The sequence below is a fragment of the Marmota flaviventris genome, chromosome 4, assembly GCF_047511675.1.
Source record: "Marmota flaviventris isolate mMarFla1 chromosome 4, mMarFla1.hap1, whole genome shotgun sequence".
Lineage (NCBI taxonomy): Eukaryota > Metazoa > Chordata > Mammalia > Rodentia > Sciuridae > Marmota > Marmota flaviventris.
The window spans coordinates 59,073,398-59,650,113 of NC_092501.1; the positions used below are offsets into that span (position 1 = coordinate 59,073,398).

Below are 576,716 nucleotides of genomic sequence, written 5' to 3' on the forward strand. Positions count from 1 at the left end.
TACCCTTTTAATGACAATTACTTAGCCCTGCTTTTCTGAAACCTTGTTTTCTATTAAGGATCCCCCTCTCCCCACTTCAGTATCCTTTCTAATTTTAGAATTTAAGCAATCCTAAAGTAAAATCACAACAACTTCTGCATATTATTAATGCTAAATATTAAAAAAATTGTGGTGCTTATAGGCATCATCTCAGAATAGAACACAATAGAATTCTGTCTTCCCTCCTTTGTCTAATCTACTTCCCTGGGAGCCCCCTTGCTCGCTTAAATTTTGTACAACATGTTGTAAACTATAAATAATACAGCTCTACTTTCCTAGAACATAGCATATGGAAACTGTCGCCTGCTATATATCCTAACTGTATTTGCTTTCAACTTAAAGACTGAATAAAGTTAATCTCCTGTGTAAAGAGGCATTTGGCCTTCTGTACGGTTGTGTGTTTTATTAGCTGAAACAGTATGGAACAACATGCAGAATTCTTGGTGTTGCGAACAGAGCATATAAAAGAGTTTACAAGGTGTGGTTTGAAGAGAGGAAGGCATGGAGCAAACGCTAAAGGCAAAGAAGGAAGGAAGGAAGGAAGGAAGGAAGGAAGGAAGGAAGGAAGGAAGGAAGGAAGGAAGGAAAGCACTTTCTGAGAGGATCCACCTCCCATCAAGCTACATCCTCTTGTCCAAACTTCCTGTTGTCTTGGCCAGTAATTGATGGTAAATGATTTGTCTTTATTTTTCCTATTCAATTTAAATCCATCCTCTCGAATACTGAAGCTACTCAAAGAGCCAAATCTACTGACATAAAGACTCGATTCCATTTAATTTTCAGATAAATAACCTGAAATGTTTGTATAATACACACAGGGCAACAATCATTTGTTAGCTTCTGTGAATTCCTGGATAACAAGTGTAACATAATTAACAAGAGTCTGAAGTCACCAACAATATATTGGTGATGACTTAGCCTCCTTTTCTCAGTTTGCAAAGTAGGGATGATACCTCTTTCCAAAGGTTAAAACTGATATACAAGTGTTACACAACCAATACAAGGGACATCACAAACCTCATAAGGTATGTTCTCCTTAAAAAAAAAATGCGCTGCAACATTTTCTTTGTAAAAGAAATTAATAAAATCTAAGGCATATAATTCCTATGTAGTAAATTAATCAAATGACTTTATATTTTCAGGTAAAGATTCTTTTGGAATTTGATCTTAAGGATATTGTGCATAACTTTATGTGTTAACTTGGTTAGGCCATGATACATTTGGCCAAACACTAGTCTAGATGATGCTGTGAAAGTATTTTCTTTTTTAAGTTAAATTAACATTAAGATCAGTAGATTCTGAGTGAATGAGATTACTCTTCACAATGTGGGTGGGTCTTGTCCAATCAGGCGAAGAAGGAATTCTGTCTGTAGAATGCCTTTGGGCTTATAACATCAACTCTTCTCTAGCCTACTGACCTACCCTGCTGGTTTTGGGCTTTCTAGCTTCCATATTCACATAAGCCAATTCCTTAAAATAAATCTCTCTCTCTCTCTGCAGGTTATTGGTTCCGATTCTCTGGAGAAGCCTGACTAAACAAGATATCTACTGTTGTCTCTTGGCATAATCATGATCTACTCTAGCTCTCAAAATTAATTAATTAATTAGTATTTTTTCTCAGATACTGGAGATTGAACTGGTGATACTCTAACACAGACCTACATTCCCAGTCCTTTTCATTTTAAGACAGGTCTTACTAAGTTGTCCAGGCTGGCCTTCTGCCTCAGCCTCATGAGTAGCTGGGACTATAGGCCTATGCTACTATGCCTGGTTCCAGTTCTCAAAGGTAGAGCAACTTAAATAGGCCTGGGAGAAGATGAGGGAGAAGTCCCCACTTATAACCCAACTGTTTTCCCAATACTTTGAGAGAGCATTCAGCCAGATACTCTAACAGAGTTTTATCAGCCCCTCTCCTTACTCATTTTTTTCTTTCTGAATCTCAGCAATTTTAAGAAAAACTTCTGTTCCATAGCATTTGCTTCTGTTCTCCACCTCCCTTCTCTTTTTAACAACTATCTTTTTATAAATATTTCCCAAAGGGTACCAGTTGAAAACATAAGAAACTGGGACAGTTCTGAGATGATGACTTCAACTAAAGAAAGCTGCAGGATATGTCAGTGAAACTGTAAGATTCAGGATATATTTTGGAGAAAGCCAAGAGGACTTACTGACACATTGGATGTTAAGAGGTAAGGGAAGCCAGATACAGTGGCTCACACCTGTAATTCCAGAGACTCAGAAGGCTGAGGCAGGAGGATCCCAAGTTTGAGACCACCAGCCTGGGCTATTTAGCAAGACTCTGTCTCAAAAATAAATAAAGTAAAAAGGGCTGGGAATATAGCTCAATTGTATGAAGAGTGCCCTTGGGTTTAATCCCCAGAACCACAAAAGAAATAAAGAAAAAAAAATCTGCTTTGAGAGAACCAAATTAATTATGCAATGACTTAGAAGAAATCTCAAGATAAGTTATCCTCAAATGATCCAAACATTGATTTGGTAACAGTGAATTCAGTTTTTTTAAATTTATTTTTTATTCTAATTTGCTATATATGACAGCAGAATGAATTGTAATTCATATTACACTTATAGAGCACAATTGTTCATATCTCTGGTTGTACAAAGTATTTTCACACCATTTGTATCTTCATACATGTACTCAGGGTAATGATGTCCATCTCATTCCACCATCTTTTTTTAACCCCCATTCTCCCTCCCTTCCCCCTCTCACCCCTTTCCCTATCTAGAGTTTGTCTAATCCTCCCATGTTCTCCCAGTGAACTCAGTCTTTTAAAAGGAGAAATTTATTTCCCTTAAATTGTTATGTTACCCTGCTTGGATACAGGCATTGTGCAGAAACATAAGCATGCTATTGTAGGCACTCAATGGATTTTTTTAATGTAAAAATTGATGCTAATTCGATTTGCACATACATGATGCCAAATACTATCCTTTTTCTTTCTCCTTTTTTTTTCTCTTAATATGGGATAGTTAAGTAAACAAAGAGAAAGCATAGTAACTTTCTTATTTTTATTAAGCGTGGTCATTTATAGACAATTATCAATCCTGTGCTTTAAAATTTTAAATCAGGGGCTGGGGATGTGGCTCAAGTGGTAGCGCGCTCGCCCAGCATGCATGAGGCACTGGGTTTGATTCTCAGCACCATATAAAAATAAAATAAAGATATTGTGTTCACCTAAAACTTAAAAAAAATAAATATTTAAAAAATTTTTCAAATAAAATAATTATCTTGTAAAAAAACAATTTAAACACAACCAACACCAAACCCTATGGAGAGTGTTGCAAGGCTACAATCTTGATGGATAGGTAAAAAGGCAGAATGTATTCCAAGGAACAATGAATCAGCCTCTGACATGATTTTTGTTTCACAAACCTCTTTTTTAAGAACAATGAACCTCTTCAGGGAAGAATAAAACACTAAAATAAATAAATAAATTCATAAAAATAAAAAAAAATGCTGCAGTTCATTTATTCATTGTGTTCTTTTGAATTTTCACTTGACTTTCTAAACTCTTTGAATTACCACACCAAATATATACATATGTATATAATATATATCAATAAAAATGGAAATAAACCTCCATTTTAAATGCTATCTGGAAACACTTTAACATATATTACATATCAGAATGAAGTAACACAAGGAAACTTTTTTAAACATAGGATTCCTCTCTAAAGCTGAAATGTGAGGCAGACAGACGTGTGACTTTCAAGCAGATGGAATCCCAGAATATTTTCAGGATACATAAATCTGAATTTTGTTTTCTGCTTTATGTCTGAGGCAGCTAACCAATCAACTGATGGTTAAGATTTCTGTACTCATTGTTTTTCCAATTTTCCCCTTTCTAAAATTTAAACTAAACAATTCAGTGTATTTTTTGTAGTCCTACGGATGAACATTACAGAATGGGTATGACTTTTATAACTTGCTGTGATTGTAATCTTTTGTGTGTGTATATAATGCCCATTGTTTTATCAAGACATATTCAATAATAAATGATACCAATTCATGGAATCCAACATATGCATTCTGACATAAAAAACAAAACACAAATTGCCACTAATAAAATTAGTTTATTTTATCTTAAAGTTTTCCAAAAATACACTTGTAAATTTACCCACATACTTGGATAAAGATAACCTTTACAAAGACATTAAAATTTTGTAAATTATTCTCTTTTAGCTGTTAAAGTACACAGAGTAGAAGGTGTTATAAAAGAGAAAATGTTAAGTCATGGTCAATGCTTGAAAGGCACTAATACACATTAAATCTTCAGAATACTACTAAAATATTAAATTTTAAAGATATTTAAGGAAAAAAGCTGTGCCTTCCTTTCAGAAAGCTTTAATTGCAAATGATGTTTACTAAGACATATTATATACTGTATACCACAATAACAATGAATGATCTTCTCAAATTTTACCTAATTGCTTTACAGATGAATCAATCTATACAGGAGAAAACACAGGAAATTGCTTTTAAATATATATATATATATATATATATATATATATATATATATATATATTCTCCCCAATTTTCGTGATATTAAAGAAAATTTAGCCCATTCCAATTAAAAAGTAAAATTTACTTGTATTTAATATTAGAATAATATATTTTAATAATATAAAATTTCAAGCATTTTCCAAAAATACAAACCGTGTTATTACAAAAAAAGAAAGAATGAAAACATATTTATCTAACCATCATTTTATAGGAATTAGAATATTTACATACTTTATAATACTGTAGAAATCTTTGGTGGTGACATATGAAATAAGATCCCTGAAAACACACTGATAATTTTGTTCCATCAAACAGTGTAGTCAAGTATTTATAATAAGTAATGGTGGCAGTATTATTTTTTAGCCAAATATGCATACACAGTGAGGTGTGTGGTGGGGATCTTATGTCAGACTTGGGTGGGCTTATATTATTACTTAGCCTGATAGGCAACACCAGAAACAATACCCTAAAGAACAGATCAGTTCTTACTTCTAAAGAAACTTTTGAAACAGTTAAGTACTAGTGAGCAAACTGAATGAACAAATAGTAAAATAAGATACTGGCTATAATTTCTGAATAAATTCCAACAGCTACCAAAACACTTAATATCTAGGCCTCAACGGGCAGTGGAGAAAAGCAAGGCACCGTGGTCTAAGGATAAATTTACATTTAAAAAAAATCAGTAAACTTAAAAGGAGAGAGAGACAGCGAGCGAGCCCTATTCTACCTTAAAAGAAATAAAAATGTGTAAGTTTATTTCACAAAGATCAAAAAAGGAATGCTAAAACACATTAAGGTGACAGAAACTCTAAGAAATGTAAAATGAAACGAAAATGATAGGAAATAAAAAAGGTATCAACTATGTGTAAGATACAACAGTAGAAATATATCAGAGGAAGGACTGTGAACATGAAGGAGTGTAATTAAACAGAAAAACTTTGCATTAGTGAGACAGGTATCTTTGATGAAGCATTTTGACCCTACAAGATAAATAATTCTTTCAATTTAAAATAGTATGAGTTTACTAAAGGATGGTGCTTTTTTGTTGTTGTGGTAGTACTTATTCTTTTTTAATTTTTATTTTATGGTGCTGGGGATTGAACCCAAGAGCCTTGTACATGCTATGCATGTGCTCTACCACCAGGAAAAGTGTAATACTGAGATTAGATTTAAAAAAGGTAAAATGGCACCAACCAGCCCCCATAGATAATGTTCTTGATACAAAGTCACTTACATGACCTTATCAGGCGATTTGAGATGACATTGCCTCTGCCTAGGAAGAGCAAGCACAGTGTAGCATTTATATTAAGAAGTCCAGTATAATTAGAATTCACAGGGATTTTGAAAAGGAATTAAGAGTCCTTCCAGAAACTAAGAGGCTAAAAATTACTCAAGGTAAAGATGGAGGTGTTCACAAAATTAAATTTTGGGAGGAAAAAAAATTGAAGTTTTATTTGGTGTGAATGTGAGATAGTCCAGAAAATATTAAATACTAATATGGATGCAACATATTAGTTGCATCCATATTAGTCTTTAATATTACTTAAATATACCTTACTCAAGGTACTCCTGAGTAAACATAGAATTCTTGGCTAATACTCTGAGGAGATCCTGAATGTATATCACCAACTGGCTTCCTTTCTTAAAAGGTAGAAAGGTCAATGATCTTACAAATCTCTCCCTCTGTGTTCTCTTGGGCAAATAAGCAAAACAGTCAAGTAAATTAGCTTGTACAATTGGATTACTGATCACTAAAACCATCGCCAAAAATATACTGACTTAGGGATCACAATACATACTTATCAATGCGACCTAAAAAAGCCTCCAAAATCTTTTGGATTAAAACATTTTTTAAAATAACTTCTGATATACAGGATTAATGGTGTCTGAATTTGTATCGGCACTCATCTTCAGGGAATTATCTCAGCCAGAAAAATATTCAAATGATTTGAGTCAATGCCAGATTTATAAACCAGCAGCACATATTAATGCCAAGCTTGTGAATGGATTGGCTGTTGGATTATTTTATGAATCAGAAGAGATCTAAGTACTATACTAATCTCCAACTCTATTTCACAAAAGCTACCATTTTTTAAAAGCTGAAAATGTAATTGGTGTTGACAAAAATATACTAAGTTCAACTACACTGTACAGCTAATTATGGAAAACTGGTTAATATTTAAAATAACTTTTCATTTGTAAAGGAAATAATTAAAATAGTAATAATTGAACAATTAGTTATATTTTTATATTATAAATCCAATGAATTTAACAAATGAAACTCACAGAAAGGAGATGATGTATTTCAAGGTATAAATTTGCCATGTCAGAATAAGACAAATAAGCATACAGTGTCAACAAAATTTAAAGTAATGTACAGTTGTAAAATAAGTAAACATTTTTCAAGTGTGCAAAACTAGTCAGGAAAGTGCTACGTGGATACCTGGTTTTCAAATATTTGTTTCAAAAAATTTCAGTTAATGGTGGAAAAACGAGAAAGTATTATAAAAGTAAAAATTAAAGGAATATACAAAATATACCTTATTATCTTACATTATGTCCTTGTTATATCATTGCCTGATCAGAGGCCTATTTATTTACTATCCTCATGTGATAGAGATCACATAGATAAAGGTAAACACAATGTTTAACACCACAAAAGTTAGTGTATCCTGAACCATAAAGAATCTTTTCAAGTATAGTGTGGGTCTGTGTTTCATCTAATATCCCAGGCATTCAGTGTTGTTGATGAATATGAAAATGGATAACATGCTTTTCTGTAGTTTTTGATGTACAGATATTAGTAGGCCTTGCATAACTACCTTTTGTAGTCAATATTTGAAAGTAATTGTTAAAGAAATAAAGCTATGTAAATTCATGAAAGTAATTCCTATCACTACCACAATTTCAAGAACTATTTTAATATGTAAATCCTGAATATATCATATTAGAAAATGAAGTTGATCTATTAGCATTATTTAGGATATCTGAAGTATAGATGACTAAAAATACACCTGTGGTCTCTTCTTCACTTTATATTTTAGTGAACCATACCGCACCTGAAGAGAGAAATGTGTTATTAAGAATTTGACTGATTATTTTTAAAAATAAGACAAGATTTAACAGTTCACAATCATAGGAATTTTTAACTTTCTGATACAAAGAATAAATTATCTTGTAAGCATGTATAGAACAGCACTTCTTATTTACTCATAAAACATTCACTGTTATTATTTATGTTTTGCTTTGTATAATGTTGATGAATATTGATCTGACATTGCTTTCGGGCATAGAGAAAACATCATTATGGATAAACTTTTACTATTTATTCACCATGTAGGGTTGGTTGAAAGCAAAAATATGTAGTTAATTTTTTTCAGTAGCACAAGGCTGGCACTGGGTATTCATGATAACCATGTGACGTGCTGTGTGGGAATACCATTTTCTACTTATACTGGAAGACTAGGAATTTACCACTTTTAAAATTCCCAGAAAAAAAATTTCCAGAGAATTTAATATACAACTGCTGCTCTATCATTCCAACTCTTCATTTATGGATCATTAATACCCTAAATGATAATGCAGCAGGGAAACCCCCAAACCCCAATCATTAGAAAAACAACTCTACACTTGACTAACCTCCTTGCGGCCTTTGATGGTTTTCACAGATTTCATGCTTTGTGATCTCCGAAGCCCTTTGTGTGTTAACATCTCATCATCTGAATATGGCCCATCCGCTTCTTCATCTGTTTTTTCACCTCCATCTTTTAGTGGAATTCCATAAGCTAAACAAGTTGTCAAAAACAGCATGTTTTGGTAAAAGGATACCAGTCAGCACTGGCTCACCTGTGGACATTCTCTGCATATTCTGCATTTGCTCAGTTCCCTTTCTCTCTCATTTGGAATGTGTTCCTGCCCCTTGCCATTAATCTTTGCCTTCTGCACTATTCTAGAAGATCATAACTCATTTCCTCTAGGATTCCCTGACCATTCTTATTTTTAATATACATTTTTTAAATTATTTTTGAGCAGTGACACGTGCATCCTGTTAAACAACCAGAGACTATAATGAGACATATTGTGAAGTATCTTCTCACCTTTTCTCTTTTTCATAAATTCAAGAAAACCCCAAGCATTGGTGTGTTTCAGTTTGTCATGTGTGCCTTGACTTTTAACAATTAAGATTCCCTCACCCCACATAATCTCTTTTGTGAAGACTGGGAATGGTAAGGTGAACCAAGAAGACCCAAAGGGGCTACAAATTTTGGCAAGGTAAGTTCAATGGGGACAGGTGATGGGGAGGTTAGACCAACCCTGTTGCACTGAGATAAAACCCAGCCAGACAGGCAACAGTAATTAGAAACACCACAGGCTAAGATGACAGATGTTAGTCAAGAGAAAACAACCAGTATCAGGAAGGTCAGTGAGAGAGCACATGGTGGGTGTGCTAATAGGCTGTTATGTGTAACTATAAAGACTTAACTATTAGCCACATGCAAACATCCAGATAATTAGGTCAGTATTGTGAGGAAGTCTGAGAATATCCTGAGGAGCAAGACCTTTATCACCCCTGAAGCACAAGTTCACATTAAGAGATACCAGGAAAACTTATCAATACAGACTGCTTGAAATTCAACAGGCCTGGGATGGCGCTTAGATCTTTGGCTCTAACAAGTATCCCGGTGATGTTTATGCTAATGACCCTGTTTTCTGAGGGTCCTGGACAGAGAACCAGGCAAGGGCCAATCTAAGGCAGTCAGACCACTGGGTGGGTAGGTTATATAGATAGAGCTGGCATTAAAAGGCCCCATGAAGTTTCAAATTCTTCTTTAATAAAGATAAGAAGCATACATACTTAAATCATCAGGTGAGGAAAAAGTAGAAAGGTTTCCGGGCTTAGGAGGAGGCAAGAGATAGACTCCTTGCATGTGAAAAAATATATACTGAAAAAATAATGTGAACTCACTAAGAAAACCACAAAGAGTTGCTAATATGCTTCTTACTCTGATACGTAAACTACTTTAACTGTATGTTAGACAAGTCTGATTTTATGCTGTTAGATGTCTAGGCTAAAAATTAAGGAGGAGTTGAAAGCAGAATTGGTTGTCATTTAGGCCAAGATCTTTCTTTTCCTGCAGTGTTCAAAAGAAGTGTGTTCTGGGAAGAAGAGACTATATAAGCCCAGGGCTAGGGCAGCAGAGGAGTAAAACTGCTTGGAAGGAGGAAGCCAGTGTGCCCAGGTCAGCGCCTGGGGTCACAGGCCTGTGAGAATGTTCCTGATGCAGTAGTAAGTGGGAAAAATTGCACACATATAAACAAAGGAAAAAAATAAAAATAATATCATCATATCTCATGGAAGTTGACTTGTAGATAATTCTAAACTTCATTTTTCCTTTAATTTGCAAAGTATTTATTTTAAAATTATACTTCTGTAACTGAGGAAAACAAACCCGAAAAAATTGTTTTTAGGCTGTCATCTCTAGATTATTTATTACTAAGGGGCTGAGGATAGAACCCTGAGCCTCCCACAGGCTAGACAAATACTTTGGTCACTGAGCTATATTCCCAATCTGGATTATTCTTCTACTGCTGTGCTTACATAATATTCCCAATTCCAGTACGGTAAAACACAATAAGGAGTCAAGGAGAGTCAGAAAGTTCTCTAAGGTCACAGATGTGGCATATAACTACAGTTCAATAAACAGTTCTTGCCATTTTAGTTGCCTCTTATCTTATATGATTAATATTTGGAATGTCATTCAAAAGGTGATTATACAACATATTCTTTCCTTCTTTTCTAATTTCAGCTAAAAAAATCTTACTGACTTTCTAATTATAGTCTCAGGAAAAGAGATGGTTTGACTTGTTATTCCACAATATTGTTTAAATTCTATTATGTATGAGTCATGTACTAAAGTATGGGGATACAATGATGAAAAGACACAGCTGCCTTTTTCTCCCCTCAAGAAACTTATAGTCCAACAGGGGAAACAGGGTCAAATGGGCATTACGATACTGTAATAATTGCTATAAATAGAAAATAAGGACAAGGTGCCAGGGGAGCATATAGTAAGGAGAATTCACTCAGCCTGGGTTCACTCAGGTTCAAGAGAAGACCTTTAGGAGACAGTGGCTAAGCTAAATCCTGAAGAGCTCATGATTCCACACAGTTAGGGCATGATGGAGTGGGAGAATAAGATTGGGAGCTAATATACCATGCTATCAAATTTGCACTTCACCAAAAAGAAATGGGGCAGGGGGGGCTTGGAAGTATTTTATGCATAAGACTAGCATGATATCTGGGTTGTGTAAAAAACTGCACTTTGGAGAATGAATCAAAATGGATAGGCTGGGCATGGTGGCTCATGCCTGTAATCCCAGTGGCTGGAGAGTTAGAGGCAGGAAGAGCTCAAGTTCAAGCCAGCCTCAGCAATTTAGCGAGGCGCTGATCAACTCTGTGAGACCCTGTCTCTAATAAAATACAAAATAGGGCTGGGGATATGGCTCAGTGGTTGAGTGCCCCTGAATTCAATTCCCGATTACTCCCACCACCCCTAAAATGGATAAGACTGAAAACAGGGAGCCTAAGCAGGCAGGTCTGAATTGACATAGTCCCAAGAGTGAGGATACAAAAAGTAGTGTAATTCGGAGTCTATTAGGAGGTGAAATTGACAAGTTTAATTTAGTAACCTAATAAAAATCCCAAATGAAGAGAAGGAAGATACTGAGTCAAGCCAAATACTTCATTAAAACATATATATAGGGCTGGGGTTGTGGCTCAGTGTAGAGCACTTGTCTAGCATGTGTGAGGCACTGGGTTCGATTCTCAGCATCACATATAAATAAATAAAGTCCATTGACAATTAAAAAAATATAAAAAAACCCCCCAAAAAACAAATATACAATTCAAAATAACTTTATACATATTAGTCCATTTCAATATCTAACTGTCTCTATAGTATAGGATCAAAACACAATACTGTTTTATTGTTAATATTTTCCTTACAATCTGAATATATTTTCATATCAGTAAGTATATATTGACATTATTATTCTTCATGGCTAATAAATTACCTTTTTGTTTAATAATTTTTCTAAGGTATTTGCCAAAATTTGATTTGTTCTAATATTTGTTATTTAATTTATTTTTGGCAGTACTGAAGATTGAACCCAGGGTCCTACACACGCTTAGGCAAGCAACTTTACCACTAAGCTATATTCACAGTCCTCTAATATTTGTTATTTTAAATGAGATGAACTTTATTTTTTTATTTTGTCAGTACTGGCTAGGGCCAGGTATGGGAAGCAAGCTCTCTACCAGTGGGCCACATCCCCAGTCCGAGATGAACATTCTCACATATATATCTTTGAACATTTGTCTGATTATTTCCTTATGACGTATTCCTCGAAGTTTCTTGCTGAGTTAAACGGAATGTATTTTGATGATTACTGCCAGATTGTCATCCAAAAGGATTATTCCATTTTAAATTCATACAACATGCACAAGAGTGTTTGCATCTCAACACATTTTCTGTGGTGGTTTTAAAAATACCCATGAATTCCCTGACACTCTTTTTCCCTTCTCTTAAATCCCACAGGCCTTTGTACCTACTTTGACAAATGGCTTCCAAAAATGTGGTGGAAGTCACACTGAAGGACCTCTGCCACTTTCTCTTGGGACTCTGACTCTGGAAACTTCCATTGTCAGGTGAGTTAAACTAAGCTCAGAGATCACAAGAGAGAACATAGAGACAGCTGTTTGCCTCTTCCTGGCTTAGACATGTGTGAGATGATGACTCCAGCCTCAGCTGCTCTCTGATCACAGCTGCATGAGACCCTGAACAAAAACTGCTTTGCTGAGTCCATTCATCCCCCACATGCATGAGCAAAATAAGTGACTGTGATTGTCTGGGCCACTGTTTTGGGGTGGTCTGTTATGCAGCAACAGATAACTGGAACAGTTACCAACATGAAGCAATGTTAATTAAAAGCACTCCCCCCAAATCCAATGAGCAAAAATTACTATTGTTGCTATTTTAATTGAAATTAAAAGCATTATTTAAATCAAACAGCTGTGATTAAAATAAGTAATATTGACTATCTGAAATTGAAAATATTTTTCATGTATTTGTTGGTCAGTTGTACTCTTTGTAGAACTAATAACTGGTTTGTAAGGGTTCCTGGATTGTCAAAAATCTGAAGCCCCTGAGTACGGTGGTGCACACCTGTAATCCCAATGATTCAGGAGACTGAGGCAGGAAGATCCCAAGTTGAGACCAGCCTCAGCAATTTAGTGAGGCCCTAAGCAACTTAGTGACACTGTCTCAAAAAACAAACAAACAAAAACCCTCAACTCCCCCCGCCAAAACTGGGGTTCTAGCTCAGTGGTAATGCACCCCTGGAGATTACTCAGTGCCCCCACAACACACACACACACACACTCTCTCTCTCTCTCTCTCATATAGGTATATATACTTTGCCTGTAAAATACAATGAAAATATTTCTGATAGTTTGTGATTTATCTTTTTCTTTTTTGGTGTATTTCTCCTCTATATGTTGTCATAAATCTGAAGCCTCTGGATACGGTGGTACACACCTGTAATCCCAATGACTCAGGAGACGGAGGTGGGAAGATCCCGAGTTGAGACCAGCCTCAGCAGTTTAGTGAAGCCCTAAGCAACTTAGTGAGACTGTTTTTTTTTTTAAGGTAGAAAAGTCCCTCAAACTTTTCTGTTATGTTTTCTGATTTTGATGTCAGGCTTAAGAAAGTTTACCCATCTAAGAGAACAAAATCATACACAGGAATTTCCTACTACATGGTTTCTTATATTCAAATCTTAATCTTAGGTTTGAGGCAGAGGTATAACTTCAATTTATACCTCAGTTTCTAAGTCTAGCAATTATCTTAACATCATCAGTTATTTTCATATATCTTATGTTATTTTAAGTTCATGGTTTGAAATGTAACAAAAAGAACTAAATAACACCTGTGTATCTTAAAATATTTTAGTCACACAGGGTGTGCATGGTAGTGCACTCCTGTAATCCTAGTAACTCAGAAGGCTGAGGCAGGAGGATAATGCAAGTTTGAGGCCAGCCTGGGCAACTTAATGAGATCCTGTTTCAAAATAAAAAACAAAAATGGCTAGAGATGTAGCTCAGTGGTAGAGTGCCCTAGTACTGCAAAGAAAAAAAATTTAGTCACACCAATTTAAATTTAATAAATGAATATCACATAAATGTTAGCATTTTCATATTTATAATCCCATTTTAATTTAGATAATTGGAGTACAATTCTTAACTCATTCTAAAATATGAAAAAATTGCTGAAAAAGGACTCAAATATATAGTCTAAAGACAAAGCAGAACCCATAATCAAAATCATTATAACTAATTTAAAATGCATAAGCCTGTTCAGAGCTATGTTTTCAGTATTAATACTTAGGTTGATGGCTCAAAGTTCAATGGTTTCTCTTGCTAAAAGGTATCACTATCTTAATCAATGGCTAATGCTTGATTACTAGCTTTTAGATAATAGCCACCAACTTTGTAAAGTTATTCATTCTTGTGAGAACTTGGAAGAAATTTCATTATTTTTCCTTTGTAAGGAGAGACTATTGTTTTATTTTTTTCAAAGATTAATTATGAAGAATAACTTTTAATGTCCTTCAAAAAAAACCTTTTACTTTTTAAAAGAAAACTTAAATAATCTTGTATCTCATGGACTTAACACTTTAATAGGAAAGTGTAGAAGACCTCAGTTCTCAGGCTTACCTTGAATCAAAATTTTCTTTCTTCTTCTTCTTCTTTTTTTTTTTTGGTGCTGGGGATTGAACCCATGGCCTTGTGCTTTTGAGACAAGCACTCTACCAACTGAGCCCTCAGCCCCTCAAACTTTTCTTACGAATGACAAAATGTTGAAGGAACTTTTTTATTTATGTACATGCTTCTAAAAGCACAATAGTTTTTTATAGCTACAGGACACAGCAACTGTAACAATGCTCATAATTCATAGAGAATATGCAAACAAGTTAGCTCCTGAACTAAAAGATGGAATCTCAATACATTTTCCACTGGAGTAATCCTATTTTCAAATTGAATCATCTTTTCATCAGCTTAAACTTTTTATCTTGTGAGTCAACATCCTTGCTTGTCCACAGCACTTATAGGAAAGTGTGCTTAACTCTAAAACTCCTTAGATGTCAGTACATAGTTGGAGTATTGATCACAGGTCAGAATGAGTGCTGGCTGGTGAGGAGGCAACCACACCCATGGCTTCTAAAAATTCATGGCAACAGAAGAGACTACTGCTATTTTCTTTTTAAAATATTTTTTTTTATATTTTAGTTGTAGTTAGATATAACACCTTTATTTTATTTATTTATATGTGATGCTGAGGATCGAACCCAGGGCCTTGCATGAGTGCTTTACTGCTGAGCTACAACCCCAGCCCCACTACTGCTATTTTCTTAGCGGCATGATTTCCACAGTCAATGAAAGGCAAAGGATAACATTATTTAGAGAAGTTTGGAGAAAAAGAGCTAAGTTAAACATAAAACTAAAAAATATAAGCTTAAAAGCAAATTTTATTTACCCAATTTCTGACAGTCACTATACTACTATAGTACCCAACTTGACCCACAAGTCCAATTATGAAAGGACCATATAGTAAAACAAATAACACACCTGCTGATTCACTGGGGGTTGGTTTGCTTTTCTTTTTTGCTTCTGGTAAAGGCTGATATGGTCTTTGTCCCACAGGCTCATCACCTTGTATAGCTGTTAAATCATGCATACTGAAACTTCTTAAACGTTCAGTTATGGCTCCTTGGCTCTATTAATAGAGAAGTGATAGATCCAGAAAAAAATACTTTATAAACTATCTAGTATGCTTGCATTTAACAATTTAAATATTAAGACATTTTATTATGAAACATTTTGCTATATTAATAACATCCTCAACCATTTTATTATCAAACTTTAAGAATGAAAGTTGAAAGATTTGTATAATGACCACCACATATTCTTTATATTTTGCTATTTGCTGTATTACATATCAACTATCTATCAATCCCTTTCATTTTTATGCCTTTCAAAGCAAGCTACAGCATTAATATATGTCACCCCAAACATTTCAGGATTATATTTAATTTTATAGTACAAAAAAATGTGTGATGAGATCATCCTCAGAGAAAAAGCATCCATAATTTTGAGTCTTGATTCAGTATTCTGGATTAGTGATACCAAAATTACCATTTTGGGGCAAAGTTTATGATTTATAGGAGATCTTTTCAAAGTAAAGACATTGGTTTAAAGCTAAGCCAAGAGTGGTACTAGCTCTACCTAGAACAAGGCAGGAAAATTTAAGAGCCAAAGAAATTTGGATATATAATGAAATTCAGTTAATGAATACACTATTTGGTGAATATTGTATAGTGATTACTATATGATCTGACTTTAAGTTATTTTGCTTAATAATATGAAAGACACTACACACAGGTGGGAATATTTAAACATAAATGAATAAAAATGAAATAAAATAAAAATTATTCCTTAACTGCATTAGTCACATTCCAAATGCTATAGGTACATGTGGCTAGTAGTTACAGTATTGGGCTGTGCAGATAGAGATGTTTTCCAGAGATGTTCTCTGGAGTGTTTCCATCACTGCAGAAAATTCAATGATTTTCCTCATTGTACAGTTTGAAAGTTACATTTTCTGAACTTTTCATATACAAGTATACCCCCCAATTATAAAGCTTTGTGAAAAGAGAAAATAATTTCTAAATTTACCTACTTTAAATTTGTATAGCATACAGATGACTCATTTCTTATTTATAGTTAGATTAAAATATTCTTCTGAAGGCTTTTTACACTTATTATTTCTTCTTTTCACACATGAGAATCTATGATTGCCTCTAGTTAGAAAGTTACCATAGAAACTCATGGTTAAGCTCTAAATTTCAAAGTCAAAGGTAGTACATACATTTGGGTGTCACTGCTAACTTGTATTTTACCCTGAAGAAAAGGTCTTGATTCATAACTTTGGGTTATTGATACCATATTATGTCAAAATGAAATCCCATTTACATACCCCACTTGAGCTTTGTATTTCTACCCTTTAAAAAAAAAAAGTTATAGATGGACACAATACCTTTTTATTTATTTATTTATTTTTATATGGTGCTTGCTGATTAAACCCATTGCCTCACACGTGCTAGGCAAGCTGCTCTACCACTGAGCTACAACCCTAGGCACTTTCTACCATATTTTAAAAATCATGATAAATAATTACCAAAGGGTTTATTTCTCCACAAAACAATTGGATTTTATACATTTAAAAATATTCTTGACATGGTTTAATTCACTATACTTGCTTCCTCTTTGTCAGATATCATAATTATTAAACAGATGGTCAACAGCATACTTCTGAGACACACTGCAAGGAAGTCCGTGACCAGTGTTTATCTGAAATAGATACCTTGTTTTTTTTAGAACTGTCATCTTCTTTATCCTACCTTTGTATTTGTGTGCCTTTTCTCAGTAATTATTGATTTTTTACCTGCTGCCACACATACATGACAAATGGTATACGTGTCCTTGTGTTATAGTGTAGATCTTAAAGGCCCATGTGTTATTCACTTGGTCCTTAGTCATGGTACTGTTAGGAGGTGGCTGAGTCTTTAAGAGATGGGCTTGGTGGGAAAAAGGATAGTTCATGAGAGGTGTGCCCTTGAAGGGGGATATGGAGATCCATGTCCCTTTTGTTTACAGTTTTTGCTTTCCAGCATCATGAGGTAAGCACTTTGCTCTTCCATGATATGCTGCTCTGCCATAGGCCCAAGCAACAGGGTCAATCAATGGTAGACTAAAGCCTCTTAAGCTCTGAGCTAAAACAAAACTTCTCCTTATTTTTAAGTTCATTATCTCAGATATTTTGTTACAGTAACAGAAAGCTGACTAAATATCTTCTACCTGACTGAGGTGCAATTTCCAAGGCTGGCTATACATACTAAACCCTCCCACTCAAGAAAGTACATTTTGGAATACAAACGAGTGAAAGCGTCATTGAGTCAGTCAGCTTAATAATTATATCATCCAAAAACTTTGGTACCTGTAAGTATAATCAACAAATATCTTAGAACCTAGATCACAAATGATAAACTCATACACTATTGTTATTTCTATGCAGTATGAATAGTTGCCTCCAGAAAAAAATTTTAGGAAAATAGAGAAGGACAAATTTAAGGTGCTTTTCTTCTTCTAGTGCATCTGATATGGTTCTGATATTGAGCAAATAGTAAGAGAACTAAACATTCTTTTTATGCCTCCCCCTCTTTTTTTTTCATTACTCTTGACTGTTAAACAGTTTTCCCTAGAGAGCAGCATTTTTTAAAAACTTTTTTTAGTTGTAAATGGACACAATACCTTTATTTTAATTGTTTATTTTTATGTGGTGTCGGGGATTGAACTCAGTGCCTCATGCATGCTAGGCATGCGCTTTACCACTGAGCCACAATCCCAGTCCCTAGACAGCAGCATATTTTAATGTGAACACTGAAACTTATAAGCAGAAGTTCAGCAGCAAACTACAGGTAAGGTCATGGGCATCTCCATGGATTGATGACACAACCCACAGGGGCTTTGCTTAAGGTTTAAATTAGAGTAAAATGGCCTGAGGCATCTGGTGGTGTGTGTGTGTGTGTGTGTGTGTGTGTGTGTGTGTGTGTGTGTGTTGTCTATTTATTGCCTGGATTCTATTTTAGTTCTTGAGTAACTAACCCTATTGTTATCAATGCTCTTCAAGGAATGCCAGGTCCTAGGAAAAAGCAAAAAGGGGATGTAACTCTTCTTTGAGAAACCCCAATACTTCAACAGCTATTATCACTTTTTAAAACTGGATTTGACACTACACACACACACACACACACATACACATTTTTTTTTATGTTCCCAGAATAGAACTAATATGAAAACAGAGAAACAGTATAGTTTTATGATCTTCAAAAACACAGCTAGGCATGGTGGCACATGCCTGTAATCCAGAGGATCACAAGTTTCAACTTAGTGAGGCCTTAAGCAACTTAGAGAAACCCTGTCTCAAAATAAATAACAAAACAAACAAACAAAAAAGGGCTGGTTATGGGGCTGGGATTGTGGCTCAGCGGTAGAGCGTTTGCCTAGCACGGGCGGGACCCGGGTTCAATCCTCAGCACCACATAAAAATAAAAGGCATTGGGTTGTGTCCATCTACACCATATATATATATTTATTTTAAAAAGGGCTGGTTATGTGGCTCAGTGGTTAAATGCCCCTGGGTGCAATTCCTTATAGGAAAAACAAACAAACAAAAAAACCCCAAAACAATAACAACAACAAAAACATTATAAACATCCAATGACCAATTTAAAGGATTGGTGTAATCACAAAATAATTTCATCTAAATTCCAATCTTCAATTTTTATACCTTTATCATAAAAAGTCCACTAATGAAGAAATTACTTTTGCTATATGATATTAAGTGGAGATACCTTTCTTCTATCCCATAATTCTAAATCATGTGGGCAAAGGTTGCAAGTATGATTATAGTTATGAGTAGACAGGGGAAATATATACAAAAATGAAAACAATATCCTGTTTAGGCATATAGGATGAGTGCTTTTATTGTTTTTAACTTTTTTTTTTTCCTTGTGGTACTGGGATTAAACCCAGGGCCTCGTGCATGGTAGGAGAGTCCTACCTCTGAGCTATATCCCCAGCTCTTTTTATTTCATTTTGAAACAGAGTCTTGCTGAGTTGTCCACGCTGGCCTTGAACTTGCAACCCTTCTACCTCAGGCTTCCAAGTAGCTGGGATTATAGGCATGTGCCACTGTGCCTGGCTAACAATTCTTTCTGATCTGTTTCACTCATATTTTCTGTATCTAATTCTTTATTCCTTTCATTAAAAAACAAAACAAAACAAAGCAAAACAACAACAACAACAAAACAACAGTAGATTTTGAGGGTACAAATAAACCATTATATTCACGGTCAATAATAACTTTAAAAAGTACTGCAGTTTCATTTAAATTAGTAGTGTTTTGTTTATTTTATTCTTTTTGGTTTATATATATATTAAGCCTGTAAAAGAATAAAAAAGATAAGGACAGCTTATCCTGGGATGTGGCTCAGCTGTAGAGCTCTTACTTAGCATGCATAAGGCCCCGGATTTGATCCCCAGCACACACACACACACACACACACACACAAAAGCAGGGGGAGTTGGGTGGGTGTTGAGAGAAAAGGATGATTCTAGTCTCACAGGGTAGGGAAGTATGTATGGAAAGAGCAATCTGAGTCAATGAGGAAGAAGGAAGTTCTATATAATTACACTTTAGATCATATTCTCTGCTGAATTGTATGTACATTGTTTGTTACAAGTGATCCTAAAAAATCAGAGAAAATAACAGATTATAATAAGAATGTAAAAGTCAAAGCAATAGACTAATTTACACTGAGACTCATCATCATCAAGAGAAGTTTTTCTAAAACTTCTGAACTTCAGATGTCTCAATTTTTAGGGTCTGGAATTAGAAAGGTTCACACATACATTTAAGAAAATGAGTGATGGTGCATGCCTATAACTTCAGCTACTAAGGAGGGTGAGGCAGGAGGATCACAAATTTGAGGTTAACCTGGGCAATTTAAATTTAGCAAGTCCCTATCTCAAAATAAAAAGGACTGGGGATGTAGCTCAGTGGTAGAGAGCTTGCCAAGCATGCATGAGGCCCTGGTTTCAATGCCCAGAACCTAAAAAACAAGAAAATGAGAACATGATAGAGGCTGGATCCAGATCTAACACACTCAGGCTCTAGAAAGGATTCTTTAGCTGAGAGGCAGCTCCCTGACCTGGCACCACACAAAGGTCATTTATGTTCAAGGGCACTAGGACATAAATGTGAATATCTGAATATAATACATAATCTGAACATATCTACTCAAGTATTTAAATACCTGTTTTGTATCTACAAAAAGGTCCCTGGGTATATGACCAATTTTAACTTTTTCTTTTTTGGTACTGGGGATTGAACTCAGGAGTCATTGGGATTACAGTTGTGTGCCACCCTACTCTGCTACTTCTAATTTCTTTATACTCAAATTAATTTTGCCTTTGTCTAACTACTTCTTTTGCTGGTTAAAAATCACGTTAAAATCACTATTTTTTTGTGTTAAGCAAGGAGAATTTATTGTGTTTATCAGCACCATTGTATAAAACCTTTACCTTATTCTCTTCACATTTTTTTATTAAGAACTTAAAAATATATAATCTGTAATGCTTTCGCACAAGCATAAAACATTATTTTACAGAATAATTCTTATTATCCCATTTGATAATGTATAGCTATTCAGCTCTATTTCTTGTTGATTCTTGACATTCTTACATTATACTTGCAAATAAGGTTAACTCCCAATTTTTAGGAAAAATCTTTTTCCCCATGGATATTCAACAACTAATCTGATGAGGATGAACTGACTGCATCTGCATTAGGTAAAAATTTATTTTAGCATTTTTAAGATTAAAGCCATGTATTTATTGAACCATGTTTGTAACAGAGACAAATTTTGAAATGGAATTAAAAGTTATCTGTAACTACCTCCAAAAGTACCTATATATATTTAAATGTCCTTTTAAATTTTTTTTTTTTTTCACTCATCACACTTTTAGCACAGGGTCTCTTAACTTTCACACTACTGCTATTTTGGTCTGGGGAGGACTGCAGGACAGTACTTAGCATCCCTCACATCTACTCACTAGACACAAGGAACAGCCCCAGCCCCTTCTCAGGTGTCATAACCTAAAGTGTCCCTTGGTGGTAGTGGGGCACAAATGGCCTCCAGCTGCAAACAAGTGTTTTAGAGATGTAAGGGGCTTCAGTTGTTGGGTTTATTTTATAGGTGAGAAAATTAATACTTAGGGAAATTAATGTGAATGATTTGCTCAAAATCTTAAGGTTACTTGGTGGCAAAATCAGATTAACTTGACTGCTCTAGAATTCAGTGTTCATTATACCAACCTGATTCCCTAGAAAGTAGGGAAAATGGTATGACCTTTCTTTTCCATTGTCTGGACAAATATTCTCTTTTTAAGGGGATGATCCTAAGTAGCTGAATATTCTCAAATCCTTTCACAAACAGCCATTGAAACAGAGAGCAACATGTCAGAATTTCTGACCTAATCATGAATATTTAAGTCAATTAGATTTCAGCAATTTTACCAATAAAGCTTTAATTTCTATGATAATTGACTTTTTATGCCCACTAAAGAATTCACCAAGAGGCTGTCAGAGGAAATCCAGAGATAGTTAATATAACCAAGAGTACTTTTCTTCATCTGTCCTTCATCTGTCAGTAATGTTGCTCATCTGTACAAAAGCCACCTGCATTTCTCATGTGAAAAGCTATTGAATGTTGAACATTCTCAGCAAAATCCTTGAAAGGTCCTTCATATATTTATGCTTTGCTCAGCCAAAATAAACTTGTATGCTAACCTTGCAAACAGATGCCTGGTAATGAGGTCATAGAACTGAGTAACATTTTCAGAAAATTGCTTTATGGTGTAATAAATGTTCTGATTAGGTTCATATTTTCATATTTAACATGCTCAGGTGGTTCAAACTGGAAAATGTAGTGAGGGGTATTACTGTTCTTCAAAAGTCACATCAAGAGTCTAAAAATCTTTATCCTGAAAGGTATTTTTTTTTTAGTTGTACATGAACATAATACCTTTATTTTTATTTTATTTTTAAAATATGTATTCTAACTTGTAGGTGGACTCAATACCTTTATTTTATTTTTTTATGTGGTGCTGAGGATCGAACCCAGTGCCTCATGCATGCTAGGTGAGCACTCTACCACTGAGCCCCAGCCCATCTTTACTTTGTTTTTTCATGTGGTGCGGAGGATCAAATGCAGTGCCTCACACATGCCAGGCAAGCACTCTACCATTGAGTCACAACCTCCACCCCTGAAAGGTATTTTTTTTTAATCTATTTATTTTTTAGTTGTTGATGGACCTTTATTTTATTCATTTATTTATATGTAGTGCTGAGAATTGAACCCAGTGCCTCACACATGCCAGGCAAGTACTCTACCACTGAGCCAGAACCCCAGTCCCCTGAAAGGTATTTTTTAAAAACTTATATTGTAAAATTTTAAAATAATTCTCAAGTCATTATTGTAGACTTTCTTGTAGTTTCTCCATAAAATTGACAGATTAATTTCAGTTTCAATTTACTTGTGAGTACGAAGTATCTAGTTCAGTGATTCTTCTATGACAATACTTTTTTATGACAGCTCCAGAGATGAAACTAATTTGGCTACTTTAAAATAAGCATAGTACCCAGGTGTGGTAGTGCATGCCTATAAACCCAGTAATTCAGGAGTGTGAGGCAGGAGGACCGCAAGGCTAGTCTGGGCAATTTAGTGAGACTTTGTCTTAAAATAAAAAAACATTGAACCAAGGGAAGCTCTACCACCAAGTTATATCCCCAATCCTTTTTTACTTTTATTTTGAGGTAGGATCTTACTAAGTTGTCCATTTTTCCTGAAACTCGTGATCCTCCTGCCTCAGCCTCCTTAGTGGCTGGGATTCAGGTATGAACCACCTAGCCCATCTTAATGACTTTCTTAATGACTCCAGGTTGGAGTCTCTAATATTCTTGGAGTCTCTAATATTCATCATGGGAATGGTGAAGGTTACCTACTCCTCCCACCCCGACAGGGATCTTGTTGAGAAAAGAATCAGGACATCATGAACAAGTGGGGACAATGTCAAAATAAATTTCAGTTATGGGATATGTGTTTCTATTTGTTTTGCAGTAGTAACTTGGGTGATTTTCATGCTCTCTGCTTTCTGGCTTTGGGGGTGGAGAGGTGACTTTAAGGTGTTAAATATATAAATAAAATCAATGATGAAGAAACAAAGCTTGAGAAAATAGATACAGGATTACTTTCATAGTATTTTTGCAGAAAAGTCTTTCTGTGAGATACTGTTTAATAATGGAGGGTAGGGGTAAGGGGGCTCTTAGCAACCAAAGATGGAGTAAAATTTTCAGTTAGTGAATACAGACATTAGCTACAGGTAGATAGTAAATTGTGAGGGAAAGGACTAAATCTATCTTATTCACTGCTACATCCTTGGCATTTAGCTTGTGGTAGGTGTAGGTATTAAGTAAACAGATATTAAATAAATGATAAGTAGAAAGCTAAATATTTATGGAGGCAAAGTATGAAATAAAAACAAATGAGGGGCTGGGGTTATGGCTCAGTGGTAGAATGTTTGCCTAGCATGTGTGAGATACTGGGTTTGATTCTCAGCACTGCATGTAAATAAATTCATATAAATAAATGAATAAAATAAAGGTCTATCAATATCTAAAAAATATGAAATAATAATAATAATAAAAACCCCAAACCAAACCAAAACAAAAAACAAATGAGAATGGGCTGAGGTTGTGGCTCAGTGGTGGAGTACTGGCCTAGCATGTGTGAGGCACTGGGTTTGATCCTCAGCACCACATAAAAATAAATAAATAAAACAAAGGTATTGTGTCCAACTACAACTAAAAATATTTAAAAAACAACAATCCACAAAAACAAATGAGGGCGAAATAAGAATGAAATAATACAATAGAGGTTGCTAATTCCCCACTTAGAGGGTTGAGTAGCAGTAAATGTAAATCAAAATAAAATAAGTATCTCACAAAATGTTCTCAGTGTGTACAAAGGTGACTCACAGAACAGCAGATTATAGACTCAACTTACATGTTACAGTGGGTAGGAAAAATGGGATTCGCTTCTATCTTTACCAAAATGATATCTGAAAATGTCTGTTTTCTAAACAAATTTTCAGGTTGAAATTTTTCAGTTTTTCTCCATAGAAGCATGTTAAATCATGCTTTTAAATATGAAAAATTCAGAAAGCATCTTCATTTGGATGTAAATAAATATACATACTTAGTTTGAAAGGTCAAATAATGTTAAGTTTTATTACAAATGAACAGCAACAAGTTCTTAGTTCCCTTCTTTCTTTCATCCTGGCCATTTCAAACCCTTTGTTTTCCCATTATGATAGATGAGGATTAGTTCTTTTCCACTTCCCTTTCTCCTTCCTTCATCCTCCCAATATAACAAAATCACATTTGTTAAATCCTTAGTCTGTATTCTCATTATTCTTATTAATGCAAATGCTATTCACTGTGGGCTAAGTAAGGCTCCATTATTATTATTTCCTTTCTTATGTAACTTTTGGTTTTTGCCTCTGAGTTAATGATTATGCCCCCCTTTGTTGGTGCTCAGTTGTTCCATTCTCCCTCTTTACATTGCCTCAATACGCTTTTCCTGGTGCTCAGGGTTGATGTGCAATTGCACAGATACCAGCTGTCTGTATATAATAAATAAGATAATATAATAAGTGCTGTGGTCGCAGCATACACTCTGATGTGTTTGAGTAACATCCCTGAGCAGTATTAAACCCATTAGATTCTCTCAGCTCCACACTCTTCCAAAAGATTCTTTGAGCTCCACACTCTTGCCAGCAGCACCTTTCATCCATTACGTCCAATGTTGGCTGTTTGCTCTTTGGACTTGCTTCAAAGTTCCTTCCTGGGAGTTTTGTCATCTCCCTTCTGTGTTGGCTAACCTGCTAATTTGTTTTTCATACTTCATGGTTTGCTTTTTGTGGATTATTCTGTCTTTAACAGATCACATCTGCCCTGACAAAGGATTATAGGTAAATTCTGTGTCTCTGTATGTGTAGAATTAAAAAAAAAAAAAATCACTAGAAGCTCATATATGACTGATCTTTTTTCTTAAATGTATATTCATTTACAACAATTTTTGTGTCAATTTTATTGATGTACAATTAACATACAGTAAGATTTGCCAATTTTGTATGTGTGCATGTGGTGCTAGAGATTGAAGCCAGGGCCTTGTGCATGTGAACAAGCACTCTGCCAACTGAGCTATATCCCCAGCCCTCTTGAACTTGACCATTACAGAACTTGAGGGTGAATATCATGATGGCATCATGGATGGTACATTCTGTTTTCAATTTTCCAATGTCACCATTTAGAAATTTAATGCCAATATTCTTCTAGATCATTTGAATGTGATATAAATCTTTTTTGTTTTGGTGGTACTGGGATGGAACTCCAGGGTGCTCTATCACTGAGTTATATCCCCTGTCTTTTTTGTTTTTAAAATTTTTTTTAGTTGTAGATGGATACAATACCTTTATTTATTTGTTTATTTTTATATAGTACTGGGGATTGAACCCAGTGCCTCACCCATGCTAGGCAAGTGCTCTACCACTGAGGCACAAACCCATCCCATCCCCTGTCTTTTTTTACTTTGTATCTTCAGACAGGCCTCACCAAGTTGTCCATGCTGGTCTCAAAACTTGAGATCCTCCTGCTTCAGCCTTCTGAGTAGCAGGTATTACTAAAACAGGTGTCTGTTTTCTCATTTTAAAATTCCTAGTTGTTGAATGTGGGATTTCCTGGATTTTTTTTTTTTTTGAGCAGATAAGGAAATCAGGATTGCATTTTCATAAAATAAGAAATATAAAGCAACTGAACTTCTAAAAATGGAAATAGTCCTTTAAGCTGAAACTTTTGCTATTCTAATGATTATTTATTAATCTATCTTAATAAAAGAAAAAGCCCTTAAATGCCAAATAACCTGAAAACAATACTGATTATAGTATACACTATACTATAATTAATAATAATTTATTAATGATTATTGTTTATATATATATATATATATATATATATATATATATATATATATATATAAAATTTGAAATTTTTATCCTGTTGATTATATTGATTTTGATTTTTGAGTCAAAGATCCCTTTGAAAAGTGAAAGCACCCTCGTGTTACATCCCTTCCACATTGCAATGATATAAAAATCACCACATAACTGGAATATTTCTTTCCACAGCATTGTTGTTTGCATTTAAGTTAAGTAATGGAGCCTGACTTGAAAGCAGAACACTATTTACTCTCAATTTAACTTACTAGCAGTAAACTCAAATTTTAACTTGAAGTGAGATAGACATGATATCAATGTTTACTGGAATCCCACTGTGCAAGAAAGTACTCTATCTTTATATATGCTCTCACAGGTAAATACATTACCCCATTCTATACAACAACCAACTTATGAAGACAGAAATTAGATAAATTATCTATGATTACTTAGGAAGTCACACGCAGCACTTTCTGGATATAAAGCCTGTTTTCTTTCCATATACCACATATTAAAATCAATTACTCTACAGTATTTAAAATAAACCACACCAATTACTACATGCAAAAAAATCCAAAAGCCATAATGCAAATTTTCACAGAAGGCATTCATTTGATAACTTGGCTTGCAAACACAGCAAATGACATTAGTAATTGGCTAAGTAAAATTTCAAGTTTTAAGAACAGAATTTTTTCATGCCTTATTTAGAATAATCAGTTACCTCAAATTGATTGAAGTAGAGGTGCAGAAGTAAGCCAGAAATCCTACCCAGATATTGCCATCGAGAGAGAGAGAGAAAGAGAACACCAAAGACAGAGAAAGAAGAATGGTCATCTTTACTTAAGGTGATTTATTCAAACTGTCTCAAGGTTATAAAGTGGGAAAATTATGACAAAATGACATTTTCAATTTTTTTTAATTAACTGTCTCTCATTTAGGAATCAACTAAGAATTTCAAAATAGCAAACAGAAACACAGTGTTAAATTATCTTTAAAATTATCTATGTGTTCTTTCCAGTATTAGAACAAACACAAAGCAAAATTCTGCCACAATTTTATAATCATATGAAATAAAAAGCCATCTTTCTTTATCTGTTGACTTAATGTGGGGCACTGGATAAAAAGGTAAAAGAAAAATTACCTTCACCGCTGCAGTGACAGCTGCAGTAGCTGCTAGGTTTAGACCTTGCCGTCCAAAATTCACCATGGTCTCATAGCCCCGTTCCTTTGCTTGTACAATATAATCATCAATCTCCTGGGAAAACAAAAACAAAATAACCATATATGTTAGTTTTATCTATAAATATTGTTAAGAAGCCCCAAACTAGGACTTTCTCTTTACCATGTACCAGTTTCACTAATTTTATATCATAAGTCATGTGTTGATATACATTTCTAAAAAATGACTTGTGGAAATAATTTATATATCTTACCCTTTCCTTTGAAGAAAGAAGTGGATGAAGGAATTTTCTATATATAAAACTTGCTCCTTTGGTATAGGGAGAGAGCAGCCATATGACAAAAGCAATCTTCAGTTCATAGTACAAAGGAAACCTAACAAGAAAAAAAAAAAAAAAACGAAAATATTTCCAGTGGGGATGAGGGGTAACTATTATGTGGAAAACACAAAAATATTTTTTAAAAGTTTAGTCTCTATGTTAAGTTTTTACATGTAGAAAGTAGTGTGATCAGGGGCACACTGAATGACAAATGAATTGACAAACTGATGAATTGACAAATGAGTTAACCAGAGTGCACTAATGCCCTCAGAAGGTCACAACTTCTAGTACAATATTCTTCCTTTGAAGCAAGCATGGGCAAGCTGTCAAACTGACCGTAGCTGTCAAGAGAGGGCATTAACAGCCCCTTCTGCCATCCAGCCCTGGCAGTAACATATAACCACTCTGTCTGTGGAGCTAAGTTACCATAGAAGTATAGGACATACCTCCAAACATCAGGACACTATATGCTCCAAGTGCACAATGCAGACCTCATATGCACACCTCTTGATCTTTCTCAGAACTCCAAGAAAACTTCCTCTCCAGTCTACCTTGCCAGAACTGCAATATTTCACTTGCAATTGAAGGGGAAATGGAATTACCCCCAGATAGTAGACTGGGAATTCCAGTTAACATCCGTGTCCTTTTCCCCATGATTTCCTAGTACCTTTCCTATAGACTAAGTACACTTCCCCAACCAATGATTGTGGGTTTAGCCAGATGACATGCTTTGGCCAACAGAATGGGAATGTGATATATGTCAAATGCAAGCAGAACCTTCCAATACCCTTTGACTTTCTCACCCCAAGGTCCTCAACCTCTTGCTTTAAGCTTTTGCCTTCTACCATGAGAACAGCTGCTTCTTCAGCCTTGATCCTGAAATGAGAAGACACTTAAAACTTAGCTGAGCCAGCAAAGCTCCAGCCAACCATTTGCCCTCAGGCAGCATGTGGAAGAAATACTCGTCTGTTGTTCTAACGCACTTTAGGGTGATTTTTTTTTTTTTTTTAAGCACTCTTAGAGTTAACTAATCTGTCTTATGGTCCATAAGGAGTCAATACCTAGGATAAACTGAACAAGTCTGGGTTCTTCTGATTTACAGGCAGACAAGTAGGTGACAGTGAAGAGTGACTACTGTGCAGTCAACAAAGCATGTCTGCCACAGTGCAACCGAGGAATGTGTAGACTTTCAATATTCACATTAAGCTTTTTCTACACATTTTTTTTTTTTTGGCAGTACTGGGGGTTGAACCCTGGGCTTTGTGCATACTAGGCAAGCACTCTACTATTGAGCTGCATCTTTTTAAATAAGCAGCTGCCACCAGACCAAGCTTCTTGATTTCATTGGAATTCTTGGGAACAGAATGATCTGCCTTTATTTGAGGAGTGGAAAGTAATGATTTCATGGAGAAAGCAGATGAAGAAAATGAGATGTTGGATATGAAGTAAGTTGATCAAATTCACTTAGTTAACAGCAGGAGCAGGACAAAAACTCAGGACACTGAAAATAAGTCTGTAGTCCCCAACAGTAGAACTCACCAAGCAACTGTTTGATCTGCTATTGTTTCAATCACAGTGTAGAGGGCAAAAACAATCCAGTACATCATCCATCGAACCTGGAAATAATAAAAATACTAATCAAACAATGGACTAAAATTATTCACAACTGAGAAATACTATATAAATATATGTGTATTTCTAGAGATATAGTATGTTGGGTTCAAATGCAGAAGGAGATGGCCCAGTTTTCAACAGATTTGTTGCCGAGTGCAGTGGCGCATGCCGTAATCCCAGCAACTCAGGAAGCCGAGACAGGAGGATTGCAAGTTCAAAGTCAGCCTCAGCAATGGTGAGGCTCTAAGCAACTTAGTGAGATCCTGTTTCTAAATAAAATACAAAATAGGGCTGGGGATGTGACTCAGGAGTCAAGTGCCCCCGAGTTCAATGCCTGATATCCCTTCCCCCAAAAAAATTCAACAGATTTTATATTTAAGTTCCTTAGATCATTATATCAACAATCTTGGGATACAACAATCAAAGAATAACAAAACTCTAAGGTCTGATACAATATAGAAATCTAAATCAAATAACTGGATAAAAAGGAAATGTTTTTCTTAACTGAAGAAAAGTTCTTTAAAAGATATGTTATCTACACATTTCTTGATGAAGATGACTGGCTACTTATTACATATATTACAGTATAATGTGATATGACCAACTTTAATGTTCATTAGTCTCTAAAACTTTGCATTCCTTATTTCTCAAAATACAGAAAATATTTAGAAATCAAAGAATAATCCTGGGATTGTACTTATATTAATGAAATACCCATAATGCCAGTCATTCAGTTTGAGAGTTTAAAGGTATTGTCTTCTTCCTCTTGCCCTAATAAAAGCCTGACTTTGCATATATCTCCCAATCCAATTCCACAGGGTAGTTCAGGACATTTTCATCTCTTGCCTGGCCTAGAGCATCTTAACTCCCTGACACTCTGCTGTCACTTCGTACTAATTTTTTTCATAGACTGTTGTCAGATTAATTGTTCCAGAATATGTTCCCCCAGATTGATACCTTTTCCTCTACCTTAGCAGACTTTCTTATCTCCCATGAAGGTTCAAGTTTCACTAATTTCGGCTTTTCTGCTTAATAATAGTAGATATGCAATATCCATGTCAACCATGAGGTTAAATAAATTGTAATATGTGTAATATCACATATTACAATTTATTTAACCCCACAGAAACATTATGGAGCAGGAAATGTAATTATTTCCATTTAGATAAGACAATGATGGCAAAGAGTCAAAATGACTTGCTTAAGGTTTGGATCCAATGGCTAACTGATTCTGGAAGTGGTTAACCAATTAAACCATTTATAGAGAGAAAACAGAGGAATTGCTGAATGCGGGGTCCAAGAATAACCATTACTTCCTCTTGTTCTCATCCTAATCAGTAATAACAACGAGAAAGTAATAAATAAATAAATAAGTAAATAAATAAAATTAGACCTTTATAAGCAGTTAGAATATTGGTCTAAATATTTAGCTTATAGAGATGTTTGTTTGCATATTTCATGGACAGTATCAGACTATCAAGTAGTTTTTATAGTTTTCTATTTAGGTAGACAAATCAATTAATAATAGTCATGAATAACTGCTGAAACAACTGGATTGTGAAATATAAACAATACTAATTTGCTTTAATGTACAGAGAATTCTGAAAGCTTAAAAAGTTGGCCAAAGCAAATAATAGGGTACATTATTTATATCTGAAGTACAAGGAAATTGATTTATGAGATTATTGAAAATAAAAAAGAGAAAGACAAAATGTTCTTTTTACTTTTCATGACTTCTTTTAAATCTCTCACAGCTACCAGTTCCAAGCTTTTGTCCAAGATGAGGATTTTCTTCCAGGGCTGAAATCCTTTGAGTGCCTCTGTGGACACTACCTTTTCTTCCGTCCCACCCCACCCTCACCCTTTTTAAAAAGGGAAGTGGTGCTCCTTTGAGTTCATTCACTTAGCCTTCCAAATCCAAATACTAAGTACTTTTAACTTACAAAGTTGTCTTTACCCTGATTTGCTATAAGCCTTTTCCCAAAAAATAAATAAAGAAAAAATGGATACAAACAGAACAATGTGCTTTTATAGAGCTGGATGGGGACCTTGGAAGTAATCAAAGTTTTCCGGTTGGGTCTCCAACTCAACCTACACTAAGACTCTAGAGAAGTTTCCAAGAAACCCTAGTGCTCCCTGGGGGTAGAGTCTGAAAACAAATAACATGGTAAACTCCCTTCTTTTTACTGAGGTCCAAAATAAATAAGTTGCTTTTGGTTAGGGACCTAGGAAATGGCTGAAGAAGGCAGAGTCCACCTTGAAGCTTGATACCCCCACCCCCAGCCCTTTTTACTTATATCTTGAGACAGGGTCTCAATAAATTGCCCAGGCTGGCCGCGAACTTGCAAATTCTCCTACCTCAGCCTCCCCAGTAGCTGAGACTGATTATAGGGATGTACCACTATACCCAGCAATGCATCTTTATAAACAAATGGCTGCCACGAGACCAATCTTCTGAGTTATCTAGGAATTCCTGGTCTTCTTCCTCTCCTATACTAGCACAGGGATTTCAGTATCAAGATTATTACCTCTCCAAAAAATTTAAATTAAATTTGGCTCTTCTTCTATGAGGTTTGCAAACCTCAGAAAAATAAAATTATTTAAGTCAAGGTTGCTCTTTTTCATTATTTCACAGCTATCATTATGGTTGTGATCTTCCAAAGGAATAATAACTATAAGTAATACTCCATTTTTGTAATTCCAGTTACAATTTACCTGTTAATGGAATTGAATAGAGGTAAAAGGAACTATACAGATAGTGGTCACTAGATGATATTCCTTGAATGAACAACTAACTATTCACATGTCACAAGGCTTTCAAAAGTATGCATGCTTCAGTTTTCAAATGCAGTCATCAGTTAATTTAAAACTCACAAGTTCTTTAACATATACAATATTTACCTCTAAAAAACAGAACATGTATCTGTGATTAAAAAAAAATCAATGTTCTGCTGTTCTTAGACGTCCTAGCTCCCAGTATGAGTCAAGATCCTAATATTATGAGGAAAACTTACTAATAAAATTATTTATAAATTTGGGGGTTCAGAAAAACCTGGTGAGACTGTTTAATACGTTTGGTGGGTGTGTGTCATATTGGGGCTGGAACCTAGAGGTGCTCTGTCATTAAGCTAGCACCTTTACTCCTTATTTTTTGAGGCAGGGTCTCCGGAAGTTGCTGAGGCTGGCCTTGAACTTGTGATCCTCCTACCCCAGCCTCCTTGAGTTACTTGGATTACATACAGGTAGTTGCCACCACTCATATCCTAGTAACGTAAACATTTTTAAAAAAGGAAAAAAAAAAGAGAAGGCATTGCCTTTTTAGTTAAACAAAACAACCACAAACCAACAAACTATTTATTCATTCAATTGATAGTGCATTTGGACATTTTCCTAGGGTATATACTATGATTTCATATAAACAAAAAGTTTTAATTTGTCTTTAATGAACAAACTTTCTGACAGCCTGCTCTCTTGAACTTAGAGTTTTTTTCATTATCATCAGAAATACAAATACAAAACTTAAATATTGTTGAACATTTGCAATAATTAAATGTAATTCAATGAATGTGTTTTTCATGAGAGCAACGACAAAGAAAGTTATTAACCTTGAAAATATATTGCTTCACTTTTTTGTTAATAGATTTGGTTAGGATCTTATTAAACTATACCTCAAGGCCACTCAGCCCCCTGTTTTAAGATTTTACCCAAAAGAAATAACAGAAAGAGACTTTTAAAAAAAAGCAAGTCACACAAAATGATAATTAGACATGTGAAGACAAATTTCATTAGATCAAATGAAAACACCAATAACAAAATACAATATTAATGTAAAAATTGGTAGGAAGACAATTACATCTTATGGATGTATAGCTATTCCTCTGAATATGCAAGGTAGGGGTGGTTCATGTTCAAAATCTGCAGGTGCTGAATTCTGTTACATTCAATGGTACAGTGTTTGCATATTATCTTTGCAAATCCTCTTATATACCTTAAATACTCTAGATTACTTATACTATTTAACACAATGTGACTATCATGTAAATAGCTGTTACACTGTATTATTTAGTATAAGGGAAGGTTGACAAGAAAAAAGTCTGTAAGTCTGTACATGTTCAGAACAGACACAATTAAAATTTGAATTCAATGATGGGGAACCTGTGGGTATAAAGGGCTAACCAAATATAACAGAAATAATTAAAATGATAAGCAAATAAAAGCCAGTAAATTAAAAGGTGACTTTAACAAATCACAATCTACTTTTAAAGTTACTGGGAAAAAAAGGTTACTAGCATCATCTTTATGAGGAAGAAGCAGGGAAATATCTTCCCTGGGATACAAGGAAAGTAAGAGAGAAGGGGCTATGTTGAGAGAAGGGTTGATGTGGCTCATGGTTGAGGACCAAGACCTTCACTTTGCAGTGTTAAGGCTGGGCATGGGTGGGAAAGGGAGTAGCCGGGGGAGGAGATGGAACAGACTCTGGGACCAATGACAGCCCCATCTGCTTGTTAGAGCAAGGGCTTAAATGAGAAGTCTAGAACAACAAATGACACACAGAGGCATGGAGGTAATATCTTGCTGACCATAAAAAGATACAGTGACAGAGTATGGCTGGGAAGTGGCCCAGTTAGAGTCTGTGCTTCTGAGTCCCCCTTTGCAAGTAGGTGGGGTTATGTGACTAGTTCTCAGCAAAAGAATATGAGCATAAGCTTTTGAGTAGAGGGGTTTGTCTCTTGCACATATTCTTCTTCTGGGCTGGCAGAGAGCACAGCAGCCCTGGAAACTGTGTGCTGAAGGTGGGCAGAGCCTGAGTTCTCTCAACTGCATGAGGAAAATTCCTTGCTGAAATGAATTCCTTGACTCATTCTGAACTGTTATGTGACAGAGAAACAAATTTCTATATTTTGTCTATCAGTGGATTATTGTTGCATATATGATCACAGCATCTTAGCCTCCCCCAATATGAGAGGTCACACTCTAATCTCTGTGAGAATTGAGAGGGCAAGACCACCACAGCAAAAGTTCTAGCATTAGGTAGGCAATGGTCAGAGTGTTCTTAGGGGCCACGTAGGGCACCACTTATGCCCTGCTTGGTAGTGATGGGTATGGGAACCACAATGATGAGGAAGTAAAGAAGAGGACTACCATTAGCAGAAACTCTGGATGAAATATACTCAGGGGACTCTCAGAACCAAAAGGTAACAAGGGTTGGTGTTCTCATGTGGCAGACTGGAGTAGAGCCAGAGGAATAGAATTTTAGATTATGTGATCCTTTGGCAACATGGCTTTTAACCGTGAATCTGTTAGCTATCATTCTGTACTGGTATGTGTTACTTCAGCAATAATTCCCCTCCCCCCATTTTTAATAGGTCAAGAAATCAGACAAATGAGCTTGTTAGGAACAACATAAAATTTGAAGTAAATATATTCTGAGTGGGAGGCCAATAAGATACCTAAAGGAAAAAAAATGCTAATAAGTCAGCAGAAAAACTACATAAAAATGTCCAGTGTTCTACTTTGCTTACTTTACTTTGTTTTCTTTCTCAAGAGTATACCTAATACCCAGTACAGTACGTGGCTCAAAAATATTTATTAAAAAAATTAATAAACGTGGTTAACTTAACAAGAAAGAACATAATTTCCATTCTTCCAAATTATTCAGTAATAAATGTCTCTGGAATGCGGTCACAATGAATATCAGCCATGTTTCAGTTTTGGAGCCCTTTACCCATTATATTTTTCATGACTAGAGAATGTGATAAATATAATTACTTAAAAGAAAATATTTATAAATAAGAGTCCTCAAATGGAATCTTAAAAAAAATCATTCAGATATCAAAAGGAATTTATTTTCCAAGGAAAAAATATCTTATAATTAGGCCAGTTCTTTTGAAGATTTTAGAGTCATCTGTGACATAAGACCATAGTATCTAAAATTACATTCTGGTTTATATAGTGCATAGATCAGATTATCCTACTTAACAAGTCAGTCCTTGCTCTATTATTAATCAAAATCCATAAGGCTTTTCTAAAGCCTTAGCATTTCAGAAATCCAGACAGTCATGTGATGGTGTTCTTATTCACTCTCCCCCAGGAATTAGAAGATATTTAAAGCCTGAGTGAATACTGCAAAATGAACATACCCATAGGCTAAATTTACTATCAGAAGACCATGCTCCACTTAATAGGAATGCATTTACATACACTTACATACACCGATAGCAAAAGAAAAGCTGGCCTCCTTTAACATTTTTCCACAAAACAAGTTTTTATGTTTTACATTCTTAGACAATACCTTTATGAAGATCCCATTTTAAACTATAAGATGACCTTCCTGATTTCCATTACAGAAATTGAGAACAATATACAGGTCCTAAGTACGCAGAGGAGTATCAGGTTACGAGAGTCATGGAAAATAGTAGTAATGGCATTCTAATTAAAAAAATATTTTTCTTAAATTGTATCCTTATGTAACTTATTTTGCTATAATCAATGTGATAGTATAATAGCAATAACCAATATGTGATACGCTATACCAATTTATAGTTGTATGATAAAAAGAAAAATTCAAGTGATATACGAATTTGATAAATATTATTTAAGGCCTATTATAAACAAAGCCTTTGACATGAAATAGTTGTAAACCATGTCAAGGTGTTCTTATCTTCAAGAAACTTTTATGGGGGAGGCAAATAAGACATACAGACAGATGATAGGCATTTATGGCATGTTTGATCCAATATGTAACTATTAATATTTTACTATATATATTACTACATATTATATATTATTCACCACCTTATATGAATGAAATGCCTTCACTTCCAAAGGGCAGCCTTTTCTAATTGCCTCTAGCCCTCTGAAGGTCATGTACAGTCTTTGTGTACTGTGCTTTGTAACATATGCCTGCATTTGGTTTATATATCACCTTCCTCTGATACTTGGCAGTCACAAGCAATGAGGCCTGAAATGGTATTGTTCACCACCATATAACACGGCATCTGGTAAAATAAGGGCAGCGAAAGGCTTCTAACTAAACTATTCCTTTAAAAAAAATTTATTTTTTTTTGATACTGGGATTGAACCCAGATGTGCTTTACCATTGAGCCACATCCCCAACCTTTTTTAGTTTTTATTTTGACACAGGGTCTCACTAAGTTGCTGGGACTGGCTTTGAACTTTTTATCCTCCTGCCTCAGACTCCTGAGTTGCTGGGACAATAAGCATGTGCTACCGTGCCTAGCTATTCCTTAAAATTTAAGGTCTGAACTGATACAAGATTCAAATAAGATCTATGATCTGCAAGTAGCAGCTTATAAATTACATACAAATAGTCTGTTGTGTTATAGCTGTTTTCAAAGTTATCAGACAGTAAAAATCTTTCCAAATTCTCTTAATTACAGATTCTTTGAATCATAAAGTTATTAATGCTGGTCTTTAAAAAAATTAAAAAACTACATATGTGTAATGATTTCAATTATAACCAAACTAAATAAATCCAGAGCATAAAATGGTAAAATATGCTTCACTGGGAAGAAAAAAAATCTTTGCTGAGTCTAAAAAGAAATAAACATTGCTGAATTTCAGACCACCCAAAGAGAACTTCATTTTCTGACCATTATTAGCTACTCAGTCAATTCACCCAAAACATTCATTCCATACTACATTTCAGAGACAACAGAAAAAAATCCTCTGATATAAAATTCTTTAGAAATAGTATAGAGTTGAAATGATTTCTTCTGTTTCATTAACATTATGTAATAATTTGATTACTTCATAATGATTCCCACCCCCCTCTTTAAAACAAAGAGGAACAAAATGTGAGAAATCAAATAGAAAAACTCCCTCTTTTATACAACCCAGATGGCTTGGTTATGGGATTTTTTTTCAGTGCTGTGCCAAGTTGGAGGCATGGCTGAAAATAAGCTAGTTGCAGTTAAATCCAAAATGAACAGAGACCATGACTGAACATCATTCCTTAAAAAGATGGAGCATGTCAAGTACCGATAAAGTTGTTAGAATTGATTTTGAGCTTCCAGAACTTTGGGATTTTTCCCCCCACTGCTACATTTGAGCATGTCTTAATTCTGTGTAGCTCCCCAGGACTCAGATGATTGGGAGCTATATTTTGAGATGCTGAACCCACACACAGCAACATTACTATCCGGGGTTTCTGGTTACTGCTGTTACAGATCTCCAGAATACTAAACTAAAAGAGAAAGTCTTACCTTACAGAGTTGTATCTGGTGTTAAAGTGAATTAAAATGGGGCAGACTATAACCAGAAAGGAATGTTGCATTGGTGTCTCCAGTACTGTTGTATCACCTGAGCCCCATATATATCTCATCTCTGTGCTGAATTTGAAAAAACTTGAGAGAAGGGAGAGTACAGAGATGTTTAAAAACTAGATGGTAATTAATTTAAAAAGAGTGTTGAAAGAAGATGCAAAAAGCAGGAACTGTTTAAGGGAACTGTTCCCAGGAGCAGAATTTAGGAAGGAATGACTTCTCAGTCCCAAAATAACTCTTTCCATCCACAGTGGCTGAGAATTCGCGCTTGACTCTTTTTTTGTTGTTGTTGTTTAAAGTCCTCTTGATTTATTTGGGATAATACACTTTTGTAAGAGACACATTTCTCTCTTAAATGCACCATATAGAATTTGTCAGGATTTTAGCATGGGAAAGAACCTATGAGAGAGAGGTAAACTGGGCTAATGGCCATTGTATTGGTTATGCTAGTTTCCATCCCCCCAAATCAACTTATTTCCTTCTTTCCCCTGCTGTTCCTAAAGTCTTGGTCCATTATGCTTCCTATTTGAGGCATTTCCACAGGAACTGAGGTCTCTAGTCTAGGCCCCTCATCTGTCTTCACAAAGTGGATTCCATCTTGCTCCTTCCACCAGTGTTCTAACCTAGCCTTTGAAGATATGTCTCTTTCTTCAAGTGATTGACAAAGGTAAATGAGTAAAACAGTAAATGAAAAATTGCATTCTTCAGGTATGATACCACACACTGTGCACATGTGCAGCTGTATATGAAAGGTTCCACAGCATACCTTAAACATATAATAAGTATTCAAATAGTGAGCACCAGCCCTTGTAATGCTAGACTCACAGTCTTGCTTAGAAAGCCAAGACCGACAGAAGAAACAAAAGTAGAAAGGTGCAGGAAGAATAAATGTCTATCATGACAAAACAGACCTGTGTTATCAAATTACTTCTCTTCAAAAGCATGTGCATGTGCAATCAAACTCACAGAAAGAACTGAGAACTGAGGTTCACGTCTGAGTGAGCGGGGAGGGGGCGGGAAGAGGGAAAGAACAGCAAGGGTTCTTTCTTTGGAGGAAGAAATGGCTGCCCAATGGCCAAGGTGTAGGTTCTGGGTAAACACTGACAGGAACACAGAGGATAGTAAAAGCTGAGTAAAGAAGGAACCTTTGCTGATATAGACCTTAGGCCAGCCCTAAAACATGGAAATCAGGAATTTCAACTTAATATATTCCCCTAACATTATTTTGCTTTAATCAAAATTAAATTATATATATGTTTAATTAAATAAAGTTTAATTAAAGTTTAAGCCATTTACATACGAAAAAAATAAACTTGTTGCTATTTAGTATCCATTTGCATATATAAATTTTATTTTTCTTATTATTTTAAAAGTGTAGCGTGGTAAAGGGCTGTGATGAAAGGTTGCTTGAGTGCCTCAATAACGTAACTTTTTTTTCAGATGTTGATGGACCTATATTTTATTCATTTATTTAAATGCAGTGCTGAGAATCTAACCCAGTGGCTCACACATGCTAGGCAAGTGCTCCACCACTGAGCCACAACTCCAGTCCCTATAAGATAACTCTTAATCAGGGGTCTCCAACTTGGCTATGGATAGAAATCCTGGGAATTACAGTTATACAAATAGCTAGACTCCTTCATCACATGTTCAGACAGAGGGCTGTGAAGCTTACAAAAGGCAACTTCCTGTCTTTTGGATGTGTGATCAGAATTTAGACCATGTACAGAATTCTTGGCATGTAATCTATAGAACAGTAGCACCAACATTACCTGAGAGCCTTCTGGAAATGCAGAATCTCAAGCCCAAATGAGACGCACCAAAACAGAATCTGCATTTTGTACACTCACTAAAGCTCGAGAGCAGTATGGTGGGAGACTGCTCCTGCCTGTTCTCACATTGGCTAGTGGAAGGTGTTGACCTTCACTACCTTTAGAGCCAAGAGATAGGTGTGATGTAATAGCCTGTAATCTCAGCTACTCAGGGGGCTGAGGCAGGAGGATCTTGAGTTTGAGACCAATCTGGGTAATTTAGTGAAACCTCACTCAAAACAAAACCCAAAGCAAAACCAAACCAAAAGACAAACAAACAAAACTCCCTCCCCCAACAAACAACAACAACAACAAAAGAACTGGGGATGTATCTCAGTGGCCCAGAATTTAATCCCCAGTAACAATAAATAAATAAATTAATAGAAAAAAGAGCCTTAGATTTGGAGAAAAAGAAAGAATGCTTGGATTTGTGAGGTAACTTGTTAAAAATAAATAAATAACCCACCCCAAAAGCTCAATAAAGTAGAAGGAGCTGGGACTTTAACCCTCTCAGTGACACTGTTCATAGCTCTTTCTCCAAAGTCATGAAGAATGTTCTTACTATCTGGCCATGGACAATTTGATGAAGGTTTCCTGCCTTCATAAGGAGAAAGTACACTTAAGAGTGTCCTCCTTAGGAGTAAATCTGCCTTTTATATAGAGAAAAGGTAAAAACCTTGATTGACAGGCTAAAATTATGTTCTAACATACATCAATGGCAGAAACTTCCCCAGATGTTTCCAGTAATTTATTTGGATATTCATGTTAATAAGAATATAACATAATAAAACTGAAATGTTAGATGTTCCTTTGAAAGAGGCTGTTGGAAACCTTTGGAAATTACTATAATTTTGTAAATATGAATCACTCAATCTATTTCTGTGGCTTTTCAAGACCTCTTCCATTTTACCTGAAGTTTGGATCTGATTGTTTTTAAACAGTGATTTACTTCTTTTTAAAAAATATTCTGAGAGTCAAGAGTCAGACAAAATTTAAAGTAAAAATACATTTTAATATATTTTAAATTTATTATGGTTGTTCAAAAGGACTTCATCTTTTTACATTTCTAAAGTAATATCTTTTTCATGTGCTTTTAAAATTACATGAGATTTTGGGGAAAGATTTTATTTCTCTTACTTACTTACTTCAGGAACAGCTCTATCTTTTATATTTTTAGGAGGACCTTTCACAGTGTGATGGCAATCTGGTTGACAATCTGATTATTACAGCTGTAGTTGGTAAAGCACTATATTTCTAAAATTACATAATGGAAAGATGATGTACGTGTCTGAGCATTTCAAAGGCAGATCCTGCTATTGTGTAAAAAAGGAAATTCACTATATTAATAGTGTAACCGTTAGGTGAAAAGAAAAAAGTCAGATGTCTATAAAGTATCTAATTTTTTGGAATAAAAATTATAGATAGTTTAATATTTTAAAATTTACACTACTTGCTTAAACCTTTTCTTGTTTCTCAATTTGTTAATTCTTTTTCTACCCTACCCTTCCTTAGCTACTTCAAATGTTTATTTTATTAAGCTTCTTCAAAAGAACAACTCTTAAGATATATTAATTCCTCTGATTTTATGTGGGTTTGAGCTCAGAGGTGGTCTACCACTGAGCTACATCTCCAGCCCTTTTTATTAATTTTTTAAAATTTTGTGACAGGGTCTTGTTAAGTTGCTTAGGGTCTTGTTAAGTTGCTTAGAGTCTCACCACATTGCTGAAACTGGCCTCAAACTTGTGATCCTCCTGCCTCAGCCTCTCCAGTTACTGGAATTACAGGCATATGCCACCATGCCTGGCTTAGTGTGTATTTTTATTTTTTACTTTTATATTGCTTTATTTATCTTGCTGCCATACAGAATCTTTAATTTGATATTCTTCTTGCTTTGTGAGTTGATGTTCAATTTCATTTTTCTTCTTCCTTTTTCAAAATCCTTTTAAAGTTATTATATGCAGAAATGGAAACTGTAATATGTATTACTTTCATTTTGATTTTTCAGTTAGTCTACTGCCATACTTTTGATTTCTCCTCTAGTCAATGATTATTTCTCTTTAGAACTCATGGGGTTTTCTTCAAAGTGATAAGATTATGGTTTCTGAACAGATAAAGCACAGTGGCTGCCTCTGAATTCATGTCGCCTGCAGCGAGGGTGGAGTTTTTTGGTTATTGTAGCTTTTATGATTTTAAGCTATTCCATCACTAGGGATTAGGGTGGAGGTGGCTAGGCCTCTCTCCAATTTACTTCTTAGCAACATTTCCTTTAATGGAAAAAACTGTTTCTGTCTCTGTTTTAAAAATCCATTTCCACTGGCATTGCAATTGGTAAAATTCTTCCTAGATATTAGCAGAAGACTCACTTAGCCTCTTAGGTTTAATGTTACTGTGAAACATTTCTTTCTGTGTATGTTAAAAAACATTTTCATTGGATACTAGAAAAGGACAGCTGGCTAGATGTATCTTTGTGTGGAAACTGTGAGAATGCTTCCAATTTACTTCATAAAGGTCAAGGGTTACATTAAATCACATTCTGAAACTTCAAAGGGACTATATTAGGCATTTATTTTCAATAATAATCTTATTCATATTTAACATTTACCTCTTAAAATTGGATCCATTCTAATGAATCCAAGATATGATCATGAAGAAATTGTTTTTAGAAAACATAAGGAAGAGTACAAGTCACTTATTTTAACAACTAGTTATTCACTATTTTGAAAGTGAAGTTATATACTAATATAAAATAAGTAAACCTGATACATCAAAAGTAAGATTTACAAGAATAATAACATAGTTTAAGTAAATTATTTATTAAAACTTGATTTTCAGGTTGGGGGTGTAGTGATAGAGTGCTTGCCTGTCACACACAAGGCTCTAGGTTGATCCCCAGTACTGAAAAAACATAACAAAACAAAACCAAAAAACTCCCCAAATGGCAAGGCAATAAATAATACCAGGGAAAGGGACAATAATGGTAGGGCCCTACAGAGATCAACTGCAAATAGTGTTTACATAATGAAAATGATTATTAACAGGCACTGTCATATCTCAGGTACTGATTTAAATGCTTTATATTCATTGACTCACATTTCCCTCACAACCACCTGAGGAGCTAAGTGCTCCTTCCTGCTTTCATTTTATATATAAGGAAACTGAGGCACAGAAAGGTTAAATGACTCACTTAAAGATATAGCTAGTAAGGGGTAGGATAAAGGCGATAATCAAGGCAGCTTGGTTCCTGATGCTCTGTTCTTTATCTGCACTATTTTTTTTTTTTTTTTTTAGGTTACTGGGAATAGAGAATAGACCCTGCACAAACTATGCACTCTACCCCTGCTACACCCACATCCTTTTAAAATTCAATTTAATTTTGATGGAGTCTCACTAAGTTGCCCAGATGGGTCTTACACTTTCAATCCTCTTGCTTCAGCCTCCACCATAGCTGAGAATATAGGCGTTTGCCACTCACTGGACTTAGTGTTTATCTTTATAATCTGCTTCTCTCTAACTTAGTCTATTTAACATAAATATTGAATATTGATCCAATTCAAATTTCACCGTAATGACACTGGGAAGCTGTTGGGACAGGGAAATATGCATGTGTGGCACTGGTAACTATGAAATCATCTTTCACAGAAGGAAGTCAAGTCATGATGCCCATCTGAAAAACTAAGAAATAGCAAAGTAGGCATGTCATCTAGAATTTGAAAATAAATACTAGATTCAAATACAACAATTGAAAATAGTGCCTATAGATATTTAGAAATAGGTATGAGAGTGTGAGAAATTTTTGTTTTTCATATGCTTATGCCTTGGAAAACTAATGGACTTCTAGAGTTTAAAGCAAGTATTGATTTAATACAAATAAAAACTAAATTAGAAGTAGATCAAAATGGAAAGTAAACAGCTAAGCATGTGGTCCTATAACACTAGTTTTCAGTGTAAGAAATCCCATATTAATCAGTAGGCTAATCTTTAAACTCTCTCAATTGTTAAAACCTTTGAATCAAATAAAAAAAATGGGGGGCAGGGTCAGGGGTTAAATCCAGGGGAGCCCTGCACATGGTAGGCAAGCGCTCTACCATAGTTACATCCCTAGCTCTTGAATGAATATTTTTAATAAAAATATTAAAATATACTTAGGGAACATTTCTTGATGATAAAGAATTGCTCTTTAGTATTTTTCCCCCTTCTATCTCCACCCTAAAACTAGCACAGAACTTTACATTTTACTAAACAAAAAAACTGTAAAAATGGCATGTGGTATATTTGTTCTTTTTCATATCATCTAACTATTCAGTCAAAAATTGGGTCACTTTAAAAAACCAAGTCAATGGTTTTGAGGGTCTTTTCTGCACCTTTAAAAGTGTAATCTCCCAGAGTTTTTCCTGTTCTTTGTTCTTGCTCACAGTAAATTTCAGGATCAAATGTCTGATTTTAATTTTTAAGTGCTGTTAGCCAACTTTTTCATTGCTGCTTTCTCTAACATTCTTAGAATAAGAACACTGGTTTCCTAGAAAAGCTACAGCAATTACACATGACTTGGAAGTAAACACTCTATTTTCAAGTCATAATACAGTATGAGCCTGAAAAAATTTGCAAAACCATACTAATTCTTCAGTAAGTTTACATTTCAATTACTGCAAGACTGAAAGTCTTTAAGTAGGCCATATCAGCCACACTATACAGGAAATTATATCCTAGGAAAGCTCTGTTTTAAAAATAGGCAAAGGAAGAAAGGAAAGTTGCCAAAATACACAGCAACTTTCCATTTGTTTTGATTTGAACACAGCATCTGTTTTATCAGGTGCAATCTACCACTTGCAGGCGTAAGGGGAATGGTAGTAGTTAGGGTGGGATGAAGTAAATTAACCAAAATGTTTGCTTTTAGAAAATAGTTTTGAAGTAGATATCAGCAGAATTTAGGTCATAACCAAATGCCACAGAGAAACTAGGCTTTGGGATAAGTGTTCAGACTGGATTATATATATGCCCTAACCCAGAAGAATCAAAGCTAAGAAGGTAGATCAATCCACTTAAGAAATGTGCATGCTCTTATAAACATCATTTAATATTTGATATACATTTAAAGTCAACTTTTTTCCTTTTCTTATTTATTTACCCCTTCATTCATTATTCAGAAATATCTTTCTTGCCTACTTAGGGCTACAGCAAGGATGAGTGGGATATTATGAGGGCAGGCAGAATGAAGCCTTATTTTTCCAAAATATCCATGTTCCAATCCCTAGGAACTATGAATATGTTAGGCAACATGGTAAAGGGGGGGGAAGGTATGGGGTGGGGCAGACGCAATTCAGGCTGTTAATTAGACAACCTTGAAAGGGGGAGATTATTCTAGATTACTCAAATGGGCCCAGTGCAGTCACAAAGGTCCTTGTAAGAGGAAGAGGGAGGCAGAAGGAAAGAACAAGAGACCTGGAAGCATTAAAAGGTCCAAAGTTGACTGCTTTGAAGACTGAGGAACAGAGAACTAAGCCAAGGAAGCTGGAAAGTAAATAGCTAAGCATGTGGAACTAAGAACTAAGAACTACTCTATGGAAGCTAGAAAAGGAAGCAGATAGTTTCCCTTAGAGCCTCCAGAAGGAATGTAGCCCTGTGGACCCATTCTAGATTTCTGACCTCTCGGACTACATCAGTATAATTTTATGTCATTTTAAGCCTCTAAGAGTGTGGTATTTGTTAGAGCAGTAATTGGAAATAATAATATGCAAAATTATTTTGATATTGGTAGAAAATCATATATATAAAAGATATTATTACAAGATGACATCTCAACTTAGTTTAACAGCCTTGATGTTAGACAACTAGGTTATCAGGAGATAACCAAGCCAATCTCCAGCCCTTTTTTATATTTTAGTGTTTTATATTTAGTAAAATAAACATAATTATATATTGTGTTTCCTTCTCAAAGGCTGAAATCCTGCCCTTCCTGTTGCAGTGCCTGACTATTTTTGGTTTTCAACTCATTTTACTTATGAAACAGTGCTAATTACCATGTAATTATCAAACCAGCTCTAGCCACTTGCCTTTCTAGTTCCCTAGTTTATTGTACCAGTTACTCTAGTTTTCCCACAGGAACGGTTAAGAAAACTTTTTTTGGGGGTAACAGAATTATAGCAAAATTGCATCTTACTTTGTTAATGATTAGTTATTCTTTAGAAACAATTCTACATTCAGCTGGGAGTATAGATCAGTGGTACAGCACTTGCTTAGTAATGAGCAAATCCCTGAATTCAATACCCAATGCTGAAAAAAGGCAATGATCTGATAAAAAGCATTACAACAACATAAAAACAGCAATGCAAAACAACATGTTAAATAAACACACATATACATACATGGATATATATCAAAATATATCAAACTTTATTGATTTTGATTAAGAATGTTCATGAATTTTCTTCACAGGCCAAATTAAATTTACAAAGCAGAATTAGTAATAAAAATCCGGAATGGGTATGGTGGTGCATGCCTGTAGCCGGAGGCTGAGACAGGAGGACTTTGAGTTCAAAGCCAGCCTCAGCAACTTAGTGAGGTACTTAGCAACTCAGCAAGACCCTGTCTCTAATTAAAATATAAAAAAGGGCTAGGGATTGAATCAATGGTTGAACACCCCTGGGTTCAATCCTCAGTACCAAATAAATAAATAAGTAAATAAATAAATTTCTGGGTGTTTTCTTAAGCATCTTCTCAAGTCTTTGAAAATTAAAATTAATGAAGTAAAATTGATGCATAGTGATAAATGGACTAGTTTTTTTATAATGGTTCTTAGGTCAGTCCATAAAACACATTTTTTCTTCTTTTTTTGGCATCATTTGCACACACAGGTCAACTTGTTTTTTTTTTTAGAGAGAGAATTTTTTAATATTTATTTTTAGTTTTCGGCGGACACAACATCTTTGTTTGTATGTGGTGCTGAGGATCTGAGGATCGAACCCGGGCCGCACGCATGCCAGGCGAGCGTGCTACCGCTTGAGCCACATCCCCAGCCCCTCATCTTGTTTTTATTACAATTTATTTAATACTTTCATATTTCTTATTGCTTCCTTCTTTCCCTTTCCCTTTTATTTTTACTTTAGGGGGTAATATTTCTTATCTGCTGATAAGAGCCTCTGAGCCAAACGTCACTTTCAACTTATACTTCAACATTTTCCCCAATAAAAATCAAGCAAATTTGGAAGAGGACACAAGAGAGTATCTTAAATACAAGTATGTACACAAAGTCACACCAATTGTTGCATATCTTGGGTCTCTGGAATGCTTTATAGGTAACACTGTTGAGAGGCATATTACCCTGTACTTCAACTGTACAACTAATCAGATAAAGATCTCATTTAATAATAGCATCAAAAATATTCCAAATAGGGAGAGGTAGGGTAGGGATGTAGCTCAGAGGCAATGTGCTTGCCTAGCATGCACAAGGCCTAGGTTCAATCCCCAGTACTGAAAAACAAAAAACAAATAAACAAAATAAAAAATTCAAACCCACCAACCAACCAAACCAAATCAAACAAAAAGTAAACCAAATAGGAAACGATTCACTTTCAGTAAGCATTAGTCAATTGTATACTCCACTATTCATATTTTCATGGTGTTTAGAAATGGTGGGAAATTCTTGTTTTTAACCATTCAAAACAGAATTCCAATTAAATTATTTCATAGTAGGGCAGAGTATTGTCTAGGGGACTGTGCAAGGATGTGAAGTATTACTATATTGCTAAAGTATAAAAATTGATAGTAATTTCATGTCTATTGAAATGAGTAATAAAAAAAATCTGGGTTGTATTTCACGTTTTTTTATTTCATTTTTTCTAATTACTAGTTATTTTATTTTATTTTTCAAAAACATTGGTCAATGACTTCTTGGAAAAAGCAAAACAAAACTGGTCTTTCCCAATAGGCAGCCTGAGAAGCATTGTTAATGAAACTAAGTGCTGGCTTCTAAAAAACTAATATAGGTCTGTGCTATAAAATAATTCTTGAAATATTTATTATATGTTAAAATACATTCTTCAAGTACTTTTTAAGAGAAATTTATCTATTAATTTTTTTTAGTTGTACATGGACATAATATTTTATTTGTTTATAATATTTTATTTGTTTATTTTTAATGTGGTGCTGAGGATCGAACCCAGTGCCTCACAAGTGCTGGGCAAGTGTTCTACCACTGAGTTACAACCTCAGCCCTATAAGATGAATTTAAATGACTAGAACTTAATGTGGTTCCATCTTTTAAGGTGATTTCACTAATTCTAAATTCAAGAAATCTATATAAGGATAGAAAAACTTCACCGTTCAACTAAGTTCTTTACCTCTGCTAAATTTATTCCACGATTTGAATCGATTAGTAAAATATAGTTCATTACAAAAATTAGTTTCACATAAAGAGAAAAAAATGTCAGTAACAGTTCAGTAGAATAGGTTAGTTATAAAGGTCTATTGCTTCTTCCCTAAAACCCAAAATATAGAATAATTATGATCTGAATTCTGATCATTTGATGGGTTGGATGACAAGACTTCTGTTTGAGATTCTTTACAAAGAACTATGGCTATATATGTGAAAGAGTTAAAAAACAGGTACTCAAATTCTTATACATAAGCAGCTCTATTCATAATAGGCAAAACAGAACAATTCCAATGTCTGTCAATAGATGAATAAACAAAATGTGTTTTTCATTTATCAATACAATGGGATATTGTTTAGCTACAAAGAAGAATGAAACACTGATACACACTAAGACATGGATGAACCTTGAAAACATATGCTAAGTGAAAGAAGCTAGTCACAAAAGGTCACAGATTATTCAATTCTATTTGTAGGCAACATTCAGAATAAGAAAATTTTCTCTGAAATTTCACTCCATCAAACATGGTAAACCATGCCAAGGATTCATATGGGAGAAAGGCCATTTTCTATTAAACAGTATGGTTAAGGCTGGGAAAGAGCAGAACTTAAAGAAAATGAATAAACAACAACAAAAATCAGGAATAGGAAAGAGTAAACTGAAATAAAAAATATTGAGGATTAAAAACAAAATCATTATAAATACAGCACAATTCAAGAAGAAAAAAGATTGCAGTTGTTAGTAGTGATAGAATATCTGCATACTTAAATCAATTAGAAAGTGTTAAAAGGCCTATGAAAGAGGAAAAGAATTTTGCATGGAAAAGAAAGATATTCTCAGTGCACCTATAAATTTACAAGGATAGAAAAGCCACAACCCTCCCCCCAAAAGTCAAACAAACAAACAAAAAATCCCCAAACCCTTATTATACTGGAATTTACAGACTATATTAAGAACTATCCAATTACTCATCATGGGAACAGCATATTTCTTTAGATGCCAACTAACAGTGAACTATTTTTTAAGATCCACTTTGGAGTTGTTGTCAAAGCTAGTTTTTAATCATTTACATCAGTTTCACCCAACATATTATTCCAGCTGTTTCTAAAAGAACAGTAATTTTTACAATGCTTTGCATCATTGATAAATTGAGAAATAATCACTCATAAAACTATACTTACATACTCCTTCACGTTTTTTGTTTTCACAGTTTTGTATGAATAATATGCAGGATAAAGCATTCCAAACACCAGTCTAAAAATAAAAAAGGAGAAGACTAATTAAACACAACAATGCTTCTATTTTATTTTATAGTTATGAGAGTCTAATCCAGGGCCTCATCCATGCTAGGCAAGTGCTCTATCAGGGGCTACACCTTCTCCACCCCCACTACTGGGAATCAAACCCAGGCACTTTACCACTGAGCTAAAACCCCTACCCTTTTTATTTTGAGACAGGGTCACTAAGTTTCAGAGGCTGGTCTCCAACTTGACAACCTCCTGTTTCAACTTCCTGAATGGCAGGAACTGTAGACATGTCCCAACAAGCCTGTCTGGTTGCAACAACGCTTTTAACAAAAAGCTAATCAAGAAAATTAACCTAATAGAAAAAAAGTATTTTAGTAAACTTATAACTGTAAATTTGCATGAAGGCAACTATGTGTATAAACTAAATCCACTTAGAAAAGCAAAGTCAAAATATGTTTTTTTAAACAAAAAGATATTTCAATATTTTGGATACCAGTTTCGTGGAATGAAAGATTTATTTTTTTAAAAAAACTGACTTTTAAATCTTGTTTTGCAACACAAAAACATATTCTATGGTCCTTTGAATTACATTTGGAAAATGTAGAAAATCCATGAAAGTAAATTAAAAATTGTTCAATCCTACCAGTCATAAATAACCATATACTATATTTTATCATATGCAAATCCCACTCTATCTGTATATAGTAAACCTAAAACATAAACACACATACACACACACACAGTTTGTGGAGATGAAAACTTGATCATGATACTGGCTTCTAATTATGAAAGAGCTGTGAAACAACACTTGATATATTAATTACCATATACATTAAAATACCTCTATAAGTATTTATAAAACACTTCAAATAACTAATAGGACTGAATTTAGTGTCACTTATTCAGATCATTAATTCCCTGGTCTAAGAGATATACACAAATGGATAGATGGATAGAAAAATGTTATGACATAGCTTACAACTGGCATTTTCCTGTAATATAGCATTTTTTGTCCTCCAGTATTATTCTTTTTTGGGGCGGGGGGGGGGTGTAACTGGGGATTAAACTCAGGGGCACTTGAACACTGAGCCACATCCCCAGCCCTATTTTGTATTTTATTTATAGATGGGGTCTCACTCAATTGCTTAGCACCTCGCTTTTGCTGAGGCTGGCTTTGAATTTGCGATCCTCCTGCCTCATCCTCTCCAGCCACTAAGATTAGAGGTATGCGCCACGGGTGCCCAGCTCATCAGTATTATTCTTAATATCTGCATTGCCTTCTACTTTGAGATTCTCACAATCCTGAGTTTATAGGATTCTGGTTAATCCCCAAGATTTTGCTATTGAACATAATACTGTGAAAAGCATTTTTCTGATCATTGACATTTCATTCCTGGTTGTGATATTACTGCTTTAAAAAGTATACATATATTTTACCTACTACTGAAATATCTCCCAGGGAAGCTGTTCTGTTTTACATTCCTATGTTATAAATCAAACGTTTTATTTTAAAAAAAGAAGGGACTGGGGATATAGCTTAGCTGGTAGAGTGCTTGCCTTACATGCACAAGGCCCTGGGTTCAATCCCAAGCACCAAAAATAAATAAATAAATAAGCAAACAAACAAATAAATATTTTTTAAAAAGAAAAAACAAAATGAAACAAAAACAACCAAAGATTTGCCAGCTAAATAAGAAAAACAAATTAAAACTGTACCCTCTCCCCCTGTACTGAGGATTGAACCCAGGGCCTTAACTCATAGTAGGCAAGTGCTCTATCACTGAGCTACATTCCCAGCCCTTTTTCTTTGAGATTAAGACCTAGACTGGCCTTACTCTTGTGATCCTCCTACCTTAGCCTCCTAAGTAGGTGGGATTATAGGCATGTGCCACCATCACCTGGCCCTTAGAACTGTTTTAATAAGCATTTCTGGATACTGTTAAGTTTGAATTTCTTTCAAGTGTATACAAGACTGTTGTTGCAGAGTGATATATTTTTGTCTATTTTTGGTTTATTCTGTTTTAGAACAAGTTATACAGAAAAGTTGGGAAGATAGTACAGATAATTCCCGTATACCCCATACTCAGTTTCCCTTACTACTAACATCATACATTGGTATGGTATATTTGTCATAGTGACACAGGAACTACAATCCACACTTACATTAGATTTCCTTAGTTTTTACAGAGTAGCCTTTTTCTGAATTGTATAGTAGGAAGTATAACACCTTACATTTAGATGCCTTAGCGTTCCCTTAGATGTAATTTTCACAAAATTTCCTTATTTCTGATCACTTTGAAAGTTTTGAGGAATACTGATTAAGTATATATAGAATTCTTCTCTATTTGAATTTGGTTTTTGTTCGTCTCATGATCAGATGGAGGTATGAGTTTCTGGGAAGGCCACAAAAATCAAGTGTCATTGCTATCGCTTTATGTCAAGGGTACAGTTATAACATAACTCATGACTGTTACTGTTAACCCGGACCACTTTGCTGAGGCAGTGTTTTGTCAGATTTTGCCACTGTAGAGTTACTCTTTTTCTCCTACTTTCCATACTGTACCCTTTTGAAAGAAGTCACCATGTACAACCCATGTGTGAGTGGGAATTATACTCTACCTCACTGATGGCAGAGTGTCTACATAAGTTATTTGGAATTTTTCTGTACTAGACACTTGTCTATACTCTCTCAGTTATTTGTTTATTCAATGTTTATTTATCAGTATGAACTCATTAATATTTATCTTACATGCTGAATTATAATCCAATACCACTTTATTTATTTATTCATTGTGGTGCTGGGGATTGAACCCAGGGCTTCCTGCACGTGAGGCAAACAATCTACCAGTGAGCCACATCCCTAGCCAAGTACCACTTCATTTTGTTGCTCAAAGCATTGGCTATTGGGAAAGCTTTCAGTTAGCTCCTATGTTCATTTGACATTGTCTATTCTTGTGAGATTTTCTTGAATACTTCATTATTTTCTGGCACAACATGATGCTCTAGGTTCATTTTGTATATTTCTTGTCCTATTCCTACAATCAGTCATGTCCCCAAAGAGCCCCAGTACTTTTTATTAAGGATGGTATTTGAAACCAATATCTGGATGCTAGGTATGCTCACTGCTACTGGAGGGTTGTTGATTCTAGGTCCTTCTTTTGTTTATTTACATGTTAATTTTGTAGATGTTATTATCTTTCCATTTTGGTTATGAATTTACCAAAATGCTAGGGCTACCATTACAAAATATTACACTCCAGGGGACTTAAACAATGGAAATTTGTTTTTTCACAGTTCTGTAGGCTAGAAGCCCAAGATCAAGGTGCTGGTAGGTTTTGTGTCTTCTAAGGACTCTTTCTTTGGCTCGCAGTCTTCTAGCTCTGTCCTCACACAGTTGCCTCTTAAATCTGTGTGTTTTAATTTCTTCTTATAAGGACACAATCATATTGGATTAAGACCTATTTCAAATATGCCATTTTAACTTAACCACCTCTTTGAAGACCCAAATCAGACACTTTCTGAGGTACAGGGAGTTAAAACTTCCACACATGAATGAGGAACAGGGGTTATGATACCAACACATGAATTTCAGGAGGACACACATCAGTATATAACATATATAGTATATTTGTGACCCTTCATATTGAATAAATATTTGTATTTATTCATATGATAAAGTCTTTCTTACACTGAATAAATACTTAAATCTCTATTTTTAGTTCATTTATAGGATTTACTTGAGGAAGGTGAGGGCAGTAAATTTCTGGTGACTTCCTTATCATTTGGTTTATGGCTTGTGTCACCAGGTCAGAGGAGGAATACTAAGTCCTCGGTTGCAGATTTTATCCTTAGCAACTAGAAGCCCATCACTAACAATTCTGCCTTACCTAACAAGACTACCCTGGAAATGCCACAGAAGCACCAACTCCCACTCTCTGTCAATAGGAATTTTAGCTGTGCCACAGAGCTCAGGACTTTTCAGTTAAACTTTATGCCTGGTCCCCCCCTCCCACACCCAGCCCAAAAATGTTTCAGTTTAGACTTTATAAGAAAATAACTACCCAAGATCTAAACAAGAACTCGGTTCCCAGGGCAACTCTGTGTTCATCCTCACGGTTGATGTTAGGTATAATCCCATAAGTAAGCTATCAGAGTTCTATTTTACATTTTCAAGTTCATTATTTCAATCCAGTTTGTGTTTCTCTTGAGAACATGGGCACACTCAAGGTATTATCTTCCATATTCTCAAATAATCTAGTGCCACCAGATTTAAATGCAACATGAGATGCTTCTTTCTGTCATTCTTTTGTAAAGGTCTTTGTCTCAGGCTTCCCTTGGCAGATAAATTCATCTAATCTGCAACTTAGTCTTGTTGGTTCTTCCTTGGTCAGAGTACATGCATCTATCCTTCCTGCTTTATTTTCAATCTTGTGGCCAATACTTATTTTCACTTGGGCTCATGCCATCTCATCTGACTTACTGGATAGTTTCCAGCCCAGTCCTGTATCCACTGTCTGATGATCAGTCTTTTTAATACACCTGCAGCCAAGCCTTGCCTGAAGACTTCAGTGGCTGGCTGTCTCACTTGCTTGCTGACCAGCCCATGTGGGGGCTCATCAAAACATAATTTGAAGAGCACTGGTTTATATACACCATCTGCTCCAACACGGTTCCTTCATTATGCCTGCTGCATTTCTACTTCAGTCCTGTAGTATATGCTTTTTGCCTGGAATGTCTCCCTCCCTATCTTTTCCCCTTTCCTTTCTTCTTTTTAATTCTTGCTTAATTATATCAGATATTTTCCCTTAAGATCCAATTTTCCTGCATAAACCATCTATATTATTTTTATTTAGAATTTTAGAGGAATTTCTCAGGATTAGTCATTTTGCATTTAGTATATTCTATTTTAGATTGTTTGACTTTTTTAAGTATATAACTAGCTTCCACTATAGATAATTTTCTTAAATATTCTAAGGATTTGGTGCTAGTTGATAATATGCACATTAGTGTTTGCCCTTATTCCTTAACCTCTGTATTGAATAAAATAATCTGAACAAACAGAATATTTCTAACACTTCTTTCCGGTAATAATAGAAAACAATAATGTATAGCATTTGGAACATGGCAAAGATTAAATGTCTTAATGAAAAGTAGGACAATTTTTCAGGACCATTCCTATTAGTATTATTTTCTAGAGTTTTTCTTTTTGGTTTATTTTCTTTAACAGTGGGGTCTATTGGAGATGTTTGCAGCCTGGGAGGTCAGGCATAAAGCCAAAGCATGAGCACATGGATAAAATAAAATAAAGTGAAATTTAGCAGGCCACCTACAAAATAAAGTCAGGGTTTATAAAGGGAATGTTTGCTACAAATAAAAATCACCTATAAATTTGAATATTTTTTCAGTTACAGAGGAAGGAAGAAATAGTTACTTATTTCCTGTTCATCTTTTTTCCAATTAGAGAGAGAACTTTGCCAAAATACTTAAGATACCCTTCACTCCCACTAAGGTAAAACTGCCTTTTGAAATATATGAACACTGGCTATGTTAAAAAAACTATATTATTTTTTTTTATAATAATTTTTTATTCTTTTTTTTTAATATTTATTTTTTAGTTTTCGGCGGACACAACATCTTTGTTTGTATGTGGTGCTGAGGATCGAACCCGGGCCGCACGCATGCCAGGCGAGCGCGCTACCGCTTGAGCCACATCCCCAGCCCCACTATATTATTTTTAAATGAAAAAAAATGTAAAGGAAATGAAATAGTGGGAAATGGTCCTTACATTTTTCATATGTGGAAAATATTTAAAATAGCTTTTTCTAGACAGATGTTCTATCACAATCTATCTTTTAACCAAAATTATTTTGGAGAATTATGGTATGTTAAAAGTCAAGTCTTAAAAATAACTAATAGGAGAGTTCTGAATACTGCATGTAATTATGTCATCAAATCATAAAAGGTATCAGAATCCGTTTGATCCCCAGCACTGCAAAGAAAAAAAAGCTATCAATCATTTCATGAAACATTGATTAAAACTTCTTTCTCTAATTTAGACCCTAAAAGCATCTTACTATGAATTTTTAGAAGATTCAGGAAAGTACATAACAATATAAAAATCACCAGTTTTTCTGACAATAAGTGAATCATCTTTTCCTTTTGTTAAAGGGCTTTCCCAATGTTTTCACAAGTCTGATACATTAGTCTCCCAATTGCTTTAAAAAACCATAAAAACCATTAATAGTTTAATAATGAAACTGATGAAAATAGGTTATAAAGCACTAATACTAAGATTCTAACTTTTTAAAAATAAATCTATTATTTTTATTATCATTCCTTTCAAAAACTTACAATGAAAAAATAAAACATAGAAATAGTGTTAGTATAATGAATCACCATACACCTATCATCTAGTTTTAAGAATTATTAACAGTGAGCTACTCTTTTTCATTTTTTTCTGTATCTTTAGAAAACATTATTAATATGTTTTAGAAGCATAATTAGAACATAATTTAAAACATAATTAACACCTTAGGTCACAGAAAGACTTTTATCCTGGCCTTTCACTCAATGCTACATTATAAGCATTTTCTTACACCTTTAAACATTCTTTAATAACATAATTTAATACATGGGATAGAATTCCCTTATATGAATTAAAATCATTCAAATCACTTCCTACATGTCCTATCTTAACCAGTGCTATGATGAACATTCTTTGATTAATCATAGCAGCAATTACTTATTAACACTTTATAAGAGGTACAATGTTAGGCACTTTACATGCATTACTTCATTAATTCACACAATAACACCTGGAAATGGGTGTTATTTTGCTATTTTACAGATATAAAAACTGGATCTTAAAGAAGCTAGGAAACTAACCTAGGATCATATAACTTGCAAGTTTGGTGGCTGGATTCAAAGCCAGGCATGTTCATTTGACTTACAATCTCTGTTTATTTCTTAATGACGTTTTTCTAAAAGTGAAATCACTGGGTCAAATGGACTGAAATTTTGATATATATATAGTAGGATAGGAAAAAAAGATGAATGTGTATATATATATATATATATATATATATATATATATATATAAAATATATTTTATATACATATGTGTATATGTCCAAACTGCTAATTAGAAAGAAATAACAATGTATATTCTTATCAGGAATACATGAAAATACCCATTTTAAAGGACCATTTTCAAAAGTGGATTAAAAAAAACTGTTTATGGATGTAAAGCAGAAGAGATAGCAGCCATCGGGCATTCTTCTTTTTTCTTTTTTTAAAAAAAACCAGAGGACTGTGTTTCTAAAGTAGTAAAATATGGTTTAGAACAATAATGCCATGTGTCAATCACTCCTAAAAGAAAAAAAAAAAAAGCTCAATAAATATTAGTAAATGATGTGAACATTTAATTTTGGAACTACTTACACCTAAAATTTTGACATCGTGAATTCTCTCTCTAATGTATAAAAGAATGCAAATCATAGCTTGTTAAAATTAAATGCAACAAATATCTGACCAGTGTAATTCCATATCATGTACAATCAAAAGAATGGGAAGTTATATTCCATGTATGTATAAAATGTCAAAAGACACTCTAATGTCGTGTATGTGTAAAAAGAAGAAATAAAAAATAAAAATAAAATAAATGGAACAGTTTATTGCTGATAACAATCTAGATATTATGTTCATGTAGGAATTAATTGGTAAATTCTCCTTATTTCTCTGCTTTCAGAATCATGCCCCTCCCACAAAAAGATCAATTATGGTGTTCCATTAGATTAAAGGACTAAAACTAATTCAATTAGAGAATAATTAAAATGGGAGAGAAAGTATTAAATAAACAAAATAAATTATAGGATCAAAAAACATAGTGATGGAGAGCTGGGGTTGTGGCTCAGAGGTAGAGTGCTCACCTAGCATGTGTGAGGCACTGGGTTCGATCTTCAGCACCACATAAAAATAAATAAAACAAAGTCCAGCAACAACTAAAAACATACTAAAAAATCATAATGATGGAAGAAGGATGTCTTAGGTTTGTTAGGATGAGTTAGTCAGAATTAACACAGTCTCAAAAATCCACACAATATACAACATTCCAGGCTTTTATCACATAGTATAAACTCCATTTGTAATCCAGGTTATACTAGATAAGTATAATTTCATAAGGTATCCTGGAGTGGGGATGGACAATGGGCAGAAGTTCCTCTGCTATATCCCTTCCTGTGATGAAGATGGTATCTACAAGTCATTCTCTGCATTCAGTTCTGCTGACCCTGATCTCAGAGCCCTTGTCAACAAACACGGCAACATATCCTCATCAACAAAGTACAGAAGCTCAGTAGACCTGCCATAATCTTTTGTTGTCTTTACTTTAAATTTTATTCCTCTAGGTGGTGTCATCCTAACTTTTGGAGCTTGATCTTCTTTGGGGGAAAAGTGATATTACATTCTTAACTTTTTTTGAAGTATATTTTAAGAAACTACTATATAAAACCTATAAATACTAAGTGCTAAGTAAGGGTAGCATCTATTTATTTAGTTATTGTCTTTCTATATGAAATTTCATGTGTGAAATTTACTTTGGAATTCAGTACTACAGTACAACGCTTAGTTTTCTTTCTTTCTTCCTTCTTTCTTCCTTCCTTTCGAGAAAATGAGGCTCCTCTTTACATTGGATAAGAATTATATTATTCCTTTTTTTCTGTTGCTGTTGTTTTTCATCAATTGCCAGCAAACACAGTCGAATCTCTAGTTCAACTGTAGTAGCCTATGATTGGTAGATTTATATTCATACTTATCAGATTTTGATTTTCTTTGCTTGCTATTTTCTTCTAGTCTCAATTCTCTTATTTTTTTTTTTCACATATCCGTTTGGAAAAAAGATTTTTCAAATCACTTGAAAGAACATAAGAGAACAAAAATATTCAGTTTGTATAGCTATATTTGGGAACTACCAGTGGTTCCCCAAACAAAAATCAGCTGGAAGCTGGGAGCAGTGGCACAAGCTTGTGGCTCGGGAGGCTGAGGCAAGAGGATCTTGAATTCAAAGCCAGCCTCAGCAACTTAGTGAAACCTTGTCTCTAAATAAAATACAAAAGAGAACTGGGGATGTGGCTTAGTGGTTAAGTGGCCCTGGGTTCAATCCCTGGTACCAAAAAAAAAAAAAAAAAAGAAAGAAAAAAAATTTAACTGGAGAGCTTCTTTAAGACAGAATAAAGTAAAAAATGCAAAGTAAAAGTTCTTTCTCATTTTGAAACAATCTATTTACCTAAAGGTAAGGAGGGAAAGTTTCTTGGATATCCTTACAGTAAAATAATTTATACATATAAAATATACTAACAACAAAGACAGTAAATACTAAAAAACTCATCATTTTCTGATATTTTACTTCTAATTATTTGAGTACATTCTACCATGCTCTGGAAAGTATGAGCATTTTGTCAATCTGTATGGGGAAAAACACTAAGTGTACATCTCTTTTCAGTGAGGTCACACTGGTAGCTTAAAATAGGCCATTTAGTGAGATCACACGGGTAGTTTGAAATGGGCCATTGTAGGGGGCATTTTACATCATGGGAATTAGCTAATGATATAAATCAGTCCTCTCTCCCCCAGCTGGTAAGCATTACCAGCATGCCACTGCCTACATGTGTTTTAGCCAAGGAAAACTGGAACATCTTTCTTTCAGGACAGTGGAATACTACATGTAGGGTACTCAAAGAATTCAGTGAAATAAAATAGGCAGCCCATTATGACAACCAAGTTTAAAAATGGCTGCATACCAAGATTAAGAAACAGAAAAAAGCAAAAATCTCTGTCCTTTAACAAAATTCACTCCAATTCTGTTTGAATATTACTTTTCTAGCATTAACACAGACTTCAGTGAATTTTAAAAACAATCACAATCTTCATAAGAAATTCTAGAAATAGTTTATTTTGTAACAGTAGTTTTCTAAGTTTTTTCAAAGTAATTTTCCCCCCCAAGAAAAAATTTTTCTTAGGAATCTCACAAATAAGAGATGAATAAAATTAACAGGTGCCTCAGGCAACTTAATTTCACTGATTATTGAGTTCTCTGAGAAAAATACTTAAGAAAAGCATACCCAATAAATGTTTGAAAAAAGCATCCCCTGTAAGTGTTTTAACAGTTTCCAAACCTGTCTGCATAAGAATCAACTGGGAATGAGAATCTTTACAAGTAAGCTCCAACAATTTGAATTTCTAAATTCTGCATCATCAACAAAACTATGGTGTGACAATATTATGTTTACTTTGGTTTTGGATGAAAACTGATTGTGATTAAGCAATATGCTTTCTGTATGATAAGTTGGCTTCAGTCTAACTGGAATTAATCTATCTATCTATCTATCTATCTATCTATCTATCTATCTATCTATCTATTGGTGCTGGAGATTGAACCCGGGACCTTGTGCATGTGAGGGAAGCACTCTCCCAACTGAGCAATATCCCCAGCCCTGAACTTTTAAAAGTAATGTGAAAGTGACTTTAGGTTATCCCAACTTTTGCCAAATTCTATCCTTTACTTAGATATTAAAATGAATATAAGAGATCACAATAAAAGAAAGTAGAGTTACGTGAACTAAAACAACTTAGTGAATCCTGAACATAATCAATTTGTGCTTACTTAACACCAAACAATTACCAGTGGTACACAGTCTAGTGATAACAAACCTGTGCATATTCCTCCTCTTATAAATTTCCCAAAGATCATTCTACCATTGTTTAAACAGCCATTTGGGTAGCAAAAGTTCATGCATAATCATTGCCAAAATAATGTGTAACTTTTGCCTTATGCACATTTTATGAAAAACACTTTGTTTTTAAAAATCTCTACTAGTTGAGAATTAGTATTTAGTAAAACAATGGTTAAGTGGATATAACCTTAAATAAAAATATGAAAATTACATACAGGAAGCAAAGGTCAAACCCATGAAAAAAAACCTTGCAAATCCAGAAATCTGGAACCAAATGTACAAGTTTAAAACTGCAAAGGAGAAAAGAAAACAGTAAGCATTCCTTTGAAAGACTTTATACATGATTTTAATAATAGTCATCAAGAGCTATGAAGCTTGGAATTTTCATGTTGTTACAGCTAAACTTCTAATTTTATTCCAGAGCTTTTAATTTCTACTCCAAAAGAAAGCTAAAGATAAAACCAGAGGGAAAAAAGCAAACCACATTAAATCAGACTCTGACTTCCTCATCCCCTGGTTCTCTCTTCCCTAGCCACACCCCCATTTCTACCACAAAGGCCTACTGTGTGGTAAACCTCAACCAAATAAAAATGTTTTTTTTTTTTTTGTTTTTTTTTTAAAAAGAGTGAACTCGGTACAGAATAATACACTGTAGAATCAGGGGTTACAAACCCTTGAAGCATTCAAGTAACTTAGTCTCCTGTGGGCAGAGTTCCACAGCAGGGCACACATAGCTTAAAGAAGATGCCGGCCCCTGGTCAACAGCATCCCACTTTGCCAGCTGCCATTTTCCCCTTCTGACAGTCATTATGAATAAAAAATTCATACGTGGAATGGAAGTTACTGCTCTATTTCTACAAATGATAGAAATAAGTCTCGGAGATATTAAGGATTTTAGGAACTATGTGCCCAACAAGTACTGAAGCCAAAACATAATAAACATAGAGCTTCTAATTTCAAGACCTTTGTTCTTTCTTCTCTACCAAAAAATAAAACCCAAATAAGAAAACTATGCTTCATACTCATACTAGATCCAACATTAGTAGTTGAATGAAGTCAACAATCAGAAGTTATCTAAGTAATTTTAATCGTGATCCACTAAGATGCTAGTATCATATATAAAGAGATCTGAGACCCATTTTTTTTTTAACCGTGTACTAAGTCTACATGTAGGAATGTCCATATCTTCAATCAACATTCATCACATTCTCCAATTCCTATCAAACTGGTTAGGTAGCTGTACTTGAAGAGGTTAAGGATTACTCATAGCATCTGAGCAACTCCTGACTCCTGAGCAACTCTTAACTCAGAGGAACTGTTTGCTTTATTTAGCTCCTTAACCATAGGATTTGTAAAACCTAAACTTACTGTTAGCCCCTCGACTTAAAGATAACTTGAGAGTTCAACTGTAATCTAAGGTTTTAAAAAGTAGCTTCTGGTAAAGGAAAATCACACACAAGAAAATCCTGAAAAAGTTGAGAAAATTTCCTCTCCTAAAATACATTCCTCTATGCAAATAAAAAGATGAGTCAGGAAAACAGGGATTCTATCCTGTTTTGTGGAGTTCATTCAGTACCTCATGACCGGGAAGTGAACTTTCCTAAATTGAACTCAGGTCTAAAATTTATGCCAACTCTTCACATAAAACTTTCATACCTAAAATGCTATCTAAGCTACTATTATCTACAGTCACTTCAAAAATGAGCAATAGATGGGCTGGGAATGTAGCTCATTGGTAGAAGGCCCTGGGTTCAATCCCCAGCACTGCCCCCCACCCCAAAAAAAGAACAATAGAACTCTTTATAAGGCACTATCCAATCTGAAATGAATTTAATATTTTGCTTCCAAAGAACTTTAATTTTCCAGTAGACAAAAACAGAAATCACAGATGGCATACTACATGCAAGGAACTATTTCTTCTATTATACACTTACACGAACTTGCTATTGCTTTATTTTTTTTCCCCCTCTTCTCTTTGTGGTATGGGGAAATCACACCTAGGGCTTCAAACTTGCTGGGCAAGTGCCCACCCAATGAGCTACATCTCCAGCCCTTCTTTTTAATTAAAATGAAATTTGTGATGATTTGGAAACCAAAAAGTTCTCTTTTCATATTTCTTAAACCACTTCCTTCATTTCCTTAATTCAAAGGATACTAACACCTCGAGTATCTCCAACTCAGTAATTTTTCCCATGCCACTCCCTACAGCTAGAACAATCTCCCTCTTCATGTTGAGAGCTCTGCCTCCTCTCATAGGCACACTGCAAGTCTTTCATTAATGGGCTTGAAAGGTTTGGTAGCCTTATTTTGCAGGGCAAAAAACAATAACGAAAATTATATTTCCAAAACAATAACCAGAATCTAACAAAAGTTGTAAAAGCTTTTAAAAATATTCTCCACATTTTCTAGAGATGGCCCCTCAACAGAAGGAATGTTTAAGTGCTTTCTTACTACATGAAAATCAGAAGTGGAAATTTATTTCTATCATGGACAATGAATAGAAAAAGAAACAAACATGCCATAAGAACTACACCACCATCTAATTTAATTCTGACATCAGTGATTACAGCATAAAGCCAGCATGCTGGCTGGTTGGCACTACCAAGGCCTTTGTCTCTGAGGGAACACCGTTCATTATTTCATGAAAGGTGCTTCTGGATGACTCCACCATCACTCTTGAGAAACAGTAGTCTCCACTAGTCACAACTTTGCTACCTTCCTCCCCCCTGCCTAAAGAAACACAGAAAAATAATTACAGAGAGGGCAGTAGATCTATTAATTAAAAAGAAGTGCCAAAATTCTTCCTCATGAGGTTCTGCTCTATGGTAGGATGGTAGGGAGACTAAAGAGAATTGGCAATTAAATTCAGTGTTTCTTGATTGGATTCTGTATTAAAAACAACAATGAAAATACATAATGCATTACTGGGACAATGTGGGTATTCTGAATACTAACTGTCCCTCAGTGTTAATATTTATCAGTGTTCTTAGGTGATATCAATGTTCTACCTTAGTAAGAGAATGCCTTGTTTAGGAAATATAATAATTAGAACTGAAATATCACACTGTCTGATACTTCTTTAAAATAACATTTTATCTTTGGCATAATTTGAGATTTACAGAAAAATTGTATAGACAGTACACACAGGGGACTCCCTTAGACCCCATACCCGGTTTTCCCTATTACTAAAATTTTACATTGGTAGCTGGGTTTGGTGGTGCAGACTTGTAAACCCAGCTATTTGGAAGGCTGAGGCAGGAGGACTACAAGTTCAAGGCCAGTCTGGGCAACATAGCAAGATCCTGTTTCAAAATCTGAAAAGGGCTGGGGATGTTGCTCAGTGGTAAAGTGCTTACCTAGGATGTGTGAGGAGAACTTAGGTGCCACCCCCAATACCCCCCCCACAAAAAACCCCACTGTGTTTTTGAATTGTTACATTTATCACAATTAATGAACCAAAAAATAATACATTACTATTAACTAAAGTCCGTACATTAAATTTTGGTGTTTTTTTTTTAAAATTTTTGTTGTTGTTGTCAATGGACCTTTATTTTTATTTATTTGTATGTGGTGCTGAGAATTGAACCCAGTGCCTCACACATGCTAGGCAAGCGCTCTACCATTGAGCTATAACCCCACCCTAGATTTTCTTATTTTTTTATATAGTTCGTTTCCGTTCCAGGATCCCATCTGGGAATCCATCCATTTACCACATTATATTTATTTAATCAACATGTCTCCCAGGCTCTTCAGCAAGTTTCTCAAACTCTCTTATTTTTGATAACTTTGACAGCTCTGAGGTGTGCTAGTTGAGCATTCTTTTTTTCCTTTGTGAACTTATTAAAAACTTTAATATACTATTAAAGGTCTTATGACTTAAGTCATTTTCACTATAATAACAGTAATAAACTCATCACAGGGGATCTGAGTTTGACCTCTGGATGCAGAATTAAAATGTTGATATATAAGATGTAATGTCAGGTAGAAGCTTAGGTAATCCATTTTTAAAAAAACTAAATTATTTTAATTAGGTATATATGATAGTAGAATGCATTTTGATTCATTGTACACAATTTCAGCACAACTTTTCATTTCTTTGGTTGTACATGATATAGTGTTGCACCATACATGTACTTAGGGTGATGATGTCCATCTCATTCCTCCATATTTCCTGCCCCCATGCACCCTCCCTCCCCTCCCTTCCCTTTGCCCAATCAAAGCTCCTCCATTTTTCCCATGCCTCCCTCCTCCCCATATGGATCAGCCTCCACTTATCAGAGAACATTCAGCCTTTGGTTTTTTGGGATTAGCTTACTTTGCCAATTTAACATGACTAGTTAAGCATTCTTTAGAATTCTAATCATTTAAGATTTGTCTGATGCTCTTCTCCTGGTTCCCCTCTGAACATGGGTTTCTGGGAGGCACACAACAAAGATGATATGCCGTTTTCATCACATATCAGTGGTACACACTATCAACCTAACTTGTTTTCAATAATGTTAACCCTGATCACCTGTCTGAAGTAGCATATGTCAGGTAGTTACCAGCGTCCCCTAGTAGTCACTATGTCCCGCCTATACTTAAAAAGTGGGGAATCAGGCTATTCTTCCTTGAGAGTGGAGTATCTACATAAATTATCTGGAGATTTGCCCATTCTCATCTATTCATTTATTTATATTAGCATGGACTCAGGACATATTTATTTTATACTTTGGCCAATATAATACTGCTTTATGTTGTTGCTCAAAATTGTTCCAGATTTGGATATTGGGATCTCTTTTAGTTGGCTCCTGTGTCCCTGAGATATTCCTCTATCATTTTGTTTTGATCACTTCTTCATTTTCTGGCATCACAAGATGTTCTAGGCTCATCTTGTATATTTTCTGGCCCATTCCTAGAATTAGCCGTTTCTTAAAGGTGCCCTAGTTCCTGTTAATGGAGAATGATATCTGAAGCCAAGGCCTAGGATACTGCCTGATCTTGTTGCTACTGGATTGTTAAGGATTCAAAGTTACTTCTGTTTATTCTAAGTATTCTCCAACATTTTTGTAGAATATTGTCATCTTTTGATTTATTAATTTTTGCTAAAATGCACATATCACTCTATATTTTTGAACCTTTTTATTAAATAACTATTTGAATTTCTATTAAATAAACCTCTCTTATGCCAAGAGCAAGGATCTATTTCTTTCTATACTTTTAGTTCACTTGTAGTTTGTTTATTTTATGCTGGGGTGGGTAGTTTGACACTGATGACTTTCTTTTTTTAAAAATTTTTTTAATTTATTTTTTACCATATGAATTATTTTTATTTTTTTTAGTCATACATGACAGCAGAATGTATTCTGACATATAATACATACATGAAATATATGTATACATCCATCATATTGTCTATTCTATTCTGCTGCCCTTCCTATTCTCCCTACTCCTCCCCTCCTATCCCATCCTTACTCTCTATCCAATCTAACGTGACACACTTTTTTTTTTCTCATCACAACATCATATATGTATTCTGTATAACAATGAGGTTCTCCTTCCATCTTCCGTGAAACTCCCCTTCTCCCTCTTTTTCCCTCCCACCTCTCTTTCCTATTTAGTGGTAATCTTCCTCTCATGCTCTTCCTCTCTATCCCAATTTGAGTCACCCCCCTTATATCAGAGAAGACATTCGGCATTTGTTTTTTAGGGATTGGCTAACTTTACTTAGCATAATCTGCTCTAATGCCATCCATTTGCCTGCAAATGCCATGATCTTGTTATTTTTTAGTGCTGAGTAATATTCCATTGTGTATAAATGCCACATTTTTTTAATCCATTCATCTATTGAGGGCATCTATGTTGGTTCCATATTCTAGCTATTGTGAATTGTGCTGCTATAAACATTGATGTGGCTGTGTCCCTGTAGTATGCTCTTTTTAGGTCTTTTGGGTATAGTCCGAGAAGTGGAATAGCTGGGTCAAATGGTGGTTCCATTCCCAGCTTTCTAAGGAATCTCTATACTGCTTTCCAAATTGGCTGCACCAATTTGCAGTCCCACTAGCAATGTATGAGTGTACCTTTTCCCCCCTGCATCCTCGCCAGCACTTATTGTTGTTTGACTTCATAATGGCTGCCATTCTTATTGGAGTGAGATGGTATCTTACAGTAGTTTTAATTTGCATTTCTCTGATTGCTAGAGATGGTGAGCATTTTTGCATGTATTTGTTGATTGACTGTATATCCTCTTCTGAGAAGTTTCTGTTCAGGTCCTTGGCCCATTTATTGATTGGGTTATTTGCTTTTTTGTTGTTTAACTTTTTGAGTTCTTTGTGTACTCTAGAGATTAGAGCTGTATCTGATGTTTGAGGGGAAAAAAATTTGTTCCCAGGATGTAGGCTCCCTATTCACCTCACATATTATTTCTCTTGCTGAGAAAAAAAACTTTTTAGTTTGAATTTGTCCCATTTGTTGATTCTTGGTTTTAACTCTTGTGCTATAGGTAGACACTGATGACTTTCTTATTCTTCACATTCTTATCCTTCCTTAACCCTGATTGAGTTTGTGGTTTGTGTCACCAGGTCAGAGGAGGAATACTAAGTCCTCGGTTGCAGATTTTATCCTTAGCAACTAGAAGCCCATCACTAACAATTCTGCCTTACCTAACAAGACTACCCTGGAAATGCCACAGAAGCACCAACTCCCACTCTCTGTCAATAGGAATTTTAGCTGTGCCACAGAGCTCAGGACTTTTCAGTTAAACTTTATGCCTGGTCCCCCCCTCCCACACCCAGCCCAAAAATGTTTCAGTTTAGACTTTATAAGAAAATAACTACCCAAGATCTAAACAAGAACTCGGTTCCCAGGGCAACTCTGTGTTCATCCTCACGGTTGATGTTAGGTATAATCCCATAAGTAAGCCATCAGAGTTCTATTTTACATTTTCAAGTTCATTATTTCAATCCAGTTTGTGTTTCTCTTGAGAACATGGGCACACTCAAGGTATTATCTTCCATATTCTCAAATAATCTAGTGCCACCAGATTTAAATGCAACATGAGATGCTTCTTTCTGTCATTCTTTTGTAAAGGTCTTTGTCTCAGGCTTCCCTTGGCAGATAAATTCATCTAATCTGCAACTTAGTCTTGTTGGTTCTTCCTTGGTCAGAGTACATGCATCTATCCTTCCTGCTTTATTTTCAATCTTGTGGCCAATACTTATTTTTACTTGGGCTCATGCCATCTCATCTTACTGGATAGTTTCCAGCCCAGTCCTGTGTCCACTGTCTGATGATCAGTCTTTTTAATACACCTGCAGCCAAGCCTTGCCTGAAGACTTCAGTGGCTGGCTGCCTCACTTGCTTGCTGACCAGCCCATGTGGGGGCTCATCAAAACATAATTTGAAGAGCACTGGTTTATATACACCATCTGCTCCAACACGGTTCCTTCATTATGCCTGCTGCATTTCTACTTCAGTCCTGAGTGTATGCTTTTTGCCTGGAATGCTTCCCTTTCTCACTCATGGATCATTCTTGCCTCCTCTCTTTTCTTATCTGTAATCTCCCCAGTGCCAGCAGTTCTCATTATTTACTTAATTATTCAATTCCAGTATACATGTATAGTGGCTTTGAAATTGTTAACCTGCACTTCCATGGGATGAAACTTTATCAACTAGAGTGCAGTGTTATATACAGCTCTTTTTGACCCAAATCTTATAGATGCCAGGCATTTCCAATGTTACTTAGATCACCACCTTTTTCCTCTATTCCTTTTTTTTTTGGGGGGGGGGGGTGGGTAGGAAGGGTACCGGGGATTGAACTCAGGGGCACTCCACCACTGAGCCACATTCTCAGCCCTATTTTGTATTTTATTTAGAGACAGGGTTTCCCTGACTTACTTAGCACCTCACTTTTGCTGAGGCTGGCTTTGAACTCGCAATCCTCCTGCCTCAGTCTCTGGAGCCGCTGGGATTACAGGTATGTGGCATGAAGCCCGGCTGCCCCTAGTCTTTTTAACAAGGTTGTTTCATATATTCATAATACAGTTAGATTCTTTCGTTAACATTCTGCATTTCATCCTAGATCCCTTACTCTTCAAGATGATTTTTTTCTTTTTTGATTTTGGTACTGGGGATTGAACCGAAAGGATTTTACACTGAGTTACATACCCAGTTCATTTTATTTTATTTTGGTACAGGGTATTGCTAAATTGTTGAGGATGGTGTTGACTTATGATTTTCCTGCCTTAACTTTCTAAGTTGCTGGGATTACAGATATGCATCATCATGCTTGCCTCCTTCAATATGATTTCTAAAAATTTGCTTATATGAAGGTTTACTCTTTGTGCTGTAAAGCTGTGTATGTTTTGATAAATACATAATATCATATATCCACTATTACAGCATAATATTGAATGGTTCTACTGTCCTAAAAACCCCTTATGTTTCACCTATTTAACGGTGCCTCTTCTTTCTCTTGTAACCATTTCTGTTCAAGATCTCTATAGTTTACATTTTACAAGATGTCACATATATGGAATCATATATTATGTAGTCTTTTTAGAGTTGTTTCTTTCATTAAGTAATATGCATTTAGGATCCATCATTGTTTTTGTGTGGCCAGATAGCTCATTTTTTTTTTTTTAAATTACTCTATGGTAAATAATCCATTGTAGTGTTATGCCAGAGTTTTGTTTATGCATTTAGCTAGTAATAGACATCTTAGATGCTTGTAGTTTTTGGTGATTATGAACAAAGTTGCAGCTAACAAGTAGGCTTTTTGTGTGGATTTTCTACCCAGTTTGATAAATATGTAGGACCTTAATTGTATAAAACTATGCTCAGTTTTGTACAAAACAAGTAACTTGTCTTCTAAAGTGACTGTATCATTTTGCCTTTCCAACAGCAATGAGTGAGAGTTTTCATTTTGGCCAGCAACTGGCATTTTTAGGTTTTATGATCTTACACATGCTAATAGGTATGTGTTAATATTTTAATAAATATAATAGGTGTATAATAGTATATATATGGTATTCTGGTATTCTTTTTCACATGTATATTTTTCATCTGCATATCTTTTGGTAGTGTATATATTCAGGTTTTGTTTTGTTTTGTTGGTGGTACTGGGTGCTCTACCACTGTGTTACAGCCCCAACCCTTTTTATTTTTATTTTGAGTCAGGGTCTTATAAATTGCTGAGGCTGACCTCCAACTTGGTGATTCTTCTGCCTCAGCCTCCCAAGTCACTGAGCTTACAGGTGTGTACCACGGCTCCCAGCTTATGTTTAATTCCATTTTTAAATTGAGTTACTTTCTTATATTTGAGTTTTAAATGTATTTTGTATATTTTAGAGACGTGTTATTATCACACATGCATTTTTACAAATTGTTTCTCTTTGTTTATGGCTTGTCTTTTTATTTTCTTAAATGTCTTTCACAAAATAGGTTTTAGTCCAATTCACCATTTTTTTCCCTTGTCACGGATTGTACTTTAAGTGTTGTATCTAAAAAGTCAGGGCCAAATCCAAGGTCGCTTGGATTTTCTCTTGTGTTTTCTTCTAGAAATATAGCTTTGTATTTTGTATTTAGGTCAATGATCCATTTTATGTTAATTTTAGTGGGAAGCGTAAGGTCTCTCTGTAGCTTTTAGTAAATGGGCATCTAATTACTGCAGCACAATCTGTTGAAGGAACTTACTTTTAAATGGTTCAGTAAAACCAAGAATAACAAAAGCTGTTGCTATCGTAGAGCATGCACATATGTGCACACATACAAGTGTGACCCATTGTTAATGGGTGATTCTAGGTAAAGTGTACATAGGCTATTCATTATACCCTTTAAACTTTTTTGTACTTTTAAATATTTCAACAAAAAACAGTAAAACACTTTTATAAAAAAGTAGAGAAAAATGAAATACAGTTTAAAAATATTTTCATTAAATTTTTTGTTTCTCAAAGGGTTAAGTTGCAGTTATTTAAAAGATTATTATTATGTAGAAAACTAGATTGCCTAACAGACTACCATATTCCTGGAGAAAAATGTAGAAGGAAATAGTATCAATTAAAAACATAAAAATGTCAAAAATATTTTTGCATGGAGCTGGGGTTGTGGCTCAGCGGTAGAGTACTCACCTAGCATGTGTGAGGCCCTGGATTCGATCCTCAGCACAACATACAAATAAATAAATAAAGGTATTTTGTCCGACTACAAATAAAAAATAAATTAAAAAAAATATTTTTGCAATAAAAAATTACTTTCATGTCTGTGTATTCATCTATTTCTTCACACAATGCAGTTAATTTTTAACTCTAAATATTTTTCTGCATTATATTGTTAGGTGCACACACATTTTTAATATGTCTTTTTGGTATATTAATCCTTTTCTCATTATGGTTTGACCATCTGTTCTTCTACTATTACTTTCTCATAAAGTCTGTTTTCTCTGATAAATATTGAGTACTATAGCTTTCTTTTGCTTAGCATTTGCCTTTTATCTTTTTTCTAACCCTTCACTTTTAAGGTTTTTTGGTATCCTTATTTTTAAAATTTAAAATAAACTCACATTATAAATATGTAACTTGTTCTGTTTTTTGAATGCTGCCTAAAATCTTTGTCTTTTAATTGTTAGTACATTTACATTTATTGTAATTATGATATATATAGATGTACTCTTAATATATTGTTCTGTGCTTTCTATTTGTCTGACCTTTTTCTCCACTCTCCCTTTCTCTCGTCTTATCGTATGGAATTAATAAAACACAGTTCTTTAGTTCTTTACATCAGTTCCTGGTGTGGTTTTCTGACATGCCCCATGAAAACAGAGAATAGGAAAGCTAAAAGTTAAGTTCAACAGGTTTTAAGAAATTCTCTTAGTAAAAGCTAGCTTTAGTGTTCTTTTTACCTTGGTGGGTTCAGGTTTCTGAGCAATCTTTACAATCAGCTCACTTACTTATTTTTTTTTAAATAACAAGAAGTATTTACTTTGCTGGTAGAAAAAAATTATTGAACATTTCCAGTCTCAGCTCTTATAGATAATAACAGTAAATTCTTCACATAACATTCATTGGTTCTAAAGTTTTTGGTTGATCATGTTGCTACCTAGTAATGATTTTCATTCGTTATAAGAATGTTCACAGTTTGAAAGGCTTTCATCACTAGTGCATTTTAAAAAAAGGTTGTTACATATTTCATCTAGTACTTTTTCTTGATTTCAATGGGGTCCATCACAATTATGTTTTTGTCCACCAGGATGCTGAAAATGAAACTCTAAATAAAAATCTAAGAAAGGAAATCAGTCTCTCATTAGGCATTTCTAGGACTGGATGAAAAAAAAGTAGAGATATGAGAGTTCCCTAAGTGTGATGCAAATCATGTAAATTGCTTATGTGTGACAGTGCTAATGTTCTTTTGTGCTTATGACAAAAGAGCTTTTTAAAAAACATGATTGTATGCTCAAGAATATGTTTTTATTTTCCTTAAATGTATGACCCTTTAGTTTTTAGGACAAATTTGGATAATCTCAATTTCTATTCAATCCTCAAGATTTGATAGTACAAAAAAAAAAAAAAAAAAAAAAAAAAAAAAAAATCCAGGAAGCTCTAATTCTTTCCCCAAAGATATATAAAGAGGATGGAAATGTGGTTCAGTATTACATAATGTTGCCACCCACTGCAGAAACAGGAATGAGTGCCTAGCAACTGTAAGGGTCATCTCAGGAGAGTGCTGATTGCTCATTGGAGCATTCTAAACACAGATGCTTTTCTATCCTTATCACTTCCAGTCCCCACTAAACACATGCTGGTTACCTTGGATCCCAGTGCCATCTCACGAAAATTGTCCTCTGACAATTGATAACTAACACTCAGGGCAGCCTCTATCTACTCTTGGGTGACACATGTGGGTGGGCATCAAAATAAATTGTAAAATATTAGAAGAAAATATGCATTCTATGTACAGAATAATCTCTATTCTTCCCTAGTGACATTTCTTTAAAGATATGAAATGTCAGTTTTCTTGATGGTATTTTTCTGACCTTATCCCCCACAAATCAGGTTTTAGCTTCAAGGGGAAATATCCAACTATTAAAGAGGTTATACATGAGTATGTATAGATATTATTTGGTGCTTACAGTAGAAGAGGTTTTCTTAAAATAGTAATTTCATGTTCAAGAATAGATTTTTACTTTCTTTAAGTGTACAGTCATTCACATTTTAGGCTAAGTTTAAACAATCTTAATTCCTATTCAATTCTAAAGGTGTAGTAATACAAATGAAGACCTTGGAATCTTTAGTTCCTTTTCCAAAGTATATAAAGAGGTTCTGCAATACACAATGTTGCCCCCACCCCAGAAAGAAAACTGAATTCGAATGCACAACATTTTTGATGTGAAGTACCATGTCTATGTTTCCTTATATATTCTGAGGATGAGCCATTTGTTGTCTTTATATGCTTTGAATATTTTCTCCCATTCTGGCTTCACTTTTACTCTTAAGAGTGTCTTTTGACAGAAAGAATTTCTTAATTTTAGTCTCTTTCAATTTATTATCAATCTTTTCTTTTATGATTAATGCTTTTTATGTCCTGTTTAAGGTCATTTTTCCTTATCTTAAAGTCATAAAGATATCTTTTATATTACAGAAACTTTACTGCTTAATTTTTTATTTGCAATGAGACTGGAATTGATTTTTTTGTGTATTGTCTGAAGAAAGTGGCTATGATTATAGAGATATAGGGATATCCAATTATTATAAATACCGATTATTTATTATTATAAATTCCTATTATTATAAATACCAATTGCCATTATTATTATAAATACCAATCTTTCCTCAATGCACTATAATGCTACCTTTGCCATAAAACACATGACAATATATGTATAGATCTTCTGTACTCTGTACTCTTTTACTGATCTGTTTGTCCTTGTTCTAATACCACATCTTCTTAATTGCTGTAGCTTTGTAATAAATCTTGATATCTGATTGAGTAACTTATCCCTCTATTTTTATTGTTTGCTCTTCTACTTCAAGATTGTCTTGGTTAGATCCTGCACTCCACATTTCCATATACATTTAAGAAATAACTTGATAGTATTCGTCTCTAAGTATACGAATTCCCTACTTCATGAACTCATCCAGTTTCTTCACTTTAAATATCTGTAGCCAATCTGTCAAATAATTCTCTGGGTTCTATTTTTAAAAATAAATCCAGAACCTGACCACTGATACTACCCTCATTCAAGTTACGACCCATCCTCACCAGTTTATTAAAATAGCCTTTTAACTGATCTCCAAGCTTCCTTCTTTTCCCCCATATGGTCTGTTCTCCACAGCAGAGAGATATTTTAAAATATAAAGTCTGATACTGTCATTTTTTTGGCCAAAACACTATACTGGCTCCCCATCTCACTCAAGAGTTAATTCCAATGTCTTTAACAATGGCCTACACCTCTGGTGGCATTCCTACCTATCTCCAGCCACAATGACCTCTCTGAGCTGACCACAGCCCTGTGTTAGGGCTTGTCCTTCATTGGCTTCCTTTTTGGAATGCCCTCCCCATTATCTGCACAGTTAAGGCCTTAATCTCAGGTAAGTCTTTGTTCAAATGTCAATTTTTCACAAAGGCCTTTCTTAACTATCCTATTTAAAATTACCCTGTTCAAAGGCCTCGTCAGACTAAAGGAAAACTCAAATCTAAACAGAATGTTTAATCTTTCGACAAATAATAGAGTACAGAAGTACCCATAATAACTATAAGCAATTTGAAAAGCAAAGTTTTATTGTTTCACATAATCCATTCTGTCTTCCTTGTATTTGCCAAAAATAAGACAGCTATAGAAATTAATTGAACACATGATAAATAAATACCACAAACTGGGAGATGAGAGCCCTTTCTGCTCATGATAAATCTCAGTTATTTTGTTTGTTTGTTTTTCATTTTCAATTGTGGAGCAGAACTGTGTAAGTCAAATGGTATTTGCTTAAGTGACATTTAATCCCTAATTCATACATAGGATAGGGAGAATTGGGACATTTTCTCAAAATCTTCAGGTATTAGGGCAAATTTTTTCAATAGCAGATTTATCAAATGTTACTTTTAAAGTTTACTACATTATATATGATCTATACTAGAAAATATATGTATACAGGATGTGGTGGCACACACCTGTAATCCCAGTGATGCAGGAGGATTGCAAGTTCAAGGCTAGGGCCAGCAATTTAGTAAGGCTTTAACCAACTTAGAAAACCCCTGTCTCTAAATACAAAATAAAAAAGGGCCAAGAATGTAACTCAGTGGTAATAGTATCCCTGGGTTCAATCTCTAGTATCAAAAAGAAAAGAAAATATATGTAATAAATGTATGCAAGTTATAAGGGCCGACAAGAAAACAAACAAACATATGAACGTACCATACAAACTGAGATTAGGACATCACCATAACATCCCATAAATCTCTGTGCTCCTTCTCTGGCTAACATGTTTCCATCACCACTCTTCCCCATTAGACCTTGGCAGTTTTCATTGCTTAAAGCTTACCATTCCATCTGTAAACCTGTTCTTCTCATGTTTCCCATCTCTCAAAATGGTGACACCTCCCACTCAGTTGAATCACCAAGCCAGAAATCTGAAATTCCTTCCTCCTTCTCCTCACACACAATCACCAAGTTCTGTCAAATTCTTTCATTTCTTTGCCCATGTCCTAAACACTTCAGCCTTGATTCTCAGCCTTCTTATTTTTCATAGGAACTATCTGCCTTCATTCACTTTCCCTAGACTCACCTTTTCAATAAAGAAAAACCTCCTTATCAGGTTTTGCAAAACTAGGCCTAATTGATTGAACTCTTCTGATTTCTCTAATCTCATCTTATGACATTGAACTATTTGATGTTTCTCAAGAGTCCTATTATTTTTCTATGCCTTGGCATATTTTGTTCCCTCTGACTATGACCTCTTCTCAGGGAAGATAAGTTAGCAATGGAATTTAAAAAGTCATTATATCTGGGAAGATATCCTTGCTTCCTCTCAGTGGGGAGCTTCTCCTCCTGGTTGTCATAACATGTTGTTCATACTTGAAGCAGCAGTGTAACTTTGAACAAAGTCATTGACCTTTCTGTGTCGTTTGTTTTTCTGTAAAATACAATGATATTGGTGTCTACTTTGTTGTAAGTATTAAATGAGTTAAACCATGTAACAAGGCCAGGCACATGGTACACATTCTGTAAGTATTACTAGTATTATTATCATCAATGTTGTGTTCATGGACTTTCCCATCAATAAATATTTGTAGAAGAAATAAGATAGAAAAGCATAACTGAGCCTTTTGTACATATAATCTAATATACAAATATAGCCTAAGCTGGGGTCAGAAAATGAAAAAATGACCCAAGAAATTGACCAAATGCTAAATATCCAATCTAAGGGTTCTATGACTTTCTTTTATGGCCTCTGAAGAATGCAGTGGCCTTTTAGCAGTAGAAAATTATGACAGCAGCAGCATTTATGGTGTGTGGGTCAAGTTAATAATTTCTTAAATGCATGTATTAGCAATTTTAATTTTCAATTTAAGAAACACAATGATGTTCTTTTATCATAACTTAATAAACAATGCAGTTGAAAAAGTAGTAACAAGTCTAATTTCCTTTAGTAACAGGAGTCTCACTGTCAATTTACATACAAAAAAAATGGTCATGTTTCCCAATATTATATTTATTTGAATTGATAGTCATCTTCCTCCTTTCTGATTCATCATTTATTTTGTGAAGATAAGCTACTTTTCTTTAAAATGTCTTTGCTTCATTAAAATAATTCTTTTCACAGAATGTTTTTCTTATTGGTTTATGGCCTAAGAGTTACCTTTACTTTATTTTCCTTTTTCAATTAGTTTCCATAACAACACACTGAACTTTAAACACTATATAGCTTTTCTCAGGGTATAGGGAAAGGACATATAATTGAAGTTGGACAAATTCCAACAATTTCCTTTAGAAACACACACACACACACGGACACACCAGCCACACAGAAACAGGATTCACAAAATGAAGACACCCCCCCCCCCCCCGGCCAAGTGTCATAAAAATGGTATCACAATAAATTGTATCCCTATTTGTCACTCAGAAAAGCTCACTTCTAGAGTTGGGGTTGTGGCTCAGTGGTAGAGTGCCTGCTTGGCACATGTGAGGCACTGGGTTCAATCCTCAGCACTACATGAAAATAAATAAATAAATAAAGTTATTGTGTCCATCTACAACTAAAAAATCTATTTTAAAAAATTAAGAGAAAAGCTCACTTCTTGTGAATATGTTCTCTCCCCTTCCAAATATTTAAACCTTTTAAGATTTCTTCTTAAGAGATTTACTCTTTAACAATCAAAGTCCCTTTTTAGTAAGTTCAAACTTAGCTACCTTTAGTCCTATGAGTCATGAGCATCTAAGGACTGACAATTACCTGTTTTCCTCTTTCCTAAAAATGTTTTTCTTTCTTACTGATGAAATACAAACAAGTTAATCAAACCATCTTTAGAGTTTCTGTCATTTTATGAGAAAGAGAGCAAAAAAGGGAAAAAAGCATGATTTGCAAGTGAGAAAACAAAACAAAAAGCACCAAACTGTTGGTTCAAATTCTTCACTATACCTGCACATTTTGTTACTCTATTACTAAATTTATATCTGCAAATTTATTTATACTGTATTTATTATTTATTTAATGCACCAGAATTCTTCTAATGCACAAAATAGCTTTAAAAGTAATATCAGATAAAATATTAGCAAAGTAGTCAACAACATATTAAGAAGATTGTCCATCATGACCAAGTTGGTTTTATCCCAGAGATGCAAGGATGGCTTAACAAACACAAATCAATAAATGTAGTTCATCACATAAATAAAATTAAGGACAAAAATCACTTAGTCATTTTAAAGGAGGCAGAGAAGACCATCAACAAGATTCAGCACCCATTCATGATTAAAACACTGAAGAAACTAGGATAGAAGGAACCTACCTCAATATCATAAAGGCTACATATGAAAAACCTAAAGCTGACCTTGTAGTAAATGTGGAAAACGTGAAAGCATTTTCTTTAAAATCTGGAACAAGACAAGGATATTCACTCTCACTTCTGTTTAATATAGTGCTAGACACTCTATAAAGCAATTAGGCAAGAGAAGGAAATAAAAGAGATGAAAATAAGAAAGGAAGAAGTCCAATTGTTACTATTTGCAAATGATATGATCCTATACTTTAAAGATCCAAAAAACTCCACCAAAAGACGGCTAGAGCTAATAAATAAATTCAGTAAAGTAGCAGATTATAAAATCAACATACAAAAATCAATAGCTTTCCTATATATCAGCAATAAATCTGCTGAGAAAGAAACCCAGGAAAACAATTCCATTCACAATAGCCTCAAAAACAAACAAGGGCTGGGGTTGTGGCTCAGTGGTAGAGTGCTTGCCTAGCATGCACAAGGCACTGGGTTCAATTCTCAGCACCACATAAATGTAAAATAAAGATATTGTGTCCACCTAAAACTTAAGAATAACAACAACAACAACAACAACAACAAACTATAGAACAATGAAGAAATAAATTAAAGAAGACCTAAGAAGATGGAAAGACCTCCCATCTTCATGGATGGACAGAATTAATATTGTTAAAATAGCCATACTGCCAAAAGCACTATACAAATTCAGTACAATTCCCATTAAAATAAAATTGACATTCTTCACAGAACTAGATAAAACAGTCCTAAAATTAATTTGAAAGAATAAAAGGCCCAGTATAGCTAAAGCAATACTAAGAAGAAGAAAAAAAATGCTGGAGGCATCACAATATTAGACTTTAAATTATACTACACAGCTATAGTAACAAAAACTGCATAGCACTGGCATAAAAACAAGCACATAGACCAATGGGGTAGAATAGAAGCCACAGAGCCAAACCCAAACATTTACAGATTCTGGACAAAGGGTCCAAAAACATTCATTGGAGAAGGCAGCCTTTAACAAGTGGTGCTGGGAAAACTGTCTATACATTCGAACAAGAATGAAATAAGACCCTATCTCTCACTCTGCACAAAAATTAACTAGGAATTAGACCAGAAACTATGCAATTCCAGAGGAAAACATAGTCAACACTCTAGCATATTGGAACAGGCAACAAGTTTCTCAATAAAGTTCAGGACAAAATACCAAGAGTTAATAAATGAAATGGCATTAACTTATTAAATTAAAAAGCTTCTGTATAGCAAAGGAAACAATGGGAATATGAAAAGAAATGCTACAGAGTAGGAGAAAATCTTTGCTAGCTATGTGTGTGTGTGTGCGCACGCGCGTAGCGCTCTGAACATTGAACCCAGGGCCTTGCGCATGCTAGGAAAATGCTCTACCATATCCCTAGCCCCTGCTAGCTACTCTTCTGACAGAGGATTAATATCTAGAACATATAAAGAACTCAAAAACTTAACATCAAAAAATAAATAACCCAATTAACAAATGGAAAAATGAATTAAACAGACACTTCTTTAAAGAAGAAATGTAAATGGCCAACAAACATATGCAGAAAGTTCAGTTATATAGCAATTAGGGAAATGAAAATGAAAACTACTGAAATTTCATGTCATTCCAGTTGGAATGGCAGTCATAAAGAATACAAACAATAATAAATTGTGGAGAGGATGTGGAGATAAAGGAACACTTCTATACTGTTGGTGGGATTGTAAGTTAGTACAACCACTCCAGAAATCAGTATGGAGGTTCCTCAAAAGACTAGGCATGGGGATCGGACCGGGTGGCACACACTTGTAATCCCAGGGGCTTGGGAGGCTGAGACAGGAGGATGGCAAGTTCAAAGCCAGCCTCAGCAAAAGTGAGGCACTAAGCAACTCAGTGAAACCCTGTCTCTAATAAAATAGAAAACTGGGCTGGGGATGTGGCTCAGTGGTCAAGTGTCCCAGAGTTTAATTCAAAGTACCAAAAAAAAAAAAAAAAAAAAAAAGACTAGGCATGGAACCACCATATGAACCAGCTATACAACTCACTACTCAGTATTTATTCTAAAGAATTAAAATCACCATACTATAGAGATACATGCATACCCAAGTTTATAGCACCACAATTCACAATAGCTATAGAATCAATCTAGATGTCCATGAATGAATGATCGGATAAAGAAAACATGGTATATATACAGTATGGCATTTTATTCAGCCATAAAGAAAAATTAAATTATGTCATCTGCAGGAAAATGAATGAAACTTGAGACCATTATATTAAGAGAAACACGCCAAACATAAGGCCAAGGGTCATATGTTTTCTCTCAGATGTGGAACCTAGAGAGGAAAAAGTAAAAGAAAGGTGGGGAAGTGGAGATCTCATGAAAATCAAAGGGAGATCAACAGAGGACAAGGATTAGACGGTAGGAAGAGGGCAGAAGTGCTGGGGAGTTATATTGGCTAAATTATATTGTTTTATTATGTGCATATATGAATATGTAACAAGAAATTCAACCATTATGTACAACTAAAATGCACCAATAAAAAATGTGGAAAAAAGAAAAATAAAAGTAGGTTAATTCCTCAACAAACAAACAAATAACAGAGTGTTGTTCCAATCCCCAGTAGTAGAGTGCTTTTTCCCAGTGCGCACAAAGTCCTAGCATAGCAAAAAGTAAAAAAAACTCCTGAGATTACCAAAGATGAATCAATGTTATTTGGTGAATGACTGGTAAGGAGCACTGGTAGGTATAATATGGAATGGAAGAAAGTGATAACAGTATGGCACAACCAACAGCGACAGGAGAGGACTGCAGGGCTGCAGGTCATGACCATGAGGATATTCATGGCATCCTGCATCTTGACTGTGCCCAGAAAGATAGACTGAAGTGAGATCCTACCTAAGACAGGCAGGTTAGGTTTCTTAATCTATTAGATTCAGGATGAGTTAAAGTCCCCTTAAGATCCATAAGTTGGCACCTAAAGGCTATTAAGAAATGAAACACTAAAACTTTCAGAAGTCTCTTTTTCCTCATCTTTCATTTCTTTATACAGAATTATAAAGAACATTCTTACAAAGTGGTTGCCATGTCTGTAATACTGATTAGTGTCTGCCATCAGGCAAATGGACAGTTTTAAAAAAATAGGAAGGATAGAAACATATTTCCATATAGGTCATATGGGTGTAAAGGATATTCATGGGGAGTATTGCATTTGTGCTTTTCAGTAACCTGTGAGTTCATCAAGAACAGAACTGAGTGCTGAGGGATATAGCTCAGTTGGTAGAGTGCTTGCCTAGCATGCAAAAGTCCTTGGATTCAATCCCCAGAACCACTACCAAAGAGAGAGAGAGAGAGAGAGAGAGAGAGAGAGAGAGAGAGAGAGAGAGAGAGAGAGAAGACACAGAAGTGTTCTTTAGAGATGGAATTTTAGAGTGGAATAAAGCCAAACTACTAAGCAGTAATGCTACTTGTACTGACTCTAACTAGGACAATGATATATGATTGCATTTTATGAAACTCTGAATTCTGTAAACTAGAAATAATATGACAAAATGTTGATATTTCCACTCATGCAGAAAATTGAAATAATGAAAATCCTATAATTTCATAAAAACAGTTTCAAAGTTGGCTTGAAGAAGAAATTGAATACTGTTTTTACCCTTCTGCTACAGGCATTGCCATTTCCGGTAAAAAATAACACCTATATTTTATTGAGATCTTTATAATAAGGTCTTAAAAACAAAGCTCATGTAAAATACTACTGGCTGAACTTAAAACAATAAACCAAGAACCCAATTGTTTCCCTTGTTTAACCTTTTAAATATATTTCTGTAGATATAATAAATATTTTAGAATAAAGACCACTGATTTCTGCTAAGTGAGTAATATACTGGTAAGTGTACTTCTCTAGCTAATAAACACTGCTTATTCCATCTTTGTTCTTATATAGAGTAGACAATTTATTCTTTATATAGTCTCATTTTCATCTATTTGAGAAAAATTTATTATACTTATAAGCAAACTCTAGGGCTCTATGGCAAATCCAGAGCCATCTAATCACTGGAAAAGTAGCAATCACACCCTTCTCCCCACAAAAAAACTTAATGAGTTTAAAGTTATACAGTTATCCACATGTGCTAATACTTCAGTCTACTGTAGACACAGTAGCCATCCTATGACCAGTTCTTAAAGATGGTTGGTATGAAAAGTCAGATTATAAAATACAGGCATTTGTTATTTTGAGGGAAAGTAAATTAAAACTTGCTTTTGATTTAAATTATATTTTAGTTATTTATAAAAAACATTTGGTTGTATAAAAAATAAATATTTTTATTAGAAAGGGTTCCTATTTATTATGGAAACATTATCAGAAAGAATAAAGAAGACATTTAAGACTCATTTCCAGTTCTTCTGTCCAGAAATAATCAATGATAACATTTGATTATGCAATTCTCTTATTAGCAGAGAAAGATTATAATAGAGTATATAAAAGTGGGATCTGAAAACATAAGTCACTTAAAAACTCTTTTGCTCAAATTTAACAGATAAGTAAAACTGAAGGAGTAAATAAAACTGTACTTAAACAGTAGAAATGTCAGGGTCTAATGTGATACTTTGCTTTTAAGAAAAGGACTATGAAAGACTGGTATTTCAACTCTAAATAGCATCTGCTTGTCTGCTATGGAAGATAAAATTTTCTTGATGCTTCATTCCTCCCACCCACCTCCTCCCCTCCAGATTTTTTCTTTCTTTCTTTCTCTCTTTTTTGCAGTACTGGGGATTACCTAGAGGCACTCTACATCTGAATTACATCCTGTAGGCCTTTTTATCATTTTATTTTTATTTTTGAAACAAGGTTTTGTTAAGTTGCTTGGGCTGGCCTTGAACTTGGGATCCTCCTGCCTTGGCCTCTCAAGTAACTGTTACAGGCCTGGGCCATGGTGCCTGGGCTTTTCTAGGTTTTAATTCCTGCTATTTTTTTTTTAATATGACATACTAGTTTATAGTCTTAACATTGTGGATACTTTAAAAGCATGAAATGATTTTGGTGAATTTACCTTAAAATAAACATAAGCCTCCACATTGAAAAAATCTTACAAATGATCTTTAAGGTAGCATAAATATGTACTGCTGTAAATGTGCTATGAAGTCACCTCACAAATGTGGTATTTTGCTGTTTGGTACACTTTGTTCTTGTTAGGAATATGAACTCCATTTCCAGGTTGAATTTCATGAGGTACTGAAAAGAATGTTGTAATAAAATCCAGACATTCCATCTACTATATTCCTTGCTTCTAATACTTGCACATTCCATCTGAAAAGACCAAATTTGTCTGGAAAGATTACTTCATTTTTTCTTTTGGTATTGGGGATTGAACCCAGGGACACACTGCCACTGAGCTACATCCCCAGCTTTTTATTTTTTGAGACAGGGTCTCACTAAGCTGCTTAATGTTCTGCTAAGGTGCTGGGACTGGTCTTGCAAAATCCTTCTGCCTCAGCCTCCCAAATCACTAGGATTCCAGGTGTGCAAAACGTAACCCGGCTGGAAAGAGTACTTCTTTATAGACCACCAGCTTCTTGCTAAGCAAAAGATATTTTTTAGGAACTTAAATTCCCTTGTTTTAATATTACCAAATTATTGAGAACCAAACTAAAGATACCATACAATTTTTGTTTCCTTGTTTTAAAATGGTAACAATTGGCCGCATGTCTGGAAAGCATGGCGCCTCCGGTGGGTGCAGCACCACTGAGCAGCTCTCCAGGTTTTGGGTGACGATCGATGGTATTGGCTGTGGACTTGTGAAACCCATCATCTTAAAATATTGAGCTTAAGAATTTTTGTGATGAAATTTCTGTAAATGGAGCAGTCTCTGCTTCAGTTTCTGAAGCTGGAAAAGGACCCTCTAGTAGCCACATTGTGGCAGGCATCATGGACCTGAACCCTAAGTGGAATGTCTCATGTGTCTGCTCAGCGAGGTAACTAACTGTAAACTGCTTTGCCAGAAGGTTATCTCCCGGTGTTGCCAGACGGGATCTGCACAGCCCTGCTTCTGCTAATGCCTATGAGTTAATCCCACCCAAAGAGAATCATAAGAATTCTTTGGATTTCATCCTCAAAAATAGCCAAGGAATTTGAGTGACTGAGATCACCATCACCACTTTTAGCAGCTAGCTAGTGAAGCTGGGGTATAACTAAAAATATCTGAATTTCAGTTTAGGTGGTCTGGGTATAATCTCATGTATAGATGGGACTTCGGTGATTGTAAACTGAAATTGTTAATGTGCATACATTGTTGTAGGAAGCTAAGGGGAAACAATGCTTGGCCTCAAAAAGCATTTCTCAGTGGATTTCCTGTGAAGTCATTGTTTCACTTAAAATTTTGAAAGCACAATTAAAGGTTCTTCTGTTTTGTATTTTTTATTCACTAGCAATGTGGATTTCAGATTAAGACCCAAAGTAAGAACATATTTGTTCTATGACTCCAGAGAACATTCTTAGGAGTTTCACAGAATAAGAATTTTGCTGTTTTTTTCTTTATTTGTACCTGCTAAAGTGATTCTATACTGCATGTATTGCCACTCACAAACATTGCTTTCTTTTACCTTAAATCTAATAAAGCACAGATAAAGGTAAAAAAATACATAAATAAAATAAAATGGTAACAATATTTGGCAGTTCAATTCTGCGATCTTTCCAATATTACTAATTTGCAAAGTAATTGTCACTAGGTTTTTCATATTTTCTAATTTAACAGTTTTCAAACCTGACTGTACATTCCAATCACCAGAGGGGTTTTGAAAAATAAGGATGTCCAGGCCCCATCCCAGATAATTCCATCAATCTTTGGGAATGAGGTCTTGGAAATGTTGTGAATGTGTGTTTGTGGTACTGGGGATTGAACCCAGGGGTATTTTTCCACTGAGCTACATCCCCAGGCTTTCTATTTTTTAATTTGAGACAGGTCTCCCTAAATTACCCAACTGGCCTGGAGCTTGTGATCCTCTTGTGCAGCTTCCAGGGTTGCTGGGCTTACAGGTATGTGCCACCGCATCTGGCTTAAAAGTGTTTTTAAGAACTTTAAATATGGTGTAGTACTTTGTGAACTCTAATTCTATTCTTTTCTATTTTACTTTTTTTCTTTTTGAGACAGGAGTCTCCCTATGTTCCCAGGTTGGTTTGTACTTGTGGGTGCCTACTACAGCCTTCTGAGTAGCTGGGACTACAGGCGCGGGCCACAGTGCCCATCAAGAGCTCTATTTTTAAATGAAGAATCAGAAATGCTCTATGAAAATGGATAACCTCATCAAGTGTTCAGTAATACTGAAAATAATTTTAAGATTTTTAAGAGGTTAAAGTTAATACTACCAACCGTATGTCTCAAATTAAACAAAAGCATTAACTTGCAACATTTGTAAATCAGCTTTTCTGGCCCAAAGCTGTAATTTTAGGTCACTCCATCTTAAAAGAATTTTTTTTAAAGCGTGAATAAGGTTGGAAAATCTGTTTATTAGAAAGTTTTAGAATTGGTTTGAGAGATTAAATGTTAGCAAACCATAAGACTCTGACAAACTCATAGCAAAACAAGAATTTGGTGCTTCCCTAGTATGCTGGAGCCCATGAGTTCGATTCCTCAAGGAAGCAAGAAAAAACAATCTGGCTAGAAGTAAAGTGATCATTGTTTTAAGTGCGCATTTGTAAGCTAACATTCTTCATGCCAAAAAAAAAAAAAAAAAAAAAAAAAAAAAGTTGGCAATCTGTTGGTATTTCTGGATGACTACTGGAGTACAGGGGTATAGATAACTTTAAAAAATTAAATCTAGTAAGTTTTTTACTTTGCATTCTTGAACTAGAAATCTTTACTGACAGATCTGCAAATCTACTAGCTGATGCCTCATAATCATGTTCCTGAGGGTCTGAGATGCTTTTTATTTCATTTACTGACCAAGTAAGCACAGCATGTGGAATGATAAGGGGGCAAGGGGACAGCATAAACAGGCCAAATAAATCCTGGCTATCAATGAGTGACAGATGTCTTAGCCAGATCACCCCCTACAACAAGGCTGATCACATGGAACACACACCACTCACTATTTCTTTCTTTTGTATAAATGATGCTCAGTATGCATAAGAAATAAGAACTACATATCAGTAGTAAGTGTTAGTATTAAAGGTTACCTCTCACTGATAGGTTCAGAGCCATCCCAGATTTTAGGGCTAATGCTAACTACTAATCTTGGGGAATTGTCTAAAACAGATGTTACTTTTTTTTTCCCTTGTGCTGGGGTACAAACCCAGGCCTTCGTACATAGTAGGCAAGCACTCCATCGTTGAGCTGCATCTTCAGCCCAAGTTAAATTACTTATGTAGGTATTAGAGAGTTTCAAGCAATGCAACATTTTTTTTTTACTATTAAACTATCAAAATAGACCAATAGACTTAATGATATCATTAAGAATACAAAACAAAAGCTTCTGAGTGAAGAATATTATTCTGTATTTCAAAATCCACACTATCACTATCTTAAAATGGAAGAAGCTATAGCAAAGGCACATTAATTTACACATTTTTAAAGATACTGAGTTACTTTTTATATCAATAGTCCATGTATCAAACGGATATACAAGAAAATAACTGTCATCCAAACATAAATGGGGGGGGGCGGAAAGAAAGTAGTTAAATAGCTATTTATGCATCTACTTCTAGAACCTCAAAAATCCCTTGGATAACTAAGTTGGACATTGCTCATTGGACTCATATCAGCTCTGAGAAAGAATAAGAGGCATCCTGCTTGGCGATTTCACAGAGGTTCTGGCCTTCTGTTCATATATTCATCATGACAGGTGCAGCCCCTTCCCTGCCTCCATCTGTGGCCTGGCTCAGCACTAAAACTGGCCTCTACACCAGTAAGAGGCATATGGGCTGGGACAGGCTCAGCATCAGCATCTCCTTTCTGTTGATATCTGCTCCTTGCTTGTCATAGCTTGTCCCTTTAGATACTGTGAATATCTTGGTCCTTACTTCAAATGTTAAACATGTTTTTAATGTAATAGTTGATATAAAGAAGAATATATGACACAATACTTCTAGGTCATTAAGCATAATAAAATGAACACTGTGAATCTGTCACCCAAAAATTTAAGAATATTACCAATATCTTTGTTCAAACCCCTTTCCAACTCTTCACAACTAATCTCTAATCTAGAATTTATGATTATCACTCTTTTCTGAAAAACAGATTTTATACACACACACACAATTTTACTATACATTGTTTAGTTTTGTCTATGCTGGGTCCTTTAAAATGGTATCATATAATAGGCAATCATATCTGACTTGCTTTAAGACACTTAAATTTCCCTATTACCTGTCCATGTTGATGCTTATAAGTGGTAATTTACTCGGTTTTGTTGTTAACACTTCATTATATAAATATGCCAACATTTACTTATTCTCCTGTCCATGTAAAATTGTATTTTTGGTAGACTTTTGCATTACGAACATTCCTATAAATATCCTTGCAAATGTGTCTTGGCGCATGTATCAGATTTCTTTCATGGTACATTGCTAGTTATGAAATTGCTGGGTTATAGGGTATGTGAATGATTAACACTGTAAGTTAGGGCCAAATTGTTTTCCAAAGCAGTTCCAGCATTTTACTCTCCTACTGGCATTATAAAGAGGATCCGGTTGTTCTACACATCCTTGCCAGCACTTGGTATTTTCAGACTTCTTAATTTTTGCAATCCAGTAGGTGTGAAATGGAATTTCAATATGGTCTTGATTTACATTTTCCTGAAAACTAATGAATTTTGTCTCGCTTTTTATGTATCTAGTTGCCATTGGTGTCCTTTCTATGACATGTTAGTTTGTCCATTTCTCTTTTACATTAACATTTTTCCTTCCTGCTTTTAGAGAATTCTTTAATATCTTCTAATTATTATGTAAGTTGTGAACTATGTTACAAATCTGTCTGCATTGTAAACCATTGGGCCATAATTCTTGTGCTAGTTTCTCCTATCACAGCATCCTACCCTGCCCAAGTTAGACTGAGAAAATAGCAACGAGTTTCTAATTAGTTAAAAAATTTTCTATATCCTCAAAATGATATTTAAAATAATTACGTATTTTTCATATAGACTGCCATAGGTAAAGTTATTTTCAGGAATGGTGAGTGTAGTAGAAATGGAGTGAAATTGAATCTTACTAGGGTGATGATACATAAGAATGTATGTACATTTGACCAAATTCATGTAAATTATTACATAAAAATCCTCTCAATAAAGCTGACTTCAAACATTAAAAAACACTAGGAATAATTTTAACATAGTAAAGTGGCATAACATTTTATGTGAGGTCTGGATCTGGAGCTGCCCCTTATCCCTGCTACTTAGTAGTTGTGTGATCATCTTGGGCAAGTTATTACACATCTCTAAGGTGGAGCTTTCTCACTAGTAAAATGGAGATAAGAGCAGCACCTCTATTGTGAAATAAAAATGAATTAGTTTTAACTGCTTAGAATAATGCCTAATAGAATGAGCATCAAATACATGTCAGGCTATAAAAAATAGACAAATTTATTGTTTCCTCTATGCTCTTTTGTAGGGTCTGAAAAATTCTTCCCTACTATATCATGATATTTTCCTACTGTTTCTTCTAAGAGCTTGAAATGTTTTAGTTTTCGTGCTTAGGCAGATAATATAATTTTAAAATGTCAGCTTGCTGCTAATTCTTTTCTTTGAGAAATAACCAAGTTGTCACAATATTATTTAAAAATTATCTGTACTTGCCTATTGCTTTTGTTTTGTTTGAGAAAAAGTCTTGCTATGCTGTCCAGGCTGGTCTTGAACTCCTGGCCTTAAGTAAATTGCCTCATTCCCAGCTTCCCAAGTAGCTGGAACTATAGGTGCAAGCAACCACACTCAGCTAAACTGATTGATTTTGTGTAGCAGGGATTGAACCAAGGATACTCTACTACTGAATTCTATCTCCAGCACTTTTTATTTTTATTTGAGTCTCATTAATTTGCTGAGGTTGATCTTGAACTTGCAATCCTTCTGTCTCAGCCTCCCAAGTGTCTGGGATAACAGGCGTGCACCACTGTGCCCAGATTCCCATTGATTTTAAATTCCTCTTTTGTCACATCAGATTTCCACATATGCCTGGGTTAGTTTTTGGATTCCTTATTGTGTACCATTAAGTCTAGTGTCAATCACTGCAAAAATACTACCTTTTTAATTACTTCAACATTACAATAAACCTTGATATATAATAGGTCAAGTCTTCACTTCCTGTGTTTCCTAGTTTGTCTTTTTGATTCCTGGGCTTTTGCTTTTTCCTATGAACTTCAAATAATTAGCCTACCAGATTTTGCTAGTTTGAATCTTGAAAGTTCTCCAAAGGCCCGTGTGTTGAAGGCTTGATCCCCAACCTGTGGTGCTACTGAGGGGTGGTGGAAACCTTTTGGAGGTGGGGTTTAATGGACTTCAGTTCAGTGGAGGGCTCCTGAAGGGGGATGAGACTCCAGTCCCTCCTCTCTCTCTTTTGTATTTAGTCCTAGCCACCATGAGGTGAACAGATGTCTTCTACTATGTGCTCCCACCATGAAGTATTCTTGTGTTTCCCCTGGCCAAACAGGGACAAGTGACTATGGACTGAAGCCTCCAAAACTGTGAGTCAAAATAAACCATCCCTCCTCGTAAGAGGATTCCTCTCAGGTATTTTGCCACTATGACAGAAAGTTGACTAATGCAACACAGGTTGTACAAAAACAACAGTAAAATCCATAGATTTATTTTGGAAGAGCTCATAATCATCAATATTGATACATTAACACTGACTGTACATTTACTTGTATGGTCTTTATCTTTCAATCACATTTTAGAACTTTCTTCACAATCCCCCCATGCTTCAGTTTATGTTTTATTCTTTTTTCCCCCACATTTTTTATTGTTGTACATGATGATGGGATTGGTTGTTGCAAATCGTCCTTGCACACAATATAACAAAATAATTTGGCCAATATCACTCCCCGTTATTTCCCTCTCAGTTTATTTTTTAACAAGGGATTAATATGTTGATATTTTTTTGTTATTGATAGATTTGAACCCATTTCTACCATCTTTTCTCCCTATGTCTCCTCACCAACACCTGAGCGCCCCCCCCCCACTGCTTTGTTGTTCTACATCCTCTAGCTTCCTTGTTTTCTTTATATTATTTTCTAAGCGATTAGACCATTCTATTTTGATCTTTACTGTGAGTCAAAGAAAAACTAGAGAAAATGATAAAAAAGGGGGGGGGGTGCGTGGGGGAGGCAGTGCTGTGGATTGAACCCTTGGCCTTCATATATAGGCAAGTGTTCCACCACTGAGTTACAGTTCCAGGCCTAATCCTAATATCTTACCTGTTTCTAGGATGAGAAAAATGATAACTTGTAAGTTATACTTCATTTATAAATTTAGAAATATGGGATATAAAAGCTTAAATATAAAACATATAATTATAAAAATTATTTTCTGAGTGTTCACTAATTTTTATCAATTTTGAAAATTTTACTGTGAATATTTGAAATAGAAATTATTTTTAAACTAGTAAAAAAATTATGACAGCAGTATTTAAAAAAATTAGCAGCAGTATTTTATACAGAAAATTCTTAGGAGAGAGCGATCCTGAGACACTTGTGAACTTCCAAATATCATTACAGAATTTGTAACTTAGCCCATAAAACATCCAGAAGCAACAAACAGAAAACAACACTGCTATTTTTGATGGGAACGTCAAGCAGACTATACTTCATAGATCATTCCAACACAACTTTCTGTAACAATGGAAATGTTCTATTCCTGGGATGCCCACTATCGTAGCCACTGAGCACTTAAAATATGGCTAGTGTGACAGAGAAATGTTAAACTTTATTTAATTTTAATTAATTTACATTTAAATAGCCACATGTGACCATATTGAAGAGCATAATTTCTAGGGTCATTCCCTTCCATGTATGTTTTTCTTCACTTTTCACCTAACAAGTGGTTCCAAACAGTGGCAATTTTGCCTACTAGGCATATGGCAATATCTAGAGACATTTTGGGGGTACTTATAATTGGGGAATAGGGTTTAACCACTAGCATCCAGTGAGTAGATGTGTTTTGGGGGGTTGGGGGTTGTGGCTCAGTGAGTAGAGACCAGGGAATGCTGCTAAATATCCTACAATTTATAGGACATCTCCCCATAACAAATAATTATCCAGTCCAAAATATCAATAGTGCTGAAGTTAAGAAACATTGACATATATTAAAAGGATCTTTAAATGAAATTTAAAATACTTTGAAAATTGTTATGAATCGCTGCTTTGTATGCTAATATTAGCTGGTCTGCTCATTACTTAAAATAATCACTATCCAGTATCTTATCCTGACCACTACCATTTTCTCTGTCCACGTTACCTTAGTGACTATGTATCTTCCCTGAGTTTCAGTCACAGTTGTTGTTGTAAATATAAAAACATAAGTGGAACTGACTTAACTTTCAGTAATAGGGATAATTATACATAAACCCTTAATGGAAGTTAGCTTTGTAAACATGAAGACTTTTATAACAGAACAATTTTTATTGTTTTTGCTTTTTTTACTTCAGAAATATATGAAAGGGATAGTCTAGTGCAAGCACATAATTAATGACATAAAAATAAACAGAGAATCAGTAATTTTTTCCATGTGATTTCAAAACAATAATATTATGTACATTTAAGACATTTAAATTATGCCACTATTATTGTAATATAACATTTATTTAAACGATTTAGTTTATACTGAAAGTAGAGAATATAAAAATCTCCATCCTAAAAGGATTAAAAATTCAGTGAGAAAAGATACAATACAGCAGCCATTAAAAACAAAAAGTGGATAAAAGCAAATTGTTTCTGAAATAAAGTCTAATTTTGTTGCAAGTTCTGACCTATGCAGTGAAAACAATTCCCAATAGTATAGGATGTGTTTCTTTCCTAGTGAAGGAAGACAGAAAAGATGATTTCCTGTTGGGCATTCCCAACATCAATCTTGAAGATGTCAACCTTTTCATTTTCTTGAAAATATTATTGCTTCTACTATTGTTCTCAGTGTCTACAACAATTTAGGGTAATTTCTTATTCTTAGGTAAAACTCATAAACATTTAATTTATTAACATATATATCTCATTAAAAATGGCAAAGATAAAAACCTATCTTAACCTAATGGAAAGAAGATATTTTAGCTATCAGAGGTTATACAGCTAATTAAAATATTTAAAGCACATATGAGGATAGAAAATTATTGCTCATGAATTATGACTGCCCTCAAACTTCCATAAAGATTTAAAAATTATGGGCTGAGGTTGTTGCTCAGCGGTAGAGCGCTTGCTAGGCACGTGCGAGGCCCTGGGTTCGATCCTCACCACCACATAAAAATGAATAAAATAAAGGTGTTGTGTCCAACTACAACTAAAAAATAAATGTTAAAAAAAAATTTAAAAATTACTAGGGGATCTGGGAACATAGCTCAGTGATTGTGTGCATTCTTAGCATGTGTGAGGCCCTAGGTTCAATCTTTAGCACCCTCCCAAAATATAAAGAAATGATAGAAATTACTGAACAATTATAATTAGTAATACATTATTGTTTCATTAATACTATCAAAATAAACACCATATTTTCTTGCTCTAGGACATTCATTTCCAGGCATACTGTTTTATTGTCTTTCCTTTATTTGCTAAGGTATACAAATCCTACTTCCCTATCTACTCCCCTTCCCCAGATGATTTTAGCTAGGTTACCAAGGTTTAAAGAGGTTGTGTTTCCAGTAATGGCACAAATGCAGAGCCTTTTCCTTTTTGCTGTCTAGAATAAGTATGTCTAGAAAGAGGCTCATCAGTGAAAAAAAAAAAAAAAACTTTTTATTTTACTTAATACTGAGATCCTTGTGAGCTATCTTTCCAAATAATTCATTCATTCACCATAGCTTTCTTTTTTAAATATTTTTTTAAGTTGTTGATAGATCTTTATTTTATTTATTTATACATGGTGCTGAGAATGGAACCCAGTGCCTCATACATGCCAGGCAAATGTGCTACCACTGAGCCACTGCCCCAGCCCCTACCAAAGCTTTCTTAAGACAAGTTGTCAAACAAACATTGGAAGAGGAGGTTTAAAAAAAAAAAAAAAAAAAGCTCTTGAATTCATGGACTCTAATATTTATCATCAATATTTCTGTAACTCACAGTTCATATTCATTATCTCCATTCTCTAATTTCCAAAAACAAATACTCAATGAGCTTTTCCTGTGTGCAATGAACAAATTTGAGATAAGACTTATTCTTTTGGAGATTATTTTCTAGTTGAAGCAGACAATAATTGACAAAAGAAGTAAAGTTTATGGTATGCTTGAAAGTACCAGATACTATGTAGAACAACACAACAGGGAGGGAAAGCAGGAGTGCTTGGATCAGGAAGACCTCACTGATAAAGCTGTATCAGAAAAAAGTTAGGGAATGAGCCAGGAGGGCATCTGGGGATGTGTACTGAGGTGGAGGGGCTGGCAATGCCCAGGCTCTCAGGCAAGAGGCAGAGTGGAGATCAGACACCATGGCAGCAGGGCAGAGGGCATGTGAAGATGAGGTTTGAGGTATGAAGGAGTCCAGGTTATACCTTGTTTGTAGTCCATGGTAATGACTTGGCTTTATTGGGTGAGGCAGGAAGTCAACTGAGGGTTCTGATCAGAGAAGCAACAAGATTTTGACTTGTGTTTCAATGGGATCATGTTGGTTACTCTGTTAAGAATAAACTGTAAGGGGACAAAAGTAAAGGTAGGATGGTATGCTATAATAAGAACACATTTAAGATATGATGCTGGCTTGGACTAGTGTGATACATGTAAAGGTAGTGGGAACTAATTTATTTTGAAAGTAGAGTCAACACAATTTACTGTAGGATTCAATGTTGGCAATGAGAGAAGGAGAGGAAGGATGATATGATGGCAATGTATGATATTAATATCCTTTTGGAGCTGGGAGTAGTGGTACGTACCTGTAATCCTGGGAGATGCTGAGGCAGAAAGATTGCAAGTTCAAAGCCAGCCTTAGCAACTGAGCAAGGCCTTAAGTAACTTAGTAAGATCCTATCTCAACATAAAAAACAAAAAGGACTAGGGATGTGACTCAAGGTTAAGTGCTCCTGGGTTCCACCCCTGGTATCAAAAAACAAACAAACAAACAACTTTTTGGAAAACAATTTGATAATTTATATTTCGTGAGTGCTCTTGGCTCTGGTGTTACACTGCAGAGAACATACTCATGCAAACTGGAAGCTTTGGTTATAGAAGCTCCATGTGTTCCTTGTTCATACTCCCAAAAGTTCATATTGAGAGCATTGTCTTATCTTGCTCAGGATGAGCCAGATGTTTCAGTGGCTTTAAAGAAAGGTAAGCAAATTCTGTCTCCTAGTGTGAAAAGCATGTCCAAGTTTGTGTAGATCCTGATATTGTTTTTAATGTTTATACTTTTAATGTGCTAATGATTCAATGGCTCATGAAATTAATTTCCTGAAACTTGTTAAATCCATTTTTCTACTGTCTTTTTTTTTCTTCCTCACGTTTTTGTACCTTTTCCTTTGCCTTAGACCTTAAATTCTGTAGGCTTTAGTACTATAGGTTTAAATCCCCTCTCCAGTGAGGGTGCCTCCTAAGTGGTCTCTGCATTGCCAACTGATTCACACAACAGCAGCAGAGAATCTTGCAAAGTAAAGCTGTTACTGCCTTAATTCATTACTTCTTCTTTGAAAACAAGCTTTCAAGCTAAATACCCAGCTTTCCTTTCTAGCTTTCTCCCCAGTCCCTCACACGCACCAACTAATCTGGGCTTTCCCTGCTCTAGGTTTTGGCTCACATTGATATCTCTATCTGATCTACCAAAAATCCTTTCTGTTTTCTTGTTTGGCTGTATAGATTAGGTTCATTCTTTAAGGCCCAATTCAGATATAATCTCTCTTGCCTTCTTTGATGATTCTCCAAGCAGATATAATCCCTTCCTTGTTTAACACTAAGTGTTAAACTGGGAGTAACTATTAGAAGTCTTGACATTTTGACCTGTACTGCAGATATCTGGGTATTTAAACTTGAGTTCCACTAAGACCAACCAGGTATTACTGACCTTTGTATTACAGGTAGCACTCAAGATATTCATATTCCTACTCAATGGTCAAAAACAAAAATCTGATTTGAGTAGTGCAAGCTGAAGTCAAAGTGCTCCACAATGGAACCTAGAGAGTTAAAAGGAACCTAGAGAGTTAAAAAAGCAAGGTATATAGTCTTAATGGAGCATTTAATTTTCTAGGTGCAGACAGTGTTTGATAGACATCTACTAGGTCAAGAAAAGTATGCCTACATTATGTAAAAGATTGGAAGAGGCTAAAGAAACAATCTGAAGGCATCTGTGGTATAATTTTGACGTTTGATTAAATGACAAATTTTGAATGATACACTGCAAATCAGGTTAAACAGGTCTAAGCAATTCACTTACAACAAAATTAAAACTTGGAAAATTTAGCTCCTGCCTAGTGAAAAACAAACTAAAAAATGTGGCAATTCTTTATTTTCGAAATTATAAGGCTAATCAGAAAAGCTTGCTGGCTCATTATACATTTAATAAAGGTACTGAGATAACATTACCTACAGAGATGAATAATGAATCCAAGGATCCCTGAATGTAACTACGTCATTGTTGTTTACTTGGTGACTTTTTAAAAGTGGGGACGGGAATAATATGGGCAAGATGGAAGAAAATCGGTTTAAGCTATATTCAAACAAATACCTTTACAGAGCAAATACACGAATTGTTTTCCTATGGATTTGTAGCTCTTTTTGGTAAGACCACAATGAAAGGCACAGATAATATGAACAAAGGCAACAGGCACCTGCAGCCTGTGAATCACTTAGGAAATATTTCCGTCAAGACAGGGCCAAATTAGAGGATCTGTGCGATCACCTTTCAATAGCAGGCTCCTTTCCCTGTAAGTCCTAAATAGTGGGCCAACTGGGACCCTACCCAGGGATCCAGAGCTGGGAGCGGTCTTGTTTTTTAGACAAATCTCTCCTCCTACCACACGTGACAGAACGGCAGAGAGCCGCCAAGAGAGACACCGCAACGCATCAGCCGGGAATACAAAGGCTCGGCGCCACCGCATCCTCTGGAGGATCGTGGAGCCTCCCGCGCTCGGCGTCTGCAGAGTTTGCGCAGGACGCTGCCGCGAGGCGCGCCGCTCCCGGGCCCGCAGGGCGGTGCCGCGCAGCGCAGGGAGCGGGAGCAGGGAGCGCGCGCCGCCTGCCCAGCGCGCCTGCCCACCCAGCGCCGCCAGAGCAGGGGCGCCGATCCGCACGCAGCCGCGCCGGGCCGCCACCGCTGCAGCCACCGGCGCCCGGCCCTCGCCCGCCGCAGGGAGCCCCGCAGCGACGTGAACCAGGGTGAGGAGGTCGAGGGCCCCCAATCCCTGGGTAGGCCCGAGGTCGGACTACCCAACTCCCGCCCAGGCCCGGGCCTTCCCCTTCTTCCTGGCTCCTGTCCCTCCCCACACCTCCTCTGGGCCTCGCGTGCGCAACTGGGCGCCGTGAGCGGCACTTACACCACGGCTCGGGAAATTATCCAGGACACCATCTTCCCGCGGGCTGAGGCCCTGACTCCGGGGCGGATGGGCGCCGAGCGCAGCGGACCAGGCCGCCAACGGCAGGCCGCGCGCTCGCTGGCTCCTCGCGCTCCCCGGGGCCGCGCTGGCGCCCTCGGCAGCCAGGCCGGGTGTCTGCGCGCGGCCGCTGGAGCTGTGCTGTGGTCGGTCCCCCGCCGGTCCCCGCCCGCCGGCCGAGCCGCCGCGGAGCCCGCCGGCCCCGCCCCTGAGCTCCGCTGATAGGCGGTGGCGGCGGCGGCGGCGGCGCGTCTGCCGGGTCAGGGCCAGGCGACCGGGCCCGAGGGCTAGACCTGCGGGACCCCGGCCGTTGCCGGACAGCCTCGCGACTGCAGCCTTACCCCTACACTCTAACCTCTCTTACCCGCCTCCCTGGATCCTAGGGACGCCCACCCGGCGGTGAGAGTGGGAGGGAGGCCCGGGACTTGAGAGTAGGGGGTCGACAATGTGTGCATGAAGAATAAAATACCAGAAGGAACTCTGTGTCCGATAGAATTCTCTGGTTCAGGCCCTAGATTCTGGAGAGCCCAAAATTTGGAAAATGCTCGGGCACATCCGGTCCCCTCAGTGTTTACGGAGGCCTCCTTCAAGGGCATCCTCGTGGTACCGCATTTTAAGCGAAAGGAAACTGTTGGGCGACCTTGCACAGTCCTCATTGGTATACCAGCAGTCGCATGGTGCAATGCGGGGAGAGACCGTGGAGAGCATTGGATTTCATGTTTGCAGTTGTGGAAGTAATTGTTCTGGGCCTCTTAGAGCACCTTTCCTTCAGAGACCTGTAAAGTCTTGTTTTATAGACACAAATCTCCAGTATTCCACTGAGCCTGTCAGATATCCAAAGTAAAAGCTGGACTTAGGATTCCTGACCTGTCCTGCTGTTTACAAATGTCTAGGTTTTAGGAGGTTGGATTACTGTTTACGCTTTCCAGTTCTTGTGTATATCATAATTTCAAAACTAACATTTAAAAACTTATAATTTTTTTTTTTGGTGACAATACAAAGTTGGGAGAATGATCTTAAAGTTTAGACGTTCCCTCCCCTCCACTCCTTTTAAGACAACAGTAAAAGGTGGGTTTAGTATTAAAATGATGGGAAGAAAAAAGGATTAAATGTGGCCTTGTAGCCTTTAATTAAAGTACTAGAAAGTAATATGGCTTACTTTGTGACATACTGTAATTTATTTTCGTTCCTCAGTTTCCCCATAATAAAAAGAGGCTAATAATACTGTAGCCTACTTGTTCTTGCCTTTCGGGGTTGAAATGAGGCACTGCTAAATAACATGTGTAGGAAGTGCTTCAACTTGCTTGGAATAAAATCACAGGACACATGTGAGTCTTTTCAGTTCCCAGGTTCAGTAAATTAATACTTTGATTACATAAGAAATGAGCTTACAAACTGCTTTCTGCTTTAGGCTTTGGTTCTTTTTGCTTATTTGTATTAAGAATATATATTTATTTTAGGAATCTCAGTAATCTGTATTTGTTCTGAATCTTTTAGTTTTGGCCATTACTCAGCATTTTGGGGGGATTCAGGTGTGCCCCATAAGCACCAGCTTTCTGGAGAACTCTCTTGCACACTGAAAACTCAAATGCCTTTGAATGTCATTCAGATCCCTTCATGAGCAAATCCTGAGTATCTTTACAGCTTTAATTTTTACTGCTGTCATCCCTAACCCCGAATGTACCCTAAATTCCTCACCTTACTTCTCAGAACTGTATTTTCCTGCTCAGTGCCTTTGCCTGAATTCATTTTTCTTCTAATACGTTATGCCCATTCTCTACCTGTCAGAGTGCCATGAGGATGTTCTGTTTTTCGTCAGTTATAATTATTTGTAGTTTTCTCTGGCCTCCATGATTTATTACTTTAATTTCTGTAGCTACATCATTCCATTTACACTCATGTCTAACCTATTGAATGATGAAAAGTTTGAGGACAGAGATGATGTATTAGATATTTTTGTGTTTTCCTAGTACCTAGCCTAGAATGGGGTAGAGGCCCAATAAAGATGTAGTCACTCTGTTAAGTATCAAACTTGTAAGATTTTGGCCATGTTTAGTGGAAATTTATTTAAAATGTATGTCTATCTTTCTTATTTTGGGGGAATCATCATTCTGAAGATTAATTATTTCAACCCCTTTCAGGGGTTGTTGAGATAGGTATACTGCTAGCTGCTTTCTGACATGTCCCTGGAAGGCTCTTTGTTAAATTTCATTTTGTATGCTTATTTGTAGCTTTTGTCTTTTGAAAATTCATATTACTTTTTGCTACTTTTACTCTGTTTACCTGAAATAGTTCTCTTTTTCGTGTTTCAGGCTGTGGGTTGAAAACCACCTATCGTGTGCTACACACACATTGTTGAGTCATACTGATAATTTAAAGGCAGGTAGTATTTATTCTTCTTCGATAATATGGATACGGAGGGTTAGAGAAGTTAAATCACGGTCTGTGATCATGTAATTCAAAGATGACAGTCCTGGAACTCTGACTTGTGTTTCTTTTTTCTTTTCTTTTTTTAATATTTTTTAGTTGCAGATGGACACAATATCTTTATTTTATATATTTATTTTTATGTGGTTCTGAGGATCAAACCCAGGGCCTCACATGTGCTAGGCGAATGCCCTACCACTGAGCCACGACACCCTGCCCCCCCCCCCCCCCCCCCCCCAGATTTCTTAAGTATTTACATCGTACTGCGATAGATAGCTGAATTGTGTCTAAGACAGGTGGGTTCCCTCTCTAGGGGGAAATAAGGAAAAATTTGTTTGGTGATTGTAATGATTGAAACTAACCACTAGCGTTTGGTGGATGAAGACCAGGGATGCTATATGTTTTGCAACGTGTGGAACATTGCAATGCCTCATATCCTTATGAGTTAGGGATATCTTGCCTGGAATTCATGGAATATTTGTAATTATCTGAGTGTTGAACTTCCATTTTACATATAAGGTCGTGGTTTTAACAGACTGAATTTTTCTATTTCCACAGCTAATTGTTGTGTAAATTAAAGATTTGTTTGTTGAGAACTTGGCCAAGAGTTGTAAATGTTCTGGAAAATCGCAACACAAACAGCTTTGCATGCAGAGCTATCATATTCACCTACTGATGACTAATTTTGCCCCGTATTCACATATTGAAATATATGTTATCTTATATGTTATTTTCCTTTCCTTTTTTGTTTTATTTAAGGAATATGAATTTGTTTGAAATTGTCTATAGGAAGATTGTTATTCATTTAATTTCATGCTGGTAAAGCAGAAGTTGGAAAATATTTTATGGAAGGGGGGATACATTGAGACTGATAAAGTCGAGAACTATGGGTTTTAATAGAAAGAGTAACTTCATCTGAGGATGAGAAGTGTCCAGCTTTTAAGTGGTGCCTTTTTGTTACTGGACTGTGCCTCACATAGTTGAACTTCTAGCAAGTGACCATTTGATTAGTGCTTCACTGTTTAAGTAAGGCTCCAAGGGCAATGAGAGAAAAGGAACAAGTACCTCTGCCCAGAAACTTTTATAATCTAGTCTCATGGTATACTTGAGATTGTTCTGGATAGAAGATAGTTATTTTTTTAACTACTGAATATGATGGTTTCGTTTTTTATACATTATATCACTAGTATTCATGCTGTGGAGTGCTTCCTTCCTGTGTTCTGCAAGGACAATTAGACCTTGGGTATTGATTTTAATTATGCTAGGAGGCAGCGTATTCAGGGCAGAGGACATTCTCTTAGGTGACCTATTTCTACTACCAGCAATGTGATGTTTGGCAAGTCACTATATGTTTCCTATTGCATGGGTATGATAGTAGTATGATGATCAAATGCAAGGGACTTTAAAAGTTAATGGTAATTAGATTAAATTGAAAAAAAATGCTTTTTCTTCTATATCTTCACTGTAGTTGTCCTAGGAGATATATGGAATGTACATCTTCTGCATGTTAAAGGAGTTCATTTATTTGCAAATCAACACAGTGGGAAGATACCTTGGAGAGCCAGGTATGGAGGGCAGAGTTACAGAGTACAGAGATAGCATCTAATCATGTAATTATTAATGAGTCTGCAAGTGAGACTGAATACTAGGTCACCTTCCCATTTCTAATGGGAAAGTATATTCAATGGCTTGAAAATATTTTTATTTGGATAAAGACTGAAACTTCTAAATAAGCCTTCCTTTAATAGTAATTTAGAAAATAGTGGTAGAAAAAGAATCTTAATCAGACTGACTTAAAAGAACAAACATATTTTGGTTTTTGGAGGTGTTGTTTTTCCCCATGGGCTGCCTCTTCTCTCTCAGGCTGTCTGGTTGTGGTGTTACGATTACAACAGAGGTCAAGTTTGGCATCTGACGTTGAAACTTAAATATAACAAAATGACACTGAAAATTCAGCAAGAATGAAGTAGAATAGAAATATTAGATTTTGAGTTAAGTATTTATTATTGATATTGATAAAGGATGGTTATTGGCTAACTATCACTGAGGAAAGCAAATATGTCTTTGATGACTGGAACTAGGAAACACACATAGTAAGGAATTGACATTGTCTAAGGTTCTTTTAAATTGAGATAGTAGCCCCACCTAAAACAATTAAGGATTTAGAGGAACTTTTTACCTTTCATGATAAAAAAAATTATTCTGTGTTTAACTCTGTTAAGTTGCAGAGAAAAATCTAGTTCAAGACATAATTGAAGCACTTTCACTGTCTATTTTAAATACATAGTTCATTTAAAATAAATAGAGTAAATCATAATTCCTCATTTTATACTAGATTTAAATGATTTTTAGCAATTCAGGTACGTAATAGGGGTTATGATGTAATTGTCAAATAGCTGAAATACTTGATAATTCCATCATGTCTAGAAAGCAGAACTTAAAAGCATTATTGATGTTTTTGAGTGGTAATTCAAAGCACACAGAATAAAATTTAAAAGAGAAACAATAGAAAGCTAGTCTTTTTGTTCCACTTACTTTCAGAGGCAAAAACTGTTTTTACTTTTCCCCTCCAAAGTCCAGAAGAAGACCCAATTATTAATACTTATTTAGTTTAAGATACTAAGAGGAAAATTTATAGATTGAATGCATTTATTAGAAAAATGAAAGATGAATCAATAATCTTTAGGAAACTGGAAAAAGAAGAGCAAATTAAATCCAAAGTAGTCTGAAGAAAAGAAATAATAAGTAGAAATCAGTGAAATAGTAATCAGGAAATCAATAGAAAAATTAACAAAACCAAACCCTAGGTTTTTTTTTTTTTTTTTTGTAGTAGGGATTGAACCCAAGGGTGCTTAACCACTGAGCCACATCCCTAGTCCTTTTAAATATTTTATTTAGAGACAGGGTCTCACTGAGTTGCTTAGGTCCTTGATAAGTTGCTGACGCTGGCTTTGAATTCATGAATACAGGATTACAAGTCTATGCCACTATGCCCAGCTAACCAAACCTAGCTTAAAAAAAAAAAAAAGTCAATAATATCAATAATGCTATAGCTAGGATAACTTAAGAGAAACAGAGAAAGTAAATTACTAATAACTGAAACAAAAGACAGGCATCATTATAGATCCTGTAGACATTAAAAGATTAATAAAGGAATATCATGGCCAACTCTGTGCCTACAAATTTGATAGCTTAGATGAAATCTACCAAATATCATACAAGAAGAAACAAACAATCTGAATAGGCCTATATCTGATGAAAATGTTGAATTTATAATTTTCCAAAACAGAAGACATCATTCCCAGATTGGTTCATTGATGAGTTTACCAAGTGTTTAGGGAAGAAAAGACATAGGTTCTCTATAATCTCTCTTAGAGGATAAATATAGAGGAAATATTTCCTAGTTCATTCTGTGAGGCCAGCATCACGTCTGTCCTTTCATTTATTTAGTTTTATGGTGCTGGGGATTGAACCCAAGGCCCTGTGCCCTGTGCGAGGCAAGCACTCTACCAACTGAACTATATTTCCAGCCCTTATGTGTGCCTTTTAAAATACAGATTTCATCTGTGTTCTGGAATACCCCACCTCCCTCTTTCTGATAACTTCAAGACATGTTTAGGTAATGAAGTAGAATTATGGTCAGGCATCAACCAGAAAAACATTACAAGGAAGGCAAAGTACTATCTCTCATGACTATAGATGCAAAAATCTTTTAACAAAATATTAGCAAATTAAATCCAACAGTATATGAAAATTACACACCACAACCAACTGGAATTTTACACAGGTGTGCAAGGCTGTTTGAACATTGGAAATTCAATTAAAATAATCTATTGTATCGGTAGTCTAAGGGAAGAAAATCACACAATCATATCAATTAATAGGTGCAGGAAAAGCTTTTTGCAAAACCCAACACAGTTCATTGTAAAAACTTTCGGCAAACTAGGCACAGAGAGGAATTTCCTTAAATTGGTAAAGAATATCTTTACAAATCTATAGCTAATATCACAGTTAATGGTGAGAAACTGAAAGCTTTCTTGATGAGTAACAAGTCAAGGATATCCCCTCTAAAATTGCTTTTCAACATTTTAGATGCTGAAAATGCAATAAGAAAATTAAATAAAAGGTATTTAGATTGAGTAGGAAGAAAGGAAATATCCACAAATGATATGACTGTGTAGAAAATGCAAAAAATAACAAAAATATTCCTACAACTAGTAAGCTATTATATCAAGTATGCAAGATACAGAGTTTGCATGAAAAGGTTATTTCCTTTCTTAATATGCCAGTGAACAAATGGAATTTGAAATTAAAAATACAGTACCATATACATTAGCAACCACCCCTCCCCCCAATAAAATTCTTAGCTATTAATCTGACAAAACATATATAAGACCTATGTGAGAAAACCTATAAAACTAGAGAAATCAGGAGACTAAATAAGTAAATATCCCATGTTTATGCATAGGAAGCTCAATATCATCAAAATATTCAGTCTTCCCAACTTAATCTATAGACACAGTGCAATCCCAATCAAAATATTAACTGTTTTTTTGTAGATATCAACAAACTGATTGCAGTTTTTATGGAGAGGCAAAAGACCCAGAACAGCCAATACATTATTAAAGAAGAACAAAGTTGGTGAACTGATACACCCCAATTTCAAGACTTGATTACTACAGTAATCAAGATAGTGTGATACTAGTGAAAGAGTAGACAAGATATCAATAGAATGTAGCCCAGATAGAGATCCACAAATATAACTAATTCTTGACAAAGGAGCAATAGCAATACAATGAAGAGAAATAGTCTTTTCAAAAAATGATCCTGGAATGATCTGACATTCACATGCAAAAAATAAACCTAGATACCTTACACACTTCACTAGTTAACTCAAAATAGGTCACAGACCTAAATGTAAAATACAAAACTCTATAACTCCTAGAAAATACATTAGGAAAAAAACATAGATTCTTTGGGGGTTGGCAATGACTTTTTAAAAGATACTGCACCAAAGGGACAACCATCAAAGAAAGAATTGATAAGCTGAATTTCATTAAAGTTAAAATTTTCTTCTCTATAAAACATACTGTGAAGATAACAAAATGACAGTCACAATCTGGGAGGAAAATATTTGCAAAAATATATGATAATAGACGATTATTCAAAATAATCAAAAAACCTCTTAAAACTCAGCAGCCTGATTTTAAAAAATGGGCTGAAGAACTTAACAGACACCTCACCAGAGAAATACAGATGGTAAATAAGCATGTGAATAGATATTCCACATCATATGTCATTAGGGAAATTCAAATTAAAACAACAGTGAAATACCACTCCACACCTATTAGGATGGCCAAAACCCAGAACACTGACAGTACCAAATGCTGGTCAGGATGTGGAGCAATAGGAAGTCATTCATTGCTGGTGAGAATAACATCGATACTTTGAAAGACAGTTTGACAGTTTCTAACAATCTAAACATACTCTTAACCAATCAGTCCAGCAGTCACACTCCCCAATATTTACTCAAATGAATTGAAAACTTATGTCCACTTGAAAATCTACACAAATGTTTATAGCAGCTTTATTCATAATTTCCAAGACTTGGGTATCTCTCAGTAGGTGAATGGATACATAAATTATGGTATATTTAGGCAATGGGATATTAGTGCTAAAAAAAAAAAAAAAGGGGAGCTATCCAGCCTTGAAAAAACACAGAAGAACTGTGAAATTATATTACTTAACTGAAAGAACCCAATCTGAAAAGGCTTCATATTGTATTATTTCAATTAAATGACATATGGAGAAGGCAATACTATGGACAGTAAAAAGATTAGTGGTTGTCACAGTGTGGCAGAAGGGGGCATAATAGGCAGAGAAGTGGGAATTTTCAGGTCAGTGAAACTGTTTATCCTGTGCAATACTCAATGATAAAGACATGTCATCATACATACCTCAGAATCTGTAGAATGTGCAAAACCAAGAGTGAATCCTGATGTTAACTATGAACTGTGGTGAAAATAATGTGTCATTGGAGGTTCATTGACAGTAACAAATGTACCATTCTTGTGTGTGGGATGTTGATGTGAAAAGAGGCTGGCCTATGGAGGGTAGGAAGTACATTTAATAGAGACCCTGGATTTTTTTTTTTTTTTAGTGTGGCATGGAAAAATTTTGCTAATATGTGAATAGACATATGCAATCTTCCTCTAGTCACTCATTTAACTCTTTTTTTTTTAAAGACTTTGAGATTAAAATGGTCAATATAATTAAAAAAAATAAGAAATAAAGATAGAAGTAAATTTGTTGGTTGGGATTTAGGAATAAAGCTTTAAAGGTTGATTTGTGAAAAATTACAAGGCAGCAAGAGAAACAGAGAGGACAAAAGAGACTTGCAGGAAATATAAACATGGTTATGAATTAAATTCTCTTTAATGTTCTTTGAGGACCAACCGAATCCCTTTTTAGTAACTTGCAGGGTTGAATTCTATTCTTCTTGAACAAGAACCAGTTCTGATAGAAAAATCACGTGTACCTTTGGGTTAGATCAGATAAATCAGAATCTATATTTGGGGCCCAGGAAATTTTTTTAAAAACCATCTCACTATAATTAGATGTATAATTAACTATATAATTAAATAATCATAGCTGGTATTCCACTTTTAAGTTTGTGAACTTCTGCTCCAAATCCCCCACCTATTTCAAACCTTGAAGACTTGACCAGAAAGATTACTTGTCCAACTCTTAATTACTTGAATTTTCATTCTCCTTACCTTGAAATTCCATCACCATCCTGTTTTTCTCTTGCTAAAAATCACTCAAGAAAGCTCTTGATTATTCCGTCAATACCTCTTTCTAGACATTCTATTTCCTCCTTTCTTACCTTACTTAAGACTAGGTTTTTGAGATTTATCCTGTTTTTACTTCTGATTCCTTGATTTCCAGTGCTTTGTAATATCCTGTTACATGTATTTATGTCCATATACTTTTCATTCTTTTTAAGGATATATGTTTGTGTACATATATATATTTTATATATATAGGTGTGTGTATGTATATATATTATATATATATATATATATATATATATATATATATATATGTATATATATATATATTTGTGTGTGTGTGTGTGTGTGTGTTGTTGGGGATTGAACACAGGACGTTGTACATGCACGGCAAGCACTCAATCAACTGAGCTATACCCCAACTCTATTTAAGGATATTTTAGATACTAGAAATTTGTTTTCTCCAGCTGCATATATGAAGGTTTATCTGTGGTATGTATTATATAATGTATCATATTTAAAAGACCAGAAGCACTGGGAATGAAGCTCAGAGGTAGAGTGCATGCTTAGTATGCGAGAGACCCTGGGTTCAGTCTCCAGCACCAAAAATGTAAAACATAAAAATAAATTGTAGACTTTTTTTTTTTTTTAAATGGTTGTTGTCCATTCTAGTAGATTTTAAGCTTACTGACAGCAGGATGTCACAGCACATGTCCCATCTTGCATTGCCTAACCTTATTTATGGTAAATAACAAATATTTTTTTCACTGAATTGAAATTTATTCTAAATTGTTTATTTACCACCCTTTTGAAAACTTAGTTTTACATAAACCTCTTTTTTACATAAACCTCTTATCTCACTAAGAGAATTGCTGATAAGCTAAAAACATAACCAGGTTTAACACATGAAAATTTTGTTTAAAAAATTAATAACTTGATTAAAATAACTATGAATTAGTAGGATAACTTACAGCAAAAATTCTTTTTTTAAAATATTTTTTTTGTTGTAGATGGACATAATACCTTTACTTTATTTATTTTTATGCGGTGCTGAGGATCAGACCCAGTGTCTCACATGTTCTAGGCAAACGCTCTACCTTAAGAAGTCGCTTAAGGGCTGAGATTGTAGCTCAGTGGTAGAGTACTTGCCTTGCACTCATGAGGGTTCAATCCTCAGCACCACATAAAAATAAATAAATAAAAATAAAGATATTGTATCCACCGACAACTAAAAAAAAAAGAAGTCGCTTAAAATATTGTCACTTTAGTTTCTGCAGATGGAAGTAATAACCTCTAGTAAGTTGTGTGATATTTAACAGGTGTTCATAAGAAACTCATTTCAGAGGTCTAGATACTAGGAATAATGTAATTAGAAATTCTCAAAGAACAGAATCATTTATATTTTAAAAATTTAGTAATACAATTTTATTATAGAACTATTGTAATATAATAAAAAAAACTGGTTGATGCTAGGGTCATATTGATAGTATGTTGAAATGCTTCATGAAGGAAACTCAAGTTTGTATTCACCTGTCTTAGGCCTGGCTTATTGACTTTCATTCCCACTGAGCACTGCATTAAGAAGGCTGGCTTTATAGATTCCAGCTCTGGCTCAATAAATGATGAAACCTGGGCAAATCGTTCTCTCCCACTGGTCTTCTATATCCTTATCTGCAAATTAAAGGTAATACCTTAAACTGCTTGTCTTTATAGGTTTATTCATAAGTGAATTAAACACAAAAATATATGAAATCCCTTTATAAGCTGTATACTGAAATGGGAATGTGAGATATTATTTTTAGATTAATAAAAATCCAGTGTAAATATTGAAGACAGCCTTTTGCAATGGGAATCCACTATACTTGGGAGAAGCATATTGTCACATAGGGAAAAGAACATATGTGCAGCTAATGATCCTCCTCTAGGATATGTGCCATGCAAAAACCTTTACTGATTTTGAAGTTCAAAGGAAAGGGAAAGATTACTTTGTTTGGAGGGAAGGAATCAGATGCTTCAGAAAGAAGATTCTTTGCTAGGATCTTATATAAATAGAGTTTTGTAAGATAGATAATAAAGAATTATAAAACAAAGGAGGGAGGGAGAACACAATCAGGAAGACTTGAAGGTATCAAGTGCAGTCCTAGAGCTGTAGTGGGATGGCATAATTGTGGCCATCAGTGCCACACTAAGACATTTGGACCTTATCTTTCATCCCCTATGCTGGAAGAACCCTTACAAGGACTTAAGCAGGGGAGAGTTGTGGTCTTTGAACTGGTCTTGTGCTCTTTCATCAGAGTAGAGGGTAGTTTGAAGAAGTACCTTTCTTGACCTCTCTTGGAGTAAGAGGTCAAGTCCAAGGCTTTGTATTGATGGTATTAATATGGAGAAAACAATGAGGGTTTTGCTGTTGTTGTTTTTGGTACTGAGGAATGAATCCAAGGGGTGCTTAACCACTGAACCACATCCCAGCCCTTTTTTGTATTTTATTTAGAGACAGGGTCTCACTGAGTTCCTAAAGGCCTCACTAAGTTGCTGAGGCTGGCTTTGAACTTGCGATCCTCTTGCTCCAGCCTCCCAAGCCACTGGGATTACAGGTGTGCTCACCACACCTGGCCTGCAATCAGGGTTTTAACTCAGAATTCTTATCCTTGAGTCCACAAATCAGGCATCGCTGGCTAGTATTTGGAAGATCTTCTGAACTTAGTGAAAAATTATATATATATTTTCACTATCCTTTGTCTTTCGTTATTGAATGAAGGGGAAAAAAATCCTCCAAGCCCTAGTAACAGCAGTAGTTTTAGTTTTTTTGGCAGTAGAAATCAGATATTTTATACCACATTAAAGTTGTTTTACATATCTTAAAGCATTGCTTACATCATTCATTCTTACTTTGAATTATGGTAGTAATAAAATCTGCTCATATAGTGTTATATCTTATTGTTTTTACTGTTCTGATAACTATTTGAATAAAATTAGTTTCCTTTTACACACACATGTTTAAAACTAAAATGTTATTTTGAATCCATGTTTAATCAGATTAATAAGGGGGTGGTGTCTATGACAAAAAAGGTAATAATCCTTGGTAAATTGAGACAGTGGCTCTTTCAGAGTATGCTGGTATTTTGTCATTTTTGGCAAGTTACACTAACAAATTTGAGCCATGAAGCCAATGATTCATTAGATGTGTTCTAATTTAAAATTTGTACTTTTGAGTTTTCTTCCCTCCAAACCATTATCTTCTGTAGTGTTCCCCATTTAATTAAAATATAGATTATATCATTTTCCCCCAGTTGCTCAAGTCGGAAACCTGTGAGTTATCCTTGACACCTATGTGTCTTAAGAAAACTAACCTAATGTTATTATATTGTGTGCATGTATGAATGTCTAACAGTGAATTCCACCATTAATTTAATTGTAATGCACCCCGCCCCCAAAAGGAAAAGTAACCTGTGTGTTCTTTCTCTGCTCTTACCACAGTCAGCAAAAGGAGACTTCTCATACCTGATGTGTGGGACTTCTTCCACCATCAAGTAGGCAGTCAGTTCTGCAGCAGACAACAGTTGGACATCTCTAATCCAATTCATTCTGTCACAATCTATCTGGAGATAGCATCAGATTCCACAGTTAGGGGGCTCAGTCTCCAAGACTGTCCCTCTACCCCCACTTTAGGGTTCTAATTGCAAACCTCAAGTTGTTTTGTTTTGATTGGGCTTGTTGTGTGATAAGCAGGTTGTTTTATCTCTGCTTTTCACCAACTGGTTGTTTTATCTCTGCTTTTCACCAACTGGCTATAAATTGGGGTTCCCACAGTCCCTTTTTTGGGTCCAATTAATTTGCTGGAGCAGCTCACAGAACTCAGAGAAATATATACTTAGGTTTATTAGTTTATTTTTTACAAAATATTATAAATAATACAGAAGATGAGACATATAGGGTGAGGTGTGGAAGAAGCAACACCAAACTTCCATACCCTGTCAGGGTGCAATACTCTCCACGAACTTGCATGTGTTCAACTATCCGAAATCTCTCCAAACCCTGTCCTTTTGGGCTTTTTTTTGGAGACTTCATTGCCTAGGCATGATTGAAGCATGTAAAGTCATGTCAAAATGTGAGTGGACAAAAAGGATATGATCTAATGCTTATAGACTGGGCGGGGAAGCCCAAGTAAGACCTGTCTGCTGTAACATTCTTGGCCAGTCTGTGTAGCATTTCTCCCTCCAGGGTTATTAGGCAGATCCCCTCTGGAATGGGGAGAGTCTTATGACTTACTATCAGACAAGGGTAGGCTGGAGGATTTCTTTATGACCAGCTAAAAGTAGAAAAGTAGAGGAAGACTGGATTTTCTGTGACCTACCTTGGGGAAGAGAAATTCTAGTTTCTATGTCTTGTCTTCAGGTAGAAGATAGGAGCCAGGGACTGGGGATGAGGCTCAAGCGGTAGCGTGCTCGCCTGGCATGCGTGCGGCCTGGGTTCGATCCTCAGCACCACGTACAAACAAAGATGTTGTGTCCGCCGAAAACTAAAAAATAAATATTAAAATTAAAAAAAAAAGAAGATAGGAGCCAATAACCATGGAAGAAAAACAGATTGTATGTATTTATGATATGAGAGTGTCTTGTCTTCTGTATCATTAAGTTCTAACCTTCTAAATCTATGTACCTTTTCATCTCTACCACCTCCCTAGTTGGGGTCAAAAGTTATCTCTCTGCACTGCTACCAGTCTTCTAAATGGATCTTCCTATTTCTGTTCTTGACCTATTACAGTCTATTGTCTGTTTAGTAAGCAGAGTGGCCTTTTGGGTACATAATGAAAAGACTTTGCTGCTCAAAACCCCTCTAATGGCTTTCCTTATACTTTGGATTAAATTCTGCCTTCACCTACAAAGCTGCATGTGCTCCCTGCTTGCCCTTCCAAAATTCATCTTATATCACTATCTTCCTGGCAGGTTAAGCTTCAGTCACATTATCCTTTTTTTCTATTCTTGTAAACAAGTCATCCTACTTTTTTCCTAGGGTCTTTGCATTTGCTCTTGCCTGCTTCAGAATTAGCAGCTATTTCCCCTAGATTCCAAGATGCCACCTTCATTATTGTTCAGTCTCATACACTTACCTAATTTCTCTTGGGTCATCTTATTCCAGTTCTCTGCATAGTGCTCACCATTGGCTGCTGTTCTTATTTGTTTTCTGTCTTCCTCCAATTAGAATGTAAGTTGTATTAGAGCAAGAATGTTTTCTTCCCTGTGTCACTGTTATAGTCCCAATACCTATATACGCCTGTAGAACGTTTTTTAGGATTTTTGATGGTTATTGATGTTCTGAAAAGCACAGAAGAAAACAATGACTTTATAACCTAACTATAGTACTCGTTTTTGTCTACGTACTACCCATAGCATTTTATTTTACCCCCAGATAAGCCATAATAGAATAATCGTCTAAGGATGTCATGACAGAGTATGGCTTGTAGCATGTTAAGTGGAATTAGCAAGAGAGTAGGATAGGGAAAACAGAGTGCCTATTAGATACATGCATGTGGACAGTGGTAGAATTAGATACTTAATTTATCAGAATGATCCAGATCCTAGAGAAGGATAGGATGGAGACTCATGGACTATACACTAAATGCCAGGAAGTATTCAGGAGTTGAAGTAGCCAGACTAAACAAGTTGTCTGAGGGCAACTTGGTCAACAAGTAGATGGGCGAGTCAGAAAAAAAATTTTTGGAAGAAACCAAGTAAATGGGAGGAAGAGTTCCTCAGGATTTATAGCAGAGAATAAATGTTGAGGCAATTTCAGCTGCTTTTATTCAGCTCATCTTGATGTGAGCCAATTTCAGAGTTTCCTAAGTCTGCTGATGATAATGAAAAGCAGCTGGTGGATTGTGTTTGAGATTTGAAGGGAAAGAGGGAGGAATAGGAGTCTGGGTGGAGTGCACTAATTTCTGATGTAGAAGCAGTGTGTGTTTGGCAGAGGAGCAGATGTTATTAGATCCCTCACAGATCACTAAGGTCATATAATTCATTGTCTTCCAAACTTTTCACAGAAAGATCTCTTAAATTGTTTTTTCCACTATGAGTCCTATGTTATAAAATGTTTTCCCTTAAAACAAATTATTTGAAATAATTTGCCTCCCAATTTTAAACCAAAGATTGCAATTAAAGCTGCATATGCTATCCATACTAAATTGACCCAAATCGAACTAAAAGCCAAAAGACAAAACAAAACCCTTCTATTTTAGTTATGGCATTTTTGCAGTTAAATAGTTGTTTCACTTACATTTTTGAAAGATTAAAAATGGCCTATGGGCTTAAAGCTGAGAGCCTTTGGATAAATATTAAAGGCCTAAATTCGTTTCTCAGGCTTTTTGGATTCAAATATTTCTCTTTCACATAGGAGCTGTGTTGTTTGCATAGGTCACTTAGCATTAAGACTGGTCATATCTGCAAAATGGGTTTAATTCTATTTTAGGGAGTTGAGGATCACCTGAGATGATAATGTCTTTAAACACTTGGCATATTGCCTGATACATAGTATATTGTGCAATAATTATTACCCACTATTCTATTTTTATTGTTATTATTTAGAGTTGTACAGCTCATGTTCTCAGAAGTATCTTGTAGATTTTGGGTACAAAGTTTGATCTTTTTATATCCCAGATCCCATTCCCTCTTTCTTAACTCCAAAAAAAGATAGAGTTTAGCAAAGAATATATTATATTGGCAGATGGAAGAAGAATTGAAGATCTAGCAGTGTTCCCTGCCCCCTACCCTGTCTGTGACCACTGCTCCTACCCTGCAGTGCTGAGGATGGAACCCAGGGCCTCATGTTTGCTAGGCAAGCCCTCTACCACTGAAATACATTCCCAGCCCAAGTTAGTAGGTTTTTAACGCTTACATCCTCTGTAAAAAATAGCTGTTCTGCTTTCACAAAGCACAGGGTAAGAGGAAATAGGCTTCAGCTTCAGTGGTAAGTGGGTTACTGATATGATATTGATGTTTCAGGGGTCATCTTATATGGAAATAAAGAAATAGAAGGATTGAAATTTGTATATTAACAATTTTAATTTTAATAAAAGTGATTCTAACCTTAAGTGTCTTTCACACGTTGCATTTTTTTGCTACTTGTTTCACAATTAGAATCAAAATCAAAGTGAATGTACATAAATGAATAAAATATATTTCCTTGGCAGCCATTGGCATGTTATTTCAACCCAGGAAGAAAAATGTTTCCCTTAGAAGTTATAATTCAGTCTTAATTTACTAATTTTAGGAGAAAAATATGAATTTGACTGTATTTTAAATAACAAAACGAGACCTTTCCCCTCTCCCTGCCTCATTTCATCTCTCACTTATTTTCTTTCCCTCTTAATTCTACCACCAGTTTGTTCTCAAGTCATGATTTTGCTGAAGAATTAATAAAAAGCAATCATCTGACAAAGGCAATGGTACTATTCTCAATAAAGCAATTTAAAAAATGTGTACAGGACCTTAGATTTAGTGCCATTTAGAAGTAAGTATAAGGAGAAAGGGCTGAAAAATGTGATATAGTTATTAACAGTTTTTAACTTTAAAAACACAGTTAACATGAATGTTTTTGGCTCAGTCTTTTTCATTGAATCCATTCTTTTGTCTTTAGTAGTACCTTTATAGAAAGTATAAAACCATGATTTTTATAACAAAATATTATAAAATGTAGCATAGCATCCAACGAAATGGCACTGAAACAAGCTAATGATATAGAGCATTCATGTGTTTTGAGTAAGTTCTACCAGCCAGATACAGGGGTTTAAGCTCTGACCCTAACTCTTATTGACTGGGAATCTTAGGCAAGTTACTCAATTTCTGTGTCTTTGTATCCTTATCTGTAAAATAAGGATTATGAAACCTAACTTATATGGACATAATAGTTCATGCATGTTTTATTTCTAATATGTTATACAGAGTAGAAACATTATTTGAAAAATGTATTATCTTAACTAGGGTTTTGTTTTTTTTATTTTTGTGACATTGATTGAACCGGGGGTGCTCTACCCCTTAGCTATACCCTCAGCCCTTTTAATTTAATTTTTTATTTTCAGATAGGATTTTGATAAGTTGCCCAGACTGGCCTTGAATTTGTAATCCTCCTGCCTTGGCCTCCGGAGTAGCTGGGATTACAAGCATATACCACTGAGTCCAGCTTGAACTGTTATTTTCCTATTTTGTCTTTGCTATCAAAACTATTTAGAATATAAGCTGACCCCCCCCCTTTTTTTTGGCATAAAGGCTGTGGTTTACATTAGTACATTTGTCTTTAATAAGTTGTGTCTATAAATTCTACACAAGTTTAAAAGTTGTCCATTTTTTTTAGTGCAAACACCAATGACAAGGCCAGACCAGTAGCTATCATTAAAAATAAAAAATACAGCAAAGATTGGTGAGGTTATGGAGAAATTGGAACCCGCGTATACTGAAGGTAGGAATGTAAAATGGCACAACTGCTATGGGAAAAACTACGGAGGTTCCTCAAAAAAATTAAAAATAGCATTACAATATGGGGATATTTATCTAGAAGAGTATGTGGTAACTCTGTGGTCTTTTTCTCTCAAATGCTGCTTTTTAAGGGAAACTAGGCACTGTAATTTTATTTCTGAATTTGTACATTTGTCAAAGCCTTGAGAGGTAGTATTAATGAACTTTGAAGCCCACTGAACTTAGTAAATATTTGACTGATGTCTCTCCAAGGTGAAGAATAGCTTTACTGTGCCTTTGTTTGTACATTATAACAGATAATGATTGGTTGTTTTGGCGTTTAACAAAGGATTTTTGCCTTACTTTTGTTTTCTGAGGATTTGGCTTTTTGATTTGATATCATCAGAATATTATGTTTAGAATCTTTTTTAAAAAAAACATTTCTTTGAACTTTTATGCTAAGCATTTTTTTTCCCCCAGAAATTTGTTTGAGGCACTTAAGGCTTTTTAGGCAGGTTGTTAATTTGCAACGGTGTTCTCATAGTTGGCAAAGTAAGTTTGCACAACTTTAGAGTAGAAAGTTGCTTTCATTTATAGTTTTTTAACTTTTAAAAATCATCCATTCATAGACTTTTTAAGTAATAGCTTTATTGACACAATTCATGTGCCATCATCCAATTCAATAAAGTGCACTAATTTTTGGTGTTAGCATAGATCACCAACCTGTGCAGCCGGCACCACAATTAGTTTTAAGACTTTTTCATCAACCTAAAACTCCATACCATTTAGCAGTCATTTACCAACCCCTCTAGCCCAAGGAATCCACTAATCTACTTTTTTTTGTATTAATGCCCTTTCTGGAAAGTTCATATAAATGGAATTATATAAGATGTGGTCTTTTGTGACTGGCTTTTTTCACTTAGCAAAATGTTCTCAAGATTAAAGCATGTAGTATTTGTCAGTTCATCAGTTTTGTTGCTGAATAATATTACATTGAGGACATATTCATCATTTTATATCAGTAGATATGTATTTGGATTGTCCATTATGAATAATGCAGCTGTGAACACATGTTCACATATGAGCACATTTTTATATGGAGATGCTTTCATTTCTTTTGGGAGATCATTTAAAAAAATAAATTTAGCTAAACTCTAAAGAGGTTGACTTTTAGAAAAGTCTGTGGATAATTTAACATTTTAGTTATTTTTCGTTCTCAGGTATTAGTTAACTTTTGCTGGGTTGTGCTACACTAACAGGCTATTTCAAAATCTTGGTAGCTTATAACAACAGAAGTTTGTTCCTTGTTTATATTGTATGTTAGTTGGAGTTGGCTAGAGCTCTCTTCCACTTCTCTCATTGCCCATTCAGGCTGACGAAACAACCCCTATTGGGGACATATTGTTTTCATAACCCAGGGAAAAAGCAACAGAACTGTTGAAAACATGCATTTAAAATTTCTGCTTAGAACTGGCTTTTGTCATACTTCTGCTCACATTTCATTGGCTTAGCCAAGTCATGGCCAAACCTAACAAAAGAGCAGGAAAATATAATCTGACTATAGATAGGTGCTGCAAATCACATGGCATAAGATGGGGCTATATATAGTCTTTTATGGAAGGAGGCATAAGTGATTAAGAACTGGAATTCAAGCTATTATATCTCAAAAGAAATAATGAAACTTAGGGAGGAAATTTGAAGACTCCTGTGGCAGGGAGGTGAGTCTGGTGAAGCTCTATGTCTTTGAATTCAAGGGACTGTCCTACAGTTTTACAAGTAATTTCTAGTGCTGAGCATAGGACAGCCAACCTCAACCAACAGTATCTATGAGTATGTAGAAGTGAGTCAGAGACCCATGGAAGAAGATGAGAGTAGGGATAAGATAGAGATCATATTATGTGTGTTGTGTGGGGGATGACTTAGAAGAGAACTACTCTTGGGTGCAGTCCTTTGTATAGTTCCACTCCCTTTATAATAACATTTGATAGCCCACCATAAAGAAGGTCCCTCTTCTTGTTACCCTTTCTTCTCCCTCTGTCACTCCCTGTTTCCTTGTATATTTGTTTGAAAAAGAGTATTTATCCTATAGTTTCTCTGCCTAGATTTTGCTGATTGCCTACTTGTAGTAACACTATTTAACATGTTCCTCCATTCCTGTATTTTCTACAAATTGATAGTTAGATTTAGAGACTTGATCAAATTTAGGTTTGAGATTCTTAGTACAATCTACTCATAAGTGGTGTTATGTATTTCTGTTATATATTTCCATACATAATATCTATTAGTAACTATCAATGGTCATAGCTTAGGTCCATTAATTAACCAGGAATTACAAAGTGGTGATTTAAAAAACCAAATTCTTCCTCATACTTAATTGCTAAGATATTTTTAGGTAGAGAAATTTCCTTTTGTCAACTCTTTGAGGTGTACTTTAAATAAGAAAGGAAAGATAAGTGCTTGATTGTTTTTCTTTAGTAATTTTCAAACTTATAAGTTGGTTCTTAAGGATTCTGAAGAGATGATCAATGAATTATTTTTAGGATTTTTAATGAATTTATAATTTAAAAATGTTTAATTTTTCAGTCATTATTGATTCTTACATTGGCCAATGAAAGTCTTTTTATATGGTGCCTAAATCCTTTTCACATGATCTTAGTTCCAGTGGTCTTGGTGACTTCCTTGTTTTTTAGTATTATAAAATATCCCAGGACTATCTTGTAAATGTCCTGACCTAGACTTGGAATCAACCATGTTCTGGAAGTTAATTTAAATATTCTTGCTTCTTAAATTACAGAATTAACATGATGACATTTTAAATGCATGCTTTCCTCAAAGGTGTGAATACTATGTAGACTCATATATTAATTCCTTACAGATAAAATAGGATAAAAATTAAGTAAATATTGAGTTTATTCAGCACAACTCTCGTGGGTTTTCTGAGTTATTTTCAATTTTTATGATCTACTCTCCTTGCTGTAAACTTGCCACTTTGAGATTGGTATATGAAAATGTAATTTGTTTTCCTTTTCTTACATTTTTAGTGATTTAAACATTTATTATTTCACTTTTTTTTCTTTGTGATATTTTAAATCTTCACTGTAGATTAATATTTCCCTTCCCTTGATTATTTTCTTAAGCTTTGTTCATGTCAGAAGGAACTCTAGAGTTATTTGGAGCCTCCACTTGCCTTTTAAGAAAAAGTGATAATCATTTTGTATGTGCTTTAAAAGATGAACTACAAGGACAAGGAATTTCTGCTAGGTACGATTTCTTTTCTTTTTCCAGTTTAAAAGGAGTACTCTTTTGACATAACAAATAACTTTCTGAAGTTGGCAAGAAAACTTCCTCTTTGAACTCTTAAAGAAAGGTTGTGGCAGCTATCTGATTCAACCCCTTGGAAAGGTCCCTGAAAGTTGACTTAGTTGTCCAGAGAGAGTCAGGAACCCAAACTTGCTTTTTTCCCTTAGGATGATTGTAGTCCTGAGCTGACAGGGGAACAAGTATGGAAGATTCTGTTGTGACAGTGGTCAATAGAGGAATTCCAACATATAAATTTAAATTTTCCTATTTCAAAGCAGATTTTTCAGCCACAATAAAGAAAGGGATAAAGGTAGATTTAAGTGGTGCTTTTACTCCTGTCTCCCTTCAGAGGTGATGAAAGAGAAGGAGAAACTTTTCCCCTTCTTGTAATGAAAGTATCACCTATAATAAAGTATATGTACAATTAAGTTGTTTTGAATTAGTAATTGGAGAGAAGAGTTTGTCGTCAGAAATAATGATGAGGAGGGATAGAGGAAAAGCAACAATGAAAAGTAAAGCTGTAAGAGTAAAATGAGGTGAGAAAAGATGGAGCAGAGTGGTTAAGGAAAAGGACTGTTCTTGTTTTCTCCCTGTCTGCCAATGTTTGGGTCACACTGAAGAGAGGCCCCCACACAGTTGACTGAGTTTCCAAGTTTTCCAACTTCTAAGGTTGATAAACTAGTACATAGGGTTTTGCAGATTAAATGAGTTATTTACAAATTACTCAATAGTGCCTGGTAAGTGCTCCATAAATGCTAGCTATTAGTTTTACCATCATTATTGTTGTTATTAATATTTTCTTTATTTATGTACTCAAACAGGTGTTTATTGAACCACTTGCATTGTTGGTTAAACAAGGTAAAGTCCTTGTCCTGAAGAAGCTTCCATTCTTATGAACAAGACAGATAGGAAAGTAAATAAGTAAATATAGATTATGCTAAGTGCTATGAAGGAAATAAATAGAGGGAAGAGAAAGAAAAAATAACTAGGGAGATCACTTTAGGTGAAAGTACCAAGAAGGCTTTTTTTTTTGAAGAGGTGGTTATTTAGTTGAGGCCTGAAGATGGAGAATGAACTCAAGAGCCTGAGAAATACATTCCAACAGGAGCAGCAGTATGTACAAGGCTTTGAGGCTGGAGACAACTGGTACATTTGAGGAAAAGAATGTGGAAAAGTATGTCTGGATAATAAGAAGCAAAGAAAAGAATGGAATATGGTCTTAGAAGGATGCCCCCCCCCCCCAATCCCTCTACATTCCTTAGCTGGCTTCCACTGCTCCTCTGTTTTGCCTTATATACTCTCTGGTGCTACAAACGAATTGAATGAAATCCTGGAGGGAAGCTCATGTGCCCATGTGGACATGCTGAAACTAGGGTTAGTGAAATTCCTTAGCTATCCCTTTCAATTAATTGTTTATAAAATACTTAGTTTTTATTTCTAAAGTTTCTTAAATTCAACCAGGTATTATTGTTTATATTTCAAGAAGATATTATTTAGCTTAGTTTTTTCAGTTTAGTGCTTATTCTCTTTGCTGGTGTTGTTCATGGTGTCTCATAATTATGAGTTTAAGAATACTTCTTTCAAACTTTCATTAAAATTTTGTTTTGTGAAAAGAAGTTAAAGTTGAAAACAAAGTGGAATAGAAGGGTACAAAGAATAAGAAACAATAAGAGGAGAAAATCAATAAGACAGAGAAATAAAAGAATATAAAACTATATATATATATATATTTTTTTTTTTTTTTGCATCAGACAAAATTTGTTTCTCTTTGTCTTGCCTAGTCTGAGTCACTTATCTGTTAGAGTTATAAGTATTTACTTAGAATTTTTTTTAACCAGGGAAGTAGTTTAAAGAGCAGTAGGTAGAATTTTCATCTAGTTTAAAAAAATGAATATATTTCTAGGCAGTTTGTGAAACTGTATTTTTAACTTTTATTTTTAAAACTTTAAAAATTTCTTTTGAAATCAGGACATTGAATACCTTGATGAATTGGATTTAATTAGTTTTGTATTTTACCTTAGTATTAGGTTCAAGTAAAACTAAAATGAGACTGATCATATTTATCTCTTGTTAACTTTTCAATTGAATAGGATATCTTACTTTATACTATAAGCTAGGCCACTTAAAATTAGAGTCTTTTATGTGTTTTATAATTGGTATATTCTTGTATTAAGAAGGTATATACCTTTTTGTTGTATTTAATTCTCATTTTATTTTATTTTTTGCAGTACTGGAGAATGAAATCAGGGCCTCACACGTGCTAGGAAAGCACTCTATGACTAACCTCATTTCTTGCCATCCCTTTAAGCACCATCCAACCACACAGTTTCTCAGTTTCTTGACCTCCTTTCTAGTAATTTTCTTTTTCTTTTTTTTTTTAAAGAGAGAGAGAGTGAGAGAGAGAGAGAGATAATTTTTTAATATTTATTTTCTAGTTTTTGGCAAACACAACATCTTTGTTTTGTATGTGGTGCTGAGGATCGAACCCGGGCCGCACGCATGCCAGGCGAGCGCGCTACCACTTGAGCCACATCCCCAGCCCCTTTCTAGTAATTTTCATCTCCATTTTATTTCTTCTATTTATTTCCAAGGACCAATGGTAGTCCTTTAACTCATATCCCAATTGTCTTATATATGGGACATCTATAAAAACTTAAACTAAGCAACAAATATACCATTTATGGCAACTTTGAAGATAAATATTTATATTTTTGGAGTTCTAGTCTCCTGAGGAAAGTAATAGGTGAATGATTAGTGGTAATTTTCATTAATGTTGTTAATGAAATAAATTATATAATCTCTAGATTATGATTTCCAGTCTATTTTAATGCACCTGTGTGAATTTCATTGAAATATTCTTGGGATTGAAAACTCAGGACTTAATGGATGAATCAACCTGAGTGCTTATCAGTGAAATACTAAGTTTGATCCCATTCTAATCACAGCTTCCTGTCCTTTTGTAGTTTTCACACTCATTCCTGTTACTTTTTGTGGGTTTTTTTTTGTTGTTGTTGTTTTGTTTTGTTTTCAAGGAGTCCAACATAGTAATCTGTCTTCTTTCTACAATACAGGGTCCCTAAATTTTTAAAATTGATATACACTATACACACAGAAGAAAGTACATATTGTGTGTGTGTGTATGTGTATCAAAGAATTTGCACAAACCAAAGTAACGTAAGCAGTACCTGGAACAAGAAACAGCATATTACCAGCACCTTGAGGCTCTCCTCAAACACCCTCTGCACTTTCTCTACTTCTGTAGCATAGATGAGTTAGACTATTTCATATCATAACTATATCTTACTTATTACTAAATTACAGGAAAGATCAAGTTAATTTCCACCTCTTCACATAAGGTAGGTTATATAAAACTTTATTCCTGTTTTCTTTGTTGCTTTTGTATTAATTAGATGGTTGTGAACAATTCTGAGAACATGTACTTGCTGTAGAGTCAATAGTTTATTGTTAAATAAAGGACAGCATTTTTTGTTTTGTTTTGTTTTTAGATTCATTTTTAGCTCATTTTGAAAAAAACCTGGACTTATTTGCTTTGTGTAATTTTTTTTTTTTTTTTTTCAATACTGGGTATTGAACCCAGGGATGTTCTACCACTGAACAACATATCCAGGCTTTAAAAAAAATTTTATATATATATAATTTTTTTTTTTTTAATACACGGTCTTGCTAAATTTCTCAGGCTGGCCTTGAACTGATCTTCTTGCCTCAGCCTCCTGAGTAGCTGGGATTTTAGTCATGTACCATTGTGTTTGGCTTTAATGGTTTTTCATACAACTGTTAGGATAGTCTTTTTGAAATTCTTTTTTCTCTAATGTGCATTTTGTATTTTTCCTTTATCTAAGGAAAAAGCACCATATTTCCCCAAATTGGGCTTAATCTAAAATAAGTACCTTTAGGATATTGCTGTTTTGAAAACATTTTAAAATGTATTTCCCTGGTTCTGGGGAGAAATACATTTTTCTCCTTAGATGATCTGTTGGTCTGGTGGACTACCTACCACTCTTTTGTTTGAAATCAGGGCATGTTAGGAGGGCTGTCAATCAAAGCAAGGTGTTCACATCCATGTTCTATGTTGTGATTATGAAGGAAGGACTGAGGTCATGAAACAGATGTGTCCAAATATGGATCAATCTCCTCCTCCTCACCCCCTGCCTTTTTTAAAAATTTGAAGTCATGACTCCTAACATGTCAGTTTATAAAAGTATGAATCTGGGATCAGATCATTCTGGAGTGAATCCCAGCTCTCCTGTCCATGTTATATGGCTATGTACATTTCCTTTTACCTCTCTGTAGGCAAAATTGGAATAATATATCTTTCTCACAAATTTTAAGTGAGGAATAAATGGAATAATGAATATTATTAATTTCCACCTCTTCACATAAGGTGGGTTATATAAAATTAACCAAGCATCCTGCTTGGTTTATACAATGTCACAGTAAATAATAATTTTCTGTCTTTTCTCATGCAAGGTTGGAAACTGACAGATCCTTCATCACATTATGGATAACAGTAGTAATCTCTGAAGTGATCTTTTTGCCCCTGCTTTAATTAATCTCAACTGCTTATTCTCTTGGATTTACCTTTCTGAACTATTCCACATTTGCTACTCCCTTCTTTAAAATAGCAATAGATTTTATTGGCATGCAGGATAAATCCTGACATAAAAGGACTTTTTAGGTTGACTCCAGAGTTCTGACCTCATTACCTTGCTTCACCAGTTGACTCCTTGATGCACTTTATATTTTCCAGCTTGTGTACTCACCCAGTGGGAATGTCCTCTTATTGGTGACAGACATGTCAGAGCCATTTGGGCCTCTCGAACACAAAGAAATGTGACTGTAATTTAAGAGATAGAATGGTAACTATAGGGCAATGTGCAGTTAAAGGGAGTGGGTGGGTTTGTCGTTTTTTAGAGGGGAGAAATGTTATCATTTAAAAATACCCATTGTAGGGCTGGGGCTGTAGCTCATTGGTAGAGCACCCACCTTGCACGTGTGAGGCACTGGGTTCAATCCTCAGTACCACATAAAAATAAATAAAGATTCTGTGTCCATCTACAACTAAAAAAACTTAAAAAAAAATAAAAATACCCATTGTAAGGTGCAATTAGAGATAGAAGGTCTGATTTATTTTAACAGCTTCTTAATTATTCCTCTGTTCACTTTCCATGCTACAGGCCAGTTAATCATTTCAAATGCAAATCTAATTCCTTTACTTAACTGCTTAAAGTTCTTAAGTGGTTTTACTTGCCATTAGTCTAAAATTCAAATTCATAATCTTCAATTGGTCCATGCTAACATGACTACTCTGGGGTTTCAGCACTGTTCTCTCCCCTCCCATTAATTGTCCCAAGTTTCAGCCATACTATACTGAATTTTTCTCACTTCCTCAAATACCGCATGTTCTGAAATGTTCTGGGTTTTACATTTGTCTAGAATCCTTTACCTTCCCCTTTCTACTTGCTTCTGTGGCTAACTTTGATTCATTCTTCAGACTTCCTCAAACCTGTGATTCTTTCTGATCAAACCCCTGATCCAAAACCTGAATTACTTCGTCTTTCCATGTGCTGCTGTCATTAATATTCTGTTTTAGGTTTCTCATTGCTTAGTCCATCTCTTTGTTCTTTGCTTGTGATCCTAGTACCAGGCAGTAGTACCTGTCATATAGTAGAACCTTAGCAAGTATTTCTTGAATAAGTTAGTAGATATAATTGCTGGTTAGAGAAAAACATTAATTCACTGAAATAGCACTTTTATTTAAAGTTGCTTTGTGTCAGGTATTGTGCCAAAGGTTTCCCATTCCTGCTTTCAAAATGTTCCAGGTCCAGGTCCAATGATGTTTTTCCAAGTAAGAGTTCTCTTGACTTGAAATCTGAGTAAATGTGAATATATTCTTAGTACCTTTTTGTCTGTTGTGATAATTTGATTTCTAGGATGAGGTATCCTAATGTTCATTATTCTACACTGAAAAGTCCTGTGCTCAGAAAAAGAAATAAGGTTTGAAGGGGAGAAGTTATTTCTTCATATGACTTTCTCTTGTGAGGAAGAAATGGAGGTTGTAAGAAAGACTTATGTTCTCTTGAGGACAACCTGACAACAAGGAGATTTTGAAAGAAAACACACACACACACACACACACACACACACACACACCGAGTGGGGGGCAGAGGGAGAGAAAGTATAGAAAGTTTTTTAGGAAGAACCATAGATATATTCCTCTGTTTAAAAAGTTTTTATACTAACATTTTCTTTTACCAACAACAAACAACATTTTTTCAACACTTACTATGTCCTAGGCGCTGAGCTAGTTGTTTTACGAGAATTACTTAATCATCATAAGGCTAGTATTATTATCATCCCTTAGTAAATATATTCCTGGTTTCCTTTTTTTTTAAAACCCATTATACCAAATTCTAACTTATCCCTCCAGGGAGTGAGGGGAAGAGGAGTGCAGCAGGATCTCTAGCTTGCCCTTCTGTCCTGAGGATCCCCTGGGCCTTACAGTACTAAGATTAGGAAAACTGAGGAAATGCCAGTGTTTCCTTCCTTCTTATTTTCTCTCTCTCTTTTTTTTTTTTTTTGGTGAGCTTGACCTTTGTCAGAAATATGTCATTATTATCCCAGAACCAAAGGTCAATAGATATTAAATGTAATGCCCATTATAATCAATTTTGTAAATTGGCATGGGTATTTTGACTTTTTTAAATTTAAGAAAATATGAAAATAAGTTCATCATTGTTTTTGGTGATTTCATCAAACTCTTATATTTTCACAAAATCTTAGCTATTTTTTAGTTATCAATTTTCCTACCACAAAAGCTAGTATTGAAATTTAAATAAATGTTTTGCTTGTTCTTAGGAGGGAAGAACTAAATATTGGGAATAAGGGCTGTTGTTTATTTGTAAAGATTATGTGCAATTAAAGTTTTAAATTCAAAACTGCTCACAGTTGGGTGTCTAGCTCAGTGATAGAGTACTTGCCTAGTCTGCATACACCTTTGATTTGATCGCCAATATACAAAAATCAAATCAATCAGTATTTAATGAGGAAAGATAAGAGGCCCATTGATTAAGTTTTTGTAATGGTAGTTCTTAGGCATATTCATAGGGAAACAAATCTAGTTCCAGAGTATAAATTCTGGCTTTGGAGGCTTGCAGTCCAATCCTGGCACTGCCAGTTACTAGAATTATGAAGTCATGTTTATAACTTAGACATAATAATCATAATAACTTAACATGTCATCATTTCTTAGCCTCCGTTTTCTCACCTGAGAAGGCCGAGATAAGATTATTAGGATTATTGTTAGGACTAAATGAGATCATTCATATTAAATGCTTATCTTAGGCTTAAAAGATCTCATATGCTAAGTATTAGCACTTCATTTGTTTAAGTACTATGCTTATGTTTGGCAGCATAATATATCCAGTTTTAAAAAAAGATGACTAAACTTTTTTGATTCTCATACAGAAGGGACATTTAAAATGAATCATGGTTTAAAAAAATACATTAATGAAAAATTACATCCTTTTAGTTTTGTGGAGAATCAGATAAGTATAAAATAAAATAGATACCAGCTGCAATCTGATTTGCAAGTATAATCAAAATACTAAGATGTATTGTGGGAAGGTAATCCATCTTTTTTGTTGAAATTTTCAACAAAAATGGCAAAAAATAAAGTGTGTACATGTGTCTGGTTGTTATTATAATCTCTTTTTGTCAGAACTAAAAGAAATTTTCTCATAATTTAGAGGAACTGTCATTTGGCAATGTCTGGAGACATTTTTGGTTGTCACATGGAACCCTGCGGGCAAGATGGGGAGTGGGAGGTGGTGCTGCTGGAATCTAGTGGGTAGTGGTAGGAATGTTGCTAAATTTCCTGAAATTTAAAGAGAACAACTCCATCCTCCCTGCCAACAAAGAAATGTCTGTTCTAAAATGTCATAGTACCAAAGGTGAGACCCCCGATCTAGACTTGTGCAACAACATGCATAACTGTTAACATTATGGTATGTTATGGTGAATACTTGATAGAAATTAGTGAATTGTCTTAATCTTTTATCCTTTAACTGTAACTGAAAATAGCACATTATTAATTTTAAATTATAGTAGTTTTCATGGAGGAAGTTAAATTTCTTCCATAATTGTTTTATTGTCTTTATTATGAATAAAAAGAAACAATCCAGTAGACCCATTAATATTATTCCATTTTAAAGATTATATTAATTGATAATGTATAGATTTTTCAGTGCTGTGGATCAGTCTCAGAGCCTCATGCATGTTGGCCAAGTGCTCTATCACTGAACTGTATCTCAAGCTCATATGATAGAATATTAAGTATTTTACATTAGATTTTATAGTTATTGTAGTCTGAAATGATTTTCTTTATGAAGATAATTGTTTTGACTAGAAGTGTGAGACATTACAAAATCATACTTGATTTGATCAACCATATGTGACAATTAGGAATTGGATTTTTTTTTAAATTAGCAAGCATTTCATTGGTTTTAAAGAATAAACAGTAAATGGCTACCGACCTTTCTTGTAAGTGCAACTCTGTTCTGTGCGTGTAACATGTCTTCCCTCATTTGATCCTCTCAGCAACTCTTTCATATAGGAACTGTTATCATTCTGAGTTTACAAATGAGGGAACTGAGGCCCAGAGAGATAGTTATTTGTCCAGAGTCACACAGCTTGTAAATGGTGGAGTTGGGACTAGAATTCAGACAGCCTAGCACAAGTCAGCCTCTTAATCACTATATTACATTATGCTATTAACCCAAAACATCTAAATGTTTCTGATTAGTTTCATCTGTTTAGATTAACTTCATCTCTCTAGCCACAAATAAACTGGAAGGCATGTAATTTCAAAATACACTTGTACCTTTGGAATGTACTATCCAATGAGTTCAGTTAATGTAGTTTGGATATAAAATGTCCCCCAAAGATCCATGTGTTAAGGACTTGGTTCCCAGACCCATGGCACTATCTTTGAAAAGTGGGTCCTAGTTGGAGGAAGTTAGGTCATTAGGGATATGCCCTTGAAAGGGGATACTGGGACCCTGTACATTTCCTCTTTCTCTCTTTTTGTTTCCTTTGTGCCATCAGGTAAACAGGCCTCCTCTAGAGTGTGTTCCTACTGTGTGTTTTCATCATGATGTACTGTGCCATTCACCCCAAATGACAGGGCCAAGTAATCATAGGCTGAAACCTCTGAAACCATGAACCAAAATATATGTTTTCCTTTTATTAAGTTGATTGTCTCAGGTGTTTTGGTCATAGCAATGGAAATCTAACACAGATGTGAAAGAATGGAAATTGGGAATTTTCTACTCTCTCCATGTAGCTTCTGGTGTTTATGGTCTATTTTTAATACCAGGGAAACCTACAATTATTACTCTGACTTAGGTTTCTTTTATTCTCCCACATTTTTCTTTCTAGCTCCTGTTTGCCTCTTCCTCCTCTTCAAGATGGACTAAATAAACTGGAGAGTAATTTGTCTAAAAGAAATGTGTCTAGCACCAAGTGAGGTTATAGAAGAGAGCTCACAATTTGTTGGGTGGCAGAGGAAGATATCTACAATATAGTTTTAATAAGCCACATTTCTATAATCTGTAATTGACTATATTTTCTTATTCTTGTTGAAGAAGCTTGTGAGTGAACTTTCCAAACCACAGAATTAAGAAGAGAGCCTATCTTAAAGCATAATAGTTTGTCTTCTAGATATGGTATTTGTAGTAACTGAGTTTTTGAACAGTCTTCTATTATAATTCCTAAGTGCAGATTTCACAAATTTTCCTATAGGTATCTTTACTTTTTTTCAATGCTAAAATATGAGCAAAATATAAGTAATATAAGTAAAATATAAGTAAGTTTTAAAATTCTTTCTACAGCTATCTAGAAAGAGGCTTTACATTATTTATTATTATACCATTAATTAAGGAAATCCTATTTAATTTCTGAAGAAAAACACTTATAGTTCATTTCTCAATAATGTAAATTGCATTTAGTAAAATATTTGAGGACTCAGTATGTAATGATATTTAAAATGGTCAACATAGGAATAACATTAGTAAAATTTGTAAATATGAATCTTAGTTCTGATGAATCCACAATGTGGTTATGTTAAACATAATTTCTCTGGCACATAAATATGAATTATGGCTGGGGATAAAAGTCTGTGGTAGAGCACTTGCCTAAGAACAGGTGTCTGGGTTCAATCCCCAACACCACATACACACACATAAAAATATATATGAGCTATGTGCTAGGTGATGAAAATGCTTGTCATATTTTATATCCTCTGATATGGAACAAAAGTAAGGAAAGTCGTTGAATCACAAAAAGGAAATTTGTTCCTATATATTAGTAGCCAAGGTCACGAATTTTATATTAATCACCCATCTATTTTTTACCAAGTTTGTCACTGAATGATATCAGGAATGTAGTAAAAAAATTTGAATCCATAATATTTCTTTTCTATCTAAAATGGTGTTTTTCTCTGTAGGCATTCAAATTAGTTGGGATGATAATTTTTATAGAAATGTATTTTAAAATTGTTAATAATACATACACTGAAGTGAGCTTTAAGCTCATCCATCCCATAACAATTGTGTTCCCAGATAATCAGCAATAACAGTGTAGGTGCCAGGCTTTGGAGAGGTCTTGCTTGTTTAACTACATTTTAGGCTCCTGCTGAAGAATTAATTACCACCCCCACCAAACTTATCTAGGAGATCAACTTAAGATCTGAAATTGATGTAAAAGATTGCATATCATCTGCTTTTTGATTAAATGGGAGACCTTACCAATTGGACTGGAACCTTGCATGTTCTCCCTAGAGTAATGATGTCTGATTGTACAACTGCTATAGTAAAACTAATATAACTTTTAAAATACTACTTTTAAGATTATTTTTTTAATTGACAAAATAATGGATGGTCATTATTTTGTAGTAGAATTCCATAGTACTGTATTTGAAAAATCTAGAAAAGAAGGATTAAACAAAGAAACAAAACTCCAGTAGTCCTACTACCCAAAGAAGCTGCTAATACTATTTAATAAACATGGATGCTATTTTTATTATTAAATATTTTTATTAAATAGTATTTATTTTTATTAAGTATAATAAAAATATCTTCTATCAGATTCAAAAAACTCCACCAGAGGATGGTAAAACTAGTAAACAAATTCAGCAAAGTTGCAGGTTACAACATCAGTGTAACAAACATCACTAACTTTCCTGTACACCAATAATGAACCTCTGAAGAAAGGAATCCAGAAAAGAATCATTCACAGAAGACAGACATACACATACATACACACAAACACACACACACACACAGAATAGGAATAAATCCAACCAAGGAGGTGAAAGATGTGAAAGATGAATGAAACTCTAGAACACTAAGACAGAAATTGAAGGAGACACATGAAGATATTCATGGATGGGCAGAATTAATATTGTTAAAACGGCCATATTACCAAAAGCAATATTCAATTTCAGTGCAATCGCCATCAAAATACCAGTGACATTCTTCACAAAACTAGAAAAGTCAGTCCTAAAGTTCATCTGGCAGAACAAAAGACCCAGAATAGCCAGAGCAATTCTAAGTCAGACAAAAACAAAAAGCCCAAAACCCTCCAAAACCCAAAACCAAAAAAAAAAAAAAAAACAATACTAGAGGCATCATAATACGTGACTTCAAATTATACTACAGAGCCATAGTAACAAAAACTGCATGATACTAGCATAAACACACACAGACCCATGGGAGAGAATAGAAGGTGCAAAGACAAACCCAGAGATAAACCCATTTGTTAATTGGGTTATTTAGGGGTGGTTTTGGTGTTTTTTGAGTTCTTCAAATATTGTTATTAATCCTCTGTCAGTGAGTTGGTAGCAAAGTTTTCTCACATTCTGTAGGTTCTCTTGTTTCATTCTTAGTTATTTCTTTTGCTATGTAGCTTTTTAATTTGATGTCATCCCATTTATTAATAAAGGATTATTTCCTGAGCTTTAGGGTCCTCACAAGGAAGTTGCTGCCTTTGCCTGTAGGGTGGAATGTTGACTCTCTGTTTTCTTCTAAAAGTCACCCAGTTTCTGGTCTAATTTTAGGTTTTTGTTCCATTTTGAGTTGATTTTTGTGCTTGGTTAAAGATAAGGATAGTCTCATTTTTCTACATATGGATAACCAGCTTTCCCAGCACCATTTGTTAAACAGGCTATTTTTTATTCAGTGTATGTTTTTGGCACCTTTGTCAAGGATCACATGACTGTAGTTGTGTGGGTTTGTGTTTTTCTTTTCTTTTCTTTTTTTTTTTGTGGGGGCGGGGTGTGGGGGGGGGAGTCCAGGACTACCAAAGCTTGCTTTGGGTTTGTCCATTGCACTCTCTCTTCAAAATGGTCAATTTCCAAAAAAGACTCTTTTTAAAAAAATTTTTTTTTTTAGTTGACAATTGACCTTTATTTTATTTATTTATATGTGGTGCTGAGAATGGAACCCATTGGCTCTTACATTCTAGGCAAGTTCGGAAAAAGACTCTTTTTTGTTAAAATTACTTAGTTTATTTTTTAGTTTAGTTCTTAATACTTTACAATAGCATTCAGGTATCTGTCCAAAGAATTTTGAATACATTATCACTATGTTTATTTCTGTAGAATTTAGCCAGATAACACAATAGTAGTGAGAAAGACAGAAAGTATGAGGTTAAGAAATAGCATTGTTTTGGAAGGTGTTAGACCCACTAGTTAGTTCATTGTTCAGAGACTTTGTAAATATAGAAAAAGTATAAAATCTTATTTTTTGGTGGGGGTGGTTATAAACAGTATTCAGGCTAACCAAATAGTTAATTAGGGAAAACCTTTTTTAAAAACGAATTTAGGTAATTAATGAAAATACAGTGATAGAATTTGCAAATCACATGTGGGCAACTCCTAAGGAAATATTGGAAAAATGACTACTGGGTGAGTTAGGCAATACTTGAAGATAATAATCACTGTGTATAGGATAACCTATATTAAGATTATGTGTATCTTAATGTAATGGATTAGGAAAGTATATGGAATATTCAATCTTTTTTTTTTTTTTGGTCCTGGGTATGGGACCCAATTGGGCTCTACCACTAAGCTGTGTTCCCAGCCTCTTTCTTTTCGTTTTGAGTCAAGGTCTTGCTAAGTTGCCCATGCTGGCCTGAAACTTATATTCTCTTGCCTCAGCCTCCTGGATGGCTGGGATTACAAGAGTGTGCCAGTGCACCCAGCCTAAGTAAATATTCTTGCCAAAAAATTGAAACTGAAAAATGTCTCTAAGTCTTACTGTTAGTTTATAAGAAATATGAAGAAGAGAGCAATAAGTTAGTACTCTTGAGGAACCAGCTCAGTTTAGTATGTGAGAAATTCTGCAGGACAAGTGACTTATTACTGATAAGGGAGATTTAAGAGACATATTAACCAAATGCATATATGCTTCTTGTTTTTGTTCCTGCTTTCAACAAACATGATGAAATTTTTATTTTGAGATAATTGAGGAAATTTGAACATGGACTATTTATTAGATGATATTAAGGAATTATTGCTAATTATGTGAGATGTAATAATGGCATTATAATGTCAATTTAATGAAAAGACTGATACTAGTACTTTTTTATCATTAATGGATGAAGTGAAATGATATCTTGGATTTGCTGTCAAATACTTGAAAGAGAAAGAGTATGTGTTTGTGGTGTAGAAGAATGAGATTGGCAAAATGTTGCATTGCGTGTTGTATACATGAGCGTTCATTTTACTCACTTATGTGAATGTTTGAAAATGTTTGAAACAGAAAGCTGAAAAAGAATTCAAAACTAAAAAAGAATATAGCATAAAACTTTCTAGTGACCAACATTAGAAAGAAAACTTGTATTATAATTTATATTTTCCATATGATGAAAACAAAACATCTGCTAAGGAAAAACATGACTCTTGCTGATTGATAGTAAGAACAAAAATTTTTTTTCCTTAATTTTGTTCTTGAATATAGTATGTAAAGTATTTTAAGCCACGTCTTCCAACAAATAGAATTTTTTTTTTTTTTTTTTTTTGGTACTTGGGATTCAGGGGCACCCGACCACTGAGCCACATCCCCAGCCCTATTTTGTATTTTATTTAGAGACAGAATCTCACTGAGTTGCTTAGCAACTCACTTTTGCTGAGGCTGGCTTTGAACTCTTGATTCTCTTGCCTCAGCCTCCTGACCTGTTGGGGTTATAGGCGTGTGCCACCACACCTGGTTAGAATTTTTTTTTATATAAGGTTTTTTAAAATGGCTGTGGAATCACATCATTATTAATTCCAGTGAGAGCAGCCTTATGGTGAGCCAATCCCCTACATCCTGGGAACTTCACACCTTGTTGTGCATAGTGCCTCAGTAGAGTTCATCAGAAGTCTCCTTCTGTTGTTATTTTGGATGATGATGATGATGATGATGATTATGGTTTTTTTCTTTTTCTTTTCCTTTTTTTTTTTTTTTTTTGTAGTGCTAGGAATTGAACCTGGGCCTCATACATGTTAGGCAAGAGCTCTATCAATGAACTATATTCTCAGACTTATGGTTTGTATCTCCAAAGGCTCCTGTGCTAAAGGCTTGGTTGTTAGCCTGTGGTGTTATTGTATGGTGGCAAATCCTTTACAAGGTGGGGCCTAATGTATAGAAGTTGGGTCATTAGGGGCATACCCTTGAAGGGAAATTGTAACCCTGGACCCTTCCTTGCTGTTTCTGGATTCTGCAAGGTCAACAGACCTCCTCTACTACATACTCTCCATCGTGATCTACTGTGCCACCACAGGCCTGATAAGGCCAAGTAATGATGGGCTGAAACCTCTGAAATTGTGAGCCAAAATAAATCTCTCCCTTTAAATTAATTTTCTCAGGTATTTTGTCACAGTGGCAGAAAGGTGACTAACACACCACTTCTTTTTATACAGATTTACACATTATTAGACAAATATTTCCCATCCATTCACTCTTCTTCCTCTTCAATTCTGCTATGCTTTCTTCTCCCTGACCTCGTGTTTCAGATTAATATAATACATAATGGAGAGAAATTTCATCATATCTATTCCTATTTTCTAAGTTTTATTATATCTATTCCTATTTGCCAACTCCTTGGTCTCCAAAGAATCATAAGTTTTAGAGTAACTACATAGACTGTATCAAGTATCCTCTAGACAGTTTTCCATATGCATAGTTTATCAGGAACATTTTTTAGTTATTGAACAGCAGTGAATTTGAGATATTTCCAGACAATTATCTGAAATACAGATAATCTTTGTTGTTGATTATATCTGTACCATTATACCATGAATCTGTGTCAAGGTTTACATTGTTTTCAAAAAAACGAAATGCCTCATAAAATAGTGCAGTTCATCTAATTTGAGATGAACCCACCGAGTACTCATTGGTGAGGCTAAGAGTCTCTTTTTTTAATTACTGTATTTTCTATTGATGTGTAAGAAATTGCCACAAATATAGCAGTTTGAAACAACCCAGATTTGTATTCTCACAGCTTCCATGGGTGGAGAATCTGGGCACAGTTCAGGTGAGTCCTGTGGTCAGGGTTTCATAAGGCTCCAAATGTTAGTATTGGTCTGGACTGGAATCATGTTTGAAGTCCTCTTGCAAACCTATGTGGTTTGTGAGCTGAATTTATTTCCTTTTAGTTGTGGAACTTATGGCAACTTGCTTTTCTATGGTCATTAGAAGAGTCTCTGACCTCTCTTAAGGTGTTCATCTGATTAGCAAGGCCCATTCAAGATGATTTCCTTTTTGGTTAATTTAGGGCCAGCCAATTAGGGATCTAATGTCTCAAAATGAAAAATAAAAAGGGCTGGGGATGTGGCACCATGGTTAAGCACTCTTGGGTTCGATCCCTGGAACAGGGAAAAAATAAGTTTGAAGTACATTTTTGATATTAGAAACTTGAAGATAATATATCTAGGTCTTTTGAATATTTATTTTATTTGGGCTACTCTGAATTTTTTTGCATTTGTGATTTGATTTGTTTTAAAATTATTTTTGAAAAATATACTCAGAATGACCTCTTCAAGTATTTTGTATTTATGTTCATTCTCTTTTTTATAAGATCCCAGATCTTTACAATGTTCTGTATACTTGATTTTTTTCCCCCTGTTTAGTTTCAGCTTTGGCAGTTTATTTTGACCTATCTTCACGATTATTGATTTTTTTTTCTCAGCTGTCAAAAACTTTTTACAATTTCCATTATTGCATTTCTTAATTTTAGCAAGTTTGACTTTTATTTTTAACATTACTGTTTGATTCTTGTGGTGTGTTTTCTCTGTTATTTGCCATTTGATCATGAATGTTGTTTACCTGTTTCATTTGATCCTGTGTTATCATTTATAATTATTTTGTATTCCTTAGCTGATAGTTTCAGTCTCCAAATCTGCATCGGTTGATTGCTTTGTCTCCTAACATGATGTTTTTGTGGTTATTTTATGTGGTTATTGCTTTTAGGTTGAATGCCAGCCATTGTTAGTAGGCTAGTAGAGATTGAGGTACGTAGTATTTATGTACAGAATCAGGCATGATTGTGACTCTTGTTCCACCTAAGTTAACATGGGGAAGAAGCTGGATCAGTTTTGCCTAGAGTTTATGTATTTTTGTTTTATCTTTTATGGCTCTGATTACTTTTAGTGCATTGTCAATTTCAGATATTTCTCTCATCACCCAGTGCTTAAGTCAATGATTTGTTGGAAAGTTTTGACAAGTGTTTTTAGTACACCTATTTTTTGAGCCTTATTTGCATATTTATATTTCAGAGAGGGTCTTTCTCTATTCTTTTGTTAGTTTTCTAGTGGTAGAGTGTGGTTTTTATTATTGGAAGATGGTTAGATTTGTTGTGGTGGGATGGGCCATTCTCTTTTGTCCTAGACCAATGTATGCAGGCTGTTTAACTCCAGTCTCTCTCAGTAAAACTGCTTCTCCTCCAGAAGTAGGAAACTTGTATTGTTTTGTATCCAGAATGCTTTCTGATCCTTTCCTTGGGAACAGATACTATATTTAATTTTGAAGAATTTATTAAGTGTTTTCACACCCAATATCAAAACTAATGATTTTATATCCATCTTTGACAAGTATATGAACTTTTCCAGATAGAAAAGTTTATTTTTATTTTTATCAAGTTGGGTATTTCTTACCAAGTAGTGACATCATTTGTAATGGGGAAAATGAAAAAAAAAAAAAAAATGAGGCCATTTCAGTACCCTCTAGGAAGTATGTCTTTAGGTTGAAAAAAAAAAACCTGCATAAAACAAAAGTACAATAGAGAGTATTTGCATTTGCATAAGTTATTCAGGCTTCATAATGTATTCCTGAATGGAACTGAACCTTTGAGGGAGAAATAATGAGTATTCATGTTACAAGTAATAATGATATACTATATAATAATACAATAAGGGAAGGGTAAATAGCAATGTTTGTTAGAACTACAAATGCTTTGCAAATTTTTGCAATTTATTTTTACATATTTTACACTGGTATAACTATCATCCATATCAAGATCCAGGATGTTTCTGGCACACTCATACCACTTCATAGTCTTTGTCAATATGTTAGATTTGCTGTACTTCTTTCATTTAATCACTCATTACATTTTTCTTATATTTTTTTTCATTTAACCATTTGGGAATAGGATGACTACATTATTTCTTATTTCTGATCCTATCTGTCTTCTTTTTGTGGTTTGCTCCATTAAAAATTTTGTTTTCATTTTTATTCTATCCCTGTTTTCTGAAACATTTCTCTCAGGATTCAAATGTTTACATCTTTTCCATCCTAAAACTCTCTGCTTGAGTAGACTCGAGCACTCTTTCACTCCTGTTCTCCAGTGCTGTTGAAGAGAGGCTCTGGGCAGTTGGCTGTCCAAAGCACCATACTTTTTCTTATTTCTATGTTTTTTAGCCTCTTCATTGAGGATGATTTCCAGTGAGTGGAATTATGAAATGATTTGTTTAAGGCTATCTTCAGTAAGCATGGTCAGATTGCTTCCTAGAAGTGTATTACCAAAGTCATAGTAGTACCACAACAGAATGTATACTTGTTTCACTACATCTTTGCTAATTCTTGTTTTTCTTTTTTCATCTTTGTTAATGCATAGAAGGCATTATATCTGTTTTGTAATTCTTTTATAATTAAGAAGGGATACATTAACAGATTCAGATTTTTAATTATAAAAATTGGAATTATAAAACTACTTGAAGAAAATACCAAGGAATATCTACATTGAGTATTTTCTAGGCATGACTTAAAATATCAACAAAGAGGTATTTGACAGTATGAAATTTTAAAAAGTTGTGATCATAAAAGAAAATAATTGAAAGTGATGGAAAGAAGCATTAATGTACATTTAGATATAAGCAAATGAAATGGTTAAGATAATTTTTGTAGTTAGGTTGGTTGGAAGAAAAGGCATTTGGAGAAGCTATTAAAGACAAATAAGAATGTAAAATGATGCAAACTTAAAGGTTTCAAATATAAAGATTTATGTGTAATTCAGAGTATCAGAAAAGTTCTTCCATTTCAAGTTAGTTCTGATATCTGATGTATTATTTGTAAATGTTTTATGACCAAACTCGGAAAGCAGAGGAAGGTAGCAGTTCTACAATGATGTTTAAAAACAATTGTTTTAATCAGAAAGTCCTTCTATCTATATTATTACTCGTACATATTAATGATATGTCTATCTTCTGTGAGATCTTCTTTTTTGTGTGGTACTGGGGATTGAACCCAAGGGCACTCTACCACTGCTCTACATCCCTAGCCCTTTTTATTTTTTGTGTGGAGACAGGGTCTCACTAAATTGCCCAGGCTGGCCTCCAACTTTTGATCTTCTTTCCTCAGCCTCACAAATTTATGGGATTACAGGCACATGACATTGAACCTAGCTTATTTTTCAGGTTTTGAGTTATTGCCATATGATATGAGAGTGTACGTTGCTTCTTGTTGAATTACCTGGATGTCGTAGAAGCAAACTTATAAGAACTTAAAATATTATGTCAGCTCGTACATATTATAAAAGACTCCTAGAGAACCAAAGTAGTTTGCTGAAATTATTCAGTAGTTAGTGTACAAGTTATCTAGGTTTCCTTGACTCCTACTCTTTCATTAGATCATGTTATGTGACTGTTAATTTCTGTTGTGCTGTATTTGGGATATCTACCCAAGTGGTTGCATGTTTTATTAAAAATTATGATGGTTAGCCTTCTGAATGTTTCTCCTCTGTTTATTTTTAGGTAATATCAGAATGTGCTCTGGAGTAACAGGCTGTTTGGGGTGATATTGACATGAATTTTAAGTTTGTAGTTAATTTTTTTTGGTCTGATCTTCATTATGTGTCACATGTGATTTTTCAAGAGAAACCTCTGGTTTCTAGACACTGAAATTCTGTGAATGTAGGGGTTTGGAATTGGAGCACTATTTTATAATACTCTCTAATTGAATAAATAAATTATCTGTAGTGGTGAAGCACATGTGGAGCCAAAGACTTTGCTTTCCTTTATATGGAGTAATTTGTTTTTATTATATATTTATGTTTTGTGGCAGGTTATAAATCTCATTATATGTAATCATGTGGATTTTTTTAGAATGTGACAAAGAAAAGAATGACCAAAGATTCTCTATATTTTACTGCCCTGACTTGTTTTGTTTCTTTGAAACCAGATGCCATTAATTTGAGAAACATACCTCAGAACTGTGTGTTCTTGATCATAAAGTTCCTTCATAATGTAAAATCAAACTTAATCTGTGAAGAACATCAATGGAGTATAGTTAGCATGCTGAAATTTTGGAGTCACTATTACTTTTTAGTTTATATTTTACTTTGGTTTCTCTCATTTATAGCTTTAATACAGTTCAGAAACTATATTTAATGAAATTTCATGATTACAAACAGGACTACTCTCAGGCATTTTAGCTCTGCTGCTACTAACATGGCTATAGTAAAAGGTGGTGGGACCAATAGAAACATGACCCTTGAGAAAACTAACTTGTTTGCAAAGTGCAAACTTGAATCTAGAATATTTTGATGGTAATTTTTAGTTGGAACATTTCTTTTTAAAAAAAAAATTATTCTAATTTGTTATATATGGTGGTAGAATGCAAAGTTGGAGCATTTCTGAGAGGGGCATTGAACAGAGAAAAAGTGCTGTAGGACACCCTGGAAAGACCCTCTGTGTGTGCTAAATGAAAATTTTTATTTCTTTGTTTCTTGTAGTTTCTCACTCATCAGATTAGGAATTTTCAAATGCTGTGTGCATTCTTGCTAAATTTCTAATGTTTTATCATTAAGAGTCAAATTTAAGTCTTCCCTTTAATAGTCAAGAGAAGTGATAGATTCCTTTGCATCCAGAATTTAAAGTGGAAACGGGGTAGCAGATATAGACAATGTACTATTAGTCGATAGATTGCTTATTTTTCTTCCTTTCTTCTTTCTCTCCTTCCCTTCTTTCACATGGTATCAAGAACATAGAAAGTTACTTTTGTGTGTTGGCTCTATCAAGGACATCATTTGAGACTGTTCTCTTTAGAAACCTAAAAATAGACTGGTGTTTTGGATATGCTCATAGGATCATTTTTGGGTTTGTATTAAATTGGTAGTTTGGTAACAAAATGAATGTTTTTCTTGTGAATTGTAACTCTCTATATCTGTTCTTTAGAAATTTCTGTGGGAACAACTTTGCTTTTCTGCCAAAGCACAAGCATTTGAAAGCTTAACATTGTACCTCCGTAATGAAATGAGATAATGTATGACATTATTATGAAGACAGTGAATAACCCTGTAGGAAGAATAGGAACCTCTTATTTATGTCTCTTGATTTAGAGATTCTAAGTTCCTCTTTAAGAAAAATCTATATTTTGCTATATTCATTCATTAATTTTTTTCAGTAACATTTATTATTTTCTCTTAGTTTAGTAGATGCTAGGAGTGTAGTTATAAACATGATAAAGTTGCACTGTCCTTGTCCTTATGGAGCTTATATTCTATCAAATATAAAACAACAGTTATACAATAGATGTAAATACAGTTGTAGTAAGTACTAAGACAATTAGGGTCTGTTTTAAAAATCTGTAGTTGGGCATTTTGACTTAGTCTGGGATTTAGGAATGATTTCCTTGAAGAAGTCACATTTGAATTACCTTATCATTATAATAAATGTGATTGAGCAATTCATTTTATATAAATGCTTATAGAAATACCTATGTGCAAATTATTTAATGTTTAATAATAAGCATGGTAACATTTATGTTCTACTTTATTCTTGATATTCCATTTGTATAGTTTGGGTAAACTTTGATTTTCTTTATATTAATATTGACGTTCATAGTTCCTAGATGAACCTTGCTATGTAGTCTCATACTTTATAAACTCAATCTAGTTTTTACATTTGATAGCTAATAAAAGCCTCCAAGTATAAGACATTTGAAAAGTATTTGTGAAATGCATCAAATTTGTCTTGTATGCCATTCTGTCATTGACACTTCCTTAAGTAAGCAAACCAAAGCATTTCTAATATCTGTCTTTCCAGATAGACTGTGAGCTTCTTAAGGATTAAGGCCCTATCTCCAGAACCTTGCAGATGTGAGACACATAGTGAGTGCTAAATAAATACTGAGCAAATCAATTATGAATAATCTGTGCTTATAAGGAGGAAGCAACTTGGTGACTGACCTTCGTGTTCTTTTAATCATCTTTTTTAGATAGTTAAGGGCAGTGAGAACATTTACTATCACAAGGCTTAGTATTGAAAACCAGTTCCTTAATGTGTGTACTCTTAGGCAAGTTACTAAAACTTCTCTAAAGCTAATTTTCCTCATCCTTAAAGTAAAATGAGATGACATGTGGATAAAGTACTTTGCATGGTTTCTGACATTTAGTAAGTGTTCCACAAATGGTGGCTAGTACAATTACAAGAAACATGCATTTTAACTTTTTATCTATGGTTTTCTCTCAAGTTTAAAGTACACTCGTTTAGTGGCAAAAAATACTAGAATATGTGAAACTTGATAAGAGACTTGACCCATTCCATGACTATGCCAACCCAGAAAGTAGAAACCTTGTAACTAGTAGGCTGTTTGTTTAATGAAACTGAATTTCATGAACAGTCATTGATAATTAAGTAGATAATCATGGCTCTTATCATTGAAATAAATTTACTTATTTTAGAAGTTGGTTTTTTAAAATCAAATAGTAAATACATTTTTATAGATTTAAAGATAAGGAGTAATCTCCCAATGTATCTTTTATATGGATTAAGATATTTGATGTATGAGGTTTGCTTTACTTGAATGCATGTATATGTATAGACATATTTAATGGACATTTCCAGGTGAGGATGGAAAGACTATTTCTAATTTTTTTTAGCTCCTATAAGTAAACTTATACTAAATAAATACTGTCACTCTTCTTTTACTCTTTACATTAATATTGGCATTTTCTGAGTATCATTAAAGTAAAAAATATAAGAAAACCCATTAATTAAAGAAACACTTATCCAAAGGTTTCAAATTTGATTTTAAAATTTCTTTTAATTCCAAATACAAAGTTATGGTTTGCTGGCAAAAATAAAGTAATGTAAATAGCCCCTGAAACAAAATAGCCAAAAAAATGCTAGCAAACAAAAAACCTTTAAGATCTTCTACTCTACCTTTGAAACCTATGTATTTAGACTTTCTCCAAAAGCAAAATATCTACAAAGTAGTATAAACCCTAAGAATTGGCTGTAGTCAGGGGTTTCACAGAACAGAATTTGGAATAAATTTTTAAGAATATAAGATTTTTAATTTTTGCCATTATTATTTTGCAGTACTTAGCATTGAACCCAGACTTGTGCATGGTAGGCAAGCATTCTGCTGCTGAGCTATGTACCCCCAACCCCAGTATGTAAAATGTTTGATTAAAAATATTATAGGAATATATGGCTTCTGAAAAACTCTGCCCAAGAAATATTTTGATCGATTTGTAGGGTTTACATGCTTATTATAGGACTTAAAAAGGAAGGAATTCCACATATATTGGGGGTTTCTAGGGGCCCATTTAGAGGAGTTTGCTTGTAAAATTAAAGAAGTTTTATGTAAAGTACCCCAACAACCTGTACTGTAAAAATATAATTTAGTGAATGGGCCTTTCATAATAACAGCATTAAATTTGTCTTTTTTCAAATGACTTTAATTTTTTCTTTTTCCCATTTACTTCTAGGATATCACTGGGAATTAGGAATCAGGCAATTTTCTTTCTAGTAACTGCAACAAGCCCAGGGTTACAAAGCAAATAATTGATTATTTGGTATCTGCATGTGGGTCTCCTTATTTTATTTTTCCATTTGCTGGGTTATTTTCACTGGATTATTTAACTGTCTCATTAATTTGAGCTGAAATTAATCTAAGTTAAAATTTTAGAGATCTTAGTCTATAATTGTTAAGATAATTTCCTCAGTATTGCAGTGTATACTGAAAGTGGACTTCGAAGTAAAATTGCCCAGGTAAACATAAATATTTCTCTTGTCAGTTTGCATTTTTGGACTGTTTCCTTTGTTTATATATTGCAGTTCTGCGTTTGAATTTGAGATTAGCAAAATTAGACAGTGATGTTTAAAATCTATCCTCCCTGTTCTTTTGGTTTTTAACCTATTAGCGGTGGCCATGTTTTTCTGCTTCAAACAGTTCAGCTTGGGTGTTCCAGAGAAAGCTAATAAAAGCCTTATTCTGTTTGTTTAAAACATTTCAGATTATTAACTCCTTTTAAAAGTAACTTGAAAAAATTTTTGGAATAGAGGTTTCAGAAAATCTATTTAATAAACTGAATTTTAGAATTACATTTTTATTGACTTTTTTTTTTTGAAGTTGATTTTAATCACTAATGCCCCTGGGAAACCACACTAGAATTTTAAAACATACCTTGAAACACTGAAGTATTCCTGAAATCTTAACTCCTCACTGGCCATCTATGAGGGAGGTTTGATCTGTGAGAACTCAAGTAGTTCAAGTTGTAGGTGTGTGGGTGTGTGTGGGTGTGTGTGGGTTATAAAGTCCTGTTGTGATTGGACGGGAAATAAACATAATTTATTTTCTTGAACTGTGATTGGCTAAAGTCCTTTTCTTTCCATGATATTTTCTAGTAACTGAATCTAGAGCCTCTCCTTGTTTTTATCACCTGACCACTGTGTTTAAACTATGTACTAGTACTAAAAGTACTCAGATTGGCGCAGAGTGTTTGACCAAAGCCCGCAGTGGAGAGTTTGGCGTTCTGGTAACAAAGCAGTGGCGAGGTGTCTGGTCTGAACAGCTTCAACATGTAATTAGTATCACCGTAATTGGGGAAGAATGAAAGGATGACAGGCTTTTCTTCATTTTAATTTAAAGTCGTAGACCCTTTTTCTGCAGTGTCTGAGTTCTTTGGGCTTAGTTTTTTACAGTAGGAAATGGCGCTTTGCTGCTGGGACTGCAGGACTGTCAATTTAGGCTAACCCCAAGGACAGGCGCCAGTGTTCTGAAAAACATCGCTCTGGAGATGAGACATACACCCTTGAGTTTATTTTATGATCCAGAGTGGAACCAGCACATTTCACTTTCTCCTCAGACTCACCTCTGAGGGGATAACGAATAGAAAGGTGGACCACAATCGCTCTTAATAGTGTTGCTGAGGGAGAGTACTCTCCGCTCCCGCGCCCCTCTTGCTTCCCGTGTCCGAGAGCAGCCGCTGCAGCTGCGGGCACTACTTTCTGTCTGCGGTGGTTCCGCCGACCCTTTCCGCGGCTTCCTCCCCCGCCCGCACAGGCGGAAGGAGACGCGCGGCGCACTCACCGCCTCGCCAGTGGAGGGGAGGCGGAGTAGTACTGGCCGCGGCGCTGTGGAAGCGGCGGCCGGGGCTGCCTCCGGGCCTCCGACGGTGGTGTGGAGATTTGTTAGTTTTTTTGTGGAGCTGTCGCCCGAGGTCGCGAGCCTGGGAATCCAGAGGAGTGTTGGGAACTGAGAGGGATCGAGGTCGCCGTGTCCTTCTGGGCAGAACGTCTGGGTCATCCCTGAGTCCTAGCTTTCTCGTTCGCGGGACCGTCGCCGTCCCTCGGTCCGCTTTCCTCAGCATGGGCGGCCGGTAGGAGCGAGTTTCGCCGGTTCCCTCTCTGTGGAAGAGGCAGCAGTGGCTCCGGCAGCTCCGGCTATGGCGGTGGAGTCGCGGCCAGAGCTGGTGGGGAAGCGGTTCTTGTGTGTGGCGATCGGCGAGGAGGTGCGTCCGGAGCGCGGGGAGAGCGGACGCTGCCGGCGGAGCTGGAGAGCGGGGGTCATTCGAGCCGTGTCCCACAGGGACAGCCGCAATCCGGACCTGGCGGTAAGAGAGCTAGCGCCCCCATTCCCCGGCGTGCGCGCGGGCCCCTCGCAGCTTCACCTAGTTGGTACCTCCGGCACCTTGCTCAGCCTGGCCAACTGGCGGTCACGCCCCTCTTTCCAGCCCTCGGCGGGTTTACCCACATCCCCAGCCCAATCTCCACCTCCAGCGAGTGGTTTTCCCTGCTGAGGCGATATCAGAGCGGGACTCCCTGGCGTCCCGGGTCAGCTGCGAGCCTGTCCTGCTTCCTATCAGGGATAGGTGGTCCATAGCTTCCCCCTGCGGCGCGGGACGGCCGCGCGGACCTCAAGGAAAGGCGGGGCTGCGAGCTGGACGCCGCGCGCTGCGGGCAGGTGGGGGTGGGGGCGGGCCGCTTGCGGTGGGAGGCGGGAGGCGGCGAGCGTCGCTGCCCTCTGGATGCAGAAATCCTATGGTGCTGGGCTAGAAACTTATTCGGTAAGGTTGCAGAAGGGGCGGGAAAAGGGGAAAGATATCTCTGGTTTTCCAGTCCTGGGATTCGCGCGCGCGTGTGTGCCTGTTAGAGGTAAAGCCCATGGCAGTGGCGGTGTTCTGATTTGTCCCTTCCTTAGATGCTTGGCTTTCCAACAGAAGATGAGGATATTTTGCTATGGAGGGTAGTAGGAATTAATTTTTCCTTCCTTTTGAACTTTTTTTTTTGGTTGGGAGCTGATAGTGATTTAGAGTCAAGATGTTTTCTGCGTTTTATGTGACTTTAAATGAGAAATATTGTAAATAGTTAAAGGTTCTACAAAACCTTAGAGTATTTATTTATTTTACTCCACCTTACACCGGATACTTTTTCTTTGAGTAGTATAGATTTATATGCATAATTTGAGACGGAACGTGCTCTGTTGTGGTAACTGCATTCTCACTAGGGAAAAGTAAGGGGCTGAGTAGAGACAGTACAATAACTGATTTCCCAAGGTTGTTTTAGGAATACATAATCCGTGAGATTTATTTCTAGTGCCTTGGGGCATTTACTTTTTCACTGAAAATTTCAAATGTAGGTATTTTCCCCCCTCAATGTGTGTATCTAGGCTTTTAGTTCCCAATCCATTGTAATATTTGTACTCTCAACCTGTTTTAATATTTTTGTTGTAATTTCTGAGTGTTTTTGTAAAATCCTGCTTTTTTTTTTTTTAATCACTGTAGTCAATGATATGGTTTCATGTGACATGTATTAAGCTTAACATACTGCAAAATAGGTTTGTTTGGCTAATAGGTATTTCGAAAATATAAATAAGAATAGAGGTAATTTTCGAGATTTTTCTTGTTCAACTGGAGAAAAAATATCTTCCTAGTTTTTTTTTTAATTATTTTAATGATTCCATAAGTTGTGACAGTTTAATTCAATAATTATTTGTGTAAAAGGAATGTACTGAATTCATTTCTCTTTCAACTTTGATATGAAAATTGACTTGGCTTTTGTGTGGAATCTGTTTGAATAATATTTTTAATTATCACAAAACAAACATGGAGTGAGATTTGTTTTCTACTGTATTGTGTGTAATGTGAAAATCAGGAAAGTTTTAAAATAATATATAGTTTTGGTGACAGTCAAGTTATGAAACTTGAATATATTAAAAGACTTAGTTGGAAATTTATATTAGATAGAGGTGGTTACATATATCATTTTTGTAAATAACAAGGTTTTGAGTATTTAAAATTAAAGTTATTTAGGAATGATAGGGCCTGACTGGAAAGAACAGGAAGGAGTTTCATGAGGTGATAGAATTGTTTTGTATCCTGATTATTGGTTACACCCATGTGTATGTATTTGTCAAAATTCACAGAATTGTACACTTAATATCTCTGAATTTAATTTCACTATGTAAATTTTTTAAAAAAATGCATGTTGACCCATAACTTTAAATCTTTGACAGGATTTCCTTCAACAATCTTTACTTGAAAAATGAATATTAGTAACTATAAAATCATTTTTTAAATTCTAGAACCTATAATTTTAGATTTACTTGCAATCTTTTTTACTTGCATATTTCTTACTTGAAACAGTCTAGCACCAACATAATATAATCTCCCTTTTAGACTTGTTTCAGCATAGTAAATTTTAAAAAGCTTGATCAATTAAATAAAAATGCTGATAAGTAGGCTGTTTTTGTGGTTTTGTAAAGTTATAAATATATGTATTCAAAGCTCTGAAAATAATTGTAGCTGTACATATGTGTGGCACATGAAAAGCACATGATTTGAGAGAATAACTTATCAAAACTGGAAGTAATTTTCAGTGTTTCAAAGTTAATTCTACTTTTGGTTTTATGTGTGAGAAATTGCCGTATATATTATTTTCCTGTCATTTCACACAATCTTGGTGCTGTAAAATATATAAATTTATTATTTTACAGTTCTGGGCTCACAAATCTAACATAGTTCTCTCACTGAAATAAAATTAAGGTGTGACAAGACTGTGTTCATTGGAGACTTTGGCAGGTATTCATTTCTTTTTCTTTTCCAGTTTTTGTTTTGTATTTTTTAATTTTTAATGTTTTTGGTACCAGAGATTGAAACCAGGGGTGCTAATCCACTGAACCACATCCCTAACCCTTTTTATTTTGAGACAGGGTCTTGCTAAGTTGCTTACAGTTTTGCTAAGTTGCTGAGACTGGCTTTGAAAGTGTAATTCTCCTGCCTCAGCCTCCCAACCCACTGGGATTACAGGCCTAACTCACCACAACCAGCCTCCTTTTTTAGTTTTTAGAAGCTACCCACATTCCTTGCCTTATCATCCCCTTCTTGCATCTTAAACCAGTCAGGTTATATCTCTCTGACCATATTTCCTTAGTGATCTGTCTCCTGTTTCCTCAAGTGCCTTTGAGCCTACTTAGATACCATCTGAAACTTAATTCTCCTTTAATTTGGTCTGAACCCTTTGGGATAGTTTTTACTAGATTATGTTTGGACAATTTCAAATACTTTGTTGGTGACTTTGTAAAATTGCTTGACAACGTTCTGTGTTGTCTTTTTTGGAACTATATCAACCAAGAAAAGATCTCTTATGTATCCTCCTTTACTGCAGAGAGCCAATCATAGATGTTGAAATAGATATAATGTATCAGGAGCCTTTGATTTCTTTTTTTAGCACCATTACTCAGGAAGGTCCTGTCTTGGCACACATTGTTGCACATTAGCCCTGCCCTACCCTTTAAGGAACTTTTCTAGAACAGTTACAGTATCACAGAAGGAAACTGACAGTTGAGAAGCCCTGTTGTGTAATATTAATCCTTTCTTCCCTTCTTTCCTCCCTCCTCCCTCCCTCCCCTTCTCCTTCCTCCTCTCTCCCCCTCCCTCCTCCCCCTCCCCCTCTCTCACCCTCCCCCACTCCCCTCCCCTGTCTCCCCTCCCCTGTCTCCCCTCCCCTGTCTCCCCTCCCCCTTTCCCTCCCCCTTCCTCCCTCCCTCCCTGTCTTCCCCCTCCCCAGGAAATTTACCACTTTTTATTTTGAGACAGGGTCTTGTCCAGGCTGGCCTCAAATTTGTGATCCTCTTCCCTCAGCCTCCTGAGTGACTGGGATTACTGGCGTATGCCAGTTAATATTAATCCTTGAATAACAATATTATGCTATAGCTATTCTCCATTTCCATATCCTGATATCAGTCACATATTTGTTTACTAATTTGTTATATATCAGTTTACCACCCATATGTCTATATTTCCTTGATGTTAAAGGTGGTTAGAGATCCCTCTTTTAAAACTATCCCTGTCTAAAGAGTATTTAAGAAATGTGTCAGGGTTTTTCAACACACAAAAATCATACTGTTTTGCAAAGAAATAAATTTCCTTTTATTTTGGAGAATTTTCTTGTACTCACTTGAAGAGAAATAACTAACCTGGGAATGCAGATTTTAAATTGTTCTGAACTGTGTAACTGCAGGTAAAGATTATTTTGCAAAATTTATGTGTCTTAAATATAAGTGAAACTTCCATGTTTAGGAAATTCAAAATGGTTTATGATTATTTGTCTATAAGTAAGCCCTTTTCCATTTTAAATTCTATGTATTTCTGCCCAGCTTTCTTACTGAGTTTGTATCATTTGGTTTTCTTATGTTTTGTTTGGATAATTCTTTCTAATTAGAATTATCTGTTACTTAGATCTTGGGCATACAAAACAGATAATGCTAATTTCTGGTGTATTCACAAAATGTTTAATATATGAATGGATGATTTTTATTTCATTGGTCAATATGACTTTGATAGGTTAACCATAATGGAAATTGGTTCAGCAAAGACCTTTGTGTCTGATTTGAATACAAAGATCAGTTTTTCACCTTCTCTTGAATTTTGTGGTCATTGTTGGGTCCTGAGGATTTATGTTTAGTAAGTGAGAAATTGCCCTTAACTCCTCATAGGGAAGTAGAAATTTTAGGAAAGAGGCATCATTAATATTCCACAGATTACCTACAAATGCAATCTTTACTTTTTAAAAATTATTTTTTAGTTGTAGTTGGACACAATACCTTTATTTTATTCATTGATTTTTATGTGGTGCTGAGGATCGAACCCAGGGCCTTGCACATGCTAGGTAAGAGCTCTACTGCTGAGCTATAACCCCAGGCCGCGCCCCCTTCCATCTTTACTTTTTATGTCATGTACCGTAAACATGCATTTATACTGTATCATTGTTAGCCAGATAAATAACTGTGATTCAATTTTCATTATCTGCAATTCTGAAATCCGAATAACTGTAGTAATTCAGGTTATTTATTTTTTAATGACTCACCTGAAAACAAAACTTAATTTGACTGAACTAATTTTTTAGTAGATCCTAAAATGAATTAACCACGTTATGTACAACCGCAAGAATGGGATCCTAATTAAAATAAGTTATACTCCATGTATGTATAATGTATTAGAATATACTCTACTATCACATATATCTAAAAAGAACACATGAAAACAAAACAAAATAGAGATAAAATGAATTAAATAATTTTGTTTATAGGAGAAATGTTTATGTGCTTGTTTAGAGTTTCTCTGTAAACTGGAAGGGGTGTTATATATTAAAGACAAATTACATTACCATAATATTTGCTATATTTAACTTTATAAAATTTAAGACATTTCTAACTAGAATGTCTGGTTGGAAGTACTTCAGGTGAATTGTTTGAGTATTAACATTTATGATTTTAATGGTTGAGTTTTAGTGGCAATAAATATTCTTATTTTGTTTTGAGCTTTGACAGTGACAAATAGTGTTCAGATAAACAGGTTTCTTTTCAGATGTGGATTTTAGCAAACTTGTTTGACATAAAATTCTCTGACAAGTTTTTAAGTATTATATAATTCATTCTTTATTTTAATTATCTGGGAGTGATGGTGTCTGCATGTAATCCTAGAGACTTGGGAAATAGAGGCATGAGGATCACCAATTCAAGGCCAGTCTCAGCAACTTAGGAAGATCTTCAGTAATTTAGTGAGACTCTGTCTCAAATAAAAAGGACTGGTGATATTGCTCTGTGGGGAAGCGCCCCTTGGTTCAATTCTCAGTATCAATGGGGGCGGGGGGGTGGGGGATATTGGTGCTTACTAAATTTTGAATGTTGGAACATTTTCATGTTACATTATATTTTATGAAATTATTCTAATAAACTCATTGATGAAAATGTTATTTTTGTTTTATAGTATAGAACTTATTAATTAGAGAATATATAGTTAATTAGTAGATTAAAAAAAAAAGTTTTTAATCCATTTAGTGTTTTGCTGGACACACTGGACATAGTGCTAAAATTCTAAGGTTTTATAACATGGTCAGTCTATGCCAGTTTCCTAGACTTAACCAATTGGAACTAAATCACACCACAATTTATTGAATTTGAACAGAGTATTTAATACAATGAAATATTCCATTTATGGGCAAGTAGATTCCTTTTGGATTACATATTTTCAAATAGATTGCAAATTTCAGGTACAACACCTATTAAATCAAAACAGCTCAACAAAATAGATCTGGATAGAGCTTCTTTTGAAATTACTTTGAATAAATAGGAGTTGTGTACAAGTATATATAAACATGTAACTAAGCATTTAAAAACCTTAGCTTTCATAGAAACATTTCTTAAGTCCTTGCAGTATTTTAGTTTTATAGATTGAGCCTAAGTTTTTCTCATTGTCTAATCAGTGAAGGAATTGGTCTAGATTCACTGGTTTTGCTGTTTAATTTGGAATTTTTGTTAATAGTTTTTACTTAGACTATCATAGAAAAAAGTGTTAAGCAAATCAGTTTCAGATCTGTCCCCAAAGCTCTTAATTCTCAGATAGTTAATAGGCTTCCAATATGGTATGCCTCTTGTATACTATTCTAAGGACCACAATTCTCTTCTGTGATTTCTGTTTAGTGTATTTACTTTGGAAGACCAGAATTTGGATTTTGGGGGGTGGGGGAGAATGGGGTTTCTCACTGTGTTGCTCAGTCTGGTCTTGAACTTGTGGGTTCAGGTGATCCCCTTGCCTCAGCTTCCCAAGTAGCTGGGACTATAGGCTAGTGCCATTGTGCCAGGCTTCAATTTTTTTTTTTTTTAATTAGAGAATTTGAGGTAGAATAAATAAATATCCGAGGGCTACAATATTAGGCCTTGAAATGATTCAATATATATATTTCTTCAGGCACTGGGAAATTTTTGTCAGCTATATTAATATTTTTGGTGAAAATACTATGTAAATGTTTAAAATGCAGTAGAGTTCTATTTCTGTTTTAGCATATATATTTGGAAAGAAAAGAAAATGCACTAATGACAGTTTCAAGGGGAATCTTTCTTTGATCTTTTCTTTCTTTCTTTCTTTTTTTTTTTAAATATTCATTTATTTATTAGTTTTTGGCGGACACAACATCTTTGTTTGTATGTGGTGCTGAGGATCGAAGCCGGGCCGCACGCATGCCAGGCAAGCGCGCTACCGCTTGAGCCACATCCCCAGCCCCATGATCTTTTATTTCATTAGTATATTATTGAAGCTTTTACAATTTGTGATTCCTAAATTGACAGTGCAGTTGGGTAAAATCAAATAAACTTTAATTTTAATTAGTAATACATGTTGTTTTCTAGGGTGAAAGCATGGACTTTGGGTAAAATTGATAATGTGCAATCTTTAATTTCTCTGTTAGTTTCCTTATCTGTACAATGGAACTCTTAAATACATAATATGAGTTATATAGTAAAGGAACTAATAGTAGATACCCTAATTCTTCAGTTTGTTTTCTTAATTTCTCTGTATGTATGTGAGAGGTATTTTCTGTGTTAATTAGTAGATTCATTAGCTGTGTGGTTATATATTTCCTTAACTTCTGAAAAATAAGAAAACCATAAATAAATGTCATGGCAGAAATTTGAATACACATTTCTAATTCCATATCTATTGTTGTGTGATACTCTTGTCATATTACTTCCTTAAATGACAATTCACAAATTTTTAAAGTAAAAACAAAAAAGTCCCTTTAATTACTATGATACATATTCTTTCCTAACCTTTCCACCTTCTTGATTTCTATAACACAGTGGTTCAACTTCTCTTGCTTTTATTTTTCCTTCCTTTCCTGATTGTAGTTCCTTCCATCTTAATTTTGCATTAGAGGTTCAGTCTCATGCCTGCTTTTTTCAGCATTTTTGAAAAAGGTAAAGATAATGGTTGAAACTGAAGAAAGAGTGATGCATAAAACTGCAGATTTCTAATTAAGTAAAGTTAGAAGTTCTCCAAGGAGAGTAATCTGCAGTTTTAAGCATTGGCCTTTCTTCAGTTGAACCATTAACTTTTTTTCTTACATGAATGTCCTGCATCTGGATCTGATACAATCTGTAGAAAATGTAATTTATTACCTTCATGTGAAACTTGCTGTCCTTTGGGAATTTATTTGAAATGTCACTTGGGCTTGAAAATTTGTATCCTTGTGCATATCCACATGTTTTCCTTACCTTAAATGTAGGCATTTACTGAGTGCTGCAAATTTATTTCCCCAAGTTGGAATTTTTTTCCTCCAAGTTGGAAACTCCCAATTTAAAATACTAATAAGTTTCAACAATTTATGCTACTACTAGGTTCTCCAGCATGTATTTATTGGTTATTTGAGTTCGCTGCCTTCTCCAGTCTTTTCTATTTGGTGTGAACAGATTTCATCCTGAACTTGTCTTTAGCAAAGTTGTTCCCCTATTCTTTAATAGTTTTCCTTTTGTTTATTTGATGAAGTCCAAATGTTGTTCTGTGTTTTAGACTTCTCAATCTTGTTCCAATCCTCCTTTCAAAATGTAAAAACTGTTGGACCCTATTTGATGAAAATCTTTCCTTGCAATTTATTAAATTTTGTGACTTATAAAAATCACAAAACAGATTTCATATTTCCTTTGAAATTTCTTTTACTGATGAATTTTCTAATGTTAAACATACTCTTTGGTTAAAAATTATATTTGTATTGAAGGAATTCAGAATGGGAAGAAAGATAATCAAATAATGTATCAATTATTAGTTATTCCACCTATTTTTGTGAAAGATAAAGTCCAGTTTAACAGCATTTGTCACAATATTCATAATATGAAAATACTTTTTGTATATCTGTTGACAGTACAGTAATTCAACAAGTATTGAATTTAAATATGAATAACTTAAAATACATATAAAAATATTTGAATACCTGTTGTGTGTCAGGTATTGTTCTAGGCTACTGTTTTGTAAGTACGAAATTAAATGTAAGACATGGTCATGTGCTATATTGTCTCATCAGATTAATTTGTGTTGTCTTTATTTCAGCAAGTTTTGTAGTGTACAAGTCTTGTCACCTTTGTTTAAGTTTATTTTGTAGTATTCTTTTTGTTATTGCAAATGCAATTGCTTTCTTAATTTTTTTCAGGTTGTTTACTATTGCTGTATAGAAAGAGCTTATTTTTGTGCATTTTCAGTTTTGCTGAATATATTCAACAACTTATTTTTGTGTTTGTGTGTGTGTGAATGTAATTTTTAGGGATTTAAATGTCTTGTCTAATTTTCCTATTAGAATTTACAATGCTGTGTTGAGTAGAATGGCAAAGCAGGCATCCTTGCGTTGCTTTTTATCTTAGAGATGAAGCTTTTTAGCGTTTTACCATGGAGTATGATATTATCTAAGGATTTTTATGACCTTTATTATGTTGTGTTTCCCTTCTGTTTCTGGTTGATAGAGTGTTTCTAACATGAAATAGTGTTATATTTTGCCAGTTGGTTTTTCCAGGATTATTTTTCCCCTCTTTATTCTGTGTTAATGTGGTTATTATTATTACATTGATTGATTTTTGCATGTTGAACCATCCTTGCATTATAGGAAAAGTCCTACTTGGTTTAGTTTTTTAAAAATTACATTTTATCTTGAGACAGGGTCTTGCTAAGTTGCTCAGGGCCTTGTAAAGTTGCTGAGGCTGGCTTTGAATCACAATCCTTCTGCCTCAGCCTCTGGAGCCTGTGGGATTATAGGTGTGCCCCACCACACCCAGTGGTTTATAATATTTTTAATTGCATTTAATGAAAAAAAATCTCATTTACCTCCTCTTCTCCCAACAGATATTTTGGTGTCATTTTGCTTGGTATTGTATATGATTTCGTAGATTAATTTAGGAAGTATGAACATCTTTACATCATTGAGCCCTCACTTTAAACAAGATAGTCTGTCTCTCTAGTATCAAGATTTTTCTTTGTTTTTGGTTCTATTGTAATAAAACGATAAAATATTTTTTTCCTCATCCATCTTCCTTGTTTATTGTCTTATTGGAATTAGATGGGTAGTCTACACCCATTAATTTTTAAAAATTAGAAATATTGATCAGGGGCCAGGGTTGTGGCTTGATGTGAGGCACTGGGTTCAATCTCAGGCACCACAAAAAAATAAATACAATACCTTTATTTTATTAGTTTTTATCTACAAAAAAAAAATTAAAAAAATATTGATCATTTGGGCATGGTGGCACATGCCTGTAATCCCAGCAGCTCAGGAGGCTGAGGCAAGAGGATCGTGAGTTTAAAGCCAGCTTCAGCAATGGCAGGTGCTTAACAGCTCAATGAGACTCTATCTCTAAATAAAACACAAAACAGGGCTGGTGATATGGCTCAGTGGCCGAGTGCCCCTGAGTTCAATCCCTGGTACCCCCCTCCCAGTAAATTAAAAATGTTGATGTCACAGAACCATGGAAAATAAGATTAGATACCTTCAAGTTATAAACTATTACTTCTGGGATTTTTTTGTCCTTTTAAATAATGTGAAATATTATAATTCACGTTAAATGTAGAGTACCCTTCAGGTTAAAGGAAAATGTATAGGTTCAGTAGAATTTGTTTGTTTAATTGTTCAAGGGGTAATGAGGTCTAGAATATGTTGAACTGGATTCCTGGAAAAAAATAAACAGGGATCTAAATGCATTATTCTTTTACAGCTTTGGGGAGGAGGGACAAGTAAACCTTTTAACATTAGTCTTTTCTTCCACTGTTGCACAGTTTTCCAGACCTGTAGGTTGCTTTTTACTTATAGTGATAAGGAGGCAGTTTCTGCAAAATTTTCTAGAAATAATGAGGGATCATGGAGAAAAATTGAGAATAACTTCTTTTTAAGAATCTTTGGAAAAGACTTTTATTTATTATATTCTTCTCTCTTTATAAAATGCTTATAAATATTTTTTTCCATGAAGTTATACTTACAGATAACCTGAGACAAAGTAATAACAAGAAAACTGTGTTGCAAAGATCTAAATTTCCAGGTGATTCCAGGAAAGTTGTAATTCCTTCTTTATAAGGAAAAATGCCTCATATCTTTGACCTCCTTTATCCATAAAAGTGTTTGATGTTATACAGACTGTCTCCAGTTATTGACTCTTTATTATGTTTTGAAACTACTCTAGCCAAGCCTTTGCCCTCCAAGAAAATTCTGTGATCAGGTTGAAAATAACCTGCTCCCTAAATCAAATGTAATTTCTCAGTCCTTATCTTGCTGGACTCACTGGTAGCATTTTAATTTATTAGCCATTTAGTATGGCTAATAACCTTTTCTTCCTTTAGATATTTTGAACACTTTGCATCTGAGACATTATGCTCACCCTCTCTTGCCTGTCCTTTGAAATCTTTGCTGGTTTTCCTCATTTCTATACTTTTGTCTTGCAGTGTTGGGGATACAACTCAGGACCTTGCAGATCATAAGCAAGCACTCTACAAACCCAGTCTACATTTCTACAAACTTTTAAGGGCTCATTCTTGTACCTCTTTTTTGTCATCTCTCATCCTTGGTCAACATGTCTAGTCCTGTAACCTTGAATACTATCTGTTTGCTAGGGACTTCCATATTATATCCTAGTTTGGTTCTCCCACTTGAATTACACACTTGTTGAAACAACCTATGTGTTGTCTCCATTTGGATATCTGATAGGCATTTCAAACTTAATGTGTTCACAACTTAGCTCCTACATGGGCTCAATAATTATTTGCTTAATTAAAATATAAAAAAGTCCTAGAATTTTCTGAAATTTATCTTTAATTCTTTGAGTTACATTACTTTTATAACGAAAAAACTAATAAAGTCAATAAGAGAACTTTGCAATATGCATGTATGAAATCTGAAAACTCTAGTCAATTATTGTTATGTGTTGAGTCAGTAAATGTTTGAAAGCATAAATATCAGGTATTGATTAAGTGCTCAACATTGTAGATGAATCCAAAATTTGCAAGAAGTAACCTCATTCTTCTAGTGGAGAGAGAATTAATGTATCCAGCTGATGATTTATACTACCATACACAATTATAATAAGAAACATCTCTGATATATGTTTCTGGTTCCTTGCATAGGGCTCCCAATTGAATTTTTCTCAGTGACAAGGATTGTAGGATAGTCTTTTTTTCTGAGAGGACCTTAATGGCCTTCTAAGTAGCTTCGGGGTGAGGATAACCAAATCATGATAAAAAGCTTGGGACTTTCATCCCTACCACTAACATCTAAAGAGTGAAGAAGGATCTGGAGATAATCACCAGTGGCCACATCATTCATACATAACAGAGTCTCCATAAAAACTTTTACATGATGGAGTTTGGAGAGCTTTTAGTTGGCAAAACCTCAATGTGCTGAGGAGGTAGCATGCTCATTGGAGGACATAGAACTTCCCTACCCTCTACTTTGCCCTGTGTATTTTAATAGCTCATAATAGTAACTTAAATGCTTTCCTGAGTTGTTACAGGAAATTAGGAAACCTGAGGAAGGCGGGAATGTTTTATCTAAAAGGGTGTTCTAAGATTTCAGTGAAATTATGTAAAGTGGTTAGTATAATGTCTTTTCATAATCCTTTACTATACTTTGTTGTATATACTTTTTGGAGGCCTTCAGTACATAGTACAGTAATAATGGCCTTAAGGTCTAGTCTTCAAGGAAAGTATTGTGAATTAAAAGGTCTGGCAGTAATCTGGTGATTGTGTTACTTGAAACATTGGAATTCTGAGAGGTTGACTGACCGTAGAAACTTTGTAAAGGCTGGATTCAATGTTATTTAATGATCCTCACAGAATTCATTTTAACTCTAATAAGTATAAACATTTGCAGAAAAAGAATGTAAGTAGAATCATGTGAGGTATTGTAAGAGTAGATGTGAATACTTGGAAGATTATTTGGAATTGTCTACAGTGCTTTCTTTTTCTTCTTTTTTGGTATTGGGGATTGAACCCCAGGGCCCTTTACCACTGAGCTACATCCCCAGTTCTTTTTCCATTGAGATGGGGTCTCAGTTGCAGAGAATGACCTAAACTTGCAATTCTCCTGCTTAAGCTTCCCAGGTCTCTGGATTATAGACCCACATGCTAGTGTGTCCAGCTGCTAGTGGGGATTGAACCCAGAGGCTCTTTACCACTGAGCCATATCAGCAGCCCTTACTTTTTATTTTGAGACAGGGTCTCACTGAGTTGCTTAGGGCCTTTCTAAGTTGTTGTGGCTGTTTGACCTCAAATTTGTGATCCTTCTTCCTTAGCTTCCCAAGTAGTTAAGGTTACAGGTATGTATCACTGTGCTTGTTTATTTATTTATTTATTTATTGTTGTTTTGTGCCCCCTCCCTTTTTTGGTAGTGCTGGGAATCAAATCCAGGATCTCAAACATACTAGGCAAGCACTGTACCACAGAGCTACACACCTAACCCTGCTATACTTTCTTAGTGGCTTTTAATTGGCAATAGATAATATTTGATCTTCATCAGTACGTCTAATCCATTGTCTGTAAGGTCCCGATGTTTCTCATTATTTTAACACTGCAGATTAGGTTGCTTTTATTTCTTGATGTTACTTAATGTGAAATCATTGCCTTTGATTTTCTTGCTGCTTATATACTTATTCTAACTGGTAGAAGTATCAGCATCCCTGTGGTTGATACAGAGATAAGTTTCTTGTAGCTTTGTTTTGCCAAATTAATTTTCAAAATAGGCTCTGGACTAGAAGGATTATGAAACATGTCAGTGAAATAATTCCATGACAAGTGATTTTTATATAATTTATACATTGTTTTTTATATATGGTAGAGAATTAAACAGTATATTCCTAAATTATTTATCTCAATAAAATGATTTGGGGTAACTTTTATTAAGAATTACTAAGATTGATAAAATGGAAATGGTATTTAAAAAGTCCCTATGAACTGAGGTAGGCAAATATAAATATTTCCCAAAACTTATGATATATGAACTAATGATAATAAGTATTTTGTTCTCAAATTTGTTTTGTGGAGATAGAAAAATTCAGGGATGTGCTGTGGAAATTCTTACTTAGCTTGTACTTCTGAGGGTTCAGCAATATGATACTGGCATTGGCTTGTCTTGGAGGTCTTATGCTGTCATAATATGGCTGATGGCATAACAATGGAAGCAAATGCTTACCATAGAGAAGTGACATTGTGGGAGAGGAAATGAGAGTGAGCTGAGAAAGCCAAATTTGCTTTATAACAGCTCCATTGTGGGTAGTCAATTCAGTCTTATAAAACCTCTTCAAGACTTTTATTTTTCCTTCCTGATCTGTGAAAGGGAATAACCCTGTTTTCTGATCTGTAAAACAGGGAATAATCCTAACTTGCTACTGCAAAATAGGCTTTAATCACTTCCAGGAGTGGTGCCCCTGTGACCCCCTCCTAAGTCCCACCTCCTGAAGGTTCTGCCACTTCTCAATACCATTATAATGGGAACTAAGCTTCCAGTACATGCATTTTAGTGGGACAGATCTTATCCAGACTGGAGCAGAAGTATCACTGGATAACAGTAGTTTGCAAGGGATCTTTTGGGCTCTTATTAAACTTGTACTCTGAAGGCATGAGTTTTATGGTTTTCAAAGTATCACTCCACTTGCTTTGTTGCCTAAGCATCCCTAATCTCAACCCAAAGTGCTGTAAGATTTTAAACTTTACCATCACTGACAAGATGCTCAAAACCTGAAGTATTTTGAAGCATTTTCAATTTTTGGATTAGGGATACTTAACCAGTAAAGTCTGTCCGAGTACTCCAAAATCTGAAGAAACTTGAAAATTGAATTACTTTTTTGTTTCCAAGCATTTTGGATAAGAAATCTCAACCTGTAGACTGTTGAAGTGTGAGGTGAGGTCAAAAACGTAGAAGAGCATTTATGAAATAATTGTAATAATCCAAGTTTAATCAGAATGATGTTTCTGATAGCATTCAGTGTGGATTTTCTGGGCATGGTTTACATGGACTTGAGTTGGGCATCTGTATTCATGATATAATATTTCATATATTGTTCAACTATTAGAAATTCAACTGCTTAACATGTTATATGTTCCCTGTGTTTTTCATCAGAATAAATATATATGAAACATGTTTTGTGTTCTCTTGTGTTACATTTTAATTGGGTAAGCATTCTTTTGCCCCCTCTCTAGGTTTATTGTTTTCGGTTACATCCATTTTCCTATTCCTCTTTTGTTATCAAGTGATCAAAAATAATTCTTTGTAACATGCAATTAAAACCTCATATAAAGATGGATTGATTTTTATTATCATTGATCAATATTAACATTTTTTCAGTTTATACTTTTTTGGGTTAATTGTTCAGCAGCTTCATTGATGTATAATTGACATATAATAAGCTGCATGTAAATACATGAAACCATCACCATACTAAAACAGTGAACATATCTGCATGCCGTGAAATGGGTTTTTGTTTTTGTTTCCCTTGACATCCTTTGGCAACCACTGATGTGCTTTCTGACACTAACAATTAGTTTGAATTTCCCCAAATTTTATATAGATATATATATATAATCACATGCTCTTTTTTCTATTCCACATCCTTACTAATATGGGGCACAGCCAGCCATTTTGATTTTAATATCCTCCTAAGTGGTTAGAAGTATCTCACTGGAATTTAAATTTCCACTTCCCCTCAGGATTGATAATATTGAGCACATCTTTTCATGTGTTTACTTACCATTCATTTATTTTCTTTTGGTGTCCCTTCTTATTTTTACCCATTTTTATTAGTTTGTAAGAATGTGTGTTTTACAGGTATTTACTCTCAGTCAGTAGTTTGTCTTTTCGTGTTATTCAGACAACAGAATTTATTCATCTTAATTAAATCTTATGTATTGATTTTTTTAAAAAGTCCTGTGCTTTCTTTAATGAACGTGATGCTATTCACAGTTTTCTTTTGTGAGCTGTTGATGTTTGAGTCTTTCATGGAATTTTCCCATTTCAATTAAATTGTCAAATTTTTGCAAAAGTTGTTTATAATATTCCATTATTTTTCTTAATAAGTATACTCAATAGTCATGCCACTTTTCACATTCCTGGTACTGATAATTTGTGTATTCTTTTTTCTTGGTTAGACTGACTAGAGATGTTTACTTCATTAGGCAGTATCTAAATTAATTCTTGTCTAAATTCATTCCCTTTATGATTTTTGGAACTCATTTAATTTATATTTTATGTCTTGCCTAAGTAGAGTTTTAGTTTGAGGTCAGTTTTAATTATCTTTGTCATTTATAAGAAGATTACCATTGTGATTTCATTAATGATATAATTGAACTATTAGTTATCCTTCTGTTGCAGTCAAGCCATCATTACTATTTTTCAAATTCTATATACTTAAAGAAATTAAATACTTGCTTGTGATCCATACATGTAGAAAAGAAATTATTTATTTTGTTTATGTATCTTTTGATAGATTAATAGTCTAATAAGAGCTCAGGTCAGTTAATGAAAACATATCACCTTTTCTTTAGAGAGATTCCTGTGTAAGAAAAAATTGAATTTGTCTCATGATTGTCATAAACATTAATTTAATAGATGTTCAAGACCTTTGAAAGGCGTTTTCTTAGACATTCAGTATCTGGATTTCTATTTTTGATTATAATATAAAGCTGTAAAATATTAGCAAAGTTGTATGCTTATAGCTAGTTCAAGCCTCATATCTTTTATTGTGTTATTAAAACTTGCATCTGATTTTTTAAAGTTTTTGTGTACCTTTCTGTATCATTTTTTTTTCTTCTTAATGCCAGTTATTATCTACCCTTTGGTGATGTATTGAGAGTGTTGAGGGCTTTTCCACTTGCAGATTGAGTTTGGCTACATTTCACCAAAATTCTAAGTAACAGTGGTTTATACAAAATAGTTTTCCTTCCTATAGCAGTTCTAGAAGTAGACTTCTCAGAATTGATATGGTCAATTAAGGTTACTACTCTTGAAAACAGGGCAATTCTCTTGGTCTTTCCATCATAATCAGTTACAATATAAATGATGCTGTTATGGGAACTTTGTTAAAGGTGCTTTGTTAAGTGTATGTGGAGGTGATTGATGTTTGTAAATCAGTAGATAACTTTGGATAACCTTTATTGTTCTCACTCCTTCCTTTCACAAGCCAGTATATTTACTTGGTTATAAAATCTGTAATTCCTAAATTTGTTTGCTTCTTGTCACCATCTGCATTAGTTTTGTTGTCATCTAACTAATGAGGTTTTAAGCAGTTATTATGTTTTCAAAATTAGAGACACAATACTTCTTTTAAAAATAGCTTTTTTCAGACATATCTCATACCATAAAATTCAGTCTTTTAATGTGTATGTTTTAGTTATGTGTAGTATGTCACAGAGTGTGACTATCAAATTGAGATGCTTTCATTGCCCCGGAAAAAAAACTTCATACCCATTAGCAGTAGTTCCTATTCTTCCTCCCTTTCTCTTCCATTTCTAGCCTCTGGCAGCCTCTTAATCTACTTTGATTTTATGGCTATGTGTATTTTGGATGTTTCATATAAGTGAAATAATATGTGTTATTTTGTATCTGGCTTTCTTTCACTTAGCATAAATGTTCTCATACATCTGTGTTATATCATATTATTAAATTCCGTATCAGATAATGATATGCAAAATTCTGTGGCTTATCTTTTTATTCTCCTGAAAATGTCTAAGCAAAAAATTTTTAGTTTTAATGAAGCACAATTCTTCTGTTTTTATTTTTTTTATCACATCTAATTATCCATTGCCTAACCCAAGCCCACAGATATTGTATTTTATGTTTTATTCCAATGTTTTAACAGTTTTAGGTCTTTCATGTAGATCTCTGATATATTTTGAGTGAGTTATTGTATGTGAAGGAGCCAGTTTTGTCTTTTTCTAAATAGAAATCCAGTTGTCTTAGCAATATTTGTTGAAGAGACTATTCTTTCCCCGTCAAGTTGCCTTGCTATCAAATCAGTTAAAAAAAAAAAAAAAAATCTTTGGAAGTAGTTGTATGTAAATAAACTTCATGCTTGTTCTTCATATTGAATCTGGTATTTAGTTTTTTTGGTTTTGTTTTAGTTCTTAGGTAAGAGCTTATTTTCCTTTGTTTATTTTCAGTGACTAGGTTAATAAGTACTAACTATGAATATGTTTATTGAATTATATGGGTGGTCTTTTTTGGGAGGGTGAGGGTAAACAGGGATTTAGCTCAGGGGCACTCAGCCACTGATCCACATCCCCAGCCCTTTTTTGTATTTTATTAAGAGACAGGGCACTGAGTTGCTTAGTGCCTCTCTGTTGCTGAGGCTGGCTTTGAACTCTCAATCCTCCTGCTTCATCCTCCCCAGCTGCTGGGATTACAGGCATGCATCACTGTGCCCCGCTGGATGGTCTTTTTGAGAAGAAAATGAGAATGGGTAAATTTAAATACCCATTGGGCTATTTATTCATCTGGAGATAATAGAATTATAGATATTCTTAATTGGAGATGATGTGTGTTCCATCATCTTGTGTCCCTGAGGAAGAAACTTGTTAACAAGCAGTGGACGTAAAGCCTGATGAACTAAATTTTAATTTTAAGCCACAGATATTTTATGACTCATGTTACAACTATGTAACCTAACTATCCTTTCTTTTTTTTTTTTTTTTTTTTTTTTTTGGTGAAAGAACTGTTTGCTTAATTTTTTTTTCTCATTTTCTTTTTTTTAATTTTTTATTGTTGGTTGTTCAAAACATTACAAATTTCTTGACATATCATATTCCACACTTTGATTCAAGTGGGTTATGAACTCCCACCTTCACCCCATACACAGATTGCAGAATCACATCAGTTACACATCCATTGATTTACATATTGCCATACTCGTGTCTGTTGTGCTCCCCTGCCTTTCCCATCCTCCACCCTCCCCCCTCCCCACCTCTCCCCTCCCCTCCCCTCCCCTCCCCTCCTCTCTCTCTACCCCCTCCACTGTATACTAACTATCCTTTCTGATAAATATTTTCTCTTCCTGTTAGTCTCAGATTTAAATAATACAACTATTTTAGAAGTTCTTAGGAAAAATCAAGAATAAGAGAAAGTTAAAAACCATGGTAGTTAACAATTAGTATTTTTGAGTTTTAATTTCCTGCTTCTCTTGTTTCCCTTTCACTTTTCTTCATTGTCCTTAATTTCCTTTTTTTTTTTCCAGAGTGACATACTGGAGAAATAATCATGATCAATTGTAACTTCAACTAAAGAATGGTTTCATTTCATGTTTCTCTTTATTCATTGAAAAGTTTCTAGTCTATGCCAAAACGCTTCTCTGTACAGTAAAGTTTATTTCCTCCTTCTTACAAAGGAATTCTAAGGATCAGAATTTTAATAACATTCAATTGATTTCTTTGATGTTTTGAGCATTGTTCTTAGATTTCATGAAGTAGGGAATGCTTTGTAACAAATGAGACTTTTGTAACTTGTGTAAAATTTTGTGACTTGTGTAAAATAATTTATTAAATTTATTTGATTTTTATCAATATTAGTACAAATTAGAATAAAATGTTATTGTATTAGAATTATGTCATTATTGATATCAAAATTATAGAGAATATTATATGAAGGAAAAATACATACATACAAAAATTGCCAAAGGGAATCCCTCCCCCCAAATAGTTAGTGTATTTTCTCTCCTTTTTTAAAAATGTTTTTATGTTCTTAAGGTGACTTTTTTTTATCATCTTCCTCATATCCCCAGTATGGATTTCTTCTTAAAACCTATAATGTTTGGTAAATTAATTGATCATCTAAATTTTAAAGATTCATACATAACAAATGCTATTTCAGGGGTGGCTGCCATTAGTTAAATATATAAAGTACATCATAAGCCATGATACTTTTTAACCATGATGTTGTAAAGTTATTTTAAAATCTGTATTTTGAAGGAAATAATATAAGTGAAAGAACCACTAAGACATCAAATTAATATTTTTATACTTGATGATCTGTATTTTAACTGTGCCAAATCAGGAATTGGGACAAGGTAACTATATGGCTGGTTTCTCATCTTTTTAAAGTTTTATTTTATTTTGTTACTGGGGATCAAACCCTATGTACAAACTCTACCACTATGCTCTACCCCCAGCTCAAATCTTTTACTTTTAGGAAAAATATCTTTCTAAATTTGATTCTTACAGTAAGGCTTTTCTAAAATCAGTAAATTAGTGGGGAAAGAAAAGAAGTAACTTTAATTTAAAATTTAATGACAGTTTTTCCCTGTGATTTGAGATTATTTAAATATATATGTTTTAATTGTAGATGGACATAATATCTTTATTTTATTTATTTTTATGTGGTGCTGAGAATTGAATCTAGTGCCTCACACATGCTAGGCAACACTGTACCATTGAGCTACATACAACCCCAGCCCCTTGTTTTGAGATTTTTATAAGTATAGTAATCTGTTTCTAAAATATCATGTTTTCAGAATGATTTTACGTCTAGTGTTTAACAGTGTCTTTTATGTTTAAGAAAGTCTTTTCTTTTTTTCTTAATTTTTTTTAAATTTTTTAATTCTTTAATTTTTATTCCAATTTGTTATATGATAGTAGAATGCATTACAATTCATAATACACATATAGAGCATCATTTTTTGTATCTCTGGTTATACAAAGTATATTTACAACATTTGTGTCTTCATACATGTACTTTAGGGTAATGATGTCCATCTCATTCCAGCATCTTTTCTACCTCCCCATTCCCCTCCTTATCCCCTCCCACCCTTTTGCCCTATCTAGAGTTCGTCTATTCCTCCCACACTTGCCCTCCCTACCCCACAAAGAATCAGCCTCCTTATATCAGAGAAGACATTCAACATTTGGTTTTTTGGGATTGGCTAACTTAACTTAGCATTATATTCTCCAACTCCATCCATTTACCTGCAAATGCCATGATTTCATTCTCTTTTATTGCTGAGTAATAATCCATTGTGTATATGTACAACAGCTTCTTTATCCATTTGTCTACTGAAAGGGCATCAGGAATTGGGACAAAGGTAACTATATGGCTGGTTTCTAATCTTCTTTAAGTTTTATTTGAGGTTGGTGTGGGGACTCACTGTTTTGGCCAAACTAGTCTCAAAACTCTTGGGCTCTAGTGATCCTCCCAATTCTGTCTTAGACTCCGTCCCAAGTAGTTGGTGCTACAAGAGTGCACCACCAGGCTTAAGGAATTCTTAAATGCATTGTGTGTCATATATCCTTTTATATCTTATTGAAAAATAAAGAAATACAGAAAAACAATGTAGAAAAATACTGCCTATCAGAGCTTTTAACCTTGTGTGTGATTTTGTTTGTTTTTGGTTCTGAAAATTGAACCCAGAGCCTCTCAAATGCTACGCATGTGCTCTGAGTTATATGCCCAGATATGTGTGTGTGTGTGTGTGTGTGTGTGTGTGTCCTCACTTATGTAGTAAGCATATATTCAATCGGACTATGTTCTTGGTGTTTGAAAGTTTTCAAATTCAAGAATATTTATAAAAGGATGAATTTCAGTGAAGGGCATGTATTTATTTTTACAGTGTGCACTATTATAAAACATTTAACCTCTCTTCAACTTTGACACATTTGTTGTCTGATGTGCAATTTGTATACTGTGTTAGAGAATTTTATCACTTGTTATTTCTTATCGATTGTATAGAGGGTTTTCATCCATAAGATCTAAACTACCACTGAACTTTATATTCTGTTTTAAGATTCATCTAAAAATTTTGGGATTCTGGCCTCCTCTTTATTTAAATTTTTTATATAATTTCAAAACACTAATAATAATTTCATGTCAGTTAACAGGAAATATTTGTAATTGTTCATTCTAACTATATACCTATATTTTACTACAGGTTTCTATCTTCTATTTATGTACTTGCCTGATCAGACAAATTACTAAATCACTATTGTAAATAGAATGACAGTAAGTATTTAGTGCCTCTGTCATATAGTTCTGGGTGTTTAAATTTATGCAGAGTAGGAACCTTGGAAAAATACTTTGAAATTGGTGTGTTTATGCTCTGGTTTGAAAGGTGTTGCTTAAAAAGTTCATGTGTTGGAAACAATAGCCAAATCATATGTTATTGGTATTGGTAAGTATGGGGCCTTTCAGAGGTAATTAGGTTTAGATGAAGTCATGAAAATAGGGCTCTGAAATTATTAGTGGCTACTAGTATGCTTGCTCTATCATAGCTGCCATGCTGTCCCTTTTACTATGTTATGAAACAGCAAGAAGATAAATGAGCAGAAGCTGATGCCATGGTCTTAGACTTCCCAATGTCCAGAATTGTTAACCAAATAAACTAAGATTCTATGGAAATTCCTGAGCCTTAGGGATGACAACAGAAAATGGACCGAGATAGTAAAGTACCATAGCTATAGACTTGGAAATAGCGGCAAAAGGATTTCTAACATACTGATTGCATACAGATCTGAAAAATATTTGTTATTCTGTTGCAGATTTGAATGTGGTCTTATAATACCCCTCCAATCCATCATTACTTTTATTTTTTAGCAAAGAAAATCAAGTACTAAGTGTTTGCTTTTAGTGATCAGAGCAGTTTGTGCATTTTTCTTTTTTTTAAGAAATCCTAGTCTTTAAGTCTGGTATCATGATTTGCAGGTCTGAAGCGATAAATCTAGATTATTCAAGTTAATGCATTTAATATTACTTAGAGATAGTACTTGAGCAAATTGCTTTAAAATAACACTGATCTTTTATATGTTTTATATGAAAACATGCTTTCTTCATTTCAACTTTATCACATTATGATGTATCTGATAATGGTATAATGTCCAAATGTGTAAGAAGTAAAACTCAACAACAGAAGAACAACCCAACTTAATATGTTCTTTCTCAGAAGAACATAAAAACAGATGGCCAATAAACACATGAAAAGCTTCTTAGTATTGTAAGAAATGAAAATCAAAACCACCATGAACTTCTACTTATTAAAATAGCTAAAATTAAAAATAAAAAAGACTAACTAACCAAGAAACAAACAAACAAACCTAAAATCCCTGGAAAATATCAGCATTGGCAAGGATATGGAGAAATTGGAACCTTCATACATTGTTCGTGGGTATGTAAAATGTTGTGGAAAGCCGTTTTCAGCTATTCCTCAAAAAGTTAAATGTGGAATTTACTATATGACTCAGAAATTTCACTCCTAGATATATATCAAAAAGAATTGAAAACAGATTCAAACAGATACTAATATGACAGATGTTTATTGTAGCATTTTTATAATAGTCAAAAGGCAGAAAATAACTCAATTGTCTAATAGACAAATGGATAAAATGAGATTTCACATACACAGACACACATCCACACACTTTGGGATGTTACTCAGCTATAAAAAGAAATGAAAGTTCTGATTCAGGCAATGGTGAAACCCTTAAAAATAGTACACTAAGCAAAATAAGCCAGAATCAAAAGACAAATATTGTATGATTTCACTTATGTGAAGTATCTAGAATAGGCAAATTCATAGAATCACAAAAGATTAGACTGAGGGGAGAGGATAATTAGGAGTTACTGCTTGATGGACTTAAGTTTTTTTCTATTTGGAGTGATGAAAAATTTTGGAAACAAATAGTAGTGGTGGTTGCTTAACAGTGAGAAAGTCACTAGTGCCACTAAATTATGCATTTAAAAATGATAAACCACTTTTTGTCTCTCTTTCTCACCAATCTCTCTCTCTTACACCACAATTAAAAAAAAAAAAAAGAAGAAGAAGAAAGAAAGAAAGAAATCCACCTGGATACCTGTTCGTATTATAAATTGCCCTCACTTTCATATGGAACATGGAATGGCAAAATCTTAAAAAAGTGACTATGAGGTAGCCCTTCCTCAAGTTCCACTACTTTTTTTGTCATGGGAATCAAATTCAAAAAGCATATTTATTGTTCAGTTGTTTTCTATGCAAAAAGCAGCATATAGTTTTTTTTTGTTTATGTTTTAGTTGTAGTTGGACACAATACCTTTATTATATTTATTCATTTTTATGTGGTGCTGAGGATCGAACCCAGGGCCTTGCACATGTGAGGCAAGTGCTCTATCACTGAGCTACAATCCCAGCCCACAGCATATAGTTTGAGAGTCAGGTACAACACTATTTAATGTCCATTGACTAGGTGAAAAGGAGAGACCGATGCTTTGAAGAGATAGAAATAGTGTTCATATCCTGAAGAAAAGTGCTGATTAAAAGGTGTACCAGGTAGAGGGAATTTTGTAATAAAATGTGCGAAAAAGGTAGATTTATCAGTTGATACAGGAACTTGGGCAAATGGCAATATTGTTTTTCTTTTATATTACTTTATTGTAGTTAAGATGTTTTTGTAATAAAACATCTTTTTGATCTCAAAAATTGTTAGTTGCATTTTATATTTACACTTAACCACTTACTTTTTAACTTTTTTTATTTTAAAACTTAACTATTTTTATCTGCTAGGATTGCCTGAAATAAACTATTGTAGTCTGGTATAATTAACAAATAAAAAATTCCCACAGTTTTTGCAGGCCAAAAGTTCAGGATCAAGACAGCTTCAAGGTTGGTTTCTGGTGTAGAGATTCTTCCTGGTTTACAAACAACTGCCTTCTCCTTTTGTCCTAGCATATCCGTTCTACTCTGTCAGTGTGTTGGGAGTTGGGGGAGTTTGGCTCTCTTACTGTCTTCTAATTGTACCAGTTTTAGTCAGTTTTCAGATTAGGGTCCAACCCTTTTGACTTCTTTGGTTCTTAATTACCTCCTTAAGAGAAATATAGCATTGTTATGGTTTGAACCTTAAGTGACCCCAAAGGCACATGTGCTGAATACTAGTTTCCAGCCTGTGGTGCTGTTGGAAGGTGGTGGAACCTTTGGTGGTGAGGGGCAATGGAAGGAACATAGGTCATTGGGAGTGCGCCCTTGAAGTAAATATTGGAACTCTGGCCTCTTTCTTTGCTTTCCAGTCACCATGAGCTAAGCAGTTCCTGTTCCATCATGGATTCCTCACCATGATATTGATTTGCCTTTGTCACAGGCTCAAAGAGACAGAGCCAAGTGACCATAGACTGAAATCACAGAAACTGAATCAAAATAAATCTTTTCTCCTTATAAATTGTTCAAGGATTTCGTCACAGATATAGGAAGCTGATTGACATAGGCAACAACATATGAATTTTGGGAATGGAAAGGAATGTAATTCAGTCCATAGCAGTTACCAACAAAGTAAAAATGTATAGATCAATTATTGTAAAACAAACACCTTTATAACCATTGTTCAGATCAAGGCATAGAACATTACCAAGCACCCCAGAAAATTTCCCAGTTCTACTTTCTCAATCATCATAACTTTCCTTCTACTTAGAAATAATTGCTGACCAAATTTTTATGTCAATAATTTTTTTGCTTTGCTGTAGTTTTGCCATTTAAATTTGCACATGTACTGAGCAGTGTCTGTAAGATCAACTTTATTTCTCTCCTTTTTCATTCTGGTTATTGGTTATTTGTGTCTTCCTGGGTTTTGTTTTGTTTTTGTTTCCTGTCAAGATTTTTAATCTGTTTTACTCATCTTTTCAAAAGAAGAAAGTTTTGGTTTTGTCAGTCTTCCTTATTGGATGTTTGTTTTGTACTTTATTTCTGTAGTTCTTTTTCTAATTTCTTGAGGGTGGAGTGTTTGTTCATTGTTTTCGGTTCTTTTCTAAATATGTGCATTAAAGACTTTACATTTCCCATATTTCTTTAGTTATATTCTGCAAATTTTTGATATGTAGTACTTTTGTTAACATTTGATTTTATGGGGATATTTGTAAGTAATTTTTGTCATTTACTGATTCTTTTGAGTTTTCTTCATGTTAATGTCTTATGTGCTTAGTTCTCTTTGATTTTGTGCTGTGACCTGTATTTGAAAAGTTAATCATGTTCTCTTTTTCCAGAGAGGATTTGTGTTTTCTGCAGGTGCTTGCTGACAAGAGAAGTTTGATTATCTCTGATTGCCTTATCCTCATTATGATTTGAGATTTTTTCTGAGCCACATTGATTATTTAAAGCTGGACTGCAAACCATATAAAAACTGATTAACTTCTGGGTCATTCTTGCTCTTGGGGTACAGCCTTTTGGAAATCTAACCCAATTAATTAGTTTATCATGGTCTTTATCTTTGGTGGACTCTAGATTTGGACTTTGTTAAATCTATTCTGGAGAAGTGACAATTGATTGTCTTTCAACCTCACAGCAAAAAGTAACTGATAGTGCTTTGCTTATTTATATTTCTGTGTTTCTTAACTTTTATTTCTTGGCTCAATAATTGCTATATGTCTTAGTAGTTTTGGGCTTAAAAATCCCACCACCTAAAATATGTTTTATGGAGATTTTTCATTGTCATGGGGGTAGTGGTGGTCTGAAATATACAGGAAGCAAAAAACTCCTTCATGATATTCTTGCAATCATTTGTTTACATATGTCTTTTCAACAGGGTGGTCTTTTATTGTTTGTAATTCAGCTAATGGTAGTGTCAGCTAATGGTAGTGTCTGATATATAATAAGCATATAGAAATTGGTGGTTTGGGCATGGATTTAAAAAAAAAAAAAACAAACAAAAAACCTGTAGACCTGTTTTTCCCTTGAGCCATCAAGGAAAAATGAGGCTAAAAGGATACTTGTTTTATTTCTTGTAATATTTTAAGTAATAAAATTCAGTGTTATTATTATTGGTAATGGAAAATTGTGGAGTAATCTTGTAATAACAACTTAGTATCTCTTAAGTGTTATTTACATGAGATTAATTTAAAATTATATATAGGATAGATTGTTATTTCATCAGGGTGCTTGGTATAAGTATCTTATGCTATGGCAACTTTCAGATTGCGGTCCACAGCATTACCAGGGAAGTTATTAGAAATGCAAATTCTTTGGTCCTATCTCAGATCTTTTGAGTCAGAAACTATGAAGGTGATTTAATATTCTGTGTTTTAAAAATCCTCAGTGGGATTTTGATGCATGTAGAAATATTTGAGCTACTATGATAGAATAAAAACAATATGATTTTGATGTAGGATCCTTAAAAGCTAAACATTAGCTAAACATTATTTATCTTTCTGTGATAATATTCTTGGAAAATATGTAACGTAGTGCCAGACTTCCATCTTTTTTTTTTTTAGAATTAAATTGTAAGTCTTAAAAACTGTAGTAAAGGATAATGGAACAGAGTTATGACCTTGAGTAGTTCATTGAAAAATAAAAACTTGTCTTGTGTTACCCAGGAAAATGATGTGATTACTTACTTATTCTGGTTAAATGTTATTACTAGCTTACATTTGTCTTGCAGTATTGCCAGAGGAGTGGATTGTTTAGGATCCAACTTAGAACTAAGTTTGAAAGGAAATAATTTACACATACCAATATGATAGAAGTTCTTTATGTGATTGCAGAAATGGTTTTATCGTCCATCTGTTTCTCCTAGTTAATAATTGATTTTTTGTTTGTTTGTTTTTTGGTACTGGGGATTGAACTTGGGGGCGCTCAACCACTGAGCCATGTCTCCAGCTCCTTTTTTGTATTTTATTTAGAGGCAGTGTGTTGCTAAGTTTCTCCCTAAGTTGTTGGGGCTGGCTTTGAACTCTGGATCCTCTTGCCTCAGCCGCCTGAGCCACTGGGATTACAAGTGTGCACCACTGTGCCTGGAAATGTTGATGTTTTTAAATGAGGTACGAGATTCTTAATGTTATATGAAAGTGTTAACATTAACCTTTTTAAAAAATTTTTTTAGTTGTCAATGGACTTTATTGATATGCGATACTGAGAATTGAACCCAGTGCCTCATACATGCTAGGCAAACACTCTACCATCGAGCTACAACCCCAACCCCAACCTTAAAAAAAAAAAAAAAAAAAAAATATATATATATATATATATATATATATATATATATATATATATACACACACATATATATATATATCTGTAAATGGACACAATACCTTTAGTTTTATATATATTTTTAAATGTGGTGCTGAGGATTGAACCCAGTGCCTTCCACATACGATGTGAGCACTCTACCACTGAACTACAACCTCATCCCCCTTAACCTTTTTTTTTTTTTTAAAAAAAAGCTTCAAATAGTGCTTGATCATTCAAATTTGTTTCCCTAATTCCTTGAGGGCCATAGGACAAAGAATTTTAATTCTTTCTTTTATTAAAAAATTGAGTGCTGGCAGTTGAACCCAGAGCCTCTTATAAGCTAAGCACCCACTCTACCACTGAATTCTCTACCTTCATCCCCTTAGCAAATTGTTTTAATCCAGGATTTAAAATCATCTGTTCATAATTGTCAATCTTACATAAAAGGGCATATTTTAAATCTTTAGCATTATTTTTTTCTCTATTTATATGATTATATTAAAAAATTGGCATCATTTTATTTAACTGCATAGCATTCTCGAAGGCAAAAGTGATTAACCCTTAAATTTATACTTAATATTTTTTATCTTAAAAAAAAAAAAAAAGCAGAGCCAAGTGTGGTGGCACATACCTGTAACTTAGTTGCTCTGGAGGTTGAGGCAGGAGGATGGCATGTTCCAAGAAGCCTTAGCAATTTAATGAGACCCTGTCTCAAATTTAAAAACGGCTGGGAATATAGCTTAATGGTAAAATGCCCCTGGGTTTGTTTAATCCCTGATACTCCCTCCCCCGAAAAACCCTGTAATTTAGTATACCTCACCCATATATACAAACACTTAAGCACACCTCTTGTAATATTGTTTAATTCTTGGTCACCTGTTGTATTCAACACTTCTTTAAATAATTAGTTAAGTTCTCTGAATCATAGGCTATGGAATGTTTTTAGTATGATAGGGGTAAAAAGAGAAATTTGAATAGTAGGTGACATTAGGCACTGAGATCACAAAAAAACTGTTTAACAGTATATCTTCTTGTAAACTCAGTGTGAATGTGAATTAATTGCAGTATGAATCTCTCACTGAATTAAGTGACCTACTAATATTTTCAGACTCATAAAAAAATTCGTACTTGGAATTATTTTTTGTTAAAATTATCCTTAAATTTTCATTTGGATATACAGCACCTTTTGTAGTGTGAAATTTAAAATTATTTAGTTTTTTTTAGATAGAAAGTGGAATTTCATAAACATACTTGATGAACATAGTTAACAAAATTTTAGGTGAAAAGGCAAATAAATATTTTAAAGCATTTTTAAATGTGAATTCTGTTATAAGAAAGGGGTAGACTTCTATAATTTATCACAAAGATAAGTTATGTTTCATTACTTATGTAAAGTAGAGTTCTTTGTTTAGTTTCTTATAGTGCTTGGGCAAATTGTGTAGTTCCATTGATTGGTTCCATGCAATGGAAATCTGACCTTTAGCAGATGTTTGATAAATTGCCAGCACAGCATGATCACCCAACTAGACAGTTTCTTCTTTGTTATTTGACAGGCCCTTCATGGTTTAGTAAAATGACAAAGAAATGCTCAAACTTTTATTTATAATATCAAAAGATTTGTAAATTAATAACTCATTGAAAAATATTGATAAAATTATGTTTTTTGTCCAAATCATGGATTGAATTCAAGTAATTTAAAAAATACAATATTAAAAAATCTGAAGAAAATTTTAAATGTTGAATGAATACTATTTTGAGAGTAAAATATTATTTATTGAAATTGTTATTTAGGCTTGATGTGTTTCCCCCACCATCCATTATATTTGCCTTGTACAATTTAAACATTATTTCAGGTTAATCTTATTTTAATGTTCTTAATAAATATCTTCTTTAGTTGTAAGTATGTATTTAAAAATATAGATTTCTTAATAGTGATTGAATGCACCCCAGAGCAATTAACCTATATGGAACTTGAATTCATGTTAAAGCCTATAATCTGAAATACAGTATTTTTTAGACATGTAATGGGTTCAGCCTCAGACTTGTGGGAATTCAGCAAGAACACTGTAGGCTCTGTTTTAGTCAACTTCATAGACTGAGTGTACAGGAAAGGGGGAAAGGAGTGCCTTAATGTTTGCAATATAAATGATGAATCAGCAGTACCAGCAGTTGTCATACTGGATGTTTTTCTGATTTTCCATAGGGCATTGCAGTTCTTTTTCATTGTGTTCTATATGGAATGAAAGATTTTAAGAAAATTTTAAATATTATAATCTTACATGGTTTTGTAGCCATTTTGTAAGTCTTAATGCTTATATACTAAATTAACTTCTAAGGTTTATGATTTGTAAAATGTTGCTGTGCATATCACCTTTAAAAAATAAAAAAGATTTTTTTGTGTGTACTGGAAATTGAAAAGAGTGTGTGTTGGAGGCTCATCTATATCCCCAGCCCTTTTATTGTTTTGAGAGTCTTGCTAGATTCCCACGCTGACCTGAACTTGGGATACATCAAATTAGCCTTCCAAGTTGCAGGGATTACAGGCATGTGCACCTGGGCCAAGCTAAAAAAGGTGTTTATAAACATCATTTTCAGTATCAGGAGTTTAAGAATATGCTAAACTAAAATTTAAAGCTCAAACACCCTATGATACAGGTTTGCTAAATTCACATGGATCAAACTAATTTATAAAAGGTTTAAGTTGACAATTACTTTGCTAGTAATGTTATCACATCATAATGACACTTTTAAATTAGTACTTTCTCTTAAAAGTCACAAGATTTTATGACATGGGAAGGAACATGTAATTTAGAGGACTGCTGGCTTTTAAAGATAATGGATAGATATTACTCCCCCAACATTGAAAAGAAACAAAGAAATAGATATGGCACTAAAATTTGTAATTCTGAACTGTATGTATCTGATCTGTACTTGTGATGGTATGTACTAATAGTAAAGTCATTTTATATAAAGAAAAATTACATTCTTAAGTGAGGTTTTCTAAGTAACCATGTTTTTATACACAGTCTTGCTGCTGCATGTTTACAATATCTTAAGAGGGTATTAAATTTAGAGTAGGCAGCAGCACATAATGCAAAAATGCATTTAATTAAATTCATTCTTCAGGTCTTGTCAGGCCAACTTGTTGTTTGCTAACTCATTCAACAAAACTAAATTTTTTCCTTCTAGTTTTGGAATAATTTAATTATATATATTTTGATAGGCTGACTTTCTTGTGTTTAGGTTCTTCTTGTTTTTTTATTATTATTATTTTAGTTGCAGTTGGACTCAACACCTTTGTTTTATTTATTTTTATGTGATGCTGAGGATAGAACCCAGGATGCTAGGCGAACGCTCTACCTACCGCTGAGCCACAAACCCAGCCCCTCTTCTTGTATTTTTAAATACTAGAATCACACTCATATTTTGGGCAGAGTACTTGCATTATTTAAGTCATGAGAAAATTGTGTGGAAACAAAATCTAGTCTTATGATCTTATTTGGCTTTAGATCTCTAAATTGAATTTTTTTAGTAACACTAAGAATTAAATGCACTTTTTGTAGTTAAAGAGAAACTGTTCACAAAGTTACGCAAAATTTTCTTATTTTTTAATAATTTTTAAAGAATATATAGTATTCATAGTATATGTACACCCTCTCCTTGAGTGGTACAGGGAATTGAACTATGAGCCCAGTTCCCCCACACCCTTTTAAATGTTTAAGTCTTGATGTTACTAGAGATGAGATCTTTTGGCAGGGAAATTATTAGAAATGAGGCCAAACTGAATTATTGGGAGCATACACAAGGCAAGAGTATATCTGGGACTCCTATTGAAGGGAGACAATACTGATCAAAAGGAGATAATAAGCTGCTACTGGAACAAAAGAAGTGGACTAGCTTTTTATATTAACTTGCTGGAGTGGCCTAGGGCCTATATTTATATTGGACATGAGTGTGTGTGTTCCCTGCCCCCAAGAAATTTCTTCTTTGTCAAAAATAGGTAGGCATCAGTAATTATTTCAGTGTACTCTCATGGTCCATCCTGGTCCTTGCAATAGGCATCAGTAATTATTGCAGTGTACTCTCATGGTCCATCCTGGTCCTTGCAATAGGATTGTTAAAACATGTGAGAAGAAAAAGGAAAGAGGAAGGAAAAATATGCATGCTGATTTTAAGGGATGACAGTTAAGGATGTTAAAGCCTTTGCTAGTAATGTTATCACATCATAATGACACTTTCAAATTAGTACTCTCTCTTAAAAGCCTCAGGTTTTTTTCCCCATCCTTTCCACATATAGTTCTTTTAACGGATGAGAGATCAGGAGCTAAGACTTCAGGTTTTTTTCTGTCCCCATCGTAGTCCTTAACTGTCTCCATAGTAAAAATTATTAAGTCTCTCAATAGGAATTTATTTAGCAATTATTTCTTAGTTGTTATTCTGATGTGTGCTCTGTTTTACCCTTTTCCTTATTTCTTTTAATTTTTTAAATCATGTCATACATAATTAACTCTGATTTTTTTAAAAATACAGCTTTATCTACTCATGTAGTTACCACTGTTTTAGTCAGCTATTTCACTGCTGGGACCAAAATATCAAACAAGAATACTTAGCAAAAAAGTTTATTTATTGCTCATGGTTTCAGAGGTCTCAGTCTATAGATGGCTGACTCCATTGCTTGGGGCCTGAGGTGAGGTAGAACATCATGGCTGAAGGTTGTGGCAGAGGAAAGAAGCCCAGGACATCATGCCAGGAGAGACTGTTCCCCTTACCATGGACAAAATGTAAACCTTAAAGGCACACCCTGAGTGACCCACCTGTACCAGCCACACTCTACCTACCTTACAGTTACTACAAAGGTAATCCCTCTCAGGGGATCAATGCACTAATTAGGGTCTCAAAATTCAATCATTTTACCTTTAAACTTTCTTGCATTGTCTCACATGAGCTTTTGGGGACACCTCAGATCTAAACTGTAACAACCACTCAGATCAAATACAAAGTGTTTTTTATCTCACCATACTTAAATCTGGTACCTTTTCCTCATCTATGTTGCCTCTTTGTTCTAGTAATCTAAATTCTGTCACTGAATATGAGATTTGCCTCTGCCTATTGTTGAATTTTATATAAATGGGATCCATTTTTTAAACTCAGTATACTTGTGAGTTTTATACTACATTAGTTTCCTAAGCCTGCCATAACAAACCCACGACAAACTTGGTGATTTGAAACAGTAGAAAGTTACTTTCTCAAAAGTTGTGGAGGCCAGAATTCTAAATCAAAGTATCGGCATCACCTCCTTCTGAAGTCTCTAGGGAAAAATTCTTCCTTGCTCTTTGTGAAAGTGTAACTGAGTCCCAACTTGTGTTCTTCCAAATTGTGAGAGAATACTTTTTTCTTTTTTAAGCCATTAAGTTTTTTGGTGATTTGTTATAGCAATCCTAAAAAATAAATTTATCCATGGTATTCTATTTTCTAGTAGTTCATTATTTTTATTGCTATGTAATATTCCGTTGTATGACTAGATCACTGTTCAGCTCCTCTTCAAATGGTGGTCATTTGGAGTTTGTTCCCAGTTTTTGGCTTTTGAATAAAGGTATATTTACTTTTAAAGTTTAGCCATTCTGATGGTTTGTTAGTTATTTGACTATAATTTTAATTTGTATATCCTTGATGAATAATATGATGTTTTCCATAAATCTTAGATATATGTTCTCCTTCTGGAAGTATCCAATCATGTCTTTTGCCCATTTAAAAAGTTGTGTTGTCTTTTTCTCTTTGATTTATAGGAGGTCCTTATATGGATATATAAGTCCTTGACAACAGGCCTGAGATGAGTGAAGCAAGTGAGGCATCTGGGATGCAAATTTAAGGAGACAACCACTCTTAACTTCCTTTCTTGGTGATTGCATTTCACCAAAGCATCCCTCTGACTCCCTCTAATTCAAGATTATCCAAATATTAAATTATCCGAAAGGCTGTCATATATTAAATAATAACCCCTCTGTTATTCTGACATCTTAGGCCTCTCTCTCTCCCCCCCTCTTCCTCCCTCCCTCTCTCCCTCTCTCTCTCTCCCTCCCTCTCTCCCTCTCTCTCTCTCCCTCTCTCCCCCTCCTCTCTCTCTCTCTCTCTCACACACACACACACACACACATCCTGAAACTCATCCCCAATTGATATATACTTTTTTTTTTTTTCCTTATTTTGGTTGTTGCCATCCAAAAAGTATGCTCTGTGAGAACTGTGTGTGGCCTTGTTTTTGTCCACTCCTGTTTACCCAGTCCCTAGAGCAGTGTGTGGCACATAATAGGGCTTTAATAAACATTTGACTATTATTATTTTTTTTTAAAGAGAGAATTTTAATATTTATTTTTTAGTTTTCGGCAGACACAACATCTTTGTATGTGGTGCTGAGGATCAAACCCGGGCCGCATGCATGCCAGCCGAGCGCGCTACCGCTTGAGCCACATCCCCAGCCCCAATATTTAACTATTATTAAAAATAGGGAAGCTTAGGTAGGAAGATTTCATTTTTGAAGAATGTGGGAGGGGCTGGGTTTTTGTCTCATAGGTAGAGTGCTTGCCTCATATGTGTGAGGCTTTGGGTTCGATCCTCAGCACTGCACATAAATAAAATAAAGGTCCGTCAACAACTAAAAAATTTTTTTTAAAAAAGAGGGGGGTGGAATAATTATTAAAAAAAAAAAAAAAAGTTCGGGCATGGTGGTGCACACCAGTAATCCCAGGGACTCAGGAGGCTGAGACGGATCTTGAGTTCAAAGCCAGCTTCAGCTACTTAATAAGGCCCTAAGTAACTTAATAAGACTCTGCCTCAAAATAAAAAATATAAAGGACTGGGGACGTGTTTCAGTGGTTAAGCAACCCTGGGTTCAATCCCCAGTACCAAAAGAAAAAAAAGTGGGGGTATCATTTTAAGCATGCTAGTTGTATGAAGGGACTTGTACACACAGATAAGCTATTGAATGAGATCCGGAAATAGCAAACATTTTCTGTACAGGAATAAAAAATAAATAATACATTCTTTGCAGGCCTTACACTTAAACCTTGTCACAACCGCTTAACTAGGATGCTGAAGTGAGGAAGCTTTTATGGATAATAAATGAATGAAGCAGTGTTTCAGTAAAAAACAAAACAAGTGATTGGCTTGAGGGCCATAACTTGCTGATCTCTGGACTTGGTGATGAAGAGCTTGTAAGACGTTACAAGTTGATTGATACATAGGTATTCTAGGAAAATTAATCTAGTAAAAGCTGGAAGGAGTTCTGCTGTTGTAGCTCATACTTTCTCTTATTCTTTTTGTTCTAGTTATTGAAAAAATTTTTCTGTCTCATTTTCTAAACCTTCTATTGTGGTTTTCAGTGGTAGAGTGCTTGCCTGGCAGATATGAAGCACTGGGTTCTGCCCTCATCACCATATAAAAATAAATAAATAAAGATATTGTGTCTGTCCATCTACAACTAAAAAAAATAGCTGGAGGCCAAAGAAAAAATTAGGCTATATGAAACTTATTATGAGACACTACTATACTGAATGCTTTATGTAAATTGTTTAATCTTCTGTTATCTCCTTCCCCCCACTGCCCTTTTGGTACTGGGGATTGAACCCAAGGGTGCTTTAAGCACCAAGCCACATCCCCAGCCCTTTTTATTTTTTTGAGACAGGTTCTTGTAAAGTTTCTGAGGGACTCCCAAGAATTGCTTGAAACTGGTCTTGAACTTCTTATCCTGCCTCAGTCTCTGAGTCACAGATTACAGGCACGCACCACCACTCCAGTTTTAGGATTATTATTAATTTTTTATGTCTTGTTAATCTAATAGTATCCTTATTCTACCCTCAAACTCGACTGAGGCGTGGCTAGATAGTGGATATAGAATTCTGGAGTAAAGATTGGAAATTATTTTTCTTCAGAAATTTCCAGGTATTGATACGCGTCTTTCAGATTCTGATCTTAGTTTTGAAAAGTCAGATGATATTCTTCTTTTTGCTGTTTTATATGAAAGAAGTTGGTGGGATCTTTTCTTGTCTGCTTTGGAAAGGTCACAATAATGCCCTTAGATGTACAATGTCTTTCATTCATTGTTTTTAGCTATTGGGAGTTGCTTTTTTTAGTTTGGCAATTTATGAGTTTGACTTCTGGAAATTTTTCTAAATTATTTCTAAATTTCACTACTTTCTGAATTATTCATTCATTCATTCATTGCTCTTTTCTGAAATGTTTGTGACCAGATAGTAAATCATACTTTCTCTTATTCTTTTTGTTCTAATTATTGAGAAAAATTTTCCGTCTAATTTTCTAAACCTTCTATTGTGGTTTTCATTTTTCTATCAATATTTAGTTTCCTAAAACCCTTTTTTGTTCTCCAAATGGTCATACACACACACAGACAAACACACACACACAGTTTAGTTGTAGATACCTTTATTTTATTTGTTTGTTTTTTGGTGGTGCTGGGGATTGAAACCAGTGCATTTGAGACAGGCACTCTACCAACTGAGTTATATATATCCCCAGCCTAATACCTTTATTTTATTTGTTTTTATTTCTCTGTGGTGCCAGGGATTGACCCCAGTGCCTCACGCATGCTAGGGAAGCACTCTATCACCGAGCCACAACCCTGACCCCAAATGGTCATTTTTAAAAAGATATTTTGGTTTTTAGTTGTAATTGGACACAATACCTTTGTTTTATTTATTTTAATGTGGTGCTGAGGATCGAACCCAGCGCCTCACGCTCTACCACTGAGCCACAAATGGTCATTTTTTGATGATGACTTTTCTGGTTTTGTTACTTCTTAGATAATATTAATATTAGTTTTCTTCATTTGTTTCCCTTCTCCTTTGTTTTCTTCCAGTCACATTTTTTCTCTATGTGTGTTTTAATTTCTCTTGTTTTATATTTAATGTTTTCTTCACATGAAATATCTGATAATTCTCATTATTAATATTTAATAGGTAACAGTAAAAAAGCAATTTGGAACTCTGAACATGTGATGATGAATGTAAATTTAATCTTATCTATTTGAAATCAAGTGATTTCCTTAGAAAATCTGGTGTCTTTGTATTTAGCTCTTTTAGTTTAAACTGGTCAGATTTCCCAGAGAAATCGACCTTTTTCTTGCTTGACTTTCCAAGTTTCTACCATTGAAGAAAGAAGACTGGGAGGGAGGGGAGGGTCTTGTCATACACTTATTTCATTAGAAAACTTTCACCTAGTCTTCCTGTTTCAGTAATAATCTCTGCCCTTGACCTGATTTAATAGGCTTCTGAATTCAGAGAACTGCTGTTAACCTTCTCTAAGAAACAAATTTCTACCAAAATGAGAGAGGAAGTGTTGTTAGGCTAAAAGTAAGAAAGAGATGATTGAGTCTGGCCGCTGCTAAGTCAGACTACTGTTAGTTTTTCTGTTGGCCTTAATTTACCCACAATTAACTTTTGAGCCTTTGGGGGCTTCTCTGTTATAAATTGAAGAGTTTGTCAGCGTTCCTCATCCACAGTTTAGATTTATTTCATTAAGCCAGCTACCACTATTATTTCTGTTATTTTAATATTGGCCTATTCTGTTCATTTTCTAATTTGTCACATCTTGGAATCCTCATCATCTAACATGTTAATAATTATTCTTAACTTTGAGTCCTAAGTTCATTTCATAGTCTGAGTTTTGTATCATCTGAGTATTTTGAGTAAAGCATAAGAGATCAGTGACATATATTTGAAGTTATTCTGTTTTATTTTAGTTTTTAGTTAATGTTGTGAGTTATGGTTGTTTATCCACCTGTGATTATCTAATTGTGCTCTTTTTAATGGGAGCTCACATTTTATCATTTTACTCATATATTCAGAATCTTACCCCACAAATTTTGCTTTTAAAAAAGTCTAGTGTATTATTCACACTAGCCTATAACACTAAGAAGAAATGTATTGATAGTGAAAATTTAGCATTGATTGTAGTAAAATAAAATTTACTCTTGGATAACCTTTTTCTTAATGCTTTCAAGCCTTCTTGCAAATATCGTTTTGGACTTTTGGTAGGTTAGTATTAATGGATCAGTAGGAGCCTTTAAGACTTCTTTTATGTATATTTTCTAGAAAATATTCTTTTCAGTTGGGCATGGTGGCACATGCCACAGTTTTAATTACTTGGCTGAGGTAGGAGGATCATCAGTTTGAAGCCAGCCTGGGAAAAATAAAATAGGACTGGGGATATAGCTCAGTGGTAGAGTGCTTGCCTAATTGGTGCAAGGCCCTGGGTTCCATCCCTAGTACTAGAAAAGAGAAATAAAACATCATTTTTGTTTCCACAAACAGTTCATTTTAGAGATTGTTTTTATTTTCTGTGCTGTTTTAAACATATTGAAAGTGCATGCCTAATTCGGGCCTTTGATTATTTAGACTTTGTAGACAAAATCTAATTTAGAAATTGGCTAGGTATTCCCTTGCTGTCTTCTTTTCTCATTTCAACTTCATTTACTTTTTAACTATGTTTCTTTACCTTTTCCAGTTTTCTACTCAATTCTCCTTGGTGGAGAAGATGGATGCAAAGCAGGAGGTGTGAGTAGTTCTTTATTCTCTCTGCATCTGTTAATATTACATCATCTTTCCCATGTAATATTCCTGTTTCTTCTTAGTTCATCCTCTTACATTTATGCAGCCAGTGGACCTATATGATTTTCCTTTTTTGGTTAATGAAATTTAGTTTATTCTGGCAATGTTCTTAGAAGATTTATAGTAATTTGTGAACATTCTTATGTTTTCCTCTTTCCATATGTTCTTTTTAAAATCTGACATCAGAAAACTGTTACCACATTGTTTCATTCACTCATCCCTTTCATTTATTTAGTCCACCAATATTTAATAAGTTCCTAATAAATCACATTGGAAAATCAATTTTGATAATACCTCACTTTTATTATTAGGGTTCATACTTTATAGGAAATATCACCTCCCATTTCTGTTAGAATTAATCACATCTATATAATTTAAAACTGTAACTTTTGCTTTGTTATTTCCTATCCATATTATAAAGAAGTATTTTCTTTTGGAGGTATGTGTGGTGTAAAAGTAGACTCAGGCTTGAGTTCTGGCTCTACCATATGTTGAGTATGTAATGTTGGGTTAATCACATCATGTTTCTGGGTCATAGAGCGCTCTCTGTAAAAAAAAAAAAAAAATACTTAAGAACTTACTTACTGGATTGAACTGAGAAAGTTGATGATAAAAATGAAATGAGAGAATGTAAATACATATACTGTATGAACTTAAATTTAAAATGGTGTACAGTGGTAATATTTCTGTAAGGATTGTTATCCTTATATATGGATTGTTATTTATTTTGTAGCCTTTTTGAAATACGGTAATTCTTCTTGAGAGCAAGAACTGTATCATAGTGATCCTTATCGATTATGACTGTTAAATAGCAAGGACTCTGGCTTTTGCAAGGGGAAAACTCTAGTTAAAGTTGAGAGTCTATGGAGGCCATGGTGATAGAGTTGGCAGGACCCAATATCAGACAGTAATAAGTTAGAAAGAAAAAGAAAGCTCTCCATAGGGATTTTTCTCTAAGTGCTGAACTAATAAGCCCATGTGCTTTAAGAAGTTGCACAAATGTATAAGGGGGGAAAAAAAAAAAAAAAACACCTGAAAAGAGAGGAATATTGCCAAAACTCACGTGAGTTTGGAATGGTTTTGTTCCCAATAGTTATTGTGACTAACCTCATAATTTACAGGACATTGAGAAGAGTACTCAGAAGAGTTTACAATGGGAAGAAAAATTTAGCCCTAGACTAAAATTTGCGCTGGCTTAACCTAAAAAAAAAAAAAAAAAAATCTTGAAAATGAGACCCAAAAGTATCAAACTGTTTCTAAGCAATTTAACTGCATCTCAGGGGAAGTTGTGGGTGCAGGGAACAAAACCTAATGTAGGCATTAAAAAAAAATGCAGTAGTACATGAAAAAGTAACATTATAATGCTTAACATTAAGGTAAAAATTACCAAACAACCGCAGAAGCGGGAAAATAACCCCATAATGGGCAGAGAGGGGATCTCATACAAAAACAACCCCAAAAGGACATAGATGATAGAATTAGTAGACATGGATATTAAACAGAGGATGACTTAAAAGAAGGATTGAATTTTGGATACTTGAGATCTATAAAGATATTTTTTAAAAATCAAATACAAATTGAAATTCTGGAAGTGAAAACTAAAATGTGTAAGAGATAAAAAGTACATTGGATGGATTTAGAACACATAAGGGATGGTAGTCCCCCATTATCTATAGGATATATCCTTTAAGACTTTCAGTAGATATCTGAAAACAGAGATGGTACCCAACCCTGTATTCAAGTATTATCATGCCACAAAGTCAATCTTTTAACCTAGATGGCTACTAATGGATGTGTAGCATATATAGTGTGGATATACTGGATGAACGGATGGTTCATGATAGAAAGGGATGATACACAATTTTACATAATACTCAAAATGGCATGCAATAAAAAACTTTTTAGTTTCTTTCTGGAATTTTCTGTGTCATATTTTTGTACCACAGTTGATTGTAGGTAACTGTGAAACCATAGAAAATGAACCTACACTTGGGGAGCACAACTATTGACTTACATAAAATACGTTTTAAAAAAAATTTTTTTTAGTTGTAGTTGGATACAATATCTTTATTTATTTTTATGTAGTGCTGAGGATCGAACCCAGTGCCTCATGCATGCAAAGCAAGTGCTGTATCATTGAGCTACAACCCCAGCCCCATAAAATATATTTTAAAATCATTTCATTCATTTCTTTCTTTTTTTAATGTGGCTACTAGAACATAATTATATAAATTAAAATACAATTCTAAAAAATATTCAGTTAATACAAAAAAAGGCAGAGAGAAAGGAACAGCTGAAAAAAGAGGCAAAGAACACGTAATTTGATAGATTGAACCATACTAATAATTACACTAAATGGTAATAGTGTAATTATTAGTAGTCTTGAACTCTATAGTTGAACATGCTAGAATCTCAGTTCTGGCAGAGATTGTCAGCATTGATATAAGAAAAAAAAAAGTAAGATCCAACAGTTTGTGGTTCATCAGAAATTTACCAGATAGATTTAAAGTGAATGATATAATGCACTAATTAAAAAAAATGAATGGAAATATATATATATATATAACCATGTAAAATAATATGCACGTATGTACTGTGGCTGAAGTACTTAAGAAAATATCAGAAAAGTGGAACAGTTAAAGATTGACAAAACAATCACATATATATGCATCTAATAGCATGGCTTCAAAATGCTTGAAGCAAAATTTTTTAGTTGAAGACTTTTTAACACCAGCAGTTGGTAAGACAAACCAGTAAAAAACTAGCAAAGAAGAGCTGTGGCTTGTTGGTAGTAGAGTGCTTGCCTATCATGTGTGAGACACTGGATTTGACCCTCAGCACCACATAAAAATCAATAAAATAAAGATGTTGTGTTAATCTACAATAAAAAATAAATATTTTTAAAAACTAGCAAAGAAAGCCGGGAACCATGGCACATACACCTGTAATCCCAGCAGCTCGGGAGACTGAGGCAGGAGGATTTTGAGTTTAAAGCCAGCCTCAGCAATTTAGCGAGACCCTAAGCAACTTAGTGAGAACCCTGTCTCTAAATTAAAAAGTACAAAATAGGGCTGGGGATATGGCTCAGTGTTCGAGTGCCCGAGTTCAATCCCTGGTACCAAAACAAACAAACAAAAAAACAACCTAGCAAAAGATATTGAGGATTTGAAAAATCCGTCAATCACCTTGACTTAATTAATATTGTCTTGGTCCATTCAGGCTACTATCAAAATACCTTAAAACTGAATCTGTACAACAAATTTTCTTCTCACAATTATGTAGCCATGGACCTCCAAGACCAAGGTGTTGGCAGATTTGGTGTCTAGTGAAGGCCCACTTTGTAGTTTATTTATAGTCCCTTTTTGGAATGTTATCATGTGATTGAAGGGACCGGGAAACCCTCTGAGGCCAATCTCATTTGTGAGTAATCTCATTTTTCATTTATTGAAATTTTAACCTTTTCAATTTTAGAGGGATACAAATGTTCAGAGCATAGCAGATATTTATAGAACACTACCTCAAAGCTTCATGATGCACATTATTTTTTAGTACACCTGGTATATTCATCATGGGGGGTCATAAACAAATCTAAAGAAACTTTAAAGGGTGGAAATAATACAAGAATGTGTTCTTGAGCCACAATGGAATTAAATTAAGATCAAAACAGTATTATCTCTAGGAAAAAGATATTGAGATATTAAACAATATACTTCTAGATAATCTGTTGGCCAAAGGAGAAATCTCAAGGAAAGGCAGAAATCATTTGAACTGAATGATTATGAAAATATACTAAATCACAATGTGGAGGGCTGGGGATGTGGCTCAAGTGGTAGCGCGCTCGCCTGGCATGCGTGCAGCCCGGGTTCGATCCTCAGCACCACATACCAACAAAGATGTTGTGTCCGCCGAAAACTAAAAAATAAATATTAAAAAAATTCAAAAAAAAATAAATCACAATGTGGGTGTATCTTCACAAGGATTAGAGAGAAATGTATAAATTTAAATGCTTATATTAGAAAGAATTTTTAAAAGTCAGTGACCTAAAATTCTACCTTAAGAGAGAAAGAGCAATTTAAGCCCAAATTAAGAATAAGGGGAATAAAGTTATGAATAGAAGCCAATAAAATAGAAAATAAAAGGAAAAGATGGAGTGAACTATACCAAGATGACAATTTTTACCTATCGGGTAGTCTCCCTGGATGTCGGATACTTCCCCCCAGGCAGATAACACATCCAATTAGTGAGCCTGTGGAAGCACTCTCACAAGTTGTTTATTGAAACCCAAAATGGTACAACTGTCTGTAGTAGTTTGAAATATCTAGCTAAATTAAATACTTATTCTTTGGTGTAGGAAAGCCTATTCCTAGGAGTAGAATATCTCCAAAATAGTTTGGCTAAAATACAAAATTACATGTGCATAGACTATATTCATATCCACACCATTTGTATTAGCAAAAGACAGAAACACTCCAAATATCTCTTAATATGGTTCTGACTGAATGAAAAATGATTCATGTATTAAATTAGATGTTATGCAGACATAAATGTAAATAAATATTTACTCTGCCATGATTACTAAATACACGTTTAAGTCAAAATACAGCAAAATGAGTAAGAAGTATGCTGCTGTTTATCTAATAAATAAACTGGAGTGTGTGTCCATGTTATATATGTTCTGTCTCTACTTTTGTTTTTTAAAATTAGGAATTGTAATTAACACTGTAGGCTACAGGGATAGAAGGAATAGCTAAATGTCTCTGAATGTACCTTGTTTTCTGATGTAAAATGAACATATAAGTGTTGTACATAATTCTAAAAAGTTTTTATCAAAAAAAGCCCTAAAAGTAAAAAACATAGTGTACAAAGAAGCTGAAGTGGTATAACCATAGGAAGCAACTATTATAAGTGATTTTAAGGGCTGGGGATGTGGCTCAAGCAGTAGCGCGCTCGCGTGGCATGCATGCAGCCTGGGTTCGATCCTCAGCACCACAAAAAACAAAGATGTTGTGTCTGCCAAAAACTAAAAAAAAAAAAAAAAATTAAAATTTTCTCTCTCTCTTTAAAAAAATGACTTTAAAACGTAGTAATTTGATTATATATGCCTAGTGGATTATACCCTGAGGATAAAGAACTGAGATAAAAATCTTAGATGATTTTCACTAATTATAGTGTTGGTATTATTACTAGACCTATGTATATGTGTTGTGTGACAAAGCAAATAAGATTTAATTATGTTGGTGTCATTGGATAGCAGAATTATCAAGAAGGGAGAAACTATATAGAAATAATGAGGCTAAAAACCCATGTAGAATTTTATTTGGAACCATACATATAAAGTCATGCTAACTGACCACTATCTAAAGGCCTAGAAAAAGCAACTATCTCAGGAGTAATGAGTACCCCTAGCATCCAAGTTGTTTGAATGCTGTTTCCCATTTACCTGGAATATATGGTTGATTTCTGGTCTGAAGCAGGAAATGGACAAGGTTATCCGTATTCATAATATGGAATCAAGGAAGCTATTAAGAGATTACCAAAGACTCAAGAGCTATTTGAAGATTCTGTCTATGGCCACGATAGACAATATGACAGCAGAGGCTCCTTTGTGATTCAGTGGTAGAACATGTGTTTCTGTGGATGATGCCCTGGGTTCAACCACTGGCACCAGTGAAACAGAATTGGCAGCAATAGGCTTAACAGCTTCAGAGATTTGAAATTCATTTGTTTGAATTCAGAGAGTTTGTAATGACCCCTTCCTTAAAAAACAAACACACATTACTCACCATTTTAGAAAATTAGGATACTAGCTTATTATTTTAAAAAACTCATAAAAATTAGACGTATAGCCTCATGGATAGCAAAGATTTGAAGAGGGGATTTTTACTTAATAGATATATTTCAGAAAGTTAATGATAATATTCTAATACAGTTAGAATGTTACTATTTTACAAAATAGCTCTTGGTGAAAGATTGGATAGACAGCAGTCATCTTTGTCTGCTGTTATCACACAAAGATATAATCAGACAATACTCACACAAAGATATAATCAGACAATATGCCTCTTGATAACACAGTACTATGTGTGACTTTTTTCTCTAACAACCCTGACTTTATTTAAGACTCTAGATTGAACAGTTACAGGAAATACAAGGACAGTGGAGCATGTTTTAAAATGGCATAGAGGAATAGTCAGCACAATACAGATAATTGAAGGCTATATGGGACAAATGACTTGATTTCCTAAACAATAAAATTGCAGGGGGAAGAGAGGAGGTAAAACCTATAAATAAAAACAGATGTGTAGCTGTGTCTGGTGTGGTGCCCATAATCCCAGTGACTCCAGAGACTGATACAGGAAGATCACAAGTTCGAGGTTGTTCTCAGTAATTTAGTAAGACCCTGCTTCAAAATAAAAAAATAAGGGGGTGGGGGCGTTTCTGGTGATTTAGCTCAGTGGTAGAGCTCTCCTGCGTTCTGGGTTCAGTCCTAAGGAACACATACACAAACAAATTTAAGAGGCATATCAACTAATGGAAATAAGTGGACCTTATTTGGGTTCTAATTAAACAGACCCCCCAAACAAACAAAACACCCAATCTGGAAAACTTAAATGCTGACGGATTGCAATTTAAGATATATATATATATATATATATATATATATATATATATATACACATATATATATATATACATATGTATATATATGTGTATATATATATATATATATATATAAATAAAATGGTTGGAACAAAATTAACCGTGACTTGAAAATTGTTGCAGCTTAATGATGATGAGTACACAGGAATCTATTGTTATTGTTTTTTTTTTTTTTATATAAGAACAATTTTTTTTTTTTTTTCAAAATAGCTTTTCATATTACTGACAGTATTCTGGCATGTTGAATAACTGAAGATTTATTTATAAACTAAAGTACGTACAGTTTTCACACTCTTGGTGAAGAACCATGGATTAAAATATGAGACTTTTGTTTGAAGACTGGTTATTTATTCAATTAAAGAATTATAGTTGATTAAGAATGAAAGATCAAAGGCGTTCTTTTTAACTGGGGTTTTTTATCAAAATTCAGTCCAGGTATTCGATTGTTAAAATAGAATGTTACTGAAAAAATACATTTTAATATAGCCCTGTAAAATCTTTCTGTAACTGAAAATGTAAATTTCTGTGAAACTGAGATATGTCACTAATTGTTGCCTTCCTTCCCCTTCCACCTCTTTTTTCCTTTTCTTGTGTTTTTGTTCTTGAATTCAGGGAAAGTCTTTAAGTGTTTCCACAAGATATAAATAAAACCCTGTGCTCCAGTGCCCCCTTGTGCCTATTGTGAAAAGGTGTCAGTAGTTTCTTTTCTAAAAAATTGGGTGGGCTGTCTTTGCTAAGATTTCTCTAGAAACAAAACATTTTTGACTTTGTAAGTAAGTTTCTATGTCCTCATCAGAAATTCCTGGGACAAAAGATTCATCACCATTTCATTTTAGAGCATGCTTATCTGTTAATGCTCTTTCTGCTGAAGTTTTGCAGTATTTACAGTTGTATATCATCTGTGTATGTGTATGTATGCGTGCACGTACTGGTACTTTTAATGGCGGGTCGACAGTGTTTCCATACTTGTTTTACCCTCACCCTCATATTTGCTCCCACATTTTTCTTTTCAAAACAAACAAAAAACTGGAGGGTATAACAGATTACCAACAGGACTCTTCTTTCCCTTCCTTGTGAAAAGAATGCGATACTGGGATCAATCAACTTGTACCACGATAGTGTTGTAATCATGGTAATTTTTGGTCCAATGGCATATTGAGATACAGCCTACATTTGTAATTGTTGTCTCAATCTTCTCTCCCTCACCCCAAAAGACATCTGAGACACTATTTAAAAATAAATTTATAGATATAGATGTCTGATATTTATGTTATAAATGATAATATGTATATTAACTGCCTTTGGGAGAAGTGAATGACATGGTTTATTATGTTTATTCCTCTTTCAGTTAAATTCTCTGCTAATATATTTTGTTTTTAATTAGAATAAATTTTACTTATTTCAATAAATGATTCTGAGTTAGGACAGAAACACAGTCATGTAACCATTATTAACACAGTGTAGATATAGAATAGTTTAATCACAAAATTTTCTTTTGCCGCTATACATTCAACCTTCCCTCCCCTTAATTTCCCAACTCTGGCAACTAAGCTATTCATTCCTGGTTCTTATTTTTTCTTTTCCTGGATGTCATATGAACAGAATTATACAGTAGTTGGCCTTCAGAATTGGGCTTCTTTCAGTTATCCTAAAAGCATTTGAGATTTTTCTGTATTGTTTCATATATCAATAGTTTGTTTCTTTTGATTGCTGAGTAGTAGTCCCGCGTATAGCTCTACTATAGTTCACTTATCTGTCTTACATTTCGGGGACCTTTGTTTCTAGCTTTTGGCTACTAAAATAGTTGTTAACATTAATTTTTTGAAGTTTTATATAAGTACAAATTTTCATTTCATATGGGTCAACACTTAAGTGTGAGATTGGTAGGTCCTGTGGTGACTTGTATGTTTTACTTTGTAAGAAACTCAAATTTTTCTTAAGTGGTTTATTATTTTGTGTTCCCAACAACATCCAGGTCAAGTTGCTTTGCATCCTTCTGTTTTTTTGGCTTAGTTGGTTTTTAAAATTTTCATCATTTCTAATATATGTGTAGAGGTGTATCATTGTATTTGTATTTCTCTAGTCATTAGTGGTTTTTAATATTTTATATGTTTATTTGCTATCTGCATACCTTCTTTAGTGAAGTGCCTGTTCAAATCTTTTGTCCATATTTTTGTATTTTCTTTTTTATTGTTGAGTTTTGAAAGTTTTTAAACATTCCAGAATCAAGTCTTTCATCAGATACATGATTTGTAAATATTTTCATCCAGCTGTGGTTTGTCTTTTCATTTTGTGGACATTGACTTCTACAGAAGAAGAAAAAAAATTGATGACATCTAATATTTTCTCTTAGAGAGATTATTTCTCTGAATTCTTTTATTAACCCAAGGTCACAAAGATCTTGTCTCTTTCAAAGTTTTACTTTATATGCTTAAGTTTGACCAAGTTTGATTTAGTTTTTATATATGGTACAATATATGGAGTGACATTGGTTTTAGATTTTGTTTTGTTTTAGTTTTTGGCAGTCAATGTCTAATTATCCCACCACCATTTGTTGAAGGTTATGTATTTTCCTTCCACTTTACAAATTTCTTAAAAATTAGTTCTCATTTCTGTATGTATTTATTTCTAGACTTTATTCTCGTATTGATCTGTGTGTCTTTTTGGCTGTACCATGTGCTTAGTTATTATAATTTTATATTGAATTAGCTATGAAGTGTGAGTCATCTTTTTAAATAATTATTTTGGCTATTCTTCTTTTACCTGCCCATGTAAATTTTAGAAAAAACATAAATTAACATACATAAATAAATCCTACTGGAATCTTGATTGGAATTGCAATGAAACTGTAAATCAGTTTAGGGAGAATTCACCTCAACAATATTGAATCTTTCAATTCACGAACATTTCTAAATTGGTTCATACCTCTAATTGATGTAATTTAGTTGAGGGCACATATATAATTTCATTGTTAGCTATTAGGTATATTATAGATAGAGACTTAAAAGAGATTGTAAAAGGGACCTTTGACTCAGTGCAAGAGATAGAAGATATTTTGGAGAAGCAGACTTCTGAACTACATCTTGAAGCCAGAGAGTTTAGATTTAGGAAGAAACTACATGATTCAGGTTGAAAGAGAAGTGTGACTTCTTCAGTTATACATAAGTATCCTTGATCAGTATTGTTGAATGAATGAATGGTAAATAGACATTAAAAATGGAATGTTCAATATAAATAGATTAGCGGGCTGGGGATGTGGTTCAAGCGGTAGCGCGCTCGCCTGGCATGTGTGCGGCCCGGGTTCGATCCTCAGTACCACATACAAACGAAGATGTTGTGTCCACCAAATACTAAAAAATAAATATTAAAATTCTCTCTCTCTCTCCCCCTCTCTCTCACTCTCTCTTTAAAAAAAGATTAGGGATAGAATTAGAATAAATTAAGACATTTCTAGTATGTCACATTTCTGGAAAAAAGGGGAGGTTCAGACAGAATGAAGTATAGTTGAAAGTCACTATGGTTAAGAAAGTACTAGCTGGGTACTATGTTACATTCCTAAATTCCTAGTTAAGTGTGTAGAGGGGTAGGGCCATAGTGAGCTATGCTGATTATAAGGTCTGTACTATCAGTGAGATCATGCCTAATAGCCATTGTAGGGCTGGAATTGTAGCTCGATGGTGGAGTGCTTGCCTAGCACTAGTGAGGCACTGAGTTTAATCCTCAGCTCCATAAATAAATAAATAAACAAACAAAAGTACTGTATATAAAAAAAGACTATTTGTTGTACTCTAGCCTGGCAACATAGCAAGATTCTGTCTCTTAAAGGAAAAAAAAATGGTGGTATAGACTGAATATTTGTGTTTCCCAAAATTTATTAGGTTGAAATTCTAATCTCTCATGATATTATTAGGAGACAGGGCCCTTGGGTAGGTCATTAGGGCAGAGCCCTTCCAGCTGGGATTAGTGTCCTTAGAAATATGACCACATAGAGCTTCCTTCTCTTTTTTGCCATGACAGGACTAAAAAGGTAATGTCTATGAATCAGGGAGCAAGCAGGTCCTCACCAGAACTCAGTCATGCTGGTACCCTTATCTCAGCCTCCAAAACTGTGAGAAACAAATTTTTGTTTATATGCTACCAGTTTGTGACACTTTGTTAGCACCCCAAACAGATTTAACATGGAAAACTTACAAACTCAGTTATTTTATTAAAACCATAAGTAGGGCCTGGGGTTGTGGCTCAGCGGTAGAACACTTGCCTCACAGGTGCGAGGCCCTGGGTTCGATCCTCAGCACCACATAAAAATAAATAAATAAAATAAAGGTATTTAAAAAAAAAAAAAAAAAAAAAACATGAGTAAAGCTAGGTGTGCTGGTGCACATCTATAATCCCAGCAGTTCAGGAGGCTGAGACAGGAGGATAGTAAATTAAAAAGCCAGCCTCAGCAAAAGTGAGGTGCTAAACAAAACAGTGAGACCCTGTTTCTAAATAAAACACAAAATAGGGATGGGGATGTGACTCAGTGGTTGAGTGCCCCGAGTTCACTCCCCAATACTCCCCCACCAAATAAATAAATACATACATACATACATACATACTATTCATGAGTAACTTGGGCTGGAGAGTACTTTCACCTAGCATGGGTGAGGCCTTGGATTTTGTTTTGTTTTAGTTTTTGATATGTGTGTCAATTGCAAAAATAATAATGGAAGGAATGAAGTAGAGAAAAAAGAAGAAACAGATTGCATTGTCTCTCTTTGTTCCTTTGTATTCCTCCTAATACTGACTTAAAATAATTTCTGATTGGGAACGATGGTGATGCAGTATAGTGTGAGTGTTAAGTTTCTAGTGGAAAACTCTTGGAACTGTTAGTGCTTCATATACAGTATTTTGTGTTATCAGAATAAAATATTTCATCTGCCCCCAAATGAAATAATTGATAATATCCCTTTATGGCTCTCTTATGTTACTTGTAAGGGCTAGGATATACCATTGGGGTCCTGAGAGTCATCTTATTTTTGCTAAAAATACTTGTAAGGGATAGTAGAATGAATCAGACACTATTACCGTATGTGCATGTATGATCACACAACCTGTGTAACTCTACATCTACAACAGAAAAATAAGAAGTTATACTTCATTTATGTATGATGTGCTGAAATGCATTCTACTGTCATTTATAACTAATTAGAACAAATAAAAAATACTTGTAAGGGCCAGGCTATGCTGTTGGGGTCTCCAAGAGTCATCCATTTGTATTAATAATTTTGGCACATAGAACCCCCTAAAATATAAGGCTAATTAAAATGTGACTATTTTAAGTAGTTTATAGGCGGCATTTTTAGAGTAAACCTCCAAAATGGCTATAATGCTATAATCATTCTTTAGCCCAAGGTATTCTGATTATTTCTACCAAGATTTTTAGATACTGATGAGTTAACAACGACAACAGCAACAACAAATAGACTCGTAGAATGAAACATCTCTTTTTATATTCAAAGTTACGTTCATTTCCAGTGTATTAATACAAGTTCATCAGCCCATTTTTAATGCTTTTATACTTTAAGTCAACTAACAAAGTACTCAATAACAGCATTTCCATTTGGACAGTTATACTAGGCTTTTCCTACTAACCTGAGGTCTGAAAGCGGTGCCAGTGTAGAGTATTGTGGATAACATTAGTGAAAGAAATTCAGCTGCCTAACTTTTGAGACATCAGTAGCACTTAAGCATTTAATTTATCTGAAGTTTTTGATTATAGTGCCAGGATATTCACTGTTTAAACACATCTTATTAGATTGACCACTGATTTTAAAATACTTATTTAAAATATTCAGGGGGAAAAAATGAGATTCTGAGTCTTTCTTTTAAATGAAAAATCAGATCCTGCCATCTTTGTTGAGCATTTTAAGTAAAAGAATTACTTTAGGCATTGGAGGATGACCCATTATGTCTCATCCCTATCATATACTTCACTGATGATATGTATGTATTCAAATATTATGTGAATGACCAAAGTGGGGGTCATTGCAAATTTATTATTAGCTATCTCACTCATGAAAAAGTATGACCATGGATCCTTGGTACATAGGTTGCCGGAGATCATTTAGACTTCCTTGGGCCTCATTCTTTTGAGTTTTAGTTGAGGCCCAAACCAAATTTCCTGAGCTTCCAAATTATCTTTAACATTTTTTAAAAATAAATAGTTGTGTTTATTGTAAATATAAAGAAGATAACCTGGGTTTTGTTTTTTTTTTTTTTTTTTTGGTTTTTTTTTAAGGATCAAAATATGCAACATCTTTGCTTACTTCCATTGTTCTGGCTTTAGGCCTGCTACCTAATAGAGCTAAAAAAATCCATTCATTTGGAACTGTATTGACCTGTTATGTCCCATCATCCTATATGTAGGATACCTATAAAAACTTAAATTAATCAATTTTATAGATGTCTTCTAAAGTGTTATGGGTGTCCTGTATACAGGATGATGTGTTTAAAATGTGAAGGCTAGGATTCCCCAGTATATATTACCATATAGCCAAATGGTAGAACTTGCCTATCTCATGTGAGGCTTAGGTTTGATACCCAACACTGCCCCCCCTTCAAGTGATTTGTTACTCTCTTTGGGCCCCCTGAATATTTTGGTTTTACAAATGTCAACAAATTTATATTTATTTTTCTCTCATCCCATCAAGGATAGTGTGTCTATAGATATTTTTTATTATTAATTCATTGAAACTTAGCAGATTTTGTCCTTTGCATCCACTGCATTAAAGATTGTTGTATTAGTTCCTTAATGAACCAGAAAATGTAAATATGTTAGGCTGTGACTTCTTTTATTTAGTAAATGCATTTAAGTTTTTCTATTTCTTTTCATGGCTTGAAATCCTATTTATTTTTCTTGGTAAATAATATTTCATTATATAAATGTATTGTATTACAGTGTCTTTATCTTTTTAATGTATTAAAAGACAACTTAGTTTCTTCTGTTTTGGCAACTATGAATAAAGCTGTTATAAATATTAATGTGCAGATTTGGGTAGTTGTGAATTTGATGGCTTTATTATGTGGAAAGAGTATATTTAGTTAGAAACTGCCAGATTGTTTTTAAAGTGCATCCTTTTCCTTTACTCCTGCAGTTAATGAGTTTTACTGCTTCAAATTAGTATTTTGGTATTGTCAGATTTTTGTTTGTTTTTGTCATTTTAAAGATGTGTAGTGGTACCTTATTGTCATTTCAACACAAAATTTCCTCATGACAATTGATATCAAACATTATTTTGTATTCTTATTTCCCATTTATGTATTTTCTTTAGTGAGACATCTGCTCAGATCTTTTGCCAATTTTTTCCCCTTTGCATTGCTATGGATCAAACCCAAGGACTTCATGCATGCTAGATGAGTACTTTACCACTGACCTATGTCCCCAACCCCATCTTTTGTCAATTTTTGAATAACTTTGTCAAAAGCTATTGTTGTTGGGTTTTTTTTTTTGGGGGGGGGGGGCAATTTACTGTATATTTTGGATACAAGTTCTTTATTGGATGTATGATTTACAAAGATTTTCTTAGTCTGTGACTTGTCTTCGGTCTCATTTGGTGTATTTCAAAGCGCAGAAGTTTTTATCTTAAATGATATCTAGTCTTTTTTAAAAAAAATTATCGATGATCCTTTTGGTGTCGTATCTAAACAACCATTGCCAAAATAGATAAATAACAAACCATTGCAAATCTTAAAGTCAGTCAGTGTCAGGTCTCCAGTTATTATAAATGATGATTAGGTTCTTAGACTAACCTGCATTTTCAAAGTGTGAAGTGTAGTGTTTTAATATTATGGTTTCCAAAAATCTAGAAGGTGTCCAACTCAGATAAATTCCTGTATATTCCTCTTGGTTAATCACATCCCCTGACTTAAGGAGTTCTAAATATTAATGGTTACCCCATAAGAATTCCTTAAGCATATGCCATTCAGGCAGAGTTAACTTGAGGCTTAGAGTCTGTTACTCTCCAGGATTTCTAGTTCTGATGTGAAATTGGATTTTCAACATTAGTATAATTAAATTGTTAGATTTTCCCACTTATGGCATAGTTTACTAAATGCATACTCAATACAAACATAGCTAATCCATAAAGCTTACCAGTGGTTTATTAAATAGTCTGACACAGGAGCTTTATTCAGTAGAAATAAGTCATTGAATTAATTGGCCATTCTTTTGGGGAATTTGAAAGAACAGGTCAAAACCACAATGACATAGAGCGTACATACATACACAATAGCTAAGTCACTTTGTTAACACCCTGAAATATGATAATGAACCAATAAATAACATAGTCACCTGATCTAAAAATGATTTAGAATGACCTTTAGATTTTAGAACAACAATAAATTGCTTATTACTTAGGGTAAACTGCATACAACCAAAACAACCATAAAAAGGATAAAAAGAACAAAGAATATGTTAATGTATTATGCTGAGGAATCTAATTTAACAAAATAGATATGTAGAATATTAAATGTGTTTAAATATTACTCTAGATGGCTGAGTTTTTCCTCATAATAATTTTCCCTTTCAAGTGCCAACTCAACTTTTAGGGTGCATGCAGCAAAGTGGTTTTGAGTATGGACTCTGAAGTCATGTAGTCCCAATTCAGATCATGGCTCTAAGACATTAACATTTGTGAGCCCCCTAGGGCAACAATAATACAAATGGAGACTCTAGAGACACCCTCTTGTGTTTACCCTATCCTTTCTTCCTTTTATCTTTCGAAGAACCTCACATTCATGCATGTTGACATCCAGGATGTACATTCACATTCTGCCTCCTACCCTTCTCTACCTTTGGATGTACCTCAGGTTTTGTAGAGAATATACTGGTGATGTGGTCCTCTTGGGGAGGATAGCTTAGAAGATACCTATGGAGTCCCTAGAATGGAGTTTAGGTTAATTTACTTGTGGATTTCAAAGTGTTAGTACTGAAACATGGTGTAGATGAGTAGGTAAATTTATGCTTATAAAGGGCCAGATAGTAAATATTTTAGGATTCATAAACCATGTGTTTACAACTTCTCAACTCTTTTTACTCTAGTCAAATTTGCTGGCATAGTGGAAAAGCAAACAAAATACATGTAAATGAACATGTGTAGCTATGTTCCCATATTTTATTTACAGGGGCCATATTTTTTCAATTCTTGGTCTCTGGAGTTTAGCATGTTCCGAAGGCCAAAGAGACTTCACCCAATGGGGAGGAAATGTGATTAAAATAGGAGCTCTTACTTCTTTGGTTCCTTGGGTCTAAGAGCAGTGGTGCCTAGTAAGTTACTTTACTTCTCTGAGCTTCAGTTTCCTAATCTGTAGAATAGAGATAATAGTATCTACCTAATTGGATTGTTGCTTACATTTGTCTAATGAAGTATATATATATATGTAAAACATTTTGAGCAGTAATTACTGTTATGGAATATGTCATATGCAGTAGCCATATCAATGAGGGTCTTCCAAAATAAATTTCTTCATCATCTTAGGTTTTGGGTAGAAATGTACACTTTTTCCTCATCTGTCGTTCAATAAATATCACAGACCAGTAGGAGAGACAGACATTAAATATACATAAATAGATTTCATTTGTGATAAATGCTGCAAAGATGAACTACATGATGCTATGAAAGTATGTTAGAGTTTTTTAAATCTCTTATGTATTTTTCAGTTAAAAAGAATATTCATTTTTATTGACTTATAATACCTAAAAAGACTTTCTAAAATCATTGTGAAATTTTTTGTAGTTCTTAGACTGCTATGGAAGCACATCCTCAGAGGCACCCTTCCTGTTTTTCTTTTGTTACCTGCTTTTGAGCTTGAAAACCAGATGGTATAGTTGTTTCTTATTATCATCACCTGTATATTAGAGCTATTAAACTCTGAAGATGACAGAACGTGACTTGAAATAGTTAATTTGTCATTTGTCTTAGAGAATTTATTGTATTTCAGATAGATAGGGGTACTAAATTATTATGTGTGTAAATATTATAAATAGTATATCATTAACATAATTATCCCTTAAATATATTTGTTTCTGCCTTTTAGAAAGATATTTTATTCTAGTAATTAGTTTTCTTCATTGTAGGTAATATTTTTCTCTATCTCAAAAATTAAATGTTTTATTAGCATGTATATGTATAAGTTAGATCAAGAAGCAAGTATGTTTCATTTTCACTAATTCATTATCACTGTCAATACTCACTGCTGGGTATTTATAAATATTACAAAGAAAGAACACTAATTGAGAATTTGCAATATTAAGTATTATTACTTTATATTAATACAGCAGAACTATTTCTGTGCTCAGTGTCTAAAGACTCTATTGCAGAAGATAAATTGAGGAAATTAAAAGTGCCAAAAAAAAAGTGAAACCAGAATTAATTTGTAGTAATAAGAAAATAAGGGACAGAAACACTTGGTTTTGCATCTGAAATGTCAAAGAAATAAAGTTCATCGGTGGCAAGCTCTGAAGTTACTTAATTCTGGGACTCCAGATCTATAAATAGTAATATCTCTGGTGATTTTGAGTTGTTCCCATTATCTGATTAATTAATACTGTTACAATGTCTTCTGGTGCTCAGTTAATGAAAGACTACATAGATACACAAGAACATAATATATTCTCTGCTTCTGTACTGTAAAAAGAAGGTCCTAGTTTGTTGTTGTCATTATTGTTTGAGAGAGCAGGAAGGATTGGTGGTGCTGGGGAGTTCCAGTTTTTTATTAAAATATTTTCTTTACACCTTTTTTTACCCTAATGTATCATAATATTTTGAAATCCTGCTAGTATAGGGGAATAGGTGAATGTGTTAATTCTTGTTAATATATCCTCAACACTGATTTTTACCTTGCAGTAATTTATGGCATCTCAGTTGTCCATCCAGTGAATTTACTAATTTTTCTGCAGCCCTTGAAGATGCTAACTTGCCTTTTTACATCACTTTCTTTGTAATGATATCCTCTTAATATTATGCCTTCTCTCTTATACTTCTGATTTATTTTCATCTGTTTCTTTTACTCTGGGGTGTAGTGTGTGTGTGTGTGTTTGAGACATGGGATCTCACTATGTGGCCCAGGCTGATCTTGAACTTTAGGGCTCACACAGTCTTCCTGCCCTAGTCTTCCAAGTAGCTGGATAGCACCACACTGGCTTATAAATTCTCAGGTTTCTCATGCTTTTATATTCTCTCTCTCTCTCTCCCTCTCTCGCTTTAAAATATTTTATTGAAATTTTTCTGATAAAATCATGTGCTTGTATAAGACAAAACATAAGCAAATACTGTCTACTTAATGTTAGGGTCCCCAAAATTCTAGTCAGGTTTTTGTGCTTCGTAGCTGCTCAGTTTAATACAGGCAAGATGTTACATTCATAGGAACTGTCCAACATCAAAGGCCATCCTTTGTGTCAGCAAAATCCATAGCAACCAGGGAGAAAGCGTTGCTGTCCACTTGTCATGACAGCCTGAGGATGCAACAGCAGGAATCTAAGCTTCCCAACAGTGTCCAGTGGAGTAGATTCCAAAACCTTAAGCTTTTAGTCTTCAGGTTAGCATAGAATCTCTGTGTAGGGGCACTGCCCCTAGCTGGGCTTGCAGAACTCTCATGCTTTATTTAAGGATTACACACCAATAGACGTCTTAAAACCCCATGACTGTGCACGGACCTGCCTGGGAGGATCAGGGGCCTGCAGGCGGGTTGCTACACTAAAGGTGTGCCTGGCACCTTCCAACACTGAATGGCAGGCTCCATGGAATACAAGCTCTTTTCTGTGAATTCCTTTTTCATTCCCCTTATTTCATATCATTTGAACCTTGTATAGTTAAGTTGAAATATTGTCTCTGCTTAGCTTTCATGCCTTTAAGCACATTATTCCCTTTCACTTGAAGAATTTCCTGTCTCCATCTGTGAAATTCTGTTTATTTCTTCAAATTCTGTTCAAATGTTATTTTCTTCATGTAGATTTTCCTAATTTTCTAGGCTAGATTTTTTATTTTTCTCTTCTTTGTTATTAAAATAAATAATACTTTGCATGTATTTTTATTAAATTGTGAGTTACATAAGCTTGTCATTGTTGAATGTCTATATTCACACACAAACACTTTGAACATTTTTGAATATTAAAAATTATATTTGGGGGGCTGGGGTTGTGGCTCAGCGGTATAGTGCTCTCCTAGCATGTGTGAGGCCCTGGGTTCCATCCTCAGCACCACACTAAAATAAAGGTACTGTGTCTAAATACAACTAAAAAATAAATATTAAAAAAATATGTATTTGGTACTTGATTGGTTGTGTTGTTATTCTGTGCCTAGCATTATGGTTGACCCTGGATAGGCATTCTGTTTTTCAAACATTGCAAGCATTGTGCATGATTGCATGAAAGGAAGTTATAAGAATATTTCAGAGAAAAAACTGTATATTATTATTTCTATAACCACAACATATAGTTTATTTGAAAAAGTTACTACAGTATGTTTGCCACAATTATGAAAACAATTGGTTAAAGTCAGTTAACAGATATTGTGTGTGTGTGTGTGTGTGTAATTAGAATCCTAAAGATCCCTATGCAAGTATTTAAATATCTTTTCAAGTATTGGTATTCAATGAAACATTGAAGAGAATTTATGAACTTTCCAAACATGCCTGAGGCACTGGGTTCATTCTGTAGGGGAGGGAGAGGAAGAAATCTAAACTGATTGATGGTTTTCTTTCTCTTTAGCCATTTTTTTTAGTTTGTTCAGTGATGCTACCAATAATGCCTTAGTTTTCTCTTCTATAGAACATTTCCCAACACTTTGTAAACAAATTCTTCCTCTCCCTCCCGCTCCCCCTCCCCCTCATTCTTCTTCTTGTTCTTGTTGTTGTCTCACTGGGCTTCATTTCTAAATTACCTACACTGGGCTCAAGCAGTTCACCTTCTTTAGTCTCCCAAGTAGCAAGCAGTTCACCTTCTTTAGTCTCCCAAGTAGATGGGACCGCAGGTCTGGACCACCATGCCTGACAAAACACTCAAACTGCTGCTGTCGTTGTCATTATTAGAATTGAATATTTGTGTCTTCCTCACACCCACCAAAATTCATGTGTTGAAGCCTTAACCCCCAATGCATTGGTTTCTGAAGATGCAACCTTTGGGAAAGACATGAAAATTAGATGAAGTCACAAGGGTGAGGATGGGACCCTAATGTTATCAGTGCCCTAAGAAGAAAAATTCTTACTCCCTCCTTGCCCCACACCAGAAACCAACCATGCTTACACTCTGATCTTGCACTCAGCCTCCAGAATTATGTGAAAATAAGTTTGTTGACTAAACCACCCAATCTATGGTATGTTATTACAGCCTGAGCAAACTATGACAATCATCATTATCATCAATGATATTACATTAAATATGATATATAATTTATCTACAAGTCATAGTAAGATATATGAGTTTATAATATAAGAAACTTAGATAACTCAGCAGAAATATAATTATTTTTCATTAAATGTGAAGAAAATAATTGAAACGTCAGTGTCAAATGTTTTGCAGTCCTTGATACATTTTATTCACCATGTAGTCCTATTAAGAGATTAATTGGGTAAATAATTCATAGAAGTAAGCAATACTGATATAGAAAGCAAACTTGGTCTTTTTCTTTCTTGTTTTTCTTTTTTTGCCTTTTTATAATCATTATGTGACCCTTTTCTTATTTTACAGCCTTATCTAACTTGTAGAGTCAATGTGGAAAATCTTTTCAATTTGTTCTAATTAGTTATACATGACTAATTAGAACAAATACTGCATTTTGACACATCATTCATAAATGGAATATAACTTCTTATTCTTCATTACATGAGTTAGAATTTCACCAGTCATGTAATCATACATGCACATAGGAGAATAATGTGTAATTCATTCTATCATTCTTCCTACCCCTATACCCCCTCCCTTCTGTTCTGTTCTTCCCTAGCCACCCCACCCCCCCACCCCTCATTGTGAATTAGCATGCACATTTCAGATAAAACATTTGGCCTTTGGTTTTTTGGGATTGGATTATCTTTTGTGACTTAGCATGGTATTCTCCAGCTCCATCCATTTGCCTAAAAATGCCATAATTTCATTCTTCTTTAAGCCCGAGTTATATTCCATTGTGTATATATATATACCACATCTTTATCCATTCATCTGTTGAAGGGCACCTAGGTTGGTTCTATAGTTTAGATATTGTAAATTGAGCTGCTGTAGACATTTACTGTAATATGTTGATTTGAAGTCCTTTTGGTATAAACCGAGGAGTGGGTCAAATGGTGTCCCATTCCAAGTTTTCTGAGAAATCTCCATACTGCTTTCCAGAGTGGTTGCACAAATTTGCAATCCCACCAGCAGTGTATGAGTGTACCTTTTTCTCCACATCCTTACCAACATTTATTTTTGCTTGTATTCTTGATAATTTCCATTCTGACTTCAGTGAGATGGAATCTCAGTGTAGTTTTTAATTTCATTTTTCTAATTGCAAGAGATGTTGAACATTTTTTCATATATTTGTTGGTCGGATGTATTCCTTCTTCTGTGAAGTGTGTTTTTGGTTCCTTATCACGTTTATCTATTGGGTTATTTGTGGGTTTTTTTGGTGTTATTTTTGAGTTCTTTATATCCTGGAGATTAATGCTGTATCTGAAGTGTGTGGTAAAGATTTTCTCCCATTCTGTTAGGCTCTCTTCACATTCCCTGTGAAGAAGCTTTTTAGTTTGAATTCATCCTATTTATTGATTTTTGATTTTACTTCTTGTGCTTTAGGAGTCTTGTTAAGGAGGTCAGTTCCTAAGCTGACATGGTGGAGGTTTGGGTTCATTTTTCTTCTATTAGGCACAGGCTCTCTGCTCAAATGCCTCAGTCCTTTATCCACTTCCAGTTGATTTTTGTGCAGGGTGAGAGAGAGGGGCTTAATTTCATTTTGCTACACATGGATTTCAGTTTTCCCAGCACTGTTTGTTGAAGTGGCTATCTTTTCAGAAAACAGCATATGTTTTTGGCGTCTTTGTGTCTAGAATGAGATAGCTATTTATGTGGTTTGTCTTTGTGTCTTATATTCTGCGTCTCAATGAAAATATTAAGGCTATTTTAAGTGTGTGGTCTTCTACCTTTAAGTCACAGGAGTCCAAATGCATCTTTCTTCAGTGTATTCATTCATTTATCACATGCCCTGTGTGTTGATTTATAGAGTGTCTGCTGCTGTGGTTTTTTAGGCCACTTGTCACATGTTGGTGGGGTTGAGGGTTTTTAACCTTAGTGTTTGATTGTGTGACAGTTATAGTATGATTCAAAGACCTCTTGTTTTATTCTGAAGTCTTAGCTTTCACCTAACAGTTAAGAATTCTAAGAGACCTGATAGATGAAGACTACTGTGTAATTGTTTGTAAAAGTCAGAACATAATGTCAAGTATAGCATTCACACTGTGTAAGCCTGCCCCTTCTCTTTACACTTTCTAGGTACTTGTAAAGATTGATGTAATTCTCTCGAGTTTACTAAAGGTTAATAAAATTTTCTTCCTAAAACTGTTTTTAGAGAAGAAAAAGATTGGCATCATTTAAATTATTTATTTATTTACACACACACACACATATAATTTTTTTTCCCCTTAAACTACTGAAGAAGGCATGGTCAACTATTCAGAATGCTCAAAATCAGTATTCACTAAGAAAATGTAACTTATTTTTTAACCCTTCTTGCAAACTATGGTAATTCTGTGATTCCCCCCCCCCCCATTCTCTTTGGTTGTAGTTTTTAATTGACATAATTGTACATAAATTGGGGGTACAGTGTGATAATTTGATACATATATCTAATGTATAATGACGAAATCAATACTATTGGAATTTCCATCTTCTCAAACATTTATCATATTTGTGTTGGGAAACCTTGAACTTCTTTCTTCTACTTTATTAAATGTACCATAAATGGATGTGGACTATAGTCACCAGATTGTGCTATAGAATTACCAACACCCATTTCTCCTATATATCAGTTACCCTGATATCCATTTCCTCACTATCGTGTTCCCAACCTCTAAAAACTACCATTCTAATTCCATTTCTACAAAATCATTTATCTTGGCTTCCACACAGGTCTTTTTAAAAAAAAAAAAAAAAAAAATCAGTTCTAGAAAAATAAAGGCATCGAGGGCTTGGGTTGTGGCCTAGTGGTAGAGCACTTAACTGAATAAAACAAAGGTCCAACAACAATTAAAAAAAATTACTTACCACCAAATTTATGTGATAATTATTGATTAATTTTAACTTAAAATATGTTGCATGGTAATAACATGAAATATTTTTTCAATGAGTATTTTAGATTTTTGTACAACTAGTATTTTTAAGTAAACATGAAATAGTCACATTCTTTCCTATATTAGATTGTGATTTATTGTTCTCAAAATATTGGCAGATTTGGAATTGTAACTTAAGCTAAGGTAATTCTTTATGTATAATAATCTTATTTTGATACACATACATTGAATAAAAGTCTCTTAACCAGGTAACCACTTAGAAACAATCCAGACATGGGTAAGAAAAGGAAACATTCACCATATAGGCAGTACTCAGGTTTGAAGGGTCCAAGGGTCAGGTTAATTTGGATGGACAAAATAGCAGAAACTATTGTATGACTGTTTCTTATATTTCTTTCTACATGCACATTGTTGTATGACAGCTCTTTTTTTAGTACCTGCTTTAACACATCTACAAAACTTGAGATTTTATACATATTGACATTGGTTATAGGATACATGTATTAAAAAAGAGGAATGTGACAATCTTTTTTTTTTTAATTCTGATTTGGTATATATGACACCGGAATGCATTACAATTCATATCACACATATAAAGCACAATTTTTCATATCTCAGTTGTATACAGAGTATATTCACACAATTTGTGTCTTCATACATGTACTTTGGATAATGATGTCCATCTCATTCCACCATCATTTCTAACCCTATGCCCCCCTCCCTTCTTCTCTCACCCCTTTGCTCTATCTAGAGTTTGTCTATTCCTCCCATGTCCCCCCTCCCTACCCCACTATGAAACAGTCTGATGCTGGTTGTTTTAATGAATCATAATAGTAGCCATTATTTGTCAGGTGGTTAGTATGTGCCCAATACCGTTAAAACACTTCATGAACTAGATTTCTTTTTAAAGTCATGTTTGTTGAGATATAATTTATATATGGTACAGTTTGCCCTATTTTGTTTTATAGTTATATGAATTTTGACAACACACAAAAAAGACAACATATATGTGTGTGTGTGTGTATATATATTATATATATATGGATATATAGTACTACAGTCAAGATACAAAATGTTACCTTATTCTCCTTCACTTCTTTTGTTTAAACAAATAGACATTAATTTTAATGTATTTTCATTTAACCCTATGGATTACCAACATAATTTGCAAAGAAAATAATCATTAATAAGATATTTCATGTTCATTTTCTTTATCCTAGTAATTCTTTGGAATCTCATGTCTATTTAACACATAACACACCTCAATTCAGACTAGACACATTTCAAATACTCAATAGCCTCATGTAACCAATGTCTGCCATATTGGCTCCTTTCTCCATCTTTCACCTTTTGTTGATATGACAATCTTTTAATTATCTAGAAAACAGTTCTTAGAATTCATTGTTGTAATATCTTGGGTTAAATCATATTTAAACATATTCACTAATTGTTTTTTTTCTTGCACAATATTGAGAATTGAACTCAGGAACATTCTACCATTGAACTACATCCCAGCCTTTTTTATTTTGTTTTATGTTTTAATTTTTATTTATTTTTGAGAAAGTATCTTGCTTTTTAAATTGCCCAGGTTTAGGGCTGGGGATGTGGCTCAAGCGGTAGCGCGCTCGCCTGGCATGCGTGCGGCCTGGGTTCGATCCTCAGCACAACATACAAACAAAGATGTTGTGTCCACCGAAAACTAAAAAATAAATATTAAAAATTTGGGGCTGAGGATGTGGCTTAAGCGGTAGCGCGCTCGCCTGGCGTGCGTGCGGCCCGGGTTCGATCCTCAGCACCACATACAAAGAAAGATGTTGTGTCCGCCAATAACTAGAAAATAAATATTAAAATTCTCTCTCTCTCTCTCTCTCTCCCTCTCTCTTTAAAAAAATAAAATAAATTGCCCAGGTTGGCCAGAACTTGAGATCCTTCTTCTATGCCTCCCAAGTAGCTGGGATTGATGACAGCTGTGCACCACCATATTCAGTGAAATAAATTATTTTTTCTTGTCTTTTTCTCACAATATTTTCATTCATATGGTAATCACATCAATACTCATGGCTGTCAGTTCCATATCCATGCACGCGCGCGTGCACACACACACACACACACACCTATTTTCTGAGTTCCTTAATGTCCATAATGTTTGGTCTAATATATGCAGTTTGAAATGGCTTTTATATAGGTTTGGAGATTGATGGAAAGAAACTGTATCCTCCAACACCCATCCGGCATACATACCCATACACTGTAGGTCTAGATTAGATACTCATTCAGTTAGATCAGATGCAAAATCTTAATATGTGTTGGTATAGGTAGTCTACCATGGCCACTGAGTATCCCTTCACATTCTTAATGTATATGCCAAGAATGCAAGATACTGACTGCTCTTTATCTGAGCCATCTTTCAGAATTGTATGTACAGTGAGCAGTCAGCTGTGAGAGATGAAGTGGTAACTTTTCCCAGACAAGAACAGACTTCATTGCACTTACTATCTAAGTGGTGAATACCACCCTGTCCCCCAGGTCAATGTTACTGTTCTGTAATACAATTTACTTTTTGCTCATGTGTCCATACTTGGTCCTTTTCATCCTTCTATATGGGACATAGGACTTGAGTGTAGGAGATAGATTGGTTCAAAGTCAAGAGTAGCTAGCACATGCATCATGATGATATACCCTGTATGTTGTTTTTGCTCTAAGTAATAAGATCCCAGGAGTTTCATAGATCTGATGAAACAGTAACAGGCTGGTGTTTGTTTGTTTATTTGTAGTTGTAGATGGACAACATGCCTTTATTTGTTTGTTTTCATGTGGTGCAAAGGATTGAACCCAGTGCCTCACTAATGAATTCAGCTCTGCCTTTGTACTATAGCCCCAGTCCTGGTGTGTGTGTGTGTGTGTGTGTGTGTGTGTTTTAATATTTTTTTAGTTGTAGTTGGACACAGTACTTTTATTTCATTTATTTATTTATTTTATGTGGTGCTGAGTATCGAACCCAGGGTCTCACGCGTGCTCTACCACTGAGCCACAACCCCAGCCTGCTAGTGTGTTCTTGATAATCTCAATCTAAAGGTGAGTTGGTTAGTCAGCAAGGGAGAAGAAACAATATTTGTTTCCTTTTGTCTATAAGGTCCCTAGCAGGTTATTTAAATCACCATATATTTGGAAGCTTACTTCATTGTGAATACTAAGTTTGTATCTAGGACTTTATATTTGGAAGAATTTACATTGATATATCTTTCAAAATAAGGAAATGTTACTAATTCTTGGCTGTCTAGGTTCTTGACTGAAATATTCTGTCAACAAAACTATATCATTATCCATGTGGGGAGAACAAAGTTAATATTAGGGTTTTCCCAAGAGTTATCTCTGTTCTAGTTTTCTGGGGTTTCCAAGAGCCCTTATACCACAATTAGGAATTATATATTAAGAATCTTGAAATCTTGTGTAACATCGGATTGACCTCAGCAAAGTCCCTAAGAATGGGTTTTATTAAATTTTATTAAATTCTTCCTTGACTTGGATTCCTTTTCTGATTTGGTATGGATAATTTGGACAGATGTTAACTCCTTGATAGTGTATTCCTCTTTTCTAACAGATAAGTATATCTTATATCTAACTAGCTTCCTATTGGGCAGTAGCACAAACATCATCAAGTCAAACTTCTTTCCCCCCACCGCAATGCTGGGTACAAAACCCAGGGCCTGTCCATTTTTGGTAAGTACTCTACTGCTGAGCTACATCTCCAGTACACAAATGTAGCTTTTAAGAGTTTCCTGCCATGTAGTTAGGCATGATGGTACACACTACTTGGGAGGTTAGAGCAGGATTGCAAGTTCAAGGCCAGCCTCAGCAACTTAGGGAGCCCTAAGAAAATTAGCAAGACCCTGTCTCAAAATAAAAAGGACTGGGGAAGTAGCTCAGTGGCAAAGCACCCTGAGTTCAATACACAGCACTAAATTAATTAATTAATATAAAATAAAACTTTATGTTTGCAAAACTGTACTACCAGGCTCTATAAATACCTAGAAGAATAACTACTTTTCATTGAGTTGTATATATAAAGATATTGTGTATTAATGTATTGCTTGACGATGGAGATACAGTGCATTGTTGGTGATTTCATTGTTGTTGGAACTCATGGAGTACTTACAAAATCTAGATGGCACTAATTGGTTACTCATTTTTGGCCTCTTTTTTGGGGGTGGGGTACCAGAGATTGAACTCAAGGGCACTTGACTCCTGAACTACATCCTCAGCCCTATTTTTGTGTGTTAGAGACAGGGTCTCACCGAGTTGCTTTGCACCTCACTTTTGCTGAGGCCACCTTTGAACTCTAGATACTCCTGTCTCAGTCTCCTATGCTGCTGAGATTACAGGCATGCACCACTGCACCTGGCACATTTTGGCCTCTTGATGAAATCAAAAGATGCAGTAAACGTGGAGTAGACAAGGCAACTAGTGGTGTAACATGACGTACTGTAAATATTATTTTTTTCATAAGTAGACTGCACTTTAATAAAAATATATAGCATACTAATTTCATATGCCAGTAATGTAATCTTTTATTATCTTGATATATTAAGTATTACATACTTTACATAATTGTATGTTATGCTTTTATATAACTGGCAATGCAGTAGGTTTGTTTACTCTTCCATCAGTACAAATATGTGAATAATGTATTGTGTTATGACCTTATCAAGGCTACACAGGTAATAGCAATTATTCGATTCCATTATGATTTTGTGAAATGTAATTGTATATGTGGTCTGACAAAAATAATATAAGTAACAAGAAAAATACCTCTTGTAAGAATTTGAAGACACATTTCAGTTGTAGTAGGGGGTGTAAAAAACATTGGAACATCTGAGGTGGGCCAGAAGAACGGCAAGGATATAAGGGAAAATGCAAATACTTAGGATGTAAAGAGAAGATAGGTGGAAGAATTAGGATAAAAATATAAGGAAGATCAGAACTACCGCCACCATAACTCATAATCAAATATGGAAGACATCTCCATGAAGAGACAATTTGAGGGAATGACTGATAAAAGTAGAAAGAGGGGCTAAATGACTGAATAATAATTGAGTTAATAGTGTAAGAGTCAACTTTGATTTTCCAAATTTATAACATCTTTGACTTTTTTTCTTAGAGGAATATCTTTTAGTCTTTGACCATTGAGAATGGTGTTAACTGTGGGTTTTTCAAATGTGACTTTTTAAACATTGGGGTAATATCTTTTCTTCTATTCCTAGTTAATTGTGTATTTTGTCATGAAAGAATGTTGAATTTTTCCAAATGCTTTTTCTGCATTATTAAAGATCATGTTTTTTCTTTCCTTTATTTTTTAATGTGATTTATTATGTTGATTAATTTTCATATGTACTACTATCCTTGTACTACTACCTGCCTTTTGTATGTTTTATTAGTACAAAACCAAGTTCTGCTTATGTGTTTTGTGTGGCTACATTAGCACTTCAGAGATAGAAGTAAATAGTAAATAGATAGAGACTATATGGTTTACATAACCTAAGATATTTACTATTTATTTATTTATTTTTGGTGTTGGGGATTGAGCCCAGGGTGTTGCACGTGATAAGCACATGTTCTATTGCTGATCTACACCCCCAGCCCCTATTTACTTTTTAAAATGTTTTCCAACCTCTACTTCTAAAACCATCAGGATATAGAATTCTTTATTGTATGTTTAGGAAACATGGACCAATCTGTGCTGATCAATAGTTTGTAAATTGTTCTACTTAATAAACAATGGTTTATTGGTTTATCTTCTTGTTAGAAATACATAGGGGGTTTGGGTTAAAAAATTTTTAAGAGAAATGTTAATCTAAATAATGAATGTGTTAATATCTTTTCCATTATGGAAAAGATATGGCTTGTGTTTTGAAATATTATGCTTTCTGTTGCTTATGAATTTTTTTCTTTCCCATAGGTATATGTGGAATTTGATGATCTTGAATGGGATAAACGAGAGTGGGTTAAAGTTTATGAAGATTTTTCAACTTTCTTGGTGGAATACCACTTAATTTGGGCCAAAAGGAACGACCCTAGCCAGACTCAGGGATCAAAGAGCAAACAGATTCAGTGGCCTGCATTGGTAAGATCTATTCCTATTTCAGTAAGCATTTTCAATTATTTGTTTTAAATGAACAAGATTTGAATATCAGTTTAGGTTTATCTGTCTGATTACAGATTAATATTACTGAAGACTCTGCAATATCTGGTAGAAATTTCAAAATGATTTGATTTGTTAAAATAACTGTTTCTCCTCGTTAGGGCTCTTTCTGCATATTTTATCCACAAATAGTTTTGTGTTACCTTTCCATTGCTGTGACAAAATACCTGATGAAAATCAACTTAAAGGAGGAAAGATTTATTTTAGCTCATGGTTTCAAAGATTGCAGTCCATAGTCAGCTGGCTCTAAGGAGAAGAAACATCACGACAGCAGGATATGGTGAAGGAAAGCTGCTCACTTCATGACATATCTAGTAAATAACAGGAGGGAAATAGGAAGAGGTTGGGAACAAGAAATACGCTTCCAGGAATGCCTGTAGTGACTTACTTTGTCTAATTAGGCTCTACCTCCTATAATTTCTATTGCCTCCTCATAATGCCATCAACTGTGAATGCAAGAGAGCCTCCACCTCTGAACATTGTTCCACTGGGGACCAAGCCTTCAAAAGATGAGCCTTTGGGTGATGTTCCAGATCCAAAACATAACAAATTTATTCTATCCAATTTGGTGGAAACATAAATCAGATTAAAGGCTGCTGAGAGAAAGTTAACTGTTTTGTATGCAATGGAACAAATTAGCTGAGTGAAAGTTTATAAGTGAAAGATGGAGGATGCTAACACCTTCCATAGCACATGATTTTTCTTGGTTTGTTAATCAGTGAATCATTATAGGCAGTAGATGTTGAATGTGTAATTATGTGTTCAGGTAATAGGTAAAATTACTTTATATTAGGAAATGGTCCATTTAAGAAAATATAGTAGATTTTTAATGAATTCTTCAGTATGAAAGAAATATATGAAACCGATTATTCTGTTAAGAGCTGAATCTCTTTAACCTTTGTCCTCCGAATTTGGCAGAATGTATAGCAGGTAATGAATGAATTGCAGTATTTTCTTAATAAAATAATCTTTTTTATCAATATGAAAGAAATATTTTAAATGCCACTGAAACATTTCAAATATTTGGTATAACTAATGTGACAGGGTAGGTACTTTCTACTTTACAGTGCTGGGAATTCCACATAGGGCCTCCTGCAGGCTAGGCAAATATCCTACCACCAAGCTATACCCCTACCCTGAATTTTTTTATTTTATTGGTTGTTCAAAACATTACAAAACTCTTGACATATCATATTTCATACATTTGATTCAAGTGGGTTATGAAATCCCATTTTTACCCCGTATACAGATTGCAGAATCACATCGGTTACACATCCATGTTTTTACATATTGCCATACTAGTGACTGTTATATTCTGCTATCTTTCCTATCCTCTACTATCCCTCCTCCCCTCCCCTCCCATCTTCTCTCTCTACCCCATCTACTGTAATTCATTTCTCTCCCTTGATTTTTTTTCCCTTTCCCCTCACATCCTCTTATATGTAATTTTGTATAACAATGAGGGTCTCCTTCCATTTCCATGCGGTTTCCCTTCTCTCTCCCTTTCCCTCCCACCTCTCGTCCCTGTTTAATGTTAATCTTTTTCTCATGCTCTTCCTCCCTGCTCTGTTTTTAGTTGCTCTCCTTATATCAAAGAAGACATTTGGCATTTGTTTTTTAGGGATTGGCTAGCTTCACTTAGCATAATCTGCTCTAATGCCATCCATTTCCCTGCAAATTCCATGATTTTGTCATTTTTTCGTTCTGAGTAATACTCCATTGTGTATAAATGCCACATTTTTTAAATCCATTCATCTATTGAAGGGCATCTAAGTTGGTTCCACAGTCTAGCTATTGTGAATTGTGCTGCTATGAACATCGATGTAGCAGTATCCCTATAGTACGCTCTTTTAAGGTCTTCAGGGAATAGTCCAAGAAGGGCAATAGCTGGGTTAAATGGTGGTTCCATTCCCAGCTTTCCCAGGAATCTCCATACTGCTTTCCAAATTGGCCGCACCAATTTGCAGTCCCACCAGCAATGTACAAGTGTACCCTTTTCCCCGCATCCTCGCCAGCACCTACCCTGAATTTTTAAGAATGTAGTTTGCTCACATAGGACAGTTTCTATTTGCTAATAATCAAATATGTGTGAATTTTCTATCTTAGTTCACCATTTAATTCTTTTCTATGTATAGAATAGTAACTTAATATGCATAATTTTTTTTAAAAAAAGTCTGAAGAGAAACTGATTTAAGGACTAGGGATATAGCTCCATGATAGAGTGCTTGTGTAGCCTGTGTGAATCTCACTTTGATTTCCAGAACTGCTGAAAACAAATAAAAGCTAAAAGGTAATAGAAGATAATAAATAAAAGATAACAGAAGGAGGAATGGAATTAATGAGTTGAATCAATGGCAGTTTTAAAAGGAAATTTAGTTTTAAAAGATTTAAAAATGATATTCAGAAGCTATAGTTCATAGAAAACTTTGAAAAACAAAAGAAAGAAGATAATTAATTCATAGTAAGTTTTTACAAAATATTTGTTTAATAAACGTTGTTAATAGTAAAAAAAATTTAACCCTGACTAGCATGGTTTTTGATTTTCCAGAGTTTAATTCAAAATTGTTTAAAATTTCTAATTATATGTGTAAATTTTATATATAAAGTCTCAAAAGTAGGAAGTAATATATAATACAAAAATGTATAGCTCAATATTATGGTTAATGAATAAAAAAACTTTAAAAAATTTTTCACCCTTTCTTAAAGCCGGGTGTGGTGGTACATACTTAATCCCAGTGGCTTGGGAAGCTGAGGCAGGAGGATCACAAGTTCAAAGCCAGCTTCAGCAAAAATGAGGTGCTAAGCAACTCAGTGAAACCCTGCCTCTAAATAAAATACAAAAAAATTATGGCTGAGGATGTGACTCAGTAGTCGAGTGCCCCGAGTTCAACCCCACCATACACCACCACCACCCAATAGAGTGAGGTAAAATTCTGTCTTATATTAATAAATTACTGATTTTATAGGTTTCTACTAGGAAATATTTTTAAATAATTTTTTCATAACTTTAGGACATTTTTTTTACTTAAATTTTTAACCTCAACACTAAGACTACTTAAACAATTACCCAACTTTTAAAAAACTTAGCTTACTTTCTCTTATGCAAGAAGTGTACGCTTGAAAATTACTGAGTTGGTTTGAAGTAGAAAATCATTGTAATTCCATCACCAAGAGACATGCATTTTAATTCTTTGATAATATATTCCTTTTACTTCTTTTTTTACTTCTACCATAGAATTAAAACAAGTGTGGTAAAGTATATTAAACATAAAATTTGCCATATTAACCATCTTTAAGTGTATAGTTCAGTGGCACTAAGTACATTCTTGTTGTCCAGTCATCACAGTCGTTATTCACAGAACTTTTTCCATCATGTAAAACCGAAATTCTACTCATTAACAAGCGGTTTTCCACCAACCTTTGGCCGTGTATACTACCATTCTACTCTTTGTCCCTATGAATTTAGCTCTGCTAAGTACCTTATAAGCAGAATTATATAGTATTGTCCTTTACTGACATATTTCACTTAGAATAGTAGTATCTTCAAGGTTCATCCATTTTGTAGCATGTGTCAGAATTGACTTCGTTTCTAAGGCAGAATACTATTCCATTGTATGTTTATACCACATTTTTAAAATCTGTAGACAGATACTTGGGGTACTTCTACTTCTTGGCTATTGTAAATAATATAGTCTTAATATTTATTCCTTATCATATGTGTGATTTGCAAATATTTTTTCTCATTTTGCTAGTTGCCTTTTAATTCTGTTGATAGTGTCTTTTGATGGACAAAAGTTTTTAATTTTGTGAACATGAATGCTTGTGAATATACCCAGAAATGGAATTGCTGGGTCATATGGTAATTCTCTAATTATTTGAAGCACTCATACCATAGTGGCTGTACCATTTTACATTCCTACCAGCAGTGTACAAGGTTTTTTAATACTTATTTTCTGGTCCCTCCCTGCTCTGTTGGCATTAGCCATCTTAGTGGCTGGGAAATAGTATCTCATTGTAGTTTTGATTTACATTTCTCTAATGAATGTGATACTGAGCATCTTTTCCTGTGCCTATTGGCCATTGTATATCTTCTTTGGAATAAGGTTTATATTTCAGTCATATGCCCATTTTTTAATTGGCAAAATTTGAATGGTTTTTGTTGTTGTTGTTGTTGAGTTTAAAGGGTTCTTTGTATATTCCTAATTCCTTACCATAAGTGATGAGGTCCATGTTCTTTTTGTTGTTCTTGTTGCCCATATCCTTGTCATTGTAAAGACAACAACAGATCAGACAATTGCTAACTCCAATTTCATGAAGATTTTCCTTATATTTTCTTCCCAAAGTATTATAGTTGTCAGCTACATGTTTGGGTGTTATATTTGAGATAGTTTTCATATGTGATATAAAGATCCAAGTTTTTTTTTTAACATGTGGATATTCATTTTTATCAGTTCCATTTGTTGAAAAGACTGCCCTTGCCTCTATTGAATAGTCTTAGCACTCTAGTCAAAAATCATTTGTTTATATTATATGGTTTATTTCTGGGCTCTGGGGTCTGTTGCGTGTGTCTGTGTGATTGTTCTTGTGCCAGTACCACACTGTTTTTACTACTGTTGTTTTGTAGTAAATTGTGAAATGATGGTGTGTTTTTCCTCCAAAATTTGTTTCTTTCAGGTTTGTTTTCCCTCTCTAGTGTTCCTTGAGATTCCATATGAACTTTTAGAGTGATTTTTCTATTTCTCCAGAAAATGTCTTTAAATTTTGATAGGAATTACATTGAATCTATAAATGATTTGGAGTAGTAAACATCAACATTAAGTCTTGTAATACTTGAAAATGGGATGTCTTTTATTTGTGTTTTCTTCTATTTGATTCTTCAGTGTTTTGTAGTTTTCAATGTATAAGTCTTTCACCTCTGATTAATTCCACATAATTTATTCTTTTCAATGCTATTTTAAGTAAAATTTTTGTTCATTTCATTTTTTGAATGGTTCAAGATTAGCATATGGAAATGAAACTGATTTTTGTGTGTGGCATTCATATCTTGTTACTTAGTTACCATCAGAGTAACTGGTGAAAGAATGAGATTCTCTAAGATCAGGAAAAAGATAGAAATGCTTTCTTTTGCCATCATATAATGTTGGAAGTCCTACTCAGAAAATGAGACAGGAAGGATAAAGACATTAACATTGGAAAAGAAGTGAAATTATGTTTGTAGATTCTGTGATCTTCTATGTAGATTCCACAAGAAGTCTTGTTAGAACTAATAAATGAATTTGGCAAAGTAATAGGACACAAAATATCTGCTTTCTTTTAAGCATGGTTTTAAGTTGAGACCATATTAAAATAGTAGAATCTACTTTGTTTTACCTCAGTGTTTCATTTTGTATGATTCTCCTCATGAGTACTTTATGTTTTTTTGTAATTTTTAATGGCTGCATAATATTTAATCTTGTAATGACCCTTTTTCCTAATGTTGGCATTGTAGTTGTTTCCAGTTTGCAAGGGATTATATTTCACTGTGATAAATGCCCACTGTATGTAAATCTTTGTCTATATCATAAAATTTAGATTCATAGTAGTAGAATTAATGGTTAAAGAGTATGAACTCGAAAACCACAAAAACCTTAATTAAGAATCTTACCACTGATTGTTGACGATTTATACTGACTGCCATTGCCCCGAGTCAGTGGAGGCATTACACCACACCCTTGCAAGCATTAATAATTTTCAGGCCATGTTGTTTTAAAACCCAAACAAACGTAAGAGTAGAAGCAATTATACATCTCAAGGATTTAACATTGAATGTTATCTTTTCTTTTTCTGCTAATTGGATATTTTAAAATACTATTTTATTGTTTTAATTTGCATTCCTCTTATAAGATGAATTTTGTCATGTTTATTAGAAACTTGTATTTTTGTGATTATTTTTAGTACTTATTAGGGTTTTGTGTTTCTTATATTTGTTATAAGTTTTCTTTAAATTATTACCAATTTTATAACCCTTTCATCATGTTTTGTAGTTTGCTCAGCTAATTGTTGGATAGCAAGTCCTTTTAAATTGTAAGTTTATTTGTAAAATAAGTCTGTAATGGAATATCTTCATTAATTCAGATAGGATGTGACTGCCTTCCTTCCTGCCTTTCTGTTGCCTGCCTGCCTTCCTTCCACTCCTTCCCTTTCTTTTTTCCTCCCTCCCTCCCTCTCCTTCTTCCTTTCAAAACATTGTAAAACTTAACAGAATGAACAAGTGAAATGGGAATGTTTGTAACACTTAAGAGAATAATCAGTTAAATTTCATAAGAATTTTGCAGATTTATCTTTTTATAGTACATATGACTAAAATTCTATTGTTTCCCTTTCTGTTCACTAAAATAAGGTTTCTTTAGGATGTCTATAAATAGTAGTTATGAAATTCAGATTTTTAAAATTTTTGTAGCACAGTGAAATGCCATATCTACAAATTAAAGAAATTTGAGGGAACTATCCATGAAGTGGCAACAGGATGAAAGAGTAGAAACTAATACTTTGTCTTTAATTTTCTACAGATTTAATGTTTCTAATTTTGTACACATGATACTACTTGCTTTATGTTTTTTTGTACTTTAACATATGTTTGTATTTATTATCCTCTTTCTAGTTTCACTCCTCGTGTGGTACCTGTTAAATATTACATATTGGTTATGTTATCTTGTCTACCTCTTATTCCTGGAAATGAGTGGAAACTGGCAGTGTACCTGCTGGTTTTTTAAAAAATTATGACAGGAAAAAAATGCTGTTGTCTCATTAGTTTATTTTTAAAATTTAAAAGTAATTACATCTTCAACAAAGTACAGATAGTATAATACTCAGATTACTTCTCTGGAATTGTCTCTTTGTCTAAGATATTAGTAGCCAGACATTTATTGGAGCACCTCATAAAACAAACTGAAGTGCTCACTTTTTTTGCTTGGTCCTGTATGGTCAGGGTACCACCTGAGGTCATTCTAACAATGTAGGCTGAGGTAACTTACATTTCTGTGTAAGTTACTTAATATATTGTTGTTAAAGTAAAATACTTGTGAAAGCACACTTATCTGCACCAGAGAAAGAGAAAGTGTTGGCAATCATAATTGAAATCAACGAATTACCTACCTAACTGGGTTAGGGCCCTGGCTCCATCTCCTTTAGGAAAACCTTCTGTGGGGAGTGGGGCTTTGACCCTAACCCAGCTGGGCTGTAATACTACTGCATTTTCTAAGGGGCAAAGTTTTCTCCTACTTTTCTGCTGGCCCAGCCTTCCAGATCACCCCAACCAGAATTAATCTCACCAATCTGTACTCCTGTAGAACTTGTTTGTACCTGTTTTAACAACCAGCACATTCTGCTTTGTATTTTATCTAATTGTTTGCATGTCTGTCTTCCTCTACTAGATTGTAAGTTCTTTGAGGACAGGAATCATGTCTTACTCATCTTTGTATGGTTTCTCGCAATGTAGCACCAGTGCCTCACTATCTTATTGAATACATACTTAATTTAAAATGATTGACTGCAACCTAGCTAGTGAAAAAGAACTCCACTGAGAATTATAGTAGGTTTCCTGGCTAGTAATTTAAGCTGAAATCAAAGGAGAGGCAAATAGAATCAGCCAGTTTTGGTAAAACAGTGAATTACCACTTTTAAACATGGCAATATAGACAAAAATAAATACTAAAAAGCTTATAATGCCCTCATTCTAATAAAGTACGAATTTGATTTTTAAATTGTCCAAGTAGGGAAGTGTAGAATTACCCAACTAAGTTCTTTAAAGATATGAAAGGAAGAAGCTGACCAAATAAGTCAACTAAATTTCCTAATTTCTGATAATTTGCCTGAATTTCTGAGGTAAGTTTTAGGAAATTCAGTTTCTTCCTGGTACAGATTTTCCTTCTGTAATTCTGGTTTGAACAGGAATTTTTTTTTTTTTTTAGAGAGAGAGAGAGAGAATTTTTTTAATATCTATTTTTCAGTTCTCGGCGGACACAACATCTTTATTGGTATGTGGTACTGAGGATCAAACCCGGGCCGCACGCATGCCGGGTGAGCGTGCTACCGCTTGAGCCACATCCCCAGCCCCTGAACAGGAATTTTGATCAGGAATTTTGATTATAATTATGTAAACCTTCATTAATTTATTTCTTTTAGATTTTTTTTCTACTAACAATGCCTTTTAGTTACTATCTGTTCTGAAAGAAACTCTCTCAAACGTTTGAAAAGAATTCATTACCCTTAAGAACCAAATTGCCCTAATATTGGCTATTATGTTGACAAAATGGATTTAGTTCATGGCCTTAACCACATTTTACTAAGATGTGAAGACATGCCACATTCCAAATTACAAATGAACTTTGAAGTAAGTTCATTTTAACAGCTTTTATATATCAATATCTGAGTTTCCAGAATTAGAATTATTAGTTATATAGGTATTTTCTAAATACTTGGGTAAAAGATGAAATTGAAATGGCAGTGTGACACATTCAGGATTATTACTTCTTTGAAAGGTAAAACACTTTAAGATATCAGATTATGTATAATAAAGTATTAACTTTTCTAATGCTAAAATCTAGGGCTGGTAAATATTGTAATGGATGAGTATATGTATTCATTTATTGTGGATTAAAGACAATTTTTTGGAAAGTATGTTGTAAGAATCGCAAAGAAGTTCATACTCTTTGATTTATTAATTCTACTCTTAGGAAATTATCCTTAAAAACAATTTTTAAAAAGTAGAAAGTATATTCAGTTCAACTAATGTTTGTCAGACACTTTATATGAAACAGACTGTGTAAGAACTACAGATACAAAAACGAAAGGCATTAAGTTAACATGCAGAAAGATGTTCATTGTAACATTACTAAAGCAGATAAAAAGGAAACAACTTGAATGTCCAGTATTTCCTGAATGTTGTTAAATTAATTTGGAAGGATATTATGCAGCTTTAAAAATGCATTTATGTTTATATTAGATAAATATAAGCAACATAAATCTTGATTATGTTAGTGTCTGAATTTTATATATTTGGATAGTAAATATGAAATATGTATATTTATAAAGTAAGAAAAATAATTGTTTTAATAATGGTGAAATTTTACCTGACCAAAATTTATCTTTAAAAATAAATAAATTAAATAAATAAATAACTATTTCCCAGCAAATTGGTAATTTTAATGTAAAAATGATATCAGTATTGTTTCTTTTGGAAGTAGTTTTCTTCAATTGAGTTAATTTAGTAGATAGACTTGTTAAGGTTCTGTTAATATATTTTGATAGTTTCTTTTTGTGTTTTGTTAATACAGTATTTTTATATGTGTCTTTAATATAATACAGATTTAAATTTTCATAATAAAATTGACAATTTAAGTTTAACAGTAAAATATCAATAGTGAAGATTAAAGTTTGCTTTTAAGTATTACAGTTATTTGGTTGCTCATCAATTCACATGGCTTCATGTGACTTTAGAAATCTAGTTTATAGATTCAGAATAGTCAAAGTTGAGAAAGAGAATCTTAGCAGGCATCTAAGGAAGGCAGTGTAATATTAAGAGCATAAAACTTCATGTTAGACTTCTTGTTTCAAATCCTGACTCTGCCATTTACTGTTAATATCTGGGTTAAATTAAGTTGTTTATTGTCTATATGTCTCATTGTGTTCAAAATAGTATCTATCACACAAGAATTGTGAACATTAAGCAAAAAAAAAAATGTATGAATAAAAATTTTTGTACTCAATGAATTTTGCCAAATTTATACTTTGAGGGAAATTTTCTCAAGAATACCCTCACTTTTGACAACAGTTTTAAGTTTAAGGGGGTTCCTAAAACCACTCCCAGGTTTAATAATTTACTAGGATCTCAGAATTCACTGAAAGCTGTGCCTACAGTTTATTACAGAAAGACTATAGAAATTAAAATCAGCCTGGGGAAGAGTTGCATAAGCTACAAAGCCTGGGAGACATCCAGATAACATGATCATACTCTCCCTATAGAGTCCCTATACCTCCTCCTAGCCATAATTTTGTGAATATTGCTAACTAGAGAAAATCAGCCCATGCTGTCCACAGTTTTTATTGTGGCTCCATCTACATGGGTTAGCTTTAGTTTTCCAGAAGTCAGATTAAAACTTTAGTTTTCACTTCCACTGGAGGTTAGAACTGATACTGAGAGGCCCAAAATCACATTGTTAAATTGTTCAGTGGACAAAACTCCCAGACAATCTATCAAACTGTACATTCCATAAGCCTGGAGATCAGTTTTATGTTTATATTTGTCTGGATATTTACATTTACTACAGAATTTATGAGATAGTCACAGCAATAGTAACTTTGGATACAGTCATCTCACAATATTCTCGGGGAATTGGTTTCAGGACTCCAGACAATACCAAAATCTGTGGATGCTCAGCTTCTTTGTATAAAATGGCATTATATTTACATGTAATCTACACCATGCTCTAGTGTACTTTAAATAATCTCTAGATTACTTATAATATTTAATATAATATAAATGCTGCATGAATATTTGCTTTACTATTATTTAGGGAATAATGACAAGAAAAAAAAGAATTTATAGGTATTCAGTACAAAGAAAGTATTTTTCCTTATGTTTTTTTTTTTCAATTTGTATTTGATTGATTCCACAATGCAGAACTCATGGTTGTGTGGTGGTGCATACCCTGTAATCCCAGTGACTTTGGAGGCCAAGACAGGATCTTAAGTTCAGGGCAGCCTCAACAACTTAGTTAGATCCTCAGCTACATAGTGGGACCCTGTCTCAAAATTAGAAGAGCTGGAGATGTGGCTTAGTAGTAAAAGTGCCCTTGGGTTCAATCCCCAGTACTAAAACAAAAAACAAAACTCATGGATACTGAGGGCTGACTCTAGGCCTAACTTTTGGAGGAATCAGTGTATAGTAGGGATAAATTTAAGGTGGCAGCTAATCTGATTTATATAGCCATTCCATACATTTTGAGTTTCTATCTCCTGAAGAGATTCTCACTACATCTCCTAATATATTTGATTATCAATGTCAGTATTCTCATAAGACTTACTTACATAAGTTAATTGCGTCTTACCAAAATTTTAGTGCTGTGCCATATTGTCGTATGGTCATGGTGTAATTCAATTTTATTACAGAAGAAATCAGTAAGAATTGCAGAGGAATTTGCTGTGCCATCTTAACAGAATTGACCCTTGTTCATATGTTAGTTATTATTATGGACAAGTATAGTTACACTTGCCCCTTATTCAGTAACTTCCTAGATTCCAGGTTAATTCTTGAGAACAAAGCCAATTATCCTGTCTCCATTTACAGGCTTATACTAAGACTGTTTTCCATTATGTGCTGTCATAAAGCAGATTCTAGCCAGGAACAGTGGCAAATACTGGTAATCCCAGTTACTCAGAAGGCTGAGGCAGGAGGATCCCAAGTTTAAGGTCAGCCGTAACTTAGTGTTAATAAGTGTCTACTTAATAAGACACTAAGCAACTTTGCAAATCCTGACCCCCCCCCCCCCCGCCCCAAAAAAAAAGAAAAGGAAGGAAAGAGGGATAGAGGGCGAAAGAACAACTAGGGATGTAGCGTAGTGGTAGACTGCCTCTGGGTTCAGTCGCCAGTACCAGAAATACTACTTTAAAAGGTCTACTTGATTGTAAATATGATGTATTCTCTTGTTACCACATTCTTGCATACTACCTTCCCATTAAAATGTTTCTCCCATCATTGCCCAGGATAGTATGCATATTTCAGATTTTTTCAGTATTTTATGTCTTTTGATCATAGAGGCAGTATCAGGTAGTGTCTGATGGTAAACAAATTATGTTTCAAAGGAAAATTTTCTAGTACAGAATCTTAGTGGTCATTGCCAAATGGTGATTATGAGCTCTATACAGGGCTGTCACGTAAGGAATTTGTCTAGCTTCTATTCTGAATTGTTTGAAAGTAACTTCTATAGACTTTGCCATTTTTTCATCATTTCCCATTTAGCATGTCCAGTCAATAGTGTCTGAAAGAAAGATTAATATGCCTTTTGTTTTATTACACAGGAGAAACATTTCCCAGTCAGACATAATAAACATCTCCATAATTCTTTTAGGTAAAGGAGATGTAAGTACTTTTTCCAGGCATTCTTTTATCCAAACTCTTACGTAAGTTGTGTAAACTCTTATGTTCTTGTGTCCTTCTAATTTTAACTATAGCCACTGTTAGGACTTTGCCAATATGTTTGTAACTTTTGTGCTTAGGTTTCCTTGACAAGGAGTCCCAGAGACATCTCTACCTCTGTATTTTGTTCACTTGCATGCATTTGACCTTGGATTCCCAACTGGGACCTAGCAAGGACCTAGGCCTCCTTGAGGCCTTTAGGAACATCTGCTTAGGCAGGTTGAGCTAAAGTATCTTTGAGTCGCTTTTACCTTTCAGTTTTAAAAATTTTCCTGAGATAGGGTGAATAAGCAGATTTGTTTAGGGTCCTTTAATATAGGGCAACCATCAGAACCTTCTATAGGCCTTCTCACCCTCCGAGGAGTATATCAGTATGACCTTTGTTTTGACTCCATCAATGTTCACTTTATTCATCCTATTTTTAAATAATTGTTTAAAGATTTCCACACACCCATGTGGAACAAATCTCTTGACTTTCTCCTTTTTGTTTTTCCCCTCTGTTTTCTCGAGAGTCTTTAAACATTTGACACATCAGAATTTCTGGCAGGACACAGCAGGATTAAATGAAAACCCTTTTACTAAGTGGTTTGACTTCCTCTTGAGTTCCATTTCTTTCATTCTTCCATTAGAATGTTGTTAGCCAGTGTATGCCCTAAGACAGGTACTTAGAGGATAGTCTTCTGAGGAAAACTGAAGGTCCCGGAGAAAAAGAATGATAAATGCTAGTTTAAGGATCCTCCAACAAAATTGTCATAATCTCTATTGATTCATTCTGCAATGATATCAAGTCAGTCCCACTCAAAAAACATTTTCTATAGCCTTTTAGTTCCTTACACTTAAATATGAATGCCAAGTTAGTGATCTGTACAGTCATTTCAGTTCTGATTATATTTTAGAAGGTATATAATAAATATTGTATACTAAACTATTCAGATTTCTTAATTAACTTTTTGCCTGAATGAAGATGGGAGTTTTGGGTTTAAAATCTATTCATTAGAGGTATAATGTCTGAAACTATTAGCTATTAGGTGAATACTTAATGAATGAATGAATGAATACAAGACATTTTAATTATGAGTTGAAAGAAATTTCTTCTTTTTAATTTTAACCTCCTTTTTCAAGTGAATAGTTTTAATATGCCAGTATTTTCTAAAGTCTTATGAAAAAAGAAAAAACCAGTATTCCAAACATCTTTTAAATTCTATTCTGAAGTACCTTTTTAAAAAATAGATGGACTCAGAAGGTGGAGGCAGGAGGATCCTGAGTTTAAAGCCAGCCGCAGCTGGGGATGTGTCACAATGGTTGAGTACCCCTGAGTTCAATCTCTGGTACCAGGAAAAAAAAGTAGACTGAAAGGGAGAAGGGTTTAGGTCAGTGATAAAATACTTGCCTAGCATGAGGACCTATATCCCAATAAATAGATAGTAGATTTAAATTTCTTTTACTCCATAATTTTGGATTTTGATTTCTATGTTTGTTATTTTTTGTTTTGTGAATCAAATTGAGGATTAGGATATGCTTACTGAAGTGTCGTAAACTTATGATGTCAAAGTAAAACTGGAAATAAGCCAACAAGTAAATTATTTATGAAACCTGAGACATTGCTACATTTTTTGGTTTTCATTTTAATTATTTGATGTGTGCTCAGTTTTTAGGTATATAAGTATCAGGGGATTTATTTCTGAAGACAGTAAAAGAACTTGTTTAATAATAAAATCAGAAAATTCAGTTATTTAAAGCTAAGTACATAAAAGTATTTTATTTAAAAACAATTCATTTTGATGATTAAGCTCATCAAAAGCAATTAAAAATATTTAATAGAGCTCGGAGGGTGGCTACTGAGCACACAGGTACATACCTGTAATCCCAGTAATGAGGGAGGCTGAGGCAAGAAGATCACAAGTTTAAAGCCAGCCTCAGCAATTTAGAGACCCTGTCTTGTCTCTGAATGAATGAATGGAATGAGTGAATGAATGAATGCCCTGGGTTCAATCCCTGGTACCAAAACAACAACAACAACAAAAAGTAATAGAAACTGTAGTGGATGTGGGTGTGTGTGCGCTGGTGTAGGCACTGCTTAACATTAAACCTAAGTCCTTGATCATGCTGGGCAAATAAAACTTCATACCCAAGTCTCTATTTCTTTTTCATTTTTTTATCTTGCTTTTATTAGGATTTTATTGTGTTCTTAATCCAGAAAAAAAAATCAATTATGAGCCAAGTGTGATAGCTCATGCCTGTAATCCCAGTGATTCTATAGGCTGAGCAGGAGAATCGCAAGTTTGAGATTAGCCTCAAGCTATTTAGTGAGGCCCTAAGCAACTTAGACCCTGTCTCAAAATAAAAATTAAAATAGGCTGCAGAATGTAGCTCAGTAACATCCCCCCACACACACATGCAAAACAGAAGCTCGTGAATTTGCATAGTTAATTTTTTTCTTTCTGCCTCTTTCCCCCATTCTCACCCTATCCATGAGCTCAGATTTTTCCCCATTTTAAAGAAATTGTTACATTATTTAATCCAAACGTCAATTAATTGCAACTAACTAAAATTTGTTTTGCAGAATGGTTAGCATATCTCAAGGTTTTTGTAATCTGCTAGAGGTTATTTTTGCCTTTTTGTTAAGCCACAGTCAATTATTTTCTTTGAAAATATTTCATGTCCTAAAGTAGATGATATTTTGGAATCACTTTATTATTTGATCTTTCCATTATAAAAATTTTTCATGTATATTCATCTTTTTTCTTCTATTTGGAATTAGGATTTTCACTCTTTATTTCTTTCTTTGTTTTTTTTTTTTTTTTGTTTGTTTGTTTTGGTGGTGTAGTTGGACACAATACCTTTATTTCACTTATTTATTTTTAGATGGTGCTGAGGATCAAACCCAGGGTCTCACACGTGTGAGGCAAGTGCTGTACTGCTGAGCCACAACCCCAGCCCTCTTTTCTTAGTTGTATTTCAAAACAACTAAGAATAACATCCATTTTCTTTCTGTCCAGAAATGTGACTGGCTCTGTCTTTCATGTATTCTAATTTGAGAGATTTTGTTCACTTCTTGGATGAAGTAATCTGCTTTGATGATGAATTAACCTAACCATATCTAAGATTTGTACTTCTTAAGAAGTTTCTCTTTAACTACATTTGCTTTTTCTTTTGACTTATGGTTTAAAATGCAGCTATATCATATAATGTGTTGCAGGATATCTTTTTTATTTATTCACTGTATAGTTTTGTACATTTACTAAGTGTTGATTATGCAGGTTCATTGAATCCCTGCTGTCTGACTTACAGATATTTAGCTGTATTTGTGGAGTTTTATAAAAAATAACTACAGCTCTCTGGATAAAGTATGTTGGCACCAATTCATGTCTTCATACATGTACTTCGGATAATGATGTCTATCATATTCCACCATCCTTGCTAATCCCCTGCCCCCTTCCTTTCCCTCCCACCCCTCTGCCCTATCTAGAATTCATTTATTCCTCCCATGCTCCCCCTCCCCACCCCACTATGAGTCAGACTCCTTATATCAGAGAAAACATTCAGCATTTGTTTTCTTGGATTGGTTAACTTCACTTAGCATTATCTTCCTTAATGCCATCCATTTACCTGCAAATGCCATAATTTTATTCTCTTTTATTGCTGAGTAAAATTCCATTGTGTATATATGCCACATTTTTTTTTTTTATCCATTCATCCACTGAAGGGCATCTAGGTTAGCTCCACAGTTTAGCTGTTGTGAATTGTGCTGCTGTAAACATTGTTGGGGCTGTGTCCCTGTAGTATGCTGTTTTTAAGTCCTTTGGGTATAGTCTGAGGAGAGGGATAGCTGGGTCAAATGGTGGTTCCATTCCCAGCTTTTCAAGGAATCTTCATACTGCTTTCCATATTGGCTGCACCAATTTGCAGTCCCATCAGCAATGTATGAGTGTACCTTTTTCCCCAGATCCTCGCCAACACTTACTGTTGTTTGTCTTCATAATAGCTGCCATTCTGACTGGAGTGAGATGATATCTTTTTTTTTTTTTTTTTAATTTATTTTTTAATTATCGGCGGACACAACATCTTTGTTTGTACGTGGTGCTGAGGATTGAACCCGGGCTGCACGCATGCCAGGCGAGCGCACTACCGCTTAAGCCACATCCCCAGCCCCTGAGATGATATCTTAAGAGTAGTTTTGATTTGCATTTCTCTAATTGCTAGAGATGATGAACTTTTTTTCATATATTTGTTGATTGATTGTATATCCTTTTCTGAGAAGTGTCTGTTCAGGTCCTTGGCCCATTTGTTGATTGGGTTATTTAGCTTTTTGAGTTCTTTATATATCCTAGAGATTAGTGCCCTATCTGATGTGTGAGGGGTAAAAATTTCATCTTACAGATTGTTTCTTTTGCTGAGAAGAAACTTTTTAGTTTGATTCCAGAAAATCAAGTCAAGTTAAATAACAAGAATAAACAAATATGGCTGGAAATACAAACCATGTCTCAATAATAACCCTGAATGTTAATGGCTTAAACTCACCAATCAAAAGACATAGGCTAGCAGACTGGATTAAAAAAAAAAAAAAGACCCAGCAGTATGCTGCCTCCAGGAGACTCATCTGCTAGGAAAAGATGTACACAGACTGAAGGTGAAAGATTGGGAAAAATCATACCGCTCACGTGGACTGCGGAAGCAAGCATGGGTTTCTATCCTAGTATCAAATATCAAATAAAGTAGACTTCAAGCCAAAGTTAATGAAAAGGGATAAAGATGGACATTATATACTGCTCAAGGAAACCATACACCAACAAGACATAACAATCATAAATATATATGCCCCAAACAATGGTGCAGCTATGTTTATCAAACAAATTCTTCTCAAGTTCAAGAGCCAAATTGACCACGACTCAATAATCTTGGGTGACTTTAACACACTTCTCTCACCACTAGATAGATCTTCCAAACAAAAGTTGAATAAAGAAACTATAGAACTCAATAATACAATCAATAACTTAGACTTAACTGACATATAGAATATTTCAACCTGCATCAAGTGGATATACTTTCTTCTCAGCAGCACATGGATCCTTCTCTAAAATAGACCATATAATATGCTACAAAGCAACTCTTAGCAAATAGAAAAAAATAGAGATACTACCATGCATTTTATCAGATCAAAATGGAATGAAATTGGAAATCAACAACAAAATAAAAATTCCTCCATCACCTGGAGACTAAACAGTATGCTACTGAATGAATAGTGGGTTACAGAAGACATCAAAGAAGAGATTAAGAAATTCTTAGAGATAAATGAGAACATAGACACAACATATCAAAATCTCTAGGACACTATGAAAGCAGTGTTATGGGGAAAATTCATTGTATGGAGTTCATTCCTTAAAAGAAGAAAAAGTCAACAAATAAATGACCTCCCACTAGATCTCAGAGTCCTAGAGAAAGAAGAACAAATCAGCAGCAAAAGCAGTAGAAGGCAAGAAATAATTAAAATTAGAGCTGAAATCGAAACAAAAGAAAACAAGAAAAAATTGACAAAACAAAAAGTTGGTACTGTTTCAAAGCACACTTTTCATTGGTATTTAACATTTCAAAAAATGATTTATGTTAATTTTTTAAAGATTTTACATTAAATAATATCAATAATGCATTCATAGTTAATTTTTGAAGGCTTACCAAATTACAGGTATTTTTCTTAGTGGTTTATATCATCCCTTTGAAGTAGATAACTATTATCCCTATTTTTCAGATGAGTAAACTGAGGCATAAGTCAGAAACAAAGTTTAAATAATTGTAAGTAGTATGAGGTTAAAAGTGAAAATCTTTTTTCACTCGCTGCTATGTATGTATATCCCTTAATTAATAGTTTTGTTATATATCCTCATAGACTTTCCCTTCCTTTCTCTGTTCTGTTTTTCCTCCTCCATTCTTGGAAAATATATAAATATTTACAGAAACTGTGTGTGTGTGTGTGTGTGTGTGTGTGTGTGTGTGTGTGTATATACAAACACTGAGTTACATCCTCAGCCTAGAAATCTTTTAATCTCGAGAGTTTATATGCATCTATTGCTTTGTGAATTAAATGTGGTTTTGACACCTTAGATAATAGAAATGAAATGCATATGTATCAACAATGAAAAATATCTGTCCAAACCATTATGATTATGTTTTAAACTGGGTACGCCCAAAGATGAGTGTGCCATAACTTTGAGGTTTCCTTAGGGATTTCAAGGAATATACGAATGCTTTCCTGGGTCTATTTTCCCATTCTTCATCAATGCTCTGGTGATAAACTATAGCAAAGTAATTCACTTTGAATGAAAAAAGAGGTCTAACTTTTGCAATGAAGAAATCATTACAGATTCAGAAATATTTTAATCATATAAGTATCTCTGTCTCCCATTTTTCAATGAGTAAGAATGCCAGAAAATATCTACTATTCTGACAGGTGTTATCTTTGCAGCAAAATTTGTCTTGTACTTTACAATAAATGAAGTGTAGTAGTATGCATGTAGTGGTGGTATATATGGATGTGCAGTAAATTTTTTGCAGTCACTTTTGTTACTGCACACACAATGGTTTGGACACACACACACAGTTTCTATAAATACTTATATATTTACCTAGAACGGAGGAAGGAAAACAACAGAGGAAAGAAGGGAAAGTCTATAAGAATGTATACTTCTGTGTGGATTATGTAATTATACTACTGTTTTAATAATTCTTCTTGTAAGATAAATAATATTTAAGCTTATTTCCTTCTCATTGAAATAAAAGTCGTCCTCATTTAAATGTAGCTAATTGGAAGAATATAAATAATTTTTAGAGCACAGGATGAATTTTATTTTAGAAAAGTAGTGATACATGTAGCTTAGATTTCAGCTAGATTACAGTTTTAATTGTGGAGTCCAAAGTCAGCTGCACTTGCCTGCCTCCAAACCTGGAACCCATCTTATTCTTGCATTTATCTAAAATCTTATCTAAAATTATCATACTATCTAAAATATTATCCTCTCTGTGACCTGATAAGAACTACTTAGAGAAGGAAAAGTCTGTTTTGGACTTATGGCTTCAGAGACTCTGTCCCTGGTCAGCCAACTCCATTGCTTTGGGCTCAGATGAGGTAGAACAATCATGACAGAAAAGCATGGCAGAGGACATCTTCTCAGCTCATTGCAACCAGTAAATGCAGAGACCTAAAAGTTTTTAAATAAATATAAATTTAATACTAAAGCAGTGGGAATTTTTAACAAATACTCTGAACAATAATGGTGAAAGGAACAATGGATTAAAGATAATATTACAGTTATATTGAAGTGTTTTTAAAACTATAAAAAGTGAAATATAGAAGTGTATATAAAACTGAGTATGGGCTGAGGATGTGGCTCAAGCGGTAGCGCGCTCGCCTGGCATGCGTGCGGCCCGAGTTCGATCCTCAGCACCACATACAAAAAAAACAAAGATGTTGTGCCCGCCAATAACTAAAAAATAAATATTAAAAAAAAAAACTGAGTTAATATGCTCATCTGAGTTTTAGTTATAAAGGATTAACGTAATATTTAATATAGAGAGACTATAGAAATTAAAATACAAAAAAATGGTTAAAATTAAGAATAAAATGGAAGATTCAGCCAGTTAGGCACAGATAATAAATTTAGAAGCTTAGGGGCTGGGGATGTGGCTCAAGCGGTAGTGCGCTCGCCTGGCATGCCTGCGGCCCAGGTTCAATCCTCAGCACCACATACAAAAACAAAGATGTTGTGTCCGCCGAAAACTAAAAATAATAAATATTAAAATTCAAAAAATAAATAAATTTAGAAGCTTAAAAATTAAATAGACAAAAAAAGTATGAAAGTCAAAACAATTTCAGATCAAGAAAATAAATAAGTAAAGATTTTGTGTCCAACTACAACTAAAAAATAAATTTTAAAAAAAATTAAGCCAAGGGCTGGGTTTTTGTAGCTCAGTGGTAGAGTGTCTGCCTAGAATGGGTGAGGCTCTTGGTTCAATTCTCAGCACCATATATAAATAAAATAAAGGCTCATCAACAACTAAAAATAAAAATATTTAAAAAAAAAAAAGTTAAGCCAGGAGCAATGGAGCACGCCTGAAATACCAGCAACTTTGGAGGCTGAGGCAGGAGGATTGCAAGTTTGAGGCCAACCTCAGCAACTTAGAGAGACCAACCCTATCTCAAAATATAAAAAGGGGTGGGGGAAGTGCCTCAGCAATAAAATGCTCCTGGGTTCAATCCCCAGTACCAAAAAAAAAAAAATTTTTTTTTTAAGAGTTACCTTTTCCTTATTTCTTGGTAGTAATTTTCCACCACTGGGACAATTGATGCATAATAACTTTTAAGACATTTGTCTTGTGTGGTTTAATAGTTATTTAAATATATTTATGTTTGCATTTATAGGTGCATGATTACCGTGAACACAACTACTCATTAATGGATTTGTTTTTTTTGTTTTGTTTTTTTGGTACTGGGGATTGAACTTGGGGGCATTTGACCACATCCCCTTTCCTATTTTATATTTTATTTAGAGACGGAGTCTCACTGAGTTGCTCAGCGCCTCTCTTTTGCTGAGGTTGGCTTTGAACTCAAGATCCTCCAGTCTTGGCCTCCTGGGCTGCTGGGATTATAGGCATGTGCCACCATGCCCAGCTACAATAATGGATTTTTTAAAAGGATCCCCAAAGAGGCAGTCAATTAGTACAAATATATTTTCTGTTATATTTTTTTACCTCCTTTGTTTAAAATCTTTCAGTAATCTTAATATTAGTCTTGATTTAAAAGATCATATGTAATCATGTATAAGACTTTGTAAAATCTTTTTTTTTTTTTTTTAAGAGAGAGAGAGAATTTTAGTGTTTATTTTTTAGGTTTTTTTTTTTTTTTTTTTTTTGGTGGACACAACATCTTTGTATGTGGTGCTGAGGATCGAACCCGGGTCGCACGCATGCCAGGCAGGCGCGCTACTGCTTGAGCCACATCCCTAGCCCAAACACAATCTTTTTTTTTTTTTTTAATACCTTTATTTTATTTAATTATTTTTATGTGGTGCTGAGGTTCGAACCCAGGGCCTCGCACATGCTAGGCGAGCGTTCTACCACTGAGCCACAACTCCAGCCCCTTTGTAAAGTCTTGACCTAGCTTTCTGAACCATTGCCAACTACAACCGGAAAGCCGTGCACACCCCTACCACCCCGTCTTCACAATCCATCACCTTGATTTTCTTCAAGTTTTTTAAGAAGTACCATATTTCCTTCTGCTTTTATGCCTTTGCATATACGGTCTTTCTGTCAAGAACACTTTGTTAGTTAACTTGATTCATATCTCAAATATTTCTTCATGGAAGGTCTTTTTTACCCATCATCTAAAATGAGAGGAGTACTCAGTAAATTTTCCTAATTTAATTTATTGTTGGTGCATGTGTGTGTGTGTGTGTGTGTGTGTATGTACGTACATACATATGTACTGGGGTTTAAACCCAGGACCTCACACATTTTAGGCAAGCACTTTACCACTGGGTTCCATCCCCAGCTCTTTTAATTTTACTTTGATATAGGCTTTCACTAAGTTGCCTAGGCTGGCCTTGATCTTGCTCCTCCTACCTTCAACCTCCTGAATAGCTAGGATTACAGATGTGAGTCACTGAACCATGTTTATATTGTCTGAGTAGTGTCAGTCTTTCTTTCTAGACTGGATGTTCTATGAAGACAGGGTTATGCTTGTTTTCATTGTTTAGCCTTCTGCTTTTTTAGTGTAACTGTAAATAGACTTGTTAAGTTTTTATAAGTTCCTTCCATATTGATCGGTCCTTCCTTCCTTCCTCCTTCCCTCCTTCCTTCCCTCCTTCCTTCCTTTCCTCCCTCCTTCCTTCCCTCCCTCCCTCTTTCCTTCCCTCCTTCCTTCCCTCCCTCCCTCCTTCCTTCCTTCCCTCCTTCCCTCCCTCCTTCCCTCCTTCCCTCCCTTCCTCCTTCCTTCCTTCCCTCCTTCCCTCTCTCCCTCCTTCCCTCCCCCTCCTTCTCTCCCTCCTTCTTTCCTTCCTTCCCTCCTTCTTTCCTTCCTTCCCTCCCTCCCTCCTTCCTTCCCTCCCTTCTTTCTTCCTTCCCTCTCTCCCTCCTTCCCTCCCTCCTTCCTTCCCCCTCCCTCCCTCCTTCCTCCTTCCTTCCTTCCCTCCCTCCCTCCTTCCTTCTTTCCCTCCCTCCCTCCCTCCCTCCCTCCCTCCTTCCTTCCTAACTTCCTTCTTCCTTTTTACTACTTTCTGCGATTTTTCCTCTGCTCCAACTTCCAGTTTACTTATCCTTTTTCATGGTATCTAGGAAACTTTTATCCATCTATGGATTTCTTTTGTTGTTATTGTTGCACCCATGTAGTGCTGGCTATCAAACTGATACCCAGCTTGGGCATGCTAGGCAGTTAATCACTCTATTACTGAGCAATGCCCCCAGCCTCATCACTTAAAAAATTTTTTTTGTTTCAATTAATATTTTTTTTATTTCTAGAAATTTTAGTTTTTTCTAACTCTTCTTGCTTATTTTGTGTCTGCTGGTAATCAATCACATTATCTTGTTTCCTTATATTTAGTTCATATTTTAGTCTTCCATCCTTACCAGGCTGGGGTAGTTGGGTGAGTTTAGTCAGAATTTTTGGGGTCCTAAAATGTAGATATCTCTAGAAAAGATTTGCTATTGTATTATCTATACATCTGAGATGGCACTGCTGACTTTTGAACTACTTTGAAATTTAAAAATTTTTAATACTAAAGTGATATGAATCCATGTGAGGACATGTTTATAGTTAAAATTTACAAGGATTTTTTTAAAACCATATTTCCATCTTATATAGCCTAGTTTTCTTTGCAGACCTATGTAAAAAGGTTTACTTTTTGTATATCTTAAGGTATAGTTAGCCTTTCATGATTCTAGATTAGTAGTGAAGCATTGGTCTCTATTCACATTTAGAAGTAAATTAAATGTTGTCTAGGGGTTGCAGACTACAAATCAGTTTTATACAGTTTTCAGACATTTATTGTAATTATTCAACATGTGGATTATAATTAGTTTGTGGTATTAGTGGTTATACCATAATTTTGATCTTAATCAACATAACCTCAGAATGAATCTCATTTCTGGTGCTCAGTAATAATCATGTCCCATATAGAAGGTATTGTAACAAGATTTTTTTTTACATTTTTTAATTAGTACATTGTAGTTATGAATAATGGTGGGATTTTTTTTTTTTTTAAATACTTGGGATTGAACTCAGGGGCACTTAACCACTGAGCAACATCCCCAACCCTATTTTGTATTTCATTTAGAGACAGGGTCTCACTGAGTTGATCAGCACCTCACCATTGCTGAGGTTGGCTTTGAACTTGTAATCCTCCTGTCTCAGCATCCCAAGCCGCTAGGATTACAAGCATGCGATACTGTGCCCAGCGATGATGGGATTTGTTGTTATGTATTAGTTCATGCACACAATATGATTTGGCCATACATGCACACAATATGATCCCTACCTAGCACTTACCTACCCCTTTACCCCAGGTCTCTTTTCTCTCTTTACTAGATTTCCCTTTGCTTTTCATGTGATCACCCCCTACACACCTTTATTTGCCTTTTTTCTCTCTCATGTTCATATATGAGAAATAACATATGACCCTTGACCTTCTGATATTGGCTTATTTCACTTCACTTAATGGTCTCAAGTTCCATTCATTTTCCCACAAATGACATAATTTCATTTTTCCTTATTGCTGAATAAAACTCCATTGTGTATGTGTACCACATTTTCTTTATTCATTCATTTGTTGATGGACACTTAGGCTAATTACATAGTTTGGCTATTGTGGATTGTGCTGCTCTATATATGGGTATGCATGTATCACTGTAATATGATGACTTTAAAAAATAAATACCAACAAGTGGAATAGCTAACTGGGTCATATGGTGGATCCATGCCTGGTCTTTAGAGGAATCTCCATTCTGATTTTCATGATGATTGCTAATGATGAATATGTATGTATTCTTTAGGGAAGTGTCACTTAATTTATTTGTGTTCTTTATATGTTCTAAATATTAATACTGCTAGAAGAGTAGCTAACAGAGATTTTCTGCCATTCTATAGGTTTTCTTTTCACATGCTTAATTTCCTTGGCTATACAGAAGCTTTTTAATTCTATGTCATTCATTTATTAACTCTTGGCATATTTCCTGAGTTTTAGGGTCCTATTGAGAAAGTTGTTGCCTGCTCCTCCTGTATGTTGGAGTGTTGAACTCAATGTTTTCTTCTAAGAATTGCATAGTTTCTGGTCTAATTCCTAAATCTTTGATCCATTTGAGTTGACTTTTGTGCAGGGTGAGAGATAAGGGTCCAGTTTTCCCAGTACCATTTGTTAAAGAGGATGTATTTTCTCCAGTGTATGCTTTTGTGCCTTTGTCAAGAATCAGATGACGATCTGTGTGAGTTCGTCTCTGTATCTTCGTTTCTGTACCATTGGTCTATGTGTTTGTTTTTATGACAGTACCATGCAGTTTTTGTTACTACAGCTCTATATAGTGTGTGTGTGTGTGTGTGTGTGTGTATTTTGTTGAGATATATATATATATATATATATATATATATATATATATATATATATATATCAAGAGAGAGAGAGAATGTGTGTGTACAGCTTTTTTTTTTTTTCTTTGAAGTCAGGTATTGTGATGCTTCCACCATTGCTTTATTGCTTAGAATTGCTTTGGCTATTCTGGATCTTTTATTCTTTCAAATGAACTTGGGACTGTTTTTCCTGGTTCTGTGAAGAATGTCATTGGTGTTTTGATGGGGCTTGCCTTGAATCTGCATATTACTTTTGATAGTATGGTAATTTTAACAGTATTAATTTTGCCAATGCAATGTATGGACATGGAGGTCTTTCCATCTTCCTGTATATTCTTCAGTTTAGTATAGTTTTCATTGCAGAGGTTATTCACCACCTCGATTAGATTTATTCCTAAGATTGTTTTGTTTAAATGAGGCTATTGTGAAAGGTATTGTTTTTCTGATTTCCTCCTCTGCAGATTCATTGTTGGAAGTTTAAAAAGCTATTGATTTTTGTGTCTTGCTCCTTTGTTGCATTTTTCTATTAGCTCTAATAGTCATTTGGTGGTGTTTTTTGGATCTTACAAGCATAGGATCATACTGCAATCAGTGATAATTGGATTTATTCATTTCCCAATTTTATCCCTGTTATTTCCTTTGCCTTCTAATTCCTCTGGCTAGAATTTCTAGAACTATATTAAGTAGGATGAGAGCTTTTTAAAGGAAAAGCTTATAGTTTTTCCTCGTTTAATATGAGGTTGACTTTGGGTTTTCATATATAATTGTTATGATATTGAGGTGTAGGGTTTTTTGTTCCTAGTTTCTTCAATGTTTTCATCATGGATGGGTGCTGGATTTGTCAAAGACTTTCTCTGTATCTATGAGATGACTTTTGTGATTTTTTTCATTAATCTGTGTATGTGATGAATTACATTTATTGATTTATGTATATCAAACCATCCTTGCATTAGAAATAAATGCAAGGTAAAACCAACATGGTCATGATGTACAGTCTTAATATGTTGTTGAATATGGTTCCACAATATTTTATTAGACTTTTGCATTTTAGGTTATCAGGGATATTGTTTTGATATGTATGATATGTTTTGATATCTTGTTTTGGTATGAGTGTAATACTTGCTTCATAGAGTGAATCTAGAAGTATTCTATCCCTTTCTATTTTGTGGAATAATTTGAGGAGCATTGTCATTAGTTCTTCAAAGGTCTGGCTGAATTCAGCTGAGAATCCATTTAGTCCTGGGTTTTTCTTTGTTGGAAGGCTTTTTTTATTACTGCTTCTATCTGATTACTAGTTATTGATCTGTTTAGATTTTTCTATATCCTCTCGATTTATTTTTTTAAGAGAGAGAGAGAGAATTTTAATATTTATTTTTTAGTATTCGGCGGACACAACATCTTTGTTTGTATGTGGTGCTGAGGATCGATCCCGGGCCGCACGCATGCCAGGCGAGCGCGCTACCGCTTGAGCCACATCCCCAGCCCTATCCTCTCGATTTAATTTTGGCAGGTTGTATGTGTCTAGAAATGTTAACATCCATTTCTTTTAGATTTTCTGATATATTGGAGAATAAATTTTCAAAATCTTCGCTAATGCTGGGCACAGTGGCTCACACCTGTAATCCCAGTGGCTTGGGAGGCTGAGACAGGAATATTGCGAGTTCAAAGCCAGCCTCAGTAAAAGTGAGGCACTAAGCAACTCAATGAGACCATGTCTCTAAATAAAATATAAAATAGGGCTGGGGATGTGGCTCAGTGGTCAAGTGCCCCTGTGTTTAATCAGTACCTACTCCACCCAAAAGTTGTCCCTTATGATCTGCTAGGATTCTGTGGTCTCCTTTTTCAGCTCTGATTTTATTAATCTGGGGTCTTTTCTCTCTCTCTCTCTCTCTCTCTCTCTCTCTCTCTCTCTCTCTTTTGCTAAGAACTCATCAATCTTGTTTATCTTTTCAAAGAACCAACTCTTTGTTTTATTGTTTCTTTGTATTTTTTTTATTTTCAAGTTTATTGATTTCATCTTAATTTCTTCCTTCTACTGGTTTTGAAATTGGTATGTTCTTTTTCAAGGGTTTTGGGATGCATCATTAGGTTATTTATTTGGAATCTTTCTAAATTTATTACATGGGCACTTACCTATAAACTTCCATCTTAGAACTTTCTTTATAGTGTCTCAGAGGTTCTGGTAGTATCACAATTTGAGTCTAAGTTTTTAAAATTTCTCCCTTGATTACTTCAATTCTCTGTTCATCATTCAAAAGTGTATTATTTAAGGAACCATTTGGTATGTAGTTTTCAAAGTTATGGAAAGCATTACGTATTTATTTGTGATATCCCACTGTATAGAAATGGAGAAATCTGAAATGAATAATAAATTTTAAAAATCTTATGTTTTTCTATAATCTTATAGGTTTACATTTATAATATTTTGGATGCCTATTGTATGAAAGAAATAACCACTTCCCTTTTTAGTCATAAGCTAAATAACTTGCTTTTTTTAGTACGTACAGTGTTGAGGTTTTAAAATCCTAAGCTTTTAAATAATGTATGTATTCAGAGATTCATTACCAACCATCCATCAATAGTTGTGAAAATCTGTAAATTACTCTTTAGGTATTACTGTATTCATTATTCATATTCATTACCGGTCCTCTGTACCCCCCCCCACTATGCTATATTCTACCTATATCTAATTGAATACTATGAATGTTTACATCTCCATTCTTTTATTCATGCTTTCCTCCCACCTATTCACTTATTTCTACTTTTTAAATCCTTACAATTCCAGGATAACTCAGGACCTCCTTCATTTCATGGGTTTTGTAGGTTGCAATATGTACATTGAATGCTTTAGCTATATATATATAAATAATAGCTATCCTGCTCTTGTGTAAGCACTTTGAGGATATGGATTGATGACGTTTTGTTTATATTTTTACTTCCCTTTCTCTGAGTATTCAACCACATTGTCTTGAAAACATCATCAGAAACTTCTGCTAATTTTGCTTCATACCAGGCACTGGCTAAATCAACTTTAAATGATTATATCTATTTGTATCTTCATAACATCCTTACTACCTACATTTTGCAGGTAATGTAACTTGCCTCAGGAGATCCACAAATTTCCCATGGATCTGCAACTATATTTGCATACCTGAGATTAGACTATCCTGACCCAAGATCCTTATGTTTTAAGTCAATCAGTTATTTATTGGAGTCATACCTGTGAATTGTTTAAAGTCTCTTGTTAGCCATAATAGTCATGGTATAGGCCAGTGTTAGTTCAAATAGTCAGTAAGTTGCCATAGTCTCATGGTCTAAGGAGATGGCATTTATCAATTTTTATTGCTGACCCAATCACAAATATCCAACAAATGCTGACTTTGTGGTTTCCTTTTGGGGGGAAGGGAGAAGAGATGGGTGATACTGGGATGCCAGTATTTACCACTAAGCTACACCCTCTAAGCCCCCTTTTTGTTGTTGTTGTTTTGAAACAGCATCTAAGTTACTTAGGGCCTCATTTAGAATGTGAGACTGACCTCAAACCTGCAGTCCTCCTGCTTCAGTCTCCCAAGTCGCTGGGTTAACAGACATATGCTGTGGTTTCTTGATAATACTTAAATGCTCTTTCATTGGTAAGCAATGTTTGGTACCTTTGTTTTTTAAAAAATAAAATGGATAATACAGTCATGCACTATTCAACTCTATTGCATTAATATAATGGTCCCATAGGATTTTTAATTAAGTTGAAAAATCACTATTGCCAGCAAGTTTTACTGTCTTTTCTGTGTTTACGTATGCAGATACTTACCACTTTATTAAAATTATCTAAAGTATTCTGTACAATAACATGTCATACTGCTTTGTAGCCTAGGAACAATGGCTTATACTATATACCTTAGGTGGGTAGTAGGCTATACAATCTAAGTTTGTCTGATTATATGCTATGATCATAGAATGATGAAATTGCTTAATGACACATTTCTCAGAATGTGTCACCTTCATTAACTGATGTATAACAGTACTTAGTACATTTTTAGACTTTGATTTTCTTTTGATAATTTTTAAATGTTTTAATATGCTGATTTTGAGATATGAACCTTGGGCTCATAACTGTAGATATCCTTGACATTTTGTTTTTTTTTTTTACAAGGAGGCATAAAGTTGAAGATGACAAGAATACAGCTATTTTGTATAGCTTAAAAGATAGAATGTTTTCAGGCCGGGGTTGTGGCTTAGTGGTAGAGCGCTTGCGTAGCATGCGTGAGGCACTGGATTTGATCCTTGACACCACATTAAATAATAATAATAATTAAAAAAACCCAAATAAAATAAAGGTATTGTGTCCATCTACAACTAAAAAAAAAATTTTAAAGAAGATAGAATGTTTTTTGTTTACATCTTATGATTGAATTTGTAAAAAAAAAAAGAAAAAGTGCATGGTGTAGTTATCAGGTTTTAAATGTTCCTAGTATTTTCTTTTGCTTCTTTATACCAGGAGAGATGAGAATTGAGTTGGTGTTACTCTTTTCTGAAATGTATTTTTTGTATTCAGTTGTGTGCTTTTTTTTTACAGGCCACCTGAATAGATGCTATGTTGTTAATGAAGTTTTGATTTAAATTAGATACATTGTTAATTTTCATATCTATCATAAGGAGTTTAAGCAGTAAAGTTGTTACATTGTAAAGAGGCATTTAAGGACCTCACAGAGGTTAATGTACACTAGAAATAGGTGAGCAATCTCAGTTAACTCCCATTTATGTCTTGTTTCTCATTTACAGTTGTATAAATCATTAACATTTTCTTAGTGTAGTTGTACATCTTCATTGCTATCAGCTTTGAAACCTAAATCTGTATGGAAGAGTCTACATGTATGTTTACATTTTCTTGTAGGATATCTGTGTAGCTCTACGTTTAGCATTTTGCCTTTGTTCTTGGTACTTTTTAAGGTATTAATAAATGATTTAATATAATAATGTCTTATGTTTAGAGAATGATAGTGAATTGTATGCATGGTTTTCCACTTTTTTGCCCAGTAAGTAGGAAATCAGGAAGAAAAATTAATACATGTTTGTATTTGATATATATATATATATATATATATATATATATATATATATATATATATTAGTTATACATGGGCACAATATCTTTATTTTGTTCATTTATTTATTTATTTATTTTTAATATTTAGTTTTTAGTTTTTTCGGCAGATACAACATCTTTGTTTTGTATGTGGTGCTGAGGATCGAACCCGGGCCACACACATGCCAGGAGAACGCGCTACCGCTTGAGCCACATCCCCAGCCCAATTTTGTTCATTTATTTTTATGTAGTGCTGAGGATCGAACCCAGGGTCTCATATGTGCAAGGTCAGCGCTCTACTGCTGAGCCACAACCCCAACCCTATATTTTATACACAAAATAGCACTTGACAAGGATCCAGTAATCATAGTTACCTTTGTGTGTGTTTTCAGATGAGGGGTTTTTGAAGAGAGAGGGACAGGGAAAGGATAGACTTCTCTTTTACAATTTCATGTATTCTGGAAACCATTTAAACAGGCTGTCTATTTAAAAAAAAAAATTTCAAGCATCTGTTTACTCATTGACTTTTATGACTTTAGTTGGCTGCAATTAAGAAAGTCATTTCCTTTGTTTCTGTTTGAATATTAATGTATGAAAAAATGTATAAGAGATTAAATATAAAATAACTGTTTTATTTTCATTTGTTTCCTTTAATGTATACTATGAAATAGGAATGGTTATTTAAATGTGTCATCCTCAGGTGCCAACTTTACTTCTGGTGGTATACAAAATCTATGCCATATTATGCAGGAACATTTAAATCTTGAAATTTTTGGACTTCTCTTTTTTCTCCTCAATTACACTATTTACTGGCAGATGAATTTTAAAATTAGTTTTTAAAATGGCATCTTAATTGAGCTTAAATATTGTATGAAACTGACTAATACTATAAAGCTACTAAAACTAGTAGCAAAGTAGAAGTAAAAATCAAGAGCCAATTATTGTCTATTAGAGGCTTTAGTGCCTCCCTTTCATTTGATTTCTCTTAAGTTTCCTTTTCCATCTTATTTCTTTACAACTACATTTTATACATTATCTAACTTGAGATATTTCATCCTTTTAAAAATGTTTGGTGACTATAAAGGTAAAAATGTCCATTGTGGAATTTACAAAAATCACATAAACTTGTAAATGTTGCCAGGTGTAGTGGTACATGCCTGTAATTCCAACTGCTCAGGAGACTGAGGCAGGAGGATCCAGAGTTCAAAGCCAGCCTCAGCAACTGTGAGGTGCTGAGCAACTCACTGTCTCTAAATAAAATACAAAATAGGGCTGGGGATGTGGCTCAGTGGTTGAGTGCCCCTGAGTTCAGTTCCACGTACCTGCCCCACCCCCCATCTACCCTTGCCCCCCCCACCCCCGAAAAAAAAGGGGATAGCTACTGTTAAGAATTTGACCTGCCAGGCATGGTGGCAAAAAACGTGCCTGTTATCCCAGTGATTTGGGAGGCTGAGGCAAGTGGATCTCAAGTTCAAGGGCAGCCTGGGCAATTTAGCCAGACCTTGTTTCAGAATAAAAGGGGCTTGCATTTAACTCAATGCTAGAATGCCCATGGGTTCAATCCCTGGTACCACACTTCAAAAACAAACAACAACAACAACAACAAAAAAAAACAGTTTGGTTGGTTGCCTTTTAGTCTATGCTACTTATGTTTTCTTTAATTAGTAGTGGATTTAAGGTGCTTTACTTTTATAAGTACTTACATACAATTTCAGAAATAAACAATTGGATTTTTAAAAATCTTGATATAGTAAAGTTCATTTTTTTCATGTACAATTTTGGCAATTTTTTATACTTGCATAACCACTGTCACATTATTGTAAAGTACCCTCACCATCAAAAACCTTATTATGCTCTTGTACTTAAATTCTGTTCCCACCTGACTTCTGGCAACCACTGAACTGTTCATCAGTTGTAATTTTTGTAGTTTTTAGGTCATATGCATGTAATCATAAAGTATAATGTTTTCAGTCTGACTTCTTCAAGCTATTGCATTGTTTCGTGGATTCATTCATGCTATTCCGTATATCAATAGTTTGCTTCTTTTACTGATGAGAAGTACCATAGTTAATCTATTCACCTATTGAAATATATTTGGGTTGTTTCTAGTTTTGCTTGCTTTTAAATAATGCTCCTTAAAACATTCTTAATATGGGTTTTTATATTAACATAAATTTTATTTCAGGCAGGGCATTACTCGGTCTAGGTATTATTAGGGTAAAATGAGTAACTACACCCACCTGTTTTGGGTTGAATTCCCACCTAAAATGTTTGAAATTGCTCTGTAGCAATTTGTGCCACGAAGTTGCCCAGGCTGGTCTCCAACTTTCAATCTTCCTACCTTAACCTCCCAAGTCATTGGGATTATGGACATGTACCACTGCACTTGGGTAGATAAAACTTTTTTTTTTTTTTTTAGTGTAAGGCTAGCTAATATTTTAGAATTTGCTGGCTATAACTGTTGATACTATAGGTAACATGTAAAGGAATGATCATGACTGAGTTACAGTAAATATTTACAAAAATTCTTTAGCTTGGTTAGGTAAGGGTGCAAATTTGACCTTTTTAAATCAGTTGTACATGCCTGTATTATAAGAATTGAATCTTTTTAAAATTTAAATACCTGGTTTCCAAATTTGGTTACAAATTATCACCTGAGGTATTTAAAAAAAAAAAATTGAGGCCTGGGTCCATTCCCTAAATATTCTAATTTAAAATATTTGAAATGAGACCAAACAAACATCAGATTATGAAAACTCCCCAGGTGATTCTAATAACAGAAGTGTTTTTCTTTTAGTCAAACTGGCAAGTTGGAATTGAAATCTGTTTCTTTCAATATTACCTTCACTATCAGACAAAAACAAAAAGATTGATATTAGACATGTCATCATGATTCAAAATCTGGGGAGGTCAGAAAATACCATGTCCCTTGGGTTCTTAATTGGTATTTCATGTAATACAAAGTAGCAGTATTTTTTCTTCTCAATTTTTTAATATATATTTACTTTAATATATAAATATACTAATTACATTTGACAATCTGCTTGTAAAGTATATGCCACATTCCAAAATACCAAACACGTTTGTAGTAATTTTTACATGTGCTGAAAAATAACTCATTTGCTGAAAATGAACACACATTCTCTGAAACTTGCCCCCTTCCACCTTCACTTCTGGAGAATCCTGATGCTTATTTTTACACCATAGGATCTTGCATTTTTCTTTCCCTAGTTTTCATGTCAAAGATAAACACTTAGTCTATATTGTCCAAACTGAAGAACAAAAATATATGGAGTAATATGAATGGCCTGCCCCAACCCCTAACCCAACTTCCATCTCCAGTGCTGGGGATCATATCTGGGTCCTTGAACATGCTAGGCAAATGTTTTATTACTAGGGGATATCCCCATGCCCATAGGTAACTGACCTTCTTTGAGTATATACACATACTAAAAAGTTTTAGTTTGTCTCTAGGGATAGAATGAATAGAATGAAGCTTCAGACAAAGAGAAGGAGCAATGAGAAATGAATGGAATTACTATGGTTCATAGTTCTCTAGGTGTAGGTTTAACCTTGTGTGAGACCCTATTTTTTCCTTGTTCTTTGATTTCTGAAATAGTTCTCTTACAAAATCTGTAGATCCTAGCAGCTGTTCAGCTTATTTCTATTCCTATAGTTTTGGTTTTTTCAATAGTTTTAATGAAAATAACCAAGTGGCATGTAAATGTAGCCTTTTTATGTCTGACTTTTTTCACTTAGCAGAATGCTTTTTAGTTTTATCCATTTTATTGTGTATTTCAATATTTCATTTTTTATGGTTAAAAACTATTTCAGAGTTTGAATATACCATAATTTGCTTATCCATTTCACCAGACATATTTTGATTGCTTCCATTTTTAGCCATTATAAATAAAATTGCTATGAACATTCCTGAATAAGTCTTTGGAATGGCTGTAATTTCACTTCTCTTGGCTAGATACCTAATGGTAGCATTGTTGTTGTATAAACATATATTGAACTTTATAACAAATTGCCAACAACTCTGGTTAAGCCTCAGGTTTTGGATTCTAAATGCTGTTTCATAAATAGCAAGTGTTTTTTTTTTATTTCAACTAATATAATGAACTTTTATACTACTTAATAACCTTATATTGGCTTATTTCATCTCTTTTGTAATATTCTTTTTTGAGCCTCCCCCCCCCCCAATATTAATTACAGCTTGCATAAATGACAGTTAAGGATTATCTATGTTTGATTTTTAAAACAAGGACCTTGAGTACCCATCATCTACCATAAGAAGTTCAGTTGCAATTTTTCCCTAACAAATTTTGCCATCTCTGACATATGCTTAATTGTATGTTTTTGAACCTTATGCCAACATTATCATATGTACTTATTTTCCAGCATTGTTTTTTTTTAATTTATGCTCGTGAATGTTCATTCTATTTGATTGCTATTTAATAACTCATGATATGATTATTATATCATTTGAGTAGATACATAAATTTTAGAAACAATATAGTGAACATTTTTATGCATGTTTCCTTTTATACATGTACAAGAATACCTCAAAATAAAATATTGTACTAAGTGAAATTGTTAATTTGTGCTGTTTTACTTTTGTGGACACACCAGTTGTTTCTAAAATTCATGATAGGAATTTAGTCTCCTAGTATTAAAAGACTTTTTTTTCCACTCCACATCATAACCAACATGTACAAATTACAACATTTAAAAACTTGTGGTAGTTTAATGGTGGGAAATAGTATCTAAATTTAATTTAATTTTTTACTAAAAGATTGGCCAATTTGTCCTATTCTTGAAATTCTTGTTAATGTCTTTTGATCATTTTTACTTTGGGATTTTTTTTTTTACAGCTAAAAATTTTCTTATATTCTAGATACTAATACCTATTGTTGATGTCCTGTTATCTTCTTTATGATGAATTTCATTGTTAATGTAATTAACTGGATCAGCTTTTCCTTTCGGACTCTTGGTTATTATTAAAATGCTGCCAAGGATGCAATAAAAACAAAAACGATTAGTTACACACTGCTTATGCAACTGTAAAACGGTACACCCACTCTGGAAAAGAGTATGGCAGTTTCCCATAAAAGGAAACTTTTGTGTTTACCATGTATTATTATCCCAAGATTGGAAAGATAGTATCCTACACTTTCTTCTAAAAGTTTTATAGCTTTGTTACTTAGAATTTTGTAAGAAGTATAACTGTAAGAAGTATAACAAAGCTAGGGGAGGAGCAGGAAAGTACTGGGGAATGAAATCTACCAAATTATTTATGTCCATATACTACAGTGAATTCTGTTTGTATATATAATTATAATGCATGAATTGAAAACAAAAATAATAATAGAAAGGAGGTAGTAGAGTTGAGCAAACAGAACAGAATGGGGAGGAGGGAAGATGCTGGGAAATTAGACTGTTTAAATTATGTGCATGTATGAATATATTATTTGTATGTAATACCATTGTTACATATAATTATAATGCATTGGTAAAAGAAATTTAAAAGAAAAAGAAATAATACAGAGAGCTTGTCAACTCACCCTGTTTCTCCCAGTGGTAACATCTTGTACAACATGGAGTACAGTATCACAACCGGGAAGTTGCCATTGTTGTCAGCTTTATCCCATTTTCCAGCTTTATCCCATTTTCATCAGTTCTACTTGAACTTACTTGTTACATGTGTTTAATTTCATCACTTGTGTAAAATTTTGTGACCACTACCATAGTCAAGATACAATTCCATCACGAGGATGTCTCATACTACCTTTTCATAGCCATAACCATCTCTCTTCCTTAACCCGCTATAAATCTATTCTTTATTTCCATAATTTTTCATTCTAAGAATGTTGTATAAATGATAATATTGCATGTCTAACCTTTGAATTGGACTTTTTACTTAGCATAATCCCCTGTCACATTGTTGTGTGTATTTATGGTTTGTTCCTATGTGTTACTGAGAAGTATTTCCACTGTATCAGAGTACCCCACAGTTTGATTAACCAGTCTCACCTGTTGAAAGAAATTTGGATTGTTTTCAGTTTTGGACTATTACAAACAAAGTTGTTACGAAAATGTATTTGTAGTTTTTTTGTGTGTGTGAACATAAATTATCGTTTTTTCTGGGATAAATGCCTAACAGTACAATTGCTGGGTTATATGGTAAACACAAAAGTTTAGTTTTATGGGAAACTGCCATACTCTTTTCCAGAGTGGGTGTACCATTTTACAATTGAATAAGCAGTATTTAATCCATTTTTTTCATTCTTGGCAGCATTTTAATAGTAGTATCATTATTATTTTTTATATCAGTAATGTCATTATTTTTATATCACTTTTTATATATAAAGTCATTCTGATGTGTGTGAAATTATCTCTTTTTATAGATTTAGTTTGTATTTCCCTTGTGGGTAATTACATTGAACATCTTTTTGTATGCTTGTTTGTCTATATATCCTCTTAAGTGAGCTGTCCATTTATTTTTGCCCATTTTGCAACTGAATTATTTTTTCTTTTTCTTTTTTTATTTTCTTTTTTGTAACTGCTATATACTTTGTCTTTTTGTACCTGGAAGTGATTGTATGTGTTGTAAGAGTATATAAAATTTTTATTTTTTCCGTGTGTCTCAGGAAGAGTGTGTTCTTTTTCTGCCAGTGTTTAATGTCTGTTTTCATCATTTCAGTTTCTGTGTATGTTTGGCTTATTTGAGGGATTTTTCCCCCCTGCATAGCCATATTCATATTCTAATGCTATATAGACTTAATAACTATCACTTTTTAAAATTTTTTGTTTGTTTGTTTTTTAATTTTCTGGTTTGGGAATTTATTTTTCCTCCTTCTCATTTAACTTCTTCTTCCTCCTTTGGGTTTAATTTTTTTCTACCCCCTCCTCCCTCCCCCTTTCTCCCTTTGTAACTATAGCTTTGGTCAGATAGAGACAATAATTTATATCAACACTATTGAAAACAACTGGAAAGGTGAACCAGAATAAACAGTAAAACATTATCTTTGAAGATGTCAATCTCCAAAGATGTGAAGAATTACAGAACTAAACCTCTGAGGTAAAAGAACAGCCAGTGTATTGAGCCTGTCATTTGAGGCCTTTTAACCTTTAAAAGTGTACAAATTCCAGAAAAGGCCACTGACAGGTTGGGAAGCTAAGAAGTTATTTTGCTATGTTGACTACACTAGGGAGACAGAAATTGAAATTCAAGCCTCTCAAAGAGGGAGACTTTTTTAAAGCACTTTGATTTTTTTTGTTAAAACCTCAAGAATTATACACTAAAATAGGGTTTCTTGGACTTAGCACTATTGACTTTTAGACTAGATAATTTTTTGTTGTGAGCAGTTAACACCCCCTCCCAACATCCCTCCTGGGCTTTTATTCATAGATGCCAATAGCAAACCCTACCCGCTCTTAATGTGACAACTAAAAATGTCTCCCTGTATTGCCAAATGTCCCCTGGGTAGTAAAAAATCATCGCTTCCCACACCCACTTAAAAGAAACACTGTCCTAAACAGCATAGTGGAATAGGCTAGGCTTGATAGACTTTGAAGCCCAGTTGTGAAACATCTTAGGTCACAGATTAGATTAAGATGATACAGGATTTATTAATGTCATTTGCCTTTTAAAGTGCCTGTCAAAACTAAATTAAGTCTACCCCTAAAAATATATATTATCAAAAGTCTGAAATTATCTTGAGTTTCTTTCATTATAGTACTTAACAGTCAAAACTGATCAGAAGATAATATTTCTAATTTAAAAGGACATGAAATGATACCGGATAAAAAGCAAGAGAAGTCATATACAATTGAAACATGAGCAGGATATCTGCATAATGTAATAACTAGACATCACATTTAAAATAAAATATACTCAAGAAAATGAAAGATGAGATTGAATATTTTGTCAACCTTTAAAAAAAAAAAGAGAACGAGGGGGCATGCTATAACTCATAAATACAATGATTTAACAGCACATCTACCTTGTCAAATTTTACAAAAAAAATTACTGTTAACATTTCTATTTCAGTTGCATTAAATCTTACCTATCAGTTTACAATGAAGGAACATTTTTACTGTATTGAAATTCCTATTCAAGAAGGTGCTATATTTCTGAATTTACATGTTATTTAATGTTTTATAGTAACATTTGCAAATCATGAGTTTTATTTCTTCCTTAATAGTTTAACTTTTGGGGGGTAGTGGTGGGAGGGATACCAGGGATTAAACTCAGGGGCACTCAACCACTGAGCCACATCCCAGTCCTATTTGTATTTTATTTAGAGACAAGGTCTTGCTGAGTTGCTTAGTGCCTCACTTTTGCTGAGGCTGTCTTGAATTCTTAATCCTCCTGCCTCAGCCTCCTGAGATGTTGGGATCACAGGTGTGCACCACTGCATCTGGCTTATTTTAACATTTAAAAAAATATTTTTAAAAACTTAATTTCTGGAGGCTGAATTCAGTGGCACATCACCTGCCTAAAACATGAGGCACTGGGTTGATCCTTAGCACCGCATAAAAACAGACAAAGGCATCCTGTCCATCTATAACTACAAAAAAGAAAAAAAAAACATTTTCTGTCTTCATTGGCTGCTTCTGTTTATGTGGTACAAAGATGAAATTGTGGGAATCTTTATCACTATTAAAATTACTTTGCTGTAAATGTTCTTTATCAAGTTAGGGAGTTCTTGTTTTGCCTGAACCTTTAAAATGTATGGAGTGCTGCATCAGGTGATAATCATATTTTCTTCTATATTGAATGACGTAAAGTTTATTAATGGTAATCCCCCCCTCCCAGATTTCTTGTTTAGGCCAAATCAGTTCTAATGAATTATCTTATATATTGCTGGTCTTAAGGGGCTGATAACTTCAGGATTTTTGCATCTGTGTATCTGAGTGAGATGTATCTGAGTGAGATTGGCTTGCAGTTTATTTCTCATACATTACTGGTTTGCTTTTAGTCTAAAAGTTAGGTAAGTGTACTAATGTTGAGATTTTCATTTTGTCTTTATCATATGGTACTTCTCTGATGATGAGATCATTTAGAGTTTATTTTAAAATACATTTTCATAAGATTGTTATTAATAACCTTTGCTGGTTTGGAAAAGACTTAGATATTTTATTATCAAATATTGCTCACTGTAACCTCTTTTTTTTTCTCCCTTGATTTACCTTATCAGAGGTTGGACAGTATTCTTAGTCTTTTCCAAAGAACCAGGTTTTTAGTTTTATGCTCCCCTATAAATCCTTTCTTTTTCTTATTTGAGTTTATCCTTTTCTTCTTAGATATTAAGTTGAATAGTTAGCTCATTAACTTTGAATGTTTCCTTTCTAGTATAACCATTTAGATTCTGAATTTCCCTCTAAGTAATAAATGAACAGATACCCCCAAATTTCGTGCTTGTTTTAATTGTCCTTTAGAGTAAAATATTTCCTGAAAATTTTCTAAGCATTTTTCTTTGATTCATGATGTAAACAGGTGCATTCTTGAAAATTTCTTTACCTATTTATGTTTTAGTTATATTTTTGTGTATTAACTTTTGAATTAGTACTATGGTCTGAGCATATGATTTTATAATACCAGTGCATTATGATTTGTTGAGGCTTGGTATGTGATCAGTTTTCATAAATGTTTCATTGTTTGGGGGATAAAATGTGTATTGTTTTTCATTGGGTACAATCTTACATACACTTATTAAATCAACTTAATTATCCTGTTGTTTATTTTAATGGGCAGATTTTGTTCTGTTTGATCCATTAATTTTTTAAGATTATCTATGGAGATCTCCTTCTATGATTGTGAATTTATCAAGTTCTCCTCATTTTGTTCACTTTTTTTCTAAATTGTTTTTTGGTGCATTATAAATACACATATTCATTGTTACATATTCATGGGTGCCCACAATATAACAGTATAATTTGGTCATTATTGTTCCCCAGTATTCATCTGTTCCCTCCTGTCTTCCCTGGTCCTGGTTACTTTCCTCTACTCTACTGGTCTTGGATTTTTATGAGGTGCCCACCCCCCAACTTTTTTTTTCCTTCTTCCTCTTTAGCTTCCACGTATGAGAGAAAACCATACAACCCTTGACTTTCTGGGTTTGGCTCCTTTCACTCTCAGTTTTCATTCATTTTCCTGCAAATTACATAATTTCATTCTTTGTGTTTGAATAAAATTTCATTGTGTATACATACCACATTTTCTTTATCCATTCATCTGTTGATGGATCCCTGGGCTAGTTCCATAGTTTGGCTGTTGTGAATTGTGCTGCTTACATGGATTTGCATGTATCACTATAGTATACTGACATTAATTTTCTGGGTTAAATACTGAGGGGTGGTATAGCTGGATCATATGTTGGATCTATACCTAATCTTTTGAGAAACCTTCCTACGATTTCCTCGTAGTTGTACTAATTTACAATCCCACAACAGTGTGAAGTGTTCCTTTTTCTTCACATCCTCTTAAGCATTTATTATTGTTTGTATTTTTTGTGTGTTGGGGTTCAGGGTACTGGGGATTGAACCCAGAGGAGTTTAACCACTGAGCCACATCCCCAGCCCTTTTTTATATTATTTAAAGACAGGATCTCGCTGTGTTGCTTAGGGCCTCAATAAGTTGCTGAGACTGCCTTTGAACTCAATTCTTCTGCCTCAGCCTCTCTAGCCTCTGGGATTATAGGCATGCACCACCTTGCCTGTCCTGCTGACTGCCATTCTAACTGGAATGAGATGAAATTTCAGTGTGGTTTTCATTGCATTTTTCTAATGGCTACAGACGGACATTGAACATTTATTCAAAAAATTGTTGGCCATTTGTATTTCTTCTTTGGAGAAGTATCTGTTTAGTTCATTTGCCCTAATTGAGTTATTTGTGGTTTTTGGTGTTAAGGTTTTTGAGTTCTTTAAATATTCTAGATGTTAATTCTCTGTTAGAAGAGTAGCTAGCAAAGATTTTCTCCCAGTTTTTTATTTATTTATTTATTTTTTTTTGGCAGGGAGTGTACCAGGAATTGAATTCAGGGCACTTAGCCACTGAGCCACATCACCAGCCCTGTTTTATGTTTTATTTAGAGACAGAATGTCAATGAATTGCTTAGCACCTCAATGTTGCTGAGGCTGACTTTGAACTCATGATCTTCCTGTCTCAGCCTCCCAAGCCACTGGGATTGCAGGTCTGTACCACAGCACCCAGCGCATAAGTTCTCTCTTCAAAGGCTTGGTTGTTTTCTTTGCTGTGCAGAAGCTTTTTAATTTGATGTTATCCCATTTATTAACTCTCAGCATTATTTCCAGAGCTTTAGGGATCATATTGAGAATGTCATTGCCTGCACCTACCTGTATGTTGGGGCTTTCTGTTTTCTTCTAGGAGTTGCAAGGTTTGTGGTCCAATGCTTAGGTATTTGCTACATTTTGAATTGACTTTTGTGCAGCATGAGAGAAAGGGATCTAGTTTCATTCTTCCTCACATGGATAACTAATTTTCCCAACACCCTGTGTTGTCTTTTCTCCGTGTAAGCTTTTGGAACCTTTGTCAAGAATCAGATGACTATCTGTGTGGGTTTGTCTTTGTGTCTTCATTTGTGTACCATTGGTCTGTGTATCTGTTTTTATGAAGGTGGCATACAGTTTTTGTAACTGTAGCTTTATATAGTATACTTTGAAGGTCAGGTATTGTTTTGATGCTTCCAGCATTGATTTATTGCTCAGAATTACTTTGGCTATTCTGGGTCTTTTATTCTTTCAAATGAATTTTGGGACTGTTTTTCCTAATTCTGTGAAGAATGTCATTGGTGTTTTGATGGGGGTTGCCTTGAATCTGCATATGGTTTTTGGTAGTATGGTAATTTTAACAGTATTAATTCTACTATGCATGAACATGGGAAGTCTTTCTTCTTGTGTCTTCTTCAGTGTTCTGTATTTCCATTATAGAGCTCTTTCACTTCATATGTTAAGAGTTACTTTTTTTTTTTTTGAGGCTATTGTGAATGGGATTGTTTTCATCATTTCTAGTAGATTCATTGATGGTTATAAGAAAGGTATTGACTTTTCATGTGGATTTTCGCATCCTGTGCTGTCAGTTTTTTTAAATAATACTTGAAGTTAACTAAGTTGGAATTGTTGTATTTTCCCAGTAAATTGAGTTGATTTATTATATAAATGTCTCTCTTTCTTTCTAGATCAGCTTTTATATTTGAAGTCTGTTTGTCTAATATTAATATTAATACAATAAATTCCTTTGGATACCATTTCCTGATATATCATTTTGCTGATTTTGGCATTGAAAATGCCAAAAATCTCTATGACATGAAGTATATGTAAGTAGATTTTATGAAGACTTTCTTTTCAAATTTCTATTTTAAGTTGAAAACTTATACCATTATATTTATTAAAGTAAATATTTGAAATTATTTCTAACCTTTTAAATTCTGTTTGTTCTGCATTTCCAGGTTTTATTTTCTACATTTGCCTTTTTTTTTAAAAAAAAATACCAGCGATTGAACTCAGGGCCACTCAATCACTGAGCCACATCCTCAGCTTTGTTTTGTATTTTATTTAGAGACAGGGTTTTACTGAGTTGCTTAGTGCCTTGCCATTGCTGAGGCTGGCTTTGAACTCAAGATCCTCCTGTCTCAGCCTCCCTGGCCATTGGGATTACAGGTGTGTGCCACCGCACCTGGCTCTACATTTGCCTTTAGAGTTTTCCTTCCATATGTTCTCATTCCACCATTTTCATGTCTGCTTTTAAATTCAAACCTTTCTATTTTAATACATGTACTTAGAATCTGAAGTTTCTCTTTTTCCTTTGCTTCTGCATCTTTGCTCACTGCACCCTTAAGAATATTGTTCTTACTGTACTATTTGTTCTTACTGCACTATTTTAACTATATCATTTTTTCATTTCTAAAGTTGGCATTCTGTCTTATGTAGTCTGTTCGGATTTGTTTCTCCTATTATTCATTTTGGAAATTTTCACTTCTGTTTAACTAGAAACAATTTCCTCAAAAGAAAATCATCAGTTTACTTGTTCAGTGGTTTCTTTATTTTATTTCATTCTGAAAGATTTTTTTACTAACATGTTGAAGATGTTATGCCACTAAATTTCATTAAAGCCTTAAGCTAGGTAATTTTTTTTAGTATTCTTTCTTTTATTTCTGGATATTTTTATTACTCTTAAATTTTTCTGAACTTTCTGTGTAGTTTCAGTTTAGAATTTATTGTACTTGTTATGTTTCGGGGTTTTTTGGACTTAATATATGTAGGATTTGATGTATTCCAACACTTTCGTTAAGTTCTCAGCCATGATCTTTCTTGTTCAATTAGTTTTCTCTCCAATCTGTGCTTTTGGAACTCTTGATATAATATATGTCATACTTCCTAATTCTGTCCTCTTTTTCTTCTTTCTGTTCTCTGTTACTTTGTCATTTTTGGCTACATTTTGGATAATTTATTTGGTTGTATTTATTACCCATTATTAATGATTCTCTTCTGGTTTATCTTATCTGTTATTAAATCTATCCAACAACTTTAAAATGTTATCAACATTGTGTTCTTTTTCAGGTTGTTTGTTCACTCTTTTAAAGTTTGATTTTCCTGGCTTTATTTTCCAACTTGTCGTCAATCATATTAGAACAGCACTATTATATATTCCATGTCAAAAATCACCTTAGCTTTTTGCCATTTAAGTTCTAGTGTCATGTGTGTGGATGTGTGTGTTCGCATTCATTGATACTATTTTATTTCATTTTGTTTCTGTGAATTTTAAAATTGGGGAATTTCAGGGAATTCTTTGAGGCTACTGAATTGAATTTGCACTTACTCTTCCCATTTGGCTCTTTGATATAAAATCTTCATTTAAAGTGCATGCAAGACTGAGGTAGGAGAATTGGAAGTTCCAGGACAGCCTGGGCAACTTAGACCCTGTCTTACAAGAAAAAATAAAAAGGGCTGGGGATGAAGCTCAGTTGTAGAGTACCCCTGGCTTCAGTCCCCAGCACCCCTATCCCCAAAATGTGTTTGGACCACATAGGTCACATAAGTCTGTTCCAAAAGTCTTCATGAACATAATTGTGATTCATAAGAAACTGAACCTAGATAAGAAACATTATAATTTTATATGTATAGCTTACTTTCAACAGTACAAGCAGCTTAATGACAATGGAACTCTTGATTTAATGTACTAAAGGAAAAAATGTTGTCAATTAAAAATTAAATATCCAGTAAAAGTATACTTCAGACATAAAGCAAGGTAAAGAAATTTTCAGATCAACTAAAGGCACTCTCCCACTACAAGAAATACTGAAGGAAGAACATTAGGCTGAAGGAAAATGTTTACAGATGAAAAGCAGGTAAGTGCAGAAAGAAAGGGATAATACCAGAAGTAAATATAAAAATTATCAACCTTAAAATGTAATATGAATTGTCATCTATAGAGTTTAAAACAAAATAGGAAGATACATGACAGTAGCACAGTAGGTGACAGGATAGGTAAATAGAATTAATTTGCCATGTTGTATTATTTCTTTAAATTATTAGAATTGCCGGTTCGGGTAAATTGTAATAGTTCAGGGATTTAATTATATGATAACCTCTAATATAATCATTCAAAAATATACAAAAAGTGAAAAGTAGAATAATTTGAATAGGACATTTTGTTAAATCTACATTGCATTAAGAAGAAACAAAGAGTAAATGGGAGAAATAGATAAAAAATAATATATTAGACCTAAACCCAAGTATACCAGTCATTACATAAATCGAAAAGAACAGAAGCAGTCCAGTTAAAATTCAGGGGCTTGGATGTTGTTCAGTGGTAGAGTGTGTTTAGCATGCACAACCTAGTGTTCAGTTCCTGGCACCCCACCCACCCTAATCGATGATAGGCAGACGAAATGAAATACAAAACCTACCTAAATGATGTATGTAAGATGCATACTTTTAAATATAAGAGAAATAGAAAATAATAGGATGGAAAAAGGTTCACTATACAAAGACTTCACTAAAAGAAAGTTGGTGTAGCTATATGAATATTTTACAAATACTCAAGGCAGAGATTACTCAATTTCTAAATTTAGAAGAAAATTTCATAATGATCAGATAAATAAATAAATAAGAATATATAACCATTCTATGGGCATCATTTAAGACAGCTTTGAATTAGTAGGTAATTCAGAATTTTTCAACAGAACAAAGGCAAAATCCATATTTAACAACACTCTTATAAACTGATTAAATAAACTATAAAAGTAAGAATATTGTCACTTTGAAAAACATTTTTAATCAACTTAACCTAAGTAACATACAGATAACTCTGTTCCCCCTCACACTGTAGAACATATACATTACTTTGGGGTACAAAAAGAACTCTTGGGAAAGTAGTTCATATGCTGTGCCATAAAGCATATCTCACAAATTTCAAATGATCAGAATCATAAATTGAATGGCCATAATGGAATTAAACTAGTTATCAATATCATATCAGAAAATAGCCAAATTTTTTTAAAATTAAGCAACACATTTTAAAAATAATTGGTGGTTCAAGAAATAAGTTTATTACTAGTTTAGTTATGTGCTTCAAATTTCAGTCACTGACATACCATATATAAGGTAGTAGTCCCATAAAACTATATCATTTCATGAGGAACTGGCTTCAAGGATGTGAGTACACAATGATTGAAATCACCCAATGATGCTTTTCCCAGAATTAATTCCCACTGTTAAACAATGCATGAGTATCCTGAAGGGAGTGAAAATTAATCCACTCACACTTGTGGTAGGCATTTAATGAAATGTTCACAGACAATTTAATAGCATTACCTGGGTATATAAAAAAAGGGAAAGCTGGAAATTGTTCATTTTAAGGTGCTAGATAACTAACAGCAAATTGAATCCAGTTAATGTAAAGTGACAGAATAAAATTATAAGTAAATTAGGAAACAAATCTATAAAAATTTAAAATCAAGAAGTCAAAAGCTGGGGCTTCGTAGCGCTGTGGTAGAGTACTTGCCCAGCATACACAAGAACCTGGGTTCAATTCCCAGTACCACAAAGAAAGGAAGAAAGGAATAAAAATAATGTTTTTTACTACATGTATTGCAGATATTAAAAAGGCAGTTCCAAGTAATTACGTACAACAGTATGCCACTATATTTAAAAATTAGGTAAACTGGACAAATTTCTGAAAAAAAAAAAATTAGATAATATATACGAGACAGAATGAGAGAATGCGCTAATGCTCTGCCTGCTGGGACAAAATGGAATTCTCAAAGACATGCAGCCTGGACAACTTATACCCTGTCTCAGAATTAAAAATAAATAAATAAAAAGGGCTGAAGGGCTGGGGATTTATGTAATTCTGAACTCCTGGGTTCAATTCCTCAGTAGTCCAAAAAACAACAAAAAAAGACTTTATTAAGTTTATAGTAGTCTATGTAGCATATGTAGTCAATCCTGAAGCTTCTCTAAAAATGATACCACTATATCTTGGTTTGTCTTGATTGTATACATACTTAAGTTTTATCTGAAAAGTCCAAGTCCTAACAACAACCAACAAAAACCTTAAGATTCAGATCATTCAAATCTACTCTAAAGAGCACCAAAAAAACTTTAGAAACAGTATTTCTTCCCCTTTTTTGGTCTCAAATTTTTGCCTTTGTGAAAAAAATAAAAAACACTTGGGTTAGTTGTCAGCAGACCTATATTTTAATTAAAGATTCTTTATAGGTTTTATGAGTTTTTATGTCATTTAACCTCTTATAATTTTACTTTGCCCATCTTCATGTTGAGGTTGTTGTTATGATTAAGATAATGAATATGAGTGTTCTTTTGTTCATTTTTGGTTTAGACTATCATATTTTGCAAATATGTTTCCATATTGTGGTAGGAAAACTTAGAATATTGCTTAAGGATACCTTCCTTCTGAGACAAAAAGGCATGAAGGAGAATACCATGCCTCTGGTGCATCAGTTGCTGTTCTTCATATGACTAGGAAAAATGAGAATATATATGAGGACTCCTTAGGGAACAGGATTGCCTATGTTAGTGAATTATTGTGAAGAACCATTATGGATTTTTTGTGAGTTTCCAAAGCATCTTGCTATGAAGTACTTAGATGTTAAGAGGACCAGAGTTCTAGTGCAGTGGATACTAATTAAGAACTAGCTTTCATCCCTGAGAGCCTCTTTATTTGTAGTCTTCTATAAGGGAAAGGGAAAATGTGTTGTGTGATTCTGAAGGTGTCCAAATGTAAGAATTTTGTGAAACTCCAAGGAGCATAATACATCTTGAAGACAGCATTGAAACAAATGGTGATTGCTGAGAACCTTTATGTATTTATCTTTTGTAGCTTAATTATTATTACTCTGGTTATTTTTCAGTCTTCTTCTTCTTTTTTTTTTTTTTAATTTGTGTATTAGACTTTTTAAAAGTCTCCCAGGAAATGGCTATAGGGATTGAGATGTGCTGGCCAATGAAAAATTAATAAATACACAGTTAGAATTGAAACCCGGATACCTAGTTTTAAAAATAACATTGCTTTATTTTCTTTTTATAGCACGTTACATAGGTTTTAGTCCTTGACTCTTAATTTCCTTATTTTGTAAGACTCCAGTGCATGTGCTTCCAAAGTTTGTTTACATTCATATTTTTTCTTAACATGCTTTGTTAGCCCAGTTTTCATAAAATCAACAATTTATTTTTTTTTTAAAGAGAGAGAGAGAATTTTTTGAATATTTATTTTTTAGTTTTCAGCGGACACAACATCTTTGTTTGTATGTGGTGCTGAGGATCGAACCCGCGCTGCTCGCATGCCAGGCAAGCGTGCTATCGCTTGAGCCACATCCCCAGCCCCAAAATCAACAATATAAAAGTTGCCCTTTCCCCAGCAATCTTTTGTCCAGATGAGAGAACAACTCTTTCCTGAGTGACTAGGAACTCTACTTTTTATTTAAGGTTTGAAATTTGAAATAAACATTACTGATACATGAAAACTTTAGAGGTATGGGCAATACTATAATATCAGGTTTTTAAAATTGGAATGTAAAAAATAATATAGCAACATGTGACTTAAGTGCATAGTCACAGAAAGCCAGATACTAGATCTTATTTTATTCTTATGCTTAATAAAAATATTTGATGGTTTTTAGGTATTTCTGGTAGGAATTATTTTTCTGAACAAGTATAATGGTTCAAATTGCATATTGCAGTGAAGTTGCCAGCTTTTAAAACAAATTGATTTGTAATAAAAATTTCTTTTAACTGAATATCAAGTAGAATTATTAGCTTTTTAATTGTAAGCATTTTTTTTTTTTTACTCTCAGCATACTGTAGTGCAAAGATCTTTTTTCTCATTGCTACCACTCCTACATCATCACCATTTTTAGATAAGATATCTATATTAGTTGTCTCATAGATTTTATTGTCAAGGTTGAAGCTAACCTGGAACAAGACTTGAAAGCAACATTTAAAAGCACTTTGTCAGACTGCTGTTTTTGACCTTATCCCCTTGTGAGGTAGAGTCTCCATTTTTCTGGTCAAATTTTTTTGTTTGTTTGTTTGATGAGCTGGAACTCCTGAGGTATGGAACAAGATTTTGAAAACCAAAAGAAAAGACAATAGCAGTTCAAAAAAATAAAACCTCCTGGAGTACATTCTTATAAATAATTAATTATTATGCTTACCTGTTTTCATTAGTGGCTTAACTGAACATGAAGACAGTACAATTCTATTTATTAAAGTGAAAGCCAAATTTGATGTCTTCTCAAATCAGTTAAGTAATTTATCAGTCTTTTAATCTTATTTGAACACAAATTCACATTCATAACAGCAAAATCCATGTTTATCTCTTGATCAAAACTTTTGATTCCAATAAATCATTAAAAATACTTTAAAAAGTGACACACGTGAAAGGATAATGAGATGTGCTTATCACCTTTTCTTGGGTCAGTATCTGAGTATTTTACAATAGTCTTACATTAATTAGTACAGCCTCTGGTCATTTGGAGATATAGTGAATCATTTGACATAGTGGGAGGGATATGGAGACAACTGTGATATGTGATCATTAAAAACTTGAAATAAGATGGTTCTCTGTGATCTAGACTAATAAATTCATTCTAACAAGGACTGTGTTTATTTAGCTGTCACTGAAATACATTAAATATTTTTGTGTAAATTAACTGATTTAGTTATAAGGTAAATTAACTAAAATAAAGTACTTTAAGGATTTGGGAGATAAAACTAAAATGTAATTGGTATTTAGTAAATTTAGTAAGTACTTATTTAATCATTTTATATACTCCTTTTTAGAGAGTAGAAGGGAAGAAAAGAAATGTTCAGTTTAGGCTATAGGCATGGAAAAGGGAAGTCCAAAAAGTCAGAAGTTGACATTGCTCATCAGTGTCTGAGAAGTGTCCATGTTGTTCTATCATTGGGCTAATTATTCCTTTTTTTAAAAAACATCATTCATATTTACCAAGTAATATTTTGATTTCTTAATTAGTTTTTCTAAGGAAAGATGGTACTGTTTGTTAATCCCATGTATTTCACACTAATTGACATATTTATCATTTAAAATGAATAAATTTAGGATCCCAACAGTGGTATATGCCTTGTAATCTCATCTACTCAGAAGCCTGAGGATGGAAGATCACAGTTTAAGGCTAGCCTTAGCAACTTAAGGAGACCCTGTATTAAAAATTTAAATAAATAAATAACAAGGGGTAGGAATGTAGCTCAGTGGTTAAAGGTAAACCCCTTGTTTCAATCCTCACCCCCCCCCCCCCAAAAAAAAAAGTGGATGGGGGAAAATAATAAATTTGCATTCTAGTTTATCAGTATCAAAACTTGATTAGTAAGTGTGTCCCTATGAGGAAAGATCTAATCTTGGTATGCTTACAAAATAGTTTTCTGAATTTGTAATATTAAAAATTAGACTGTCTTTGTCATTGCTCAAGGACAAAGGCCACCCACGATGGCCTTCGACAAATAAGTTGCAGTGGATGATAAAAATGTGTTTGGTTTGTACTGAAATAAACTAAGAGTTTCATGACTCCAACAATTTAACTCAAAGTCTAGCTAAAAGCCCACTTCAAATCTTCTCTTTTATTAAACATTATCTGATTAGACTTATATGCAATGGCTACTCAATAAAATACCAGGTTATAATTCTCTTTTCTCAGTAAAATGCTTTATTTTTCTGACTCATCCCATCATCTGACGGATCTGTTTTCTTGTTTGTTTATTTATATTTCTTCTTCACACTCATTTTTTTTCCTTTTTTCTTTTTGAGTATATATGAGTGTTTTTGAGGAATGTCATAGTTAATTTTATGTGTGAATTTGACTAGGCCAAGGGATGTCCAAATAGCTGGTTGTGTCTATAACTGTGTTTCTGGAAACACACATTTGAATCAATAGCCTGAGTATAGAAGATTACACTCACCAGTGTAGGTGGGCATCATCCAGTCCTTTGAAGGGCCAAATAAAACACGTGGGTAGGGAAAGGGTGGAAAGGGTGAATTGACTCTGTGTTGTAGCTGAAACTTTCTTCTTCTTGTACTCTCGGACATTGATGCTTCTGGTACTTGGGTCTTCAGACTTAGATTTTAACAACACTAGCTTTCTTGGTTCTCCAGTTTGCACAGTGCAGACATGGGACTCCATAATCACATGAAACAGTTACCACACATCTCTCCTCTTGTCTCCCCCCCGCCCTTTCCTGTTTCTCTGGAGAATCCAAATGGATACAAGAAAAACAAGATATATTGTTTGAAGATTGACATTGTATAAAATGGTCCCTGGTATGCAGTAAACTCTAAATAAAATTTAAGACCGCATGATGGCATGTACCTGTAGCCCAGCTCAGAGGCTGAGGCAGGAGGATCGTTAGTTCAAAGCCAGCATCAGCAAATTAGTGAGATGCTAAGCAATTTAATGAGACCCTGTCTCAAAAAAGGGCTGGGCATATAGGGCTCAGTGGTTAGGTGCCTGGGTTCAATCCCTAGTCACCCCCCAAATGTATGTATATAAAAAGTTTATTAATATCAGTAATACTAATATTTAATATATTCTGTTCTCCCAAGTGTGCTGTAACAAACTTAGAAATTTTTAACAGTTCTATTAAATGTGAAAGTCCTGATCTGTCTTTGTTTTAAATCATTGCATTTTATGGTTTATACTTGACCAGTTTTAAAATTTTTCATACTGAGTAATAGAAGTCTCCTCTAGCTTAGCCACTTTTTCTTTCTTGGTTCCAGAGTGTTGCTGGTTGGTGTATATACCTTTTCTTCCAATAAAATATTGGAGGAAAGTTTCTTCTTGATAGAAATATGAATTTTTTGGAGGAAAAAAATCTGACATTTGAGAGTCCTTCCCTGAAACAGCACTTTACCAAATTATCCTTCAGTAAAACTGATAACATTTCTAGTCGATGTTTATTATTATTATTTATATAAGTCGATAGCCAGTAGTGCTTGACACTTAGCTTCCCAACATGATAGAATGAGCATATGGGGGGGGGGGGGAGATAATTGCAAGGAACAGTTTTGAAAGCTTAAATGAAAAATTCTCTTAATATGCTCAATTGAGGAAATAATTCATTACTAAAGTGAATGAACTAGTTCAGATTCCTAAAAAGATGCTCAAATAGGAGCATCCAAAGCCACTTTAGTACAATTATAAAGGAAAACTAAATGTTTTGAGCAACAGTAAGAAATACCTAGATTGATGAAACAAAGGATTGGAACTTTAGACTGGGGCTGGTAGTATTGTGCCTTGGCTATGGGAAGAAAAATAGGAAGAGATCTATTGAATTTTGGTTCCTTGTTCTCTCTTCTGAACCAAAGTTAACTAAACTTCATATACCAGCTATGTTTTAAACCTTTCATCCCCAAGGAGCAAATCAGGATAGTACAAAAACATTTACTTCTGTGGTTAAGAAAAATATTGTTTCTCTATTTCTCACCTGCCAGGTTCACAGTGCTGATGAATCATAGTTGGTAGGAGCTTTGGGAAACACCACATCAAATTGTTTTTCCTACTTTCTACTCAACACTATTTTGTGGGTTTTGTTTTGTTGTTTTAAGGTATTGGAGATTGGATTTAGGGATAATCTATCACCAAGCAGCATTCCTAGTGTTTTGCTAAATTGCGCAGGCTATCCTCCCAACTTGTGATCTTCCTGCCTCAGCCCCAGTCTCTGGGATTATAGGCATGTGCCACCATTCTGGCTTCTATCCAACACTTCTGACCTGGATGTGTGAGGGTATTTTCCCATATACCAAGCAGTTTTCCAGCTGATACTAGCTGGGTGTTCTATAATTAGTTTAATTATGGTATCCACCTGGAGATAGGGTCAAATCTCAGTAGCAGAGAGCTAAGTCCCATAAGAGTGCCTCCTACCTTGGATGCTAATCCAAATAAGAAGATTGTCATCTATACTTGTGACTGACCAGCAATGAGTTAAAAGTTCCCACAACCCCTTATTCAGCTTTAATCTGCTGGAAGAGTTCACAGAACTCAGGGAAACAATTGTGTTTAATTATCTATTATAAAGAATAAAGGATAAAAATTAATAACCAGATGAAAAATTACATAGAATGAGGTCTAGAACTTCCATCTTCATGGTGTTTGAGTTGTGCCTTCCTTTGGCACATTCATATGTTGTATTCACCAGCATGAAAGTTCATCTAAACGATGTCCCTTGGGTTTTTAAGGAGACTTCATTACATAGGCATGATTGGTTATATCATTTGACTATTGATATCGATTGTTTCAACCTTTAGTTCCTCCCCCATCTCCCAGAGATCAGGGAATTCAGGCTAAAGTTCAAACCCTTTGTTCATATTTTGGTTCCCCTTTGAACAAGCACAAACTGGAGACTGCAGGAGGCCACCAAGAGTCATCTCGTTAGAAAAAAACATTCTGTCACTCAGGAAAGTTTAAGGGATTTAGGAGCTCTGTGCCAGACACAGCTGTCACTCAGGAAACTACAAAGGTTTTAGGGTTTTCGAATCAGGATTAAAGACCAAATACAGCAAATGATTCTCCTAGTGCTGCTCCAAACAAAGGTTTTAGGGACTCTTTGTCAGAAAACAAGAACAAAGACCAAATATGTATTTCATACTTTTCTCACAGTAGTCTGAGAGTTTCCTTGTCACGATGCTCTAGCATATGAACGAAGAATGAAGCTTCTTTCCCAAAGAATTGTTTTGAGAAAGATAAGAAATTTACTGTAGTTCTGCTACTTCTTCATATCCTGAGCTCATTGGAGTTGGCAGTGATTGTGGTCTAGCATTCTTTTTATTTATATTATATATATTATATATATTATATCTTAAATGAGTTTTTCCTGGAAGAAAATGAACATAAAGGACAAAATAATAGGACACTGAAAAGAACTATACTATCCTGGGTTATAAATTCCATTAGTAGTAGAAATAATAGAATAAATACGATAAATATAAAATTACCCTAATACCTATACGAAAAATGTTAGGGGGAGAAACTAGTATGAAATAAGAAAATATTAAAAAAAACCTGGCTTAGTGACACATCTATAATCCTATCTACTGGGTTGGGGGTGGGATGGAGGAACAGAGGCAGGATGATCACAGGCTGGAGGCCAGCCTGAATTACATAGCAAGACCCAGGCTCAAAAAAGAAATGAAAAAGGCAGTGGGCATGTATACTCAGTGGTAAAACACTTGCTTAGTGGGTACAAGGCACTAAGTTCAATCTAGGATAGATAACAGATAAAATAATAGATCTCTCTGAACAAAACTATTAATTAGAAGATTAGAGCAAGCATATCTCAGGGGAAAAAAGGATGAAAGGTTGAGATAATAGAACATATTTTTTAAAAGTTGAGAGACAGTAAGGATAAAAATAACAGTGCTAACATCCAGATGATAGAAGTCCCAGAAGGGAGAGAGTGAGAGGAGGGTGTGGGAATAAAAGTGGAGAAGAAAATATTTGGAAGAATAAATTTTTCACATCTTCATCAACATTTAGTATTGTCAGTCTTTATAATTGCTGTTAATTTCCTAAAAATAAAATTATTAATACTATTTTCATTTGTGCTCCTTTAGTGACTAGTGAAGTTGTTGAACATCTTTTCATACATTTTTTGACCATTTAGACTTCCTCTGTTTTTAGTCATTTCATTGTTTTTGCCTATTGCTTGTTTTTTTAAAATTGAGCAAGCCACATATGATGGTGCTGTCCTATAGTCCCAGCTATTCCATAGACTGAGGCAGGAGGATTGCTTGAGCCCAGGAGTTCAAAGTCGGCCTAGGCAGCATTAGGTGTCCTGTATCTTAAAAAAAAAAAAAAAAATCATTTGTAGCTTTTTAAAAAAAAAAACACATTATGGATAATAATTCTTCATTGATTTTGTTTTGCTTGTATGATCTTCCCACAACTCATGTTTGCACCTGCTGGTAAATTTAGGGTAGTCAATTTAACAGATTAATTTTATATATCTAGTGAAGTAAAAATTGATTTTGTTCCATGTGACATATTAAATTTCTAAGCAACATTTATTAAATAATTGACTCATCCTCCACAAATAAACAATGCTACCTCTTCAAATAGCAAGGTTTCTTAACAAATAGAACTGTTTCTGATCTCTCTAATCTGTACCACTTGTTCCAATTACCTTTCTTTCACTAATAGAACGCTACCTTAAGTATTAATAGCTTTTTCCCCCTAATTCCTTTTTATCTGATAAGCAGATGTCCCCATTTTATCAATTATACTCAGTGTTTATGGCATTTTGCAATATTAGCTTAATACATAGGAAAAAAACACTTTTGAGGTTTCATTGCTGGAATAGCCTTGAATTTTATATTCAGGAAAAATATCTATTTTACTATATGAATAATTTTTTCTATGAATATGATATATACATCTCCATTTATTTAGGGTCTTGTATTATGTCTTTAGATAGAATTTCAGTTTTTTCCATGAATTCTGCAAATTTCTTTTTTTTTTTTTAATGCATTTATTTTTATTTTTTAATATTTATTTATTTATTTTAGTTTTTCGGCGGACACAACATCTTTGTTTGTATGTGGTGCTGAGGATCGAACCCGGGCCGCACGCATGCCAGGCGAGCGTGCTACCACTTGAGCCACATCCCCAGCCCATCTGCAAATTTCTTGATTAATTCCTGGTATATGCTAGTGGTTATTGTTAATATAAATAAAATCTTTTTTTTTTTTTAAAGGGGGAGAGAGAGAGAGAGAGAGAGAGAGAATTTTTTAATATTTATTTTTTAGTTTTCGGCGGACACAACATCTTTGTTTGTATGTGGTGCTGAGGATCGAACCCGGGCCGCACACATGCCAGGCGAGCATGCTACCGCTTGAGCCACATCCCCAGCCCTAAATAAAATCTTTACTACATTTTATTATAAAGCAACACTGTTACCACTGTTTTATGGTAAAAGGAATACTAACTGCTATGCAACTTTCAAAATTAGAAATATACTGTGGGGGTTGAGAGTTGTACTTATGTGGTAGAGTACATATTTAGCACGCATGAGGCCTTGAATTCATTCTCCATCACATATATAAAACAAAGCAAACATAAATAGGGTATATATAGATAATGTAGCATTCATATAGCCCACTGAATTAAACTAAAGCCATTGGCTTCTTGTGGCTTAGGCACCTCCCAGCTGCTAAATAGCTAAAATAGATCAAAATCTGGGACACTACTTTGTCACCTATTGTTGCATGACAGTTGGCAATTTAATGTTATATTTTTTATTTTTGGCAATCTAATGTTTTAGAAGTGATACAGCCAGGCGCGGTGGCGCATGCCTATAATTACCCCAGCATCTTGGGAGGCTGAGGCAGGAGGATTGGTAGTTCAAAGCCAGCCTCAGCAATGGCGAGGTCCTTAGCAACTCAGTGAGACCCTGTCTCTAAATAAAATACAAAATAGGGCTGGGAATGTGGCTTAGTAGTCGAGGGCCCCTGAGATCAATCCCTAGTACCCCCCTCCCGCCCCCCCAAAAAAGAGTAATTAGAGTTCTAGATTTTAGATAAGATACAGTTTATTGTTTCGGAATTTCTTACTTTGCTGAAAATTTGGGAGTTTTGTTGTTGTTCATAGACTATTACTGAATTATTACAAATGCTTTTTTTGTGTCTAATGAGTTGATTATATTATTTTTTTGCCTTTAACATTAATAGAGTGTTACTTTTGTGAAATAGTCTTTGTGTTTTGTTGTAAACTAATCCTGGTTATCAAGTATAAAGATTTTTTACATGAATTTAACTGTTAAATACTACATAGTCTATTTTCTATATGTTGCTCTGTTCCTTTTTTTTTTTTTTTTTTCCCTATTCAGAAATTCTGCCTTTAAGTTAGAGATACCAAATAATCACTGGTTAGCATGGATAGGGGTTGTCTATTTTGAACTTTGTTGGATGGTAACCAGGGAAGATTATTGGTGGAACAACCCAGTACTGGAGTTCTTAGGTATCATTCCTTAGATTGATTACACTTTCTAGAAAAGAATCAATCTCTTGATGGTGTTTGTCCACAAAGATTCTGGGTACAGAGTGAAGAAAGGAGGCAGACATGTTCTGTCTTAAAGTATTAGTAAGCTATAATGTCCTACGTTTGAATATGATGAAGCAGCACAGAAATGGGTTGTCTATTTGAAGACCCTTTGTTTTAAACTTTGCAGAAAATAAATTTTCAAGACAGCCCATCTCCTGGGTACATGAAGTCCTGGAGAGATTTGAAGGATCTGATATTTTTTTCTTAAATAGATGTCAGTGAAGTCCTTTTTGCTTTGGCCCTTCATTCCCTTTACTCCCAGTTTCAGTGTTACCTGGCACTCATAGTGCTTATGCCTTTTGAAACTTCTGTGGTATAAGGTTGGTTCTCAGCTTCTCTGTCAGCCTAAAATTTAGGTTTCTCTGGTATACTATCAGTTATCATGGTACATTTCCCTTCTAATTTTAGAAATGTCATTGCTTTTTCTCTATCCCCCTTTCCCACTATCATTGTGGGACATTTTTCTTTCTGAAGAATTTGCCTGATATGCTTTTATTTTTAGTAGGGTTTCTGAAGGGATTGAAATTAAATGCATGACAACTCACCATCTTAACCCGGAAACCTAAACCTACTTTTTAATTTGTCCTACTTATTTTAATGTGTATGATATTTATGACGAAGCATTGAAATATTCTGAAATGAGTAATGTCTAGGTGTTCTGTATATGTTTGAAATTATTTTTGATTCTCTTGGTTTTGTAAATCTCAGCATTCATGTTTCTCTTTGGAACAGAAACAGATTTTTTTAAAGACATTTGGAAATTTCAGATGAATCTGCAAAGTTACTTACTCTGAAGTCCAACTACTATAAAATACCAAAATAAGGAAATTTTATATTTTAATAACTTCTTTTCAGATAGATGGTAAGAAGTAATATTAGGAAAATGTATTTTAATAAAATTACTTATGAAGCCATAAATTTGATTACAAACATAACAGTATACCTTTGAGAAATTTTTTAATAGAGTAATTGCAGTTAACTCCCATGTGTCTAAGCTTAGAAAAATAGGAATATGGGTTGGAGTTGTGGCTCAGTTGTACAGTACTTACTTAGCATGTGTAAGGCACTGGGTTTGATTCTTAGCACTGCATATAAATAAATAAATAAAATAAAGGTTCATCAACATCTAAAAAAAATTTTTTTAAAGGAAAATAGGAATATGACGACCAGACTGAATACTGATCATAATGAACATGTTAGAAAATACTTGTTTTATGGTAATGAATTGCCTATATAAATTTATGTTTTATATTTACTTAAATATATGGAAATATTTGAAAGGTATTTTTTCCATTGTCTCAATAGTGTATCTGATGTTAAGTATCAATATTTAATATTCTTCCTGTACAGGCTTAATAATAGGAGCATTTAAAAATAGTCATTACACATGCATACATATTTTCACAAAATTTTTTAAAGAACACTATACAGTCTTATCTCATATATCACCAATTCCTACAAAATTTGGGGGCTCTGTACTATGTAAACATAACAATCCAAAAATTAGAATAAAAGTCAGTTCAGGGCTCTGTCATTAGTATATCGCATGTACTTTTTAATTATCATTTTAATATTTATTTACTGTTGAGACCCGTTATAGCTTTTATATACCACCATATTGATACTATGCTTGTACTCTGTCTTTCTGTAGCACTCGGTATTGGGGGCTTAACATATGCTAGCCAGGCCCTTCCCCAAGCTACATCACCATCCTGTTTATTGTTATCTCTTGAATTAATCTCAGGCATGTGCAATATCCATTACCTGAAACTGTGACACTGTATATTTCAAAGCTTTAGTACTATTGATAGACTTAGTCTACTTGAAGAAAAATAGGCAGGGTGCAGTGGTGCATGCCTGTAATCCCAATTCAGTCAGCTTCAGCATTTTAGTAAAGCTCTAAGCAACTCAGCAAGACTCTGTCTCTAAGGAAAATATAAAAAAAAGGTCTGTGGATGTTGCTCAGTGGTTAAGCACCCCGAAGTTCAATCCCTGGTACCAAAAAAAAAAAAAAAAAAAGAGAAAGAAAGAAAGAAAGAAGAAAAGGAAAGGGAAAAGAAAAAAAGGAGCAAACTAATATCTACCCAAGTCTTTCTTCCTCTTTCTGTAACATAATATTCTACCCAAAAGTCCTGTTTCAGTATATGCTAGAATTGTCTAGTGTAAGTTCTATTCAGGGGATAGTGACTCATTCTGAGATTATGACCAGAAGAAAATTTCTGTGGAGTTGCATATACATTGTTTACTTTGTTATCTATATGGGCTCTTCTCAGTTTTCCTAGAACCTTTTTTTGTGAAGTGCATTAAATGGTAAAGCATGTGCAATATCAGTTTAATGCAGCTGCTATAATAAACTACCAAAGGTTGTGTGGCTTAAACAACAGAAATTTACTTTCTCATGGTTCTGGAAGTTTGAATTCAATGGTCACATTGTCAGCAGGGTTAGTTTCTTCTGATGGATCTTTCACCTTGACTTGCAGATCGTCTTCTCGGTCTTCACACTGTCTCCTCTGTACTTCTTATAAGGACATTAAGTGATCTTATTTTAATTACCTCTGTAAAGACCCTGTCTCTAAATACAGCCACATCCCAAGACACTGAGAGTTAGAAATTCAACATATAAATTTTGGAGTGTAGTGGGTAGACACAGTTTGGCTCATAACACACATTAGTACAAAAATGTATCGATAGAGTTATGCACGATGGCACATGCCTGTAATCCCAGTGGCTTGAGAGGCTGAGGCAGGAGGAGCGCAAATTCACAGCCAGCCTCAGCAACTTAGTGAGACCCTGTCTCAAAATAAAATATATTTTAAAAAATGCATCCATAATGCCCACCACCACAAAAACAAAAAAACGTGTCTTTAAATATAGTATGTATCTGCCTGAGAAATAAAATAATGTTAAAATGCACTTGAATATTGTTAAAACCAATAAGAACTGTTTCCCCATTGTCAAAAACATGACTTTGAAAGGGAAATAGTAATAACATCTCAGGACCAGTGTTGGGAAGAGTAACTTCCTATTGAATGTTTCCTTGTAGAGGTAGCATGATAATCACCTATTTGATACAAGAATCTTAGCCAAAGAAAAAAATTCACACACATGTATATATATTAAAGTTTGTCAAAGGAATGTAGTTTTAAATCCTGTACTTCTATATATATATTACAAGTGAATAAAAGTAATTGCTCTCTGTGATCTCTTAGGCCTTGATTTTTTTCCACCTCACTCATTTCTCAGTATTAGTAAGTAATATATAGACTATGATTTTACTTGGTATCCACATAGCAATGCTTCAAACAATGAAAGTTGATTTTTGCATTATAGACAAAAGCATCTCACATTTAGAATCATTCTTGCCAACTTAAAAAATAAAATTCTACTAATATGAATGTTTAATTAAAACATGGTACTTTTGTTTCTTCTTGCGAACTTTTCCATTTTGAAGTTTAACAAGCAGCTGATTTTTTTTTTTTTTTTTTTTTTTTAATTCCTGGCTGTGAATTCTGAATCCTCATTCCCTCAGATGAAGCCAGCAATCTGGGCATGCCTGTGTCTGAAAAGTGGAGACAGCCATATGTCCAAACTTCTGTTACCAACGCCTTCTTATATCCAATGAGTTATTTTAATTGCATTCCTGATAATGGCAAGGACAGCAGCTACCTGTTATTCACATTTAAAATAGTTTTCAGAAGTTCAAAATTAGTGTGAATTTGGTCTTTTTTGCTCATTTTGGAGCCACAGTAATTAAGAAAATTTATTTAGTACCAACTATATGAGGATACTGTGATAGAAGCATGCTGCCAGCAATACAGAGATAAATACAATGAGGTCCTTGTTCAGAAAACTTATTAATTCCTATAATTCAAGGGGAATAAGATTAGTGCCATAAGAACATTCTTTCTTTTCTAACATCAGGATATATGAGACACTGGCTTCTCAGGAATATCTTTGCTGTTCTTCTGAAACAGTCCTATCGTTACTAGAAAAACACACAGTAAGAAATCAGAGTACCTTGAATTTACTATAGTAAACAGATTTTGGTAATTTTTTTACTTGGCAGATAGTCTCTTATTGACTACTATTTTGAGCAAACAACTTTTTCTACTGTAACAAGACATAAAATATATTTTATAAAAGAACTTGCTTTCATGTAGTTGAAGTTATTCATCTTAGATACATAGAACATCTGTGTGCTTACAAAGCAACATAGCGGTCCTGCAAATAACCTGTTATGAATCAATTTGCAAGACCTCATGTGGTTGTGATTTAGCATTGGAATTGATTAAAAGCACAGTCTCCTTATTCAGTAAGTTAGGAGAATACCTATTTCAGTTTAGATAATAAGTGCCCCCCAAATGTGTGAGACAATTCGAGAAAGGTCAGAGGTGAAACAATTTGATTATGATAGCCTTAACCTAATTAGTGTATTAATCTATTGATATGGATTAACTGGACAGTAACTGCAGGCTGGTAGGGTTTGGCTGAAGAAGTAGGTCACTGGGGACATGCCTTTGTGGTTGTTTCTGTCCCTGATGAGCAGAGCTCTCTCTGCCTCCTGGTTGCCTTGTTCTGAGTTGTTTTCTTCCACCATGCCCTTCTACATAGACATTCTGCCTCATCTTGGGCCCAGAGCTATGGATTTGGTTGACCATGGATTGGACATCTGAAATCATGAGCCAAAATAAACTTTTCCTCCTCTAAATTATTCTTGTTAGCAACAAAACTAGCCAAAACAGTACCTCTCTCCTCTCTTAGATGATTCAACATATAAGTGTTTTGAAGTCAGGTTAATAGATAAGGGATCTTATACACCCAAGCTTTTAAAAGAATTACTACTCCAAGAGCTAGTCAGTCAGTAATTGAAAATGTATTAAAATGTGGGTAGTGAATGTTGCCATAAATTTTCCCCCCTACAGTTTTTTTTTTTTCCTTTCCTTTTTTATACTGGAAATTGAACCCTGGCACACTTTGCAACTGAGCTACATCCCCAGCCCTTTTTGAGACAGAGTCTCACTAAGTTGCTGAAGGCCTTGATAAAGTGCTGATGCTGGCCTTTAACTTTAGTCCTCCTGTTTCAGCCTCCTGAGTTGCTGGGATTATAGTCATGTACCATTGTGCCCAGTTTGTTTGTTTTTCTTTTTTAGTTAAGAACATTTCTGTATATATTCGTAAGCTCTCAGATGAAGATGGATCTTTACCATTCTTGATTTCATAGGAGTATGCATATCTTAAATTTACTTTTTAATAGGCCATTAGTTTGGCTAATTCAAATAAGACCTGACCTGACAATTGAACTCTCTCAGTAATCTTCTGTTAGACCTCAGCTTTAACCTCCATAATAATAATATGTTGTTTACATTGTCTGGCACTTAAGATTAAGAAGGAAGCCTCTAATGGCACTCAATGGTAAAGTGCTTGCCTGGATTACATGAATCCTGGGTAAAATCCTCAGTGCTGCAAAAATAAATAAATCAGCCTGAAAGATGGTTCTGAAAATACACTATTCCCTGTAACACAATATTTTCTTTCATTTTTATTCAGGTTTTCCAGGTTATAATATAATTTGCTAAAGTAACAAATTTGGAAGATATGTAAATCATTTTTATATATGAGCATACAAGAATAATCTCCCTTTTCTTTTTATTCAAATATTTCATCACTAATTTTATTGGTGCTTTTTATGATCATCCTTACTTACTATTGTATGGTAGTTTGTGTGATACAGAGCTTTATGTGAGATAGAGCCCCTGACCATAGTTTTATTGGTGCTATAATTAACCATGTTTTCTGACCAGACATATTAGTGTGTTACCTTAAATACTTGGATGTTTTATTAATTTAATGTGATAATTGCCTAATTGTGTCAGGACTTAAATAATAAAAGTTGTTTGTTATGATGTTCTATATTTTTGTTTTTCTATCAAATACAGATTGTCAACAGTCATAATTGTACATAGTTATTAATCCAGACATTCTACTTCTAGAAATTTATTCTACTGTGTTATTTATTGGAAATAGCTCAAGTATAGGTCATCATCATTACAGGAAACATAATTTGAAGACATAATTTTAATCATCCGTAGGAAACTGAAAATTCAAGAAGTCTGAGTTTTATGAGGCTTTCTCTGTTTATGAAGAGGAGATTTTCCTGGCAATCTTGGCATTGAACACCAGCATAAAGGCATCAAGAACTTTTTAGCACCTGTAATCCCAGAGGCTCAGGAGGTTGAGTTCATGAGTTCAAAGCCAGCCTTAGCAAAAAGCAAGGTGATAAGCAATTCAGTGAGGCCTGTCTCTAAATAAAATTCAAAAAAGGGCTGGGGATGTGGCTCAATGGTCAAGGGCCCCTGAGTTCAATCCCTGGTACCAAAAAGAAAAAGAAAACAAAGAGGAAAAAAATAAGAACTTCTTAAAACTTGACTATCTACAATTCATTTTTATTTTAATGTGTTTGCTAAAGAGAAAATGACAAATTATTAATATTTTATACAAAACCATGGACAGCCATAATGGAGTAGACATTTATTTGTAGGATTTTTTAAATCTTTATTTTAATATATTATCAGTATTATTGTTTATACTCTAGATGTTTTAGTTGGCTTTTTGTTGCTCTGATGAGATGCATGCCCCTAAAATGACCCACCTCCTCCAGCTGTGTCCTATCCACCTTCAGTTTCCATTCAGTTTGTCCCATCAAGAGATCAATTCACTGATTGGGGTAAGGCTCTCATAACCCAATCATTTCTCCTCTAAACCTTCTTGCATTGTCTCATACAGAACTTTTGGGGTACACCTTACATTTAAACCATATCATTAGGTAAACTCTGAATTATTTGTTTGGAAATAGATTTGTCAATATGCTATAATAGAAAATCTTAAGGATATAGAAATTCAACTATCTTTTTTTCCAATCTTTTTCTGTATTGCATAGTTTCTAGCATGGTACTTGACAATATGGTTTCTATTTATTACTAAATATGGAAATTAATTTTTGAGGATTAGAATAAATGTGGCATCCTATTTTTAAATATTTGGAAAGGATATATTATGATTTGAAATGTGTTTTCCAAAGATATATTGAAGGCTAACTGAGTTTGAGAGGGAGGATATCCTCCTAACACCTTGGTTTTGGACTTGTAGCTTTCAGAGCTTTAAGACAATAAACACCTGCCATTTAAACCATCCACCAATGTTATTTATAGTGCTTTATTACAACTACAAATGCAACACAAACTTAAACCATTTTACATCTTTATGACTTACATCAGATATTCTAATTTCTCCTTTTCAACTTCTCTTTCCTGCCCCCTCTCCAACCCTTCTTTCTCTACAGTCTCATTCTCCCTTCTAGCTGAAGCTACAGTTGAAGCTCTTTCTTGTATTGGAAATATATACTGAACACATTATTCTTCAGACTGTAGAGTTTCCAGTAAAGGGTATGATGAAACACTTAACTGTTCTATAAAGATACAGCAGAGCTTGCATTCATGGCCTCCTAACTGTCCTTGGGAGAAAATTTTTTTTTTTAACTCTGTAGTTGTGAAACAATATTATGGACTTAAACTACTTACAAATCTTGTCCAACCTTTTCATTTTGCAGATAGGAAAAACTTTTAATTTTGTGAGGTTGTGTCATCTATTCCTTTTAGAATTCTCTCATTCCCTGAAATAAATCTGGCCAAGTTCTCATGTTGATCTAATAGTTCCACTGGACTAAAAAGGAAAATATGAACAAGGAAACATATATCAATAAAAGTGATGCATTTTAATGGTGACATTGTTTATTAGGATGTTTGAAAGTAGACTTTATTTCACATATAATACATATAGATTTTTCTGAATTATTAATATTTTAACATATGAGAAGATAACAGTGCCATATTCTTAGCTGAAATATTCACTTTAACCACACCTTCACCCCCCCCCCCAACTAAAGTAGATACGACTTAAGCTGGTAATAGTTAAATAATTTCTGTCAAAAGTAGATAACTTCATAGATGAAAAGGTTAAACATTAAAATAAAGTGTAATTTTTTTAAATACTTTTTAATTGTCAATGGACTTTTCTCAGCACTGCATATAAGAAAATCAAACCCAGTGCCTCACACATGCTAGGCAACACTCTACCATTGAGCCACCATTCTAGCCCAAAAAAATAAAATGTAATTTTTTTAAATGAATAAGTGAAGCTTGCTATATGTCATATACATGATTGCGCCTAATTATTTTTATTCAGTTTATATTCAAACTTATAAACCAGATGTATGTATACACTTTATTTTTTTTAATTTGTGCTAATTAGTTATATGTGACAGCGGAATGCACTTCGATTCATTATACACAAATGGAGCACAGGTTTTCACTTCCCTAGATATACAAGATGTAGAGTCACACCATTCATTTAATCATACATGTACCTACGGTATATGATGTCCATCTCATTCCACCATCTTTTCTACCCACTTCCCCCCTACCGTCCTCTCCTCCCCTTTGCCCAATCCAAAGTTCCTCCGTTCATCCCGTGCCTTCTCATGCCTTAATGAAGAGGAGACAAGATGCCAAGGGAAATGATGGGTTTCCAATTTTGAGAAATTTTTAATCTAGGTAGTGAAATAAAACAAAAACGTTTTTCATAAAGGTTTAACTTGATTTATTAAACTTTTAAGTGAATCAGCATCCACTTATCAGAGAAAACATTCAGCCTTTGGTTTTGGGGGATTGGCTTACTTCACTTAGCATGATATTCTCCAACTTCATCTATTTACCTGCAGATGCCATAGTTATATTTTTCTTTTAATGCCGATTAATATTCCATTCTGTGTATGTACCACATTTTCTTTACCCATTCATCTGTTGAAGGGCACCTAGGTTGGTACAGTAGTTTAGCTATTGTGAATTGAGCTGCTATGTACACTGATGTGGCTGTGTCACTGTAGTATGCTGATTTTAAGTCCTTTGGGTATAGACCAATGAGTGGGATAGCTGGGTCAAATGGTGGTTCCATTCCTAGTTTTCTAAGGAATCTCCATATTGCTTTCCAGAGTGGTTGCACCAATTTGCAGTCCCACCAGCAGTGTATGAGTGTACCTTTCTCCCACATCCTCACCAACACTTAGCCCATTTATTCAGTATTTATGTGGGTTTGTCTCTATGTCCTCTATTCTGTACCATTCATTGGTCTACATGTTTATTTTGGTGACAAAACCATAATAATTGTAATACCAGAAGTACTTTGATGAAATGAATGATTTAGTCATATATGTGCTGTAGATCAGTTGGAAAGTTCAAATTAAAGGCCAGAAGCCCTATTAAGTCAAAAAGAGACACAGTACAATGAAAAAGATTAAAAACAAACAAAAAGCCTCAACCAAATGTAGCAGCTTTCTGCATGAAGATAATATTTTAAAGGATGAAATGATCAGTTAGATTTTAGAATGTTAGAATTAATCTTGCGCCATATCCATAAATAAAGGGTTGAGAAGACAGGGAAACACCTGTGAAGATTGAAATGGTATCAGAGAAATAAAAAGGAAAGGCATCGGAATGTGATATTTTCAAAGTCAAGGGAAGAATAAGTTTCAAAAAACATTTCATGTCAGGACTGGGAATGTAACTTGGTAGTAGAAGTGGTATATCACTTGTCTAGGGTGTACAGGGCCCTGGCTCAATCCCCAACATTCCCCTACCACATCCCTCTCCCCCAAATAACTGTGGGATATCAGTGGTATGGAATACTTTTGAATTATTAGGGAGGGTTTGGGACTAATAAGAGATTAGAATTTAGCAGTGAGTGGACTATTACTTTTGAGAAATAAGTTTCAAGAAAATGCAGAGGTAGAAAAATAGATTATTGGATTATAAAATTAGAATGTCCTAAAGATTTGATTTATTTTATTTTAATTAATTTATTTATTTATAATTTGGGGGGTGAGTACAGAGGGTTGAACTCAGGGGCACTTCATCCACTGAGCTACATCCCAAAATAAAATATTTTGTATTTTATTTAGAGACAGGGTCTCACTGAGTGGCTTAGCACCTTGCTTTTGCTGAGGCTGGCTTTGAACTTGTGATCCTCCTGTCTCAGCCTCCTGAGCTGCTGGGATTACAGGCATACACCACCATACCTGGCCAAAGATTTTATTTTGAAGCCCTATGTTAATGATGAGTGCACTGATTATATAAAATGTTTTCCACAAAGAAAGAAAAGCAGGTATTGTCATCTTACTAGATGCAACTGAGAGTGGTAGTTGTGAATGTAAGTTGTAACCAAAAGAAATAGCAGAGGTCGTCCGTCAGAATATAGGTAGGAAAGTAGTGATCTGTTTATCAGTCTCACCTGGAATAAAAAGTCAATGGGAACAGGAGGTGTTTAGTTATACATACTACTTATCTGAGATTTTCGTAAATGAATTTGCTGCCTAGATGTGTTGATAGAATAGAGTAGCCAGACTTTGTTTTAGTTAAGGTTGATGGCTTTAAAAAGTAGTCAAGAAAAGGTCAGAAAAGTGATTTATTCTTCCAGGTTATTTGTAAGATAATAATGGAAATTATTATTCCTGGTAAGGGATAGGAATATGTGATCATTCTGGAGATAATTATTTGGCTAGGTTAAAGGAAGGCAGTTTCTTTAAGGTAGAGACAGAATTTTATTTAGATGGTTTTATATTATTATGTTAATAAAGAAGGACTGTAGATGAAGTGGCTTTGGCCTTCAGACTTGGCCTTCAGCTGTTTGTAAATGTTAGTATGTGTGATGATGTTTGTCCTGTCTTAAATTACTCCAACAGTCTTAAATAGATCCTAGTGGCCATTTAGTAAATTTCTTTAAAACAAGTATATGGGGATAATATTAAAATAGAGATGGAAATATATTTCTACACAGTTTTCCCTGCATTCCACTCATTTCCCCTACCTACCCACCAAAGAACTATTAAAAGGTTAGTTATAAATGAGGCATTGTTAGCAGATAGGGTCTCAAAAGTATGGCAGTCCCTTTTATCCATGGTTTTGATTTCCCACAGTTAGCCACAGTCCAAAATTATTAAATGGAAAATTGCAGAAATAATTAATTTAAAAGTTTTAAATAACATGTCATTCTAAGCAACATGATGAAGTCTGTGCCTTTGAGTGTCCCTCCCTAGGCATGAATCATCCTTTTGTTCAGTGTATCCACTCTTTATACACTGCCGGTCTGTTAGTTACTCAGTAGCCATCTTGTTTATCAGTTAGGTTTCTTATTACTTCTTGTTCAAGTAATCCTTCTTTTACTTAATAATGGCTCCAAAGCATAAGAGTAGTAATGTTGGCAATTAAAATACACCAAAGATAAACTGCAAAGTGCTTTCTTCAGGTGAAACAATGTGGAAGTTCTCACTGAAGGAAAAAATATGTATGCTCAGGTTGATGATAGCTATAATAAGAATAAATCTTTTATCTATGAAATTGTAAAGAAGGAAAAAGAAATTTATAGTAGTTTTGCTGTAGCCCCTCAAACTGCACAAGTTATGGCCACAGTTGAGTGCATTGTAAGTGCTTTGTTACAGTGGAAAGAAAAATGAGATGGAAATATGTTAAATTTGTACATGTATGTATAGGAACAAAACTATATATGGGTTTGGTACTGTATGCACTTTTTGATATCAGGTAGGGGTCTTGGAACCTATCTTCCTTAGGTAAGGAGGGACTATTGTATTGCAAAAGTTTTAATTCCAGTCATATTTTTAAAACATCAGCTAGCATTTAGAAATGTTTTGAAACAAATGATACATTTAATGCCCCTTCTCAAAATTAGTTATCAAACAGAAGAATTTATACTTTTTATCTTGTCATTTCTCTTTCCATGAAAGTTACTAACTTAAATTTTTATAGTCATCATTCACTTTTGTTTTCATATTGCGAAATGAATTTCAGCCTTGAATTTGAACTATTTTATGATGACAGCAAAATTTTAGCCATTTTGTTACACAGTGTATGTTGATGTCTTTCCATAAAAAGCAGCTTAGGGTAATCATTGACATTAGAGATAAAAAAAGGTTTTGGGTTTTTTGGGGGGCAGGGGGAGGGGTGTCTCAACTTATTACAACCTCAGAAGTTTTTTTACAGTCTAGTTTTAAATGTTGTCAGAAGTTTCAGAAATTTTCAGAGGCCCTAGAAGTCTAATACATGCATCTTAGACCCTTCTTTAAAGATATTTTCCTGATGTTAGCCTAAACTAACTTTTTCTTCTTTCTAAAATGTTCATCTACATATTTTCAGAGAACTTACCTGTTTATCATCTCTTTATTTGAAACAGACATTGTAATATTTGAATTGATTGATTGTGCTGGAGATTAAACCTGAAGCCTTATCAGTGCTAGACAAGTGTTGTAACACTGAGTCTCCATAATGCTGAATTTCATGTATCTTTCATTAATCTTTTTTTTTTAAAGAGAGACAGAGAACCTTAATATTTATTTTTTAGTTTTTTCGGCGGACACAACATCTTTGTATGTGCTGCTGAGGATTGAACCCCTGGCCACACGCATGCCAGGCGAGCATGCTACCACTTGAGCCTTATTTTTAGGTTTTACTTACTTCTGTGATTTTCATACTTGCCTGTTTATTATATGTAGCACACATATTTTTTAATTTTTAAGTAGCATAAGGATAATCATAGAACTTTTACTCTGTAATCAGGTTTTTAATACCAACCTTTCTAAAATGTCATTGTTAAATATTGTAGTGTTACCGCTGTTGACCGGTGACGAGTCCTTGCTTCCCCAATGTTGAAGAATAACACCAGAGAAGCACGCCGAGGCAAGGTCAGAGTAGAAATTAGAAGTTTATTAAAGGACAGCAGAAAAGACTTCTCCCGGAGGAAGAAGGGGACCCAAGAGGTGGAATACGTGGAAGTGCGGTTGTCTCTCCATTTTATAGTTTTTGGTGATGGAATGTAGGTGGGAAGGCCGGAAGGGTTGGGACACAGGTGGGCCACAGAAGAAATCTGGGCAGGAAGGACTTCATTAACACTTCTTTGGGATGGGCTATCTTTAAATCTGCTGGGGCTATTCATTAACATTTCTTTGGGATGGACTTTGGGCCTAGGGCTTTTCTTGGGACTTCTTAACATTTCAAGAGTTGCTCAACTTTTCTGGAAATTCATTCTCAACATGGCCTCCATTTTAGATTTCACTTGATATTAGACCTGATTTACCTAACTACACTGACTGCCTAATTTTAAATCTGGCTTCAGTAGCACCTATGATTTTTATAGTCATGTAATATCTTGTTACAGTAAATACTAATGTATTGAAAATTATTCTTAAAATGTTTTTTTAAAGATCAGACCAGTAGCCCACCAACTTTTAAGTAATATGGAATTCAGTGCTATTTGATTTAGGATTAAGTAATTTGTATAATCTTTTCAAGCTTTATTACAACAGTATTTGACATAAATACATAGATGTATGAACACTCATATGTCAAGTAGCATTGATCACCTTTCATGAAAAGCGATTATTGCTACCATTGTTAAGGGGAAAAGGAAAAAAAAAAACAGAGGTTTTTACCATCAAACAATAATTTTTGCTGTTTCAGTTAACATTTCCAGCCATGAATTTACATTCATGGTTTTTGTTTCTTTCATTTCAAATCACAATTTATCATGTGCCTATCAAATGAATAATTTAAAGAGTATTTTACTACTCTTACGTGAGAGAAAAATTTTAGCTTTCTCATGAAATTCTTGGAAATAAAAGCTTTTTCACATAACTACAAAAAGAATCAACTGAGGATACATACAATGATTTAAATATGACTAATTCTGAATTTTTTGTAGTTGAGCTACTGTTAACCCTAATGCAAGTTAACTTCCATGTGTACCAACTGGAAAAGTTGCCCATACAATAAAAAGATCCACAGCTCATATTAAAATACCAGGATTCTAGAGTGACTAAATTCATTTAAAATGTGTAGCAAGAAATGAGATGGGAAAGCAAGGCATAGGCTTGGAGAAAATCTTTGCAGAAGACACATCTGATAAAAGATTGTTATCCAAAATATACAAAGAATTCTTAGAACTCCACAATAAGAATATGTGAATAACCTGGTTTTAAAAATGGATAGAAGAAGACCTTATAGATACCTCACCAAAACTATACAGGTTACAAATAAGCATATGAAAAGCTGCTGCACAAAATCTGACATTAAGGAGTTTCATATTAAAACAAAAATGTGGGGCTGGGGTTGTAGCTTGGTGGTAGAGTACTTAACTTGCCTAACCTGTATGAGGCACAGGGTTTCATCCTCAGCCTTTTTTTCTCACCAAACACAAGAATCTTTAAATAGCTCATCAATCTTACACTAGAAAGCTATCTGTTTTCAGTATAGGGCTATTTGACCCATGTTGAGGCCCTTTAAAATCTCCCTCCTTTCTTTTTTTAAAAATTTTTTTTTTTTTTTTTTTTTTTTTTTTTTAAGAGAGAGTGGGAGAGAGAGAGAGAATTTTTCAATATTTATTTTTTAGTTCTCGGCGGACACAACATCTTTGTTTGTATGTGGTGCTGAGGATCGAACCCGGGCCGCACGCATGCCAGGCGAGCACACTACCACTTGAGCCACATCCCCAGCCCCAAAATCTCCCCCCTTTCATATACCAAGTTTTTAAATGTGAAAAATGTAAGGACAGCAGATGATAAACTCTTTGAAATTGTGCAGAGAAATATCTATTTAAAGATTTCCCTGCTTCCTGAAAAAATAGGAAAAGCTAAAGCAATAGGCTAAGATAGCAGCAATTCTGCTTCCCCAAATTACAGGGCAAGAGAGAATATAATACCAAATATAAACATTATACCCTTAAAAAAGGGGGATAGGGTGGGATTTAATCATTGTTGATCTCTACTTTCTATGCATACTAAGAAGAACAAAGAGGAAGTTCCTCAAGAAAAGACCTGAAGAGTCAGAAGTATAGTTAATCATTCAACAAAAGATTTCAAGTGTGATTTAAAATTGCCTGCGAAGCAACAAAAAAATTTCCCTGGTCACCTGAACTATGAACCCAGAATGAATTGGCTCAAGATTGTGGTCTGTGGGCTGGGGTCAGCGGTACAGTGCTCACCTAGCATGTGTGAGGCCCTGGGTTCGATTCTCAGCACCCCACATAAAAATAAATAAATAAAGGTATTGTGTCCAACTACAAATAAAAAAAATATTAAAAAAAAGACAAAAAAAAGACTGTGGTCTAAGGATGTAAAGCCCTGATGTGTACGCTTTTCCACCACATATTGTCAACCTCAGCAAACACTTTACAGTTTTAAATTTTTTTCCAGCCTTGAGATATAATAGACCTAACTGAATAAATTTAAGGTGTATAACATGCCCTTGTTTATTGTGAAATGATCACCATAATCAAGTTCTTTAACACATCTACCACCTCACCTTATTTACTTGTATTTGTGTATGCACACGTGTGTGGTTAAGAACACTTAGGATCTACTCTCTTGTTGAGTGAACAGAATGACAAAAGACATTGATCTGTCTAGAGAATGTCTAAGTTCCTGGACTAGTGGCTTGGTGTTCTTAACCAGGATTCAGGGTCCTCTTAATCAGTAGTTCTCAGAGCTGACTAAACCTCAGAAATAACTCAAGAATGTTTAAAACTGAAGATTCCTGGGCCCACCCTCACTATAATTAGGGTAAGGCCTAGAAATATGTATTATTAGAAGATTCTTCATGTGGTCTTGAAAACCTTTGAATTTTTTTTTTTTTAATTTATTTTTTAGTTTTTGGCAGACACAAATCTTTGTATGTGGTGCTGAGGATTGAACCCGGGCCGCACGCATGCCAGGCGAGCGCGCTACCGCTTGAGCCACATCCCCAGCCCCCAAACCTTTGAATTTTGGTATAAAATATTAGGAGCTTTGTATTTCTGGGGGAGCCATAGATTTTTTTTTTCATACTCTCAAAGGGGGTTATATTTTAAGAATACTTGATTATCAGTCTCTGATTATCAAATTTGATAGCATCACAATTACTCAAGAATTTGGTAATGCAGATTTCTGGAGCCCACTTCTAGAATTTCTGATTCCCTAAGTCTGTTGTGGGCCCAGGAATTTGCATTTTTAACTAATTCCTTAGCAAAGCTGATGCTACTTGACAGGGAGCTATTCTCTTTGAAAACTGCTGTTCTAGGCCTTAGCTAACACCATGGTATACTTTAAGCATCAAGCTCTAGAAGCAAAGTATACCTCTCAGGATTCTTCATCAATTAATAGTAAACATAATGAAGCATAACAAAGCTCAGTCAAGTTCCCTACTGTTAAGAGAAGGTAAAACAAACAAACAAACAAAAACTTGCTCCTTCCTGGTAAAGAAGTAGTAAAAGCAAAGTCTAGAGGCATTATTTAAGTTGACCCTGTTAACAAACCTAGTTCATGAATAATTGCTTCTCTGTATATCATTTTGCTTTATTTCTGGTCATAGTAGAAAAATGCTTATTTCCAAACCATTAAATGGTTTGATTTTGTTGTTGTTGTTTTTTCACACTAAATTTTGTAACTTTTAAAGCATGCTCATTTCCTACATAGCCAAGTAAAAACAGCACAGTTAAAATATAGTTTGATGTAAATATGACAGGAATCAGGAAAGATGATCCTATGAATTTCTCAAATGAGGAAAACTGGTTGTATTAAAAAGCTCAAAGCAGATGATAAAAGTGGTTGGTGCGAGGAAGCTTTCAGATCCTTACGGTAAAAGCAACCATTACTGAACGTTGAAGAAAACTAGAACCCTGGAAGAAGTCTTTATTATCCATGAAGAATCTTATGTTGAAATTTTTCTCTATATACAGAGATAAACCTATGGCTTCTGTATGTCATTGATTGGCCTTTGTGTTTTCCTTTCTCAGTTAGCCCTAGGAGTCTAATTGTTTTATCCCTGTACAGGGAAATGTCTGTAGTGAAACAAACTGACCTGAGATTAGAGGATCTAGTGCTTTAGCGTTTGTGTTTGAAGAAAGTGCACCAAAATTTTGTTAGTGTTTATCGACTTGAGATTCAATTTGTATATTTTTTTTGTGCATTTATGTAAAACTATAACTTTTTATATTCTTACAACACGTTAGAAGGGAAGGAAAGGTAATTTTACATGAATCATAATTTGTTTGGAACATAAAGAAAACACTTTATGCCAAAGTCTTTTAATTATATGAAGTTCTATTTTCCATTATAGTCTTGGCTGGGGAATGTAGCTCAGTAGTAGAGCACTTGCCATTATAGCCTTTACTTTGTACATTAATATTTTGATATTTTGTGACTATTAAAATATTGGCATAAATCAGTATTTAAAGAAATATGGTTATAATTTGATAGCTTGTTATTACCATATTTTGAATCTAAAAACTACTGAGCCAAAAAACCAAAGGCCCAATGTTCTCTCTGATGATAAGTAGATGCTGATCCATAATCAGGCGGATATGGGAAAAATGGAAGAACCTTGATGGGGGCGAAGGGGAGGGAGAGGCAGGGAGGGGAAATGGGGGTAGGAAAGATGGTGGAATGAGATGGACATCATTACCCTAGGTACATGTATGACTGCACATATGGTACTACATTGTGTACAACCATAGAAATGTAAAGTTGTATACAATGAATTAAAATGCATTCTACTGTCATATACCTAATTAAAATTTTAAAATATTGAGCAAGTTATCGATATCACCTAAATATATATATTTTTTAAATCAACCAAAATTGCTGCTATGTCACTATATAATGGAAATTGTGAATCCCTTTACTGAAAATTTCCAGATTATTACTGATACCATCAGTTGTTGAAAACAAGAAAGCAATGAGGAAATAAACATAGAACTTTATTGACATACTGCACAAGAAACAGATATTTGTCAAATGGAAATTAACAACACCAGTAATAAATGGATGTCTTATCTAGGTTTCTAAAACTATAAACAATCAAATGATTAGGAAAATTTGGAAATTTATTTTAATATTAGTTTTATACTGAGAAGGGCCAGGGAATCAGCCATATGCAAATATAATGACATGTCCTACTCTCTGACTCAAGACAGTTTATTTTAGTTTAACTTCAGTTTTTTAGTTTAACTTCAATTTTAGATTATTAGCATTTTTCATTTATTGTTGGGTGATTTAATAGAGTAATATTTTCTATACCCACAAAACTATGTTTGCTTTTTCATCATTAAGAGATAAAGGATCTGTGTGGATTACAGAGATCCCATGCCACCAAGCCTTCCATGTTGTGAAACAACCTACTTGGTGACTTAATTTGTTTTGAAATTGAAGGTGTTACTTTTTACTTTTAATTCTGTCACCTTTTATGAATAATGCATGAGCATTTAGTTATGCTTCTTTTTTGCTCATTTGTATATGCAAAAGTCATAGCATTTGTTTATGAAAAGCTTGGTTTTTCAGATACTCTTGTGAGGGGGAAAAAAGACTGTTAACTTAAACATTAACTAGTTTGAAGAAGACAATATTAGAATCTAAGAATTGGAAAAAATCTAATATTTTATAAGCCATTCCCTGTCCAAGCTAGAAATGGGATCCTTCTGTGACAGACTTGAAGTTTTCATCCAAATTTTTTTTGTATGGGAGGTGGGGTATGTATGATACCCAGAGCCTCATGCGTCCTAGACAAATACTCTGCACTGAGCTATATCCCAGCCCTTCTTTACATTTTATTTTTGAGACAGGTTTCACTAAGTTTCCTATGCTAATATGGAACTTGTGATACTTCTTCCTCAGCCTCCTGAACAGCTTAGATTACAGGTATGCGTAACCATACCCAGCCTAGATTCTTCTTGATTGCTTCTAGTTACAGGAGGCTTACTACTTTGTGAGTAGTCACTGGTTTAGTAAAGTTCAATTATTGGAATTGTGTTAATTCTTTTTCCTGAGCTGGAATTGGCCTTCCCAGAAATTTTATTTGTGTATTTCTTTTCCATTATTACTTAACCCCTTAAGAGGTGTTGCTCTCACCTCTTCTTTGGGAATAAACATTCTGCACTTCTTCAAATGGCATTAATATTTCATAATTTGTAGACCTCTTTGATACATTTCAGTTTGTAATTGTTCATTTTATATTATTATGTCTACAATGAACAAGATGTTTAGAGAGTATATAACCAATACAAAATACTTTTTTGTGGTGCTGAAGATCTAACCCAGGGCCTCACACATGTTGGGCAAGTGATCTGCCACTAAACTACATTCCTAGCTTTCCACTTTAAAATCTAAACGAATTATTACCTCCCTTCTTCTGGGTACTTTGTGTGTTTATAAATAAGTTTGAAATTTGATTTGCTCTCCCCCATTTTAAAAATATATAACATGTGTTGGCCTAGTGTATTCAAGCCCTCCAGGATTTTTATTCTTCCCACATGAATTTCTGGGAAGATAGGCTTCCTTTTACATTCTACTTATGTAATTGATTTTTTTTTAACCTAAATGTAGGACATTATCAAGTTTTGGGGTTAATCCTTTTCCAGTTTTTCTTGATCATTTTAAAATCTAGGTCTTGATTATATTTTAATTATTCTATCATTTCTTAACTTTAAAATAAAAATTGCTTTCAAGTGTTTAAGATCAATGATGAAGGGACAGCAAGTAAACAATTAATAACAATACTATTAATCATTACTCTTCAACCAGCTGCAAGTACGTCTAAAACTGTCATCAAGCTCATATTTCATTGACTTAACTATTGCAGATCATCTTGGTAAAATTTTTTTTAAAATCAGGTTCCAAGTATCTCTCTTACTTTAAGACCACACTAACTACATAGCTTTTTTTTTTTTTTAAAAGCAGATTACTCTTTAAGGAGTATGTTTTGCTCTTAATTATCACTGTATTAAAAGTTTTTTTCATTATGCAAATTATCTACTTTAGAATTTTGGTGGAGTTCCAAGTGTTCTAGTGTAGTTTTTAAATTGTCCTTTTCCTCCTTTATAAATATTAATAGGTACCTGTCTTTAATATCTTGATAATGCCATGATCTTTTATCAAAGATTATGAATAATGGCTTTGAGCTAATATCTAGCCATTGGGTATTTCTCGTTCTTGTTATTTTTTGTTGTTGTTGTTGTGGGTACGGGTTGCTGGGAATTTAAACTAGAACCTCACATGTGGTAGGCACATACGCTACCACTGAGCTATACCCCCTTCCTAATTTAATATTCTACTATGTAATGTATTTTTATTGTTTTGTTTTTTTTTTCCCCAGTATTCAATACTGGGATTGAACCCAGGAGCACTTTCCAATGAACTATATCTCCAGCCTTTTTTTTATTTTGAGACAGGGTCTCACTAAGTCACTAAGGCTGACCTCAAACTTGTGATCTTCCTGCCTCATCTCTCCTGTCCACCAATGCACTCTAGCTGTTTGGATCAATTTTTAATCATTTATAAAAGTGGGTTAAGAATTATAAGAAAATTAATAATAAAAATCATGTTCCTTTACTTACTTATTAGGTAGCTATTTAGAATAACGGCAATGTAAAAATTTGGAAAGAGAATTAAGTAACTTAAAGTTTGTGTGTACTCTGAATCTCAGTAACAGATACTCTCTCCTTTTTAGGTATCTTTATTTTGTTTGTTTATTTTTATGTGGTGCTAAGGATGGAACCCAGTGCCTCACATGTGGGAGGCAAGCACTCTGCTACTGAGCCACAACCTCAGCCCCAGTAACAGATACTCTGGTGAGGGAAAAAAGACTGTTAACTGGCTAGATTCAAGATAAAACTATGGGATCATAGTCATTGATTTAAGGTTTCCTTTTCTTTTATCATATTTATTGTGTTTTATACTTCCCAGTGTTCTTTTTCTAAGCATAATTCAACTCCTTTCATAAAACAACTCCTTTATGTTGAATTACTTTCTTTACCTAACTCTATTTATTTCCTTTCTAGAAGGTGACAACGTATGTAAATTTGTCATGTCATACTTTTTTTCCTTTGTACTTTTTGACTTAGCAGTTTCTTATAGACAGTTTTCATTTCCCTCCATTAAAAGTTCAAAGTATATAGTTTTATACAGTAGCAGTTGGCAAAACACTTTGTTCTCTGCCATGCCAACAAACGGGGGAAAAAAAAACCAGTTCTTTCATACTATACAATATATAAAAGTAACTCAGCAATGAATTGCTTCATAATCCCCAGGTTTCCATAAATAAGATTTTTTGACAGGAAAAGTCACACTCTCCAAGTGTTCATTTCTTTTATCTGTAAAAATGAGATTAATCTCTGAAGTTCTATTTTTTTGGGAGGGGGTACCAGGGATTGAACTCAGGGGCACTCAACCATTGAGCCACATCCCTAGCCCTGTTTTTTTTTTTTTTTTAAGAGACAGTGTCTCACTTGAGTTGCTTAGCACTTAGCTAAATTTCTGAGGCTGGGTTTGAACTGGTGATCCTCCTGCCTCCACCTCCGGAGCCACTGGGATTACAAGTGTGCACCAAGCCCAGTTGAAGTTCTATTTTTTTAACAATTTGTTTTTCTTTCATTTAATTTTCACATTTATTTACTCTTTGACTTGAAAATCCACCTGTATCTTATACTAAACTCTCATTTTTATCTGGGTCAATTTTGGGACTTTTAAAACTGTTCATTGATGACTGTGTGTTCATGTTGTAGTATAACATTGTTGAAGTCACAGGAGCATTGAAATATATTGTATCAATTATAACCAATTCTCTACACTTTTTTTCCCCTCTTTTCTGTTGTGTTTTAGCTTGCGAACTTTTTTGCTTGTTTTTCCATATAAACATTAAAATAGATTTGTTTAATTCCAAATCTTACTTGATTTTTATCAGCCATATAGGAAATGAAATAAGGGAAAATAACTGAAAGAGGCATAAAGGAAAAATATCGAGTATTATATATATGAACAAAGAAAACAGCATTAAACATAATTACTATAATAATGCATTTTGAAATATCTTCTTCTGAAGTGGTGTTACTGCTTCTATTGGTTCTGAAAGGAAGCATGAATAAACTTGACAAAGAAATTTAAGCATTTAGTTCTAGTTTGACTTCATGTGGCCACCCCAATATAAGTTTCAGTATGTCCTGGTAACAGTGTGAAATACAGGGTAAAAGAAAGTGAAAATTTAGGTGTAAAATACAGTTTGTGACTGTTAATCTTTTGTGAAAAGAAAAATAGGTTTTCTCAATGGTGCAGCATACAAAGGTGTAAGGAAAGAAAAATAACTAAAACCTCAGTATTATGAGGAAGGACGACTAATCAGGGTATTTCTGAAAGAGAAGTCATAGAGATGACAAAGTTCTCATAGTTTAAATACTGCCTTGTTAGTATTCAAAAGTCTAGGAGGAAAAAGTAAAAGAAAAGACACAAAATTCAGCCATAATGCTTTTGATTATATAAAGTGTGGAGAGTGGTTTTTGTACTTCTTAAACATTGGTTTGGAATTATCAATAGAGGTTTTTCTTAGTGCAACTATATGCCATTAAAATATTTGTCATGATAAATAAAAATGACATTCTTTTGGCAGTCCTTTCTTGACTAGAGCACAGTTGTCTATGATATAATGTAAAATGTAAGGAAAGAAACATTAAATAATTCTCCAGTTATTTAGTTCCTAGCAGGTCTGTAATTTTGTCTTTATTTGCATAATTTCTCTACTAATGTCTTTTTCCTTCTAAAACACCATAAACTTGCCAGGCATCCTGGCACACAACTGTAAAGGCTGAGGCAGTAGAATTCCAAGTTCAAGTCACCCTAAGCAACTCAGGGAGACTATCTCAAAAGGGCTAGGGATGTAGCTCAGAGGTAAGTGTCCCTGGGTTCATTCGATCAATACCCACCCCCCAACACACACACCACACACATACACACCATAAACAATGCTAGGGGTAGGAATTTGGTTGTCTTTTCTTCACCACTATATCCTTAGGGCCCTGCACATAAAAGATACCCCATACATATTGGTTAAATGGGTATTCTACATGCTTGAGGCAGAGAGGTTTTTAAAAAGGAAGATGAGGTCCATATCTTAAAGAAATATTTATAGAACTCATAGTCTGCTAAAGGTGCGAAACTGCTATACATCCTTGGTGTTGCATGAAAGATCTACATGGATTCATTAATGTGAAAAGCTTAATCCTTTTGGGGTTACCGTGATACAGAATTTTGTGTGTGATTATCTATTTTCATAGATTTACAGAAAAATAATGGCAGCCTTCATCCAAGTCTGTATCAGATTGAAATTCTAGTTACTGTTGTTCATCTTTTTTTTTTTCCTACTCATATGTCTTTTAAAAAATGTTTATCATGCTAGGTCATTAAACAGAGATTTTTGTGTATGGAAGCCCTTGGCTCAATCCCCAGCGCCCCCATCCTTAAAAAAAGGTTGTTTGTTGTTTTTGCAGGGGTTTTTCCTTAAGTCTGTACACTTGGAGAAATCAACTGGTTGTTTAGGCTTCCATAAAGATAAGAGATTTATTCTTTTTCTGGTTAAGGATAAATGGGATCCAAACTGCCTGTTTAACTGTTAATTGTACATATAAGGTTCTCACATTATTGAAAGGAACAGATTTTTCTTCAGATAGCCAGACAGTGTTGCCTTCCTTTGAGCCTCTGTTTACTTTCTCACCTCTGTTGATTTATTCAGCTTGTAACCTAGAAACCAGCTAAGGAGGAAGGAAGTCAGAGATGTGTATTTCTGGGCAGTAACTGGAGTAGTTTCCTCTTCCCCTAGCCTGATTTGCAGCCAGAAAAAGCCTTTTATCCCACCCCCACCTCCCAACCAAAAATATAAAAGGAAAAGAAAAAAATTACAGAACTGTTCACTTACCTTCCCTAATCCAACAGGGAAGGCATAAGAATGATTAAAGGATGAAAATGCTGTTCTCTTCAAATTAGTGCTTTTACTGTGTGAAAGGTTGACTCCAGAGTTAAGAGGGGATATAATGTAAAACCTGGCAACTTATGCTTGATATCAGTTTCTCCATATCATTGCTTCACTATTTTTGTGTTAGAAATTTATTATCAGAGTACCAGACCAAACATACATTAATGTATTTGTAAAAATATTAAGTCCAGTTTAAATATTAAAAAGGCATTTGTTGGTATCAGCTAGTACCTCTGCATCTTTGTACATCAAGAATTTACTCTGTAGTACTTGTTTATAGCAGTGGAGAAGCCTTTTTGTTTTATTCTCTTATTTATAATTTTGATAGTTTATAATTTGATTTTTTTGTTGTTGTTGTTTTGGACTCCAAAAAAGGCTGCCAAGTTTTCTTGCTGTTTTTTGTTTGTTTGTTTGTTTGGGTTTGGTTTTTGTTTGTTTGGTTGGTTTGGTTTTTTTTTTTTTTTTTTTTTTGGTTGAGGGGGGCAGTTTACTGGGGATCGAATCCAGGGGCACTTTACCACAGAGCTACATACCCAAGCCCTTTTAATTTTTTATTTTGAGGCAGAGTCTCCTTAAATTGCTCAGGGCCTTGCTAAATTGCTGAGGCTGACCTCAAATTTGTAATCCTCCTTTTTCAGCCTCCTGAGTCATGGGGATTACAGGTGTGTGCCACCATACCCAGATCTTGGCAACTTTTATATGACATAGTGAGTTCTCATTTTTATATGTTTTCATTTTGTGTATTAAATGATTCTGAATGAGTTTTTAGGATAGTTTGAGTGATCTAATCATTACTTGACAGCAATATTAACAATGCTTTCTTCTACTGGGCATGGTGGTACACTCCTTTAATCCCCCAATGTCTGAGAGGCAGGGAGATGGTGAATTCAAAACCAGCTACAGCAACTTAAGGAGGGCCCTAAGCAACTCCATGAGTCCCTGTCTCTAAATAAAATATATAAAGGGACTGGGGATGTGGCTCAGTGGTTAAGCACCCTGAGTTCAATCCCTGGTACCAAAACAAAACTTTGCTCTGGTTACATTTTAGCACCATTTATGTTCTATAAAATAAAACAAAATTTTACATTTTAGCAACACAAGTGCAGGTCCATATATACTAAACTGAAAATACCTTGTTTTCAATGCTTAACCTGATATTTTCTGTGACAAGATAGTAATACATATGGAATATATAAAAATAGGTTCTATATGTACTATACAAAAGTTGGCACATTTTTAAATTAATAAAGACTACATATATGTAAAAATAGGTGAACTATTTTTACACTGGAATTGTATTTTCAGAGTTTCAGTGACATAGATATATATGCATGCATTTCCTTTGTTTCTCCATATAATCTTACAATAAAACTGAAAACATTTCAGTTAATCTTTTTTATTATTAATATTTTGTTGAAGTTGGACACAATACCTTTATTTATTTTTATTTATTTTTATGTGGTGCTGAGGATGGAACCCAGGGCCTTGCATGTGCTAGGCAAGCACTCTACCACTGAGCTACAACCCCCAGCCCTCAGTTAAATCTTAACACTGAAACATAACTGACTGAATGGCCAACTTTCTTTTGCTAATTCAGAACTGGGGAATTTCTCTGAATGCTGTAATGCCTTAAAATTTAATTACACTAACAAATTACTATCTATCATCTGATGTTTACCATACAGATGTAAATTCTTAGTTTCTACCTCTGGTACTTGATTTGTTGAATAGCTAGAGTTAGCCTCATATCATCATGTAAACCTTTGCCACAAAGTGAGAAACAAGTATTACAGTATCCCTGTCCAGTAGAAAGAAAAAGTGAATCCCATGTATAATTTAATTTTTTTGTCATTTACTTTGAAAAGTACAGGTTTTTATTTAGCCTAAATATTTCAAAATGTGGTCAATATGAAATTATTCATGAAATACATTAATGCTTTTTTCAAATAAGTATGTATTTTATACATACAGCACACATCTGAATTCAGACTAATCATTTTAGGTGCTTGGTAGCCTCATGGTTAGTTATTACCACATTCATTGGATGTTAAGAGAATATATTAAATACATTCGGAAAATATATCTTGATTTTCAAATTATAGGTCTTTATCTGTGAACTATCTAGATTAAATTGTTTATATAAATAATGAAAATATTTTATCAGTATTTTTTAAATCTGCTGGTTTGTTTTCCTTTTAATTAAATTCTCTCCTAGATTGTTTGTCATTTGATTACATTTAAATTGTTACATCAAAATGTTTTCAGTTGAGTTTTTTTGTTTTCTTATAGCTTTAAGGCAAAATAATTTTTAAAAAGTGTTGCTTCAGAACTCACCAAAAACAATTTTTCGGATTTAAAGTCATGCTTTTTTTTTTTTTTTTTTGCCAACCTGCGAGATTTATATAGTTATTTTTTTTCTGCATTTTTCTCACCTTGGTAAATCTGGAAAGCAAAAACTTTGTATTTGAATTTGCTTTATTAAGGAGACAGTAAACTTGAGCTCTCAGTCTCGCCACTAGTCTGTCTTTGTCTGTTGTTAAAATTATGAGCCAGTCTCTATGGCCGCAGCCAAATGAGTAATCACCAGTAATGTGACTCGTGCTGGAAGTGACTCCATCAGCACCTGTGACGGGGGATTAGTTACAGTTTACAGAGCACCGCCTCTTCCCTTCTCTCAGTGCGCCCTAAGCCAAGTACTCGTTCTCATTTGAGTGTCTGCACTGTTGGAAGCTACTGCAGTGTGTTTCCACGCAGGCAGAGTACAGTGGGAAAGATTTTCTGTAGCTAATGGATGGCTGTTCTCTTTATTTGGAGAATCTTACTGGTTATGTAAGCGACCTCGGGAGAAATTATCCTGACCCAGATCGGCGGATGCAGTAGTGCTTCAGCTGCAGGATTTCTTAGTCGTTAACACCACAGTGCTGATGACAAAGAGCGAGTTGTAATCCTCATCACTGGCAGAGCTGAGCCCGAAGCAGACAGAAAATCGTCATTTGCTCGTCGGAGGCTTGTTAGGTTACAGCTCCTGCTTCGTTCTTGCTCTTGGCTTTTCTTCCTATACAATGACGCCGCTGCAAGTGAACTCAGAAATGCTTGGCTTGAGAGCCATTTGCCTGTGATTTTTTGAAGACTGAAGAAGTATTTACGATAGATTTTAAAAAAAAAAATACCACTCAAGAACAAAATGAAATGGCAGCTATACTTATTGACCTTTACAGCCTTGGCTTGGATTTCTGAGATTTAAAAATACTTTAAAATTCTCAAGAACAAAGTACGGTTTGTATTTTTTCTGCTTCCTCTTTCTTTTGTCTTAATTTACATTTGGTTTTGCTTCTCAGCCTTAGGATTAAGGTCACTGCCTTTTATAGTTCTAGCCTCAGTGTTCTTAGTTTTTAAGATTTTTTTTTTAACTATTTGTTTAGAGATAGGTTACTGTGCTCCTAGTAATTTAGTAACAATGAAAAAGATTGAAACTGAGGAGTTTAATTGTTTAAAATGCTGTGGCAGGAGTGTTTTTAAATTAGACTAAAATTTTAAGAGAAGTAGGTTTTTGGGGGGTGTTGTTTGTCTTTTGGGTTTTTTGGGGGGGCGTGATGTGTTCCCTTCCCCACCCCCAAACTTGTTTTCTAACATTGGTGTTTTTCAATAGACCTGCTTGGGTGGGAATTTGGACTTTGTTCTTTCAAGTCACTCCAGCCCTTTTTTTTTTTTGGTAAGCTAAACCTTGACTTATAAATGTTGCCTAGATGTTGTTTTCTGCTTCAGTATTTATCTTTGTTGAGATTCATATCAGTATTTTTGTAGTTAATAAGCCTGATTTTTTTTTTGACTTGGAAAAGGAATTGTTAAATGTTAATCGGAGATAGTTAGAAATGCAGACTCAGACATAAGCTCCAAGCTCCCGTGAATTTCCTGTTAAATGTTAAATGGTGAGCCTTAACACAGTTTGTTTGAGCAGCTGAGTTGTATCTGAGAGCTGTAGCTGATTTATTTTAAAAATGTTTTTTCGGGGAGTGCTCATCTGTTCACTTCTTCCTCATGTGAATGGAATGTGGTGCAGCATGGAGCCCCAAACAGGATACAGTTGTTCTAAGCATTCTTCCTATAGTGTGGTAGGCCCTACTGGAAATGTAGGCTCTTATCTCTATTTCTTTTGCCGTCAGACTGTTTTTAAAAGTATGGTCAACACTGACAAATGACCTTTAAAGAACTCAATCCTCTAATGAAATTGAAAAAAAGTGTTTTGTTTGAACTAAATATTCATGTTTTAGTAATTTTCACTTGAGTTTTCAAAGACTTTTAGCATTTGAATAAGTCTTTTGTGATTAGGGCCACATTCTACTCCGGAGTTTCATCTGATGGTGGTAGCTCATTGCTTCCCCTTAGGCTGTGGAAGTTCCTCTTAGAATGGTATCTTTAGAGTCTTGAATTAGTTATGCATGAGTTCTATTTTCTTTACATTCCAGTGCATCTAGACCTGAAATATTTACTACAGATTAATCATCAAAAACCGTAGGACCCATTTGCTTTTATTTAAGTGTGTGCGTTTTTATTTTCATGCCAATAATGTATCTGAAATATGTTAAATTTGGGTACAAAAGTTAACAATGGTTACATACATTGTTGTTTGTCAATTTAAGAAAGCAGTTTTTAAAAACTACATGGTTTCATATGTTATTTGTGTTTGGTTTTCCATAAAATAGAATCAGTCACACAAACTTATTCACTTGATACATATTGAAATATTTCTTCAACAATTACTATAAATTTATTGATACTTGATAAGAACATAACTTGTAGTTTAAATATAATTCCATTTTAACATTTACAGCTCATGGACTTTTTATTTCCTATTTTATACTTTGGACTGCCGTTTGTAGATTATAAGTTTTCATGTATCAGAAATAGATCATTGAGTTTAGAGTACATTCGGTCATTGTAAATTAGTATTTTACCCTTCTGGTAACAAAATTTTAACAGTGGCTTTCAATTAAATACCTTAAAACTTGGGAAATTATTTTAACCTAGAATCTAAACCTTCTTCCTAATTAACTGAGAGCAATTTACATTTGGCTTCTTGAAATTTACCACTAAAATTCTAACCTACCTTCAAAAGGAAAGCTCTTACAGGTTCTCTTCACAATGTTTTTCATATTATATGACTCTGATAGGAAATGCAAACCACCTGTAATATTTGCGTTAGAGGCACTCAAGACTGAGAAGTTTACTTCTTTGACAAATCCTTCTTAATTGAGTCCTTAGCCACTTAGTTAATACTGTTTGTGGACCATTTTTTTGTTAACCTTTATGGGTTGACCTGACATGATACTGTTCGAAAAGAAAAAGAACATTTGATAGTGTTTAAAGATTAAAAGTCCTATTGAGAAAATGCCAGTGTTTTCTAGTTTATTAAAAGCTAAACTGACTAGTATAAGATGAAAAACCATTTTTCATAGTAGAGATTATAGTATCTCTTCATTATTTCGTATTAGTCGATCACAGTGGTATGGACATTTTAAGTCTAATGAAAGTAAGTACTCTTCAAAACTTTATCACTTAATAAGTGAAAAAAAGTGAATGGATTTATAAAAATGATAATTTCTGGAATTTAGTCCTGGCAAATGGAAAATATTAGATGACAACAGTAGCCGGTGATAGCTAAATAATGTGGGCATTTTTATTTTGAAAATATAATTTCTCCCCCAAATAAAATATTTCTCATAAATGTGTAGAACTTAAAAGGTTAGCCTAGGACTTGGGAAGAGAGGATGTTGCTGTGAATACGTTTTATAATCATAAATACTGAAAGTAAGTGGGTATGTAAGAGGTTTGGGCTCCCCCCTCATACCCCCTCCCCCTTGGTGGTGGTGGGGAGCTGTCTGTGGATGGAACCTTGGGCCTTGGTCATGGTAATAAGCACATGTTCTATCATTGGGCTGTACCCCGCATCCCTGAACATTGTTTCCATGTTATTTCAATTAAGAGAAGATATTATGTTTATTGTGTAGGTAGTGTGAAAAGAAGGCATGTTTAAAATACTTGTTTATTTTCATGTGTTTTTAGCAACAAAACAATTGCAATCACACTGAAAATCATTTTAGGAATTTCTTAAATAGAAATTTACTCCTTAAGAGCCATTCCAAACTAAAAGTCTTGAAGTGTTTTTCCTAGAGTATGTGTACTACTTGTGATTAAGATGTTGTATTTCTTTAAGATAGGAGATAATAGGCAAACACAATGGCTTCAGAACTCCTGGGGATTTTTACTGTCCATGTTAGAAGCTTTTTGTTTAAATGGTCATAGAAATTGCCTTGTAGTAAGAAGCATTTCTTGGGTAATATTAGAGGTAATTTAGAAGCCGAGTTGGTTGATTCTGTTTTCCAACTTTGATTCTTTTATAGTGAAGCTGCTGTGTTTTTAAATGATGGAATTTTTATTTTTGAGTTTTTGGAATAGTACCTTGATGTCAATTAGGTTTTATTCAACCTTTACTATTATGAAAGTGAATGTGGTCATAATTAAAAATACATAATATTAATATTTCCTTCCTCCTCTGCATCTCTCCCATCCTTATACCAAAATATGAATGCATTCCATTATATAAAAGACAAGCCTTTGAAAGAATCACATGACCTTTGGAATCACTTTTTTTAAAAAAGTATTGAAAATAGGAAGAAATACTGCTTCCTATCTCAATGCTATTTTCAATGAAATAACTGGATTTTTATTTGTGCCTGGGGCAAGGGCAGGGGTGGAGAGTACAAGGGGTGGGATTAAAAGAACAGATGCTTCCTGGTCTTTAAAATTTCAATGTGAATGAGCTAGAAAAATACAAAATCGAAATTATTACTGTCTTATAAAGAATAATAGTTATGTATAGTTTTAAAAAGAAGGGTAAATTAGCTCCTACTCTTTGAAAAAGCAATTTCTTTTTTAATATTAAAATTTTTCACACACCCATACTGGATTCTTTTTAAAAGTAAAAAATGAGCTTAATATGTAATTTTTTCATGTTCCATATAGTTATACTTCATTCCTTTTTTAAAAAACACAATTTCTTAATGTATGGATAAAAGCATTACTTTAGGTTACACCATGTGCTGATGACACTAATATATTGTGTGGTTATCATACCACATTTTGAGAATACAACTTAGAAAATAGCCATTAGAAACTTTTTGTTTTGATTTTTCTCTTGACAGACTTTCAAACCCCTGGTTGAAAAAAGTATACCCAGTTCAATAACCGCAGTAGAATTCCTTATAGATAAACAACTGGATTTTTTAACAGAAGATAGTGCCTTTCAGCTGTACCAGGTAAGAAATTTTAGATTTATTTTAAAAGTTAACTGCTGATTTAACTTGATTCATGTTTAGATATATACTAAGTTTCAACTAACATCTTAGATGTACACAGAGCTCAAGGCATTCAATAAATTTTTATTTGAGCATAAATGATTTATTCTGGCAAGAAATATATACTGAGATCCTACTATGAACCATACAGCCTTCTGTCTGTAGCTAGGAATGAAGAAATGAACAAGAAAAACTTTTACTTTCTAAATAATGATAGAAAGTAACTGGTCTGATATTAGTATAAATTATGTTTGTCTCCAACTTTAAAGGTTAAGAATGAAGTTTATTAATGTAATTTAGTGGCGTTAGTGTTTACTGTGTGCATACATATCAGTTTAACATAAGAGCAGTTCATTTTAAAGGGGAAGTTTTCCTTTAGATTGTCATTAATTGAGTAATTTAATAGCTTAATTATAATACATTTAGTTGGAAAATATTTTCTAGTAAACTATTAGATTTATTTATTTGTTTGTGTAGCAGCACTACAGATCAAACCCAGAGTCCTTGCATACTAAGCTAATGCTCTACCACTGAGCTACCAGCTGCAGCCCTAAATTTAACCTAAATGTTTTTTTAAAATTTCTAGTACAGTTCTTGTTAATGTTTTAAGTTAGCAGTAAAAAAAAAACAGAATTTTCTTTGTACATTTGGACTTTAAATATTTATTTTGTAGGTTTCCTTTTAGTTATATGCTTAAAGTAGCACAGCAATTGCATTGGTCAGGGAAGTAGTTTTAACTTTTTTTCCCCTCTAAGGAGTGGAAAGTTAATTCTCCAATTTCATTTCATACTAGTTAACCATTTTTCAAAAAATAAAATATAGAGCCATTGTTTCCATGGAAAGAACAAGGCCTTGAGTTAATAATGAGCAGTGATTTGTTGTGCTGGGGTTATACTTAGGGAATTAAACTAGGTTATTAGGTTTACCAACGTGAGATGATGATTCTTTGTGGTGTTATTTTCTTAATTTGAAGTCTACATAGCTATGCTTTTGTATTTTCATGATATTTTTATTTGAATGGCCTTGTTTTTTGAACTTAGCTTTTTTTTAACTAGTAACTGTTATAGCTAAAAAATCATAGCCAACTCCCAATTTTACAGTGGAGTTATGGGAGCTTTTCCCTTGGGTTTTATTTTGTTTTTATGAATGCCATTTAGTGTATTATAGGCATTACTATCATTTGTTTGTCAAAGTGAAATCAAAGGAACCTTCCAACTCAATTTTTTAATTCTGTGTTTGCATTATTATCACTGTGGAAGGAAGTTTCAGCTTGGATTTGATTTAGAGAAGTGAAATAGTTATGTAGAAATTACTTTTAAAAATAAACTCTTGCCAGGTGGCCTAAAACTGTACAACATGTTTATTAAAATTATAATGGTTAAAAGAATGTGCTAACCCAGCATTTTTTCCCCTAACATTTCAAAACTTGAAGATGGTGATAATTTTTTTTTTTTTTTAATAATAAAGGCCAAAGAGGTAAAGTCTTAAGTAGTTTGGTGAATTGTAAGAGTAGTTTGGTGAATTGTAAGAGTGTATGATTGTCTTTCTTCAGAAGTTATTTAGACTTCAGTTCTAATAGAATTTGCAAATCAGCCTCTGACATGGAAGAATATGTATCTTCCCAGAGTGAAGTGCTTCAGTTGACTTCTTTTACCTCTTTGATGCTGGGGATAGAACTCAGGGGTTCTTTATGCTCTGCAAGTGCTTTACTAGTGGTCTGTACTCTCACTTGACATTTTAATCATTTGTGCTTCCCAAAAAAGGTGAATTCAGAAAGAAATAACCTTAGTAGTACTTGGGTTTTAGAATTTTTTATAAAAGTTGGTAGTAACTCATGGTTTACAAGAGAGTTTTTCTAAAAACATTTTCATCTTTGTATCTGGGTGGTTTTTTGTTTTGTTTTGTTTTTTAATCATGTTAAAGTACCAAAGCATTTTCTCCTTTTATAAAAGATATAGATACCTGTTTCAGCATTATGAATGAATATTTGCAATGGAGGCCAAAAATGGCTCAGTATAATTTTTCAGATTTATTTATTTACTCATTCATTTATTCTAGAAGGAACAAGTTTTAAGAGTTCATGTAGTTGAATAGGCTTTGTTCCAGAATTCCTTTCCTCTAACCAGTTGTCCAAGCAATACTTTAAACCTTGGTATCTTAAATATTGGCAGCTTTTATTGGCATAGATTTTGTAAATATTTCCTTGACCTATCTCAACCTGAAAGGGTTAGCCTGTATAAATCAAAGGGAGTTTGGGAACACTAGAAGCTTTCTAACTATTACCCCAGTTTTTCTCACTTTTTAAATTTCATGATGCAGTTTCTTTCTGGTCTGGGTTCTGATTATCCTTTATAAACTTCTTAAGTAGGAGGGGAGAAATCTTTTCTTTAGAAATGGCTTTTGTGTATGATTTTTAAAAGTGATAAGTATGTGATATGTTCCATAGTGTAATGGTTAGCATTCTGGATCAAGAGTGATAAGTACTTATGTTTTGTTTAAAAATTTCCCAGAAAAAATACTTTGCTGTGAATCTAATTAAACGTTTTTACAATGATAATTCCCATCTACCACCTTTTTACTTGAGAACTCAGCATTTTATTCTGTTTCAATATGTTTCCTTTATATCCCCTCTTTAAATTCAAAATGATGATCTGTACATTTAGTGTTATGTGTGTAAGGAAATGGTTAGAAAATAGGTGACTCAGGATTAATAAGACAAGCCCTTTCACTCTTAAATAATTGGTTTGAATCCTACCCCTTTCTATCTGAATGACTTTAGTGCAATGAATTTAAGGTTGCATGTTTTAAATTATTTGATCTGGTCAGATTTTTAGTTGACATGGGGTGCAGTCATTAGAGATCATAATTTTCAGTATTATGGGAAGAAAATTTACTAAAAAAGTTGAACCAACATCTTACAAACAGTATGATGAATGCATATTAATTAGGTCACTGAAGCAACAACCATGGTGTTTGTTTTGTTTTGTTGAGTTTTTTTGCTGCTGCTGTTGCTCTTTGGTGGTACTTGGGATCTAGCCCAGGGTTTTAATGCTTGCTAGGTGAGTGCTTTACCACTTAACTACATTCTCAGCCCACAGTGTGGTATTGTGTGTTTCCCTTCCCTGTGCACACAAATAGTTTCTACTTCCTCCTTTTAATTTTCCTGATCATGCCTAGTTGCAGTTAACTTTCTTTGAAGCAGAGGGGGAAGGGAAAAACAGAGGAAGTAGGAGGGAACTCTACAGATTCTACTGGTGTTGTTCCCCCTCCCCCAACACCCAGCTGGCTGGGAAGAAGGAAAACAAATTTTTGCTTCTTAAAGATGCTTTTTTTATAACTTTTTTTGTTATAGTAGTGTTGTTGCTTTACTTTGGAATATGATTACAGAAGTCCAAAAAACCTTATTAAATTGGATTGTACTTTTGATAAAATTAAATTTAAAAGGTTGATAAAGAAATAGAACATTCAACTTTTAACATGATTTTGAAATCAGCTTGTCCTGAATTTGGCTACTGGCCATGCACACGCCTGCATTTTTCAGGTTGGTTGCTTCATAGAGGATATAGAAGAGATTCTCACCTGAAGTTGTATATGACTCATATCAATTAATCTGGTTTGGTCTGGTTTGTTAGTCTAGTATTTTCTAGGGATCACATTCCTCTTTCCTTTTAAATGTAATAAAGCAATAATATAAAAGACACTAATTAAAGCCATAAGAGACTGATGGAGGATGTCCAAAATTATACCCCATTTTTATCACTATATAGTTTTAAAAGTTATTGTAGTACTGAGGGATTTCCCCTGGAATAATGTTGCACCATCCTAAAACTGAAGGAATCGTCTTACTTGAAGCCCTGAGTCATAATGAACTAAGTTAAATAAGTTAGAGATATACCATAATTTCTATTATTATAGAGTACCACTATACTGAATACCAGATACCATACCATATGTTGCTGGTTGAAGGAAGAGGAAATGGGTAGAACAAACCTCTGAGTATTTCCTTAGCTCCTGAATTAAAGGTGGCTTAAACTTGAACTGAGAAGAGTCCTAATTATGCTTAATCTTTATAGCTATAATTTCTGTAGTCTTTTTGTTTTTCCAGGGCCCTGCCACATGCTAAACAAACATCTACCACTGAGCTATGCCATCAGCCTAGTTTTGGGTCAGTTTTAATACATAATTTCGTTGTTGATCATATTTATTTATTGCCTATAATTTCAGAATATCCTTAAAGTAATTCTTGCTAAGTACATTTGCTTTACTAAAAATAGCTCAAACATTTGTCAAAGTTAAGTTTATCAATAGTTTGGGGAGAGGAGTATAACAGAGGTATGTGTATTTTTTCTCTTAATTTATATTAACGCCCTATGGAGTTTCAAATTGTTTTACAACTGAGATAAGATAATGCAAGTGAGGTGAAATTTAGCCCCCAGTTAGCCAAGGTGAAAAGTAAACTGGTTATTTGTTTTTAACTAGCCACAATTTAAATATTTAAGTAGCAGCTATGCTTAAATATTTGACATAAATGGTCCACTGATATTTTGCTTATAAGCTTTTCTGTTCTATAGGGTATTATGATGATATTATAAATAATTTACAGGAGGAAGTAAATAGAACCTCATGTTGTTATTGCTTTAGAGGGTTGGGAAAAAAATCCACTTGCTTTTTCAAACTTTACCTTCATTCCAATTTATGGTACAAATTTTTTTTTTTCACTATAATACATTCCTGTGTGTAAATGGGGATTTGACCTGAGACACTCATAATTTGTTAATACATATTTCTATCCTATAATTAATCTTAAATTTGTGCACTTCATGGTGTCATGTTACTACTATTCCACCATTAATTTTACCAGTACTATATTTTTTTTTCAAAGATTTTTTTTAAGCTGTGATGACTGAACTTGGTAGTGAAAGGTGTATTTTGTAGGAATTTATAAGAATCTCTGGAAGTTCATTTCATATTAGCATGTAGAAACTTATCTACTCCTCAAGAGGGTACCTGTGGTATAGTTGAGGAAGGTGGGTACAGCTTAAAGGTCAGTGCTGAGGTTGAATAGATTATTGCCTTACCCCCTGAGTCTTTGAATTGAAATTTTATGCTTAGACTGTATTTGACTTACCCTTAAAATTTTGAAATGTCTGGTTTTAGAAACTTCAAGATAAACTTCATTCATTTAACAATTATTTAACTGTTGAGGCTTCCCTATTCATTACACCCTGTAGTTGCTTTACCAATTTTAAAGCAAAGTAATTTTTTTGTGTGTTTGAGATAGGATCTCCACTACATTGCCTAGGCCAGCCTCAACCTCTTGGACATCAGTGTATCTTTCTGCCTCAGCCTTCTCCGTAGCTGGGATTACAAGCACACACTAACCATTATGGCTAATAGTCTTGAATTATTTTCAAGGAGTTCATAATCTGTGGCAAGAATTTATACATTTATTTATTTATTTATCTTTAAATTTTCCTTGAAGTGCATGTAAGGAGCCCAAAATGCATAGTGATGACTTCAAAGGCAAAAATGTCAGTAGTGATCAAAATGGTTAAAGAAGTCTCATGAAGGAGGTAAAACTTGAATGATGGAAGTGAAGAGGAATAATGCAGAAATTGGCAGGAGGGACAGCATAATCAATGATAAGGAAGTATATTTAGAGAATCATAGACTTTTATAGTAGTAGATATCTTACTCAGTACAGATCAGAAGGAAAAGGTATGGGATCAAACCAAGGGGCACTTTGTCACTGATCTACATATCTCTAAGTCCCCAAGTTTTTGTATTTTGAGAGGTTTTTTGCTTGCTTGTTTGTTTGTGTGTTTGTGTTAGCTTCCCTTTTCCCCCTTCAGGTGTTCACTGAGTTGCTAAGGCTGGTCTCAGATTTGCTCTCTTTTGCCTCTGACTCCCGAGTTGCTGGGATTGCAGGAATATGCCACATGCCTGACAAGAATATGCATTTTGATGTAATTTCTGGCAAACATGGTTTCAAAGCCTAGTTTTGCCATTTGTTAGCTATATGACATTGAGAGAGGCTAAATTATTTTGTAAATGTTTTTCTCAGCTGAAACAGTACCATCTACTTCAGTGTTGTTAGCAAAATGAAATGAAATGAAATATCAAAGAGTTATGATCTAGATACTGCTTAGTAGGTTATTTTCCCTTTTTTAGTTGATGATGTATTAAACCTTTTTATTGACTATTTGTAACTCATTTCTCTTCTTCACATTCATATACTCATTGGACATATATGTTGGCCCCTGTCTGCCTGTCAGTCTTTCTTCAATCTTATTTGTCTTCTCTGCAACTGGTGCTAGATAAACCTTTTCAGCTGACAGTACAATCTATTGTCAATGTATAATAGAACTTACTTTTTGTAGTATTTTTCTTCCCCTCCCATAATGCTTTTTTATCCCGCACCAGGGATGTTTAAACACTGAGCCACATCTCCATCCCTTTTTATTTATTTATTTAAAAAAATTTTTTTTAAGTTGTAGATGGACACAATATCTTTATTTAATTATTTTTATGTTGTGCTGAGATTTGAACCCAGTGCCTCACACAAGGATGATCTACCACTGAGCTACAACCCCAGTCCCATCCCTTTTTATTTTTTATTTTGAGACAGGGTCTCACTAAATTGTGTAGAGACTCCCTAAGTTATTGAGGCTGGTCTTCAACTTGAGATCCTCCTGCCTTGGTCTTCCAACTCATGGGGATTACAAGGCGTGTTCCACCCTGCCCAGCCAATGATGACTTCTTAAACTATTATTTTAAATAAATGGTATTAGAAAAGATGACTATGGAATATCTTTCTTCCACAGGGAAAATCAAGCTGCTTTTGCTGCTATTTATTTTTTATCTCAAAAAAAAAAAAAAAAAAGTATTAGTTGTGTCAAAATGCATTCTACTGTTAACTAATTAGAACAAATTTTAAAAAGAGTATTAGTGATAAGGTACAGAAAGGTTTGTCATTGTTTGGCTTTTGAGAGAGGCTTTATAGAGGTATTATGATGGGATGGAGGTCCTCTAAGCACAGAATGAATTAGTTTTGATTAAATGACCTTTAACATTTCTACCATTACACTCTTTAATTCCATGAACTTGTTTAAGGTGGAAAAACATCCATTTTCGACCAATATTAACCTATCAAGTTAAGTCCCAATTATTTTAGTCTCTGAGAAAGAAACATTTCACCCTAAAACTAGGTTTATTTGAAATGTGAGACCTTCTGAGATAGGCTGAGCCAGATAAAAATCAAAAGTTGTAGCCAGGCTGGTGCGTGGCTTGGGAAGCCAAGGAAGGAGGATTGTGAGTTCAGCCCCAGCCTCAGCAATTTATTGAGGCCATAAGCAACTCAGCAAGATTTTGTCTCCAAATAAAATATAAAAAAGGGCTGGGGGATGTGGCTGTTGTTAAACGCCCCCTGGGTTCAAAGCCCAGTACCCACCAAAAAAAAGTTCTATAAAATTGGAAAACCAGGCTTGTTTGTTTGGATTAACAGTACTTAAGAGCTTTCTATTCTGTTTTTCTGTGTCTGTTTCTGAGTTATATTTTGACAGAAGTTAATCACATTCCCAATTATTACCTGAGTTTTCATGTACATCTTCCTTTTTTTTTTTCTCTTTTCATATTAGCGTTTGAATGAATTTAGAGGTGCCTTGTTGAAATAAAATAAGTAAAATGAGAATGGTGGTTTTGTTGCATATATGCTGGGACAAGAATGTAAAAACACAGGATCATGACCATGACTGTGAACTGACTACTGATAGATTATTGGCTTGGTAGAATTAGTTATCCCTGGGCAGTCATTGCTGGGGCATGGTCCAGATGAGTATAGTGCAGGAAGCAGCTATTGTGTAGTGCTTGGTACTATCCCATTTCTAGTCAGAAGTGACAGCTTGCAATAATAAAGCCAGGCTGAAGCCTGGATAGTAGCATGGACAACAAGAAAAAAGAGAACCAGCATCTAAAAATAGAATCATTAGACTTCCTCATTTAAGTTTTTTTGTTTGTTTGTTTTTAACTTAAAAGTTGTTACCTCATGTTTTAATATCATTAACGTTGCTCTGCATTCTTTTAAACTATTTCATCTAATATTAATTTCTACCTGATTTTATATAGCTATATTTTCAAAAATAATTATAAAGCATGCTTACTAAAATCCCATAAGTTGGGTATTTGACTTCCTCCAGTGCATGTCTACTGCCATTAAAAAAAGAGTTCTTCATTTGTAAAAATTTGTTTCGAAACTTGATGTGTTGAAAATGAATCCATGGAGTGCAGAAACACCTTATTTTGACTGAAAATTGGCTTGAGTATGAGCTATTCTGCAATACTCAGATTAAAAACATTTAGAAGTCACCACCATAGTTCCCTCTCGATCCCAAATCTGCTATGATCATATGCTGAAAAATCTGCCAGTCTCATTTTACTTTTTGGTGGCTGCTGTTAAGAATTTAAAGTGTGTGAAATCATGCTTGTAGAAATCAGATTCCAGAAATTCTGAGCCATTAATTTATTTAATCTATACAACTCTCTGAGAAATCTAATTTACAAATGAGAAGATAGAAACAGAAACCCCTTATAGTCAGTTAATTTTAAAAAGGATAGATATTGTAACTACTGCAGGCAATATCAGGGTACCTTCATAGCAAGAAAGTAAAGCTAACCTTAATTAGACTGTAATTGGGAACTAAAAAGTCAGGAACTCAAGTCGCATATCTTTTTCTCCTTTCCTCCCGTCTCCTTTCTTTTAAACAGGTTTTTTTCTTATTATTCATAGGTTTTCTTTCCCATAATACTAGTTTTTGTGTGCCTTGATGATTCAGTGTCAGTTTCCCACCCTTTTCCAGTCCTTTAAGAGCTAATATTTATAATTTTTGCCAGAGATAGTAGGGGAATGAAAGGAGAGAAAAGAAGAAATATAAGTGGTAGAGGTTTTACAGGCAGAGAGAATGAGGTTTAGGGAAATGTTGTGCATTAGTGCCTAAATATAAAAGTTAAAAGTTTTTTTCTTAATTTTATTGTCAACACATTTTCCCTGACTTTCCACATATTGGCATCAAGCTATACTCCAAATCCATGATTATTTTCTGATGGATTTGTTCCCCAGGCAGAGAATATTAATAGATTTAAGATGTTATTCAGTCTCCCTGGGTTTTTTAATTTTTTTTTACCTGTTTTTCTTTTTTATGCATATAGGTATTCTGAAGACCTAAATTTACTCAAAGTTAAAATTGAAAAATAAAGTAGTTTAAAATAAAGCCCTGTTAGCATCTAGCCAAAGGATTGTCCCTAAAATCCATATCTTTTCAGGCTTCAAACTAAAGACAAAACAGTCCTAGTCTTTAGTCAATAACTAATATGGGTTAGAGGCTGTTTATTTATGTATTTGAGGACCTGGTGTATTAATTGGAAGGATACAAATATTTTGTTGTCATCCTACAGCCTGTAATCTAGTGAGGTAAACATTACTAGGCAAAATACAACTGAGTAGCAGATACCTGAAGTCAGGAAGCAGAATGCATATTGTATGTCCATTTAAATAAACACGAACTTTACATACGTTCTTCCTTTGAAGGTATAGCGATGATAAGGGCAGCTTTTAACAAACATTTTTAGTTGGATAGGCCATTTTTAGTTGGATAGGCCACCTGTCCTCATTGAGTACAGAGGAATACCAAGTATTTGTTACAAAGAGGCAAACAGTAAACTTAACCTTTTAAATTTAAGCATAAAATTCAATGGCATTAAAGTACATTCACTTTGGTACAGTGGTTGTATGTTGTATAACCATTACCACTATCCATTTCCAGATTTTATTCATCATCCAAAATAGAAACTATCTGTTATAGTTTGGATGTGAGGTGTCCCTCAAAAGTTCATGAGTGAGACAGTGCGAGAAGGATCAGAGGAGAAATGATTGAGTGGTGAGAGTCTTAATCCAATCACTGAATTAATCCTATGATAGGGATTAACTGAGTGGTAACTGAAGTGGCAGGGTGTGACTGGAGGAGATGGGAATTTGGGCATGGCTTTGGGGTATATATTTGTATCTAGCAAATGGAGACCAGATGTCTTTCTCTCTATATCCCCACCCCACCATCCCACCTGCCATCTCTCTCCCTCTACTTTCTGATCATGATGTGAGCTACTTCCCTCTGCCACACTCTGCCATGATGTTCATCCTTATTTTGAATGGAGCTGAACTTCTGTAGACTAAAACCTCCGAAGCCCTGAGCCCTTAAATAAACTTTTCCTCCTCTACAGTTGTTCTGGTTGGGTCCTTTTAGCCACAGCAGCAAAAAAAGCTGACTAAAACACTATCATTAAACAGTAATTCCCCACTTTCAAATTCCACCTTCACCAGTCCCTAGTAACCTATATTCTACTTGCTTTGTGAATTTGCCTATGCTAGGTATCTCACATAGGAGAAATACAATATTTGTCTTTTTTGTAACCAGCTTAACGTAGCCTCATGTCTTCAAGTTTTAGACATGTTAAAGCTTGTGTTAGAATTTCATTTGCTTTTATAGTTGAATAATGTTCCATTATATGTATATACCACATTTTCTTCATCTGCTAATGGATAACTTGGGCTTCTACCTTTTGGACTATTGTGAATGATACTACTATGAACATTGGTATATAATTAGTCCTTCCTTCCAGTTGTTTTGGGTATATAGGAGTAAAAGTGTTTTCCATGGTCTTTGCATGCCATTTTTTGGTCCCATCAACAGTATACAGGGTTCCACTTTCTTCCACATCTGCACTAACAGTTGTTTTTTTCCTTTTTTGTTGTTGGTTTTTTTTTTTTTAGTGATTATTATACTAATAGATTATTATATAGAGCCATATCTTATTGTAGTTTTGAGTTGTGTTTCTATGATAATTAATGATAAACCTAATTTCATGGTTTATTGATCATCTGTATAACATCTGAATGAGAGATGTTCATTCAGCTCCTTTCCCCATTTTTAAATTTTTGGGTGTTTTTATTTTTTGTCAAACAATTGTAGGAGTATTTTATGTGTAGGTATCAGTCCTTTATTAGATACATGCTTTGTAAGTATTTGCTTCCATTCTTTGGGTTGTCTTTGTGTACATATGTTTCTGATCTTGATGTCTAATTTATTTTTTAGTGTCATATCCAAAAAATTATTACAAATTCAATGTCATGAAGATTTTCCTTTTTTTTTTTTTTTTCTAAGAGTGTTTTTTGTAGTTTTTATTTCTAACCCTTGGGACTTTAATCCATTTTGAGTTATCTTCTAATATATGGTTTAAGTCAATGTGAGTATCCTCTTTTCTCAGCACCATTATTGATTTGTTGAAAAGATTGTCTCTTCCACATTGAGTGTTCTTTGATACTCTTGGTGAAAATCAAAACCATTTATGCTATAATGTATCTCCATACTTTTTTGTTCCCTTGATCTGTGTATCTGTCCTTATACCAACTAGTACACTGTTTTGATTACTTGGGGTATCACTGTCTTTTGGGGAGGAATACTGTGGATTGAATGCAGGGGCGCTTAACTGCTGAGCCATATCCCCACCCCTTTTTATTTTGAGACAAGGTCTCACTAAGTTGCTTACAGCCTCACTAAATTGCTGAGGCTATCCTCAAACTTGAGATCCTCCTGCCTAAGCCTTCTGAGTTGCTGGGATTACAGGCATGAGCCACCATGCCTGGCTGTTTGTTTTTCTACAGCTGCATAATTGGTTCAAACAATTGTTAACCCTAAGATAAATCATTCTAAAGTATACTTTTTTATTTTGAATCACCAGATCAATCTTTAGAGCATAACTTGTGTTTTATAAGTAATTGGTCTAAGGATCTGCGTTTTAGATAAAATATTTTTTAAAAATTTTAAGATGATACAGGGATTCAGCTCAGGACATCACACATGCTAGGCAGGTGTTCTACCATTGAGCTACATCCCCATCTCTTTTTAAAATTCTATTTTGAGATATGATCTCGCTAAGTTGCCCAGGCAGGCCTCAAACTTTCCCATCCTCCTGCCTCAGCCTCCCCGGTAATCGGCATTACAGGTGCATCCCACTATGTCCTGCTGCTCTCAAGATTTAAGGAAAAAAATCATGTGATGCTAAGCTGTAATATATAGTCATTTATTGCTATGTGCCAGTCACCTTCCTCTAGTTGTGAATTTATTTTATTTATTTTTTTTTTTCTAGTTGTGAATTTAAAGGCAAACAAAATACTTCACTCTCTTAGGTCAAGGAAGGATCTAAATATAGCAACATTCTATAAATTCTAAAACAGAATTTTGTTCATAGTATTTTGCAATGTGGAATCAACTAATGCAGAAATATCAAATGTTTGCCTGTTTTTCTTTGTTTTTATTTATTTTCAGAACTAGAGTTCTATTAGAAATAAGATGGAAAACATAAAGGGAAAGCTAGTAAGTGTTTTCAATAGGGTATACTATGAGCAACAAACATGTAGACTGCTGCTTGTCCAAATAACTAGGCAAGCCTGTCTTGAGTTCATACAAAACTACCACAGGTAGTATTGATATTTGACAACAACTACATTGTTGGTAGTTTGTGTCTCTGTCATAGTAAATACCTTTAGTATCTTCTCCCCTTCATTGATGGATGAACATTCAGCCCTCATTGCCATTTGTGCCCTCCCAGTGTTTATATAGAGCCACTAGGCTATGATTAAGATAACTGGAAAAGTGGAAAGGCTTCAAAGCAATCTTGCCAACTTAAAATTGTCAACAGATGTCAGAGCTTTTATGTTTGTTTTCTGAATGATAACAATAGCTCTGCTTCCTCTTTTAGGTCTTGATATTGTGATGTTTTCACCTTGCTGTTCACAGTCCTCTTACCAATCCTGTCTATTTCCAGATAAAATGCTAATATCACTCAGTCATTCTCTATGATACCTAAATTGGTTATTTGGTAAAGGTTATTAATTATAAATGAGTAATATGTCTACATCACATTTGCTCTTAGTATATCCATAGATTGTGTGAAATAATAAGAAAATTTAAAAAAAAAAAATCCAGTGCTCTTCAAGATGTTATTTGCTTAGAAATCCAGTACTCTAAATACGTCAATTCCTAGTTAACAATGCTTTTCCTCCTTGCCATTTATGGAATAGCCATTTTGAGAAATATAAAACTCTATATGATGGGAATGAATAAAAATCTGGATATATACAGTTTCATCACATATAAACTCTTCAGGACTTAAAGGACTTGAAGACATTATCTACTATGTGGAGTTGCAAAACACAACATCTAAAGCTCCATAGAAAAATGGGTTTGTGTCTTATATCTCTCACATCTACTTTTTTGGTGGGGAAAAAGTTCAGTTTGGGGAATTTGTCTTAATGTTTATTTGCATTTACATCAGTAAAACTTGTATCATGGATAGTATCTATATGGCATATTGTTTGTGTTGAATTGTAAAGCTCTGCTCTGGCCAAACAAGAGAAAGAAAGTGGTTAATTAGTGGTATATACTTCCAGCACCACATAGGAGAATTTTGTACCACTGATTGGTTTTGTTTTGTTTTTTGGTCTTGATCACTTCCAAGGTAGCTCTCATTTTGTCTGGTTTCATAAGTAGGTATAAATATATATTCTTGAATTTATTACGAATTTAATGTGGATAGTGGCACAATTTATGTAGTTCATTCTTCTGCTGCCCCCCCCCCCCCCCCGAACTCCAAGGACTTCAGGGTGTCTGGCTTATATTAATATTATTAAACAGATATAAATTAAAACTTAAAATATAAAAAGAAGAACCAAAATCAGCACACCACATTTGTATGATTATAGAATAAGTTGCCAAATTTTATTGATTTTTTTAATTTAAAGATACATATTTAGTCAAATGTATACTTACACACACACACATGAAATTTCTCTTCTCGGGGAATTTTGGCTCTTTGGGTGGTGGCAGTGGTTTATTTAAGTATCAGAAACTACCAGTAAAATTAGCAGTTGTCCAACTTAGATCCCAGCTATCTATAATTCTGGGAAAGGTGTGTAGCCACTTAACCAGCTAAAGGTTTTATTTATTATCTACCAAATAGATAATGCCTGCTTCATGATTTCGGCTTTCCTTTATTGGTAACTGCTGATCATATGTGCTATCTAAATTTAAATTAGGTAAATCTAAATTTTAAAAATCAATACTGAATCATTCTAGCCATTTCAAGTGTCTAAATAGTTATATGTAGGACAGATGTATAACATTTCCATTGCAGAAGATTCTCTTGAACAACCATGCCCTGAATGTTGAAGGCTGCAAGAGAAAATTACACTCGTGTATTTTGGTGCCATCTCAACTGGACCCTTAGTATTATTAGGCATCTTTTTTGATTTCCCTTTTGAACTTCTGTTTTGTAAAGCAGTCATTCCAAATTATCACTACTATACTAAATTTCTTCCTTTTAGTAAATGACCTTTCTCTCGGTGCACAGAGGAAATTGAGGTTACAAGCAGGAACCCCCTTTAACTTCCTGTTCTTATACCTATTTATGTGTCTTTTCTTTCCTCCTTTACTCTTGTTACAAAGTTGTGTTCCTTTTTCCTAGTCTACTACTATTGTACAAGTGTTTCAACTATTTAGTACATTAAAAGACAATAAGTTATATGCAAATAAAGCCTGGAGGTAGATAAGAAATATCATTTTGAATAGAAAATGGAAAGGCCCTAAAGTAAGAGCATTCATAGAATAGCATATTATTTTGGAGATCAGTAGAAATTGATGTCGGAGGTTATAAGTGTATTAAGCAGGGCTTTGTGGGCAAATAGTTTAAAAATTTTATTTTTCAAAAGCCTTTGGAGGATTTGACCAGAAAAGTGATGTGATGAAACTTTTCTCTCATATAATTTTAAACATCTACAGACATAAAATAGTAAAATGAACTCCTGTATGCCCACCAGTCAACTTTGACAAGTATCATTTCATGGCCAATATTGTTTTCATCTTCTCTTGGTTTTTTTAGGGATTAAACCCAGGAATGCTTTACCACTGAGCCACATCCCCAGTTCTTTTTAATTTTTTTTTTTTTTGGGGGGGGGTGGGAGGGACCAGGCTCTCAATAAGTTGTTTACGGCCTCCTAAGTTGCTGAAGCTGGTCTCAAACTTACCATTCTCCTGCCTCGGGCTCCAGAGCGGCAGGGATTACAGATATGTGGCACCATGCCCAGCTCTTGTTGTGTTATTCTAGAGCAAATTTCACATGCCGTATTTCATCCCTGTTCTATAAGATTGTACTTCTTAGCAGTACTAGGAATGGTGGAGTAGAATATCATGTTTACTCATTTGCTTTGTCCTTAATTATGCAACGAGTGTTATGAATAATAACACTAATATTACCACCAACAGTTAAAGTGCTGAAAACAGTCTAAATTTTTTGTTGTAGTTCTCTTTAGGATATAGCCCACTGGAGGAAATCCCTCTGTGTTTTTAGTACATATCTTCACAGATAGTTTTGCTCTATTTATCAATTCTTAAGATTTTCTCTTTCATTTTTATTGTTGATTAAATAAAATAATTTAAATCTCTGTTCTCTAATATAAAAACTAATGGTTGTCTTATTCCTTTTCTTTATAGTGGGGCTGCTGCTGCTGCTTTTTTTTTCTGTACCAGGGATTTGAACCCAAGGGCACTTAACCACTGAGCCACATCCCCAGCACTTTTTTTTGTATTTTACTTGGAGACAGGGCCTTGCCTAAGTTGCTGAGGCTGGCTTTGAATTTGCAGTCCTCCTGTCTCAGCCTTTTAAGCCCCTGGGATTACAGGTGTCCGCCAACATGCCAAGCCATCATAGTGAGACTTCTTAAAAATATAGTGTGACCTTCTATATCTGTATTTTCTTCTCAATAACATCTTTAATTATTGCAGCCTGGCTTTTCTCTTTATTCTGAAAAAAACTGATCCTGCTAAGATTGCTACCTTGAATGTGTCTCTGTTTTATTGTTTCTGTGACACCTTTTTTTCAGGTTTCCCTTCTCTTTACCAGTACTTGCCATTTTTTTCTGAGTAGTTTTAATATCAGGTGATTTTCCAGGTTTCCTTTTTGGTATCATCCCATTTTACTAGTCACCCTCAGCAGTGTCATATTTCCTCTGTTTTTAAAAATTCTATCTTCTGAATCTAAATCCCTACCCTAGACCTCCCTTCTGTACTATTTGTCACCTCCGTAATCTTATGTGCTGGACAGTGTTTAGACAAAACTAGCTTCCTCCATACAGCCCAAATTCTAGAGGAGGCATTATTACATGACTGTATTAAGTAAATTATATAGCAAGATATACAATTTAATAAATGCTGTGACAAAATTGAATGGAGCAGTGTAAGAACAATTAAAAATGAGGAGGTGAGACAAGTTAGAGTATTTAATAGGATGGTCAAAGTAAGTAGGTATCTTTGAGAAAGCAAAACCCATATATTCTGTTAACTACTTTATTAATATTGAACACTCAGACCTTCCTGATCATTCCATATTCCAACAAGTGGCATAACCATAACTGTCTCATTTTGTCACCCACATTAACATGGGAATGTTTTAGGTTCCTTTCTTGCCTTTATTTATTGATCTCCTATAATTGCTAATTCTGCTTTCTTAATATTGCTTGTAACTGTCCCATCCTTTCCATCTCTATGTGATTTCCATCCTTGCTTGGCTAGACTGTCACAAAGCTGTTCAAATAGGATCTTTGGCCTCCTTGTCCTTATATAATCCATACTAATATATTTAAAGTTCTCCACATGTGCCATACTGTTTGATCATATATGTGTATGTGTGCTTTTCTCCTATTCTGAAAGCCTTTTTCTGATCTCCTATAGTCTCGTGGCTGCCCTTGCATTTATGAAGTTCTAAAAAAGCCTAGGTGTCTGTGTTTTTTCTTAAGTCACAACTCAGATATTCCTCTTATGTTGATGCTTTTCCGGATAAACTTAACCAGATCATCTTCCCACCCAGATCATCTTCCCACCACTACTACCATTTTTGTCTCAATGCTGTATCCTATATGAATCTCTTTTTAATCTGTACTATTTTTGTATGTCTCTGTTCAGATAATTTCAACAAATTTCTAATCTGCTTTCTTTTATAGCATGTAAGAAGCCAAAAGAAGTAGTAGATTTGCAGATTGATAGCACAAGAGATTATAAAAGAGATGAGAAAGCAGTTGAATTTTTCTGTCTGGGACACTTTGACATAGAATCAACACTTTTTTGGGGGGCGGGGGGTGGGGTGGGGGCACTTAACCACTGGGCCACATCCCCAGCCTTTTTTATTTTGAGACAGTCACCCTAAGTTGCTTAAGGCTTCCCTGAGTTGCTGAGGCTGGAACTTGTGATCCTTCTGCTTCCACCTTCCAAGCCCCTGGGAATACAGGCATGCACCACCTCCCTGGAGTCCAGAATCAATACTTTATACCAGTCAGCAATTATGACTGCATATAACATAATAATCAATAATGATGATACCCATGAGTATTAATGAAAGGATTGTGTTAGTATATTATTTAATGAAAGAATGTAAAATCTTTATTCGGATATATAGAAATAAAATTTTAAAATTTGGTGGGTTTTTTTTTTAGATATGACAGTGAAGTGTATTTTGATATCTTATACATGGAATATATAACTTATTCTAATTAGGATCTCATTCTTGTGGTTGTACATAATGTAGAGAGAGTTTCACTGGTAGTGTATTCAAATATGAACATAAGAAAGTTATGTTCAATTCATAGAATTAAAATCTTTTTTCCTTGCTGCTGGGAACTGAACCCAGTGCTTTCCAAATGCTGGGGATGTACTCTATACCGCAGAGCTAAATCCCCAGACAAAAACTTATTTTACTAGAAAAATAAGCATGTTAACATGGCTTTAGTTTACTTTCTCTTCAGGTTTTCTTTTATGATTAGAGTATCTAGATGTATTATCTTTTTAGAAGGAGCAAAAAAATACAGGAATCATTATGGAAGTATGTTACACACATTATCATTTTTAACAATACCTTGTAATTAAGATATTCTGTTATGGTACCTTACACTTGTAATTTTAGTTCCCTTCTCCCCATTTTGAATGTGTATGTGTGTAACAATATTTTTCATAATATTTGCATTTGTTCTATACAGACACCAGTGAAGCTAACAGACTAATAGGTGTCATAAAAGACTAAGTGACTTGGCAAGAATGTCAAGTGAAAGGACTTGCTGATCATTTCAGTTTGCACTAGATTGTGTTAGTTATTTTTGAGAAAAGTATTTCTCAAGTGTAGATTTGTCATTTCCATAGCAGTATATGAGAAAATGAAAACCAGCCCAAGAAATCTGTGTTGTGTCCGATTGCATTTTGTATTTTTAAAATTTTAAAATACGTTCACTTTGTATGAACAGTATGTAACTATTCTGATTCATATTCTTTCTACATGAATCAGAAAGTCATTGACATAACAGTATGCATACACTAGCTTAGTATTAGTTTCTACTAAAAAATTTTAATAGAATACCTCCCCCAAAATAGTAATGCAAGTCTAAGTTTTATTTCTTTGTTAGGTTGAACTTCCTCTTCCCTATTGCAGATTTTTTTTTTTTTTTTTTTTTAATCTTGGGTTCTGAAAGAATGTTTTCAGTTACTGCTTCAGAAAACATTAAACAGTTTCCTAGGCCTTCCTGAGTTTGTTCAGTTGTAAGTTTGAGGAAGCTGCAGTTGGTAAATTGTGGTCTGCAGATGCTGTAAGCAGGTGACTCAATAGGTTAAACTCATGACTCAACTGTGTAAAAGCCATGGTGATAAATAGCTTGAAAGAAAAATTGCCTTCCAGAGTTTTGAACTGCGTAAAAAGTTAACTATCATTCAGGTTATCATGAAAATATATATACATACATGTGGCTTTAAAAGAAACACAGTTTTCTGTAAGCAGTTTTAAATTTTCTTGTTAATTGTTCTGATTTTTATTTTTGTAACTCTGAGAGGACCTTAATAGTAACAGCACTTAGCAAGTTGTAGTTAAACTGCAGAAATACTATAGGTCTATAGATGAAGTTTTTTCAAGAGAATAAGTTTTATCAAAAGTTAGTTTCAGTTGGGAGGTTAGTCTAGAAACCCTATTGGTAGTTCTTTTTAATAATATAATTAAAATAAACATTTTTTTAAAAAAATTTAAACTAGATGTAACTGATGAAGTAAAGCAAAGACATATAGTTATTTTATTGTGGTTTGATGTAATAGGACTTTTGTATACAAATCAGTATTGTAAATCCATTTCAAAATCCTTGAGTATTGGGATAAATTATAGTTTACTGTTTATGGTGCTTATTTCAAATATTTCAAATCTTGGAATATATGATTTGAATATATGAACTAATTTTAATTTAGCCAACATGATTTTCTGGGTTGTTTAGTTTTGGTTTTGTCAATCAAACCCAGGGTCTTGCACATGCTAGGCCAGCACTCTACTGCTAGCCCAGTCATTTCCTTTGCTTTGCCTTTTTTTCCCTAGCCTGGCCTTGAATTTGCAATCATCCTACCTCAACCTCCTGAGTAGTAGAGGGAATTACTAAACCAGAACCACCTTGTCTGGTTTGGTTTGGTTTGGCTTTAATAAAGTAAGTTTCTAAACTGGGATTTTATCCACTTTATATGACCATGTTGCTAATATCATAAGTAAATTGTTGAAAACCCAGCAGAGAGTTTTCAAAATTTTGACTCTCCCAAGTGTGTGGCTAGTTGTAAGTTAAGTGGAAAGAGCCTTGCCATTAGAAAGTCCCTTGCTGTTTTGCCTTCTAACCAGATGGTTTTAGGGAAATTACCTAATCTTTGTTTCCTCATCTATAAAATTGAGAGAATAACACCAAACTAAAAGAGGTTTTGTTAGGATTAAATGAGATTAACTGAGGTATTGCTCAAGTGGTGGAAAAATAAGTTTTTAAAATTTATACTGACTGGGCTGGGGATATGGCTCAAGCGGTAGCACGCTTGCCTGGCATGCGTGTGGCCCGGGTTCGATCCTCAGCACCACATCCAAACAAAGATGTTGTGTCCACCGAAAACTAAAAAATAAATATTAAAAAAATAATTCATTCTCTCTCTCTCTCTCTCTCTCTCTAAAAAAAAAAAAAAAATTTATACTGAGATATGCTTGCTCTTAAATTTCTCTTTAGTTGTAGCTGGACATAATACCTGCATTTTGTTTATTTTTATGTGGTGCTGAGGATCAAACCCAGTGCCTCACATGGCTAGGCAAGTGCTCTACCACCGTGCTACAACCACAGCACCAGTATGCTTACCTTAAATAGTTATTTTTTAAAAGCTAAAAAGAGGTTTGTCCCATGAATCATAGACAGGTAGTTTAGGAGGTTAGTTTTTAAGTTATATTGAATGAAACCTAAGGGTACTACTGATCTTGGATAATTGAAGAGTGGTAATGCCAACAATCCAGAAACTTTTAATTTTTGGTTTTGCAGTGTTTTTGAGAAGTGGCAAATGAGACTTCCATCATGCTTGTTTTGGGATAAATTTGAGTTAAATTGGCAAAACTCAATGAAGTATTGGAAGTTTTTTCTCAAGGGTAGCAATATAAAGATGGGCTTTGTAAGAGAGAAGGGTGTTTGGCCCAGGATACTTTCAAATAACTAATCTTTCTGTGAATTATTGGAAATTGACTGAATTTATTTGTGTGTGCTGATGTCATTTCATAAATTGTAATATTTTTTTTAAATATTTATTTTTTAGTTTTTTTAGGTGGACACAATATCTTTATATTTTTATTTTTTTTATGTGGTGTTGAGGATTGAACCCAGGGCCCCGCGCATGCCAGGCGAGCGCGCTACCGCTTGAGCCACATCCCCAGCCCCATAAATTGTAATATTGACAAAGCATTTTTAAAAATAAGGCATTTAATCCTCTAGAATAATATCTGAAATACCACATCAGATTTTTAAAATTAATATAAAATATTTATTTTGCATAGGGCTAACTTAAAAATCACTTACTTAAACATGTATTTTGTTCTCTAGAAAACCATCAAAAAAAAAAAGGACTAGGGGTATATAGCTGCTTAACATGAACAAGCAACCCCTAGCACCAAAAAACAAAACACAAAAGTTGTTATCAAATATACGAAACTGTTTATTCATATCAAAATCTGTTAATTAGTGAAGGAAATTTGTTTCCTCTAGGTCAGTTAATATTGAATTTTATGACTTAATATTTATGATTATTTTGACTTTGAAACCTAACAGAAGTTTAAAAAAAAAAAAACCCCTTTAGTGTGTTATCATTAATAGTAGGCTAGCAGAGAGTTTATGAGTATTAATTTGAATAATACCTTGTATAATTGATGCCGTATTAATAAAATTACATTAAATAAATCTTACTTTTTATAGGCTCTAACTTTGCTTTGGTTTACTGTGGGTTTTGTTTGTTTTGAGAGGAAGCAGCTGGGAATAGAACTCAAGGCCTTGTACATGTTAGACAAGTACTTTAACTTTGTTTTTAACAATCAGTTTGTATCATAATGAAGGTATTAAGGTATGTTCAAGTATATCAACAAAATTTCTAAACTATCTAAGTCTTCTATGGAATAAGGTTATTGTATTTAACTAACAGGTTGTATTGAATTTTTTAGTGAAATGTTTTAAGTTTCCTATAGATGGAATTTTGCAGCAAAGGAAATTGATATAATAATATATGAGCAAATTATTGGCATGAGTCAGTGTTTTGCATTTTAAAACTATTTTCTTTTTCTCATTGCAAAATAATACCTGTTTAGGAAAAACACAAAGGCTAGCTAAATGAAAAAAAGATGATCCATAATTTAGTTAGCTAAAGAAACTACTATTAGTATTGCGATATATTTTTGTATATATTTTTATTATATATAAAGATTATAAGGATATATCTCTGTAGATACAGAAATAGATATAGTCATTACAGATTAGACAGAACAGGGATATGCAAAACCAAGAAGATTTAAAGGACGAGGGCTGTAGCTCAGCATCACACACAAAAAAGGAAGTCAGACTGCCTTTGTTCAAATTCTATTTAAAATCTATGTAATCCTAGCCAGACATGGTTCCACATGTCTGCAATCATGGCAACTCAGGAAGCTGAGACAAGAGGATTAGAAGTTAGAGGTCTGCCTCAGTATTTTAGCAAGATAATGTCTCTAAATAAATGAAGGAAGGACGGACGGATGGACTGGGGATGTAGCTCGTAAGTAAAGTACTCCTGGGATCATTTTCCACTCCTAAAAAAATAAAATCTATGTAACCTAAACTCTCCACACCTCAGTTTCCTCATCTATAAAATGGAGATAACAATACCTGCCTCATTGGTTATTTTGAGAATGAATTGGCATAATGAAGGTAAAATATTTAGCATAGTATCTGTTACATAGTAAATGCTATACTCATAAATGAATTCTGCAGACAAGGCTCTGAATATAGTAAAGGAATTCCTCTTAAAAATGTTGTGTTAATGTTCATTTGGAAAAATAATGAAGAAAAGGAATGTTTTTGTGATCTTTTGTGTCAGGATAGAATAGGATTCTTTTGGGGGGTGTGTATGTATTTATAACCAAGGATTGTACCCTAGGGTTTTTTAGTACTGAGCTACATCCCCAGTCCTTTTTTATTTTTAAGACAGAATTTAGCTGAACTGCTAAGTCTGCCCCTGGCCTTGTGATCATTCTGCCTCAACTCTCAAGTCCCTGGGATTATAAGCATGTGCCACCACACCCTGCTTAAGATCGTTTCTAAAAGCTATATCCAATTTTCTAAGTAGACTTCCTTTGGAGAAATGTTTAATTTCTGAATATAAGTTATGGCCTATAATAGTAGAAAATTATATTAAAATATCCTTATTTTTAAATTTTTAATTGTAGATGGACGTAATGACTATTTAGTTTTTATGTGGTGCTGAGGATCAAACCCAGTGCTTCACACATGCTAGGCAAGTACTACTGAACCACAATTCCAGCCCTATCATTAAGTTTAGTTTGTTTACCTGGTAGATTTTAATTTTATTTTTATATTAAAAGTGTTTTTTCCTTCTGATAGACGTGAAATTTAAATTTTGGTTTTATTTCATGTTTTTCAGTACTAACATTAGGTGATGCTTCTATAAGAATTAAAATTATTTGCTCCATAGTTATTACAAGTTAATATGCTGTGGAGAGTTTGAAAACTGTTCAGATGAGCATATTTTTAGTCTATAATAGGTTAACTGAAGACTGTTTTAACTATAAAGTTAGATTCAATTAAAAATGGCAACTTAGTTTCTTGAGTTAGGATTCCATTAAACATTGTGTGTATTTTTTGTATTGATAAATTTGGTGGAAGTCTTCAGATCAAAATTTTGCAAATGACAAATGTCAAAATTAACTAATACAGAATGATTAAAAAACTCATTGGAAATAGAGAACACTAAATTGACACTTTTTCATTTTAAATGAGGTTTACAATAATATATGAGTTTCTAAGAATTAAAATTTGCAAAGTATTGCAACAACAGAAAAATTTAAAAAACAAATACAAAATGGACTAGACGGAATACAAATACAAAATAGTGTTATATGTGAAGTAATAAAAATGATAAGGGAACATTGTCTCATTTGGGAAATTATAAGCCCAAAGAAACAGAACTAAAATCTTGAGACTAAAATTTAGAATATTTTTATACTTATTTATGGTATATACTTTTCTAAAATTGAAACATTGATGGTATAAATAATGGCAAGTAAATGAAAATTCTAATGAGATGTTCCTGAAATACCTGGATATATAATAGCAAGTGGCCTACATTGGCGATACAAGGTAAATTTTTTTAGGATTATAGATTTTTTTTCTTTTTTTTCTGATTTAATTATTAATACTTCTAGGATCCATCTACAGTTAGCTGAGCTGTACTGATGCTCTGGAATGAATTATTAACCAGTATAATTTTTTCATTTTTATTTCCTTTTACATGTAAAGATAGACTTTGTTATTCTAAAGGGCTAAATGCAATTTTAAAATTTAACATTCACATGCTTTTATAACATTTTATGAAACTAGGAACCATTAGCTATGGCAGACCTTTAAAAATGTTATCTTAATAAGGAAACTTCAGAAAGAGTATGAACATGTTCTGGAAAGAAAATGCTTTTATAATAATATATTGACAAGATGAATGATAAAAGACTGACAAAAAATTAAGAAGCAAAATAAGTCCTATATAAAAGAGATAGTCTATTTCCTTATTTTATATGCTTGCAACCATAGCATTGTCATCATCACCTTTAGATTAACTGCAGGCTTTGGGCTTGCTTATTGATTTTTGCAACTAGTCAAGTGTCTTTGATTGTGTTTGATGAGAGCTTTATAAGACCATCCAAGCTTGCTTTTAAAACTTGTTTTGTAAAAAGCAAAACTTACCCTGTCATAGTGGCATATGCCTACAATCCCAGTAAATTTGGAGGCTGTGGCAGAAAGATTGCAAGGCCAAGGCCACCCTCAGGAATTTAGTAAGGCCTTGTCTCATAAAAGGTAAACAGAACTGAGATGGTAGCTTGGTGATAAAGCACCCCTGAGTTTCTGTCTTCAGTTCAGGGGTAGTGGAGGAAGAAAATCTTAATTACTTATTGAAGTCAATTTTATCTTCTGAACTGGCGCTTAGAAATATTTTAGGGTTTGGGATGCTGCCATTATAGCTCAGGGGTAGAGCACTTGACTAGCATGTGTGAGGCACTGGGTTTGATCCTCAGCACCTCATAAAAATGAATGAATGAAATAAAGGTATTGTGTCCATCTACACCTAAAAAAAAATTTTTTTAAATAAAAGAAATATTTTAGAGTTTGGGTATTGTTCAGTGGTAAAGCACATGATTAGCTTCAATTCCTAGTACTCCCCACCACCAAAGAAGGAAATGGGGGAAATTTTTTAATTCTTCTAGGAATAACCATTTGTGGCACCTTACAGAGGAGGCAGGAAAACTAAAAATGAACTCCCTACATGAGCCTCTTTTCCATAACAGCCTTTTTTTTTAGATGAATATTTATTGTTCCTTTAGGTCACAGTATAAATTATATCATTAATTTGATCTCTTCATATAGAGATAGATTGCCATCTCATGGAGAAAACACTCATTTTAAATCCTAATGTCTTACTAGAGATTTTACAAGAGTGTACATTAAATGATTGAATGTTTATAATCCTATAAACCACCATGGCAAATACAGTTCAAATTGAATTAGTTTCTTATTTTATGAAATGGATAAAACATTTAGCTCTAGGATCTTATAATGTTTGTTTAACTTTAAGGATATTAAATAATTGGCTAGCCTGTTAAGTTCTTACAATTAAATTATGATGGTGTGAAAATGGATGGTATATAAGATAAAAATGGGAAGGGAAAGAGATGGCTGTGGTTTTATGTTGTTCTTGGACAAACTTCAGGACTTTTTTTTCTCTTTCTTGCTTGCTTGCTTGCTTGCTTTTTTTTTTAAGAGAGAATTTTTAAAATATTTATTTATTTATTTTAGTTTTTCGGCGGACACATCTTTATTTGTATGTGGTGCTGAGGATCGAACCCGGGCCGCACCCATGCCAGGCGAGCCACATCCCCAGCCCTCTTGCTTGCTTTCTTGCTTGCTTGATTTCTTGCTTTCTGAAGAGGTCCTGGGGTTTGAACTCAGTTGTGTTCCATCTCTGAGCTACATTCTCCATCCCCTCTGGAGTCAGGGTCTTGCTAAGTTTCCCTGGCAGACTTTAAACTTCAGATCCTCCTACCTCAACCTCCCAAGTAGTTGGGATTGCAGGCATGTGCCACTTTGTCTGGCATCTCTTTTTGTTTCTGAATTAATATCAACTTCTAGTGCAAGGAATGCTTTCTAAAAGCTCGGGCGCAAGAATTACAAAAGATCAGAATGTTGGCATTTGCTATTTTTCCCTTATACAGTAATCTTTTTTTTTTTTTCCCCACACTAGTAAAATTTTAACATATACCTAGAGGGAAGTTACTACCACATAAATGGGCTTTCAAAAGTAATCCTTTTTAATGGTTTAAAAATTTACCCAAATATCATTATGATACTGTTTCCGTTAATAACATCAGATGACCTTGGAGCTTCATTTTATTACTACTAGTTACATCACCTCTCTTAAGACATTAAATTTTTCCTGTGGCTTCAGGATATAAATACTGAGCATGTTTCATGTCATCTCTTTGATTTTGAGTGGGAGAAAATTGCATGGGTAATATAAATTATTAGCCAAGTCCCTCCTGCCATCTGAATCCTTATGTATAATTATTTTATTGTTGTTTGAGAAGGGGTCTCACTATTGTTGCCCAGGGTGATCTGGAACTCCTGAGCTTAGGTGATCCTGCCTCCTTAGCCTCCCAAGTAGCTGGGACTACAAATGCTTGCTGTCATTCCCATCTTTTAATTGTTTTTTTAAAGAAAAATTCCATTGCTGTCATTTACATTATAATCTAGATTTTAGGCTTCTAAATTAACCAAAATAAACCAGGAATGATAGAATTTTCTATAAATAGAACATAATTTTAATTTTCTCTTGCTTTTAATTATATTGATTTTGAGTGTGTGTGTGTGTGTGTGTGTGTGTGTGTGTCTAGGGATGTAACCCAAGGCTTCCACACATAGTTGTATCTCTCACTCTTAAATACCTTTGTTTGGGGCTGGGGTTGTAGCTCAGTGGTAGAGCACTTGCCTAGCTTGTGAAACGTACTGTGTTCCATACTCAGCACCACATAAAATAAATAAATAAAGGTATTGTGTCCATCTACAACTAAAAATTAAAAAGAATATTCATCTTTTAAAAATATGTGTGTTTCTGTATAGACAGGTTGAATTAACCTCTAGGGTTCTTAATATATTCAGATACGTGAAATAGGTTACTATTTAAAGAATATCTTTACAATATACCTAATTTCTCAATGCATGTATTCATTTTTACCTTACTGTAGAGTATAGAGAAGTGGATAGTACCAACCTTTGTATATAATAATTGTTGTTGGCCTACCAGGAGTAAACCTTATCTTTCAAAGTAATTTTTTCTTAATTGTCTACACTGAAATTAAGTACATCAAGGAAGTGTGTGCTAAACAAGGAATCTATCAGGGAAATTCATTTACTTGTAGAGTTTTTTTAAAAAATTATTTGAAATAGGATTTGTATGATTTTCCTAGGCTCATAAATGTACATAATTCAAACATTTGTGAAATATAGTTAATTCTATAATATTACATTGCCTTAATTATATGAGGTTTTTAGAATTTTTTTACTTATAGATGGACACAGTATCTTTATTTTGTTTGTTTATATTTATATGGCGCTGAGGATCAAACCCAGTTCCTCACATGTGTGAGGCAAGTGCTCTGCCCAATAATAGGAGTTTTTAATCTTACATTTTGTATTTATTTATTTATTTATTTTGTACTAGGGATTGAATTCAGGGGTGTTCTACTACTGAGCTACATTCCCATTCCTTTTTATTTTGAGACAGGGTATTGATATGGTTGAGGCTAGCCTCTTACTGCCTTAGCTTTGAGAGTTGCTGGGATTGCAGGAATGCATTACTGTGTCCCCCTAAAGTTTGTTCTTGTTTCAGCTCAGAGGTAAACTGAATCCAGCCTGTCTCACATTTTGTAAGGTCTTTTTATCCTCCACTGACCCCAGAGTGCTCATAATTGAATTTATGGCATCATGCATTTTAAGCAAGCACTCCTACTGCTGAGCCACATTCCCAACCCTGCATTTTTAAATCATTGAAAAAAATCAAAAGAAGAATAATATGGCATTTGACTATCCTGTGAAATTTAAATTTTATAGAATGCCAGTATACAAAAATCTTTCAGAACACAGCATGCTTACTTATTTATATATTATTTTTTGTATCATTTGACTGCCTAGCAGTCAATAGCAGAATTGAGTAGGTCACAGAAATCGTGTGATCCACAAACATAAGATGTCTGGCCCTAACATTCTCTGACTTCATACTGCAGGATTTGGTATATTAGTAATTGATGTCAGTCTTGACTTACAGGGACTTTACATTCATTTTTATGACTATTAGCCAGTAATCCCAAGGATCTAAGGAAAAGCAATCATTTATAGTTTTGGTAACCATGAATTTAAGTTTATGACTATTACAAAGCTGGTGTGGCAAACATATTCAATCACTTGACCTGATGTTTAAGATACAAATGGTTTCTTTTATGGTAACTCCTATAAAATAGAATCAAAGGTGGTTTGTGGGGGAAATTTAATACAGTATGATTTAAGAAGCTCACTGGATGTCACACAGAGGTTAAGGGTTTTATTGAAGAGGGGAAAATATCATTCCATTAATAAACCACATATCAATATCAGTATTAGGTTATTCTCTGTCAGAAATTATACAAAGAAGTGACTTTTTAAAAAATTTAATCAAAGTGCTATTCTAGACATCAGTTGGGACTTTTTTTTTTTTTTTAAGAGAGAGTGAGAGAGAGAATTTTAATATTTATTTTTTAGTTTTCAGCGGACACAACATCTTTGTGTGTGGTGCTGAGGATCAAACCCGGGCCGCACGCATGCCAGGCAAGCGCGCTACCGCTTGAGCCACATCCCCAGCCCATCAGTTGGGACTTTAGAGCCAGTTTCTTCAAATTATAAAGTCAATCAGCTGAGGCACCTAGATAGAAACTAACCACTGGTATATTTTTCTCCAGTACGTGTCTTTGCTGGCTCTTCTGTTGGTAAATAAACTCAGAATATATGTGACATAAAGAATGTATTTCCAGGGCCTGGCACAGTGGCACATGCATGTAATCCAGCAGCTCAGGAGGCTGGGGCAAGAGGATCTCAAGTTAAAAGCCAGCCTCAGCAAAAGTGAGGTGCCAAGCCACTTAGTGAGACCCTGCCTCTAAATAATATACAAAATAGGGCTGGGGATGTGGCTCTTTGTTTGAGTGCCCTGAGTTCAATTCCTGGTACCCCTCACCACCCCACCATCCCAAAAAAGAATCTATTTCCAGAACTGGTAAGGAGTACTTTTCTGTTACAAGAAGGAAAATCACCACCTTATTATCTTATAAATGTTTTGCATATATTTTTAGCACTCTCAGGATATAGCTTTTTTTTTTTCTTTTCACATCTTCATACAGGATATTGCTTTTATTTATTTGGGGATATCTGAATATTGTATTATTCTAATTTTAGTTTTTATACCACCTAATTGGGTATATGTTCTTTTGAACTAAGTAGGAAATAGAGAACCATTTAAAATGAGATTAGTTCAAAAGTCCAATGTCCAAGTACAGATTCCAGCATGATTTTAACTCCATGATGGTATTCTGTACATGTGAAGAAAAACTTTTTGTACTTTGACTATCCCAAATAATAATTCATAACAGTGTTTGCCTAGAAATAAATAATTTGGAAATTTGTAGATTATGATTAAAGCACATCACAAGAGTTATTTTTTTCTCTTTTATGCTTTCTGATTCTAAGGTTGTATGAGTTTACCACTGTAAGCTGCTCCTCTTTGATAAGTGTTCAAGTATTGCTATATATGTTTTCATATAACCACTGTTAGACTTTTACAAAAAAGATAGTTTCCATTAATGTCTTTCAGTTCATTTTACCCATTCTATCTTTAAAAATGTTACCTTTCACCTGATAAACATAATGAGGAGAGAGAGAGAGAAAATAAAAGACAGGACACCTAAGTATTCTTTATCATTTACTGATTTTAATCAAGGACCATACTCTGTGAAAAGGTTATAGTAATTTCAGTCTACAAAGTTGTTATAAAAATTAATAATGTATGGGAACACCCAATATGGTGTTAGTCATGGGAAATGCACAATCTTGTTATCTTTTTTGTTGTTGTTGTTGTTACTACATTACAGTACCCAACTATTGTTCATTTAGAGATAACTTATGTCTTCGCAAAAAGAAAAACAATGAACTGAACAGTAAATATACTCTAGAACTTCATTTAAGGCATTGTTTTGAACATCATGTTTTCTTTATAAGTTTCTAATAAGGCAGATCTTGCTGAACTGATTTTTCCTATTTGTCCCTTGCTGGAAGTTTTAATTAGGAGTTTCCATATGATACAGTTATGGAGAAGGGAAGGTTCATAGAAGGTTCTATTCTTTCACTACTTGGTGACTTGTTCAGGGAAAATTTCAGAAAATACATATTGTTACTTAAGCTAAAAACTACCTTACCACTGAGCTACACCACCCCCAGCCCTTTTTATATTTTATTTTGAAACAAGGTCTTGCTAAATTGCTTAGGGGCCCACTAAGTTGCTGAGGTTGGCCTCGAACTTGTGGTCTTCCTGCCTTGACCTCCAGGAATCACTGGGATTACAGGAATATGCCCTGGCACCCAGCTAAATTGTTTTATAATAGCATATAAGCTCAAGACACAGCTGAAATTCTTCTGTAGTTTGTAAAATAGCAAATATTCTTAAGTTTTGGTGGGGGTTTTGTGTGTGTGTTTGGTACCAGGGATTGAATGCAGCAGCATTTAACCACTAAGCTACATCTCCAGCCTTTTCTAATTTAGAGACAGCATCTTGCTGAGTTACTTAAGGACATTGCTAAGTTGCTGGGGCTGGTTTTGAACAATCCTCCTGCCTCAGCCTCTCAAGCTGCTGGGATTGCAGGTGTGTGCCAATGCACCTGGCTCTCTCAGCGAGTTTTTAATTACAGATTCCCAGTTTCTAAATCAGCTTTATGGGCTTAATATTTGATTTTTAGCGCCTTCACAAAATTGTTTAGGTCAACACATAGAAAAAAAGTCTTCATTTTTCTCTGTTTCAGGAGTTGCTTATTTAGCCTTTTGTGAGACTCTTTAAAATGGATATGATGATGTAACAGTATACATGGAACAGGAGTAGTTCGGCAACAACATGCTTGTCATAAACCAGGCAGTGTCTTAGGACAGTTTTAATGGGTTTTTAATTAATTAATTGTTACTTACTGCCATAGATAATTCAGAATTGAAATTTTGTAAAATTAACTTTTAACTAAACATGGTGATGCATACCTGTAATCCTAGCAACTTTCGGGGCTGAGACAGTGATATCACAAGTTCCAGGCCAGGTTCAGTAAATTGGGAGAGAACCCTGTCTCAAAAAGAGTTGGTGGGGTCAGGCACAGTGGTACACGCCTGTAATCCCAGCGGCTTGGGAGGCTGAGACAGGAGAATTGTGAGTTCAAAGCCAGCCTCAGCAACTGGGAGGCACTAAGCAACTCAATGAGACCCTGTCTCTAAGTAAACTAAAAATAGGGCTGGGGATGTGGCTCAGTGGTCGAGTACCCCTGAGTTCAATCCCTGGTACCAAAACAACAAAATAAAGAGCTGGTGGGTATAAATAACTTCAGTAGTATCACAAAAACTAAATTAAAAAAAAAAAAACAATAAAAATTAATTGCAGTACTTCAAAAAAATCTTTTGAGACAGTGTCTCATTCAGTTGTCAAGGCTAGCCTCTAATTTGAGATCATTCTGTGTACTGGGATTATAGGCATGTGCCACTGTGCTCAGTTTCAGTGCTTTAAATATCTTATAACAAACAGGATTGAGGCAGATATTAGTAACTCTACTTTGTAGATGAGAAAACTGATAACAGAAATTTGAGCTTATCTAAGTAAGGTCATATCAGTAAAGGGACTCACAGTATTCATTTATTTATTTATTTTTTAAAATATTTATTTATTTAGTTTTCTGCAGACACAACATCTTTGTTTGTATGTGGTGCTGAGGATTGAACCTGGGCCGCACGCATGCCAGGCGAGCGCGCTACGGCTTGAGCCACATCCCCAGCCCTCATTTATTTTTTGGTTAATTTTTTCCACTAGAAAATTAGTCATTTGTTTGTTTAAAAGATATGTATGCTGTGTAATGATCTTGGAAAAAGCTCGTTACTTTAACTTGTTGAATTAATATAAATATATTTAAACAAATTAATTTTATATTCTAGGGGTTATATGTTATAAAATTTCAACATAGGCAATTGTAAGGTGTTGATAATGCTGCTTTATAAGTAGTTATAACTCCCTATGTAGTAATAGATATATGGATGTGTATGTATGGAAGCTTAAGTGGAGATAATTTTGATAGAATTTGTAGCTGTCAGAGCAATCTGAAAATGGTGATTTTTCCATAGAAAGTTTCCTATATTCAAATTTATATATATTCAGGATATGACTATACTGAACTGTCAGTATGTATCAGGAGGAGTAGAGTCCTATAGAACTTGTGATATTTTCTATTCTAAAAGTGATGAGATTATCTAATAGTGAGTATATTTTTACTATTGTTTTTTTCTGGTGCTGAGAATTGAATCCAGAGTCTCATGGATACTAAGCATATGCTTCACCACTGAGCTACATCCCCAGACCCCTATAGTATATTATTAAATGGAGGGTAAAGAGGGTAAAGAAAAGGAATTACTTCTGCCTTTGGCTTTTCCTAGATATAAGAGACATATCAGATAGAATATTTACCACAATATTATTCCAAAAGTGTAGAGTAGTATCGTAAAGCACTGATGGATGAGAAGGCAAATCTAATTTACTTGGATAGACTTTGGAACAAAGGAGTACAGTATGACCTGCTTCATCCATCTTTTTTTTTTTTTGCCCCCCCCCCCTAAATTGCTAGATTCTTTTTATTTACCAGGTATAATTTCCTGATTTAGCTCCTTTCTGATCACTAATCTGCCAGTCTACTTTTAAAATAGTCCCAAAGTGACAGTACTGTTTTCTCACCAGTTAACTTTAGAGCTTCTGCAGCCAATCTCAAATGCAGGTGCAGCAGAGGTGCTTTGGGAGAAAGAGAACAGAATGTGATGGTCTGGGACCAGCTGATCGTGGGAAACCATGTGACTACGTGATTGTTTCTATGGTCTAGATCCACCTTGTTCTGAGGATAATATCGTGAATAATCTAATTTTAATTACCTGAATGCTTTGGCCCTAACTTAAAATAGAAGTTTTAGCAGTGAAGTTATGGTCAAATGAGTTTCAATAGAACTGAATTTTATGACATTAAAATCAGGGCAGTGACTGTTAGTTTCAAACCCTAATGTTTTGAGCATAATTTGATGTGGTAATTTATATGTATATATTAACTGTCACTAAAATACTGCATTATTTTGCCACAGACATTGGATGACCTGATACATTTGGTTTTTATATTGCTTCAAATAGTAAAATCCTGGGCTGGGGGCATGGCTGAGTGGTAGAGTATTTGTCTAGTATGCTGGAGGTAAGGTCCTGGGTTCAGTCCCCCATACTGCAAACAATAGCAGAATAGTAAAATTCTTGAAAAGCTGATCAGAATAAGACTATATTTAAAAAGTTAGAAAATTCATTACTAAATTTCTAGTGTTTGACTATAGAACATTGTTGTCAAGGATCAGATCATACCACAGATTAATTTCCTATGCTCAGTTGTTACATAATTTCTCATAAACTACAACTTTGAATTTGTGGTTTTACATATATTTAGATCAAGAAAATTTCTCAAGTCTTTAGGACATATAAAAGAGAAAGTTGGTAACATGAATGTTAGGAGAGCATAATGTGGACCTTTTCTTTTAATCTATAATTCTAGGACGACATAGACAGCCTAAACCCAGTTCTCAGGGACAACCCGCAACTTCACGAGGAAGTGAAAGTCTGGGTAAAGGAACAAAAGGTTCAGGAGATTTTTATGCAAGGTAACTATTTTGAAATTATGCATTATTGGGGGGTGGGACTAGGCAACTTTACATATTTGTGTTTGGTTGTTCAATTATATGCAATGTAAGTGGAAGGCCCAGTCTAATAATTTGAATTCTATATAGTCCAAGGGAAAATAATTGCAGTATCCTAATAATTTTGATAGTTTATTATTCTACCAGTTTTTCAAATAACTTATTTGAGCTAAATTCCTGGCCTGAACTTAAAATTGCACAGGTGTTTTGTTGAATGGAAAATGTTCATAGTATAAAATGCTCTAAGTGTGTGAAGGAAGCATTGTTTGCAGTAAAGGGTTACCCAGAACCAAAATTGATTTCCTTTGAAGAATGCTGTTGATAATCTGATAAAAGTAGCCTGTTTTACTGCACCTTTTTCAACAATTACCTCATTACTAGTCAGTTTTGTTCCCTTTGTTTACTAAGTTACAGGTTTATCTACAACAACATGTGACCTTCATACTAATGTTTTGTAATTCCTAGTAATTTTCCTTTATGTCAATAAAATAACATAGATATAAACTTCTTGTAAAATTGAATTGAAACTGATTATGACATGAACATATTATATTGTAGAATGTTAAAAATAGAGTTTTGTTGTTAAATTTCCATATTTCTCTCAATCCTCAGTACCCATGCCATTAAGCATTAAATGAAGTAATCTCAGTTGTGATTGTTTTGCTTTATATGGTTACATATAGCAGCAGATTGTGTATATATTAAATTTTTCTTAGTATAAATATTCATAACAAAAATCAGCTATTTTGGTTATCATCCATGTGTCAAGTCTCCCGGTCCAAACAACAACTAAACCTTGAATGATCCTGCCCAATCTACCTCCCCTTTTGTTTCTATCAAATTTCAGCATCACCTTTATCGATCCTTTTGGGGGGAAGAGGTACGGGAGATTAGGAGCACTCAACCACTGAGCCACAACCTCAGCCCGCTATTTTGTATTTTATTTGGAGACAGGGTCTCACTGAGTTGCTTAGCCCCTCGTTTTTTGAACTCATGATCCCTCTGTCTCAGCCTTCTGAGCCGTTAGTATTACAGGCTTGCGCCACCACACCTGGCTTTTTCTATCCATTTTTGTGATAAATAAAACTGGTGATGATGCTGCACACACAAAAATTAGTGTCAGTTTCAGATTTCCATTTATGTTATAAATGTCAAATGATTTTAATAGAATTTATTAGGTCCACATGTTGTGATTGGTTGGTATGACAATCCCCATCCCCTTTTTTTCTCTTTTTGCAGTTTATTTGTTGAAGTAACCAAACTAATACTTAAAAAAATAATTGTTTTCTCATATCCTGTGAAGAAAAAAGATTAAAGCGTTAATAACCCCTTTTCATTTTAAGCATAATTGTGTGAGGCAAATTACAAACTGTGCTTAGTGTTGGGAATAAACCAGTGTAGATGGTATGCTTATGGTAATTAAAAACTGATCATTTTGGTGTTTTTCTGTAACCATTTTCCGTATTACGCAGAAAAAACTAATCTGGAGTCTTACTCTTCCCATAGTTAGAAAAGACTACAGTTTGTATAATAAATTATGGATAGTGAATAGCATTTATTCATCACCTTCTTTAAAATATAGCCAGTGAATATCTTCATTTTTTTCCTAGATCAATATACATACCATTTACAAGTCACATGGATTATTATTGTTTTTGTTATGGTGGTGGTACAGGGGATCAAACATGGGCTTTTTACATACTTGTCAAGTGCTCTGCCACTGAGCTATGTCCCTAGCCCCTTTATATTTTATTTTTGAGGTAGGGTCTTAGTAAGTCGTCTAGTCTGACCTTGAACTTGTGATCCTCCTGCCTTGACCTCTTCTTTAAGGTGCAGCTACAGTTACAGAAGTGCACCACTGCACCAAGCTGTGCATTAGATGTTTTAGGTTGTTACTGACATTGCTCTTCTTTTTCTTTTTGCTTCTTTTTTAAAAAAACTGTAAATAAGTATTTAACCATTTGTTGGTATTTTGAGTGTGTTAAACCTAGAGCTTCAGTCTAGAAATCAGAAAAAATAAGTTTTATCCCAACTTAAAGAGTTGGAAAGGATTAAATAAGCACTTGAAACTTTGAAATCATTTTGTAATTGTTAATATAGACTACTATTATCAATGTGCCATAGACTCCCCACCCTCCACAGTTCCCATTAAACTTGATAAAGTATTCAATGATATTTTAGTGCCTGTGAACTGAAGGAATTTTCATCTTTATTATCCACTTACGTGTAATGATTTTTGTTTTAATAAGCTTAAATGAAAATATACAGATAGATCCTTAATATTTAGTCCTTTCTTATTTTCTAAAAGTATACATACACGTGTGTGTGTGTGTGTAAAATTTCCTTTGAAAAAGTATGTTTAAAACAAAAGTACATCTCATTTCTTTTTTAACACATGTTCAGTGCTCTGTTTTTAAGTGCACTCATCAATCTTTGAGTTTTAAGACTTTCAGCAGCTTTTCCTAACTGTCACAGAGGAATCAAAATTTGTAGTTTATGGTAAAGTACTGCCAGCTAGATGACTCAGACTTCAAGTTCTGAGTTACCTTTTCATTTCATCCAGGTAGTCATGTGCCCAAATCTTGTTAGCAGTTTTGTAACCTTACTACAGCCCAGATTGCTGCAACTTAACGTTCTGTTCTTTTACTAACTCATGGTCCTAGAAACACTCCATCTAACTTTTTAAGTATTTTATTCCATTGAGTCAGGAAGTATGTATATGTAGTAGTATATATATAATAACCTCAGAATGATCTGCTTATTTTTTATTTTTAAGGTGAGTTTTGCTATGTTGCCCAGGCTGATCTTGAACAGCCTCAGAGCATTGGAGATTGTAGTCATGAGCCACCAAAGGATTTTATTTGTCTTCTACAACATTTTTTTAAAATTTATCTTTGGTTATATTACTCATCAGATAGCTTTGTTTTCTCCTAAGAGGTAATTACTACGTAAAATGTCCGCATTTAAGTTGTTTATGCTTGTGTTTTTTTAAAGGTCCTTATTCTTTAAATGGATACAGAGTGAGAGTATATAGACAAGACTCTGCCACCCAGTGGTTTACCGGCATAATTACTCATCATGATCTCTTCACCCGCACCATGATCGTTATGAATGATCAGGTAAATACTTTAACTATTTATTTTTGGTGCTGGGGATTGAACTCAGAGCCTTTCACATGTTAAGCTGAGTTATTATCCTTTCAACCTCAACTAATGTTTTTGAAAAAACTAATTTTTGTAGTACAAATAGTCTATGCCATGTTGGGGTTGTAGCTCAGTGATAAAGCACTTGCCTAGCATGTGTGAGGTACTGGGTTCAATCCTCAGCACCATATAAATAAATTAAATAAAGGTATTGTGTCAATCTACAGGTAAATTTTTTTTTTTTAAGAGAGGAGAGAGAGAATTTTTTAAATATTTATTTTTCAGTTTTCAGTGGACACAACAACAACAACTTTATTTTTATGTGGTGCTGAGGATCGAACCCAGCGCCCCGTGCATGCCAGGCAAGCGCGTTACCGCTTGAGCCACATCCCCAGCCCCTAAAAATATTTTTTAAAAAATAGTCTGTGCCAACAGTTTGATAATAATTTTCATCTACAGAGTTTTGCTTTGTTTCCTTCCTTCCTCCCTCCCTCCCTCCCTACCTCCCTACCTCCCTCCCTACCTCCCTCCCTCCTCACCTCAAGCATACTAGGCAAATGCTGTACCACTGAGCTATATATATATACCCCAAGCCCTTTTTCTTTTATATTGAGGTTGTGTTAAATTGCCCAGACTGGCCTGGGAATTATAGGCATGTTCCTACTGTGACCAGCATCTCCAATGTTACATAGAGGTCACTTTAAGTCAGAGGATAATGGTAGTGTCATATTTATTTCAATACTAATAAAATCAGAACCTGAAATAGACACATCAAGCTACTTAGTCTTTTTTTCTTTAATTTTTCGTTAGCTAAAACTTTCTCTGTTTTTCTGTCTCTGGTATTAAAAATGCATTCTGAATGGTTTATCCCTGAGTCATATCCCCAGGCCTTGTTTTCTTTTCACTAATGAAAACTTTCAGTGCATATGTAGCTCTCTCACATCAAATTTCATTATTAGTATGCTCACTTAAGTTTTGTGACAAATGTTAAAAACACAGGTTTGTTTTTTTTTTTTTTTTTTTTTTCCTTTTTGAGAAAAACGTTTATTTTTAAAGCTGTCATTTGTTTATGTGTAAAAAACCAGATATTTAGAAATTCCTACCCAAGTGAATTTTGGAGAATTATATGATAGAGCTCCTTTGTAAACAATTTAAATGCTTTGATTAAAATTTTGTCAATGCTAATAAATAAATTATATTATTTAACTGCATTTTTTCTTAAAAAGATGACAAGCTTTCACCTTGATGAAGTACAAAATCATCTTGAATTTTTACATTATTAATTTATACGGTTTTTGACTTGTTCTACTAGTTTTATTTTGTAGCTGCTTTTCAAAAATTTAATTTAAAAGATACTATCAGACTTAAGTAACCAGTTTTAGTCACCAAGGACAGAATTACTTTTAATCTTCTGTAACATTGTTTCAACTACTAGCCAAGAATTAAAAAGCAAATATTATCTATTGCAAATATATTTTGATAAACAAAGTTAAGAATTAATCAAGAATATAGAGTCCACCTGGACACAGTGACACAGGCCTGTAATTCCAGCAACTCTGGAGGCTGAGGCAGGAAAGTTCAAGACCAGCCTCAGCAACTTAGCAAGGCCCTATGCAACTTGACAGCATCCTGTCTCAAAAAATAAAAAGCACTGAGGATGTGGCTTGGTGGGGTAAGCACACATGGGTCCAATCCCCCATATGATAAAAGAAGAATATAGAGCCCCATATGCAAGTGACATCACCAAAAAGAACAAGTATAAATATCCAGTTTGTCCTATTTATTTTAAAAATAGGAAGTAGGGATCCCAAACTGATTTCTAAACATTTCTACTTAGTAAAGAAATGCTACCACGTATTGTTTAGCTCATTGTATTTAATTTTTGTTTTTGTTTTGTGTTATGGATTAGGTACTAGAACCACAGAATGTCGATCCTTCTATGGTTCAAATGACCTTTCTAGATGATGTTGTTCACTCCTTATTAAAAGGTGAAAATATTGGCATTACATCACGACGTAGGTCTCGTGCCAATCAAAATATCAACACTGTTCACGTATGTATGTTACTAGTAATTAATTTTTATAATTTCTCTTTCTCTATTTAGAATTAGCTAGTTATAATCATTGTCGGTTATTTTTAGGGCCATTATACACGTGCCCAAGCAAATAGTCCCAGACCAGCAATGAACTCTCAAACTGCTGTACCAAAACAGAATACACACCAGCAACAGCAACAAAGAAATATCCGTCCAAATAAGAGGAAGGGCTCAGATAGCAGTATACCAGACGAAGAGAAGATGAAGGAGGAAAAATACGATTATGTATCACGAGGAGGTAGGATCCACTTTTTTTTTTTCTCCTTTAGGGACTGGGAACAAATAAAAATATTTAAAATATGCTACTTAGTTTTGATTATGATTTTTCATAATCAAAAAGTAAGGCTTTTTTTTTTAACCTTACAGATAATCCTAAGGGTAAGAACAAACACTTGATGAATAAAAGAAGGAAACCTGAGGAGGATGAAAAGAAACTAAATATGAAAAGATTGCGGACTGACAATGTTTCAGACTTTTCTGAGAGCAGTGACTCAGAAAATTCCAATAAGAGAATAATTGATAATTCCTCAGAGCAGAAGTCAGAGAATGAGTTGAAAAATAAAAATGCTTCCAAGATAAATGGAGAAGAAGGGAAATCCCAGAATAGTGAGAAGGTGGGAGAAGAGACACTAGTAGATATCCAGACTCCCTGGGATCAAATACATGAAGATAAAAAACATGAAGAAGCAGAGAAGCAGAAATCTGTTGATACTCAGTTTCAAGAAAAAGTTACTATCCATTCATCAGAACAGGCCACACTTGCTGAACATAATCCTAAGGATTTATTTCTTCAAGAATGCAATATGGAAAACACACATACGGGGGAATTATTACCAAAGGAAAAGTTTATATCCAGACCATCCACACCAAAATGTGTTATTGATATTACAAAAGATGCTAATTCAGAAAAAGTGGTTCAGGAAAACTCAAGTACCTTTGGCCTGCAGACACTTGAGAAAATGGATCCTAAAGGTAATGATTCAAAACATTCAATTGTAAATTCAAAATACTTGGAAACAGCAAAACAAGATTCTGACCAGAACTGGGTCAGTGATGTAATTAAAGTGGATTTAACCCAGTCAAGTGTTATAAATGCTTCTTCAGGAAATGATCAACTGGATATTGAAAAAGAAAAAAATCAATACATCTCTTACACATCTTCTTTAAGTGCACCTTCTGTCACAGAAGATAAGGCAAATAAGCCAAGTCCACCCCCAGAGACTATAAAATCTAAACTAACTGCTTCAGTAGATACTCACAAGACAAAACCCAATTCTTCACCTGAAGTTGTTAAATCCAAAATTACCCATTCTCCCGATTCTGTGAAGTCTAAGGCTACTTATGTGAATAGTCAAGCTACTGGTGAAAGAAGACTGGCAAATGAGTTATCAAGATGCAGTTTTCATCCGGTTCCTACTCGAGGCAGTGCATTGGAAACTACAAAGAGCCCTCTTATCATTGATAAAAATGAGCATTTCACCGTTTATCGAGATCCTGCTCTTATTGGATCAGAAGCAGGAGCTAATCACATTTCACCTTTTTTAAGTCAACATCCTTTCCCTCTTCATTCCACATCCCATAGAACCTGTTTAAATCCAGGTACCCATCACCCTGCCTTAAACCCTGCATCCCATTTACTAGCTGGATCATCCAGTCAAACTCCATTACCTACAATCAACACTCATCCTCTGACTAGTGGTCCACACCATTCTGTTCATCATCCTCATTTACTTCCCACTGTGTTACCTGGAGTGCCTACTGCCTCCTTACTTGGTGGCCACCCACGCCTAGAGAGTGCTCATGCTAGCAGCTTGAGCCACTTAGCACTAGCACACCAGCAACAGCAACAGTTGTTACAGCACCAGTCACCTCATCTTCTTGGACAAGCTCATCCTTCTGCTTCATATAATCAGCTTGGACTTTATCCAATTATTTGGCAGTATCCAAACGGAACACATGCATACTCAGGACTTGGTCTGCCTTCTCCTAAGTGGGTTCACCCAGAAAATGCAGTTAGTGCTGAAGCTTCATTAAGGAGGGTAAGTGACACTGGTTTGCCTTTATGTCAGTATAAACTTATTTATTAAAAGGTACAGGTGCATTTTCAGTATCCCATTCTTTTAGGTCATGTCCAATTACAGAATGTTAGAATTTTTCAGATACTTGTTTGGATGCTTAATATCCTCAGAGCAGTAGCAGCAGAAATCTCAGAAAAGCCACTTTATAAAAAGAGTTAGTTGAAGAAAGTAAAATTTTTTTAGATTGTGGTTTTTATTATAGATTTAAATTCATATACTTATAATTGAAAATTCTGGGTTAATATTTATGCAAAATTGTAGGGCTTTCTTTATATGTATTATCAAATTGTTCTTTTTAAAATTGTTATGTACCCCAGTTCAATGCATTATGTTAATTGTATAATATGAGCTATGACTCTTTAGACTCCCTTTTTTCTTAAGGTTATCCAAGTCTGGAGATTTCCAGTATGTGGGAAAGTTGATGAGATTCTCCCTACCTAACAGACTATTGCTGCAGTTGGTTTAGGACTTATATTCCTTTGTGAGCTACGTGGTTTCTCTAGCAAATTCATTTTACACTAAGAAATAGCTAGTAAGAATAATACCAAGCTCAGTGTTGTTTTTCAAATGGAGGAATGGGTGCCACTATTAAACTTCCAGGAGCTAATCTTGTCCTTTATGTGACCCAAGATAGTCTTCAGATATTCTGCCCAAATCTGTTTTTATGCCCTTTTTTTGGTGTGGGGGGGGGGGGGAGAAATAGTGCTAACTTGCTAGCAAGTCAAGGCCATGGGTTTGATCCCCAGCACCTTAAAAAATAGATTACTGGGGCTGGGGTTGTGGCTCAGTAGTAGAGTGCTCACCCAGCACACGTGAGGCACTGGGTTCAATCCTCAGCACCAACCACATAAAAATGAAATAAAGAGGGGCTGGGGATGTGGCTCAGGCGGTGGCGCGCTCGCCTGGCATGCGTGCGGCCCGGGTTCGATCCTCAGCACCACATACAAACAAAGATGTTGTGTCTGCCAAATACTAAAAAATAAATATTAAAATTCTCTCTCTCTCTACCTCTATCTCTCTCACTCTCTCTTTAAAAAAAAAATGAAATAAAAATATCGTATCCACCTACAACTAAGAAATATTTTTTTAAAATAAATTAATTAATTAACTATCTTAATGATTAGACTCAAGTACTGTTATACATCACAGCACTAGAACTTTTTCACCCCATCTGTAATTTTGATCATCACACTAAATTGCCAAGGTTTAACTTGAGATCCTCCTGCCTCAGTCTCACCTCAGCTGGGATTATAGGTTTGTGCCTCCATACAAGCCCCCCATCCCCATTCTTTTTTTTTTTTAAGAGAGAGAGAGAATTTTTTAATATTTATTGTTTAGTTTTCGGCGGACACAACATCTTTATTTGTATGTGGTGCAGAGGATCGAACCCAGAGCCAGGCAAGCGCGCTTCCGCTTGAGCCACATCCCCAGCCCCCCAGCCCCATTCTTGATGGTGCCATTAATCTAGTAATAGGTGAAACATACTACAATGTGTACATTATGTAGTTTTTAAGTAAAAGAAGAATCACTATAATCACTACATTATCCTAATTTTTATTGTCAAAATTGAAAGTAGGTGTGGTAGCTTAAGTGCCTAATGCATTCACTCAGACCTTCACTCTCAGTGTGTCATGAATGTAGTTGCAGGTGCACAAGGATAGCCTAGATGAACATAAGAAGCCAAGAGATGCAAATAACTTTGAACCTTCTATAAGTTCCAAGCTCTGGAAAATAGATTTAAGTTATTGTTAGAAATGGCTTGGAAGAATTGTTACTTGGTAGACTTTGTGACTGTCAAGCGTCCATGTTTATAAGAATATAAAATTTTTTATTAACTGATCATAAAAAAATTAAACTAGCTGGGTGTGGTGGTGCATGCCAGCTATTCAGGAGGCTGAGGCAAGAGGATCCCAAGATCCAAGCAAGCCTGGGCAACTTAGGGAGAGTCCCTGTCTCTAAATAAAATGGAAAAGGGCTGGAGATGTAGTTCAGTGGTAAAATGCCCCTGGCTTCAAGCCCTAGTACTGCTCCCCAACCCGCCTCGCCACCAGGAGGAAAAAAGGTTAAACTAAAAACAGGTGTATCTGACTTCCATTAATTTGTGTAAACGTATAATATGAAGGAATAAATTTAAATAACATTTTGAGCAAAAATCAAGATCTGTTATCCTGGTTTAAAAGTGAAAAACAATACAAGCACAGACACTAGATTAGGAATCTATTTTGAGAGGGTTTTTGTTTGTTTTTTGTGGAGTATTGTAGATTGAACTCAGGGACACTCAACCACTAAGCCAAATCTCTAGCCCTGTTTTGTATTTTATTTAGAGAGAGTCTCACTGAGTTGCTTAGCACCTCATTTTTGCTAAGGCTGGCTTTGAACTCACCATCCTCCTGTCTCAGCCTCCCAAGCTGCTGGGATTACAGGCATGCACTACCACGCTCAGCTTGAGTCTTATTTTATAGGGTAAAAACCTTTATCATTGCTTTGCCTTTATTGCACTTTAAGATTTTCATTTTTGAGGTGCTGGGGACTGAACCTAGAGATGTTCTACCACTGAGCTACATTCCGAACCCTTTTTATTTTTTATTTGAAGACAGGATCTTGCTAAGTTGCTGAGGCTGGCCTCAAACTTGCAGTCCTATTGCCTCAACTTTCTGAGTCACTAGGATTTCAGGTGTGCATCACTGTACCCAGCAAGAATCTTGAATCTGTTAGAACTGAGGCCTTTTGTGTCATTATATATTGGGATGATCCTTATGTGTATAATTATGTATTTTTCTCTTAGGTGACATTTGCAGCCATGGTGTATGCTTTTAGTTTCCGTAATTTTACAGCAGTATCTATTTGGCATAAACTGCTTTTGCATTATCATTTGAGTTGTTAAATTTAGCCCCTTTGTTAAAACCAAAGCAGCTTTTGTTTTTCTGGTATTTCAGTATCACTCATAGTATAAAAAAAAAAATCCTTAAACATGTAATTTGATATATGTCTCAACATAGAGGTCTTTGTACCACATTTTTAATTATGAGAAAGGCAGCATATTAACATAGAAAAAGTTAACATTGTTATATTTCCACACTTCAAGTTGTTGGGGTTTTTTTGTTTGTTTGTTTGTTTTTTGTAGTTATAAATGAGCAGAATGCCTTTATTTTATTTGTTTATTTTTATGTGGTACTAAGGATCAAATCCAGTGCCTCACACATCCTAGGCAAATGCTCTGCCACTGAACTACAGCCCCAGCCCCACATCTCCAAGTTTAATGGCCCAACAATGTTTATAGTTTGTGGTGCAAAAAAGCCTTGAAAATACAATTATCTGCCAATTGTAAGTAAATTGTTGTATTGAAAAAGTTAGCTTTTTTTTGATGACAAAAGATGGCAAATGAATTTGGTTATAATTTCTGTTTCTGGTGAAATATAAGAATAACATTCTGTTTTTGTTAATACCAACATAATCTTTGCTCGTATTTTGTTTTGTGCGGTACTGGGGATTGAACCAGCTCAAAGGCATTTTGCTACTAAGTTACATTCCTACACACCTCCCCCTACTTTTTCAATCTTTTTTCTTTCTTTCCTTCTTTTTTTTTGCAACAGGATCTTGCTAAATTGCTAAAACTGACCTCCAACTTGTGATCCTCCTGTCTTATCCTCCTAAGTCTCTGTGATTATAGGCATGTGCCATTGTGCTTAGCTATAGTATATATTCTTTTGATATTAAAGTTTTAGGAAATCAAGTAAATTAAGTTGAAAGCACTGATTCCTAGAGCTACTTTTAGTAAAATTAAAGTAAATTTATGGAAATTGATAATTTAATACTGATGAGTTGACTGCATACTATGGGAAAATTAATCTAATTATGCTGGTTATATACTTGAATTCATCCAATTCATTTAGAATAAAAATCACAGTTTTTATAAATGTAATCCTGTTAAACTTCTGTGACACTAATTTTAACTTTTTCTAGTAACTGAAGTCCAATTTTTTGTTTTGGGTTTTTGTTTTTTTTTTAATAGAATTCTCCCAGTCCTTGGTTACATCAACACACCCCTGTGACCTCAGCAGATGGTATTGGATTACTCAGTCACATTCCTGTCAGACCTTCCAGTGCAGAACCTCATCGACCTCTTAAAATTACCACACATTCCAGTCCGCCATTGACAAAACCTGTAGTAGATCACCATAAAGAGTAAGTTAACTAATGCTTAAATTTAAAACTTGTTTTTCTTAATTCGCTTCTCAGTTAATTTTAAGTTAATAAATGTTTACAACTAGGCTTTGAAGAAGTATTCTGTATTGATACATTTTGTAATTGATATTAGAGTACTTGCAAAGGTGTGTTTTACTTTCATAATAGAATATATTACATAGAAACCATCTCCCCCCACCCACCAAGAAAAATTGATTACAGAAATCTTTGTGTTTTCTTTATAGAGAATTGGAGAGGAAAGCTTTTATGGAACCATTACGGTCTGTTGCATCCACATCAGTAAAAAATGACCTGGATCTAAATAGGTCACAGACTGGGAAAGATTGTCACTTGCATAGACATTTTGTGGATCCAGTATTAAATCAATCGCAGAGGCCACCCCAGGAGACTGGAGAGAGATTAAACAAATATAAGGAAGAACATCGTCGAATTCTTCAAGAAAGTATTGATGTTGCTCCCTTTACAACCAAAATTAAGGGACTTGAGGGTGAGAGAGAGAATTATTCCAGAGTAACAGCATCATCATCTAGCCCTAAAAGCCATGTCATCAAACAAGATAAAGATGTAGAACGCTCAGTATCAGAGCTTTATAAAATGAAGCACCCGGTGCCTCAAAGTTTGCCCCAAAGTAACTATTTTACTACATTGTCCAATAGTGTGGTCAATGAACCTCCAAGATCATACCCATCCAAAGAGGTTTCAAATATTTACACTGAAAAACAGAGTAATTCCCTTGCAACAGCAGCTAATCCTCAAACTCTGACTTCATTTATATCATCTCTTTCAAAGCCTCCACCTTTGATTAAACACCAACCAGAAAGTGAAAGTTTAGTAGGCAAGATACCAGAACATCTTCCCCATCAGATTACATCTCATTCAGTAACAACTTTCAGAAATGACTGTAGAAGTCCTACCCATTTGACAGTTTCTTCTACAAATACACTCCGCAGTATGCCTGCTTTACATAGAGCACCAGTATTTCACCCACCAATTCATCACAGTTTAGAACGAAAGGAAAGCAGCTACAGTAGCCTTTCCCCTCCAACTTTAACTCCAGTGATGCCAGTAAATGCTGGCAGCAAAGTTCAGGAATCACAGAAGCCTCCGACTTTAATTCCTGAGCCAAAAGACTCTCAGGCAAATTTTAAGAGTTCTTCTGACCAGAGTTTGACAGAAATGTGGAGGGCTAATAATAACCTCAGCAAAGAGAAAGAGTGGCATGTGGAGAAAAGTGGTGGAAAATCACAGGCTGCTGTGGCATCTGTCATTGTGCGTCCACCTTCTAGTACAAAAATTGATAGCATGCCAGCAATGCAGTTAGCTTCCAAAGATCGAGTTAGTGAAAGATCTTCAACTGGGGCAAATAAAACAGATTGCCTCAAATCAGTAGAAGCTGGAGAGACTGGAAGAATCATTCTACCAAATGTGAGTTCAGACAGTGCTCACATGAAATCTGAAAAAACCTTCGAGACTGTCTCACAGGGCTTTGTTCCCACTTCAGTTATGTCTACTATAAATACAGTGTGTGATACCAAAACAGATGTATTCACATCTGCTCCTACTACCACCAGTGTTTCCAGCTGGGGTAGTTCAGAAATAACTTACTCTTTGTCAAATACCATTTTGGCCTCTACATCCTTAGAATGTACCTCTTCAAAAAATGTTACTCAGTCAGTGGCTCAAACACAAGAATGCAAGGTCAGCACCACAGTTCCAGTTACTCTGGCCAGTAATAAAACAGGAAGTACTGTTCAGCCCAGCTCTGGCTTCTCAGGCACAACTGATTTTATTCATTTAAAAAAGCACAAGGCAGCATTGGCTGCCGCTCAGTATAAAAGTAGTAATGTTAGTGAGACTGAACTTAATGCTGTGAAAAATCAGACAGTTTCAGCCTCCCTTCCTCTGGATAGCACTGTAATCTGTAGTACAATTAACAAAGCAAACTCTGTAGGAAATGGGCAAGCATCCCAGACAAGTCAACCGAACTACCACACTAAACTGAAAAAGGCCTGGCTTACCAGACATTCAGAAGAAGATAAAAATACTAATAAAATGGAAAATTCAGGGAATTCTGTATCAGAAATTATAAAGCCATGTTCTGTCAACTTAACAGCCTCTACATCTAATGATATACAAAATAGTGTAGATAGTAAAATCATAGTGGATAAATACGTAAGAGATGATAAAGTCAATAGGAGAAAAGCCAAAAGAACTTATGAATCTGGCTCTGAAAGTGGAGATTCAGATGAAAGTGAAAGCAAGTCAGAGCAAAGGACTAAAAGGCAACCTAAGCCAACTTACAAAAAGAAGCAAAATGATTTGCAAAAAAGAAAAGGCGAAATAGAAGAAGATTTGAAACCCAATGGAGTTCTCAGCAGGAGTGCCAAAGAAAAAAGTAAATTGAAGTTGCAGAGTAGCAGTAATAGTGGTAAGTAAAGAATTTGTTTTATCTAGCTCAGGTAAAATGGACTGAATGTTCTAGCAGTATTGGTGTGATTCTATGAAGATTAGTGAGTTGAAAGGCATTCTTTTGTCTTTATAATTTAGGAGTAAGTCATAATCTTAACTATTTCTAAGAACTGTTAAAATGCAGTTATGGTAATCTTAATAAAAATTGATTCTAATGGTCATGAAGATATTTAACTATTACAGTATTTAGTTGGAAAATTCTAGTTACTATAATGCACATTACCAGAGAAAAAATTAAAAAGTAGAGTGAATATGACATATCTTCAAGTGTCAAAATTGTAAGCTTATTGGAATTACCATCCATTTAATGAGCTGTTCAAATAGTTGTTCAAGATAGAGGGAGAATCTTGTGGTTTCATTTACATATTCAAGAACTTCCATAATAAGTAGAAAGCTGCAAAACTAGAATATTTCCTTTATGGGTATAGCTGGACAAAAATAAATGATTCCAGTAATATTCAGTATAAAATGTGTCTATATGTCTTTACTCTAGAAGTATTTCTCAGTTTTCTTATTTCTTTGTAGGTGTGTTGCACTATGTAGAAAGCACTTAATAGTTTGATTATATTCATGTGTACATCCACATACAATGTATGAAATATCTGTGACATTGTGGACGCTCAAGAAATACTTTCACAAGCACTTGGATGCTTGAAGGCTCTTATTTGTGCCTTTTCACAGAATGAGGTTTTCCCACATGGCTGTGTGGAAACCAGAGGCAAAGTGAAGGAGAGAAAAACAGGATGATGGAATCATAGAAAAGGACAGTCAGAAAGTGAAAGAACGAAGGACAAGCTCAACTAGAGACAGAGAGACTGGCAGACTGAAATGCAAGTATAGTCAGAAGACAGAGAGGGAGATTGACAACGAAGGATACCTGCCATTTATTTGAATTTGGGTTATATACAGTGTCACTTTTTCTTTCCCCTATGTTGTTCTTACTGCCCCTGTTGAATTCACAGTAGGCTTAGTGTGGTCAATAACTGTCTCTCTTCCTATTTCACACAACATTTCCTTTGGTGTTGCTTATACTTGAGTTAAATTTACAGAAAAAAGTTAGGAACCCTCCAGCTTTTAACACTTAGAAAACCCTTATGGGGTTAAATTTATAAAATTAACTCTAAATGAAGTGCATATTCTCTATTCATCTTGAGACTGAATGTACATGTTTTCAAGTTAGAGTCCTAAGACAATGGCTGGCTTTAGTACCTTTTTTTTCTCTAGATTGTAATGCTTAGTCAAATCTCTCATACATGGTAACTAGCATTTAATTTCAGTAAGATTGAATTTTGTATTTAAAATTAGAAATTAGTTGCCTTTTCATAACTAATTCTTACATAATTTTACTTTATCCAGTATATCTATTTGTGTGTTTGCTTATGAGGAACTGAAGTTCAAAAGGTTCTTACTACACAAAGTAAGCACTGAGTTAGGTTTTTGTTGTTGTTGACTAAGTATGTTAATCTTAAACTATTAGGTTTTAGATTTTGCCAATAAGTTAGATATATAGAATTAAAGGAAAAACTTATTTATTGTATAAATATTATTATAGTTAAATTCATAAACGTTATTAGCAACAGTTACCTATGGCCTGGTCTAAGAGCAAAAGTTATATCAAAAGCTCTTCATATGAATGTCTTTGTAATTAATTCATTATTTAAAAAGAAAAAACTCAAAAGTGCCTATTCTGTGTCATAATTGAGATTTGCTTTGAAATGTCTGGTTCTTTACTGCTTAAACTGTTCACAGTGGTATGGGGGATCCATACTCTGAACTGTTCTGTTACCTGAAATTAAAAGTATATTGGTTAAAGTTATTTCCTAATCAAAAATAGAAACAGATTGCATTTAAATAAGTGTAATTAAAAAGTAAATAAACTATTGGAAGAAAGTGTACCAAATAAAAATTTATTAGCAGTGTGACATTTCTATTGTTCATTCTGACTTCTAAAAGCTCTTTTTTATATAGTCCATAGGGGGGGGGAAATCTGTTGTATACATAGTGGAGGAAATAGTAAACTGTTTACACAAGCCATTTGGAAACATATTTATGCCATAAGTGGTGTGTATGGGTGTGTGTGTGTCTCTAGTGGGTTAAGCCAAATGGCTCCTTGCCTTAAGGTAGAGACAGAAGAGGGAAAAAGGTAATTGCAAACAACCAAGCAGCAATCCTGGAAGTACTGAATACAATTGGACCCAGTTTTAAATGAGCCATCCTATCATTTAAATACAGTGCTTCTGTACAAGATGGGTGAGTTTTCTGTAGTTCTACTGGAAATAGCAGGAGCTCTGGACAAGAGTTCTACAAGTTTCTGCAAGAAGTATCTAGTTTCAAGAGACTCATTGTGTCTCTAATAGGCGTAAATACAAAACACAAGATTAGGAAATAGAATATATTCTGTTAATACGAAAGAAATAACAAACTATGTAAATCTAATGTCATAGGTACATAATATCACAGGATAAGTATACTTAAATGTTTGAGTTACCAGATATTGCTTTTCTCAATATAATTTGCTCTTAAATGAATATGTTTTTAAGATTTTAATAGACATGGCTGTGGTTGTGGGTCAGTGTAGAGCACTTGCCTAACACATGTGAGGCACTGGGGTTCGAGCCTCAGCACCACATTAAAAAAATTATAAGTAAAATAAAGTTATTTTAAAAATTTAATAGACAATTGTAACTTAATTATTTGGGTTTCTCGTGGTGTGAAAATTCTACCTACTCTCTAGAATTACTTCAGTCATGTTCTACTTGTTAAGCGTAAGTTAACAAAAGTGACAAGAGCAATGATGTTGACTATGGTAAATAAATTAATTTTTTTCCTACAAGTAATAGACTGTATAATACATTTAGGTCTTTTCCTTTATGTTTCTTTGGTGCCTTTTCTCTTAGGGTCTCACTGTGTTGTCTAGGCTACCCTGACCTCTTTGGCCCAAGTAACCCTCCTTCCTTAACCTCCAACACATAGTTAGCACTGTAGGCTCATCCCACGGTATCAAGAAGCTGATATGATGCATTTTTTTTACCTCCATCAATTAATATGTGTAATTTTTTCTTTTACTTTCTTTAACACCCTTTTATTTTTATAAAAGGTACTGCTGCCATTAATATATTAATATCAAATGGAGTGCATTGCAATAAAGGAAAAATAATTTCTGTATAGAAGAATTTTATTTTAGATAGAGGTACATAGAATATGAATAATTCTCTTGTTTGCTGTGAATGTTGCATATGAATTGTTAATAATGCATAAAATGTTCAGTCAATTCACTCAGCTCTACATTTCCAGCATAACAAAGGGTTCATTAGGTTAGCAGAATCTGTTAACAAGTAAACAAATGCTGCTGTGGGCTTTTCAGTCATTAATTATACCTGGAAATCTAAGTCTCTAGTTTTGTCTCTAGTGTTAATATATCATTGTTGTATATTTGTCTTGAACTTCATCTCGAAATGCACCTTTCTATAAAACAATCTTGTTAATCATTTCCTACTGATTTTACAGCTGGCATCCCTCGTTCAGTATTAAAAGATTGGCGAAAAGTCAAGAAGCTGAAGCAAACTGGGGAATCCTTTTTACAGGATGACTCCTGCTGTGAGATAGGGCCTAATTTACAAAAGTGCCGAGAATGTAGACTTATTCGCAGTAAAAAAGGAGAAGAACCAACTCATTCACCAGTATTTTGTAGATTTTACTACTTCAGACGGTAAGTAAAAATATGAAATTGGAAAAATATTTAGTGGGTATTGGAAATTATTCTATTATTCTAAGGGACCCTTTGAATATGTTTCTAATATATTATAAAAAATTAATATTTTTTGTGCTAAATTTTGACAATAGTTTACCAACTTAAATATATATTCATAGTGTTACTTGTGTTCTGTGACTTCTGTTTTCTGAGAGATTTATTCTTAATGAGAATACTTTGGCCAAAACAATGTAGTATTTATATCTATACTTTAACCAATAAACATAAACAGTTGATTAATCTAGGTAAAAAATCTAGGCAGTTAAACTCAACTCACTGTGTTATATCAGAATATCATATTGACATTAAACTAGAGTAAACATTTGTAGCTGTAAAAATTAGTTTATAAAATAATGAGAATTTGTTAATACCATGTCATTTCACAGATTTTGTAATATAATAACTACATAAAATTTTATTAACCTATATACTAAATTAATATTACTAAATACTTTAAAATTGAAACCTTATGAATATACTTGTAAGAGTTGAACTATAGAGTAGCTAGGTTACCCACCAAATAGACTTGTTAATGTCTTATATTCTTAGAATCAAGTCATTCCAGTTTTAATAACATCTCTGTCCCTTAGTTCCTGTGTGGCTTTATTAACTTCAGTAGGACTAAAACTAAGCCTATCTTATTTGAAAATGTGACTGAAAGCAGTACCTACTTTTCAGTGGCTCAGTGAAGGTTAAATGAGATAGAGTACTGTGCAGAGTTCTTGATGTGGACCATGCACACATGAAATGTTCTATTGCAAACCATGGTTGTTATTCTGCTTTCTTGTAAGAAGTTAGAGATAATCTACTGTGATAAATGTACTATGCTGGTGGCCCAGGAGAGAACCTAAAACTATGCATTGGTAGGAACAAATCATCTTCTATTTCTTCTTTATTTCATAGTCTTTGTAACCAACAATCCTCAAGAGGGATTTGTTGCAGAATGTAGTACCATGGAAGTACAAAAAAAAAGCACAGATGGAATTAGAAGGAAAGTAGGTTTCAGGTAATAGAATATTCAGGAACAGTTTAAGTGAAGATAATTACTTAATATTGAAATAAGATGAGTATGATGAAGGGAAAATTTTGGTTTAAAAGGGAAAGTGTAAAAGTAAGAGAAGTAAGAATTAAAAAAAGACCATTTTTTATGTTGTCATTTTGAAAAATACAGATGACTTACAATGAATTTCAAATATCCTCTTAGAGAATAAATAGACTAAATACTCAAAAGTTGGGAAAAACTGCCAGCCAATAAAAGAATGGCAATTTTGTCTTTCATTTACTCTCAAGTTCTCTTCAAATAGTTACTTATGTCAGAAGCTAAGAGCAATTAGATCCATTAATTGGGTTAACTAATTGTCATTTTAATGGAAGTATATGTATATTTGGAATTTTTTGTTATCCTCCCAATAAAAATCCTAAGGTAATGTAGGCCATTTTTAACATTAGCAATTCCTGATTGAGGTTAGATGTAAAATAACAGCATTGCTCCAAGTAACACTGGTGTCCTACATTTTTACTCCTGTTACTCATCAAACACTTTAGTGTAGTTTCTAATAGTTTTCATTTGATTGGAGTTAAGTATAAATGGTGGGAATAATCTTATTTCTTGAAATAACCAAAAATTGGTGCTGTTTACCATTGCCATTTGTATAATACCTGTGAGATTTATTTAAATTGAGTAATAATTAAAGCATTATGAAGAAATACCCTATTTTTCTGCTTTTAAATTAGAAATATAATTTATGTGTTTATAATATACTATGAACCTAAAAATTAATTATAATCCTAACCTTGTACTTGGTATCTAATGCTTTTGTGTTTCATTGTTTCAGACTGTCATTTAGTAAAAATGGAGTGGTTAGAATAGATGGTTTCTCTTCTCCTGACCAATATGATGATGAAGCTATGAGTTTATGGACACATGAAAATTATGAAGATGATGAATTAGACATAGAAACTTCTAAATATATCTTGGAAATAATAGGTGATAAGTTCTGTCAATTAGTAACATCTGAAAAAACAGCTTTGTCTTGGGTGAAAAAGGATGGTAAGGAAGTTAAATATAACCTACATTATACAAATTTCATTTTAATAATATATTTTTGAATTATGTTTAATCTGTGTAAGAAGTCCTTCATCTTATCTCATCTTATTGATTTTTAATTATAATGGCATCTTTCATGTACTTAAGGTTACAGTTTTCTTTTGTTTTGTTGTTGTTATTGTTGTTTTGTACCAGGAATTGAACCCAGGGGCACTTAACCACTGAGCAACATCTCCAGCCCTTTTTATTTTTTAATTTGAAACAGGGTCTCAATAAGTTGCTGAGGCTGGCTCTGAGCTTGCAATCCTCCTGCCTTAGCCTCCTGAGCTGCTGGGATTAAAGGCATGTGCCACCACACTCAGAGATTACAGATATTTTCTTTTGAAATTGAATCAATTAACCAGTTATGAAATCATAATAACATTTTCTTATTTCTGCCATTATATCATAAATTAATGTTATAAAATTACTTTGGATACAAAATTTGTGAAATTTTGTATTTTGTTATATAAGAATGTAATTCATCCCAGAGGTTTATATTTGAATCTCAACTTCATTCTTGTTTAACTTGTGACCAATGGCAAATACCTCTAAATATCAGTCTGTAAAATGGAAAAGATAATTACCTCATGGATTTATTTACAAAGTAGTACCCTAATTATGTTTACTTAGACATAAAGTTTAAGTGCTTTAAATGTTAGCTTCTTTTTTCCATAAAATTGGTGGTTTGTCTCCTGGGGACATTATTAATTGCATAACTAAAGGAGGAAGTAAGGAAATGCTTCTGGTAGCTAATAGGGAAGGCCACAAATTCCATTAAACATCCTTACACAGGATAACCCCCCCACAAGAAGAATTATTCAGGCTAAAAAGTCAACCCTTCATTGTAGTTAAGCCATTTTTAGTTGCATTTACTTTTTTTTTTTTCTCCCCAGTTTACTGAGGAGAAATGTTCATTAATAATCTAAGGAGATCTACAATTAGTCTTTAATTAATATAGCCCTAAAAATTCTCACTTTTGCTTTATGTTTCTATTTTTGCTATATTTAAGCCAAAGATGCATTGAAAAGAGCATGTATACCTTAAAATTTCTCTATTTCAGCCAAAATTGCCTGGAAAAGAGCAGTACGAGGAGTCCGTGAGATGTGTGATGCATGTGAAGCGACCCTGTTTAACATTCATTGGGTCTGCCAAAAATGTGGGTTTGTGGTCTGTTTGGATTGTTACAAGGCAAAGGAGAGAAAAAGTTCTAGAGGTTGGTTCATAATAATATAAATTTAAATTTTCTGTGTTATTTTCTTTGGGATCCTTTATCTGGAAAATTAGATGTGTGTTTTTCCTATCTTTATTATGCATATGTTACACTAATGTGTGCAGCATATTCACAAAAAAGAAATTTTTTGTGAAGTATGTTTTTAATAGGAGGAATAACCACAGTTTATTAATGGCTGAGTTTTCTAGCATTAAGCTTCCTCTACATCTTTTAGCCTGATCCGATAGTTCCTAATCGTAGACCAAACTTGGATTAATCTTGTTGCTTTCAGATTCCAATGTATAGAAGTCAGAAATCCTAGAATCTGTTAATTAAAATCATTCATATAAAGGACAGTTGAATACTTATTAGCATGAATATTCAGAAAAGGACTTTATCTGTTTTTCAAGTACCAAGCATTTTGAAGCTTGTCATTGAAGTTTCATGTACAGCTATCAAATTTATATTTGTAAAATCATGAGTAAAATATAACCAAAGTATGTCATCTTACAGATAAAGAATTATATGCTTGGATGAAGTGTGTGAAAGGACAACCTCATGATCACAAACATTTAATGCCAACTCAAATTATACCTGGTTCTGGTAAGTGTAAATGTATATTATTTACCTAGTATAATAGCTATTGATTGTTCTACATTAAAAGAACACTAAAAGAAATATCTAGGAGTATAATAGAATGAAGAGGTAAGATTTAACTAATCTTGAATTATCTTACCCAAAGTTAGGAAATCCTTTAGGATTATCTTTCCTTAGGAAGATAAGCCCAGCTCCAGTGATGAAAGCCATAGCATAACCATTTTAGAAGAGGAAAATAGAATATAATGAAAAAGCCTTTGGATTCGTAGTGAAAGCTTTCTAAGATTTTTGAACATACTGCATTTTTTAAAATACAGGTAAGTGAGAAAATAATAGAGAATATAAACTTGGGTAAATGATTAATTCTATGATACTTGGAAGGGATGGCAAGGAGAAAAGAAATGGAAGAGAATTAAAAGATCACAAGAAAACCTCCATTGTTTCTAAATTATAAAATATAGTAAGAAAAGAAATGTATAGTCTTAACAACTAGTAGTAATTTTTTTATTAACTACCATTTTATTTTGTAGTGTTGACAGATCTTCTAGATGCCATGCACATTCTTAGGGAAAAATATGGTATTAAATCCCATTGTCACTGTATTAACAAACAGAATTTACAAGTTGGAAGTTTTCCTACCATGAATGGTGTATCTCAAGTGAGTAAAAATCGCTATTCATATAAAATGCATGGTTAAATAAAATAACTTTATTTGAAATTCAGTGTAGGACTTACTTTGTAGATTATGTTTTCTATGTTACTATGTAAATTTCTTCTGACTGCTACTTTTTAACTCTCAATAAATGAAGAAATGGTGTTTAAAAATTTAATTGTTCTACCCTTGTAGGTTTTACAGAATGTTCTTAATCACAGTAATAAAATTTCTCTGTGCATGCCTGAGTCCCAGCAGCAGAATACCCCTGAGAAGTCTGAGAGTAATGGCAACCGCAGTCCAGGGAGTGATGTAAGCACAGATAGCAAGTTAACTCCTCCAGAATCCCAGTCACCACTGCACTGGTTAGCAGATCTTGCAGAGCAAAAAGCCAGAGAGGAAAAAAAAGGTAAACATAACCAATTATCTAAGTACACATTAGAGGATTATACTGTTAAAAGAATTTACTTTGGTCTTTTGCTTAAATTTTGACAAGTTCAGTAAAACATTCGTCTTATTCAGAGTCTTGCCTTCCTAAGATTGCATCAAAATTAGTTATAGAATCACATATGGATTAGCTTATCAATAAAACCACTAGAGTACTAGATTTCTAACTTATATTTTTCACTTGTTTTAGCTGTAAGATTTTTCATTTGTCACAGGTACAAACTCAGCTGTGTGTTTAAGATACTGAGGTGAGCCTTTTCATATTCAAATGGTTTAACTACGCTTAAAAGATCTAACTCATCCTCTAGTTTGTATTCAAGGGAATAAAACTCTACTACTACAAGTTTTGCCTCCTGCTACAAAATGCAGGTTGAAAGATTTATCTGTACTTTAGTATCAAGCTTTTGTTAAAATTTTATGAAATGTTTCATTTCAGAAAACAAAGATTTTTCCCTTGAAAAGCAAATTAAAGAAGAGAGAGAACAAGATGATTCTGATTCTCCAAATGGCAGAACATCCCCTCCTATGTCCCAGAATAATGAACAGGGCTCAACCTTACGGGATTTACTGACTACAACAGCTGGCAAACTACGCGTGGGCTCCACAGATGCTGGCATTGCCTTTGCACCAGTGTATTCAACAGGAGCTCCAGTGAGTGTGATGACAGATTTTATAGGGGGATGGAATGTATGGTATTAGGGTTTAGCCTAAAGTTAGGGAAGTGCTTTAGATGATTTTGGAATCTTGGTGTCTGGCTATGAACTACCCAATAAAATGCAAATGAAATCTTATTCGAAATGGCGAGGCATGTTCATTTGCATCCTAACTTCAAAGCTGTATTTTCCATCTTTTCCTAAGTAAAAGGTTGAAGGAGAGGATTATTTGAGAACAGGAAAACCATTAGATAATCCCTTCAGAATATGAAAACTATATGGGGAGAGGGGATTTAGAAGTGAATGGTTTATGTTACTTAAAATACTTAGAAATCAAATTTTGATCTAAATATTCATCAGGGACAGAAGGAAAATATAGTAATGACTTAAATAGATAAATGTTTTAGTGGCTTTTAAAAGTATATGGAGCATTCTACCCACCTTACTCTGTCTCGGGCTTAAAGTGATGTAAAAGGAAGGCTGTGCTTTTGAGTTTTGAAGGCTTGGGTAGTTTCTCAATCAATCGAACTTCTGGCCCCCATCTGTCAGGAAAAGTACATGGACTAAGAATAAATATCCTACTGATACAACTGTATATTCTTGAATGCAGGAATGCTGTTTGTGTTGATTCCTACCCCAGTATCAGTAAAGTCAGTTTAAAATACAGTATGTGGGAGGAAAATTACATATTTTCTCTCAATGAAAATTTTTTTCAGTAGTTTATTTTTTTCCTAAATAGAGTGGCAAAACTGGACGGACTATGCCTAACATTCTGGATGACATAATTGCTTCCGTTGTTGAAAACAAAATTCCACCAAATAAAACCTCCAAGATAAACATAAAACCAGACCTTAAGGAAGAGCCTAAAGAAAGAGGAAAGTCTGTCGTGAATGAAAATAATAAGTTGTACAGTGATATACCACATTCTTGGATCTGTGAAAAGCATATTTTGTGGCTTAAGGATTACAAGAATAGTAATAATTGGAAACTTTTCAAAGAGTGTTGGAAACGGGGACAGGTGAGTATTTTTGGATGATGGAATATACTTTTCATTCATGGACCTGAAGTTGATTAAGCAGACAAAATGTTTCCCTCCTCAGGTACAGAAATAGAGGAGGGGAAAAAATAGTACTGAATGTATTTGGAAGGCAATAAGATATTAAAAACACCAACAGGATTACAAGGACGATTATTTCTTAACTCCTATTTTTTTTGGCCAGATTTACATAAATTAACAGAAAACCTCTGGTTATTTGATATATATTTTGTTGTTGTTGTTAACTGGGAATTTAACCCAGGGGCACTTAACCACTTAGCAATATTCCCAGCCCTTTTTAATTTTTTTTTTTTTTATTTTGACACAGTTCTCACTAAGTTGTTTAGGGCCTCAATGAGTTGCTGAGGCTGTCCTCAAATTTGCCATTCTCCTGTCTTTGCAGAGTTACTAGGATTAAGTCTTATTCCAGTGCACACAGCATCGTTTATGTGTATGTGTGTGTGTGTGTGTGTGGATCTATGAGTAAACATACATTTAATAAAGCCTTGTATTTACAAAGCTCGGTCCTTTTTTAGATTTGCATTTTTATCCAGTTAGCACATTCATGTATATTATTACAATGTTACTATTAGAAACATTTTTCTTGAACAAATGAAAAATTACCCATGGAATATTTGTTTATAAATTATTTCATCAAATTTTTTTCCCAACATAAGGTGTTGCACATGCTAAACATACACTGTTTTGTTTGTTTTAGTCACCCCACTGAGCCACATTCCCAGCCCTGTTTTATATTTTATTTAGAAATAGGGTTTCACTGAGTTGCTTAGCACCTCCCTTTTGCCAAGTCTGGCTTTGAACTTTCGATCCTCCTGCCTCAGCCTCCAGCCACTGGCATTATAGGAGTGCACCTCCTCCTTCTTATGCATAAGCATAACACTCTGTTAACACTGAGGTACAGGGTTTTTCCAGTCCTGAATGATAAGTTCCATTATTTCAGTCTGTCCAAATAATACTTTCTAATGACCTAAGCTTTAATATGTTTAATATGTATTTCAGCAATTTACTACATCAATAAGAAATTATGAACAAATTTAAGTATTTGCATGACATTATTATTTTTTGGCTTTGAATTATTTTAATATACCAGTTAGCTTATCTCTCTCTTTTTATGTGTGTGTGTTGATCATTTTTTATGATCAACTTTTCCCAAGCTGCTGATTACCATAAGAAATAGAGACATAAGTCTGGATTATTATTGGATAGACACTAGAAATTAATGTGAATTGTTAGTAATTTTCTAAAAGCTATTTTAAGAGTTATATGTGTTATTAGCCAATTAATAATGTGTAATGGAGCATTCAACTAAGTGGTCTGGTTAACCAGACTTTAGGGTATTTTTCTGGGTTTGTTTTGCTTTGTATATCATTTGTGCCTAAAAATTCTAGCTCATTTTTTTTTCTTTTTTGCATCAGGGATTGACCCAGAGGTGCTTAACCTCCAAGCCACATCCCCAGCCCTTTTTTTATATAAACTCAGGGCCTCGTGAAATTGCTGAGGCTGACCTTGAACTCATGATCCTGCCTCAGTCTCCTAAACTGCTAGGATTACAGGTGTGCCCCACCATTCCCAGCTTCTAGTCATATGTACTCTACCAGTGAGCTACATCTCCTGCCCTTATTTATATTTTGAGATAGAATTTCACTAAGTTGTGCAGGCTGATCTTCTGCCTCAAACTCCAAAGTCACTAGGATTATAGGTGTACCGCCACTGTGCCCCATCAAGTTTTAATTATCTTAGGAAATTTAGTAAATACTTTTTAAAGACTCTTAAGTCAAAACTTTCTAGTATCTCTATATTCTGTAATTTTATTTCATTTAGAACAAAAGAGTTGTTTTTAAAACCTGCAAGTTAAGCATTAGGTGAACACATGTATTGGAGTTTTTAGAAACTATAAATCTTTAATTGTTAGTTTAGTTTCCCTGTAAAAGAGCCTTGAGAGAATTTTTAATTTGTGAGATTTCAAAGAAGAGATTTCCCTTTCAGGAATTTTTTTTATAACTTTTATTTCATGTATTTGTTTTTATGTGATGCTGAAGATCAAACCCAGTACCTCATATATGCCAGGCAAATGCTCTACCACTGAGCTACAACCCCAGCCCTCTTTCAGGAATCTCTTCAGCTTAAAGTTGATGTTATGCTGAGGTGTTTAATGTTTTAATTTATCATTGTCCTTGTAGAGGTAAAAGAAATGTGTGTATAATACATCAAGGACTGTATACATTTTTATTTAAAAATCATGTATATGTATATATTGCATGCTTGTAAGCAAGTAGTTTATATTCTGTCTTTGAATATTAGTGCATAGATGAAGCAGCCCCAAAACCTACATTTCTACAGCCAAGAAGTGAAATTTTTATCATTGTCTTCAGACTTCTTTCTGAAAAATTACTGCACATTTAAATTTCTGTTTCAGAAATGCCACTGTACTCTACATGGCATTCTCTGGTCATCTCTCTTCTTTCCCAGTGTATTGTAAATATCTTTTCTAGTCAAAAATTGCTTTCAGTAATGTTACCAACCTGTCGGTAGGCCTGAATCCTAACATGTTATTTGTTACGTATGATTTCTATCAAATTTTAAAAGGCCCATAACTTTTTTTTTTAACTATTATTTATCTATTCATAAGCCTGCAGTGGTCTCTGGTGTGCACAAGAAAATGAACATTAGCTTATGGAAGGCGGAATCGATTAGTCTTGATTTTGGAGACCACCAAGCAGATCTCCTGAACTGCAAAGACAGCGTTATTTCAAATGCCAATGTTAAGGAATTCTGGGATGGTTTTGAAGAAATATCAAGTATGTTTGTTTTGTTTTGTTATACTGTTTTCTTAATCATATCCCCACAAAATAATAAACTGCAAATATAACTTAACAGATTTTTAGTTTTAAAAACTTTTATTATTACATTGTTGTCAAACAAAAATAAGTATGTGGAAACAAAACACTGGGTCTTAATCCTTATTCTAATAGTCTCTTCAACCTTAAGGAAGTCCTAATAATAAATGAGGACATTTTGGAAACCCCATAAAAATGTGGAAATTGAATTACATAATTAATTACATAATGTAAAACACTTAAAGGTATAAATGAAAGACTGTAATGTTGACAATTATAAAGAGAGATTTTGTTTTACTACTGGGGATTGAACCCAGCTTCATTCAACCACTGAGCCACATTCCCCTGGCTTTTTTTTTTTTTTTTTTTTTTTGAGATAGGGACTTGCTAAGTTGCTTAGGGCCTTAGCCTCCCAAATTGCTGGGATTATAGGCATGTGCCACTGTACCCATCATAAAGAGATTTTTTTAAAATAATTTTTGAGACATTACAAATGAATAATATTGTATACTGTATCTAGGAACGAAAGTGTTAATAACCACAGAAGTACATATGTAATAAAAATAAGCATTCATTAAGCACATAGTGTACAGTTAATTATTGAATTGAATTGAATCATTTTACATTTCTTTATCTCCAATATTAATGAAAATCAAAAAGCAGAAATTAACTTACTAGTAACTAACTGCATTCTTTATAGAACGGCAGAAATCTAAAAGTGGAGAAACGGTTGTTTTAAAATTGAAAGATTGTCCTTCAGGTGAAGACTTCAAGACTATGATGCCAGCAAGGTATATCTTGAAACTTTCATTTTTGATTGTTGGCTTTTGGAAGTTGAGCTGAAATTGTCCCCAGAGGTGAAATAAGTAACTACAAATGTAACCTTTAGGGTTTTTTTCCTTCCTCATTAAAAAAAAAAAAAACCTTAACTATTAGAGGAACTGAATCCCTATAGCTCCAATAAAAGGAAGTTTATGTTACGGCAGTAAGGGAAAAAAAGTTCACATTAACGAACCATAAGGCCTTGTTTGCTTCTTTTGGAACTTTTAATTTGTAGTATTTGGAAAGTAGAATTTAAATTTTAGTCAGTATCACTACTGTTTTATGCTTGTCCATGTTAATGCATTCATTTAAACTTTGAAGAAGATCAAGAGAAGTGTTATCTATCTTAAGAAAAGGTTTTTTGGTATTTTTAACAACTTAAAAATTATATATTTGAATGCATAAAAATAACAAACCTTAAAGAAGGTAGTGTTGTTATTTTTCAGATATGAAGATCTTTTAAAAAGTCTGCCTTTGCCAGAATATTGTAATCCAGAAGGAAAATTCAATTTGGCATCTCATTTGCCAGGATTTTTTGTACGTCCTGATCTAGGACCCAGGTTATGTAGTGCCTATGGTAAGTATATATTCATATTTCTTCCAAGGTGGAATTGTGTGTGGGATTTTAACAAACTTATGTCCAAAAATTAATTAGATAATTTTCTAACGGTTTTTAGTTTCTACTCTTATCTGTTCTTTTAATATTAAATCTCCTGAAATCCTTTTTCATATTAATAGTAGGTTATAAATCAAGAGCGAGTATCTATTGAAGTACCTGCTAATTTCTTTAAAATATTTACATTTTTATTAATTTGCATTATAATAGGGCATTTTTACAGATTGTGACTTAACAGTAGTTTTGTACAGCTGGAGACTAAGGTCAAATTTAATTCTAATAGTGTTGATTGGGGAGACAGTATGATACATTATTAAAAAACAAAATATTTTGTCAAATTTTATTTTATACAGGTGTAGCTGCTGCTAAAGATCATGATATAGGAACAACAAATCTCCACATTGAAGTTTCTGATGTTGTAAATATCCTAGTCTATGTTGGCATAGCAAAAGGAAATGGCATTCTCTCAAAAGCAGGTAAAGAAACTAAGAGTAGTAGTATTGCAGTTGAATGCACCATATACACTAGTCTCATGCAGAATGTCAGCCTCCCAGTTAACAAAGGTTCCAGAAAGAATTCCAATGTATATAAGGATATTTTGATCTTTATTACTTGAAGATTAATTTTCCTATAATATAAAAGAAATTTTAATTTTAAAAGGTTCTTTTGTTTTGCTCCTTTCCTCTTATTAAATAATGTGTTTATGAAAATATATGGTTCAATACATGTTTACATTTGAGTTTAAGAATAGAAACTAGGTTTTGGGATTTTTAATGTTTTAATGTTCTTAGGTTTTTGTATGTTTTTTGTTTATTGGTGCTAGGGATTGAACCCATGGCCGCGTGCATACTAGGCAAGCATTCTATCACTGGGCTATACCCTCAGCATCTGTCTTTTTCCTTTTTACCTTCCCAGTATCGGAGGAAGAAAGGAGCCTTTCTTCTTTAAGTAAAAGTGACATTTTTGTCTAGTATATTGGTTTTAGTTTCCATGCCCAGGATTTTTCTCTAAAACATTGGTCCATCATCACTTATTTCCTCCTTTATACATATATAATCATAGGTCTTTAACCTTTTCATCTCTACTGGTTTCTTTAATAGGAGCATAATCTAGGGGCTGAGGGTATCACCCAGTGGTAGAGTGCTTGCTTAGCATGAGTGAGGCCTTGGGTTCAATCCCCAACCGTGCAAAAAACAAACACAAAGGAATATAGGACCATTCTCTTTTTAACTGTTCTTTTTTTTTTTTTTCCCCTCAAAAGTATGCCCCCTTTTAATCTATTACTCTAGTACTCTTAAACAGTTTTTTTGCTGTTGATGTCACATTTCAACCTTTTATACCTGGGTGAAATTATTGTTGCAGTTGCTTTGACTGACATACATTTGGGTAGTAATTCAGGGATTTCTCTCGGATTTGTTCATTACTCTCTGCCCTCTGTAATAAGTCACACTATTAATTGCTATCTTTTCAAATACTTTTTGCTTTTGACACCACTTAATTTTGACACCTTATGGACAGACTTTTATTTATGTATTTATTTGTGTGTATGTGTGTGTGTGTGTGTGTGTATTTAGTTGAAGATGGACACAATATCTATTTATTTATTTATTTATTTTTATATGGTGCTATGATCTCAACCCAGTGCCTCAGGCATGCAAGACAAGTGATCAACCACTGAGCTACAACCCCAGTCCCATGGACAGACTTGTCTAGAGTTACAAATGTTCTCTTTTCTGCTTTTCATGCACTTTCTGTGATATAATTATATATAACTTGTAGCCAGCCCTTAGACCACAACATTCCGTATCCAGAACTTAGAGTGAATTTATGACGTAGTGGCTAGGTGCTGGGGACATAGGGATTCATTATAATATTTACTCTGTTTTTGTGTACATTTGACAATTTGTTTAAAACACAACCTAAATTTCCTCAGAACTATAGAAATTCATTGGTTACTCTGCTTTCTTAATTGATACTGACCTCTACTCTAAGGATTTGAGAGTCATTAGGCACACATGAGTTGTCCCAGCTCTACCAGAGACATTATTACAAATAATGTAAACATTATTTGTTCTTTCTGAGCCTATGATGCTGTAGATAGATAATTACCTATTTATTGTATCATTATATTATACTTAAATCATCTCCTATATGTATTCTACAAGTTAGAAATTATACCTGCTTTTCCTACTTCTGTTCATTCATGTCCTTAATTATTGGAACTTTCTTATTCATCTTCACTTGTTTTTCAGTACTGAGGATTAAACCCAAGGCCTTGTACATTCTGTGCAAGTGCTTTACCACTGAGCTATAGCCCCAGCCTTCTTATTCATATTTGTTCCTGTGTATTCCCTACCTCTGGTTCCTGGTAATAATAATCGGTCTTCTGACAAAACTTTAAAAATTTTTAAATAATTCTCTTTGCTATATTTATCTAAAAACTTTTGTCATTGTGTTGTAAGTGTCACATAGAAAGCAGTGTTTTAAAGTTATAGTAATACTTAACAGCCGGTGTGGTGGTGCACGCCTATAATCCCAGCAACTTTGAGGAGGCTGAATCAGGAAGATCACAAGCTTGAGGGCCAGCCTCAGCAACTTATCGAGATCCTGTCTCAAAAATAAAGAAAGAATGGGAATGTAGCTTAGTGGTGAAACATCCTTGGATTCATTCCCCAGTACAGAAAAAAAATAATAAGAAATACTAGCCTACTTGAAGCACATGCTTTTTCCTCTACCTACAAAGTCTTTCTGCCTCCTCCTTGTCTTCCTAGCAAATTACTATATTCATCCTTCAGAGTATAATTTAGATTATTAGTTCACCCAAGAGGTCTAAACTTAAAAAGTAAATTTAATCTGTCATTCTCTTTTTTATGATAAATCTCTCCCCTTTCTTGAGTTTATAAAGCAATAAACTTTAAAGGAAGAAAAAGTAGAAAATAATACAAGATTTGCAACTTTTAATTTGTTAAGAAAACACATATTTAAACCATCAGCTATTTTTTTCAATTAAAGAGTAATTTTTATGATAAACTCTCCCCCACCCCAGTACTGGGATTTAAACCCAGGAATGCTTAACCTCTGAGCTTCATTTTTAGCTCTTTTTATTTCATTTTTTATTTTGAGACAATGTCTCACTAAGTTGCTGAGGCTGGCCTTAAATTAGGATCCTCCTGACTTAGCCTCTTGAGTTCCTGGGATTATAGGTGTGTGCTGCCACATCTGGCTTATGATAAACTTTTAACATTGTTCTTTATTTTCTTGTTTTATCATGAAATGGGAAAAACTTTGTCACAAATAACACTTGAGGACTGAACTAGTCTGTGAACATTCTTATTACCAAGTATGGTATTCATATGAATTTATTAAGACCCTTCTTAACTCTATGCTAGATCTTTTTAAATTCTCATCTTAACTGTGTTTGACCCATAGTAAGCAGTTAAAAATTTAATACATGTTTGAATTAAGAAATCCTACTGAAATTTGTACAACCACTTTGAAAAGCAATGTGGAGATTCCTTAGCAAACTAGGAATGGAATGATCATATGACCCAGCTGTCCCAAAATAACTAAAATCAGCATATTATAGTGATACAGCCACTTCAGTATTTATAGCAGCATAATTTACAATAGCCAGATTATGGAATTTACCCAAATACCCAGCAAGATCAGTGTAGTAGAAGTGGGAGAATGAGAGGGAGAGACAAAGGGAGGGGAAGGGAAAGAAATGTGGAATGAATCTTCACAGCATCTCATATATAGATAAATGTACTGAGAGAATTTCTATATACGTAGAAAGTATTAACCAAAGGAGTAAAAGTAAGATAAGTAGAGGAGGAAAAAAAGGGGAAGGAAAGTGGGGTAAATGGAAATTGAAATCAGATTTCTAGTATGTATGATTTTTGCTGTAAGAACCCCAAATACAGGGCTGGGGTTGTGACTCAGTGGTAGAGCGCTTGCCTAGCATGTGTGAGGCACTAGGTTCAATTCTCAGCACCGCATATAAATAAATAAAATAAAGTTCCATTGACAGCTAAAATATATATATTAAAAAAAGAATCCCAAATACTATGTATAATTTTCATGCTCTAATAAAAATAAATAAAAAATAAACGAACACATAAAAAAATCTTTGTAGTCAGGTTTAAATATTATAAGTGTTTCACCATCGCAGTTGTTAGTAGACATTTGTTATATTCTTTGTAATATAAAGAGTTGCTTTCTTTTGTCTTAAAAGATGATTAGGTGCGCACCTGTAATCACAGCAACTTGAGAGGCCAGCCTTAGCAACTTAGTGAATCCCTAAGCAACTTAACAAGATCTTGTCTCAAATAATTTTTTTTAAAAAGGCTAGGGATGTAGCTCAGCAGTAAAGTGCCCCTGGGTTCAATCCCCAGTACCAAAAAACGGGAAGAAGATTTATTTAAAATACTCACTGTAGTGAGCCAGGCACAGTGATACATGCCTATAATCCCAGCTGTTCTGTTTCAGAAGCTGAGGCAGGAGGATCACAAGTTCAAGGCCATTCTGGGCAACATCATGAGACCATGCCTCAAAATAAAAAATATTACAGGATGAGCATTTTCAGTGATAGAGCACCCCTGGATTCAATTCTCAGTACCACCAAAAAAAAAAAAAAAAGGAAAGGAAAAAAAAATTTACCATATTGAATTCAAAAGTTTGCATACTTCCAAAATTTTTTGTGCTTACACATAAATATAAGATGTTTAGTTTGTCGGCGTTTTAGAAGAATGGCCTGTTTCTTCAAAACTACAGCTTTGTTGATAAAGAATTTGATTACATATTGACCATAATAGAATATGAGGTCCCATAGGAATTAATCAGAATGTCACAGTAATAAGCAAATCCGTTCACCTCACTGAATCTCTTTACTCAAGTGTAAAATAGAGGTTATGATTCTTGACAACCATACTCTATAGTTATAGAAACCAACTGAATGATAATGGTCATAAAAGTTCTTTATAAATTATGAAATGCTATGAGTCCAAGCCATTGTTAGGACCACCCCTTTGAGGACAGGGAGAATGCTGATTGAGTAAAAACTCTTGAATTTTCTTTTTCTTGCCCCTTGTTTTACAGAAAACAAACCAGGAAAATCACTATTGATCTTTCCTGTAGCACACAGGAAACAGTTCCAGGTTTCTGCTCTCAATAGTTTTGAATATAAAACTGGGTTTGACTCCTTTAAGAATACTGATCTACTCAGGCATTCTGCTGTTCTCATAAATCAGTTTTAGAATATTTGGCTTTTTGGTAGTCTTCACTGACCAATTTGAAAATACTCTCCTATATTTTAGGAATACTCAAGAAATTTGAGGAAGAAGATTTGGATGACATTTTAAGGAAAAGATTGAAGGACTCAAGTGAAATTCCTGGTGCTCTGTGGCATATTTACGCTGGAAAAGATGTGGACAAGATAAGAGAATTTCTTCAAAAGGTATAATTTATGTTGCAGACAATTTATCTCTTCACTTTGAGTAAGGACTCAGTAATTTTTAGTTTGAAGGGATGGAATTTTTGTTGAAAATGAAAAGCTCCTTTGTCTTGCTTCTTTTAAAGGCCTGTTTATTTTGAGGTTTGTATGGTGATTTCTCATTTCATAGTACTCCCCTATCTTCCTTACCACCTTACAGTAAAGGACCAATGTTTTGATGAGCTAGGTATTAGTTGGGTGGTATAGAAACATCTAAAAAAGGATCGGATCTTTAAATTTCCTTAGAATCTGATTGATATGTTTGACTCTTGACCTAAGTAGTGATTCTACTTTATGACATCTGATTTCTCAGTTATACTTTTTGGTTAGACTGAAATTTTGAGTAATCATACCTTTAATTGTTAGACATTCTTAAAGAAATTAACCCATCAACCTGAAATAATTGGTTCACACCCTTTGCTAAAATATTTTCATAATTTTGTAATTTGGGGGATTTTTTATAAGGGAACATAAGTTGCTTATTTTACTATACTCCATCTTCTTTTTAAGGATTTCAAGTTCTTTCTGTGAAACAATGTAAAGAAAGTGAAAGGGCTTTAGCATTGTAACTCTCTTATCCCAGTAATAATTACCAATATTTTAATCTATAATGTGTGTCTTGTAAATAAAAAGATTATTTTAATGAGTAATTTCTGAAAAGGTCACAAGTAAATATTTCAACGATTAGAATGTAAACCCTAAAATGGTTTTTATCTTTGTACATGCATTAAGGGAGTGCAGGGGTGGGGGGCACTATCAAGAAATGTTTATGAAATCCATACATGTGAAGGCTTAGCTTTTGGTGGTTGGGGGACAAACCATACTAAACTTTGCCTCATCTAGGTGTTGTACCCTTTAAACAATTGGTAAGGAAGGAAACCTGACAGATGAAAACTTCATAGAAAAAGGAGATGGTGAGAAAGGAGTATGACTCACTCTATTAATAGCATTTCCGTGTGCTTTATTTAATATCCTTTGCTTTTTAAATTGTTTCAGACTGTTTTTTCTTTAACTTAAGCACAATGATGGTTCTGTAAGATTCTGAGACCAAAGAATGTAGTATTATAAACTAAATATTTAGCTAAAGAGGATTTTTCTTCTTTTGCCTTATATAAATGGGGTATATGTTTTTATTTTAATCCATATTTCAGATTTCAAAAGAACAAGGCCTTGAAGTTCTACCCGAACACGATCCAATACGTGACCAAAGCTGGTATGTAAACAAAAAACTCCGCCAAAGACTGCTAGAAGAATACGGAGTCAGAACCTGTACTGTTATTCAGTTTCTTGGGGATGCCATTGTTTTGCCAGCAGGAGCACTTCATCAGGTACATACAAACTTTTTGACACACCTGTTCAAAGAATAAACTTTGAAAAATTGTTCTGGGTGTAGATGTAAATCAAAAACAGAAGTAACAGAATAATCTGAAATAGTCTGTTTTCATTAATTATATTGCTAAAATGGCATTCTAGTGTTTAAAGAAATTTGAAATAATTGAATACTTTGAGAGCTTAAATTGTTTTAACATGAGCCAGGTTTGCATTTATATGTTGTCTCTGATTTTAGAGACTTGAAATTTAATTTTTAAGGCCTCCCAGGAGAAGTATAGAGGTATTATATACTCATATCTCATTAGTGACTCTGATGTCTGCCAGTAAAGTGATGAATGATCAAATAATTACCTTCTTTGCTCCCAATGGCAAGAAATTGCCAGCTATAAAAGCGGGAAGTTCTACTTTCCCTTTTCTATGTAGTATGATAATGACAGCACAGTCACAGCATTGAGAGGTTGTTGCCCTCTACTTAAATATAGTAGTAACGGGTTTTGCTTTGTTTTTATTTTGTTTTATTTTGTTGTTGCAGTTTTGTTTTGGCAGAAGTGAGGATTGAACCCAGAGGCACTTTTTTTTTTTTTTTTGGTACACAATGATTGAATCCATGGGTGCTTAACCACTGAGCCACATCACCAACTTTTTGTTATTTTTTTATTTACAGATAGGGCCTCACTAAGTTTAAGTCTTTCAGGTTGACCTTGGACTTGCAATCTTCCTGCCTCAGCCTCCAGAGTCACTGGGATTACAGGCATAAACCACTGCACCTGTCTCCAGCCCTTTTTTATTTTGAATCAGGGTCTCATTAAATTGCCCAGGCTGGTCTCAAACACAAATCCTCCTGCTTTAGCCTCCTAAATTGCTGATAATACAGGCATATGCCACCATGCCAGGCAATAGTAATGTTAGTTTGAGAGAGAATTCAAGGAAAATGATAAGAACTCTGTTTACAATATTAATTTTGATTTGATATACATTATTTCCAGCCTATTAGGGTGTTAGCAGTACTGCAAATGTTCATTTATGGTTCAACACTTATAGACTAAAGGTGGCCCTCAAAATAGTACAGACTCTAAATCAGTATTTCTCATTCTTTAGCATACATTAGAATTTCCTGAGCAGCTTTATCAGACACAGATTGCTATACCCCACCTCCCAGAGTTTCTAATTAATTAGATCTAGGGAAGAAAGAAATTTTTCCCAAGGAATGCTTAATGTTACTGTCAGGCAGTACACTTTGCAAAACCGTACAAATTAGAAGCCCTTGTGAGCCCAAGGTACCCATCAAAAAACTTTCAACCAAGTGATATTCAATCAAGAGCCAGTAATGCTAGGGAAGAAACACCATTCTTTTGCCTGTCAACAGTTAGTATTTCCAGAAACTAAACTAAGAGAGGAGTTCTGGTGTGTGTCTTGTAGCCACAGCACTGTTATTCTATGAACCATTCTAAAATGGCAATTTTGTAGGGCTGGGCATGATGGCACATGCCTGTAATCCCAGGGACTCAGGAAGCTGAGGCAATCTCAAGTCTCAAGCCAGTCTCAGCAAATTAGCAAGGCCCTAAGCAACTTAATGAGACCCTATCTCAAAATTAAAGGGATAGGCAGGGATAAAATGCCCCTGGGTTCAATTCCTAGTACCCACACCCAGCCCAAATCTTTTGTTGGTAAATAACTCAGTATGTGAAATTCTTCCTTTGCATTCCTAGACAAAACAGCTAGACCTTGACCTCCAATGTTTACTTTGTCACAGCCATAGCTTCCAAGTGACTTTTTTTTTTTAAATTTTATTGGTTGTTCAAAACATTACAAAGCTCTTGATATATCATATTTCATACATTTGATTCAAGTGGGTTATGAACTCCCATTTTTACCCCGTATACAGATTGCAGAATCACATCGGTTACACATCCACGTTTTTACATATTGCCATACTAGTGACTAGTGGCTATTGTATTCTGCTATCTTTCCTATCCTCTACTGTCCCCCCTCCCAAGTGACTTTTATTTAAACTGCAACAACTAAAACTCAAGTGGTAGAGCCAGTGCTCTAACATAGTCCCCAGCAAACTAAATAGATAGATAATTGCATCCTTTTTTTTTCATGCATTTCTCTTTTATTTTTTGAAGAACCTACAAGGTAAAAAGTAGATTTTTTTCCATTTTATAGAGGATGAAATTATGTTACAAAAAAGATGAGTAATGAATTTGTGATCTCAAACCATGTGGATTTTACATCTTTAATGATAAATTTTCCTTAAATTGCTGAATCGCACAGCAGTCATGTCATAATCAGAAAATTACTGCCAAATAATTGTAAAATTTGTAAGATGTAAAGTATATAAAGTAGATACTAAATACAGACACTTAAATATTTTGTTGAAGCTATTGACTGTATAATTAAACATTTTCAAAAGGTATAATTTATTTAAAATTTGGTAAAATTTATGTGAAGTTTTAAAAGCTATTCATAATGAATTTAGAAAGATAGTATGTGTCTAGGAAGTGAAGTATAAATGACTCAAGACATGGCAGAGAAAAGGGATGAATAGCCAGCTGTAGAGGAGCATGCCTATAATCCTGGCATCTTGGGGGAGGGTAAGGCAGGAGGATCGCAAGTTAAGGCCAGTCCCAACAACTTGGTGAGGACTGAGAAACTTAGTGAGACCCCATCTCAAAAATTAAGAGCTGAGGATGTAGCTCAGTAGTAAAGGAAGCTATAAATCCCCAGTACAACAAAGAGGCGGGGAATAAATGGAATGGGAAAGTTCGATGTCTTTAAAACTGAACCCTTACCTCTTAAAACTAACCCTCAGTCCTTTAAGGAAATGTATCATGTGGGGGTTATTTGAAAACACAGTAGCATCCTATAAGTGCTAATAGAACTCAACATTCTGGGCTTTGGGTTTTGTTTGTTATGCGGGGCGTACCAGGAATTGGAACCCATGGGCACTTAACCACTGAGCCACATCCACAGCTCTTTTCATTCTTTTAAATTTTGAGATAGTGTCTCTCTCACTAAGTTGCTTAGGACCTCGGAGTTGCTGACACTGGCCTCGAACCTCAAATCCTGCTACCTCAGCTTCCTGAGTCCCTGGGATTACAGGTGTATGCCACCATACCCAGCTAAAACTCGACATTCTGAAAGTCATTTTAAAATAACCATAAACTGTCAAAAATGGACAGAATCAACTTTTTTTTAGAATCTGGAATCTAATCCAAAACTCTTAGTAACCCAGAGACTAATGAAGAAAAGGGCAGCTAATTTTTGATATTGAGGGAAATCTCTTCAGGCACTGATGACCACTGAAATAATGGAGTACAGACTTCAATGACTATACCAAACAAGAAATTCAGCCTCTGAGAAGAAATTGGTAAAACTTACTAAACAATGACTGTGGTCCTCAGTGATCAACAACAAACAACTCTGAGGCAGGAGAGAATCTGATTATTACAGTTAACACATTTACAAAGTTCAGATACCTAATTTTCAAAAAAAAAAAATTACAAGGCATGCACACAAAAAAGGAAAGTGTCTCATTCAAAGGAGAAGATATATTGACAGAAATATTCCCTGAGGAGTCCAGATATTGAAGTTAGACAACAGTCAAATAAACTCAAAAAGCTTAAGGAAAGTCTGAATAAATAAAAAACTAAAGGAAAATGATGGATGACCAAAATGAGAATACAAATAAAGAACTTGTAAGACCTAGAAATTTTGGGACTACAAGTGATTTTAAGACATGCTAGAACTAGACCTACCAAAAGGTATATACCGAACCAGGCATGGGTAATACACACCTGTAATCCTAGCTACTCAGGTACTCACGAGGCAAGAAGATCACAAGTGTGAGGCCAACCTGGGCAACTTAGACCCTGTCTCAAAATTAAGATTTTAAAAAGGGCCATGGAAGTAGCTCATTGGTAGAGCACTTGCTTAGCATGCACAGGATACCGGATTCAATCCCCAGTACCAAAAACCAAAGGTATATACTAAAACTTTTGAAGGACTTAACTCTTCACCCTCCTCGCAGCATGTTCAAGTAAGTAAAAAGAGAAAGAGCATTTAGAAGCTCTGTGATGGAATTAGACACTTAATGTAAGTTGATGTTAATAATTTCTAATATAAAACATCTATTAGACAAGATGTCAGGGAAGTTGGGCTTTTGTTGACTTGCTTTTCATTGGCTAATTTTTCTTGGGACAAGCACTGAACATCTCACCCATAGTGGGCTGTTCTGTGAAACAGATTATCTGTTCTTTGAAAAAATGAAGAGCCTGTAAAACTGTACAGAACAGCTAAAACTGTCAGGCATCTACAATGCATTATATTGGCTGGTTTCTTATTAAAACTGTTTAATCAGGGAGGAGAACGCTGTTTTGAAAAACTGTTGTACTAAAAAGTCACAGGAAATTGGAGTCTATTTAATTGGCTAATTTGAAAGAAAGACACAAATAACCAAAATCATAGTACAATTTTGAAACTCATTTGTGGTCAGTTTTCTTCCTCATTCCTAACAAACTGAACCACATTTCTTTTTCTTTATGCTCTGGTATGAGTTAACAGTAAAAGCCAAAGAAATAGCATCAAACATAATCAGATTTTGATTGCTTTGTTGATTCTTTCTAGTTACCAGTCTAAAAAGTCCATCTTAACAAAATTTAGGATCCAATTATCAGCCTTTCCAAAGGGTTTCTGAAGTTGTTTTTGTTGTTGTTGTTGTTTGGTTTTTATCAATTAAAAATATTTCCTTTACCAAGTCACTTTCAATGAAGCTTTTCAGTGGAAAGTGTGGTGTTCTGCCTTGAAATCCATTTGCTACTTGGGAAAAACTAAATCTGGTTAAAAATGAAATTTCTGGTTAAAATTAAATCTCTACTGGTTTTAGACTGTGGCTTTTCTTTGCTCCTACCTCATTAGATTTATATTACACAAGTTTTCTTTTGGAAATAGGTACAGAATTTTCACAGCTGTATTCAGGTAACTGAAGACTTTGTGTCCCCAGAACATCTTGTACAGTCATTTCACTTAACACAGGAACTGAGACTTTTGAAGGAAGAAATCAATTATGATGATAAGCTCCAGGTAAGAAATGAATGTTTAGTCCTTTTATATTCAGAAAATAAATTATATGCATAATAGTTTAGGCAGTCATTGCCTGGTTTGTCACAACAAGCTAACCGAAGATTAATATTAATGTGTATTTAATTGTATGAATTTTAGTGGCTCTTATTATAACTTTTGGCTTAGCAATACTTTTAAATTTTGACATTTTTGTTATTGAATTTGGCTTTCCTAGGTCCCCATTAAAATTATTAATATTTTTTAGCATGGTGGTTGTCATTTGTCAGTCTCTCTCCATCTCAAGTGATGAGAAATGTCAATATCTCTTTCAGGTTAAAAATATCTTGTATCATGCAGTCAAAGAAATGGTGAGAGCTTTGAAGATACATGAAGATGAAGTAGAGGATATGGAAGAAAATTAAGTGTGGTCCTGTTTGATTTTAGACCGTAGAACTGGGATTACCTCCCCTTGAATGATGACATGTGTGCACACTGACTTAAGCTTCACAAAACCATCAGTGCCAAGAAATTCTCTTTGTAGTGATTACTTGTTACTGACACCACAGCAGTATAGCATATGTCACAGCTCCTGTGATTCAATGTCCTAAAACAAGCTAAATTTAAAAACAGCACTTCAGAGCTGTTTCTGTATCATAGTGTATATGATGTTTGTGAAAATGTCAGATTTAAAATGATGTATTTATTTTTGGTAAAAAAAAAAATTCTACGCTATATTGTTGATCAAGTGTAAATGTGCCCTTGTACAGTTTAATAAGATAACTGATATTTTTCACTACATTGAGACAGTTACTGTGAGAATAGGACACAAACACCAGCTATTGCCTGCGTTTGGGAAATTGCTGAATCGCACAGCAGTCATGTCATAATCAGAAAATTACTGCCAAATAATTGTAAAATTTGTAAGATATAAAGTATATAAAGTAGATACTAAATACAGACACTTCAATATTTTGTTGAAGCTATTGACTGTATAATTAAACATTTTCAAAAGGTGTAATTTATTTAAAATTGTCTCATTTTGGTAAAATTTATGTGAAGTTTTAAAAGCTAAATATTAAACTTAATATGCTATGTAAATATATACATATATACATTTAATGATGTATTTTTTTAAAACATTGGCTTGCTTTTGTTAAAGTGCAAGTGTTACATATGGCTTTGTACATTAAAGTTAAAAGGGGTTTTACATTTTCCATTAAAAAGACTTTATCAGAAATTGGATTACTTAGTTCTTCCTCTTTTGACATATATTACTGGGACAGACAAGAGCTTGCAGTTGAGAGTTTGGACATGCATAATACTAAGCTGTGTGACTCCAGTGAGTTGCATTAATTTAGAGTCTTGATTTTAATAGCTCAGCTGGCTACTTGAGGTGTATATAGGCCTAACTCTTGAATTACTGGAAATATGTATTTCTCCACTGACATCTGCAAAATATTATGAAAAAAAATTGCCAGGCGCAGTGGTGCACATTTGTAACCATATCGAACTTGGTAGGATCACTAGTTCAAGGCCAGTCTCACCAACTTAGCAAGACCCTACCTCAAAATAAAAAGGGTTGGGGATATGGATGGGTGGGTAAGTGCCCCTAGGTTTAATCTGCAGTATGGAAAAAGAAAGGGGGTGGGGTGGGGTGGGGAGGGACTCTGATAGCCCAAGTATTTTCTTTTCCCAGTATTTTCCTGATTGTTTTGATTATTTGGGTTGTTTTTTTTTTTCCTACCATTTTTTAGCTCTACATAGACTGTTTTGTCACTGTCCACCCAAAGTTGAGCCAGGATTGTGAGCAAGTACCTTTCATGTGAACTCCCAACACCTGGCACAAGGATTAATGGGATGGCTAACTGGCCAGGAAAGAAATTTCTCTAAAGAAAGGAAATTGGGCTGAGAAATACTTAATATGATTTTGTGAGCTATGACTTTTTTAAGATTTCCCTAGGGATGTAGCCCAGTGGAAGAGTATTTACCTAGCATGTGTGAGGCCCTAGGTAAGTTCAATCCCCAGCACCACAAAAACAAGACTTCCCAGTTGATTCACTTATTTTTACATATTTATTTTTGTGCTGCTGGGGATTGAACCCCAGGGCCTTTACCCCTGAGTTACATCCCAAGCCCCATGAGTTTTGACTTTTTAATAACCATTTTTTCAAATATGCCTCAACTGATTGTAGTTTCTTTTGCCCTGATGCTTTTGTATGTTATATCTGATTTAAGTTTTGATATGAAATTAAAGGCAAGATAATTCTGGGTATTACCACCTGCTAATCCCCTGAGTCTGCCAAGAGCCAATTGTCTATGGTAATTTTTCTCCCCCAAAGTATTTGCCTCTTTCAGTATTGCTTATGCCACTTTTTAACCATACTACAACCCCTTTCATATATCTGAAGCCAAGGAATTTCCGGCCAGGCAGTGGCTGAAAACTTGATTGATGATATTATTCTATCTATAGTCTGAAGAATGTTGCCATGCTCTGAATTTCATGCTAGTAAACTAATTTGTGCTAAGTTTAGGGTGGAGAGAGAACACTGTTATGCTTATATCATTAAAGATATTTGTAAACTTTGGAAGGCTGGGGAATTGCAGGTATATCCCTGCCCCTTTTATTTTTTATTTTGAGGCTGGCCTCAAATTTGTGATCCTCCTGCCTCAGCCTTCCAAAGTCACTGGATTTGCAGGCATGTGCTACCTTGCCTGGCTAAATGTGTAAAACAGAAATATCAAGATCAAGGAAATGTTCAGAGTAAAACTTGTGCTGAGTAGTTAGGACCTTCCCATTTTAGTATATAATGTTCTATGGATTTCTTTTTCTGAATAATGAATATACGAGTGTTTGAATCCGTTTCTTTTCTATTGTGGGAATTTAAACACATAAGAAATCAGTCTGTTACTTCCATTTTTAGGGTATGGGTTTAATTGTGTTATAAGAAAGATTGGTGAACTTAAGAAGAAAAGTGCTCTCATAACTTTATTTTACTCTATGCACATATTGAATAGAGAGAGAGATAAATTCAGTATGTTCTATTCTAGATTCCTATCAAAAATTTTCTGCAGACCAGATTAGATAAGCACTTTCAGCCTTGGGGAGGAAAAAAAGAGAAAGTGGTTTAGTTAACATTCAATACATTGTGCATTATGAATTAAGGTGTAGCACGATGACCAAGATACAAAGCTTATACCATTCTCATGTTACCAAGAGTCAGACTTGGAAGCTTCCTAATTGCGAAGTTATTACAACTTTGGTTCCTTAATAGGTTTACCTAGGTAATTACACCTTGAAGCCACATGGGAAGTGTGAAAGCTGAGTAATGAAGTACTTAGATTCCCACAGTAACCTATTTTCTATTGGTACTAAGGGTTGAACCCAGGGGTACTTTACCACTGAGCTACACCTCCAATCCTGTTTTTTTTTTTTTTTAATAGTTTTTTTACATGTTGTCAGACCTTTATTTTATTCATGTGTTTATATGCAGTGCTGAGAATCAAACCCAGGGCCTCTCTAAATTGCTAAGGCTGGGCTTGAACTTGCAAGGCTCCTGCCTTACCCTCCAGATCTGCTGGGATTACAGGCACTTCCACACCCAGGTACCTGGGGGGTTTTTTTGTTTTGTTTTGGTACCAGGGATTGAACTCAGGGGCACTCCACTGAGCCACATCTCCAGCCCTATTTTGTATTTTATTAAACGTTGGCAGGCTACATCCAGGTCACTAGCTGTATAGGAAGTGGAGTTCCCTTTTGTTAATAGGGTGGTTTTTACAGCAGACTCAGCTTTCCCATAAGCTCAGTAGGCTGGGATGTAGATCAGTGGTACAGTGCTTGCTTACTATGCATAAGACCCTGGGTTCAATCCCCAGCACCACCTAAATCAAAAGTCAGCTCAATGTAAATGAACCATCCAGATGCAGCCAGGATTGGAGGATTGCCCTTTTCTGGTTTTTGTCTTTGAAAATAGCCCTGTGGCCAATGAAGGGGGATTCAAGGATGTGGGTTGCTGTATAGGGATCAGAGCTGGAATACCTTTAGAGAAGATGCATTCTAAGGACAAGTGAGGAATTCAACGCTGTCTTCCAGCCCTCTAGTCTTTGACCCTAAATTTGACAGGTAAGATGTGAACAGTGGGGGGTCAACAATACAAAGAGAAGTACAAAGCCAGATAGAACTGATTCCTTTCCCAAGAAGAGAAGTGTGATCTTCTGTGCCATCACAAGATGGTGACTCCCTCACTGGTCTGTCACACAATTCCAGAAGAGGGGAGAAAACAGTCATAGTAGGTAGTAGTTCATGGTAAAGGAGATATAGGAATATGTAATATGAGGGTGAACAGGATAGTGTATCTTACAACTTATTCAATAGCATTTATTGAGCTGTTATTGAGTATTTAGCTGTTACGTGTTTGATGCTGGCAATATGATGGTCAAAAAAGATACTTCTAGAGTGTCCCATCTGTGCTAAATACTAGGTGACCAATATTTAACAAATATTTGGAAAGGGTGTAATTTTGCCTAATGTTAGGCAAGGCTTCAGAGAGGAGGTGGCATTTGCACAGTCCCTCAAAGAATTAGGGGACAAGGGAGCAGATATCTTGGGCGTAGACTGCCTTTTTAGAAAGCTCTTTTCCATAAACCCCTCTACTGTTTGAGATTTCCACCATACTTTCAAAAGTGATTTACAGAATCACAACTCTTATTCTTTTAGAGGACTGGAGGAGAAGGAGCTAGCTTCTTGAAACTTCCTTTGTAAGAAGGTAATATCAAGTAGACAAATCATCAGATATGTAGAGACTGACATTCTGAGGTGTTTATTCAATAAGTCAAATATATGCAACCAAATATACTGTCCCCTAATTCTTTGGAAGTGGGTAATCCATGTGTGACATGCATAGGAACTTAACAAAAATAATTTCAGAAACTAGAAATGACTCTTGTTTTGCAGAAACATGTTCAACAAGAAACTTTTGGAAAGCAAATATTCCACAGATGAAGGAGAAAGGCCTATATAATGTTTTGGGAAAGGAGATTATATAATCAGTTCCTAAAAGTCACTGCACTATCTGAAGTTCACAGTGAAAACCACAAAACTTATAAGGAATAAAGCTTTAGGGCATAACACTCATAAAACTTCAACAGTGACACATTATAAAAGGAAAAAAAAACCCTGGGATTACACTTTTTTTGGTGAATCCAGGGCCTGAAGCATACTAAGGAAGCACTCTTCTGTTGAGCTACATTCCTAGTCCTATATTTTTTTAGTTTTTTTCACCACTAAGAGGAAGACCTGACAAGAACAATTTTAGAGGAAAAATTTATTTGGGGCTCAAGAGTTTCAGAGGTCTCAGTCAATAGATGGCCACCTCCATTGCTCTGGGCCCCAGTTGAGACAGAACATGTGACAGGAAAGCAGCTCTCCAGCCACACCCTACCTGCCCACAGTTAACCATATCAGTGGATTAATGCACTAGTTAGGTTTAAGCGCTCATAAACCCAGTCATTTCACCTCTCACATGAGCTTTTCAGGGAACAACTCCCATCTAAGTCACAATGCACATTGAATGTTTAAAAATTATAAATACTACAAATACAGGCTTTCTACCTTGAAGACCTAAAGTTTGCTTATGGAAGTAGTAATCATCACAAGGGTTGATTTGAGTCATAAAATAACTGGTAGAACGGTTATGTGAGGTCAAAGGGAAAGGTAATAGCAGATATAATTGGGTACAGATCAGTACTACCACCATAACTAGGAAATAGTTGTGTGCATTCGTTTCAGTTTTTCTTGTAGGAGAAATTGCCAAATAAACAGTTCACATTCTGCTAAAGTTGTCCCCTTATATATTAGTAGTATTGGAACAAATTTTGCATGTTCAAACCAAACCATTAGAACTGACCCGACTATACAACAGAAGATTCTTTGAATCAAAGCTTTCTAAGCCGATGAAGCCATAGGATCTCAAACGTTAGGAATTTTGCACATCTGTTTAGTGGTCATCATATAACTTGATCTATCATTTTCATGTTACCTCCCAGGAGATAGGAGTAGCAGTTCAACCCAGTGCCATCGTCACATATCTTCTAAGTACTATACAAGCTGCAGAATATTTGTTACTTTCACACATTCAGAGTTAGGGATGACTTTGTTAGAAGTATTCCATTCACATATCTCAAACTTAAATTTTTCAGAGTCAATCTAGTGTGTTCCAGTGTTTGAACACATATTCCATAGCGCTCAGTGGCCCAGGAGCCAGTATTGTCAACTAAACTTTGGGGAGGGGTTTGTTTGAAAGGTAGAGGGCTACAGGGGTGTGACTCAATGTAGAGTGCTTGCCTAATATGTGATGCCCTAGATTCAATCACTAGTACCAAGAAAGATTCTCATTTTTATTTGTATCCTTGGTTCCTTCACCCTTAATCCTGTCATACCTGTAATGCCCCACCTTTTAAATTTTATTCCGGATTTAGTACCTATGTAAGAGAAGCAGGCTAAGAACTGCAAAAATTTACCCGACCTTCACTCCAATTCATGATTACTGAACAATCCTAATGAACAAGACTATTCCAAATATTTTCTGATTCTCCAGACCCAGTGCCTAACTGTGCCCCCCCTCACTTTTAGAAAATGGAAGGATAATCCACTTAAGACTCTTTACCTTTTTTGAGGTGGAGAGGGAGATACTGTGGGGCTTTACCACTGAGCCACATCCCCAGATCTTTTTAATTTTTGCTCAGAGCTTCACTAAATTGCTGAGGTTGGCTTTGAATTTGTAATCCTCCTGCCATGGCCTCCAGTAGTTGCTGGGATTACAGGCATGTGCCACCATGCCCAAGGTCCCCAAGTTATTTTTTGATAGGATATCACTAAATTGTTGATGCTGGTCTTGAATGGGACCCTATACCTCAGCCTCTGAATTCACTGGGATTCAGGCCTGTGCCACTGAACCTGGCACGGGTCAGCCTTGCGATTAAACCGAAGCAGCAAAACATGAAAAGCATGAGCAGACAGGAAATAACTCTCATCCCTGTGCTAATTTGGCCCAGTTCTTAAAGACATTTTATCTTTTAAATCAGATTTCTGTATCTGTTCTAGACAATGCAAGTTAATTAAGATATAAACCAGATCCTTGTCTTCCACAGCCAATCTGGCAATGACCACAAAGGAACCAGTTTCTCACTGTCCACCAGATGGCACTGTTGGTCAGCAATGGCTTTTATAAAAGGAGGCACACTTCCCACTTTAATGTGAAAATACCCTTTAAAAAAAAAAAAAAAAAGCCAGGTGCAAACGCTTGGAAGACTGAGACAAGAGAATCGCAAGTTCAAAGCCAGCCTCAGCAACCCAGAGAAACCCTGTCTCTAAATAAAATACAAAATAGGGCTGAGGCTGCGGTTCAGTGGTTGAGTGCCCCTGAGTCTGAAGCACTAAGATTCCAAGTTCAAAGCCAATTTGGGTCATTTAGGAAACCCTGTCTCAAAAGGGCTGAGGATGCCCCTTGGTGGTAATATGCTTGCCTACCATGCATGAGGCCCTGTGTTCAATATCTACTACCAAACAACAAAGACAGCAGTGGTGCACTCCTGTACTTCCAGTGGCTCCAGGCGGTTCCATAGGCTGAGACAGTAGGATCCTGAGTTCAAAGTCAGCCTCAGCAACTTGGTGAGGCCAAAGAAACTTTGGGACACCCTCTCTCTAATAAAATATACAAAGATGCTGGGGATGTGACTCAATGATTAAGTGCCCCTGGGTTCAATCCCCAGTACCAAAAAAAAAAAAAAAAAAAGACAAGGCATTTAAATTAAACACACATTCAAGTTTATCCAGTTGACCTGTGAATAAGGAAAACAACTCAGTGAGACCCTGTATCTAAATTTAAAAAAAAAAAAAATACAAAATAGGGCTGGGGATGTGGCTCAGTGGTGAAGTGCTCCCAATTTCAATCCCAAGTACAAAAAAAAAAAAAAAGATGTATGTATGTATATTCACACATATACACATAGAATATACACGTATATAAATAATATATTTGTATGTGAGACACAAAATTACCCAGTGTAAAAAGCAATAAGTTCCTGTATTTTAACATCTTGAATTCACTTAAAAAAATATGTGCATTTCAATAATCTTGATAAAACACTAAATGAGAAAACAATTTTTGAAAAAAAAAATGTTTTTTTTTTGTACCCGGGATTGAACTCGGGGCACTCAACCACTGAGCCCCATCCCCAGCCCTATTGTTATATCTTATTTAGAGACAGGGTCTCCCAGAGTTAACACCTAGCCATTGCTGAGGCTGGCTTGGAACTAGATATTCTCCTTTCTCAGCCTCCAAAGCCGCTGTGTTTACAGGCATGTGCCACTGCGCCCGGCAAGAAACTGATTATTTTGAAAATAACTGCCTCCTATTACATTTTTTTCTTAAACAAGATTTCCAGGTTGCATGAATTACCTGTGATTACCATGGCAATATGATCTAGAAAAAGTATTACTACATACTATTGAGTTTTTCAAAGAAATGTTTTCTGAAAAGATGAAAATGAGAACTTGGGATCAGGCATTTTAACACCCATTTACTTATCCGACATAATTTTAAGATGGTTTCATCTGCAACATAATAAGACAGGAAAAAATAGGACTTCTGCATGGTCTCTTCACCCTTCCTACTTAGGCTAGTTTCCTCACTGAACATGGGAGCCTAACCCTACCCACTGAGCCCAATGAAGTCCTCACTCCCTCGGGAGGCAATATGTGCCTCAGTCCCACAATTCCACACAGGAAGTTCATGCTTTAACATACCTAGTGATCTGCAAACAAATGTTTTGTTTACATCCTCCTCTTCTCCAACCCCTTCTCCTGGAAAAAGCACCCACTCACTGTGCTCCACTGGGTGCAGGTGCTACAAGAATAGCTGCAAGCTGCCTAGAGCAGCCCTGGGCACTTTCCAGGTGAGGTCCACCAAAGAAAGGCTTGGAACATCTAACTCTTGGGGATTTCCACTTGATTTTACCCAAAATTTCCTCAGGAAATTCTACACTCCCCTTCACCACCTTTACAGGGGAAAGGGATTGCAAAACAACAGGGGAAAATCCTTAACACACCAAAATAATAATTTGATAGCATCTGCTTAAATTCCTATTCAAAGTTTACAATAGCCAGAAGCCACACAGTTCCTTGCTTTTCAACCACCAACCAGTCAACAAAGGTATAAAACACAATTACTTTATTGATTTCTTAAAATCAAATACTGCCGACTAGCATTACTTCCACTTATGCATCATTAAAAACAAAGGATCATTCCTTAGTATTTTTAAGTGATGCATTATATAACAAACAAAGTTAGAACTTAAAATGCACCCTGATTAATTATGTAAACTGGTAATTTTTTTAAAAAGCATAACTAATAATTTGGTTCCTTTCTTCATAAAATGGAAATTTAAATATTTCTCCTGATAGTCTTGAGGTTATCATTATGTTATTAGTGCAAAATGTGGCACATATAGTTTCATCTAGAAAGGTGTGTATCCTATACACCTTACTTAAACAAAATGTGCATAACAAAATGCATACAGTCAATGCATGATAGAAAGCATGTTTCAAATACAAGGCAGCCCCTCAGGCCACCATATTATTTCGGTTTTACATTATCATTTATGGCATTATAGATTAATTATACATAACACACTTTTTTTTTATACATTTTAACCCTGAAGAAAAATAACTGGTGCTTGAGAAAATTATTCCAGGTAGCCATTTGGTTTGTATCAGGAGAAAGTGAACCTCCAAGAGTTTACTGTCTGCCAGGTGGGAACCATTAGCTCGAGTGGGTAGATCAGATATGCAATATATTTCACAGTGACTGTTTCCCACATCCTGGCAATGCTGCTCCTGCCAGTCAGCCAGATGGTAAAGCACATCTGGAATTACCCTTGTATGTGGTTTTCCCTTTTTTATTTTTTCTTCTTTTCTGGATTAACTGTGTTGCTGAATTTCTTCTGATCTCTCCAAAAGCCTTCCATTTTAATTATTCATAAGTCCTTTCAGAAAATCCTCAGATAGCTCCATAAGTGGAAGTTCTGGAGATGGAAAATCCAAGGGAGGAAGATTGGGTATTGGAATATCCTTGGCTTTCCCAGTATTTGCTGCAAATTTCTGCCAGGATGAAGAAGCTGTAGCAGTGTCTGAATGTGGTGGCAAGCTCCATAACTCCGACTTTTCTACAAAATCAGCATCCACATCCAGCTCCTTATCTACTGGACCTTTTAGAAGTCTGGCTTTTTCAGCCTTTAGTTGTTTATTTTCTTTCCTTAATCTTTCATTCTCAGCCACAAGGAACTCCACATGCCTCTTCAAATCTGCAATTTTGGTTGCCTGCTCCTCAATAATTGTTTTATCATCCTTCGGGGCTTTGCTTCCAATACATGGCTCTGTTGGCTCACTCTTTTGCTGAAGTAAAAATAGTAGTGTGTCTGGATCCCTGTCAAAAACTCCCTGAATTTCAGGGAGGTGTTTCTCTGTAGAAGGGCTGTACTTCTGAGATAGAAGGGGACTCTGGCCCTCTGCTTCCTCAGCAGAGGGTTTGTGAGATGCCTGAAGATGGGTAGCTACGTCCTTGTCTGTGTTCTGAGCTTTTGATCGTTCTTCACGCTTTGCCCTTTTCCACCTCTCCTGGATGAGGAGGAGCTGTTTCATGTGGCTATCCCTTTGTAATTCCAGTGATAAATGAGCCTGTTTCACAAAAGGAAAAGTATAATTTGCAGAATTTAATATTGGAAGCTTTTTACTGTTAATATATGCTATTCCAAGAGCCTTTCTGACTTAACACTCAAAATTTTTATGTTTGCAATTCAGTAAAGATTCAATATCAAAATAACATAAATTAGAGAAAGGTGTATTTTTTTACTTGATTGAAAGTACCATTAAGTCAAAATCCTAATCTCAATAAATACTTCAGACTTTTTCTGACTGTGCCTTACACTTCTACCATCTGCAATGCCATGCCATTTGTAATCAGCTTAAAATTAGAAATTTTTTCTCTTTAGACCTCAGTTCTATAGTAACCAAAAAGAAAAGTCTTCCTGTTAACAGAGATTTAGAAAGCTCAATGCAGGCAGATACCAATAGCAGGTTCTATAATATCAAAGACACAATGTTAAATATCCTATGATTCAGTGTTAAGAATCAAGTGGGTTTTCCCTGCTACTGATATCCCTCTCAGAAATTATCTCCTTATTTCAGTTAGACATACACGTACTAAGTACTTCCTAGGTACCTGACATTTTACAATCAAGAAATCAGAAGCCAGGTTTGGTGGCACATGTCTATAACCCCTGCTACTTAGGAGGCTAAGGCAGGAGAATCACAAATTCAAGGCGAGCCTGTGGAACTTACCAAGACCCTGTCTCAACATTTAAAATAGGGCTGGTGATGTAGCTCAATGGTAGAGCACCTGTCTAGTGTTTTTAAGGCCCTGAATTCAACTCAGACCACTGTTAAAAAAAAAAAACAAAAAAGAATCTTTGGATAAAGGTATTTTTTAAACCTCAACAAGCCTTCCCCTAGCATAGAAAATAAAAGTCACTGGTGAAACAAATTTTGAAGTTAAGAACTGTTTAACATAAGGCAGGGGACACAGTGGTACAAGAAGCCTGTAATCCAACCATTTGGGAGGCTTAGGAAGATCAAAAGTTTAAAGCCAACTTGGGAAACTTAACCAGACCCTGGTCACAAAATAAAAAGGGCTGGAAGGATGTGGTCCATAGGTAGAGCACCCCCTAGGTTCAATCACCAGTACAGGGAGGAAGGAAGTAAAAAATAAAGAAAAAAAGAATTGTCTAAGAATTCAAGAACAGACAAATGGGAGACTTTATATTTAAAAAATCTTCAACAAGCAGTTTTATCCAATTGGATCCAGGCATGGTGGCGCACACCTGCAATCCCAGCAGCTCAGGAGCCTGAGGCAGGAGGACCACAAGTTCAAAACCAGCCACAGCAATTAGGGAGGCCTAAACAACTTAGCAAGACCCTGTCTCTAAATAAAAAATAAAAAGAGCTGGGGATATGGCTTAGTGGTTAAATGCCCCTGGGTTCAATCCCAGGCACTAAAACAAACAGCCCAACGATGGTCAAATATGAGCTACTAACAGGATGCAAGTTTCTGCATGCTTAAAAGAACAGGAATGAGGTTGGGGGAAGGTCAGGAGAAGGTTGTTTTCTGCATACCATGACATCAGCAGTTCACTTAGTTTGCACATTTTACACATTTTTGATATAGCACTTAAAGAGGGGTAAAATGCTTTATTTTACACACAATTCGAGTCTCCATTAAAAAAAAAAAAATCTTTTTAAAATTTTGCTGTAGGGGCTGGGGATGTGGCTCAAGCGGTAGTGCGCTCGCCTGGCATGTGTGCGGCCCGGGTTCGATCCTCAGCACCACATACAAACAAAGATGTTGTGTCCGCCAATAACTAAAAGAAATAAATATTTAAAAAATTAAAAAAAAAAATTTTTGCTGTAAACATTAAGAACATGTCTTACCTGCTCAGACTTGGTCAGCTTCATAGCATCAGAAAGATATGCTTGCCCAAAAAAAAAAAAAGGAACATTAATATATGAGTATCATCCTATAATTACCAGGTAAAAGAAGTTTTGATATTTCTCATACAGAAAAAAAAATGATCTTACAAGCAGTAATGCTATGATTAGATTTTGGAACGTTTTTTTTGCTACAATACTGGTGAATGATCCCAATGACTAAACAGGGGTGAGAGCTCCTCCACCATAGCCCTTTATATTTTGAGATAGTGTCTTGCTAAATTGCTGTGATTGGCCTGGAACTTGTGATCCCCCTGCCTCAGCTTCCCCAGTCTCTGGGATTACAGGTATTCGATACCATAACTGGCAGGTTTCTATGCTTTAAAATCCCTATAGAAGGGCTGGGGATGTGGCTGGGTGGTAGAGTTCTTGCCTAGCATGTGGAGACCTACATTTGATCCCCACCATTAAACAAAAACAGAAACACTACAGATTTTACAATTAAAGAACTGAAGATGATTTCATTTGAAAAATAATGTTTAGAGAGGATTAAAAAGTAATAAGAACCAGGCAGGTAAGGAAGCTGAGGCAGGAGGATTGGAAGTCTGAGGCAAGCCTGGACAACTTAGTTTGTCTCAAAAAAAATATAAAAATAGCTGGGGATATAGTTCAGTGGTAAAGCATCCCTGGCTGGGTTCAATTCTCAGTACTTAAAAAAAATTAACAAGAACCTGTTAGGTACTTAGGCCAAAATAACTCCCATTTTGAAAATTAGCACCTGCCCACCCAGGCATGACCTTCCTGTTAGGGAGTCTTTGGGGATGGGCCTAACTACCAAAACCATAGCAAAGGCACCAAATAACAACCACAGGGTTTTTTTTAACTACTCCATTGTACCTGACTATATATTTAAAAGACGATCTTTTCCAGCAGGCTGTGCACCTTGCAGAAGGGTAGCCTAGTAGATATTCTCTGTCAATAAACCTTTGCTTGAACTCAGTCAGATGTATGTCTCATGGATATTTGCTCCAGCTACCCTAACAAAACCTTTCAGACCAGGTGCAGTGAAAAGCATCTATAATCCCAGCAGCTCTGGAGTCTGAGGCAGGAGGATCTCAAGTCCACAGCCAGCCTCATCAACTTAGCGAGGCCCTAAGCAACTTAGCAAGGCCATGTCTAATAATAAAAAAGGGCTAGGGATGTTGCTCAGTGGTTAAGTACCCCAGGTTCAATCCCAGGTACCAAAAATAACAATAACCACAACTCTCTGATCTCAGACTCAAACTCTGGGTGACTTAATTTGAAGTAAATCCTTACTTTTCCTTTTTTGGTTGACTGCTAGGAGTCTGTTATGTTTTGAGTCTTAAATGCCCCAGAAAGCTCAAATGTTGAAGGCTTGTTCCCCAGCTATTGGCACCATGGGAAGTTGTTGGAATCTTTAAGGGGTAGGGCTTAGTTAAAGGAAATTGGGTGACTTAGGATTTGACGTGAAAGGCATGTGCCCCCATACCCCTCCCCTCTCTGCTTTCCATTACCATGAAGTGAGCAGCTTTGCTCTACCACATATTTCACCATGATGTTCTCCCTTGCCACAGGCCCAAAACAACAGGGCCAATAAAACAGTAACCGAAACCATGAACCCAACAAACCTTTCCTCCTTTCAAGTTGAATTTCTCAGTTATGAAAACCTACCACAGAAAATTGGTAACAAAAAGCAGCAAAGTCTTTGCTATGACTATACCTAATCATGGCTGAGAAATCTTTGAAATTGGGATGGAGGAGGTGTCATGGTTTACAGATGTTGACTACAGAAGCTTAGAATGTTGTAAACAGAGCTTAATGTGTAATTCTGGTGGGAACTCAGAAGACCAGAATGCTGATAAGAATGTGTAAACTAAAGGTTTCAAACAGAAATAAGGACCCTATTAAGAACTGTACTAGAGGCCATTCATGTTACATTCTGGAAAAGAACTAGTCTACATTTTATGTATGCCAAGATAATGTGAGGCTGAATTTGAAAGAGATGAACTAATTAACCTGGTGGAAGAAATTTCAAGGCAGTGGGGGAGCCCTACTCCCACAGAGCCAGGGAATTGTTTTCTTTGCGTTCATCTTTCAAAGGAATCAGAGTCTGCCATAGCTGTGGTCGAAGCAGGCCAGCTACTGCTCCAGCTGGTAGCAGACCTTGTCATCCATACAATGGTGCTTTTGCAAGCATGAAGAATACAGGAGTTATGACATGGGATCAGGGGCACTCCCATCAAGACTTCAATCAGCATGTGGCAGTCACAGCCGCCACCAAGTAGCCCCTGAGAAGGCAATGTGTGAATCTGTAAGAGTGAAGCTAAAGCTGCAATGGAGACATACCCCGGAAGTCAGAGATGCCAGGAATGTAGAATGACTGCCAAGGGAAGTCACAGGCAGAGAGCAGAGCCAGCCAGAGTGAGTGGCCACATGCACTACAGACGGCAAAACCAGAAACAGGGCTGCCTAAACCCTTTGGAGTTCACATATCACTGTGTCCCAATGCAGCACATGAAGCTACAGAACTTAGTATTTGCCCTGCTGGGTTTCTGTCTTGATTTGGTCCAATCCCTTCCTTCTTTCTGTGGTCCTATTCCTCCCATTTGGAATGGGAATGTCTATCCTATGCCACTGTACATTACAAGTCTGTAACTTGTTAAATATTCCAGTGGCTCACAACCAAGTTTGTCTTGAGTCTCTCTAGTAGACTTTGGATTTGGACAATTGAGTAATAATGGAACTGTTAAGACTTTGGGGACTCTTTATGATAGAATAAATGCATTTTGTATCACGAGATGGACATAAGCTTCTGGGGGCCAGCAGCAGAATATTATGGTTTAGAATTGAATGCCCCCTTGAAGGCTCATGTGTTGATGGTTTGATCCCCAACTTATGGCACTATGGGGAGGGAGGTAACAAACTCTGTGGAAGGGGGTGTGTCACGGAAGGAAGTTAGGCCATGGAGGGCATGCCCTTGAGGGGGATACTGGCCCCAGCTCCTTCCTCTCCCTCTGCTTCTCAAGGCCATGAGATGAGCAATTTGCTTTACTACACACTCCCTACCATTAAGTTCTGCCTCACTGAAGGCCAAAAAAGATGGGTCTGAATGACCATGGACTGAAATCTCTGAAATTTTTAAGCAAAAATTAACCTTTCCTCCTTCTAAATCAATTTTCTCAGGAATTTTGTCAATGTCAAAAACAACATAAAGAACTAATCGTAAGTTCTATAAATATTCAAACTCATGGTACATTTTGAGGTTTATAATCTCAGTCTGTTTTCCATTTTGTGCTTCTATGGATTTCTTCATTTACTTATTTTTACTTACATTCTGTATTTCGTTGTTTCTCTGTGAGACATTTTAAATATTTTTTGGAACAAGGTGGGGTATAAATAACATTAATAATGGATCTATTTCCTATATTTTGTTCACTATAAACTTTTTGGTATGCCTCATCCCTACATTAAGTCCCTTTTCCCCCTTCTGCAGATACAAGGCACTGCTTTCTGCCTGATCTTTATTTGTATATTTTAATGATTTTCCGATTTCACACTTAGAAATGTCTGCTAGGTTCTACCATTCCTGAGATGCAAATTAATTAGACATTCCTTGTCCAAGGAAAAAACAGGTGATTATAGTTTTGATCCAGCCATATTTGCCAAATTTACATTTTTTCTTCACTTTGTTCTCGTCCTTTGTTCCTATACTAATTTTGCATAGCTTGTGTATTTTTCTTCGTTAACATTTAAATCCATTGAGAAGTTCTATCTGCTCTGCTACTGTTCGGATTCACTGTGGATGAATTTTCTTAGTTATTCCCATCTACCTGCATACATTTTATCTCCTTGTCTGAACTACACTTTGCTTTATCCACTTCCTTTTTTGGTACCAGGTATCAAACCAAAGGGCACTTATAACTACTGAACCACATCCCCAGCTCTTATTTTTATTTTATTTAGAGACAAGGCCTTGCTGAGTTGCTTAGGGCCTCACTTTTGCTGAGGCTGGCTTTGAACTCGCAATCCTCCAGTCTCAGCCTCCTGAGCTGCTGGAATTACAGCTGCGAGCCACAGCACCAGCTGTTTTATCTACTTTCTTAACAAATAGAATAGCTTCTGCAAAACTAAGGAAATGCCTCCCTTTGTAGAGTCTTAAAACAGTATAATGCAGCGGTGCATACCTATAATCCCACCAGTTAGGGAGGCTGAGGCAGGAGAATCAAGAGTTCAAAGTTAGCCTCAGCAATTCAGTATAAGGCCCTAAGCAACTCTGAGATCCTGTCTCAAATCAAACAATGGCTAATGATATAGCCAAGTGATGAAGTGCCCCTGGGTTAAGTCCCAAGTAATTAAGTAATAAAAATAAAATAAAAATAAATCTCAACTAGGCACTGGAGGCGAGGGCCACATGGGGTATAAGATATTGAAAACTGGGGCACTTAACCATTGAGGCACATCCCTAGCCTTTTTATTTTTAATTTTGAGACAGGGCCTTGTTAATTTATTAGGGCCTCCCTCATTGCTGAGGCTGGCTTTGAATTTGCAATCCTCAACTCAGCCTCCCAAGTCACTGGGATTATAAGCATGTGCCACATGCCTGTTTTCTATTTGGCATTTTTAAGTTATTTTAGAAGGGGAAAAAAAAAAAAAAAACTTTCAATCTGATTGCATAGTGATAGATTTCCTCCAAAAATTCAAAACAGGAAGAAATGCTCACCAAGAGAAATTTGGGAAAAGAATATGTATCTCAGGAAAAAAAAACTAACAATTCTAATTAAACTGCTTCCTCCAAATATGAAACAAGGCAAATATTTAAAGTAGATATTAAGAAATGATGGGGACAGGAACTAAGAAAATCTGAAGAACCTACTACTTCTTCCAGCCAGGCATGTTAGTGCATGCCTATAATCCCAGAGACTGGGGAGGCTGAGGCAGGAGGCTCACAAGTTCAAAGCCAGCCCCAGCAACTTAGTGAAGCCCTAAGCAACTCAAGGAGACCCTATCTCAAAATATAAAAAGGGATGGGGATGTGGCTCAGTGGTTCATAGGCAACTTCAATCCCAGGTACCAAAATAAACAAAAAAACCTGTTGTGAATAAGTCAATTTAGAAAACAATGAGCTCATTCCAACATATCAATTTTGCAACTCTAAAACACAACACATGGCTATTTTCTTTGATATTTTTTAATTGTAGGTGGACACAATACCTGCATTTTGTTTATTTTTATGTGGTGCTGAGGATCGAACCCAGTGCCTCACACATGCCAGAGGAGTGTGTTACCACTGGGCCATAAAACCAAGTCGAAACTCCAAATCAGCGGAGTTGGATTTACTAATCACATTAAGTTCTATCTCCATGATTAAAGCTAATATGATTGAACAGGCTATCATCTTTTTTAACCTAAGAATGTCACAGAATTTAGACTAGGTCAGGGTGGTATTTGAAGCCCTATAGCAGTTTCAATTATTCAAATATCAGGTTAGGATGAATGCAAGTTTTTTTCCCTTTATTTATTCAGTTAGCTGGATTTTTTGGTTTTGTTGTTGTTGTTTTGGTACTGGGAAGTGAACCCAGAAGCATCTCAACCACTGAGCTACATCCCCAGTGCCTTCTCAGTTTTTATTTTGAAACAGGGTTGAAGTTGCTTAGGGCCTTGCTATGTTGCTGAGGCTGGCCCAGAACTTGCAACCCTCCTCCCCAAGTTTAACAAATTGCTGGGATTACGGATGTGTGCTTATGGAACTCATATGTAACATGACTTAAACAGTTAAACAATATGTTGCTTTTGTAGTGACTAAAATTTAATAATCCAATGGATAACAAAATATGGTTTAGGAAAGATTTAACAATACTGAATTCACAAGAGTTAATGTTGTACAAAACCCCCATAAAACTCACCATAAAAATATACAGATTTATGTGGTACCTGCCATGTGCTCATCCTGCAGCACAAATGTCAAGTGTTTGAAACCTAGACTCCTTTAAACAATATCTACTATGAATTGGCAGACTTCTTGCAATTGGCTCCTAAGTCTTTAGGAACACAGCTATGTTCCTAAAGAACTATATACCAGGGTGCCATTTATGCCATCTTCATGTTTCAGACAGAAGAGTGGTTTAGGAGAAGCTGGGAAATCCATGATATTTGAAAAATACTCTTAAGCTAATTTTCTTGGTGATCAGCAGTGTCTAACATGCATATGCAGGACAAAAAACACTACTGTTGTGATTTTCATTCTAAATAAAGTGGTCAGAGATACTGGGAAAAATAAATTGCTCTTCATTTTTACAATCAGTATTTCTTAAAAAGACAATTTACCCGCAGCCTTCTTGTGACAAGAAATAGCCTCTTCGTATTTCCCTGCAGCTAATAAACGGTCTGCTCGTCTGCTCTGCTGATGAGCCTAGAAGACAAACATCTATAAATTACTATTAAGTACAAAAAATGATTTTAGAAAACAACAGAGGTTGAGGTGGAACACCTACTTACTGTAAGGCTCTGGGTTCCATCACAAGCAACTTCCCCCAAAACAAACCAACCTTTTAACAACCTTTTTATCTTTTTAACAAGATAAATGATACTGTTTGTTGTCACACCTCAAATCATCATTAAAGCTGTATCTATACCAGGATCTATGAAAAGAGTAGACAGAACCTAAAACTACTGCATCTAAATAAACCCTCTTCCAGTTAATACCAGGCACTTCAATGACCCACATTCTTCCACTCCAGAGGTTAACTAGAAAGAGTCACAATTATAATCTGTTACTCAAAATGTATTTTTTAAATTTTTAAAACTTCTTTCAAAATAAGAGTTATTTCATAGACAATTCCACTAGTCTTAGAGTAGGAAGAGGGAGTAGGGAGGTATAGATGAACTCTAGATAGGGCAGAGGGATTGGAGAGGGGAAGGGAGGAGGCATGGGGTTACAAATGATGGTGGAATGTGATGGTCATTATTATCCAAAGTACATGTATGAAGACACAAACTGGTGTGAATATACTTTGTATACAACCAGAGATATGAAAAACTGCTCTATAAGTGTAACAAAAACTATAATGCATTCTGTCGTCATATATGAATTTAAAAAAATTTTAAAAAAGCTATTCAGAAAACCACTTATCATATGGTAAAATTTAACTTTTATTATTATCAATTCATTCTTCCCTGTCAACATAAAGCTGCTATTTGTCTCAAAAATGAGAAATCTGCTGGGCATGGTGGTATTTGCCTATAATCCTAGCTCCTCAGGAGGCTGAGGCAGGAGAATAACAAGCTCAAGGTCAGCCTCAGCAACTTAATGAGATGCTATCTCAAAATAAAAAAATAAAAGGAACTGGGGATGTAGTTCAGTGCTAAAGCATCCCTGGGTTCAATCCCTGGGACCATTTAAAAAGGTAAAGAAAAAATGTGTACACTTGAGGCACTATGATACCAAAACCTAGTATTAAAGTGATTTTTTTTTAAATTAGATACAACTCACCAAAAGAACAAAGACAAACTACAAAATTCTATAAGCAAATAACTTAAGTATCCCCAAATGTAAAGGTAAACAGATTAAATAAGCAATACTGGCCTTTTATTTATATATTTTCATGGTACTAGGGATTAAACCCAGAAGCACTTTACCACTGAGCCACATCTCCCAGTCCTTTTAAAATTCTGAGACAGGGCCTTGCTAATTTGTTTAGGGCCTCACTAAGTTGCTAAGGCTGGCCTCAAACTTGTGATCCTCCTGCCTATGCCTCCTGAATTGCTGAGATTACAGGCATGTGCCATCATGTCTGGCTATTGTATGAATTTTAACCACAGAGTCAGACTAAGCAAAAAATATGTCAGAACACATAAATGTTTTCAGGTACCTAAAAATGACAGGCTCTGGGGAAAAGAGAATATACATAATGAAGAAAACTAGTAGACACAAGCAGTTATGATTAACATTATTTCTCTAATGAATATATTCTGATAGTATTGTAAGGCTTTTCCTTGAAACCCCACAGACCCTCATAACAAGGAGTGGCACAGTGTAGACCTATCCCTACCAAGAATCAGGGGCTCTGGTATCAAATTCTTGCTCTCCCACTGAACCAGTTAATTTATTCCAACCTTCAGGGCCCATTTGCTGACCTGTAAAATGATGGATTTGGACCAGATCCATGGTCCTGAAGTTTTAAAGTGAATTCAAATCGTGAGCACTAGGTGAAGATGCAAATTCTGGGTCATTAGGTTTGGAATAAGGCTTGAGATTTTACAAAGGTATAGCTAGGTTTATAGCTGCTGGCTCACAGACACATTTTGCGAGGCAAAAACAAGATGCTATTTGAGATTACTGTACTCTAGTACTGTCTCTATGATCTTTGTGCCTTTGTGGACTCAATCACTTTCTACCTCGTGCTATGGATTTTTGTGCGGCTCCCTAATTAAACTTTAAGCTCTGATGACAAAATAAATGGTTACTTGAACTTCTGAGCAAGAACAAAAAGTTCCCAATAGGTGAAGTCAGGACTTCATAGCTCTCCCATCTTCCCTAAAACTTCCCCACAGAAAAATCTAATCTCCAACTCTGCCCATTCAGGATTTACCTCTCACTATAGTATCAGATATAACATATTCTAATAAACACACTCACCTATTTAGGTTATTTCACACCTCAGCAAATTCCTTTTTTTTTTTTTTTTAAGTATAGTTGCTATTAAATTCTTATTAAACATCTACCAAGTGCAGACAGGGTAGAGCCCAGGTTCCAGCTTGAACACTTTTATAGACACATGAGCTTGGCTTTAACTATCTGCCTCAATTTTCTTATCTATAAAATGAGTTATTGTGAAAATTAAACTAATTAGCAACCCCTACATGGTTTGTTATACTAAGTACCATGATAAACAATGAAAGTGGAGTTTTTTATCACCAAGAAGTTGACAATAAACAGTGGGACACACCTATAATCGCAGCAACTTGGCAGGCTGAGGCAGGAGGGGCACAAGTTTGGGATCAGCCTCCAAAATTTAGAGAGGCCCTAAGCAATTTAAGAGAATCATGTTTCAAAACTTGGGGGGGGGGGGTAGTTAAAAAATAAGCCAGACATGGTTGTACACTCCTATAATCCCAGAGGTTGGGGAGGCTGAAGCAGGAGGATCACAAATTCAGAGCCAGCCTCAGCAATGGTGAGGCACTCCGTAAATCAGTGAGACCCTGTCTCTAAATAAAATTACAAAACAGGGCTAGGGATGTGGCTCGGTGGTTGAGTCCCCGAAGTTAATCCCCAGTAATCAAAATGAAAAAAATAAATAAATAAATAAAAACATCTGAGTGATGTGGTGCACACGTGTAATCCCAACAGTGCAAGAGAATGAGGCAGGAGGAGTCTGAGTTCAAAGCCAGCCTCAGCAATTTAGCGAGGCCCAAAGCAACTCAGGGAAATCCTGTCTCTAAATAAAATATTTTTAAAAGACCGGGGATGTGGCTCCATGGAAAACATCACTGGGTTCAATCCCCTGTACCCCCTCCCCAAAAGAGTGACAACATAGTTGAGAAGACTACATTAAAGTACATTTTTTTAATAACTAAAGATATGGCAGGAAACCTATTTTGGTAGTAATTTTCTTATTTTTAAAAGAATCATTAAAGATTTCCCTCCCATTTTAAAACAGTTCTCCTTAAATACTGTTCTTAATAGAATCAAGCCATTAAAAGTAGTTAAGTCTAGCCAGGTGTAATGATGCAAACCTGTAATCCCCGCTGAGGCAGGACTGTAATCCCAGTCTCAGCAATGTAGAAAGACCCCATCTCAAAAAAAAAAAAAAGAAAGGAAAAGTAGTACATCTATAAATTTTTGTTATTTCAAAGTAAAAATTATAAAATTTTTTATAACCCATGACTCCTATGTTACAATACTCATGTTGCCTTGTCCTCTAGACACCTAAAGAATCCCATCCAGATTTTTGTTGTTGTTTGTTTTATGTGGTGCTAGAGATTGAACCCAGGGTCTTGTGCATGAGAGGCAAGCACTCTACCAACTGAGCTATATCCCCAGCCCCCAGATTTCAATCTTAGAATCAGATACTATGTTAATAATGTCTCAAGAGGTTGTAACTAATGTGACATTAAGAAACTTGGAAACACAGGTGGAAACAGGTCTGTAAAAAGAAGTGAAGCAGTCAGCCTAAAGAGTCAGAGAATCCTGTCTGAATCTGAAGCTCCCTATGTTCTTAGACCTGATATATGTTCTATATGTTCTATACCCCTGCTTTTCCTGCTCCTTTGTTTAGAGTCCAATAAATCATCCCTTTTGGCTTAAGCTGATTTCAAATGGGTTTTCATCATTTGCAACCAACAAAAACCTAGCAAATATAACCTGTTACTAAGTGGCTGATCTCACTAACAAATACTTTTCTTTCTACCTCTACAGGCTTTGTTTTTGGAACTGGGGATTGGACCCAGGAGCACTTAACCACTGAGCTACAACCCCAACTCTTTTTGCTATCTTTTTAAATTTTGAGATAGGGTCTCACTAAATTGCTGAGGCTGGTCTAGAACCTAGAATTTTCCTACCTTAGCATCCCAAGTTACTAGGATTTACAAGAATGTGCACCTGACTATAGGCCACTTTCAAAATACACATTACACACTGCACTCTTACCCAAAGAAAAACAGTATTATCTTCTATAACTTTCAATTTATTAGTTCATTTAGGGGAAAGTTGTATACACAAATGAAAAGAAACAAAATGCCAAAAAGTCCGCAGAGGAAAATATACCATACTCCTGACTTTATAGTAGGGTCGTCTATTGGGAGTCATTCACTTCCCCTTCCTTTCTTAATCAATAGTCACCTATAGACAACTACCAAGCATTATCTACAACCAATAAGCAGTGAATGGACTACTCAGCATAATAAAAAATTACATTTAAGATACTCAAGTCAGGAGTGGTGGTTTCAATCTCACAATCACTATCCACTCTGAATTTCAATGTTTTCATCTGTAAAATATGAAATACCTCATATAGCTATTAGGAAGACAAGATAAATAATATACATAATGACAGTCTCATCACTTAGTAATTGCTGGATATATTTTAGTGCTCCACTGCCTTTTCCTAGAGTGCTTCCATTAAGCCCCGCCTCACTTGTGACAGGAGATTAATTTTCCCTAGAATTTTCAGGGCAACAAGGAAAGGATTCAAACAGCCCCCTTTACCTTAAAAATTTCACTGCATATAATATGACAGTCACAAAGACTCCAGGTAAATACAAGGCTATTCCTCCTTGGACCAACATAATTATTTTTCTTGGATTAGAACCTCAAAAGCAAGTGGATTCATTTACGTCAAATAAAGAGAGAACTGACTACTCTGGAGGGAAGCTTGGTTATTCAAGAAACATTCCCCCAACGCTTAGAGACAAACACATAGAAAACATTTTGACCTGCCTTTGTAGCACAGGTGAGTAAATCATGACCAATGGTCATATGTAAATTAAAACCTGACATCATCTCCCAAACTGGCAGTAAACAAACCTAAAAACTAGAAATGATCTCATATAAATTTTTTCCGGTACTGGAAAACTAAAAACTCTCTACCAGTCCTTTCCCCCAATTTTGTAAAATTTTAAGACGAGGTCTCCCTAAATTATCAAGCCTAGCTCAAGAAACCTCAACCTCTCAAATTGCTTGGATTACAGTAATGTGCTTTGCACCATTTATCTCACATTAAGTTTTAACATCTGTTACCAGCTCACACTACCAAAATTAAATGTATGAAATGAAATGCCTAAATAGACACTAAGAAATTTTATATTACAATCTTTCCATATTGATAGAACGGAAAGGAAACTCTCTGGGGAAAAAATAATAATAACCAGATGAAACAAACCTATTCAAACTTTTTCTTCAATGGAAGTAAAATTTCTTTTATTTTTCTTTTTAACAACTTTGGGGGGAAAGATGCATTATCTGTACCAATTACCTTTTTTTCCTTGTTTTGGCAATACTGGGGTATTGATAGAACCAGGGGTAGTCTATCACTGAACTACCCCCAGATATTTTTCTTTTTAACGTTGAGACAGAGTACCACTAAATTGCAAAGGCTGGTGACAAACATGTGATCCTCCTGCCTCAGCGGACCAAGATACTGGATTATAGGTATGCACCACCACTACCAGCTTGTTCTAGTTAAACAATGGAATGACTATTTCAAATTTTTCCATACCTTAAAAAATTTCATTGTGAGAAATAAGCCTTAGGGCCCTTACTGTAAAACTAACAGAAAAGAATCAATACTACAGCAGAGGCAATAATTGCTGACATAGGATCTACAGTTCAATATAGATAAGGGCCAAGGTGAAATGAAAATGAGAACATTAATAGAGAAACATTGCTAAAAAAGGTCATATCAAAATGAGTTTGATCCATATTTTAGTCAGTACCCAATAATATAATATATTAGGTCAATACCTAAGTAATTACTTAATTCCTCTCAATGTAGGTTCATCTGTAAAACTGGGAAAAAGTTCCTACTAAACCTCAAGGATCCCTGAGGACACATGATTATAAATCCATGTAATGATAATCCTGTAATAAGTCCTTATACAATGAACTTGGACAATACTAGAATGTCTTTAGCAAAATTTTGATAGAGGCCTTTCAATTGTACTTAGTAACACAATTTTTTGTTTTGTTTGGTACCAGAGACTGAACCCAGGGGCACTTAACCACCGAGCCACATCCTTTTTATTTTGGGGAGGTACTGGGGATGGAACTCAGGGACACTCAACCACTGAGCCTTATTTTGTATTCTATTTAGAGACAGCTCTATGAGTTGCTTAGCTTTTAACTGGCTTTTAATTCCCAATCCTCCTGCCTCAACCTCCCAAGCCCAGCAGCAGGGATTACAGGTGTGCATCACCACGCCCTGCTATTATTTTTTTTTTATTTTGAGACAAGGTTTTGCTAGATTGCTTAGGGCCTTACTAAATTGCAGAGGCTGGCTTTGAATTGCCGATGCTCCCGCCTCAGCCTCCAGAGCTGATGGGATTATAGGTGTGTGCCACCACATCCCCGCTCACTTAAAACCCTTCAAGTAAATATCAATCTCTATTCCACTGTTATCTTCCAATAAATAGTTAGGTCATAAATCAGATCTTTCAAATCTCAAATAATTTAAGAATTCAAGATGCCAAACCTGCCACTTGCCACATAGTTTATGGATTATGGAATCGTGCTAATCTTTTAAATAAAATTATTTTCAAAAAATAACACAAATGCCTGTAATCCCAGTGGCCGGGGAGGCTGAGGCAGGAGAATCGTTAGTTTAAAGCTGGCCTCAGAACTTAGCAACTTAGAATGACTCTGTCTCTAAATAAAATTACAAAAAAGGACTGGGGATATGGCTCAGTGGTTACGCGCCCCCACTAATTTTTCCGACCCTGTGCTCTATCTACCACAATCACCAGTTTCAGTCTTCTCCTAAGCCATGACACACCTGTAGAGCAGCTGACTGAGACTATGGGGCACACTGCAGCCAAATAAAGTGAAGCTAACTGGAACTGAACCAATGGTCATTTTGCAAGGACACTTGAACTTTGAAGCACTTTGTAAATGGCTGGTTATTTCTAATAATACCCCTATTAAGTTTCAGTATTGAGTCACCCAAGTTTCATTGCAAAATATGTCACCTTAAAACAAGAAAGATACAAGACAGTTTTCTGGCTTTAAAAAACTCCCTAAGGTAGTCCAAAGTTTTTAAGGGTAAACAACAAAGGGGGTAGGGGGCGGGAGAGGGGCCAAAGTAATAAAACTGGAAGAGTTTCCTCAGAACAGCTAACCTGCCACTGCTAAGTTGGAATAATAACTTTAGATGATACCAGTGACTTTGAACCATAGCTGTGGGTTAGAAACTTAGGCTTTAAAGCTCAACAAATTCAAAACTGTATAAGTGAGACTTTAAGTTATGGGCTTATGGTCTCATAATAATGGCTAACTCATACTCTACTGTGTATCAGATGCAGTACTAAGTGCTTTGCACCTATTTCCTCCTTTAACCCTAACAAAAAACCTGAAACAGAGCGAGATCAAGTAATTTGCCCCAGGTTAGGCAGCAATTAAATAACAAAGTCAGAATTTATCCAAGCAGTCTGGCTTCAGAAACTATTTTCCTAAACCACCAGGCTCCATTGCTTCTCTATATAGTTTGAACCAGTTCAAGGCTCTTCCAACACAGTAGGATTGAGAGTTCCAATGTGAGAAATTAATCCTCCATAGTTCTTTTTCCCAATTCCCCCAGCACAAATGAAGTGCAAGCCCATGACTAAAAAGTTCTTCCTGTCTGCAACTTTAGGTATTCTAAGTTTTATGTCCAATATGTAACCTAGATTAGAAAACTCACAGATGCAGTGGCCAGTCTGGAAAGAACTGTTTCTTATTGCCTAAAAGACATTAGACTACCAGTACTTTTTCTGAGAACAACAAACAGCTTTTATACTTTTATGACGCCTAAAGTGATGAAACTGAGCTACAAACAGGAACGGTCGTGTTTTTTTCCCCAGCTATCCCTAATTTATTCGGGGAGAAGAGAGATTTATGAACCCGAACGAATACAATAAATAGGTGAAAAGGAAAACTAGAGTTAAGGGGTTTTACTCCACCTCTCCAAAGTCGGGGAGCTTAGACTCGGGCCCCCTGTTTTGAAACTTACAATCAGCATTACACACCATTTCTGCCCTAGCCAACCCCAGTACCTCCCAGGCTTCAGGGAGGCTGCTACGTGGCGCTTGGAGGCATCTCCTCCGCCACAGCAGAGGAGGGGGCATCCCCAGTAGGCGGCAACCCCCTCGCCCGGGGCCCTCTGACAGGGGGCGCCGGAGTCAGCGGGAGCTTCTCGGAGGTGGGCAAACTCTGAGGCGGCTCGCCCGGAGCCTCTGTGAACTGAGGGCCTGCCTGCACCCCTCAACCTCTGCGACTGTCCCTGCCAAGACAGCCCCCTGGCCTCAAGGGTCTGCCCGCACTCCGGGGACTGTACCCGACGCCTGAGGCAAAGGCACCCACGGTGGACGCAATCCTATGAGCCACTTACCAGGTTGAGAGGTGCTTCCATTACTTCCATAGACCCCAGCGCGAGCGGCGGCCTGAGGAAGGGGAGCAGCGGCGCCAGGGCACATGGAGGGAAGTAGAAAAAGAGCGCGAGGCAGCCTTGGACACAGCCGCCCCTCAGCGCGCCCAGAGAGACTGCGGTGGGCGCAAAGGGAGCAACCACCCTACCACTTCCTTCTCCAGAGCCTCGGGACCGCCCCCTGCGCCGCTGCCGTGGCCACGCACGACGTCATGACATCACTCGCCGGCGGCCGGTTCAAGGTGGGAGTGAGGATGAGGAGTAGGTGGGGCTCACGGAAGGCGGGGCGTAGGCTGATGTCTGCTTGCAAGAGTTTTGTTTTGTTTTTTCCCCAAGAAACACTTCTGAAAGGGTAGTCAGATGTTTTGTGAGGAGGTGCAGACTTTTAGTACCTTAAGATAGCTATCTTCTAATATTGACTTCTCTCATTTCCTTCTAGCCTGACTTTTCTCTAAATTCACTCTGCTTAGCTACATCCTCTCTTGCTCTTGTGTACCCACCTTTATCCTTGTACCTGTTGATGTTTTTCAAAAAAAAGATCTGAGGGCTGGGGTGGTAGCTCAGTGGTTAGAGCGCTTGCCTAGCACGTCTGAGGCACTGGGTTCAATTCTCAGCACCACATAAAAATAAGTAAATAAATAAAATAAAGGTATTGTGTCCATGTACAACTAAAAAAAAAAAAAAAAAGCAAATTTGAGCAAAGTTAAACCATACACTGAACTGAACCACGATGGGAGTTAACGTGAATTATTCAGCAGGGCTCTGCCTTGAAGTTGAACACAAACTAATAAAATAGCATGTATTACAAATAGCCAAGTATAATGATGCATTTAACAATTACATTCCAAGCCATGACACAAAATTATGTCATGAAATCCACTGACAAATGTGATTTATGCTGCGAAGATAGATCAGAGCTGTGATGGAGAATAACCAAGATGCGCTTGAGTGGTGAAGGAAAGTTTCCCAGGAGTGTGCGATTTTTCAGATGGAACCTTTAAAGAGCCAGCTAAGCAAAGAGCCTTTCCAGGAAAGGAAATGTACTGCAACTCTAAGCTGAAAAAAAAAGAAAAAGAAAGAAAACAAAGGCTGCAGCATCTTTATTATGATGGAGACAGGCAAAAGAAGATGTCAAAAGTAGTGGGCAAATGCAGCCAGGTGTGATGATAAATGCATACAATCTCAGCTACTTCAGAGGCTAAGGCAGAAGAAACACAAGTTCAAGGCCAGTCAGGGCAATTTTAGCAAGACCCTGTTTCAAAACAAAAAGGGCTGGGAAGTAGCTTAGTGCTTTAAAGTAGGTTAATGCAAGAACAGGTATGGCTTTAAGTACCATCTCTCTCTCTCTCTCTTTTTTTTTTTTTTTCTTTTTTTTTAAATCAGGGGTTGAACCCAAGGGTATTTAACCACTGAGTTACATCCCCAGCCCTTTTTTATTTTGAGACAAGGCCTCACTAGGTTGCATACAGCCTTGCTAAATTGCTAAAGCTGGCTTCAAATATGTGATTCCCCTGCCTCAACCTCTCAAACTGCTGGGATTACAGGCTGTGCCACTGCAGCTGGTTTTTAAGTACAATTTTAATGCATAATGAAGCATTTAGATTTTATTCCAAAGTGCATTGGAAAATAAGTGAAAGTGTTTTTTCTTCTCCTTGTTTTATTTTTTGCAGTGCTACTACTGAGTCTCAAAGGAGAAGCACCTAAATGGACAGGTGGTACGTACTTGTGACTGTTGAGACAGGAAGGAGTGTAATGGTCCACTTCATGCTTATTTTAAAATGGACATTTTTTTCCCTCCCTAATCTTGGAGGAAACCGGATTACCCTTCTTCCCCATCCTAAACCCAGTTATCAATCCTTGAGCACACATCTATCTCAAGAATGAAATAATTCAGGTTTTGGGAGTTGGATCCAGAAGATCTAAGAAATCTCCCAAATTAACAAGTGAATTATGACCCCTATTAGGGCACACCTAGAATGTACCCTTTGAATCACCTCCCAAAACCCTCTGTTCCCACTGATGGGAGACAGACTCTGAAGACAGAAGTCCCTGTGTTTTTTCTTTGCTAACAAAGCAATAAAATTTCTTTTTCCTTTCTTCTCAAAAACCATGTCTCATTATTATATTGGCATTAGGGACAAGGAGCAAATTTTTGGTAACAGAAGAATGGCAAATTTGAGATCAGCCTCAATAATTTAAGGAGACCCTCAACAACTTAGTGAGACCCTGTCTCCAAATAAAAAAAATAAAAAGGACTGGAGATGCAGCTTGGTGGTAAAGTACCCCTGGGTTCAATCCCCAGTACTGGAGGTTTGGGGGTGCAGGGAGGAGAGTGAGAAAGAGAGCACCCAAGAACTTCTGGAATGCAGGAAACACCCATGAACATTTGAAATGCAAAACAAGAAACACTTGGGCAACCCACCCATGCCCTTGGCCCAGGTCCTTGCCTGCAAAAAGTAACCGGATACAAGGACAGTAAGCTAGTGCTAGAAAAACTGGTGTGAAATTGTGTAATGGCTCTGTCTTCTGTAGTTCAGCCCTTAGCTATTGCCCCTCTATAAATATTAACACCCCAGACCAATGAGTTGCTGTTTCTCCTTCTGAAGATGCCTTGCATTCTCCCTTGAATATCTATCTGCTTTCATAAATAAATTTGTGTCTCTAACTGGCGTGCACTGAAATTTTTTTCATTCTTGTATGCCAAGGACCCCACTTGTCCTGAGTCAGAGTCCCCTCTCTGGGACCTCCTCTAATGACAGAGCCCCTCTTTTTCTTTTAGGTTCCTAGAATCAACTTGGAGCATTATTAGTATTGAACTGATCTTGCCCAGAAGCTATTTGTAAGTGTTCTTCTCTGCCACTTCAACCTTTCAAAACGTGCTCTATTGTAACAGTGGTCCATATTGTGCTTTGAATATAACTCTGACTGCTCTGCCACTGTAACGTATTTTTAAAACAGACCTGTTTCTTTCTCTTCCTCTCTCCCAGCCCCTCCCTAATCTCCTCCTCCCTAATCCCAAAGGAAACAGGATTACCTTTCTTCCCCATCCTAGGCTGAGTTATCTGTCCCTGAGCACACACCCACTTTAAGAATGAAATAATTCAGACTTTGGGAATGGCAGCAGATCTCGGAAATTACTATCTCCCAAATTAACAAGTGAATTACAACTCCTACGGAGTTGGAATGTAGCCTTTGAGTCACCTCTTTAAAAGCCTCCAGTTCCTGCTAATGGCAGAATCAGCTTTTGGGATAGGAGTCCCTGTGTTTTTCCTTTGCTAATTAAGCAATAAACCTTTTTCCTTTTTCTCAAAACCGTGTCCTCATTGTTGTGTCAACATCAGGGACAAGGACTGAGCTTTCAGCAACATGGTAGATCCAAACTGGCCCTGAGCCTCTTCCTGTGAAACCAGGTATGAACATTCCAGGTCCGTGAGTATGAGTAAAAGAAAAATAGGACCCAACACATATACTAGCACTGACCCCAGTTGAATGTTTAGATTTTTGCTCAACTGTTTATATATTTATTATTTACTTATTGGTAGCAGAGATGAAACCCAGAGGCACTCAACCACTGAGCCACATCCCCAGCTCTTTTTGTGTTTTATTTAGAGACAGGGTCTGGCTGAATTGCTTAGGGCCTCTCTAAATTGCTGAGGCTGGCTTTGAACTCCTAATCCTCCTTCCTACCTCAGCCTCCTAATTGCTGAGGTTACAGGTGTGAGTGACCACCACACCTAGCTAAACTTTCTTGTTTTCCTGTGGTCTGCATTTAATGGCAATAGTTAACCCATGTGTGGAGTATGATCTTCCACTGCAACTGGGGATTGTTGTACAAGGAAGAAATATTTTTCTTTGGGGAACTAGTTAAATCTCAGCAGTAATGAGAAATTCCAAATGATTGTTTTATTGATTATTTGGTTTACCAAACAGGAGGTGGGGAAGAAAAAGAAATTTTTGGCATTGGCTCTTTTGCTTCAGGCAAAGAAGGGAATAGCCAAAACTAAGCGAGAGTCCAGCAGAACCTGACAACCTAGACATTGAGCAGAGAAGGGTGATAAAACCAGAGCGATTTTTGTTGTTATTGCACGGAAGGCAGGTTGGCTCAACTGAAGTGATAGAGGGGGTTTTATTTTTGTTTTTGTTCATCTCATTGATATTTTGCCTTTGTTCTTGAAGGATTTGCCCTGCAGCCTGAGGGAACTTGAAACTGCAATGTTAGAAACACTGATCTCCTCTTGGTGAGGAGTGAGCCATCTGCTGGTCAGGAAACCCTTCTAGCTATTCCAACCGGCAGCTTTTCCCACAAAGGTGGAAGAAATCTTTTCTTGACAGAACCAGGGAATAGTGCCTGAAAGCTGCCTGAGCAACTGCTTCAGAGGAGGCCAGAGCTGGAAGTGGGTTGAAAGCCTGGTAGATGTGAGTGCCTTTGCTTCATTTTTCTTTATATTGGAATTGCAAGGGCTTTGCTTGAGTTTCCCAGTAAAACAAATCATATTTGGGTCTTCATCTTCTCCCTCTGCTTCCTTTTTTATTTTGTTGTAACATTGCTGATAGTGTTCAACAGCAGAACACTAATCCTAGATTTTTATGATCCAAAATATTTTTGTTCTGAATAACATTGTTTTTGGCCAAAAGATAGGCTAGGAACTCTAGCCCTAGTGTCCTGTAATTGCCAGGTTGGTCATGAGAGGAAGGGGTTCCTGGTGTTGGCTGACCTGGGTGGGCATGGCCAACATATATGCTCTGTCCTTTCCAGGAAGACCCCTGATCCCCCTCAGGGAGGCTCCTCTATCTCTACAGAATGGCTTGGCCCATTCCTTGCAGCTGTGTAACAGAGATTCCCTTGATGCTTTGACTATATTCCTTGTGGCTTTGAAACTTACAAGTTGTTTTTTCTTTTTCCTAATTTTTTCCCTGATCTTCTCTAATCTTTTCCTTATTCTCCTCCTGATCTTCTCTCTGATCTTCTCCTCCCTGATCTTCTTTTCCCTAACCTTCTCCTCCCTGATCTTATTCTCCCTGATCTTCTCTTTCCCGATCTCTCCTTCATAATCTCATTTTCTCTGAATTATCTCTATAAAAGCCTCCTATTTCTGAAAATGGGCAGAATCACAGTCTTTGAGACAGGAGTTCCCTGTGTTTCTCCTTTGCTAGCAAAGTAATAAATCTCCTTTTTTCTTTTTTCTCAAAACTGTGTCCTTGTTATTGGGTCAGCATCAGGGACAAGGACTGAGCTTTTGGCAACTGTTGAAGTGGGGATAAGATATGTACAGAAAAAGAATTATGCACTCTATGGATGAGCATGTTTCCTGGGCATGATCCCCCGCCCTCTCTGTTCTGCCTCCCTCTGGCCTCTTCTGAAAGTAGGAAATCCAACATCTTCACCCTGATCAGGCCCAGCTGAGGAAAGTTCAATGAGGCAGCTTCAAGGTTTAAGCTGCTATGCTTCCACTTCTTCACCCAGCAGTGTCTGTGAGTCCAGGTCAATGTAACTGTTTCAGGATGCCTGCAGTAGGTGACTCAGAGTGTTGGACTGGGGTGGAATTTTCCCTTCCTACAGTGCCTTGAGTGGGGAAGTGAGGGGCGAGAAAGCCATCCTGCTGAGTTCTGTCTGGCATTACTCCCTTGTGTAAAATGGGGCAACTGGGGGTGAGGCAGCCTCTGCTTGGGTTTGGTTATAATGTGAACCTGAAGGATAACCAGTATTCCATTTAATTATTTGAGAAAAAAAAAGTAATATAATTTTCTTTTTGTCTTTTGGCAAATAAAGTTGTTTTTATTTTAAGATAATTTAACTGCCTCTCTATATGAATATGTATAGGCTCCCAAATAAAATTTCCTTGCTTCCTTTCTTGGAGCATTGCTTTGCAGATAACTCTGCTGATTTTCTTCTTTTATCTTTTGGTCATGTCACACCTAGAAGAGAACCATTGCATTCAGTTACAAATCCACCAAGAATAATACAGCTTCAAAAAAGTGAATTTCTTTGTTGGTGCAGTGGTGTATACTTGTAATCCAGTGACTTGGGAGGCTGATGCAGGAGGATCATAAGTTTGAGGCCAGCCTCAACAATTTTAGCAAGTCTGTCTCAAAATAAAATAAAAAGAGCTGGGGATGGAACTCAGTGGTAGAGTGCCTCTGGGTTAAATCCTCAGCACCAGAAAGAAATGAATTCCTTCAAAAGCCATTTTCACTCTAAAGTGGGCCCCAAAGCCCACAGATGAAATCCTAGTCCCAGTCCTGTGAAACCCAGAGCAGAGTCCCCATCCAAATCTGCCCAAACTCTTGACCTGTGGCAATTGTGAGATAGCACAAGTGTGTTTTATATTGCTGAGTTTGTGGTCATTTGTTATAGGGTGTAGAAAACTATTGCTAACTCCTAGGTGATAAAATTCATAGGCAGAAATTTGTTGATAAAAATTGTCATGAGGTCGGGCACAGTGGTGCTCTCCTATAATCCCAGCAGCTCGGGAGGCTGAAGCAGAAGGATCGGGAATTCAAAGCCAAGCCTCAGAAACAGCAAGGCCCTAAGCAACTCAGTGAGACCCTGTCTCAAAGTATAAAAAGGGCTGGGTTTGTGGCTCAGTGGTTAAGTGCCTCTGGGTTCAATTCCCAGTACCAAAATAATAACCATAATAATCCATATCACAACACTACTCAGTCCACAATGGGCAGTGGGCATGTTTAATGACTTGAAGAGGAATTTCACAAGGAAGGAAATTATGACATATTCAAGTACACACCATATGCACTGATGTTTCAGAGCAACTTCATCCAGATAGCAGAAAAGAAGAAATGATAAATGTACACATTCATATCCAAATGAAGACCATAAGCATAACATCTTCCAGTCCTGTCCTCTGACACTTGATGCCATGCCATTGGCTCACGAGCCACAGAATATAAAGAGCCAAAACACTAAGGGAAGAGGTTGTATGCCTACAAAGATTTTAGAACTATTCATGCTGCTTCTCTTGAAGTTTGGGAAACAACATCTATCCCTGAAACTTGCCACTTGACTATTATATATATTTGCAGGTTTGTATCTCTGCCTATTAATCTCCTGAAACCACCAGTGGAAGGTTACAGCAATCCCTAGACCACACCTCCTGGAAACACAGTGGACATACCTATTATTGAACGATACAAGAAAAGCCACACAGTAAGTCTTCTGCAACTCAACAGCATGGGGCCAGAGTGCTTTGGAAACCTATCTAACAGCTTGTCTTGCTAAGACTTTGGTGTTCTCTGAAGCTGCTCTGGAAAATGCAGTTCTTGTGAAAGAGTCCATGCCTATGGGCCAACATGAGGGATTTACCACATGGAGAGACTCCTGTGCTTTCCAGAGCGTAAGCCAAGGCTCAATTTCAGAAATTCCTTAGATATTATCACTCTAATTTCATACCAAATAACATAATCTTCTCTTTAGCATAGTGATACTCCAGTCTCTTCTTGAACTACCCAAATCAAAGCAGACTGGTCTGACATGGGATACTGTTAGCTATTAGAAAGTCATTCCTTTGTTTGAACTATAATCTTTCTTTCCATGAATGCTATTTTGTATAAATCACTCTGTGTGAGCACCCATGTGTAACTGATTCTCTTTGTTGAAATGTACAATGTGCATACCCTTGACTCAGCAATCCCCATTCTAGGAATCTTCTCTATAGAAATACTAGTGCAAGAGTAGAAAATAGGGCTGGAGATGTGGCTCAAGTGGTAGCGCGCTCGCCTGGCATGCGTGCAGCCTGGGTTCGATCCTCAGCACCACATACAAACAAAGATGTTGTGTCCGCCGAGAACTAAAATAAATAAATATTAAAATTCTCTCTCTCTCTCTCTCATCTCTCTTAAAAAAAAAAAAGAGTAGAAAATAAAGATATGGGAAGATGTTCACTGGGCCATTGCAATAGAGCTCTCCCTAACTCTGTAATGGTTTAAATAAAATTAATCAGATCATCTGATAGGACCTCTAGATAAGGAATTCCTGCATCAAATGGGAGCTTGATGACCTTAAAAATTTTGTCTATTGATAAGCCCCTGGTTTGCTCATTTATAGAAAGAGAAAGGAACAGCCCCTTCTGTTCTCACTTTCTGTCTTTCTCTTTTTTTTCTTTTTTCTCTCTCTTTCTCTCTCAGAATAGGAACTCTCTGGAGAACATCAGGAAATGGTGAGCATTCAGCTGAGTTGACAACTCAGCATTCCCTGAGCTGGCTGAGCCACTTCCTCTAATATGCTGTAGGAGAGAAAGTCCAATGTACCTGTCACACATACTGTTTGTACATGGCCCACTGAATCCACCCCAAGCACACTCTCTAATATAGTCACAGAATATACAGGGCCTGCCAAAGGGGCAGTAGCAGGGGTAGCTGAGAGCACTGGAGCAACCAAGTCTGCAGGCCCAGGACAGTTCAACACGGCAATGTCAGGAAGAGTTGGCAAAGGCCCTGGAGGAAGAGGAGCCAGCATGGTCATGGAAGAACCACCGGCTTATCCACTTTAACAGTGTATGTCAAAGTAGTGGTGGTAGGGGCTGGGGTTGTGGCTCAGTGGTAGAGTACTTGCCTCCACGTGTGAGGCACTGGGTTCAATCCTCAGCACCACATTAAAAATAAGTAAATAAAATATAAAGTCATTGTGTCCATCTACAAATAAATAAAAATTAAATAAAATAAAAAGTAGTGGTGATAGGTGTTTCATGGCATCCTGCAAATATCCTTGGAGGGTTGGTAGGGGCTTCCAAGTTCTCCCAAAAGGCAGAATGAGTGTGGTGACTACAGAAGCAGAAATTAACAATGAGCCAGTTGAGAAAACTTCCAAAGGATCAGTAGGGCGATCTTTCAACCTTGCGGAGCAAAAGCTACATAAGTGAATGGGATGGAAGCCAGAGAGTTTCGCAGGCCAGTACTGAAGACAGATAGAAAACTAGGCAGGAAGGGAAAAGCACAGAATACAGAACCCTTCTTGGAAGGATCCTCTACCACAGCATAGGAGAAGGTAACAGTAAGACAAAGAAGGACAGTCAATGTGAAAATCATCTTCCTGCCAGTATTTAGCCAGCCATGAAATCAGTAGAAATTTAAAAAAAAAAAAAAATCAACAGTTGAGGAGGCAGCTGACTCAGTCCTCCACTCACAAAAGCTTCAGGCACGTTCTTACTATGAAAAATTTTAAGACAGGTCACAATTGAGATCAGGATCAAGAAACTGTTCTACAGCAACTTCAGATTCTGCAAGTAAGATCCATTAGGATTGGCTAACTCTTTGGTTTTTTTTTTTTTGTTGTTGTTGTTGTTGTTGTTGTTATTGTTTTTTGGTACTGGGAATGGAACCCCGGGGCCACTTTACCACTGAGCTATATTCCTACTCCCACCTTTTTTTTTTTTTTTTTTTGGCGGGGGTGCTGCCGGGGATTGAACTCAGTGCACTCAACCATAGAGTCTCATCCTTAGCCCTATTTTGTATTTTATTTAGAGACAAGTTCTCACTGAGTTGCTCAGCACCTCGATTTTTCGAAGGCTGGCTTTAAACTCACAATCCTCCTTCCTTAGCCTCCTAAGCTGCTGGGATTACAGGCATGCACCACCACACGTGGTGGCTCATCCCCACCATTTTTGGTACCAGGAATTGAACCCAGGGGCGCTCAGTCACTGAGCCACTCCGCAGCCGTTTTAATATTTTATTTTGAGACAGGGTCTCTCTGAGTTGCTTAGGGCCTTGCTAAGTTGCTGAGGCTGGCCTCAAACTTGTGATTCTCCTGCCTCAGCCTCCTGAGCCACTTGGACCATGTCCAGCTCAGACATTTTCTTAAAAGTCAGTGGTGTGTAACCCAGCATGGTGGAGCATGCTGATAATCCCAGCAACTCTGGAGGCTGAGACAGCAGGAACGCAAATTTGAGGCCAGCCTTGGCAACTTGGTGAGGCCCTTTGCAACTTAGTGAGACCCTGTCTCAAGATAAAAAAGTGGGAGCTGGGTACATGGATCAATGTTAGAGCACTTGCCTGGCATGTGTGAGGCCCTGGGTTCAACCTCCAGCACTGCGATAAGTAAATAAACCTTGCCAGGTGCAGTGGTACATGCAATTTGGGAAGCTCAGGCAGGAGGATCACAAGTTCAAAGCCAACCTCAGCAAATTATTGGGAACCTGTTTCACAAGAAAAAATCAAAAGGACTGGGGAGGTAGCTCAGCTGTTACACATACCTGGGTTCAATCCCTAGTACCAAAAAATAAAAGAAAGCATGTGGGGTATCACCACAGTAGGCCAAGACTATAGATTTATCCCCTTAGCCTTATGTTCTCACCACTCTTTTCTATCTACTAATATATACATATATATGTACATACATACATATATACATATATATATTCATTTAGCTTTGTATTGTTATCAAAGTCCTAGGCCAGAGGCCTGACTCTGGAAATCCAACAAATCAGGTCTGGTCTCTTGCCCCAAAAAACAAACAGAAAATAGTGAAAAGTATGAAAGGAACTATCATTAGTGCAGCTATACGGTAGCATGGAGCATGGGATTGAGCTCTTTGTCTCCCAAAATCCAGACACAAGGGTGAGAGCAAAGTAACAGAATTTATTAGAGAGAGAGAGAGAGAAAGAAACAAAGAAAGAAACTAACTCTCAGAGTTCCTAAAGGGAGAAGTCCAAGGAGAGGGATGAGGAGAGCAGCTATTGTCTAGGAGTTTATATAGATCTATAGGGTTAAGGAGTTAGCCCCTGACCTAATTCTGGGTAAGGCATTCAGTGCTCAGGAACTCTTCATGCGCTCTGTGGTCCAATCAGATTACCATGCCTCCTTTGGTTGGGGTCTGGGTACCAGGTAGTACATGTCTCATTATCAGTTCTCTTCTTTTTCTCTACTTACACAGGAGTTGGCCTGGTCTTGATGACGCTTGGTTTGTGTCTGTAGTTTCTCAGTCCTGCTACACAGAGACCTGACCTCAAAGGAGATCATGTTTCCTGCTTATCCATTTTAACCCTTTCTCCTGCCTCAACAATGAGACAGGGGTCTAATAGGTGGTCAAAATAGGGTCAGGAAAAGGTCATGGGAAAAGTTATTTCAGAACAAGATAAAGTACAATACAGGAACTAGCTAAACCATCACATCACCACCTAATTGTGAGAGCAGAACATACAAAATCAAACAGGGGGTCCAAAATAAGACCCTGAAATGGCCACATAAGAAACAATCAATCTTGGAGGACCAAGTAAGTGACATTTTAAGTTTTCATAATCAGTTTATAATTATGTTCTCAATAAAACACAAATTAATCAAACAAAAAAAAAAAAAAAGAAAGAAAGAAAAAGAAACAACCATCAACTAGCCTTAAGACCCAGTAACAGCTAGAAACCAATCAGAATAGGGAGCAACACCTTCTCTAAAAAAACCCATTAAAGAAAATGTGCTAAGACTTAAATGGCAATCTTGCCCCTCCCATGCACTGTCACCAAAGTTCTGTACTTTCCCCTTCTTAATAAATTTTGCTTGCTTGAATCTGAGTTGAAAATGTTCATTCTTCAACTCCATGGAACACAGATCCAATCTAATTTTGTCCAGCAACTGTCAGATCAGGCGGGGCACGTTTTATTGAGATATCACTCCCAGGTGGAACTCCATCAGATCCACAGAGGGGACAGGGGAAGGGACTGAGGAGAAACCACGTGGAACTCGACCGGACTGGACTTTTATGGGGCTTACAGTAGGAAGGGAAGGGCTTGGGACAGGAAAAGGTGTTTCTAGGGTCCCTTGCCCCCTTGAAGTTGGTCAGGGGAGTTGGCTGAACTCCAGGATTGGCCAGGGGGGTCCTGTTGATTGACAGGTGTTAGTCAGGAGATCTGGCTGATTGACAGGCATTTCCACCGGCATCTGATTGATGTTCTTTTCCGGTGCGGGCTGCTTTGTTCTAAGTTGCCACTAAGTCGCCACCACTGACCTAACGTTCCAGCCTTTTTGGTGATATAGGGCGGCGAATTTCATCTGTCTACTTCCTGCTTGTTTAGGGGGGTCGTGGTGGGGGAGTGGTTTGGGTGTAGGTTCGGTGGGGAGGCGACTGTAGGGGTGTAGGAGCATCTGGTTGTAGGTCACTCTGGCAATTTCACTCACGTGCTTTCGAGCTTTCCCTAAGGAGGCAGGGAGCAATCATTAGTAGAAGCCCTATTACTAAAATAGGAGTGAGAATGGGAGTCAGCCACGCAATTAGGGTAGAGTTTAGCCAGCCTGGCCAAGGGTCATTTGATGGTTGCTGTTTAAGCCTTTCACCCAAATGATGGAGGGTGTCAACATTCTCTTGGACCAATCCAGTTTCATTGATATAATAGCAGCATTCTTCTTTCAGGAACAGACAGGTTCCTCCCTTATTTGCTGTGAGGAGATCTAGAGCTCAAAGGTTCTGCAATGAGACTTGGGCAAGAGATGTTATTTGCCTTTGTAGGGAAGCAAGAGAAGCAGCTGATGCCTCTACTGCTTCTCAAAGTTGTTGTTCAAGCTTTTCAGTAGCGGTTACTGCATAACCAAGTCCTCCTGTCCCGAGTCCAGAGGCAGCGAGGGAGGAGGCCAGGGAGAGTCCAACTACTTACTACTGGTAGAAAGACAGCCTTTCTTGTCCTGGAAAGGGAGGTAGTAACAAGCCATGTTAATTCAGCCTCACTGTATAGAGTTAATTGGGGGACCAAGGTGGAAGGAACACAAAAAGCAAACGGCATGTTGAGACTTAGATTTTTTGTTAGGGTACCATTGCACCAGAAAAATAACCCAGGTGGAGCAAAGATTAAGGAAGAAATTCGAACAATCTGGTCACAGTGTGCAGAACCTGAGGAAGTGTAGCAGCAAGAGAAATTCCCTGATGAGTTACAAAAAAGAGGTACTTCCTCAAAGGCTGGAGAGGGAGGTCTTTGGGGTCTAGATGAGGTATTGAGTGGAAAATCAATGGGAATCACAGTCAATGGAGTACGATCCAAACCTGCACAGAAGAAACAGTCTGAAATGTTATTCATTTTGGACAAATTGAGAAGCTGAAGTCCCTGATGTATTAGGGCCATCCATGAGAAAGAGTCAGCTTTAGGATGGGCAACTGCATCCAGCTGGTGTTGGAGTTCCCTCTCTTGCTCCTGGATGGTTATGTGAATTTGAGGGAGAACTTGTATATAAGTTATCCATATTCTAATAGAGGCTGAGGGGTGTTTGGCAAAACCCCATTAATAAAATTTACCATCAACATGAGAGGCCCATCTTGGGTTCCATGAGTCCCAAATAGTCAATTTGGTGTATGCTCGATTCTCATAGCAAGGCTTATCTAGATAGCATTTTTTGCATGAATTATAAGGGCACCCACCATAGGTGTCAGGCCAGCGCTTAAAGATTCCTCAGTTTAGTCTGATATGAAGTGTAGCATTGCTAAACATAAGTGGGATGAGGTGGTCCAGTTGAATCCAGTAACATTAAGGGTGAAGGCCCGATTACAGCCAGTGAAAGGGCAATCGCCTTGGCTCATAAACTGAGAGCGGGTGGTGCCACCTGTTGCCATGTCGCTAGGTGCCGCAGTCTGGCTGGGCACAAAATCACGAGCCACCACACACCTTATAGATTCAAACAGCAACTCTTTATTCTCGAACTGTCACCGGCACTTTATACACACGTTCTGGGCAAATCCACGTTCTGGGCAAAATTCACCCACTCCACCAGGCTCTGAATTCCAAATACTCTCTGAATCCCGCGAGAACTCAACGGGAACTCAAGGAGCGGGCGGGCCTGAGGCAGCAGGATGCGCCCTATTCCCAGCAGGGTACACCTTAAACCTGGAACCGCCCTAAACCCAGAACGCCCTAAATCCCGATCTGCCCTAGTCCTTGAGCAAGGTCACCTTTCATGCAAAGTCACTGCAAAACCTGGGTCCACCATGGAGAGTCCTTCCTCTAAGCAACATGGAGTAGGCTGACAAAGAAATTGAGATGTGTCATTCCTACTTGGCAATGGCTCTCAGCCGCTAGGATGTAGAAGCCCCATCTGTGGGTTGAGATAGAAGCTTGAGAGAGATTAATGATTAGTAAAAGAAGGAGAGGGTTGGTGAGAAACTTCTAGTTTGGTGGGCCCCAGTATGGAAGTATGACTGTATGGGGTCAGTGGGGGATGGGGAGCCTCCAAGTGATGTTGAGGCCTTTGGAGACTAGTTGAACAACCTGAGAAGTGAAGGCCGGACCGTTGTCGGACTGGATGGAGGTAGGAAGTCCAAACCTGGAAATGATCTGCTCAATGAGGATGGAGGCGACGGTGTCAGCAGTTTCCCTGGAGGTAGGGAAGACTTCTATTCAACTGTGAGAGTGCTATCCCCAAATCACAAACAGTTAAATCCTGTGTCAAGGCCTGACCATGAGGTAGGCCTGTCCATGTCAGCTGTTGAGACCTAAAGGACGTAGGGTCTTCCCATGTGAAGGCAAAAAGGTAATGAGAGTCAGGATGCAGAGGCACTGTAAAGAAATCAGCTTTAAGATCCAGGACAGTAAAGTGAATGGTCAAAGGGGGATATGAGAAAGAAAAGCATGAGGGTTGGAAACTGCTGGTAGCAGGCCCGCCCTGGCCCCTGGGGACTCAACCCCCAGTTGTTCTGCATGTCAATGTGGCCAGCTCACAAGGCCGTGACGCGGGCTTGCGGTTTCCCGTTTATCTGCCTGGAGCATATGTGTCTCTCGGGAACATCTTGACCTGTTCGAGCCTCCTGATAGGGGACGGTGACGTGATGGTAACCCAAGGACGAAGTTATTACTCTTCCCTCCTCACTTTTGAGTGATTTCCCGCAGCTGTTAAAAAGATATATAAGGGGAACAAATTGGGCAATAAAGCGCACACGCTCCCTCCTGGATGAAGAACCTTGGTGTCCTGTGTATTTTTAACCCCGCCGTCTCTCGCCAGACTCGGCTCCGTTAGCCGGACGCAGCAGGAAACCACCGAGTGGATGGGAATAACTGCCTCATTAATTAGGCAGAGTTCCTGGACTAAGTGATAGGCTCCTGAGGGTTTTCGTACCAGAAATATGGGAGTGTTGCAGGGGGAGTCAGAAGGGATGAGGAGTCCCTGGGCAAGTCACCAGTCTATGATGGGTTTAAGTCCTTTCCTGTAGGTTTTGGAGATGGGAAATTGGGGACATGAAGGAAATTTAGTTTGGAGTTTCAGCTGGATACAGGCTGGCTTGTGGTGGGAGGCTATGACTGGCGTGGAGATGTCCCAAATCTGGGGACAATTAGGTCAGGTCATTAGAGAGGTTAAGAATTAGAGGCAGAAGGAGATGAGTGGTAGTATTCTTGAGGTATAGTTGGAGGGTGGCTCCTAGTAATTGGAGAACATCTCTGTCTAGGAGAGGAACTGACAGGATGGAATGACCAAAAAAGAGTGCGTGAATGGGTGTCCCTCCAGGGCACAGGCCAGCCTTACAGTTCTGTTTGGGAGAAGGGTTTGTCATCAATCCTGATAACTGAGACCTGGGAAGGAAACAGAGGCCTAGAATGGGCAGGCAAGACACAATAGCCCCCATGTCCACACATACGGTTATGGACTTACCCGCTGCCTGGAGTGTTACCCTGGGCTCGGCGAGGGTGATGGGGGTCTTCGAATCTGGGCTTCTTCAGTCTTCTGTGAACCCCAATAGTTCAGGAGAAGGGACTGTATGACTGGTCATACCCCTGCATAGAGGCGCCGAGGAAGGGCCAGCCATGGGGCAGTCAATCTTCCAATGTCCTGTCTGCTTACAGGTGGGACATGGCCTGGGAGTAAGCCATGGGTCTGGGCATTGGCGAGCCCAGTGACCTTCACATCCACATTTGAGGCAAGCCTCTGGTGGAGAGGAATGCTGGTTCCCCTCTGAAACTTCTGCTAGAGACGTAGGCCTCAGGGCCACTGCCAATGCCTGGGTTTGGGGTGTTACCTTTTCTGCAATGGAGCCTGCTTTAAAGGCCATTTTCACCAGATCTCAGATAGGTCTGAGAGTCCTCCTCAGCTCATTTGAGCTTTTTCTAATATCATGAGCCGATTGAGTAATGAAATGGGTTGCTAACACTGTAGCCCTGGTGGGAGACTCAAGATCCAGCTTAGTGTATTTGGTTATGGCCTCTGTAAGGCAGTTGAGAAATAAGGATGGATTTTCATCAGGATTCTGGGTAATTTCCTTCAGCTTATCGAAGTTAACTACCTTATTCGAAACTGCTTGCATGCCTGCTATAAGATATTGGACCATGCGAGCACAGTGACGGCGACCTTGTTGGCCATCTTGATAGTCCCAGTTAGGTTCAATTAGGGGAACAGCTGCTTCACCTGTGGGGAGAGTCATATCTGTTAAACGAATTTGGTCAGCATGATCTCGAGTAGCCTGCTGAATGCGGGCTCGCTCATCTGGGGTCAGAGTAGAGGACAGAACAACATAGACGTCATGCCAGGTAAGATCAGAGGTCTGGGAGAGATATCGGAATTTCTTAATATAAGCAGAAGAGTCAGCAGAGAAGGACCCAAGACGTTTTTCAATCTGGGAAAGATCTTGAAGCGAAAATGGGACATCTACTCGGACTATCCCTTCAGCACCAGCTACTTCCCTAGAGGACAAAGGAACTCTAGGAGGGATCAGTGGGACCCGGTGTGGGCACAGACAGGAGAAGAGAGGGGTGAGTGGGTGGAGGTGATCATGGCTGTAGGAGAGGAGGAGAGGGGGAAGGGTGGTATCAGTGGAAGAGGTGGGTGGAGAAATCAAGGTAGCAGGAGAGGAAGAAGAGAGTGGGGGAGGTGGAAGAGATTATCAGTAGAAGAGGTGAGCAGAGGGGCTGGGGATGTGGCTCAAGTGGTAGCGCGCTCGCCTGGTGTGCATGCGGCCCGGGTTCGATCCTCAGCACCACATACAAAGATGTTGTGTCCCCCGAAAACTAAAAAATAAATATTAAAAAATTATCTCTCAAAAAAAAAAAGAGGTGAGCAGAGTGGAGGGAGGAAGCTCAGAGGCTGATCCGGAGATCCCACCCACTGCAGCCAGGTGGGACCCATTCTGCCTGCCTGTTGGAACCAGGGCAGCAGAGGGAGGCATGCGTGGGGAGCCAGTGAGGGAGGGAGGAAGGGCGCACATGTCTGGTGGCCAGGCAGACTGGAAGCGCGCAGACTGGGCCGCGAGCAGCAGGGAGGGGGAGGGGACGCGGTACTGCTGGGAGGGAGAGCAGACAGGACAGGAGCAAAGAACAGAGAGAAGGTCGGGAGCAGAGAGCAAGGGGCAGGACGGGAGTGAATCTCAAAAAGCCTGAATGTTGTTTCCCACTTCCCTGTCCAGCGACAGAAATTGTCCAATTTAGTGAGGGTTTAAAATCAACAGTTCCTTCTGGGGGCCATTGTGACCCATTGTCTAGCTGCAGTAAAATACCAGGTGGTTCTTGAATGAGCCCTAATTTGGCAAAATTTGAATATAGACACCCAAAGGACTGCGTTTCCCATGACCTTCTGGCACCCTCGGGGGTGAGTGGGAGCAGAAGAAGGCGTCCCAAATTCTGTCTGCACTCACCTATGGACAGATACGGGCCAGGGCGGAGGTTGAGGCATCCCTACAGCCTCTGCACCAACCTGGTTGGGGGGGGGGGGGTGGCCTCTCAGGAGGGACTGGGACGTCTCCACAGGCCCTGGAGCCCTGAACAGAATGGGCAGGGCCTATGACACGCGCTGTGATAGACCCCACAGACGACAGAAAGGGTCTGGAAGGTCAGGGGAAAGGAGGAACTTACCCCACTCCTGTCGGCCCGGATGAAGGGAGAGGGAAAGAGCTGCTTAGAAATTTCCCAGTTCAATCCCCTGAGGGAGAAACCCAAAGATCCCTTCCCGGGTTTCAGACCCACAGAAGGGACAGAAGAAGGGTCTGAGGAGAAACCTCGTGGAAGCTCGACCGTACTGGACTTTTGTGGGGCTTACAGCAGGAAGGGAAGGGCTTGGGACAGGAAAAGGTGTTTCTAGGGTCCCTTGCCCCCTTGAAGTTGGTTAGGGGAGTTGGCTGAACTCCAGGATTGGCCAGGGGGGTCCTGTTGATTGACAGGCGTTAGTCAGGAGATCTGGCTGATTGACAGGCATTTCCGCCGGCATCTGATTGATGTTCTTTTCCGGTGCGGGCTGCTTTGTTCTAAGTTGCCACTATGCCGCAGACTGGCTGGGCACACAATCACGAGCCACCACATAGCTTGTAGATTCAAACAGCAACTCTTTATTCCCAAACTCACACCAGCCGTCTACAAACATGTTCTGGGGAAATCCACATTCTCTGCCCAAATCAATGCCACAGTCTGGCTGGGCACCAAATGCCACAGTCTGGCTGGGCACAAATGCCGCAGTCTGGCTGGGCACACAATCACGAGCCACCACACAGCTTGTAGATTCAAACAGCAACTCTTTATTCCCGAACTCACACCAGCCGTCTACAATCACGTTCTGGGGAAATCCACGTTCTCTGCCCAAATCCACGTTCTCTGCCCAACTCCTCCACTGGGCTTCTATCTCCAAAATATACTGTCTGAATCACGTGAGAACTCAAGGGGAACTCAGGCAGCAGGATACGCCCTATTCCCAGGAGGAATAATCTTAAACCTTAAACCTGGAACCTAAACTGGGAACGAACGCCCTAAATACGATTTATCTTAAAACCGGGAACACCCTAATCTGCCTTGGTCCTTGAGCAAGGTCACCTACATTCAATGTCGCTGCAACATGTCAGCAACATGGGGTATGCTGGCAAGGAAATTGTCATACCTACTTGGCTAATGGCTCCCAGCACAAATCCACATCCACTGGGCTTCTATCTCCCAAAAAATACTGTCTGAATCCCGTGAGAACTCAAGGGGAACTCAGGCAGCAGGGTACGCCCTATTCCCAGCAGGAATAATCTTAAACCTGGAACGCCCTAAACCTGATTATCCTAAACCGGGAACACCCTAATCCCGGATCCGCCCTGGTCCTTGAGCAAGGTCACCTAACTGCAATGTCACTGCAAAATGTCCTATTTCCACGAGTCCTTCCACTAAGCAACATGGGGTACGCTGGCAAGGAAATTGTCATACCTACTTGGCTAATGGCTCCCAGCATCTCCCCCCTTCTGATTAATTAAACAACAAGCAATGTGGCTTAAGGACCGTGCCTGGTAGGTTGTCCAATTCAACATATGGTTCTTACCCGTCATGGGAAAAACTGACCTTTAGGCGTCAGCCTCCTGTCTTAGGTTGATACCACTGCAATTGGATCATACCCGTCACTGACTACCGGTCCAGCATATAGCCATTGGCCCCCAAATTTTAGACCATCACTAGTAGAAGGGAGGAGGATACAGAAATGCCACGACACCAAGCCAATTGACGGCTCCTTGGGAAAAAATTGCATCACTGGTGACACCATCAGCAAAGATATGCCAGCACTACCACAATTAACATGGGGTGTGCTGGCAAGGAAATAAAAATTACATCACTGGTTAATCACTGTCGCAGATGTAAGAATGGCCAAGCTGGAGCTCTGGATATCAGCTGTTATGGATTTGAGTCAAATCATCTTCTTTTCGATCTGTAGAAATTGTTTTAGTTAATCTCTCTGGAATCCAAATCGGCTGCTGTTCTCCCTGTGGAAACACACAAACAAAACCCCGACTCCAGACAATCACTGGGTCAGGACCTTTCCATTGTCCTGTTAGAATATCTTTCCAAAGTACCTTAGGCTTATGTACATTTTTTGGATACATATGCCTTTCCGCAGCACTAAGTCATGATGAATCCAAATTTAAAAAGTTTAGAGTAAAAAGCGTTATTTTAAGTTTATCTTTGGGGGATATATACCCCTTTCCAATTCCCTCTTTTTGCTTTAATAAGTATATGTCTGTATCTAATAGTTGTCTTAGCTTTTTGCATTTTCTACCTGTGTAATACCTTACTTGACATTTTCAACCATTTTCTATCTTATTTCTATCTTCTAGTTTTTTTTTTTAAGGTTTGTATTTTTACCCTTAGTTGCTTATTTTCCTCCTAGTTTTTTTTTTTCTTCCTATTTTGTGGGTTTAAAATTCTTGTCTTCCTACATTTTTTTTTAATCTTTCTACATCTTCTTTATCTTTTTTTCTTTTTAACTTTCTATTCTTCTGTCTTTAAAGTTTTTCACTTCAAATTTTTAATCTTCTTTATCTAAGTATATTTTATCCTGTTATCTTCCCATTTTTTTTTAAGTAATGTCTTTACGATTAACTAGGCTTCGAATGATGCAATAAAGCAATCTTTTTTCCGCCATGAAGGTATCTCGACCACCTTCAATTTAACCTTTTAAAGCCTTCCAATTATCATCTATACTGTACTTTTAAATGTACTTTTTCACCACCTACAACTTCACTCATTTAAACGAGGCTTAGATTTTGTTTAAATCGCTTCAATGTTAGTTTACATGGCTGCCCTTCAACCAAAGGCTTTTTTTTTAAACTCCATTGAGAAGCTTTGTCTCAATCTGCCATGTACAAATACCTTTTTCTTCTTTCTTCCTTTCTCAAGCTTTTAAAGTAAGTCTAGTTTCCTCAAAATCTTTTTAAATGGCATTTTACAACTTTTTACTTTACCACACAGAGATTATCTCATCTAGAAACATTTCTTTTTCCTTTAACCTTTTATATTAAAATATATTTCCACATCTTGAATCTTTTTCTATCTCTTTTTTAACCATTAACCCTTTTTATAAATTCACATTTTGAAACAACTCTTATAAAATTTCTGATTTAGACAAATTACTCCACTTTAATAAAATGAAAGACTTTCATGTTTTTTATGATACTATAATACTATAATTGAAACCCAACTGAAAATTTTTCTACTCTTTGTATATAAATAACACATGATAGAATCTTAACTCTTAGTAACCTTGCTTTAGCAAAGACAGAGACACAAAGTAATATTAAACCTTTTTCCATTTACCAATTTATGAAAACACACATAATGTTTAAATATATTACCTTATGGAACTTAATAAGTAAAGAGTACTTGATTTCATATTTAGTGGTTGATATTTTAACACTTTAGCTTTGTAAATTAATCAGATGTCTGTAAAAACCAAGATCTTAGACAAATATAGTAAACAGAACTAGCCCTCTCTTTCTTGTTGAAGAAAAATCCTTCTACAGGATACCATGATGGTCCCATTAATATACTTAATAACTCATCTTTAAAAAGCCATGGGCTACATTTTTGTATTGTATCAACATATGCCCTAATTGTTCTTGGTCTCACTGTGGTGCCTTCTTCCTCTAACAATTTCTCTTGCTCGGAGGCGAACAACTTCAAACCTTGAGTCAACCATTTTCCCCAGTTTGCCTGAGAAAGTTCTAGGAACAGGCAACTTGAAATAAAAACAAAATAAATCAAAACAATAACACATTGTTTTTTGAATTGGTGACCCATTCTTTCTCTCTTCCTCAAGGGTGAGAAATTTCACTTACCTCTAAGCTTCAGAAGTTCCCTGCACGGGATGCCAAATGCCGCAGTCTGGCTGGGCACAAATGCCGCAGTCTGGCTGGGCACACAATCACGAGCCACCACACAGCTTGTAGATTCAAACAGCAACTCTTTATTCCCGAACTCACACCAGCCATCTACAAACATGTTCTGGGGAAATCCACATTCTCTGCCCAAATCCACATCCACTGGGCTTCTATCTCCCAAAAAATACTGTCTGAATCCCGTGAGAACTCAAGGGGAACTCAGGCAGCAGGATACACCCTATTCCCAGCAAGAATAATCTTAAACCTGGAACGCCCTAAACCTGATTATCCTAAACCCGGGAACACCCTAATCCCAGATCCGCCCTGGTCCTTGAGTGCTGGTAGCAGGCCCGCCCTGGCCCCTGGGGACTCAACCCCCAGTTCTTTGTTATGCATGTCAATGTGGCCAGCTCACAAGGCCGTGACAGGGGCTTGAGGTTCCCTGTTTATCTGCCTCACGCATATGTGTCTCTCGGGAACATCTTGACCTGTTCGAGCCTCCTGATAGGGGACAGTGACCGTGATGGTAACCCAAGGACGCAGTTATTACTCTTCCCTCCTCACTTTTGAGTGATTTCCCGCAGCTGTTAAAAAGATATATAAGGGGAACAAATTTGGCAATAAAGCGCGCACATGCTCCCTCCTGGATGAAGAACCTTGGTGTCCTGTGTATTTTTAACCCCGCCGTCCCTCGCCGGACTCGGCTCTGTTAGCCGGACGCGGCACTTGAGCAAGGTCACCTAACTGCAATGTCACTGCAAAATGTCCTATTTCCACGAGTCCTTCCACTAAGCAACATGGGGTACGCTGGCAAGGAAATTGTCATACCTACTTGGCTAATGGCTCCCAGCACCACTAAGTCGCCACAACCAACCTAACAGCAACAAAGCCACTTGAGGAGCTGACAATGACTTTGAACTTTTATAGGCAGGGGAATGAGGGAAAGGGTTGGGGGTTTGCATAACTGGAGGCTTTTCACAGCTGTCAAAGCAGGACACCTTGCTCAGGGTCCTCTGTCCATCATTACCTCATGATTGGTGGGGGAAGACTTATTGGAAATAAGAAAGTTGCTGTTGGAGGTGGGTGGGAGTGATGGCAGTGGCTTCAACTCATCATAAGATGTTTATAGGATCAGATTTTGTTCCTGGAATTCAAGGCAAAGAAGATGGAGACAAGATGGAGGCAGAGATGCTAAGTCTTTAATACTGGGTTTAGCCACCTGTTGGACATTTGCAGGCAAAAGTGAAGAGTCTAAGTCCTTGTCACAGGATCACACTTTACAGTTTTCCAAATACTTAACTGTACATTCACTCATTCAGTTCCAACAGGCTTAAATTAGTGATTGGCCCCAAGTCATAAAATTAGTACATAGCCTAGCTAGGTCTTCAATCTAGGTCTGTCTGGCTATGGGCCCAGTTCTTTTTCCACTACAAGTAGCTAAATATCTACTGGAATGACATCTGATGTTGGTAACAGTAGAACTAGGCTGTTAGGGTAATCCTTTCCAATTATGTAGGTTATTTTTGGGTTTTACAAGTTCACAGTCCTGAATACTAAGAGATTCAAGCTAAAAAGAGAGTTGCTATTGTTAGTGGCTCGATTTTCCTCCAGGGTATTTGCCAAGAACTATTTACAAACCAGACTGGGCTGGAACAGGCCAAGTAAGAGAGGGGGAAGGGTAGCTGTGAGGTCAGCAGGCTCCAGTCCTTGGACTCTGAGTCAAGTCCTCCAGTTGCTTGGCATGAGCTGGGAAGAATAAGTCCAAGCTAGGCAGGCGCTCCATTCAACAAAGTTCAACAGAGGGGAATCCAAGGAAAGTAGAATTTCAAGGCAGGTCTTTTGTTGTAAGCTCACACCTGGGGAAAGTCAAATAAAGGTAAAGAGGCAATAATGATTCAATCACCTTGTACTAGGTTAATGCTTTACAAACAAGAAAGCAGGAGAGAGTCCTCCACCCTGGCATGGTGGTGCATGCCTGTAATCCCACTGGCTCTGGAGGCTCAGGCTGGAGGATCCTGACTTCAAAGCTGCCTCAGCAATTTAGTGGAACCCTAACCAACTCAGCAAAATCCTGTCTCTGAAAAGTTTTAAAAAGGACTGGGGATGTGGCTCAGTAGTTAAGGGCTCCTGGGTTCAATCCCTGGTACCAAAAAAAAAAAAAAAAAAGAAGAAGGGAGCTCTCCAGAATTCTGAATGCCCTCGGACCACAGAGGTAGTGGTGCACCAGCAGAACTGCCTTTTTCCATCCACAAAATATGTGTGTGTGTGTGTGTGTGTATATTTTTTTTCTCCCAGGGCTTTGTGTGTGCCAGGCAAGCACTCTGCCACTGAGCCAAATTTCCAACCCCCATAAAAAAATTTTACTGTTGATCTACGCTGGGTTGGACAAAAGGGAAATCCTAGATTTGTCCACATTTTCTTTCCAGGCACTTCAGAGCACTAAAGTATCCTAATCAAATCCTCTTTAGTCATTACATTTACCACCCCCAATTATAGATCCAAAACCTTCAGCTCTACTTCTTGCTCTGATCCTGGTGAAGCCAGATTTAAAGATAGGTAGTTAGTGTAGTTAGATAAATCAGGTCTAATATCAAGTATGATAAAGAAAACAGAGACCTTTACCGAGAATGGAGTCCAGGAAACCAGAACACCACCTGGAGAAATTGAAATGTTAATGTCCCCAAGGCTGGAACCAGCTCTAAAGAACTGTTAATGAAGTAGCTCCCAGCAAATGGGGAGGTGCTAATCAAACCACCCCAGGCCCTTCCTGCCAAGATTACTCCCACACCCCTATCAGTCCACCTGACTGCAGGATAGAGGGAAACAAAGGATAGGAATGTGAGAGGACTAAAGAAAGACCTTAGATATAAAAAAGGGAAGACCTCCTCTTTCCATGGATTCTACCTTTCTGGTCCCCTTCTTCCTCGGGGAGAAGTCTTTTCTGCTGTCCTTTGATAAAGCCTTCCACTTTCCACTCTACACTTGCCTTGGCGTGCTTCTCTGGTGTTAGATTTCAGCGTTTGGGGAAGCAAGGACTAGTCACTGGTAAACAGCGGTAACACTGGGATGCAAAATGTTAGTCAACCTGCACTTCATTTCAAAGACAGTGGTAACATTTTGGGAAGGCATCAAGGGAATCCTAAGATATTAGAAGATGATAGAATATGGTAGCCTTAAACGTGGATGATAGGATTCTTAAACATGAAATGATGGAGAGAAATGGTTGTGGCCATAAGGCATAGATGTTTTAGTTCTCTAAAAATATTTGTCTCCAGTCTCCTTTAAAAAAGTACTTTCCCACAATTGCCAAGATTCTTAAATATACTGTTAATATATTCAGTCCCTTAAGCTGGGTGCAATGTGCATACTGTAGCCCCAATGACACAGGAGACTAAAGCAGGCGAATTGCAAATTTGAGACCAGTCTCAGAAATGCAGGGGTACCCTGGGGCTGGGATTGTGGCTCATTGGTAGAGTTAGAGCTCTTGTCTAGCAGGTGCGAGCCAGGCACTGTGTTCAATCTTCAGCACCACATAACAATAAATAAACAAAATAAATGTATTGTGTCCAACTACTTCTAAAAAATAAATATTTAAAATTTTTTTTTAAAAAAAAATATTTATTTTTTAGTTTTCGGGGACACAACAACATCTTTGTTTGTATGTGGTGCTGAGGATCGAACCCGGGCAGCACGCATGCCAGGCGAGCCCGCTACCGCTTGAGCCACATCCCCCGCCCCATAAAAAATAAATATTTAAAATATTTAAAAAAGTGATTGGTTGGGCCATACATATACATCTTTCCAAGATCACCCATAATCTTAGGCTGAGAGGGTGGGGCATTCTTTTGGTCTGGGAACTATAAGCTGCCAGTGCGCGTTCTATAAGCGGAACTACAAGAGGTCCAGCACTGCCCAGAACCCCGGGGACCCATGGGGACCACGGTTCCATCCCCTTGTGGCTGCAGTCTTCACTTTCCCTGAATACTGAAAGAAGAGACAGCCCAGGCCCGGTCATTTCGCGCCAGCTTGGTACCACAACACCCAGCTTTGCTTGGAAGAAGGATTATCTCTCAGCGACGCTGCATTCCGCCCCAATCAAAGGCAGTGCCCTTTGTCTCAGGGGTTGGTGGAGGCTTCTAAAAATCGCTTAAGAGCCACCGCGCTCAGTCCCAGGACTCTCTATGGCCGAGGGCCGCTAAGCCTCATCAATGGTCCCGCCCCACCGAGAGTTAATCCAATCAGAGCAAAACATTCAAGCTCCTTTCCCGGTTTGGTGTCGTCATTTCCGGTTTATTCCCGGAAGTCCTGCCGTGGAGCCAAATTTGAAGCAAGCCGAGACCCTGGGGCGCGGCCACGAAGTTGGGCCTGTTGCAGTTTCCTTGGCTACCTGGGCCGCTTGAGTCCAGCCATCATGCCTCTCCGTGCCCTGTGCACTATCTGCTCGGACTTCTTCGACCACTCCCGCGACGTGGCGGCCATCCACTGTGGACATACCTTCCACCTTCAGTGCCTAATACAGTGGTTTGAGACAGCACCAAGTCGGACTTGCCCACAATGCCGAATCCAGGTTGGCAAAAGAACCATTATCAATAAGCTCTTCTTTGACCTTGCCCAGGAGGAGGAGAGTGTCTTGGATGCAGAATTCTTAAAGAATGAACTGGATAATATCAGAGCCCAGCTTTCCCAGAAAGAAAGAGAGAAACGGGACAGCCAAGTTATTATCGACACTTTGCGAGACACTCTGGAAGAGCGCAACACCACTGTGGAATCTCTGCAAAAGGCCTTAGGCAAGGCTGAGATGCTATGCTCTACACTCAAAAAGCAGATGAAATTCTTGGAGCAGCAACAAGATGAGACTAAACAAGCACAGGAGGAAGCCCGCCGACTCAGGAGCAAGATGAAGACCATGGAGCAGATTGAGATCCTACTCCAGAGTCAGCGGCCTGAGGTGGAGGAAATGATTCGAGACATGGGTGTGGGACAATCAGCGGTGGAGCAACTGGCTGTGTATTGTGTGTCTCTCAAGAAAGAGTATGAGAATCTAAAAGAGGCCCGGAAGGCCTCGGGGGAGTTGGCTAACAAGCTGAGGAAGGACTTGGTCTCCTCCAAAAGCAAGTTGCAGACAGTCTACTCTGAATTGGATCAGGCCAAGTTGGAGCTGAGAGTGGCCCAAAAGGACTTACAGAATGCTGAAAAGGAAATCACGAGCCTGAAAAAGAAGCTAATGATGTTGCAGGAAACCTTGAACCTGCCACCAGTGGCCAGTGAGACTGTCAACCGCCTGGTTTTAGAGAGCCCAGCTCCTGTGGAGATGCTGGACCTGAAGCTCCACCGGCCATCATTCAGTGATGATGTTGACCTCGATGCTTCCTTCAATGTGGATACCCCCCAAACCCAGCCCTCCAACTCCCAGCATGGCCACTCCAAAAGGCTGTGCCTTGAGAAGGCACACTCTCCTGTTCAGGACATTCTCAAGAAGATGCCCAGAGGTCCCAAGCAGAAGTCCCAGCTCTCTTTGGGTGCCCAGCACTGTGCAAGAGAGCCAGATGAGGACCTGGCTGCTGCCTTCCCTGTCTTTATCCGGAATGCTGTTCTGGGACAGAAACAGCCATAGAGGGCCATAGCAGAGTCCTGTCGCAGCCCAGATGTGGTAAGAACAGGTTTTGATGGCCTTGGAGGCCGGACAAAATTCATACAGCCTACTAACACAGCCATGATTCACCCATTACCTGTTAAGCCCAAGACGAAGGCTAAGCAGAGAGTAAGGATGAGGACTATAAACCCTTCCTCCCAGGCCATGTTGGATACCTTCCTGTGGCAATGAGAACAGTGAATCTGAGCAGTGGCCAGACATGCCTCCAACTAGAAGATTGGCCAGCAGTGTTTGGAGGAATGGCTCCTCTTCCAGGACGAGCCCTGAGAGCAAAGGCAGAAAAGCAGATGAATGGTAGAGTAATAGAGATTGTGCACTTCCTTTGTCCACCTTGCCCTGTTCTGTCACATAGAGCTGACACTACCAGCTTACCGTTTCCATCAGCAAGTGCCTGCTCCTGGTTGCACAATCTAATGTGGCCAGGTTCTTTCTGATCCTGGAAACCAGGATCACTTGTTGACTGTATGCATAAAAGTGCTTGAGATTTTCTCAGCCTGAGTCTGAGCTTCTGCCTGCCTTCCTCACTGCTGGGCATGGCCTGATCCGGGCATGGCCTGGTCCAAGCACAGTGTGGGGTAGGGAATGGGGAATGATGGAGTGGGGAGGACAGGGAAAGATTTCCATGTAAAATAAAAAATAATTTTTTTTTCTGGCAAAAAAAAAAAAGAGAGAGAAAGAAATGCAGTGATACCCTGTCTCAAACTAAAAAAAAGGATGGGGGTGTAGGTCAGTGATAAAGCACCCCTGGGTTCAATCCCCATACCAAAATAATAATAGTAATAATAATAATATATAATGACTATTATTATTTTTAGCTGTTGAGTCCCTTCTGTGTTCCACTCCCCTTCCAATGTCCTTTCCTAAACAACACTAGCACAGGAGACTTGTGTTTGACAGTCCTGGGAAGCCAGACTCAGGATTCAGGGAAGGGAAGGAAAGGGAAGGATCATAGCAAAGCAGCACACACACACACACAAAAGATTCTTATCACTATTTGAATTTTTCATCTCTCACTTTTACTTTTTTTTTCTTTTAGTAGTACTGGAGATTGAACCCAGGGCCTTGTGCATGTGAGGCAAGCACTCTACCAACTGAGCTATATCCCCAACCCTTCACTATACTCTTTACTTTTGAGGAGGTCTTTTAAAATATTTTCTCCACCCTTCAGGGAACTGAAAATTCTTGGGTGCTTTAGTACTAAGGCACATCCCCAGCCCTTTTTATTTTTTATTTTGAGACTGAGTTTTACTAAGTTGTTGGAGTTGGCCTTGAACTTGTGATTCTGTTATTTGAGTGCCGCCTCCCCCTCTCCCCACCCAAGTTGCTAAGATTACAAGCATATGCCACCATGCCTGGTCCTTAGAAGATCTTGACCTATAATTCGGAAACAATACCTTACATCTTTACCCTGACATGCTTCCATCACATGCTCTTTTTTTTTTGAAAAAAAAATGAATTTTATTTATTTTATTTTTTTATTGGTTGTTCAAAACATTACAAAGCTCTTGACATATCATATTTCATACATTTGATTCAAGTGGGTTATGAACTCCCATTTTTACCCCGTATACAGATTGCAGAATCACATCGGTTACACATCCACGTTTTTACATATTGCCATACTAGTGACTGTTGTATTCTACTATCTTTCCTATCCTCTACTATCCCCCCTCCCCTCCCCTCCCATCTTCTCTCTCTACCCCATCTACTGTAATTCATTTCTCAACCTTGATTTTTTTTCCCTTTCCCCTCACATCCTCTTATATGTAATTTTGTATAACCATGAGGGTCTCCTTCCATTTCCATGCAATTTCCCTTCTCTTTCCTTTTCCCTCCCACCTCTCACCCCTGTTTAATGTTAATCTTTTTCTCATGCTCTTCCTCCCTGCTCTGTTTTTAGTTGCTCTCCTTATATCAAAGAAGACATTTGGCATTTGTTTTTTAGGGATTGGCTAGCTTCACTTAGCATAATCTGCTCTAATGCCATCCATTTCCCTGCAACTTCCATGATTTTGTCATTTTTTAGTGCTGAGTAATACTCCATTGTGTATAAATGCCACATTTTTTAAATCCATTCATCTATTGAAGGGCATCTAAGTTGGTTCCACAGTCTAGCTATTGTGAATTGTGCTGCTATGAACATCGATGTAGCAGTATCTCTATAGTACGCTCTTTTAAGGTCTTCAGGGAATAGTCCGAAAAGGGCAATAGCTGGGTCAAATGGTGGTTCCATTCCCAGCTTTCCCAGGAATCTCCATACTGCTTTTCAAATTGGCCGCACCAATTTGCAGTCCCACCAGCAATGTACAAGTGTACCCTTTTCCCCACATTCTCGCCAGCATTTGTTGTTGTTTGACTTCATAATGGCTGCCAATCTTACTGGAGTGAGATGGTATCTTAGGGTGGTTTTGATTTGCATTTCTCTGACTGCTAGAGATGGCCATCACATGCTCTTAACATTTGGTCCAGAAGCAACTGTGGGATGGATGATGCAACCTCTGTTGCTAGGACATCAGGACTGTGGCCAAAAAAAAAAAAAAAAATGGGGGGAGGGGTACAAGGGATTGAATTCAGAGGCACTGGGCCACTGAGTCAAATCCCTAGCTCTGGTTTGTATTTTTTTTTAGAGACAGGGTTTCACTGAGTTGCTTAGTGCCTTGCTTTTATTGAGGCTGGCCTTGAACTCTCATCCTCCTGGGATTACAGGCACGCACCACTGCTCCCAGGGGCCAAAAAGTTTTCACAGCATACTTAGAGCCTGGCCAGACTTAAGCTTTGGCTAGACATTTAAGTTATTCTGTGCTGAATTTTCTCTCCCCAACTCCAAAATCTGCAGGACTCTAAGCTTTTACAATGCTTATCATACTTCTTTTCTTGTTCAGCTTGGGAAAGGAAGTAAAGTAATCGGAGAAATGAACCAATTGGAAATTATTTTTCCATGCTGGGGATAAAACCAAGGGCCTATCACATGCCAGAGAAGTCCTGCACCACGGAGCTAAGGCCCCAATCTTCCTCCCCCTCTTTCTTTTTGAGACAGTCATGCTAATTTGTCCAGGCAGGTCTCAAACTTGTCATCTTCCTCCCTCAGCTTCCCAAGTAGCTGGGATTACCAGTGTGCCCAGTTCAACTGGACGTCTTTTTTTTTATAACAATACTGAAATAATTTGCAGAATTCTCTTGAGTTCAGCTGGATATGATGGTGCACACCTATAATCTCAGCAACTCACAGGATCAGATCACAAGTTTAAGGCCAGCCTCAGCAACTTATTGAGGCCCTAAACAATTATTATTATTATTATTATTATTATTATTATTATTATTATTATTATTTTGGAGTACTAGTGATTGAACCCAGGGCCTTGTGCATGTAAGGCAAGCACTCTACCAACTGTGCTATATCCCCAGCCCAGCCCTAAACAATTTAGTGAGACCTCATTTCAAAATTAAAAAAAAAAAAAAAAAAAGGCTGGGGACATGTGCTTAGTGGTGAAGTTCCCCTGGGTTCAATCCCTAGTACCAAAAAAAAAAAAAAAAAAATTCTCTTGTGTTCTTCAATGATCACAGAGCAAATATCCTACTTAAGTAAATCATAATTATTGGCTGAATTTTTACAAAAAGTCATTTTGCAATTGTATAAATAAAGTTTTTTGATAGGAGAATTTTTAAAATAATTCTTACCATTCTCATTAATGACTTATGAATTACACTGCATGAATTTGAATAAATCATAAACCTTAGTAGTCCATGTCTGGCATTTGTAATTAATTTAATTTGCAATATAATGAATATTCAGGAACCCTCCACTGCTTCAAAACAAAGCTAATGTGAACATTCTTCTACATGTTTTCCTGAAGACATGTGCATGCCTCTTTTTTTCTGGTATGGGATTGAACCTTATTTTGTATTTTATTTAGAGACAGGGTCTCACTGAATTGCTAAGCACTTCCATTGCTGAGGCTGGCTTTGAACTCACGATCCTCCTGCCTCAGACTCCCAAGCTACTGGGATTACAGGCATGAGCCACCACAGCCAATTTCTTGTCTTTTGGATCGTTCATTAATATTTGCCACCACTTTAAAAAAAAATTTTTTTTTTAGTTGCAGGTGGACAAAATACCTTTATGTTGTTTCATTTATATGTGATGCTGAGGATCAAACCCAGAGCCTCACACATGCTAGGTAAGCGCACTACCTCTGAACCACAACCCCAGCCCCTTGCCACCACTTTTTAAACATTTTATTCTATTTCAATTATTTTCTGGCAGTATTGGGTATTGAAACTGGAGTACTCTACCCCTGAGCTATATTCCCAGAAGCCACTACCCTTTTTTAAAATTTGAGACAGGGTCCTAATAGGTTGCCCAAACTGGCCTTGAACTTGTGATTCATCTGCCTCACCTCCTGAGCAGATGGAATTACCAGATATGTGCCAGCATGCCCTGCAATAGCACTTTTTTTCTTTTAATCTTTTCTTTTGTTACATAAAGATGAGAGGAGGCCTTTTTTTTTTTTTTTGTACTAGGCTCCTGCATTGGGTCCCAATAGACTAGACTAAAAATAAAACTAGAATGCCTGGGTGTGATGATGCACACCTGTAATCCCAGGGACTAGGGAGGCTGAGGCAGGAGAATTTCAAGTTTGAGGACAACCTCAGCAATTTAGCAAGACCTTGTCTCAAAAATAAAGGGGCTTGGGCTGGGGATGTGGCTCAAGTGATAGCACGCTCCCCTGGCATGGGTGCGGCCCGGGTTCGATCCTCAGCACCACACACAAATAAAGATGTTGTGACTGCCGAAAACTAAAATGTAAATAAAATATTTTAAAAAATTATAATAAATAAATAAATAAAGGGGCTGAGGATGTAACTCAGTGATCAAGCACCCCTGGGTTTAATCCCCAGCACCAAAAAAAAAAAATCAAAAAACTGAATTACTCATGTTAAAGTTTCATGTTGCCAAACCAAAATTGTTTTTATCTGCATTACCTAGAAATCTGGAGAAAGAACAGTCAAAACAGTCACATTTCCCAAACAGGCCAGTTTTATTTGGAATGATAATGAAGTTACTTCTGCTTTAATATACCCCTCCACACCCTAGATAACTTCAAAGTAACCTGATGTTAATCAATCATTTATTTTTCTGTAGCTCCATGTTCCTGCCCTACAAGGAAAGTAACTTTGAAGCAACCAATCCATTCTTTGTTCTTGCTTCTGTTTTCTTTAGCCTTTCTCTATGCAATCAACATCCTCTCCTTGGCTCATCAGAATGTTTATTTGTTTGTTTTTTAATTGGAGATGGGTCTCTCTCTGTTGCCTAGGCTGGTCTCAAACTCTTGGGCTCAAATGATCCTCCTGCTTCAGCCTCCCCAATAGGTCAAACTAAGGCCTGTACCACTGAACCTAGCTGTCAGAACACTTATTTAACCTTCTTCTTCTTCTTTTTTTTTTTTTTTTTTGTATAGGGTGCTTAACCACTGAGCCACATTCCCAGCTCTTTTTATTTTATTATTTACCTTATTTATTTATTTTTTGTTTTCCTTGGTTACACATGACAATACAATGATCTTGACATATCATACATTTGAATCAGATGGGACATAATTTCTCATTTTTCTGAGTATACAGATTGCAGAATCATATTGGTCATTCAGTCACATATATACACACAGTAATAATAATGTCTGTTTCATTCTACTATCCTTCCTATCTCCCTAACCCCTCCCCTCCCATCACTTCTCTCTACCTAATCTGGGTAACGCTATTTTTTTTGTTACATCTTCATACATGTATTTTGTATAACAAACAATGAGGGTCTCCTTCCTCCATCCATGCAATTCCCTTTCTCCCTCCCTTTCCCTCCCACCCCTCTTCCCTATGTAGAGGTAATCTTCTTCCCATGCTCTTCCTCTCTTCTCCTTATATCAGAGAAGACATTTGGCATTTGTTTTTTGGGATTGGCTAATTTCACTTAGCATAATCTGCTCTAATGCCATCCATTTCCCTGCAAATGCTATGATCTTATTATTTTTTAGTGCTGAGTAATATTCCATTGTGTATATATGTCACATTTTTTTATCCATTCATCAATTGAAGGGTATTTCACTCCAGTAAGAATGGCAGCCATGATGAAGACAAACAACAACAAGTTCTGGCAAGGATGTTGGGGGAAAAAGGCACATTCATACACTGCTGGTGGGACTGCAAATTGGTGCAGCCAATTTGGAAAGCAGTATGGAAATTCCTTGGAAAGCTGGGAATGGAACCACCATTTGACACAGCTATTCCTCTTGGACTATACCCAAAGGACCTAAAAACAGCATACTACAGAGACACAGCCACATCAATGTTTATAGCAGCACAATTCACAATAGCTAGACTGTGGACCTGCCGCGTCCGGCTAACGGAGCCGAGTCCGGCGAGGGACGGCGGGGTTAAAAATACACAGGACACCAAGGTTCTTCATCCAGGAGGGAGCATGTGCGCTCTTTATTGCCAAATTTGTTCCCCTTATATATCTTTTTAACAGCTGCGGGAAATCACTCAAAAGTGAGGAGGGAAGAGTAATAACTGCGTCCTTGGGTTACCGTCATGTCACCATCCCCTATCAGGAGGCTCGAACAGGTCAAGATGTTCCCGAGAGACATATATGCTCTAGGCAGATAAACAGGGAACCACAAGCCTGCGTCAAGGCCTTGTGAGCTGGCCACATTGACATGCATAACAAAGAACTGGGGGTTGAGTCCCCAGGGGCCAGGGCGGGCCTGCTACCAGCAAGTCCCCCTTTTTTGTTTTTTGCATGTCAATGGGAATCAAGTAGCCCCTGTCTTAGGTCGTCCACCGCCCCTGCACTGCTTACCCGTCTCTGGGGAGGCCCCATTCCCCTGGCTTAGGTTGCAGTGCAAGCGTGGAAGTTGCCCGTCACTGGGTACTACAAGATCAGCTCTTGTCCTACGTAAACAGACACTTTTCAGTTAGGATGTCATGGCCAGCAGGACACAACTGCGGATCCCAGTCATCATCTTTGCCAGTGGGATAGCTATGACCAGGGAGCTTTCTGAACGTAAGGGTCTGGGATGACGGCACCAAGTCGGCAGGGTAATTAGGGACCTGGGCAAAAGCAGGCATACATAGGAGGGCTCGGGTATTGGCTCCTGTCCAGTTACATCTCATCTCCGGATGGGTCGTAAGTACACCTCGTGGGCGGAGTCGTCCATCTCCAGGCGTTGGTAGTGAACCGACTTGACCCTGGCACCCAGCCAACTGAAGATAGGAGTCAATTTCCCCCTGAAGTCCCAGGGTCGTTGCTCCTTCCCGAGTCTGCATCTACCGGTCTCGTGCAGCGTTCCGGGACCCAAATGGGTTTTTCCGTCCCTGGAGGGAAGACACATACAGCTCCTCTCACTCTAGCCAAGAGTGGAGCAGGGGGTTGCCACTTCCCTGTAGCCAGATCCTTCCATCTTATCTGTGCTTTTTGTATGGTGGGAGGGGAAAAGTGACGCTGCGCCGCTGTACGGCCTTCGGCGTCAGTGAGCAAAAAATTTAAAGTGAATAGAGTTATGCTTAGGAGTGCTTGTGGTCCCTGACAATTCTGGTATATGGACCCAGCTCTTTTTGTATTTTATTTTGAGATGAGGTCTCCCTAAGTTATTTTAGGGCCTCACTGAATTGCTGAGGTTGGCTTTGAATTTGTGATCCTCCTGCCTCAGCCTCCTGAGCCACTAGGATTACAGTTGTGTCTCACTGCACCCAGAAAAAGTGGCTCGAACCATTTATTCTATTTTATGGAATGAAGTGTTGCCAGTTTCTAGAATAGAAAATAAAGCCAATTAAGAGCCAGGAGTGGTGGCTCATACCTGTAATCCCAGTGATTTGGAGGCTAAGGCAGGAGGATCATAAATTCAAATCCAGCCTGTGCAAAGTATCAAGACCTGCTCTCAAAATTAAAGAGAATAAATAAAGAAAGAAGAAGAGTTAGGGGGTGTAACTCAGTGGTAAAGTTCATGTATTCAATCCCCAGTACCAGGATAAATAAATAAATAAAGTCGACTAAGATCTTTGAGTTGTTGTAATTTTGTTCTTTGACAGGTCCCATAATACTGCCTTATCCTGGAAGGCATGCCTTTCCCCAAATTCCAAAATCCAATGCATCCTGAAGACCAAAATCGTTTATATTATTCACTCAGAGACAAAACCGATCCTAAACCATCATGGGACTATTCATAGTCCTTCTTTATCCTGTTTAGTGTGAATATTCATAAGATTAATTGGAGACTTATGAATATGTTTGATTTGAGATATTTCTTCAGTCCCTGGTCTATCATGTATAGACACCATATTAGCTTTTTAAAACCCAGGAAGGGGTGGGGTGTAGCTCAGTGGTAGAGTGCTTATTACCTAGCATGCATGAGGCCCTGGGTTTGATTATCAGCACTGCAAAAGATACATACTTGAGACAAAGTCCAAGAAATTTTGATTTCTGACATACTTAGGACTCAGAAAAAGAAGGAGAGATAACAGCAGAAGCCTAGCCCTTGGATTCAGATGAACCTGGGTGTAGTTGACACTTCACTTAACTGCTTGAAACTTCAGTTGTTGCTGTTTATCTCTAAAAGAGGAATCAAAATAGCTAGCAGACAAGTTGTGAACATCTTTACTTGTATGACTCACACATCTAAAACTCAGTATATTGGAAACTGAGTTTACCATTCTCCCCTCCCCCCAACCATCTGTTTTGTTTGGTTCTGTGTCAGGACATGGCACCAACTTACCACCCATTTGCTCAACTCAGAAACCTAAGCATCATCCTCAGCTTATTCCTTATTTCCCAGTCTATTAGCAAGTTCTATTTGTTCTAGGTTCTGAAGATTTCTCAATTATTATTATTATTTTTGTAATACTGAGCATTGAACTCAGAAGCCGTCTACTTTTGAGCTACAACTCAGCCCCACCCCATTGTAAAAATTTTTTATTTTGAGACAGGGTCTGCCCAAGTTGCCAGGCTGGCTTCAGACTTGGGATTCTCCTGCTTCAGCCTTCCATGTAGCTGGGATTACAGGCAACCCAGCCTGTATGCAGCCCTCAAAAAAAAAAAAAAAAAGAATATATATATTCCCTGACTTTAAATGGCCTTTCTCTGACATATCAGTGTTCCAAATCCCTTAATTCTATGGGATTAGATCCCAACTGTATTCTTGCAGCCCTCAAAAAAGGGGGAAGTACCAGGGATTGAACTCAGGGGCACTCAACCACTGAGCCACCCCGAGCCCTATTTTGTATCTTTTTTAGAGACAGGGTCTCACTGAGTTGCTTAGCACTTCGCTTTTGCTGAGGCTGGCTTTGAACTTGCCTCAGCTTCCCAAGCCACTGCTTGGATTACAGGCATGCAGCACTGTGCCCAGCCAAAAATTTTAAATGCACAAATAAATTAATAAAATAGCATATATTAGTTCATGTCCTTGCATAATTCTCAATTCATATTAACATTCAATATATGAGGGATACCTTTTCCTTTCTCCTGTTCTCTCTCTCTTTTGTGGTGCTGGAGATTGAACTCGGGGCCTCATGCATAAAAGGTGACTATCTACTACTGAGCTACTCCCCCATCACCTCTTCTATTTCTGATTATTTTTCCTATCATGGGCTCCTTTTCTTGTGTAGTAAATAAAACTGCAGCTTGGGTCTACTGTTTAGCATCTGATATATACAAACCAGACCCACAGCCATGTCTTTGAGTAAGGGGCCAAGCAGTGTCTGAAGAATCCAGATCTGACACACTGCTACAGGAGTAGCAAGCCTTGGTGGTCCATGGCAAGCAATGACATGTGGCTTGGTAGCCATTACTAGGAAAGTCCTCCGGCCTGAATTCTTTCTAATATAGGCCAACTTCAACATGGACTATATTTGCTTGCTAGGGTTGCTATAACAAAGTATTGTAGCTGGAGTCCCAGGCCAGAGTTGTCTCTGAGAGTTCACAAATCAGACCCAGCCACTCACCCCAAAAAACAAATAGAAAAGGTAGTGGTGAAAAGCATGAGAGGAACTTTAATCAGCACAGCTACACTGGGAAATAAAAGGGGACCCATGTTCTCAGGCCTGTCTTTGAGGGACTGATAATGACTTTGAGGTTTTATAGACAAGGAAATGAGGGCAAGGGTCGGGGGTCTGCAGAACTGAAGGCTTTTTACAGCTGTCAAAGAAGGTGACCTTGATGGGTGTGGTCTGGTCAGCATAGTCTCAGGGCTGGTCAGGCCAGGGGTTTTTTGGTGATAAGAAGGCTGCTGTTCCCTGGGGAAGCGGGTAGAGGTAGCTGGATATTGACTCATCACAAAAGACCTCATTCCTGGAATCCAAGGTGACTCAGAGCCAAGAAGAGGAATGCTAAATGGAGGCAGAGATGCCAAATTTTTTGTTTGTTTTTGTGGTACTGGGGATTGAACCCCCATCCATTTTTATTTTATTTTGAGGCAGAGTCTTGCTAGATGGCCCAGGCTAGCCTTGGATTTGTGATCTTCATACCTTAGCTTCCCAAATCACTGCCACCAGAGATGTCAAGTTTTTAATCCTGCTTTTAGCCACCCATAGGATTTTACAGGCAAAAGGGAAGAGTCTAAATCCTTGTTACAGTAACATAGATGGAGTTACTAAAACAACAGAAATTTATTTTCTCACAATTCTGAGTGCTAGAAGTCTTTGCTTAAGGTGTTGGCAGGTTTTTTTTTTTTCTCTGTGACCTCTCTACATGGTTTATAGTTGGCCTTCCTCTCCCTGACTTTAAATGGCCTTTCTCTGACATATCAGTGTTCCAAATCCCTTAATTCTATGGGATTAGATCCCAACTGTATACTCTCATTTTGCCTTCATTACCTTATTTAATGGTTTTATGTCCACATTTTGAGGTGCCGGGTGTTAGGACTTCAACATGCTCATGGAGAGGGTGGGCAGAATTCGGTCCATCACAGAAGCTGGCAGACACTCTCATCTCCCCATCCAAGGTTGCAGTTTTTGTATCACACCAGTGATACAACCCATTAAGCAGCACATTGCCCAGGAGAGGTGGCAGGACTGCTCAAGTGAGGTAGAAGTGGCAATAGTGCCCAGCAAAAAGCATTAAATAGAAATAGCCATTCTCAGAACTCCCAGAAACACTGAGGGAGGCTCTAAAGAGAGGCCCTCTTCTGCTGGGAAAGGGCTCTGTGGTGTGTTACTTGGCCATTTCACAAGACTGGGTTCTGAGCTTTCTCCTCTCCATTCCCTCTAGTCAGTGCAGAGCATCAAAGCTTGATAGTCATCTTTTCATAGTTGCTAACTGAAATTATTCCTTTATCCTCTCAACAAATTGTCATTTTTGTGTGTGTGTGCTGGATATTGAACCCAGGGCCTTAATCATGCTAGGCAGGCACTCTACTACTGAACTACATCCCCAGCCCTTTTTTATTTTATTTTGAGACAGGGTCTCACTAAGTTGAGCAGGGCATCATTAAGTTGCTGAAGCTGGCTTTGAACTTGTGACTCTCCTGCCTTAGCCTCCCGAGCTGCTGGGATTACAGGTGTGTGCCACCATACCCAGCCTTTTAAAAAGACATTTATGCTAAGACAGCATTGTGTTAAATTGCTAAGAATGGCTTGAAGATTTGATCATCCTGCCTCAGTCTCCTAAGAAGCTGGAATGATAGATGTGCACCACCATACCCAGTTTATTCCCTCGTTTTTCATTGTAAATATGACATAGATGAGAATTTGGCTTTGGCTACAATTAACTCTGCGTGCTCAGCTTCAATAAAACAAACTTTGCTTTAATTGTGGTTGGACTCATGGCAGAATGAAAGAAAAATTGATAAATACTAGAATAGGCAGGCAGTGGGAACTGTACAGCAATAGCCATACATACCATGAGAAAATGTTCAACTAAGTTTGAGTAAAAAAGCAGTCACAGAAGAACACAAGTGACAATTTCATTCACTGGCCTGGTCATAAATTAAAAAAAAAAAATGTGATGGGTGCCATGGCGCATGCCTGTAATCCCATTGACTCAGGAAGCTGAGGCAGGAGGATTCCAAGTTTGAGACCAACCTGGGTAACATAGTGAGACCTTATCTCAAAACAAACAAACAAACAAATAAAAAGCTAGAGATGTGGCGCAGTGGTAGAGGACCTGGGTTCAATCCTTAATCCCCAAACAAATAGGGTGTTGTTACAATTATTTTCCATCTCTTCATTGATATTTCTATTTTGTGTAACATAATTTTCTTGATTTCAACATCTCCCTTTAATTCTTTGAACTTTTTTTTTTTTTGGTACTGGGGATTGAATTCATGGGCACTCGACCACTGAGCCACATTCCCAGCCCTATTTTGTATTTTATTTAGAGACAGTGTAAGAGGGGTTCACTTGATGCTTTGACTATATCCCTCTTGCTTTGAAACTTACAAGTTTTTTCTTTCCCCCCATCTTCTTTTCCCTAAACCTCTTCTCTCTGATCTTTTTTCCCCTAAACTTCTCCTTGCTGATCTCTCCTCCCTAATCTCATTTTTTTCTGAATCACCTCTATAAAAGCCCTCTGTTCCTGTGGATGGGAAGAATCACAGCCTTTGGGACAGGAGTTCCCTGTGTTTCTCCTTTGCTGGCAAAGAAATAAACCTTCTTTTTTCTTTTTCTCAAAACCATGTTCTTTATTAGAATGGCATCAGGGATAAGGACTGAGCTTTTGGCAAAAACAGGGTCCTACCGAGTTGCTTAGCACTTTACTTTTGCTGAGGCTGGCTTTGAACTTGTGATCCTCCTGCTTCAGCCTCGAGCATTTACAAGACAGGTAATATTTGTTTGTTTGGGGATTAGGGATTGAACCCAGGGGTCCTCTACCACTTTATAAAATTTTGTTTTTATAAATCTCTGTTCCCTGTTCCTCAGTCTCATCTTGAGGTCTACCCTCAGGTCTTTTTCAGGGACAGTTTCTGTTGACTTATTTTTTTCCCCTTTGAATAGGCCAGACTTTCCTATTTCTTTGTAGTCCTTGCAATTTAGATTCTTTGGTACCAGGATTGAACCCAGGGTTGCTTAACAGCTGAGCCATGTTCCTAGCCTATATATATATATATATATATATATATATATATATATATTTAAGACAGGGTCTCACTAAGTTGCTTAGGGCTTCATTAAAGTGCTGAGGCTGACCTCAACCATGCGATCCTCTTGCCTCAGCCTCCCAAATTGCTGGGATTACAAGCATGTGCCACCATGCCCCACTGAAAACTAGGTTGAATCGAATAATGTAATAACTATTGAAATCAGATTTTCTAGGCTTTGTTGTGGTTTTTGTTTGTAAGCTGTCTCTCTACTAAGGATCAACAAAACGTGTAAATTTAAAGTCCTCTTGAGTATTTTCTGAGGCTGGACCTTTTCCTGGGATGTATAGTGACTTTCTAATTCCCCCTATATATGTGGTTGCTAGTCCTAGTCTTTAATATTTGGTTTCCCAAAGGAGAAAAGAGTTCAGGGGAGTGGGTTGAGTACTGGTGCTTTAATTTCCCTTGGAAGTCGCTTCAACCAGAAGCAATCAGAGCACAGGTGCCCAAGAACTGGATTATTTTTGGAGGACTGGATTATTTTTGCCCACCTTGCTTCTGCAAACTGTGTGCAGATTGCTCCAGTAACACATGCATAGCTGCCTGCCTTGGAACTGGGGCTGGAGAGCTGGGAGAACTGTGCTGAGAGCTGCCTTCCTCTGGAAGTTGCAAGCTTGCAAGGGACACCAGAGTTCCAAAAGAGTAACAGGAAGCAGATTCTGGCAGTGCAATTGTTGTCTAGGTGGAGAGACAGATTTCAGGCGCCTCCCACTCTGTCATCTTCCTCAAGTTGTCTCACAATTATCTTTTGAATGGCATAATGCAACTTGTTAGATGTATGCCACAAAATTTAGCTAGTTTTTATTTTATTATTTATTTGGTACCAGGGATTGAACCAAGGGATACTCAACCCACTGAGCCACATCGCCAGCCCTTTTTTATTTTTAAATGTTGAGACAGGGTATTTCCAAATTGCTTAGGGCCTCACTAAGTTACTGAGGCTGGCTTTGAACTCATACAATCCTCCTGCCTCAGCCTCCTGAGTCACTGGTTTTACAGGTATGTGTAACTCTGACTGGCTTGGCTAGGTTTTGGTATATCTTCATCATTTAGTATGACAAGACCTGAGAAACATGGAAGATGCCCAGGCTTCTTTCTTTAAAGAGTCCTTTAGAACTGTTGATTGTCTCACTTTGTTCCCTACTGATGATCATGCTTTATTAAACACTTTATAAAACTTTGAATCCCTGTTCCTTGTTCCTCAGCCTCATCTTGAGCAAGAACTAGCATAGAATAATATTTCCAAAACAGAATTTCCTCTAAACTCTTCTGAGAAAATTCAAATTCTTTGTTTGTTGTTGTTTTTTTGTTAAATTTTTTTCTTTTTAAAACTAAAGTTCTTTACAAATGGCCCTAGGACTCTCCTATGTCTGAAGAATATTTTGAGTACCTAGCACTCTTCTGTTTGGACTGAAATATTGGAAGGTAAATGATCATCTGGATTCTATGAAGCTATTATTTATTGACTGCTTACCATGTGCTCAGGCTGCACAAGTCATAGGGAAAGGGGGCAACCTGGACTATGGCAAAAGGCATTCCCACATCCTTGGAGAGACTCTGGGGCAGAGGAGTCTTATTACATGTTGATTTATATTTAAAACTTGGTCTTAGTGGGTCCAAAATCCTGAGGAGAAGGGTGGAGGCAAGAAAACATTAAAATTTACTTTTATGTTAAATAATGCAGAGGAAATTTAGAAGAAAACATAATGCAATATGAAATAAAAGTGATAGAGAATTTTTTTCTGATATTGACAAACAAATTGTAATAAAAAATTTAAAGATGTAACCAAAAGCACATTAAGAAGAAGAGATATATTGTGAATAGAGGTTGCTGAGAGCCACAGCCGAGTCGGAATGGCCCCTGGCATTTTGCCAATAGTATTGATTGACAGGCAAGGCATTACTATCCGCCTCAGCCGCTATTTTGCAGTTCCCACGCTACTTTGGAGTTCTCATGGGGATTCCCGGAGAGTTCCCATTGGTTGGGGAAGTGCAGGAGGAGGGATTTCCGGAGGAGATATTTCCGGTGGCTGGTTCCTGGACGAGCCCCGTAGATTTGGGAGAATTCCCCGGGAGCATGTGTGAAGTGTTTTGGTGGAGTTCAAAAATAAAGTTTGTTCCTGCTTCAGTGGCTCGTGATTTGTGCTCAGCCAGACTGCGGCAGAGGTAATTAATAAACTTGTAATTTTGGAAATCTCACTAATGAGAAGAAGCAAATCACACAGATACATTGGAAAAATATTTAAAGTTCCTGCTAATCTACAGGAAAATTTGACATTCATGAAATTAACATATAATTGAATATGATACTACAAAGAGGACACTGATGACAATTGGTTAATGAGAAATGTTAATTCAAAAAGCACTAAGGTAGCATTGCAGAAAAAAATTTTTTACAATGCCCAAACATCTTCCAACTTAGGAAGCAAATTGATAGAGGTTTTCCAAATTAAACATCTGTCCTAAAAATGTGCATGATATTACAAAATATGACTTATGAAGATAAAACTTTTAAAATTATTATTAATATTAAAAAACTCAGACCTGGGGATGTTTCTCAGAGGTAGAGCACTTACTTGCCTAGCATGTAAGAGGTCCTTGTTACCATACCCAGCACACAAAAGCAAACCACACAAAAGCAAAGCAAAACAAAAAAAATCACCCACATCTCAATCAACAATGCTAGATGAAAGATTGACTTTTCTTTCTATTTACATTATAAATACTATATGACAAAGCTATAGTTGTACAAACAGTCAGTATAAAGCCAAACTACGTAGAAAAAAATCAAGGCAACTTTTTTCCTTATTATAAATAAGTTTTTGCCCTGCACCTAATTTTGTTTCCACAACTTTGCCCATTTTAAATTAAAAATGGACTCCTCTCCCATGGTAAAACCACCAGGCTCCATACATGTGGATCTGCCACCATTGGTTCCCACGATGGTGACTACCCAGGCTTTTGTACCTTTCTTTCTTTTTTCTAAGAGGTGTGCATGGTGCCCTCACAGCCTCTGGTGCTGATGTTCTGCTCCAGTCACACTTCCTCCTTTGGCACTCTCAGACTCATTTAAAAATCATCTATGTAGGGCTGGGTTTGTAACTCAGTGATAGAGCATTTGCCTCGAATGCATGAGGCACTGGGTTTAATCCTCAATGGAAGGAAGGAAGGAAGGAAGGAAGGAAGGAAGGAAGGAAGGAAGGAGGGAGGGAGGGAGGGAAGGAAGGAAGGAAGGAATTGTGTCCATCTACAAGTAAAAAAAAATTTAAAAAAAATCGATGTAGCTCAGTGGGAAAGTGGCCTGGGTTCAATCCCTAGTACTGCTAAAAAAAAAAAAAAAAAAGAAAGAAAAAAAAAAAAAGAAAAAGAAAGAAAAAAGAAAAAAAAAAAAAGAAAGAAAAAAGAAAAAGAATCTATACCAGGGGTACCCAGACTTGTAACCCAGGTCTTTCTTTTCCCTGGTTTGTTTGCATATTTGAGAACCTGGCATTTCAAATGGAACATGTTTGAAATAGAACTTTTGACATTCACCAAAGCAAATAACAAGCAAAAGCTATTTCTCCATTCATCACTGTAGGAAATGGTATCAGCAACCACCCAATTGCTCATAAAGCCACCACCAGTGGTCATCCTTGATTATTTATTTTTTCTCCCACATTCTTCAATTCCAATACCGGGTCTTTTTTTTTTTTTAATGTTTTATTTTGAGACAGGGTCTAGCTAAGTGGTTTAGGGTCTCTATATGTTGCTGAGGCTGGTTTTAACCTTGAGATCCTACTGCCTCAGCCTCCCGAGCTGCTCGGATTACAGGCATGCACCACTGTGCAGAGCTAGCTGACTCTTCTTTCAAGAAGAGTCATTTCTTTCCATTTCTGCTGCGAATATTCTAGGCTGAGCCATCATTATCTTTTTGTTGTATACCTGCAGTTATCCAACTGCCCTCCCTGCTGTTCACCATCAATTTTCCATAGTCGTAGGCTACTGGGGTTAATTAATGATCTTACTTTAAGCTGGGTGGAGAGGTGCTGGACTGCAATCCCAGCTACTTGAGATGCTGAGGCAGGAAAATCTCAAGTTTGAAGTTACCTTGGGGCAGCTTAGTGAGACACTGTCTCAAAATAAATAAAAAATGGCTGGGGATGGAGCTCATTGGCAGAGCACTTACATAGCATGCACAAGAACCTGAATTCAATATCCCCATACTGCAAAACGAAACCTTACTTTGCTTAATAACCCTCCTTAACAAGGCCCCTGGCATGCTAATAATAACATTCAGATCTTTACTTTGGCCTATACGGTACTAGGTGGTTTGGCCTCTGCTTGCTCTTCCAAAGCCATCTTTGACTACACTCCTCATTAAATACACTCTAGTCCTGCCAGTCTTTCTGCTCCTTGAAACATCAAACCTATTGCATCCCTGTAGTGACCAGGCCAGGTGTTTCTTTTGCCTGTAATGCTCCTCCCCATGGCTCTGTCTCCTTTTGGTCATTTGATTCTTAGCTTAAAGAGCAGCTCCCTAAAAAATAATACAAGGGGGAGAAATGAATGACAGTAGAGGGGGTAGAGAGAGAAGAGGGGAGGGGAGGGGAGGGGAGGGGAGGGGGGATAGTAGAGGATAGGAAAGGCAGCAGAATACACAGACACTAGTATGGCAATATGTAAATCAGTGGATGTGTAACCGATGTGATTCTGCAATCTGTATACGGGGTAAAAATGGGAGTTCATAACCCACTTGAATCAAAGTGTGAAATATGATATATCAAGAACTATGTAATGTTTTGAACAACCAACAATAAAAATTAAAAAAAAAAAAAAAGAGCAGCTCCCTAGAGGGTCCTTCCTAATTAGTTATTTGAGTGGTCCTCTATGGGATGCCACCACTTCCAGGAGGTGTTTAGAAAATGTGCAGGAACATTTTTGCTCATCACAGTGATTGGGGTTACATTTAGCAACAGAGTGGGAGGAGACCAGGGGTGGCTGGATGTCAGGCAATAGAAAATAGAGGATTCTTGGGGGAATCCCAGTGTAAGATTGTCCTACATACTGTACCCCTTTGAAAATCCCTCTGGATAGCTGGATACCTGTACCAAGAACCTATTGCATGGAACCATAGAAATCTAAGTATTTTTTGCCTAGTTTAATAGCCACTAAAATTTCTGGAGATATACTTATTGTGTAAATTGTTTTGTTTAAAGTATCACCCAGCGTTGTTCCCTATTTAGGTAAACCATGTCATCAGGAGCAAAGCTGCTGCTGGTATTTGTGTTGCTTGTAACACACCTATAATGAGTGGACAACTGAGGCTGTTGTGTTTATGGTGACTCAATGTATAGAAACAAACATCTAAATGGCTTATTATATCTTCTCATTATATTCAATCATGTACATATTGTACTGCATCTTTCATTATGAATGTGTTCTCCTATTTCTCCCTTTTGTTATAGTTAGGAATATATATGTATATATGGTATGTGTGCAGAGGTGCCACAGTCTGGCTGGGCACACAATCACGAGCCACCACATAGCTTGTAGATTCAAACAGCAACTCTTTATTCCCGAACTCACACCAGCCGTCTACAATCACGTTCTGGGGAAATCCACGTTCTCTGCCCAAATCCACCTCCACTGGGCTTCTGTCTCCCAAAATATACTGTCTGAATCCCGTGAGAACTCAAGGGGAACTCAGGCAGCAGGATACGCCCTATTCCCAGGAGGAATAATCTTAAACCTGGAACCTAAACTGGGAACGCCCTAAACACGATTATCTTAAACCTGGAACACCCTAATCCGCCCTGGTCCTTGAGCAAGGTCACCTACATTCAATGTCACTGCAACATGGGGTACCCTGGCAAGGAAATTGTCATACCTACTTGGCTAATGGCTCCCAGCATCTCCCCCCTTCTGATTAATTAAACAACAAGCAATGTGGCTTAAGGACCGTGCCTGGTAGGTTGTCCAATTCAACATATGGTTCTTACCCGTCATCGGAAAACTGACCTTTAGGCGTCAGCCTCCTGTCTTAGGTTGATACCACTGCAATTGAATCATACCCGTCACTGACTACCTGTCCATCATACAGCCATACTTGTGGATAGGTCTATGCACCAGTGGGGGGGTGAGGTTCTTTGCCTCACATCTGTTGGCCCCCAAATTTGGCCTTGGTGCCAGTGGGGGAGTGAGGTTAATGTGGCTTATGGACCGTGCCTGGTAGGTTGTCCAATTCCGTCATCGGAAAACTGACCTTTAGGCGTCAGCCTCCTGTCTTAGGTTGATACCACTGCAATTGGATCATACCGTCACTGACTACCGGTCCAGCATAAGCCATTGGCCCCCAAATTTTAGACCATCACTAGCAGAAGGGAGGAGGATACAGAAATGCCACGACACCAAGCCAATTGAGGGCTCCTTGGGAAAAAATTGCATCACTGGTGACACCATCAGCAAAGATATGCCAGCACTACCACAATTAACATGGGGTGTGCTGGCAAGGAAATAAAAATTACATCACTGGTTAATCACTGTCGCAGATGTAAGAATGGCCAAGCTGGAGCTCTGGATATCAGCTGTTATGGATTTGAGTCAAATCATCTTCTTTTCGATCTGTAGAAATTGTTTTAGTTAATCTCTCTGGAATCCAAATCGGCTGCTGTTCTCCCTGTGGAAACACACAAACAAAACCCCGACTCCAGACAATCACTGGGTCAGGACCTTTCCATTGTCCTGTTAGAATATCTTTCCAAAGTACCTTAGGCTTATGTACATTTTTTGGATACATGTGTCTTTCCGCAGCACTAAGTTCTGATGAATCCAAATTTAAAAAGTTTAGAGTAAAAAGGGTTATTTTAAGTTTATCTATGGGGGATATATACCCCTTTCCAATTCCCTCTTTATGCTTTAATAAGTATGTCTGTATCTAATAGTTGTCTTAGCTTTTTGCATTTTCTATCTGTGTAATACCTTACTTGACATTTTCAACCATTTTCTATCTTATTTCTATCTTCTAGTTTTTTTTTTTTCCTAAGGTTTGTATTTTTACCCTTAGTTGCTTATTTTCCTCCTAGTTTTTTTTTTTTCTTCCTATTTTATGGGTTTAAAATTCTTGTCTTCCTACATCTTTTCTATCTTTCTACATCTTCTTTATCTTTTATCTTTTTAACTTTCTATACTTCTGTCTTTAAAGTTTTTCACTTTAAATTTTTAATCTTCTTTATCTAAATATCTTTTATCCTATTATCTTCCCATTTTTTTTAAGTAATGCCTTTAAGATTAACTAGGCTTCGAGTGATGCAATAAAGCAATCTTTTTTTGCCATGAAGGTATCTTGACCACCTTTAATTTAACCTTTTAAAGCCTTTTAATTATCTATACTGTACTTTTAAATGTACTTTTTCCACCTACAACTTCACTCATTTAAACGAGGCTTAGATTCTGTTTAAGTCGCTTTAATGTTAGTTTACATGGCTGCCCTTCAACCAAAGGCTTTTTTTTTTTTTAACTCCATTGAGAAGCTTTGTCTCAATCTGCCATGTACAAATACCTTTTTCTTCTTTCTTCCTTTCTCAAGCTTTTAAATTAAGTCTAGTTTCCTCAAAATCTTTTTAAATGGCATTTTACAACTTTTTACTTTACCACACAGAGATTATCTCATCTAGAAACATTTCTTTTTCCTTTAACCTTTTATATTAAAATATATTTCCACATCTTGAATCTTTTTCTATCTCTTTTTAAACCGTTAACCCTTTTTATAAATTCAGATTCTGAAACAACCCTTATAAAATTTCTGATTTCGACAAATTACTGCACTTTAATAAGATGAAAGACTTTCATGTTTTTATGATACTATAATACTATAATTGAAACCTAACTGAAAATTTTTCTACTCTTTGTATATAAATTACACATGATAGAATCTTAACTCTTAGTAACCTTGTTTTAGCAAAGACAGAGACACAAAGCAATATTAAACATTTTTCCATTTACCAATTTATGAAAACACACATAATGTTTAAATATATTACCTTATGGAACTTAATAAGTAAAGAGTACTTGATTTCATATTTAGTGGTTGATATTTTAACACTTTAGCTTTGTAAATTAATCAGATGTCTGTAAAAACCAAGATCTTAGACAAATGTAGTAAACAGAATTAGCCATCTCTTTCTTGTTGAAGAAAAATCCTTCTACAGGATACCATGATGGTCCCATTGGTATACTTAATAACTCATCTTTAAAAAGCCATGGGCTACATTTTTGTATTGTATCAACATATGCCTTAACTGTTCTTGGTCTTACTGGGGTGCCTCTTTCCTCTAACAATTTCTCTTCCTCAGAGGCGAACAACTTCAAACCTTGAGTCAACCGTTTTCCCCCCGTTTGCCTGAGAAATTTCTAGGAACAGGCAACTTGAAATAAAAACAAAATAAATCAAAACAATAACACATTGTTTTTTGAAATGTTCACCCATTCTTTCTCTCTTCCTCAAGGGTGAGAAATTTCACTTACCTCTAAGCTTCAGAAGTTCCCCGCACGGGACGCCAAATGCCACAGTCTGGCTGGGCACACAATCACGAGCCACCACACAGCTTGTAGATTCAAACAGCAACTCTTTATTCCCGAACTCACACCAGCCGTCTACAATCACGTTCTGGGGAAATCCACGTTCTCTGCCCAAATCCACGTTCTCTGCCCAAATCCACCTCCACTGGGCTTCTGTCTCCCAAAATATACTGTCTGAATCCCGTGAGAACTCAAGGGGAACTCAGGCAGCAGGATACGCCCTATTCCCAGGAGGAATAATCTTAAACCTGGAACCTAAACTGGGAACGCCCTAAACACGATTATCTTAAACCTGGAACACCCTAATCCGCCCTGGTCCTTGAGCAAGGTCACCTACATTCAATGTCACTGCAACATGGGGTACGCTGGCAAGGAAATTGTCATACCTACTTGGCTAATGGCTCCCAGCACAGAGGTATGTATTTATGTGTATATACAAGCACATATTTAAACAGTGTGTGTATATAAGCTGTTAAGAACTTAATTTTAGTATCCTAAATGCTGTTACAAAATATTTGTTGTGCATACAGGCTGTTGGCTCTGATAGTGTTGAAAACTAGTGAAGAGTCGCATGGTGGTTACCAGGAGCTGGTGGGGGATGGGGAAGGGTTGCAAAGATGTTGGTCAAAGGATACAAAATTTTATTTAGAAGAAATAAGATCAAGATATTTACACAATCTGGTGATTATAGTTAAAAACAATTCGTGGTATTCTTTTTGTGGGGGGATAATAGGGATTAAATTTGGAGTGCTTACCCACTGAGTCACATTCCCAGGCCTTTTTATTTTGAGACAAGGGTTCTCTAAGTTGCTTAGGGCCTAACTAAATTGCTGAGGCTAGCCTTGAACTGAATTTGTGATCCTGCTGCCTTAGTCTCCCAAGTATTTGCTAACATGCCTGGCTGCATGGTTTTCTTGAAAATTGCTAGGAGTAGATTTTAAGTGTTCTCACCACAAAAAAAATAAGTATGTGAGTAAAGCATATGTTAATTAGATCAATGTATACACATTTTAAAGCATCATGTTTTACAAGGTAAATATGTGATTTTTATCAATTAAAATATGTTAACTTAAAAATTTTTGCCATGAATATTGGCTATTGGATTTGATAGGGCTGAAGACTACTGGATTTGTTGAAAGTAACTGCTTTGTGTTTCCTTATCATATCACCTCGTTTTATTTTCACCAGAGCAACTATCATGAATAAGCTTCTTGTTAATTAATTAACTGGTTTGGTCATTCTCTGCTTCTCTGCACTAGAAAGCAAACTCGGTGAGGGACCTTGTCTATCTTACTTAACACCTTACCCTCAATGCCTTGAATAGTGTCTGGCACAGAATTTGGCTGTTAATCAACTGGAGAGATGTGAGGATGGATGAATAAATGGGCCAAAAGGAGGGGAATATCTGTTTCTTCTTCAGTCCCTCAGATTGAATTGGAAACCTTCTGCATTAAAAAAAAAGGTGAAGTTTGTAAAATGACAGAAAGGCTAAGGGAGATTCTGAATGTGGGCTTGAAGCCTTTTACCAGAGATACTGGGAGATTCTGGTTGGAGGCAGAGCTGTTTGGGGACTCAGAAAAGATGAGGCACAAAATTGGTGATAACACCCCCATTTCTACCGTATTTATCCTAGTATTTCTCTGGTACTCTGAGGACTGTTGACTTTGATGGCTTCCAGAAAGGCTTGTTAGGGCTTCCTTTGTGGTTTCATGAGAAGCCAATGATGTTGCAAGTGGGAGCAGGAGGGTGAGCTGATGGAGGACCATGTGGTGCCTAGAACTATCAGCTGGGTTGTAGGCACATGTGAGGCTCCTCTTTGGGGCTTTCTAGAATCCACTGTTGGGGGCAGATAGTTCTGCATGAGCAGGTAGAGACTGAAGGATGTGAACTGAGTCATGGTCATTTGGACATCAAAATTAGCTTGACATCTTTTTTGACTTTATAAACTGATAGAGTAAGCAAGGTACAGATTACATGCACATTACCTCGTATTAAGTTATCTGGATCTTTGATATAATCTGTAAGCATATAAGAAACAGTATCAAGCTACATGATAGTTGTGCTATTTCACTTGTCTTTAATTCGGAATCACTATATATAATTGTGAATGTCAAGGACTCTGCTGAGGATCCAGTGGGAGTTAAAATCCAGCCCTTGCTTTGCTTGCCAAACCTCATGCCCTAGTGTGGACTTCCACCTGGGGAAGTTCTTATTCTTAATTGATATGTAAATACTGTCTGCTCATCAAGGCTTGGGACTGTGGTTTACCTATAAGGGGCAACTTTTATTGGCACAGAATATGTACATCAGTTAATGGAGTCTCTGCCTTGGATCTTCTGAGAGTTTTTCCTGCTTATGCCTTGGGGCCTTTGTGATGATGTCTCTAGACATGTTCAAAGCCAAAATAACAACTGAGCCACCAGCACTTGTGAAGACAGCCGGTATAGAATAGTGTTACCCACATGGATTTCAGAGGCAGACAGACCACTAGGTCCAAATACCATCTCTGCTATTTATCCACTATGTGACCTTGGGCAACTAATTTAATCTTTCTATGCCTTAATTTCCCTACATGAAAATAGGGATAATAAGAATAATACTCCCTTATTACAAATGTGAGACTTAAAATGAATTAATATATGTAAATGGTGGTATCTGACATAGAGTGAACCCTATGTAAAGGTTAATTATTAAGATCTTGGCTTTTCTTTCTTCTCTTCCCTCCTCTTCCTTCTCCTCCTCTTCCTTCCCTACTCCTCCCTCCTCTCCTCTTCCCCTGTTCCTCCCTTTCCCCTCCCCCTTCTTTACTAGTAGTGAAGATTGAACCCAGAGGCACTCTACCACTGAACTTTGTCCCCAGCCCTTTTTATTTTGAGTCTTGAGATCTCACTGAATTGCCCAGGCTGGCCTTGAACTGGTGATCCTCCTGTCTCGGCCTCCTGAGTAGCTGGTATTACAGATAAGCATGATACAAATATTGTACAAATACACAATTCCGAGACACCCCTTTTTTATACTGCCTCACAGTTGAGATATTTGTAACAAGTGGAGCTTCCCCATATGATTAGCATCACAAAAGCTGAGCTGTGAAATCAGGGACTCTGAAACATGGTGACCTTGCATGAACTGCTAACCCCTCTGACATCAGCCCAACCAAAGGTGAGACACACTGGAAGCTGTGAAAACGCCTGGTCTCTAGTTGGCCTAAGCAGCTCTCAGTGGGGTCTTTCCATCTCTGTGAAAGCTATGAGAGCCTTGCACCTTCCCTCAATGATCTGTGCAAGTTATGAAGAATCTTTGTGATTAAACAAGAACATTGCCTAAGGAGCGGTTGTGGTTACAAAGCTTCAGGAATGTTGAGGAAGGAGAAAATGATACGGTTGGAGCAACGCATAGGATTTGTAGGGATCCAGCTTGGTGTGGCTGCAGCCATCTTAGTCATAACCTCTATATTGCCTTCCCAGTGACCCTGGCATGTGACTCAAGCCCTAGAGAACAAAGTTGTAAAAACAGTCAGTCCTCACATGTTGTGCCAGCCACCAACACCTGGACAGTGTTTTCACTGACATTAGACATCAGTGGTTTTTGAGAAAGACCAGGCACATTTTGGTTGGCCATGGGCCACCTGTACCTAGTTTAGCTTATAAACCCTTTCCTCCTGCCATGGAGTATGTGGATCCTCCTGGATTGAACCCAGGAGGGATCTACCTTTGAACTGGTCCTTTGTATTTTGAGACAGGGTCTTCCTAAGTTGTCCAAGGTGACCCTCTAACCTGAAATCTCCTTTCTTCAGCTTCCCAAATAGCTAGGATTACAGATGTGTGCCACCATGCCCAGCTGACCCTTCTATCTTGCTTCTATTCAAGACACACTTCTGTCTATTAAGTCCCTAGTAAATTGCACTCCACAATCTTGGATGCTTCTGCCTCTTACTTTGGTCTCTTGGCCCCTTCTGCCTTTGTTGATCCATTTTAATACACCAGGACGTGGTTTTTTGGAAACAGATTTTTCCCAAAACAATTTTCTTTATGTCAATAGTGGAAGCAATGATGGTGTTTACTAAGGGCTAATTGTGCTAAAAACAGAAATGACTGTGGAAGACAATGAAACACCTAAAGCAAATCATGTCAGGTCAACTTGACAGTGTTTCTGTGGTCAACTGTGTGTTAGCTTGGTGCTCTTGGTAAGGTTCCCTTCCTTTTTCATGTCATGGCAGGTAGAGAAAAAGATCATATTGAAGGGACTCTGGTGTGAACTAGCAAAGCAGACCTGGTCCAAAGGATCAGTGCAAGGGCTCTTGCCCAGACCTGCTGTCTGGACTAAGATCTGAGGGGTTTCTCTCGCCCCATTCACCCACAACCTTTTAATGGCACACCTGTTGGGAAGCTCTTAGAAGATAAGAGATCAGCATGGGCCAGATAACTGAGAAAAGTGTCATGAAGGTGAAGGTGGAACCCTGACTTTGAAAAGTACATGTGTTGGAGGGATGGTATTGATGGAAAAAATTCCAGCAGAGGAAATGACAAGAACCAAGGCAGAGAGGAGGAGGTGAACACAAGGTCTGGTAGAGAGTCAATGCTGAAATGTAGTGAGATTTACCCAGACCAGACCCAGCAGAGAGAAAGCCTAGCAAACTACCACACTCAGGCTCAGAGACATTTTTAAGAAGTCTGTGTCGGAGAGGGTGAAGAAATAGACACTTCTGTTTAGGGCTGGTGCAGTGTAAATACTATAACCTCTTCATGGGAAATTTGGGAGTATTTACCAAAATTAGAAATACACATTTTCTTAAATCCAAATTCTATTTTAAGGAATTTATTTTATAGATCTAGGTATGTACAAGATGATTCCCTGTGTCATTTTTTTTTAATAATAGCAAAGGTTAGAAACAAGATTTGGAAATGACTTTTGAGATTCACTAATAAAAGGCCTATTAAATAAATTATGTACATCCATATAGTGGAGTATGGTGATATTAAAAGAATGAGAGAGCTCTATGTACTTCATAGTTTTGAAAATAGAATGTTAAAAGGAAGGTACAGAATATAATATTTAGAAGGCTCATGCAATGCAAAAAGCAAGAAAAAGAAGGTGTGTATTTGTTTAAATATTTAAAAATTGTATATAAAAGCTGATAACATTGGTCAGAAAATTGCTTGCTAAGGGAAAGGAGTGGGAGGAAAACTTTTCATGACCTATCTTCTCTTTTCCTTCTTCCAAACATTGGAACTCATATGGATTCATTCGGTATTTACAAATTAAAAATAAACAAAAATGTTAAAGATAATCCTTCAGAGCACTTAAGAGAGAAAAAAATAGCATCTGTGGTGCTCAAGTACTTTAGAATGCAGGATATTTTTTTAAGATATAAGGGAAAAAATATCAGTTCATTTCTTTTGAATTAGGCTTTGCTGATGCTGCTTCTTTTTTTGCAGTCCTGAGAATTGAACCCAGGGCCTTGTGCACATTAGGCAAGTGCTCTGCCATTAAGCTACATTCCCAGCCCTATTTTTCCCTCCTTTATCCATCTTCCAGATTCCTGTGATGTTTGATATGTTTTCATATTAAACATCACAGCAATGGTCACTTGGTTCCACTTAAATTTAATTTTTTAACATTATGTGCACTTAATTAACCATCCCAAAACACTTGATTATGCTTATTTTATATGGATTAAAATGAATTGTACCACTTAAGCCTTGTTCTGAAACACATTATGTATGGAAATTATGATTATTCACATCATTTAATTTTGCCATTCTATGTGGATACTTGATTGAGCAATAATGCCATCCCCATGTGTATTAGTAAATATTCATTTTTTAAAATTTTTTTTAGTTGTAGATGAACACAATACCTTTATTTTATTTGTTTTATTTTTATTTGGTGCCAGGGATAAAACCCAGTACCTCACTCAGTCGAGGCAAGTGCTCTACCACTGAGCCACAACCCCAGCCCAGTAAATATTCATTTTGATGGTGAAACTTGTCTATTCATTGTTTTTATCCCTGAAAAAGAAATTAAAAATTGCCAAATGCACATTTTCCGTAGTTCCAAGTCAATGTCCAACCACACCCTGTCTGGACATAAAAATGCAACCTCAGATTTGAGTTTGTTATTGGTAAGTACTTCCAGACACTGGTAAGCAACTCCTTCCTGTCCCCTTATCCCCACCCCAACAAAAAAAAAAGAGAGGGGAAAAAATAGGCAACAATTTTCAAAGATTCTTATAAAGTTCAAGTACCTTACATCAATAATTGGGTCAATAAAGCAAATGTTCCTCAAGTAATATCCTTTGTCAAAATATAATCTGAGACCCTTATAACAAAGGAAAAGAAAATTTTCTCATAAGGTAGTGTGATACTTTCATGGGAGGGTCCTGGTTAAATTCCAACACAAAGTATTGCTAGACACAGCTTGCATTCTTGTAATAAATATTGCTTGAAATATTTAAGCTTCTTTCTGGGCCGTGTAATTTTGTATTAAAAATAGCTGTTCTTGTTATGGTTGTATATGTGTTTCAACAGATTGGCACATTTGCGGTAATTGCTCGTTGCTGCCTACCCAGACTGCAAAAGTTGAGGTTCCTAAAGCAGCAGCAGATCACTGTCTCCACAACCTGCTGTTAATTGGAAAGAAAAACAGACAGTCACTCGGGGGAAAGGGACAAGATGGGCTATCTCTCCTTTCTACCAAAGGCTAGACATAGCTGAGGCTTTTGGTAAGACAAAAGGAATTTTTTTTCACTGTCCATAGGATAACTTTTAAATTTTCACTTAATTCATAGATGCAAGTAGTACTAAGCAATCAGAAAGCCAATAAGACATCAGAGAAAACCAGTAAAGTCTTTTTTTTTTTCTGGCTTCTTTGTCCACTATGAACCACAATACAGTTTTTCAATGTTCTTTTTTGGTCGGTTACACTTAGTCTAAGAGGACCATCACAGAATATTCTCTTATGGAGCTCATGTAGCATCATGAAAAATTACTCTGGCATGTGCTGAGGATCTAATTCCCCAGTTTTTGGCACCAAAAGCCCTATTCCCAACTAAACCTCTCTCTTCCCACCAAACGCTCCTTACACGGGGAGACACAGTGGGGACCATTGAGCGTGTGTTGTGCGGTTCCCTTGCAATTCCCCAATACGTCCTCTAGGTGTCTACAGCGGCCAGCGTTCGCGGAGATTTCCAGTCCTGCGGCCAGCTGGCGGCAGAGGACTGGAGTTTGTAAGAATGAGTTCCGCAATAGCTCTTTTTTGAGCATTGTGGTGATCTAGAATGAAGTGGGGCAATATATACTTGTAAACATTTAAAAAACTTTTCACCTTCATCTTAGGCAAAGTTCCGATCAAGTAATTTTACAGTGACTACTCAGGAAACCGAATGTAAATGGTTGGGATTCAATTGTTAAAAAAAAAAAAAAAAAAAAAAAAAAAAAGAGAAATTCCTCAGGAGAAAGCACAATTTTGGGGATGGATTTTGGAAGAGAAAAATGTGAATCTAATGTTATTATGGAAATGACAGTCGGTACAAAAGACGGAGTCCAAGGAAACTCTGTAGCAGGCTTAGGTTGTCAGTCTAATAGTCTGAGCTATAATCTCTACCTTGTTATTACAGATTTGGGATTGGGAAGAATTCTAAAAAGATGCAGTGGGCGGATTGTGTTGTGGAAAGCGGGGCTTTGAGAATTCACACTGATGAACCTGGGTGGAGTCAATGTATATTAGGCTAGAGAATTTTTGTTTCTAGCCAGAATATCTACTGAGTCTACCTATAAGGCTCCTGACCCCGGTATAAGCTCCTGATGACCCAGAAGAAGTGTGCATCGTCAAAAAAGTAATTTCAGGGCTGAAGATAGAGCTCAGGTGGTACACATGCACAAGGCCCTGGGTTCAATCCCCAGCAACACACACACACACACACACACACACACACACACAGTAATTTCACTGTCAATATATTTTTTTTTGTGTGTGTGTGTGTGTATGTGTTACTGGGGTTTGAACCCAGAGTGTTCTACGGCTGAGCTACATCACCACCCCTGCTTTTTTATTTTTTATTTTTGAAATAGGGTCTTGCTAATTTGCTGAGACTGGCCTGGAACTTGCAAGAATTCTGTCTCAGTTTCCCAAGTTGCTGTAATTACAGGTGTGAACTGTTGGGCTTAGCTCACTTTCAATATTTTAAGATTTACTTTCAAATAACTAAGCAAAGAAATTGTAATTATATATGTGTGTGTGTGTGTGTGTGTGTGTTTATATACACATATAAATTTATCATTATTATTATTATTATTATTATTTTAAGACATGAGATTAAAAAAAAATTTTTTTTTTAGTTGTAGTTGGACACAATATCTTTATTTATTTTTATGTGGTGCTGAGGATCGAACCCAGTGCCTCACATGTACAAGGCAGGTGCTCTACCACTGAGCTATAGCCCCAGCCCATAAATTTATTATTATTATTAAAATTATTAATTTTTGATATTGGTATTGAACCTGGGGCCCTTTACCACTGAGCTGCATCCCTTCCCTTTTATTATTTCATATATATATATATATATATATATATATATTTTTTTTTTTTTTTTTTTTAAATTTTTTTTTTTTTTAGGGTGTGGTACTGGGGATTGAGCATTGAGCTCAGGAACACTCGACCACTGAGTCACATCCCCAGCCCTATTTATTTTATTTAGAGACTGGGTCTCACTGCATTGCTTAGCACCTTGCTTTTGCTGAGGCTGGCTTTGAACTCTCAACTTTCTGCCTCAGCCTCCCAAGCCACTGGGATTATAGGCGTGCACCTGGCTCCCACATTTTTTAAGTTGGTGCGTTACCTTTTATTTTTTTTATTTTGAGACAAGTCCTCACTAAATTGTTGAGCCTGGCCTGGAATTTGCGATCCCCCTGCCTCAGGCTGCCTTAGCTTCCTCAGTCACTAGAATTTTGGACCACTGGGCCCTGGCTGTTCTTTTGTTCTCAGAGCTAGAAAATGTCAAAGCCTTTCTTTTTGAAACTTTTCATTTAGAAATAGTTTCAAAACCTCCAGAAAGGTGGAAAAGTAAAAGGCTCTATGCCTTTTATCCAAATTTGCTTATTAACAGTTCACTCTATGTACTTTGCCATTGTATTCTTTGGTCCACATGCCGCCCCACCCCCCATACCCCATTCTTCTGAAAAGGAAAGTTACAAACACAATGGCTTTTTACTTCTAAACTCTTTAATATGTATTTCCTAAGAATGACTACAATACAACTATTTACTTCTTAAATGTACATTGATGAAATGCTTTTTATCTCACTTAGCATTCATATTCCAACATTATAGGTAATCTAGTAAGGTCCTTTTTAGTATTTTTTACTCTCCAGTGGATACAGTCTACAATTAGGTATTGTATTTAATTGATTTAGTTGTCAGGACTCTTGGACATCTTTTAATCTGAACCAAATCTTATAAACTTTTTTTTTTAATGATACTGATTATTTTTCAGTAATGGGGATTGAACTGAGCTACATCTTGAGCATTTTTTTGTTTTATTTTGAGACAGGGTCTTGCTGACTTGTTGAGGTTATCACTAAATTGCCCAGGTGATCTTGATCTTCCTGCCTCAGTCTTCCAAATGGCTGGGATTACAGGTGTGTGTTACTGTGCCTGGTTTATGATACTAACATTTTTAAAGGAATATAGTTTGTTATTCCTTTTGCAAATACAACATATTTCGTTTTGTGTTTGTCTGATGTTTCCTGGTGATAGACTGAGGTTCTGGCCTTTTTTTTTTTTTTTTTTTAAATACCAGAGATTGAACCCAAGGGTGCTTACCCACTGAACCACATCCCCAGCCCTTTAAATAATTTTTTTTAAAAAATTTTGAAACAGGTCTCACTAAGTTGCTTAGGACCTCATCAAATTGCTGAGGCTGGCTTAGAATTTATGATCCTCTTGAGTCACTGAGATTACAGGCATGTGCCATAGCTTCTGGCTGGATTCTTGACTAGATCGCTGCATAGGTGATGTGTTCCTGTTTCAGGACACCACAACTGGAGGACCATGAAGTCCATTTATCTTTCTTTAGAAATATTCATTTTGACAGTCAGGTCAGGGGATTACCTCTGACTGTATAATGACTTCTTTCTCTCTCTCACAACTATGAGGATTATGTAAATATTGAACATTTTACCAAATTTCTCTCAAGATTTAATATTCATTGATGATTTTTTTGGTTCAATTTTAACCATGGTAGTTCTGAAATGATGATTTAGTCACTCTAGCACTGCCTCCATATCTATTACTCAGCTCTCTGTATTCAACTGTAAGCAAAATCTCTGATCATTATCATTATCATCATCATCTATTTTTGCTTAAAATTTTCTATTTTTTGGGGTAAAAATGGGAGTTCATAACCCACTTGAATCAAAGTGTGAAATATGATATATCAAGAAACATGTAATGTTTTGAACAACCAACAATAAAAAATTAAAAAAAAATTTTCTATTTTTTAAGTGATTCATACTTCATGACTGGTGTAGGACATTTGATACTCAATTTGTCCCAGATTTGGCAAGAGCTACTGATTCAAGCTGGCCCTGTGTTCTTGCAACATGTTCTTCTTATTGTTTTGATAACTTTCTTATTTTCAGGCATAATCAGATATTCCAGGTTCTGTACTTCTCCTGTCTTGTCTCAGACATCAGACATTTCTCTGAGAATTGAAGATCTGGGTGCTAATGGGGTGGGGATGTTCTTTACCTCTTACCCTTTTAGTGTATAGAGTTAGGAAATACATACATGTACACATTTATAATGCATGTGTGCACACAGATATGCATATATACAAAATATACATATTTTAGAAATCATAGTTTATACCAATATTTCTAAATGCAGTACTTTCCCCCTTTCTTCCACAAGGAGAACCATGGCTGTCCAAGATATGTTTTTCATTTTCTTTAATTCTTTATTTTTCCTGTACTGGGGATTAAACCCAGGGATGCTCTACCACTGAGCTATATTCCCATTTCTTTTTTTCTTTTCCTTTCTTTTTTTAAAAAACAAAACAAAACAAAACAAAACAACAACAACAACAAAGTTTTCACTAGATTTTCCAGGCTGGCTTCAAACTTGGAATTATCCTGCCTGTCCTCCCAAGCTGCTGGAATTACAGGGCTGCACCATTGCACCTGGCTACTGTCACTCATTTTTAAAGGACTTTCTTTTTTGCCTTTTAATATCTGGCTCCTTAGAGAGAAGATAGTTATTTTTGAAGAGATTGTCATATATCCTATAGAGAATGGGTGAAGAAATCTTTCACTCATTTAACAAAACTGCAAAAAAAAAAAAAAAAGTTGAAAATTCTGAGGAAAATTTTCTTTCAACAGTAAGCACTTTACCTATCTTTAGTTCTTACAATTAAAAAAAAAAAAAAAAAGGAAGCGAGATGAGTAGGACTGCACTTTGAGTGTGATATAATGACAAGTAGCCAGGTACCTGGCGGTATTCAGAACAGAGTAAGATTTTAGCTTGTCCTGTATGACTCAGGACAGAAGGGAGAGGAGACTGAGGTCAGAAGAAAATTAGAACTAGTGGTGCAGAAGGATTAGCCCTTGAAGCTTGTCACAAGAATGGATCCATTGGTTCTGGTTTCTGCAAATCAGTTTTAGAACTACACCTAGACAGGCATGCACCTCAGTCCAAGCTATACTTCTTGTTATTGAGTTATGGAAGAATTTCCTGAAAAGAAAGATTTATTCCATTGTTAAAAATGAGTTAGGATAGAATTTTAGCTCCCAGATCTTCCTTTCTTCCTTCCTTTCTTTGTATATCAAGGATTGAACTCAGGGACACTCTGAGCCACCTCCCCAGCCCTATTTTGTATTTTAATTAGAGACAGCGTCTCACTGATTTGCTTAGTGATGCTCTTTTGCTGAGGCTGGCTTTGAACCGGTGCTCCTCCTGCCTCAGCCTCCCAAAGCCGCTGGGATTTACAGGTGTGTGTCACATACCAATCTACCTCCCTGCACTTTAAAATGAAAATCAGTTGCTTGTAGTTCAGAATTCATCGGGAAAAGCCTCTCTGAAGATTGATAGCTGATTGAGAGCATTCCCCATGCCCTCTCAGCCCCTATGATTCTGTCATGCTGTGAGCCAAGAGATAAGTATGAATTATTGAATTAATTTTACAGTTTTATCTAAGGTGCAGACCGTTGTGGAGCCATGTTCCCTTCACAGAGAAGTCTCCTTTGACCCAGATTTCTATCTGTAACTACTCAAGTCTTTTGACCTCTCTGTTATATACCTTCCAATTCCTTAGCTACTCTTTACATGGCAGCCAGACACCAGGAAGGGGCTACTGCTGTTTGGATTGGATCCAGTTCTAGACTCAGTATGAGGTAGATCTGGAAACATTCCCATCTTTCATCTTTGGATGTGATGTTTACTTTCATTCTGTGTACACACTCACTTCCTTTTTGCACTTCCCTGTTTTCCTGATGCTTTTTCTTCCTTTTACTTTCCAGGTCCCTAGACTCTGTTCTGCACCTTTACTGATGATGTACAGCATTCTCTTGGGTAGCACTTTTTCATTCTTAAATTCCTTTCTTTTTGTGGGGGGGGGGGCTTTAGTTGGGATGGAACGTATAGACACTTTACCACTGAACTTTTTTTTTTTTTTTAAAGAGAGAGTGAGAGAGAGAGAGAGAATTTTTAAATATTTATGTTTTAGTTTTTGGCGGACACAACATCTTTGTTTGTTTGTGGTGCTGAGGATCGAACCCGGGCTGCACGCATGCCAGGCGAGCGCTCTACCTCTTGAGCCACATCCCCAGCCCTGAACTTTTTTTTTTAACACACAAAACAGTTTGTCAGAGTTGACAAATAAAGGCCATCTCTCCATAGTGGACATAGGCTGAACTTTTTATTTTTTATTTTCATTTATTTATTTATTTTTGATACCAGGGATTTAACTCAGGGGGCACTCAACCACTGAGCCACATCCCCAGCCCTATTTTGTATTTTCTTTATAGAGACAGGGTCTCACTGAGTTGCTTAGCACCTTGCTTTTGCTGAGGCTGGCTTGGAACTCGCGATCCTTCTGCCTCAGCCTCCTGAACCACTGGGATTATAGGCATGTGCCACCACGCCCAGCCTTTTTTTTTTGAGACAGGATTTGGCGAAGTTGCTGAGATATTGCTAAATTGCTGAGGCTGGCCTTGAACTTGCAATTCTCCGGCCCATCCTCTTGAGTCACTGGGATTATAGGTGAGCAACACAACTGACACAAGACTTACTTTTGACCTGAAGATTCCACTACTCCTCAGAAAAAAATATTGTCTTTTGGATTCTTCAGGACTGGGCTCCTTCTATCTTCAAGAGAAATATAATGCACTCAGTGAATTTGATATAATGCAAGAGAGTCAAAGAGCATCCTGCCCCACCTGCTCCATCAAGTGTGTGTCTTATAGAAATGTTTTCATCAGTTTGTTCATTCATCTATACATTCACTAGGTAGTTCTTATTGCACTAAACACAATACTACATGCCAGGCAGGAGATATATAATAGGTGGTAAATAAATAAGTCCAGAAATAAATGAAAATAATATGAAGTACAATGATAAATCTTATTTTTAAATTTTTTCTTTGTTCTTTTTAAATAAACATGACTGTTGAGTGTATGTGGACATATTATACATACATGACATATGACTTATTCTGATTAGGATCCCATTCTTCTGGTACAATGATAAATCTTATGAAAGAAAAAAAAAAGGACGATGATCTAAGGGGTAAATGGGATAGGGGTTCCTGTTTTGGTCTTTATGAAAGGAAACACTGTAAAAGTGGTCCTCTGTGAAAAAGAGGACCTCTCATTACCTGACTGTGCTCTGTCTATTCGGCGCCCCGCACTGCCTCAAATGCACTCTTTTAATCAGATTTGTCTCATTTTCTAAAACACAGTCCCCCTTAACCTGTGTCCTTGTGCTGCTGTGCCTTTTGATCTCTCTTTCTCTCTTCTAATCCTTGCTATCGTTGAAGATATTGCTTCTCTGTGCACTCATTCATTGACAAAATCTTCCAGATGGCTCTTATTTCTCCTTCCTTCTTCTCTCAATTCTGTAACATACAGTAGTTTATCACACAGATTTAAAGCATATATTATCTTCACTTATTACCTTATCTATTTTGTTTTTGCCTTCAAGACTTGCTTTTGAAGGCAGGGACATTATCATATTTGCTTTGGGGTGCAGTCACCGTTGGACATGGAGTAAGTGTTCAGTTAACACACTGGCTGAGAACACTGGGCAGCCTGTAGGTTCATAGAAGAGCTATCTCATGGCCAGCAGGGCCTTGTTGTACACTTCACATTATGGCACGTAGGTGGCTGCCTGTCTTCCTACACATAAGTCTGGCATTGTGTTGATTTACTCAGCCTGCAAAAAGCTTCATCCAAAATGCAGCACCTGCCAATGATTTCTTCTTCACTCACTCTCTGGCTGGTCATAGACCAAAACCCCAAAACCACAGTGTGTTTTATTGCATTATATCACTAGTCTGTACTGTTGCTTCTTTCCTCCTTTGCTCCCTCCATTACAGATAACCCAGATCTCTGCTGCATAATTGGCATACGTAAAAAATGCAGCTATTCCTCTCTGGGAAGTGGGAGAGAAAAAGAGAAGGTTGTTTATTATTTTGCTTTACTGCAACAAGCAATGACATTAGCTAAAGTAGAAGTCTGCCTTGGCATATCTGAGTTTTTCCAATAGATCATAACATTTGGGTAATATAGATATCATTGACTGATGCAGACATCAACTATTTGACATATAATATTGCAAGATAATATTTGGTAGTATTTGGCATGCGTTGGTGAACTACTTATCAAATCTGGGCACATTTTTTACTCAGTAGAAGTATTATTTGCATTATATTTTAAAAATAAATCAGAAAGCAATATCTATTTGGAAATTGTATTGTAACTGCTTTCTTTATTGTTCACTCATTCACTGACAAAGCCTTTCATAATTGCTCCGATTCCTTCTTTCTTCCCTAATTCTATAACACTTGAAAGTTTATCACACACTTTTATTTTTCCTTGTGGTACTTGGAATTGAACCCAAGGGTGCTGTACCTCTGAACTACATTTCTAGCCCTTTTTATTTTTTGTTTTGAGACAGGGACTCGCTAAGTTGCTGAGACTGGTCTCAAACTTACCATCCTCCTGCCTTAGCCTCCTGAGTACCTGGGATTATGGGCATGTGCCAATGTGCCTGGCTATGCTCCAGCTTTAACTATATATTGTCTTGTTTTGTTTGATATACATTATATGAGGTTTGATATTCATTGTCTTCATTTATTTGATATTGCCTCACACAATCTATTAACTTGTAGGACTTTATATAGCTTCATATTTTCTTCAAATGAATATACCTTAGGTCTGTATTAGATAGTAATGCAAAGTTTAGGGGAATGTATGTCCTACTCAAGTGAGATTTTGCTCAATTAGGTTTTTCTTATAGTAAATATTTAGTCACTGTACTTTGATCCAGTAGTTGCTGTTAGACTATTGACTTTTTATTTCATATTGCAGAAAACAAAATATAGCAGGGGTGATTAAATACCAGGGGTTAAGATGGAAAAGTCACAGTTTTTCTGTTGTTATTATTAAAAAACATTCTAAAATCGTGCCTGATATGTGTATTAAGAAGCTGGTTTGTTTCTTTCTTAAGAAGGCTGGGATATGCATGGATCCAGCCCTGGAAGGGGCTCCCGCAGTACCAGCCTTTCCAGCATGGAATTTGTGAGTGGGTGGGAAATGCTTAATTGCTATTTACCTGCCGAACACAGCCTTTGACACACATGATGAGCCAGCGTCATTTGACTGTCACCTCCTTAGGAGGCAGGATTCTTCAGCCCACACTCTGCTCAGCGTTGACTTCTTCTCTGTGCGTGCTTTGTATCTGCATTTTTTGCCCAGACTGTGCATTTTGAGGGAAGCACCAATCCAAGACAGGCTCCTCAGTTTTGTCATTGTAGAGAGACCCACAGAGCCTCCCACACAGTGATGTCCTCAAAGGCAGTCAAGGATGCTGATTCCTTTGAAGAAGCATTTTTGAAACAAAAGGGATTCCCCCATGTGCTGGTGTGCCCGGCGATTCTTTCTTTCCCACCACTTCATATAGAACTTGCAGACAGATGTCCGTTTGTACTACTCAGGTGATATATTGCCAAATAAATAAGTGAAAAAAATTTTGGCTCTGGTTTCAACTCATTTCAAAGTTCAGGTTGCAGAGATGCAATTGATGATTTATATAAATAGACAAGAAGTGCTTTAGAAATAAAATAGACCCACACTTAATATATTTGGCTATTTCATGGATAATTATTATTAGTTCATTCAGACATACCATAAGTCAAAGTCTGTTCTCTGAAACATAATCATAGAACTGCATACACAGTCAGAGCAGAAAATAGGCCAGGTGCCTGCTATACACACACTGTAGCAATCAGCAGATCTATAGTTCTGTGGAATGGTACCGCTGTTTTCTCCCAATTAAGAATGGATAGCAGGAGCTCCGGTTGTGGCTCAGTGGTGGAGCCCTTGCCTAGCACGCTCGGGGCCCTGGGTTCGATTCTCAGCACCACATAAAAATATATAAGTAAAATAAAGATATTGTGTCCAACTACAACTAAAAAATAACTTAAAAAAAAATGGATAGCCAGGCGCACACCTGTAATCCCAGCGGCTCTGGAGGTTGAGATAGGAGGATCTTGAGTTCAAAGCCAGCCTCAGCAAAAGTGAGGCACTAAGCAACTCAGTAAGACCCTGTCTCTAAATAAAATACAAAATAGGGCTGGGGATGTGGCTCAGTGGTCAAGTGCCCCTGAATTAATCCCCAGTACCGTCCCTCTCCACCCCACAAAAAGAATCACCTAATTAAGAAATCAGTATCAAAATAAACACATTTTCTGAGGGGATCTTGGCATGGGAAAGCCATAGTCAGTCTACCCCTATAGAGCCTCTTATCTTTAGGAGGCTACTCTAGTCCTACCACAGTCCACCAGTCTGTCTGTAACCCCAAGTTCAGGTGGGAATGAAATCGCTTGTCCTGGGAGGTGACATGCAAAAGGGACAGCTGTAACTCTCAATGTGTTCCTGGCAGGCCAGTCCATGGCCTGCTGGCTCTAACCCACATGCCCACGGCAGCTCCCTCTAACCTCTAAAGGTGCTGGTGAGAGTCCCTGGGGGCCTGACTGGAAATTTACACTGCCCTGGCAGGCCCAAACACTAGGTCAGGAGAAGTCATACCAATTCCAGGGGGCTTTCCATCAGTTGTCTCAACTGGTTCCACTCTCCACTTTTTTTTTTTTTTTTGGTACTGGGATTAAAGCCAGAGGTGCTTTACCACCGATCCATATCCCCATCCCTTTTAATTTTTCATGTTTTAATTTTGAGACAGAATCTCACTAAGGTGTTGAGGCTGACGTTGAACTCACAATTGTCCTGACAGCCTTCCAAGCTTCTGGGATTATAGGCATGCACCGCCACTCCCAGCATACTCTCAACTTTTTAATCATACTTTGTGCTTTCCCTTCCTTCTTTGGGCCACATATTCTTTTTTTTCTTTCTTTTTTTTTTAAACATGGAACACTTCACAAATTTGCCTGTCATCCTTGCATAGAAGTCATGCTAATCTTCTCTGTATTGTTCCAATTTTAGCATATGTGCTGCTGAAGTAAGCACTGGGCTGTATATTCTTCCCCTTGATATCCAACTTACCTACACACTCAAAATTGCCTTACTTATATAACTCCCTTCACAATACCCCTGGGCTCCCAAGTGGACTAACAAATCAGTGGTGTACCTTTTCCCATTCTTAGAAAATCCCTTTGGAAGAACTTCTCTAGTTCTGGGGATGTGGCTTAATGTTCAAGGGCCCTGAATTCAATCCCTGATAATCCCCTGCCTCCAAAGACAAAAGGAGGTAGGGGACAAGTTGGGTAAATAGGATACTAGGATTGGATCTTTTTTTTCTTCCAGATGGACTTTTATGGTCCATAGGTGCTCTCTGTGAACCACGGAGCATATCCCATGGGCCCTGCAACCCAAGTGGTACTTTCCTTTCCTTTCCTTTATTCCATCCTGGAGTTCAGGTGATTGGGCCTGTCTTCCATAATCTGGAGCAGGCTGGTGTCAGGTGAGAAGAAATCAATGTCTTGTTCCCAGGATTCGTTTCCTCCTTTTCTATCTTGGTTCTGGTTGCTGATCTAGGCCCAAAGATTGAGACATTTGTGAAATTGCTAATGGTAGACCAGAGGAAGTGAGATGGAGCCAAGACTTAGCCAGTGTTACGTGACAAACCACGAGTTGAGGGAGGAGGCTACATGCCTGTGGTGGTGAGGAAACTGCAACTCCTTCTACAGAAAGATAAGAACCAGAATGTACTGTGAATTCCCCTGGGTCAAACTAAAGGCAGAGAGGATGGGCAGATTTCTGAGGAAAGCAATACGGTGGCTTTATCTACAGCACGGAGGCAGTGATATCAAGGTCAAAGCAGTCTTTGGAGTTCTGACCAGGGCAAATTATTCATGTTTTACAGTTTGTGCTGAACACCTAAACATGTGGGAAGTTGTACTGATCTACCCATCTCTGCATTTTACCACCTTTCACTAGAGAATCCAGGATCTCAGACTGCACCCAGTTGGGCGACTTGCCCCCTCCCAAAAACTTGGCAGGAGCCCAGGCTAAACATTGCAGCAATGTTTGAGCAAGAGAGACTCAGCCCTAGCCCAGGGTTCTGGCCCTCTACCTCCTCCCTCTGCCAGCTGAGAGCTGCAGGGTCCTTTATGGGATCAACCAAACAAACTGGTCAGCTCCATAATGATGAGATCTTGGACTCTAGTTAGAAAAGAAAGAGATACAGATAAATTCATAGCTCTGTCTGGTAACCTCTGTACTTTCTTTAGTGCTCGGGCAGGGGTAACATGCCTACCCAGCCCTGTGATGTGGGGAAACACAGGCTAGCAAATATTCCTTTAATCACATTGTCCAAAGGGTGCAGGATGAGAGGAAGAACTGGACACCTAGCATGACTAGCATGCACTCTGGTAGAGTGGCTCACTGTGGCTTAGGACCTGATCTGGCAGCTTTTCCTTAGTTTCCTGATTTTTTCCATACCAGTGCACAGGCTCCCTGAAGTGTATTTATTAATTTCTAAACATATATATCTACTTTTAAAACATAAATATTAGCCTTGTTCTAAGCAACAATATCCATTAAATTACAAGTATGTGTTTTTCTAATACACTTTTTAATAAATATGTAACGGCTAAAAAGAAATCACTCATGAAGTATCTGAATTTCTTTTAGTACCATGTTTTAGGAAAAATGCAGTAAGATATTCTTGGAGGATGGGATGCATTTGGTCAAGAACACCATCCTGTGTCAATGTGAGGAAGGTGAAAATGAATTGATTCTAGATAATTCTAACATGGGATTCCATTTGTCTTGTGAAAAAGAAGGAAAAGAACGACTCAAAGGAGGTAGGGGATGCCGGTAACGTACTCCTATCCTCCTAGCGAATCAGGAGGCTGAGGCAGGAGGCTCGCAAGTTTCAAAGCCAGCCTCAGCAACAATGAGGTGCTAAGCAACTCAGTGAGACCCTGTCTCTAAATAAAAATATAAAAATGGGCTGGGGATGTGGCTTAATGTTCGAGGGCCCTGAATTCAATCCCTGATAATCCCCTGCCTCCAAAGACAAAAGGAGGTAGGGGACAAGTTGGGTAAATAGGATACTAGGATTGGAGTGGATAAAGCTCAAGAAAAAAATTATTATCTTCCAGACCAGTACTTTATCTTACAGCACTAACTTTAATCAACTATCTTTCAATCAACAGTAGCATATTAGGCAGGCCAGGATAGGCAGTCCTTAGGTAATAATCCTCAAAATCCCAGTGGCTTGACATCCAGTGGTTTATTTATCATTCACACAAAGCCTGCTCTAGGTTGAGTAGGTTCTAGGCATCTTCTTTCCAAGGGTGACTCAGAGATCCAATCTCATGGTTTCACCACCTCAGCACATGGTTGCCAGGGTTCCCCAGCAAGAAAGAACACCTGGCTTCTCACTGCCTGACACCCAGAGGGACCTGTGGGGGTCATATAGCCCTGCTTGGCAGCAAGAGGGACTGAGAAGTGTTTTCCTCTGGGAGTCCAGGACCCTGAGGAGACTAGACATAGAAGAGCACTGGATGTTTCCACCATCAGTAAGAAGAATACATTTTTTTGGAACCTGACAGTCCATTTTACCACTCACCAGTTATATGGTAATACATACTACTTCCATCCATCCATCCAGCATAAGGTTGACCCCTTTGTGGCTTTGCTGTGAGGTTAGAGAGATCACACCAGTGCTTCAAGGTGTAAAGTATCTCAAACCGCACCCATCAAAGTTATCTAGACAAAAAATGTGCAGTGTGGCAGACATGTCAAGATTGCTTCAGGGTGACAGAAAACGAGGACTTCACACCAAGCCCTAGAATGAGGCTGCTGCCAGTAGACCTGCTTCTACAGAAGTAGAGTATCTGTTGAGGCATAGCTATCCCTCATCAAATGATAGGTCTCATTTCCTTCCCTCCTTGGCAAGAATGAAGGAACCAGCATTAGATTCGAAGTCCTATTTAAAATACAACTCTAAAAAATTATGATAAAAAACACTTCCCATAAAATTTACTATTGTAACCATTTTTCAGTGTAGAGTTCATCAGTGTTAAGTATATTCATGTTGTTGTGCAACTGATTTCCAGAACTTTTTTATCATACCAAAGTATGATAAAACTGAATCTCTGTATTCATTAAACAACAATTTCCCATTTCCCCCTCTGTGCCAGCCCCTGTCAACTACTATTTACTTTCTGTTCCTATGAATTTGACTAGTTTAAGTGCCTCATCTAAATAGAATAATGACAATAACTTTTAGTTAAAAACCATGATTAGAGCCAGACACAGTGGTGCAAACACCTGGAATCCCAATGACTTGGCAGGCTAAGGCAGGAGGATTGCAAGTTCAAGGCCATCCTCAGCAATTTAGCATGGCGGTAAGCAACTTAGTGAGAGTCCGTCTTAAAAAAAAAAAAAAAAAAAAAAGGGTGGGATGTAGCTGAGTGGTAAAGTGCCCCTGCATTAAAACCACACTACAAAACAAACAATAAAAATCCATGATAAGAAAAAACAAACCTCCACAGATAACGAATGGACTCTTCTTTCCCAGCAAATACAATTTTTGAAATCAAGGAAGGGAATTGCAAGATCTGTGACACCAATAGACTTGATGGATCTTGAGTCTCCTCTGGTGGCTGCAAAGCAATTAAAAAATGCAACTGTGGAAGTTGAGATACTTATATTTCCTCATAAAATTCACTTCTTGTGCTTAATCTGTTACTCTCAGCAGTGAAGTTTCCGAGTCATCAATATGACAGTGCAGCGATATTGCCTCATCAGTCATGATTTACTTAATGTTTTCTGAATTTAGCAATATTTGATTAAAATTTAATGTGAACATATCATATCGTGCCATATATATTATTGCATCCATTAATCAGGTAACTATAGTAATGAAATGCCGGAAGGTCGGATGAAAAAGGAGCCAAAGTCTTGATCTATGTTTGACATCATTCTGTGAGTGATTAACCAAAAGAAAGTCAGTCATACAAAGATTCATTAATACATATTACTTCTATCATCATCTATGTGTCATCAGATATTTTTAACTTTTGTTAAGCTTGATTTTTTAATTTACTGAAAGACACTAAATATTAATAACTATGAAAGATATACATTATTCTATTGAATCATAAGTTGACAGAATGATTCATAGTTTATTCTAATTATTTTTGTATAATGATGTGTGTTAAAACATTATCTAAGGTATTCGATCAATTTGTCATGGGAGAAATGGCATAGAGTTAACATATGGCTGTGTAAGATACTAATTTCAATATCACATCATAAATATATCATTTTCAACTTCCATGTCATTGAACATAGCAGGCAATCGGTGTGACAATGTGTAATTTATGTCTGACACAGGCTGATTTTGTTGCTGCTGTTGTTTTTGGTACTGGGGATTGAACCCAGGGGGACTCTACCACTAAGCCACAGCCCTAGTTCCTTCTATTTTATTTTTGAGCCAGGGCCTCCCTAAATTGCCCAGACTGGCCTTGAACTTGGGATCCTCCTGCCTCAGCCTCCTGAGTAGCTGGGATTACAGGTGTGTACCACTATGCCTTACTGACATAGGATGATTTTTGTGTACAAATATCTTTTTTTAAAATTAAAACAATGAATTAGTCATAACTATTTTTTTTTGTACCAAGGATTGAACCCAGGTATGTTTAACCATGGGACCACATTTCCAGATTTTTTTATTTTTTATTTTGAGATAGTGTCCCACTGGGTTGCTTACAGTCTCACTAAATTGCTAAGGCTGGCTTAACCTGCAATCTTCCTGCCTCAGCCTCCAGAGCTGTGGGCATTACAGGTGTGAGCCACCATGCCTGGCTAGTCATAACTTTTCAAAAATAATTTCATTTTAATTAGCTAGCTAACAAGGGGCCAACTGGTGTTTAAACATCTATATGCCCTGTTTATCAAAACAAGTCAAGGAGGGGTGTACTTTTGGAGGAATAATTGAGTAGCATACTGTTAAGTCAAATGCAAGGCAGCTTAATTTTGACTTGATAGAAGAACGCTGATCATTTAAATATGATTATCTTCCTCGTTGCTCTCTCTTTTGGATTCTGTTGCATTGCATATGATGCGCTCATTCATTCGTTGCCTAGTTTTATTGACCACTTCTCATGACAGGTATTTTTTAGGTTCTGTACACAAATGGAGTGACATTATCCCCTGATTCTTAATAGCTCACAGTCTAGTGATGACAGGCGTCCACAAGCAAAGCAAGGATGTATTCCAAAGCAGAGACTGGACAAAGGGAAGAGGAACACAGAGAAGAATGTTTAAGTCCATCCGAGATATTCAGATATTCAGGAGGAGCTCTCAGGGGAGGCTTGAGGCATAAGTAAGCGTTTCCCAGACAGACACACAGGGATAGTACTGTGGGTAAGGAGGAGAGTGGGGCATCCTTCAGAGAGCAAACAGAGTGTGCAAAAGTGCAGAGGCACAATATAGCCTGCTCTGGAATAAGAGAGATTCATTCTCGTCTAATGACTATGTCCAAGAAATGTGTTGTGATACAGATGAACTGTGGCTTCATTTCAAACCTAACAGTGAAGCCGGGGCGCCCATCCACTTGGGTAGGAGAGGTTTTTGTTAACTGAGGACCTTGGGAGAAGACGGAGATGGGGAAGGCAAGCAGGAGTGACAAAGGGCAGCTCACTTTTTAACAAATTTGAGGACATTGCCCTGGAGAATGGTAAGTCATAAAGCACTCCCCAGAAAGTAATGCTCCCCAAACTAACTTTAAATCTTCCCTTAAATGTTTATTAGTTTGCTTTTGTTTTTTGGCGGGACTGGGATTAGACCCAGGAGGTGCTCTACCACTCTGTTATATCCTCAACACTTTTTATTTGAAGACAGGGTTTCACTAAAGCCCAGGCTGTCCTCAAACTTGCCATCCTTCTGCCTCAGCCTCCAGTTTGCTGGGGTTACAGGTGTGAGTCACTGTGCCCAGCTTTCCCTTAGGTTCTTGAACAGAATAATCATAGATGAAACCAGGGAGTCTGGGACTGTGATACATTTTGTAGCTAAATTGTGTGTGGTGGGGGAATGAAATAAGATGCCATAAGAACAGCTTTGAAGAAAATGGACAAGTAGACTCTTGGGGATGTTGGAAATTGAATAATTTCTATGATGAGATTGTTTCAGGATTAGGAGTTAATGGAATTAGGAAAAAAGGAAAGTGATATCTGGAAGGAAAGATCAAACCTACCTGTCATATGTATCTGAAATGCTTGACCCTGTCCTTGGGAGTGGGAAGTTGCTCCCAGTTGGAAATAAACGCTGTTCATGGATGGATGAGTCCAGCCCATGGTGAGGTCAAACATCATTTTCAGTGACTTGTTGCAACATTCATGATTAATGTTGATTTATTACTTGATCATTGTGTTATGTAAATAGGCGGCAGCTTTTTTGTGTGTGTCTTGGTGTGATGCTGGTTTAATTGAGTTTGGGGATGGGGGGAGGAGGTGGGAGGTTCCAGGGTTAATACTGTTAGCTTCTTCCTCAGTAGCAAACTCTTCTTATGATGGATGAAACAGTAGCAGTAATCGTAGTAGCCAAACTGTTAATGGAATTCTATATGGGATGGAGGGTTTTATTATTATGGCAATTTTATGACAGTAACAGAGAAGGATCTATAAACTAAAGAAAGTTAGTTATAAATGTTACCATGAATCAAAAATCACAACAAAGTATGCTAATTTGTTGACTTATTAACCATTCAAATTTTATTATTTTACTGAGCAGTAAGCACAGACACGCGCGCGCGCGCACACACACACACACACACATACACACAGACGATTAAAACTAGAAACAAACTTGCCCATTTCTAAAATGATTGAAATGTCAAATAAAAAGGAGAAAATGCACATACAAGATTTCTAGCATGAAAATGGAATTGTTTCATAATCATTAAAAACTTAATTAAACCGAAATTGAACCAGTATTTTATTTAAGTATCTGGTTCATTATCTAGAAGCTTCTAGTGGGGATTTCAAACTCAGATTGGAAAAGCACTTTCTTATCCCTGAAGAAAACACGCATCTCTAGGATTTATTCTATGCTAAAAACTACAAGTGATGAAAAAAAAAAAATCTCTATTTCAAGATTTTGAGCTGAATCAATACCTGAGTTTCTAATGACCCAGGAATCTTTACTACCAATCTCCCTTTCCCCTGCGGAGCTACCTATACAAAAGCATGTGGGAGGTGAGTGGGAACACAAAGCCTCTTCAATTGTTATCAGATAGCTGTTCACAGAAAGGTCTTCCCAGAGTTTGCTGTATAGAAAGCACAACCCACACATCGTCATTATTCATTCTTCCAGCTTAAGAGCCTTGTTTTTCACAGATGTGCCCTTCCTGTTTGGCATTTGTAACTGTGGACTGTTGTTCAGTTGAAGAAAATGCGTCATCTAAATATGAACTGAGATTTCGAGCTGATTCATGAACACCTTTTGTTAAGTATAACATAAAAAGGAGTATGGTTGCCAGGAGTGAGGTATGCATCCCAGCAGAACGTTGCTACAGTTTGCCATGCTGGGCAAAGTCTGGGCGCACAACTGGTATGATCGAGGGGGTTTTCTCTCAGAGAAAGTAAAGTGTGAGCAATGAGAAATTTCCTAGCGAAGATAAATAGACAATATGTTTTAGCTTCCATTTTGCTTGTGCACACACTCTATATTTCTCTTGAAGCGGTGGCATTATTTTTTAAAACAACTCCCTGATTCATTCTTTAAAGCAAATTAACCTTACTCCTACACTTGGATTCAGACGTTTGTTTTAGGAAATGTTGCTACTCAAGCAACAGAGGGAGAGGAGTCACGGATTTAGTCCAAATGAAAGGAGGAAATCTCATAATTATAGGGGATATATTCAGTCACTTAACATGTACTGAGCGCTTACTGTTAGCTAGACAGCGTATGCAATAAATGTTTGTGAAATTGACCTCTTGCTACTTCTACTACACTTTAAACTTCCTATCTCAGTTGTTTAAAATGAGTATTACCTAAGCAACTTCAGTGTGGGGATTCAGAGTACAGGATTTACTGTGACTATTAGGAATTATAAAGGCAGTGACAAAACCTCAGGATTATAGTATTTTTATCAGGCTGCACATGTACTTCCGAGTTGTTCTATTAACATCAGACAAAATGAGATCATTCTAATTAAAAAACACATATAGGGCTGGGGTTGTGACTCAGTGGTAGAGCACTTGCCTAGCAGGTGTGAGGCACTGGGTTCGATTCTCAGCACCACATATAAACAAACAAACAAATAAATAAATAAATAAAATAATGATACATCAACAACTAATAAAAATATTAAAAACACATACATTTTTCTCTCTGATTCATCTTATTGTTTTCACATGAATCACTAGGGTCTGCTTTGATCTTTGCATTTCACCAACTGGGAGAAAACAATTGTTGTTAGTTATTTTCTAATCAATGTTTTATAGAAAGAGACTAATTTGAACAAAGTTGTAGTTCTAATTCCCAGTTCTTTCTTTTTTCAACTTTAGGACCTTCGACGAGAACTTTGAACCTCTATTTTCTCAACAAAAACAGTTAAATTAAATTAAATTTAAAAAATAGAAGTTAATACACACAGAATGAATAATGACTGCAAAAATACTTTTAAATCTAAGTTATTTCAAAGAAAAGACATGACTTACGGCTAGGTACAATTTATATGATTGAATTGAACCATTTCATCTTTTCTCACTTCATTATTTTCATCTAGCTGGATGCTAAAATTTTAGATCAAATGAATGATTGGTTAATGCCTAAATTCCAGCTGGGCATAGTGGCACACACCTGTAATCCCAGCGAATCAGGAAGCTGAGGCAGGAGGGTAGCAAGTTGGAGGCCAGCCTCAGCAATTTAGCCACACCCTCAGCAACTTAGTGAGACCATGTCTAAAAAAAACGAAAGGAAAGAAGGATTGGGGATGTAGCTCAGTTGTAAAGCATCCCTGAGTTCAATCCCCAGTATGAGAACCAAAAACCAAAACAACAACAACAACAAAAAACAAATCTGAATTTCACTTCAGAATTAGCACTGCCTGTCTGAATAAGATTGAAGGTCCCTAATAAGAAACTCAGGAGTGTAAAAGATGTCTGTGCTCCCTTAAACTATAATCCTGAAGTAGCATTGAAAGTCACTTTTTTTTTGTAACTCATTTGGCAACAAAATTTGCCCTGATTGGACATGAGGCTGTTTAGATTTCTTATTTTCCCACTTAGTAGGACTGAATAGTCCTAGGCTTTGCTGTAGAATATTAATAGCTTGGATTATAGGGTGTTTTCCCCTAGACCCTCTTGGGATGTTATAGAGCACACAGTGCAAAATTCAAAGAAGTTTGAATTCAGAAAAACACTTGACCCCAACAATTTTGTTGAATCTCTATAGAGGCTTTGTATTGCTCAGATTATTTCTAAATTATTTTTGTCTGACCCAAAGGAGCCCTTTTTATTAAAAAATTGTTCTTTATAGATATACATGACAGTAGAGTGTATTTGGACATACTATACATACATGGAGCATAACTTATTCTAATTAGGATCCCGTTCTTGTGATTGTACGTGATGTGGAGTTACGTTGGTGGTCATCTGAGCCGTTTTAAAAGCTTTCCTATGACAAAGAGAAATAACCAGGCTGCATATATAATTAATGCCCCTGTGCAGATCTAAAAGTACACAGCATTAGCTTCAGAATTACCCTATTTTACCTACTTGCCTCAGCTTATTCTCTTCAGTCTTCTTCTGGTTTCCCCATTGCCTGTGTTCTAATTCACAGTTTTTTTGTTTTGTTTTTAAACTTCTGAACTGTTTATTTCTGGATTCTGGCTCCCCCTGGCATTGTGTCTGTCTGAATGACAGCTTTATAAATGACAGAGCCTTTGGAAGAATCATAGGTTTCTAATCCTAAAGTACTGAACTAGGAAGTGACCCTCACTGGGAGCTGCCTGTCCTGTGGCTAGTTCTTAAAGACCACCCATCAGGATGCACCGTCATTGAAGGTCAGTGTCTTAAAGCTTCACTGCTCAAAATGGGGTTCCTGGACCAGCATTAATTTCCCCTGGGCATCTTTGAGTCATGTAGGATCTCAGGCCCCACATCTGGCTTCTGAACCAGGATCTACATTTTGGTAAAGTCTCAGGAGAGTGCATGGCTTCTAAAGTCCATCAAGTCCTTCTCAAGATCAGTGTTCCCACCATACCTAGCATAATTGTAGACTGCTCGCTGTTGAAGCTAATTTCCATCAAGAAGGTCATAGAGATTCAAAATCTGTCACTTAAAGTAAAATAAGCTTCTTTAGTAATTTATTTTGATTTTAAACAATTGTTGCATCCTTTTGGCCTTGAAATCATTGGGCAAATAAGGCTCTCAATAAAAGTCTTCTCTTTTGCTGGGTGCATGGCACACACCTGTAATCTCAGTGGCTCAGGAGGCTGAGGGAGGAGGATCGAAAGTTTAAAGCCAGTCTCAGCAAAAATGAGGCACTAAGCAACTCAGTGAGACCCTGTCTCTAAATAAAATACAAAACAGGGCTGGGGATGTGGCTCAGTAGTTGAGTGCCCTTGAGTTCAATCCCTAGTACCAAAAATAAATAAATAAATAAATAAAGTCTTCTCTTCTTCTTAGATTCCTATTTTCAGCGGAAAACACAGGGGCACTCTACCACCGAGATATGTCCTCAGCCCTTTTTTAAAAAAATTTAAGGCAAGGCCTCACTAAGTTGCCCAGGTTGGCCTTGAATTTGTGATCCTCCTGCCTTAATGCCTTAGTTTCCAGAGTTGCTGGGATTATAGGCATGCACCAGCACTCCCAGTTCTTTCTTTCTTTTAATTAGAGAATTATAATTATACTTAGTAGTTAGGTTCATTTCGACAAAATCATTCATGCAAGGAATTTGATTTCAACTCCTATTCCCCTCTCCTTTTCCTCCCCTCCTCCCTCCCCATTTTCTCCCTCCTCTACTGGTCTTCCTTTCCTTTATTTATTTATTTGGTACCAGAAATTGAACACAGAGGCGTTTAACTACTGTGTCACTGAGTCACATCACCAGCCCTTTCTATTTTTATTTTTTTTTAAAATTTTGAGACAGGGTCTTGCTAACTTGCTTAGGGCCTTGCTAAGTTGTTGAGACTGTCCTCAAACATATGATCCTCCTGCCTCAGCATCCCAAGTCACTGGAATTACAGGTGTGTCTCACTATGCCTTGCCTCTCTATACTTTAGATCATCTCAAGATTACTTAAATATCATATACAATGTAAATGCCACATAAACAGTTGTCATACTGAATTGTTTAGAGAATGATAACAAGCAAAATTTCTTTTTTCTGAACATTTTGATCTATTGTTGGTTGAATCTGTGGATATGGGAGTCTGTGAATATAGAGAGCTGATTATATAAAATTTCTTCTTCTTCCTCCTCCTCTCCTCCTCATTTTCCTCCTCCTCTTCCTCCTCCTTCTCCTCCTCTTCCTCTTCTCCCTTTTTCTTTTTGTGGAATTGGAACTCAAACCCAGGACTTCATATATGCAACCTGTTCTTAGAAAGGATTTAAAGAGGCATCCTTTCCTTTTTTTCTACTTTCTGTGTGTGTGTGTGTGTGTGTGTGTGTGTGTGTTTCTAAGGATTAAACCCAGGGCCTCATGCATACAGGGCAAGCTCTCTATCACTTAGCTACATTCCCAGCCCTTTTAATTTTATTCTGAGACAGGATGCCTCTGTGTTGTCTAGGCTGGCCTTAAACTTGGGATCCTCCTGTGTTAGTCTCCTGAGGGAGGGATTTCAGGAATGCACCACAATGCCGGGCTCCTTTTTCCTAACTTTAAATTACAGTTTGCCCAGAAGTAGTTCATAAGGAGTATTTAAAATAACAATTTACTTTAGAAAATTAATAGTTTCCCTGAGTTAGAAAGCAATTAATAAAAAAACCTTTTATCTTGAAACAATCAATCTATTCATCTCCAATTAGTTTCAAAAGCTCAAATCATCAATGTATCCATTTACTTTTTTTTTTTTCTTCAGCATTTACTTCAGACTCTAAGTGAATCACTGGTGGCTTCTAGGGGGACATATATAGCCAAAATATTTTGTAAGTGAACTAGCATATCTCAGTTGGACAAGTCTTCACTGCACATTATGGATGTGGTCTCAAGCTTGGTGACGTGGGAGCACAAAGGTCTCAAGCTCTGGTTCCTTTTCTCCGGAAGCTTCCAGTCTAGCAAGAGACCTACAAAAGGTACTGAAATGACTGTGTCATAAAAACAATGTAAACATTGCAATAAAAGCATAAGCAGGACACCAGCAGAACTTGGAGAAAGGAGAGAAAACATCTGGTTGGGGAAAGGGCCTCTAAGTATGAACTTTGACCACAAAAAATCTCAGTTATAAGAAAAAAATTCAACCCTGTCTAGATGGTTACTGTTCCTTTTCTCTCTCTCTCTTTTTTTATTGGTTGTTCAAAACATTACAAAACTCTTGACATATCATATTTCCTTTTCTCTTTTTCTGTCCCCTGCTTTGTGCCATCCCCATTTCTAAGATGAGCGGTAAAAAAAGTTAAACAGAGCAAAACTGTTTCTTGGTTGCTTTAACTCCTGATGCCAAAGCCTTGTAACATCTGGTCTGCCAACTGCCCAGCTTGGGGTGGACTCCCTGGAGACACAGCCTTCTGCTGCGGGGCTGCTTTCTCCTGGTGTCTCTTGCGTTTAGAAGACAGAGGTTCCCGTAGTAAAGTGCCAGCGTGGCCTTCAAAGATGGGAGTTTCAACTTTCAAGAAGGATGGAGATGAAAAGAAAGGAAGCCAGGCCAGGCGTGGGAGGACCCTGCAGACCCACAGTAGGAGGCCAAAGGCCATCGAACTGCGACAGCTTCAATAGGGCAACTATGAAAACAGGACTTTCATGGTCTTTCATAGTTGCTGAAGACCTGTGATATACATTTATCATATAGATGAATACAATGTCTTTGCTTACTAGAATAGTAAGTGAATCTGGTAACCATGACATGGGTCAAGGAGTCAGGAAACCTTACTTCCGGCTTGATATCTGCCGTGGCCTGGGTGACTTTAACTCCTCTGTTCATGTATTTTCCATGCAAGTGAGGGTGCCTGAGGATAATATATCAAGATTTTAAAATTCTCTGGTCAAAGCACTCTCCTGAAACCAAGTCCTATAGGACCATCACTGACAAATGAATCATGAAAACCTGGGAATGGACATAACATTGAAAAGAAGCACAGGGAGACCTCCTCCTCTGTGAAGCTGTTTCCAGTTTATTAAGGAAATCTTAAAAGGCTGGTATCTATGGAAGTGCCATGAATTTTTTTTTTAATACTCACAGAGTAATAGGCCCATTAAATTATTTGTGGAGGCTAATCCTGAAATGTAGTTATTTGTGTGACACAGGAAAATACATTTATAAAACTGTGCAATAAAGTACTTACATTATCCCCATCTTTAAGCACTTTAAATGAAAGCAGCTTTGAGAAAGTAAAATTTGTATTTCCACAAAGCATTGCAAATCCAGTTTTAACCATTTGTCTTAAAATTGAGGATCATAAGAAAACAGATTCTCACCAAAAAACCCAACCTATTTGGCTTCTGTAATGCAGTATAATTATATATTTATATACCTTGGAATCCTGCCCGACAATTGAGCATTCAGAGGACATGCATAGAAAGCAGCCCAGAGGCTGACAGAGAGTCTCTTTCTCCTTGGAAAAGCTTGCCGGGTCAGGCAGTGTGGGAAATTGTACAAGGCTCTCCCTCTCTTCCTATTCTAAGGAGAAGTAAATAGCTTGAGTGCCCTTGGGCATTCTTGGGTGGGGGAGTGTAGTCATGGATTTTCAAAAATTGAACTTTTTTTTTTACCATAAACTTATTTTTTAATCTTTTTAGACTGTCACTGATGCTGCTTCCCCTGCCCCCCACCGCATTTCCCTGAATAAATACTGAACTAAACATCTGTTTAAGGCAAATCAAATGGCATGAGATGCTTTACACATATACATGAAAAGCTATGTGAGACACTTGGTCAACTTAATGAGGCAGTGGGAATCCACAGAAAGCTGACTGAACCTTTCCACACCTCAGTTTCTCTGTGAAATGGACCTGATAATACACATCCTCTTACCTTACAAACAACTCCCTGCTAGGCACCAAAGAATCTCCTAGGTAAGAAAAAAGAGCCTTTTCAAAATTAAGGCTTGTGTGCTCATTGATTCCATTAACTGTCATTGTATTAGGGACCCTCCATATGCTAAGTGCTTGGACAGTTTCAGGACATGACTTTGAAAAAAAGCACTAAGTTACCTGAGCAAAGGCAAGGCAGGGTTGGCTGTCTTCTGACCCAGCCTGTGTGGACTTGTGCCTGATTCCTAGGGAGAAGGGTTTTAGCTCAAAAGGAACCCCAGGGCTGGAGATGCAGCTCAGTGCTACAGCACTTGCTTAGCTCAAGGCCCCGGGTTTGATCCTCAGTACAAAAAAAGGGAACTGTAATTGGCTGAAAAATACCAGATGTCTCTCTGGGAGCATGTGACTAGAGAATTCAGGTAACAGAATCAGATTTTGCTATAGGACTCATGTGACTGTAAAACCCTGACCTCTGAGGGTGTCCACTCCCACTCCAACAGCAGGTACAGCAGCTGTCAACTGGGCCTTTGTGAACTTTGGAAGCCTAGCTCTCACCCACAGCCAAGAGAGCCAGAGAGGAGGGATGTGAGTCAGCTTGGGTTGCTATCACAAAATACCACAGGCTGGGTGGATCACACAGCAGACTGTCTACTGACCTGGAGGCTAGAAGTCCAAGATCAAGATTTTTTTTTTTAAATACTCACAGAGTAACAGACCTATTAAATTATTTGTGGAGGCTAATCCTGAAATGTAGTTATTTGTGTGACACAGGAAAATACATCTATAAAACTGTTCAATAAAGTACTGACATTATCCCCATCTTTAAGTACTTTAAATTTGGGTCCTGGTGAGGGCTCTCCTCCTGGGTCACAGGAGGTTGTCTTTTCACTGTGTCCTCACATGGGGCCAGGGAACTGCCCTTCTCTCTCTCTTCCTCTTCTCGTAAGGCCACTAATCTCTTTATGGGGGGACCCCCTCTCATGACCTCATCTAAACCTCATTACTTCGCAAAGGTCCCACCTGCAAATATCATCACTCTGGAGATTAAGAATTTAATATGTGAATTTGGGGAGCCACCAACATTCAGTCCATAATAGGAAGGAAATAGCAGATAATTTTCAGAATTAAAGGATCTTCTTGGGAACCCAAGAAATCACTGTGGAAGTGTTGATGGTGCCAAAATAATAAATGAACCAAAAGCACTAGGGGAACCCGTTCCCACTGTCATGGTGAATTACTACCCTACCCTGACATCATTGCTTCTCCTACCCCTACCACGACCGTCACCACTGCTGTTCCTACCACCGCTGATTCTGCTACTATCACTGGCACTTCTGCTCCTCCTCCTACTATTACTGTGTTTAAAAATTTGTCCCTTTACACACAAAGAAACACACATTGTTGTTTCCAACAATATCATCCTTACGTATATAATTTCTTATGTTAGTTTGATTTTTGTTGGTCTTATTTCTCACGGCTACAGTTCATGGTCAACACTGCAATCATGATCTTTTAAAAAATAATGAATCATTACTCTTAAAAGAAGCAAAACTAACAATAAAAAAGGAGGCAAAACTAGTTCTTGACTTTTCCAAATTATCCTCTTTCTCTGTGGATATCTTTTTATTGTATCTTTACCACAACATATACTTTTATCCAAGCAAAGAACATTGTTTCACTCTGTTTTTTAAGACTGTGTGGATAAAGCTGGTTAGATTTCCATAAAATTTGGAGATTGTATTGGTATACTTTATAACTTTTTTTTTTTTAATGAGACAGGGTCTCATTAAGTTGCTTAAGGCCTTGCTGAATTGCTGAGGCAGGCTTTGAACTTGGAATCTTCCTGCCTCAGCCTCCAGAGCCACTGGGATTACAGAACTGCACCACTGCACCCAGCTGCATGTGTGTATTTAAACTATAACATTCTCTTGGGAGTATGATTGGGGGTAATTGGAGCTTGTGCCTCTGTAGACTGAGAAAAGCATATGTTGCTCAGAGATCACATGGGAGACAGTGATGACTATTAATCCTAGAATTTAGACTGACACCCTCAAAACTACCCCTTTGATCCAACTTTAAATGTCTGCATATCCCAGTGAGCATTTACCATGACAGTCAGAATAATACTGGACACTTAATTTTGGCATTAATTCATTATGTAGTACCTTGTTATTGAGCAAATCTTTATATTCTATGTTGAAATGAAGGAGCTGTTTATTCAATAGTAATCCAGGTACTTCAAAGAAAATCTTGGCATGAAAATAATTTTGTAAAAATGATTGTCATAGCTGTATAAATATAATTACATTAAAATATTGAAAATTTAGTTATTTTAAAATCATTTCTATTCACATTTGAACAAGTGATCAATAATTACTCACCAAAGCCCCAGCAGGTAATTTAGTAAGTATTAAACAAATTTTGTAAAGGTGTAAATCAATGAAATTTTAACTACAAGCATCTGAAACTGTTGTCACCCTAGGCAGCCTACCAGTTTGCTAGAAAAGATACTAGTCACTTATGGAATTTCTATAAGATGCGGAGAAGGGGGTTTGGAGATCTTTCCAATTTTTCCCTTTCTTGGTTGTAGAGGCTATACTTGGATGTGGTATCTATGCAACTGACATGATTTTTTTTAAATACTCACAGAGTAACAGACCTATTAAATTATTTGTGGAGGCTAATCCTGAAATGTAGTTATTTGTGTGATACAGGAAAATACATTTATAAAACTGTTCAATAAAGTGCTTACATTATCCCCATCTTTAAGTACTTTAAATAAAAGCAGCTTTGGGAAAGTAAAATTTGTATTTCTACATTTTTTTTTTATGATGAGGACAAAGGCCATATCCTAGCCAAACAGGAAATTAGAATGGTCTAAGAGACAAATTCCATGAGTTAATGTAGCAGAATTGGGTCACTTACCTCTGCACATTTTGTTATTTGAGGAAAGTAAAGTCATATTCAGTGCAATTATTGTAGTTGGGTGCTCTGTTACATGCAGCCAGAGGCACACCTAATTCACATGACCTGCAATGAGATATGGTCCTCTTGTTGTAGTACTGTAAGGCACCTTTCATGTTACATTGTAATCCAGTATTTTATTGTTTATCTCTCCCATTGTATAGGAAGCTCCTTGAGACCAAATTCATCATACCCATAGCCCTAGCATCCTAGAATCTTCTGACAAAAGGCAGGAACTCTGTAAATGTTGGGAGAGTGAAGGTGGTGGACAACTGCCTTTGTCACTTACATATTCTATAGTGTCTTATTGCAGTTAAGATGCTCCAAGTAATAGGAGCTAAAATAGATTGGGTGATGAGTCATTGGATGTGGGAAGAAAGAGAAAGAGGGAAAGAGATCTAGGATGATTCCTAAGAGTCTGGATCAAACACTTATAAATAAATTGAATGACATTCAAAAACATAGGGATTATAAATAATTGAGCAGTATATTTGGGAAGACACAGGGGTTTATTGTTCTCATTGAGATGAGGAAACTAGGACAAAAGAATAAAAAATCTTGCTAAAGATCAAACCACCAAGTGGCAGAGTGAGGTTTCAAACTCAGGCTGCTATACAACTACCTTGACATCTGCCATTAAAACATCTTAACCTAGCCTCTGCCTATCTGCCTGAGAGAAACCATGCATTTTGGCCAAAGCAGTACTGGAGAGACTAGATGTCTGCTCCTCATTGCTGTGAGAACCTGTGAGCACATCACAAGTTTTGACCAGGTCTTTTTTGCTGCAGAGAGACTCTGTTCATATCCTAAATACCCAAGTAAAGAAAACTGTATTTTTGGACTGAACTATCTCTGTATATGTAGATAATATTTACAAGCATTTCTGTGCCCATTGCACACTTGCTAATTTTACCATCGGATTTTCTTAATTCTGTGGGGGAGAATTTCACATTTTAGAGTGTGAGTTTATAAGTGCTTCAAAGGCTTCCCAAACTAAAGGCAACCCAAAGAATTGTAACAGCACCATCCATTCATTTATCCATCCATCCAGACATTACAACACTTTATTTTTTCATCATTTTTTGTTTCATTGTTTCACATCCAATAAACTAGCAATATTGTGTAATATTACCTAATTTGAAGAAATAAGTCACTTAATACATTTCAAGTGCCTAGAATCTTATTTGGCACACATTAGAGGTGTTGTGAATATTAGCTACTATTATTGATAATAATTTTTATTCCACCTTTTAACAACTATTTGCTGAATAACTGCTCTATCCCAAGCATATATAGACTCAAAGTTTTGTTGTATTTAAAAACAGACTTTGTAGGAAAATAAAGGTTCAAAAAATAATCATTCTTTAAACTCGTACAAGAAAAAGGTCTTAAAAATTATTAACATTAGAATCACAAGAAAATTGCTTTTCTGTAAGCCATATTTAAGGTAAAATTTCTCATGAAGTGTAAGTCAATCACATGCTATAATTGAATAAAATGTACTTTCAATAAATTATACATATAGATGTAACAATGCACATTTCTTTAACAGACTGGGAATCACATATTTGCTTAAACAATTGGAAACTTTACCAAATCCCGTATTTAAGATATTACTTTTTAATATCCTTGCATTAAAATGAAAATGATTACTTTTTAATATTACTAGAAACCACCCTATCCCCAATTGTAAAGATATATTTCTTGTGTGATTTTATTATGTGCTTAATAATAGTACCTGTGAGCTCAGATTTCTTTTGAATAAAATTGATTGGAAACAATATCTACCCTAAAGCATCTTTAATGTCATTATAGATGGGTAGGAGTAAATTAAGCGGTATTTAGGCACCAAAGTCTTTAATTTCATTGCATCTGAGTAGGAGTTAGACATTATGAGGTCCAATTAAAAAAGTCGCTAATGTTTTTACATCTGAGTAGGAGTAAATTAAACAAAATCACTCCTGAGCTGCTAATATCATTTTAATTGAATGTCATTCGGTTTCTAACTGCTGTTACAACACTACAGATAATGAGGCTGTTTCTATAAAGCATCTGAGACCAGAGATGTGGCTGCTGAAAATAAAGAGATAGGTTAGGAGACGATATGGTGGCAAGCACTGGAATGAGCCCAAGGAAGCCAGCCACCTTGTTGGGTGATGTGACATCCCCCTGGATGACATGACCTAGATGCACTGAAACTATTGGATCACAGAGTCTGAATACCAGCTAGCTATCAGCTGGGTCATTTTTCCCAGGGGATTGGCATTGGAAAACTACATTTTTCCTAATGATGAGATTTGTAGACTCTGAAAGCTAGAGTCACTAATCCCATTTATTTCACCACCATGAATTATTCATAGAGTCTGATTCAGTGGAAAATTTGATGTTGAGACAATAGTTAAGAAAGACATTTAAAAAAATAGAGTGGCAAGTATAAGACATTCAAAGAAGTACAAACATTAAATGATATTTCTTCTGTACCTAATATTATTACTTGAGACCTTGAAAAGAATTTAATTGGTGGAGACAGAAAAATTTACAAAATACAGGTCTGGTATATAATCCATTTGGCATAAGTACTATTACTCCTATTGCTTATATTGAGGTTTATAAAGTTTTGACTGGGGAAGCAGATTTTTGGATGAAAACTTTCATTAATCCTTTAATAAAATGTATCCCTGGGTACAATGGCACATACCTGTAATCCCAGCAGCTCACAAGGCTGAGGCAGGAGGATCGCAAATTTGAGACCAGCTTCAGTAATTAAGCAAGGCCCTAAGCAACTTAGTGAGATCCTTAGTGAGATCCTCAAAATAAAACATAAAAAAAAAAAGGGATGGAGATGTGGCTCAGTGGGTAAGTGACCCTGGGTTTAATACCTGGTATCCCAGAAAAGTATCAAAAAGTGTTTATGTTCATTGCTTTAAGAATCAAAGGCTTATGCAGAAAATACCTGTTTGTATCACTCTCTATCCAAGATACTATCCCTTTCTAGCTAAGATAATAACTTTCAACTTCTTAGCTGGTTTGCTTGCCATTTTCCCCCATGTTTCTTAATATTAATTGTATACTGTTATTTCTCAATCTTCGGCTATAGAAATTGCCTGACTTTGAATAGTGTAAAATGAGGAATTAGCACTTAGCACTCCCCCAACATATCTCCTAGTATATGCAGGAATCTGGTGTGTGTGTGTGTGTGTGTGTGTGTGTGTGTGTGTGTGTGTGTATGATGCTGGGGATCAAACCTTGAACCTGGCTAAACTGCCCAGGTTGGCCTCAAGCTTGTGATCCTCCTGCCTCAGCCTCCCAAGTCACTGGGATTATAGGCATGCACCATTACACCAGTCTGGTGTGTAATTGACTGTGCAATTAATACATGGAGCATACTAAAATAATGTTTTCTTTTCTTTTTTTGTATATATTTATTATTTAATTTTAGGTGGACACAATATCTTTATTTTATTTATGTGGTGCTGAGAATCGAACCCAGTGACTCAAGCATGCTAGGTGAACGTTCTACCACTGAGCCACAACCCCAGCCCCACATTTTCTTTTTCAAATATTTTTTTTAGCTATATATGGACACAATATACTTTTATTTTATTATTTATTTTTATGTGGTGTTGAGGATCGAACCCAGTGCCTCACACGTGCCAGGCAAGTGCTTTGCCACTGAGCCACAGCCCCAGCCCTAACGATTTCTTTTAAAGACAACTGTATTTCAGTATTCTTAGGATTAATGATTGCCTTTTTTTTTTATACTGGGGATTGAATCCAAGTGTTGTTTTTTTTTTAACCACTGAACAATTTCTCCAGTCCTTTTTTCCTTCCTTTTATTTTTTATTTAGAGACACAATCTCACTAATTTGCTTAGGGCCTTGCTGAATTGATGAGGCAGGCTGGCTTTGAACTTGAGATCCTCCTGCCTCAGCCTCTCAAGCCACTGGAATTACAGATATGTGTCACCATGCCTGGCAAATTTGAGATCCCACTGCTTCAGCCTCCAAGGTCGCTGGGAATACAGGCGTGTGCTCACTGTCTCACAAAGATTATCTTTAAAAATACATTTTGTTGTTTAAGTACCTATCACCAATTCTCCCCCAAACTCTCTGTTAGAACCACATGCCTCTCATGGGATCAAACATACCACCTAATCTTTTAGTTCTACTTTTTTTTCCCCACCAAAAACATCTCTCTTGAGTCAGAAATGGATGGCACATGTTTGTAATCCTGAGTATGCAGGAGGCTGAGGCAGGAGGATCTCAAGTTTGAGGCCAGCCTCAGAAATTCAGCAAGACCCTGTCTCAAAATAAAAAATAAAAAGGACTGGGGATGTAGTTCAGCATAGAGCACTTCTCTTTTTAATCCTAAGTATCCCAACCCCCCAAAAAGTCTCCTCTAGACTGTCATTGCTCTAATGTGGAATGGCTATCTAGGCCTCCTCCATAACTGTCATGCTAGGACCTGTCTTTAGGGCTCTTAGGTCCCTTTTGTATGCAGGTTACCTGGGGCAGTAAAGACAACCTTTAATTTTCCATTCATCCCCTCTTCCATATAGTAGAATTAGTAGCATTTCAAGCTGGTCACATGGTAGCTGAAATTATAAATAAGCCTGGATTTCCAGCCTCCCTTCTTCTGAGCATGGCCCTGTGGCTACATTCCGGCTAATGAGAAGTGAGTGCACATGCTATGAGACGATTCTTGGAATTTTACTTAAGAAAAATTTGTGTCCTTTGTCCCTTCTTTGAAACTTCCTGCATTCTGGTACCTAGAACAAGGATGGCACCTTGGACCAGAAGAATGATCCCCACCTAGGGAGGCCAAAGTGGTGGGTCCTGGACAGTGTGGAGCAGATCTAGTATCTCTTCAGAGCTCAAGGTTTTTCATTGTGAGAAAAGAAACATCTATCTAGTTCAAATCCATATATATATATACACACACACACACATTTTATATTGTGCAATATTTTTATTGAGGCACCTTTTTTTAAAGTTTTATTTTTTTTTTAATTTTTGTGGTTCTGGAGGTTGAACCCATGGCCTTGCTCATGCTAGACAAGCACAATCACTGTCACTAATTCCAGATGATTTCCACCGTCCCCTAAAGAAATTCTGTATCCTTTAACAGTCACTCCCTGTTATGGTTTGGATCTAAAATTTCCCCAAATACAGTCATCAAAAAGAAATGAGTAAGACTGGGGTTGTGGCTCAGTGGTAGAGTGCTTGCCTGGCATGTGTGGGGCCCTGGGTTTGTTCTCAGCACCACATATAAATAAATAAAATAAATATCTTTTGACAACTCAAAAATAGTTTTAAAAATGAGTAATTGAATAATAATTAATAGAGTATTATTTATTCATTGTATGGTATACTGTATTTTGTTTATCCACTCATTGACTGATAGACATTTGGATTATGTTCACTTTTTGGATATAATGCAGCCACATCAATGTTTATAGCAGCTCAACTCACAATAGCTAAACTGTGGAACCAACCTGGATGTCCTTCAGCAGATGAATGGATAAAGAAAATGTGGTACATATACACAATGGAATATTACTTAGCCTTAAAGAATAAGGAAATGTCGGCATTTGCCTGTAAATGGATGGAGCTAGAGAATATCAAGCTAAGTGAAATAAGCCAATCCCCCCAAAATCAAAGGCTGAAAGTTTTCTGTGATATGCAGATGCTAATTCACAATAAAGGGTTGGAGTTATGTAAGAATAGAGTTACTTTGGATTAGGTAAAGTGGAGTGAAGGGAAGGGAGTGGATAATGGAATAGGAGGAAGAGTAGAATGAATCAGACATTATTACCTTATGTGCATATATGATTACATGACCAGTGTGATTCTACATCATGTGCAACCAGAAGAATGAGAAGTTATATTTCATTTATTTAAAAAAAATCATGCTGCTATTAATATTGGTCTAAAGATTTTAAAGTGGGCTGGGGATGTGGCTCAAGTGGTAGCGCGCTCGCCTGGCATGCGTGCTGCCCGGGTTCGATCCTTAGCACCACATACAAAGATGTTGTATCCGCCAAAAACTGAAAAATAAATATTGAAATTCTCATTCATTAAAAAAAAAAGATTTTAAAGTTTCCAGTGAACATATATTTTAGTCCTCCCAGGTATATAGTTCAGAGATGGAATTTCTTTGTCATATGGCAATTCTCTGTTTAACTTTTTAAGGAACCACCAGATAGTAGCAGAACCACATTACATTCCCACTGTACTGTATAAGAGTTCTAACATTTTAATTGCTAGCCAACATTTGTTATTGTGTGTGTGTGTGTATGTGTGTATGCACACGCACTCGTGCGGGCACACACATGTTTGAAATGATAGACATCCTGGTGGTGTGAAGTAGTATCTCACTGTGGTTTTGATTTGCATTTCCCTAATGACTAATGTTGAACACCTTTTCATGTGCCTCTTGGCCATGTGTATCTCTTCTTTGGAAGAATGCCTATTTAAGTTGGCTGTAGTTTGAATGTCCCCATCAAAACTCAGGTTGAAATTTAACATCATTGTGGGACATTTAGAGGTGGCACCAGGTTAGACCTTAAGATATAATTAGGTTATGGACTAATGGATTCATGGATTCGTGTGTTAATGGATTATCTTGAAAGGAGATCTGGTCTGAAAGCCAGTTTTGGCTCTGTCTCTTGAATGTGATGCCCTGTCCTACCTTGGGACTCAGCAGAGAGTCTTCAGTAGCAATGTCCTTCACCAGATACAGCCATTCTCAGGAATGAGAGCTGAATGAACCTATATTCTCTATAAATTACTGAGGTTGTGGTATTCATTTGTATGAACAGACAATAGCCTAAGACAAACTCTTTGACCAATTTTAATTCAGTTGTTTGCCTTTTGTAAATTGAGATCTTAGAAGTGTGTGTGTGTGTGTGTGTGTGTGTGTGTGTGTGTGTGTATATCTTTTATAATTTACCAGCACCCCTGTAGATTCTCTTTTAACTTTCTGGATTATGTCCTTGACACACAAAGCTTTAAAGTGGTCTACAATCCACTTTAAGTTAATTTTGTAAATGGTGTTAAGTCAAGAATCCAAATCCATCCTTTGGTTGTGTTCATTTGTCCTAACCATTCAACTATTTGTTGAAAAGAGTATCTTTTCTCCATTGAATGGTCTTTATACCCTGATTGAGCATCCATTGGGTATAGATGTGTAAATTTATTTCTGGACTTTAAATTATATTCCATTGATTTGAATGTCTACCATTGTGCCAATACCACACTGTTCTAATAACTGTACATCTGTAGTAAGCTTTAAAATTGGCAAGTGTGGGTCCTTAAACGTTATCATTTTTTCCCCTCAGATTATTTTGGCTATTTGGGGTCTCTTGCATTTCCATATAAATTTTAAGAGAAGCTTGTCTGTTTTTGTGAAAAGACAGTTGAAATTTTTCTAGGGAATGCCTTGATTCTGTAGCTAAGTTAAAGGAGACTTTGCATCTATGTTAGTCAGTTTTCCATTGCTGTGAAAAAAAAAATACAAGATACATAAACTTACCGGGAGGGAAGGTTTATTTTGGTTCATGGTTTCCAAGATTTCAGTCGAGGTTGCTCAGCTCTGTTGCTTTGGGCCTATGGGGGGGGCAGTGTATTATGGGAGAAGCACATGGCAGAGGAAAGCTTCTCAGCTCAAGGTGACTGGGAAGAAAAGAAAAAGCTGCTTTTATACAAAGCTCCTCCTCCCAAACCCAATAAGCTATGGATCCATACATAGATTAATTCACTCATGAAGTCAGAGCCCTCATGATCTATTTACCTCCCACAGGCCCTGCCTCTGCATACTGCTGTATTGGGGACCAAGCCTTCATTCAACACACGAGCTTTTGGAGGACACTTGCGATTCAATCGATAACAGCATCTCAATAATATTAAGTCATACAGATCCATGAACATGGGATGTCCCTCTATTTATTTAGGCCTTTTAAATTTCTCTTAATAACAATTTATAGTTTTCAATATACAAATCTTGCTCTTTTTTCTAATGTGTGAATCAAATTTATTCCTGTTTCATTCCTTTTTGATTCTATTATAAGTAAAATTGTTCTATTAATCTCAGATCATTCAATGCTAGTATATAAAAATACAACAAAATTTTGTATCTTATACCTTCAACTTTGCTGAGCTTTTATATTGGCTTTAATAGTGTTTTGTGGGTTCTTTGAGATTTTTCTACAAACAAAATTATGTCATCTGCAAAGAGAGATACTTTTAATTCTTACCTTTCCATATGGATGCCATTTATTTATTTTTGTTGCCTAATTTCCCTGGCTAAAACTTCCAATACAATGTTGAAAATAAACAGTAAGAGTGAATATCTGTCTTAATTCTGATCTTAGGGGGAAGATTTCAGTTTTTTGCCATTAAATACAAAGTTAGCTGTGAGATTTTCAGAGAAGCCCTTTATCAGTTGAAGAAGTTCTATCTAGAAATAATGGAGTGTATTTTAACATGACATAGTGAAAGATTTTTTTTTTTCTTTCAGTACTGGGGATTTAATCCAGTGGTGCTCTATCACTGAGCTACATCCCCAGCTCTTTTTACTTTTTATTTTGAGACAGAGTCTCACTAAGTTGCTGAGACTGGCTTTAAACTTTTGGTCCTCTTGGCTCAGCCTCCTGAGTAGTAGTGATTGCAGGTATGCACCATCACACTTGGATAAAGTCATGCTAGATTTTGGTGAAGGTTTCTGCTGTGTCTATTGAGAATATCAGGTTTTGTTTTTCCTTTTCTTTATTGGTAAGATATATTACATTGATTGATTTTCATGTGTGACACCATCCTTGCATTTCTGGCATAAATCTCATGTGACTACAGTGTATATTTCAATATACTGTTGCATTATTTTGCTAGGGATTATTACATCTATATTCATAAGGAATATTAATCTGTAATTTTCTTTACTTCTGCTGTCTTTTTAAAATTCATTCTTTTTAGATATACAAGACAGTAGAGTAGATTCTGATATATTATACCATACATGGAGTATAGCTTATTCTAATTAGGATCCCATGCTTGTGGTTGTACATGATGTGGCGTTTCACTGGTCATGTATTCATATATAAACATAGGAAAGTTATGTCTGAGTCATTGTACTGTCTCTCCTATTCCCATTTTATCTCCCCTCCTTTCATTCCCCTTTGTGTAACCCAATGAACTTCTATTCCCCTTCCCCCTTATTGTGTGTTAGCATCTACATCTCAGAGAGAACATTTAGTTTTTGGTTTTTCAAGACTGGCTTATTTCACTTAGCATGATAATCTCCAGATTCATCCATTTACTGGCAAAAGTCATAAAGTCATTTTTTTGTGTGACTGAGTAATATTCCATCGTGTATATATACCACATTTTCTTTATTCATTCATCTGTTGAAGGGCATCTAGATTTGCACAATTGTTTAGCTATTGTGAATTGAGCTGCTATAAACATTGATGTGGCTGAGTCACTGTGGTATGCTGATTTTAAGTCCTTTTGATATATACTGAGGAGTGGGATAACTGGGTCAAATAGTGGTTCCATTCCAAGTTGTCTGAGGAGTTTCCATACTGCTTTGCAGAGTGGTTGCACCAATTTTTACTTCTGTTTTCTTTGTCTGGCTTTAGCATCAGCATAATATTGTTTCTTCTCTTCTCTTTTATTTATTTATTTTTTGTTAAGTGTTTGAGAAGAATTGCTATTAATTCTTTAAAAGTTTGGTAGGAGCTGAGGATGTAGCTCAGTGGTAGAGTGTTTGTGTAGTATGCCTAAGGCTGTGGGTTTGATCCCTAGGATGAAGATAAAAAGAAAAAGCTGGGCATGGTGGCACATGCTTGTAGTCCCAGCTACTCAGGAGGCTGAGGTAAAAGGATATTTTGAATCAGAGTTCAAGACCAGTTTGGACAGCATAGTGGAACCCAGATCCCCCATCCCTCCCTCCACCAAAAAAAAAAAAAAAAAAAAAGCTTGGTTGAATTCACTAGTGAAACACTCTGTCATTGAGCTTTTCTTTATTGGAAGCTTTATAATTGCTGGCTCATTCTGTTTAATATAATTCTATTTAGATTTTCTATTTCTTCTAGAGCCAGTTTTGGTGGTGTGTGAGTTTCCAAGAATTGGTCCATTTCAGCGAGGTTATCTCATTAATTGGCGTGCACTTGTTCATGGTATTCCTTTATGACCCTTTTAATGTTCACATGGTGGCAGTTAAGTTTTCTCTTTAATTCTTGGAATTTAGTCATCTGAGAATTTTTTATTTTTTCTTTGGTCAATCTAGTTAAAGATTTGTCAATTTTGTTGATATTTTCAAGGAACCAAATTTGGGCTTTGTTAATTTTCTTTGCTATTTGTTCTCTATTTTGTTTATATTTCCTGTATCTTTTTCTCCAGTATTTCTTGTTGTTTTGGATTGAGTTTTCTCTTTTCCTGGTTTCGTAAGACTAAAGGTTAAATGAGGCCTGGTGGTGCACACCTCCAGCGACTGGAGAGGCTGAAGGGAGGATTCCAAATTCCAGGCCAACATGGGCAATTTAGTGAGACACTGGATCAAGATAGAAAGGCCTGGAGATGTAACTCAGCGGTAAAGTAACCTTGGGTTTGATCCTTAGGACTGAAAAAAAAAATGCGTAAAAGTTGTTGATCTGCCACCTTTCTTCTTTTAAAATGTGAATGTAAGCATTTACAGCCATAATTTTCCTTCTAAGCATTGATTTTGCAGCTTTTCATAAGTTTTGCTATGTTTATACGAGTCTTTAATTTGTTCTCATTTAATGTAATTATTGATAATACAGGAGTCCATGCTAACATTTTGCTATTTGTTTTTTATATGTCCTGCATCTTTTATTCCTTCTGAATTTTTCATCACTATTTCTTTCATGTTAAATAGCTATTTTCTAGTGTACTATTTTAATTTCCCTGTTGTTTCTTTTTCTATATGGTTGTTTCTTACTGGTTGCCTTGGAGATTATAATTAACATCCTAATTTAGAGCAATCTAGTTTGTAATAATACCAATTTAGCTTCAAAAGTTTACCCCCCCCCCCCCCAAACCTGTTTTCCTGTGTATCTCCATTTCTTTGCCTTTTTATGCTAGTATTTTTTTTTTTTTTTATATTGGGGACTGAATCCAGGGATACTTTACCACTGAACTATATCCCCAGTTCTTTTTATTTTTTATTTTGAGGTTCTGTCCTGCTAAGTTGCTGAGTATCTCACTAAATTGCTGGTACTGACCTTGAACTTGCAATCTTCCTGCCTCAGCATCCCAAGTCTCTGAAATTACAGGGGAGCACCACCATCCCACTCAGTGTGCCTTTATGCTATTCTTGTAACTAATTACTTCTGTGTACATTGTATGTCCATCAGCATAGATTTATAATTATTGCATTATGCAGTTATTTTAAAAAATCAGAAAAAAGGACTTAACACCTACTTCAGTATCATAAAGGTTATATATCAAAAACCCAAAGCCAACCTCATAGTAAATGGGGAAAAGCTGAAAGCATTTCTTTCAAAATTTGGAATGATATAAGGTTGTCCACTCTCAGCACTTCTTTTTACTATAGTGTTATAAATTCTAGCCAGAGCAATTAGGCAAGAGAAGAAAATAAAAGGGATAAAAATAGGAAAGGAAGAAGTCAAATTGTCACTATTTGCAGATTATATCATCCTATACTTAGAAGATCCAAAACACTCCACTTAAAGATGGCTAGAGCTAGTAAATTTGGCAGAGTATCAGGTTATAAAATCAACATACAAAAATCAATAACCTTCCTATATACCAACAATGAATCTGCTGAGAAAGAAATCAGGAAAACAATTCCAATCACAAAAGCCTCAAAACCAAAAACCAAAACCAAAACAAAACACCTTCTCCCCACACACCTAAGAATAAATCTAGGGCTGGGGATGTGGCTCAAGCGGTAGCGCGCTCGCCTGGCATGCGTGCGGCCCAGGTTCGATCCTCAGCACCACATACAAACAAAGATGTGTCCGCTGAAAACTAAAAAATAAATATTAAAATTCTCTCTCTTTATAAAAAAAAAGAATAAATCTAAACAAGGAGGTGAAAGACCTCTGTGATTAAAAACTTTAGAACATTGGAGGAAAAAACTGAAGAAGACACAAGAAGATGAATAGGCATGAATTAATATTGTTAAAATGTCTATACTACTAAAAGCAATATACAAATTCAATGCAATCTCCATCAAAATACCAATTACTTTCTTCAGAGAAGAACAGTCCTAAAATTCATTTGGAAGACTAAAAGACCTAGAATAGCCAAGGCAATTCTAAGCCAAAAAGCAATGTGGAGGCATCATAATACCTGAATTCCAATTATACTACAGAGGCTATAGTAACAAAAACAGATACTGGCATTAAAAACAAACAATAAATGCTGAAGAAGATGTGGAGAAAAAGGAACACTTACACTGTTGGTGTGACTGTAAACTTGAACAACCTCTATGGCACCTCAAAAGATGAGAAAGGGTACCGGCATAAGACCCGGCTATACCCTCCTTGACATTTATCCTGAAGAATTATAGTCAGCATACTATAGTGATACAGTCCTACTTATGTTTATAGCAGCACAATTCATAATAGTAATAGCCAAACTATGGAACCAGACTAGGTGTCCATCAGAGGATGAATAGATAAAGAAAATGTGGTAATATGCGCACAATGAAGTTTTATTCAGCCATAAAGAAAAATGAAATTATGTTGCGAGACCTGATGTTCACTGTCAGGTACTGAATATCCTGTAGCTGCTTGTCAAAATAAGTTTGAAAATAATTTCGTTTTCTTCTAAATAAGATTTTTTTAAAAATAAAAAAAAAGAAAAAGAAAAGTAAAGTAAAATTATGTCATTTTCAGGAAAATGGGTGGGCCTTGAGAACATTATGTCAAGCAAAATAAGCCCAACTCAGAAGGTCAGATTCTTATGTTTTCTCTCCTATGTGGAAGCAGAGAGGAAAAAGGGAGGTGAAAGAAGGGAAGGGCAGGGGGAAGTGCTTGGGAATGATATGGGCCAAATTATATTGTCATATTGTGTACGTGCTTGAATATAGAACAACGAACCTCACCATTATGTACGACTATAAGGCACCAATAAAATTAAAATACAAGAAAATAAAAATAAAAAATGAATTACAAAAATACATCTATGTTGTCTTATATTAAAAATGTACATAATGCATGATCCTGCTCTTAAGAAGATTTAGACTAGGTAAAATTAACCTATGGGGTACAAATCAGGTGGTGCTTTCCTGTAACTCTAGGTACTATATAGGCTGAGGTAGGAAGATTGCAAGTTCCAGGCCAGCCTGAGTAACTTAATGATACCCTGTCTCAAATAAACAAACAAACAAAAAAAGAAAGAAAGGGCAAGAAAACAAGTACTCTACCACACCTGTCCAGTAGTGGGATTGAACCCAGGGACACTCTACCACTGAATTACAACCCCAGCCCTTTTTGTTTTTATTTTTGAGACATTAGTAAGTTGCTGAGGCTGGGCTTGCACTTGCCATCCTCTTGCTTCAGCCTCTAGCACTACCGTGCATGGCTAAAACACATATATAAAACTAGGGATTAAACCCAGGGCACTTAACCACTGTGTCATATCCCCAGCACTTTTTTTTTTTTTTTGTATTTTATTTAGAGATAGTCTCTATTGTATTTTATTTAGAAATCAAGGACATTGCCTGGCAAACCTGAAAGATGCTGCACAACATCCATGTGCAGGGAAAGAAACTGCCATCTCCCCAGGCAGTGTGCAGAGGACAAAGGAGGAAACTATCTTGCAGCCGCTGCCTGGGGACCAGCAGCTAAGGGGGCTGATTCCTGGCAAACCTGAGTTTGGCTCAAAATACAGCCTCAGTAAACACACACTGCACGACATAGTGTGCTCAAGTGACCAGGAGAAAAATCAAATGTGGAGAGAGATTTACACAGGGGACAACTGGTCATGGAAACCCACCTGGCTTTTCCTCCAATCTGACTGCTTGCAGGACTGGCAGGGAGAGACACATCTGGCCAGGAACTTGGAAGAGCCAGGGCAGGAGAGAATGTCTGGAGACTGAAGCAGAGACCAGGAAACATGGGGTCCAAGGTGACGTAGTGGTCTAAGAATTGGGTCCCCCACCACACAAGTGGAACTCAGAGGGGATCCCTGGGGCACAGTCTTCCTGCATGGACCAGCAAATACCGGGTACTAGAGGTGCACTGGTTTAAAATCTCCAGACTAACTGGCATTTAGTAAAGAGCCTGGAACCCACCTAAGCCTAAACCCTGCCTCCAGGAATTCCACCGATGGGATCACCTCTCTCACTCCAGCAATCCAGAGAGGGGAACATCATACTCCGGGTGACCCAACCTAAAACTGCTGGGAAGAGAAGCTGAGAATCTTTTGAACTCCAATGGAAAGAATTCTTGAACTTCATTCAGATTTTTAAAAAATTCTTTTTCTCTGTTTAATTTGTGACCTTAAAGGTACATGAACATTTATACATAGTAATATTTGGTTTCTTTCTCATTTCTAGCATTTTTTAATCTAGTTATTTTTCATAAATTAGGTTTTTTTTTTTGTAAACTAGGATATTTAACTATGATTAGTTTTCTGTGAACTAGGATATTTGACTAATAAGTTTAGTTTTGCTTTTTATTCTTTTATTTTTATTTTTTAAAATTTTTACTATATATATATTTTCCTCCTACCTGTTTCCCTTGATTCTCTCCTTTCTTCTGCTAAAAGCCAATCTCTATTTTTCTCTTTCACTCTCCCTTTAATCTTTTACTTTTGTCTTCTCTCCTCCTCCTTCAAAATCATTACATCCTTTATCACATCTGTTCTCTCCCTGTTTACCATTTGAAATTGTAAACCCTTTTGCAAACTTACTGTTTTTATTATAGGCATAACTGATCATTTCATTTCTGTTTATTGTGATAATTGACATTGTAGATGTCATATTAGAAACTCTTTTGTTTAATGCTGTAAACTGTTTGCATTGATTGTTGTTATTGTTTGTCTCCCCCTCAACAGTGAGGTACTAGAAACCTTCAGGGACACTGTAAGTCCACAGGATAGAAACTCTACTGCCTCAAATCCATAATGTTAGATAAGTAGACACACAAATGACGTGAAAAAGCAAGGAAACAAATCACCCCAAAAAACCAAGGCACAGAATCCATTGACACTACAATGGAAGAAATGTCAGAGAAGGAGTTTAGCATGTATATAATTAAACTGATCTGCAAACTAAAGGATGGTAATAAGAAATGAAATCAGAGAGAAAATACAGGAAGTGAAAGATCACTTTAATAAAGAGGCAGAGATTCTGAAAACAAGCAAACAAAAAACCAAGCAGAAATCCTTGAAGTGAAGGAAACAATAAACCAAATTAAAAATTCAATAGAAAGTATCACCAACAGACTATACAACTTGGAAGACAGAACCTCAGACAATGAAGACAAAATATATAATCTTGAAAATAAAGTTGACCATGGACAGAAGATGTTAAGAAACCTGAACAGAACTTCCAAGAACTATGGAATAACATGCAAAGACCAAATTTAATATTTAGTAGAATAGATGAAGATATGCAGACATAAACTAGAGAAATGTACAATCTTTTCAATGAAACAATATCGGAAAATTTCCCAAACGTATATAATGAAATGGAAAATCAAATGCAAAAGGCTTACAGGACCCCAAAGTATAAAAAATTACAACATACCCACATCAAAGCACATTATAATGAAATGCCTAACATACAGAATAAGGATAGAATTTTAAATGCTACCAGAGAAACGTATGAGGTTACATACAGGGGAAAACCAATTTAGATCTCATCTGGTTTCTTAACCCAGACCCTCAAAGCTAGGAGGTTCTGGAATAACATATACCAAGCTCCAAAAGTAAATGGATGCCAACCAAGAATCCTACATCCAGAAAATTAAGCTTCAGATTTGAGGATGAAATAAAAACCTTCCATGATAAACAAAAGTTAAAAAAAATTGCAACTAGAAAGCTTACACTACAGAACATTCTCAACAAAATATTCCATAAAGATGAAATGAAAAAAAAAAGTGAAAGCCAGCAAAGGGAGGAAATACACTAAAGGAAGAGTCAATCAAAGGAGAAACTAATTCAAATTAAAAATTAGAAATAAACCCAAATGACCAGGAACACAAATCATATTTCAATAATAACCATGAACATTAATGGCCTAAACTCATCAATCAAAACACACAGACTAGCAGATTGGGTTAAAAACCAAGACCTAATAATATGCTGTCTCCAAGAGACTCACCTCATAGGCAAAGACATCCACAGGCTGAAGGTGAAAGGATGGGAAAAAATGTATCACTGATATGAATAAACAAGCAGGGATTTCTATCCTCATATAAAGTGGACTTTAGCCAAAGTTAATCAGAAGGACAAAGAAGGCCATTTCATACTGCTTAAGGGAATTATAGATCAACAAGACATAACAATCATAAACATTTATGCCTCAAGCAGTGGAGCATCTATGTATGTACATCATAAAAAATCCTTTGATCTATGTACATCAAAGAAATCCTTCTCAATTTCAAGAATCAAACAGACCACAACACAGTGTTACTGGGTAACTTTAACATGCCTCTGTCACCACTGAATAGATCCTCCAGAAAAAAAAGAAGGACCCTAAATAAATAAGCTATAGAAGTAAAAAATAAAATTGATAATTTATACTTACCAGATATATATATATATAGAATATTTCATCCATCAATGACTGAATACACTTTCTTCTCAGCAGCATACGGTCCTTCTGTAATATAGATCGCGTTATGTAAGCTATCACATATGTTGGCATAAAGTTATAATATTATCTTAATATATTTTTAACAACTGTAGGGTTAATTTGGTAGCTCCCTTTCCATTGGTATTAATTTTTGTGTTCTTGCTTTTTTCTTGATTAGACTTGTTTGATTTTTATCAAATTTTAACTATATTATTTCTTCTCTATTTCATATATTTCTGCTCTTACACTTATTTTTTCCTTCCTACTATAAAATTTGAAAGTAAATTGAATTGTTATTCTAGCTTCTTTCTGATAGAAGTACTTTAAGTTATAAATGTTCATCTGAGTACAGCATCTTCCCAGAGATCTTGATATTTTAAGCTTTTATTATCACTTAGTTCAAAGCACTTTTTATTTACTTTTCTTATGCTTTCTTCCTTGACTTCTAAGATATTTATAACTGTACTATTTAATTTTGAAAGAGTTGACATGTGGGGGTAGGGTTCTATACATCTTAAGGTAATTGATTTCTAATGTATATCATGCAGGAAACACAGTCTGCACGATTTCAATCTTTTTTAAAAGTAATGTAAATGTTTTTATATTAATTTTATTAGTTACATACATGTTAAAACTGATCAAATTGCATACTTCAATTTTATTCTACTTCAATTTTATTGTACTTCAAATATACCTCAATAAAGCTATGGGAAAAAAATCATATCAGAAAATGTTATAATTTGTACTTCAGGCATTGAGCATAGTTTAGGAAATTTAAGAGGAGAAAGCTTTTTTTTTGGGGGGGGGGTACTAGGGATTGAACCCAGGGTGCTTCACCACTGAGCTACTTCCCCAATCCTTTTAATATTTATTTTAAGACAGGGCCTTGCTAAGTTGCCCATGCTGACCTTGAACTTGTGATCCTCTTGTTTCAGGCTTCAGATCTGGGATCATAAGTGTTCACCACCACAACCAGGAAGCTTCTTTTATTTAGTCATATTTTTGCTTTTTATGTTCTTTCTGGCTTCTTGGTATTCCAAGGTTCCTTCTGTCATCATTTCCTTTCTGATTAAAGAACTTCTTTTAGTTATTTTTTAAAAGAGTAGGTTGCCTGATATCAAGTCATCTTGGTTTTCCTTCATCTGAAAATATGTTGATATTCCCTTCATGCCTGAAGGGTATTTTCCTGGATACAGGACTCTGAGTTGACAGTTTTTAAATTTTATCAGCTAAAAAAAATATTATGCCACTTCTTTTTATTCCACATGGAGTCTGATAAATCCATTGTTATTTAATTTGTTTTTGCTTTGTGGGTAAAGTATTGTTTTCTTCTGTTTGTTTTCAAGATTTTGTTAGTGTCAGAAGTTTAATTATTATGTATATTGAAGTAAATCTATCTGTGTTTATTCTGCTTGAGGTTTGCTCAGGCTTATTATATATGAAGGTTTATACCTTTTGTCAAATTTGAGAAAAGTTCAGCCATTATTTTCTTGGGGTAATTTTTTAAACCCACCCTCATCCTCCCTTCCCTCTAGGACTTAAATGACATGAATGGTGGATCTTTTTTTACAATCTCATGGCTCCTTAAGGCTCTTTTAATTTTTTTTCCAGTCTCTTTCCCTCTGCTTTTTACAGAGTGTGTTTTCTATTGTCCTTTCCTTAAGTTTGCTGATCATTTTCTCTGCCCCCCTATGCTATTGGTTAGCCCATCCATTAAACTCTTTATTTTGGGTATTATCATTTTCAGTTCTGTGAACATTCTTGTGGGCATGTATGCTTATTTCTTTTGGATACCTGGAAATGAAAATTAATGCTAGGTCATAAAATAAATGTACATTTAACCTTTATAAACAGGTTAAAGAAAGAACCACATTATTAAAGTCAGCTATACTATGTTACATTCCAGCCAGCAATATGGAATACTTCCATTTGCTCCAAATCTTTTCCAACATTTGTTGTTATCAATTTCTTTTATTTTAGCTATTTCAGTAAATATGTAGTGGTGCTTTGTTTTTTTTTTTTAGTTTGCATTTCCTTGATGAGTACTGATGACAAGCATAATTTCATGTGTTTACCCAAGCTTTCTGCTCACTTTTATTAGGTTATTATTGAGCTGTAAAAGTTATTAATATATTTTGGAGGCAAATTCTATTGCCAGAGATGTGTGTGCAAATATTCTCTTTCAAATTATGGTTTTCCAGTTAGTTTTAACAACTATTTGTAAAAATTCATTTTTAAATTTTGGTGCAGTCCAATTTTTTAAGTTTTAAAGGATTAGCATTTTTTGTATTCTACAAAAAATTTGCCTCTCTAATATTATGAAATTGTTGCTTTATTTTCTTCAAAAAGCCTTGTTTTAGTGGCTGAATTAAGAATTTTGACAATATCTTTAGTAGGCCCTAAGATTTTGTTTGTTGCTTTAATTCAGGAGAGCTTCTAGGTTGGAAATTATCTTTTTTCAGAGTTTTATAAACATTGCTCTATTATCTTCTGGTTTTCAGTGTTTCTGTTGATACTGTTCTGATTCCTGATCCTTTAGCTTTTAAGATCTTCTCCTTGTTCTTGATGTTTTGAAATTTTATATTATTATCTTATGATTTTTTTATATAAGATTGGCATTTTTATTAAACATTTGATAATATTAGCTGATAAATTCATATAGACTTGCAGTTTCATTAAAAAGATTTTAAATGACAATATTAATTATTATTTTTACTTATTTTCCTTTTCTTTACTTTTTGTGTTCCTTTTTAAAATGGTGTTGGAGATGGAACCCACAGCTGTACACACGCTAGGTAAGTACTACACAACTGAGCTACACCCCAGTACATTTTTTTTTTTTTGTTAAAGGTCTATTCATATTTGATTTCTCATGTAACTTCTGGAGAGTTGTAATTCTCTGGAGATTTTGTCCATTTTATTTTGAATTTTCCAAATGTATCAGAAGTGTTTTTCACAGTATCTTCTGATTTTTTTAATTATGTAGAGCATAGAATATAATTCTTCATATATAATTCATAATTCTTGTATACTATAATGTAATTTATTTCCTTTCTTCCTTCCTTCCTTCCTTCCTTCCTTTCTTTCCTCCTTTTCTCCTTTCCTCCTTTCTTTCTTTCTCTCTGGGGATTGAAGCCATGAGTGCTCTACCATTGAGCTACACCCCAGTCCAATTATATTTTTTTATTGTTAAAGTTCTATTCATATTTGTATTTCTCATATAACTTCTGGAGAGTTGAAATTCTCTAGAGATTTGTCCATTTTATTTTGAATTTTCCAAACATATGAGAAGTGAGTTTTTCACATTATTTTCTGATTATTTTAAAATTATGTAGGGCATAGAATATAATTTTTCATATATAATTCATAATTCTTTTACCTATAATGTAATTTCTTTCCTTTCTTCTTCTCTTCTCCTCCTCCCTCCCTTTTCCTCTCTCTCTCTCTTTCTCTCAGTACTAGGGATTGAAGCCATGAGTGCTACACCCCAGCCCCATTTATTGTTTATTTTGACATGGGGTCTCACTAAATTTCTCAGGCTGACCTTGAACTTGCCTCCTGCCTCAACTTCCAGAGTACCTGGGATTACAAGCATGTACCATTGTGTTCAGCTTCCAGATAAATCTTAGATGCTCCTTTACTACATCCTTCCAAATCCTTAAGTCGGGTTTTGAGTTAAGACTCTGCAAGTACCTTTAGCTACTCCTTTGGGAGTCCTACCTGCATGGACTCCATTAGGAATATCATGAGACTTGGTACTTGTTGACCATTAGGCCTTAACTAAAACCAACACAAAAATTGACTCATTTTAACGTGCTGTTGCATGGATTATAGGGTCTTTTCATCTTGGCATGGTAGGAAGAAAGACATTGCTATTGAAAACCAAAAACTATCTGCATTGATTGTTTCTGGCAACTTACAAGGGGACTGTCAGTTCAGCTCAGAAAAGATAAGAGTTTTACTTAAGAAAATTACCTGATGGATATCTTCAATTTGAAAAAGTGATTTCAGCAGTTCTGCAAGGAGAGGGTGAAACAAAGAGAGGGCTGATTGGTTGTGTTTAGTAGGTGAAGTGGAATTCTTGAGTTTCCCAGGAGATCAGGGCCTCAGGGGCCTGGAAAGGGAACTCGGTGGGGAGTTGTGCCTAGTTTGGTGAAGAGAGGGCCCAGAAGCCTACTGGGAGGTCAGGGCCCAAGGAAAAAGGATGATTAATGACAGGGATGGACAAGGGAATTTAAAAACAGGCATGCCTAACATTAACTATTGAAGTGTTTAACTCCAACCCCTTATTAAAAGTGGGTTATAAACAGCAACCTTGTATTAGTGGTAGCTTTGGAACATTAAGGGAAAAAAAAAATAAAAAGAAGGGGCCTTGTGCAATGTTTGAGACGATATTAAACCCAGGAGGTAAGAGTCACTAGAGACCAATAGTCAGTGGGAGCAGGAAGTCACAGCCAGGGTCTTGGGAGGCACTAATCTTCCCATAGCATGAGACTGAATGACTAGGCACTTAACTGTCTTTTTTTTTTCTTCTTCTTCATTAGGGAAAATTTGAAAAATGGTCAAAAATAATGGGAAGGGTGCATGAGATCTTGGTAACCCCTCAGCTTCATGTAGACAATTTTTAAAAAAAATTTTTAAGGAAAAATCAAGCAGAGAAGGACAGGCTTTGGGGTAAACAACATAGTGAAGGCTTGTCTGGATTACAGTTGCATATTGGAGTGGTTGGGAGCATCTGAGAATGATGGTAGAGGCAGTTCATTCACAAACAGCAATTTTTTTTTTCTTGTTTTGGTGTTAGTGATTGAATCCAGGGGTGCTTTATCCTGAGCTACATCCCCAGTTTTTTTTTTCTTTCTGTTTTTTATTTGGAGACAGGGTCTTGCTAAGTTGCTGAGACTGATCCAGAAATTTTATTTTATTTGATACCAGGGATTGAACTCAGAGGTGCTTAACCACTGGACCACATTCCCCAGCCCCTTTTTAGAGACAGGGTCTCGGTCAGTTGCTTAGAGCCTTTCTAAATTGCTGAGGCTGCCTTTGAACGGGTTATCCTCCTGCCTCAGCCTCCTGAGCAGCTGAGATTTTTAGAAGTAAGTCACCACACCCAATCTTTTAGTAACTTTTGTAATAGAACACCTGTTATCCCTGAAAGACATAATCATATAACTTTTTCCATGAAGAAATAATTTCAGTGTCCTCTTATTTTTCCTCAGTATTAGCAACTTGCTTGAGAAGTAAGTGTTTTGGTGAGATATATTTGAGTTATAAGAGTATATGTGTATTTAGTAAAGCATTGCATAGAGTATACAGTAGTCTAAGAAAGTTGCTCAATTTTTCTGGAGGCCTAGGTCTCTGGCAAGTCATTGTATCAGTTAGGATGCTTTCAGTATCTATCCTAAAACCAATTTAAACAAAATGTACATTTGTTACCTTGCATATCAAGAAGTCCAGAGGTAGGGCGTGTCCAGGGTCAAGTCAGTGGTTCCATGATAATGTTAAAGATCTAGGTTCTTTCTGTCTCTCCACTGTTCTATGGTCAGTGTCTTTGCTCATCTTTAGTGTCATTCTCATGTTCACAAGATGGCTGCTGCAGATCCAGGCATCATATTGCACCATAGGAGGAGAGGGATAGAAATTTTCCTCTATTGTCTTATTGGAGAAGACACTGTTTTTAGACTTCTCCAGCATATTTACTACCAGAGCCAACTGGCCAACACTGACTCACATTTTCAGGCCCTAACTGCAAAGACAAGGAGACAATCAGGTCTTTGGAAGTAGTCTCTACCTATGGAAGGTATAGGCTGGGAATGAATATTAGTATATATAATCACTGGAATCATAAGAAGTACCCATGATAAAATAAAGGCATTTATTTCTGTTGCATGCTAATGTGATTCTGTAATGTGTTGGACACCTGTGGTATGCAAAGCCAAACCAACATGGTACCTGTATGGCTACTACGAACTACGCAAGTGCCCAAGTAATGTACCAGAAAATGCTGAGATGTGAAAGAAAGAGCCTAGGACTGGAAATCAGAGGACCAAAGAGCTATTCCTGACTCTGCCCTCTTCCATCCTGACATCGATACAAGTAACCTTATCTTTAAAAGTTCTGGTGTTCTTGATATCTAAGTATCTGTGAAGCAGAGGTTTTTTTTTTTTTTTCCTTCCTTTTCTCTCTCTCTCTCTTTTTGTTTTTGCTTGCCTGAAGTGATTTCCCTTTATTCCAATAAAACCTCCAATGAATCTTCAATTTTCTTTCATTGCTTGCAATATGGGTGGGACTGCTTCATTCCATAACCTAGCTAAAAGGCAGGTAGATAGATACAGGATCCTAGACTGAATGACTAGGCACTTAACGTCTAGGTAGACTAAAAAGATTCTCTCTCTTAGAAATCTGAATCTTGACCCAGAAGTTGGAATTTTCAATTCTAGACTGCAGTGATCTACTTGGCTTTCTACCTACTCCCAATCTCCACATGCTTGAAGAATCCCTGGCTTTGGCCTTTCTGTAGTTTGTTCATTCAACTCTTTTATTGTGTGTGATTTTGACAATGACCTTCTTTTTATGCCTTGAATGTTTTGGGGTTTTTTTTTTTTTTTTGGCAGTACTGAGGATTGAACCCAGGGTCTCTTGCATGTTAGGCAGGTGCTTTACCACTGAGCTACATCCCCAGCATGACTTAAGTTTTCTAGAGTTCATTTCTATTGCTTATAAACTAAGCACTCTGATATATGAATATAATAAATACTTGTCCTATTTATTCAGGATCGAACTAAATTCTGTGTGTGGAAACACTTTGAAAACTCAAGCGCACAAATTCAAGGTACTATTCTTAATATTTAGTAGTATTTGTTTAAAATAATTGAAGTAAAACTTCTCTTATAACTAAGTACCCAAAATGTGTTGACTCATACTTGATTTGTAGTCAGCTAAGGGCTATGCAAACAGCTACCATTATTCAAAATAAAAAGTAACATGGGGCAAGTATGAATGATCATGTTTAAGACTAAAATTTGATATACTTTTATAGTAAAAAATGGAGACAAATAGTAGAAAATTTAAATCAGAGTTTTAGAAGTATAGTTTTGGAACACATGGATTCCTAAAAGATTTTTCATAATTCCACAAAAACAAAACTATTTTCATAGTTCAGATATTATTCATTTTTTTTCATTCTTATCCTCTCACAAGTATACAGTAGAGTTTTCCAAAGCATCTGTGACATGTAATAATATCTTTGTTCTAATGGCTCATAATATTTATGCTTATGGAGTCTCATGCTTTCTAGAATTTTCTAAAGTTAAATATGTGCATAGACAAAGAATAAAAAGTAAGATGGGGCAAGTGTGAAATGATCATGTTTAAAACCAAAAAAAGGGAAAATGATCATGTTTAAGACTAAAAAGCTCAATTCGTTCTAAATACTTCTCTTTTCAGTTATGCCTACAAAAATCTATAGCACAATAGCCCAATGATTTTCCTTTTCATGGTACTGGGGATTGAACCAAGGACCTTGCACATGCTAGGCAAGTGCTTTACCACTGAGCTATATCCTCAGTACTGTTTTTAAAATTTTGAGACAGAGTTTCACTAAGTTGCCTAGGCTGTCTTGAACTTGTGATTCTCTTGCCTCAGATTCCCAAGTAGCTGATATTATAGGAATGCACCACCATGCTTGGCTAGTCCAATAAATCTTTATTTTGAAATCCCAAAGTTCTCCTTGAGCTTCATAGACACAAAAAGATATAACTATGTGCTTAATAATCTTCAAACTCTCTCCAACTTTTTCTAAATAACTTTATTTGAAACTGCTATTATTTTAGAATTATTAAATATTATATTCTAAAAGAAGAAAAACTTTATTAATATTTTTCTTATTTTTAGTCATGGATTGTTAAAGATTAGAAGAATCATTTCTCACCCTACAGATGCTCCCTCTATAGCTGGAAATACTGAACAAAATGAAACAACATGTTAGAGAGTTTCCTGACTCATGTCAGGATGGAATTTATTCCAGAAAATTGGGTGAAAGTCTATATACTATCTTCTGTTTCCATCAATGACAATAATTGACTTTTTCATGTTTTATACAATATAATAATTTGAATAATATTATGTTGCTTGTTAAGTTGTGGCATCATTTTAAGATCAATTTTTTTTCATGAAGAAAAATAAATTGAATGTTTTATTATAATTTTATTTTTTATTTTGCAGTAGTACTTGGAATTGAACTCAGGGTAACTCTACCACTGATCTACATACCCAGTCCCTTTTATTTTTATTTTATCTAAATTTTTAAAAAACTTCTTGGTACTACGGATTGAACAGAGGCTCCTTACCACTGAACTACCTCCCCAGGACTTGTCATTTTTTATTTTGAGATAGGGTCTCGTTAAGTTACTGAGACTAGCCTCAAATTTGTGATCCTCCTGCCTCAGCCTCCTGGGTAATTTAGATTACAGGCCTGTGCCACTGTGCTGGGCTGGAACTAAATATTTTAAATGTGGACATGATGAGCTTCTTTAAAAAGCTAAAACATTTTGAATAACTTTTCAAATTAGAAATGTAAATTCATTGAGGTAACTCACAGGGTAATTTAGCACCTTGCACTGTTTGGAAAGGCACAAATATCTGAGAGACAATTAAAGCCTTGTGCAGTTGACATTGCTGAATGCTTGCTGGGAGCAGTTAGTACAGGGAATCACAGCAGCCAGTAATGATGCGGCCAGGTATTCCCACCAACACAACAGCTGAGCCCGCTAACATCCTAATGCACCGTCCCTATGCACATCCATGCAAGGCATTTGAGGTTTGGTCTCTTTTCTTCCAAAGATCTGTCTTCAACCTTCTTTTGACTGCCTCTTCTCACGTATCGAAGCTTTGTTGGTGCCCCACACATCCTTCCTCTCTTACTTGCATCGTCCTACCAGACTTTCTACTGCCAGCACTTTGTTCTCTTTGCTCAGAACTTTCTCTGGTCAACAAGAATTCACTCTGCCCATTCACACAGCAGGCAGGAAATGCCAGGGGATTAACTGCTTACCTGCAGAGCAGCCCTCAACCAAGATGGCAGGAGTTGGTGTATAAATGTCCCAGCTCCATTAGCTTGAGTGGAATGGCGGGAAAGTGTTCTACACAGCTTCCCAGATTGCCGATGGCCTTCAGCTACAGTTGACTTCACCTTCTTTACTACTTATTTTTTTCTCTCTCTCACTTCCCTATTATAACTTTAAATTATATCACCTTCCATACTTGCACCTGACTAATTTTTTGAGGGTCAACTTTTGTGGAATTTTGAACAAAGACACCCAAGATCTTATCACTGCCAGTGCCTGTGTGGTTTCAATTTAAATAATTCCACCTTGGACCCTCAATTCCTATATTATGAGTTTGGTTTCTCCAGCACCACAGATTCAATGAATGTTTTAATCCCACATGAATCAACAATATGTAGATCCAATCTCTTTTACTCCTGCCACCCATCTGGTAAATTGGGTTAAAAAAAAAAAGTCTGAAGAAAATGAGCATCTTTACAATAATGAGTCAACTCTATCCCATTTGGGAACACAACTTTGGAAACCATTCCATTTTGGAGGTTGAAATATTTGTCAAATACAAATTCCTTAATAGAAATACTGGGTTTCTCGGTATTCATTATCAAAATTCTGTTTCAACGGGGGAATAATAGGCCCTTTGTCTTTTAAAAGAGGTTCTAAAAAAGACGATTACTGTTTAATGAATATAATAGTATATTTAAAAAGAGCAATTATTCAGTGATTGAATTTTGCTTCTTTCATTTAAGAACATCTCCTCATAATTCAGAACTTTCCCCCACACTTTTGACTCAACTTCCTATTTTATATTTATATCTAGTCAAACTCTGTGTCCTGGGGGACATTTCAGGAATATTCTTCAGGTCTTTCTTCCATTTTCATTTTGGGTGCTGCCAATCTAACCTAGGCACTTGCTTTGGTAAACACTGGTACTTGGTTTCCCTGATCTAGAGTTGAGAGAAAAGAGCACACTGAGGGTGAATTGCAGACAAAGAAACCCTATGACTGGGTTCTTGATGACATTGCTGAGCACCTAGATCCGTTTAACCTGAGGCCTACAATAACATTAGACTTCTTGCTGAAAATGATGTTTCCAGCAAATTGTCTAAACCTAGTTAAGTTGGAATTTGTTGATATTTTCAGCCAAAATAATCCTAAGTGGTACATATCCTTTCTGTGAGAGATGGTAGAATGGATTGAGGGAGCCTTCCTCCCAGGTCCTCTGCCTGAACTAGGGGCAGTTGGTGTTCAACTTGGCTAGTGAGATGGTTAATATTATGTGTTAACATGGAAGGTGTTTTCATGAGATAAATATTTAAATCAGTGAACTTGGTAAAGCAGATTACCCTCCAAAATGTATGTGAGTCATCATATACAGCTAGTTGAAGGCCTAAATGCAACGGAAAGACCAGTCTCCGGAGCAAGAGAAAGTTCTCCAGCAGATTGCTTTTGAACTTTAACTATATACTCAGCCCTCCTGGGTTTCTGCCTGCTAGTCCACAGTGTAGATTTTGATCTCACCAGCCTCCATATATATGTGACCCATTCCTTATAAATATCCTTATGTATATATAGTCACATACTGCATAATGGCATGTGGTCAACAGTGGGTCACATATAGGAAAGGGGTCCCCTAGGAGCATAATGCAGCCAAAAACTCCTCTTGCCTAGTGATATCACAGCAGTCAGACCACTGTAGCACAATTTGTCACTCATGTGTTTGACAATGTTGGTGTAAACAAACCTACTGTGCTGCCTGTTGAAAACTATATGTAGAGCACATATAGTTACGTATGACCTGCAGTTGATAATGTCAAGTGTTACTTGTTAATGATTTATTATATTTGCTATAATGTGCTTTTTATCAGTACTTTAGAGCATACTTCTACTTATACTGTAAGATAGCAAGCCATGTGATGCTGGCAGCAGCCTCAGCGGTCTGTGTTTATCAAGTCTCTCTCTCTCTCTTTTCCCACCTTTAAAATTTTTTTTTTTCTGTCCTGGGGATTTAACCCAGGGGTGCTCTACCACTGAGCTATATCCTCAGCTCTTGCTATTTTATTTATTTATTTTTTTTGAGATAGGGTCTTGCTAAGTTGTTGAGATTGGCTTTGAACTGTGATTCTCCTGCCTCAGCCTCCCACAGCTGGGATTATAGCTGTGTGCCACCAAGCCTGGTTACCATGTCTCTTGTTTGCATGATTTCCTCTTGTGTTGTTTTGTTTGTTGTGGGCCTAGGAGCAACAGGCAAAGATTCTCTCTCTCTCTCTCTCTCCATCTATAAGATCTATATCTGTATCTACCATACATCACACAGTCTGAGTGTGTATTCACACTTTAGATCCCTGGATGACCACAGACCCCATTCTCCCTGGGCTCATCCTGCCTCTCTGCCCCCTTAGCTACAAGAGCCCGTTTACCTCCCAGAATATTTGGGCTTGAAGTTACTTTAAAGTGAAGTTCTTTAAAGAAAACAAAAACAAAAACCAAAAAACCTCTTCAATTCCAAGGATGACTTGATTATGTGCCCTTTTCTTTCTTTTTATATCCTCTGTCCCTTAGAGTGAGTCTTTCAGCATTAAATAAAACATTTAAATACACACAAACACTTTACAAGATTTAACAATGACTCCTCTGGAAATCATCTAGTCTATAGTCACAATAAATAGACTCACAAGATACTCTTCCCGCCTTTCCCAGGTTTGAAAAGCAGGTACAGGTGAGCAGATGGTTCGGCTTCTGAAACTAAAGCTTTCTGTGGTGTCTGAGAATTACCTTAAAAAATCTCAATAACAGATTCAATGCTATCCAAGAAAACACACACAGCCACACACACACACACACACACAGACACACAAACACACACACACACAGAGTTTTTTTTTTTTTTTAATCTTTTGTCCCTTTTTCTTTCAAATTGAGAGAGCAAACAATATCTGCTTAATTGCTCAATTAAGGGGACTGGTTAGACAAATCTAGTTAAGGAAACTTTCATTTTAGTCACAGGAATAATGACTTGTTTTCTGCTGGAGAGAGTGAGTGAGAGACGGGGAGAGAGAACAGATTGCTTTTATCTACACAAATTGAGTTTATCTCAACAGCTTCCTCTTAGTTATTTAAGAAAGGAACATAAGATTTTGCCAACTTTAAAAATTTTCATAATTGGCTATTTGGAGCTATGGTCATCTGATTGTCAGGCTTAATTATACAAATAATGTCTCTAACTTTATTTTAACCTCCCAAATTATTGGCAGTGTTTAAGAAAAGGAATTCCATAAGGCTTCCTGTGATATTTGTATTACTTTTTTATTTTAAAAATCCCCTTTCCTTCACAATAAAAGATTGTTTAAACTTATCAAAAATCACTTTGATTTTACACCTACAGTTGGGATCCTAACATCTCGATTTTCGACACTTATAAATGCTTTAATAGATACATGGACAGTAATTTAGTTTGACTTAAATGTAATAATCAGGCCCATTTATCTAGGCTGACAAGATTTCGTTTCCTAATGATCTTTTATTGTAAATTTATTTGATTTCCTTTAATATATTATCTCATTTCTCATTGCCTTTCCTTTTGAAAAAAAATATGAACAATTTTCTATGGAATTATGAAAACTCGGCCTTAAGCTGACAGCTCTGAGAAACAGTGAATATCTCCACCCTTTTAAACAAATTATATAGTTTGATAACAAAGTCCTAAGAAGAGGGGAGCATTAGTTTATCAAGAAGTTCTTCTAGAAGATACTAAGACTTATTTTTCTAGGGGCTCTTGCTTTCTTTGGAGGAAGAAGAGCCAAAATAATGAGGCTAACCCGCCTCCTGTTCTGTATTTCTGTGATGTACCTGACCTCTGTCTGGGGGCTCCCCTGTTAGTTCATGCTCATCATTTGTTTATGAAGGCGAGCTTACATTCTTTTCTCCAAAACGGCGCCTCCACCATGTTTTTATTTTGATTGTTGAGATCACGCTCTGGTCAAGCTGAAAACTTACAAGATATTTTAGAGATTTTTCTCTCTCTAAAATATTCAGTATGCTACAATGTCTTACTTTTGTGACTTTTCAACAGTTCTCAACACTGGGCCCACTGCTTTGCTCATATTGCTGTCCTCATGATTTTTGCTAGGACAATCACTACTACCTCCTAATTGGCTTCCCAACTAATTTTTCACCCCTAACCACCCATCGCCTGTACCACTGCAAGAGTGACTCTTAGGGATATGCCAATATGATGTAACTCCCTCCCTGATTAGTCCTCATGAGCTCCCTATTGCCTACAGAATTCAGTCAATAAGCTTCAGCAAGTTCTATGAAGCCCTTTGCGATCTGTTTCCAGCCTACCTCTCCAACTCATTCCTTGTACCTCCCTTCCTACTTCAAACTTTCCTATTTCTTTATTTTTACCTTTTTTCTTTAAACTCAAACATTTTCTCCTATTCATTGTTTTTTTTTTTTCATGCCCTAAAGTCATGCCTGGCACATATAATTACATAACCCATATTCATTGAGTGAAGTGTTGAATGACCAAATCAGCTCCAACGTGATTGCTTGGTGTCTCATTGTTGTCTCTGTAAACCATTGACTGGAATTTGCTAGGTACTATAGTTGGATTTCTTGATGCGGCATTTGATCCATGTTTCACAATTGCACGGTAGAAAGAAATGCCAAAATAAAACTACAATTCAGAAAACTTGTAGTCACAGTGTAAATACAAGCTCCTGCAATTTTAATAATATTTAAAAAAAATCTTGTTGCAAAATTGTATTTTCTTTCTCCTTCCAGCCTCACCCATTCGGTAAACACCAAATACATATTTGTTTGTATATGTTGTAGACATACCTTCTGTACTGGGTTTTGCAATAATCCTTTCATTACTGCAAAATCAGGTTGTTAAGCATCCTGTCCATTACTCCCAGGATGTGGGGTAACTTCAGATAAACACATGCAATCTAAGTGCTGTTGGTATTTCTGCTATAGATATTGTCTTGTTTTAAAACAGATTTAAACTGTTCCTGGTCTTTAAATGCAGTACATACTCTTTTTGCATTAAAAAGGAACCCCCCCTGAAATTAGGAGTCATTTCTTCAAAATATAGGATAAGCATTAAAAAAAGTCTAACAGTTCCTTCTTATTTATCAAGTGGCATGTCGATTGTGTTTACTATGACACAGAACTCCCTTTTAAAGTCAAGGTCCACATCCAGGTGACATTCAGCTGATCTTAGGGATTACATAGTACCCACTTCAGAGTTGAGTGGGATGGATGGGAGAGTTCCAGTAATAGTAAATAAAATCTTTATTTCCTTTTGGTTCTCAATCTTTAGGATTGCTGGAAGAAAACCTTAAATTGGAAAATCAAATGCAAAACTAGTTTTAATCACCATATAGAAATGAATGATAGAAATTAAGTATATTCCTAGGAGATCCCAAAGGTTCTATAGTTTTCTTTGTATTTTTTTCAATTAAAATTTTAATTTTGCATTAAAAGAGAATAAAATCATGGCACTTGCAGGTAAATGGATGGAGTTGGAGAATATAATGCTGAGTGAAGTTAGCCAATCCCAAAATACCAAATGCCAAAAGTTTCCTCTGATATAAGGATGCTGATTCATAATGGGGATGGGGGAGCATGGGAGGAATAGATGAACTTTAGATAGGATGAAGGGGAGCGGGGAAGGGAGGGTATGGGTAGGAAAGACAGTAGAATGAGATGCTCATCATTACTTTAAGTACATGTATGAAGACAAGAATGGTGTGACTATGTTGTGTACCATCAGAGATGAAAAATTATGCTCTATATATGTACTATGAATTGAAAAGCATTCTGCTGTCAGATATAACAAATTAGAATAAATTTTAAAAAATCAGGCTGAGAAAAAAATTTTATTTTTTGACTAGCAGTTTGAATGTAAGTTACTTTAAATAATTCATAGAAGGTCATTATGTTCTGTAAGAGCCTGGGAAAGAACTAAAAGCAGAATAAAGTTAGCCTTTCTTCCTCTAAAAAAACCAGTTTTCTGTTCCAAAAGAAAGATAGATGATAATGGTAAAGATATTTTTGTTAATATGGTATTTGAGGCCCTTCACAGTCCAGTTCCAAGTGGCTTTCCTCTGCGGCTGCTATCATCTCTGCTCGGGCGGGGGTGGGGGGGGGGGAGGACTCAGAGTCTCCCTATAGCTGCCCAGGACCTGTTCACCCTCTCTCATCCCTTGCCACCTACATTAGAGTTTTTAATGCCTCTTTGCTGTCTACCTGAGCTTTGAGCTTGTTAAAATTCATCTCTTCCCTTTTCATTGATGTATAACATAACTAAAATGTGCTAACATTTAGTGTACGGCCTGAAGACATTTTACATTTCCACCCAGATCAAGGTATCTGCATTTCTGGCATCCTGGAAAGCTCCATTGGGATCCTCCTTAGTCAACACCCCAATTCCAGAGGCAACTATATTTCCAATTTCTATTGCAATAGGCTTGTCTGGCTCGTGTTTGAACTTCATATAAATAGTTAATATTGAATATGTTCTTTTGTATCTGGCTTCTTTCTCTCAATACGATATCTTTAAGATTCATTGATGTGGTTGAGCATAATAATTTTAGTCTTGTTATTGTTGTATAGTATTCCATTGTATGATTTTTACCAAAGATAACACAATTTATTTCTCTGTTCTACTCTTAGTGGGTATTTTGGCACTTTACAGTTTGGGACTATTATGAATAAAGTGCCAAAACATTTATGTATATACTTCTTTGGGGGAGATATATACTTTCATTTCTCAAAAGTAGAATTATTGAGTCATAGCATAGGCCTGCATTGGTAGCTTAGTAAATAAAAAATCATTTTCCAAAGTGGTTGTAACAGACTTTAAATTTTTGCAGGCAATAGCTTTTCTATCATTTTTTATATCCCCAAGCTCACTATACTATTTGGTACATAGCAGATTCCACAAAAAATTTACTGAATGATTAGATGACTAGACATAATGATGGGATTCATTGGGTGCAAACAGCAGAACTTTTACTCAAGCTGCTCCAGATGGCCTTATCTCCTATGCGAAGCTACCACTTCAGATAGCCCACAACTGTCTTCCAAGTCTCTTGCTGGTATGTCTGCTTGGTGGAACCTAAGTCATGTGTGAACTCTAACTGCAACGGAACTTTGGAAATGTAGTTTCAACTTCCAACCTCTATGGTACAAGAAGGAATGACAGAAGGATTAGAGGAGGTATTGGGTGAGTCATTATATGGATTCAGAAATTGGAAGGTTGGCTAGGAAACAGAATCTGAAAGAGAAAGGAGCCAGCGTTGCTTTACAGTTCTAGGTGAGAGAAAACAACTCACATTCTTTTCTTAAGGACATATTCATATTTTCTGGTGAAGATTCAAGGTCTTGGAAAGGAGAGTGTTTAAGTGGCAAAACTAGGGTCATGTACCCATTTCTTGGGTAGAGAGGATTGGACTGAGAGTCTCACCAAAATAGTATGGGATGCAGAATTGATTCCTCAAAGGTAAATGGGGCCTAGTTGCTAAAACATAGACCTGGATTTGTGGGGAAAAAAACTGCAAATGCCCACTGCAGGGTTTAAAAAGCTTCTGGAATGATAGTTTGACTATCCAAATTATGTTTTCTACTTTCTACTTGAATGCCTACATTCCCAGGATTTCTAGCAATTGGAAACAAGGGGCCTTGATCATTTTATGAGGTTAGGTATATTGCAGTGCACTTTACATATAGTAAACTTTCTTTTTAGGTATAGAGCACTGCAGTCAAGATATGGAACATTCCTATCACTCCAAAAGTTCTCTTATGTCCCTTTGTAATCAGTTCCTTCCTCTAGGTCTAGTCCCAGCCAGCCCCTGAAACCCGTTTATTTGATTTCTGTTCCTCTAAGTTTGCCTTTTCCAGAATGTCATATAGATGAGAATACATCTGACTTCTTTCACTGAGCCAAAAGATAATTTTGTCCAATGCTTTTTGGTTTCTTTTTCCCTCCACTAACAGCATATTTTCAAACAAAATTTTATGCAGAAGCCTAATATCTGAGACAGACAGAAATGGATTGCTCTCATGAAAATGGAGTGGGCCCAAGTCCAAGTTTCTTTCTGAGGAATCACACTGTAGTTTGCTTGTGGAATTTGACTTATTCCATGTATTCCAGAATCACAGTTGTTCAGAATCTGTACTTTTTCTATGTTGGTTTCTTGTTGACAAAATGTTATTAGAGCTCTTTGAGGAAGGAAGGCAGGATCTGGAGATATCATCAGAATGCTAAAAGTCTTCTTATCCTTACATTTTGTTAAATTATGGATTCTTAGTTGGTTTTCTTTCTAAAAACATCCAGTTCAGATCCACTAGGTGTCCATTGCCATTTCTTATATCTTTTTTTAAATTGACTTTTAAAAAATGCCATTGTTAATGATTAATATGGCAAGTGCTCCAATATCACTCTATTGAAATAAATTTAGAGGGAAGATTTTGTAGATTATGGCTTCTTGATCTGTTATTTAGTCACATGTAGCGATAGAGCACTTGAAATGTGGTGAGCACAAACTGAGGTATGCTGTAGGTATATAGTACACACATGATTGTAGACTTAGTACAAAAAAGAGAAAAAAAAAAAGAACATTCTTTTGCAGTCCCTCCTGAGTGGCTGGGATAACAGGCATGTTCCAGTGTGCTCAGTTACATGGATAATTTTTATGTTGATTGCATTTTGAAATGATAATATCTTAAATATACTGGTTAGAAAAATATAGAATCAAAGTTAATTTCCTCCATAATACTTTACATTTTAAAATGCAACTACCAGAAACTTAAAAATCCCACATGTAGTTCATATTTGTGGCAAGCATTATATTTCTGTGGGACAGAGTTGATATGGATAGATTGCTGATTGTGCATTTGCTGATCCTTCCCAGGAGGGACCCCAATGCAGCACTTCTCTAATCTGGATCTCAGAGATCATAAGAGATCCAGGCCATTTCCATGTTTATTGAGCTCCTAATAAATTTTGAAAATGGGAAAGGCTCAAAGCAGAGTTATATACAATACTTTATATTTTTATATTGCAAAATTTATATGCAATCAAATTTAAAAATACATTGCATTTAGCATATTATTCTGGTCAAAAGACTGCTTCAGGATTTATAACAAAAAGAACAATACAGATGGCATGATCCTGTTGTGGAGCAGAATTTGAGACTTGGTATAAGAACTTTTTTCCTTCTTTTGGTTTATATCTGTAAATGTATGTAAGGTGACTTCAGAAGTCTAAATTTGAGGGCCTTTCAAATGAGAGGCCGGGGTCCCAACAGCCACATCCCTCTGTCTTTGATCTTCCTTGTGCATCTGCTACTTGGACCTTCTATGTGCCAGGCTTTCTGCTATACACTTTATAATTTGAAGACTTACTGCAATCTGCAGGAAAGATTCCATTGTTAAAGGGTGAAAAGATAACCACTCATTTCACCTCAGACTCCTCTCAGCAATGATGTCCTTTCAGGAATTGGCATGATCAGAAATTTTAAGTAAAAAAGGACAATCAATAATGAATGCAAAGGTGAGGAGAATCGAATCCCCTGATGCTTGTAGCATACAGCTAGCCCCCTTCCCCTCTCACCTTTGAGCATCAAGACTCACCCACAAAGCTCTTTCTCAGGAAATGATTGTTTGCTTCTGTGTTTGCTAGACTGCCCCAAATTGGAGGCATTTTCAAAACTATTATCTGGAGGGGTGGGAGGCAAGCTATCGCAGTGCCTTCCACGAGGGCACCACCTCCTAGCTACAAATTACTCATTTCAAACCTGGCATTAGGTGGCTGCCGCTTTGCCAACGGGGCTCTCAGGTTTCTTATTCTCCTCCATGTATATGCTCTTTATGTCTGTAAAGTCGGGTTTTGTTTTGTGACTATGTAAATTGGTGCCAGGGGAGTTTCTTTTTTCTCTATGACTGGAACCACAGTGAGACTTTCTCCACAATCCAGCACTTTTAAACACTTCTGTGCTGTGTGGGCAGAAAACAAGGAGGAAGGAGCTCTTGAATGCACTTTTCACCTGGTTTAAACAAGAGCTTTGATTCCCCCCCTCCTTTTCCTCTTAATCATTTTGGAGTTTTAAATGAAAGCTGTATGCATAGAGTGGCTTTTAAAAAAAAACTCTGTTTTGGATTATAGAATGCTTGCATTTTAATATTTAGATCATCAGTGAGACCATCCCGCAGACTTGTGGAATGTGGCAGAATGCTGGGTGGTTCTTTAGGCAGTTTTACTGCTCTTTTCTAATGCACCTCTGTAGGTTGGCTAATTAGAAAAGCCAACTAGATATTTTCTTCACCAAATCAGAGTTGGCTGGAAAAGACTGCCTTCTTATGTATTCCTTTAACCAACATTTACTGAGCCTCTGCTATGTGTTTGTGCTTGGAGTTGGGGATCCAAAGACAAATGACACAAAATCTGTGTTCGCTTTTTATCACTGGGACAAAATACCTGAGGAAAAACTTAAAGGAGGAAAGATATATTTTTGACTTCTGGTTTCAGAGGCTTTCTGGCTTCATTCCATGGTCTGTTGGCTCCTTGGCCTGTGGGTCTGTGGCAGGGCAGAACCATTATGATGAAAGGGTGTGGAAGAGCAAAGGTATACCTTGTGGCAGCTAGGATCAAGAGGTGGGGGGGATGTGCAAGAAGGGGTTGGGAGGAAGGTTCTCGAAACTAGAAGCACCCTCAGTGATTTACTTCCTCCAGCTAGGCCCTACCTCCTACAGTTTCTACCACTTCCCAATAATCATCAAATTATGACTCCTTCAAGGAACTAACCCATTGGTGAGTTAGAGCCTTCAGGATCTAATCACTTCCCAAAGCCTCATCTCTGAATATTACTGCATTCAAGACCAAGTCTTCAACACATGAGCCTTTGGGGAATGCTAGATCCAAACCTTAGCAAGTTCCCTGCCCGGAAGGGGCTTGAAGTCAGGATGGGGAGTCATGAGAAAGGGCACAAATACAATACTATTACAAGGTGACTACGCTGTATCCTGAAGATGGGTAGAGTTAGCCAGGTGCAGAAGGTAGGGATAAGAGAAACAGGGTTTACTTTCAGAGAAGTTTTAGGGTCACAGCAAAATTGGGCATGTTATAGAGGTTTCCCTTATATCTTCCCAGCAAAGCCTCCCCTATTACTAGAGAACATCTTATACCAGAATGATAACATGTGTTAGAACCAATGAGCCTACATGGACCCATTTTTATCACCCAGTGTCTATAGTTTAGCTTAGGGTTTAGTCTTGCTGATATACACTTAATTATATGCATCCATTATTATAGCATCATACAGAGTGCTTTAACTGTCCTAAAAATCCTCTGGGCCTCACTGATTCATCCCTTTCTTCCCCCTAAACCCTGACAACCATGATCTTTCTACTGTCCTCATAGTTTTTCCTTTTCCATAAAATCACATAGCTGGAATCAAACACTCTGTGGTCTTTTCAGGTTGGCTCATTTCTCTTAGTAATAATGCATTTAGGTGTCTCTCATGTCTTTTCCTCTCCTTTCCCCTCCCCTTCCTTTCTTTCCCTGATCCATCTATCCCTCCCTCCCTCCTTCCCTCTCTCCCTCCTTCCCTTCCTTCCTTCTTTCTTTCACTCTTGTGTTGGGTGTTGAACACAGAATTGCTCTACCAATGAGCTACATCCCTAGACCCTTTGGTTTTTAAATTTTAAGACAGGGTCTTACAAAGTTGCCAAGGCTGGCCTTGAACTTAGGATCCTCCTGCCTCAACCTCCTAAGTTGGTGGATTAACAGCATGCACCACTATGCCCTATGCTTATTTTTAAGTGCTGAATAATGTTCCATTGACTGATGTACCACAGTTTATTATCCAGTCACCTACTGAAGGATATCTTGGTTTCTTCTAAGTTTTTGGCAAGTCTGGCTATTTTAAGCAGATAAAGCAGAACTTGAAAAGGACAAAGGAATGGGAGGAAGGCCCAATGTTCACTTAACACAGTGTGTGAAGGGATGTAACAGGCTCATCTTTCCTTTTGGGAGATCATTCCAAAACCACAACTTGGATCTGGTTACCTTGGTGGCACTTCTACCATTATAATGTACCACCTCGTAGAGCTTGCCTAGAAACAGATAAAGGAAAATCTTACATAATATTCACAAGTTTACTTGGTTAATTTTGCAACTTTATTTAAAACAAAGAAACTTACAAGGATGATTTTGATGTTATGAAAATCAAGTCAAGATAAATAGTAATTTATAAGTTTGAATAGAGTTTGGCTTTCTTATGACTCAAAGAATTGTGTGGTTTTGGTTTTTGGTAAAGGCTCCATTGCATATTTTGGAAGGAAGCCCAACATTGGAGGTTGGTGGTAATGCTGGTGGTGTTGGTGGTAAGCTATCCAATTTAGCTGAGTGCTGGCGAGCCACTCTCCAATTAGAAATAAACTTAATAATAAATGAGTCACTCTGAGAACATAGTCTACAGGCTCATTAACAGGAAAACAATTACTGTTCCTGTTCGATACTTTATGAACTAAGTGGGGTTTACATGACAGATGTAATTATCCGTTTAGCATGCCTGTGATCAATCAGATCAATATTTCACTTAAAGAATCTAAAGGCACCCTATTTTTTTTCTGACAGACTTTATTACATCTCTTAGGGTAACATACATTGGCCCATCCTATAATATTCCTCTTGAACACACTCGAGTTATTGATGAGCTCCACCAGCATCTGTGTCTCTGAGAAAGTCAAGTGTTCACAGCTTGAACTGGCATTTTATTGCAGTTTTCAAAAGTACTTCAAAAAGCATAAGGTGCTATGTGAATGTCAGATATTATTATTATTTTGTTTTGACTCATTCCCGCCCCACTCAGGACAGTGAAACACCTCAATGTGAGGATCTTTTCTTTATACTATTGAGCTGTTTTGAATTCATGTTATAAAGATGCATATGTCCTTTGGCTCAACAATCTCAGCTGGAAGGATGAATCCTGAGTTAAATAATTTTACAGAAGCAAAAAGTTCTTCTGCCTTTTGCTGCTTGTTGACTATAGTTGGGGGAAAACTCAGTTCAACTTGTTAGCAAACAAACTAGAAACTAAATACTTAACATTATAGAGATGCTTAATAATCAATGTCTGAGGAAATATTATGCTAGTATTTAATATGGCAATTGCAAAGAATAGCATAGAAAGTTGGAAAGATGCTAGGCTGTGATCAAAAGCAGAATGTGAACTGACCCATATGCATAATCATGTAAAATGAATAAGCCTAGAGGGAAAAAAAGTGATGTTAGAATTTGGGGAGGAGATTAAGGAGATGGAATTTACTGTGTTATTCATTTGTTGAAATGCCTCTTAATATTGATGTGATAGCTTGTCAATGATTATTAAATTAAAGTCTTTGCAGGACTTTCATCCAAAGCATGCCCTCAACATTTAAGTTAGGACAACCTTTAATATAAATTATTTATTGATATGAACTCTAAAATTGCACTGAGATCTTGCAGGGGAAAAAAAATGACTTGGTTTGTGGTTGAGGGTTATTAATACTTGCCCCCTAGTGGCTTAAAGTTGTAAACAGTTTTGGTTTAATTTTTGATTGCTTCTACTTATGTCCCTTTTTAAAGGGACATAATACTTCTTAAAAAATTAAAGGGCATATGGAATGTGTCTGAAAAAGTATCAAATGGTCAGTCCCTTCCAGCTTTAACTGGATCTTTGTAGCTTTCTTTGCCCCTGTTTATGAGACAGAGTGGCATAGAAGTGGGGAATGGGGCTTTGCAAAGGAGAGACCTGGATTCATGACCTGAAGTTCTTCCATGTACTAGCTTGATGACCCTAGACACATTTCATTAGCTTACTTTCCTTGTCTGCTAGATGGAATCATAATAGTACTACCTTGTGGTATTCTTTGAGGCTGAAATTTGCATAAGATTGTGCAACATGGCACAATGATAGCATGTAAAATTCTATTACTGTTACTATTTTCCCAGTATTGATTCTGGGGTCATAGTGTTGATCTCAGTGCTTGGGATAAACAAAGAAATACAAAAGTTTTTAGGTGTTTCAGGGGATTTCCAACTGCCTAACGAGGTATGTTTCAATTCAATAGAGGTAGAAATCATAGTAAGCAAAGGCTGAAGAAGTGATGCGATTATTTACTTTTGCTCCTGAGACAGCATTTTATGTCTGTGTCAGTGGTATGCATCTCATAATTGATAATGACCCACTCTCTGGCAGCTTACTTGGCAGCATCTTTTGGTTTTCAGTGGTATATGAAATAATGGTGCACCTTGAACTGATGATGTCACAGATTCAGTAAAATGAAGTGGTTAGTAATGTAACATTTTAAAATATTTGGTCCAGGTAAAGGGTAAAATAAATGATAAGCATTATCAGATATAATCCTTAAGAAGTTCCATGAAGTTCCTGTAATCCCAGCAGCTCTGGAGGCTGAGGCAGGAGGATCACGAGTTCAAAGCCATCTTCAGAAACTCACTGAGACTCTGTCTCTAAATAAAATACAGAAAGGGAGGGCATGTGGCTCAGAGGTCAAGTGCCCCTGGGTTCAATCCCCAGTACCAAAACAAAACAAAAACAAAAACAAAACATTTATGAATGTAGGAAATGAGAAACCACAGGATAATTTTATCAATGAACTTTAAGGCAGGGAGGTTATAAGGCAGGGCTCCCAAGGTCAGTGCTGAGCTGAATTGCTAAATAAGTGGAGCTGATCTGGATAAACTGAAAGAGAAAGGGTAGGGATGCCTGGAAGAGAGTTGCTGTCAGAGTAATTCCTGCCTGGAGAAGTGCTGCTAGGAGGCAGTTGCCGGTGTGGTGCTCTGGCTAATCATCCCTCATTAGAACCCTCCCACCCCATCACATTCCTTTAAAGGGAGGGGTCGGTACAGTCTTTCATTAGTCTGATTTCTTTTCTTATTTGTTTTGCTTTTGAATTTTAATTGCTTTAAGCAGAATTTGCTGTGTAGTGCGGATGCCTCACATCATCCCTGGCCTTTGAACACTGGATATCCATAGTCCCTCTCAGCTATGTCTCCAGACTTTGCCGCCTGTCCCCTGGGGTGGGTGGGATAAAATCGCCTCCAGTTGAGAACTACTTGTTTAAAGAAATTAGCATAACTGCCATTTTTTCTTTTTCTTTTTTTGTACTGTGTGTGTGTGTGTGTGTGTGTGTGTGTTATGGAAGAACAATCACAAACTCTAGAATTTGCTTTTTTTATAACTCTTCTATCTTGCTACTGAAGTCTCACCAGTGGACCACAATGCTGCCATTGTGTAATTCTAACTAGCATCTGCTCATTCTCCAGTTTACCACTAATTCTTAAGTGCCTGGAAGCATTTTTTTTTTTTTTTTTGGTTAGCTTTTTACTTTGACATGATTTTAGATTTGTAGAAGAGTTCCAAAGATGGCACAGAATGTTCCTGCACACCTTTCTCCCAGCTTCCTCCAGTGTTTGCCTCTTACATAACTGCTGTGCATTTATCAAAGCTAAGATCTCAGTGTGGAGCGATCCAATGTTACTCACTAAACTACAGTCTGTATTGGGACTTCCTCAGTTCCCCACAAATGTCCTCTCTGTTCCAGGATCTAATCCAGGGTGTTTTGTTGCATTTAGAGGGAACATGTTTACAGAGAACCATGCTCCCTTTAATAAAAAGGTATTTTGTGTTTATCTGGTTTTTGTTCTTTTAAGGGTAAGAATATAGCAGGTATTCCTGAAAATATAGCAGGTATTCTTAGAAAATATCTAAAAAAATTTCCTGCTGCAAAAAAATTCAAACACTAAAAGTAGGTAGAATGCATAGCATTTTTAAAATCCTCATTGTCACTCATTAGGATGAAGTGTCTCTGGTTTTGCTTAAAGAGGAAAATTTCATCTGGAATTGATTCCCTCTGAGGCGAAGACAGCTATGGGAGTATATATTTTCCAAGTCTCTGAAAAAGTAACCTACAGGTGGCTGTTTCCTGACTCTTAGTCAAATCAGACTCATTTCATGGTTTTTCTATAAGTGATAATGCTAATGGATGGAACTAAAGGTACGGTCCCTAATTACTATTTCATATTTAGGGCAAGCTGAGTCCTTTCCCAATTCTTCCTGACAAATGCAATATGAACACTAAGTGACATGGAAAAGCTATAATCTATCGAACCTGGTAAATGTGAGTTGTAAGTAATTGCTGTTTCTTCTTAGTCTCATTTGCTGCTCAGCTATTTCTCATTAGGTGATCCCTTAAAGTCAACCTGATTCAGGAGCAGATCAATACGAGGGAAACCCTTTTGTCTTCTTTTGGGGCATAAAATTTAAAAGATGCTTAAGTCAATATTCCTTTAATAATATGTCTTACGGAAATGCCTGGGTTCCCCCTTCTTGTTATATAATTAATTGAACTGCCTGCCACCCACAAGGTATAGTCGTTACCACCCATAATTCTCCTTTGGCCTAATTGCCATTCTGTTTTCAGTTCTATTTGTCTTTAGCTATTTTTTTTTCTTTCCCAACAATGTTGAGCATGCTTTGTACTTAGTTTTATCTTTCTGTGCTTTTGCTTCTAAATGTCAGCATAATTTTTCTGCCTTATAATATTGGAGATGTTATAACCATCAATCAGCCCAATAGAAGAACAGAAAAGATTAGATATCATTTATCTGTATTGGTTGTTCATTGTAATGACCCAGTGGACAACATGAACAGATAATCTGTTGCTTTGATGGAAACTAATTATTCTTAAGCATGACAGCCTCGAAATAGCTTTTGTGACATTGTTTTTAAAAATGACGGCGACCTAGTCATTATTAGTGCAAGCAGAGTTTCAGTTGTGTTCTCTGATGATTTCCTTACAAAAGCAACACAACAGTTTAGATTTGTTATTGCTGCTTCTCAGGAAAAACTGAATCGAAATTAAAGAATGTCAAAATTTCAGTTGGCATTTGAATATAAGGACTATTCGATAAAAATTCACCATTCTCTAGAGAAAAGTAAAAGTAAAATTACAAGAACTTTACTAGGATGGGTTAACATAGCTGATTTTTATTTTGCTGCTGGTAATTGTATTAATCATGGGATTTGGAGAGTAAAATGAATTAAAATTCACTTCTGATGGAAGTTTTAAAATGAAAAAAAGCATTATCCCATGATTAATTTTAATAGGACTTATCTGAAGAGATAGGAAAATGTTTTATTTTATAGATATTTATATGCAAAGTTCAAGAAAATCCCAATATACTGATATATTTCTATTTTTATATACTGTTCTTAACATCCTTTAGAAAAATTGGTATTCTAAGATGGTACTTGTTTTACTGACCTAATCGTCAAGTTAATATTTATATATTGTTATTGAACTATAGCAGAGAGCCACCTTCGCTGTGCCTTAGTTTGAGATCAGAAGCAAATTAGGTGCCTTCACATGCCTAATAATTCCTTTTGTTATAATAGGTTTTGCAAAAGCTTTAAGCTTTGGGGATATTTTTGGAGATGATAGGGCATGGCTAGTATATTGAAATATCTGAAACAAATTTATGATTACTAAGTAACATCACTGTAAAGTAATTCTTATTATTAAAAAAATCAAACAACACAGAAATAAGTATAATGAAAAATCAAAGTGTTCTTTTACCTTTGACCTATTCCAGCTTTCTCATTCCCATTTCCTTCTCAGGAAAATTGCTTACAATTTGGTGCATGTATCTCCCCAGGCTTCTTCTCCACCATGAATTGTGTACAAATAAGTGTGTGTGTGCATGCACAAGCACAAGCGTGTACCCCCCCCCCCCCTTGGATTAATAGGCCATTATTCTTTTGTAAATAGTCTATAGTTCTGTGCCTTATTTTCTCCACTTAAAATACGTTTTGGATATTTTTCACCAATGTGTGTGTATGTATGTGTGTGTGTGTGTGTGTGTATATAAATATATATATATATATATATATATATATATATATATATATATGATTCTTTGTAAAAAAACTGGGCCTGTGTATTTTAAACTATTAAAAAGTTCTATGAAATAAGATTTGTTTTTCATATTATGCTTAGGATTGGGGATGTGGTCCAGTGGTAGAGCTCTTGACTAGCATATGTGAGGTCCTGGGTTTAATCCCAGCACAGATAAAAAGGAAAAAAAAAGGCAAGAAAAACCCCTTTAGGCACAGATAACTAGAAAGAAACTCAATTTGAGCCTTAGTTCTGTGTTGGCTTAGGTTGATTACTTCTGACTATATCCAAAGATGAAACTGATTCCCTGTTAGAGATGATGTGAACCCCTGTTTAGGGGAACTGCAGATTGGAAATTCACCTCTGACACAAATGAGTAGGTCCCCTCTCTGGACTTTAGGTTCCCCACCTGAAAATGGGAGCTGAGGTGGCCTGGGCCTTATTTGATCCCATCGCCATCTAAATCTTAACATACTCTATTTGTGTTTTCTGAGCTAAAAGCTGAATTTTGACAGATGATAATTCTTCTGGGGTTAATTATAATTGTATGCTAGTGACAGACAGCCAAAAATTTAAGTATGAACACTTCAGGTCTATTTTTACCAGTAGTGGGCATATGCCTCTGTTTTTGAAAGTACTACTTGGAATGGCCTTTGTCACCACTGAAGTATGATAGTGCTAACTGACAGGGAGAGAAACAGACAGTTGGCGCTCTCTCTCTCTCTCACTCTTTCTCCTTTTTTTTTTTTTTTTTAAGACTGAGCCTCATTAATTTTCCAAGGCCAGCCTTGAATTTGTGATTTCCTGCCTCAGCCTCCATAGTGGTTGGGATTACAGGTGTGCATCCCCTTGCCAGGCTTCAGCCAGCTCTAATTGTATCCACCTTGCAAGGATCAATGGGGAGGCTTACTTGTTATTACAAGTAATATGATTCCAAATATACCTTCAACCAACATTTAAAACTTGTGGTTAACTTTTGAATCTGTACTGTATGAAGGATGCTTATCAACAGGTGTTCCTTTATCACATTTACTTGTAGAATGACAAATTCAAATCCCATGATAAAAGCACCTGTAACTACCACTAATGAGCACTTATGTCCTAAGTGCTTTATAAGTCACTCAAAACAACCCTACACAATGGTTTACGAATGAGGAAACTGAGACTCAGAGAGGATAAGTGACTTGTCCACAGCACAGTTAGTGAGCGATGCCCCTGGGATGAAGTGAGAAGTTAACCGTAACGGAATAGTCACACGGTTATAAAATGGCTAGAAATGTAACCAATACTTCATATGGTCACAGGTCTGGTCATCTTCAGATGGCAAAAGCTGACGCTTCTCCCTTCTTAGCATGGTGCTCTAAGGAATCTTGACTTAAAATTGGTCCCCTTTTCTCAGGCAGGCTCATGATGCTGCCTATGGTAGTCAGTCCTTTTAAAAAGAGTGTATAAACAAAGCACTTCCTTATATTCTTTCTGCAGCCAGCTACAGATCATTCATGCTGACTTTTGCAAAGCTCCTGCCCTGGCAGACAGGCCCTGGTATTGGAATCTGCAAAGTTGATGATTAGTCGAAACAGTCTGGACTGCATCCACAGGACATCTTGTAGCACAATCAAGCACCACTTCATCATGCCTGGTGACAGGAGTGTTCCCGTTAAGTCTCCATCAGGAGAAAGGAGCCAGAGAATGGCTCAGCAGCTAATTAGACAAGGCAACATACAAGGCTAGTACATGCCTACTTCAATAGGCTGGAATGGTGGACCTGTCAAGTGAATCTGTCTTGGCCTCTGTGCTTTATACCCATTACTGTACTAGTTGAACATTAACACTCAGGTATCTGCTGATTTTCTCCAATATCCTGGCCCATGCAGAGAAGGAGCTGAAAAGGAACTGTATGTCTTAAAGATAGTTCCATGCTTCATTATCCCCCAAAGCATCAATCTTCAACTCATTGTTAAAGAAGCATCACAAGATGCGGAAATGTGGAGAGGATGGGTGGAAATGCAGTGTATGGACTTTTCAGTGTCTCTGCTATGATTTCCCCCTTTCCTATGATGGTTGTTTTTTTGGGGGAAAAAAAAGTCAAAGACTTTAAAAAATCTAAAAGGTTTCCCTGGTGAGACAAAAGCCAATAAAAATTGCAAATGTTTCTTTCCCTCTTGCTTCTGTCACTTAAAAGATTAAGGTTAAAAACAATCTTAGATTCATGTATGTATTTTTAACAAATTGTCAAAATATAAAGGCAGGCACTCTAAAATCTTTGCAAACAAATATCTGGAAACATAAAGACAAATATAAAAAATTACCTAAGTATACAAAAGCAGCCCCAATAGCAACAAAACAATTATTTTATATCAGGGTAGGATATATTCTTTTTTTCCACATTATTATTGGTGCATTATAATTATACATAATAGTGAGATTCTTTGTTACTGATTGGTGCATTCACATGATATAACAATATAATTTGGTAAATATCAAGAAGTTGATAAGTGCCTCACAATAACCTTATACTGTGGTTTACAAATAAGGTGATAGAGAATCAGAGAGGATAAGTGACTTGTCCAAAGGCAAGAGTTAGTGAGTGTGATTGGGATGAAGTAAGAAATTAACAGTAGCCCAGTATCTTGCCTTTCCCTCTCCTCCTACCTCCCCATGACCCTTTCCTGTACTGCTCTTCTTTGTATTTTCATGAGATCCTTTCCCACCACTGTTTCCTTTTTTTTCTCTCTGACTTCTACATATGAGAGGAAATATATGACCTTGACTTTCTGAGTTTGACTTATTTTGCTTCACAATGTTCTCAAGTTCCATCCATTTTCCTGCAGATGACATGATTTCATTCTTCTTTATAAGTTAAATAAAAATCCATTGTGTATATATACCATGTTTTCTTTATTCATTAATTATTGGACATTTAAGCTGGATCCATAGTTTGACTATTGTGAGCTGTGCTGCTATACACATGAGTATGCATGTATTGCTATAGTGTGTTGACTTTAATTTTTTAGGATAAATGAGAAATGGTATAGCTGGGTCATATGATGATTCCATGCCTAGTCTTTCAAGGAACCTCCATACTGATTTCCATAGTGGTTGTATTAGTTTACAATCCCATCAACAGTGTAAATGTGTTTCTTTCCCCCCACATCCTCTCTAGAATTTATTATTATTATCTGTATTCTTTCTTTCTTTTCTTTTCTTTTTTTTTTTTTTTTGGTGGTGCTGGGGATTGAACCCAGGGCCTTGTGCAAGGCAAGCACTCTACCAACTGAGCTATATCCCCAGCCCTCTCTGTATTCTTGATGACTATTTTTGTAAATAGAGTGAGATGAAATTTTAGTGTAGTTTTGAGTTGCATTTCCCTAATTGCCAACAATGTTGAACCTTTCTTCAGTATATTTGTTGGTTGTTTGTATTTCTGCTTTTGAGAAGAGGACAGGATATAGTCTTGATAGCTTAAACAATTAACTCTATATGATATATCAATTTTTGTGTGTGTGTGTTGATGAGAACTTCTCAAATCAATATCATTTTCTACTCATTATGGAAGAAGTAGATGTTAAAAGTTTAAGAATACTCTTAGAAACATGTATGCAATCCAATCACTTCACAGATGAGAGTATCAAACCCTGGAATGGACATATTCATTGCCATGGCTCTTTCCTGACTTGGCTCACTGCTTTTTCTACAACACATGACATCATGATGTAGGATTTGGGGGCAGAACTCCTTTCCCAAGGCTGAGACATGTGGGACCAAATCTAGCTCATAATCTTGAGAGATAGAAACAGTGACTATTAGGGACCCCCAAACCTTCCACTTACAGTCTGTCTATAAAAATGATTTAAATGTGTATTTCTGGTAGTGAGATACTTTCAGCTTTTGATTAAATAATTTCAGTTTATATATATATATATATATATAAACTGTTTATATATATATATATAAACTGTTTATATATATATATATATATATATATATATATATATATATATATATATTTGATGGCAAGTCATGATGTATTTATGCTAAGTTGTATACTCTTTTCTATGTAGCACAGTAGACTCTGCCAATCAAAGAGCAAGGAGCAGTGTGGTTGGTTGCATAGGAAGCCCTGACTCAATGCTAAGTGAACACAAATGAAAATAACAATATGGTATTGTTGTCTCCAGAGCTAGGAAGATATCATAATGTGCCATCCAAGAGTAGATTCCAAAATGCATGAGTATGACTGGCATAATTATTGCTCATTTTAGCTTGGTGGATAAATTTTCCAATCATATAAGTAGTATTGTTAGAATAGCTAATAACGAAAATAACATTGAATGCTGCAGAAACTGGAATTTGGCTCTTAGACCCAGTTTCCTGATCCAGTAACTAGGATTGTGAACATCCCCAAACATTAAATCTATGTAGTCCTCAAATCCTTCAGATGTAAAATAAATGCATTCAAGGAATTACAGGGAGATTTCCATGTCGAATGTTGAATGATTCTCCATGTTCACATGTGGCTCCTCTCTAGGAGAGATTATTTTATTTTTTTGTAGTTGTAGATGGACAGAAAGCCTTTATTTTATTTGTTTATTTGTTTATTGTGCTAAGGATCGAACCCAGTGCCTCACCCATGCTAGGCAATTGCTCTGCCATTGAGCCATAGCCCCAGCCCTCCAGGATATATTTTTAAAATAGAAATATGCCACTCAGCTCTCTCTCTCCCTCCACCACTCTTTTTTTTCTCTCTCTTTGCTTCTTGGCTGCCATGACCTGAGCAGCCTCCCTCCATCACAACCTTCTGCCATGATGTTCTGACTCACTTAGGCCCAGAGCAATGGAGTTGGACGACCATAGACTGAATCTCTGAAACCTTGAGCCCCAACTAATCTTTTCTTCCAGAGGGAGAGAAAGAGAGGGAGAGAGATGTTTATAAATAAGGGAGGTCAACGGCCACAATTGAGTCACAAAATGTACGTTTCATCAAGAATTAACCTCAAACTGGAAGCATGGAGGAAAACAAATTCCATCTTTGATGTACTAAAAGTTGCGTGCTTTGAATTTAGATTCAGCCAAAAACGTGGGCTGGGAATGGAAGGCTACTGATGAAGACTGAAGGCTGAGTGGGGTAAGGTGGAAAGAAGTGGAGAGTAAAAGCGAAGAACAAAGCTAACCATAATCTCAAAACCTGAAGACGGGGGTTGTACGTGGGATTTTTTTGTTTTATTTATTTTTTGTTAGTTTGTTTCTTAGTCTATACAATGTTAATGGGAACAGCGTTTGCTAAAAACACACAGAACAACAAAAACCAGGATGAGTTTCAGACTTTTCTTAAAACATCACAGTTTGGCTGGGTCCTCAATACCAGCATGGCAACACTTGGCTGGAGCATGCAGTGGCAAGCACCTTTAGAAGGATTTATTGTGCTCCTTATTTTCCACAGTCCCCGCCGCTCCCTACTGCCAACATTGAGGCCTAGTGTCATTTTTCCATTTACCTTTGCACTTGGTATTTTCATCTAGTAGAGTTAAGGTGAAAACAAGCGATGGCTTACATCCATGATTTCATTAACAGTGGGAAAATAAAACTAGACTGAGTGGGATGTGTGGTTTTCACACCCAGCAGGCTACATGCATTGATGTTATATGCTTTCCTCCTGAAAGCATCTGAGTTTTCAAGCTCTATCCTAACTTAAACTCTGTTATTGACTCAAGTAGTGAGGGGAAAAAAAATCCAACCAATCTAGAAAAAACACAGTATAAGACATTAATCCAAATCCTCTCTGTACTCCATTGTATGTTCAATTGATTATAATTCTTTAGCTGGTTTGAAGTGATCAAGGCTAGAATTCTGAAGTTCCTCTGTTTTGTAAGCAGGTGATGGTGGAGAAAGGGCAGGGAGGAGATAGACAAGACTCTGATGTGGGAGTGGAGACTCTTCCTCTGGCCTCTCTTGCCTGGAAGCCAACTCTCCAGCTATGCCAAGGAATGCCCTTGTGGTGAATTTGCCAGAGCAGCTACTGTCTACAAGTCATCTTGCTCTAATTGTTTGTGGTTCCCAGTTAGACCTGGAAATTTTTCCAGAAACATACTTTGGGGTTGGAGATTTGCTGTCTCATATTCTAGAAAACCTGGAAAGCCTGTTGCAGTGACTTTTAGATCAGATCTACAGTAGCCAGTCTGAAGTGATTTTTTTTTTCAGTCAATAAGGAATATCTTGATGGAAAATCTAATTAAATATCCAATTCCTGAACTATTCTTTTGTTGTTGCATGACTTTTTAGTCTCACCTGTTATGTTCCTCAATTCTTTAATTAATGACATTATGAAAATTTCAAAGGAGCTACACTGATGTGGCACCATTAAAATGCTAGTATAGACTTGAAATTGGATTATGAAATTGAGACTCAAGACAAGTCAGAGCCCTTAAATTGAGTGCAATTTTTAAAAATCTATTTTGCTTTTAGTATCTCATTTTTTCCACCAAGTGCAAACAAAATCCAGAGATATCAGGGGACAATTGGACAATTTTGGGGGGCTCTTGCAGAAACAAGGAAACATAGCATTTTGGTGTGTATACTGGGAGGAATCAATGGAGCATTTAGGAGGGGTAAAGTCAAGCTTAAGACTCAGATAAACATCCTGACATTGCAGTACTCACCCAGGGCTTAGACAGCCCTCTTTGCTTGGGAAACAACATGAGAACAGCCTTTGTTTTTATATTCCAGTTCATTACTGGTGGGACCTTAGCCAACTAGAAAATGTTGTCAGAACAGCTTTAGAATTCAGACAAAGAATCACGTCAGTTCTTATTTTAGGCGAACTGGTTCCTCCCATTCCTCCTTCAGAGAAGTGAAGTGGGTTTCCCCTGATGAGCCTAATTGAAAGGACTTGCTTCCACTTGAAAGATGTGGCAAACATCTGGCAAAGTGAGGCGTGTTTGGAACTATGTAGAAATCTTGGAAGAGACCAGGACCCGCAGGCATAACTAGCTAGATTCAGGGCCAGGGTCACTAGTTTCATGCCTGACTCCTTCATTCATTTGACATTGACCTTGAACATGACTTGGTTGTGTGTTTCCCCTCTGTTAAATGGGAATGATGAGGTGATGAGTCACATTTACCATTGGGACAATTCATTGTGAATAACTGAAAAGCATTTTGCAAGCAGAAGCTTCTACAGGGACCCAATTATGCTAAAATAGTTGGAAAATTTTTGTAGTATGCAAATTTCAACCAGTAACAATAAACTATAGATTTTACTTCATAAGGAAACATGTTCATGATGCCAGGACAATTTTAAGTCTTTCTTATTAAAGGAAATGCCATAGAAGAATAAGGAGAGCAGAAGCAGTTGGTTAAGACCGAGAAAATGAAAGATATTTTAATTTATTTTATTCACTTTAACATATATTTATTACACAGGGTTGGAGATAGCAATAAAGATGCACACAGGGATAGGTGTGTAGGTCAGTGATTGAGCACTTGCCTTGCATGTGTAAGGCCCTGGGTTCAATACCCAGCATCACACACACACACACACACACACACACACACACACACACACAAGTTCATACAATCTTTGTTCTAATGAAGCTCATTGTATATGGGGATTTAGAAAAGAAACATTAGTTATAAATTCTAATCCAGTGGTATAGGCAAATAACCTCCCATGTCTCAACTTTTAGATTTGAAAATTGGGGTCGGTACCCTCCAAGGTTCACTCAAGAACAAAATGAGTAGATTTATATAAAGTACTTAGTACTGTGCCAGAGAACATGGAGATCTTTATGGCAATAGAAAGTAAATCTTGCAAAAGAATTTTTTTAAAGCTCTCTTTAGATAATTAATTATCGAAGGAATTTTTTTTTCTAATTCTAGGAAGACTGCGAATCCATGAGCATGATATAGCCAAGAACACAAGGCTAGATTTACATATGAAAATGAACTAATGTAATTCCAGACAGCCAAATGATATTTTAAATAGATGCATTAAAAATAATAAATGCAAAACATTAAAAAAAAATGATGAATTAGACATGTCAATTGTCTCACACACAATTATAGCCTCACACCATGTCTAAGAGGTAATATGGAAGGGTTCCCAAAAAAGCAATAGAAAAAAGAGGAGCTAGGTTCTAAGCTTGGTTATGCTCAAACCTGCCTTAGAAAAGTCACAACTTTATGAGCTTCAATTTATTTATTTTTTTCTTTTTTTTAGTATTTTATTTGTGGAGGTAGTTTTATTGGGTATTTGCATATGTTCACACTTTCCACTATGTATACATTCATTGTGTGAAATTTTTGTACATTAATTATACCTCAACAAATCAGAAAGTAATAAAAGGGAGCTTCAACTTTTTTTTTCTGTGAAATAGGTTGGTGGGTCCACTTATATTTGTGGCCTACTCCAATTCCAAATTTTATGATTTTTCCGTAACAAATATTATTGAATAGTAATGACAAACAAAATACAGCACTAGTGCCAATTATTTTAGGAAGGGACTTAGACATGAGGTGATGCTAAGAAGCATTATCTGCATGTAGAGGATGGAAATTATAGTAATGAATAAGAAAACAAATTCTAGTCTAGACTGAATCCTTAATAGACAAAGTATTTATATGTAAGTGTTGCAGATCACCATGGATAGTGAGTGTTGCTTAAGAAAATTGATAAGCAAATCAGACAACAGATTCAGAATATGCCTGAGAGCTCTCCTTCTCTCCCTCTCTCTCTCTATCCTCCCCTCCCCACTTCCTTCCCAGATGCCATGAAGTGAATAACTTTGCCTTACCGTGTGCTTCTGCCATGATGTCTGCCTCACTTCAGGCCCAGAGCAACGGGAGCCAGCTGATCATGAGCTGAAACTTCTAAAACCAAACTTCTAAAGCCAAATAAATCTTTTCTCTCTCTAAAAAAAAAAAAAAAAAAAGGCCTGAGAAATGATAAATGTGGTGAGTGTGCAGAGCTCTTAACTGGCTGAAAAAGAAATGAACCTTTTTAAAGATGGTGAATTCATTGCAATCCTTGGATAAGACTGGCCAGAGGTTCTCAAATGCAGTTCCTGGACCAGAAGCCTCAGCATCAACTGGGAACTTGTTAGAAATGCAAAACATTGGGCCGCACCCCAGATATTCTAAAGAAACTCCAAGGGTGGGGCCTTGCAATCTGTTAACAGATATTCCAAATGTTTCTGATGCATAGTCAAGTTTGAGAACCACTGGCGTAGCCTCTCATCCAAATCAGTGGTAAAAATTGAGTAAAACATGGCAAGAGAAAAAGCTAGCTGGGATTAATTCATTCATTCATGTGTTTATTAAGTACAAACCACTTTGATTCTGTAGAGATAGAGCAAGATATATCCTGAAATAATGAAACAGTGTCAGGATGGACAATATGGGAGCCTGGTGGGGAAAAAATAAAGTATCACAGAAAGGGAAAATCCCAAAAAGATTTCTCTTCCTCCTTCTCCTGCTCCTCTTCCTCCTCCTCCTCTTCCTCTTACTTCTCCTCCTCCTCCAACTAATGATGTACCCCTGGGCACACCATATCCAGTGTCTGAATCATAGTTTCTTCTGCTGAACCAGAACCAAAAATTCTCATCCAGGAGTTAGGTGAACAAATCAGAACCATCCAGAAGGTTTTATTCAAAACAACAAAGCTTCTTTCTGACCTTGTCTTTGAGAATGCACCATATCCTTTGGATGAGTTGAAGCAAGGGAAAAAAAAAATAAAAACAAGACAAGTAGATCAATGCTCTTAAGATGACCTTGACCAGGGCCAGGTATGACCTCAGGAAAGTAAACTAGGAGTAAAATTGTGCTGAAGAGTTTTAAAACTTAGATGGAGTAATCTGGGGGAATGAGGCCATTTTGAGACTAAAATATAAGCTTGGTAATTCTCATTGCAAAGAAGTAGCCTTTTAAGGATCAGGTGCTTTGGCTTGATGGTTCATATTAATAAGATGCACATAGTACCTTTCTTCCAAGGTACTGATCTTCATTGTCTCTTTCATTCTCTTGGCCTTTCCGTGAGATAGGCGTGGGTGGATGCTGTTGCCCCATCTCCTTGTAAACAAGAACACCCGGAAAACCAGTGTCTTTGATTGGAGCAAGCTCAATCAGTCAACAAATATTTAGTAAGTATCTGACATTATTTCCTGACTTCCTAAATTTTTAAATATATATGCAGCAATGTCCCTTCATTTGGTGCAATATGGAAGGAAACTATAAGGGAAACTTAAGGGAAAACTAAATTTTTCTTGCTTGTCCAATATCACAGTGAGTGGTAGTAGTGACATGTGTTCTTATACTTTTTCTACTGAGCACAGTTTATTGCTCATGACTCATTCATACCCTTCATGACATCTCTTCATACAGTCTACTAGTGACAGGCTGTGGGGTTGCAGTATGTGGAGGTGATACTCCATTAACAAGGAAACTTGATTAAATCAAATTTTCTTATTAACTAAAGTTCAATAGGAAAAAAAGAAAGTTTCAAACTTGCTTGTTTAAATGAAAACAACAACAACAACTCTAGGAACCATAAGAATGCAAATAGTTTTCAAATAGGGGGTGAGAGAGTTTTGTTCCAGCCCTGCCTTTGCTATCTAGTGACTTTATAAGGTTTGAAAAACCACTCTCTTTCTGGTTTAACTTTCTCACCTTTAAAATGAGAGGGTAGTTTCAAATTATTTTCTTGGCTCCTTTCTAGTGGCCAGAGACATCATCATCATCAGCCCAACATTAATTTGCATTTAGGCTTATAGCAGTAGGTGGAGAGAGTGAAAGAAAAGGGCCAATATGCTCTGGCAACAAGAGAAAAAAACAAACAAACAAACTTTACCTTTTGGGGAAAAAATAGTATAAGTTTGTTTTAAAGTATTTCAATGTTTAATTTTTTTCAATCATTTGAATTCATTGGAATAGACTTCTTTTGATATGCTTGCCAATAAAGATAAAACAATCTATTTGCAAACTCCATTTTCACAGAGTAGTAGAACAGTGATTTTAATTTGTTATAGCTACATAATGAAGATATAGTATAATAAAAAGAGTTAATAATAAATCAGAGTTGTGAACAAAGAATCATAGGGATTAAAAGCAGAAGAAGTTCATAGATCTGGCCCAATCCACTCATTTTCAGACTAGAATACAGAATCAGAGAGATAAATGACTTGCTCAAACTCTCTGAGCTTTTTAGAAGCAGTCTTGGGACTGTAAACCAAGTTTATAGTTCTTAGCCTTGTGCTCCTTTTACTCTAGCACACTACATTGTTCTTTGTTCCCCCTCCTTCTTCTCCTCCTCCTCTTCCTCCATCAGTGTTGGGTATTGAACCATGAGCCTCACACATGCTAGGCAAGTGCTCTACCGCTCAGTTATACCCCAACCCCACAATTCTTAAAAAAAAAAGTGGGGGAGAAAGGCAGCAATAGCAATAGGACACTCGTGTTATTTAGATTCTGAGTTCATTAAGACCTTGATTGGAATCCAGGATTCATGAATAGATTATGGCCAAAATTTATCTGCTGTGTAGTCTGGTTAAGGGTGGCTGCCATTTTGGTGTTTATGTGTCTCTGGTTGGCAGTTGCCTTGTAGGATCCTAGAGATCATGAACAATATGAAGACAGAGAGGCTGGGGATGTAGCTCAGTTGGTAGAGTGCTTGCCTTGCATGCACAAGGTCCTGGTTCAATGCCCCCTGCACCCACCCCCACACACATACAAAAGAGAGGAACTGGTGGAAAAGGAATATGAGAGCCAAGGTGGTGATCAGAGCAACTCCCTAGGCTTGTACACCAACAATATCAGCTCACTGATGCTCATTGCTGGTTAGCAGTGGCTGCCCTTGGAAGTGCAACACTGTCTTACTATTGGCCTCATTAATTTCCCCACCCCAGATTCTGGTGATTTCAGAAAAAAAAAAAAAAAAAAAAAAAAAAGGACTTATTTTGTCAGTTTGGAGTTAGTTGATTTGTCTGAACAATCTGATTGTATCAGTGCCCCGAGCAAGAGGTTGTTTTGCAAAATGAATGATAAGCAAGTCTATAGAATGATAAATATTTGCAAGTGGATATAGTAGGGACCATCTTTTACATAGAAACCAAGTTAGCTGAGTACTTTTGGCTTATAGTGTGAACAGGTTCCTAAAAAATAAGCCTACTTTTTTTTTTCTAATCTCCATATGTAATTTCTACTAATAAATATTTCTTCTGCTTTACATCTACATGGAAAAATTGCCTCCTACACAAGCTTCACCTTCCAGCCAGGTCCGAATCTCTCACTACCAATGTTATCATTATACTCTGGATTCCAGCTGCCTTTGGTTATGAGGATTTCATGCAAATATGAACCAAAGGGAGCAAAACATAAAATGCTGCCATTTTTCCCTTCCCATTTCCCCAAGTTAAATAACAGTTTATTCTGCAAGCTTTCAAATCACTCCCACAAAATTGGCAATCCAATACAATCGACACATTCATGCTAATCCACCCAGAAGTAAATACACTGTGGTAAAACTGTGACATTTGCAAAGACCATAGCTCCCCAATTACTGAAGAATTAACTAGGGATATAATGAGGGAGGGCCAAGTGTGATTCAGAGTGGAGGGAAGCAGTCTTGCCGTTCTGTGTCTAATCCTCAAACAGAAACTTTCTATACATTGGAGAACCTAAAAGAACTTAAATCTTTGACATTTGCTCTAAGTAAAAATGTTGCACCATGTTTTCTTGCTTTCTAACAGCTGACAGAATGCCCCTCAGAGGAGCTGGTTTAGGGATTTTTCTGGACTTAGCCAGTACCAGGACGTGCTTGAACCCTTGCAGGGATATTTGCGTCATGGAACCAGAGTTCATCAGGTTCAAGATTCACTGGCTGTTCAGGCAAACAAAAAAGGGGTTTATCTGGCTTGACAGTTCATGGATCCTGGAATAGGAGTCAGAAAACTGGGATTTGAGTCTCAGTGTTACCCTAATGACTAATAATGACACTAGGAAGAATCTATTTGTTCAACACTCTACAAATTACTGGAATTTTTATATGCAACTCAGTTTTACAATGAACCTGTGAGGCAATGAAGGCACTTATTAAAGTCATTTCTGGTTCATAGATGAGGAAGCTGAGGCTTCAGAAGGTTGTGACTTGCCTGTTATCCTGTGGCAGCCACTTCCACCAGGCAAGTCAAGGCCACTGTCCAGAGAAGGTAGGTGCTTCACCTTGCATCACACAGCAAGATTGCTGCTGGAAAGAAAATAATTGGTCTGGAATTTCCAGTCCATTGCTTAGGTCAGTGGACCATGCTGTCTCAGGGCACCTGGCCTGGCCTGCAAGGTAACCGACTCCCATTTCATCCCTTTGGCCAGGAAACCATTTCTTAACCCTGAATGGGTCAAAATGAGCACAACCACTGTAGACAGGTGGTCAGGAGGGGAAATGAAATGCTAATGACATTCTCGGCTGTTATAAGAGCATCTCCTGTCCCTATAAAGGGATGGCTTGAGTAGACAGCTTCGTGGTTGTAACAAATAAAGACTCACCACCACTTTAATCTCTGATCCCAGTCCACCCACAGGCCTCAGGAAAATGCCTGACTGAGCAGACAGCATCGCAGATGTCAGTCTGTGTCCGATCAGGAGGGGAAGAACATTCTGGAGGCGTGGGCCCTCCGGGAGAAGGCTCAGTCTGCTCCTGAATTTCACACAAGCAGCCTGGAGTCAGAACTTTGCTTTGCCAGGAGAGTTTTAGACTTCAGACACAACAGTGGGGGACTCGGGGACTTTTTCTCTCTCTCTCAGTGGACACTCAAATATAATGGAACAAATTTTATTGAGCACATATTGCATGCAGGACCAAATCCAAATATCTAACAAGTGGTGCAAAAGTTTATGTGCCAAACCTTCTCCTTTTCTCAAGACATGAAATTCATTTAAAAAATTTAAATCACAGTGAGATCAGAAATCTGTTTCTTGAAGATGGGGAAGAGATCGAAAGAATTATAGAAAACAGTGATTCACATTACACTTGTTAAAGGCACCGTTTTTTACATTTCAACTCACTTGGTTTAGGAACAAAAGGTTTATTTTGTGCAATTTGGTTTGCTTTTAAAATGATCATATTTTGTGTGTTCCTAGATATAAAAATCTTAAAGTGATAAAATCCAGAAAGATAGGGGACAAAGAATCCCCCCCCAAAAAAGTCTTAAAAAATAAGTATGTTTTTCTGATTTTGCTATTTTATTCAATAACTTAATTTATAATATATTTTATCTTGCTTTTTTTTAAAGTGACTAATAAGGTTGTAAGAAGATTTTTGTGAGTAAAAAATGTGGTTGTTAGCAAAGATGAAGACAAAATCCAAAATGCACCCACCCCAAAAATTAAACCAATAAACATCTCCAAACTAGGAGGTTTGGATGTAAAAATCTTCTGCACAGAATCCACCCAATTAAAATCACCTCATTATTTTTTCATTTTCCTCCATTCATTTTTTTTTCCTCCACTTAATTATTGTTTGTCTAATGACTTGGCCATTTCTACGGTGTTCTCCCTTCAACACCACCCTTCATATAAATTAATTTCTATTTGGCCCCAAGAACCTGTAGCCTTCAGCTGCTTTCAGGGAGATGTCTGTGCCCTTTGCTGGTCCCATCTTGGGGATTGAACCCAGGGCCTTGCACATGCTGGGCAAATGCTCTGCTACTGGGCTACATTTCCAGCTCCTCTTTGGTTGATTGTAAACCTCCCATCTCCACATCAGAAAGGTCTTTGAGGAAAAGCTTAGGTTTATTTCCTGGGTGAATTCACACCTGTCCTGAGCCAGAGCCTTCTCTGGTTTCCTTTTGGGCCTGTGGAAGTATGTAGAAGGAGGAGAGAAGAGAAACAGTAATTCCACAATAGAAAAAAGTGTTCAAACATTTGGCTTCTGCTGCTCATTGAATAATGTCTAATATTTGACTTGTCTGCTAAGTAGACACGGGAAATTGAGGATTAAAAAAAAAAGAAGAAAGATAAAATAATTAAAATATAAAAGGCCAAAGATATCATTTTACTGAATTAAAAAACTTTGAATCAGGCATGCATCTATTTTATCTCTGTGTCTGATTGTTCAAGGTAGTAAGTGGTAGAAGCTAGTAAGTGGTAGAATCAGAATTCAGATCCAGACCTGCTGGAAGCCAAGAGTCTATACTTCACCTATGAGTTCTTCCAGTTACCTATGCCAGAACCACATCTGGTGTTTGGTAAAAATGTGGATTCCTGAGCACCATCCCGGATTCATGAGACCAGATACTCTGGAGAAGGGGCCCCAGGGATTCTGCTTTGAACACACTTCCCAGGTGATTTCAACCTATCCCATGGCTGAAGCATATTGCCCTCCGTGTTCTGGATTCAGAACACGGGTGGTTTTGAATTTCACTCATCTCATCTGTTCCAGGCAATTGTGAAGAAGACATGAGAGTGAAGGAGACATGGGCCCAGTGAAGACACCCAAAGAAGCTGGAGGGGTCAAGGGAGGATGACTCCATTGTTAAGGCCAACATTTGGGCATTTCCAGATTGTTTTCTTATGAGAAAGCAGTGGCTAGCCTTTAAAATGATGAAGCATGGAAATGCTTGTGCTATAATAAGAAGAAAGAAAAAAGGCAGAACATAAAACCGTGTGGTGCTGGGATTGGACAGTGTAAAATAGTACGTCTGCAAAAGGACTGGGAACATCTGAACCAATGAAAATAGAATGGGCTGCTCTAGTGGGACTAAGGTGATTTTCAACAAACACACATGCAAACCCTTAAGACATCGATTTTCACTATTATTGTCAAAATGTTATGCACTGAGATTAAAAAAGAAACGAATCAAATGGTTTATAGGAAGAAAGGAACAATCCACCATTCTCTTGCCTTATTGGGAAAAAATATCTTACTGTCTATTTGCTGTTCTGATCTGGAAACCAACACAGAGTAGGCACAAGGGTCCTCACTCCTTACTCTCCTTACAGAGCTGTACACAACTGAATGTACATACATTAGCAAGGCATCAGCCAATGCTGGTGGGCCATGGGATGAGCATCTGCTGGCCTCTGGGTAACTGCCCAAAATAGGGTTCTTAGGATATTGGAATCCTGAAAAAGGAGAAGATAAAATTTGGGGACTGGGTTAGGGAAGGAAGCAGAACCCTATGACTTCTATTTATTTCATAAACATTGCCCAGTATGTACTCCCCGTGGATCTAATGGTTGGGCAAGAAATGTCTGTCAAAGAAATCTGGTGCTTCCTGTTTCAGATATTGCATTTGCAATCAGAAAAACATTTTATAACAAGACCAGTGATTTTAATAACCATTATTTGCACAGTATCTAGGCCAGGCATTTCTCACACATATTTCTCTTAACTTTTTCAGTAATGCCCATGGTATATTTCCTCATCCCCATCCCAAAGATATAGAAAACGTTGAGAGTTTAATTAATTTAGCTAAGGCTATGTAATGATCAAGTGGTGAACTTGGAACGGCTTGATGATCCCAAAGTCTATGCTCTTTGACACTGGCTGTGGTTGGTCACAGCCTCCTGTATTATTTGATGCAGGATTTTAAGATTTTAGGAGAGAGCTCCAGAGAGGGTTAGTTGGGTGCAAGGAGGGTGTGAAAGGATGAACAGAAGTGGAGCAGGAAAGCAAGCTGTGGAAGGGAAGGGCTGACCATGGTCAGAGTGTGTTTGTGGGGTGGTGTTGGCTCAGCAGGCCATGGGCTCACCATGAGGTCAAACCATTGATTTTAAAGTGTGTTCTGAATATGAGATTAAACTTTCTAGCAATTGGAGGAGGGTAGAGATTCAGTTGGGAAATAGTTAATTCCTGAGACAGCTCTACCATAAGTGCTGGGAAGGGGTTCAGCCGCGACTGTTTCAAGGTGGATTTACAATCATCGGCTCCTGATTCCTCTACTGTTTCCAGGTGACTGCTTCCCTGGCTCTCCATGCTACTTACACACACCTGAGAATTCCTCTTGGGAAGGATTTGAAAGTATAAGACCTCATACTGGTTGAGTCTAGAAAAAGAAACAGAAAGTAAAGTCATTGAACAGTTAATTGATGAACCTACAGTGCACAAAATATTGTTCTAGGTACATTGAGAACCAGACATAATACAGAAAAGCAGGTCCCTAGCGATGCTGGAAACTCATTTTTTTTCACATTTTTTATTGGTGTATTATAGCTCATAAATAATGATGGGATATGTTGCTACGTATTTGTACATGTATACTATATAACAATATAATTTGGCCAATATCACTCTCCAGTACTTTCCCCCTCCCTCCCCACCTCCCACCCTTTGGCCCCTTTCCTCTACTGATTTCCCTTTGGTTTTTAGGAGTTCCACCCCTACTCTGTTTTCCTTTTTCCTCTCTAGCTTCCCCCAAGTGAGAAAAAAATATCTGACCCTTGACCTTCTGAGTTTTACTTATTTCACTTAACATGATGATTTCTAGTTCTATCTGTTTTCCTGCCAATGCCATAATTTCATTATTCTTTATGGCTGAGTAAAATTTCATTGTGTATATATACCACATTTTCTTTATCCATTCATTTATTGATGGGCATCTAGGCTGTTCCCATATTTTGGCTCCTGTAAATTGTGCTGCCATAAACATGGGTTGGGACCTCTTGATAGGTGGTGTCCTGGTCATGCAGGGAAATACTTTCCATTGATAAAAATCACCATGAAAAGGGCCCACGTGACAAGGCAGGATGGACAAATAAATGTCTGGAGTGCTCACAGAAGGGGCACTGATGGCGGTGTCTGCTTAAGTTAGGACAACAGAAAAATGCGTAGGAAGCCCCTTTGCGAATTTCAAGTGCTCTACATTTTACAAGAGAAAAAATGATAAAGGTGAGAGGGCAAAGGTGAATCTGATGAGGAAGAGGACGATGGTTATTGATGATGTCCCCAGTAACTGGCTCTTTCCATCTACACATGAAAGGTCTGAAAAACCAATGTTATCAGAAGGGCATTCAGCTGACTGCAAACCAATATTTCATTTGCTATAAATCTTTTTCATGTTAATAAACTTTGGCTAGTAGGATTCCTTGGGGGCAGGGAGTCTCTATATCCCGAAAAGAAATATTGAAAAATTAGAGAAACATTCTTATTGCTAATGACTTGGTCAACTGAGAATGGGTATTAGGCCTCATTTCAGTTTGTTATTAGGCATAACATGTTTTATTCCTTTGTGTAGAAAATATGAGCTTTTGATATCACTGCTTAGTATAATTGACTCTTCTGAGCCCTGTTTGAACTTAGAGATTCATCATTTTTCAAATTAGTAGGGACACAGTTAGGGTAATCTGAAGCCATAATCAGTGAAAACCTTCCGAATGCCTTCTACAATAATGGATTAGGCTGTCATTTGTAGTATCTGTTATCATCTGAGCTTAAGATGCCAATTTAAACTCATTAGTTTAATTTTTAAGACATTTCTCCTTGCTTCTGACAGCCCTAGGAAGCACGTCCACTTGATGCCTGCTGCCTTATTTGTTGAAGTTGGCAGAAGTGACCCCCCCCCCCCGCCCTTGTAAAAGACAAGATACTCAACTGTCAGGCGCTCACAGGGCCATCCATCTTCTTTGGCCCTTCCACCCACTGGGGCTGGACCACAGGCACCCACGGTTCAGGCCCGTCTCTACTTTCTCTTTGTCATTATGCTGTTGTCAATTCTGCCGTTTATTCAGTGATTAATCATCATTTGGAAGGTTCTGCTGGGAGCCCACAGAAAGGAGCCTATTCCTGCAGGTGGTTTCCCTCGGATTAGTCAAGAGTGATAATGACTTGCTGCTGGGGCTTTGTCATAAGAGGGGAGGATAGTGAATTCTTTTCCTTTTGCAGGGATGCAATTGAATTTTATAAACCTGGGAAATAAACTTAATTGTATGAAGAGCATCCAAACAGATCTTTTAAAAGTGTTTCTAGAGACACCATTTTCTGTTCCATCACATTTAAAGTCACAATTTGCTTATACTATTGCTTTAAAATTAGTTTTTTTTTTAGGCTATTAACACACACATTCATGCCAACTTAACTGCCTAAAAATATCTCCGGGGAAGATGAGATTTTAGTTGTTTTATCAGCAATTGCTTCTTACCAAGTTAATATATTCTTTATTTTTACCTTCAATAGCCACAACGATGAATAACATTGGTATTTAACTTGGTGCCTTATTATTCTTATATATTATTTGTTTAGGGAAAAAAAAGTCTCTGCAGGAGAAGGTTTCAGTTCCACGAGTAAAAAGCATGCAGATGGAGGGATAGCCGGCAGATTTTTCCTGAGGGGCTCATGTCTGTAGAAACATCGTGAAATTCTTAAAAAAAAAAAAAGAAAGTGAGGGTGCCTTAGTGCAACCAGAGGAGGAAATGAGTGTCTCTAGGTGGTGGAGAGAAGTGAGAACCGAGGAGGGTTGGGAGGAGCCAGGGATGCCATTCAGCCCACTTCCAGCCCAACCAGCTTGACATGATTATCATGCATTGATTTCCAAGTAAGCAGATAGGGTTTCCAGAATAAGGCATGTAAGTCCCTCTGTGGAAAGTGAGACAGAATCTGAATATGACTGTTTTTTTTTTTTTTTAAACTTCTTACTTTATCAAGGGGATAGGGTGAATGGGCCCAGATAGAATTCATTCCTGACCTCAGTCTTATTCCTGTGAATGAAATCAGAGTTCCTGGGAACCCCAAACCTGGTTTGTCTACTTATTTGTTATTTTTTTATCTTCCCTTAATGTGAAGTTTCTCTCAACTGATGTGTGTGGAGGAATGAGACTAAACTTGTCAAAGTAACTAATATTTAGATTGAAATGCAAATGATGTGTCCTTCTTCCCAGACCCCCTCCTCTTTGCCACACTTTGCTGGTGATGTAGGTTTTCTCTTGTGCCTTTACTCTCTTGGTCTGAGGCTGAGTGTGGTATTTGGAGCCCAAATGTGATCTTTAAAGGCTCCTCACGTGGGTGGAAGAAAATAGTGGCCACTTGGTGCATCCCGCTGGTGTGCATGGCTAGTGTGTGTGTGTGTGTGTGTGTGTGTGTGTGTGTGTAGGAAAAGCCCCTCCCCCAGGACAGCTGCCACTTGGGCAGTGAGCTCTATCCTTACTGGAGTGATTTGCAATTCATAGGCTGGGCTACTCACTCCCTGACAGGCCATTTGCCCAAGGATCAGGAACAGCTGTTTCCTGACAAGTGATGGGTAAGAGTGACAGCAGAACTGCCAGCCAGGGAGGTGGCTGGTAGACATGTGGAGGAAGGACTCTTGCAAAAGATAGGTTAGGGGTAAGAGGGCCAGGTGGATGAGTGAGGGGTAGACATAGCTGTCGGGGGCAACCAGAGCCTTCTTGGACAAAACAGCAGTATCGAACACAAGCCTCCATCTCTCTTCTTGACCTTCAGGCTGCCTCCAGCCTACCCCTCCCAATCTAACCTCACTCTGGGAGGTTTTCTCCACCCTTGGACAGATGTAAGGGGTATCTGAAGGCAGCCTGAGTGTAATCCATCCCAGGTGAAGACTTGCTTTTGAATGGGTGTCTGGACATGGAGCGTGGTTCTCAAAGTGTGATCCTTGGACCAACAGTGGCAACATCACCTAGAAGCTTGTTAAAAATGCAAATTCTTAGGTCTTCGTACAGACCTAACTGAAGCAGAAGTTCTGGGAGGTGGGGGACCAGAAATCTATTTAACAAGCCATCCAGGACAGTCTTATGGAAACTAAAGTTTGAGAATTACAGACCTAAGGTGACCCAGTGGTATTTTGAGTCATTTATTCGTGGATTGAGGAAAAAGAGAGCTAAGGAGAACAGGGCCTCCAAGTCCCTCTTAACACCCAGAGGACCACTGCTCAACTTGTAAGTAAAACTGTCCCAACCATGGATCCCAAGCTGCTGAAACAAGAGTAAAAATAGCCTTTAGAATTTAATTAATTGGAAAATTTCAGGTCTGGACACATAAACTACTGAATACCTGAGCAAAGGTGGCATTCCCTTTTTCTAGAGATCGGGTTAGGCTTTCTGATTATTCTTCTGGAGTTGATGCATTGCCCTGGGTGAGAAAGGAAGGGAATCTTCATTATTTTAAGATCCGGCACATAAATCATGCTAATAAAGAGCATAAGGATACAGAATATTTTCAGTAACTGGCAAATTCTCTCTCCAACCTAGCCCCTGCTTCAGGGGGTGGTACCAAGGAACATTTGATGGAAGAGAATGAGGCCTTCAGAAAGTTAGGAATGCGTCCAAAGTCATGGTCAGTTCCCAGCAGCAGATTTCTAGTGAATTGTAAACCTTAGTTTTATCTCAAGAGCCTGTTTGTAGCTCTTCATTCATCTACTCTTCTCAACCTTCTTGAACCTAATTTTATTTTTGGTTTATACAGTCTCTTGCAGCAACAAGTTCCAGATGAGGCAATTCATTAACTATCTACAATGGAGAAGAATGTGTGCCTTTATTTATCCTAAAATGACCTCTTCCAAGTTTCAAGGGTGCTTATCTGAAATCTTAACTCCTGGGTTTGGGTGTAGATGCTTCCGACTTTGAGATAGTCTCTTAGTGATTGTGTAAAGATGAGTCAGTAGCCTAGATCAGCACTGCCACCCCACACCCAGGAGGAAACTCTCCAGGACGGGAATTCCTTGAGTCTATGCCAGGGCTGGCTTCCCTTGGCTAGAGCTGGTGATCATCTCCACGGCATGATTTGAGGAACTCACGCGGACCCACCACATTCCTCCTGAATGCATGACTAGACTTCCATCATTAGAAACTTATTTCTTGGGATAAAGCATCTCATTTTTTCTAGTATTTTCTTCCACTAGGCTTAGTTTTCAAGAAGGCAAAGAGCATGCTTCCATTACTTTGTTAACCCCTACCACCTTCACAGAGCCTGAAATAACAGGCTTGCTAGACCCTTTGAAAATTTACATATACAAATTCTCAGAGAGGGCAAGTAAGTTTTTTTATTTACTCCTGAGAATGAATGAGATGTGAGAGTGAATTTGGCTCTACACTTGGGGACAAATGAATGAGGTATGCTCCTTGTATTCATGAAAATTGAATCTAGTGGGAGAAAATACTTGTAAAAAAATTGCATTATCACCCCTCACCCCAAAAATAAGTTTCCAGAGATGGAGTTTCAGTTGTTGTTGATCTGGCTGGTAGGACTGGTCAGACAAAGAGTCACCTTCCTCCCTCACTGCTCTGTTCCTCTCTAGAGGAACATTTTTTTCCCCATGCATTGAACCAAGAAGTCCAGGGAAGCATCAGTATTCTAGTGACTGGAAATATAAAACAAAAACGTATTGAAGTAGTTGCTGGTATTTACTGGGCATTTATAAGGAGCTCTTTTTATCTTTATTTTATTTATATACTTTTATGTGGTGCTGAGGATTGAATTCATGTACTAGGTGAGTGCTCTACCGCTGAGCCACAACTCCAGCCCCTACAAAGAGCTCTTTAAGTCACTGTTTATCAATTCTGTTGATTCTTACAATAATCCCATGAAGCAGGCACTCTTAGTCTTTCCATTTCACAGGAGAAGAAAACAAAAGGTGCAGAAAGGTTAAGGAACTGCCGAAGGAAACTTTGCTAGTAAGGGGAAGAGCTAGAGTTCAAACCCAAGGCAGTGCAATTCACAGCCTGGAGAAGAACCGCTGTTCTCAGTGGAAAAAGGGTCGCAGATGGGCAAAGCCAGAGCTGCAGACTGGACTTCTAGCTCACCCTTCTTTGGCCAGGGTGAACCCCACAGAGGTGGTAGCAATGCTCTGGGAGGGAAATCCTGTCAGGAATGCTTGATGTGATCGTGCTGTCAGGTAGGGGAAAGAAAGAGGCAGGGGAGATGAAAAGCTTTCTTTCCACTCCTGCCATGTCCTCCTCTCTCCTGTTCACCTCTTCCTAATCATTTGATCAGCTCTCTGTGGAAAGCACTTAGTTGCTATGGTAATGAGTACTCTACAAATATTAATAGAATAAAGCCAAACAGAATATCACCCCATTAAAGCAGAGGCTCATGGAATTAGCCTTGAACCTTGTGGTCTAATGATGGGCCACTCAGTCGTTTTGCTTTCAATCCTATTGAACTTGTATGCAAGTTCTGGACCTCCTGGGGATGCACTATAAAGATCCAGGGTAAATGCCATCATGTTGCTTTTTAAGCCCAACCTACCTCTTCTCCAGTGCAGTGCACATCACAGATGTTCACTGTTTCAATTTTTTAAAAGTGAGACTTAATAGAAGAAACAACTGCCTCTCTGACTCGTTGATATTATATTGGGTAGCTTAGCTCATGAGATTTAGCTTTGAAGGAATATGGATCAGAAGAGATAAGGATCTTAGTTTAAGAGTCTCAAACTCAATTGCCTACAGGGTAGAGGCAGGTAAGGCAAATGAGAGAGGCAGGCTGTGCACAAGGCAGTTGGGAGTGGTGGCACTGTGCCATGCTTGGAGCTTGGAATCTGATTCTAGATACAATCAATGTGCTTGTTTAATTATTTTCCCTCCATCTCAGGATTTAAAGTGACATAAAGAAATGCAACAAAAATAAATAGAAAATAAGGTAGAGGGAAATAATGTCAGAAAATAAGGATGAGTTTAATGAACATACTGACTTTAAAGTTCTGTGCAGTTGCTATATGTATGTCACAAGTCTCTGAGCCTCCTAGCAGCCAAGGTAAGAAAGAAACAAACTGAATATTCAGGAAAAGCAGAGACTACTTCTGGTTCTCAAAACTTTGGACTCCTGTGGACTCAAACTTTGTCCTCTTTTCCTTCTCTCTTGGCTGTCTTTCCATTTCTCTAATAATTCTTCCTGAATTTCTTTTGGGACTAGGAGTAGGGAAAGTGTCCAAGGGGGAGACTAAGTTTCAGTTTTAAGAGATGATAGGTTCTGGAGATGTCATTTAATGGTACTGCATTTTCTACTTGAAATTTGCTGAGAGGGCAGATCTTAGGTTTTTCCACCACACACCCATGTGCACATGCATGCACGCACACAGGAGATGTTAATTCTGTGAAGAGATGGGTGTGATAAATTAGCTTGATTGTGGTGAATATTTCACAATGTATAAGAATATCAGGCTGTAAACACACAGTTTTAAATCATCAATTATACTTCAACAAACCTGGGAATTAAAAGAGTTATAGTTCTTTTAATATGTAAGTTTTTTTTTTCCTTCAGCCTCTAAATGAAATTGAGTCATCATACATATTAGAGTAGTTTATTTTTTTTTTGGAAACTGTTTCTTCAGGGAAATAAATAAATTTCACCCGTTTCTTTCATTTCTGTAGTTCAAATAAAAATGGGGTTTGTGTTTGTCCAGGATGAAATCAATGACTGTATTAGTTATCTATTCTGTATAACAAACTACCCTAAAACTTAGTGACTGCAATCAATAACAAACGCCTATTATCTCACATGGTTTCTGTGGTTCAGGAATTTGGAATTGGCTTAGCTGGATGGCTGTGTCTCCGGGTTTCTAATGAAGTTAGAGTCAAAACATTGGCCAGACTGCCTGTCCTCTGAAGGCTCTACTGGGGTTGGAGCATCCAATTCCAAGATGGTGGAATCTGTCAAGTTAGTACTGGTTCTTGGAAGAGAGTTAATTCCTCACCCAGTGGTACTCTTCTTAAGGCTACTATAGTGTCTTCGTAACACCATGACTGGCTTTTCCCACAGACAGTAAGGTAGGAGACATAGTATCTTTTACGGATCTAGTCATGGAAGTCATGAACCTTGATTTCTATAATGTTTTATTACATAAATAGGATGGGCCTATTCCAAGTGGGAGAGGGATATACAGGGCATGAATACTAAGTGGTAAAAATCACCGGGGCCCATTTCACAGGCTGGAACATTGTTATGAATTTAACAATTCCTAATTGAGTATTCACTTGTCAACGTGAAAGAAATGAAATACCAAGTGTGGGTCTGCCTTTATACTCTGTAGGGTCTAGGGAGAGATACTAGTGGTAACAGACAATGCATGTGGTTTAGTCTTTTTGTATTGCTATAAAAATACAAGAAGCTGGGTATTTTATAAAGAAAAGAGGTTTATTTAGCTCCCGGTCCTGGAAGTTCAAGATCATGCACTGACATCAGCTTCTGGTGAGGGTCTCATGCTACATCATAAAATGGTAGGTGACATCACATGGTAGGATTCTGTGTAGAAGTGGCAAGCCATGCATGTGAAAGGGAGATTCAGGGGAAGTGCCAGACTCACTTATGAAAACCCACTCATGTGAAATCTAGAGCCCAAGTGAGATAGCATTGATCCATCTCAAAGACCCAAACAACTCTCTTAAAACCCTGCCAACTTAATGCTGTTATATCGGGAAAGTAAGCTTCAACATGGGCTGGTGAGAATAAGCTACATTAAGACCATAGCAGCATGTTAAATGAATAATAGTCATTTGAGGCAACAGTATCTATTGAGAAGTGACCCTACATTGAAATGGTCAGTGAAGGCTTCAAAGCCAAGTTAAGGTTGAAAGCAATTGGTGGGGTAGAGTTAGGGAGGAAGCTTTGGTTCTTTTGACTTCTCTCTATGAGCCACTCTCATTCCTAAAGCAAAGCACCAAAGTTTATCAGGTGGAGTTCTTTGCAAAGACGGTAACTCCGGCCAACTCAAGAAAGAAAAATGAGTTGTCAGGAGAATGCTGGGGTTCCTCACAGAAGACAAGAATAGATGAATAATGAAGTCTATGGAGAGAAAATGCAACAGGGGATTGTGGCAACAGAAACTCATAGCTGCATCAAATGAATCTGCTTCACTGACTCCTTCACAGGGCTCAGAAGAGAAAGCTTGATTGGCCCAATTTGTCATGTGGTTAGTCCACTGGAGGAGGTATGAGTTCCAGTGATTGGCAGCTTCTTAGAAACACAAGGAGTAGAGAGGCTAACTTTCCCACTAAAGAAATACTGGTCAGGTTCTGGACCTCATTTTAAGCACAAATAACTCTGTATTTTAGGAAAATTTGCTTTGCAATCTAAAGAAAATACGAGTCTATGAAGTCTCAAATATCATCTTGCTACTTATTATTTCTTTATGCTCATTGTGTTGGTTCAAAAGCATGCGCCAACATCAGCTTCTGGTGTGGGCCTCATGCCATGTTGAACTGTTTTCCCCCCAATAAGGCAATCCATTTGTCTTGAGCATCTGGTGTGTTTGGGTTTCTAATTAGTTTTCCAAATTCTGTCCTCTGGACAAGACAAGTTATCCTTTTCTGTTCAGAAACAATCAAGTATCCAGCATTTCCTAGCATCACTCTGTTTTCATCTTCGTAGTACTTGCCAAAGTTCATAATTACTATTTACTGTTATCTATAATAATGAAACTGTTTGTTTACTTAGTTGAAGTATCTATCCTCATCACTAAACCAAAATATTTACTAGAACTTACTATAAAGCAAAGTTTCTCAACCTCAGCACTATTGAAATTTTGGACTTGGTAATTCCTTGTTATGGGGGCTAACAAAGAACCATTAACAATGCACCCACCTGTGTTGCAGGATATTTATCGGCATCATCGGCCTCTTCTAGGTATTAGTAAGACTCCCTGGTCATGGCGACCAAAAACTGTCTACAGATATTCCCTAGGGGCAAAATAATCCCTATTGGAGAACTACATGAATGAAAGAATTAATAACAGACTCATTCAGGCATGCCATAGGATTTCCAAATTCTTGAATTCCACAGAAGTCTGTTGTCCATTGCTGGGTATGGTGGTGTACACCTGTAATTCCAGCTATACAGAAGGCTGAAGCAGAAGTATTGCAAGTTTGAAGCAAGCCTGAGCAGTTTAGCAAAAACTCTGTTTCAAAATAAAAATAATAAAAATAAAAGGACTGGGGATGTAGCTCAGGGATAGTGTATTTGCCTAGTATGTGCAAGGTCTGGGTTCAATCCCAAGTACCACAAAATAGATAAATAAATAAAAAAAAATAAATAGGATGTTTCTTCATTTATTTATTCTGATTCATTCATTTATTCATCTCTCCATTTGTCAAATATATACATTTTTTGAAGGCCTGTTATTGGAAGTGATTAGGGTACTGCTTGACTTACAAGACTCAGGGGCCTCTGCTGGGAATTGTGGGCTGATGTTTAGACAAAAAAAAAAAAAGAAAAAAAAATCATCGCCCCAAGCTTATCGTGCACAGGAGAGGGTGGTAGTTTGAGTAGCACATTTCGGATCAAGTTTATCCTTTAATAGACTTCTGGTCTTTCCTTTCTTTTCTGCATCACAACCAGTTCAATCAAAGAAACAGTCCAGATCTAGAGTTCTTTCCTCCGTTAGCTTCCTTAATGCCTCTTATGTTGGTCATTTGACCTTAGCACCTACCTCACTGTCTTGGTGTTTATAAATCTTATAAATATATCTAGACTTCCTAAATAAGTATTTTGAATAAGCTTATTAGAGTGGAAAAAAATCCTTTGATAAAAATGTAGTTTTATCTTTCGTCGTCATTAGTCTAGCAATGGGACCCAGGCAGGTTGTCTAATTACTTAGGTTTACTTCATCTGTAAATGGGAAATGGATTTACCTGTTATACAGCTATTGAGATGTTAAATTAAATAATGGATATAAGTGCATTTTATAAATTTAAAAGCACCATACAAATATAACATTATATACAAATATAACAATATTATTATTCTTAACAGTGTTAAGAATAATAATAGCAAACTTCTTGAGACAGAGACCATATTTTATGTTTTTGCATCTCTAGAACCTGCCATATATTTGCATATCTTGGAGTGGGCTCCACAAAAGACAGTGGCAATGCTGATGTAGTGTCTTGTGAAGTGTGGGTCTCATTCATTGTAAACTTGTTATCTCTGATTACACACTAGTCAATAAATAGTCGTAAAGTCAAATTGAATTCCAGATAATCACCTAGGAAGTCTGCATTATTGCTCATGCATATGCATGCTGGCACCTTCTGAAGCTACGAGTTGTAAATATTCTATATGAAACATATTTTAAGGGTCTAATGGTATATTATGAATTTTTATTGAGAACTTTAAGGATATTTTATTTTATACAGGAACACATTAAATAAGGTAGGGAATCTAGTAAGATTTTACTTTGAAGCATATTAATATTAAAAGTAATATATTTCAGTACTTGGGTCGATTCATTTTCTATTTTGGTTTTATTACATAAGAAAGTGAAAAACCCTCTAGACTATAGTAAGAGCTTAATCTATCTAAAATATACCATCTTCCCCAGCTATTGCCCGAGTTTAAAAGAATTATTTTAGCCAATGTACAAACTCAATCAACTAAAATTTGTTATTGCAAAACTCACAGTTGGTTTTGCCTTCCTGATAATAGTGTATTTCATGGTAATTGCTAAAACCGAACACCATAGTAACAAATTTGTTTTACTAAAAATATTGAGATAACACAAATAAGACATTAAGCAAACTCATGTACTAGCTGAGTTGACCTTTCTTGAAAAATAAATACTAAGGAAATATTTTAGCGAAGTTCCTTTTTGTTTTCTCAACTTAGGGTTCACTTCCAGTCAAATATTGTTTTTGTTTAAAAAGAATTAGGTTAATACCTGTTAAATGTGGTAGTAAAATTTTACTACATATAATTAAGTTGTAAAACTAAATGGATTTTATGGATATAATTTCCAATATAAGCTTTATATATTTTAATGAAAAATAACTGACTAGCTGAATGTACCAAGTGCTATATATACTGGCTACATAGCTTTGAAAATATTTAGTTTAGTTTTTTAAAGTGGGAAATTCAAAATGAGGTTTCTTTAAGTAAATAAAACAGGCTGATGTTGTATTCAAATTTGTATAGCACTGACATTTTTCTCTGTATAAGTTCAGATTTAGAGGACATTTATGGACTGTCTTCTATGGGCCAAATGTGGCATTAGCATTTTTCCTTGGTCATTTAATCTTCAGATACCCAGTGATGTCATTTCTGTTAGAAGAATCAAAGGCTCCTTGAGGTGGAGTAAGTTGTCTAAGTTACAAGTTTAAAAAGTTCCAAAGACAGAATACAAACACAGATTTTCTTGTCAGTATTCTCACCAGTACATTTCTTCAGGACAATGTGATGTCAGGTGCCCTGATACTTGTAGGACAACTTTCCCCAGAGCTAATGTGCTGAGAACTCCTGACCTTATGCAGAACCAGTGAACATGTCTAGAACCTCTAAACTTCTATAAAGTTTCCCTGAGCTTGGAAAAAGGACAATTACTTATGAGATACTTATTTTAAAATGTTTACTGGCTACTAATTTATTTCAAGTTGGTAGCCAATCATGAAATTTTTGCTGTTATTTCCTAATTTGTCATGTAGAGGACAAATACAAAGTGCTCAGTGACTGGGTTGAAACCCAAACTTCACTTTATTCAATGATAATTTTTACCATGCATGTGCTTCTGTTGACAAATGCAAATCCCTCTGGTTCTGTCAAAAGGTTAATTTAAAGAGTTTTTATGGACCTAACCTACTTTCTGATTAGAAATAGGAGTGGATTTCTTTTTTCACCCAAGTAAACATCAATCATTTGTTTCTTGTTAAAACTGGCTAAACCTGGGATACCAGACACAGTCGGAGCTTGTAGACAAGGTTAGGGAAGGTTTCTTAGGATGGAATATTGGCTAGCTTTAGGTGAACACTAAGTTTCAAACCTAAGAAAGCTGTCAAAGTCTAGTCCCATAGTGTCTAATTCAGGGGTCAGGGCTGGTGACAGAACTTCTCAACATTTGGTGGGTGTCCCCAGTGGATGAAGGAGGTTATGGGAGCTATTATTAATGGCTTATCTAACATCCATTCTGTCTCTCTTCCTCACAAATGGTGACAAAAATTGATATTTGTTTCCAATCTGCATTTCTCCTTTCAGAATTAGAATTCTCAAATATTAGATAGTTAATGGGATGGCACTTTCAGGATTTTAAAAAGTATTTTAAACTATCTTTCTTTCTTCTAGCTAGTGAGGAGTGGAATAAGAACAACTGAATTGGAAGGCCCATGGGAGGATGGAAGAACCATATTGTAGAAGGAGCCTGAGACCCTGGTAATTGTGGATCTGCCAAGCCAGCCTGGGACTGGTCCATAAATGTGAATTTTAATCCGAACTGATACACTAATGCGACCCTTATATTATTGAAAGTGGCAATGCATCTAAGAATAAAATCATATTTTGCAGTCCTCCTTGATGCTATATATGTAATGCATTTAAATTTGGGCCATTGAAATAAAATGGATATTATAAAGGACTTCTGGGAAGATTCTTTAAAATCCTTATATCTTCATTCCTTCTTTTTGCCCTGCTGTCTGAAATATGGACGTGGTAGGTAGGTCTTCAGCAGCTATTTTGGAGCATGAGAATTCTTAAAAGAAAGAGGAAAGATGTAAATTCCTCAATGACTTTGCAAAGCTAACTTACCAGTATTGGACCACTTGCTTTTGGACCTCTTTTACACGAAGAAACAAACCTTTTGGTATTTGCCCTTTTATTCTGGGTTTTCTCTTAGGGCAATGAAATCTAATCTTAAGTGATAGGTTAACTGAGTCAATAAGGTACAGATAACATGAATCTGCTCCAGAGAACTATAATGAGGAGCCCTGCGGATCAGTCAGGTTTCATGTTGGAGCTCCAGGCTAATGCATGGTGTGGGTCATCAGGGCCCAATCCCTGGTAAGAAAGGAGCAGCTAGTGTGTTGCCAGACCAGACACTCTTTGTGTTGGGCACAGCCAACCCTGCAAGGTTTGGGGCTGTAGAGCCAGGCAGGGCTGGGCTGCGCAGAGGCAGAGGCAGAGGCAGGCGGGGGCTAATCTATAACATGCCTGTTATAGATGTGGTCGAGGCAGAATCATTCCACTGAGCCTCTTTCTCCTCCTGGGAGGCCTCTGTAAGCAGCTGGATCACTTTGACATCCAGGCTGGTGAGACTCAGCTCTGCTCCTTTCTCTGTCACATGCAGTCCAGCTGCATCCCCACCAGCCCTGTTTCCCTGGCCTTGAGCTCATTTACTCTCTCGGGATTATTTTGACTCTGAATACTCTAGACTCCAAAGTGTGGGAAAACCGGGGACACAAACAACAGAAGTCTCAGTGCCACAGAGGCAGAGAGGAGTGCGGTCCCCTCAGTCAGCATCACGTAGGACCTAGCAGGCAGTTGTTTAGCTGGTGACATTTCGTAGACAGAGACACTTCTAGTCAGTGACTCAGAAAGGCAGCCTGCTGCTGAGCAAGGACTAGGGAGGTCTATCCGCTCGATTTGGGAGAACCTAGGGTCATATGAAAACTATCAGAATAGCATTTCTATAATGAAATAGGCAAGGCAGGAAGAAGCATGCTTTGAAATATAAATTACTACATAGATTGCTGTTATTTATTTTATATGTTTTTAAATACCAGAGATGAAACCCAGGGGCACTTAACCACTGAACCACATCTCCAGCCTTTTTAAAAATTTTATCTTATTTAAAATTTTGAGACAGCATCTCACTAAGTTGCTGAAGCTAGCTTTGAACTTGCAATCCTCCTGCCTCAGCCTCAGGCGTGTGCCACCATGCCCAATAATTACTGTGACTTTATTAAAGGAAAAAATAACAGCACAAGCATCCTCTTCCCCATGGTTACTGAGACCATGAGATGTGAAACCCCTTCAACATGCTCAGGAGTGTGAGATTGCCACTTGTTTGTTTCTTACCATTGAGGCTGCTTTTGGGATTCATTTTAAACCAAAGTTCATGTAGATTTTTAGGGACAATTAGACTGATTTGCATCAAAGCATCTACCTCCAAGGGATGACCTACCTGTTCAGAATACTATTGTAAACACAAATGATAGCTTGGTGTACCTTCAAAATTAATCATGTTTGTGATGAGATATACCATCTGTGTATGATACATATTAATCATGCACCCCTGTTCATGTTAATCACATATCCTATTTATCATTATTCACCCCATCTCTGATAGTCTATTCTGTTAATAATGCATTATGTGAAGAAGCATAGATAAAATAATTTTGGGAAATGCTGGGTTAAACAAAGTTGAACTGGAAAATTGTTACAGTGTGTAAATCCAGGATAAGGGAGTTGTCAATTTGAGTTTTTTTTATTTTAAGTTTTATTTATTTATTTTTTATTTTTAGATATACATGACAGTAGAGTGTATTTTGACATATTATACATACATGGAGTATAACTTCCCATTCTTGTGTTTGAACATGATGTAGAGTTACATTGTTGTGTATTCACCTATGAACATAGGAAAGTCATGTGTGATTCATTCTACTGTCTTTCCTATTCCCATCCCCGATCCTTCCCCTGCATTCCCCTTTGTTTAATCTTTGAGTTCTTCAAGTGAGGGTCTTCATTGCTCCCATAAGGAACTTCATAGGGTATGTGATGTTTCTTTGCCTCCGTTAGTTGGAAAAAAGCTCTCCTACCTGGGCTTGTAGATGGCCCTCAGTGGTCATGAAAGTGTCCTAGCTGGATTTTGGGGGTGATTCTTTTTCCCCCACTGAAATCATTCCGTTTCCATGCTTCCCATATTCTGGGAGCAATGTCTTATCCTCTCAGTGGCTTTCTTTCTCTTTAGGTTGGGCAGTGCCTATCCTGTAGTCTCTGCTGTGCACCTTGACTGACACAGAACTGAGGTGGAATCTTTACTTCTGGACTCATAGAACTTTTTTTTTTTTTTTTTTTTTTTTTTTGGTGGTTGGGGCTTGAACCCAGGGCCTTGTGCATGTGAGGCAAATACTCTACCAATGGAGCTCTATCCCCAGCCCTCATAGAACTTTTAATGTGCTGATCTGTGTCATTATTCTCCAAAAGGGGCTCGATGGCATTTTCTAAGGGCATTTAATTAGAACCCCTGCCTCCACACTCTCTTCCCCCACCATCTCTTAGTCTTCCATGGAACATTCTGGGGGAAATGCTAATTTAGTCCAGCAATGTTTAGTTAAATCATAAAATATTTTGCTGGTACAGAAGAGTTCATTTAACTCAAAAAGGTGAATTGTTTTCTTCCTGCTTTGTAATAAGCTCAAGATCTCCTAATGGATTATGTTCTTATGATGGATTCGTAGTGAATCTTTCTCTAGACAACCATCAGTGCCCTCACATACGTTGTCTTAGGTACATCCTCTGTGCTGCATTGAGATCTTGGGACTGCTGTGGATATTTGTGGAGCACTTTGTAGAAAGTGAATACATCTTATTTTTACCCGACACATTATAACTGCTAATGACTTAGGTCAACTGGGTAAGCAATGTGGTCATTCATAATTAATTTTGCTGTTCATTATAGCCAATTATTTTAACCATTGGATCATTTGTATTTTTATACAATCTGCAGTCTTCCAGGAACATACAAAAGCTTAATGGGCTGTATAATGTGCAATCCCTGATCCATGATTAACATGCTGTTTAATGAGCACGATTTTAAGAAAGCTTGAAACTTCAGGTCCCTGGCTTCTTTTATGAAGCCAGGTACTGGAATGAAAGTTTGCTACAATAATGGGTTTCAAATGGAAGGTTATTTTTACATAAATGAGAGTCTCCTTGCAAGCTGGTTGTATCCCACCAATGTCATTCCTGAGATGTCACTGAATGGGCAGTACTGGGGGGCATGATAACAATGCTGAGGGCTGGCAGTGTAGCTCAGTGGTAGAGTGCTTGCCTAGCACATCTGAGGCACTTGGTTCGATCCTTAGCACCACATAACAATAAATAAAACAATGGTATTGTGTCCATTTACAACTGAAAATACTAAAAAAAAAAAAATAGCCAAGTTTTGGCTTCTAGTCCTAGACTTTTTGATCCAGTAGGTCTAGTGTGTGTGACCTACATGAGCTCTTCCAACAAACGTACTAGGAAATTCAAACACAGGAGTTTTACTTTTTCAAAAAATGCAAAACTAAAATTTTTTTGACGTTTCTTTAGTGTTCCAGAAACTGGCTTTCTCAGTTGAGGAGGCTGGGGGGGTCCCAGAATTGTTCAGGGACGCCTGAGTGCTGTTTTCTCTTCCTGGATGAGCATGTGGGTTTATTAAGGCTGAATTAGGTTCATGAACAAGGATAATCTAAAATTTGTACATATTCCCTTAATATAAGTGTACACACCGCGCACACACACACACACACACACACCCATATTTGGTGTAAGTTTGCCTGGAATGGACGGTTTGCCTGAAATTCTGGTATGGACCGCTATAGCAAAAACTAAGCTTTCTAGTTTCATCAGAACTTTGTTCTTGGATAGTGTCTCCAATACCTGGCTATATTGTCCTGAGAAAATCAACTTAAAGGAGGAAGGATTCTCTTGGGCCACAGTTTCAGTTCATGCCCAGCTGGTTCCTTTGCTGTGGGCCTGTGGTGAGGCAGAACATCATGGCAGAAGAGGATATGGTAGAGAAGAGCTGCCCACCTCATGGCAGCCAGGAATCAGAGATAGAGCAGGAAGAAGGGGCTGGGGACAAGCTATATCTTTCCAGGACACTCCCCGAGGCCCAACCTCCTATAATTAAATTATAAACCCATTCAATTATAAATTCATCAATGGATCAAACCATTGACGAGATCAGAGTCCTCATGATCTAATCACTTCTCCAAAGTTCCCCTCTGTATTGGGGATCAAACCTCAACGCACAAGCCTTTGGGGCCATTTCATATCCAAACCATAATTCTCCCCTTTAGCTATGAGAAGCTTATACTGAGGTATGCTGTACCTGCCCTTGTCTGGGTGGCTGCCACACTTTCAATAGTTTTCTGTTACTTAGCCTAAATACATAAAGCCCTAAGCCCAGTTTGATAGACTAGTGTATAAGTGTGTGTGCCTGAAATGCTACAAGTGAAATGTTGGGTTCCTTTAATCTTACTCTAGTTTTTGATCACCCCCCTCCATTGAAGTGCCAGGTGGAAGACGATTAGTGTAAGCATCACTTATTCAATCTTCTAATAATTTCTGTGTATTTGGCTTTGCTTCTTATTGGTAATCCAAGGAAATTACTTAACATTTTCTGTTTTCTTAACTGAAAAACACCCAATAGTACTGCCCTTTTAGGGCTATTGGTAAAATTATATTAGATGAAGCATGTAAAGTATTTAACACACTTCCTGGAATATGGGGCTTGAAAAAACATGAACCATTCTTTCTTACTCCTTTTCTTCATCTCCTTTTTCCTGGCTCTCTCTCCTCCTCACTCTCTGACTCTTTCTCCTAATTGACAGGCAGCTCTGTAATTCTATTTAGGAAGGAGGCTCCTACTATACAATCAGTTTGAAAGTTGAAGAGGAATGAGTTGGGGACACTCTCTTAAGGTTGAATTTGCCAAGTACAGTTTTTCCTTGGTTTATGTGTGTATTTGGTATGGCTGTGGATGGGACATAGCAATGCCCACAAGCTATCCCTTGGCACCACACAAGGTGCTATACCAGCATCTTAGGAAATATAAAAATGATGGGAACACTGTCTTTCTCCAAGGAGTGCGGTTCAGGGAGAGAGACTCGAGGTTTGTCTGGCTGTCCAGTATATAAAACTATATTACTTACATTAAACAGATGGACCTTGGCCATGGGAGCAGACAGGAGGGAGCAGTTAATTCTTGGACAATGCATTATCTCTATATTCAGAATCAGAGAAAAGGATCTGCCTATTTGCTAAAAATAACAATACATTCATGTGCATATTGCATCAGGTAGGCTATTAGGGAGAATATAAGCAAAGGCAATACTGTATGTATCAAAGTCTTCCTACAGGACCAGGAACAAAGTGGTAGTATAAAGGATCTGAAGAGCATATTCCCTACAGCAGAGTTCTGATTTCACACACAAAGTCTTGTTAAGAGACGGCAGCTCTCACGCAGAAGTAGTGAAGGTGAAGTTGAGAGATACCAGGGGAAACCAGTGTTTGCCTTTAGTTGCAGGCAATAAATTGTGTGGGAAATGCCAATTTCAAAATTCCTCCTTTCTACATGATTCAATGTGAGTAAGACGGAATCATTGTTGTTGACTATAAAATCCATCTCAAAGACTCAAAAATCATTAATGTCCGATAATACTGATTTGTTTTCTGTTAAATCTGAGTCTCATGGGTTCTATAAGTCTTTCCTTTGGCAGAAAATTCAATAATTTATTATCACTGAAGGTAAAAGTAGTCTCAAAAATGTTTAGTTTGGTTTTGGTGTTATACACTTTTAGTCCATAAAATGCTAGTTGTGTCTCCATAATTCTTTGCTGGAGAATTAATTAAGTTTCTTGCTTCTGCAGTTTACAACTTGACTATGTTTTTGTTTGGGGTCTGGTGGGAATTCTTATTGATTTTTTATCTTTACGGGAACAATTATACGTTTAAAAATTATAGAGTGGAGACTCATGGGTTGACAATGCTGTGACATGGCAATGAGTTTTTCTAACTTATCTGTCTTAATGAAAATAAGATTGGCAACATTCCAACCTCACAGAATTATATGAAAAAATCTGTTTTCTGGAAGTTTTCATCTGAAAAAATAATGGTGCTGATTCCAGACACTAATCTCATATTTCAACATATTCTTTGTGGTACAACAAATGCTATGTTGTCCAATAGTAAAAAAAAAAAAAAAAAAAAATCCCATGATATACAGATATTCACTGGGGAAGGCTCGCGGAACACAGAAGTATGAAATTCTTTTGAGAGAACCAGAGGAAAATTGCATTTTTAATGGACTCAAAATACAAATAGAACATAGACTCGTTAGTTTAAGAAGAGAGTATTCCAATTTGGACAAAAAATTTGAGTCTGTTTAAATTTAGAGAAATTTTTCAAAGAATAGATGCAAGAAGCTTCTTAGAGACAAACCCTGTTGAAGTCACATTTTTAGAGGAGTGGGATGCTGGGGATTGAGCCCAGGGGCCCTTCACTATGGAGCTACATCCCCAGCCCTATTTATTTTTAATTTTGAAACAGTCTTGTAAATTTGCCCAAGTTGGCTTCAACCTTGCAGTCCTCCTGCCTCAGCATCTCAGGTAGCAGACGTGCACCAACACACTCAGGTTGGGGTCATTTTTGACTGAAGAGACACACTCAATATAACCTGGTAGGTTGCAAATTAAGGGGCACTATTTGAGAGAACAGCATTCAGGGAAAACAGAAGAAGTTAAATCATTGGCTGGAGCCAATGGTGTATTTTAAATGTGTTGAAAGTAATAATAAATGTTACTAGAGGGACCAGTCCTTGACTTCTCAGTTATACCCCCTTAATACGATTCTTTCTCCAGATCCTTCACTTGTTTCTGTTTATACTTCAGAGCTCCTTCTTCTCCTCTTGGACACCTGACGTAAGGGGAACTCAGCCATTGACTGAGCTGTTGAGATTGTTTCCCTTAAAACAATTAGAGCCATCAGTGCCAGCCATTGAACCCAGGCCTTTGTGCAGGCTTGGTAACTGTTCTACCACTGAACTATACCCCAAGTCTCCCCAAGGTTTGAGTAGAAAGAGTTGGGATAGATAGTTCCTAGTGGCGAACTGAGAGGTTTCGAAATGTGGAGGCTACAAAAAGATACCAGCGTCTACACAATATTCCAATGTTATGTAGGAGATGAGAAGCTCTGAGGAAACTGGCAAAGGTGGACACAGAATGGTCCCAGGGAGTGCAACTGCCCTGGCTAGAAAACTGACTTCCAGTCTCCAATCTCTGGGGGGATGCTGGGGAGATTTGGTCTCTGATTCACACTTCTGGGACTAAAGAGACCACACTGTCGCTTCATTTGCTGCCCCTGGATTTTGTGCACTCTGCTATGTGTTTTCCAGAGACAATGATGTTCTGTTATTTGTTTTGTTTTTTTTTTTTAATTTTAATATTTATTTTTTAGTTTTTTTTTTTCGGCAGACACAACATCTTTGTTTGTATGTGGTGCTGAGGATCGAACTCGGGCCGCACGCATGCCAGGCGAGCGCACTACCACTTGAGCCACATCCCCAGCCCCATGTTCTGTTTTTTTTATTTTTTTATTTTTTTTTCATGTTCTGTTATTTGTAAGTACAAAAGCCTGATGAAGACGGAAGAGGGGTCAAGAGTGCTGCGGCTTCTTTTGAAACATACTGTTTGATACATATCATGACATTAATAACAGCTATCTGCAGCAGTTGCCTATGAAGGTGGGGTTGGCAAAATAGTGATACTTCTCTGTTGGAAGAGACTTATCCAATGACCTTTGAATATAGTTTGCCAAAAAGAAATCAGGCCTGCCGTCTGCCTTTATCTAGAAGTGTTAAAACCTGCTGTCTCGGTGAGCCTGCAGCTTAGTAGGGGGAGCAAAAGAAACACCTGAAACAACCAGAGAATAATTCAGGGCAGCAATAATTATATGCTATTATATCACCTGGGACTGACTAGAGGCACAGTAGACCAGAGGAGGGAGATCAGAGCAGACCAGAGCTTCCAGAAACGATGGAAGAGGCAGAGGCCAGCTGCTAGAGAGGAAGTTGGGGGCAGAGGAGGTAGGGAGCACAGAGAGGTAGGGAGGAGCCTCGCGTCTGTGAGCTAGGACCTGATGTGAGTGCTGAGGTCTCCTAAGAGGGGCCCCACCTCCACTGAACCTCTGGTCCACCTGGGTGCAGGATGCACAGAGAGGGAAGTGCATCCAAAATAGGCTGCCAGGCAAGGAATGAGCCAGACCACAGGAATGTCCTGACACCTTCAGAGAAGGGAGAGTTGGTTGGACCCCCAGGAACAGAATAAATACACTGAGAAAACAGTGGCCATGGAGTGGTTTGGAGAAAAGGCTGGTCAAGCTGAACCTAGGCTCACAGTGAGGGACAACAGAGGTATTCAAAATTTCTTGCAGAGATGGATTCTTTTTTTTTTTTTTCTCTTTTTGGTACCAAGGATTGAACCAAGGATTGAGACATATCCCCAGCCATTTTTAACATTTTATTTTGAGAGAGGGTCTCGCTAAGTTGCTCTGGGCCTTGCCAAGTTGCTGAGGCAGGCTTTGAACTAGCAATCCTCTTGCCTCAGGCTCCAGATCCACTGGGATTCAGGTGTGTGCCATGGCATCTGGCCTTTTTCTTTTTCTTTTTTTTTTTAATATTTATTTTTTAGTTGTAGTTGGACACATGCCTTTATTTTATTTATTTTTATGTGGTGCTGAGGATTGAACCCAGGGCCTTGCACGTGTTAGGTGAGCGCTCTACCGCTAAGCCACAATCCCAGCCCCTGGTCTTCTCTTTTCTTTTTTCTTTTTTGTCCTTCTTTTTAGATATACATGACAGTAGAGTGTATTTTGACATGTCATCCCTACATGAAATTTCCTTTTTAAAAATAAATTGTAAGCTGAAGCTCAGTGAATAAAATAAATGAATCTCATTAGTTCTGGTTGAAGGGCTTGAGTGAGTCTAGGGCCCACATTTCCAATTCTATGCCTCTCACCCTGAGACTGGCCCCCTCTAGGTGGGTGCTCCTGTGGTTCTGCATGGGAAGAAGGGAGGTGTCACGGAGTGGGAGAGTGGGTGATCCAAAGCCATTGCAGGGTGAACTGGCATGAGTGACTGTGACTGTGTAGGAATTCAGATGTGAGGTGCTGAGAGCTGAGAGTGGGGTGGGACTGGGGTGGGACAGTAGGAGCGGGAGGTGAGGAGACTCTGGTGTCCTTCTCAAAGCTGGTCTCTACTGCCCCTTGGCTTTGATTTCCAGCTCTGTTGTGCACCTACTTTGGAAAGTTGAGTGTGGCGTTTCCAGCACATTCCTCAGCTGCTGTCCTCAGGACGGGAGTCTAGAAGCATCACGAGAGGGGCAGCGTGGCTGCCGCATCCTCAGGGTCTAACTGGAGGGTATTCCTTCTAGAAGCACACCTGTCTTTCCTCTTCCAGATGTAAGCCGCCTTTTATGTATTTCTGACATTTTGCAGTTTCTTGCTCAGAAAGAAAGTGTGTTTCCCAAGGGGTTATATTAAATTGAATTGATTGTCAGACAGCATTGAAGAGTTATGACAAAAGAGAAAGCAGGCCACATTCTTCTCTCTAGCGCTTTGTGTTCAGGTACGGTTTTTCCCTTTCTGCTTCCAAATTAAATGTCTTCTGTTTGGTGTGGTCAGCTCAGCTTCCTATCCTAAAACACTGGGTCGCTGAGGTTGATTCCAGTGGGCGGAGGTCACCATGACACAGCCCCTAAATGGCGGGAAGGTACTGACTCACCCATTCATCAATGGCTATATTCTTCATTAACCAGACTGAGCTGATTGAAATACCTTAGCAACCGATCCACATTTTCTGTGTCGCCGTAATTCGGTGAATGGGGAAAAAAAGCATTGGTCTAGACTAATATGAAAGGCTCAGACCTTGAGCTCTTAAGTGGTCAGATTTATGTTATGGCTAAGGAAATCCATGCACTAAAAAGTTGAAAAGGACAAAAATAAAAACAAACCAAACAAAAACCTCTTGACCTTTCAAGATGGCTATTACTTGCTCTTCAAAGATCAAAATTCCCTTATGAATGAAACAGGGAAAAACACTAACTGGACCAAATACTGTGAAGCACAGTTTTGGTTGTGTAGTTCTGCTCAAAAACTGCCTATTTGGGGCTGGGGCTGGGGCTGGGGCTCAGCGGTAGAGTGCTTGTCTTGTGTGTGTGTGAGGCCCTGGGTTCGATCCCCAGCACCACATAAATAAAATAAAGGTATTGTGTCCACCTACAACTTAAAAAAATTAAAAAAAAAAAACCCTGCCCATTGATTAATCCAGGGCCTCTCAGTGGATTGGCTGTGTCTCCACCTGTTGCTTTAGACACCCACAGGTGCTCACAACTTCTCACCATAATCCCTGATCCCACTTAGTTCTGTGTCTTTTTCTTGCTGTTGAGAGCAACATGAAGGCCTTTGCTTCCATCCTGCATAAATCCTGTCAAAACTCCATGGCCTGCATTCTGGGTCACTGTTGTCTTGTGTGATAGTTTTCTTCCAGGATCCCCAGATCAGGTGCTCTTTTTAGCCTTCCTTTGGAATTTTTGAATTGTTCTTTTAAGACATTTCCTTTTTAAAATTCTTTTTTTTTTTTAAATTGTATCAGGGATTGAACTCAGTAACACTTGACCACTAAGTCACATCCCCAGCTCTATTTTGTATTTATTTAGAGACAAGTTCTCACTGAGTTGCCTAGTGCCTCGTTTTTGCTGAGGCTGGCTTTGAACTTGTAATCCTCCTGCCTCAGCCTCCCAAGACGCTGGGATGTGCCACCATGCCTGGTTTAAAATTCTTTTCAAGATATTGGACATGTAACTTGTAAACTCCAGTGGAGATTGATAAATAATGCCAATGTGGCTTTGGCATCAGGCTGATCTGAGTTCTAAGTCTGGCTCCACTACCTAGAAGCTAGGCTCAGGCAGCTGTCTTTCTGCTCTGCACCTCTGGTCACCAGCTAAGTGGGGGTCATGTGAACTACCTCCCCGGGCAACTGGGAGGGTGAAGAGATCAGAAAGATGAGGTCTGAGCTTGGCACAGGCAGATGCTTACTGGATGTCAGCTCACATGATTTTCTAAACTTGGCATAGTTTATTGGGATTCCTTGCAGTGTTACGGAGTTCTGCAACACTTTCCCAATTGAATTAAATAGAATGAGGAATTCATTTTTGGACTTTGCCATTCACATTAACTCTTTTCAGATCTATCATTACCACTTAGTGCATCTAAACAATAATTTGTAAAATATACCAGAAAGCAAAACATTATGTTTTACTGATTTTGTTTGTGGTTGAGACAGTGGCCCATTCAATGGGGTGCAGAAGCCAAACAGAAAAATGTGAGGGACCTTTTCCCCTAGTACCACCTGCCATGGTCTTTGAGGTTGGGCTCTTTTCTGGAGAGAAATTTTGCTGGCTTATAGGGAAAGCAGGGGTTGATTAGGGTGTTGGACCTCAGGGTGGTCAGAGAACCCAAAGACATGGAGAGTTGGCTTCGGTCTGGGTGGCTACAGAGGTGACACAAGGCTCCTGCCTTGGTGACCCTGCTTCCCCAAAGGTTCAGAGGCTTGAGAAGCGCTCCTGGTAAAACCCTAGGGAACGTCTCCACAGTGCCTAAGGCACCTGACCCACACTGAGAGAACGACTCGCTTCAGAAGGTCCTAACATTTTATTGCCAGTGTTCCATACTTTAAAGTCATGTTTTCTGATCTTAAAAAGTAGTGCTTGTTCGTTGTAGACAACTTGAAAAGTTCAGAAAAGGACAACGCTGTTCTTCATGTTAACATAGGTTGTATTTACAAAAACGATTACATCCAGTAAATGCTGTTTGGGCGACTGTATTTGTATCTAAGCAATTTATTGCGTTACTTTTCCTGTGTTAGTGAATTTTCTTCTACAAGAAATTAATAGCTGCCCAGTATTCTATCCCAATAAAGCTTCCAAGACTTCCTTCTCCAGTTTCCTAGAGTCAGATATTTTAAATAATCCTAAAATAAATAACTTTCTATACGTGCCATTTCACATATTTTCTTGGGCAGATTCCTAGGAAAAAAGATTGCTAGATAGAAGATGTGTAAAAATGTTGGCAAATTGCAACTTTTATTTCATTTTTTTTGCTTCAAACAATGAGGTTTCTTACTTTGGTTATCTCCAATTGTTACTATTGTAAGTTATACTGTGATGAAAGCCCTCAAAGTTTTTTTTTTTTGCACCTTATTATTTTCTTAGGTTAAAATCCTTAGAAATTGCAGTGTCAAAAATTAGACATTTTTTATGCTTTCATCTGTATTGCTAACTTCTTTTCTGGAAAGGTGGTTCATTCTCACCTTTACTGGTTAGATTACCATTTATTTCTCAAGATGCATCTTCAAGGCAGTTCAAACACTTGAACAAGAACTTCACTGAAACTATGACAGTCATGTTTTAACTTGTGAAAAATGACAAGGAAGATTCATGACACAGCAACTTGGCACTTTGCTGAGCAGCATTTTGACTATATGGCTGCTGATGCTGTTAAGAGGGCATCTATTCCCTGGCTGGTCCATGAGCCTGTCAGCATCTACTCCCATCTCCATGTCATGTGAAATTTTTAAAGTTATTGTTTCCTTTCCTTTTCTTTCTTTTTTGCTTTTTTTTTTTTTTTTTTTTTTGGTACCAGGGATTGAATGCAGCAGCAGCGGCGTTTAACCACTGAGTCACATCCTCAGCCCGGTTTTTGATATTTTATTTAGACGCAGAGTCCCTCTGAGTTGCTTAAGGTCTTGCTAAATTGCTGAGGCTGACATTGAACTCACGATCCTTAAATTGTTTTATTTTTTTAATGAAAGAAAAAAATGACACTGAAATGAGAGAGAAAACATGAAAAGGCAGTTTTCTTGTAGAGTATAGGTGGTGTTCAGATGTGTGTTAAAATGCAAAAGAATCTAGGAAAGAGTCTGGAACCTGTTTCATCATTTTGACCTTTTGGAAGTGATGGGAATATATCCTTCCTGAATGCCAGAGACCCCTGGATCATGCAATCCTGGGTTGCCTGGGAAATTCCTGATTGACTCCTGTTGACTAGCAAAATATTTAATAGTATCTCCTTTCACTCTCAAAACAGTCTTTATTTTTATGATAAATTATAACACCATTACCTACAAGGATACTATAATGAATTCAGATTATTGGGGAAGAGGAGGATGAACAGGAACCATGGGAGAAGTCTTTGTAGGTATGGACTCGAGAAGGAAGGGTCCAATAAAGCAGAGAAGGTAGGGTAGGCATTCCTGGTTGGGGGTGTAAACGCACAGAAATGATTTATCTCACAGAAACCAGAGACCTTGAGTTCTCCCTCAAACAGTGCTTCTATAAAAACCAGTCGAACTTGAAGAAGCTAAAATGGGAAGCAGACTGCAGCCCCCATCTATGAGACCCACTGCCTTATTCTTAGCTGTCCAGTTCTGGCCAATTTAAAGGTGTTCACTTTCACATATTTTTATTAAGTTGTTTTCTGTAGAGAATACTATTGGGCAGTCATATTGTAAAGCCAGAGCAGCAAAAATGATTCCTCCAACTCATTCTTAAGAGTCCAGGCTTTTAGAAGTTATAGGATCCCCTACTAGCTAAAGGAGTTTGGATAGAGGAGAGAAACTTAATTTAAAACATAGGGTGTTTGGAGGTTTCCTCTCCATTGTAATTACAAGAATTACATTTAATACGTATGTAACAGATATTCACATCTTGTTGGGAAAACAATTCCCTTTGCATAAGGTGAAAAAAATGCAGCAAATATTTCATTATGTCAGTTATTGATTCTTCCTCAAGTCCCAATAGTATCATTTCCTCAAAATTAATCCTGATTATCACTAAGTATTCTTTATTTACCTGATTCCTGACTGCTTGGCCCTACTTTGGTTTATTTTCTTTCTCTTTCTTTTTCTTCTTTTTCGTGTGTGTGTGTGTGTGTGTGTGTGTTTAGTACACTCCTGGATTTTAAACACTTTTGGATAATGAGGATTTGCAAGATCATCGTCAAATCCTGCTAGTGACGGTATCTGGTGATATCTGAGTACACAAAAGAATCGTTATAACAAATATGATTTTATGTGGGAAAATGGATCTAGATCTGAAGTACAATGAAGTTCTAAAAATCTTTATGCAAAGGTAACATTGGAGTAAAGATAGGCCCAGTTCTATCATATCTATAAAATTTGATTTTCTCCTAAGTTCCATGATATATTGGTATTTTTTTCTCGCATGTAAGAACATTGCTAATAGACACTGTAATAGCCTACACATAGGACCTCAGTTATATTTGGGGTGGTAATGTGTGTCCTAAAAGCAAAAGTTCTACAGTTCCCATATTTTCTTATAAATGAAAGAAGTGACCATATGAACTCATTCTGGCCAAAGAGATGTAAGTAAAAGCCCCTGCTTAGGCACCTAGAAAATGCTATTGTTTTCTTGTTAAATGAGAAAAGTATGGCAGATGTGATGACAAAGATGGTGCTGCCATCTTGGGCCATGAAGCAACAAACATGAAGACATAAAGTACAACTAATTGGAAGGGTAGGAGTCTAATCGCACTGTGAGTTTCTGTGCCAGCCCTGGAATGCCTTCCAGTGTCGTTTTTGTTGCATGGCAAAGATAAGCTTTTACTTGTTTAAGCCACTATTTCTTAAATATTATGTTATGGGCAGATAAATCTATTCAAAATTACAAATTCCTCAGTGGATAAATTAAGGAATGACCCAATGTTAGTAACCTTTTATCCCCAAGAAAGAAAAAGTGTTTTTTTCTTTAAAAAACATCCTCAGCATCTGAGGGCAGTTATGAAAGAACATGAGTTGCTATGAGTGAGGTTTTGGAATAGTGACTGATATTCAGCATATTGACTATCATTATAGTAAATGAGTCCATATTCCAAGGAAAACCTCACTCTCTTCTTGGTATTTTAATCCAAGAGAAATTAGGTGAAGTGAATATTGGACTTGTCAGAAGGTTCCTAGTGGTGGTAATAGACAAGCTATTTTAAATTATAATTTAATTGTTTATATTTCACTTTGTTCAACAATTGCTTTAAAATGGCTTATAGTAGCTTTCTGTACTATCAGATAGAGGTCCATATAACATTCTTCTTCTTTTTCTTAATTTTTTTTTTGTACTAGGGATTAAACTCATGGAAAAGAAGCCATTGAGCCACAACCCCAGCCCTCCTTTTTTTAAATTTTGAAACAGGATCTTTTTTTTGAAACAGGATCTTGCTGAGTTGCTTAGGGCCTTGCTAAATTTCAGAGGCTGGCTTTGAACTTGTGATTCTCCTGCCTCAGCCTCCTGAGCTGCTGGGATTACGGGCATCTGTCACCACATCTTTTCTTGATTCCCATTATAACATAAAGGAAACTGACACAATATCTGGAGCGAGACACGAATTCTGCAAATGAAGGAGGAGGATGTTCTTAAATTCCTTGAAGCAGGACCCACTTAGGTGGCACCAACCTTCAATTCCCGATGGAACAGCGTATCTACAGAAGGAAAACTGAAGGAGTCCACATGATGAGTCTGAAGTGCACCTTTTGAGGACCACTGGCTGCTCGTACCATTGCAGCCACTGAAAACCCTGATGTGGTCAGTGTCCCATCTCTGGAGTCCTAGCTGCAGGCTGTGCTGAAGTTTGCTTCTGCACTGGAAGCCCCCCTATTGCTGGCCACCTCACTCCTGGCACCTTCCTTAAACAAACCAGGCAGCCTACCAGGAGCTGGGTCTTCTGGTGGTTACTGCTCCCCGGGCTCAGCACCACCCTTTCACACAGGGGTCTTATCTCACCCTGGCTCTGTGTGACAGGTTCTCCTCGGTGCTGTGTGCACACAGCCATCCTGTGTGACAAGAAGAGACCTCAGTCCATGGTCCTAATATGGCAGACGCTGGCCTGGGAGGTTGTGCATATGCGTGGCACCAACTCTTGTGATAACCTGTAGGAGGTCATGGCTGATCTCCACTTCTGCAGAGACCAGAGGAAATTAAAAAGGAAGAACAGGGTGCTGATGCAAAAGCTGTGATGGAGGAAGAATTTCTGGGTGAATGATCGCCCCAATTCTTGAGTTCACTGTTTCTCAACCCAAGGTCACAGATTGGTTTGAAAGCCAGCTGGTGCAATTGTGTCTCTTGGGCAGTTTCTACCAAAGACTGGAGCGCCCGGCAGGACACCAAAGTCAAGTTTCTGACTTCTGGGCTGGCTACAGCTCCTAGGGCTCAGCCACTGAATGGGTGGAACATCCACTTCCTGGTCGCAAGTTGCTCCTCCCCAGATATGTGAGCAAAAGGGAAATTAAGCTGATTAGGTTGGCTGGAAATAAACACTAATTTCTTAAAAAAAAAAAAAAAAAGCTTAAATCAGAAATATATGCAGTAAAACAATAAAAGAATACATATATGTGGAGAGATGGGCATGGTGCTGCCTGTAGTCCCATCTACACGGGAGGCTGAAGCAGGAGGCTTACTTGAACAGAGAAGTTTGGGGCCACCCTGAGCAACACAGAATGTCCATCATTTCTTAAAAAAAAAAATAAATAAAATAAAATAGAATAAATAAAAATATGTTTCAGGAGAAATTAAAATAGGAAGTAAAGAGGGTGAAAAAAAATAGAGTCACAGTATGAGCATCCACAGTCCCCCAAAAACAGTGTGGGTAAATTATAAATTTAACTCAGAGATTCTGGTAACCACAGTGAAAAAGCAGTATCATTCAACAATAGTAAGGTAGCTTATTAAATATGTTATATGCCAGGCCTTGCACTAAGGGCATAATCTTCAGAAAAGCAGGTTATGTTTTCCGTGCCCTGCAGATCAGGGAGGGAGAAAAGATACAAACTGAGTAATTGCACGCACTTAGTTTTTAATGTGGGCAAGAAGAAAATAAAATACATGTTCTTTAGGGGAAACAAAGCTTTCCTTGTCACGTCACTCTGGACACGATATCTTACATGGGGTACTTGCACCCCAAGCCTGGTGGTCAAATGTGGCCGTGAGGCTGTCACTCTCTGGTTCTGTTCCAGTGGAGCCACTTCCTTCTCTACTATCAGGTTCTTGGTTTTTTTTTTTTTTTTCATAAAATGCGACTATCAGCTTTTCCCTATCTGGAAATCTGTTCTAATTATTTCTTTAACTGTTAAACTTTCAGACATTCCTATATACTATGTGAAATGTCAGGACATTTCATAAAAACAACTGTACAACATTTTTAGATTGGTTGTAGTGCAGGTTTTGTTGACACAGAGTAAAACAAATCCCTTTGTTCAGAGTTAAATTTATTTATTTATTTTTATAATCCTTTTTGGTCAAGTTTCTAAAAAATACATTCTGAAAGAAAGAAGGGCTTTCCTAGGCCAGAGAGGCTGGCCATTCTGCCTGAGACCGACCTAGTAGAATTTAATCTATATCATTTATCTGGTATCATCAAGAGTGAAGTATTATACATATTTTCCAGATAAACCAAGTTGACTTCATCAAGTGCCAGGATTTCACATTTGTTTAGTAATGGGAAGAGAAGACATGCCTACGATGCCTTTCTGAGTGATACAAAAACCATAATTGATATCTGATAATAATATAATTCTGACTTTGAGTGCTTCTTGCCTTAAGGTCGAGCTCAACTTTCTTTCTCTCACTGCTACTGTCTGTGACTATTAACGTTTCTTTATAGTTTGCTGCTACTTTTAGCTCAAGACTTTGAAACAACCATATTTTTTAGAATTGCTTGTAAAATAAGATCTGTCAGGCTGTGAGTGAGGGATCTGGCTTTGTGACAAGCTATTTTCCTTTGAAAGTTCTAAGACACTCCTTTCCTATTTCTAAACTTAAGATTATCTTCCAGAAGGATAGAGCTTCTAGAAGTCATATTGCCAGGTGAGAGGGTTACAATGATCTCATGTCAGAATATGTTTGAGAGTCAGCTTAAAGGTTAGATGTACTTTGTGTGATATGTGTACATTGTTGGCTCATGGTGCTGAACTTCAGTGAGCAAACCTTGGTTTACAATAAAGTATGCAAAGGTGTCAGCCAAAGCCATATACTGCACAAGATCATGGACAACCAACCAAATTGGGAATATTTATGAAGCCCTACAATTATGCAAAAGGCTTGGTGTTGGTTGTGACTGGAGGTATTTTTGTCATCAGCGAGGACTGACTTGTAGTTTTTTTGGAGGGGGTTCTGAATGAAAGGGAAATAGCTATCAAGATTCAATGTGGGTCTGGGGTTGTGGCTCAGCAGTACAGCACCTGGCATGTGTGAGGCACTGGGTTTGATCCTCAGCACTACAGAAAAATAAATAAATTAAATTAAGGTTTTGTGTCCATCTACAAGTAAAAAAAAAAAAGATTCAATGCAACTTGGATGATTTTAGTTTGGCCATATATATATACCATAAGTAATTATGGTATACTATTACAAAACTAGTACAGCACTTACTTGATCATAATTACTAAAGTATTTGAAATGGACTAACCTGAAAGTTATGATGTAACTAATTGGTAGAGGGAGGTAAAAGATGTTTAAGAATGCCAGTATTCTCCTCTGCCACAAGAAGTCAGCAGCGCCATGGATGAACAGGAGACATTACAGTAGGTGAGATGAGCCAGGTACAGAGACACAAACACCACAAATTCTCACTCATATGCAGAAGCTAAGTGAATTGATCTCGGCTCTAGAGAATAGAATACTGGTTACCAGAAACTTGCAAGGGTAGGAGGAAGAGAGAAAAGAGAAAGGTTGATTATTGGGTACAAAAGATAAGAGGAACAATTTCTAGCATTCTATAGCAGAGAGGGGTGGCTACAATTTATTGTATGCTTCAGAATAGCTAGAAAAAGGATTTTGAATGTTCCTCACACAAATATATATATATATATATATATATATAATGATATATATGTAAGGTTATGGATATGTTAATTACCCTGATTTGATCCTTAACATATTGTATAAGTGTAATGAAATATCACCCAGAAATATATTCAATGATCATGTATTAATTTAAAAATTGGAAAAAGAAGTTGATAGATAATGTCTAAAATTGATGAATCAAGAGGAAATGGTTAACTATTATGTTATGTAAAGGTCTGGAGTAAATTAGGGGGGAAAAATCACTCAGAGATGAATGCGGATGCATCTGGGTGGGATGGGAAAGGCATACTTTAGACTATTTGACTTTTGAACTTTGATAAATTTGTAAGCTAAAACATTAATTAAAAATTATGTTTTGAACAGAACAAAAAAAGGGATTGAAGAGCAAAAGATCAAGAGGGAGTGATTCCTTGGAAGCGGCAGTTGACAAAGCAAATTACAGAATATACTCAGTGAGAATCAGATGAAACACGGGAGATAAAAGGCTCGGGACCAAGAGGTCCCAGGGAGGCATTCAGAGGAGAAAGGCTGCAACCAGGAAGTCCACACACTCACAGCTGCTTCCGGGCCCGGTGCTCCCCCAGTAACAAAGCCACCTCTGTCTGGGAAAACCACAGCCAGCAAGGCAGGGAGCAGAAAGCCTTTAATTGGAGTGGAGAACAAGTGGCCCCGTGAACTCCAAATGCCGCCAGAGCAGGCCGGGGCATGCTTTTCCTTTTCTCCAGCTTGGCCACCAATCCATGGCCTGTTCTCCAGGGCTCTCAACAGGCATTGTGGGTCTTTTGCCTTCTCCCCCTGCTCTGGGGTCCTGGGCCATTGTTTT

General features: G+C 36.2%; 3 protein-coding genes, 1 long non-coding RNA gene, 1 other non-coding gene and 1 pseudogene across 8 annotated transcripts; 2 read left to right on the forward strand and 4 right to left on the reverse strand.

Annotated features, from left to right (window-relative positions):
- Positions 1-4,111: 4,111 nt before the first annotated feature.
- Reep3 (receptor accessory protein 3) lies at positions 4,112-95,753 on the reverse strand. Its single transcript, XM_027931329.2, has 8 exons — positions 95,528-95,753; positions 49,120-49,192; positions 29,399-29,475; positions 27,794-27,914; positions 27,502-27,615; positions 15,252-15,399; positions 8,204-8,349; positions 4,112-7,623 (listed from the first exon to the last, which is right to left on the reverse strand). The coding sequence occupies exons 1-8, from the start codon at positions 95,557-95,559 to the stop codon at positions 7,567-7,569; spliced, it is 768 nt and encodes a 255-aa protein (XP_027787130.2). The 5' UTR covers positions 95,560-95,753; the 3' UTR covers positions 4,112-7,566.
- Positions 95,754-141,421: 45,668 nt separating this feature from the next.
- On the forward strand, positions 141,422-372,648 carry Jmjd1c (jumonji domain containing 1C). 3 transcript variants are annotated; one of them, XM_071611234.1, is made up of 27 exons: positions 141,422-141,944; positions 180,083-180,130; positions 209,099-209,263; positions 296,891-297,004; positions 330,661-330,766; positions 333,797-333,921; positions 335,855-335,998; positions 336,086-336,278; positions 336,407-338,079; positions 342,131-342,303; positions 342,549-344,752; positions 348,301-348,502; positions 350,380-350,594; positions 351,694-351,846; positions 352,357-352,446; positions 352,971-353,098; positions 353,342-353,501; positions 353,976-354,190; positions 354,932-355,210; positions 357,879-358,047; positions 358,787-358,877; positions 359,355-359,485; positions 359,878-360,000; positions 364,840-364,979; positions 366,167-366,343; positions 371,301-371,432; positions 371,744-372,648. In XM_071611234.1, exons 1-27 carry the CDS (start codon positions 141,777-141,779, stop codon positions 371,831-371,833), a joined length of 7,608 nt encoding a protein of 2,535 aa, XP_071467335.1. In that variant the 5' UTR covers positions 141,422-141,776; the 3' UTR covers positions 371,834-372,648. The 3 variants fall into 3 exon arrangements, with proteins under 3 accessions (XP_071467335.1, XP_071467333.1, XP_071467334.1); XM_071611232.1 differs by having other exon boundaries at positions 141,423-141,944; positions 353,288-353,501; XM_071611233.1 differs by lacking the exon at positions 180,083-180,130 and having other exon boundaries at positions 141,423-141,944; positions 353,288-353,501.
- Positions 361,119-364,068, reverse strand: LOC139705431 (uncharacterized). The gene is made up of 2 exons (XR_011707323.1): positions 363,958-364,068; positions 361,119-362,131 (listed from the first exon to the last, which is right to left on the reverse strand). It is a non-coding gene; the product is annotated as an uncharacterized lncRNA (long non-coding RNA).
- Positions 372,649-380,621: 7,973 nt separating the features above from the next.
- On the reverse strand, positions 380,622-399,259 carry Nrbf2 (nuclear receptor binding factor 2). 2 transcript variants are annotated; one of them, XM_027931418.2, is made up of 4 exons: positions 399,045-399,259; positions 390,295-390,379; positions 383,953-383,993; positions 380,622-382,143 (listed from the first exon to the last, which is right to left on the reverse strand). In XM_027931418.2, the coding sequence occupies exons 1-4, from the start codon at positions 399,072-399,074 to the stop codon at positions 381,436-381,438; spliced, it is 864 nt and encodes a 287-aa protein (XP_027787219.1). In that variant the 5' UTR covers positions 399,075-399,259; the 3' UTR covers positions 380,622-381,435. The 2 variants fall into 2 exon arrangements, with proteins under 2 accessions (XP_027787219.1, XP_027787220.1); XM_027931419.2 differs by lacking the exon at positions 390,295-390,379.
- Positions 399,260-425,005: 25,746 nt separating this feature from the next.
- On the forward strand, positions 425,006-426,418 carry LOC114089528 (E3 ubiquitin-protein ligase TRAIP pseudogene; annotated as a pseudogene).
- A 39,133-nt stretch (positions 426,419-465,551) lies between these two features.
- On the reverse strand, positions 465,552-465,658 carry LOC114089542 (U6 spliceosomal RNA). The gene has a single exon (XR_003582192.1). It is a non-coding gene; the product is annotated as a U6 spliceosomal RNA (small nuclear RNA).
- Positions 465,659-576,716: the final 111,058 nt, after the last annotated feature.

Coding starts and splice junctions, on each gene's coding strand:
- Reep3 (XM_027931329.2), bottom strand. CDS start 95,559: ATGGTGTCCTGGATAATTTCCCGAGCCGTGGT. Junction 29,476..49,119: donor CAAAAAACGTGAAGGAGTAT/GTAAGTATAGTT, acceptor TATTATTTCCAG/GTTCGATGGATGATGTACTG. Junction 27,616..27,793: donor TTCTTTCTTCAAAGGAAAGG/GTAAGATATATA, acceptor TTGTTTTCCCAG/GAGATTGATGATTATATTGT.
- Jmjd1c (XM_071611232.1), top strand. CDS start 141,777: ATGGCGGTGGAGTCGCGGCCAGAGCTGGTGGGGAAGCGGTTCTTGTGT. Junction 141,945..180,082: donor GCCGCAATCCGGACCTGGCG/GTAAGAGAGCTA, acceptor TACCTTTTCCAG/TTTTCTACTCAATTCTCCTT. Junction 336,279..336,406: donor CGATTATGTATCACGAGGAG/GTAGGATCCACT, acceptor TTAACCTTACAG/ATAATCCTAAGGGTAAGAAC.
- Nrbf2 (XM_027931418.2), bottom strand. CDS start 399,074: ATGGAAGTAATGGAAGCACCTCTCAACCTG. Junction 383,994..390,294: donor TTGTCACAAGAAGGCTGCGG/GTAAATTGTCTT, acceptor TTTTTGGGCAAG/CATATCTTTCTGATGCTATG. Junction 382,144..383,952: donor AGCTGACCAAGTCTGAGCAG/GTAAGACATGTT, acceptor TTTGTGAAACAG/GCTCATTTATCACTGGAATT.